The sequence below is a fragment of the Ictidomys tridecemlineatus genome, chromosome 4 (genome assembly GCF_052094955.1).
Source record: "Ictidomys tridecemlineatus isolate mIctTri1 chromosome 4, mIctTri1.hap1, whole genome shotgun sequence".
Lineage (NCBI taxonomy): Eukaryota > Metazoa > Chordata > Mammalia > Rodentia > Sciuridae > Ictidomys > Ictidomys tridecemlineatus.
Genome location: NC_135480.1, coordinates 127,607,365 through 128,184,080, shown reverse-complemented (window position 1 = coordinate 128,184,080; position 576,716 = coordinate 127,607,365). Strand labels below are relative to the sequence as shown.

At 38.0% G+C, this 576,716-nt stretch overlaps 1 protein-coding gene, 1 long non-coding RNA gene and 1 other non-coding gene across 11 annotated transcripts; 2 read left to right on the top strand and 1 right to left on the bottom strand.

Moving 5' to 3' along the window:
- Positions 1-90,630: 90,630 nt before the first annotated feature.
- On the top strand, positions 90,631-446,252 carry Ntrk2 (neurotrophic receptor tyrosine kinase 2). Of its 9 annotated transcripts, none has more exons than XM_078047396.1 (20): positions 90,631-90,897; positions 91,889-92,099; positions 92,586-93,168; positions 121,908-121,982; positions 122,097-122,168; positions 126,456-126,524; positions 129,786-129,940; positions 143,832-143,968; positions 144,467-144,599; positions 146,956-147,261; positions 159,925-159,960; positions 162,189-162,286; positions 168,895-168,994; positions 275,617-275,664; positions 287,999-288,187; positions 358,581-358,711; positions 373,218-373,390; positions 379,819-380,053; positions 439,043-439,201; positions 440,562-446,252. In XM_078047396.1, the coding sequence occupies exons 3-20, from the start codon at positions 92,957-92,959 to the stop codon at positions 440,745-440,747; spliced, it is 2,514 nt and encodes an 837-aa protein (XP_077903522.1). In that variant the 5' UTR covers positions 90,631-90,897; positions 91,889-92,099; positions 92,586-92,956; the 3' UTR covers positions 440,748-446,252. The 9 variants fall into 9 exon arrangements, with proteins under 9 accessions (XP_077903522.1, XP_040141545.1, XP_040141546.1 ...); XM_040285611.2 differs by having other exon boundaries at positions 90,631-90,978; XM_040285612.2 differs by having other exon boundaries at positions 90,631-90,978; positions 91,889-92,176.
- On the bottom strand, positions 342,589-342,695 carry LOC120890228 (U6 spliceosomal RNA). Its single transcript, XR_005734469.1, has one exon. It is a non-coding gene; the product is annotated as a U6 spliceosomal RNA (small nuclear RNA).
- A 9,763-nt stretch (positions 446,253-456,015) lies between the features above and the next one.
- On the top strand, positions 456,016-476,206 carry LOC120889772 (uncharacterized). The gene is made up of 3 exons (XR_005733878.2): positions 456,016-456,241; positions 462,543-462,693; positions 464,051-476,206. It is a non-coding gene; the product is annotated as an uncharacterized LOC120889772 (long non-coding RNA).
- The last annotated feature ends 100,510 nt before the right edge of the window (positions 476,207-576,716 follow it).

The following is a 576,716-nucleotide window of genomic DNA, read 5'->3' as shown; positions in this document are numbered from 1 at the left end:
AATTTACTATACTGTCATCTTGGATCTTAGTACTACTCAACTTACTAGGTTGGTTTTGCTGCTTAATAAAGCAGTGTTTTCCAAAGTCATCTTGCCAAACACCAGTTTTACCATATGCTAAAAGGTAAGTAATAGAAAGTTCTCATCTGCAGATACCAGAAGCTGACCCTGGATGAGTGAAACAGGAAAAACAGGATATTCCAATTTAAAGTCTTGCTGGGAAATCTTGAGGATAAGTTGAGAAATCAGGAGTCATAGGAGAAGTAAGTGGCCAGAATCATGGCCAAAATCATGCCATGGGGACAGCCTGGTGAGGACATCACTGTCATCAACTGTAGACATCTAACACTTTCTTTGTGCCACTAGTGGTCTCTGAAGTCTGAACCTTGTGCCTCCATCATGGCCATCCAAATGTATCTTCATTGCCCCTGCTTCCCGGCTGCTCTCTCCAGAGACAAAGACGCAGGATGGAACATCCAAATGCCCCTGACTAGGCACCTGATACCCTAGTTCCCATGAAGTGAGGCAGGATAACTCTGCCTTTTGACCTTTTGCAGCAAGAGTTTGGTCTTGCCTCTCAGTAAAACTCATGCAGCTGGGAATCTCCCAAACATAACAAAGTGTTTCTGATGCCTAGCAGCCAAAACATGATAAATGACAGCAGGATGTTACATAGGAAAAGGGTTTCATGGTCAATTAATTTTGGGAAATGTCAGGTTTAACAGGTTTCCTTACCAGAGGGCTTTTAATGTGATCACACACACAAAGAATCTCCAAGAAGGACTACAGCATTCCCTCCCCTTTTTATCACCCTATATGAGTGTTCTTTGGAATACATTTTATGAGTCACTAATTCAAGGCAACAAGACCTTTTCTCATACTTAATCTCAGCAAACCAGTCTCTTTATGGATATATGCCACATTCCTAGGCATAAGAACCATGTCTGTATTTTCAGAAACTTTAAGGCTGTACTGTGGCCTCATGGTTGGTTTATATTTCTCCATGAAGGTAAGATTCCTATTCTGCATTAGCAGCACACATGCAGGGCTTTCCCATCTTGGATTTAGTCTCCTAGATATACTTCTGTCATACATTTTCCTTACCGAAGCATCTCCATTTGTTTTTGGAACACTGTCCAAAACTTGCCTGAGCAAGTTAATACAGCTTTAGAAAATGTCTAACAGAGTAACTTATGACTGATAGACCCTACATGAAACAGAGATGGAAGCTGCCAAGAATCAAATTCTCTGATAACTCAAAACAAATGTCTCGCTTATTTTTATAGCACTACGATGTAAGAACACATAATTCAACAACCAAACAACAGCTGACCTTTAAGCTATGTCCAACATAGAAAATTGCTCCTATCTGTATTCATAGATGATGTCTAAACTTTAGGTCAGAGTCATATTTTATTTGAGAATTGCTAAGCTAAAGATGATATCTGCACATGCAAATCCGAGGTCCAGCTCTCTAGGCAGTAAAGGTAAATACAAGTCATGGTTTGACTTAAATCAGCACTGAAGGCTTAGTTTATTTTTTTTTAAATTCCATTATATAATTTTCCCCTTTTCAAACCTCCCTACTTATTACTTTCTTATTAGCTCTCAACTTTTGTAAAATACAAAGTTAGCACTATGAAATAAAGTCATTCATTCAAAAATGTTTATTTTGTGCCCAATATGTGCAAGGTTGTATGCTAGGCATGGAGAATAAAATAGTGAAAAAGACATAGTTTATGCCTTTAAGGGGCTTACACTTGGACTGTGGGTTTGTTTATTTGTTTATCTATTTAAAAGACTTCTTAAGGCATAATATAGCCCATACATTGTTGTAGGAGATGAGGATAAAGCAGTGAACAAGAAAATAAAGTTTTCTATTCTTCGGAACATAAATCTAGAGGACATTGCCACTAAACCACATGTCACAAAATTATTTATAAAATCATAGCCACAAAGGAAATGTCTCTGAGAAAGTGACCTGTGAGCTACACACTAAAGGATGAGTAGAAATGAATGTGATGGACATGTAGAAAGAGGGTAGAAATAGGAATTTTGGTACAGAAAAGCCTTTTGCTGGTACCAGATGAAGAGTTGCCCAAAATGGATACAGAAGTGAGTGGGACCTGATCAGGTAGGGCTTGGAAACTGTGGGAGAACTTTGGTCTTTATCTTAAGTGCAACAGGAAGCCATGGAGGAAGTTTCAACAGGGAAGCTATGTAATCAGGGGTGTGGAATTGTTTGGAGGAGCAATAATGAAGGCAGAGGGGTTCTTTGGAAGATTATTCTTCTTATTCAGGTGGAAGTCATGGTAGATGGAAAAGACCATGGTAAGAAGGACATAAATACAAGATATATAAAGAAGAAGTCCAAACCAATAAGACTTGAAACTAGATTGGATGAGAGAGGGATTTAGGAAACAAAGAGAATTGCCAAATGCAATATGGTGGGCCCAATTCTATAAGATATATAGAGGCACCTGGTCAGTCATTGAGTATCAAGATGTAAAGAAACATATGACCTCAACTCATGTTTAGTTTACTTGAAAAGTCTTGATGTAAACATTGAAAACTTAGATCATCGTCAAGGCAATAAATATTAAATATCATGAGTGATACAATGGTTCAAAGGTGCTCCATAGTGTAGCTATGGTTGGAAGTAGCCAAGAAGGCTTCATGCAGTAGGTTACAGCTTTGGGAAAAGAGAGGAAGAAGTTATTTCCGAGCAGGGATAACACATAAAAGAAGATGAAGAAAAAGTAAGAATAGATATAGCATGGTTATGAAATATCAGGTAGACTAGTTGTATCAAAATGTGGGATTTGTTTGAAGGAAAAGTGGTGATAAGTTTGAAAGGGTAGATTGGGAGCAACAATAGGATAGTAGAATTCCTGTAGAAAAGTCACAAAGGCTGATTAATAATTAAAACCTCATATTAGGGTACAAATCTCCTGCAATAGGAAAATCAGGTCTCCTCTGATGTTCTCTACAATAGAATCTTGTAACAGACAAAAGCTCTGATCCTTCTCTCCGACTCCCAACTAGAGTGTCTAATGAAATGCTTGATGGTTGTGCCTCCCTAAGGTATACACCAGAGAGAAGCTCCTGTGAGAACAGGGAATGCTAGGGAGTTGACAGCTCCATATCAGTGCTGAAATAGAAGAGTGTATTATCTTTATCTCTCCAGGAATTCATGCCACATTCAACTTGTTTTCTACCATCAGAGACCTGGTAACTTCTCCTATGGACAAAGCAGAGAGAACTTAGCCTATATCTACATTGCCTCCTGCGAAACAAAAGCACTTCTGAGTAAAAACAATTGAATCTCTAACAGATGTTCCCAGACGGTTGGCCTCTGTTATGAAAGTTATGGAAAGTTGATGGGTAAGAAGTCAGCAATAATGACTACCATGAAAATCAGTCATTTCCAGCCAAGGTAATGAGGTTATTTATGTAATGTAAGAGCTTCTGTGAATTATAAAACTCAAAAGTACTAGCAGTAAATAAATCATCTTCTTTGAGACAAATATTAACCACAGAGGGATAAAACTGAGACTATGTAGGGACAAAGGTAAGCCTTTAACATCTTTTTTCCACCTTACCTCTCATATTTACACCATGGGCAGGGAAAACACCTATAATTATTACCAAAGTCTCAGTTTGAAGTCTCCCACTATCTGCTATGTTTTGAAATTCCCCTCCTAAATTCATCCTGAAATTTTATTGCCATCAAAATGATAGTACGAGTTGAAACCTTTAATAGTTTATTTACTAATGTTGTTATCATGGGGCTGAATTAGTTGTTATCTAGTGGGTTCTTGATAAGAAGGATGAGTATATCCTGATTTTGTCTTTGTCTCACACGTTTGCTTCCTTTGCTGTCTTCCATCATGGAATGACACAAAATAAATTCCCTTACCAGACAATCTTGGAGTTTTCAACTTCCAGACCATCAAACAAGTAAACTTCTATTATTTCTAATTTACCCACTTTGCAGTATTCTGTTCTAGTAGCAGAAATTTGAACTAAAATACCATAACATCCTGGGTTTCCTGTTCACTTACTTTTGTATCCTTGACACTGATATTCCTTCAGCTTCACTAACACCTCCAGTCCATTGACCCCAGCTCTTCTCACTGTCAACTTCTCCTCTGTTCATTTCCTTCCACACCCAGCTTAGGTTCTGGGGTCTATTATTATAGCCACTTCCTTGCTGACCTCCTTAATTTCTTCATCTTTCTCCTTTTCCTCTACTCACTTGGCAACCCTCCCGAATTTATTCATTATTTTTATTTTTTATTGATTTTTTTTAAAAAAATAAACAACAGCAAAATGCATTACAATTCATATTACACATATAGAGCAAAATTTTATATATCTCTGGTTGTATATAAAATATATTCACACCAATTCATGTCTTCATACCTGTACTTTGGATAATGATGTCCATCACATTCCACCATCATTTTTAACCCCAATGCTCCCTCCCTTCTCCTTCCACCCCTCTGCCCTATCTAGAGTTTGTCTATTTCTCCCATGCTCCCCCTTCCTACCCCACTATGAATCAGCCTCCTTATATCAGAGAAAACATCTGGCACTTGTTTCGTTTGGGGGGATTGTCTAACTTCACTTGGCATTATCTTCTCTAACTCCATGCATTTACCTACAAATGCCATAATTTTATTGTCTTTTATTGTTGAGTAATATTCCATTGTGTATATATGCCTCATTTTTTAAAATCCATTCAACTACTGAAGAGCATCTAGGTTGGTTCCACAGTTTAGCTATTGTGAATTGTGGTGCTATAAACATTGATGTGGCTGTGTCCTGTAGTATGCTGTTTTTAAGTCCTCTGGGTATAGACCAAGGAGAGGGACAGCTGGATCAAATGGTGGTTCCATTCCAAGATTTCCAAGGAATCTCCATACTGCTTTCCATATAGGCTGCACCAATTTGCAGTCCCACCAGCAATGTATAAGTGTACCTTTTTTCCCACATCCTCACCAACATTTATTGTTGTTTGTCTTCATAATAGCTGCCATTCTGACTGGAGTGAGATGAAATCTTAGAGTAGTTTTGATTTGAATTTCTCTGATTGCTAGAGATGATGAACATTTTTTCATATATTTTTTGATTGATTGTATATCCTCTTCTGAGAAGTGTCTGTTCAGGTCCTTGGCCCTTTTATTGATTGGGTTATTTTATTTTTATTTTTTAGGGCTTAACTCTTTGAGTTCTTTATTAGTGCTCTATCTATGTGTGAGGAGTAAAAATTTGCTCCCAAGATGTAGGCTCTCTATTTACCTCACAGATTGTTTCTTTTGCTGAGAAGAAACTTTTTAGTTTAAATCCATCCCATTTATTAATTTTTTATATTAATTTTTATGCTATAGGAGTCTTATTAAGGAAGTTGGGGCCTAATCCCACATGATGGGATTAGGGCCTACATTTTTTTCTATTAGACGCAGGTCTCTGGTTTAATTCCTAAGTCCTTGATCCACTTTGAGTTTTGTGCATTGTTAGATATAGAGATTTAATTTCATTTTGTAAATATGGATTTTCACTTTTCCCAGCACCATTTGTTGAAGAGGCTAACCTTTCTTCAATGCATATTCTTGGCACCTTGTCTAATATAAGATAATTGTAATTTTGTAGGTTAATCTCTGTGTCCTCTATTCTGCACCATTGATCTACCAGTCTGTTTTGGTGCCAATACCATGCTGTTTGTGTTACTATTGCTCTGTGAACTTATTTATTCTTATTTTACATCTCTCTATATAAGCAATTAAATGCTGACAGAATACCACCCAACTGGCCCAAACAGATTTCCTTTAAAGCTGATGGCAACATATAACCATGAATACTCAATTCTACTTGAAAATTATATTAATATCTTAGTTTCTGTTTTGCTAGAATAACTGTTCTCTAAAATAATGGTCGAACACCTCCTACCTCCTCAAATTTCTCCCACCTCTCCCCACAGCTTTACTAGGAACAAATGACCTAGCTTCATGGTTTGCTCAGAATGTTGTGTCTGAAAGAGTGCACCTGGTCCATCTCTCCACCTCTGACTGTGCCATATCCTTGTTCCTGGCTAACTGTCTCAGCTTTGTTCTGTTGTAGCAAAAGGTGCATTTCTGCTCCAAGCAAAGGCCATATTCACCTCTACTGTGGGTCTCTTTGCCCTTTGTGGAATGTTGGCTTCTTTAATTGTTCTTTCTCTCTCTCAGATCATCAAACTTCCTATTGCATATAAACACATTCTAGTAACTCATTTTATAAAACAAGCAAACAAATAAATATAAGAAAAAGAAAAGTTGAATAAAATATTTTTGAACTCTCATTATCCTTCTATTCCCCTCTAACAGCAAACTTCCTTTCCAAGGTGTTGTTGCTTTGTTCTCAATGTTCATTCTCCCTCAAAATTCACATGTTGAAACCTAATTACTGATATGATGGAATTGGGCATTGGGAGGCAGAATCTTTGGGATGTGCAGACAGAGCCTTTTTAGATCAGTGACCTTTAAAAGAAGCACTAGAAAACTGCCTCACTTCTTTCACAGCACGTGAAAGACACTGAATCTGCCAGTGCCTTGATCTTGAACTTCCTCACCTCCAGAGTTATGAGATAAATTTCTGTTGTTTATAAGTTCCTTGGTTTATGGTATTTTGTTATAGCAGCTCATATGGACTAAGAGAGTTGTCTGCAGTTTCCATTTCAACTTGGCATAATGCTCCATTCACCCTCCTTGTAGACTTTTAAGTCTTCCATTTTGCATCCCCTCCCTTCATGGAAACTCTTATTTTCAGAGTTATCAGAAGCTTCCATGTTACCAAATTCAGTAGGCACTTCTGAGTTCTCACTTGAACCTCTGCAGATTTTGAGAGAATCAGTTTCTCCCTTTGCATAGAAGAACTTCCTCTCTTGGTTTTTATAGCACCTCTCTCTTGGTTTGGTCTTGCCCCTTTTATTGCTCCTTTTTTGGTGCTTTTTGCTCCTTTTAAATCTGTACAAGAGTTGCTCAAAGTTTCTCTTCTCTGTAAGATAACCCCTTGATGACCTCGTTTAGGTCCACAGTTTGAATTAAATATCATCTATATGTCTACAGTTCTCATGCTGCTTTCTTTAGCCTTGATCTTGCCCCTGAAATCCAGTCTTATATATCAAAAGAGTCAACTTTTGCTATTATAGTGAATACTTGAGAAAATCAGCCTATGAAGATAAAGATTTATTTTGGCTCACAGTTCTGGAGTTTCCAGGGAAACAATTCTTTAACTCATTTGCCTTTGGTGGGGGGGCACTTCAGACCCAGACTATAGCAACTCCATTGTATCTCATTCTATTCTTTTCATCATTCACTGAGTTTCTATTCCTTGAAGAACCTCATTTCCACCTCAGGACCTTTGTACTTTCTATCCTCATTTGCTTGTATTGCTTATGGATAATTTCTCCTCTCTAGCTCTCTCACTGAAATGCCTCACTCTGAGCAAAGCCATCCATCCTGAAACTGCCTTTCCTCCTGAATCTGTCAACTGCATTGCTATGGTTTGAATATGAGGTGTCCCCAAAAAAAATTCATGTGTGAGATAATGCAAGAATATTCAGAGGCAAAGTGATCGGACTGTGAGGAGCTGTAATCTAATCAGTGGATTAATCCATTTGATGGGTTAATAATTCAAATGGATCGATGGGTAATAACTGTAGGTAGATAGGGCATGGCTGGAGGAAATATTCACTTGGGGTACACTCGAGGCGATAATGTAATCTCTAGCTCCTTGCACTCAAGCTTTCTCTGCTTCCTGGCTGTCATGAACTGAGCATCTTTCCTCTGCCATGCCCATCCACCATGATGTTATGCCTCATTTTGGGCCCATGAAGCAGAGAAAGCTATGGAGTTGGCCATCCATGGACTGAACCTCTGAAACTATGAGCTCAAAATTAACTTTTCCTCCTCTAAATTGTTCTTGCCAGTTCTTTTGGTCGCAGCAATGAAAAGCTGACTAAAACATGTATGCACCTGTTTATTTCTCCCACTCTGTCATCCACATTCCACAACTGTCCACTCATTTAATGTCTGCCTTGCCCCCTGGGATGCAAGCTCCTTGAGGGGCAGCCGCGTTTTGTCTGTCTGTTTTCTTGGCCTTCAGTACAGTGTTCAGTTGAGGCTGAGTAGATATTTGTTGGATGAAATGAAGTTTATTTAATATCCTAAACAGACAGGAGTAAAGAGTTTAGAACAGAAATAAGAGCAGATTCTGGTAATTCTCTGAGACAAAATATGATTCTCTTTGGGTTTGTCAGACAATTCCTGAGCCCTGCCAACAAATAGCACATGGAAAACAATACCCCAGTCTTTTTACAGCCTCTGAAAGTTTGAAATCCCCCTTTTATGATTCCCCTTGAGACAAAGCTATGCATGTATTTTGGGTGTTTAAAGTGCAAATATTTACAATGTTTAAAATACTTTTCTAATGAACCATTTTATTAGATGTCTTTGCTTTCATGTTCAAGTTTTCTACTTATCTTTTAATTAATGCCTGAAACAACTCTTCTATTTGACTTTCCTATAAAATTGTTGTTAATACTTACTCTAAGATTGAGTTTTACCAAAAACTCTGAGCATGAGAAGGCAATTATACCCTGGTCTACAGGGTCCAGGGGGGAACATAGGACTCATTCTACCAACGGTTGCAACCTTTTATTCTTCCAGGAGAAAACATCTTTACTGTGCTCCTAGGCATGGCTGATCTGGGATCCAGAATCTTCCATGGTAGGGAGAGAAGGCAAGTCTACATTCAAGATTGGAGGCTTTTCTACCTCTAAAGTAATCTCATGACTGTGTGGGGCATTCTTTGGGCCTCAGAATATCTTGTAAGTGACACAAAGTGATAGGTCTTGCTGGGTTGATTCCTGAATACCCTGACAGCTTGTTGACCAAGCCCACAGACTGTGATGCCATACTGCCTGGATTTGACTCTTAGCTCTTCTACTCGACAGCAAAGTGACCTGGCAAATTGCTCCATGTTTCTATGTCTTGTTTTCCTCATGTGAAAAAGGAAGAGTATGATACTTAGGAAGCTGCATTGTAAGGATTAAATGAGATGATATAGTAAGTGCTTCATACACATTGTTGTTGCTATGGATGTTGCTGTAGTTGGCTAAATATTGCCATGCAGGCACACTGCCCTTCTAATTCAGCCTGTTCTACCCAATAAAACCCATGTTTTGGAACTCTCCTCTATCAATCTTCTATCTTCCCTGAACTGGTTAGTTTACCTACCCTCATTTGAACTCCACACACTGCTCTTTACTGATGACTTTGTTTGACTGGCTTTCTTGCCATGATCCTGAATGATGTCTCTGGGATATGACTTATACTATAACAGGTAAGAGGCACTAAACTTTCCCTGGCTCTCTGGGACCATCAGGACACCAGACCTTTGCAGATTAGTGAGGCATGGTGACAGAGGACTGTTGTCTTCTCACTTATGAGTAGGCTTTTGTCAATGTGTTAAATCTTTAGTATTGAGAAAAAAAATGAAACAGTGGTGGTATCATGTATTGGCATGGAAATGGCATGACTTTATGGGGACCAGAGGACACAATACATCCAGGTGATCAAGAGAGGATCTTTATCAACATAGACCTCTGTGGTCTTAGCTCCCTTCTTTTCTCCTGAGTTTCCTTCTGCTCATAGATGACAGAGTTTGGGTGTTGGCCTTGTCTGGGGTAGTCACATTAGATTCTTACACATAATTAGAACCAGACTCGGGTGTGGATTCTTTGCCTTTAGTTGAATGTATAGCAAATGACTCCATATTTATTCAGTGTTGTCATAATCCAAAAAAAAAAAACAGGTATTTCCTGGTGCACTGTTGGTAATTTCTCCCATGAAGTTATTCAGGCCTTTACTGTTGGGACCCTCTTCATTGTTTTTCAATTATCTCCAAGCATCCTCATTCTGTCTGTGTTTCCATTTAAATCTTCACATTTTTTTTTCCAGGAGAAAAACCCTCAACTAATCATTTTGGTTGTCAGTGGCTGGGATAAAGTATTGTTGTGATAAACTAACGCAGCTGAAGCTCCCAGAAAATTTTTCATGTGGCATTCATTGTGTGTTGGGATTTACAGAGCAGCATGATGCTTGTCTTTAGTAAATGTGATGTACTTTGCAGTGGACTCACCATGAATGAAGAATTGCTGAGACTTCTGAGTTTTCTCGGAAATTTCATTGCTTAATATACACATGCAGTTAGAATGGATGATGATAAGGAAAGTGAGTTTCATCTACCACAGACTCCATGCAACATAGTTAGATGATAAATTCCTGGTTAATTTTCTCACTCTGGCTCTGTGAAAACTTAGCTCTAAGCCACTGTAGTTCTTTTAAAAATTCCCTGGCAGTCTTAGAAGCCAGGAAAGATTTACTTTCAGACAAGAATGTTGGTGTTTGTATTGTTGAGTTCTTTATTTAATTACAATAACACATTGTTTAAATTAGGTTTTCTTTGAAAAAGAAATAAATGTTTAAATGAAGGGGAAAATATTATGTGAAACTAGACAAAGTTTTTGTAGACTGGAAACTCTGCTCTTTCACCCCCCTCAAAAAGAATTCTAAGGCCTTGAGGGGCCCTCTACCACACTGGCCAATGTGTTTGTCCTATGGCATTATAGTAGCTTCTCTACCCTTAGGTATAAAAGAAAAGCATTTTTTTATAAAGTTGAGGCTCTCATCAAGTTCAGAATTGTTACAATTGAGTGCTTGACTTTATAATTAGAATGTGTCTGTTTTCTTAATTTAAGACTATCTATTTATCCATATGTATTGATTATATCTTTGTAGCCCAGGTGAAAATATGCAGCACTTAGCGGTAGTTCATCTAATGATGCCGCAGCACTGGAACTTCTTATGGCAAAGAGCTGGATTTGAAGATGATGACCACAGGGAGCTTATAATCTAGGGCAGGATCAAATAGATCTCCAAGACAAGAGGTAAAGTAATAAATATCTTAAGAGAAGAACAGAGAAAAGAGAGCCAGATATAAGAGTAGAAAGCAAAGGGAAATGGATTTCATTTGAAAAAAAAAAACAGGGGAAACTTTCTGTAAAATACAGTAGTTAAACCTGGCCTACCAGAATAGAGAGACTTTGCACATGTACAAATGGACTGTTCATGGATCTGTAAGTTAGGTCAGGAAGTCTGAAAGGCATGCAGAAAAAGCAAAGGAACGAAAGAAATGGGACCGCTGTCTAGTTTAACTATAGTGTTGACACAGAGAAGAATCAGCTGAGGAAGTACGTTGGGGGCAGACAGTGTGGGGTCCTGGCTCTCAGTTAAAGAAATGAAGGAAACAGAAATTCCAGGAAAATAATTTGGAAACTGGGCAGACCAGAGAAATGGATTTGTGTTGATTTGTCTGTGTCTGTGATTGTATTAGTAAGCTTTGTGCTGTGACCATGAAATCTCTGAGACAGTTTATAAAGAGAAAAGGTTTATCCAGCTCACTTTTTAGAGTTTGTAGTCCAAGATTGGGTGTAGTCCAAGGCACTGGTTTGGGCCTCTGTTGAGGGAAGATGATGGCAAGAGCATGAATGAGTTCTTTATTTTCTCCTGGACACGATGAGAAGGGCATTTGTCACAACTAAGGAAGCAACCTTGGTACTTTGCTATCAATTAGATTTCACACTTTATTCACATTTTACTAGTATTCTCCAGTGTCCTTCTCTGTTCCAGGATTCCATTCATGGAGTCAAATCATATTTAGTTGTCATGTCTCTGTGTTTTCCATGACTTTGGCCACATGAAATGCTGACTAGGCATTATGTAGACTATTCCTCAATGTGAGCTTGTCTGATGTTTTCCTCATGGTTAAGTGTGTGATATGGGTTTGTGGAGAAAGACCTTTAAGGTGAAATGTCATTCTCATTGTATCATATCAAGACTACCACAACATTTTTAAAGATAATGTTTAATTCTTTTATTTTCTTGTGTACCTTTGTTGGTTGGACTGATTGTACTTTAATCTGAGATCTGTCTTCTGTGTGGAGAGAACAAACTTTCCTGTAGGCTTTACTGGTTTCTAACTAGTCTTTAATTATTTTGCAAAGGAACAGTTCCACTTGCCCAGTTTTGTTCAGCCTGAATACGACAGTCTTGGCTGTGTTAATCAGGTAAGTTTCAACCAATTACAATGTGGAGCAAAATCTTTTCTTGACTGTGGAAAGGTAAATGGGTGTGTTCTAAAGGTACAGCTATCATTCAAAGCCTCCATAGATGCCCTGAGGAAATACTATTTATGTTGATGGGGTAGATGAAGCTGAGCCTATGAGGCAAAGTCATATGGGAGGCAAAAATGTATGCCTGCATCCGTATTTTTCTAGACAGTCCCCAAATTCCACATTTGCTATTATTTTAGAATGTAAAACAATCAATATGGATGAGTCCCAAATTGTCTTTGTTTGGAGGCATGCATTGTTCCCTAGGCACTCATGTCTGTGCCCTAACTCCCCTGTCTCTCCTCCCGGGAGGGTCCAGCTGGATTTGAGCCCTGGCTCAGGAACCAAGAGCCATTATCTCCATTTGAAACTACTTTGCTGTTGGGTTTCAATCATGTTTTATCCATATTCATTAAGCATTTCAAAATGGTTGTAAATTTCAGGAAGGCCAGCGAGCCTCAGATAAATAGAAGGCATTAAGGAAATTTCTAAATGACAATAATCCTTATTGCCATTCAGGAGGCCAAAGGAGCAGATTTGTTCTGAAGTTTGTGTCACTGAATTTTATTTTCATTTCTTTGTTATGGATTTATTTACTTATTTAGTGTGTATGTCTGCTTTGAACAAAACTCTTAGATAGAACAACATTTTTTAGGTGTAACTGCACTCCCAGAAGACAAAATAGCATCAGACTATTTATGTAGATCTCGGATTAAAGTGCAGATGTTTTGGCTCCGTTAATAAGAAAACATACTTTAACCTATTTTTAATCTTAGTTCATGAAGTAATAGGAAAATACAGCAAGGTTTTCAGTGTGTTCTTAGGGGGAGGAGAGAAAGAATGAGAGAGAGAGATGAAGGAGAGAGAAGGAGCGAGAGGAGGGAAGGGAGTGGAAGGAGGGGAGAGAACGAGAGACAGAATCTGCTCTTTGAAGATGAGTTCTGCTCATAAAAAATGTCTAAACTAAGCTGGTTTTAAGACATTACTATAAAGATGTCCTGTTCTTTCTTTCTTTCTTTCTTTCTTTCTTTCTTTCTTTCTTTCTTTCTTTCTTTCTTTCTTTCTTTCTTTCTTTCTTTCTTTGTTTTTTTTGGCAGTGCTGGGGATTGATCCCAGGGCCTTGTGTATGTGAGGCAAGCCCTCTATCAACTCAGCTATATCCCCGGCCCCTCTTGTTCACTTTTTCTATCATCACTTTCCAACTTGCCTTTCACCACTTCTTCTCTCTCAATCCTTGATTCCTTTAGCTGATATGGACACACTGCTCAAATCTGGGATGCGCTTTCATTACCCAGCTGGCCTCCACATCTTCCCCTCAAATATCAGGACTTCCTGCTTGGGCACTTCTGCTAAAAGCCTGAAGACTTCAAGCTTAGTATTCACTCATCCATTTAAGTCAAGCTATGTTGGCCTTCTAACGTGAGAATGAATTGTTCTGATTCATGGGAATGTCCATGAACAGAATCCATCTAGAGGGAGGCATGCCTGTGCACGGGCACACCCACCCAGACATCATGCCTAGCCTGAGAAGCTACTCTGATGGTGGGTAGGGGGTAGAGAAGGTAGGAGGTGATGCAGCTTGGGATAGGGGTTGGCAGCAGCAGCTGCCAATGAGCTAATATGTCCTCTCCTACTCATGACAGGTGGGACCACACAAAACTCCCTGGTTCTTTTGACATTATGAGCCAGGTAAATCACAAGAACAGTTTCAAGTCTGGCTCCTGGTCATTGTATGTGGTTACCTAGAAGTGAATGAAAATGACGAAGATGATGATGATGACATATTTCAGCACTTAAGTGATAGGGCTGTGTCATTTATAAATACCATCTCATTTGATTCCTGCAACAATTCTATCAGAGAGGGACTTTTTCTATTTCCTTCACATAAGACAGCCAAGGTTCAAAGAAGTTAGATAACTTATCTAATATTATATAGTTAGAAAGGGGTAAGACTGTACCTCCACACTTCAAACCTAGTTGGTCAGAATTAGGAGCCTCTCCTAAAGACTCTGTTATGTTAAATTATACAAAAACTCTGATGTTCAGGTATTGGGAGAATGTGAATATTTGTTTTGTGTGTATTTGTGCATGCATGTCTCTTTGTGTTCTGTGTGTGTATATGTGTGCATATGCATGACTTGTGTATTCATGTGTTTTTGCTTATATGTATTTGTTATATGTGCATGTTTGTGCATGTATGTTTGCATAAATAAAAGTCACTTGCCACTTAATGATGTTTGATCAATGATGTTCTACTTTTGTAATGGTGGCCCCATAATATTATATTACCCACTGACATCATAACCATCTAAGTTTGAATAGTATACCCAACAATGTTTGTGCAATGATAAAATCATCTAACACATTTTTCAAAACATACCCATATTATTAAGCGTGAAATAGCTACAAATGAATTTATATGCATTTCTATACATTCATGTTTGTCAATTTACGTGTTTTTGTGTATGTGTGTATATGTGATTTTATAGCACAGGGGAAATGCAGCTCAGAAAGAATCTTGCTAAAAATAAAAACTATATTTAAATCATGTATATACTTTAAAAAATATGTAAGATGGCTTTAGGATATGCTGGATCACAGTCCTGACTACATGGTATGATCCCTGGCACAAAGGCCACTGGAGGGAAGCAAGCTATGTACAAGCTGCACATTTCAGCAAAGTATTCATGAAGCTAATACTGTGCTGGGTGTTAGGGGTGACGGGAGGGTTGGCCTCCACAATGGTGAGTATTTTATTACTGGCATGATTTTGAATTACAGGTGCATTGTGATAAGAAAAAGCAGATGGTCTTTTAGTTAATTTTATTACTGTTTTTGAATTCTCCACATTCCAAGTACTCCCTTCCCTCCTATACCCAGACAGCACCCCACTGATCTCCTTTACCTGCCAAATATCCAGCCACACGTAGCATGAACAACAAGGAAAATTCACTCTCTTACAAAAAAATGTTTGGAGTCAGGTGGTTTCAGGGTTCGCTTTGGTAGTTTAACAATGTCAACAGGGTACCAAAACACTGGTTTTCACTCCTTTCTCAACATGCTGACTAACCAGGATTGCCTTGTGTGGCCCAAGATGACATCAGGTTGAGATGAGGCAGTGCCTGTCCCAAGAAGAGTGTGCTTCCTCCCAGTGTCTCTGTTAAATCAGGAAGACAGTTTTATAGGAAGCCACCCCACAAAAATTTTCTCATAGGTCCCATTGGCCCAGGATTGGGTCACATGGTCACAGACTAGTTCAGAGTTGGAAAACTAGAGTCAAATCTGGTAAGTCAATTTTTTTTCCAGTCTACAAAATAAGAATGGTTTTTTATGTTTTTAAATGGTTGAACATATTGAAAGAAAAATAATATTCATGTTACACATGAAATTTAGATTTCAGTGTCTATAAGTGAAGCATAAGATAGCCATACCCAACTGCTTATATATTGATAGGACTGCTTTTGAGCTATAGTGGCAGAGACCATGGTACATTGTGCATAGGGTGGCATGAGCAAAGCAGAGATGGGGGGCTCCAAGGTAAAGCAAAGGGTCTGACACAGCTGGGAAAAGGTGCTTGGTTTAGATATGTGGTGTCCCCAAAAAGCTCATGTGTGAGAAAATGCATGAGAATTCAGAGGTGAAATGATTGGGTTATGAAACCCTTAACCGAATCAGTGAATTAATTCCCCAATGGGAATTTTATTTAGAATTACAGGTGCATTGTGATAAGAAAATTAATCCCTGATAGGAATTAATTGAGTGGTAACTGAAGGCAGCAGGTAGGGTGTGGCTAGAAGAGGTGGACAGTGGGGGCATGCCTTTGGGGTATATATTTTGTATCTGGTGAGTGTAGCGTCCCTCTGCTTCCTGATCGTGAAGTGAGACACTGCCCTCCACCACACTCTTCTGCCATGATGTTCTGCCTCACCACGAGCTCTGAGGAATGGAGCCAGTCTTCTCTGGACGGAGACCTCTGAAACCGTGAACCAAAAAATAAACCTTTCCTCCTCTAAATTGTCTTGTCAGGTCTTTTTGGTCACAGCAGCAAAAATGCTGACTAATACAATGCTTCAGATTGTTAGCATGAGTTTTTGGAAGGCCTTGAATGCTGAGCTAAAAAAAAATCTGTCCTGTTGAAATGGGAGCGTTTGGAGAGGATATGAGCTTCTCTGAGGTAAAACCTGATGAAGCTGTGACTAATATGGTAACGTTCTTATATGACATGGTTGATATTTAATAGGGTTTTGCTCTGTGCCTTAACCTGTTTGGACTGCTGTAACAAAATGCTTGAGATTGGGCAATAAATAATAGTAACTATGGAAATATATTTCTCTTGGTTCTGGAGGCTAAGATGTCCAGGATAAAGGTGCCAAAAGAAACAAAATCTGATGAGGACTCTCTGCTCCACAAATGACTTTTTGTTGTGTCCTGACATGGTGGAAGGGGCAAACAGACTCCCTCTTATAAGGGGACAAAGCTCTCATGCTTAATCACTTTCTAAATGTCCCACCCCTTAATACCACTGCATTGATGATCAGGTTTTGATATATGAATTTGAGGTGGGGGAGGATACAAAGATTCACTCCATAGGGTTTTGTTATTTTGTTGTCTAACATTAGAATTATAAAGGGATCCCACCAATATTGGTATGGAATAATCTAGAAAAATGAACTTGAAAGTATGTTTTGTTTGAGTTCACTGTGAAGTTTATTTATTTATTTATTTTGGTGGAGGGTACCAGGGACTGAACTCAGTGGCACTCAACCACTGAGCCACATCCTCAGTCATACTTTGTATTTTATTTAGAGACAGGTTCTCAATGAGTTGGTAAGTGCCTTGCTGTTGCTGAAGCTGGTTTTGAATTCACGATCCTCCTGTCTCAGCCTCCTGAGCCACCCATATTATAGGTATGTGCTAACTTGCCCAGCTTCACTGAGATTATTTTTTAAGAATGGAATTGACCATTAAAAATTAGAGGACTGCATATAATAACATCTGGATTTCTAGCTTCGTTCATATGCCAAAAATCAGCTGGAGTTGAGTTGAGACTGATATTTTCAGATTCCTTATAGTCTTTGACAATGCTTAGTATTCTGTTAGCACTGAGGTCAAGTGTGAGCTGCTATTCGTCATTGCTATATCAGTTAGGTTAAATGTTATCAGCTGTAACAAACTCTGATGTTTCAGTGATTCAATATATAATATATAGAACTATATCACCTACCTGTCTTACAGTCCAACATGAGGATTCTGGAAAGTGGGTAGCCTTCCTCCATGCAGCCATTCAGGGCTAAGGCTTTCTATTTCATGGTTCAGCCATTTGATCCTTGGGGTCCTTATGTATACAGCTATTAGATAGGGAAAACAGGGCAGAGAGGGGTCATCTTTTTTTTCCTTTTTTTTTATTGGTTGTTCAAAACCTTACAAAGCTCTTGACATATCATATTTCGAACATTAGTTTCAAGTGAGTTATGAACTCCCATTTTTACCCCAAATACAGATTGCAGAATCACATAGGTTACACATTCACATTTTTACATAATGCCATACTAGTGACTGATGTATTCTGCTACCTTTCCTATCCTCTACTATCCCCCTCCCCCCCATCTTCTCTTTCTATCCCATCTACTGTAATTCATTTCTCTCCTTATTTTTTCTTCCAATTCCGAGAGGGGTCATCTTTTTAACTGACTTGGCTCTGAAAAAATGTACATTACTTTTGTCCATATTCTACTGGCAAAAAAATAATTAATACTCTCATTTAGCTTCAGGGAAACTATAAAGCTTCGTTCATACACTGGCTCTGATATATATTTTTCTTTTCTTCTGTGTGGAATATTTCATTGAGTATGCCTTTTAATGCTGGAGTGATTATGAATTCTTTCAATCCTCCATTTATCATGGGAAGTTTTTATTTCGTCTTCAATTTTGAAGTACAGTTTGCTGGATATAAAAATCTTCATTAATACCAATTATCTTTCAGGGATTGGTATTTTCTAGCCACTTTCTAGAAATTAGTATATTAAATAAATGGATGCATGGTTTATAGCAGTTGTTTACCTCTATCACAATAATTTTTATTTGCTGTTTTCTCATAGTTAAGTGTTTATTTATGATTTTTCTTACACTTGACTGATCTCACTCAAATTACTCAATAAATTTTTTAGGCACTTATATTTGTATCCCTTGGACTATGGTTGGTGCATTGCTATAGAATACAATTTAATAAATGTAAAAGGTCCTGCATGGGGATGTTCTAATATACAGGCTTCTTATAAATATGACTGCATTTTGACAGCAATCAGTTTCCTCCTGGTTAGATACTGGACTTTAGTTTTTGCTTTCTTTGTGTAATAGACTCTTTAAAAATTCATGGCACAAAACACTTAACCATTTTATTATGCTCTGTGGATCAGGAATTTGGACATTCATAGCAGAGATGGCTTGACTGTGTTTCTTGGTGACTGGAGACTCAGTAAGGATCTTTAAACACCTGGGGGCTCACTCAAAAGGCTGAAAGATAAGATCATCTGAAGTTTTCTTCATGTATGTAAGAGAAGACTGGGCAATTGGAACTGTCAACTTGGATATTCCACAAGCCCTCCACATTAGGTTAGGGCTTCTTACAGCATGGCATCTTTAAGATAGTATTTCTTACATGGTGACTCAAGACTGAAAGAACTGGTATCTTAGCAAATAAGGTAGAACTCCATAACGTTTTTTACTTCAGTGTTGGAAGTCACACGGTTCGTTTCTGTTGCATGCTATTGGTGTCAGTTTATCCTGATTCAAGAGGAGTGGACCTAGACCCCATCCTTCTATGAGATAATTTTCAAAAAAACTTAAGGCCATATTTTAAACAGTAAATGGCCAGGCATATCAATTGCCTTCCTTGTGCACAAAGCATAAAGCAGGGCATTCATCTAACAGAGTAAATTTTCATCAAAAGCTCAAAATATCTCTAACTTGTGATTCCCTTATTAATTTCTTACCAGCCTAGGGAGTTAAAGTGCATAAGGGCAATTCTAACTGCTCAAAACTTGGAGAAATGCCACACATTCAAGGCAATCCCTTTAAAGGTTCAGAATTATATTTTTGAATTTTAATGAATTAGACCTTGAGGTAATATGGAATCCTTTCCAATCTGGAATCCTCTCTACACAGATATGTGGCTTCTTATGCAACAGATCCCAGAATGTATCTGTGCCTCAAGCCTAGCTGAAAACCAACCAGTCCATCTCAAATAGGATTTACAATAATGGATACACTTGGATTTATGTCAGGAAATCCTTTTCTGAGATCCATGAATAGAATTGTGTGTGTCTAGGATCTGGTATGGAAACAATTACATACAGTATTTACTTTCACTAACCTCTAACTGAAATACAGAATGTTTTTCAATTAAGAATGTAGGCTGAAGAGTCTTTACTTAGTTTATGTCTAGATGACCTACTTATTGGTGAGAGAGATTTGTTGAAATCACCCAGTATTATTCTGTTGAGGTCAATTTGATTCTTTATATTGAGTAGAATTTCTTTTTTTCTTTTTTTAAAATTGGTTTTATTTTTTAAATACATGACAGCAGAATGCATCACAATTCTTATTACACATATAGAGCACAATTGCTCATACCTCTGTACATAAAGTATGTTCACCAATTCATGTCTTCATACATTACTTTGGATAATGATGTCCATTACATTCCACTATCATTGTTAACCCATGCTCCCTCTCTTCCCCTCCCACCCCTCTGTCTTATCTGGAACTCGTCTATTCCTCCCATGTTCCCCCTCCCTACCCCACTATGAGTCAATCACCTTATATCAGAGATAACATTCAGCATTTGTATTTTTGGATTGGCTAACTTCACTTAGCATTATCTTCTCTAACTCCATGCATTTACCTGCAAATGCCATGATTTTATTCTCTTTTATTGCTGAGTAATATTCCATTGTGTATATATGCCACATTTTTAAATCCATTCATCCACTGAAGGACATCTAGGTTGATTCTATAGTTTACCTATTGTGAATTGTGCTGCTATAAACATTGATGTGGCTGTGTCCCTATAGTATGCTGTTTTTAAGTCCTTTGGGTATAGACCAAGGAGAGGGAAAGCTGGGTCAAATAGTGGTTCCATTCCCAGATTTCCAAGGAATCACCATACTGCTTTCCATATTGGCTGCACCAATTTGCAGTCCCATCAGCACTGTATGAATGTACCTTTTTTCCCACATCCTCGTCAACAATTATTGTTGTTTGGCTTCATAATAGCTACCATTCTGACTGGAGTGAGATTTTTTTTTTAGTTATACATGACAGCAGAATGTATTTTGACATATAATACATACATGGAATGTACATACATCAATCATATTGTCTATTCTATTCTGCTGCCCTTCCTATCCTCCCTACTCCTCCCCTCCTCTCATGATTTTTTTAGAGTAGTTTTGATTTGCATTTCTCTGATTGCTAGAGATGATGAACATTTTTTCATATATTTGTTGATTGTAGGTTCTCTATTCACCTTAGATTGTTTCTTTTGCTGAGAAGAAAGTTTTAGTTTGAGTTCATCCAATTTATTGATTCTTGGTTTTAATTCTTGCACTATAGGAGTCTTGTTAAGGAAATTGGGGCCTAATCCCACATGATGAAGATTAGGGCCTACTTTTTCTTCTATTAGAGGCAGAGTCTCTGGTTTAATTCCTAGGTCATTGATCCACTTTGAGTTGAGTTTTATGCATGGTGAGAGATAGGAGTTTAAAATTTCATTTTGTTGCATATGAATTTCCAGTTTTACCAGCACCATTTGTTGAAGAGGCTATCTTTTCTCCAATGTATGTCCTTGACGCCTTTGTCTAATATAAGATAATTGTAATTTTGTGGGTTAGTCTCTGTGTCCTCTATTCTGTACCATTGGTCTACCAGTCTATTTTGGTGCCAATACCATGCTTTGTTACTATTGTTTTGTAATATAGTTTAAGGTCAGGTATAGTGATGCTTCATTCTTTCTGCTAAGGATTGCTTTAGCTATTCTGGGTCTCTTATTTTTCCAGATGAATTTCATGATAGGTTTTTCTATTTCTATGAGGAATGTCATTGGGATTTTTATCAGAATTGCATTATGTATAGTGCTTTTGGTAGTATGGTAATTTTGATAATATTAATTCTGCCTATCCAAGAGCATGGTAGATCTTTATATCTTCTAAGGTCTTCTTTGATTTCTTTCTTTAGGATTCTGTAGTTTTCATTGTATAGATCTTTCACCTCTTTTGTTAAGTTGATTCCCAAGTGTTTTATTTTATTTTATGTTATTTTATTTTATTTGAGGCTATTAAGAATGGGGGTAGTTTTCCTTATTTCCCTCTCAGAGGATTTGTCACTGATATACAGAAATGCCTTTGATTTATGGGAATTGATTTTATATTCTGCTACTTTGCTGAATTTATTTAGTAGTTCTAGAAGTTTTCTGGTGGAATTTTTAGTTTCTTCCAGGTATAGAATCATATCATCAGCAAATAGTGTCAATTTGAGTTCTTCTTTTCCTATGTATGTCCCTTTAATATCTTTTGTCTGTCTAATTGCTCTGGCCAGTGTTTCAAGAACTACGTTAAATAGAAGTGGTGAAAGAGAGCATCCCTGTCTTGTTCCAGTTTTTAGAGGGAATGCCTTCAATTTTTCTCCATTTAGAATGATGTTGGCCTGGGGCTTAGCATAGACACTGTTTATGATGTTGAGATATGTTCCTGTTATCCCTAGTTTTTCTAGTGTTTTGAACATAATGGGGTGCTGTATTTTGTCAAATGCTTTTTCTGTGTCTATTGAGATGATTATATGATTCTTATCTTTAAGTCTATTGATGTGATGAATTACATTTATTGGTTTCTGTATGTTGAACCAAACTTGCATCCCTGGGATGAATCCCACTTGATCGTGGTGCATGATCTTTTTGATATGTTTTTGTATTTGATTTGCTAGAATTTTATTGAGAATTTTTGCATCTATGTTTATTAGAGATATTGATCTGAAGTTTTCTTTTTTTAATGTGTCTTTGCCTGGTTTTGGAATCAGAGTGATATTGGCCTCATAGAATGAGTTTGGAAGTCCTGCCTCTTTTTCTATTTCTTGAAATAAATTGGAGAGTTTTGGTATTAGTTCTGCTTTAAAGGTCTTGTAGAACTCAGCTGAGTATTTGTCTGGTCCTGGGCTTTTCTTAGTTGGTAGATCTTTGATGGCATCTGCTATTTCATCACTTGAAATTAATCGGTTTAAATTGTATATATAATACTGATTCAATTTGGGCAAATTATATGACTGTAGAAATTTGTTGGTGTCTTTGATATTTTCTATTTTATTGGATTACAAGTTTTCAAAATAATTTCTAATTACTTTTGTATTTCTGTAGTGTCTGCTGTGATATTTCTTTTTTCATCATGTATGTTAGTGATTTGAGTTTTCTCTTTCTCTTCCTTAGCATAGCTAAGGGTCTGTCAATTTTATTTATTTTTTCAAAGAACCAATTTTTTGTTCTGTCAGTTTTTAAAATTATTTCTTTTATTTCAATTTCATTAATTTCAGCTCTGATTTTAATTATTTTCTGTCTTCTGCTGCTTTTGAGGGTGATTTGTTCTTCTTTTTTCTAGAGCTTTGAGATGTATTGTTAAACCATTTATTTGTTGACTTTTTCTTCTTTTAAGAAATGAGCTCCATGCAATGAACTTTCCTCTTAAAACTGCTTTCAGAGTGTCCCAGAGATTTCAATATGCTGTATCTGTGTTCTCATTCACCTCCAATTTTTTTTAATTTCCTTGATGTCTTCTGCAACCAATTGTTCATTCAGTAGCATATTATTTAGTCTCTAGGTGTTGGAGTGGATTTTATTTCTTATTTTATCATTGATTTCTATTTTCATTCCATGATGATCTGACAGAATGCAGGATAGTATCTCTGCTTATTTATATTTGCTAAGATTTGCTTTGTGGCATAATATATGGTCTCTTTTAGAGAAGGATTCATGTGCTGCTGAGAAGAAAGTATATTTTCTTATTGAAGGATGAAATATTCTATATATGTCAGTTAAGTCTAAATTATTGACTGTATTATTGAGTTCCATAGTTTCTTTGTTCAGCTTTTGTTTGGAAGATCTATCTAGTGTTGAAAGAGGTGTGTTAAAGTCACCCAAAATTATTTTGTTGTGGTCTTTTTGACTCTTGAACTTGAGAAGAGTTTACTTGATGAGCATAGCTGATCCATTGTTTGGTACGTATATATTTATAATTGTTAAGTCTTGTTGCTGTATGTTTCCCTTGAGCAGTATGTAGTGTCCTTCTTTGTCCTTTTTGATTGACTTTACTTTGAAGTCTACTTTATTTTATATGAGGATGGAAATCCCTGCTTGCTTCTGCAGTCCATGTGAGTAGTATGATTTTTCCTAACCCTTCACCTTCAGTCTGTGGATGTCTTTTTCTGTGAGATGAGTCTCTTGAAGACAGCATATTGTTGGGTCTTTTTTCTTTTTTAAATCCAATCTGCTAGTCTATGTCTTTTGATTGGTGAGTTTAGGCCATTAACTTTCAGGGTTATTATTGAGATATGATTTGTATTCCCAACCACTTTTGTTGATTTTTGGTATTTAATGTGACTTGGTTTCTCCTCTGATTAGATTTTCCTTTAGTGTAGTCACTCCCTCTGCTGATTTTCATCATTTATTTTCATTTCCTCTTCTTGGAATATTTTGCTGAGGATGTTCTGTAGTGTAGGCTTTCTAGTTGTAATTTTTTTAAACTTTTGTTTATCATGGAAGATTTTTATTTCATCATCAAATCTAAAGTTTAGCTTTACTGAATATAAGATTCTTGGTTGGCATCCATTTTCTTTCAGAGCTTGGTATATGTTGTTCCATGATTTCCTGGCTTTGAGGGTCTAGGTTGAAAAATCTGCTGAGATATGAATTGGTCTCCCCCTATATGTGATCTGATTCCTCTCTCTTGTGGCTTTTAAGATTCTATCCTTATTGTATATGCTAGGTATTTTCATTATAATGTGACTTGCTGTAGATCTGTTGTAATTTTATACATTTTGGTGTCCTGTAAGCCTCCTGTATTTGGTTTTCCAATTCACTCTTCATGCTTGGGAAATTTTCTGATATTATCACTTTGAAGAGATTGTGCATTTCTTTGGTTTGAAACTCTGTGCCTTCCTCTACCTAATAACTCTTAGATTTGGTTTTTTGATGCTGTCCCATAATTCTTGGATGTTCTGTTCATGGTTTCTAACTATCTTCACTGTGTGATCAACTTTATTTTCCAGATTGTATACTTTGTCTTCATTTTCTGATGTTCTTTCTTCCAAGTGATCTAGTCTGTTGGTTGTGTTTTCTATTGAGGTTTTTGTTTGATTTATTTTTCCTTCATTTCAAGGATTTCTGACTGTTTTTTTTTCAGGATCTCTATCTCTCTCTTCAAGTAATCTTTTGCTACTTATATTTGCTCCCTTATTTTTTCCTTGCATTTGCTTGTTTAGGTCATTCTTTAATTTATATATCATTTTAAATATGAACCTTCTGAACGTTTTCTCTGACATTTCATCAACTTCACTGTCCATGGGTTCTTTTATTGTATATATGTCCTGGTTTGTTTGGGGCATTTTCCTCCCTTGTTTTTTCATGTTGTCTATGTGTCTTCCTTTCTTGCAATGTGACTCTGAGATATTATAGTTTCTTCCCTATATTCTTATAGTACCCGTGAAGATTGTCTGTACCTGACCTTGATGTTGGGCCTCCAGACCCTGCTGGTGTCCCTCAATGGATGCTATTGCATCCTGGATCTGGGTTCTGCATAAGTTGGAGTGGGCAGATCTGGGCCACTAAGCATGACCTCCCGTGGTTGTTTGCTGGTTGGAAGGGGTGGTCTTGTGCCAGAGACTAGGCTCTGTTGAGTGTCTGCCTCACTTGGGGAGGGGTGGATTGGGCCTGCTGTGCCAGTGGGTCCAGCACAGGTGGATCTGGTCCACTGGCCTTGACCTCCCGTGGTAGACTGCTGGTCAGAAGGGGCAGTCCTGCGCCAAGGCGAGGCTCTGGCCTGCTCCACTGGGGGAGGGGTGAATCATGCCTACTGAGAGCCTGGATCCCACATGGGCTTGTATGGGCAGTCTGGGCTGGATCTTGGCTCCTGCAGTAGTCCACTGATCAAAATGGGTGGTTCTGTACCAGAGGCTAGACTCTGGCAAATGTATGCCCCTCAGGGAAAGGGGTGGACAAGATCTGCTGAGCACCTGGGCCTCTGCAGGGGCTGGTGTGGGTGGAACTGGGCTGCTGGGCTTGACCTCCCACTGAGTAGGATTTTCTTTTATCACATAGGTGCACTGACATTTGGGGCATAAATATTTATAATCATTATATATTGTTGTTTATATAACCAGTATGAAGTGACTTTGTCTTTCCTAATTAATTTTGACTTGAAGTCTACTTTATCAGATATGAGAGTAGTTATCCCTGCACGTTTTCAGTCTCCATTTGCATAGTACATTTATTTTTATCCTTTCATCTTCAGCCTATGGATGTCTTTCCCTATAATGTAAGTCTCTTATAAAAAATATATATGGCTTGGTCTTGTTTTTAAATCAATTCTGCCAATCCATGTGTTTTAATTGCAGAGTTGAGATCATTTACATGCAGAGTTTTTATAGAGAGATGATCTTTTCTGGATATTTTGATTTATTTATAATTCTTAAAGCTGACTTGATTTTCTTTTAATTAACTATTATTCTAATGAGGTTCATTCATACACTGACTCTGATATATATATTTATTTATTTTTCTTTTTTCTGTGTGGAATATTTCATTGAGTATGCCTTTTAATGCTGGAGTCGTTATGAATTCTTTTAATCATCTGTTTATCATGGGAGGTTTTTATTTTATCTTCAATTATGAAGTATAGGTTGCTGGATATTGGAATCTTCATTAATAACAATTATCTTTCAGGGCTTGGTATATGTTGTTCTAAGCCCTTCTGGATTTTGGGGTTGTTTGAAAAATCAGTAGAAATTACCTCTAAATATGACATGCCACTTTTTCTCTTGCAACTTTAAAAATTTCACCATTGTTCTGTAAAATAGCCATTTTTATTATAAAGTATCTTTAGGAGAATCTCAAATTATATTACAGAGATATATTAACAAAAGCATCTATGTCATCATATCAGAATGAGGATTTCATTACATGAGGTTTTGTGAGGAACATTTAGTCCATTGTGGTCCCCTTTCTAAATCACAGTTTATGTCAGGTGTCTATATTTTAAGATCACATTTTATACCTTGCTATATATTACTTGGTGTATTAAATAAGCTTCTATAACCTACAGTCACCAAAGAATGGTGAATCAGAGATGATTGAGGTTATTTCTTACTCAGATGGTGGTTCATAGGGAGGTAAAATGTACAGGTTAGGTAGTCAGCTTTGGTTTACAATATTTTGTAGTTTTAACATTTCCTAAGGCAATCATTTTCTGAGTGCAATATCAGGGGTTCTGGGGTCCCTGGGTATTCTTTCTAAGGTCTCCAAACTCTTATTTTCTATCTGAAAATGTAAGAGAGACCAAATTTTCTCAACATTCTATTCTTTAAAAAAAATAAAAAGAAGGCAAAGAGATTCACATTCTGTGTACATGGATTTGCAAATCCATTTTGGAGAAAGAATTAAGAATATTTAATTATATTTAAGGTCATGTAGATCCTACAATGTAGGATTGAATTTTCAATTCTCTAGAGAAGCACTCTTACACTACACAAGTTTCAATATTTCAACAAAACAACATTTCAACAAAACAACATTATTGAGGATTGAATGAAGAAACAGATATGAGATTCTACATGTCTTGAATAAAGTTAGACATGAAAAATATTTGCAAAAATGTAAAGCAGTTTCTGCTGCTCTTTCACTAAAGTTGTATTTTAATTTTTTATAAAATAATACATTAATACAATGGTTTAGTATAGTTTACAAAAATAAAATAAATGCATTTCTTAAAAGTTTGAGTTTTAACTTTGAATATGAAAAGTATCAATAGATAGTTCAGCATAAATAAAAGCTCTTTGAGGTCTTGCATAGTAAAAATAAAAAAAATGTAGTGTCCAGTTGGAGTCCACAACCAGCTAAAATTCATTTTACTGTGAAGAAGAGATAATTAATTTTGGTAAAATAGCTAGCAGATCAGTTCAGTTTCTATGTCCACAAACACTATATTATTATTGTTTTCATTAAGAATTTCTAGGTGTGATAAATTTCTGTGTGCATCCTTTACATATTACTTTTTTTCATTTGAAATTATGCCTTGAAGATTTATTCACACTATCATATATACATCTACTTCATTAACTTTAACTGTTTAATACTCTCAACTATTGCACAATATCACAATTTTTAAACATTTATTTAACTGATAGATATATAGATTTATAATTATTTGCCCTTGAGAGAAATGCTGTAATTATCAACCTCTGCATGTCTCCTTGAGCAGTGTAAGAATGCTTCTCTAGAGAACTCAAAATCCAATCCTACGTTGTAGGATCTACATGACCTTAATTATAATTAAATATTCTTAATGGTGTGCCAATTTGCGAATCCATGTACACAGAATGTGAATCTCTTTGTCTTCTTTTTATTTTTTTAAGAATATAATTGTTTTTATTTGTTCTAATTAGTTATATATGACAGTAGAATGCATTTTAACAAGTGATGCTGGGAAAACTGGATATCCATATGTAGAAGAATGAAGTTATCTCTATTTTACCACTCTGCACCAGAGTCAACTCAAAGTGAATCAAAAATCTAGGAACTAGACTGGAAACACTGTAACTGCTAGAAGAAAGCATAACCTCAACACTACAATATAATTGTGCAAGCATTGAGTTCCTTAACAGACCCTTAGAGTTTAAGACATAAAACCAAGAATCAATAAAAGGAATGATATCAAATTAAAGAGTTTCTGCACAGCAAAGGAAACAAAAGAATAAAGAGAGAGCCTGCAGAATGGGAGAAAATCTTTGCCAGCTACTCCTCCTACAAGAGATTAATATCTAGACTGTATAAAGAACTCAAAACACTTAACCCCACCACCAAACAACCCAATCAATAAACGGCAAAAGAACTAAACAGACATTTTTTCAAAAGAAGATATACAGATGGTCAACAAATACATGAAAAAAATATTCAACATCCATAGTAATGAAGGAAATACAAATCAAACCTACATTGAGATTTTATTTCATGCCAATAAGAATGGCAATCACCAAGAATAAAATAATAATAAATGTTGGTGAGTATGTGAGGAAAAAAGTATACTCATATGTTGCAGGAGGGACTGAAAATTAGTATGACTACTTTGGAAAGCAGTAGGGAGGCTCCTCAAAAGGCTAGTAATGGAAACACTGTGTGACCCAGCTATTTTAATCTTTGCTGTTTTTTAGGAAGGGCAACAGAATAAAATAGACACTAGTATTGCTGTATATATATATACGTGGCTATATAACCAATGTGATTCTGCAACCTGCACACTTGGGAAAATGAGAAATTATACCCTATTTGATTCAAATGTATTATATGTCAAGATAATTGTATTGTCATGAGCAACTAATAAAAAAAAGAATCTGAGCAAACCAAAAAAAAAAAAAAAAGAACTAAAATCCGCACGTTATAGTGATACAGGCACATCAAGGCTCATAGCAGGACAATTCACAAAAATCAAGCTATGGACCCAGCTCGAGTGCCTGTCAACAGATGAATGGATAAAGAAAATGAGCTATACACACACAATGGAGTTTACCCAGGCCATAAAGAAGAATGAAATTATGTCATTTTCTGGTAAATGGATGGAATCGAAGAACAGCATGTTAAATGAAATAAGGTAGACTTAGAAAATCAAGAGTAAAATGTTTTCTCTTATATGTGGAAGCTAGCAGAAAATAAGGGGGAATCACATGAAAATAGAAGGGAGATCCATAGAGCAGAGAAGGACTTGGAAGAGAAGGGAGGGGACACATGAAAAAGGGAAGAATTCTGAAATAAAATTTACCCAGTTATGATACACACACACACACACACACACACACACACACACACACATGCACACACACACACACACATATGAATATACCACAGTAAATTTCACCTTTATGTAAATCTGTAAAGTGCCAATGAAAATAAATAAATAAATAAATAGAAGATAGACCAATAGAGTAGGGGAAGAGGAACAGGGGGAATGAGGAGGGCAGGAAAAGAGAAAGAACTGGGGACTGAAATGCAGCAAATTGTATTCTATGCATGCATTATTATGTCAAAATGAGCCCCACTATTATGTTTAACTATAAAGCACCAATGAAGACATTTTAAAAGAATGCAATAAACCTTATTAACATAATCAATATCAATGACTCTTGGTCTTTGCCAGCAAATGAAGTAGTGATATTTTCACATATTATTAAAGTTATGGGTATATTGAAATACTGTTATGTTCTCTATTGTGAAACTGTGGTGATTATTAGACATGCTGCTAGATGGCATGTGGCAACAGTCTGTAGACATGTGTCTGACATAGCTGGACACTTACCCAGGCAACTCTGCATGATTCAACCTGTGCCATGTTTCAGCCAATAGCCAGTGAATTCCTGGGTCACTAACACATACATTGCTTTGCATTATTCTTTATCCATATTGTTCATTGATCAGAACACAGAAGGAGGTGAATTCTTTTTATTGTTTAATGATATCTTCCCAAACAGACAGGTTAAGTGAGAATTTGTAGCTATGTGCAAGATGATACAATTTATTCTTCCTGGAATTCTCAGAGGTGACTGTGGATTAGGAAGCAGATTTAGCTAAAGGAAGAGATGGCAGAAACTGAAATAAGTGGTGTACACGCTGATGAGACTTTTCATCTAGAAGTTTAAGGGTTCTACCATGTAATCAGGGCCATGAGTGGAAGGAAAGAATACTTACAAAACTACTGCTTTGGTTGGTGATACAGACACAGTGTACAAATGAGGCAAAAATTTAAGATATTTATCTTACTCCCATTCTTCAGTCACCTAGGTACAACAACTATTACCAGTTTGGGCAGCATAAATCTTTCTTGCTTAGTCTTTTTTTTGGTATTGGGGATTAAATCCAGGGATGTTTTACCTCCAGCCCTTTCTGAGGGTTTTGCTAAGTTACTGAGACTTACCTTGAACTTGAGGTCTTCCTGTCTCAGCCTCCTGAGTCTCTGGGATTATAGGCTTGTGTCACTGCACCTGGCAATATAATCTTGATCTCTTGATTAACATAATATATGGCAATTAAGATATTCCAAACACACACAATAAGCCTCAACTATGATAAGAACCTCCTGGGCTTTTAGTATTATGATAATCATTCATTATGTTATTAATATCAAATGCATGAGAATATATTATTTAGAAAATAAGAGCATCTTTGATACTTCTTTTAGAAATCTCTTTGGATAATTCACTTTTTAGTGCTTTGATACCTACTTCCATATTTTAAAGAAAATATTATGCCTCTATTTCTTGACTTAGTAAATTTAAATAGAATCTCTTGATCTTCCTGTATAAAATGTCTTAGCTAAAGCAACTCAAATTAGCTGATGGATTCCTATCTCTCCATTTTTCAATTTTTAAAAAATTTAATTCCTATTTTGGTTATTTTTACAGCTTTAAAAGTCATTACTTTTACAGTGTTAATAATATTTGTTTTAAACTCTGTAAATATGATGAATGATTCCATGCTTTGTCCATATGTCTAAATATTAACAATAATAAAATTTATATTTTATATTACTAGTTAGCCAAGATAATTATTATGATTAAACACTGACAGAAGGAAATATAACCTAAATTGCTGCCAATTAAAACAATGTTAATAATAATGATAGTACTATTCCCCTATTACCAGTGATTTCAGTTACACAGAGTCAACTGTTTTCCAAAAATGTTAAGTGGAAAGTTCCAGAAATAAACTCATTAGTTTCAAATTGCATGTTGTTCTAAGGGAGACCTCAAGAAATCAATGTGATGCCATGACAGGTGACTTGACAACCATGATGAATAATGAAGAGTAGCATATATAGCATGGATACTCTGGGCAAATGGATGATTTATATCCTGGATAGGAGGGAGCTGAATGGCATGAGATATCATCATGGTACTTATATCAGCTTCCCAGGAATCAATGGGGAAGGGAAGTAATAACCTAAGAATATGTCACAAGGTCTATGTTATTCACCTTTTACTTCATCTCATCTTGTAGGCATTGTGTCATTTCCTATCACTGCAATGAGAATGATGAATGCAGTGCAATAAGATATTTTGAGAGAGAGACCACACTTACATAACTCTTTGTTACAGCATACTGTTATAATTGTTGTATTATTTATTATGGTTAATCCCTCTCTGTGCTAAATTTATAAATTAAACTTTATTATAAGTATGTTTATACAGGGAAAAAAAGCATGTTTTATGTAGAGTTAAGCCTTATCCATATTTCAGGCCCCTACTAGGGGTCTTGGAATATGTTCTCTGGAGATAATAAAGATTACTGTATTAGAGTATGCAGGAAGTCTGATTTCAGTCCATAATATTAACTACTGTATGGTTTTGCCCCTCTTAAACAACAAAACCAAATGTATTATCTAGTCCATAATTTCTTGTTGCCCACAATTCTTTGTAATAAAAAATATATGGAAATGGTTGAAGTAAAATGTTAAAGCAGCCCTTCCACCTTTCCCATGACCATTGTCCATCCCAAAGGAAACTAATTAGTAGCTTGATGAGTTATATTTCCAGGCCTTTTCCTTTCATTTGGTTTAATGGGTTCACATATCCTATTTTCGGTATGTGGATATACCATAATATACTTAATCACTTCCCTAATTGATGGATGCTTGGGTTGTTTCCAGTTTTTAAATCTGCAATAAAGCCAACAACATCTTATTCATGCTCTTTGGACATATGTGTGTTTTCTCTAGAGTGAGTTGATAGCAATGAAACTGCTGAAAGTTTGGGCACATTTAAAATTTCAATAACACTTGCCAAATTGCTTCCTTCCCTTCTCATAAAAGGCTTTAAAATGCACATTTCTTTTGCATTGAGTGAGAATGCTTGTTTCTTCATATTACCTTCAACATTTGAAGTCATTAATATTCTTATTTTTTGCCAAGCTAATGGGCAAAAATTAATATCTGATCATTCATATGCATTTCTTTTTTTATATTAATAATGTTCACCATCTTTTTATTGACATTTCACCATCTGTTGACATTTGCAATTCTTCTGAAAATTGCCTCTTTATAGCTTTTGCTCACTTAACTATTGAGATATGGACCTCTTAGAGATTCAAAGGAGATCTATATATTTTGGATAATAATCCTTTAATATGTTGCATATTCTTTTCTCCAATACATTGCTTATTTTTTAATTTTATCTCTGATGTTCTCTGTCATACGGAATTTAAAATTTGTATGTCATCAGATCCATCAAAGGATAGCTGAATTAGCATCTCAAACCCAGTGATCTAAAGCCTCATTTCCATGTGTCCCACAACTTCAACTCCCTCACATATCCCACGACAGATATTGTAATGCTTGTAGGACACTTGATTTTCATTTTCATTTTTTATCACAAGGGTGGGTGGCAAACTTTATGGCCAATGATTTCGCAATTTTTTTAAAAAGCAAAAGACAAGTTCAAAGCGATCTTTCTAAATGTGGTGATCATGATCTTCACTTAGTAGCAGGGCTTGTTCAGGTTCTGTCTCTGCAAGTTCCTGTACTGAAACTGGTTACTAATTACTCACTGTGTTGCCTGGGGATAGGCTTCTCAACTCTCATGTTGTCAAACTTTTTTATTTTGTTCTCTTTTGCTCACTAATCTCCAGAACAGACCAATTTTCATCCCACAGAGACCCTATGTTTTTAATTGTGAGCCCAATAAGAAAAGGAAGCATGTGGAATAAATGGTGTCACCTTTTAAATGAACCCCGGGGCAGGTGTTCCCTCATTGTGGTAAGAATGGTTCCTGAACTCTATCCATGCTGGGGTGGGAGTTGGGAAGTGAGCTTAGGGGAAGGTATCAGTTTGAAAAATGGATTGTTTTCCTTCCTTCTTTGGAATCCTGTCCCTGCTTTCTCTTTCTCTTGAGTTTTCGCTTGTTTCTGTAAAGGAAGGGAGCATGTTGCTTTATGTTTCTTCTTTGCCCTCTCCCTTAGCTTCCATGTCTGTCCTTTGGGAACGTCACAGTAATGTGACAGCATAGAACCTGGATTGACTCAAACCTGTGAATTTCCCTTCCTGAAACCTGAGGATGTCATAGAGTTCCCCAGATGATTTCATAAATTTAGTGTCACATTGTAAATCAAACAGCTGTGGAGTGGCCTGGACATCTGCTTGGCTCTGTTATTCTCTTTACACCAAAAGAAAACTAAACTCTGCCGAGGTCAGTTGGATGTGCACATTGCCAGGTAAGGGCCTGTGTTCTTCTCAGGCATGGACCCAGAATATCAGGATCTTTTGCTTCCGACAAACAAAACAAAACAAGTCAAAACAAAATAATCCTTTAACTCCTTCACATATCCTGATCATAGCTTCGTGGAACTCCATATAAAGTAAGGGGTTGTAGGAAAAGACAACGAATAAGTAAAATCCTGGAGTTTGTTGGGGGTATTTATTTATCTCTAGCAATTTAAAGATGTTGGCAGTCATGACAGAAAAGAGGGTGTGAGACTATAACCATGATTAATATCCTTCAGGTTGGACATGGGAAGCTATTTTCTTTATCTATTTCTTTTTCTCATAGATTGATGTTAGGCTAGGAAATGCTCTAGTAACAAAAACCCTCTCATTCCTTATCCCCTAGTCAAATTGAATCAGACAACACCACAAAGGTTTATTTCCTCTCATGCAGGCAAGCCCGTGGGGACAGGTGAACCTCTGGACAGTGGATATCCGTGCTGGGAGGAGGGGAAGAAAGTGACAGAGCTTTGCCTGCAACTCTTCACTATTAGTTCTGCAGGTAACACATGCTGCTTCTGATTATTTCCCATTGGCCAGAACTAGCCACCTGGCCCCCTTCACTAGAAGGAAGTTTGGAAATAAGGAAGAACAAATTTATTATGTAGTGCAAATCTCTGATGCCCCAAAGTATATTTGAAGGAATCACAATAAATATAGTGTTCTTCCTTCTAATTCATTCTTAACTTTTGATTTAGCAAATGTTCCCTTCCCCCTTTTCCCTTTCTTTTCACTTCTACTACCAATTTCCATAAGAACATACTAAAAACTCATCTTAAACAAAAGGTAAATAGCCAATATGACTTAAAAGGTATATAACTATGGACTATAATTAGCTCTATATAAATAAAATTATTCTAACTTAGAATACAGAGTTTTTAACAACACCTTCCCAACCTCTAAACCATTTCTACTGCAGACTGCTTGGTCAGCATTTCAAACACACCCCTATTGCACTCCCCTCCTGAGCCACACAGGAAATCATTCAGGACACTAGTTAAATATACAGATTCCTACATTCCACAATCTACTTAAACGAGTATTTCACCGAGTTGGGTCCATTTTGGAAGAGCACCACAGAAGATTCCAATGAACAATGAAAGCTGAGAAAGGATAACATGCATTGATTATCCAGGAACATTTATATGTATCAAAAGGACAGTTGAAAGAAGGAAATTCTCCTTCAAAGGAATGATTTACTAAAAGTGGAAATTTAAACACTCATGGGACAATGGCCTTTCTATATGGGATCATACTAAATATATTTGCTTACTTAATTATTCAGCATACAAAGTTTTTATGTACAGATATATACATATACATAAGCATATGTATCATTTTGTTATTTTTAAGCCTCTTTCAGACATTTTAGAGTATTTGAATGTTGCATCTGTTGGGTTTCTCTCATTGTGGATTGTTTCCTATTATGGCTTTTCACTTTGGGTTGTAAGCTCATCTTCAGTATTTTGTTTTTCTATGGGAGTTTCTGATTCCTGGAATGTGGAAGCATCCCTAGCAGTAATTTTTGCTTGGTTCTACCAGATGTCCAATGGGTTTCACTTGCATAGGACCATTTTTCCTGGGGTTAGCATCATGGTACCAAGCAAAGAATTCCTGATTTACACATGACACCCAGCCCTCTATATCCATTGGTTTCGCATCTGTGGATTCAACCAACTGTAGATGAAAATATTTGGAAACATAAAAATTGTGCCCATACTAAAGATGTATACACGTTTTTGTTATTTCCTTATGACACCTATTTACATAACATTCACATTGTATTAAGCATTATAAGTAACCTAGAGATGCTTTAAAGTGTAGGAAGATATGTGTAAGTTTTTGTAAATACTAGGCATTGTGTACAAAGGACTTGAGCATGCACAGATTTGGGTATCTGAGGAGGCTCCTGGAACCAAATTGCTGTGGTAAAAGGGGATGATTATATAGGCAGGTAGTTTTTAGTTAGGTTCTGGGAAGTGATATGTTTCTTTGCTACTCATTAGGCCCAACAAAATTGTATTTTTCTAATCACCTATTCTTGAAACAAATACTTCTTCCAGGCTCTGGCTCAAGGCTAAATTATTGATTCCCTTCTAGGCATCAAAATTGCTAGGGTTGATCTGGTATCTCCAACCCACTTCTTCCAAAAGCCATGGCATTATCTCCAAGATCTATCTCTGTAGCTTTTAATTTCACCTTTTATTTCCTGGTGCCTTAAGGATAGTCAAGACTTTTTTTTGAATTTAGGATGTTTTTGAAAAATGGTTTTGTTTTATCCACTATGTGTTTAGAGCCGGGCAGGAGGAAAAGTATACCCTGTAGCTCTTCAGTCTGACATCTTCCCTGAAGTTTTCCAAGGAGTTTTAGAAGACATGCTTGTTTGCATTTCGTTGTGTTCCTTTGTTTTGTACCACCACGGCTGTTTTGTTTGGAGAATTCCCTTTGCTCTTGAGTAGTATCTGATGTTAAAAAGGTCCCATTTCGAGCAGAAAACAGACCATTAATCATCCTCTCCCATGGACCGGGGTTCATTTTCCCTGCATAGTTCTCATCTATATTGTATCACTAGATTGTAGTCAGTTACAGACTGCTCTGCCTTTCTCACCATAGGCTTCTGGGGCCAGCAATCAGATCTCATTAATCTTTTTATCTGCAAGGCTGGCACAGTGCCTTCTAGCACATATGATTGAACATAAGATGTTTTTGTTATTGGTTGTTTCTGCCATAGGTGATGATGGTGATAATGTGTGCTACCACACCAGGAAGCACCTCCCCGGATTCTGGTTCAGATACCTATGGCTAGAGTGTCCTTCCTGGTTTATTGGATTTTTAAGTGCCATTAATGGCTATTAACTGGTCTGTGTAGATTAACACCTGCTCCCTGCCTGGAAGCACACACAGCCATTAGTTGCAGAGCATGATCTCCCTGAGGGATTGGAAATACAGAGAAATTTGGGGAGGGGCTTGTCTCTTTTTTCTCAGTGATGGTCTCAGGTTCCCCAAGTACATGCTCAGAGGCCATCTGCTACAAGCTTCGGTTGCCCACCTGCCTCATCTTTTCCCTTTCTTCCTTTCTTTTCCCTCCCTTTTACCATAAAAGGTGAAGATGCTTAACTGAGAAAAACTATAGTAATCTACCAGTAATTATTTGTAGAGCAGATTCTTTTAATTATCCTTAAAAGAGCAAAAATATCGTCCAGCTCACTTTTTCTCACAGACGAAGACTCCAATGTATAAACTAATGATAGTGGTTAATATTTTTCACTATCATCTAAGCACATCATTATGCGTCAGGTACTTATGAAAAAATATTTTATGTCTATGAAACCATTTTAGCTCAGAAACAGTCTGTGCCATTGGAGGATATTGCATATGTACTGAAACCTATACATCTGCGGTAGAAAATATGCAGAGAGTAATTCAGTCCAGATCACTTGCTGTGTATGTGGTAGAGCTGAGCACTGAGCCCAGACTGTCTGGTTATAAAGTCTGTCTTCATAACCATTGTCCTGGACTTCACAGAGACCATCAGCTCAACAGACACTCCATGTAGGAGTGTCCTCCTGGCCCACCCACATAGACACAGTGGTAACTCTTTCTTTATTTATTTTTGGGTAGTACTGGGGATTGAATCCAGGGTGCTCTACCACTTAGCTACATCCCTTGCTGTTTTAATTTTTTGAGACAGAGTCTAAGTTGCTGAGCCTGGCCTTGAACTTGCAATCTTCTTGCTTCAGCTTTCTGAGTCTCTGGGATTACAGGCATTTGCCACTGCATCTGGCTGGAATCCATATTATTGTGATTATTTTAAAATCTAGAGTGATATAGAGGGTTAAGAAGTATTGGGCTCCTTTGTTGCGTTCCTCACAACTAAAACACTCAGGGTCACTCCAGGTGATGGGTGTAGGTCAACCCCAGGGATATGACTGTTAGAAGTCTGGCCTTGATAACTGAGTGGGGGATGGGGGGAAGACCGAGTCACAAGTCATGGAACTACCACATCAGACGACAGTAATCTTTCAGATCCTCGTGGTGCATGAGGACTGGAAGGCGTGGTAACTCAGTGCGGCTCCCCACACTCCTTTTCCTCCTTTCCCCTTTTCCTCTTTCAGACTGACCTGGACGATTCAGGAAGGAGCTGGAGAACCAAAGTAATTAGATTTCTATGATGAGTCTGAGTTTGGAATATTGGGCCAGTACCAAGGATTTGTGGTCTAAATATTTTGTACTTCTCCCTGGTTTATAAATAGTAGGAGTGATATTTTAAGAACATTATGATAGCAATATTAAATATATTAATAATAGTATTAGATAAATAAGGTGATGCTCTCAAGAAGACGAAAATCAAGTTTCTTTAGTAATCTAAAAACAATTTTCATATGCAAGTAAGTTTATTTTATGGGAGAGAGAAAGAGAGAGAGAGAGAGAGAGAGAGAGAGAGAGAGAGAGAGAGAGAGAGAGAGAGAGAGAATGCTAACCTTAATACAGGCTTTAAAAAAGCTGGCAGTCTCTGTGTGGGCGATGTCTAGCACATAAGAAAAGTTTGGCAAAGCAGCGCTCTCAGTCAGAGGAGATGCTTACCCTCTCTGCTATGGATAAAAGGATCTACAATTTAATTGTGTGTGTGTGTGTGTGTGTGTGTGTGTAAGGTTCATTAGACCAGATATCTATTCATTATGGTATCTGGTTATTCTGTGTTGATAAATAATATTAAGCAGAAGATATGGGGCAGCCTTTAGAAGATTTCTTTATAAAATACCTAACATGTATTCTTTGCCCCTTCTTCTGGCTTGTCTCCTTTCTATTAGCTGAAATTCAAATAATGGTTGGAGACCTGGAAGCCATCTTGGACCAGGAGGTGGACCATAACAGAGCAAAATAAAAGAAAGAGGCTGAATCCTTCTTCTCATGGATAGGTAGTTCCTGGAATATTTTTGTATAGATAAGAAAAAAAAATCTGTACTTTTGGTTAATTTAATCAACTATTAATTTTGATTTTATACCACTTACAGCTGATCCAAATTGTAACTGATCCAACATATGCCAAGTGACTCCCAAGGTACATTCTACAGTGTACGTTGGAGAGAAGCAAAATCCCCTTCACAATTCAATCATATTGTGGTTAGTAAATCCCTATAGTGGAGATATTCAGTTTGGCTGAACTCTGTCTCCCAAGTTGTCAGCCTTACCAACTCCTTCCCAATGTGACAGAGGAAGAAGTAAAGATTTTGTCATTTTTCTATGGTGCTTCAGCTAATCATCTGCCCTTTGTTAGGGCCTTTCTTTCTCTGATCAGAGCATGCTGGGTTTCTGATGGTCCATTCCTTGTGATGTAAGCTGAGACTTCGGGGGGCCTATCCCTTGCCTTGTAGTGGAGTGTTAGGAGGGTCTAGGGGAGGCTGACAAGGCAGGTTCCATTTTCCCACCAAGAGGAGAGTCTTTATAAAGGTGATGAGGATCCTATACATCTGTGGTGGAGAATATGACAGTAGGAACAAGATGAATGCTCTGGGACAATGCCTGCTTTAGCTTTTGTAAATAAACAGGGCTCTCCTCCAGATAAGCAAGGTCTGCTAAGTGCATCTAAGATAGAAACTAAAGGAGCTTCTATGAGTGAGTGGAATTAAAGTCTATGGATACATTAGGAACACGATAATTGCACAAGGCAAAGGGATGGCAGTTAGTCTGAAGGATTTGCAACTATTTGCACTAGTGAAAAACGATCTTGATCCCTACCCTTCTGTGCCAGGATATAGCGGCTTCCTCCTCATGGGTTTCATGGCATCCCTTGTCATGTGAATCAGAAACAACTCCTTTGTAGAAGCCGATACAGTACTTGTAAATATATTTATCATGTTTTGATGATGATAATAACTGATGAGAGTCTTGAAATAGCTTTCTAATGTTGGTAACTTCTTACTGCTCTCGACTTGTGTTGATAGATGAAGACTTCATTGAAGGATCTTGTTTGGGGAGAAATAATTGCTAAGTATGTGCCTCATTGTGTCATTTTGGGCAGCATAAAAAGAAAAGGCATAAATATGATGGATTTTTTTTCTACAAGAAATGCCATTGGGATTTTGATTGGCATTGCATTGAACCTATAGAGAACTTTTGGTAATATCGCCATTTTGATGATGTTAGTTCTGCCTATCCATGAACAGGGTATATTTTTCCATCTTCTAAGATCTTCTTCTATTTCTCTCTTTAGGGTTCTGTAGTTTTCATTGTATAAATCTTTCACCTCTTTTGTTAGGTTTATTCCCAAGTATTTTATTTTTTTTGAGGATATTGTGAATGGGGTGGTTTTTCTCATTTCCAGTTCAGAAGTTTTGTTGCTGATATACAGGAATGCCTTTGATTTATGCGTGTTGATTTTATATCCTGCCACTTTGCTGAATTCATTTATTAGCTCTAGTAGTTTCTTTGTAGACCTTTTTGGGTCTTCTAGGTATAAAATCATATCATCCACAAATAGTGATAATTTAAGTTCCTCTTTTCCATCTTAATGCCTTTAATTTCTTTTGTCTGTCTAATTGCTCTGGCCAGTATTTTGAGAATTAAATTGAATAGAAGTGGTGATAGAGGGCATCTCTGTCTTGTTCCAGATTTTAGAGGGAATGCCTTCAGTTTTTCTCCGTTTAGGATGATGCTAGCCTGAGGTTTAGCATATACAGCTTTTACAATGTTGAGGTAAGTTCCTGTTATGCCTAGTTTTTCTAGAGTTTTGAACATAAAGGGATGCTGTACTTTGTCAAATGCTTTTTCTGAGTCTATCAAGATGATCATATGGTTCTTATCTTTAAGTCTATTGATGTGGTGAATAACATTTATTGATTTCCATATATTGAACCAGCCTTGCATCCCAGGGATGAATCCTACTTGATCATGGTGCATGATCTTTTTGATATGTTTTTGTATACGATTTGCCATAATTTTATTGAGGATTTTTGCATCTAAATTCATTAGGGATATTGGTCTGTAGTTTTCTTTCTTTGAGGTGTCTTTATCTGGTTTGGGAATCAGGGTGATATTGGCCTCATAGAATGAATTTGGAAGTTCTCCCTCTTTTTCTATCTCCTGAAATAGATTGTGGAGTATTGATATTAGAAATAGATAAAGAAATCATGAAATTCATATGGAAAAATAAAAGACCCAGAATAGCAAAAGCAATTCTAAGCAAGAAGCGTGAATCAGGAGGTGTAGCGATACCAGATTTCAAACTGTACTACAGAGCAATAGTAACAAAAACAGCATGGTACTGGTACCAAAACAGGCGGGTGGACCATTGGTATAGAATAGAGGACACAGAGACCAATCTGCAAAATTACAACTATCTTATATTTGACAAAGGGGCTAAAAGCATGCAATGGAGGAAGGATAGCATCTTCAACAAATGGTGCTGGGAAAACTAGAAATCCATAAGCAACAAAATGAAACTGAATCCCTTTCTCTTGCCATGCACAAAAGTTAACTCAAAATGAATCAAGGAGCTAGATATCAAATCAGAGACTATGCATCTGATAGAAGAAAAGGTTGGCTCCGATCTACATATTGTGGGGTCGGGCTCCAAATTCCTTAATAGGACACCCATAGCACAAGAGTTAATAACTAGAATCAACAAATGGGACTTACTTAAACTAAAAAGTTTTTTCTCCACAAGAGAAACAATAAGAGAGGTAAACAGGGAGCCTACATCATGGGAACAAATGTTTACTCCTCACACTTCAGATAGAGCCCTAATATCCAAAGTATACAAAGAACTCAAAAAATTAGACAATAAGAAAACAAATAACCCAATCAACAAATGGTCCAAAGACCTGAACAGACACTTCTCAGAGGAGGACATATAATCAATCAACAAGTACATGAAAAAATGCTCACCATCTCTAGCAGTCAGAGAAATGCAAATCAAAACCACCCTAAGATACCATCTCACTCTAGTAAGATTGGCAGCCATTATGAAGTCAAACAACAACAAGTGCTGGCGAGGATGTGGGGAAAAGGGTACTCTTGTACATTGCTGGTGGGACTGCCAATTGGTGTGGCCAATATGGAAAGTAGTATGGAGGTTCCTGGGAAAGCTGGGAATGGAACCACCATTTGACCCAGCTATTGCCCTTCTCAGACTATTCCCTGAAGATCTTAAAAGAGCATACTACAGGGATACTGCCACATAGATGTTCATAGCAGCACAATTCACAATATCTTGACTGTGGAACCAACCCCGATGCCCCTCAATATATGAATGGATAAAAAAAATGTGGCATTTATACACAATGGAGTACTACACGGCACTAAAAAATGACAAATCATGGAATTTGCAGGGAAATGGATGGCATTAGAGCAGATTATGCTAAGTGAAGCTACCCAATCCCTAAAAAACAAATACCAAATGTCTTTTTTGATATAATGAGAGCAACCAAGAACAGAGCAGGGAGGAAGAGCAAGAGGAAAAGATTAACATTAAATAGAGTCATGAGGTGGGAGGGAAAGGGAGAGAAAAGGGAAATTGCATGGAAATGGAAGGAGACCCTCATTGTTATACAAAATTACATATAAGAGGTTGTGAGGGGAATGGGAAAAAATAAGGAGAGAAATGAATTACAGTAGATGGGTAGAGAGAGAAGATGGGAAGGGAGGGGAGGGGGGATAGTAGAGGATAGGAAAGGTAGCAGAATACAACAGTTACTATTATGGCATTATGTAAAAATGTGGATGTGTAACCGATGTGATTCTGCGATCTTTGTAATGTTTTGAATAACCAATAAAAAAAAGAATAATAAAAATAAATAAATAAATATGATGGATTTTTTTTCAATTTGGGATATATTTGGGGAACACTCCATGTATTAATAGCACTAGCACTATGCTGGACACTTTCCAAGTACTTCACATGTGTCAGCTCAGCTAATTCAGCAGTCCCACAAGGCAAATTCTATCAATATCCTTGTCCAATTTTCAGGTGAGGAAACTAAGGCACAGATTAATTTTCCCTAGGTTAAAATATTAGCTTAGACACAGTATAAGGTAGAGTTGGGGTTTGAACCAGGGAACGTGGTTTCAAAGTTCAAGCTCTTAACGTTCACTTCACACCATCTGTCTACATTGAAAACATATGTGCCTGGGTACACATACAGGATATTGAAGAAACCTAAATGCATCAAGTTATCCATTCATAGATTCAGGACACATAATTGTTTATAATACTTACTGACAGCAATTTGGGCATGGATTTTGGGTAGTCAAGGATTTCAGACTAATCCTCAGTTTCTAAAATTAGACTTGACATTCTCTGTGTGACTTTGGACAAGTAAACTAGCCTTTCCAAATTTTGATTTCCTTATGTGTAAAGTTGGAGTAATTATTTTCTTTATGGTGTGGTTAAGAATGTCAAGTAAGAAAGAGTATATAAAGTGCCTGTATTTGTAGGGACTTGTCAGTGACTGAAAAGCCAGCTTAAATTGGTTTAAGTGTAAAGAGTGGGAATTATTTGCTCCTGTGCCTGAAAAGTCTCAGGGTAATGCTCAGACTGGATTCGTGGCCAAATGGTGCAATCTGTTTTGTTTGTATTGTTTCCCCCACTTTATGATTCCATTTCGTTCTCCTTCTGTTGGCTTTGTTCTCAGATTTCATGTGAGGGAAAAATTCCTCCAACCTAATAACTTCTCAGATCTCAATCCACCTGGAAAGCAAGGATTTGAAGATTCGATCTGATTAGATTGGACGGGCTTGGACTGAGTCGTGTGTCCTTCCTTGAACCAACCACTATGTCCTCAAACAATTGCCTGCTCTTATGGGCCAAGGTATTGGTCATATCCTGGAGCCAGAGGTGGAGCCAGTATTTCTTGAAAGCTGGTCAGGGTCAAGAGGGAGGAAGGGGTGTGTCCTTTGATGCAGAATCAGGATGCTTACTTTTATGGAGATCCATTTAAGTGGCCAACCCATGTGAGGAACTTAATAAATGCTAGTTTCAGTCTTGTTTTTATAGTCAAACTCATGAAATGCCATTCAGACACATGTTTCTCAGAACTGTGCAAAGTAGAATGGCATATAGAAACTTTGTTTTCACAAGGTAATAGATGTTATCATTGAATCACAAGAAAGTAACTTCTTCCCTTCCTTTTTATTCAATACTTCCTTCCACTCCCAATTCTTTGTGTTCCCCTAATGCTCTTAAAAGCCTTTCACATCCTTCTGATACAAAGAGCAGAGATGAAGTATGGATAATGTGTCTACCATATCTTATCAGGCAATCTTCCAACAAACCATCGCCAAAGCTCCAGCAATGGAAAACAGAATCCCATGCAGAATTTGGAGGGGGATTGTTATTGCAAAGAGAACATAGAACCAGAAATTAAATGTTTTTCTTTTTACTTACTATAAAATTCAAGGTTTTTTTTGGTGCTACTCATTTATTTATTCAACAATTATTTATTAATCACCTACAATGTGTCTGCTTCTTTGTAGGTGCTGGAACTGCCAGGGGTTTTGAACATCTTCTTTTCAATTTATATATTCTGTCTCATAGGGCTTGGATCTGAAGCGTTCCTCAAAGGCTCAGGTATTGAAGGCTTGTCACCCAATGCAACAATGTTCAGAGACGGGGCTTTGGGGAAGTGATTGGATCATGAGGGCTCTGATCTCATCAGTGGATTAATAATTTTATGGCTTTATTGGGAGGTGGTAGAAACTATAGGAGGAAGGACCCATTTGATGGTATGGATCCTTACAGGCGTGTCCTTGGGGACTGTATCTTGTCTCCAGCCCCTTCCTCTCTCTGTTTCCCAGCTGCCATGTACTGAAGAGCTTTGATCCACCTCACCCTTCATCCAGGATGTTCTGCTTGCCTCAGGCCCAGAGCAACTGAGCCAGCTGACCATGAACTGAAACTTCTGAAACTGAACCAAACTTAATCTTTCCTCCTTTAAGTTGTTTCTCTCAGGTATTTTCGTCACAGCAATGATAAACTGATCAATACACCATCTTCCTTACCTTCTCTCATCACTGAAACAGATGATAGCTGGGTCCTAAGCAGTCTGGAAATTTTTCTACCAAAAATGTGCTTTTCAAACTGTACTCCTAACGTCCCACATTAGTGAGAGAAGGCTGCAGGGTCTTCTTTGGAGTTGGGAAGGGAAAGGCAAGCTAGGAACCACTCTTCTTTTTTCTCTTTTATATCTTGGGATTCCTCACTGAGAATATTTTCAAAGAATGAACACAAATATACACAGATATTGGAATTACACAATCAGGTCTAAATTTCAGCTCTGCCTCTAACACTGAAAGTATTTATCTTTGGAAAAACTAATTAAGATCTTTAGAACTACTTTCTCACAGATTAAAATGAAGATGGTAATAAGTACTCAATAAAAGAACTTCATATAACATTGTGGAATGCAGTAAAGAGCCAATGAGATAATGTATGTGAAAAATGTTTGGCACAGAGCCTGGCACATAGTAGAAACTTAAGTTTATTTCCATTTTCGTCTCTATTTCTTCCTTCCTCCTTTCCTTCCTGATTTCCTCTTTTCCTCTCCTCTAACCCCACTATCGAGGTGACTGGTGCTGGCTTAGATGTCAATAGAGATTGTGGCAATTTTTGTTCCTTCTACATGTGTTTCTCATTCCCTCGACTCTCTTGCAGAATTAAGTGCCTATCAGAGAACCCAGCAGGGCTGATTGTGACCTCTCAGAGGAGGCTCCCACTTTGCTCAGCAGGAGAACTTGGGATGACCTTGGCTGCCCCATCTTGGGAGCTAATTCCTGGGAACATGATAACACTGTCTAGAAAGATGAGCCCGGGGGTAGAGCCAAAGAAATGCTTCTCTTTTTAGTTTTTTTTTTTTTTTTTCCCAAAGCAAACTCATTGGGAATACATCCTAAAAAAGGAAGAGAGAGAACTGGTATCTAATGTGGTCAGAAATTTTTAGTGGCAAGTTATAGGCATATCACTCAAATTGGTTTAGGCATAGAGGGGAAATTGTTGGTTAATAGTCAAAATTCAAGTGCCTTCAGGAATGACAGTATTCAATCACTTGGACAGTGATCCCAGTATCTGTAACCCTCATTCTCAGCTCTGTTTTGTTGGGCATGGGCTCCCGTTGTTGCAACAAGCAGTCACCAATGATTTTAGGAGACTTTCCTACTGGCTTTGTAACAGTTAAAAGGGAGCAACCCTTTGCCACTGGTTCCAGCAAGAATCCCAAGACTCTCCTGAGCCAATCACTGTGGGCAATGGGATGCATTTGTTGTGATTGGCCAGGCTTCCCTCCTGGAAGGAGAGATGGACTAGGATTGAAGAGGTCCAAGGGTACATTTAGTCACTGTTAGCATAAGAAATATTAAGAAGAAAATAAAACAACAGGATTTTCCGAACTCAGTACTTTTATGCCTTTTCTTATAAAATATCAAGATCTTACAACAACAACAACAACAACAACAAAAAAGCCTTGTTTCTAGGTATTGTTGTTCCTGGTAAACAGGTGCAAGAATCTTTTCAGACTCATGAAAGATCTAGTTATTACCCTATTTATCAAGATACAGAGTAATAAAAATCAATTGAAAATAAGTGGTTTATTTTTTTGTTTATTTTTTTTTCTACATCTTGATAGCTCTTCTTTGTTTCCAACCCAATAAACAACTTAATTTGGCATGCACCAAAAAATAATAGGAAGCCATGTGTGATGTTTACCTTTATGTGTCAACTCTGCTAAACGTTAGCACCTAGTTATTTAAATGCTAATCTAGGTGTTCCTGTGAAGGTATTTTGTAGTAGTTCCCATTTACAATCAGCTGACTTTATGTAAAATGTGGAAGAAGAAATTGTACCCATGGACAGCACAGTGCTCTTTGCCACGAGTTTCCAGCCTGCTAGAAGTTCTTGTCCAGGCAGACTCACAACCATTTAAACCAATTCCTCCTTTGCTCCCTAAACACACAGACACACACACACACACACTATAAGCATATCTCTTACTGGTTCTGTTTCTCTAGTAGAATTCTAATATACCACTGAATATGAAAATGTGGTCTGTAGTTAAAGAAATGGCATTAATCATGTAGAAAGCGGGATCTTAGGTCAAAGATGAGAAAGAAACCAATCCTTCTTTAGTATGCAAGTTATTTAATATGCTGGTGCCTGTAGAGTAGTAATCTTAATGTATTTTCATAGCAATGGTGCCACTTATTGTGGGTCCCTGCAAAACAAAGTGTCACTGTAATAGTGGAAATAAATACTTGACAATACTTGAAATATAGCACCTCTTGTAGACTGAAGAATTTAAACTACTTCACAGGCATTATCTCATGTGATGGTAATGAGGTAGGTGGCAAATATGATCAGTCCTACTTTATAGACTGAAATTGGGACATGGTGAATGTGACTTGGCTGAAAGCTGTGCAGAAACTCATTGACAGAGTAGGAACAGAAAAATAAGGAGTTTTGCAGGCTTTAGACTAGTGTTCAGCCATTTCAGGATGCAGTCTTCCTATCTCTGATTTGAGAATCACTTGGAGTTATTAAAATACAGATTCCTGGGCCCCACTCAAGTGTAATTTTTTACCACATCTATGTCTTAACTGCTTGGCTTCATGAATATATAAATTGAAAAATTTCAAACCAAATAACTGGTATTCCTGAGTTAAATAGGAAAGAAAAAAAAACTAAAGGAAAAAAACCTGGTCTACCTTTTTAAAAAAATAGATTTTAAAATGCTTCTCATAATTTTCAAAGAGCTGTTTAAAGAAAATGAATCTGCCTGTGAGTCACTAGTGAGTAAATGCTGTCAACTTCTGGGTCTCCATTTATTGGTGCTTATATGCTATTTTGCCTTTTATCCTCCATCCCTGCATGAGAGACCTTTCCTCCTGCCTCCCAGAGGTTACTGGGCTCTTTAATCAAACAAATGCACCTGACATTTGCAAGTCAAGGACATTTTTGTTAGAATTAGCTCTGGCAGAAATTGCACAGCAGCTCTTAAGCTGTCTCTAAGACCAAGGGAATGTCTGACAGGGTGAATTCACCTTGGCAAAATCATTTGATCCATGGGCCAAACAAACTCAACTGGCAGTGATGCCAACATTGATTGGACCTGTCTGTCTTTACCATTTGTCATTTTTTTTCTTTTCTAAGAGTTTGATGAAAGAATTTCTTCAAGACAACAAAAGCTTAGTTTTCTAGAAAATGAGGAAAGGTTATAGAGTCTAGGATATTATGGCACACACTGTCTATGTTCATAGGAGGCCTTTGTAAGAACAGCTCTCAAAAACTGTAAGGGAGGAGCCATTTATGTGGCTAGTGACTGGGTATATCCTACAGGTTAGTAGCCATTCCCTGCTCTCTGCATTGAACCCTACCCCACTGCCCAGTCCTCTGTTGATCTGCTATTCAGATCTCAAGTGAGCAAAAGAGGACAGATGGGATGTGGGAACTCCTTACCACTATGGACAAAACCTCACTCAGCAGAAAATGAGTTACAAAACTTTACTACCTAAAAGCGCAAAATTATAAAAGTGGGTTCTGTCATTGTAATCCCATTTTATACCCCTTCTCCTGAAAGACCCAAATAGATGATGCAAATAAATTAAAAGGAAACACAAGTGTATGCTTTTCATAAACATTTCAATATGTTAACACAAACTAAGCAGTATGAAAGATCTGTTGAAATCATGAAAAACCAAGAATGTGAATGCCTATTTGTACAGAAATGTTTAAAGAAATTATGGTCTATTCACACAATGGGGCTCTATGTAGCTGGTAATCAAATGAGGTATATCTTTATGTATGGGTATAGATAATAATATCTAGAATGTGTTTTTTTAAGTTTTTTAAATGATAATTTGATTCTGTTTTCTAAAATGATAACAACCAGACCTACTAACACATATATATTAAGAAAACTTGGAAAGGCATGCACCTCATGATTAGGAGATTTGGGATCACAGGATATATTCACTTTCTACATTATGTATTTCTTTTATGATTAGATTTCTTATAAAGGACACAATTCTTTCTTTTTTCAGCTTCTTTTTTTTAGTTGTAGATGAACACAATACCTTTATTTTATTTATTTATCTTTTATGTGATGCTAAGGATCAAACCTAGGGCCTCACATGTACTAGGCAAGTGCTCTATCAACTGAGCTACAACTCCAGCCCACAATTCTGTCTTAATCAGAGTAAATTGTAAATGTTTAAAATAAATGCTGAAAAACTCCTTTTTGTGTTTTTTTTGCATGAGCTAGACTAGTTATAAAACATGAAATTTGGATAAAAGATGCTGTACTAGTTTGGGTTCTCAGGCAAGCAGGGCTGGGACAGAGTTGGAGGGGCAGAAGGCTTATAGAGCTATGACATCTGTGGAAGAAAGAGCCTCCTCTTTAGGTTTGAGCAGAGGAAACCATCACACCTTGACACAGACCTGGCAGCCCACTGGCAAACACAGGAGCCCAGAGGCCTAATGGACAAGTTCCATGCTAGGCCCTTGTGCTGAGCCCTGGAACCCCAGCCTTGCAGGGTTCTTGTCTGGGACTGTACCAGAAGAGCTGGAGCTATGCAGAAAGCTGAGGTGAGCCCTGAGTCAACATTTGGGGGCCATCAGCTCCCCAGGTCCCTCTAAGCTGCAGGAAGGTCCTTTGTTGAAGGGGTACCTAAGATGAACATTTTCACCTCTGCACAGTGCCTTCTCCACTTACCACAGACAGGCTTAGGCATCTGTTTATTTATGACAAACACAGTTCAGGTGAAATTCTCAGCTTTCCCTAAGCCAATCTTCTGTGCGCATCGCATTTTTACCATAGTGGCTCCACTTCAGCTATATGATGAAAACAATGCTTACAAAGTACATTTTTATGTGTGAAAGTTATAAAGAAGAGTTATTCATATTAGTCGATATATAGAACTATGTCAGTTTACTTTTGTGAACTTCTCCAAGTGATTTCTGAGATGGTATTGGAAAAAGTATGAATGGCAAACACTTAAATACGTGAAAAACTTTACATTTATTGATATTTCCTCCTAACAGTCCTCTGAGGAATTTAGTTTTCTATAGATGACTAAATGAAGGCACAGAGTGGTTGATTCACCTGTTCTAAAACACTGAGTGAAAGAGTTAAGATTTGAATCTGAGAAGACTGGCTTCAGGCTCTATATTTATCCAAAACACGATAAAATGCCTCTTCAGTGGTCAAAGTATGTTCACCACAAGTCGCGGTGACAGCAGGTCACCTATAATTTTGGATAAGAGCCATTCATGAAGACAGACACAGACAGGATAATACCCCAGGAATGGGCTGGGAGGCCTCACTTGTAGATGAAACTGGGAACAGGACTCCACACAGGCTGAACTTCCATTAATCATTCCTATGGAGACTCTTCCCTTTGAATAGAGAGAAACTTTAATTAGTGGCCTCTAAATGAAGCAGGTTCCCCTTGGAATGTAAAACGGTGAATTTCACTTTGGAAGTTGGTGAGAAACCTCTCTCTCCCTTTGCTCCTGTGTCCCCAGAAGTCCCTTGGGTTTGCTACAAAGTCTGTGAATTCCTGTAATGTTTTCACATCTCTTCCCATTTCCCTTCATTGTTGTTCTCTGGGTAAAAGAAGGTGTGAGCTGATAAACTATATTTTTCAAGGATACCTTTTGTCTCTATCCATAAATAATATTGGGACAAAAAATTTGTTTCAAGGAAAATTATTGAGAGTCTTGAAATGACAGTTATTGACATCCAAGCTACACAACACTTTTAGTTATTCCAATTATGAACAATGTTCATCAATAGGATTACTTACTTAGAAAACAATTAAAAATTCAATGTACATAAACACACCAGAAATTCTCCAAAGGTTAAGTGCTAGAAAGAGCTGTTTCTATGACAATCATCCTCAATGATCTCTTGTTCCCATTTTCTAATAGACGTCTGTTTTGAATAGCAAACTTCTTCAGTAATTTCAACAGACTTTGAAAAAATGTGTCAATCATTCTTTGCAGTGATTGGAGTTTTCCAGAATCTTGAATGCCTAACCATTCTTTCTCTTAAGGCCAACAAATCATGCTTTGCTGGGGTAGAAAATATTCCCCTATTCTAAAGTACTGAGAAGAGGATATCTTTGCTGAAATGCTTATCTGGTTTAGGGACAAATAAATTTACAGTGTTTGATCATGCCCTATACAGTAAAATAGTTTTCCTTCTCACCATTTAGACTATCAAGTCATGATCTAACCCATCTTTTTAAAAAATTCTTATAGATTTCATTGACTTTGGGTCAGTCTGTTGGTTCATTAGTCCAATCATTAGGGAATCATAGGTTTATTTGGGGGATCTCATTTTAAAATGAAAGGAAAAGCACAAAGAAGGCATGTCATAATCACAAGTCTGACATTGACTGCATTAGAAAAATAATTTCCATAGTAATGAATTGTCATTTTTGTACTTAAATGGTAGTTTGTGATATAACCCAAAACAATAATATATATGGCAGAAAGAGTATGAGAAGAAGCAGCAGGAAGAGGAGGAGGGGAGAGAAGAAACAACTCTAGAGTAAAGAAGGAAGGATATCCATTGCCCTAAGAAAAATAATTTTGTGATCTCAGATCTTAATTGCTATGATGTGAAACACCAGTAAAGAAAATGTCTTATGAAAACTGGTTTGATATGCTTTTTCATGTGCATCTCGAATATACCCAAAATAAAAAGTTGGAACACAGTGAAAGGTTTCACATAAATTCAGAAAATCAGAGTGGCCATTTACACCTTGTGCCTGACTCTGAGAATTTCTAGTGCTTTTCAGTTTATTTTTGGAAAATAGAGTAAGACAAAGAAGAAAGTGGGGTAGAATAGCAGGAAGAGAGAAAAAAGGAAAAAAGTAAGGGTTTTGTTGTTGTTGTTGTTCAAAAGATTTTAAAAGGAATAATGCTGCTTTGTGTGAAGATGACAATTTCTACCTTGTTTGTGAAGCTTGGACTAATCCTGACCAAATGGGAGGTTGCTGACAGTGAGTTCACTGGTACCTTTTCACATCCCTAAATGAAAGTCTCTTTCTTGGAAAGAGACACTGTTACTTCATTTTGAATAGGGAAGAGATGGAAGAAATGATATAGGAAAACTTTCATTAAAAATCTGAAATATAGCCAGGTGTGGTGGCATACACCTGTAATTCCAGCAGCTCAGGAGGCTGAGGCAGGAGGATTGCAAGTTCAAACCCAGCCTCAGCAAAAAGCAAGGCTGTAAGCAACTCAGTAAAACCCTGTCTCTAAATAAAATACAAAATAGGGCTGGAGATGTAGCTCCGTGATTGAGTGTCCCTGAGTTCAATCCCTGGTACCCCCGCCCCCAAAATCTGAAGTATAAAAATTTAATTTTAATTAAAATCTGAATGGCCAAAATGTAAACTAAAAACTGATCTAGGAAGATAATTTATGTAGGCAGCAAAATATATTTGTTCTTTAGATTATAAAAATATACCTTTATTACAGAAGATATGTGGAAAAGGGAAGAGAAGAAGGAGGGGGAAACACTTTTTTACTATCTATGAACCAGCATTTATATTTTGGGATATTTTATTTTGTATCTTGGGAATAATTTTTATGTATGTTTATTTGTTTTACATGATATTAGTCATCATATATGTATTATATTCTGCATTTAAACCTTTAGTTAATAGGAAAGATTTGTTGACCAAACAATACAGCATCAAAATTCTATGTTATTTTAGACTTTCATAAATACAGTTTTGAATGGACGCATAACAACATATCATGTGGCTATGACATATTCTGTTTAATCATCCTTAAATTTGGACACTCAAGTTACTGCCAATTTTTTACTATGATTAATAATTCCAGGTGGACCTCACTTGACTATTAGGACTATGGAGGGTTAGGGGGCCCAACTTAAAGAAATTTATTTTAATGTAGCAAAATTTACTAAAGCTTCTGGGTACTATATATCACATGAGCCCAGTAGTATGTTTGAGATATACAAAGATCAAGAAGAATGAATAAGACATAGTTGTCCTTGTATTCCAGTAACATATATTCAAAACAAAAAATAGTAATGCTGGAAATTAAAGTCTGAATTGAGACATAAAATCTATGGATAAACAACTCTTTGAGGAAGTAAGAAAATCTTGTCTGAGGAAATGGTAAATGAGGTAGGAGTCACAAAATAAAAAATGGAGTTCTTAGATATAGTGGAAGGAAAGAAGATAAATAGATGAGTACCCTATGCAAACTTAAAGCCTAGTGAGGAATAAAGATATTTGGAAGAATATAAAGTGATATAAAATAGATCTTTATGCAGTGCAGCAACAACAACAAAAAGATAGTAGCTTAGTGACAAGATAAAGAACTTTCATTGGAATATGGTGGTGTTTCCAAGGCAGAAACAGCACCAAACTGATCTTTTAAGGATCCAAATTTGATACCTGGTCACAGATGGAGGAAGGGAGTTGGAGGAAAAGAAAGGGTACATCAGGTAGGCAGGTTGGCAGGGTGGGCAGGAGTGAAGTCTGGGAGGGAGACCTTGCAGGTTATGCTTGGGGAAATAGAAGTCTACCTTAGCTGGAGTTCAGATGGGGTGGAGTGAAAATAATGCTGTGAGAATGTAAACTCTGGCTGTCGTGGGTCTCAAAGCCAGGTTAAGTTTGGGTATAGGAATGAGAAGCCAAGAATGATTTAATTTTTTTAAAAATTTGTTCTAATTAGTTGTATATGACGATAGAATACATTTATGCATTTTGATATATCATACACAAATGAAGTATACCTTCTCATTTTTCTGATTGTACATGTTGTAGAATCACATTGGTCATGCAGTCGGTTTTACTTTACTATTCTTCCTTCCTACCCCCATTGCCCTTCTTCTAGCTCCACTCCCCTCTATCTAATCTAAAATAAGAAACTCTATTTTTCCCTACCCCCCTCCCAATTGTGAATTAGCATCCACATATCAGAGAAAAAATATTCTGTCTCTGGTTTGGGGCATTGGCTTATTTCACTTAGCATGGTATTCTCCATCTCCATCCATTTACCTGCAAATGCCATAATTTCATTCTTCTTTAAGGATGAGTAATATTCCATCATATGTGTGTGTGTGTGTGTATCACATTTTTAAAATCCATTTTCAATCCTTTCATCTGTTTAAGGGCACCTAGGTTGGTTCCATAGTTTAGCTATTGTGAGTTGAGCTGCTATAAACATTGGTGTGGCTGCATCACTATAATATGCTGATTTTAAGTCCTTTGGGTATAAACTGAGAAGTGGGATAGCTGGGTCAAATGGTGGTTCCATTCCAAGTTTTCTGAGGAATCTCCATATTGCTTTTCATAATGGTTGCACCAATTTGCATTCTCACCAGCAATGTATGAGTGTACCTTTTCCCCCACATCCTCACCAACATTTATTGTTGTTTGTATTATCTATAATTTCCATAGAAAGATTTCTTAACAGGTGAGCAGTAGATAAGAAAAGACTCAGCAGATAAATGGGAAAGAAGAGAGAAGCAAATAAATAATTATTTTGTGATCTAGTCTTGAAATCAGAAACACTTGAACTGAAGTAATGGGAGTGGCCCAGAAGTAAAGAAGAAAACTCAAAGCTATTTCAAAGACTCAATCAATAAAGATTGGCAACTATATAGACATGGAGGAAGAAAGATAAACCAGGTTGAAGATGACTGAAAAGTGTTGAGCATGGATATCTTGAGTGAATGGAGATACAATTTGGGCAGAAAGTCATTTTTATGGAATAGATGAGTTCAGTTTTGGTTGTGTTGAATTTGAGGTACCGATAGGAGAAGCATGTTCCCTGTAGTTTACTGGGAAATTGAAATCTAGAGCTTAGAGATTATTATTAGAGCCTTATCAAAATGGGACTATTATATATCTAACCTATAGAATATCATGTTGAATTAATAAGAAGCTAAAGAATGTAAAATGTTTCTGATGGGATCTTTATTGAACTTTTGAAAGGTTAATATCCAGAATGTATAAAAAACTCAACACAGTAGCAAAAGAAAAGGTAATCTGATTAAAAAATGGACAATAAACCTAAATAGATATTTTTCAAAAGAAGACATACAAATGAACAGCAGGCATATGAAAAAATGTTCAACATCAATTATCATTAGAGACATGCTAACCAAAATCATAAGTAAGATATCACCTTACTCTAGTTAGGATGGTAATTATCAAAAGATGAAAAATAACTTGTACTGGTAAGGATGTGGATAAAAGGAAACCTTTGCACCGCTGATGGAAATGCAAACTGTACAGCCATTGTGGAAAACAGTAGGTGATTATTTAAAACATTAAAAAGAGAACTAGAATGGTAATCCTATGCCTGTAATCCCAGCAGTTTGGGAGGCTGGGGCAGGAGGATCATGAGTTCAGAGCCAGCCTCAGCAAAAAGAGAGGTGCTAAGCAACTCAGTGAGACCTTGTCTCTAAATAAAATACAAAATAGAGCTGAGGATGTGTCTCAGTGGTCGAGTGCCCCTGAGTTCAATTCCTGGTACCAAATAAGAAAAGAAAAAAAGAAAGAGAAAAGAAATGAATATGTTGAAGAGACATCTGAATTCCCATGTTTATTGCAGAACTATTCACATTAGCTAAGAGTCTATCACCTGATGAATGGACCCAGAAAATGTGATATAAATATACAGTAGAATGTTTTTCAGTCATATAAATGCATGAAATTCTATTGTTTGTGATAACATGGGTGGAAATGAATAGCATTCTGTTAAGTGAAATAAATTAGTCATAGAACACAAATGCCATAAATCTCACTTATATGTAGAATCTAAAAAAAAAAAAAACATGACCTCATAGCAGTTCAGGGTAGAATGGTGATTTTCAGAGGCTGGGGAAAGTAGTAGGGAGGGTGGGAAAGGGAAAAAGTTGGTCAATGGGTACCGAGTTATAAAAGGCATAAGTTCTGGTGTTCTTTTGCCCAGCAGGGTGACTGTGAATAATGATCATGTATTGCATATTTCAAAAATCTAGAGCAATGTTTTCACCACATAGAAATGATAAATGTTGGAAGAGATAGATATGCTTATTCTGATTTGAATATTATACAATGTATACATGTATCAAAACATCTCATGGTTTTATACTCCAAATATATGTAGCTTTTTATGTCGCTTCAACAACAACAACAACGAAATCAATTGAAAAAAAATAAAGTTAAAATGTCTATAAATGTGAACTAGGAATTGGAGGTCCCCCTGAAAAATTCTGTTTAAAATTCATTGAGTTAGAAGTTTATCTGAACCTTTCAGTAATGATTTTATTTAACCAATGTGTAAAGCCTGCTGCATGTTAACAAATCAAGTCTTGGAGATAATTGTTTAAAAAATCGCTTTGGGCACACATAACATCATCTCAAGCCATTGTGACCACTCAAGTGAATGAGGGAATCAAAACCAGATGGGTTGAGCGGATTTGCAGATTACTGTCAAAGTGTGCAGCCCTCAGAGTTTTCCAGTTGAACAAACACTCTCTTCAGAAGATTATTTAAAATATTCAATAATTTACATCTTGGCCTACTTTTGTTCTGAATTTAAGTGGTGAGTGATCAGAGAGCAATTCCATAGCCATCAGAAAAGAAAAACAACAAACGTTAGTGTTTATATCCAAGCAGCAAGGAGCCATGTGCTTTTTCCTTCTTTTTGAACATTAGTCACATTAAGTATTTTAAAGATCATCCCAGAAATCGCTGTTAAAACTGAGAAATTTGTAGTTCAAAAACTGCGTTTGCTCTCCAACACAATACTTTGGAAATGCCATTGCAGTTTTTAGGTATTTGAATTCTTTGTTTGTTTTGTTCTGCTTTTCAGACTGTGGATGCTTTATTCCCTTCTCACCCTCTGACTTGTGAACTACTTTAAATTAGTGTGGCAGCTATGAAATTTATATCTATATTTAAAAAGGAATATTGAATTATTTCTAAGAAAATAATTACACCAATTCTTTTAATATTTTATAATCCAGGAAATTGAAATATAAACATTTTAACATCTACTAGAATAATTTTCCTGACATTTTGTTGGGAATTACTGAAAACAGGAAACTGGCTGTTAGTAAGAGTTAAAGAAGGTGATGAAGCTGGCACATTGAGAATAGAGATTTGGGCAGTAAAGCTTTGGGTTAATTAAAAAAAATAAAAACAACTGCTGATGCAATAGAATTATATTTCCTTGCTTGGAGCAGTACATGAGCAAAAAGGAAATTTGATAAAAGCAAACAGAGAGTTCTGGGATGTTCTAGTGTATTCTGCACAAGGTCATCATGGGTGGATGAGGTATGTGATTCAAATCATGTAGTCATATCCTTAAGAGTATAAATTAAAATTACTGATCAATGAATGGATGTAATTTTCTCCTTTTGGTAAATGTTGTGTCAGACTGAGAAAATACAATAACCTTATTATGTCTCTGGACCCATTTTGATTATTGTGGGAATAGTAAATACTATTACTCAGCATGATAAGGTTTGTCAGTATTCCATAGTCTTTAACACTTTCTCATTCCTTATCCACAATTTGTCAATAATATGCAGAATCCTTGAATCCTAGGCTGAGAATTTAGCCTCACTCCTCACAACAGCTAATGTCTTCAAGTTTCTTAAATGCTTAATTCAACCCTTTATCCAGTCTTTTTATTATCTGTAGTGGGATCTTAGTATAAGAAAAGGATTGAGGTTGCAGTAACTAATCCATCATTTTCTGATATTTTGCTGTGGTGAACTTGTATTAAAAAATTCCTTTTTAGGAAATAACTGTAAAATTATATAATTTGAAAGTGTCTCGGAAATTCATTAAATTTTAATTTAGCAACATTATCAAAATGCATTATTTATTTTTTAGGTCTCAAAGATTTATTGTCATTAAAGCCCCATCACATTATATATGACAAAGTTGAAATATATTCTGCATATGTTATATACTATTATTTCACCACATGTTAACATGATGGGGGTTTTATTCACTGCCTCCCTCTATCATTTTCACATATATAATTATCCCTACAATTAGTCAAGTTATTAGTACTGTACAGGTTGACTATTGCCTTATACAAAATGATTAGAGCCAGGAGAGCTGCAGAGTTTTAGAGTTTTTTGGACTTTGGATATCTGCATAGATTTCACTGGCTCAGTATCTCTCATCTGGAAATACAAAGTTCAAATTCTTCAAAATCTGAAATTATTTGAGTATCATGTCAGTACTCAAATTGTTTCATATTTCAGAGCATTTCTTATTTAAGATTAGTGATGGTCAAATTGTGAAAGAGAACTGAATTCTGTCTATCCACCTTAGGCAAATATAAATAAATAAATATATTTAGCTCACAGTATCATTGGAAGAGCTAATAAATAGGTTATAGCCTGAACTTCAGAAATGACTCCCCAGGTTACACACAGACCCAGGGATACAAGGGAGCTGGCATGTTTGCCCTAGTCAGAAAACAGCAGGAATCCAATTACTAGAGATGTTGAACATTTTTTTCATATATTTGTTGATTGAATGTGTATCTTCTTCTGAGATGTATCTGTTCAAATCAAAACTACTTTAAGATTTCATCTTATGCCCGTCAGAATGGCAGTTATCAAGAATACAGACAACAATAAATGTTGGCGAAGATGTGGGGGGAAAGGCACACTCATTCATTGCGATGGGACTGCAAATTGGTGCAACCAATCTGGAAAGCAGTATGGAGATTCCTTAGAGAACTTGGAATGGAAACACCATTTGACCCAGCTACCCCATTCCTTGGTCTATCTATACCCAAAGGACATAAAATCAGCATAATATAGTAACATAGCCACATCAATGTTTATAGCAGCTCAATTCACAATAGCTAAACTGTGGAACCAACCTAGATGCCCTTCAGTGGATGAATGGATATAGAAACTGCAGTATATAAACACAGTGGAATATTACTCAGAGTTAAAAGAGAATAAAATTATGTCATTTGCAAATAAATAGATGGAGTTGGAGAAAACCAAAGGCTGAATTTTTCTCTCTGATAAGTGGATGCTGATCCAAAATGGGGGGTGGCGGGGGGCAACATGGGAAAAATGGAGGAAATTTGATGGGGCAAAGGGGAGAGAGAAGTAGGGAGGGGGCATGAGGGTAGGAAAGATGGTAGAATGAGATGGACATCGTTACCCTAGGTACATGTATGACTGCACATATGGTGTGATGATATATCAAGTACAACCATAGAAATGTAAAATTGTGTTCCAATTGTGTACAATGAATCAAAATGCATTCCACTGCCATATATAACTAATTTAAATAAATAAATAAATAATGAATTCAAAGACATTAATGACAAAATAAAGAAAAAGGAAATAAAGAAAACAGCAGAATCATCTCTGGGACCTTGTCTATAAGTTAGTCTAGTAAACATAGCAGACTCCTGTCATCTGCACTACAGTTAAGATATCTGAAAGGCACTGAAATTGAGGGTGAATGGGCCAACAACAATGTTAGGCCCTTCTGGTGGTACATAAAGTGTGACAGATACTTTATAGAAGCACCTAGAAGTCACTGTGTGTGGGGTGGGAAGTGGGGGGGGGGCTGTTATACAAGGAAATTACCATAGGATGTCATTAACATTAGTTTCTTGATAATGAAAACATGTGCTTTCCAAGGGGAAACCTGATCAGGTAAAGAGAACCATAACTTTTTATAGAAGATTAATCTTTAAGAAGGATCTGCAAACTGCAGCCTGTGAGTCACTTGTAAATTAAACTGTATTGAAACAGAGCCTATTCATTCATTTTGTATTGTTTGTGGCTACTTTCATGCTGCAACTCAGGACTACAGGAACCATTTGACCTGCAAAACCCTGTGTACTTAATATTTGGCCCTTTATAGGGAAAGTATGCTGACCATTAACCCCATTGTACATTTTTGTAAAGCCCACAACTAATACTTTGATTTGTGATTTTATAAACAATGTTGGCAAATTTTTACATTTTAATGAACAAGTGCATTGGTGAGGTCGCTGGGTCAAGAATCTACACACTAAGAACCAAGATAAAACAAAAACATAAACTCTTATAGCTATGGAGAGTATATTGAGAACTTTGAAAAGTCCTATTCATGCTTTTAAATAAGAATTCTCTAGATTTGATTTATACACACAGTAAAAACATGTTTTAATAGATCTCTGGATGGTTTTTTCAAGCCAGAAATCTCTGATTTGTTCTTCGAGACAGGTGGCAGGCAGTAACATTCTGATAGCCTTTCTCATAGTGAGATGTTACAAAAAGGACCCATGGAGTGAATGTGCGCAAAGCACCAATGAACGGCAGTGAGATTGTCTCCTGTTGACTTGAGATGATGTGCTTAGTTGTCTAATTTGTATAGATTTCTTGAGCAATTTCATGTCCCTTTTGAAAAAAAATTCAAACACTGTATCAGTCTCTATTTGCTTCTTCTAAATTATTACAAACTACATTCCTTCCCTTCAATTTTGGAGTAAGATATGAATGTGGCTGATTACTGTTAGTATGTGTCAACTTGGGACATCCACTGCATAATTTTTTCACAAATTCCTCTGATTTCACAAGGTAGCATCTTATTCCTATGGAGCAGGAACAACTATGCAACACATAGATAAAAGAATAACCAAATAAGCAAAATTGCTGAGCATTTACTGTTTGTAAGATCCTTACTTCTCAACCACAAGTATGATTTTTTTCTTCTTCTTCAGTGTGTGTTGGAGAATTGGAGAGTACATTTACTTATCAAATCTCTGAAGACAATGCTATAAGTATGGACTATTTGCAATCTGTAGGTGAAAGTGATTGCTGTTACCTCTCTGAGTTACACTTTGTGCCACATATATGTGAAACCATATCCCAGTCTCTGAATAATGGGAGCTTATTTTCTGCTGTGAGTGATATCTTATTAGTCTTATATTACTTTTCTGTTGTTGACCTCATTTTCTTCTTTCTTCCCTTTCTTCCTTTTGTTTTTTCTTTTTTTCCTCTCTTTCTCATACTGGGAATTGAACATGGGCATACTTTACCATGGAGATACAACCCCAGTTCTCCTTTTATTTTTTACTTTGAAGCAGGGTCTCACTAAGTTTGCTGAAACTGGGCTTGAACTTGCAGTCCTCCTCCTTCAGCCTCCCGAGTTGCTGAGGTTATAGGATGCACCACGACACCCAGTTCAGAACTCATTTTCTATTTCACTTTGGTTCTGAAAGGACCACACTTCCCACCGACTCCTCCGATCTTTCCCAAAAATTTATGTTTGCAATGTGGTCATTCTGTAGAGACACAGCCAATGGGTGACTGTGGGACTCCCTCCTTGAACCATGCTGCAGGACCTCCCAGATCCTCCTGGTTTGTGGCTTCCATTGCTGTTTTACAGTGCCTCTTTAAATTTTACCTTCTGAACGTCATATTGCCAGTAGAGTATCCCTTATCCTAAATGCTTGGGACCAGAAGTATTTGAAATTTTGGACTTGTCTGGATTTTGAAATATTTGCTTATACAGAATGAGATATCTTGTGTGGAGGGGAGAACCTAAACCCAAACACAAAATTTATTGATGTTCCATACACACTGAAACACAAAGCCTGAAGCAAAATTTAAACAGCATTTCTAGTGCACCTGTTTTTAAATTTTTATTTTTATTTTTTAGATATACGTGACAATGGAGTATATTCTGACATTGATACAAATGTGGAATAAAGGGGAATGAAGGGAAGGGAGGGAGAATATGAATAGGAAAGACAGTGGAATGAATCTGACACAACTCTCATATATTTTCATTCATATATATATATATATATATATATATATATATATATATATATGCACCACAATGAATCTCCACATCATGTACAATTACAAGACTGCTACCCTAATTAGAATAAAATATACTCCATGTTTGCACCTGTGTTTTGACTATGACCCATAACAATAGGTCAGGACTAAAATTTTCCACTTGTAGCATCATATCAATGCTTTAAAAGCTTTAGATATAGGAACATTTTGAATTTTTAATTTTTGGATTAAAGATGCTCAACATATTTCTTGATACCGTGGCACACAGAGTAGCTTATTTACATTTACTCCATGTTAGTTTTGAGTCTGTCTATCAGTCTACTGTTTTTTTCCAGGATGCAACATTCAGGTATGCAACTTTTGACACTGTGCTTAAGTGCAGTTTAATTTTTTTTAATTGTAGATGGACACAATAACTTTATTTTATTTATTTATTTTTATGTTGTGATGAGGATCAAACCCAGTGGTTGGCAAGCACTCTACCACTGAGCCTAACCCCAGACCCGAGATGCAGTTTTAAAAAAGACTTATTTTCTGTATCTACTGTCCTGAGGATGATTGCAACTTATTTTATTTACACAGAGTAATAGTTTAGGAGAAAGCCTCCTAATCTAAAATATGCTTTTAATAATTGAGATGGAGAGTTGGGGGGATGTTTCAGGAAGGTGGAAAGGCACTCTGTGCTCAAATAAACTTGAAGTCTTTCTCTGGAGGTGACATTGAGAGCTGTTTGCATAATGGTGTGAAATTGTGCAGTTGAGGGGTTAAAAAGGAAAGAGCTCTACAGAGAGAGTTGGGTTTGACAGAAATCTGAGAGATGAAAGACAAACGGGGTGAGGTGTTTTTTTGAGATGAGTAGAGGACCCAGGCAATGAATAAATATTTATGTGGGATAGCTCAAAGAATGAGCTGGGCTTGGTGACAAGGGTTTCTGTGTAGTGTGGCACTGTGAAGAGAGCAAAGGCTTTGGAATCAAAAGACTGAATTTTGTTTGAGTGCCCGTATGATTTTGATCAATTTTCTTCGAAGCCTCAATTTGCAAAAGGAGCACTGAAATATCCATATGGTGGGCTTTATTCAATGACTGAATGTTTGATATGAGATAGGTACTCAATTGACACTAGCTTAATTATTTTCATTATTTTGTTCCTTCCAGAAGTGTTTCTGAGTGTCTATTATGCATATATCAGTGACCTACTAACCTGTCTTCATGCTTGACTTTCTGGTACCACGGCACTTTAGTGAATGAATGCCTTCCAATGTGCATCTGAGTCTCACTCAGAATAACCACTTTCTCCAATATACAGCAAAAACTCCTTTTGTGGTAACATTTGAAAAATGATTCAAGTTAACCTGAACCTGGTTGTTTTATTCATTGTTAATAAAAACCTTCCTAATATGTGTTAAGTCACCATCTGGCTAGAGTTTACAAGCATGAAAATTCCTTGCATCTGAATATCAGCTTTCACTGAGAGATATGGGAGATAATGGAGATAGGGACCTAAAAACGTTAAGTTGGCAAGCTTTATATTGTAGTAAATCTCTGCTTAGCGTTCAGCTTTTGTGATTTTTCTCTTTCACCTAGAACAAGGAACACAGAGAATAGCGGTTGTTTGATTTTTCTTAAAGGTTTTTGAAGAAGTTTTGGCTGCTTTTGTTTGAAGAAGTAGCTTACACTTTCAAGTAGTTTGCTGTTCTAGAATTAGCAGATTTTTTTATTTTTTTATTTTAGAGAACCAGATACATGGTAACACCATTAACAGAAGAAAACCAGTGTCAGGGACAAGTGGGAACAGTGAGTATTTCTGAAAAGTACTCTAGAATAATGGAAGGATTTTGTGGGTGAGGTTTAGGAAGGGGGGACACTTAGCATGGCAATCAGAGGCAGTGTTGGGAAGAAATAAACCACATTCCTCAGCTTGGATTACAAAAGGATACGTCAAATAGAGGGAGGGTTTCCTTACATTCAGGACATGTTTACAGTGAGTAAGTCTTTTTATAACCCATCTGGGACATTGAGAGGGCAAATTTACCCCTGTAGAAGGTGTGACCAAGGGAAAGTTATGTTATTAGGTCTATTCTTCCCATGATTCCACTGAATTTCTTATTGGAAAGTTCCTGCACTCCTTGAAAAGATGACTAGAAATTTTATGTTCTGGAAGCCAAAGACAACTTGTCCTCTAATTCAACTCCAGCTTTCAGATGGTGGGGAGGTTTCATGAGAGAGTTTTAGTCTTCTTTTGGCCCTCTTTGGTGAATTATTTCACCTTTAAGACATGGAAGGGGAGAATTGAGGTCTGAATAATTTACAGTGAATAACTATTCTATTACTTGCAGTGAATAATTATCAGGATGATATCCATGTAACAAGAAAAATAACTGGCAAAACATGAGGAATGACACCACAGCAGATGTGAGAGAAATTTTCATTCTTCTAGAAATTTCAGGATCCTTGTGAGTGTCAACACGTTAGAATTTTCTAGCTCTGAAAATAGAGCTTCCACACAGAATCTTCTGTGTCCACACCCAGTTACTTTAATCCTGTGTTGCTCACTCAATCTCCTCTTCAGTTGTTTAAAGACTGAATTCCACTTGCACGAAGAGTGCCCCTAAAAAGATTAGCATTGCAGACATTTGCTGTATACTCACCAAACAAGTTTCTTCTCCCTGGGTACTCAGCAAAACTACCTTTCCCAGTCCACCTGCTTCTAGGTAGAGCTGTAGGACTGGTAGTAAAGGAAATGATATGTACTACTACAGGGATGACCAGTAAAGCATTCCATTCAATACAATGCACACCCCCCCCCCACACACACACACAATTTGCAGTTGAATGGTGCTAGAGCAAACTTGTGTTGAAGATAAAGACAGACAAGTACAAGGGAACTCAGATTCCTGAGTCACCATGGGAGGAGGCTTACCCAAACAGGAATAAGCGCTTTGTACTTTGCATAGCGAGAAATAAACTTTTATTGTGTTGGGCCAATTGGAATTTGGGGTTGTTTCTTAGTGCAGTGAGTTTATCCTGGTTAATACCTGGAGCCTCTCACACCATTACCTTTGTGCACATTCATTATTCATCATTTCATCTTTAAGGCAGGTGACTCATAGTTTGCTTCATGTGAGGAAAAGTTCTGAAACTATGGGATTGTTAAGAATGACAAAGCCCCTTTTTGTTCCTGGGATGTTTGGTGTAGTTACTGCTAAGACTACTAGATTAGCCAGTCACTGTGAAGCCACTTCAGGAGGTCAACTGCAGTCCATTTTGGAGAGAAGCATCTTGGCTTTCCAGTTCAGATACCCTGACACACAGTGTTTTGCACTCTCTTGCAAGGTGTAACATAAATGATTTATTATTAATAAAGGGTAACGTGTCAAAGTTTGTGAATTTGAAAACATTTTATTTTGAAATCATTATAGACTGAGAGGAAATTGCAAATAAGTGTATAGGAAATTTTCATGGACTCTTTTCCCTGCCTTTCCCAGTGCTGCTATTTTGTGTAATTATAGAATAATGTCAAAATCAGGAAACTGACATTAGTATAACCTACAGAGCTGATCTAGATTTCACTAGTTATATGTGCACTAATTGTGTGTGTGCAGTTGTGTGCAATTATATCACATGTGTTCTTCCTGTAACTATTATTTACAATTAAAGATGCAGAACTGTGTCATCAGCAAAAGATTTTCTCATGCTAAACCTTTTGAACCTCACCTCCACTCTAACATTCTCCTCTCACCAGTCTCTAATTCTTGGCAACACTAATCTGTTCTCCATCTCTATAATTTTGTGATTTTGAGAATATTAGATAATTGGAATCATATAGTATTTGACCTTTTGAGATTGACTTTTTCCATTCTGCTTAATTCCCTTGAAGATTGTATTAGTCAGGGTTCTTCAGAGAGGTAGAATGGTTTTATAGAGATATATGAGAGAGAGATTTTTTATGAGGAATTGACTCACACTATTATGGATGTTGAGAAACCTTATAGTCTGTTGTCTATAAGCCAGAAGCCCAGGAAAGCTGGTGGTATAGTTCTAGTTCAAATTTGAAGGCCTGAGAACCAGAGTAGTGAATGATTTAAGTCCCAGACTGAGTCTGAAAGCCCCCAAATCAGAAGTGCCAATGTCCAAGAGCAGAAGATGGTTGTGCCAGCTCAAGCAGACAGATAATTGGCTCTTCTTCTGCCCTTTTGTTCTATTCAGGTCCTTAATTGATTGGATGATGTCCTTTCACATTGGAAAATGTGAATGTTCCTTACACAGTCTACCGATTCAAATAATAATCCCTTTCAGAAATGCCATCATAGACATACCCAGAAATAATTTTTTCCAACATCCCTTAGCCCAGTCAAGTTGACAATAGAATTAACCATCACAAGTCCAATCCTTGTTAATTTGTAGCCAATATACGTCCTTTAACCATACTTATTTTCCAAATAAAGATAATAGTAGGGTCATAGTTTACCTAACAGGATAAAACTACTATATACAACTAAAAATGCACTAATCTGTTCCTTAGAGGAAGTGGTGAGACTCTTCAGCAATGTTTACTCTTCTGATATCCCATAATGAACAATACTTAAATACTGATATAAAGTCAATACATCTTATGTTATGTGATAAGAAAATGAGAGGAAACAAAACGAAGAAATAAGCTTAGTATATGTATGTTTTCATTAAAAAATAAGGAGGAATTACAACAATCACAGTCCTCATTTCTATAACTTGCCATGTGGTCATACTCAAGGTTTATAATTACAGTCTTCCACTACTCATTCTGAATTCCCTTTGCCTCCAGCAAGCACCTCAGTTAATCATGGTTCTTTTAAAAAAAATTGTAGTTGTACAGAATTCCTTTATTTTATTTATTTTTATGTGGTGCTAAGGTTCGAACCCAGGGTCTCGCATAGTGCGAGGCAAGCGCTCTGCCACTGAGCTACAGCCCCAGCCCCAGTCATGGTTCTTTATTGAGTGGGGTGATGCATAGTCTCATTCCTGAAAGAGAGTCCTATCTGAATTGGGTTGTTGTAAATTCCTGATGAATTTAATCACATGGTAATTTTAAAAGCTTCCTAAAGGATCTTTTACATTCTAAACTCTTCCTTACTTCCATTGTGGTATAGTAGCCCTGTTTACCTTTCCTAGTCTGGATGAATCACCCCAGCCCAGCCCCATATCCTCCTTCTGTGCCTGTTGACCCAGGGGCATGAGGAACCCAAAGGGACTGGATAGCAATCTTAACATTTCATTCAATGGAATCATGATTATGTCTCTTGGTGAAAGCATTTCTCCATTAGGGACTAAGATGTCTAGGCCAATAGAGCATAAAGTTGAAGGAACATGAAACAAAAATCCTGTTAGTATATCACTAGGAGCAATGGAGAGTGGTGCCACTCTCATTTCCACCCCTTGATTCCTGGACTCATGAATCCTGGCTATGCTAAGCCAGCACTGTGTATTGGATGCTGATACAGAACATATGCAGCCTCTTGGAGAACCTTGCCCTAGTACTGCAAGGTATTACCACTAGATGACACTGTTATAGTCTTCAAAAGGTCATTCCACAGTTCTGTCAAGGCAGCTGCTTTAGAAAGATGGGGAACATGGTAAGACCGTGAACTCTGTAAGTATGGATCCATTATTACATTTCTATTGCTATGAAGTAAGTTCCTTGAATAGAGGCAATGCAATGTGGAATAACGTGATGATGGATAGGTGTGTTCTGTAAGTCCGTGGATTATTGTTTTGGCAGAAGCAGTACATGCAAGGAAGGCAAATCCATAGTAAGGGCAAGCCTCTGTTTCAGTAAAGACAAAATGCTGCCCCTTTCCATGATGGAAGTGGTTCAGTGTAATTGACCTGACCAGGTCCCTGGCTGATCACATCAAAAGTGGTGGATATTAGTTATTTGACACTTGCTCATGGGCCACCAAGTTATCATGTGACTTGAGCTGTACATCCTGAACTGGGTGTTGTCTGACCCACCAAGCCATAAACTGGGCATGATAAGCAACACTCCATCATCTTAGGGAAGTTGCAGACACATGATTGAGACTAAGCAGCCAAATGAAATTCCTTTCTGCCACTGGAACTTCAAGCACTATTTGATTTGTTGGATCATATGGTTCAAAGGCCAGAATATCTTGTGCAGTAGTCCGAACCCGTTTCAGACTTTCTCTTGTTCTGGACCTCTCTCAAAACCGGGAATTGTTCTAGTCACTCAGTAGAGTCAAAGTAACACCCAAATTAGAAATATGGTGGTTCCAAAATACAAAGAGGCATAATGCCTCTTTCTTGGTTGTTGAAGGAACAAAATAAAATAACTCTTCTTTCACATTGTAAGGGATAGCCCTGCATACTCCACACCACTTGACTCCTAAGAATTTCACTGATGAAGGAGTCCCTTGACTAAATGTTCTCCCTGATGTGCATATGCTAACACAATAAGGCGGGTGGGGAGAACAGAAGTTCATTAGATTAGACAAAGGGTAATGAAGGGAAGGGAGTGGGGACGGGAATCAGAAAGACAGTAGAATGAATAAGACATAACTTTCCTATATTCAAAGATGAATCATGATTAGTGTTACTCCATAATATCTACAACCACAAGAATGGGAAGTTATATTCCAGGTATATAACTAAAAAGAACAAATAAAAATTTTAAAAGACCCTTGATTTTTTTGAAAAATCTTTTTGTTTCTTTTGGGTACTAAGGATTGAACTCAGGGACACTCAACCCTATCCCTATTTGGTATTTTATTTAGAGACAGGGCCTCACTGAGTTGCTTAGCACCTCGCTGTGGCTGAGGCTGGCTTTGAACCTATGATCCTCCTGTCTCAGCCTCTGGAGCTGCTGAGATTACAGGCGTGGCTTGAAAATATCTTCAATGACAAAAATTGTATGTATTTCTGGTGTACAATAAGCTGTTTCAATTATGTATATCTTGTGGAATGACTAAATCAAGCTAATTTATATATCTATTAACTCACATCTTTGTGTGTGTGTGTGGTGAGGACACTCAAAAAGTATTCTACTTGCAATTTTCATGTATGTAATATGTTGTTAGCTATAGTCACAATTGTACAATAGATTTTTTGAACTTATTCCTCCTGTTTAACTGAAATTTTGTGTCTATCATGTGACCATCTGACCATTAACTCCTCAATCCCTTGCACCTCCTCGAAGCTCCTTCCTACATTCCAACCTCTGATAATCACCATTTTACTCTCTGCTTCTGTGAGTTTTTCTTTCTCACGTAACATACAAATGAGTTTATATTGTATTTATATACCAGGCTTGTCTCACGAACATGTCTTCTAAGTTCATCAGTGCTGTTGCAAATAATAAGATTTCCTCATTTTTAAAGGTCAAACAGTATTCCACTATGTGTATATACCCAATTTTCTTTATTCATTGATCCTTTGATGGAGCAGCATAAGTTCTATTGAATCCTTAAGTTGATTTTGGCTATTGTAAATAATGTTGCAATAAACAGAGGAATGAACATATCTCTTCAACATACTGATTTCATTTCTTTTTGGATATATACCGAGGAGTTGGTTAGTTGGGTTAATTTTATTTTAAGTTTTTTTGTGGAAACTCCATATTATTTCCCATAATAGCTATACTGCAAGGGTTCTCTTCTATGCACATTCTTGCCAACACTTGTTATCTATTTTATTTTGATACTAACCATTTTGACAGGTGAGGTGATATTCCACTGTGTTTTTATTTATTTATAATTCTCTGATAATTAGTAATGTTGAACATTGTTTTCATATGCCCATTGGCCATTTGTAAGTCTTCTTTTGAGAAACGTCAACTCAGATCCTTAGTCCCTTTTTAAAATTAGGTTATTTACCTTCTTTCTGTGGAGCTTTTAAAAAATTCCCTATACATTTTGAATTTTGACATATCATCAAATGTCTCATTTGCTAATATTTACTACAATTCTGTGAATTGCTTCTTCATTCTGTTTGATTTTTCCATTTCTATACAAAAGCTTTTTTAATTTGATGCAGTCCCATTTGTCTATTATTCTTGTGTTTCCTGTATTTTGGGGATCTTATTCAAAAATATTCTTGTTCAACAACATGGGTTTTTTTCCCCCATGTTTTCTTCTAAGTAATATCACAATGTCTTAGTCAGTTTTCCATTGGTGTGATGAAATGCCTGAGAAAATCAACCTAAAAAAGGAGGAAAGATTTATTTTAGCTATAGTTTCAGATGTTTCAGTACATGACAGTCCAGACTCTTGGACCTATGATGAGCAGAACATCATGGCAGTGGGAGCAGTGGAAGCAGAGAGGAAGAGAGAGAGGGGGAGAGGAAAGGAGAGTAGGAGGAGAGAGGGTGAAAGGAAAAGAGGGAGGGAGAGAGGAAGGAAGGGAGAAAGAGAGAAAGAGAGAGAGAAGGAGAGAGAAAAGTGCCAGTGATAAGATGTAGCCCTCAAAGACACACCCCCAAGGACATGTTTCCTCTCACTAGTTCCCACCTGCTAAGTTTCCACCACCTCCTAATAACCCATTAAATTATGACTCCATCAATGGATTAATCTATTGATGAGGTCAGAGCACTCATGATCCAGTCATTTACAAAAGCCTAACTTCTGAACACAAATCCATTGGGGACCATGGAGCCTTCAATTCAAGAGACTTTGGGGGACATTTTATATCCCAGCTCTAACTTAGTTTCAGGACTTATGTTTAATTATTTAATTTATTTTCAGCTGATTATTTCTATATGGAATGAGATAAGAGTCCAATTTCATATTTCTGCATGTGAATATCCAATTTCCGCAAAATCTTTTATTTAAGAGATTTTCCTTTAGCTATTGTGTATGTTAGCCTTTCTTCAAAAATCAGCTAAATGTAAATATATGAATTTATTTCTGGGTTCTTTATCTTGTTCCAATAGTGTATCTATCTGCTTTTATGCCAGTAAGGTCTCATTTTGATCACTATAGTTTTGTGGTAGATTTTGGAATCAGGCAATATAATGTTTCCAACTTTGTTATTTTTGTTCAAGGTATTCAGGATCTTTTGTGGTTCCACGTGATTTATAGGATATGTAGAAAAATTCTGTGAAAGGTGTCATTGGAATTTTGATGGGGATTGCATTGAGTATGTAGATCATTTTGGATAGTATGGGCATTTTAACAATATTAATTCTTCTAATCCATAAACATGGAATAAATTTCTACTTATTTGTATCTTCTTCAATTTCTTTCACCAATGTTTTATTTTTAGTATACCCGTCTTTCATTGCCTTGGTTAAATTTATTTCTAGGTATTTCATTATTTTTACAGTTATTGTAAGAATTATTTTTATTAATCTATTTTTTTGGATAGTTCATTGTCATTGTATAGAAGTGATACTGACTGCATATTGATTTTGTACCCTGCTATTTCACTGAATTTGTTTATTAGTCTTAACAGATTTTTGGATTCTTTAGAGTTTTCTATATATGAGATCATATATTCTGAAAGTAGGGAAACTTACTTCCTTTCCAGTTTGTAACTCGATATTTTAGTTTCTTTCTCTTGCCTAATTACTCTGACTAGAACTTTGAGTACTACATTGAATAGAAGTGGTAACAGTGGGCATCTTTGTTTTGATTTTGATATTAGAGGAAAAGCTTTCAGCTTTTACTGTTATGATATTAGCTATGAGCTTGTCACATATGATCTTTGTTGCATCAAGTTACAATTCTTCTATACTTAATTTGTTAATGTTTTCAATCATGAAATGATGTTGAATTTTGTCAATGATTTTTTGACATCTATTGAGACAATGATATGATTTTTTTTTACTTTATCCTGTTAATGTGGTGTAGGATATTTTTTGATTTGAATATATTGAATCATCCTTGCATCCCAGGGAAAAATCTCATTTAATCATAATGAATGATTTTTTTGATATGCGGTTGAATTAAATTTGCTCGTAATTTTTTTAAAGAAGAGTGAGAGAGGAGAGAGAATTTTTAATATTTATTTTTAGTTCTCGGCGGACACAACATCTTGGTATGTGGTGCTGAGGATCGAATCTGGGCCGCACGCATGCCAGGCGAGTGCGATACCGCTTGAGCCACATCCCCAGCCCCTTTTCTAGTATTTTAATGAGAATTTTTACATCTATATTCACCATGAATATTGGCCTGTAATTTTCTGAAGACCTCTGAATTGTTTCTCGCCCTGTAACATTCAAATGTTTTATCAATAATCCTAGAGTAGTTATTTAAGGCCTCACTGGGTACAAATGGCAAACAGCATAATGCCATCAATGTAATTGACAAATGTGATAACTTTCCAGAGGGAAAGACAGTCAAAGCTTCAGATACAAAACCAGCATACAGTAAAACAATAGTATTTTTATACACCTATAATGAATTGGCTGTTCTTTGGGTGGTGTAGATACAAGTTCCTTTGTTGGTTATGTGGTTGCAAATATATTCTTTTATTTTGTAAGTTGTCTTTTCATCCTTTTAACAGGGTATTTCATAGAACACACATTTTAATTTAATGAAGTGCAAATTATCCTTTTTCTTCTTATGGATTATACATTTTATGTCAGATCTAAGAACTCTTCACCAATCTTAAGTCTGAAAAATTTTCTTCCATACTTTTTTACATTTAAGTCCACGATCCACTTTGAATAAATTTTTGCATAAGATGTGGAGTTTAGGTTGAGTTTTTGTTTGTTTGTTTGTTTGCTTGCTGTGATATCCACTTGTGTGGATATTTTATGAAAAACATATAACTAGCTATTCCTACCACCCATGACATTGCCTTACTTATATTATCACAAATTTCTTGAATGATAGAAAAGGAGATGGCATGAAGACATAGTCATGGTATTTATTTATGTATCTAGGGGAGAGTCTTAAATAAGCAGTCACAGAAGAAATGTAGCCTGCAGACATATTTGTCACATACAGTGTTTTTAAAAAATATTTTGTATAATGACTTCACTTCCTTTGTATATAAACCCAGTAGTGGGAGAGCAGGATCATATGGTTTTTCTACTTTTAGTTTTTTGAGGAACCTCCATACTGCTTTCCAGAATGTCTGTACTAATTTACATATAGTTAGATAAGAGGAATTAGTTCTAGTATACTAATTAGCTCTAGTGCACAGTGGAGTAACTATAGTCTATAATAATTTTATGTGTATTTCAAAATAATGAGAAAAGTCTGAAAATTCTCAACATATAGAAATAGTAAATGTTAAGGAGATGGTAATGCTAATTATCCTGACCTGATCATTATACATTAGGAACTTATACTGAGCTAAATCATACAAATAAATACATATATTTTGTGTCAATTAAAAATTAAAGAATAAATAAAAATATTTTGAGCCAACTTGAAATATTTGATTTTATGTGCAAATGTAAGTTTATGGATTCCTTTTTTTTTAACCAGAAGATTCAGTAATAGTATACCAACATTCCTATTGACCACCATGTCCATGAGTTGAGGTCCTTCTTTGGATGGGACATGCTCTTTCCATGTTCACAACAGTCTTCACTAATCCCTGTTGATGCCCTAATCCTGAGGTCCCTTGTCAGTGTCACTTCTCCTCATTTTTGTTTTTCTTGTATTATTGCTTTAGTTAACCAAGGCTTGTTCCTTCAGATGTTTGCATTTTTTGACCACCTTACATTTCTTCTTTTGGCTTGTAGTTCTTTATTTGTTTCCTTCCATAGACCCAACCTTTTGTTCCTTTGCTCTTTCTGGTTTTTTGTTTGTTTGTTTGTTTGTTTGTATTTCGATTTTAACTTTGCAGTAAAGTATCACCAGAGATGCCCTTCACTGGGTGTTTGAGGTATCATGGGATTTGGCTTCACAGGACTCCCACCCAATGTGAAGTTTTGCATGCAGTGCATCATTTGTGAGTGCTTGGCTTCCCGGAGGTGGTGGTAGGATACAGAGATACACACTAATTCATGCCTTCATTATTGAGTGCCCACCCTCCAGAAATGGGCCCCTGAGCCCAGTCATTAAAGTGTAAATGGTGGCATTTGAACTATAATTATTCTGTCATAGTTGGAGTCATTGAAAAAAGAATTGGCTTTCAACTAAGGAATGACTCATGGCATTCTGCAGAGGGAAGGCCAAGAAAGAGCAGCACCAAAGAATGGGAAATTTAAAAAGCTTCTGGGAAAACCTAGGTCAGGGAACATCACACCTGGACTCCAAGGCCTTCTTCCCTCAAACCCCACAAATCATATTGGATTCCAGAAGAAACCATGACAGCAAAGATAACCATCTTGAGCACAAGATGGCAGTCTTACATCTGCTTCTCTGCCTGTGACTGTCTGGAGAAAAGTGATAGGAAACAGAGCGGAAACAAAATTGCCTGTGTTGCTGAGAAATACTGGAAAATAAACAGTAATCAAGAAGAGTGATTAGGGGAGGAAAGAGATTAAAAATAAATGCAAGTGATTTTGTGTTTTGCTTTGTTTTGTTTTAAAATTTGGCTCCTCTTGATTCCTGTGCTGAACACATGTGGGCTTGAGTCTCACATGTGCTTTTAGGCTCAGATCTAGAACAAAGACCTAGAAAATAAAGGGCCTGTAGAAGGAATAGATACCATATGTGCTAGGGAGGAGGCAGATAAAGGATCCAGGTTCTGGATGGAGGGGTCTTGGGCTAGGCTCTGATGACCTCTTCAAAGTGTTTTTACAGAAGTAAGATAATGGGGAATTTCCTTTTTCATACAGAGATCTATGCCAAATTTTTGCAAGGTTGTAGACAGGATTCCACTCATAAGTAGATATTAAACAGAAGAGTTAAAAAGAGTCTTTGGCATGTCCTCATTCTGTCTCTGTCTCTCTTTCTCTCTTTCCTTCCCTCCTCCACTGAAAACTAACTACACTGGAACACATTTTTTTTTTAAAGAAAATCATATCCCTGAATGAAAAGAAGGATGAAGAAGAAGGGCTCAGTTAACAAATTACTTTGTGGCATTCTCTAATGAGGTGACCAGTGTTGCCAGGCAGTATGGAGGTAACCTGAGCCCTATAGCCACCCTTCTAATTGTGTCAAAAACGCCAAAGCAAAAGCAACCGGCAAACAACTGGGGTAAGACGAGGTAACTCTGCCTTGCTACTCTTTATGATAGCCAGCAGCAGGCAGTCCCTTTTATGGGTAAAAGAGGGAGCTTCCCAGTGGGTTGTTCTTCCGTACTCAAAAGGATAGGCTACTTTTAATCCTTGTTGATGTGCTATTAAGCCTCCATTGCATGGCTTTCTTCACTTGTAAAATGAGGTCAATTAAGGCAGTAAAACCACTTTGGGAGGCAATACTCTTTACGTGAAAAAAGTTTCAAACTTAAAACTTCAGATATTTGAAGACAATATCTAATTTGTCATCCAAGAGCCCTGTGAGATGGAAGGGTGATAATCCTGCTCCATTTGTTAAACGTGGGACTTCAGGCACAGAAAGACAAGCTGGTAGCATAAACCACACTACGCTTTTGCCCCATAAACATTTCTGAGATATTTCAGCTTTGCTTGAGTACCATTTATTTGATTATTTCTCAAATCAAGAGTTCAACAGACACTGGAAAATAAGAACCAAAGGTAGATCTGAAAATCACTTTGAGACGGTGAGACCCCTGGGAATGACTGTCAGGATGTTCCCTCCCAATACCAAGAGCTCTATGTGGCACACTTTTATCAAGTTTAAGTTAAAGAGAATTGAGTTTTGCTTTTGTTGTTGTTGAACAAAAACATTGAGAATCTGATAATAGTCTTTGAAAACTGTTAGAAACATTCTAGAATATTAACAATCTAGAATTCATTAATTTGCCCTCAGAAATTGAATTATCCTTTGAGAACAAATTTTTATCTTTATCATATATGTGAAGCTGAGAAGAAATGGGATGCAGGAGAACTTCTCTCCTTCTCTCATCTCCAGGATCTTCTCCTTAATCCATAGGAAGCCTTGTCCTCTGAACAGATATCTTCCAGGTGGCAGAGAAGAATTCCTGAAACTTTAAAAGAGCAACTGGGGGAAGGTAAAAGGTGCAGTTTCTGTTCTTAGAAAGAGTCTTGCAGAATCTTTAGGATTTCTAGAAAGAAAGGAGATATTCTATTATAAAGCATGAAGTCAGTCAGCTGACAATGAAGGTCTTTTAAGAAAGAGAAACATCCTAGGTGAAAAACAACAGAATCTCAAAAAGAGGTAGATTTCATTATTTTCTGTTTTGTCTTTACTGTTATGATTTCAGAATGGCAATTCTGACATGGGTTTTATCTCAATAGGGCTTTCTATTCATTGTATTCAGAATAGAACAGTTCTAAGCTCATCGAAAACCCAAGAGTCGAGTTTTGCAGTACAGGAAAGGAGGAAGAACAGAAGATGTCCACGTGTGAAAATACTTGGAAGACCTGCAGGGCCTGTCATATGCAGGTCTTGGCAGGAATCTCCAAACATCCTCCAGACAGGCTGTTGCATTGGTGAGGGTAGACTGGCCACAGGGAAGGCTCTGATCAGAGAAAAAGGAAGTGGTGAGAAAGCAGTTGCCATGTCGTCTTAGAGTCTAGCTTGAGGGCGGGAGGCCAGCATGCCCAGTTGGTGCTAATTTTCTTGAGAGGATAGAGAGAAGGTGTAGGCATGGCTACTACTTGAGCAGCATGTGGTTCCTCCCACATGCCATATTGCTTCCAGCCTCCTTGCATTTACTCTTGCCATCCTCCTGGTCATTCTCCTGGAAAATTCAAGTGCATTCTTAAAGGCTCAGCTCCAAGGTCATTACCTCCATGAAACTTCACTTGAATCCCTGATGGAGCTCTGTGCTCCTCCTTTGTGTCCTATAGCCTGCAATACATGTCTTTAGTCTCACACATGGAAATTGAAATGATTTAGGTTCATATTTCTTCCCACAGGACTTAGAAGACAGAAATTGCTTAGAAAGTTCTTAGAAGACAGAAATTGCATTTTATTATTATTTATATCTCCCGTGTTTAGCATTCTGTCAATTGACTGGAAGAGAACTAGAAGTCTGTTGACTAAGCCCCCCCCCTTCCCTGGAAATCAGGGCATGGTAATTGATGTTGATAGTTCTCCAATGACTTGTAGATGGTTTTAAGGTAGTCTTGAAATGCCTTCAGAAAATTTTAGGACTACTCAAAACATTTCTTTCACAAATAATAACCACATATTATTTTTTGTATAATTACATACATTTTTCCTTTTGATGCAGAACAACCACTTTGCTGATTGAAGAGTAATTAATCGGTTACATAATAAAGATAAGGATCTGAATAGAGAAATGTAATAGATGTGGAGATAATCCTGTAGTCAGTGCAAATGAGTAGCTATACTTCCATGTCTTTCTCATAAATCCTAGATCATCAGAGCTGAAAAGGACCATTGAGATTATTTCTTGCTTCATGGTTATGATTATCTACTTCTATGTGAGTCAGAGATTCAGGCAGGGTCAGCTGATTCTTTGTTTTTCAGGTAGCATTTATATAAGCCACTCAGGGTTGTTCAAATGGTGGATCTGGCCTGGTCTGCAGAACCCAAAAGGCATTTTTCACATGCATGGTGTCTAGACGGGGATGTGTGTAAGGCCAGGCTCTGGTGGGACTCTTGGCTGCTGGGACTGTTGGCTCTCCAATGTGATGACCTCAGGGTGTTGGACATTTTACGTGGTCGTCCAGGATTCCAAGAATGAGTCTTCTGGTGCACAAGACGAAAGCTGCATCTCTTTATATGAATTGGCCTCAGAAGTCATATATTGATACCTTTACTAATTTACATTGGTTGAGGAACTACCTTCAAGGAGAAAGAATACAGTCCACTTCTCAAGGGGAGTAGTGTAAAAAAATTCACAGCCATGTTTTGAAATGGTCATCCTCATTTTAGAGGTAGATCTGAAGCTTAGGAAATGAACATTATTTGTCCAGAAACACCACACAAACTTCACAGTAATGTAGTGATGACTGAAACTCATGCCTAATCATTTCTGTAGCAAAGATAAGAATATTGCTTGCAAATGATCACTGTGGTATAATAGAGGCTAAGGTTATGTTTCCAGTGCAAGAGTGCTCACTCTTAAGAGAGAAAAAAAATTGTTAAAATCACCACCAAAAAGAATAAACACAAATTGTGTTCCCTATAGTTATTTTAAAAAAGGTCAAAATTAGAGCTGTCCTTAGAAATAAATATTAAAGAAGTGGAATCTGTCACTCACAATATTATGCATATATTCACTAATGTAATTCTATGTCAAAAAGATGACTTTAGGGGCTGGGATTGTGGCTCAGCGATAGAGTGCTCACTTAGCATGGGTGGTTGGATTCTCAGCACCACATTAAAAAAATAAATAAAGGCACTGTGTTGTGTCCATCTACAAAAAATAAAAAACAGATTCTCTCTCTCTCTCTCTCTCTCTCTCTCTCTCTCTCTCTCTCTCTCTCTCTCTCTCTCTCTCTATCTATCTATCTCTCCTTAAAAAAAAGATGACTTTAGACTTGACTGGGTATAGGGAGAAATGATATCTGTGTCTTTCCTTAAGGACAGAGAGGGAAAGGGTTATCTTTGAACTATTATTGAATGCTGTTTAACCTAAGAATGATGCAGTCAGGAAAAATCTTATGGAATTTGAAGTTCAATTTAAGAAACTGTGGTCAATACTGGTAATTGCTCCCTAGTCCCATTCTCCCTTTCTTCTCTTGAGAAATAGAACTCTTCTCTTCAAATTTCTCAGAACCCTTGGTCACACCCAGTTAGTAGTTACATGCACTTCAATCTCTTCTGAAGTAAGAGTGTGGTCATTTGACTAAGCTATTACCAGAGCTCTTACCAGAAAACTGTATGTGCAATATTTACAGAAAACTGTATCTATCTATCTATCTATACATCCATATATATATTTTCCTTAGAAGAACAATATTTTGCCATATTTTTATTCTCCTTTTCTTTCTGCAGGCTGGGTTGTCAACTTTGACCATGTAGAAGAAGACTAATGCTTAGAAAATGGCAGAAGAACCAAGATAAAGGAGCCTGGAACTATAATGCCATGGAGAAGAGCCATGGATTTTTCCTGGAATATAAATCCACTCCGAACTGTACCATAAGAAGTTGTCTACAGTTTGAGTTAACAAATTTAGGCAGGGGTGTCTTTATTGAAGCAGTTTAAACTTTACCCTACCTATTATGAAAATGGAAGAACTCAGGTATATAGGCTTCCAACACAGGTGTTCCACATTTCTTCTAGTTGAAATCACAACTTCAAAGAAGAGGATACAGGAACAGGTGTAAATAACTCTTTTAATTAAAACAAAGCACAGCACAAATTTTAGCCTCAGAAAGGAAAGATAGGTCAGGCAACTCTGACTCTGGTCCCCTTGATCCTCTTTTTTTTTTTTTTGTGGGGAGACTTCCTTTTCGGTCATTGATGATACCATTGCCCTGATCCTAATGAAATGTCACTCAGATACATGGTTCTCTAGATTGTGGTGGGTGGGGAGGACATGAACATTTATGAAAGGACCACGGAAACCTACAAGACTGATCTGGCTGTGGTGCTGGAGATTATTCTGACTACATATGAGACGCTGAGAAGACTGTTATATATCCTACACTTCGGGGAGCAGATTACATGTTTTTTGGAAAAAAATAGATAAAATTATTTGACAGGATGACTCCAAGAGAAGATATTGATTTGAGAAAGTAAGTTCTAAAATATAAATTCTGACCCCACAGTCATGAATAATTCTCATAAGGAAAAAAATGAGGTTCTGCTTACCTACGCTATAGATTTTGGTATGGAAGAAGATGGCCAAGTTTTGAACAGAATAGAGCTGCACAAATCTGTAAAACTGTGTCAGAAGAACAGAAAACCAGAATGCATTAAAGTTGTAAAAGAAGATACAAAGGGCAACAGCAACAAAAGGTTTATTTGAATCAGACAGTGTAAGGAGAGGAATGAAGGGATAAGTCCAAAAATTAGGGCATACAGTGAGAAATTAACAGATCACAAAGACAAAGCAGGATTATTCTTTTGCATGCTTCTTGAGGAAGTTAAGCAATCTTTCCACAGGAATGATAAGGGTAATGTGGTTAACAAGATGTTGGAATCTTTGTTAAAGGAGACCATGTAAGAGATGTTATGGCCTATTTAAATAGCTGCAAAGATTATAAATGTCATTACTGGGTTTGCTTATGTGACCAAGTAATATCTGCTGGCTATCCTTGGGGAAAAGATGGAGGAAAAGAAGAGAAATGTCCCAAATTTCCCCAAAGGAGAAAACTTGGGTTCCAGAATGCAGCTAAATTACTATTCACTCTGTATTTTTGGACCACCTCCCCCACTTTCCCACTCTACTCTTACTTTTTCTTAAATATCCTGCCTGATCTTTCCTGACAGTGGAAATGGAAATGTGTATAAATTGGCCAGGAGGATTAAGGTTGAGTTTTATAAGCCTAAACAAAGAAGGAGAGATTTATTACAAAACAACCCAGTGTGCCAAATGTTGAAAGGATGGTCAAGATAAATCATTTGGCAAAGCTGATATATTTTTTAATATTTATTTTGTAGTTTTAGGTGGACACAATATCTTTATTTATTTATTTATTTATTTATTTATATTTTTATGTGGTGTTGAGGATCGACCCCAGCGCCCCGTGCATGCCAGGCGAGCGTGCTACCGTTTGAGCCACACATCCCCAGCCCAAAAGCTGATATTTAAACATTGGAAAAACAAGTTTTAAAGATCAAAAGGGAACAAAAGAAGAAATGGAATTAATTATAGGTGAGGAAACTGGAAGATGGGAGAGAGATTGACATAGGATAGAATGAGAATAGTTGGTACTAGAGATACAGTTGGTACTAGATATGAGTCCCAAGGGGATTACAAAAACAAACAAAAATGAACATAATAAAAATAAACAAAACAGAAACTAGCTGGCATTCCTAGATTGGTCCTTATGTGCTCCAGTATATGTGCACAGGTGGTACAGGCCAAGCATCAGGGAAGACATCACTATGGAATTAAGTTTGATAGTTTCTTGTCTGATTAAACAGCCATACTCAACCTACAATAAATTAATTAGGTAAGGAATGAAGTCAGTCTAGTTAATATCTCTGGTGGTGTGTCAGGACCACACTACCAGCTTTTTTTTTAAATCAATGACTTAAAATAGATGCATGAAAGGTGTACATATTAGAACCACCATAGGTGGTCTATCCAAAATATATAGAAGGCATGGTTTAGTTGTAGGATGACAGATTCAATATTTCAAAAGTCTGTATAGAGAATTAGAAAAGATTCCAGTGATTGGGGTCATTGATTCAAAGATAACAACAAGAGGGATTTTAGGAAGGGTAAATGTTGTGTTGATAATTTTTAAAAAAGTAAATTTTCAGAATAAAAAAGGATTTGATCTAACATATAGAAAATATCATTTCAACACATAATTAATAATGAGCTCTTTAATTTTTTTGTACTCAGTATTTACACTGAAAGTGCATTTTACACTTACAGAATATCTCAGACTGGCTTCATTTGAACTACTCACACACCATAGAGGATATTAGCTATTATGCTGTACAGCCTAGGTCTACAAAAATATATCAAAAATGTATATCCTGAAGATGGTAACCATGATTATTATACTCCTGGAAACTGGCAATAGAAATTGTATAAAGGACATGGAGATGTCTGGAAGTAATGTGAGTACTGCACTTGAATGTTGAAAGGATTGTGATGTGAATAAAGAATTCTATTCCATTTCACGCCCCCCCCCCACCTTCATAGCTAAGAGATTGAAACCAGGATCACTGAGTGAACATTACTAGGGTTCAGACTTATCATAAAATGTAACTTTCTAGTAATTAAACATGTAAACAGATGAGATTAACTTTAATTTAACCAACATGTATTGAGCTCCATACAAGATACTCTGTTAGATGTCAAGGTTACCGTGACAAATAAGCATATTATAACCCTCCAGTTGATGATGATAGTTACAAACTAACTTTAATATAGTCTGTAGCATGCTTATTTCTAATGTTTTGATTAAGAAGAGTTACTGAAAGTGTTAAAGCAGAGACTGTGGATTGAATCCTGTTGTAGAGGAGATTCTCAAAAATGCTTCCAGACACTATGCTCTGCCAGTAGATTCAAAACCAGACTATAAATCACGATAAGATACACCTGTATAACAGTCTAATACAATATAAAATGACTGAAAAGTTTTATGAAATGAAATTACCTTTGCATGTGTGATGCATTTTGAGTTTTCTATGCTAGTCTAATCTGGTCTATTTTGTTATAAATATCCTCACACAACCCACCAAATTGACACTACTCATGAATTGCCATCCCAAGTGGAAGAACATTTGGTTACTAACTTTTAGAGATCTTATATGATTGAACACTTGTGGCCCATAAACACTATTCTTTGCATGGAATATAGCTGTTAATTGGATTAGAACTGGGAATATTTGACAGTTCCAATAAATCTGAGTTGGGTATCTTAGAGAAAGCATACTTTTTTTAACAGAACTAAACTATTTTGTAAGAAAATGTGTTCTTTTGTGATGTCAGCATATGAGAGTATAGCTATTGATAAAATAGGGTGACATGGGATCAGGTGTGGGTATTGATACAGACTATTCATCTAATTCATAAAAATAACCCAGAATTGACCATGAAACCTAGTCAGATGGATGGTTCAAACTTAGACTAAAATGTCACCCACTTACAAGTGGCCCTACTTTTCCAAGGCTCTGTCAAATTTTCTCCATCTACTCTTTCTTTCAGGTGTTCATATAGATTCCTTAAGTCTGTGTAGACTTACAGTGTGTGTGCCACATGTCTGACTAAGAATTAGAAGTGGAAGTTTTGGATACAGGGAAAAAAGGAAAAGTAGCAAGACCTCAGGCGGAACTATGCAGAAGTATATAGTTCACAGACAATCTGAGCAGAGGTGGGGAAAGTAAAACCTTCACTTAGCTGGAAGTTGTGGATGGGAAACAGCTGGAAACTTCCTGAACAACAAAAGAGGGTGTTGGGGTCAGAGTGAACAAGTATGGTACTAGTCATGAATATTAACCCTTGGTTCCATTGTGGCCTGTATTGAGAGACCTCCATCCACAAACATAGATGCTATGGGGCCTGAGATGCCTTTGGATTTATGTCTTCTCCCAGTGTCTTCTACCAAAATACAGATATTCTTGGGAAAGTGAAACACCCACTGGTGAACTTATACACACACAGACAAAACACATGAATATTGGCTTTCGTTATAGGACTGTATTATATATTGTTATGCAAGTTACCTTATTCACTTCATAAATTGTGTACATGTGTATTAGTCAGATGTTGCTATAGTGAAATTCTTGAGATAATTAACTTATGAAGAGAAAAGAATTTTCATTTTTAGTTTTGGAGGGTCCCATCTGTACAATGGATTGGTCTCATTATTTTGGGCCTCTGTCAATGCAGCACATCACGGCAGGGGGAAGAAAAAGGGCTGGGGTTCCCACCCCACAGTACCCTTCTGGGTACACCCTATTGATCTAAGGACCTCTCATCAGGCCCTACCTTCTTAAAGTTTTCACCTTTTCCCCAAAGTGTTACCCTAGAGACCACGCTTTAATGCATAAACTTTTGGGTGGCGGTGTAGATTCAAACCATAGCAACCTACCTCCAGGTCAATATGTGTACTTGTAATTCATTTTTTTGGAGATATATGATACTATAAAGAGTAGAGGTATCATCATTTATTGATTTATTCTATAATTAATAGGCATTCTAGCTATTTCTATTTTTTTAAATCACAGTTCAACATTTTTCAGAATATAGAAGAAATTGCATGTAGGTTCCTCTAAAACTAGAATATTGCAGAGAAGCTGGGTATATTTTAAAAATTTCCAAACTGTTTAATAGTTTCCTAAATTTTTTTATAAGTACTAATGGAACTCTACTGGAAATAAGAAGTTGAAGGTATGAAGGGTCAAAGTTAGGATTTTTGCTTTAGAACAGATTTCTTGAGGTATGATTAACATAATAATAAATTAACCATATTTAAGTGTATAATTTTCTTAGATTGAAGCCATCATCACAATGAAATTTATCCATCAATTCTCAACGTTTCCTTGTACCCTTGGTCAAGTCTCCCTCTGGCTTCTTCTTCCCTTTCCTCCCACCACTCACCAGTAACCTTGGATTTGCTTACTGTCGTGATTGCTTGTTTGAATTTTATAAAGTTTTACAAAAATGGGATCATACAATCTATATACTTATTTTTATTTGGCTTCTTTATTCAGTGTACACATTTTGAGATTCATCTATATGGTTATATATATATTTTTTTTAAAGAGAGAGTGAGAAAGGAGAGAGAGAGAGAGAGAGAGAGAGAGAGAGAGAGAGAGAGAGAGAGAGAGAGAGAATTTTTTTAATATTTATTTTTTAGTTCTCGGCGGACACAACATCCTTGTTGGTATGTGGTGCTGAGGATCGAACCCGGGCCGCACGCATGCCAGGCGAGCGCGCTACCGCCTGAGCCACATCCCCAGCCCCTGGTTATATATATTGATAGTTCATTGCTTTTCATTGTATGAATATGCCACAACTTTTTAAAAAAACCAATCACCTATCAATGACTATTTGGATTTTTTCCAGTTTTTGCCTCTGCAGACAAAGCTGCTATGAATATTCATGTAAAATTTTTGTAATGACATATACTTTCTTTTTTAAAAAAATATTTTTTGGTTGTAGATGGAAACATTACCTTTATTTTGTTTATTTATTTTTATGTGGTGCTGAGGATTGAACCCAGTGCCTCGCACATGCGAAGCAAGCACTCTACCACTGAGCCATAACTCCAGCCCCTGGACATACACTTTCATTTCTCTTAGGTAAATACATAAAGTGAAATGGCCAGATTATATCAGAGAATACTTATTGAGCACATACTATGCTAAGAACCTTGACAAGTACTTTTAACACATAACCTATTAATCTTTACGTGATACCATGGGACAAGAATTGCTTTCCCTGTTTAATAAATTATCAACAGATAATAATTGTGCATCTTTTGGGGGCCAGTGCTGTTTTGGTACATGTGTGCACTGTGCATTAATCAACTTAGAATACTTAAGCTATATGTCATCTCATACATTCTTTCTTTGTGATGCAGGCACACAAAGTGCTTTTTTGTAGCTATTTTGGATTATGTGGTACGATATGGTTAACTCTAGTCCCCCTCTATATAATAGAATATTAACATTTATTCTTCCTACCTGACTGTGACTTTGCACCCATTAAGCAATCTCTACTCATATCATAACTACCCCTTCTCTCCTCAGCCTCAGGCAACTGTTATTCTGCCCACTAACTCTATACACTCAACAATTTTAGATTCCAAATATGAGTGAAATCATGTAGTATTTGTCTTTCAGTGCCTGGCTGATTTCACTTAATGTTATGACCTCTGGTTCCATCCATGTTGCTGCGAATAACAGGATTTTGTCAATTTCAATGCGGAGTAGTATTCCATTGTAAAAGTATACACCACAATTTTGTTTGTTTATTCATCCATTAATGAATAACTATGTGCTTTCCATGTTTGGGATACCGTGAATGGTGTGCTGCAATAAACATGAGTGTAGGTATCTTTTAGTATACTAGTTTATTTCTTTAGATAAATATACAATAGTGGGATTGCTGAACAATTTAATAATTCTATTTTTAATTAAGTTTCATATTACTTTCCATAATATACATTCCTGCCAACAGTGTATTAGGAATCACCTTTCTCTATGGTTTTACTAGTCCTTGTCACTTTTTGTCTTTTCACTGAGAGCCATGCTTATTGGGATGAGATGTCATCTCATTGTGGTTTTGACTTGAATTTCCCTGATGGTTAGTGACATTGAATATTTTATATACTCTATTAGCCATTCATGTATCTTTTTGAGAAATGTCTATTAAGATCATTTGTCCATTTTAAATTAGATTATTATTATTATTATTTGATGAATTTTTGAATTATTTATATATGCTGGTTATTAATCTCTCATCAGATAACTATTTTGAAAATATTTTCTCCTATTCCATAGGTTGTCTCTTCATTTCATTGAATATTTTCTTTACTGCAAAGAAAACTACCTGACTTTAAAATAAACTGGCATAAAAAAAGAGACACATAGACTAATGGAACTAATAAACAACACAGAAAACTCATGCATTTACAGTAAGATATTTTTTGTGATAAGTGTATGTTAAACTTTTAAATAAATTGCTTTGCTTTTCCAAGTGGCTATGCCATTTTACACTCCCATCTTCAGTATATGAGAGTTCCAGTTGCTCCATATTTTTGTTAACAGTAGGCTAGGTCAATCTTTTAAATTTTACCTATACAGATTAGATTATAAGCATCTCATTGTAGTTTACATTTGCATTTCTCCAATTACTAATGACTTTAAGCATCTTTTTATGTGTAATTTCCAACTGCTTATCTTCTTTAATAAAGAAGATTCAAGTCATTTACACATTTTAAAAACTATTTTGTTTTACTTTTTGGTATTGGGATTAAATCCTGGGGCACTTTACCCCTGAGGTATATTTCCAGTCCTTTTTATTTTTTATTTTGAGATAGGGTCTTGTTGAGTTGCTAAGGCTGGACTTGAACTTGTGATTCTCATGCCTCATCCTCCCAAATTGCTGGGATAAAATTATTGTATTATTATTGAGTTTTGAGAGTTCTTTAAATGATCTAATACAAGTTATACATCATATGTATAATTTTCAAGTATTTCTCCCATTAGATGACTTTTCATTCTTTAAAGTGTCCTTTTCTTCTTTAATTAATAATTTATTTAATAAATTCTCCAAGAGCAAAATTTATTAATTTTTATGACACCAATTATCCATCTGATCCCTTTTATAGATTGTGTTTATTTTTTAGTATTTCATATTTTTGATGTTGTTAATTGGTATATAATTGGTATATAAAAATGCAATTTATTATTGTTTGTTGTTAGGATATAAAAATAAAATTGATGTGTAAAGAGGCCGGGGATGTGGCTCAAGCGGTATCGCGCTCGCCTGGCATGCATGAGGCCTGGGTTCAATCCTCAGCACCACATACAAATAAAGATGTTATGTCTGCCGAAAACTAAAAAAAAAATAAATAAATATTAAAAATTCTCTCTCTCTCTTTAAAAAAAATGACTTGTAAAGATTCAACTGGCATCCTGAAAACTTGACAATTCACTTATTTATTTGAGTAGCTTCTTTGTAGATTTTATTGGATTTTCTATATAGATTATGTTGTTTGTCCATAAAAACTGTTTTATTCTTCTTTATAGTCTTTTTAGATCTCTGGTTTATTTCACTGACTAAAATATCCAGCACAAAGTTGAACAGAAAGATAAAAGTAGCTCTCCCAGTTTTCTTCATAATAGGGCAAAGACATTCTGACTTCTACTTTAAGGGTTATGTTAGCTATCAGAGTTTTCTTTGTGAAAAGGCTTTTATGGATAAATTTAATTTCTGTATTAGATATTCAACTTTTCAGGTAATCTATTTCTTCAATAGTGAGCTTTGTTAGCTTTTCTCATATAATATGTTCATTTAAATTGTCAACTTTATTTGCAAGAAGTCATTCATAGCTTACCCTTACTATTTTGTTAATATTTATAGAATATCTAGGGTTTGTCATTAATCTCATTTCTGTTGTTGGAAATTTGGGTCTTCTCTCTTTTATTCTGGATCAGTCTGATTAAATGTTTATCAATTTTATTTGATCTTTACAAAGAAAGAGCTCTTGGTTTTATTGACCCCCCCCCCTTTTTTTCTTGTTATTTTCTGCTTTGGCCTGTTTCATTTCCTCTTTTCTTCTTACCTTCTGTTTCATTTGCTTTTCTTTTCCTGGTTTCCTATGGTGGAAGCTGAGGTCATTGAGACCTTCATTCTTTTCTAATATAAGCATTTAGTTCTTTAAAATTCTCCCTAAGCCCTGGTTTAGTGATATCTCACACATTCTGATAGGTAGTGTTTTCATTTTCCTTTTGATGTTTTTTTTTTTTTCTTGTCTCCACCCTTTAATCTCGTCAGTGCTTCTTTGCCTAACTTCAGGTGGTTTCCCCACTGCATGGGCTATTCAGTGCTGTTAAGTACTTCAGAGGGACCCTCTGCGGAGCTTTGCAATTCTCTCTTACAATACTCCTTGCTGTCTCTATTTGCTGCTCTGTCCTGCGAACTCTGTTCTCTTTGGCTTTCCCTGATGCTCTATGTCTCCTCTATTCAGAGAACTCTGTCTATGTTCCCTTTCCGAGCCATAGTCTTCATTGTCTTATGCCCACTGTCTTAAAAAACCTTTGTTTCATATTTTGTTCAGTGTGTTAGTTGTTTGGGAGAGTAAATCTGTTCCCTATTACTCCACCAGACTCAGAAGCAGAAGTTGGCAGTATTTTGTTACTTTTTACAACCCAGTATTGGATGCTAAAATCAATTTACTGGGTTATTACAAGCATTAAAAAGTGAAATGTTATAGAAAAGAAATATTAGTACATTTCATGTATTAAGGGTAAATAAGTTTTGTTGTGAAAACTTTTATTTTAAAGCTATATGCATTCATGAATGTGTGCATTGGATTGTGATGTAAAAGACATTTCCTACCATACTCATCATCATGGTCTGGCCCTGGACAGGGTCATAATATTTTGACCACTGCTGTAGGTACAGGCAGGACACCATGACACTTAGTTCTCCATCCTTGTGTTGAATGGATCTGGGGAAAATAATCTCTTTCATAGTATCCATCTGAAAAATGTTCATCATGATCTGAACCATGATGAAAGCTATGATCTGAGAATCCCTGAAATGATCTCTGGGAAATAGCTGGTAGGTCTTTTTTTCTCACATATTTTTTAATTAGCACCATTATAATTACACATAATGGTGGGATGCATTGTTACACATTCATACATGCACATAACTTATATATAAGACCTATAAGTGGAAATAGATCCACAGTTCTATCATTTAAGAAATAGTTATTGATGGTCAATATATTCTACATACTGTGCATGCTAGTCTTGAGTTTCCAGCATGAATGAATGGGAGCCATCCCCAGGCCAGTGCTAGAATGTATATGGGTACCAGAAGGTCAGAAAATAAGGTTTTAAGAAGTGTTATGAGAGCTCAGAGCACAGGGATATTCAAAATTGTGGAGCTGAGAAGGAGAGTTAGAGGTCAAGAAAGTTAAATTTCAATTTTAGTTTATGTTTTAAATACACACATTTTAACATCTACTATGTCCTTGAGTTATATCATTGAAAAAATTGATAAAAATCCCTGCCTTTATTTTTCATTTTACTGAGAGAAATAAAACATCTCTCTCTGTCTATACATATATATATTCAGTGAGTAATGGTAAATGATCTGTTAAAAGGTCAAAGTACTATTAAATCAGAAAAAAAAACCATTCAGCATTTGGTTTTTTGGGAGTGGCTAACTTCAGTTAGCATTATATTCTCCATCTCCATCCATTTACCTGCATGATTTTATTCTCTTTTAATATTGACTAATATTCCATTGCACATATATATATGTGATATATATATATGTATGTATATATATATATATATATATATATATATATATATATATATATATATATATATATACACCACCTTTTTTATCCACTCATCTACTGAAGAGTATCTAGGTTGATTCTACAGTCTAGCTATTGTGAATTATGCTACTATAAACATTGATGTGGCTGTGTCCCTGTAGTATGCTGTAAATGCCAAATGTTTTCTCTGATTTAAGGATGCTGTTTCATAATGTGGTTGGGAGTGGGCATGGGAGGATTAAATGAACTCTAGATAGGGCAAAGGGGAGTGAGGGGAAGGGAGGGGGTAAAGTGGTAGGAAAGACGGTGGAATGAGATGGTCATCATTACCCTAAGTACATGTATGAAGACACGAAGGATGTGACTCTACTTTGTGTACAACCAGAGATATGAAATACTGTGCACTATATGTCTAATATGAATTGTAATGCATTCTGCTGTTCTATGTAACAAATTTTTTTAAAAGATCAAAGAACTGTGGACAAAATGTAAAGCACAAAAAGGGTGATTAGAAGTGGGGCAGCCTTTCAAATTTTAAGTAGGAGATACTCAATGGGATGTATTTATTATCTAAAGACAATATTATATATCTATTCTAATACAAATTCTGCAAATATTCCAAAATAATTAGAATCTTCTCATCTACAATCAGTCTAAAACTGTTAGTCCTTTGGATGCTGCATCACACTCTGCAGCCACTGGGGTACAAATGTGCCATTTTGGAAAATAAATATGGGGTGATATGAGAGATGTGGGTAATTGTGCATAGACTTCTACTACGAATATTCCACAGGGCTTCTTCACTTAAAAGACACTGACAAGACAGGCTAAGTTTTACTGTGTGAGTTGGATCAAGACACTTCGCCTTTGACTCCTCTTCCTTGGCACATCCTCATGCAGGGGATGGAGGCTGAGCTGAGGAATGAACCTCACAGTCTGACCACTCAGTGTATCATAGCCCAGTCACTGCGGGAAAGTAGACCTGCAGGCCTTGTCTTTGCAGCCTGCAGCGAATTTTTTTTTTTTTTTTTTGAGTACTGTTCGTGGATTCCCACGGTTACACTCAGTGGCTGGAGTCTGTATAACAGCCCCGCTAGATGTTTTTCGTTCTCTTGTAATATTTAAGGCGTCACGGAGATCTGAGCATTCATTCTAACGTTTGATTTCTCCATCCTTTCCATCCTCAGCTTCTGCGGACAGATCGGTGACCATTCTCCTGTTTTGGACTAGACCCCAGCCCGTAGCCCTTTCGTAAGGGGAGGATCGCCCGCCTTTTTCCCAGGCAGGAACTCTTGAGAGGTCTGGCGAGTCGCGCACCGGCCAGGGGCGCGCACGCGTAGGGCGCCGCTGGTTGCGCATCTGGCGCCAGAGCGCGCCCCCTGCGCAGTGCCCGCCGCGACCGTGGCAATGGGCTGGTGCTCCCGAGCGTGCCGGGCGCTCTCTCCCCACGCGGGGGCACCAGAGCCCTCGGAAGTGTCAGGCACTGCGGTTCATTTTCCCAGTTCCCTTTTAAATGACTGCGGAAAAACAGACTCTGGAGCCGCAAATGGGAAGAAGGATTCTCAGACAAGGCTTGCGAATGCCCCACAGCCATCATTTAACTGCGCCCGCAGAGCAGTTACGGTTTGTCACCCGACCCTTCTGGACCGCCTCATTTGTCCCTAGTGAGAACCGGAGGCTCTGTCCATGCTGGACTTCTCTGTAGGTGAATGCTTATGGTGCTCTGGGCAGCGCGGGCGCAGGGCACGCGTTCGCGCACACCCGCGCACACGCGAACACGCGCAAGGTACGGCATGGGAGCAAGGGCTCGGGGTCCCTGGAGGTGGGCATAGCGGGGATTGAAGCTACGATCTTGGTATGGCTGCATTCTGCCAGGTTCAAGAATGAGAGAAAATGATGTGGCGCCACACATCATACAGGCCAGGGTTGCTGCCGCGCATTTAGAGAACCCAATACGCGTCAGGCGCGCTCCCTTCCCCTCACATGTCTGTTTCCCGGGCGTGTGATGGCAGAAAACGGCAGGAAAAAGAATCACTTATAAAAGCTGGAGTTGTGTTTGGAGACTCCGCTCCCTTTGCAAAAGCACCAAAAGGAAGACCCTCCAAAACCATCGATCCCCAAATAGGTGGCCCAGAACGGGGGCAGTGCTCCTTGCTTATCAATGCAGAACACGTTTTGGTGTTTACAATCTTTATTTATTTGAGGGACAGCTGGTTGTTCCTTTTAGGCAGGGTGGGAAAGTAAAACGCAGCCGAGAAGGAGAGGTAAGGGAGGATTCCTATAATAAGAATCAGCGCATTTTTTCAGAGCTGAACCAAGCCCGGTTTCCATTTCAAAGAGGGAGACGGCCTCTACTGCAATTGTAGAAGAGACCGCGGCATGAATTAGGGATCAGGAGGCTTTGAGCGGGAGAAACGGTCCATCTCAGAGGTACCTGGAGCCAAAAGCACACACACACACACACACACACACACACACGCACGCACGCACGCGCGTGTCTACATGGCCAAGATGTGTGCGTGTGTGCGCGCGTGTGTGTGAACTCCCACATGCTACTGCTGTCTGCTACTGGCCAGTGGCACTGCACCGAAGCCTCTTTCCCGCTCGCCCCCAGATTCCTTCCCCTCCCTGTAGCTTTTGTCTGGAGGGTGTTATGCGTTTGTATGTGTATGAGCGTGTGTGTTTTTGGATTTCAGACTAATTTTCTGGAGTTTCTGCCCCTGCTCTGCGTCAGTCCTCACGTCACTTCGCCAGCAGTAGCAGAGGCGGCGGCGGCGGCGGCTCCCGGAATTGGGTTGGATCAGGAGCCTTGCTGCTCCTTCTCTCGCGCTTTCTGCGCTCAGTGCCTGGCGGCAGGAGGAGCCTGGACCCAGGCACTGCCGGCGGGTGTGAGGCGCCGGAGGCCGGGTGAGCAGCGCAGACAGTGCCCTCCGTCGTCTCGGGCCCTCACTGTTCTCCCTGTGGCTGCCGCAGCTGCTCCCCAGGTGGGACGTGCCGTGCCACCTGCCCGCGCCCCCTGCACCCAGTGGTGGTGGTGGATTCTGCAGCATCATTCGGGGGCCCCCGTCGCGGAGTCATCGCCGCCGGCATTCTCCGTGTCCCTCTTTAAATGGTCCTTCGCCCGGCCTGTGCAATGGAATCCTATATCGAGGACCCTTCCCTACCTTCTCTTCCTCAGCTTCAGGCGTGGAGAGAGGATGGGCACATTGATGGCATAGAGGCTTCACTGCCATCGTGGGGCAAGTTGATTCTTGGGCCGGAGCTGGGCGCTTATCCATCCACAATCTCCTGGCTGGGGTTGGGTTGGGGGTGAGGCAAGCGCGGAGGGAGAGTGTCCCAGTTGGTGGTAATGGGGTCCTGCGCTTAGTCTTACACGTATCTATTTGTCCTCAGCCCCGAGGTGTGTACCAGATCTCCGTGCGCGTCTTGCAAGGAGTCTGCGCCCCAGAGAGTCCCGGGAGCGGCGCCGGCCGGTTCCCGGCTTGCCGGGCCATGCAGCTGCGGCCACCGTGGAGCTCCCAGCGGCTGTAGCGCCCCCTATGAAGCGGCCCGCGATGCCCCGGCCATTGTGAACTGTGCCACCCGCCGGAATACACTCAGCCCTGGACACACTTAGCCTTGGATACGATCGACTCTGCGCGCCCTGGACAAGCATCGAGGAGGCGAGAGGGCAGAGAGCGCAGGGGAGGCCTCCCCTCACGGGAGGGGGAAGCCGGCGGGTGCAGCGCAGGGACACGCACTTGGGCTGGCACTGGCCGCTGGGGATGTCGTCCTGGACGAGGTGGCATGGACCCGCCATGGCGCGGTTCTGGGGCTTCTGCTGGCTGGTTGTGGGCTTCTGGAGGGCCGCTCTCGCCTGTCCCACGTCCTGCAAGTGCACTGCCTCTCGGATTTGGTGCAACGACCCTTCTCCCGGCATCGTGGCATTTCCAAGGTTGGAGCCTAACAGTGCAGACCCTGAGAATATCACCGAAATGTGAGTTCCTAGTGCTGTTCCTTCTTCTTCTTCTCCTCGACCATAGGTCTCAGGCCCGCCAGACCGGTAGGTCCTGGATGGGAATATTGTCCCACGTGTGGGGAGAAGTCAGAGAACAGGGATGGGTCATCTGTCAGTTATCTGTTTCACTGGCTTGAGGCTGCCAGGGCAGGGAGAACTGTGACACTTGAAAATAAGTTTTATATATATATGTGTGTGTGTGTGTGTGTGTGTGTATGTGTGTGTATACACACACACACACATACACATATATGTATGTATATATATATATCTATACACATACAATTTTATATTATATATCAATAATATAAATGTATATGATATTTTCTTTGTGTAAATTCCATATGCATTTTATATTTCAAAGCTTTATTGGGCAGGCTTTACACACTCCATATACAATAACTTAGATTTGGGCACTTCTGTTTTGTAAAATGCTGTATGTATGTTGGGTTAGAGAATTTCCAGTAATATTTACTAGATAGGATGTTAAAATAATTAACTGTAAGAAATCTGTTGAAGGAAGTGAAAGTCTCTCCCTTAACATCTTTCTCTGAGGTTTGGAGTTAACCAATTTCCCTTTTCATTTCATATATCAGATTTTGCTTAGGAGATTGCATCCAGAGATGGCCTTGAAAATGATCTGTAAGAGGAGAAGTTCTGAGTGTTGAAATGCACTCGCTCAAAAGAGAAAATGTGATCGTTGGAAGCCTAAAAGCCTGGTCTGATTTAATTTGGACTTGACTTCCCAGAGATATGATTTTGAGACCATTTGGATTATAAATCTTAATTGCCCATTGAATAATTTTCCAGAACTGGGATGGATCATAAAGCAATGTGTAGTACTCTGATGAATGCTGACTTTAGCCTTGGACCCCTGTGGCTCTGGAAATGTTATAGCTTGTCCTGGCTTGATGGAGAAGCAGAACTATGTATTTCTGTTCTCCCCTTTGGATGCCTTGTGACAAATACATTAGCAAGCAAGAACTCACCAGTCCTTTCTCTAGCATTCCTAGGTCACCTCTCCTGATCCGTGTAGAGGATTGTAAGGCAAAGTTTCTCCCGGTTTTCTTTACAGTGTTTGACACTGAGATAGGCAGCCCTGAAAGTAGGGCTTGGGCTGTGGCCTTCCGGTTGTCGAGTGCGCATGCATTCCCTCCCCCACACACCCAAAGGCACATCCATGTTTCTGCCAACGTAGTCGAACGAGATAACCTGTTTTTTTTAATGTAAGTAAGAGACCTTTCTAGTCTCTGTTGCCTGTTCTGCTGGTGATGCTCATGTTGTAAGGCTTGGGCAGAAGGAAATGACAACAGAGCAGAGGGGAATGTGCAGGCCTGGCATAGCTCAGATATGCCGGGAGCAACCAACCGTGGGGCTGAATCCAGGATGCTAGAATCTCAATCTTTTTGGCAAGGAGAGCAGAAGCTGGTGGTGGGGAGAGGCAAAGGGGGTGGGCCCCAACCTTACTGGCCTTGGGCTGGACTGGTGGAGACTCACCAGGCTGGTCCAAAGAGCCTGTGGCCTTTGTCTTTTTCATGAGATGGGGTGTCAATAGTCAGATAGAGGAGGCCATATGGAATTCAGAGCCTCTCAGACTGTTAGGAGACCATGGAAAGTACATTTGTACAGTTAGATATTAGTTTTCTTCTTTGTGATTGTTTTTGAAGTCTGTATTAGGTGGTAGATGTACACTGGAAGAAAGAAGTGAGGTATGGCTGGCTGGCTGATGGATTTTTCACTTTAATTTTTTTTCACTTTAATATTTTTAAGTCCATCATTTGAAAAGAAGAAAATAAAACAGTCTTTAAATTAAAAACATTATAATTTCAACTGTGGAGGTCTTAATTGCCTGAATGTATATATGAAGTCAACAGATTTGGGCAGAGCTTTCTTATATTTGTTCTCACAATTGTTGCTTCTTTAATATAGGATGGTAGGTTGCCACCTTTAGGCTTTTTAAAGTAGATTTTTATAATATTTATTAAAGCATTTGTCACAGTCATTCATTTTATCATAGCATTCCCGTATATATTCTAATTTTGTTTTTCCCCTTCTGATTTGAACACCTATTGGGGTTGGGGGAGTTGAGAGGCATACAGGGCTGTGCTCAGGATGGGGACTTGGGTTAGTAATATTAGGCAGGGAGAAGCAGATCCAGGAGAAGGTTTGTTTGTCTACTCTGTCCCTCAGCTGTGGTGGAGTCCAGTCAGTTGGTCCCTGGTGTATTTATTTGTAAAATGTATCACAATACTTGTTTGGAAATTATTTTGAATTCTGCCTTTTTGATCTCAAAATGACATTAGCGGATGAGCTGGTTTCATGCTCAGTCTTATATGACACCATCTGTTCTCTTTTTCTTACATATTAATATTTGCTTGAAAAGCTTTGAAATTCTTGGCCAGTGGATACCAGCTACAGTTGGAACCAAATTATACATTTTTAAAACTTTGTCACTGGATGCACTGATATTCCTAAAATGACCTGTCTTAAAGTTATGGCTCACTGGTGTGTAACTGAAGTTACATGTTTTTATTTTTTGAAAATAATAATATGTAATAATGTAAGTAAGCACTCTGTCATTAGAACCTGCTATTGCAGTTTAACAGATCATTTTAAAATAATGATTTTTTAAAAATACATTAAAATAGTTAAAATAATGTATTTTTAGTATTTACATATTGAACCACTGTGCCCTTAGGGCTCAAAAGGAGTCAGTGGCAGAACATTTTAAAAATATGTGCATAAATTAATTAAAAGGTAGGACACTTTTGTTTTTGCATGCATATTTCAAACTAAGCTGACATTTTGTTGTCAGAGTCATTGCTTGAACTTGTTTTGTTAAAAATCTTCCCCTCACAGTATCTCTCCTAAATTCTTTACACACTGAAGTGATATGGAAGGAGCTATATCTATCTATAGATTCATATCATGCCTGCTCAACATCACATTGCTAAGTGGTAGCTCCTGCTATTTGGAAATGGATGTACCACAACAGTGCTACATTAAAGACAATACCAGTGTCACATGTGAGTGGAATTCAAGAGTGTGAAGCTTGTGATTGGAATTATGTAATTGGCCATTTAAGTTCCAGTTGTATCAAGTGTCAAAGTGGATTGCAAAGGACTTGTTCTATCTCAACCAAATTGTAAAAGGCTTAGTTAAAATGAGTTATGGATTTTTTTTTTTACTGTGGTAAAAATCATACTATAAAATTTACAATCTTAACCATTTATTTTAGTGTACAGTTCAGTAGTGTTAAATATATCCACACTGTTAGGTAAAACATGCATTTTATATTTCACATGTTTTAGGAAGGTCTAAGGGGATCTTTTTGTGAATTTCTTGGATGGTCTTTTGGAATTTGGAGATAATATTTGGAAATGAGGCTCATATATTTTTTTCTCTGAGTACAACATAAATAGAAGTTGCAGCTTCTATTATCAGAGCATCTATGGGCAATTTATTATTGACTTGGTGAAACATCTGTAATGTTATGCTATTAATACATTGATTTTGGCCTTTCTCTTTAATAAGCTTTGCCATTGCAATTAATTGTACTTAAAAAAAATCCTGACATTCACAAGGATTTAGTGAAAAGCATCAGTTTTTATTACTCTGATGTTTACTTCTGAGCTCTTCCACTGGGGATTCTAGAACTTTGGATTGTGTTTTTTTGTGCTCTTAAGAACCATGCATTTACATTTTAAATGTGGTTACATAAGCCACACTAGACTTGTTAATAAATAAGGCAGTCTAATTTACATCATTCATTATTTAATACAACTTTCAAGCTGGAGTTGAAAACATGCTGTCTTCATAGTGGAAGTATTTTATAGACTTCAGCTCAGCATAGCACAACCATTTGGAGCCTTTTTAGTTTCATAGTTTAATCTCTGCAGTATGGAGATTTTTGTCACACTGGGCAAAACAATGGAAAAGCCCAGTAACCCTTCTGACCCTATTTCTCCCACCTCCCCCTTCCATCACCCATCATTGACTGTAGAGGAAAATGTGTTTGATTTTTTTTTCTTCTCTGAAAAGTGATATTTCCTTATGGGAATTCAGAGCGCTAGCTTTAAGAGAAGAGCTTGGGTTATATGTTATTACAAGCAAGTAATGGAAGGTTGAAGCAATGCGGTCACAGATCCCTCGTGCTGAGTTCAGGTCTGTTTAAGATCCTTCACTGTTTCTACCCCCATAAATGTCTTTGTGTGACTATTTCAATATTTTCTTGTAAAGATGTTTTCTGAGTTGAAGAGTTGGCTGAACAGCTGGGAGTTGAGGTTTCTTTCTCCCTACGAACATTTTCTATGATTTCTTTGACCTTATCTAGGTTGTAGGAGTATAAAACCTAGAGTTTTTGTTTAGCTAGAAAAGGGGAATTGAATTTTCTTTCTTCCTTCCTTCTCCCCTCATCTCTCCCTCCCTCCTTCCCTTCTTTCCTTCTTTCCTTCCTTCCTTTCTTGCCTTGGGTACCAAGAAAGTATCCCTTGTTTTAACTTATTACTCATCATTACTCATCTTGCCTGTTAGGGAAAGTTACATTATCAAACTATTATTGAATAGTGTACACTGACATTATCTTCAGGCTAACTTGACACTACTACTTCCCTAGAGTTTTGGTAGGTTCAAAAAGTATTAGGTAGACGGTGGCATTGGCTATTCTGCCCCTAGGAGCAATGTCAATATTTAGTCCATCTTGATGTCTACAGATCAATAGGAGGGTTTGGAGAAGAGATATTTAGGCATGCCAAGTTTTTACTTGCTTAATGTATATGTATGACAGAGAGGAGGAAAAAAAAAACCCTGAATCTTGGCTTATTAATAGTTGATTTATCATCTTCATAATCTACTTGGTCAAGCTATTTTAAAACACAGATCCTACTCTCCAGTCCTAAATGGCAGAGATCTGAGCCTTTCAGTGACCTGATAATTTTAGCTCTACATTTGATTGCTGATCGATCTCCATTAAAAAAGGCAAATATCCCACATAATCAGGGTGCTTCTCACCACTTACTTTGCTCTCTGGAGTGTCCAAAGGACTGGAAAGTCATAAATATTGATCTGAGAGAGAATGAGTGAATGTTCCTTTATTTATAAAAACCCTCCAAAGAAAAGTAATGCACATACACTAAGTTCTGTCTTTTTTCTTCCTTTATATTTTATAAATAAAAATGTGGAAACCTGGAGCCATGTGACCTGGGAGAATGTCCCAAAGATACCTCCAATTTGCTGCCTGTTCTTGAATAGCCTCTAACTGCCTTTGGTCAGATGTAAACTGGGAGCTTTAGATTTGATGTTCAGATACTTTTCTCCTGGCTCTGAAGTTCCATGAGGCTTCAGCTAGGAAGATACTGAAGTATGTACATTAGCTGAGAAGGAAGGAGGAGTCTCATGGTGCCCAGAGTTAGGAAGTATGTGAATTCGAACACCTTTGGTGTTATAGTGCTGCATGGGCATGTTTTCAGTGCCTGCTCTGAGCTTCCCTAAACTGTGTCATTTTAAGTGACAGCTGCTAACAAGGCTGGTGGCATGCTAGTAAGAGGCTAACAAGCCCAGGGTCACAGGGTCACTGTTCAGAAGGGTCACTCGAAATCAGGACCTCAGAAAGAAGAGGACCTTAGAAATGATCTGCTCCAACCTCCTCTTTGCAAAAACCTAGGACAGTGAGAGAGTTGCCTGAGGCCATGGCTTATTACATGTCTCGAAGGGATTAGAAGCTTTCTCCTAGATTCCACATATTGCTATGGCCTCTAATTTAGGTCCATCCCCTCTATTCCTTGTCCTCAAAGTGAGTGTCTTAACTTCAGTGCACCATTTGACAAGTTTCAGCAAGGGAAGATAAGCACAGGATGGCTAAATGTGTGCAAACCTATCTTTGTGTGAGACACAGTAATTATAAAAAGTGCATGAACCACGGATGTAGAGGCAGTGACCTTAAATTTGCACAGGAAGCTTAGTTTACTGTAAATGATTTTTAAAAAAATTTTAAATGTTCCTCTTTAGACAACTCTTGCACAAAAATTGGGCTTCAAGAAAAAGCCCTCATGAGTTGGCAACAGTGAGGGATACTAACTTTGTGCCTGCTGTGCCATCTTGACTGATTGGCATTGAAGGGAGGGTAGAGAACACAGAGTGGAATGTTGGTTGATATTCCTCTGGAGTCTTTGCTACAGCCAAGGGTGGTTATGTGAATAGAGGAATTCACAATATCTGCTAGCTTCTATGAAAAACCTGTGGACAGGACAGAGCACTTACTTCTTCCTGACTTTTTTTTTCCCCCTGACATCCCACATGCCCTGAGATTAGTAATTGATCTCAACACCTGAACCCATGAGCAGACTTCAGGATTATTGACCCAGAATTCATTCAGCTACCATTTTGTGTGTCATCCATAACTTTTCTAGTAAGAACACACTTCTGAGACATACCTCTAGTTTCAGCCAGGGCTTCTCCCCTGGGACCCAAAAGGTACTTTAGAGGGATCTACTTATTTAGGTTTAATACCTCACTCTGAAGTAGGTGGGACAGACTTGACAGCCTCCGGGGGACTGTCAGGTTAGTTGGTTTGCCTGAGGCTTTCTGGTCAAGCAGAACGTAATTAGGGATAGTACTCTATTTAGTGTCTTACTTAGAGATCTGTCTCTAGTTGCTCCAATTTGACTTCAAGAGCCCAGGCCATTCTAAGAGAGATCTAGAGATTTAAATAAATGTCCACAGATAAATATCATGGCAGTGGGAAGGAGGTGGGCTGGGACTTTACCTCATTCTTTTTCCTTCCATCATTCCCCACCCCCCTTGACTTCTACTCAGCTCCTTTGCAATCTGTTACACTATTATGAAGAGAGACATAATTTGGGTACCTTGAGTAAATTTGCATCTTATAGAATAAAACTATCAATCACACACTATTTAGGGTCCTTTTATTGTAAATAAGGACCAATTACTTCTTCGCACTTCATCTTTTCTTGTAATCTTGACATCCCAAGAATCCTTTAAAAGCACACACACACATACCCACACATCCAGAATGCTATTTGTGTTTGTACCATGTGTCTATGAATATATAAATCTATGATAAAACTCCACTCCTTAGGATTCTTTTAACTTAATTATCTTGAATTGTAAACATTTCCTAATAATTGAAGCCTTGCCTCCTTGAACTACTCTTGATTTTGTTTCAGTCGTTCTGGAGTTCTCTTGGCAGGGACCTGATGAGACGTCTCCTCTGAGTGAAGTATGTCAGTGTTGGTGCATCGACCTTGTTAGCCAACCTGGCTGTTCAGAGACCCCCTGTGCCTATCTTCTGATTCTTTGATTGGTTTCAACATAAATGAAAAAAATGTAGTCTAAACCAAAAGATATCAGAATTTGGGGTACTAAAACTTTCTAAAATAGTAGTGCGATTTAAAAAGATGGGTTCTTTTAAACTTATCTTCTGAAGCTTGGTACCAGGGGCTGCTTCTACTTAAGTGTCCCAGAGTCCTTTGTGTAAGGGAGAAGAGGGTCCTACGTCTGGCACACTGACTCTTGCTCACTGTAGGGTGAGTTGCTCCCCATCCCGGGTCTTGCCTTACTCCTCTGTGTCAGGTGTGTGCAGGAGTGGGGATGTTGGGTGAGATAGCTTGGCCCGATGACCTCTGAATGCCCCAGCAAGGTATGATTAAAAATGTAAAAAGAAAAGAAAACCAAGTCGCTGTCTCAAAAACAAACTCATCCCCAAACCAGAGTACTTCTTTTCGTTTTCTCCCTGTTTGCCTGCAAAGCTGCACTTCTACTACCCAGACTCAAAGAATGATGTAAAAGGTTTTGTTCTTTAGATATTTCTCTTCCATCCCCCGTGCTTTGGTCTGAATGTCTGTGTTCCCCCTTCCCCAGATTCACGTATCAAAGCTTCATTCTCAGTGCAGGGCTGTTGGGAGGTGGGATCTTTAGAGGTGATTATGTCATAAGGGAGACACCCTCAAAAATGGTATTAGTTACCTGATAAAAGAGGTTCAAGAGAGCTCATTTGTTCTTTCTGCTACATGAAGACACACTTAGAAGGTGCTGCCTTTGGAAAATGGGTCCTCACCATACACTGAACCTGCTGGTGCCTTGATCTTGGATTTCTCAGCCTCTATAACTATGAGCAATACATTTCTGTTGTTTCTTAATTACCAAGTCTAAGGTATTTTGATTTAGTTGAACTTGGGCTGGATGAGTTTAACACAGGAAGGTGAAAAAGTGTAGGAACCTGTTATAACTGAACAGAGCCTTGGACAGGAAGATGGGATTTTTGAATTTGATGTACTTTGGATGTGGTTTATCCTTGAAGGTTCATGCACTGGAAAGTTTATCCCCAACTTGCTGTTGAGAAGTGTAGGACCTTTAATAGGTGGGACCTAGTGGAAGGGGATTAGCTCATGGGGGTTCCACCCTCATTAATGGATTCAAGTCTTTCTGGAGAGACTTGGTTAGATCTTGGAGAGACTCGAGTTAGGTCTTGTGGGACTGGGTTACATACCAAAGTAGTGGGGTTTTTATAAAGCCTATTTGCTTTTCTTCTGTCTCCATCTCACACACTTGCCTCTCTGTATGCAACTGCATCCCCTCTACATTGATGCCATGAGGCCCTCACCAGAAGCCAAACAAATGGCCACTCCCTGCTGTTGACCCTGGAAAACTATGAGCCACATAAATTTTCATATAAATTGCCCAGCCTCATATATTTTGTTATAGCAACAGAAAATGGACTAAGCCAAGATTCATATCCATATTCCAGCAGTATCAAGCCCTGGGATCCTGGATGACCACTTGACCTCACCAGCCTGTGTGTCCTCATCTTGATCCTGGCAATTAGGAACTAGATGGGTGCTAAACCCTAAAAGACCCTGTTGGTCCAAATTGGACAGTCACTGATGTTTCTAAATCTTGTGGGCTCTTTTCATATAAGTAGACCACCTTTGTTTCACTGAACCTGGCTTAAATAAGGTTAACAGAGTGGTGACAAGAGACAGGGATCTGATATAACTGAAAGAAGCCCTGGGTGGGGAGACACTAGTGTTTCCTTTTCTGTTCTGGAATTCACGCCTACCTCAACAGAACCTGCTCCAGTGTTCTTTGTGGCTAGGCAGCAGAATTATGGCCTGTGGGTTTTCTCCAAATCCAGGTATTCACCTCAGCCATCATCCATCCTGGGCAGCAGCACTTCCATGGTTTCCCACTAATAGAAACAAATTATAGTTTTTTTCTTGGAGATAGTTCTCTTAACATGTACCATGTACCTGCATTTTAAGCAATTGTGTCAGCTAATTCAGATGTTCATATCTTGTCGAACGCCCACCACTGTGTGTCTGTTAGCAACTTTTTTAGTCCATGCCTAGCCATCTTCCATTGATGAAGCTCTGGTAGGTTTTCAACTGGCCTACCTTTTTGGCCTACATCAGCAGAAGATGTCAGTGAGATCAAAATCTTGTTCTGTTGATCAAGTTTTCTTTTCTTCCTGGTTGGAAAAATTTGCCACTTGTTTCCTGATTGTTGTATGGGCTGGCAGCCATCTAAATCAAACCATGCAAACATTAGTTCAATCCCACGACTGTTAGAGAGGACACTGGGATGCTATAGACAAATAGAATAGTTCACCAAGGCCAAAAGTTCCTGAGTAGCTTGTATCTAGTGGAAGAGATGAATGCATACACATCTGACCAGTGGGAGGCATTGATATGTAGATTGGATGTGTACAATCCTCAGTTCTTCCTATCTATGGTAGCAGTAACCCAACTGAGTTTTATTGTTTTCTTTCTGTCAGATGATTTTTGATGTTCTTGTGGCTACATCCACTCATATTGCATTGGTGTAAGTTACAAATATCTGCATTCAGCCTTCCTTTTGGTTTCAGTAGAGAGTTGGAGGATCTTTTAACTTATGTTAAACACCCTACCTCCATTGTAGATCTCATCCTCTTGAACTTTATTTTATTTATTTTCTTTTACCTCCCCTGTATTTTCAGGGTTTTTTCTATCATTCAACATCTAAAGATTTGAGTAGGACCAGGTCTCTTCCATCTTGAAAACATTTTCCTTTAGCACTGTTCCCTCTTCCCCCCCTCCCCCTCCCCGCATTTCTCTTTGGTCACTGCCTTTTCCACTCTCCTTTCAAAGCTAAATCTTTGAAGACTGATCAGTATTCAGCAAGTCTATTTCCTCACCTGCTAATTCAGTCTCACTTTACTGCTTCACCAAATTCACTCCACCATAGTCCCCAAAGACCTTCATGAGGTATATTCTGCTGTCCTAATCTTTATTTGACTTCTGAGCAGAGCTTGGCTTCATTTCTCACTTCCTGTTGAATTTCTTTCCTTTGGTCTTGGGGTTCCCACCTCAACTCCCTATTCAACACCACTCTTAGATATGTGATAGTGTCTCACATTTGACATTTACAAATTAAATTCATCACCATTGCCCCAAACCCATCTTCAACATTCCCTATTGTAATGGATGGCATCATGATCCACTTAGGAATACAGACCAGAAACTTTGACTCTTTCCTCTCTTTAACCCCAGTATTTATTATCAAGTCTTGTCAATTCAGTTTCCTTAACATTCCTTAGTTTTCTTCACTTCTTTTTATCTCTACTGCTCATTTCTTTTCCCACTCCCTCCTATTTCCCTCTTTTTTAAAATATTGATTTTGGTCTTCTCTGTGTCAGACATTGTGCTCAGTACTTGGGATATGGTGAGAAAGACGAACCCTGCCCTTTCTTACCAAGCTTACAGTCTGGAATCGTGGACAAACATCAAATGAGTACATATATAAAAATGATTTAATTTATGCCATTATTATCTTTTGCTTAAAATGCTGCAACAGCTTAGTTTGTATCCCAGCCTCTAAGTCTTATAGTCAGAGTGGTCTTTTAAAAATGCTGATCCCATCACATCACTGTTTGTAATTGCCCTGGGACTCCTTTCCTGTCTCTTAAAATGCAAAGTTTATTTTTTATTGTTGTTTATTTTTAGTTTTTTTTAAAAATAAAACCAGATTGTCATCATATCGCTATACAAATAAGCACATAACTATTACATGGACCCAAAGAAACAGATCAGCATAACAGTTCTTTCTCCTAGCAGATCTATAAAGGAGAACAAATTATAACTGGAAGCTTGCTTGGTGATCTTGGAATTAGAGCAAGGGCATTTAATTCTGCATTTAAAATGTTCAGTAGCATTAAGCTAAGCTTGCCTGAGGCATCCATCTCCATAATGGGAGAGCCTTCACAAAGGGAATGTAGAACTTGAAGTACTTTGGCCCAGACCTATGTCCACTGGATGGACACTCCTTTTTCTCTCCTTTATTCACTGCCCAGCACCAATTCTGATTGACACATTCTTTCTTTGGAAAGGTTAGTTAGTGCCTTTAGCCAAGACTTCTCAAGCCCGGGAGCCTTTTACATTCTTAAGAGTGATTTTGCACATCTTTTCTCTGAAATGAATTCATTTTATTATGGAATTTTATTGGTAATTACTTTTTTAAAAAAGCAATATCTGAACATGATAAGAAATGCAAACAATACAGAATGTCTTGTGAAAAATTTCCCTTTTACCACATATTTCAACCCTCAGCCCCTCCTGACTACTAGCAACTGCTGTTTTTAATTTGTGTGTTTCCTTCTAGAATAGTCTACTTTCATACACAGCATATAGATAGCTATTTTTTGGTGTGTGTACACACAAATAGGAGCATGCTATACCCATTGTTCTACATCTTGATAGATTTTCACTTAACATATCTGCACACTGTTTCTACATGAACACATGTATATCAGCCTTATTTGCACATACATAGAGTGAATAGACTGCTTTGTTTAACCAGCTTCTTACTGAACATCCTTGTGGGCAAGTTCTTGTATACCTGTGTGATTTTACTTTAGGGAAGGTTCGTAGAATTTGAATTGCAAGGATGTTTTTGAGATGTTTATGATGTTGATGGATACTGCCAAATTGTCTTGCAAAGAGGTCAAATAATTTTATTCTGTCACTAAAACTGGGAGCACTTGCTTTCTACAACTAGGTAAATACTAATCATTACCAAAACTCTGACATTTGTCAATCAGATTCCTGAGAAATAGTAATCTCAGGGTTTTTTTTAATTTTGCAGTTTTATAATTATGATGCAGATTGAAAACCTGATTTATATATTTGTAAGTCACTTGTATTTCTTTTTAGTAAATCAAATTGTCATACCACTTAGCCATTTTATTTTTCCGAGGTCTATCGTGGCCTTTTAAAAAAATGACACAAAGTCTCTTTTAATAGTAGGAACATTTGTCCTTTGCCTAGAATTTTTCATGTCTACTGATGTCAATTATGGGTTATATTATGCCCACCACATCCTTCCTCTCTGACTCTCCTCCTTCTCTTCTTATAAAACTGACTCAGTTTTTCAAGTAAAACTTAACTATTTCCCTTATTGTTTCTATGTTGCAGGTGTGACTAAGAAGAGCATTCCTTCTCTAAGTCTATAAAACGAGTTTCCTAAAAATTCTGCTATTGCTTTTACCATTTCATGTTTTTGCACTTAAAACTTTATTCCATTTGAATTTTTAAAACCGAGAGGTGATATAAAAATTGTTTTTTTATCTTTCCCCAAGGTAACTGATTAGCCAATGAAGTGTCTCAAAACTATTTCTTTTCCTTCATCTCTTTCTTTTATTTTTCTTTCTTTCTTCCTTTCTTTTTTATTTTGTTGCTGAGGATCTAACCAGGGGCCTCTTGTAGATCAGGCAAGCACTCTACCACTGAAGTACACCCCAGTCCTTTAAAATTTTTATATGTTTCTTCTTCTCCTTCTCCTTCTCCTACTCCTTCTCCTTCTCCTCCTTCTCCTCCTTCTTCTCCTTCTTCTTATTCGTTGTTGTGCTGGGATAGAACTTAGAGCTTCACACATGCAATGCAAGTGCTCTACCACTGAGAAAACCCCCCAGCTTCCCAAATTTTATTTTGAGGTAGGGTCTTGCTAAGTTGCCCGTCTTGGCCTTGAACTTGTAGTTCTCCTGTCTCAGCCTCTAGAGTAGCTGGGCCTACAGGTGTGGGGCCACTGCACCTGTCATTTCGATGCTAGATACTATTAATTACTTAATTGTACCTTTCTTTTACTAATTTGGTTACATCAGTATTTGAGCCTGTTTTGGGATTTGTCTTATTATATTAATCAATTTTTTAATATCCTAGTACTATACTTTTCTCTCCTAAAGCTTATTATGATTATTATTTTTTTTCTACTTGGAGTATAAATTTTATCATCAGTGTTAAAAATTTTTCAGAACTATTACATGGTGATTTTTCCATATGATTTTCGGAAACTACTTGCCTAGCTCTCTCCATATTATATTGGTCATTTAAATTAAGATAGCATTACATTTGTATAGGGCAAGGCTGCAACCTAACTAGTCTTATAAGCCCTGTGTCTTCCAATTCAAAGCCTTTTCCCCAACCTCATATTTCTATCTTTTCCATTCTTCAATGCTGATACAGCCACCCTGGCTTTCAGCCCTGAGCTGTACTCTAACTTACCTCAGAGGCTTTGCATTGCTATTCCCTCAACCTGGAACTTTCCCCTTGCCTTCTACCTCTGGCTAACTCCTGCTTGTCACTTAGGCCTCAGCTCCCATGCTGTTTCTTCTCTCTTCGGTATCTGGGCTATGTCCCCTCCACCATGTGCTCTTATAGCAGTCCCATGTTTCTTTTCTGCTATGCAAGTCACTAAGTACATGCATGTGCACCCGTCTGTACAGATCATTAGGATATAAACTGCATGAAGTTCGGGACCATATGAGCCTTGTTTATTGCTCCTTCCTAAAACCTAACAAAATGTCGTAGTTTTCCTCATTATGCACATATACAGCATATACACACAGGAGTGCTCTCCCCGCACTTATCTAAGTCTATCCTATAGAATTCCAAATAAAAGTATTTATGAGTTGATTGCTGGGTCATCAATATGTAAATCTTTAGACATGACTTTTCTCAAGTTATCAGGTTAAAATGTTGATTTTATATAAATAACCACCATAGAATTAAAATGCACAGAGTTGGTTCGTGTACAGTAAGAAATCAATCAATGTGGAAATGAAAAAAGGCAAAGCCTTGATGAGGCAGGTGGCTTGTGTATCCAGCAGGAAGGAGGGACAGAGAAGAGTTGGAGGATGAAGGCAAACAGACGAAGACAAATGCAGAACAGGCTAGCGCAGCAACAGAGATAAATCCAGGGAAAAGAATCATTCTGGGGACATCCAATCTCCAACAAACAAATAGGTCTAATGAGAAAGATTTGTGCCTTTTCTGTCCTGTAATAGCCAATAATGGATAGCCTTGTGGATCAATTGCAGTTTTCCCTGCGACTGCATTTATAGTGCTTCACATAAAAAGTGATGCTGAAGTGAGATTTCAGATGTGATTTATCCTTCTTGTAGTATGGATGGTAGAGGCTGTTCATTTTTCCCAAAGAACTGCAAACGTCAGGAGTAAAAGAAATTGTGTGTCGCTGCTGGTTTAATGTACCATCTGATACTTATACTCTTGTTCCTTTGCTGTCAAAATGCATTGGGCTTATCCTATGAATGTTTCATGGGGCTTCCTTTATATTTATAATAATTAACACTATTAGGCATCTCTAACATTTTGATAGTTGTTTGCAAAACTGATCATAAAACAACTGATAGACTTACAAGATTGGAAGGCTTTTAAAAATAGAGTGGGGGAGTCTATAGGTGAACAGATTGTGTTGAATAATCCAAAAAGATAATCCTCCCTTGAGATCAATAACATCCGTTTGTTTATGTTTACACAATGCAGTATGTTCATAATAGACATACAAGTGAAAATGATTTAGGTTTCATATGTATTTTGAAAGTCAAATTTTTAAAAAGGAATTGGTATTATGGAACTGACATATAATGTTTAACTGCAGTGAGAGAAGTCTTATTATGGGTTGAATCATGGGTTTCATGGTAATTCTATGTGGCCCTCTAGTATTTAATTTCTTAACTAGTTTATTTATTCTTTCAGGGGATTTTTCTTTCACCAATAAAAATGTCTTCTGGAGTTGAACTCCAGGTGCCTTGAGAGTATCATTGAGCCTTTTACTTACCCAGCCTACCCTAGAATTTATTTGATCCTTATTCTCCAGTCATTGCATTTTAGATATATCTATACATGTATAGTTAGAAGTGACAGATATTTTGTTGGCAAAGCCATCTTTTCTCATGGATAACTGAAATGGCAGATGGGAACTGTTTATATGTGCTTTGTTTGTTTGTTTGATTGATTGATGCATTAATTCATTTATCAGTCAACAGATATGTTTTGAGCATGTCTTCTCACCTGGCACTTTTCTGGGTTCTGTGTAATAAGACTTAGGTCAACTTCTACTTCTATGCCTTTTGTGCAGTTTATTTCAAGGGTACAAATAGAAGCCCTCCAAGTTGGATCGTCTCACCCTTCTCTTTTCTAATAACTCAAGAGACCTCACATGCAGGCATGTGGACAGTTCGAACTGCATAGCTGAACTCCATTAACACTAAAACAGGTGGCAACCTTGGATACTGCCTTTATCCCACATCATCATGCATGCCTAACGATGTGCATGTCCATGGCATGATATATACCCTTAGGAGGATAGACACAAAGGAAAGGCCTCCACAGGCTCAAGGAGGGGAGTCAGGGTTTGGGAGCAGGAATTCAGGGATCCTGGGTACCTGGTCAAGAAGGGAGGGTGTGATCTTTAGGTAGGAGCACTCTGCACTTCTTCCTTGCCTTATGTGGAGGAACTTGCTGAAGGAGTACAGAGTGAGAGCCTTCAAAGTGCTTAGGCCCATGCCTGTAGTGCTTAGGGCTCTGTGGTCCAGTTAGAATAGACCTCCACCTTATCAGTCTGGCCTCTGTGGCATGGTAGTTTTGGCCTATCATGGTTTTTTGAATCAGGCTATGCACACGTTATGCACCCTAAGAACATGCAGTGGGGGTTGCCAGGATGTCCAGATGGGTCCTCCATTGCACTGCCTGGTCCCTCTCTCTAGGGGACTTTATTTGGTCTACCCCCAAGCTATAACCATAGCCCTAAATATTAGCCATCTTTATTGAAGGCTACAGATTACTTTCTTTGGAACTAAACTACAAAAATGCTAGTGGAAAGGAATCCCAAGTATAAGTTGACATGCATAGGTTGGTTGACCGATTCATTTTCCGTATTCCTTGGGAGTTTGTGTAGGTGAGTTATCCCTGTGGTAAGAGCTTCCTTAGGAAGAGTAGGGTAAGTGGCCTGTCCTACATTGGATGAGTTACCAAAGCTTTCTGGGCTTTAGCTTCCCTATCTGGAAAAAGGGGGAATAAGAAAGCCTTTCTCTTTGAATTTCTTCAGTTAAATTGAGCTGATGCATATGAAATGCATGTAGCAGGGTAGGAGACACACTTTGCACTATACTGTTAGTTTTCATTTTGTGTCTGCCCTAAGCATGTTTTGAGGGAGAACAGATTATTTGAGGCTAGGGGAAAACTGAAAAGCAAAAGAATCTGCCTTATGCTTGGCACTGAGCAGGTGTTGTGGTTGAGGACAGGTGTAAAGGGGGTCTGCTCCCCATGGCTCTCCTGTGTGCCCTTTGGCTTGTTTACATGTTACTCCTGTCTGGTAGGACCTGGTGTGCTTAGTTGATTGGGGTAGTGACCATTTGTGTGCTGAGCAATCATGAGTCAAATTTAGCCACTATTATTCAGGTCATAGCCTTTGTTCTGCAATTTTGGTGTGTTCAGTAGTCCTGGTCCATTTCATTTGTCAGGTTGTTTACCAGCAGTTCTTCTGGACTCTGGAGGTAATCAGTTTGTATTCCATTTCCCCTTTTAGTACTGTTTTTCACTCTTTAGTTGCAAGGCTTTTAGAAAATATAATTTTTTTTCTTTTAAAAAATTGTGGAAAAATACACAAAACATAAAATTTGCCATTTTAACCATTTAAAAATGGTTCAGTGGCATTAAGTAGGTTCACATACAGGGCTACTGTCACCACCATCCAACTTGAGAATGCTTTTCATCTTGCAAAACTGAAACTCTGTACACTCTAAGCATTGACTCCCTATACCAGCTCCTCCCAGCCCCTACAAACACTCTTCTACTTTCTCCATGAATGTGACTGCTCCATGTACCTCAAAAATGTGTCTTTTTAAATGATGGCATGTCCCTTTAGTTAAAGGGTTTTTTTAATATTTATTTTTTAGTTTTTGGTGGACACAATATCTTTATTTTTTATTTTTATGTGATTCTGAGGATCGAATCCAGCACCCTGCGCATGCCAGGCGAGCGCGCTACCACTTGAGCCACATCCCCAGCCCCAGTTAAAGGTTTTTATAAGGGATTTGTTTAGGAATTTTAGATGCATTCACACTCCCTTTCTGCAAAATAACACTCTTTATTGTGGCCTTACACAACCACTTATACTTGGGATTCCTTTCCACTAGCATTTTTGTAGTTTAGCTCCAAAGAAAGTAATCTGTAGCCTTCGATAAAGATGGCTAAAAGTTGGGGCTGTGGTTATAGCTCGGGGTAGAGCACTTGCTTAGCATGTGTAAGGCACTGGGTTGGATCCTCAGCACCACATAAAAATAAATAAATAAAGGTATAAAAAAATACAGTAACATTTTTTAAAAAGATGGATAAAAGTTAACATGAGAACTGAAACACTGAAGATAAAATTGGAAGTGTCCTTTGTATTATATCTCTTTTCTTACTCCCACTGCCTATAAATGCTGGCTGAAAAATCATGCCAAAATCAAAACAGACCTTCATAGAGATCCTAAACTTTTATCACTTGAATTGTTCTCCTTTCTTGATGTTATGCCTGATGCTCGTTTTTCTCTGTGTCGTGCTTGATCTATCCTGAAGCTGGAACAGAAATATCAGTTCCAAAATTTCTCTTTGTATGGAGTGATTTGGCCTGACTGCAGGCCAAGAGCTTTCAAAACTGTATTCTGTTGTGATCTGTACTGACTTGAATGCTTCTCAGAATTCTTACAGCTCAGGCTAATCATTGGCAGTTCTTCCTTACGACTCATAAATAGAACATTGGTTTGCCTGAAAAAACAGGGAAAGAGGAAAAGGCATTTTTAGAAAACAGATAATTTATGTGTTGGATTGGAGTTTCATTTTTTTTCATAAGCATTCATTCTAAAATGTAAAAAAAAAAATAAAAAAATAGAAAGATTATAGATAAAATTATTTGCTAATCCATTTCTGAAAAATAACCATAAGGTCATTCTATCAACTCAGCATATTATATGTGATGGCTATTTAATTTTTATTGAATGAATATTAGAAATGTGACAATTTGTCATTAGTATTTGAATAATTGAAGATAACCAATTTATATAATAAGGTTAATAGGGTAAAAATGAGTGGGAATAAGGAATAGAAAAGAAGATCAGAACTCCGGCTACCCTTAATGGTTGACATAGTTGCTGTAACTGAACCCAACGTTTGTCTTCAACTTCCTGGCAGCAAAAAGAGAAACTCATTATTAGGAAGGAGAATGCCTACTAATTCCACAGGAACCAGCTTTGTCTGGCACTAGGCACTGAAAGGAATTTCTTTTGCAGGGACAATGAGTGATGCAGTGCACAGCTTTTATGAAAAATGCAGAAGTAGATTTCATTTTCTTCTTCCTGAAAGAGGCAGTAAGGACTGGGGGAAGTGACAAGGACATCAATTCTGTGAGAAGTCCAAAGTGGTCCCAGAGTTTAACCTCCCATTACCAGTTGTGAATGGATTCAGCACAGGATCTCAGGCTCCCATCCTCACGTGTCCTTTGCTGAACTAGGCTTTGATAGAAGTGGATGATCTGAGGTTATCTCTTTGACCAGAGCTTGGAAAATTTTTGTCTCTTTTGCTTGTTAAGGCAGATCTGGCTATTCCCTTTTCAAACCAGACAAGCAGATGGTAGGGCTGACATCTTTGTACAAAGACTGAGCAGCCCAGCCTACGTGCTCATCCAGGTGGAAGCCACCCTGCTCGAGTACGAAGATGAGCTGCAGAGGTCCCAGCATGCAGATCCATGCATGTGGGGAAAGCACCTCTGTGACTGCCCAGAACTTGGACAAATGAATGAGACCCCAGAGTGCCACCCACAGAGCATCAGAGATGATTTTGGCCTAGAAGCAGTTAGGAGCAGGTGTGATCAGGAGGCTTCCCTGGCCATAGAAAAAGCTCCCTCAGGCTCCTGTGGTGCCTCCAGTCCTCCTGAGCCTGCCAGGATGAATTAGCTGCACTGCATACTCCAAGTAACTGAATGAGCTCACGTATGCTTCTGGTGGTTTCTGACTGACTGATGTTAGATTTCACCAACCCCCAATATGTATTAAGCCACATTCCTGACCGTAGTTCAGTATTAGGACCACTTCTGTTCTAAAGCTCTTAATGGTTTAATTTAACCTTGTCATGTTGCCTGTGTACATAACCCATTTGCTGAGATAGGTTAGTGTGAGCTATCAAAAGATTTGAGATCTAATATAAAGTATATAATTATGTTAAGTAAATTATTTAGAACCAAAAAATTGTCACCCAAACATCCACCTTTTTCTTCTCCTGGAGATTATATTTATCACCATATCAACTGTGGAATTCTATTTAGTTATGTCTCTGTTTTTGTTCCTTTTCAAAAGCAGAGGAACAAATAGAAGTCACTTTTTTGTTTTTTAAGTGAGTGGGTTTTTTTTCCTTGTAGTTTCTGTGTCACTTTATCTGATGAGACTCGTGTTAGGGATCTCTATACATCTCTTATCAGTGTACGAGAATAGTTGGAGCATTGAAGTCTCAGAGGAAATTACAAGCAAGAATTAAATCAGGTGTCATAAAATCTTTCCACAAGCCAGTGAAATAGCCAAGGCCAGTGCTCCAAAGCCCTATCAGTAGTGCTACTGAGCTCCTACTGATGGTTGCCAGGAAAAAAGTGTTGGTTCGCTGTAGTAGACTTTTTTTTTTAAAAAGAGAACATAAAAATTCAAATATTTAAAATGTGGAAAATTTCCAATTTTAAATGTTAATGAGTACCATAAGAAAAACATACTGTGTTGACGATATCTGGACCATGTGCTGCTTGCTGTGACTTTTGGGTACTCTGGTTATAAAATCTACCCATCACACTATTTTGGGACTGGTGTCCAATCTTTTTTTGTTTGTTTGTTTTATTCAGTGTCGGGTGTGGGGGGGCTACCAGGGATTGAACTCAGAGGCACTCGACCACTGAGCCCCAGCCCTAGCCCTATTTTATATTTTATTTAGAGACAGGGTCTTACTGTTGCTTAGCACCTTGCTTTTTCTGAGGCTGGCTTTGAATTGAGATCCTCCTGCCTCAGTCTCCGAAGCCCCTGGGATTACAGGTGTGCACCACTGTGCCCAGCTCAAATTTTAAATCTGCATGGGAGAAAATGCTAATCAGTCAAATTATTTATATTGTCCTGAGGAAGACGAAGGTGTTTTTTGAAGATCTTGAGTATTGTTTTTTCCATAATTAGTTTTTCTGATTGTTAGTTGTGGTGTTACTTGTTGGAACTCTCCTTATTAGTAGAGACAGATAAGAATGATGCTATAAACTTTCAGAGAAAAATACAGAGTGTAAGCTTTTTATTCATAATATTCTGGGGAATTTCTCTTATAATTTGTGTATTAAAGAGAAATGTTGACATTATCAAGTCCAGATGTGGGCACTGACAGCCAAGTGAGATTAGGTTTACCATCTACTTAGTAACCAGGTTAAGTCTTGAATGTCATCTTCTGCTCCTTTTAAATAACAACCACCATTAATTGAAGTGTTTAGATGTGGACCAATTTTCTTGATTTTCTGACAACCTCATGAAGCAATTTCTATTATTATTCCATTTTACAAACAAAGCAGTTGAGGCACAGGGCCTAGTAAGAGGTGAAACTAGTTCTCCTTCGTACTGTACCATTTAGTCTCCAGGCTCTTGAATACTTAAATGCCCAGGGCTTTTGGACTGTTCTAGGAAGCTTCAGTTCTCAGAGATTGACATTGTGTAAGGTTGTGACTATTTCTTATTTCCTATTATAATTCTATGTAGATAAAATGCAGGACATTATCCTAAAAAGTTTCCTTTTCCTTACCAGTTGTTGTTAGGCTGTGATTATTTGTGAATATCCATTATGCAGAAATTCTGGAAATGACTCCTTACTGAAGGTGCTAGACATAGAAGCCCACAGTGTTTGCGATTTGGTACAGAGCTCAGACTTAAGAGGCAAGTAAATCCAGGCACAAATTCTGATTTGGCAGGTATGTGACCTTGGGGAAGTGATCTGGCATTGTCAAAAAAAAAAAAAAAAAAGAAGAAGAAGAAGAAGAAGAAGAAGAAGAAGCATTCACAGCACTGTCTTGGTGACATTTTACTCCACAGAAAGCATGTTTCTTGTGCTACATCTAAGTTCAAAGCCAAAATGAAGCTGGAAGTGCAGGTGCTTAATAGCATACTTGTGTAAGCCTTTCAGACTCATAGTTTGAATGTTTATTTGGTATTTGTGTTAGTCAGTCTTCTATTGCTATAACCGAAATACCTGACAAGAACAGCTCAGAGGAGAAAAACTTTATTTCGGCTCAAAGTTTCAGAGATTCATTCTGTGGTTGGCCAACTCCATTACTCTGGGCCTGAGGGGAGGCAGAACATCATGATGGTGGAATGGTGTAGGGGAGGACAAACTGCTCAGCTCCGGCAGCCATGAAGCGGGTGTGGGGAGAAAGAGAGAAAAGGAGAACATGCGCAAGGGAGGCACCAAGGAGGAAATACTAACCCCAGAGGCACACCTCCAGTGGCCTAACTTCCTCTAGCCATGCCCTACTTGCTTACAGTTACCACCCAGTTAGTTCATTCAAATTATGAACCATCAAACCAGTGGATGAATCCACTGATTAGGTTATACTTCTCATAATCCATGATCATTTCACTCCTGAGCAGTCCTGCATTAACATGGGAGCTTTTGTGGAACACCTCACATCCAAACCATAGCAACACTCTTTCCGTTCATGTTCCCACAGATACTACATTGTTTCTCAGCTTTTATTTATTTATTGACTGATTGATTGAGTTTTGTTGTTGTTGAGAAACTGAAGCTGCCTAGCTGCCTAGGGAACAAAGGGATTTTTTTAATGGATTATTGAATTCCCTATGAAAGAGTTTTGTGGAAGAGAGAATCCTATCTTAGTTGAAGGGCTTCAATTCCTGGTTCTAAGTTTGGGGGCATATCACAATCACCCATGGCATTTGAGGTGTATCTACTTATATCAAATCTCTCTCTGTATTTGGTGGTGTGGTGTGGGTGGCTGGGATAGCAGAAAGTAATTACATTTGAAGAGTCACTGTTTGCAATATTCACGGATGTTTTCGTTTTGTTTTGACGTATTTTTAAAGTACAGTTCAGGTAATAAGTCAAAGCTAAGGGGAAACTTTATTTTTGAGTAATATTGTTGTACATGAAGAAAAGATGTATTGGAAACAATTCTTTGTTGCTTGGGAGGATTATGTAGAGGAATTATTTGATAGCTTGTTAAAGCAAATGTGAAATCTCTTAAAATGTATTGAGGACCCTTCCCAGGAAACCTGTAATTCAGAAATGTTTCTGTGAATTTTTTTCTAAAAGAACCTCTTTTCTTTCTCCCAAAGCCATCTTTTTGTTAAGCCCAAGGAGAGGAAATTCTTTACCCTCAGGAAAATGTCTTAGTAAAGGTCTTGAATGTCGAGTTGAGAATGGAGAAGCTTTGGTGACAATGCAAAACAAGATGACATGTACTGTGAACTTTGCTTATGTTCAGATTCTTCATCTGTCAACTTTCAAGGCTTGATATCAATATCTTTTCACCATTTAAACCTTCACTGACCTGACCAGTCATGTGTGTGTTGATCTGATTTTTTTTCAATCATATTTTGTAGTTTCTTCCTTTTTGCCTGCACAGTACAGATGCTTGCATCTCTGTTAGGAACCTTTTCTTCTTTGGCTCTTCAAACACTGTGGAATGGGCGTTGTTTCCCTGACAGCCTCCATTGTTCTTCAAGATCCAGAGCCACTGAATCTGAAGATCTCTGGAGTCCATTTCTAATATTAAATCCCCGAGACTGATGGATTCTGAGGCAAATAAATGCCCATCTGCCAAGAACAATTGGTTTTAACATAAAGAAAAAGTAATTGATTTGAATCTGTTGTATGCTTGTAATCTAAATTCACTTTTAATTTGGATAAATTTTGCTTTCAAAATTGGTTCTCCTTCTTCCTCTGTAATTGTATTTACTTTGTTTCCTTGTTTTCTACACAATAGATGAAGTTGTTGTATGATCGAAATCTTCATTTAGTGTTATTGCATATTTTTCATGCATCTGTGTATGTGTTTGGTTTTCTCCAGTGGGGTTATGTTATAAAACTCAAGTACGTCAGTACGTCTGTGAGTGCAGACATTCTGTGGACACTGGCTTTGCTGGGAACTAAAGATGCTGTGAAAAAAATTGGACCTTTACATTTGAGAAGTTAACAGTTCAGCTAGTTTGTTAGGTTAATAGAAAAGTAAAATTGTGGATACAAAGAGCACCTCACTTCCCTCTAATTCTTAATTATAAGTTTAAGAAGTTCTATAAATGCTAAAAAAAAAGTGCTTGTCAATTCATGGAATAAAAATGTTTTGATTGGAAAAAAGCTTTTGGTGTCACCTACCAGTCACTTAAGTGATATTTCAGGTTAGATTTGGGTGCAGTCTCAGGACAGATTTGGGTGAGCACATTGAGGTATCCCTAGCATATGAGATCCAGTTTTTAGGGCAGAAGATCATAGTTTTGGGGTTTAGTAAATACACGGGGAAAAAGGCTGTAAAAGTAACTTTCATGATATGAAGTCCTTGCCAACATCCAATATATGGACTTGAGGAAGGAGGAAGTTATGTTTGGACAACACAGGATGCTGGCGGCCAACAATAATTCCTAACAGATTTCCAGTGGGTAGGAGAAGGGTCAGAGGTCCTGGGGGTGTTCAAAGAGGTATGTGAGAGATATTCCTATGGGGTATTAAATTTTAAAAATCCCAAACCACCAAGTCTTTTTGTCATAATTTAAACGCTGTTAACTCGTCTTAAAGAGAATGAAGTCAACCTCTACAGGTTAGAGGATGGTGACCTGCTGTGGGATCCCTCTGGGGTAAGCCTAGGTCAGAGAGGCTGTGCATGAAAACCTCAGGGGCCTAAGTGTTCTAGAACCCTGGGCAAAGGTCAGAGGAGCCAAAGGTCATCATGGAAAGAAAGCTCCTGAGATGGACCCAGGCCAAAATGCCAGTCTTTCCTTCTGCTTCCTTGGGAAATTAAATCCTTTTTGGAGATATGTTTTATTAAGCCGAGCTCTCAGAGTTCCGAAGCATGGTGACAGGAGTGATGGGGAATGGTTTTTCTGGGGGAAATCTGCTGATGGACCTTTGGCTGAGATGAAAGAGCCAGAAAGGCCTGGTGTTACCAGGATCCCCTGGAGGCAGATGGAAGTCACCAGGAGGGGGCAGTGCAGTATATACCTTCCTCTTCTGTTTCTGTCCAGAGGCTCTGGGGCAGGAGGCAGGAGGCTGTTCTGTGAGTCTTGTGGATGGTCTACAGAACTGAAAGCAGGTGTCTTAGTCCGCTGGGTCCAACTTTCCTGCATCATTTCGCTTGTATGGCTGTCTCCATTTCTCTTTCTTTTGCTACTCCCCTCCATTTCTATCTATCTCACTCACCTTTCCTCCCTCTCTCCGTCCCTCCCTCTTCTTTCCTTCTCCTTTTCTTCATAAATTAAAAAATATTCCAAAAAACATGGTACAACTTCATGTACTTATATTCAGAAATGAAGCCTTAACATTTTGTTTTTCCTCTTGCAAATCTTTTCTGATAAAAGAAATAGGCTAAAAATTTAATAAAATAAGTTGCTTAAAGTTTCTTTATTCCATACCTGTTCTCCTTTCCCCGGTGATTCTCCTGCAATCACTTTTATCCTTTACATGTACTTGATTACGTGGTATTGCTTTTGTGTATTTTTATACTTTCAAATAATTTGTTTCATGTTGTATGTGTATATTTGTATGCAATTTTGCTTGTTTTCTTTCCCACTTAACATGGAAATCTCTTTCTGCTAAAAATATAGATTTGGTTTGAGTTTAATATATATTTTTACCATACCTTATTTTTAAAAATTTCGTTTCTTGGTGGATGGATCCTGGGGTTGTTTCTGGCTTTTGATTAGTCTGTTGACTGTCTTATAGTGAATATTCTTCCATCTGTCCTCTTGTGTTCATGTGTGAGAATTTCTTTCTGGGAATAATTAGACGTGGAAATGCTGGGCCACAGAGGGTTCTGCTTTATAATTTTCCAGGATAGTGATAAGTGCTCTTCAAAGTGGTTAAATCCATTTACACTGCCTCCAACAATGTAAGAGACACCCGGCTTTATAAGTTTATATTGTCAGATGTTAAACATTTTGTCACTGCAGTGGGAGAGGAATGGAATGTCATTATTTTCATTTGCATTTCAGATTCCTTTTGAGATGAGCAGTTTTTCACATTTTCTCGGCCATTGAGGTTTTCCCCTCTGTGGATGGCCTGTAATTAACTTCGTTGGCTTCCTTTCTAACCTTAAAATTCCTTACTTAGTGGTGGCTTTTAGTGGCAGGTTTCATGAGCGATTTATAGCTAGCAGCTAGACTGGACATCTCCACAGATGGTAACTTACAGGGGGCATCCTTGGAATTTACTGCTGAAGGAGCCCTTGCCAATCTTTACATCCAGCTCTTCTCTTGGTGTTTCCATATTGCCAGGAAAAAAAAAATTACCCAGGGCATTCCTTCTTCCCCAGTAGAAGACCATTTTTCATAATTTCACACAGTTCTTTTGATGGCTTTTAATAAAATCTCCTGTCTGGTCTTAGATCCAAGAACAGTTGTGCTTTGCTTAATTTTCCTCTTCATGAATATTATGAATTTATGAAAAAATTTTTCTCCTCTTTCCTTGAATTTTGGTGACCAGAAAGCTTATAATTAAAAATCTGGCCCTTTCCTAATGAGTATATGTATTTTTAAACCTAATTCCTGGCCCCATCGATGTCTCTGCTCCTGGTTTTCTTTCTCTTATGTCTGTTAGCTCATTGCATTTTATTGAATATGACTAGGAAGTTTACAAATGAAATACATGGTTGAATAAAATAAAAATAAAGTAAAGGGAATAAATAATGAAAAGAAAAAGACAAGTGCTTTGTTTCATGGGCATTGGTTAAGTACCTATTGAGTGTCAGGTGCTTGTCAAAATCATGGGGGATACAGGGATGATCCGGGTAAAGACAGATGCAGGACTCTCCATGTGACTTCAGAGCAATGACAGGCACCAAGCCAACTTTTCTGCAAAGACAGGGTAGGTCTATCTGGAAGTCCTGCTGGTAACCCTAAAGGAAACCTTGCCTACATTTTCTATCTTTTCTGCTGCCAGTGACATGAAAAAAGTGTTAAAATTATTTATGACTTTTTGTAATGCAGTGCTTATTATGAGATAATTTAGAAGAGTGAGGTCACTGTGGTCTCTATTGAAAATATTAGTGCAATGAAAGTCTTGAAAAAATGTCTCTAAACTGTGATGCTTTTGAACCACTCATAAATACTTGATGTTATAAAGTGAGCATTTAACTGAAATCTTAAAATATTTTCTTCTTCTGAATCCGGTGGAAGGAGAGAAGGGAATTGCCTGTTATATATGTTACTGGCTTCCTTCTTGCACATTTATGACATGACAGGCCCTGAGTGTCAAGGAGAACCATGATCTTTGAAAGAAAGATGCCTTTCTATCTTGGAGGCTGCTTTTTTATGTGATGAGACAATGTTTGTGTGGATCATTTTAAAGTTATTTCTCTTTGGTGTAATTTACACCCTCAGAAAATTTATCTGTTTTTATTTTTTTTAATATTTGCCAAAACCCTTGCAAGTATACCATCATCCTTTACTTTCCCTCACTGGGTAGAAGGAATCTATAGATGTTGTGTATTCTCTATCATTGTTTAATGTTTTTTTATTTTACCTAATTAATAGCAAGGATATATATTTGTTTTCAGTGTCTTAATATGTTATGTATCTTAAATATTTTCAAATAATTCTTGCAGTACTTTTGTAACTCCAAGGATTATATGTCTGCCTACCCGTATATCCATTCATCCAGTCTTTTGTCCATTGACCCACCTACCCATCCATCTGTCCAACCTTCTATCTTCCTTCCTCTCATCCACCCACCCACCCATCCATCCATCCTTGTGTAAAGGACTAAGTTAGGTACTGTGGTGCATATTAAGAACTATAAACACAGTTCTATCTTCAAATACAGTGTGATCTAGGAAAAGTAAATAGAAACACATACTTGAATAACTGTAGTACAAGTTAGAGTATGGCAATTCCAGGATGGTAGGTCTTTTTTTTTGTATTGGGTACTGAATCCAGAAGCACTTAACCACTGAGCCACATCCCCAGTCCCCTTGTTGTATTTTATTGAGAAATAGAGTCTCACTGAGTTGCTTGGAGCCTTACTAAGTTTCTGAGACTGGTTTTGAACTCGCAATCCTCCTGCCTAAGCTTCCTGAGCCACTGGGATTATAGGTGTGTGCCACAGCCCTTGGCTCAGTATGGTAGTTTCTCTAGCTATGTTCATACTACCAGGGACTTTATTGATTGCAAGTGACATACTTTAGGTTAGTTATGTCTCTCTTTATATGGCTGGATCCAAAGGCTCAAGTAGTATTTTCAGAATTCTGTCTCCCATTGTATCTCATTAGCTTTCTTTTCTTATACATGGTGACTTTGTTCTTAGACTATCTCTTTCCTTGTGGCATAAAATTACACTGGAAGCCCCAGATCTGTGTCATTCTTGGATCTAATTGAGGTCTCATGAACACTTCTAAGCCAGTCATCATGGCCAAGAGTCTAGAGTTCACTATCAGCCAGAGTCATTAATCTCCTATATTTGAGTATTTGGAGTCTGAGGAGGGGATGTGGGTTCCTAAGGGCCATGAGGGGTTTGTGACATGTGGTTCAGCAAAGGAAAAATTGATGTTGTTACTGACAAGGGCAGAAGAAGAGGAGGCTGGGCCAGGAAAAGCAGGTGGGGAGAAGTGGAGGGAGGGATGAAGTGGGGAGGAGAAATGCATTCCAGTGTTCCAGGAGGTCAAAAGAGGAAGTGACTGTTCTTGGAATGTTAAGAAAAATATGATTTTCCCTTGAATGTGAGGAAACCAGCATACCTGTGTCTGTCACCATGAGTGTGGAACCCATGTGAGGGGTGGTAGATGTATTTTTCAAGAAAGTTTCACCTCTGTACACTGGTGATACTCTGAAAAGGGAGGGAAAAGTGATGAAAAGGAAAAAAAACGAAATATGTTGAACTGGTCACTGACCATGAAACCTGGCCAGTCATAGTTTCTTTTCAATAAGACTGTCCATTTTGCTCTCCTTGCGCTCGCTCTCTCTCTCTCTCTCTCTCTCTCTCTCTCTCTCTCTCTCTCTCTCTCTCTCTGTGTGTGTGTTTGTGTGTGTGTGTGTGTAGTGCTAGAGTAGGTACAGAGACATCACCTTGTGCACCTTGGTGAGACTGAATGAAAGTTATGTATCCTTTCTTGTTATTTTCTGCATTCTGACTCACTGGTATTCCCTCTCCACTTTGTTGCAGTTTTATTGCAAATCAGAAAAGGTTAGAAATCATCAATGAAGATGATGTTGAAGCTTACGTGGGACTAAAAAACCTGTGAGTACTCAGGACTTGCGTACATTAACTCATAGATTTTTCTTGTACACCACTGTGGTAAGCAAGGCATTTGCTGGTTAGTTCTAATATGCCTGAAATTATGTGTTTTCGTAGGACAATTGTGGATTCTGGATTAAAATTTGTGGCTTATAAAGCATTTATGAAGAACAGCAACCTGCAGCACATGTAAGTAGATATTGATTCTTTTGCTTCCCAGGACCCAACTTGTTCAGTATTTTCCCCTTCTGTTTATTTTCCTTCTTTTCCAACCTTACACCTCCTTTTTTCAAAAGTTAGTGTAGCTGTGATAATAGCTTAGAAACATTAGCTCTGAGTTTGTTTGATTTCTGAATGGCTTCAGAGGGGTACTTAGAACAGCCTGTTTATTCCCTTTCATGAATTCCTGGGCCATTTCCATCTTGGACAGAGCAATAGGCCAACAGCAAGGAGTCTGATGTGAAAACTATGTCCTTGTACAGAGTCCTTGATTATTTTCCCTGGAATCAAGACATGCTCCCTGGAAGACATCAAACTGGTGGAACTGAAAGAAGCTGACGTGGCTTTGGCCTTTTTTAGGGAACTAAAAATTACTAATGCTTGTCCCACTCCAATAATAGGTCTTCTTTTGAACCTTCATTTTCTCAATACTGTCTATTGTGGATTGATACAAGTGGAGGAAAAAAAATCAATCCTGGGATGTGCAAAAGATTCAGACATTTATTAACTGTAGGAAATGTTTTCCCCTGAATCATGGGTGCCTTGTCAACTGAGGTCAAATGGAAGTACGGAAAATCAGTTATTATATGGTTTGCTACAAAATCTTCTAGATAGCATTTGAGGTAATAAGATGTGGCCTTCCTGAGAAATTTTTTCATTAAATGGTCACTCAAGTAGAGAATGTCTATGCATAACTAAGTTCAGATTGGTATCCCCATTTCCTGAGTTCCAGAGGGAGCTTCTACCAGCAGATTGCTGTGTGCATTCACTGGATTTGTTTTGTAGACCAAGTCCCCTGTTCAGTGATACTTTATATGTCTCATAGTCCACATTGTGTCTGTAGAGTTCTCACCATGTTATCTCACTTGATTTTTTTTTTTGAGAATTCATAGGGAAGATTTTTAGAAATGTCCACTTCACAGGCCTGATCAGTTTGAGGAGGTTCTAGGACTTGCCCAGGTGGCAGAATTATGACTTGAGGGCTAACCCTTCTCCATGTTCTTATGATTAAAAAAAGTACAGAAAATAAAATTTGTGCCATCCATGTAATTAGAGAATCAGCTCTTCTCATAACATTTGTCCTCTTTCTATTCTTGGGAAGAACAGTTCCCTGACTTATTTCCATGCCAGTTATAAAAGAAATTCTCTCAGAGCAGATTGCTTGGATACTCTATGGAGATTTGTTGATATCATGGGAAAATCTTAATTTCGTAAAGCCAGTATCATGATTTCCTTTTTTATAGGTGGTAATAATGGTGAAGTCACTTTAAAAATAGTCTGGGCAGTTAAGATATAAAACATTCTGCACAAACATAATAAAACTCTAAGGAACTTTATTAACACATTTCATTTAAATGTTTTTTGGCTTCGTCTCTAGTCAGTTTGCTTGTATAAATCTGATGTCTGCGTAGGCCTTGGTAGCATAAACAAGAGAGAAGTTGGATAGAAGAAAAAGGCAAAATGCTGTAATGCAATCACTTTAATGTAATTAATGACCTCAGTGGTTAAGTTCTGGTATTTTCATTACAGCTGACCTTAGACCCAAATTACTCAACAATCACATTTTACTGGCTGTTTTATCACACCACCTAATGTTGTGATTTGAGCAGTGGGCTCTGGTTAATTGCAGTTTATTAATAGACCTTGTGTATTGTTTTTATGTTGATATATAGTAGAATAATTTTTAAAATGTTCTAGGTACAATAGTAGTATCATTTGAAAATAGAAAACTAAAAACATGTATGTGTTTCATATAGTTTCTTAGGACAGTTGAGAAACCAAGTGCAAATGCTCTACTGATATTTGTAGTTATGGTCAAGTAGCAAGATGGAGTGAGATTAGGCAGGTTTTTGAGCAATTATGAAGAAGTGATCAGATATCCGTAAGCTTCATATATTCACACCATGAAAGAAGATCTTATTCACCAAACTATGAAATTAAATATAGTCGTTTGCTTTTGAGGAGGGAGGAGTGGGGTCAGGTGTCTGCCTTTCTGGACCTGAGTCCCAAATTCTGCTTATGACTGAAGACTCTGGAACCAGCTCTTCCCTTGATTTAAATTACTCTCTTACCTCAGTTGTCAACACAGTGGGGTGCAAGGAGCTAATGAAGAATTGTACATTAAAAGTTGTTTCTCTATTTGTGGAATATACTGATTATTTCTCTGAGTCTCCCTGACAATATAAAAATGTGTACAAGACCAGTTCTATTTCACTTTGGGTTTTAGGAAAATTCCAATTGGATTTTCTCCTTTGCTTTCACCACTTTGCTCCCTTCCCTGGCCATTCTAGCATCATGTGGTGACTGTTCAGAGCCCCAGTTACTGGTCACTGAGCGTATTTCTTGGCGCCTTTCATTCCTGCCTAGCCCCTAAAAATCAATCCAAGGACTGTGAGAAAAGCTAGTATTTGTATTTTCCAAGGGGCTTTGCAGAGGTGCTAATTAGCTCCTTAGCGAAGTTCTATAATCAAACAGTAAGAGGATTGTTGATTTTTTTTCTTTCCTTCTTCCACTTTTTTGGCTTTTGGCCCCAATAATAAGTATGGTTCATAAAACTCATCTTGTTCTTTGGCCCGTAACCCCGCTCTGCACTGTGCTGCTGGCAGCCTGACACAGGCATCTGCTTCCAGTGCGGGAGGTTTACTAGCTAACAGAGAGAACCTGTATAATTTTTTTCTCTTTTCTTTTTTTTTTTGGATGGAAAGAGAGGGGCGTTTTGGTGATTTTTTTTTTCCTCTCAGATAAAAGTGTTTGTGCCTTATAGACTGTGGGAAAGACAGGAAGATTGACTTTTCAGTGAAACCCATTCTTAATTCATGCTCTGAAAAGAAAAGATTTATGTGGGCACATTTTACAACTTCATGTGGGTGAGCACTTTACACTCAGTGTGAAGAGAGAAGATGCAAGTGTAGATGGAAGGAGGGTGTCCTGAGTAGGTAGGGGTTTGGATGGGTAGAGATATTAAAGAGAATTCTACAAGGAATGGACATACACAGACTTGAATTATGAGCCACTAACGAGGCGTGTTCTTTATTCATTAACCAACTAGCTGTAGCTCATGCATTACCACCTGGGCTTTAATCCCTCTCTAAAGAGGGCCGGTCAGACACACCAGGACACTTCCACCCCATGATTTCATCAGGCTGACACAACAGACTGGCCTCAGGTAAGGGGCCAGGACTACAGTCACCCTCAGATCTTACATTTTATCTGACGCTCAGCCCAACCCTTGCTTTCCTCAGTAAGAAGAAGACTTTAAAAGCCTTATGATTTCTTCTGGTTGGTCCAGTTCTTGGCTGCTTTTTTTTTTTTAAATAAAAGTTGATGCTTGTTTACATTTATATCACTTATTAAACATATGTCTCGAGGCCCAAGAATTGGACACACTTTACATAACTTCTAGCAATAAATAGATTTTTACAGAGTGAGCCAATTGCCAGGATTATGTCTGGGAAATTGACTCCACGGTCTCATGGCACTGATTATTGGAAACTCCCATCCACTGAATAAAATGACATATTTGGAACATACCAAGAAATTCATTATTCTTTTTTTTAACCATAGATATACCATCTTTCATTGTCTGTTTGGTCCAGATCTCATGTTGGTTATGTTGCTGGACTAGTTCAAGATGAAATCTGATGTATTCTTTATTTTTTGATTTTTCATTGTTCTCATTATGGAATTATTCACTTGTCTCAGTCATATATAAAAAGTCCCAGCAGAATTTATCAATCAGAATGTGTGTTCGTTTCCTAAAGTCATCTGAAATTTCATTAAGCTCGGATTCAGAGCTTTGTGTGTCATGTAACTTCAAAATATTCATGATACTCTTTAGTTTTAAAGTATCTTTTCCCCCTAGTGAGCTGGTAGTTTTAAATCTTATTTTATTTTACCTATCTTCCTATTAATTGCTCAAGAGGTCAGGCTCTCCACAAGGTATATAACTCTCTATAAGGTATATAACTTATTTTCTGAATAAAAATATGAAAAATAAGCTTTGGGGTAAAAAAAGAAAAAAGAAAGAAATTGGAAACAGAAAATATATACTCTTCTTCTTCCCAGTAAACAGGAACTGTAGGAGGAGCAGGGTAAAAACAGAGCTATCACTCTAAGAGAGAGAGATGATTGGATCTCAGTAAGACATGTACTAAGATCAAATAAAATTATATTTTGAAAACAAAATCTCTATTTGAATACATTGTTCCTAAGATGTAGCATTTTAAACTCACATTTAATGTTTTTGATTCCTTTCAGCAATTTTACCCGAAATAAACTGACGAGTTTGTCTAGGAAACATTTCCGTCACCTTGACTTGTCTGAACTGTAAGTAATGAGTGTGTGGCATTTGGGGGAAATTTTTCAAAGAAAGGGATAATTAAGTATTTTTTAAGAGAGCAATATTGCAAGACTACATTTATATCAAAAGTCTTGAAAAATTATTTCGTGAGTTTGGGCTTCTTGTTCTTTTATCCTTCTGAAAACATGATTTAGTAATTAAAAAATAAAAATCTTGATAGTAATGCATCATTTATGAAGAGCTTGAATGTTATTTTTCCAAAATATTGTGTAATAGAGGAAAGAATGGAAAAAACAGGAGGCTTTGCATTAAATGGCTGTTTATATCTCAGGGCATTTTTGGTTCTTGTTATAGGCAGGCCCTAAAATAAAGCACCCTCATCAAAGAGGAAATGACAGTGGGAAAAACTCTCTCAGCTTCTGTCCTTCAGGGCCAGCTCAGGTGTAGGGAATGTTGGAGGAGGGGATGTCCTCCCTTCCCACCTGTCATTGTGAGATTTGCTTCTAGGTCTGACACTGCATTCAGTATTTATCCTCATGTTCCAATTTCCTCTGCTGTAAAATGATAGGAGAAACATTTAAATGTGTTGATGACTAACGACCAGCATTTCAAGTGTGCTCAATGCTTGGTGTTATCACTGTGAAGCAACTGTGAACTGTTGCCATTCCTCTGTGTTAGATGCTCCAAAGAGCCCTGAGGCGCAGGTTTTGTGTGGCACATGTGGGCCTGGAAGGACAAGCAAGGCCTTTGAAGCATCCGAAGTGGTTTTTGCTTAAACTATGCATTTCCTGAAACATGAAATATTTTTATGAGAATCCATCCCTACTCATGAGGAATTTGTGCAGATTGGAAGATGCCACTGGAGAAGAGACAGTGTTGATAGATAGGAACGGGGGCTACCTGGCAAAAGTCTTGGCAATTGACAATTATTTGGAATAAATTGAATTCAGGGAGTTGAAGCCCTAATGTTTCGTTTTTGAAGATATTTTTAATTGACACATAATAATTGTACATATTTCTAGGGTACAAATTATGTATTGATACATGTATACAATACATAATGATCAGGGTAATAAGCACATCCATCATTTCAAACATTTATCAATCTTTTGTGTTAGGAGCATTCAAAATACTTTCTTGTTGCTGTATTGAAACATGAATGATATGTTTCATTCATGAAACATGAATGAAATATTGTTGACTGTAATCTACCTACTGTGCTATAGAACAGTAAACTGATTCCTTCCATCTAGCTTTAGTTTTGTATCCAGTTACCAATCTGTCTCTATTACCCCTCCCTACTATCCTCCCCAGCCTCTGGTAACCACTATTCTATACACTACTTCTGTGAGATCACTTTTTTTTCTATTCCACATTTTTTATTGGTGCATTACAGTTAAACATAATGGTGGGTTTTATTGTTACATATTAGTACATGCATAAAATATAACAATACGATTTTGCCAATATCACTCCCGAGCACTTGAGGTTAACTTCTTTAGCTTCCACATGCTTGTGAGAACATGGTATAACTGTGTGTGTGTGTGTGTTTATGAAAGATGTCTAGACATGCAAATGAAAGGAGAATATGAGATCTAGTAGGGTAAAGCACTCGGTGTAAAAATGTTGAGTACCACTGCATAAAATTTTGTGAGTGGATTAAAAATTAGTGTTTTGGTTTCAAATTCATGTCTCAATATTCTTCCTACAGCACATTTAATCAATTCATTCAACAAGTGCTCACTATGTACCTGTTACATATCAGAATGACGAGGCCATGGGGCTACAAGGAGAAAAGTTTCTGTGTTAAGCATTCTGTTCTCCAGGGGGAGAGATAGAAACCTAAACATATCAGTGTAACATGCTGTAAAAATCATTGTGAAAGGAATTTGCACAGCGAGCTGGAGGAAGGAGCCGGCCGTCTGCCAGTGTTGTGTGGTCATATGAACATCGCTCTATTTATAATTAAAGCATCCCTTCGCTTCTTTATCCCTTCTGCTGATTTAATTACACCCTCTTTTTAGAAAGACTTTAGTTTTTCATCTACTCAGAACTCTAGGAAACATCTTGGATTACTGGGGTTTAAACTGATTGTGGGTCTCTTCTGCATTTTATTCTGTATCTCATAGTGTCAAATCCTATTTTGGTGTTTGAGGGATACTTGGAAGCGATGAGGCAGACACAAATTAAGCCAGTCTACCATGACCACATTTCCCCCAACGAAACTCCCAGAAAACTCTCCAGGGATCCCTGAGATTCTTAGAACCCAACCAGAAAAACCACAGGAGTAAATGATGTTGCAAAGCCCAGGTCCTGTCCTCACGGAAATCTTAAGTATTGTGGTTAATGCCAGGCAGAGTCTATGTAACGATTTTAAATGGCTTCATTTAAAGGCTCATTACCATAAATGGAATTCATCTTAAATAGGCCACTGAGTATTATAAATAAGCATTTAAAGATTTTTTTTCCTGTGGTTTTTATTTTCCTCTTGACCACTTCCCTCTTCACCCCTTGTAGGCCACAGGAGTCCAGACAGCATGGCTGAGGTCTAAACACTGATGATTTTCTCTTTGCAGACCCGTCCACAGTAGTCCAAGAAGCTTTATCTGGAGCTCAGTTGCCTAGCCCTTAGAAATCCTGAGCTTGGTGTGTGTGTGTGTGTGTTTATGAAAGATGTCTAGAGCTTCCTTCCAATTTTTCTCTCTTTGATGAATGAAATGGACCTTGGTTACATCATGCAGAAAGCTAAGAGAGCAATACCTTTATCTTAGATTTTTTACTTATAATTTCATTTAAAATTGTGATAAAATTATACTGCTGTTTGGTAAAGTTTGAGTTTGGAGAATGACAACATTTTAGTCTCTAGTCTGATTAGAAATAAGTATATTAGTGTTCCTGAAAACTTATTTTTGGCATCTTTACTTACACTCTTAATAATTAGAGAATAGCCATGATCAATTTATTATGGTGCCATGTTTTCCCTGTTATAAGACATTCTTTCCTATAGTTTGTTATAGCTATTTCTGTCCTTATCTTGTTTTCCCCATTATCCTGCAAGGTTTAGCATTGCCTTGCATTCTTTAGCCTCTACAATGTTCACAATAATAGCGGCTCAGTAATTATTAGATAAATGAATGAATAATAAGTATTGTCATGCTATGAAAGTGGGTATGACTTCCAAATGTTGCTGGCTAGAAAGAATTCATAATGTTGTAGCATTTCATAAACACTAGTGTAGCTAAAACTAAAAAAGGAGCCTGATTGGGTTTCATTTTTATTCCATGTAGGATCCTGGTGGGCAATCCATTTACGTGCTCCTGTGACATTATGTGGATCAAGACTCTTCAAGAAACTAAATCCAGTCCAGAAACTCAGGACTTGTACTGCCTAAATGAAAGCAGCAAGAATATTCCCCTGGCAAACCTGCAGATACCCAATTGTGGTAATTTCTTTTTAAATCAATGAGTTCTAGTTGCTATTAATTATTCTAATTGCTTTGGTGTGGTAAAGAGTCTGGGAGGATTACCACTATCCAGATTTCATATAGTGTGCTGTTGATGTCCCTGGTGAATCAGACAACATTTGTGTGCCGTATGAAGTCATTTGGGAGCAACTTTACTGAATATTCTTTTGCAAGTAGAATATCGATTCTGAATGGTTGACTTTAAAGTGCATAGAGAAAAAAAGCATACTGTTTATTCCATTATTTGTTCATTTGTTTGTCTATCCATTGGTACATACATATATCCCAAAAATATCTAATGGTGTGGTTCTTCAATAGTCACGTATACACTTGATTAGCACCCAGGTCTTGTAGAGGGCAGGATCTCAGGATGATGAAATGTCCTGGCAGTACAAGCAATGCAATTCAATCCAGTATATTCCTTTAAACTTGTCTTCCTGCCAGATGTCTGTGTCTCTTGATGCGGCACCCTACGTCTGCCCTTACACCTGCTTGTCCCTATGTCTGGGTTCAGGATCTACTGCTTTACTGTTGTCCCCACTCTTTCCCTCAGCATTTTTATCTCCAGAATTTAAAAGGGCACCGTATGGCAAAATCACAGCTCTATGTGAGAGCTGGTGTGTTACAAGGAAGGAAAATCAAAGTGTTCTGGTGAGGATTTTGCTGTTCTGCGACATACCTCTACAGTGCCCACATAGGCATGTTAATCTTTCATTTTTATCTTAACCAGTCAACAAGTTCACCATTATGTCTCATCTGGCCTACCTGCTGGTGGCATAGCAGAAAGCCATGTACACCTGGTTCTTGTCCACAGGAACCTGTGTTTTAGCCACAGACACCCTATTTTTGGTTTTGGGACCCTGTTTGAGATCCATTTTTTATTTAAGAAAAATATAACTGCTAACTTACTCTAAATGAAACATAATGAAAATAAAAAAAGTGTTTGTTTCTTACCTTGGAGGACGTTAGAAGACTGTTCTACCATTCCCACAGATTTTTCTGTCACAAATAGAGCCCTTTGATTTCATAATGGAAATCAGTCTTGGTTCTCTTGCCACATTTCCTCAGTTTTCTTTGCTAGTCATCACTTTAAAAAAAAAAACAATTTTTAATATATTTCTTTTCCTGATTGATAAGAAAGTAACTGTTCTCTGTTCTGGTACAAATTTGCACCACTGAGAGAAATTGCCTAGAGGGACAAGAAGTTCAGTGTTGAGTCACCTGGCCTTTGGCTGGCCTCCAATTCCCCATGGCTATAGTGACCACACTGGTCCAGCAACCACTGAGAGGAAAAGAGAGAAAGCATCTGACTCCTGCTCTGATTTCTCAAGCTGCCTCTTAATAGATGTCTGCTTTGTCCTTGCCTGAAAACAATTCTCTTTTTCAATTTTAATTTTTGGCCATGTTGTCTTACTAGCACGACAGTGGCACACCCCACCGTGTGTGTCATGTTGGACCATTGTGATTTGGGTAGAAGAAATGTAGGGCATGAACCCATTAGTATTAATCAATTTGTCAGTTTTCAATAACTTTTAAAATTTCTTTTTCCTACAAATTTCTCCATGGCTTTTGTGCATGAGAGTGAGATTTTTAATCCACTATCATGAGGGCATAGGTTTGACTGATCCATGAGGACATTCATAATGCATTTCAATGTCGATGATGCTTATCAAAGAGTGACATTATGTTTCAGGTGAATTAACACTAATTTTCTTACCCCTTTTGTGTTTTTAAACTGTTTTATTCTTTCCCAGTTACTTTTTTTTTCTTTCAAAGTGTTTTTACTTATAATTGCACAAATAATAATGACGTTTCACTTTGTTGTGAAAATGATTTCCTATATTACATTCAAAGCTTATCTTTTTCTTCCTCATGACCATGTCAGGTTGGAAGTAATTGATCCATCATATCCTTTTGAACCCCAGCGTGATGTTCATGGTAGAACATATCTGAATTAAACTAATTATTCCATTTTAGTGGGCGCTTTGCTATTTTCCATTACTATCACAGTGCTTCCAAAAGCCTCCTTATTCATGTTCTTTGTACTTATGTGCAATTAAAAAGATTTTTCTAGAGTATGTAGTAGGAAACATGATTTTTAGTTTACATGGTTTGTACATTAAAAATTGGCTACATCCATTTATTGACACCCTAGCAAGTTATGCCTTGGTATCAGAAAACTTCTTAGTTTTGTCTCTTAAAAGTTGCTGTCATTACTTTCCAGTTTGTATTTCCCTGATTGCTACTGAGTATCTTATATATCCACTAGATTGTGATTATGCTTTGGTGAATTGCTTCTTCATAGGCTTTACTTATTTTTTATAGTGTTTTTCTTTTATTTTCATTGAGAGTGGTTTTTTTTGTCTTGTTTGAAAGTTTTAAATTGTATTTGTATTTTTTGAAATATATATAAAGCTGAAGTATGTACAATACCTATGTCAACAAATATTTTTTGCAGGTGTCTAGAGGTAATGACCAAAAGATTGGAAAAGTAATTTTACTTTCCTATACTTCTTCCAACCCATCCCTCAGCTTGGGACTTTATTATTAGATTCGTACCCCATTTTCTTGAAGATTTCCAATTTCTTTGTCTGTCATTGTCATTGATTTTTTTGTATCCTGTGACTTCCTCTTGGAGTGATTTTCCCTTTTGCTGGTTTATATCTTTTAGTATTTCTTTCAGAGAAATAGAAAAAAATATCTCCCTGATGGAAAATCAGCCTGTACTTTTTCTTCTCAATGGAAATGGCTGAGTTAAAATAAATTATACTCAAAATTCTTAGAACTTTGCAGATATTTACGTGTGTGTGTGTGTGTGTGTGTGTGTGTGTCTGTGTGTATGTAGTACTGAGATTGAACCCATGGGTGCTCTACTTCTGAGCTACATCCCCAGCCCTTTTTTTATCTTTTATTGTGATACAAGTTCTTGCTAAATTGCAAGGCTGGCTTTGAACTTGTGATCCTCCTGCTTCAGCCTCCTGCATCAGGGTGATTACCACATTCTTTTTGTATACAGTGTTGCTGAGGTCAGTGGATGCTTGTTTCTTGAAGTAAGTTATGCTTCTCTTTTTCCCCTAGAAGCTTTGAGAATTTTCTCCTTATTCATGTTATTCTTAAACTTCACCCCAATGTAACAAGGTACCAGGTGGTTTTAGAATTGTTTGGCATGGGGGGGTGCCCTTTCAATATAAAGTTTCATGTCTTCAGTTCCAGAAAAATGTTCTTATTGATTTGCTCTGCATATTTTTTCCATTTATTTTTCTGAATGAATTTTCACTGGATGGAGACAGGACACATCCATTTTGTTGGATGGAGACAGAAGTGTTCTGTCTTCATCTCTTTCAACCTTTCTGTTTTTAAAATTTTAAAAATTTATTGGTGTATTATGATTATTCAGGGTTAGTTGTGACATATTTGTACATGCACAAAACATAATTGAATCAAGTTCATTTCCCACCTTCTCAATCTTTAATAATTTTCATTTGCTGTCCTTCTGTGTTTATATTATGAGAGAATTGGTTTGCTCACTACTTTGCTCTTTAGTTATGTCTTCCACTTTTGGATTTTTTTTCCCCTTTTGACTGCTGATTTTTACTTTTTACAGTTTCTGGCTCATGACTGACATGGGCTTTCCCATGCTGGGGCTCCCCCTGACTCTAGGTGTTAACAGCAGCACCTAGCATTATATTTTTCACTTCTGTAAGGTTCCCACACTGGAGTTAACTATGACTGTTGCTGGATGTACTGCCCAAGATGGGAGGTTAGACCCACTCAGAAAGGTTATTTCTCATTCTGCTTCTACTCTTTTCTTACCTGCTTACCCTGAGGTTTGGTCTACGTAAGCCGTGCACTGCCCTGAGGTTTTGTTCTCCTCCTAGTTTTGGATCAGCCCAGAGCCACCCAGCTTTGTATAGAACTTACTCACATGTCCACTTAGGGCCCTTCTGGTTTTCCTTAATTCTGTTCTTCTGCTTTCTCTTGTTCAGGGGCTCTTCAGAGTTTCTTGTCCATCCAAGTTTGCTTTCTCATTTATATCATGGTACTGGATCTTAGAAAATATGATTTTTAGAAAATATTTTTTCTAGATTTTGGGATGAGAAGAGAAAGGTTTGAGTTTGGGACTTAGATAAGTAGTAATTTTCCTTATGATTGTTTACCAGCTGTGGTTCTTTAAAGAGAAGGTAGACAGTTGAACAGAAAATTACAGAAGTGTTGGATTTAAAATCTTTCTCTGAGATTCTATATTTAAGAGACCAGAGAACAACATGCTAATATCTTTAAATTAAATTTCTTGTTTTTTTTTTTAAATGATTCATGGTCAACTGGCTTTTTTCTTAAGCTGTGCTGTTTTTTTTTGGGGGGGGGCTTACCCACTTGAGCCACATCCCCAGCCCCCCCTTTTAAAATGTTTTTTGAGACAGGATGTCCCTAAGGTTCTGAGCACCCCACAAGTTGCTGAGACTGGCCTCAAATTTTCGATCCTCCTGCACTCTTGTAATCCTAGCAGCTCAGGAGGCTGAGGCAGGAAAACTGCAAATTTGAGGCCAACCTCAGAACGTTAGTGAGGTCCTAAGCAACATAGGGAGAGCCTGTCTCAAAACTAAAAATAAAACAGGCTAGGCTGGGGATGTTGCTCCTGCTTAAGTGCTTACAGTTTCAATCCCTGGTACTCCAAAACAAAACTACCCCCCCCCCAAAAAAAAAAACACATCCATTGTGTTTAAGTCGTAGATTCAATAAGTTCATCTTTTTTCCACACTCATTTTTGGATGAAACTTTTTATCTAAATCAGAATCAGCTGAGAGTATGGTCTTGCCTGTTTCCTCATTGTGAACCAATAATTTGCCAATGATCATGGTCATTGTATTTAGTTTTCAACAGCACCATTTTCATTTCAACAAGAGAAAAAGCGATTGGGATTTCTTCTCTTTGTTAGATGACTTTACTATAAGTGCTTACCTTTTAGCATTTCATCATGTAGGCATTATATGGAGAATAAGTTCTCTATGCTTTGTATGCAAATATGCGTTCTCCATGGTGCCTAATATACCTCTTGAACATAAGAAGCATTTGATCCATGTTTGCTGAATTGATCAAGTCATAGATGCATGGATCACATTATATGGCTGATCAGACTGAACCAGGTTTTTCATAGAGGGGTATGAATATTTCAGTTAATTAAAAATAAATAGCTTTATATAGGCAAATTGTTCCATATTTTAGCATTTGGCTGTCTCCTTTGATATTTCTGTCCTCACTGCATTTTAAGAGTCTCATTTCTTCTTTTTCCTTAAATTCTCAAGAGATTAATCAAGCATGGTAGGTGGGGCTTGGAGGCTTAACTGCACCATTCCTCTTAACGATCAAAATGTCTTCCAATATTTTTCTAACAGTCTCCACCTGCTGTAAATGACTGTAAATTTATTCATGGTGTGAAACAAGTTGAGGTCTGTTTCTCCACTAGGTCTTTTTAAACCTTAGAAAAACTTTGTTAATTGCAAGGAAAACAAAACAAAACAAAACAAAGTTCACATACAAGTATTTATCCTAATCAGATTAAAGGGATGCTTTGAACAGTGGGGTCTGAAGTCAGAAATGAGATTATACAAGTGCTAATGGGGAAAGGTAATTTTGCTGGATTGTGCTGATTCATCATTCTCTATAAAGCTACCTGCCCCCCGCCCCGAGAAAATATCCATGTACTTTGTTTAGTGGTTTTGATGAATTTATTTATTGCGTAGTACTTTTTAATTTTTTTGCTCAATTTCTGTACACATAGTTGGTGTTGGCAGTTAGTCTTGCAGTATGAACTTTTCAGTTATTTCCCCTGGGTGAATGGGATTAGTGAACAGTGAGTTTTATTCTTTAATTTTTTAATACTCTAATTACAATTAATTCTTATCTGGAAGAGAGGTTCTTCAGGAAGTGTTAATAGTGGATGAAATGCTCCATGCTAAGTAGATGGTGACTTTATTTAAGAAACGTAGTATTCCTCTGGGTCATATAAAACAATCCCTCAGCCCATTTCACTAGTAACTAGTTACCATAGAGAGGAATAGCCCCTCAGTGGATATAAGGTGGGCAATTCATTTGATGGTGGAAGAATTGTGTACGTAGTACATAAAACATCCTGAATAGTCCCATGGATCTACCTTTGGTTTCATGGTTATTTCAATTGAAATTTTTTACTTTTTCAACCCTCAGACTTTTAGTGGAGAGACTCCTTAAAATACATCACTATTTATGATAGTGAAGATCAGTCCACAGGTGCCTGGGAGAAGAGGCCTGGTTCCTGGAATTAAATTGATTCTAATGATTTGTTAATATTCACTTCTGTTTTCAGCCACAGTTTGTAGCACACATGTCTGTTTAGCATATTGTACATACTCCTTCTTTTGTTTGTTTTAAACCAGGAAAATAGGCTGTTAGTAATTTAACTTTGTTAGCCATCACTGATGAAAAGGAAATGCTATTCTGATGCTCTGTGTGGAGTTAGGTTGGTATAGCATCTTAACCATATTGATGTTTTTCTTCTTGAAAAAATAAAGTCCACTTCAGTGTATTGATTTGCTTTAATTTTATTAGAGATAAGATTTAATCTCCTAAAATAAAGCAAACCAGTGGATTGTTGCTTTTCTTTATCTTTCTAGAATGCCAACTGAAGCTGTATTTCTTTAAAATCTGTCAGCTGCTGTTTAAATTTTTGTGTTTGGTAGTTATATGGTAGCTGTCACTACTCTGACATGGCTCATATAAGCTTAGAAACATGATTTCCAATTTGAGCTTGGAAAGTCATTTTGCTAATTTTCTGTCATTTTTGCAACCAGGTGTAAAGCAGTCAGTTCTAAATAGGTCAAGCTCATTCTGGCTTCATTCCTGGTTGTGGAATATGTCTATTTAGGAGACAAAGAATTTGGAAGATATGCCACAAAGATAAAAGAATAGAAATTATATACTTTTAATATTCTGCCAAGTGAAAATTAACAGAGAGGTTGTGTGTTTAATTTTTTTTAATAATGCATACATAGAAGTGAGAGGAGGGAAAGGGGTGGGGGAGAAACAGAGAAAGAGGAGACAAAAATCATAATTTACCTGAATGTTTTTATATACATGGAATGGTGACCCAACATGGAATGAACAGAGTGAAGAATCACTGAGACAAGTTGATAAAGAACACAATCTAAACTTCCTAATGAATACTGAAAAATAAAACTCAAAATTGACCAACAGAGTTAATAACCCAAAAATACTAGAGATTTGTTCTTCTCCGTTATTAGAAAGCAAGGACTTACATACCTTGAGTTAGGGAATGGAATACCTAGACCCTTGGTCCATCCTACTCAATAGCCTGTATTCATGGGTGGGAGCTGAGGTATGGAAGATCTGGCAAAGGAGTCAGCCACTGATGTGTTGGTTAGAACCAAGGGCACCCAGATGGGGGTAGGTAGCACCCACACTCATCAGCTGTTCAGCTATGATAGTTGATGAGCTTTAACTTTTTCACCTGGAAAATGGACACTAACAGCATCTACTTTTTAGGATTTTTAGGATAACTAGCAAGATAAATGGTAGAAAATGCTTAAGATTGAGACTAGCATGTATTAAACTCCCCCCGAAATACTAGCTACCAATGTTATTACTCTTATCAAAATGAATAGTTAGCTTTAAATGTATTTTGAATTTGAATTTAGATGCATATTTTTAAATTTTGTTTAGTTGTTTTAAAGAAAAATAACAAAGACAAAAGATTTCATATCTCAAACAAATGGAATGTACTTAGATCAGCTTGGGGAATATAAAACCACTTCAAGTTAAATGGGTTCTTATATAGTAGGACTTATTTTATTTTGTGGGGGGGGGAATTGAATTGAACTCAAGGGTACTCCACCGTGAGACACATTCCCAGCCCTATCTGGTATTTTATTTAGAGACAGGGTCTCACTGAGTTACTTAGGGCCTCATTTTTGCTGAGGCTGGCTTTGAACTAATGATCCTCCTGCCTCAGCCCCCTGAGCCACTGGGATTACAAGCATGCACCACTGCCCCTGGCTAGTAGGATTCCTTAGAGCCATTAATATGGTGATGTGCATTGTAAACACACAATTTCTTATAAGGTTTTCTTTCCTTCTTTCTTCTTTTCTCCTTCCTTCCTATTTTCTTTCCTCCCTTCCCTCCTCCCTCCCTCCCCTTCTCAGTTCAACTCTTTTTCTTTTTATCTTGGTTCCTTCCACTTGCCCAGCCATTCCCCAAGTGTCTCAAGAATTTAGATATCCTCAGGACAATTGGGGAAAGTTTGGAGGGCTTGATAATTACTCAGGCCCCAGTTGGTTTTAAGAATAATAGTTGTAGAAACAAAAGCTTAGTGAACAATTGTCGTTAACATCTGTTGTCTAAACCCTTATTACTCAAACTTTGGTCTGAGGAACAGGGAGTTTGTTAGAGATACAAAGTCTCTGGCTCTAACTCAGACCAACTAGGGAAGAAGCTACATTTTTAACTGATTCCTAGTGATTCCTATGCACATTAAAATTTGGAGTGCCCTTGTCTAAAGAATCTTTTTTTTTTTTTTTTTTTTTGCACTGGTGTTGCTGAGGTCTACAGGTAAGTATGTCTTTCCTGAATAGATTCAAGTTAACACACCTGACATAGAGGTGTCTGCCTGAGAAGCTAGTCATCTGTTATCTCCAATGAGGTTTCCATTATGCCACGAAGACTGCTCCGTTGCTTAGAGCCAGGGTCCCATTAAGGTAGTGCTAGCAGCCATTGGAAGTGTTGCTGGGCTTTGCTATGTACTTGTGCTGATTTCAAACTTATTAAGCCAGGAAATAGTGCCTGGCAAATGGTTTATACCGCCTTGGCTATTCATACTTCCCAATTCATTTTTATTGTGCTAATTAAACCTCAAGTGATATTTCAAGTACAGATTGTTTTTTCCATTATTGAATCTTTGGCCAGCATATTAATGCTGTAGAATTAACGTGAGTCAGATGCTTACTCATTTGTGGAAGACTTTACATTTAAAAGATCTAGACTTGGCCAATTTTGCACAGATTCCTTTGGAAACGGCTATGACAGGGTGATACAATTTCTCTATAAATAAAGAGATTCATTTTCTTCATGAAATAGATACATAATAATTTTTTTAAATGAACCAAATTCTAAGATCATGGAAATGCAGTAAGTCTGTACAAAGACGGATGTGTGCAGCCCCTGGAGGTGGAGAACTATGGTGGTAAAGACGCTGAACTTTGGGTTTAAATCTCAGTTCAAAATGTGCTTGGGCAACTCTAGAAGATATATTTCGTGTTTCCAAAACTCAAGTGTTTCATTAAGTAAGGACAAAATACTTGCCTTCAAGATTAGTTGCAAGGATTCAGTAAAACACTAAAGTACTAGACAAGAGTATCTGGTTCAGTGAATGCCCAATAAATGCAAGTATTATTACTACTGTAACTAAAAATTTTTAGAGCTATTAATCATATAAGCTTAAGCTCCAAGAAAAAAGCTACTTTAAATTTTATAACGAAAACTAAGACATAGCATATCCTGTTTAAATCTCTTTATTTTAACCATTCTCTTTTCAGAATATAAAATGTTATATATATTATGATGGTGTCCCAGAGCTTTGTATTTGAGATGCAAACTGTATTGGGGGTAGCTGGGTAGTAGATGGCAAGATACCTTGGAAAGAGGCACTATTGCCTAGTTTATCTAGAGTCAGAAGTCTTGGCCCCCTAGTTTATCTAGAGTCAGAAGATAACTATAGAGGTACCAAGAAAATAGGAGTGTCAACAAAGCACAAAAAGTTAGAAGTCGGAAAAGCAGAGGAATAAGTAATAAGTGACTTGAAGGCTGAGCATGCTGGTTACCAAGTTGGCAATGAAGAAAGCCAAGGGGAAACTTGATTTGTATTGCAGAATTGCTACAGCCTCAGGAAGTAGGAGAATACATAGAAGCGTATATTGACCACATAACTGGATATTGGATGAAAGTATATTGAGAAGTAGTTAAACAAATTTTTGTTCCATGTAGTCCAGGTGTCTGAATTCCTCCTTTCTCAATAGCAGATTGGAGAATTGTTCTTCAAAGAGGATAAAACAAAGACTTGGAGGAACTTCATGTAGAGTTGAGGTGTGGGAATCATAAAGAAAATGATGGATTTACATATTGATTTTTGATATTTCCAGTCTTCTTTCACATCCAAGATATACATTTGAAGAATGCTCAGTAATTCTTCCAGTGGACCAAATAATTTGACTAGTCCTTCCTCAAAATAGTTTAATGATATTGACATCAGGTTGTACTCAATATAAGAGACCAATAACATTTCTCTTCAGTGAATCTGACTGTTAATAAATATGCATTTTTTCCTAAAGATATATGAACATCCAAGGGTCAGTAAATATTTGAGGGAAGCTTATAATATGAAAGACAAACAAAAAATAATCAAAGAGAGGAAGCAAAGAGATTGTAAGAAACAAAGTTGGTATGGACTGAAGAAAAAATTTTAAAAATCATTATTAATATCTGAGATCAGAAGAGAGTTTGCACACATGGAACAAAACTAGGTGCTATGTAAAGAGAATATTCAGGAAAGAAAAAGAGTCTTGGAGATTAAAATGATAATTAGATGAATGAAAAGAATTACAGGAATGTCTGAAATATATACTTGAAGTGATCTCCCTTTAAATGTAACAGACACAAGATGAAAAATTAGATAGAAAGAACTAGAAAATTAGATGGACTATTCAGAAGAATAGGTGTTCTAAGTGGTGACAAAGCATTGTCTCATTGTTGAATTGGCATCTTTTTTTTTCTTTCTTTCTTAGTGGCACATATAACAGTATTGCATCCTCTCATTAATACTGTCTTAAGTTTAATGAAATACAGTAATTATTATATTTTAGATGATTAAGCTATCAGTAAAGCTTAGACACTCATAATAAAGTCTATCTTTTCATCTAGACAGTGTTACAGTGTTAGCAGGAGGAAAGATGTGAAGACAAGATCGTGCTGAGTCTGGTGTAGACATGTGGGGAAGGCTGGTATTCTCTGTGAACATAGTCTAATTCTATTCCTCTATGATGGGAAGTCAGTAGATAGCATGAAAACAGAGAAACTAAGAAGTAGCAACCCAGATAAGCATGATATTTTGTAAGCATGATATTTAGTGAGGTGAGGATCAATACCAGAAGAAGAAATTCAAAGAGATGAAATGAACACCTCTGGAAGCAGAAGATAGTGCCCTTTGGGTGAGGTAGGACTGCTGCTTTTCACATAGTAGTTTGAATATTTTTTCCTAACAAATGCTGTAGAATCGTATATTTTTCAAACTATGTGACTACATGTTTGGATAAAAAAGAAAATAAAACATATTTTTAAGATGTTACCCAAATCATACCACTGACTTTAGTGCTTGGGCATGCTCCTTAGTAAATAGGTTAATTGTCACAGAAGTCATGAAGAAATACATTCAGAGAGGAAAATATGATTCACCCAAGTCCACAGGGTTAGCATGGTCCAGATTTAGGGTTGTAGGCCCATTACTGTGCTTTCTCTTGAAAATGGTTATGTCCGGTGCAGCTCAGGTATTATGGGCCTCTTTGGAAACTTGGGAAAGACAACACATTACTCTGTCTTGAATGCTTACAGGAAGAAAGAGTTCCAAAGAGGTTTCAGTACATGAAAGCCAGATCTTGTTGGGCTCTCTCCTCCCAATGGTGGGAATGCCATGAGACAATGCACGTACAAATCTTGTTCCAGACTGGTTTCAATAACAAAGAACATGACTTGGCCTAGTAAGAGCTACATCATTGTGAAGGGGTTGTGCATAGCAAAGTGAAGTTCAGATTATGGGTGGCTAATTAGAGTTTAATAGCTGTTGAAGATGAAATGTCTTTTCTGACCTTCACGTTGCTTCTGAGTTAATGGTATCAAATGCCCCATGGGGCCCAGTTGTTGGTAAATACAGCCTTTAGCTGTTTCTGGTACAAAGGAAGGGATTGGTTTGATTGTCAAGGTCTGTCATATTGCTACTCCGAGACCCGCCTTCATGTAAAAAATAACCCAATCAATAAATGGGCCAAGGAACTGAACAGACACTTCTCAGAAGAGGATATACAATCAGTCAACAAACATATGAGAAAATGTTCAACATCTCTAGCAATTAGGGAAATGCAATTAAAACTAAGATTTCTTCTCATTCTAGTCAGAATGGCAGCTATGAAGAATACAAACAATAAGTGTTGGTGAAGATATTTGGGAAATGGCACACTTATACATTGCGGGTGGGACTGCAAATTGGTGCAGCCAATATGGAAGGCAGTATGGAGATTCCTTGGAAAACTTGGAATGGAACCACCATTTGACCTAGCTATCTCACTCCTTTGTTTATACCCAAAGGACTTAAAAACAGCATAGTACAGGGACACAGCCATATCAATGTTTATAACAACACAATTCACAATAGCTAAACTGTGGAACCAACCCAAATGCCCTTCAATATGAATGAATAGGAAAACTTTGGTATATATACACAATGGAACATTAGTCAGCATTAAAAGAGAATAAAATCATGGTATTTGTAGGTAAATGGATGGAGCTGGAGAATATAATGCTAAGTGAAGTTAGCCAATCCCCAAAAAACAAAGGTCAAATGTTTTCTCTGGTATGAGGATACTGACTCATAATGGTGATTTGTGGGGTGGTGGGGGGAGCATGAGAGGAATGGAGGAACTTTAGATAGGGCAAAGGGGAGGGAGGGGAAGGGGGTGTGCAAGGGAGTAGGAATGACTGTGGAAAGAGTAAGATATCATTACCCTAAGTACATGTATGAAGACACGAATGGTGTGAAAATACTTTGTATACAACCAGTGACTTGAAAAATTGTGCTGTATACTGTCATATGAAATGAATTGCATTCTTCCATCATGTATAACAAATTAGAATAAGTAAATAATTTAATAAAGAAAAAATACTATGATTTCTATGTAGTTTAAAGCAATGCACATTCCTAATAGGTATGATACTCTGATGAAGTGGTAGCAGCATGAGTTAAAAAGAAAAACACCAACCTTTTGAAAGCTAAGAGTAGGAAGAGGATGCTCTGCTAAAATGTTAGAAAATGTTTATAAGGTTCAAAATTCTATCTGATAATAAATACATTTTTAGGGTTTTCTCCCCTCAAAAGATACATTTCATGTAATAAGGTTTCATATAATTGTTTCCATCATATTGTAAATAGGATGACCGATTTTAACAGTGAAAATTATGATTTATATAGCTTTGAGATATCCTAACACCATGATAATTCAAATTTCATCTTTGAAAAATGCTTTGAAACTACATTTTTTTCAATAGCCTGACTCTTAAACTGTAGGGCTGAGCATGGGTTAGATCTATGAGAGTTACTTAATGTAAGAAACAGATTTATGCAAAATATACAGATGCATCTTGCTCTTGGGTTTTTGACTATGAAAGTATAGATAGGAGGAAGTGGAGGAAATAAATGTGTTTAGATGTTGGCTCATAGGTACAGTGCTTATTTATGTGCAAAAAAAACTAGATTAATAACTGAAGAACAGAGAAGAGGTAGAACATAGCACTATAAACTAGTGGGGCTCTTTTTGTTTTAATAAAATGCTTTTCTAGAGAGGTATTTTTCAGAAATATAAAAATTTGTTTTCAAATCTTGTTACTGCACACTCTTTGTCCAAATTACTTCTATAAATTTTATTAGTTTGACACTTTTTTAGTCTCAGAAAGTAAATGATTGATTTTAAGCCATAAAGAATTCTCAATTTATTGCTATGATTTTGATATTGCATTTAACAACTTGTCAATATTTCTGTTTGCTCTTCTTGTTCCAAAGGGCTGCCATCCGCAAATTTGGCTGCACCAAACCTCACTGTGGAGGAAGGAAAGTCTATCACATTGTCTTGTATTGTGGCAGGCGATCCACTTCCTAATATGTACTGGGATGTGGGAAATCTGGTCTCCAAACATATGGTAAGGATTGATTATGAGAGAGATAAGACTGTTTTGGAGCCTAATATTGTATTAAACCTAGTGATGACCATCTGCTATTTTATAGACCCACTTACAGAAATTTATGATGATTTTTTGATGCATGCTTATGTTCCATATAATCTTAAAAAGCAAGGACTAATGCAGATTTTCATTTTAGTTATATAGTCTGGAGTGTCTTTATATCCTTAGTGAGCTCTTAAGTGTCATCTCTAGCAAAGAGTATGACTATCCTTGTGGTCATTTCTTTTGAAGAAAGATAGGTGGGAATTCAAGGATTAAGGAAATTCCTTGCATTAAGCAATCGACACCTGGAGAAATAGAACAACTTCTCTTTACCTGAGTCTAAGTCTAATTCAGGAAGGGAAACTTTTCTAATTTTATATTACTGTATTTCTCTAGTTAGGGGAAGAGATCCCAAATCATGCCACTTTGAGATCAGTCCTAATCAAGGTTATTTTTGTGTTAATTCATTTGTAGAATGAAACAAGCCACACACAGGGCTCCTTAAGGATAACTAATATTTCATCTGATGACAGTGGAAAGCAAATCTCTTGTGTGGCAGAAAATCTTGTAGGAGAAGATCAAGATTCTGTCAACCTCACTGTGCATTGTACGTAATCAGACCAGCATGTATTTTTAATAGCAAATGATTGTGGATTTTCCTACATTTGTTTCTGGGGAGCTCTGGGTGCTTCTTAAGTTTGTTTAAATGAGTATATTGCAGTGTTTTGTGCATACTTAACTATGAAATGTTGTCCGCCTTTTTCACCTCTTTCAGCCTCTTTTCTGCTTTATATCTCTTGCTTACGCATTGTCTTTCTTTTGAGCTTCTTTATTGACCTTGAGTGTGATGCCTTATGTCTTCTGTTGTCTCAAATAGAGTTGATAATTCTCTTGCTAGTGTTTCAGTTTAAATTCTGATAAAGCTAGTTTCTTAAAACTTTTCCTCTATAAAATCAATATGAATCTTTATAATAATGATGCTTAAACCATTTGCTGACCATTCACAAACACCTAATTGTGCCATTGAAACTATAAAACCTCATTAATTTGATATCAAGTTTCTTGTGGTATGGTAGGAGACCTATTTATATTATTGAGAATTATTACCACCTGCATAAAAGATTTCTTTTCAAATATGTGTGTGTTGTAGATAAGGCACAAGATTTCAGTGCTTCTAGTTAAGCATGTGTGCATTATTTTCTAATATTATAATCATATAATATTTATCTTAAAATTTTATATTATGGCATTCAATATCAAAATTTAGTCAGTGAAAATTACATAGATGCTTCACATCATTGCAAATTCTGAGCTTCACAGTATAAATTAATGAGGTTTTATTCTGGATTAGGATTTGAATGAGAAAAAAATGACTGTGCATGTTTAAGTATGTGTACAAATTACACAGGATCAGATACATGGCTATAGCTGGTATTAATATACTGGTTAACACTCAGAACACACATTCAGTGTGTGTTTGTTGGAGTGAATAATTGAAATCACCAACCATGATTTTTTGTCAGTCTTACAACTACAACTATGACTAGCGGGTACTGGACTTAAATTTTTTAATCATTTTGGGCTATCCGGAAGCTTGAAGTCAATGTTATTCCCGTTCATATGTAACCAGTTTTCAACTTTATGTCCTAATGTCAGCACCTCACTGAAAACTCATTTGAGCAAGGAATAAGTGGGCCCTGGGTATGGGGGATGAAGTAATAAGTGTGGACCTTCCCTAACCTGTGGTCCTTGTGACTGGTTGTAACACATATCTATAAATATGTGCATGCACATTTTGTAACATAATGGATATAGGCCCTCAATTATGTTTAAACTGAAATTTTATAGAAGGAATAACCCATTAAAAGCTATTTTGCTTTCCAAGGACTATTTTAAGGTCTGTGAGAAATATCTGTTAAAAAGAAAGATCAGATTTTGCAAATTTATGTCACATAATATTGCACTTCCTGTAGTGAGGGGACCCATTACAGTACACATCTGCACATATGCTTAGTTGTGAGGAGTGCCATTGTTAACAGGAAATCTTTCTATAGGGGATGAAAGTGAACTAGGTTCTTTTTCAGATTTGTTTCTTCTTGGGTAGGATTTACTTAAGCACCGAGAGGGTGACGTCAGATTATCAGATATCTGTTTAAACACTTGGACTTGATTCTTTCTCAATGTAGGTAAATAGCCATGGGCATCACAGTCTGAAGAGCTGACCTTACCTGCCAAAATTTAGATAAAGAGTAGAGGAAATTAACAATAAAGAACATTAACAACTGAGATAACCATTGCTGGGACCCCACATAGAGTATGTCAATATGTTTTGATGCCTTAAATTTTCCCTGTTTCATTTGATGAACATGTATAACCAAGAAGCAGGGTATGAAAGCTACTGGACTAGGTGTAAGGAGATCTATATCATTATCAATAGCTACAATCAGTTCTTTGACCTGTTTGATCAGTCTTAGAAAAGTCATGTCAGATCAAGGCTCCCTGTACAATTTCCAAAGTTTCCAAAGTTTGTTGTTATTTGGATTATTGAGGGAAGAAGTATTATGAAAACAGTGCCCCTCATTATTTTTGGTAATGAATCTACATAATACCAAGGCAAATATATTAGAAACCAACAAGGATGCCAAGTGAACCCTTTCCACTCTCAGAAATCTCTCAGATCTGTTTGGAGCTGGTTCTCATGTCTACTGATTAGCTTTGAAAAATGACTGTGATGTATGGGTCATGAGTAGAGCAGAGCAAGGAGTTTCTCTGAAGCTCTCTGTAGGAAGTTAAATCAACCTTGATGATAACACAAAATACCGATAGGTTCCAGACTGACTGGTCATGTGTTTCCTTAAACTGAACAATGGTTGAATAAAATCTCTTATTGATGACACAGAAATCTGGAGATGGGGAGATTTCTAAGCTTTCTGATGCTATTAACTCTCTTTTTTTCAATTTAGTTGCACCAACTATCACATTTCTCGAATCTCCAACCTCAGACCACCACTGGTGCATTCCATTCACTGTGAAAGGCAACCCCAAACCAGCGCTTCAGTGGTTCTATAATGGGGCAATATTGAATGAGTCCAAATACATCTGTACTAAAATACATGTTACCAATCATACGGAGTACCACGGCTGCCTCCAGCTGGATAATCCTACTCACATGAACAATGGGGACTACACTTTAATAGCCAAGAATGAGTATGGGAAAGATGAGAGACAGATTTCTGCCCACTTCATGGGCTGGCCTGGAATTGATGATGGTAAGTACCTCTTACTTGTTCATATGGGGAAATAATTAGGTATGTCATTCAACTGTTGACAACATCATGATAAAATAGGTCATTCCCAAATCTGATGGCTTAAAACACTATTGTTTAGTCTTGTTTATGGGTCTGCAGGTCAGCTGGGTGGTTTTATTACACATGCCTTAATTCTTGGTTGAGTGTGAAGAAACAGCTACCCAGGAGGCCTGCTTCTATGGCAAGTGCAGGGTATAAGAGGACAATTGGAAATATGCAGGGCTTTGTTAGGCTTAAGTCGAGGGCTGCTCCACTGTCTCTTCAGCTTGTATGCCATTGGCCAAAGCAAGTCATAGAGCCAAAGCCAAGTCAAGGGGCAGGCAAGGACTTTTGCTACTCCAAGGAGGTGATAGGAGCATGAATGATTTGAATAGCAGATTCATATATACAAGATTACTAATGAGTGTGTTTGGGTAGTACATAAGAAAAGAGTTGTTGTTGTTGTTGTTGTTGTTGTTATTATCTCAAGTGTTTAATGAGATTTCACACCCACAATGGCAAAACCATAAACAGATGAATTGTGTTTGATTGACTCATGAAATAGTTAAGATTTATTTTTTTGCTGCTTATCCATTTATGGATTTTCAAAATCCTGCATTTTCACTCATGGATCAGAAACCAATATCCTGTACTGTTTTGTTTAGCCAAGCTGAGTAAGCCATCGTTTTACTGAATCCTGAGGGTTGTTTTTTTTTTTTTTTTTTTTTTTGAGAGAGATTAGTACCTATCTGACCAATGGTTTTTTGGGGGGGGAAGGATGGTTAATATCAGGGGTCCACTCTGACCAGCAAAAGAGTTTCATCGTGGGCTCCACAGCATGATTGCCATGTTTCAAATAATCTGTTTCAGATAACTGTCCTTCAGATGACTATCCCTATCCGCTCAATCTTTTTGCCCTCGTGCTTGCTACCATTGTGAGGGCTGTAGCCTGTGTTTGGATATTGGGACTCATACATAGATAGAACTCCTCAACATGGCAGCTGAGAGTTAGTCAGAGTCACACAAGGATGACATGGCAGATGGAAGGGAAAACAGAAACATGGAGATCTGAAACAAGGGGCTGCTTGGGCAGCTTGCACCTATGTGGCTCCCAGGGCAGTGCCATGGGCAGAACTGATTCCTGGAAAAAAAAAAGTCCCTTTTGCCAACAGTAAGCCAGAGTGAAGTCATTCTTATTAAAGAAGAACTTCCTATTACCCTAGTATTTACTGAGCATCATTTCAACTGACATGTCTCCTTGGTGAGTTCAAATGTGGTTGGAATTATGTAAGCTTGATTTACAGTCAGCCCTTCAAGGGCACATAGCACAAGCCATGTTTGGATGCACAAGCCATGTCTAGACCCCGCTGGTCATTGTAGTCATTCCCATTCAGTCTTCTTCTTAATTGGGAGTTCAGCTGCTTGGCTCTGTTTACTGTAGCAAATCTCTAGATTATTGTGTTTCTTCCTGCACATTTGTGGGACAAACAGCTTCAGGATTAAATCTGGGACAATAACTTTTAATTTGTTTTTAAATAAATTTTTGATTTGTGAATGATTTTAGATTTACCAAAAAGCTGCAAAGATAGTTCAGAGAATTTCCAGAAACCCCCACCCAGTTTTTCCCATTGTTAACATCTTATGTTACTGTGGTACGTTTGTCACAGTGAAGAAACTGACACTGATACATTACTATTCACTAAACTTCAGGTTTTATTTGAATTTCATCATCAACGGCCTTTTAAAACTGTTGGGGGTGAAACTTGATTCAGGCTGAAGGTCTGGAGTTTAAAATCTATCAGCAGCAGGTCTGCATCCTTTGATATCTGCACAGTTAAAGCCAGTGGGTTCTATTTTAGATGGGATTTTGATGTGTTTTCTTTTGAACATTTCTATATGGTGCTAATATTTGGTAGAGCTAAACTCCTCTTATCCATGTGGCCTCGTTTTTATCAGTTATTTCTGTTTATTTTTACCTAGCTAGTGATGGTAAAGAATTGCTTTTAGGCATTTAAATATCTTGGAGTCTCTCAAGTTTATTTTTCTAAAAAGAAATAACTATTTACCTATAGAAAGCAAAAATTAAGCTAAATTTTATGAAATATTTTCTCTGTCCTTGTTCGTTTATTCATTTTTATTAGATACTTAAAATACAAATGTCTGCTTTTAGACAAGACGGGTTTTGTTTTCCTCCTTAACTGTTTGTTCAAGTACCAGCTGTCAAGGAATAATAAATGAAAGTGGAAATGATAGAGACTTGGCTCAGGGTGATAGTGGATATATATGGCCCTAGTGGGCCATAAACCAGTGTGAACAATTAAAGATTGACCTCACTTGGCTTCTGAGATGTAATCTTTGTGGGTACTTATGAGATTCATAGCCATAACATTCAGATAATGACCATTCTTAGAATTGCCTCCTTTCCTTCTTAGCCCCCTTTAAAACCAAAGAAAAAAACAAATAACAAGCAAAGAATTTTTCCCTGATAGTACTTTTGAAGTTAGGGACAACGGGTCAAGTATGGCTTTACGGTCCATTAGTATTTCTGCTGTCATCATGTAGTACTTGATGAAGAAGTTTAGCTCTTACAAATCTTCTTGGTAAAAAGTTTCATCTCCTTTTACTTCCAGGATTTTTGATGAGATTCTTAAAAAAATTTTTTTTAATTACATTGCAAGTTTCCTGTTTCACAAGTGTTTTAGTGAGTCTTTTTTTTTTCCTGCTGTGACTAAAGGATCTAACCAGAGCAATTTTAGTGGAGGAAAAGTTCATTTTAAGGCTCACAGTTTCCAAGGTCTTAGTCCATAGAAGACCAGCTTCATTCCTCGGGGCTCAAGGTGAGGCTGAATATCATGGCAGAAGAGTGTGGCAAAAGGAAGCAGCTCACGTGATGGTCAGCAAGCAGGGAGAGAAGTTTCCACTTGCCAGATACAGATATATACCCTAAAGCCATGCCCCAGTTCCTACCTCCTCCAGCCACACCCTTCCACTTCATTACCACTCAGTTAATCCCTATCAGAGGATTAAATCACTGATTGGGTGAAGACTCTTACAACCCAATCAGTTCTCCTCTTAACCTTCTTACATTGTCTCACATGTGAGCCTTTGGGGGACACCTCCCATCCAAACCATCACAAGAAGGAAGCAGGCAGCAGAACCAGAAGAATGAACATTGCAAACCTGGTGTTTTGAAGAGTAGTTGCTTCTCATTCAGTTTAGAATGGATTTCCAGGGATGGTCACTTTGCTTAGGAATGCATCTTTGAAAACAGAGAATGAAGAGTGTTGAAAGAAATCAAAATGTAAAGAAAATCAAATGAAAATTCCCTACAACCAAATTGGTGACCATGGGAGAAGATGGACTGATTCTTCTTAATGTCAGTCCTGATTGTCTTTGCTACTGAGTGGTATAGAAACAAAGCATGGGTAGCTGGTGCTGTGCTCTCCACTTGGAGGAAGGATGGTGCAGCTAGCATTGGCCCAGCACTGGCTCAGGGGTGCCATTCACAGAGTATGAGGATGTCAGGCAGCCATTAGAGAAAGAAGCCTGGCAAACCAAGATTGCCAGATGATGTCTTTCGAGGGTGCTGCGGTCATTTAGACTTCACTGCTGGGACCACCCAGGGTGTTAATATGAAGGAGAGGTGCGATCCAATCTTTAGATGTCAGTGGGACCCAATGCCTTCTGCATTTGTTGGTTACTAAAAACCTGGATAGTTACTTCTCAGTAATTTTCTTTCTCAAGAAAGGACTTTTTCAAACTCCAGGGATATCCTTGGCCATTTTGAATCCCACATTTAAGAATTGAACTTAACTCTGGTTAGTTTGTGGGAATATTTCATGCATAAAATTCAACTTTCATCTTCAGAATGAAATCTAGTGAACTGTAATGTTTATTTTTCTAGTATACTGAAGAGCACATCTTGTGATGATCATATGAGCTTTATTTTATATTTGTTATTTAGTGCCTGCAAAACTGACTTACTAGGAGAAGTCTGTCTTTGTTTCCAGCAGAGAGGTATTCTATCCTTTGTTGCACATTAGAATCAACTAGGGACTTTTCATTATTATTTTACTTTTTACTATGCTTTCCTGAGGCCTACCTTTGGCAATTCTATTTTAATGACTCCCAGAATGGACTTTGGATTTAGAAAAAAATTTTAAGATACCAGATGAGTTACCAAGGGTTAGTATCACTGCTTTGGAGGAGAAGTCTGAGCCCAATTAGATTTGTCTGCTTATGATTAATAATAGACAAACCTTTGGCTTTTTTAGGCTTCAGACAGAATCTCAATGAAAAATAGCATGTCCCATCTGAGTTAGAAATCAGAACTCTGGGCTTGATCTCATAGCCAGTTTTCTCCAGATTCAGGCTAGCATGATGGGATGAGGGCTGGAGCTTGCTAGGGTTTTAGTCCCTCTGCTGCCTAGCTGAAAGGGAGTGGGTGTGGGAGATGGCAGGGAAGTTTATTAACTGATGGCTTTGTGCTCTTGGGACCTGGGAATGTTCAATGCAGGAACTTGAACCTTCTTCTCTTGAAATCCTTGTGGATTCTTGGAGATTATTCTCTTTGCCATTCTCATGACACAAGCAAGAAATGGGCTTAGAACTGAGCTCAGGTTCTTTTCTCTAGGAAGAAGCTTTGTGCTATTGGGGTCCCTTTGCCTCTATGGGTGGGCCTCTGGGCAAGATCTGAGACCCCACTCCAACACAGGTTTTTCCCCATGCTGTTTTCACATGGTCCATGGGAGAGTGCTCTAGATCCCTTGTCCCGACACCTCTGGCTGTAGAGGTTGAACCAAATGCTAGCTGAATGCTGTGGCCGCAGGTTGCCTTCACCTTGCCTGGTAGGAGTCAGACCTGAACTTTCCGCCTGCAGGGAACATAGTTAAAGCTCTCAGTGTTTCTGTGGAAGCGTTGGGTGGGGGGATAGCATGGCAACACTTCCCCAAAGAAACTTCTTTATAAACCCTTTATTATTATTTCCTCCTGGAAACCACGGAGAGTATCAAGGTGAATTAGACATATCGAAGGACATAGGTACAGTTTTTACACAGTTCTGTTGTGCATTCTGCTTCTGAGTGCCTCACAACCACTTTGATGTCAGATATCGAGGCAGGAAGAGTCTGATTTAACATCCTGTTTTACACTAGAAATGGGGATTTTGAACAAGATTTCAGCTGTCTCTGGAGGACTGGGAAACAAAGGGTATTTACTGTCTAAAGGGTATTCCCTTTAGACAGTTAATAGCTAGAGACAGCTCGGATCCTGCTTCCTAGGATCATGGCAGGAGTGAGGCATAGGATTGGGGGAATAAAACACAGCTCCTGTGGTAAGGAAAACATTCCAACCACTCTGAAAAATAGAAAAGGCAGAGAAACACTTGACCTTTCATCCTGCCCTCCACTCCTCTTCATGATTTCCTTCATCCTGGCTCTAAGAGATCAGCTTTGAATTTCAGGGATGTCCCCATATGGGGCAGGACCCAGCTGAATGAAGATATGTGCAAATTGTAGGCAATGAGAATAAAGGGACTCTTTTGAATGGTTTCTTCTTCTTTTCTTTCTTTCTTTCTTTCTTTCTTTCTTTCTTTCTTTCTTTCTTTCTTTCTTTCTTTCTTTCTTTCTTTCTTTTTTTGTGGAAGCCACTAAACAGAAAATATTTAGTGGAATAGGTAGAACTTCTAAGAGTTTACTACTAGTGAGATAAATTCCTGTCACTTGCTGTTGATTCAGATGACTTATTCAGATCTCGTGTTTCAACTTGGTATCCTAAGTGTAGTTATCCTAGTCTCTCCTCAAAGGGAATCTTTGGCATGGTGGGAAGGGCTTGGCTTTCAGATGCAGATCTGATTGAATCTCAAATCCGAGCCATTTTCTACCACCTACATAACTTTGTAGCCATTAGGCAATTTTCCTCACACCTCAGAGTGGGGCTTTCTCTCTCTCTCTAAAGTGTTAAGGTTCTAGCACCTACTTAGAAAGTTGTGAAGTTGAGCACATCTGAAGGGCCCGCTGCAGTTCCTAACCATGACAGGCAGGTACTCAGTCACTTTCCACATAGGCACTGAGGTTCTAATAAAGAAGCTGCACATTCTCACCGCGCTTTGTGCCCTTAGGGAGAAAATTTCTGCCCGAAAAGGCTTTTATGGCAGAACTGGTTTGGTCCTCCCTAATCCAGAAGCACGGGCTCTGTCAGTTTATCATGGGAGCATTCTAGACTTGGCCCTTTATGGAGAAAATAGTCAAAATTTAGTTCCTAATGGATAAATGTAAGCTTTTATTGGTGTCTGAGTTCTTTTCCCCTCCTCATCCCCCTTTGGAATGGGGCCTGAAGGTGTGTCAAAGGGAAAAAGCCAATCTTCTCTTTCCAGTAACATTTTTTTTTTTTTTACAGCAGTGGCCAGAGATACTCTGGTCTCAATATTTGGATATCTGACTATTGATTTATGTTTTATTGAAAAGTTGTCATCCTTTATGCCCACTGGAACCTTTCAACACTGATAGAACGCAGCAAGCTGTAAACCAGGGTAACTAAAACTTATACAAACTTATACAATACAGTGCAGATTATGATTTGGTGGACTTAGGAAAGGACTTAGATTCTGTATTTCTAAGAGGCTTTCTCGTGCTACTGTTGCTGCTGGTCCCTGAACCACACATTGAGTAGTGAGGATAATGTACCACTGCCCCCAAGAACCTGGGGGAGCCACTGGCTGGTCAAACATCCATCAGGATTATTTTATTGATTTGCTCTGAGGATACTGTAATGATGAAAAAAATACAGAATAGATGGTGTGCAGAGATGCCCTCTAACTGGGTTTTGCAAAGCGTGGGATGAATTCAATACACAGCTTAGGAGAGTGAAATTAAAAGTGGAGACAACGGTTGTAGACACACACCTACAGAGCATGAGGTTATCTAAGGATTCTCTGAGGATTCTGATGGATCTTATTTAGCTTACAGGCCAGAAATAAAGACTTGTCTAAGATGAAATTGATCCCCCATGTGGCTATCATTGGAATTCAATCCTACATATAGAAAAGTCTCTTCGTGAACAGGCAAATGTGCATGGAGACTGAGCAGAGATTAGAAGAGGAGGGTTTCTTTTTAAGCAGAAATGAATCACAGAGAGATCACTTACAATTTGTCATGAGAAAGGAACCCAGAGTCTTTGTTAGCATCTTCTGATCAGATAGCACAAGTTCCAAGAATTTTGAGAGTCAGATATTTCTCTAGGTGTGAGCACATTGATTGAGAGTAGATCGTCTTTTCAAAGTCATTACATAAAAGATTTAATACTTTACACTTGGAACAAATCTTGCTAGAGCACTAGATGATAAAAAACCCTTGTTTTGAAGCATCCCATTCTTTAGGCAGTGCATAAAGAACGTTTCTCTGGCCCACTCATTCAGGAAGAGTGTCACAGCTCCAGAATGCTCATTCACACAAGCAGTGGGAGTGAGTGACTTATGCTTCCTAATTCGGGAGCAGTTTTCTCCTATGTGAATGCGTGTCAGGAACAAACTATAAATATTGGGAGAATTTTTCCCACTGCTTCTTCCGTGCCGTTTTATCAAAAGATTTATGACGTCTGTGTGAACTAGATCCCTCTATAGCAACTTAGAATTGCCCCCAAACTGGCCGATTTAGATTTGATCTTACTTAGGCGGATTAACATAGGGACAGGAAATTTCTCCCAAATTTACACATTAAGAAATGTATCCCCCACCCCACTACCACATGTACCTAAGTCATTTGTGGGAACTTGTTTCTTGCCCAAGGTGGTGGGGAGTGGGGGGATAGAGAAAGTTCTACCTGCTTTTTCTGCCTTAAATAACAGAAGAAAGTATGGTTTGGCCACAGACTCATGATAATCATGATAATTAAGACTTATACTCAAATAGCTCTTTATATCTCAAGAGGACTAATGTTAATTAATTATGCTTTCTGAAGCTCCTGAAGAGTTGCCAGAGCCGATCCTATTATCCTCCCCTGTCCTATGGAAGACTCTTTTGTTACAGAGAAAAGTGAAGAGATTCCCAGTGCTGCATAGCAAATTAGTGGGTCAGGCAGAAACGAAACGCAGACATCTGAATCCCCCTGTGTCTGGGCTCTGAGTTCAGCCTGCTGTTCAGAAAGCAACGAGGAGGAGGGCCTGGTCATCAAAAGGCCACCTCTTGTGTGCTAGAAAGCACTTTCTACCAAAAGCAAGAACAGCTTATTTGAAGAGAACAAATCTTTTGCTATTGCTTTATCATGTGGAATTCTTTGAAATATTTTTCAAGATCACACTAAACAGGCACTGTAAATAGAATTGGAAGAAAAGTCTTTCTTTCTTTTTAAGGGCATTAGAGAGGAACTAAAAGCTTAAAGGAAGGAAAAAGATGTGTGCTCCTGGCCTCCACCATTATTTTTATCTTGGTGTCAGAATGCAGAATGACTCCTACTGTCAGGCTACCTCCCTTCTCACCATTTTTTTAATGAATATTTACATGAAGTCCTAACATTTATTCATGAGTAGTAACTGAGATTAGAAGCTAGAAATGAAAAGGACCCCCACATTAGGTTGTTTGCATGGGACTCAGAGGATGGTGTAGTGCTTTGGTTAATACTGTGGAGAAAAGAGTGAAGGTGATTTTTACTTTTCACCTAAGGTTTCCTCTCTTGGAGGTGCAGGCATGATCTGTTTATCCTGGAGCTTCATTAGGAGTGCCTCCAGAGCTGTGATAAAGTCAAATTGCTCTTTTCACTTGGGGCCTCCCAGGCTGTGCTGTGGACCTGGTACTTGCTTCCTATAATTCCTCAGATAAAGAATGAAGAAAAAGTACACATGGCTCCTTAGGATGCCCATCAGACTTCAGAAAGCAGAATCTAACCATCAAATGAGCAGATCTGGGTACCTCATCCTGACCTTCTCTTGGTTGGGAAGGAGCTGTAGTTTTTACACCTGAGTGAGCTGTGAAGGGATCAGACAGCCTGCCATTTATTTGGAACGCCAGTGGGTCTCCATGTTTTCATATTTTATTTTATAGTTTCTCAGCATGAAGCTTTAGGGCTTGATTATACCTCTAGATCCCTGAATCTGATATTTCTTACTTAATGAGAACTATGCAGGTAGTGCTCAAGAAAATATAAGAACACCTTTCAGATCCCCACTACAAGAGCATGGCTCAAGTTGGATGCTCCTTATTTATTTTTTATTCATTCTCTTCATTTGATTATTTTTCTTCTCCTAGCCAGTGTTTGTCTTGCCTCACTTACTTTTTAGTCCTGAACATCTCCAATAGGGTTACCTAACTTTACCATATCATGGTACATAACAGTATATAATGAATGTATTTAAGTAAATGGAACCAGTTAGAAATTAGACTTAAAAATGTGCAGGGTATTTTCAAAATGTGGCCATTGCCAGAAGTTTAAAAGGAAAGTAACAGTTTTTCTGTGTCTGCATTTAAAATGAGTAATGTGACCCTTGTGTTTTCATGAGCTATAGCCTTATGCATCCTTCCATGTGCCAGTCTTAATAACCTTTGTACACAGAGAGGCATTTCTTCATTGTGGAGAGCAGATGTTTTAGCTAGCTTTTTCACTACCGTGACAAAAAGACCTGACATTTGGTTAAAAAAATAATTTTAAATGATTTAAACAATTATTAATTATTTAATTAAACAATTATTAAATAATTATAAAGGAAGAAAAATTTATTTGGGGCTCATGGTTTCAGAGATCTCAGTCCACAGATGGCTGAGTCCATTGCTCTGGGCCCTAGATGAGGCAGAACAGCATGGCAGAAAAGTATGACAGAGGAAGACAGCTCAGAACATGACCCCAGGAAGCAGAGAGAGAGACTAAGCTCAGCTCAAAAATATATATATCTATATACCCCAAAGGCATGCCTGCAATGACCTCCTTTATACACACCCTACCCACTATGGTTACCACCCAGTTAATCCTTCTCAGAGGATCAATGAACCATTAATTTCACCTTAAATTTCTTAAACTGTCTCACATATGAACTTTTGGGGGAAGCCTCATATCTACAAAATAATAGTAGATCTTCTTAAGATGTGGTGTGGTGTGCTTGGGAGGGAAAAAAACTATTATTCTTCCTCCTACGTTGCCTTTTTGCAAGTTTCATAATCTTATGCTGAATTTGCTTATTACTGACAAACAAAGTAATGTAACAGTACCTCTTATGTATCTGGAAACATGAAGTTAGGGAAAAAGAGTGCTTTTCAGAAAGTTTAAATGTAGCCTAATTGTTTTTCTGGTGAACTTGATAGAAAAGAAATGCACTGATACAAACCATAAGTCTGGAAAATGAACTCTTTTCTAGATTATGGGCTAACCTATTTATTTGTGATCCTACCCCACATCCTATTTTTCTATACCCCACATTTGCTACATTGAATTGATTTGATGCTCTTGGATCTTCCTAGGGGCTTTGTGTGGGTGGTGTGTTTGGGTGTTCCCTTTCTGTGATGCAGTGTATTAAGTCTCTGTGTTACTCATGAGCACTTAGGCCATTTAAGTGGCTGAGATAAACCTGGCTCTGAATTTCCAGTCTTTTTTGTTTTTATGGAATTGTATGTGTAAAAGCATGGTCAAGCTCATCCCAGGCCATAATCTCTGATCTGTAACTCCAGCTGTCTAATTGGAAGCTTTACAGGTGTGCATATGGAGAGCCCAGCCCACTTTTCCTGGCTCTGACCTCATCCCTCCCTTGGGTCTTGGATTAGAGGATGCTCACAAGGCTGGTGTGACCATGTTGGATTAATGATGTAGGGGAAAGGTTGAGCCAACCTTGGAAGAGAATTCTGGGTCCCTGGCACTTGCAGTGGGTCTATAGTTGAGCTACTGGAGGGTATGTACCCATGCAGACTCAGACTGTGTGGAAGGGTAGAGTGCAATCTTTTAAAATAATGGATTACTGAGCAGCTCAAAGAATGATTTACTCCCTCTGGGGCTCTTTCCTTCAGCAAGGGTAGTGAATCCCCTTGGAGATGGGAACACTGTTTGGTTTAGGGCCTTTTCAAAGGGAGAAGATTTCAGAGGATTGGTAGGTGCTTTGCAAATGACATTAAAAGGGCTGGCCCTGGGATCTCTTGATGCTTCATTCATTGAATCACCCCTCAAATTGAAGGGCAGCCCTGAAGTCCCTTTTCAGGGTATCATTTCAGCTATAAATAATTCTGACAATACATTTGGATATAGTGTAACTCAAAACTACTTTGAAATGGTATTGGAGATAATAAAAGTACTTCAATACAGTTGAAACTTACTGGAATCAATGACTGAATTGATGCAGTGCAGTCACAGGTGGATGCATAGGCTGTGTACTGCACAATTTCCGGTGGTGCTATTGACTTAGACTACAGTATAAAGGGTGCCCCTGGAGCAGTGCAAAGTGTGGACACACAGCAATACGCAGCATCCCTGAATTGAACTGCACAGCTATCCATTTAATTTTTTCCCTGGTTAAAATAGATATTCTTCTACTTGAAACGTGTTAAAATTCTAATTTTAACAGTGGGGCCCACTTTTATTTGGTTCTTCATTTAGCCTAATCTTGATTATTCACTGAGGAATTCATGAGCAGAAAACTGGCTCATTTCACTTTGTTTTAATGGCATTTTTCTTTTAAGGGTTCTGAAGTGAAATAAAAATTGAGTAAGCTTTATGGTTTGCAAGTTTTACTATTTTACATGGCAAGTAGTGATGAAAAGTATAGGAAAGTGCTTTGGAAATTCATTTTGCAATCCCTTCAATGTTATAACAAAATTTAATTTTATTTACAAGTAGGCTTTCATGTAGAGATCCAGTTAGCTGCAATCAGAGAATAAGTAGCAAATGGTTTTGTCACCAATTCTTATTGATGTTGAGCTAAAAAAATGTTTTTAAATGCTTTTGACAAGTTTCATGGGCATTACCTTTAAAAAAATATTCTGAACATCCTGGTGACTACAGAAAAATCCAAAAAAATTAAGTTGGCATACTTTTACATTGCTCTCCAATAACATTTTTTATAAATTTTTATACACATCATCAATGATTTGAATAGAGAAAGTATTTTTTTCTGTGTTGCATTAGAACAAAAAATGGGGGGGGGTTCTTCAGCCTTAGAAACCCTCCCTGAAGAAGAAGGGGAGAAAAAATTGTGCTTTAGATATCATTTTGCAGCATGTTAATAATATGTTCATGAATGCAAATGGCACTGCTATATATAGCTTGACAGTACCCTCTAAACCATCAGAGAATAACAAAAGTGGTATGGAAATTACCTGTCTCTTGAATAAAAATGCCAAAATTGCACTTAGCATGGCCAACTGTGTGTAATAGAAATAGTGTATATAAAAAAGCAATGGTCATAATTCACTGATCTCTGAAGTTTTCCCAAAGTGATTTGTGATTTCTCATTATTCTTTTCTTTGTTGGGGGGATGGAACTTAATTGGAGGGAACTGGGGAAGATAAGAGTTAACATGAAGCAAACTCAGACTTTGAGGTTATATTTACCTGTCCTGTTTATAATCTATTTGATTATGAAATGTTCAATATATATTAAATACATTTTAGTTGGTAAAGGTTAGTAATTTTTCAACTCCAAAATGCATACTTACAAATATTTGTTGTTTGCTTTTTAGGTGCAAACCCAAATTATCCGGATGTACTTTATGAAGGTAGCTATCATTTTCTCTTCATTTTGTATTTTTCAAAATGTTTGTGTATAATGAAATAAGTCAACTAAAAGAAGACTTCTAAATTCAGTTAAATATACACTTTAAGAATTACATGGGCCAAAATAACATCTTCAGAAATCATTCAGTATTGATGGCCATTTTCCCTTGATATTTTCAATGCCTGTAAATAGCACTTTCTCTGTCACACTCTGTTCTTGGAAGTAGTAAATCCATTCTGCTGTAACAGACATTTTGTTTCCATAATTGGGAACTAATTACCTGTTTAAAAGCCATGACTACCAAGAAAAGGGAGGCATATCAGTTTCTGGCTATGACAGTAAACCCAATTCAAAATTGTTTCTTGTATATTGAGAAAGTTGAGCTCCTGTCAAACAGGAACTTCAAAGGGAGAGCTTGCTTTAGGATTGGTTAAACCTCAGCTTAGCCATATCATCAGGGACCCAAGTTCTTTTCATCTCAACATTCCCCAGACCATGATGCCAACTTCACCAAAGGCCGGTCCCTTTATGTTTGACCATGTGGTTGATAGGAGTTGATGTTGACAGAGGGACTTTTGCCTTTCACATTGATGGGAGGAATGGAAGAGTCATTTAAGAATGATTGAAAGTTATATTGGTTGAAATGTTATATTTATATATTTATTCTAAAAAATACTGTTTTTAAAAAAATTTTATATTTAAATATGATAGATATTTTCCATAAAGCCATTGAATGTTTGCATGTTTATTATATATATGTGAATTTAATTTGAGACTAATTTAAACTGAGAATTATGTTGCTTTACCTGCTTATGTATGTCAAAGTATATTTCTTCTAAGTTGTGGTTGGTTGGTTTTGTGCATGTGATTTGCATATTTTTGCTTATATTTGCCCTGATATGCTTTAAAGAAAGAATATTTCAAATGATTTCACAAATATTCTGTTTGAATTGTGATTTTAGATTTTAAAATTATGTTTTGGATTTTTTTTTAGTAACTTCAGGACTTTAAAAACGTCATCTTCCCACTGGCCTCAGATCCTACTTTGGGTCTTTTGGCCAAATGTCATGATATTAAACGACAGATTCTTTAGTGATCTAAATTTTGCCTGTGTGGTTAGCTATACTATGAAGAGGGAAAAACAATTGATGTATGCTCATGTTTGAAATCAGTAAATTTTAAGATATTCAAAATGAAATTGATGAGAATGTGGTTTTTGGCATCAAAGATAAAACAGCAAACAGAAAACAGGTGCTTTTTCTGTTACTTTTTATTCACATTCAAAGGAGCACTCTGCTAGTATAAAAGTAATTTAAATTGGTTGTCCTGAGTCCCACATGATGATTCTGTCTAGGAAATTTTAACTTGAGGCTGAGATAATGAGATCACTTGTTCAGGGTGGAAATTGAAGACTCTGTCTCTACATAGAATTAAAATACAGACATTAATAAACAACTTTGGGTACAATAAACTTACCAAGCATTCTATGTGATATTTTGTATGTGATATTACGAATAAAAATTTTGATTACCCACAACACTTCAGTCATCTATTTCCATCCTGATTCATGTAGTCTGAAATTAACCCAGAAAATGGCAATTGCCATTGAACTTGGTGAAAAGACAACATGGTTTGAAACTGAAATATTGGAAGCTTATCACTCTTTAAAAATGCCCCATTGCAGACCCACATCCCATATTGGTGCTTATAACATATTCCATATTAAACATTTTCCCTTCAGATAAGATGCTTGTGCCCTGGAATCTGTGTTGCTCAGAAATCTGGGTTGGTGTCTGGGTTCTGTCACCATTTTGCCAGGAGAGCTTGGAGAAGTCATTTCACTTTTCCAAAATGAGAGGCTGTCTTAAAGGTGCTGTGTCTATAAATCTGTGACCCTTAGGTGCTTGATTCTCCTTCATGTTTGTTTTTGAGATGCCATTAATAAAGGGGTATATTCTTAAATGCAAAGGGAAAAGGCTACCAAGTTTAGAATTTGACCAACAAACAGTGATGTGAAGATCTGGGGTGAATAAAACTTTAGGGTCGGGCAGTCCTGATGCTACTGTGGATTTAACTCTTCAGCCAGACATCTCCACAGCCAGGCTGTGGGTGGTTCAGAAGCTCTGTGATTTGTACTGCTTCATTCTAGATCTTTCTGTGGCCTTGTGTGTGTGGACACCTTAATGACAATTTCATATTCCTTCTCTTTCCCTTTTTCTCCACTTTAAGATTGGACTGCAACAAATGACCTCGGTGATGCCATGAACAAAAGCTATGAAATCCCCACCACAATTGTCCCTGGCAAAACTAGTCAGGAACGTCTCTCGGTGAGTGTGATAACTATTTCTAGATTGGTTCTGAGAATTTTGGAAGCTCAAAGTGTTGTAGGGATGTAGCTCTTCCTATAAGACATTATTTTCATATGTAAACAGGTAATTAAATTTAGTTTGGAGGAGTTCATAAAAAGGTTTAAGAAAAGTGAAGATGCTATATAGCCTCTGGCTTATTTGCTTCTCCTTTTTTTCACCACTTTAATTGTTAGTGATTCTTATTTCAAATATCCGTGCTTTACCATGTGATAACTAGAAGATCAGGAATTTGTCATTCTCATTCAACACACTTTCACATTCTGTTTGATATTTTTTTAATTGGAGTGCCCCACCGAATGTAGGAATCTAGCAGTTTATGGAGGCTATAAAAATACAGATGAAAATCAGGTTTTACATTTAGAAGTTAGCATTTCATCCAGAGGCCCCAGATGTATAGTGGTATTTTATGTAGTCTGTGCAGGATGGCCAGGTTTGGACATAGAAGAATGGGAGGGAAGGGTGTTGATATGCATGAGTGAGAGCTCTCAGACTGGTAAGCATGACACAGGTGTGGACTGGAGGGTCTAGTGTATGCAGGGAAGTGGTAAGGTGGGAGACATAGGTCTTGAAGCACAGTCCCAAGGTAGTTTTCAGTTTTATTACACAGTGAAGAGCCACCAAAGGGAGAATCACATATCTCAGGCATCTTGATAGGATTGGTGTTTTCTGTTGCTCTGGTCAAAACCTAACAGTTTCCTCCATAGTTTCATCTCATCACTTGTCACATGCATACAGCCTGCTCGTCCTGTGAGCTCTGCCTCTTTATATATTACCCCCGCCCCCTGGCATATCTTTCCACCTCTGCTGCTGTGGTTGTAGGCTAACCCAGGGTGTGGCAAACTAGGATTTATGAGTTTAAGTGTGGCTTGCCACCTATTTTTTTTTTTCTGCTTACAAGCTAAGAATAGTTTTTATATTTTTAAAAAAGAGCAAAAGAATACTGATGTTTCATGGCCTGAAAATTTTATGAAATTCAAACTTCTATTTCCATCAAGTTTTATTGAGATGTGATCATGCCCATATTATACATTATCTGTGGCTACTTTTGGTGGGTGGAATCATTGCAACAGAGACAATATGGTCTGAAAACTGAAAATGTTTACTATCTGGCCCTTTACTGAGAAAGCAAGCCACAGTTACTCTTTCCTGGAGGGTGCCACATCCTCCTAACCTGCCTCACTCATCTGTATTTATCAGCTTCTGATCTTTATCTACACAGCAGCTTTAGTGACTTTTATAAGCACAAATGAGATCACTTTCTGAAGTTTTATTTTTAATTGTCAAGTAATAATCTCATATATTTATGGGGTGTGAAGTGCAATTTCCATACATGCATACATACACTATGCAATGATCAAATCAGAGTAATTAGCATATCTATCACTTCCAACATTTATCATTTCTTTGTGCTGAGAACACTTAAAATTCCTTTTTTAGCTTTCTGAAGCATACAATACCTTACTATTAACTGTAGTCACTGTGCAATGCAATAGATTATATAAAAAGCAGAATTTATTCCTTCTAACTGGAACTTTGTACCTATTGAACAACCTATCCCCTTTTCCTTTCCACACCTTTCCCTTTCCACACCTTCTGATAACTAATTTATTATGAGAATTTTTATTTCTAATTTATTATAAGAATTTTTATTCCATAAACAGCATAAGTGAGAACATCCGGAATTTGTGCCTGGCTTATTTCACTTAACACAAATGCCCTTTATATATATATATATATATATATATATATATATATATATAAAGGTATTTATATATATATATATATATATCTACATTGTCACAAATGACAGAATTTCCTTTTTTTTCCAGATCACTTATTTTTTCTAATTCTGTCTTCTCATTTCAATTTTAATAAACCTTCTATCCCAAAAGCCAGACTCTTCACAGTGCCTTCTGCGGCCCTGTGGGATCTTGTTCTTACTCCTCTCTCTGGCTTGTAGTCCACACCCTTCTCCCTTCTCACCTCTGTCTTTCTAAATGCTCCTCAAATACTCCAGGTTTACTCTTTGCATTCGTTGTGCCCCCTACAGCAGGTAGACATTGCAGAAATCATCATGTGGCTTTAGCAGGCAGCCTTTACTCTTTCATTTCCTTCTGAGCAGTCATTGTTTACCTAAATGTATTTGCTAAATGTCTTTTTCTATACTCAAGATTCTTTAGCCAGATTCTTAGTATGGTGACAACTCCTAATCTGCAATTTTTACCTTCCATATTTTCACCTTCCATGCCTATCCCTCTCCACGCCACTGGTTCGCTCTGAAGCACCCTTTTGTCCAGCATGTCCACACTGTATAAACCACTCATCCATTAGCTACACAGTTATCAGATTGACTGTCATGATTGAAGTAATCCTTATTTTACTTAGGAATAGCTCCAAATCACAAACTTTTATTGTGTTATATTTTTATAATTATTCTGTGTTCTGCTATTAGTTATTATTGGTTTCTTACTCTGCCTAATTTATAAACTAAACTCTATCATAGGCAAGTATCTATAGAAAAAAAAACATAACATATATAGGGTTCATTACTATCCATGATTTCAGGCATCCAGTGGAAGTCTTGGTACATATCTTTCAGGTTAAAGGGGATTACCTCTAAGCAACCCGATCAGTGTTTTTTCACAATCACATCCTTACCCTCCAAAAACACCACCTGACACCTAGTAGGCATTCAGTCTTTCAGACTGACTAGACTTATGGTGAACACTATAGAATGGGTTGTATAACAGAGAAATTGGAAGTAGGTGATTAGTTAGGGGTTGGTGCAGTAATATGATGTGATATATACCCGAACCAAGGTCCTGTCAATGGCAATGGAAGGCTCCTAAACAGATGCAGCACAATTGCATTTGAAAGTGAACATGTCCTGTACAGACACACATGTGCATACACATGCACCACACTTCCATGCCACGTATATGCATTACATTGAAATAGCAAGAACAAATACCATGGTGAATCTACTAAAGAATGGTTACTTTCTGCCTTACCAATCATTTCAAATTTTATTTTTATACTGAGTGATTTAGTATTTCTTAGTTTGTAAAAGTTGTTTGTATACCTAAGAAATCCAAACAGCATGCACTAAAGCCCACATGTGTGCATGTATCCCAATTATATTCATTTTTTCTCTTTTTTAATAAAAATGATAAAGTGAAGCCCCTAATAGGCATATCTCAATGATGTTGAACTGTCTATTGTACCAGAAGGCAAGATCAATGAGGATAATTGTGGAAAGTTTGTACATTATGACTCTGTCTTAACTCCCTAGAAACCTGTGGGAGATGCAAGGTTATGGGTTATAGAATTTGAAGAAACTTTTTAAATGATGTGTGCTTCAGATACTTGATACATAATCTTTTATCACAGTGTTGATCACTAGAAAAATTCCAGGGCCAGGAAATTGATATGAAAGTTGAAAGTATAGTCAGGGCATTTGGAATACAGCCGTAAACACTGACCCTCTGACCCAACAAGACTTTCTTATGCTGCACCTTGTTGGATTTGCAGGGAAGAGGAGATCCCTTTTTTTTCTTATTTTTTAAGTTTGTTCTAATTAGTTATACATGACACTAGAATACATTTTCACATCCCAAGATTTTCCTCTGGTAACAACCAAAAACCATCAATCAAATTCACACACCTAAAGGCCATCCACCATTTCAGCACAGGCACAGTTCATGAAACTCTGCATTTATCAAATGATTCACTTTTGAAAAAAACAATGATTCTACTGTCAGGGGAGTCTTTGTTTATGAAAGTGTTACCATGACATCAGATAAGTTTAAATATTTGTTTGCAAATAATTGGCTGCTTTTTAAGTAGAGCCCAATTCTCACTTTTCTGGTTGACTTGTACATTCTGTAACTATGTAGAGAAAATGGGATAAACATTGGTATCTGATGAAAAAAATGGAAGCTTGGAGAACTGAAACATCTGTCTAGCTCCACCACAGCCGCAAAAGGATAGGTGTCCTGCAAACACAGGGACCTGGGGCACTTGAATTCCCAAAGACTTGTTAAATTGAGTCATGGTATTGCGGAGAGGTTGGGAGACTTTGGGGAAATCCCAGAACCTCTCTTCATCCCAGTTGTCTTATCTATAAAATATTGTTGGAACTTGTTTGTTTAGTTATTCTTCTACATTTGGAAGTCTGGAGGCTAATAAAGAAAATTATAGCTGACATACTATGATTTCTTTCTCATGAAAACATTAGTTAGAAATAAAGTAACAGCAACAACAAAACCCAAGCTCATTCGTAAGTTTGAGGGAAATGGTTTTGATAAGAACCACTTAATCCATAATTAGCTTTGTAGGAATTACTGCTGTTCTGTGAGTGTATAGAATGGTGAGGCAGAGTTAAGTCTTAAGTTCAGATGTGTGCAGGAGCATCATCTGGGAGAGCCACTCATAGCTAAAGTACTAGAGCAGAGAATTATCATACCTTCACTCCACTTGGGCCAGGAGGTTGGCATTGTTCTTTTCTGTGTTGTGACTTATTTAATGATGTCCTCATCTGACATCAGATAGTGCCACCCTGGGGAGGATTAGCCATTGTGTTTTTATTTTCTTACATTCATTGTTAATCACACACTAGTGAGACAGTGTCATGAAACAGGTGTCAGAAACATTTAGACAGACTGATTCAAGTTCCAGGGTTGGGAGGTGTGACCTTGGGTTACTTGTTTAATTTTTTCCTAAATTTTAGTTTTATCATTGTCATAGCCAACACTATGTTTCCTATTGTAGTAGAGACTATTCTGAGCCTATTTTCTATATTAACTCATTGAGAATTTACAACAACCTAAATATAAATATAAGATATATATTACATATAAATATAATATAAAATAAATATAACATAAATATAAAACAGTTATATTCCCCATTTTACACATGAGGATTATGGGATGCAGAGAGCTTAAGTCATTCTGAAATCATGTATCTAATAAGTGCTAATTCTAAATTTTACACTAGTTCTTAAAATTCTCTACTCTCTAGTGCCTCTCACTATATTGGTCCAGGTAAACTATGCTGCAGTAACAAAAATCCCCAAATCTTAGTGGCCCAAACCACAAATGATTTTTTCATGTTTTATTCCATATTGGCTAGGACCTCCATTCAGCTTTGTCTTGCTTCTAGGACTGGGTTGACAAAGCAGCTGCTTTTCGGAGAGCTCACATTTATTATAGCAGAGAGAAAAAGAGCTGTAGAGAAGGGTGGAGTAAGGTTTCTTAACCTTGGCACTATTGGCATTTTACCACAAGTAAGTTTTTGTTTGGAGGCCTTATCCTAGCCACTATGTGATGTTTAGCAGCATCCCTGGCTTCTATCCACCACCCACTTTTACGCTGCTAGCAGGTAAGTCAATGTGGACATCTAAGATACTGTAAGGCAGAAGTTAGCAAATTAGGTCTGAATCCATCTGTCTGCCCATCTGTTTTTATAAATAAAGTTTTACTGGAATACAGCTACACCTGTTTGTTTCCCTATTTTCTATGGCTGCTTTCATGCCACACAGCCCAGCTGAGTAGTTGCAGCAGAGATTGACTGTGTGACTGGCAAAGCCTACATAATTACTATCTGACCCATTATCTGACTCATAAAGGTTGCCAACTCCTTGAAACTTCTGTTTTTAAATACAAAATCTTGGGCTGAGCAAAACTGAAAGGTGATGCATATGCTGCTTATATCTCTGTTTCTGGAATATTATAATGCACTTAGAGTGGCACTGTGATCATAATGGGCTTAGAGTTGTGATGATAGCTGTGTGAACTCAATTTCCACTTGTATCTCTGCCATCGTCATCTCAGGACTGTTAAAGGATTCCCATGCCTATCTCTGCTTATATAACCCAAACTTTGAAATTCCATTTTTAAACTTAAAACACCATTTTTTTGGCCTTGACATCCATACAGAAAAGTTCACAGATCATAAATGTACAACTCCAAGAGCTTTCACAAATGGAACGCACCCAAAAGTGTCCTCCTCCTTTTTACTCATTGCTCACAGGTATCTCCCTTCTAAGAGCAATGATACTAACTAACCTAAAAAACTCTTTATATTATGGACAACTTTCAAACACTCAAAAATCAGAGAGAACTATAAAATCAACCCCATTGTTTCTTTCACCAACCTAAAAACTATTAGTATTTTGTCAGTCATATTTCATGTACTCTTTTATCTTTCTTCTGTCTCTCCAAATGGATGGATGCATGAATGAATGGATGGATGGGTGGATGGGTGGATGGGTGGATGGATGGGTGGATGGGTGGATAGATAATGCTATAGAAACAATTATGTCTGTATCCTATCAATTGAATGCCCATTTTTATAAGCTTTAACTTATGTTTTCTTATGTGTAAATTAGTTATAATAATAGAACCCACATACTCTGTTATAGGGTTATTGAGGATTAGGTGAATTGGTATATCTAAAGCTTTTAAAAGAACAAATATCCAGTAAACATTAACTGTCCTCCTCCTCATCATCATATAATTATGGGGAACTATTACAAGTGTGTCACTGGCCTCTCTCCTCTCTAGGTCTATGCTGTGGTGGTAATTGCATCCGTGGTGGGATTTTGTCTGCTGGTGATGCTGTTTCTGCTTAAATTGGCAAGACACTCCAAGTTTGGCATGAAAGGTAAGAAGGGTTATATTTGTTTTACTTCTTATGTGGAATAATTTTTGGCTTATGACTAATGCTAATTACCACTAAAGAAGGAAGTGGCTAGATTTACAATGACTGGTTTTTAAGACTGAAAAAAAATAGCAACAAATATATGATACTACATATCAAGACTGAGCAAAACAATGTTGATTACTCAGAACTGCCTACTTTCCCATGAGGATGGTTGTCCCAGAAGATACAGAACTGGCTTCTTGAGTATTAAGTGGCTAATGATGAGCTTGGCCTATAAATACTGCTTGATTTTCCCTTTCGCTTACATAAGGGCAGGCGAGACCTGGTGGCTAGTGTAGTGTGGGCACGTGTGCTTTGTGAAGAAAGGTCTTTTCTGCTATACATTTGATTTCCACATCTTTAGTGGCATGCTTTTGGTCTTGTTTTGCTCTTCCAGATTCTAATTATTTGAAATTTAAACTATACTTTTGGAAGCAAAATAAGAACAGCTGTTGGCAGTACCTGGAGGATCTGTGAATGAATGGCTGGGTTTTTTTTCTATGTGGAAAATTCTCAGTGTTGGATTAAAAATTAGAGGCTATATTGCTTAAGAATAGATCATTAATTTCTTTTAGAGACTTGAAAATAAATTTTGGTGGAATGGGTAAATTTGTATCCATGTTTTTGTTATCTAAAATGTGAAGAGTTTTCATAATTTAAAAATGTTTTCTCTAAAGTTTGAACTTAAGCATTGGCCCTTAAGTTATTGTCGTATTTTGTGTCTGAGTGGGAAGGCTGTGAAGACTTACTGGTGTCTAGTTGTGTTGGAGAGCAGGTCTGATAGGTTTTCTTCATCCATGTGGCCAATTTGAATTACTATTAATGTTGCTTGTCTATTTGGAAGGGAATGTTTGAGTAGCAGTAAGTTGCCCAGCACACACTGGGCCCTAGGGTAGACCAGATATATTTACGACATTCCTCTTTTAGATTTGTTGGTGTCTGTGGTTATGGTTTTTAAATTAGAAATGAAAAGGAAGATTGTTGGTAAATTCAGACATAAAACAACAAAAATAAGAAAAAAAAAAAACTTCTGACTCTCCCTTAACCTGCTGACTCTTGACATTTCTTTAGGACAATAAAAGATCTTTTATTCTCTAATTATCAATAAAGCTTGGGAGAGGCACTATACTACAGTGATTTTAATTCATTCTACAACTGATTCTCAAATGTGACTGGGTTCTAGAAACTCCTATAGAACTTGGGGAGGCATGGATCACGGGAATTCCTCCAGAGATTCAGATTAATAGGGTCTGGATGGACCTGTGAGCTGGCATTTCTCGCCGTTTCTAGGGGATACCAGTACTGCTATTACCTAAGCATTCTTGTGTGTGTGTGTGTGTGTGTGTGTGTGTGTGTGTGTGTGTGTGTGTACTGGGAATCTAACCCATGGGTGCTTCACCACTGAGCTACATCCCCATCCCTTTTTGATTTTTTTTTTTTTTTAATTTTGAGACAGGGTCTTACTGAGTTGCTGAGTGTTTTGCCAAGTTGCTGAGGCTGGTCTCAGCAATCTTCCTGTCTCAGCCTCCTGCATTGCTGGTATTATAGGAATGCACCACTACACCTGGCCTCCTCGCATTCTCTGAGAATCACTTTTCCATGTCAAAAACATGGGCTACCAGATCTCTCTCTGAATGTGACAAGGTGTGGGGGAGGGAAACAAAACAAACTCACCCATTGCTTCCCAGACCTTTTGGAGTCCCAGGGTCTCGAGGCTGTCACTAGGGCTGGACTAGGCAGCTGTCCTTTACATGTTGGCTACCTACCATGGCAATTTGCGTTTCTCATTTTCATCAAGTGCTTTCTTTCCTTAGAAGCACTTGGAGTGCATGTCCCCAAGCATCGATTTTACTGGAGAGTATCACATTCTAGCAGTATAGAATTTCCTTTCTTGAAGATTTAGTTTGAGATCTTTCATCCCATGGCTTTTCAATGTGAAGATACATCCAGTTCCTTTTGGGAGCTCATTAAAGCTCTGGGAATCCCTGGAGCAAAATCAAGAAGCCCCTCCTCATCCTTGGTTTAGGACTACCCCTGACAGAAAAATTATATATCAACCTCCCACTCTCTGTAGAGCAGCTAGAGAAAAGGGAAAAGGTGGATTTTTGTTTTAAAGAAGATTGTATTTAGTATTGGGATCCTGCTGCTAGGACTGATATTGTATTTTACTTGGATAATTGGGGGGTGATTGCCACTAAAGCACCTATATTTTCTGAGTGTAACCTGAGGATATCCTTAATGAATTGGAAGACAGAGCTTGCTTAACCTTGACACAGAGTTAGCAAATGACTTCCTTCAGGCAGTAACTATTATATTGCATGTTTTTCTCTCTTTCCTAAACAAAAAATAAAGGTATTTTTAGAAATTTTGTCTCAGAGAGTCATATTCTTGTTTAGAATAGCTTATTTTTATATTTTTAGCTACATGTCGATCTGTGGCATGATATGAGCAAATTGGGCCTGATCTGAGGTTATTTTTTACAAGTTAGAAGCTGAGTTGATAATCTTTGGGGATCTAGAAATTAGGATGTGGCTTATACAGTCAGTGCAAATGAAAGTGCATAAAAAGTGGTATTTAAAAATTAATGTAACTTAATGTACTTTGAATGCTATTAGAGCAAGGATTAACACTGAAAAACATATGTATAAAAAGAAAAAAAAACATGTAAAAACACTACTGTAGTTCCTGAAATAACCAGGCAATATGTCAGTCATGATTTCTGAGTTAGAATAGAATAGATTCATAGCCTTGGCCTGAACTATAAATACTGTGAGAGGCCAGCAACTGATGTGCAGATGAGCTGTTCCAAATGTAACTCTTACCCTCATAAGTATCTTCATGGATATTCTAACCCCATTATTATTTCCTTATCCTGGAAACAGATTGGGATAGAGGATGACTGTCAGCCCACCCATAGGTGCTCTCAGCTCTTGGCTCATCCCTTAGTTATATTAATACATTTACTGTAGCTACAGTCAAATACCTGAAGGTGGATGCTTTATAGAAGAAAGAGCTTTATTTAGCTCACAGGTTTCCAGGCTGAGAGTTCAAACAACATATTGCCAGCTCTGGTGAAGAATCCCTGGCCTTGATACATCATGGCAAGAGCTTGTGTGAGAGAAGTCAGATGGTTACAAGCCAGAGAACAAGGAAGGACAGACTTGCTCTTTTATAACAGCTTTGTAGTTTTTCAGTCATTACTGAGTGGTTGGAGACCATCGGGATTTTTCTAAGTTTCTAAAAGGGAAAATCCTATTTATTTCCTATGATTCAAGATAATTAATGGCTGTAGACAAAAGGGCATCTTGTCCAGGCTTTGTTGCAGGTTATGTAGGTTGGGTATCACATGAGGTTTTGAACAATTATTACTGTTTCAGTTTAGAGGATTCACTTTGGCTTTCCATTTTGCATATGAACATATTTAATTTCTACCTCTTTACCTTTGTATAGATGACTTTGGACTGTGTGTCTTTGTCCAGTTCTGAAGTTGGCAGAAATTCCAGATAGTGGCTTATATCGTCCTGTTAAAATAGAATTTATCTTTCACTATTGATTGCTATAGTTTAAGCTTCTTATGGTTAATGTCCATCTACTAGGCTGCTAACCCTGTTTCAGTAAAGATGTCAAGGGGGAAGAACGTTCCTTGTCCATTTTTCTCTTGCTCATTTCTGTACCTCTACACTGTCCTGTTGATTTTTGGTGGATATTTAATTACCATAATTGTAGAAGCCCTGTATGAAACCTCTCTGTTAGTGTTGTGCCATCTGTACAGAGGTTATTCATATGTGTGTTTTATATGGAGGCATGAAATATGTAGCAGCTCTATCTAAATCTATATCTGTGCCAATACCTCTATATGTAAGCACATCATTTTATTCCTTTTCTTCTCAGGCTGCCTCTGATTTATTTTAATTTTAGTTTTCAGTGATACAGAGTTCAAGGAATGTTGCAGAGTAGCTTTATTGCCAAAGAATAGGCAACCAGGCCTTTGAATTCTCTCGATCCTGCTGTAACCAAGTCTTATGTTTAGCTCTCACATGGCTTCCTGGCTCCCTTTCTTCACTGAAGAAGTAGAAGTGCATATGAAGGGGAAATGCGAGCTTCTACAGCCATAAGGGCAGCCAAGTCTTCAAAGATTTCTTCATGCTGGGAGCCTTGCCTGTAGCATTAATGGTGTTCAAGGTTGGAGAAAATACAAAATACAGCAGCATGGAGGGCACTTGGCATGCATCACACTGGTAAAGAGTAGTTTTGGCTATCAGCATAGTGTTACTTGAATTTCTTGAACGGTAACCTACCGTTAAACCTGATGCATTTATTGTCTTTCTAGAGTAAAATATCTAAGGGACCCTCAGAAACTCCTACAGAAGGAACTAAAAAGGAAGCCTTTTCTCTCATTGTCTTAATAACCTACACAGATTTCCTCTGCAGCCTTCTACCTTGCTGGAAGAATTCTCTGTTTGCATTCCTTCCTTCCTGCCCTTTGAGCTTTAAAGATTTCCACTCAGTAATGACTGAAAAGCTACACTGCCTGAGGATGCAGATCCAGGTTTTCTTAACTCCAAACTCCAAGTCCACAATTTAAATTTCTGCTCTTAAAAATGGTCTTCTAGATGTCTTTTAACAACAACCAAAAATCTGGTTAGTTTTAAATAGTCATAAACATAGTGGGGCCAAAGCTAAAGAGGTTGAAGGTTAAAGCCTTTTATATGAGCTGAAAACAATTCTGGAAAGTTTAGGAGGTTGAATTTAACAGATATTTGGATCAACTTTTAAAGAGAGGAAAATATGACCAAAAGCCAGAAACACAGTTGTAGAAACATCTGTAAGGACAAACCGCTTTCCATATCCTTCCGGCTTATTTTTTTTTTTTTAAATAACATTAACATTGAAAAGTTATAACACTAACAAATGAATGCATTCTTGTTTTTCAAAATTTCACATAGTTTAGAAATATATAATGTTAAAAATGGAAATTCCCTCTTTTCCCACTAACATTTCTACTCCTAGAAATAACTTTCTTTAACCATCAAGAATACATATATTATGTAAATGATAAAAAATATAGCTTTACTTATTATGCAGATAATCAAACATGTAGCCTCATTTTATGCTCCGTAAAAAAACTGTAATACCAGTCTCATCCTGGATCTTGTTCTAAGTTAACAATTTCCTTGTAGATCTTTTTTGTAGCAATACCTAGGGAAGCTGCTACATTCGATTTAATAGCATTTTCAAGCATTCTGATATTAGACTAATTGTATTTGTATCTGGCTCTACCTCTTGCAAGCTGTGTGAGCAAGTATCACATATTTTCTTGCCTCAGTATTTCTTTTCACAATCAAGCAGCGAGTTCATCAGCTTTCCTTGACTGTAACAAAATACTGGAGATAGTCAGCTTATAGAAGGATAAGTTTTATTTTGGCTAACAGTTTTAGAGATCTCAGTCCATGCTTGGTTGGCCCCATGGCTTTGGGCCTGTAGTGGTACATCAGATTGGGTGTGAGTGATAGAGTAAAATCATTTATCTTATGGCTACAAAGTGAAAGAAAATGGAGAGGAAGGGACTAGGGTCCTACTATTCCCTTCAAGGGCATGTCTTTAATGACCTGACTTGTTTTCACAGGCCCTAATCTTAAAGTTGCCAGCACCTCCCAATAGCACCAAGGTGGGGACCAACTCTTCAACACATATGCCTGTAAGGCACATTCCAGATCCAAACTGTATCAGGCAGTAATAGTACTTACCTCATAGGGTTGTTATGAAGACAAACTATGTTTATGTTTTTTGGAGCACCTATACATATTCCTATTACTTAGTAATTGCTACTAAATAGTTACTGTTATTTATTATTTGTGATTTATTTAAAACATTTGGACATTTAAGTTTTTACAAAGTTTCAGAAAAAGTATTTCAAATCATATCTTATATAGATATATAGATATGGGAAATGGATTGCTGAGGAAAAAAGTGTGTAAATTTTAGATGTGGAACAATTACCTTTCCAATTTAGTCTTTCGGTATCAGTGTAAGAGGTTTATTATTCTCACCCATATTGGATATAATCAGTCATTTATGTTTTTGCCAATTTGGGGTCAAGATGATGTTTTGAAGAATAATAAAGCTAACCTTCTTTATCATGTGAAAACTAAGAAGAAATGTTATTTTATTATTGATTTATAGATACATGATGCTTTGCATATATTAATTTTTATTGGTCATATAGGTTGCTCATATTTTCTTACAGTATTTTGACTTTTTAATGGTGTCTTTGGCAGATAAAAAGACATGCCTTCTTATAGAGGCAAATCCAAGTTTTATTTCTTACTGAGGGAGGCCTTTCTTGCCCTAAGGTTATAAACATACTTTTTAAACTTTTCTACTTTTTTCCTGTGTTTTTTTAACTTAGCTCATTAATCTTTTTATAATTCCTTTTCTCTTTTTTAAATTTGATGTGAAGTACTCCTGTTTTTCAAAGATACACAGAATAAAGAATCTTAAGGGAAATTTAGTGTGACATTTTTCAGGGAGACCAACAATATTATTTTAATTTTATAAATCAGGAAGTCACTAATAAAACAAAAAGAAAATTTGAAGAACTTGTGAATTAATTTATTTTTGTAAAGTAAGTAGGAAGCTTTATTAGGTCTTTTGTTAATGTGGGAATGTAAACCTTACAAAACAGTATCAGAGAAAATAAGATTTTACAGGAAACCAACTTTTTTTCCTCTTTCTTTCTTTCTTTCCTATCTTTCTTTCTTTCTTTCAGCTTCAAATTGAGCTCAGAGTATATCTTAGGACTTTCTTAGTACAGAATAAAAGATATTCAGATGGAAGAGTATTTTAATAAACTGAAAATATATCTCTAGAAAAGAATTAGTCCAAATGTCTCTTTCCTGTTGTTAGGAGATATTATTAAAAGCTTTTCCCCATATGTTTGTGAGGTGGAAAGTTACTTTCCAAAGTCTCTTAACTTCTTTCATGCCAACATTTGGGTTATGTCTATGTGAAAGCCAAAGATGCTTACTCTTTGCAGCATATAAAAAATGTGTTCAGAACTTAAAAATTGGCCAGAGGAGAGAGGGCCAGACAGAAAGCAAAGGAATCAGACATTCTTTCTTTAGCCTTGTAAGAAAGCTTAACTCTTTAAATTTTAACTTTTAATTGACACATAATAATTTTGTATATATTTGCAAGGTATGGTGTGACATTTCAACACATGAATGTAGTGTGTAATGATCAAGGCGATTGTCATATCTATCACCTCAAATATTTATCATTTTTTGTGTGTTGAGAGCATTTGAAATACTCTGTTAGATATTTTGAAATATACAATTAACTGTAGTCAAATACTGTGTCAATTACAGTATAGTTACTGTGCTGTGCCTAGGGCATTCTTTCTATCCAGTTGCATCTCTGTACCTGCTAAACATTCTCTCCCCATCCTCTGTTTCCCTACTCTTCCCAGTCTTCTATGAGATCAACTTGTTTAGCTTTGCATCTAAGTAAGAACATGCAGTATTTGTCTATCCATGCCTGATATATTTAACTTAGCACAGTCTCCTCCAGGATCCCCCATGTGGAGGTCAGTGGCATGAACTGCAGCTTTTCTTTGCCTGTCTTATCTGAGCTGTCTCCACAAACCCCATGTGATTATGTTTGTCTGTAATGTAGAAAGTTCCTGCAATGCTGAGAAATGAATTTAGTATTTAAAAGCCAGGAAAAACGATCTCTTCTTTAATCCTCCTTAAACCTTGTGGTAAATTCACTCTCACCTTCTCTCATGGATCATAGCATACTTTAAAATGGACTTTCAAAATCAGAAAGTGTACTCATTTTCTTCTTCTTTTCCTCTTAATGTCTCTTTCACCTTTTACTGCTTTTCTTGGTATTTTGTTCTATTTCTCTATGCTTCCTAAAAAATTTTTTCCTCTCTTATGTTTTTTTTTCCCTCTTTTCTAGCATCTAATTTTGGTGGTCGAGCTTCTCAGAATTGATGAAGACAGATAATAACTTTTCTTAAATTCTAACATATGCTTTGAGTTTATCTTACTTTATTTTGGGCAAGAATACTGAATACTATGGGAATAAATTCAGTTCTAAACAACATAATTGTCACGTAGCACTAGGGAACACCGCCTAATTGAATAATTTACCTCCTTTATGTTTGTAATATATTAAGTCTCCTCCTCTAGGAACACATAGAAATATAATATTGGGGACTTGTAAACCAGACAAGCTTGGGTTCAAATTCTGAATTTCCCATAAGCTAACTATAATTTGGGGCAAAATTTTAAACTCTAAATCTTAATTTCACCTTTGTAGAATGAAGAATAATATTCATGTCTCAGGTGACTGTAATAATTAAATCAGTGCTTGGAATAGTCCCTGCATCTTTGAGCTAATTCCATAAAGAGTGGTTATTTTTCAGTTTTATGTTCTGGCAATACATTGTTAAGGAAAAGAATATGGGAGATTACTGATGGACTTTAAACTAAGTCAGAACTGCAGAAAAAAACATAGGTAAATAGTGTGTATAAGAGTTTCAAAGTTTGACAGTGGAGTTTATAGAAACCATTGTAATCACAGCCTATCTCTACTGCAATGTGTCTTTATAGATGACACTAAATATTCCTAGGTATAGTTTCAAACTTATGTTAATCTCAAGAAGATGTTACTTTTAAGTTATCAACTGCATAGGCATGTATATAAATTTGTTGAAACATGCCATTATTTAAAGCCATTATGTACAAAATTATTGCAAATCCTTAATTTTATTGAGCAGTTCCTCCATTTTAACTTGTTTTGGGTTATATGAGAAACCTGTTTTATTGATTGATTTGGTATGCTAGTTTTAGCATTTTCTTTTGAAAGGAGTATTTACTGAAAAAAAAAAAAAAAGGAATGGGAGGAAGTGCAAGCCTCCCAATACCAGTAGTTTAGATCTAGAAATATGAGCTTATGGAAACTTCTAATATGTTTGCCTTTTGCATGGAGGAGATTGCAACTGCTAAAAAGATTTCTTGTATACAAAACCAGGCTTTGAATTTGATGTATTTACAGTATGTTAGAGAGGAAAAGAGGGATTCTGGAGAAATTAAATTCTTCCTTTTGCAATGGATTGCCATCCAAATTATTGTAACCATAGGCCAGGACACTTATATTTTGTGGGAGAAGCCATTGCTAGGATAGGAGGATGGCAATGGAAGATGTTTGTTTTTATCGAGACACCAGCAAGGTAGAAAAACATGGGCCTCTTCTGAGATCTTTTGGGAACATTGGTGGTCTGAGGAGAGAGAGAGGGGGAGGGAGAGAAACAGAGCACTGCAGTGACCCAGTCTCATTCAGACTCTTTTACGTCTTTAGTAAGATATTAATACCATGAATGGAAGGCAGAAAAATTATGTCAGTCCCAGCTGGTGACTGTGTAAGGAAGGAAGGGGACAGGAGTTCATGGTGGGAGTGGGTGGGAGGGAAGAATGCTGAGAATGAGGTGGAGTTTCTATTTACAGTTGTCAACTTTCATAGTTCTGGCAAGACTTGAACCACCTTCAACCACTGAACTGAGCCTTTCCCACACTTACTTCCTGGACCATCTGTAAAAGAAAATTGTGTGAAGACTAGAAATAACAGTTCAGGACTCAAAAATCATCTGAGAGTGCCCTCCAGCTTTAATATCTACTGCTCTGTTACAAAACTACTCAACATAATCTCATATTCATTAGGCACTTCTGGTGATATTTTTATTATTATTTTGATGTGTAATGATACAGTCTATTTTTTCTTCCCCTATGGAGCCTCAATGTCCTTACTGTTCACATATGAAACATTGTGTTTATAGGGACAACACTAAATTTTTCTGGACATAGTTTTGAACTTGTGGCCTATATGTTATCAACAGAAGCCACTTCTTATTTAGTTGACATTCCCAGTAACTGTTTACTATTAACTTGCATGTCATATGAGTCCTGGGAATGATACCTTTGACATCCCAGCCTGAGAGTAAAGCAGGGCATCCCTGTCTTAGCTATCTCTTCCTGGAATGCTGTGGGTTTCAGGGATCAGTCCAACAGCTGGGTTGTTTCCTGAGTCTTCCAGTTAGACTTTCCAGCATGACCTTGTCATTTTGTTTGAAATAAATTTTTGGAATATTAGATTTATCCATCTTGAATGCCATGCATTTGATAGCCCAGAATAATTAACTTCTGTATGATTTACATTGTAGCCTTTCCTCTTTGAATATGGTAAAATTTCAAGGTGATTTTAAAAGTACATTTATATGTATATCCCATAATGATTTATCCTTCACATCACATCTGATTTCTCTTGTGAGGTTGTGGTTAAGGAATTGGTAAAATTACAACTGGTTAAGGAATTGGGAAAATGACTAGGATTGGTATTGAAAAAGATCATGTACATGTGTCAGGCAAAGAACCATAAGAGATGTGGCTTTATTTTTTATAGTTTGAAAAATATATTTTTAGCCCCTTTTGTAGGACATTAATCTCCTATCATTCCAGGCATACTTGAATGATTGTGGGTACAGAATGTTCAAAACTCCCTGTCAATTCAGAGTCTTTCACTTTTCTCTCCATTTCCTCTGGTTGCATTTCTTTTTCTGGTCAGTGGTGAAGAAGGCACTCAGAGTTGATAAAGTGCCGCATCCTAGGGAGGGGACACATCTGTGAGTTGGTGGCTATTTCTGTATGCTGGTGATGGTTCATCTCTCCACTTACCTGTCCTTGGCCACCATGTCTGTGCAAGTCACAGGTATAGCATCTTACCTTCCTCACCAAGTTCTGCCACCTTCATGTCTCTCTGCAAGGATATCCTTGTAGCTGTGGGGACACAGAAGATGTTATGAGGCTAGCTGCAGCCTTCTCTGCTTACACACTCTATGAACTACTCCCTGCTTTATTGCTCTCCTGGTCTTACAGGCTTGAGATTGCTGTGTCCTTGGGATTGTTGTGTCCTTGGGATTGCTGTGGCTTCTTGGCCACCTTTTCAGGTCTTCCTAGGAAGCTGGGCTCAGGATTCTTCTTTTGCTTCTCTAACCCTTACTTGAAGTTCTGTGTTTCACATACTTGAGCAGGGGCTAGGGGCTAGTGCTCTTCCTGCCTGTATCTAACTTTTTTGTCTCCCATTGAATTCTCTTCCTTTTTCCTATAGGGACAGAAGGAATGTGGAAAAGTGGTTTTGCCTGATTTTATCATCTTCCAAATAATTTTCATCATGCATGTGGAACTCATTTTTTTCTTCTACTTTTTATTTTGAAATTTGCAACAATAAAAGTTGAAAGAATATTGACAGTGAATCCAGCATTCAGACTCATCCTGAAATGAAAAATGTTCAAATTTTCAAATGAAAAATGCTCAAAAAACAAGCATTTTGTTGTTGGAAAATAAGTTTACCACATGTCCTTTTACTCCTCAGTTTTCTAACATAAAGTTTTTCCTAAAACTAAGGACATAATATCTCCTGAAAGGACACCGTAGCATTATTATTGCATTCAAGAAAATTAAAATAGTTCCACTATAACTGATATTACCTTGCCTATCTTTGGATTTCCCCAGTATTCAGAAAGGCGTTTTATGGCTATTTATATTTTAAAGCAAGATCAACTCAGAGTTAATGCACTGCATTTAGTCGTTAGGTTTCTTTAGTCCCTTTCAGTTTAAAATGCTACCTCCATTTTTTTTTTCCTTCCTGATACTGACTTTGTAAAGAATCCAGGTAGTTGTCCTGCAGAGTGTCCCTCATTCTGGCTCTGTTCCTTGGGCTTTTTCCTTTTGGTATTTATTCTTTAACTAGTCATTTATCTTCTGTATTTCCTGTAAACTGGAATTAATTTCCAAAAATATGATTAGATTCAAATGAAACACTTTTGGAAGATGAATATCACAGAGAATGCCGTGCACTTTCAGTATAAGTGGTTTACTTTTAAAATGTGGGGACCACCAGATCTTTTCTTGGCTAATGGAAGTTTATCTTTGGAATTGGTAGGCACATTGCAAGGTGATATTTGATATCCAACAAATATTCTGTTTTTCCAAGACTTGAATCTAATGAGCTAAGCATTCATCTCTGATTCTTTTCTACAGGATAATTTCTAAGGGTTGAAGAATGATGTTTTTCTAATCCAGTCATTCCTTCTGCATACCAGTCATCTTTTTTTTTAATCATTCTAACCTTTCTTCCCTTTCATTTGAGTTCTGCCCTGATAACCCTTACTTGAGGCAATAGATGTTTTGGTATCCAGTTGTCTGCATTGGGGGGAAATCATGGGGTAATAGGAAAAAAGTTATAGGTACAATGTTACCATATAAAAAATCTTATTTTGTTATAAAATTGTAATAGATTTAAATGCTCTCTGTATTCCCTCCTGCATTTTCTGGTTGTTGGTAGAACTAAAGACAGTGAGAGGTGGCAACAAGCCGAAGAATCATCCAAAGCCTTTATTTAATAAATAAAGACATTAGGGACCAGCACACTTGAGAAACCTGCCTGAAATCGCCTGGTTTATGGCAGGTCCAGGATTAGAAACCATGCCTTATACTCTGGCTTTAATGTTTTGTGCTCTGAAACCAAGAAAAGCTCACAGTAGAACTCCTTTTCCATGTCGTGCTTGCTGACATCATTAGTATCTGTTGTCACTGGATGATGCTGTTTCTCAGAGCTGGGGACACGGAAGACATGTGATAGCAAGAAGGCTTTAGGAGATGCCCAGGGATTAACATTTTTAATATATTTATTTTAATGTCTATTTGGAAAAAATATAATTGGCAAGTAATACTCTAGGTTTAAATTCTTTTAACTTAGTCTAAGTTAAAATTTTATATATATCTCCAAAGATTTTATTTCACCTTAAGAAAAAGAAAGATTATTTGAATAAGTCTGATCTAGGGTACTGGAAATTTAATACTGGACAGAGCTAAGTTTCTACCTCATGGAGTTCATACTCTAGGGGAAGGGATAGAGAAAAACTATAAGAAGTACAGAGGCCATCTACAGATGATAGTGAGTGCTGGCAATAAAAGTGAAGCAGGGCAAACAGGACAGTAGATGTTTTGCTGTTTTGAATTAGTTTTAAAAGATGTCCCTGATAAGATGATATTTAAGCCAAGAGTTGAAGGAAGTGAGGGAGGCACATGCAGGTGTCCCAGAAAAGAGTGTTCCAAACTGAAGGAAAAGCAAATACATGGGTAAAGGACTGGATCAACCTGTGCATATCCAAGGTGCAGCCAAGGCCCAAGTGTCTGGAGCAGGGTGGGTGGGGCAGAACAGTAAAAAGGATTGGAGAGGGTCAGGAACTCAGCTCTTGGGAGACATAGCCTTTAGCTTCTCTGAGTGAGGGGTAATGGTACAAGGTACTTGGATAAGGCAAAACCTGTGAGTGTGTCTAGAAAGAGCTAAATGTGGGAAACACTGCTGTATTAAATGAATTGCCAATAACAAAGGGTGACTGCATGGAAAGAGATCTCTGGGGGACATACACAAGTGTGGAGGAAAGTGCCAGCATTTGAAAACTCTAATGATGTACTTTTAGAATGGGCAATGGCATGGTGGGAATTATTCTAGTTTTCCTCATCTTGATGGGTAAACATTTAAGCAATATCCTGGACTTCATGTAATGCTTCTTTCAGACTGGAAAGACAAGGTAAACTAAAATGTGAAGGCTGAAAGATTTTGAGGCCATGCATTTCAGAGAGGCAGAGAAGCCTAGAATTCCTACTTACTATCCTTCTGACCAGTTATTAATAGCACTTTGCTATCTTGATTTGAATTAGTTTTTATTAAATCACCATTGGTGGTGGTGGAGAGATATCTAATTATCTTATAACCATATTTCCTTAAATATCTTGTTCTGTCTATCTGTTTAACCACCTTCTTATTTTCTTTGTTTTGGAAAATATTTGATTGACTGTCACCTTTAAGGGATCTTCTATACTCTTCCCCCCTATTTCCCTGTACTAATTATCTCTCTCCTCTGGCATTGGATAGTATAGAACAACAACCTCTGCATCCTTTTCTTATAATACCTGGAAATTTTGGTTCTTCCCAAGACTTCATTACTCTCATGAAGAACTTTCCTCTGTATGAACTGTTGGGTACTATGTATGTATCCTATGTGTTTTCTTACCCACTACTAATATTCTTAATTATAATCAAATTGAAATAAACCAACTCACATAATGCCAGTGAAAAGCAAACATATTTGATAAGACATATCTGTATTTCTGTACTGAAAATATAAAAATGGAAAACAATGGCCATAATTTTGGATAATCCCATTCACTGGAATGAATTATTTTTTTCATATTTTATTGATACATTGTAAGTCTACATAATGGTAGGATTTGTTGGTACATATTTGTACATGCACACAATACAATTTGGCAATAGCATTCGCCAGTATTTCCCCTTTCTCTTCATTCTTCCCACTAATGCTCCTTTTCCTCTGCGTTACTGATCTCCTTTTGGTTTTCCTGAAATTCCTTTACTTTCTTTTCCTTTTTCCTCTCTAGCTCCCACATATGGCCTGGATTTTGGAAAATTAACTATAGTGGTTTGGGTTTGGCTTCTCAGTTATCTATCTCATATCTTATAAGAAGTATCATATTCCTATCAATTCCAAAGGCTCTTAATCACAAAACAATGCATGGGAAAGTAGCAGAGAATTATAATCACAGTCTAAATATTTAGAATTCAAATATGCCAAGTCTAAGTGGCTTTGTCTTGTCCTATCATTTGAACACTGATTTTAGCATGTTTCTCTTTGAAATGATAACTCATTACAGATATTTTGTAATTATTGTGATTAGTGAGCATTTTCTTTTGAGGAAGATATTGAGTCATTCTTAAGCTAATTCCTCTCCTCCTCTCCCCTCTGTAGGTATTTTCCATTCATCTCTGGAGTCCTACAGAGTTACAGAGTCCCTGAAATGAAAATAGCCCCTGACCCTTGTGGTAGTCATTTTGATTATTTTCCATTTATTTATTTAAAGTTGGAACTTATATCTATGTTCAAAAACCTGAGATGGCTATTAATCTCAGTGTTATCTCTCTGTTGGGCTTTCTAGAAATTCTTCATGACTTTCATTTTAATGTATCTAGTTATAGAGTGTTTGTAGATGGAAAGGAAACCAAAGCTGGATAGTAGTTAAAGTAATAAAAATGGATTTTATTGCAATAGGAGAAAAGAGACCTCAGTATAGAATTAGGCTCAACTCAGAATACAAGTGGGATTTTATAGCCAAGAAGCAGAGCAAGGAATGGAGTTGGTGGATCAGTGGATGGAAAATTACTAAGACAAAGGACTAAGGGTAAGGGGCATTTTAGATAAACCAATCTAACAGGATTCTTGCTGAAAATATGTTAGGGTGATCAAACATTGCCATAAGGAGAGTGGAGAAGGAGGAATATGGAGAGTGATCATATTGGAGGATATGGGATTTTGGCTAAACTAAAACTGGACAATTGCAAATGAATATGGAAGTCTAAAAGTCAGTCCTAGTCAAAACACAATTCATGGGTGCCTGAATAGAGTTTGATCAGTGAGAGAATCTTTGTCATAGTTCTACTGTTCAAGTTCTAGTCTTCCAGATGTGTTGACATAATTGCCTCAAATTATGAATTGCCAAATTATAAAAATTATTGAAAAATTTAAAAAGCAGTGTATGGAACCATTTGTGACCACAACAAATTAATTGCATGTGTTATTTAAAAATTATTCTGATATCTCAAATTTCTATATTTCATTTATAATAGAATAGTAATTAATTCTCAGGTGACCCCATGACTCAGTCTAGTTACCCAATTGACAGTTTCCACAGAGTCTCTGAGTAATAAGCTGAAGTCTTAAAATCAGCATTCACCTTCTATATAGATAAGAATGTAGAAGTTTAAGAAATCATATATATATTTTTTTAAATTGCAAGAATTTACTTGAGTAAAGGGGAAACTTGAATTTCTGTGCTGTAGATTTGTGTCAACCAGATGCAGAGATGATACAACTCAATTTAAATAGCATTCCGGAATCTCTATGTGGTGTGGTTGACTAAATGAATATGCATATGTTAAAAAGCCAAGGAATTACTGCTGCTTTATTTGAGCCCTTTCTGAGTTGTTTCATTCTGAGCAAGGTGTGTGCCCTCCATTAGCAAATGGTACAACTTTCTTCTGCAGAGAACCACAACTGTAATAGGTTAAAGAGCTCATTTTTTGATGCCTAAAGGCAACTTCCAAAATTGAATTTTATACTCCTAGGAAATATTGACTTCAAACAGTTCTTTATAAATCACCAAAAGAAAAAAAAAACAAATTGATTTATAGTCAAGTGCACATCATTTGGTGATGAGCAAACTCTAAGGACCTCAAGAGAGAGGCCACACAGACATGTTCTACGACATTTTCTTGATTTATGTTGCAGATGTTGGCAGTGCTCTGCTCAGCTGTCCTTAAACTCCCTATACCAGTCTTGTGTGCTCACTCTGGCTTCTGCTTAGATTTGTTCCTAAGGTGCTAGCAATGGAATCCTCTTTAGAGGGCTAGCTTTGACCTAGTGGAGCTCGTGCCTCACCCCTCACTTCACCCCAGGTGCTCATGCACACACACACACACACACACACACACACACAAGTGGCTGGAGTTTAGTACCCACCACTCCTCACTAATCTTTTGCCAACGAATGATAAAAGGAGTCTGAAAGTTCATTCCCTTTTCTTGAGGCTGGCCAAACTCATGTTATAATTTATAAGTCATCTGCAGGATCTCTGGGATAATTTACATGCCATAGATCCCTGCAGGATTAGGCTGAGGCTGGAACCTGAAATTTCAGCCTTGCTTGGCTTCTTCCTTCTCCTTATTTTCCCTCTTCTGGGAGACCTTCTTTAATAAATCACTTACCAAGCATACTTCTCTCTGGGTTTACTTGGGAAGAACTGACCTAAGACAATGTTGTAGCTCTAAGAAATTAAATATGTTACTGGATGCCTTTTATCAATATCTCCAAAACTATTTTCATCTCTCATTTTCTAATTTGGGCTCTATATGTGCAAATGATGTATCTTAGAAGTTAATTTGAAAATTTAAGTGAGTTATGGATAAAAGTTGACATTTATTAAGGGGGTCACTGTGTACCAGACCTTTGACTCATTTTTCTTAATAATCTTGTGTTTTGAGGATGAGTTAATTGAAACTCAGAGAAATTTATTAATATGCCCTAGCCACAGACCCAGTAATTGGTTGGAACCAGAAATGAAGTCCACATCTTTCTGGTTTTAATACTTTGACTCTTTCAACCTGAGTACAGGGTATTAAAATGTCTATTTTTAGAGCTGTCAAAAAGGCACTCCAACATCCAAGTTTATGACTTAACTAAAATTGGGGGAGACTATCTCTTTATTAAAAGATAAAATACATAATAATACACCACTTAATTTCCCACAGTGAGAGTGATTGAAAATACTTTCTAATAAGTGCTTCAGTCAAGTCATATCAATTTGTTGCATATGGAGAGATCTTTGCCCAATTTTTGACATAATCATAATTCCATAGAAACATGAAATCATTCAGAAGTTGACAACAGAACCAGATATTAGGAATGTGATTTGGGAGCAGAGATGAAAGATTCTCTCTTGGCCTTCCCTTGAGGTGGTCACACTTAATCCTGTGACCATATTGCACTATGATAATGTTAAGTCATATTGTACTATGATACTGTTAAGAAAGTGGCTTTCTCAGTCCCTAAAGGGACCAGTATGTCTTGGGAGCCTTATCTCATAGATGTTGTCAGTCTGTTCTGTAGAGAGATCCTTAAGGGAATAATGAAAAGGTAATGGTCATCTAAGTAGAATTCAATAAGCCCCCGATTAGATTATGCACAGCTGACACCAGACAACACATGTGAGAAGTTCAGCAAGCACACATGAAACTCTACCAGAGAAAATTCAATGTGATGTGGTCAGCATTTATTGCAGACCATATGCCTTTCTTTCTTTCTAGAGTGCTCTTCCTCCATTTCTTTGCCTGACTATTTCTTACTTATCTCTTTAAAATGAAGCTCAGGCATCATCTCCTCCAGGAAGCCTTCTCTGATCCCCACAAAATTGACCAAATCCCTTTCTAGTAGAGTTCTATGACTGTGAGTGATCATCCAGAGACACGCTTAGCCTATCACCTTGAAAAGATAGGTTTGCCTGTTAGTCATCCTGTGCACGGAAAAGCTCCTTGAGGTCAACAATTCTGTTCTGTTATCTCTCTGTCCCAGTATTTAGTATGGTGTAAGACACAGAGTTAATCTCTATAAATATTTTTTTGGACAGAGCTGAACCATGAAGACAGATGACTGATAAACGTGATTTACTCCTTTAAGTTCCTTCTACATCATTCAAGTGGCTTGGGAAGAAAAACTACTGAAGGATTTAGAGGGGCAGTGGAGACATTTGGTTAGACTCTTGGAACAAGGAAGTCTGGAAGAGAGGAATGAGGGTTATGGCTGGGAGAAGTCTGGTAGCATATACCATTTGAGGGCACGTATAGAAATAATCTAAGAGGTGAGAATTTGATGGAGGAGAACTGGGAAAGAACATCTTTCTGGAATGATAAAGAATCTTTCTTTCTTTTTCTTTTTTTTTTAAATTTGAGGCAAGGTAGAGTATCCTCTACTATCTTCTTTCTCTGTGACTCAACCTTTTTGAATTTCATTGTTTTATTGGCTTTATCTGTGAAATGGGCATACTAGTACCAACTTCAGGGAGGACATCTAAGGATTACATGAAGATTAACAAGAAAGTGTCTAGAACTTTACGTGTTTCATAAATTTCATAAAGTTTACATCAAAGGTAATAGAACAATAGAAAGCTTGTAACAGTGGATATGTGTCCATTTGTTTGTTCCTCCAATGAACACACACACACACACACATATATGTGTGTGTGTGTGTGTGTCTATATATATATATATATATATATATAATGTGCCAGACACAGAGAATAAATATGTGTATTTCATTATTTACCTCTGGAAGTCTAGAGGATTGACACCTCTGCAGGTGTTATGGCAGTAGGTAATGTAAAAAGTCCTGGCAGAAGAGGAGATGATTTATTCTTTCTAGAAGAATCAGCCCTCAAGTGGGATCTGAAAGGATGAACAGCAGTTGACCACATGGATAGGTGGAGAAGGAGGTGCAGTTACCTGCCAAGCCTAGAGACTTGTGTTGGGGTAGTTTGAGTATCAGTAGAAGACAGTGGCAGAGGATTATGATGGAAACAGAAGCAAGGGCCTACCCTTGTGTGGGGTTTGGAATACACCCTGAGAGCACAGCAGAACTACTGCATTTACAGTCTGAAAGAGTCAAGTGGAGAAGGTTAGAATATCTAAATGTGAAGAACGATCATGTTTATGTTGATTTCTTGGCTCATGCCAAAGGCTTTTTTACCATCTTCCTCAATCTGGTATTAAAGTTGGAAGTGATTAATAAAGCTGTTCATTTGAGTAATAGCACCATTACTATTTTTTAAAATCTAGTTTCATGACCTTCATATTGTTTTAATGAACTGTAAATCCTTAAATGGTCATGCTTATTAAGTTACTAACCTGGAATCCACTCACTCCTTCAACAATTATTTTTTGAGCACTTGCTGTGGGCCAACTGTCTCTAGACCCTGAGGACAGATTGAGTCCCTGCCCTGTGGAGCCTCCTTTGCAATAGGGAGATGGAAGAGATTGATAAGAATGAAAGGGCTATAGAAATTATGGCAAAGGAAGAACATAGCAGTGGGTAGAGAAGGTGAGAGGACTTTTCTCTTAAGCAAATGATTTCTCTCTCTCCACTGTCTATAGCGAGGAGAGACAATACAGGAGTCCATATACAGAAAAATTGAAAACTTTTTGGTATTCTGTTGCTAACTTTAACCATCTTAGAGTCCAGTGGGTAATAGCTTCTTGCTTAGTTTTTTTCTTTCTCTCTCACTATTTTTGTGCCTCTTTTTCTCTCTGTCTCTTGAATGGAATGACAGAGTTAAAACTACACCTACTACCACCAATTATTGGAAAGATTTGAAATCAGTTCTAGGGGACAAAATTCTCCACTCTATCAATATTCCTTTGCTAAAATTTACTCTGAAGGTTTATGTTATCTGGTTTCTCATCTAAAAATCAGAGAATTGAATTTGAGAATAGCAGCATCTGCTTTTTTGTTTTTTTGTTTTTTTTTTTTTTTGGTCTTAGCTCCAAAAAGAATATTTAGCTCTATGTTTTTTTCTTTTTTATTGAGTTTCCACTCTGTGCTAGGTTTTTTTTTTTTTTTTTTTGCTAAGTGCTTTGCATATATAACGTTTCTTCACTGCTCAACATGGTTTTGTGAGATAGGAATCATTATCTTTTTTTTTAGCTCTGGATACTGAAGTTTGGGGAGATTATTTCATTCACCCAAGGTCATGCTCCTTTTAAGAAGTTAACTCAAATATGATTCAGGTCAGTCATGTCCTAACCACTGGGTATTTCTGTCCCTGTCCTGCCTTGGCCTGGCTGAATTTCTTTTTTTGTTTATTCTCCTATTACCTTTTCTCTCTATCATACCTTTGGCAAATGTCATCTGTTGGGACTGACCACAAGTAAACATAGCCAAGTTAGCAGTGTCTGTGGTAAAGATAGAGGTTTGAGTGAGTAGGACTGGACACATACTTAGTTCTAAAACATGGATGAAGTCAGAAGAACAGGCCAGTACCTTCATTCTAAGAGATTGTTGCTATGGCAGCCAGTCCTCAGGGCACATGGGTTCACATCACCTCCAAATCTGAAAGGACAGCTTGAAGAGGTGTCTCTATGACTGGTGCTTTGTGTTCTTTGCCTCATTCGGTCCTATCAGTGGTACCATGCGGTAGATATCATTGATCGTTTCTGCACATGAAGAGATGGAAGGCTCAGAAAGGTATTATATTTTGCTTCAGGCCACAAGGCTGTTCCAAGTGATTCTGATTCCAACACAGCAACTTAACTCTGGAATCCAACATTTTAGCTTTTTCTCAAGCAGATTCCTGAAAATAGTAGCACTGGGGGGGGGTAGGGGGGTGGGGGAGGGCACTGTGTTCTGTGTTTGAGCAAAGAACATGCAGCATCCCTCAGCCCCCCTCTGGATGCAGGAATCACATCCTGCATCAGCCTGTTAAAGACTTAAGACAGTCCACAGAAACCTTTTAATGCTTTAACCCAGAATTTCCTGAGAATAGCTGACTACAGAAATCTTCTCAAAACAGTCACTAACACAATGAGAAATTGGTGTGTGAAATATTGAAAGCACTTTGCTCTCTTACCACTTGTCTTTTTCTGGAGAGAAAAAGAGGAGACCAAGGATAGGAAAGAAAAAAGAAGACAAAAGGGAAAAGCAGGAGACAATGAGGGAAGGAAAAGGAATAAACGGAGTTATTTGAACATTTCCCAGTAAAATCCTAGAATACCTTTTCAATGCTTCGTATAGCCTTTAGCTTTCTCTGTCCTGTACTTTGCAAATGGGCACACAAACATTCTCATGGTGCATAAAATGCGTTAGAAAGGTTAATTTCTTTGGACTGATGACAATCTTAAGAAATGGTGCCTGAGGCTGGAAGAGGCTGCCTGTTCAGGTAGCCAAGTCCTAGACCAAGATATGAGAACTGAGAAGTGGCAAAGGACTTGTATCTCAGAAGGGCCTGCTCCTCATCCTCTCTGCCCAAAGAGGATCAAATGTTCTTCCCACAGCTCTCATAGCAAGAAATGATAGAGTGGGGATAATGACTTCAGCCCCTTGACCCCCTGCCCAGTCTGCCTCCCACCCCAAAACATTTACTTTTTTCAGAATCAGTCTTATGACATTCATTTTTTTCTCCTTCCGTGCTGGGTTCAGCCCCTGAGCCTTAGCTTAGACAATAGATGTGCATTGACAGCATACACCATAAAGGTTGTAATTTGTCCTATGCATCGCTTGCTATAGTCCACAGATTCTTTACATGACCTAGGAAGGTCTTCCTCTGTCCAATTCCTTTTATCCTGATTCTTTGAATAGAATGTATATACACTTCAGAGTAGAAGAAAACTCACAACAAATACTGTAGTGATATTTTCCCTGTACAGGCAGTCCCACACTTAAGATGGTTTGACTTATGATTTTTTGACTTTACAATGGTACAAGTAATATACATTTAATAAAAGCCATACTTGTGATTTTGAGTTTAGATGTTTTACTGGGCTAGCAATATGCTGTACTAGTCTCTCTTACAATGCTGGGCAGCAGCAACAAGCTGGCTCCCATCAACCACGTGGTCACGAGGCGAAATGTCAGCTCCTCTGCAGTGTACTGTTTTGCTGAACTGTGTTTTTCGTCAGGTGAGGTGTAGTAAACACATTTTCAATTTATGAAAAGTAAGTTTAATGACATTAAGCCCATTGTAAGTTGAAGTGCATCTATGTAATTGTATGCATTCATATCATAATCAAATACTTCAAACATTATTTTAGTGTTGTTTCTAAACCAATAATGGCATTCTTTTATGGACTTCTGGGTGGTTGTAGATATTGTTATCAAGTCTTTTAGAATTTATGTAAATATCAGAGTGTTAATAGTACATGAAATTTATATTTGGTTGCTATTAGATCCTTGCTATCAAAGTGTGATCCTTGGACTAATGTCATTTATATCACTTGAAAACTTATTAAAAATGCAGAACCTGAAGCCGTATTCCAAACCTCCTGAATCCCAATCTGCATTTTTATGAGATTCCCAGGAAATTTTTATGCCCTTTAAATTTTTAGAAGCCTTGTTCTAGAGTACATAAAGATATTAAAGCTGATCATAATTTTATTCATGCCCATTTTGCCTAATTTCATATGTATATTTTCAATAGAGTGAAATAGCTCTTCAATTTTCATCTTAGCAACTTATTGTGGGATATATCATAAATTATCAGCACCTCTGATACTCACAGTTGTTCCTTAATAGATAAGTAGGTAAGAAGATATAGATAAATACAAATGTACATATAGATTTTTTCAGCGTATTTCTATTTTAGAATTCTTTTTTTTAAGAGAGAGAGAGAAGAGAGAGAATTTTTTAATATTTATTTTTTAATTTTTGGTGGACACAACATCTTTATTTTATTTTATGTGGTGCTGAGGATTGAACCCAGCGCCCCGCGCATGACAGGCGAGCGCGCTACCGCTTGAGCCACATCCCCAGCCCCAGCATGTTTCTTTTTTATTAGAGTTTTGTGGTATGGATGGAAGGATGGATGGATGGATAAATAGATAGACAGAAAGATAGATAGATAGATAGATAGATAGATAGATACAGATTATTTTTTAAAAGCTTCATAAGTAATAGTATTAAGAATTGTGAAGGGTCTGAGATCATGCTCTACTGGCATGCTAAGAGATAGCCTGCCACCACTTCCTGGATAATGGCAGAAGATGTGAGATAATAGCATCAGCAACAAAGGAATTTGCTATTCATTACACAGCATGAAGCATGAGTATATTTGTGTCAGTTCTCTTGCCCCAAATCCCACTAGGGTAATGCAAGTGGGCCCAGATGAATACCTATACGTACTCCAGATTGTGTTGTAGGTAAGGATCCCTCAGGTAATGGAATCTGAATATTTAAAAATGGGCCGTAGATATCTACAGTTTTTTTTAGGCATACCATATCTTCTAAAGATGTTCACTATGCAAACACCCTTGAAAATAATACAGAACAAAGGGCAATTATGTCTTTCTCTATAAGATAATATGGAATTGCTAAAGATCCATGGAGAATAACCATTAGGAATTTTTTGAAAGCTCTAGCAGCTATATTTCTTTATCTCTAGATTGTATTTGGAGTGGTTTCTATCAGAAAGACCCCTGGAGGAAAAGAATCTCTCAGTCTGAGCATTGGTCTGAGCCATTTACATGCAGAGAGAAACTATGTAAAGAAAGCAAGTGACTTCATAAATAGTGGAGTCACTGTGGCTGTTCTTAGTGTTGGCCATACTATTTGAGTACTGAACCTGTTCCTGTCCTCAAGTTTCAGAGATATGACATAACTCAGAGAACTCTGGAGAGACTCCAAGAGATGTTTAAAAGATTGGCAAATTGTTGTAGGAAGAAGTGTGGAGGTAAATTGGGATAATAATAGTTTTCTAATATAATAATTTTGTTGTCCATAAATGGCTTGTCATGGAAAGTAGTTGATTTCCCTTTGCTCTGAGTGTCTAAGTGGAGGTTACACTTTGTAGAAATGTTGTAGAAGAGATTTCTGCTTCAACTTCTAGAACATGTTTAAACTCTCAAAGAATAAGAGTTTGGAGAAGAGAAAACAGGAACAGTTTTTAAGCATGACAGTGGTACGTTAATATTTAACAACCAGAGCTCAGGGGTGGTATGAAGTTGGTACCCTAATTTATAGTATTTGCTGATTCCTGGTATAAATATTCCTGCCATGGATCATTTTAAGCTACCAATGTAAAGTCAACTAGCTAAAAAATGTCCTGAAAATTTAATAAGCCAGTATAAGCTGATCGTAGCAACCATTGCAAAACAGCCATAATTAGCAAATTCTTTGGCAGTGAAGGTAATTAATGCAAAAAGTTTGCTTGTAGAAACTTCTTTTTTCAAGTTTTTTTTTAAATAATGTAAGTTCTATTTGTTCCTGGTAATTTATAGGTAGATTTACCCCAAAGTCGTATGATAGTCTAAATTATCTTCTGAAGTTCATTTCAGCAGTGTGATTTGATTTTTCTAAGTCTTCCTTTACATTGTGGCTATAATGAGCCTGACAATTTGCTCTCCTTAAATAAATATATCAACTACCAGCTCAGCATCTTTCTCGTCTATGAAATGGCCTGTAGGTATAGTCAGATTGTCCCGGTATTTTTAGAAGAGCAGGAGGCTATGCAGGCCTCGTTCAACCAGTGATGATTCCTTATAATTGGGTGAGCTGTAGAATCATAATGAATCACAACTTTGGGAACAAAACATCTGTATCAGGGATTGGACCCTAAGCAAGGTAAATCCCCTCTGTACTAATGAAGCTTTGCATCTCTTTGGGAGACTCACCCTGGAATTCTCCTTGGGCTCAGTTTGGCTGAAGAGATGTGTGAATTCTGCTCTGAGGTGCTCTACTGAAGTGTTGACAGAAACATTTCCCAGAGGAGTTAACAGTGAACCCAGGGTCTGCAGTTTCAATGAAGCTCACTTTAAGCAAGTCACCCGTCTTGCCTGAACTGCCCAGCCATTGCCAGTGGACTTTGCCTTCTCAGGCCCCCAAAGAATGTTTCTGTCTTCTGACACATCTGTGCCCACCATGTGCAGCCAAGTGTAGGACTCATTTACTCTCCACTGCCTTCGCTCCCCTCCTAGATGGATGGGGAGTAAGTTGGGAAGAACCAACTCTCTGCACTCAGACCACCCCAGTGAGAAGTGCTTTTCATGGTCTCTAGCCTTCATGAGCCTGTCTTTTCTTCTCTTAGCATTTACCAGAAGGAAGAACCTTGACTTTAATGCAGATTTGAGTGCCTCCTTTCTTTTCCCTGGAGTAATATTGATTTGGATGCTTCAATTACTTATTTATCAAATTTATAAAATGCTCATCCTGCCAAGGTCTCTGGGCACAGGGACAAGAGTAAAAATATTAACATGTAATAATAACAATAACTTTAAAAAAAATCCACCAAACATAGGTGGACATTCTGAAGGTTCTAAATCAACTTTATTGGAAGCCTGGTAACATTAATTCTATTACAACTTGATTTTTTTCTTTTTTCTTTTTTTTAAACGCTCATTTCCAAGGGGACTGGTTTTGTGTAAAGCAAATGCATTAACAAGCAAAGAGACAGAAGACATAGATTTACTGTTTAGGCTAAGGCCAAATTGAAAAGACAGCTCATATGCTGTGTTACAGAGGTCAGTTCCCACACAATTCCTTGCTCTCATCTTCCCATTTTTGGTGAAGGAAAAATAGAAGTAAGGACTTTGCATTGTCTTTCCCCAATTTTTGTCTAGACACACTGAGACAAATTAGCTTCAAAAGTCTTCTTCCTATGTCAGAGGTCAGAATTAAGAGGATGTGTCAGACTCTGTCCTATGACCCTGTTATGGGGATAGTTCAATAATGGCAGGTTGTCCAAAGGCTTGCTATGTGCCAATGATATTATTTATCCTCAAATGTTAAAAAACTGGAAGTGAGGCATTTCATCAATCAGGTAAAGAGTGTGCAAGTTTGAAGAACTTTTCTCAAGTGTTATTGGATCTGAAATCCTAATGCCATGTAGGAGGCTTCCTTCTCTATTTTCCATCTGCTCTGATAAAAGAAAATTCTAGAAGTGCCAAGAAGAAACCAAGATATTTCTGACCATCAGCATGTCTTAACTGACACTGCTGATGGATGGGTCAGGAGAGCATCCCTGGCAGCTTGCTTTTATGATTAGAAAATAAAGCATTATAGGTTCCATGTTCTTTTTTTCCTCCTTAAAATCTAGTCATGATTAACATGCTTGCTGTTAGGGAACCTCTGACTTGAGTTACTTGTGAGAGTTCCTCTGGCACAGGAGGAGAAAAAAAAATGTAGCATCCCCTTTAAAAAGTTGTCAAACTATGTTTATATGGTTCACTTTTTGTTTTTGTAAGTAGAATCTTGTTGGACCTCTGCCCCTCTCATTCATTTAAGGATTGTCTATGGCTGCTTTTGCAGTACAGTGTTAAAGTTGAGTAATATGACAGAGACCTAATAACTTGCAAAGCCTAAGTTGCTTACTTTCTTGAAAAAGTTTTCTGACCCCTGCTTTCAACAAATAAACAAGCAAAATATCTAATGAAATGACAACCTGCTGAGTAGACACTCAGATATTTGTAACTGGTTTCAGAGATGGAGATCTGTCTTCTCTCCTTGAGTCAGGTCAGTCCTCAAAATAACTTAGATGCATAAGCAGTGATGTGAGAGCAGAAGGGTAGTCTAGCTCCAGAGAATTCCAAGGTTCACTGTCTGCTGCAACCTTAAAGGTACAATTTTATTTCCATTTTGTATACTAAAGTGGGAATATGGAGAAAGACAACTTCACACCTTCTATCAGGGTTAGGTAGGGGGCGGTGGTGCTAGACCTCGCTGGTCAATAATCTTTATTGATCTATTGATTCCTAGTTTAAAGCTAGTGTAGCAGATGTTCATGCATAGAAATAGAACCTATCATCCTTCCTTGAGTTTTTTTCCTTCTATTTTCTATGAATAAAAAAAGAGGTTTTCTGGCTTGCCTGAGCTGGTGGTAATTTCTGGCATGTGGCAGACTTTGTGTGGTATGTTCCTGGAAAGTAAACAAGAGGATGTGGGTCTGATGCTGAGTCTCTTAGGAATTCTGTATTGGAGTTCTTTTTGTTATAACTTTATTTATTTATTTAATAAGAGTTTGCTATAGCTTTACTTTTATTAAAAAAAACCTATAAAAATTCATGGTGTAAAAATGTAAATGTGCAGTCTGTGTATATTCCATTATCTTTACTTTTTCCAAAGAAGGCCCACCCTGTTTTCACTTTACGGTGTCCAGACCTTATAGATGCAACATACTGTGTGGTCCCTCAGAAAAAAAAGGTGGTACAATTCTTGAGAAATAGACATTTTTTTTTAATGCAAAGCCCTGACTTTTCAGAATTTTTAATACTTTTAAGATAAGGGAAAATCTTAGATGAACAGTGGTCATAGCTCCTGACCCAACATCCCTAAAAATAATCCCTAATCTTTACTGAGTGATGTTTAATATGTTTTATTGACTCTTCTGAAGAGTGTTGGGCATTCTCTAATATACTAGACTATTTAGAGCATAAAACAAACAAGTAAAATTCACATTTTCACATTATAAATAAAATGTGTATTTTTGTCATTTCAGCATAATGGTCTTTCTCTCACACCTTGAATTTAGCCAGTTTAAAATATATGTATATTTCCTTTGGATGAGAGGAATGCCCCCTGGTGGAATCAGTAGCAAATATTTGCATGGTTTGGGGGGCCAACTCCAACAGCTAGAACACATATATCTAATATAATTATGGGACAATGTAGGGATATAATCGATGTAGCTTGGGGCAAAGTCTATTTTTTGAGCATAGACTTCATTAACATGCAGCGAAGAGAAGAGAAGATCAGTTGTGAGGGTCAAGAGATTCAACAAGGAGCTAACTAAACCCTTATTGTGGCAATTCCTCTAGCTTCTTTCATTGTAACTTGGGATTTTCTTAGCTAGTAAAGTCATTTATAGCAGAGCTATTTGTAATGATTTTTTAATGGAGGACTTTTAGATAATACCTTGGAGGGTGTTTTAAAACTAAATAGTTGCGTAAGAGGGAACTGCTTATAGGATTATAAGATGGCTTCCTAGTCAGTGGGAGGGAGGAGAAGGGTCTGGGATTTAAGTTTCATCAAATGACAACTTTATGTGGTTTGTCTCATTAACCGCCAGACGATTCATCTTGGGTTCAATAGGGAAGGCTTACCAAGCCAGGGATGTGGGCTTTCCAGGACTCTCGTTTTCATAGAAAGCTTTACTTTGGAAAACTTTGAACATTGCTGAAATCTAGATCTCAGAAAACATTGTAAAACCATCTCTAAGGAAGCAGAGGAAAGGCAAAGCTAGAATTATATATGAGGTTATGGCCCCTCTAAAAGGAGCAGGCGGGAGGAAAGTTGAGGCTGTTGTATTCTGCTGTCTCCCCACTGCGCAATCAGACCTAGTTTTGCTGTGGCTGTCACTCTAGCAGAAAAGCTGTGGCTTTTTCTGCTTCTGCATTTTTCCCACTTGGATGGAGCCTTTGGATATATAAAAAAAAAAATCAAGGACCATCTTGTATTGAAAGATAATGTTCTGCATACTTAATGGGCTGAATCACCCTTTCCCTTTTCAGATATGGCTCATGTCCATTAAGCTGTGGATGTGGATGATAAATACCATTGTGCTTGTCATATCATCAAATGCCACATTTTCTGAGGCAGTGACGTTTGTTTACCTCAGCATTTCTAAGGGATTGCACTCTGGAGTCTAACAGTTCAGACCAAAGTTATCTGTTAACTTGCAAGTAGTCTATTAACTTCCTGTGGCTGGGTAGGAACTGAATTTTTAAGAAATTATTCTTCTAAAACAAGCTCTTTTGATCACATTTTGATGCTTCGTATTGTGTTGTCCATTGGCTTATGTCCTGAAGTGGGTAGAATGGAGCCTGGCATCCCAGACTATGAGAAAGTACATCACACATGAGAGACCAAGAGAAACCGCTCAATACTGCTGAAGCTTCCAATAGATCTTCAAGAACTTGTTCCTTAGATAAAAAAATACAAAACCTTTCTCTTACTGTGTGGACATTATCTCACTGCCTTCACCCTCTACCATGAGAGACCCCTAAAGTATAATGTGATAAATGCAGTGGGTAACATTTTCTCTCACAGATGTTTATTTAAAACTTGTAGGTAGCATATATGGGAACATTTAGTATGTTCAGAGATTGACTTCCTCTTCTTGATAGCGGTTTTTAATCACATGTAATTTTGTTGAAATGGTTATGGACCCTTTCAACACGTGTTTTTTTTATCACATGTGTTTCCCAGCTTGATCACTCACATTATTTATTCAACTGGTCTGTGAATAATTCTCAGCTATTTCCCTGAGTCAGACTTTGAATATTTTACAACCATCCCTTCTACATACATTTTTTTCATTGATAAATACATATCTCTATTAGGCATTGGGTTGGATGCTCCCAACTCCCAGGGAAATATGCTTTAGTGAATTCAGTGAGTATTTCAAATGTAGTTTAAAAGATACTGTGTTAAGTCTGCTTTTCGTTGCTGTGATCACAATATCTGAAAAGAGCAACTTAGAGGAGCTCATGGTTTCAGAGGTTCAGGCCGTGGTCAGCTGACTCTATTGATGTGGGTCTGAGGTGAGGCCGAGCATCATGGCAGACAGGTGTGGTGTAAGAAAACTGCTCAGTTCATGGCAGCATTCTGAGGGAGATTAAGACAGACAAAGAGAGAGGGGGAGAAGCTAGGGACATGAGGTAGTCCAAGGCCATGCCCCCAGCCTACTTCTTCCAGCCATGCCCACTTGCTTACAGTTAGCACCTAGTAGTCCGTTCAAATTATTAACCTACTAAAGGAATTAATCCACTGATAAAGTTGCAGCTCTCACTCCTGGATATTCCTGCAATAATACATGATCTTTTCAAGGTGCATTAAAAATCCAAACCATAACAGGCACCTTGAAAATAGCCCTAAGAGATGAGCATTGAAGGAGGCTTTGGAGCTCATGATAAGAATTTGGGGAAAGACAAGGAGAGGAAGAGGGAAGGATCCCAGACAATAGTGTCACGTTCCAAGACACTGAAGCATGAGGACATTTGTGGTATTCGTTCATTTTCAAGTAGTTTAGTTTGACTGGAAAAAAGGATGGAGGTAGGGAATTGGGAGGAGAGCGGGCTAAGAGAGTAATTGGTAGAGAGCCTCAGATACCATGTGACAATTTATCTAAAAGGCCTCTGCACAGGGAAGAATCCTAATTAAGTGCATGCCACAGAAATAATCCTTGGTGGCAGTAAGCAGGATTGGGGAATTGGAGGTGGGACTGGCCACAGGTTTGACTAAGTTGAAATAATTTGATTAAATATTACTGAGTCCAAATGGTAAAATTAATTTTTTTCCATGCTTTAAAAAAAATGAGTTCAAAATACATTGTGAGCAAAGGCAGCATGGTTGAAGGAAGCCGTGTGGCTTGAAAGGAAGGCACAGGCAGAGTCTGGGGGGTCTGGTCAACTCCTGGCACCTGGGTTGCTAGCTGCTTGGCCTCAGGGCATTTCCTTCCTTCCCTTCACCGGCTTTTCCTCCTCTGTACAAGAAAATTGATGCTATTTCCTCACTGTGTTGCTGTGGAAGGGGCATGAGATGATACCTGTGACTTGTGACCTTAGAGTTTGATACTCTTTGAAGGCATGTGTAGATTTGGGTATGTCTACAAAGGGAGGAGAGCGACTGGGCTTTCATCCATCCATACTTTTTTTTTTTTGTCTGATTGTTTAAAACTAATCATATATATGTCACACACTCAGCAAAAACATCTTCAGTAGTACTCACATGCAAAATGCCAGCTAAGGGCTCTGCTCTTTTTAGTGATATCTCCTGAGGGGTTGAGGGCAGAGGGTGTTTAATAATTAATGTTCGTCAACTAATTGGTATCCACATATGATGACTATCGTGTCTAATATCCAATATAAATCAAAATACTAGAAAACCATCCATCTGAGTTATTAACATTCTAATTTAGATTGATAGGGAAAAGCAAGTCCTTTGGGGATTTATTTATATTTGTAGTGAGTATTTTTTCCTTCTCACAATGTAGTTTCTTTGAGAACTGAACATTTATAAAATGATTTTGGTGAGCCCATTTATGCGGTAGAATCCATTTTCTTTAGGAGGTTGGAGAAATACAGAGAGCAACGAGAGAGTCATAAATCCTATTTAATTCAAGTTCATGCATTTCATGAGAGAAGGCCCCTTCTTTATCCTCTCATTGTATTTCCCCTGAGACCTATAAACAGATGATGTTAGCAGTGATTTAAAAATGCAAATCATATCACAGAAATTCTATAAAAGATTATCCCCCAATCCTCCCCCCAACTTAAATAACAGGAATGGTAAATCTAAAGCCAATATTATGTTCCACAGGGCAAAATGAAACATTTTTTGAAATAAGTCAGCTGTACCACCAGGACAGTTTTTGTTGATACTGGTTAGAAAACAGCATCTATACTCTGAATCTAAAGAGTGTCTGCACATATTTATTGAATGTCTGCATAGATCCAGTTCTGTGTGCATGTAGAGAAGGAAACGTGGTTATGAGGCTATGTTAGTAGCAGCCCTTGCCATCAAGTGATTTCTGTGTGGCTGAGGGGTAACATTTTCCAGAAGAGATTAAGATACATGGCTGGGGTGATTCAGAGAAAGATGACTTCTGGCTTATTCTATTTAAATGCTTTCACAAAGGAATTGGTTTCATGTTGAGCCTCCAAAATAGTGGCCTATAGAAACTTCTAGTTTGAGAAATCCCATAAATATAGTGTTTATGACTTATGACTTTTAATTGTTTATTGTACTTTATTTTTTTCCCTATGAGATGTTTATTCTTTCTTTAATAACTTAAACCACATTAGAATAATGTTCTTGGAAAGTTGTTAGACTAACTGTTCTTAGAACATCAGTTTGGAGAATCAGAAATAGCCAGTCATGGCAGACAAAGGATGAACTGAGGTTTCTTTCATTCTCAGCCAAGCTGGTGACTGGAACACAAGTGCCCTGCTATCAGAGCCTCTCCCCAGGCAGTGCGCACCAAAATTTATTGCAATGTTGGTGTGAAAAGAACTGAAAATTCTTTTAGAAACATGACCTGGGAATTTCAAACATCATGCATGCCTTTCTTCAAAACCAGGGAAACCACCACAGCAGGTTCAGTGACAGTGTAAGCATCCAGTCCCTATCCTGGACCTTGCTAACCCTCTCATTAAGTCTCACATCCCCAGAGTTCCCTGAGATTTATTAGTTGGGTAGAATTTATATGTGTTCCTCACATTAACAACTACAACAATAATAACATATTTATGGAACATTTGTTTTATTCCAAGCATATTTACAATCATGTCATGTGTATTATCTCAGTACTCTCAAGAAACTCCTAAGTGAAGTGATGCTACTAAAACAGAATGATACAGATTGGATAAAAGTAATTTCCCCAATAGTTTGTTTGGCTAATTGTTCTGTAGACTGAGAAGTCCAAGATTGAGGGGCTGCATCTGGTGAGGGCCTTCTTGCTGCATCATAACATGGTGGAAGGCACCCCATGCTGATGGCAGGGGAGCATGCCAGCTCAGGTTTATCTTCATCTTATAATCCCAACATGGGGCTCCATTCTCACAACCTTGTTTTACCCTAATTACCTCCGTAAGGCCCCACTGTCAAATGCCAAGAGTATATGAATTTGGGGATTTAGGTTCCAACACAAACTTTGGGTGAAGTAACTTATGTGTAGGTGATGAGTGGTAATCTCAGAATGAAATCTGGGCACTTTTCAGCTATGGATTTTTAGTGATGTTCAGGATCGTTATTTCTTTTATTTATTCTTTTATTTCTCTCTTTTTTTCTTTTGTTATTTTGGTCCATCTGTCTCTACTTCTGGTTCCTTTGTACTGTTTTTTTTTTCCTACAAAATATGATATGTTGGCTTGTTTATCTTTGTAAACTATTCTTTTAATAATCTTAGCCTAATGATACTTAACCAGAACAAGAAATACTTCATGAAAAGAAAGGTTTTTATCTCAAAACCAAATAAATGATAATGCTAGTCTGTGTTTGAAAAAGACATCATATTGCATGTGTTTGAGTCACATGCTTCCAGTTCCCCGTGAGCCTCACATGAATGTGATCGCAAACACATTGTTTGCTTTAAGAAACTGGGGACTTGTAAGGGTGAAAGTGACAACCACAAGAATTATGAGCAAGTGTTCTTGAAAAACATGTCTAGAACCTACTGTCAGTTTTCATCTTTTTAATTGACATTTCATTGCCCTTGAAGCAAGAGAGAAGCAAAAATACTTCCATGCTGGTTAGATTTCTGAAAGCTTGAAATGATGCTATCAAAGACAATGCATATTAAATATGACCAGGTGCAAAATGATATCATGAGTAATAATAGAGACAACTGAATTAGGTCAGCTCACAAGACTCTAGCTCCTGAGTATGTGGGTCCTGGATTGAGTTAGTCACTGGCTCTTCTTCATTCATCTATAAAATCATGATGCTGTGAACGAATGCCTCAGTTATTTGGGATACTTGGTCATAGTAAAATGCTTCTGTATAAATAGTATTAAGTGGATAGATTTTTCTTAATCAACTGCATACACTTTATTTCCTCAACTCATCTTCCCTAATGTGAGAAATAAGGAAAAACATTAGTTTTTCTATGTCAATGCCCACTTTATGAGCTGTGGAAGAAACTTCAATGAATTTATTAATCACTCAAAGCCTTGTTTTACTTAGTTGCCAAAGATGGTGATAATAGCAGCTTCTACTTTTATAGAGTTGGTATGAATATTATGTAAGAGAGTACATGTACAGAGTTCAGTATGGTGGACCATCCAGTTAACAGAAAGGTGTTGTATCTTACACTGTGGAGTACAACTGGAGCCAGGCTTCTCAAGTTTTTGTGCTCACTGAAGAGCACTTACCACCTTTTTGATTTTACCTGTGTTACTCACCTTTCTGTGCCTAAGTTTGCTTACCTCTATAAGGGGATAATCACAGTATCTAAAAGTAGGACCATTATGAGGATTGGATGAATTAATAACTATAAAGCACTCAGCCAGGTGCAGTGGTTTATGCCTATAATCTCAGCTGATAGAGAGACTGAGACAGGAGCATTTCAAGTTCAAAGCCAGCCCCAGCAATTTCAGGAGGCCTTAAGAAACTTAATAAGACCCTGTCTCAAAATTAAAAATTAAAAAAGAGCTGAGGATATGGTTCTGTAGTTAAGTACCCCAGGTTCAATCCCCAGTACCAAAAAAAAAAAAAAAAAGAAAAACTTAAAAGGGAGTTTGGCATAGGGGTACCACAATATGTTAGATATTATTATTGTACATAATAATCATAAGAATAACATTTAACAGGCATATTTTGATTATCATCATTATTATAGAACCATATTTTTATCATTCATCTTTTGGATCTAAACTAAGTAATTTATAGAAAACAGAAACAATAGACTTGGTAAGAATATGAAAAAGAAATTTTTTGGAAAATGGAGGAAAATTAAAATTTAATATAAAATGTAAATTTGGCAGATGCGGTTCTGCCATTGAGTCATTTTTAACATGATGGTTTCTGCATGGGGCTACAGAGAGGAGTGAGTTGCCCTTGAGAAGTACCCTTCGTATTTGCTGAAAAGCAAACATTAGAGAGCAAGGTGGCATGCTCTGTCATCATTACCTATTTGAGGTGCTCAGATGGGGCCTCCTCTAGCCCAGCTCCAGAGAGCCCAGGCTGGTTTATAACCACTTAGGCATGGTATCAAAGATAAGAATCCCTCAGGGAGGGAAGTGGGGTTGGGAATTCTGTTGGAGGAAGTCAAGGTGGAGTGAGTGTTTGCAGAAGAGCATCTTGTATAATGGAGACACAGGAAGAATGAGAAGGACAGATACCCAAGTGGGAGGAACAGATGGGGACACCTGTGCTGGCCTGGAGAGGATGTCAAGTAGGAGAGGGGCCTCATCAGCTTTGTGAACTGCCATGTGATGGATGAAGCGCTGGGCTCCTCTCTGTCCAGATGACCATCTCTCTGGTGTGGTAAGAACCAGGGAATCAGAACACAGGCCAGAGAGGGATATTAGAAAACCTGGAGGTGAGAGCCTGAAGTGTGGATGAGCTACTAGTGAGTGAAAAACAGGGAGCCTTCCAGACAACCGAAATCATGATGGAGGTGGTGGAGAAATGGCTGGAGTGAAGATATTTTGAGGCTTCAATGTGGTGCCAGGAAATCAAGGAAACAGAGATTTGAAAACATGTATGCTTCCAGCACCAAAGTTTGCAGTTTGGTCAGCTGAGACAAGGATGGAGAAAAAGCCATTCATAGATTGTTGTGAAGGCCTTTGTGGTGAGAGTACTTCAGAGAAATGGCAGAGAAGAGAGATCCGATCCAGCAGGCTGAAAAAGAGTTGGGATCTGATGTGGCAAGAGCTGAGGCATCAGCCAATAGGGACACTCAGAGGTGTCCTCAGGTGTGGCTGGAGAAATAATCCCTGGGAAGCCTAGCTTCAACCTGAGCAGATGGCAAAATTATTGAGCGTTGGGGAACTGCCAGAAGTCTCAGTGAGGTACACTAAATCAATCAAATCGTGCCAGACCTTGGTAGCCCCAAGCACTGCCTTGGGGTGGGAAGGCAGAATGTCTTTGGTGCTGGCCCTTAGAGGCACTTCCTACTTACCTACCACCTGAAAGGCTGAGACATGGGGTTTAGTTTAGAGATAGCAAAGGAATACAAGTTTGGGTGTTAGACCTGGTCAGATAAAGCCTAATATAAGCTTCCTTGGGGACACTGAGGCTCTGAGTGACCCATGGACTTAATCCATGAGGAATGGATTTGTCTGATCCTGCATTCCCCTGAACATGGCCCTATATTCTTCTCCCATCATCTTCTGCCCTGTTCCCTTTCTTGCCCTCTGATCACAGAGACTTCAGCGAACCTATCTTAACATGAAGCTCTCTTACCCCTTTCTGTATCTCTACCCATAAAATCACATCCTTCTCTCTTCCTTCGTTAGAAGTTTTGTTAACAAAACAGCTTGACTGTTAAGGTGGCAATGGATGTGGTGGTGATAACCTTCTCTTTCTCAGGCAGCAGTTTTACACTTTACAAAGATATCTTCTTGGGCTAGGGCTGTGGCTCAGTGGTAGAGCGCTTGCCTGGCACGCATGAGGCATTGGGTTTGATTCCCAGCATCATGTAAAAAACACTAAATAAACAAAAATAAAGGTATTGTGAACATCTACAACTAAAAGTATTAAAAACAAAACAAACAAAAAAAAAAAACAAAAACAAAGAGATCTTCTTGCTACATTTTCATTCAGATAGGCTACTGATCCTGCTGTCCTCATTCCTAGTTCTATGGCATTGACCATGAGTGGTGGACTTATTAAAAGTGAGTTTCCCTCCTGACAGCACAGATAGACTCTTGATATGTGTGTGGAAATGATCTATATGCCAGTGTCAGCGATCTACCAGAGAAACTTTCAGTTACAAAAATGAGGTCACAAGAACTTTTACTTTTAAAAAAATGAAGTGTCTAAAGTCTTTTCTTTGTTATTGCCTTCTTATTTATTTTATTTTATTTTTGTGTGGGTGTGTGTTATCATCTTTTCAATATATTTCTAAGATAGACTTATCATCCATCCCACAAAAGAGGAGGAACATTCTACACCTTTCCAAGGCATTCAGTTGGTAGTTAATGAATTTTTTTTTTCTGGCTGTTAGAAGCAATGGGTGACAGAAAGAACACTGAGCCTTCTTCTTGAATTTTTTGACAGGAGACAGTTTGCTGTTTCCCACCAGGAGTAGGAATGCAGATTCCCCCTTGGATGAGGGATGGGGTTGTTGACTAGAAGAACATAAAAGGAATCCATTAATGATTTAAAAGACTGCTTAATTTCCCTACCTCTGAAAGAAGCAGAACTTAATCAATACTCTTAAGGTCACCCCTGGTATTTGCTATGTCAGCTATTCTTTTTTAGAGTTTTGAAAACCAGCTCCTACATCCATACTGATAGGCTTATTAGATTTAGTACAGGGAGATGCGGTTTTAAGCGTGGAGCCAATCAGATGTTGAAGGAGAAAGTATAGCTATACATGATAGGGATCTGAAGGGACATCTATTAAAGTTTCAAAGAGTTGATTCATTTAGTTCTAGGCAGAATCCAGGGAATTGAGAGAGGAATTCTTCCCGCTTATGATTGCTAACCTGTTATGATAAGGCAATTATTATTAAGATGAACCTTAGCTGTAATGTGGATTTTAAAGAATGTTAATCAACACGTTTCTTCTACAATTATTTCTGCGTCCTATTTTAGTTAGCTCTTTCCCTGCAAATATGGCCTCTGCCCTTGGGACTTGTCAACTAGGGTCATATAAATTGTTAGGTTCCTTTTTTATTTGTTAGCCAAGTTGAGCTTTTTAGAATAAAGACTTTCTAATTTACTAATATGTGAGGTTTTTTTTTTTTTTTCATCTTCATCATTAGTTTTTTTCTTTTTTTTTTTGGAGCAAAAAGAATACAATGCTCTTTTGACAGTTTATGAAGAGGATGTTGGTAATTGCACAGTGTAGCATTCAAAACAGAGATCCAGAGATGAATGGGACTCTAACTACCATCCCCCTGAAAGATGTGTCACTTCATTATTTGAGGACTTTTGATCAGAATACCTAGATCGACTTTTGGAGTAAACTGCCTTTTTTCTCATATTTACTTATATTTGCTTATATCTCAACCTACCAAAATAAGAAGAAAAATCAAACAACTATTGTCTTTGCAACATTCTAAAGCAAACCTTGGCTCAATGCAGAGTCAAAGGCTAACAGAACCCCACAAGGACAACAGTCATTTGAAAATGTTCATCTCCAGAGACTTATCCCAGATGTGGGCACAAGAAAGCCAGAGCTTCTGAGAGGTTCCAGAGAACACATGTGGTTTCCAGCCAAAATACCAACATAAATACTTTCAAATATTTTCTTGACCTTGGTATTTCCTCTATATGCATTGCCCATAGAATGATGCTTTGCTATTTATTTAGAGAAAAAAAAGTGAAAAAATTTCCCCTTCTGATTGGATTTGATAATCCTATGGGGCAACACCTTGGAGATTGGAACCTCATAATTTAGAGAGAAAGGCTTTTTTTAGAAAGATTTCTGAATTTGAAAGACGTTGTCTAAAATACAACTCAAGCTTGAAAAATGTCTAGACTCTTTCAACAGATGTAGCCACTGGGAACATGATAAAACAAGAGATGGTTTAGTTTCAGATGGGAATTTGTTTCTTTTAAGCTTGTCAAGAGCAGACAGGCATTTCAAGGGAAGTCTCTTTATCCTCTGATTCCCTAGCCTGGGAGGAGAAAGTATTTTTACTCCTATTTCCTATGGTGGAATGTGAAAGAGAAAACCTGATTGTTCTTTCATACAGTGTTGCTAAATTATCCTCCTGGTCTTAAGTGTGAACTGCTGCAGCAATTCCACTGTGGAATATTATGAACAGACTTAATTATAACTGTTTAATGAGGCAGATCCCAATTTTCAGTATATCATGACCCTTCATACATTAAGGAGGAAAGACAGTTTACATTTTTATGCAATCGACATTTGGTTAACATGCTTTAAACAAGTTTGGGATATACTGAGCTGATAAAATGGACTTTGTCCTGTTCATAAAAAGTTGATAGTAAAATAAAAATAAATCAGTGTTTTTCTTATCATTTACTAGCTACCTAATGTTCATTTCAGTTTATTAAGGGAAACTTCAGTAAAAAATAACATTGGATTTCTTTGATGGTTGCTAAGTTAATGGAAGAAGCACTGGCCTTCACCATCACTCAAATTCATATTAAAATCCCTTCCTTGCCACCTACTATTGTCCTTGGATAATAATGATAGCAATACTACTACTAATGGTGGCATACGAATAATGCGTACCATTTACTGAGCAATTACGTGTTTGGACCATATGAAAATCTCATTTTTTTTCCTAGGCTAAGACAATGATTAAATAAATGCAGACATTTTCATATGGTTCGACCTAGTACAAATGCTGATGCATCACAGAACTATATAGATATTATCTCATTTTATCTTTTTAATATAGTTTTAAGAAGGTATAATTATCACAGTTTACAAATAAGAACATAAAGTTTTACACAAGGCTAAGAAAGTTGCCCAATATCACACAACTAGTAAAATGGAGATTTGAATTCTGAGCTCTCCTGTGACCCCAATATTCCATTGCCTTGCTATAAAATAGATATTATGTAAGTCTTCCTGAACTTCAACTTTCTCTTCTGTCTTGAGAGTTTGAGATGACAGATGTTAAATGCTTCCCATGACATCCAGCATGCAGTGAGTGGATGCTTAGTAACGTGTAGCTTTTATCACCATTAGCATTGTCACCACCATCATTGCCACTATCATTGTAGGGTCTGACATCTCACTTCCTCAAGGATATGTACAGACACGCAAAATGAGGCCACAAATGAACATCAATGATGTTGTGTGTGTGTGTGTGTGTGTGTGTGTGTGTGTGTGTGTGAGAGAGAGAGAGAGAGAGATTACAGAAAGACATTTCTTCTACTTAGTTGCACAAATGGTAGAGGTTTGAGAGTAATACTCACACACACATTTTGCCCCTTTGCTGTTTTTAAAACAAAAGAACAATCAGGAAATACCATATTGAGAGCAGAGGTGTCTGTGACATATTGACTTCATTGAAAACAACCCCTCCAAATCACCCAGATTGGGGCTGGGGGAGGGGGATCATATTAGCCATAGAGAACCCGAGTTGAATATTTTATTGATTGCAGAAGGCATGACCTTAATTGCAGAATGTGAGTCATAATGAAAGTACTACTATGTCGGCGCTACTAATTGAGAGCCTGCGTCTTTCATATGGTGGAGTAGGGGATGGTGAGTATGGCCAGCAGGAATCCTTGCTGGCTGTGTGTGTGTGAGACACCTAGCTGCTTCAGGCCCATTTATCTTCCCCAGGCATTAACTTCCCCAGTCGAAAACACAGATGATAATTTTATGAAATATAATTCTGTTTTTTGTTTTTTTTTTTTTTTTACTGAAGAGATTTTATGTGCAGACCACATAAAAGTTTATTCTATTCAGACCGGGGCATTTTAATGGGAAAGAAGGAAGCATTTCCATTTTGTTCTATTTCAGAGGGAGAGAAAAATGACTAACCACCTTGTCATGGCTCACAGAAAGAACAGGGGTCGGCCTGCTGAAGCCTGTGGGCCAAATCTGCTTTTGTAAATAAAGTTTTATTGGAACAATACCATGTCCATTTGTTTATAGACTATTGTGGTAACAGTAGAGTTGAGTGGTTTTGATGAAGTCCATGTCCAAGGCAACCTGGAAACCCATGTTTCTGGATATGCTGACCTCTTTTCTGCAACCTGGGAAGGTTCAGAGAACTCAGTTGATTCTGCATGAACTCAGACCACCTTCTGTTTATGTCCAGGCCTACAGGCTTGTCAGGGAGGTTTGGGGGTCTCAGGAATTGATGTGTCTGTTTGTCACAGGTTGAAGATGTCTATATCTAGGAGAATTTTAGCCTTTATTTATAGCTGTAGCTATACACCATACTGAGGGGGGGGGAAGCATTTTATCTATGAAAATACCAAATTACAAGAAAGGAGATTAGAAAGAGGCTGTCTAGAAACGGGCATGAGAAACACCTCAACATGGGAGCCTCCTACTGCCATTGGTACATGTGCTCATGTGGATGGCAGGACAAAGGCTGTGCTCTTTATTTTTTCTTCTGGGGAAAAGTGAGAGAGAGAGAGAGAGAGAGAGAGAGAGAGAGAGAGAGAGAGAGAGAGAGAGAGAGAGAGATGGAGAGAGAGAGAGGGAAAAAGAAAAGGAAGAAAGTAAACAGGTTTAAAAGGCAATTCAGGTGAGCTAACAAATTGGCATAACAAAAAAATCCCCACTCTGATGCAGTACTCTTTGGAGCTAGATGTAGCTGGATTCTAGTTGGCTGTTTGAGATTGGGTCCATTACTTATCTTCTCAGCAGTTTTCTCATCTCCAGTGTGGGGATAAAATGCACTTGAAGTGAGCTAATGTTTATAGGAGCACAGAATGTAGATAGGAGCACAATCTCTTAAAATCTGTGATTGGGGAAAATATTAAAACTCCTCTCTAGTTCAGGATTTGGAAACAGTTATGGTCTTATTTTCCTCCTTCTGAACTTAATTTCTGTCTTGAGATCCCAGCTCTGCCCATGGCAGAGTGTGTAATGTAGTCATTTCTGGGCAAACTCAGTCAAAACTGGGATTGTGCTGAGACTGGAAGCACAGGCAAGGTCAGGGATGTGCTCTCCCTGAGGGGTGGGGGCTGAAGGGCCTGCCAGTTGGCAGTGCGTCCCTGGCATCTGCTGAAATGGAGCTCATCATGCTGCCTGCCTAGGCTTGGTGTTGGCCTCTATGCTGGAGAGATATCACCAGGCCTGCCATGACCCCGCGTCAGGTCCACATGATCTCCTGTCCCAACACTGTCTTCCTGCTCAGGACAGTCTTGCCTACTCTGTGTCCTTCTTGGACACACAAGCACTTATGAACATTCTTGCTTGCTACTCTGGGCACTTGGGATACCCAGAGGGCCTGGTGAGGTCCTTGAGCATGTGGGCACAGGTTGAGCACAGCATGACCTTACTCCTGTCTCTGGCAGGGAGGAGCAGGGACATAGGTGGGCCACTGTTTCCCAGAGGTCTTGATGGAAAGTAGCCACTAGTCTCCCTGTCTCTCGGCTTCTCAGTTGAGAAGGTTCTGTTGTTCCTCACTGGGGTCCGCCATGGTGCCACCCCTCAGTGTCTAACTCTGAGTCAAATGCTCACAGAGTGTCTTTTCTCTGCTCAGCACTCTTCTCCTGGATCCCCAAGGATTCTCTATCTCTTTGCTTTTGCAACTCTCTTGGCTACCTCTGTGACCCTTCAGGGAAGGTTTGACTGGTCTCCATGGCTCTCTGGGACCTCAATCTGGCTGTCTTTTCTTTAGGGCATTTTTGCCTTGGCTCCCCATCCAGGTAGTATCAGTGTAAAATGGGCTAATGCAGCATTCTGGGTGCCACCAAAATGTTACTTTAAAGCTGATGGTTTTTCTTAAGTAGTAACTAAAGTTTTTTAGTTCATAGTCAACCATTATCTTCCCTCACCCCCTCCCAGTCAGAGAAATGAGCCCAAAGCTTCCATGAATTTTGTCACTTAGGCTTACATTAGCTTCAGCAACAAACAAAAACAATCATATAAACAGTATTATTTTTCACACAACCATCCAAGGATATTAGGGTGGCTTATTGATATCTTCCAGGGTACTTTGTGCTTTCTGTCTTTCCTTTCTGCCATTGTAGCAAGCAGACCTCCTGCTCATTTTTGTGACCTAGTGGTCTCAAGAAAGCTACCTTGTCTCCAGACATCAACTCTACATTCTAGCTAGAAAAGAAGAAGGACAACGAGGCTTTCCCATTAACTTCAAGAAGAGAGGACCGTTTCCTCTGGATTTCAAGCTATTTCTCAATAGTCAGGATTATGCCAATATCGATGTTTAACATCAAGGGATGCTGAGAAATCCAGTATCTTGGCTATTCTTCCTCAAGGATAGAGGAAGGCAAGGAGAAGGGGATTTGAATAACCAACCTAAAAAGTCGGCCAAGGTCAGATACAGGTTCTTAGAGAGCAAGTATAGCTACTTGAAAAGATGGTATTAATTTATGATGTCATATAAATACAATGTGTTTAGTTTATCTGCAAGTTCAGAACTTTCTACTGATTCAGATCATTAATTGAGTGAGGAATTAGTTGGCTGGAATATTTGGGCATCTTCTGTGAACACAGGAAATTCCAAATCAATTAATTTTAGAAACAAGATGAAATAGTAGGAATCATATTACGGTGTCTTAGGGAATTAACTTTTAAAGCACTTCAGAAGAAATCTCATGAAAACAACTGATGAATTACATAATTTGAAGTTCTCCTTTTCTTTGGGGTAAGGCTGAATTACCCCCTACTTGCCAAAACATGCTAGAAATGTTTTATTGGCTTAATTTTGATTCCTTTATGTATATGAAAGTAATAAAACTGCATTTCTTTAAACGTATTTCATAACTTAGTGCTTTTATAAATTTACACTGGTTTTACTTTTAGTATGGAATAAATTAGATTCTACTGCACATTGATCATATCCTGATAAGTAAGTTGAAATAGTATGAATGCTCATTTAAGAGGGAAGCTTAAGGTAGGAAAAGGTAAAGGAAAGACACCAGGTATGTGGCTGCAGTCCTCAAAGGTTGGCAAATTACAAACCCAATCTGCCATCCATTTTTTTTTAAATGTAAGTTTTCTTGGAACATGCCAGCCAGATCCTTATATATTGTCTATATCTGCCTTAATGTTAAGACAGCATTAAGTAGTCTTCTGGGTTGAAAATCATTTACTGTTTGGTTCTTAAAGAAAAAGTTTGCTGATCCTGGCATAACTAAAGGTGATTCCAAAAGAGCTGGACATGGTGACTGGATTCCTCTTCCTTTCCATGTGGGAAACAACTTAATGTTTAGGTAATATTTTTTTATTTTTTTCCTTTTGGAGGTGCTGAGGATTGAACTCAGAGAACTCTATCACTGAGCTACATTCCCAGCCCTTCTTATTTTTTTAAATGTTTTTTTTTAAGAGAGGGAGAGAAAAAAAAATTTTTTAAATTTTATTTTTTAGTTTTCGGCAGGCACAACATCTTTGTTTGTATGTGGTGCTGAGGATCGAACCCAGGCCACACGCATGCCAGGTGAGCGCGCTACCACTTGAGCCACATCCCAAGCCCCCTTCTTATTTTCTGACACAAGGTTTTGCTAAGTTGCTGAGGCTGACCTCAAGCTTGCAATCCTCCTGCCTCAGCCTCCAGAATCACTGGGATAAAAAATGTACTCTGTTGCACCTGGCTGAAAAAATCTTTTTATCTAAAGATAAAATATGTGAATAATGAATAACATGGCAATACTATGTTCAGGACTCATAGATAGGAGCTGTCTTAGTTTGTGTGTGCTACTATAACAAAATACCACAAACTTTGTGGCTTCTAAATGGCAGAAATCTACTTGTCACGGTTCTGGAAACTAGAAGTCTGTGAAGTAGCAGCAGATTCAGTGTCTGGTGAGGGCTGACTTCTTGGTTTATCCGTGGCACCTTCTCATGACTTCAGATGGTAAAAGGGGTAAATGGGTTTCCTCAGGCCTCTTTAATAAGGGCACTAATCCCATTCCTCAAAGGTTTCACCTTCAAATGCTATCATAGTGGAGATTAGATTTTGGTATAAAAATTTTGAGGGACACAAACATTCAGACCATAGGAAGGATGTTTATTTCTGCATCAAAACAACTGGCTCCACTTCTGTCTTCAGCTCAACCCGCCATCTGATAAATGCTCTTACCAGCACAGGTGCCAGCTCATACCTGGAATCCCTGTTACTCAGGAGGCAGATGCAGGAGGATCTCAAGTTTGATGAGGCTGTGGCAGGAGGATCACAGATTTGATCAGCAGTCTCAGCAACTTAGCAAGACCTCATTTCAAAATAAAAATATAAAGGTCTGCAATGTAGCTCAATGGTAGAGTGCCCTTGGGTTTAATTCCTACTACTGAACACAAACAAAACTTTTCTGAGAAATGCTTTTATGAGGTGGACATTCATTCCAGCTCTGAGTCTGGAAGTACCACAACCACAGGGGCCCAGAATTGCTGACCCTGTACCCTTGGACAAGTTACTCATGGTCTCAGAAACTTATCTTCAGCAACTAGCTGGAAAGAACGGACTACAGGGCCTCTAAGTTTCCATTCTTTGCAAAAGCTCTCTGATTCATGATTCTTTTTTACACACAATCATAGCCCTGAATTGTCTTTTTCATTTGGTGCACATATTGACCAGAGTACTCAAAGTAGATCTGTATCATTAATCATTTGCAGGTCTTTGTGAACCTAAAACATTAGCTATTTTGGGGACAAAAGTCAAGTCCTAGAGTCTGCAGATAATGGAAATACCTAATATTTATTAAGCATTATGTGCCATTCACTCTTCTATGAATTTTATGTTTATTAACATAACCAATCTGCAACATAGGTCCAAATTTAGTACTATTATTAGCTCCGTTTTACAAATGAAGAAATCTTGCTCATGGTTACACAGTCACTGCGCTTTCTAACTTCAAATCCTGTCTCATAGCCTATTTTCTGTTGTTGTAACAAAGTACCTGACACTAGATAATTTATGAAAGAAGTTTATTTAGCTCCTGGTTCTGGAAGGTGGGAAGTCCAAGAACATGGTGCTCATACCTGAAAAAGGCCTTCCTGCTGCATCATAATCTGGTGGAGGGCATCACATGAGCATGCTAGCTTGAGTCTGTTTTCTTTTTATGAAGATACTAATGCCATCATGACATCATGAGGGTTCTACCCTCATGACCTCCTTTAGTTCCCGTTATCTCCCAATGGCCTCATCAGCATATGAATTTAGGGAATAAGTTTCTGAGACACATGAACTTTGGGGGATGCATTGAAACCATGACAGAGCTCATCTTTTCAAACACTGATCCTTCTACCTCTCATTGGGATGGCATTTTTGTCTAGAAATTATTCTCCATCTTTACAGCAGTTAAGGCGAGAAACAAATATGGGAGGTATAGGTTGTCATTCCTAGAAACTAAGGATGTTTTTGAAAATTAGAACATGACTCCTTTCATTTACCACAGTCCTACTCTATGACACAGAGATCATTTCAGGGGACACATCTTCTCCACCTCCTCCTAAGTCAGATAAAAACTCTTTTTAGGATGATCTTTGTGACAATGAAGGTCAGAAACTGGGTCATCTTTGTAAAGATCCTCTTCTTTGCCAATGCCATTTTCTAACTCTTTCTGAGATTTAAAAAAAAAAAACCACAAACAAGCAAGCAACCGATGTAGAACGATCTGTGGCAGATGGTTATTTCAGCTCTAGGTGAGTTTTTGTCATTATATTCTGGGAGATGGAAACTGTTGCTTTAGATAATCATCTGTTATTTTAGCAAACTGCCAGCTAGGAACTTTTGTAGCCATGATGGTTTAGAATAGTGATTTCTTCCCCTTAGTCATTAGTACATAAACCATTTCCATTTTAATTCTGTGGAATCTTAGATATCTGATACGAAGAGACATTTTGATTCTATAGTTCCTTGCTATGAGGATGACCCTAGGCATAGAGGAATCAGTACTCAATACCATGCTATGGAGAAAAAGAATTTAACAGTTCAGTTGGGGGTGGGAGAGGTGAGATGAAATTAGGTTTCCAGAACAAGTTAGCCTTCTTCTCAAGGGCTAGCTTCCCTGGAAAATACAGCAATAAACAGCTAAACCATGGTGTTCATTACCAGTGTAAGTCCCTAATTAATTTATTTTATGTTAATTAAGTTTATAATTATATAGTAAAACATTTACTTCCCTCCCTCAAGAAATTGACTGAATCTTCTGAAGGGGCTTTGTGACTGTAATTTAGGTGCAATTAACCAGTTAAATTTAGTTAGGGTTTGGTTCATTTAGCTGCTGCCGGAAGATGCTAGATAGACAGAAATATGTGCTGTCATGGAAGAGAGTCGGGGGGGAAGATTCCTAGAAGCTCCCTCTTCAGCTTTGGGAAGTTATTCCAGTAACTAGGACATGTGGAAGTGGAAAATCTCTTTTAAGATATGGTGTCATAATTATCATCTATGTCTGCTTCCCAGTTGTGGAACTGTAGAGTCCTTTAACTGGAGAAAGGCAAAATCCTTTTGCAGAAATCTCCTTTGTAGTCCTGGAATTGGGAATGAAGCCATGGAATGGTTCTTGGACATTTTCCACCATGGGTGTGAAATCCCTGGCACTTGCCAGCATTCAGATGCAGGAGTGATATCTCAGCCAGCGGCCACCATTTTGGCATAGAAAACCGTCTTGCCAACTGAGACTGGAGAAAGAGGGTATGTGACCTCCCTGAGATCTGCCAGCTGTGGCTCTGCACAGCTCTCCTTTGCAGTGGCTCCAGGGATTGTCAGTGTGGGCCTCCCTTTCCCAAGAGGGTGAAGTTGGAAATTTTGAGCAATGTTCCCTCTTGTGACTTTTTAACTTCATGGCTCATGACAAAGAATTTATGTAGGCCTACGATTTAAAATGCAGCTGGGAGGAATCATTTGTATTGGTTGCTGAGTGTACTGTGGGCAGGGTTAGAATTCCCTGTTCATGACTGGGAATGGAAAGCTGCAGAGCACTAAGGCTCAGCATTTCTAGTAGGAAGCCTGATAATATACTGGTAACACCTGGGTAGTTGGTGTAGGAAATCTCATCCACTTTGGTTCTCTATGCATTTATTTCTTGGTGGGTCAACAAAAATCCTTGCTTTAGATAGGAAGCTCAATAAGTTATTTTTGTCCAAAATGTTAAGCTGAATTATGTGAGATGATAGTAAAATCAAAGTCATTTTGTTGTTCTCTCCTCATGTGGGACATGGTTTATTACTGTGTGATAAATGAGTGAAATATGTAATTTAGCCAAACAAAATATCGCTTTCCCCCTTCTCCCTTTGTTTTCATCCATTAAATAGAAGCATTAACCTTCTTTATACTTCACAATAAATAAATGACTTCCTAGTTCTCCAAAGAAGTGTGTAAACTATGACTCACATATATTTAAAAAGGTGTATAGACACAAGATTTTTATAATTCATCTTATTTCTCGTCTTTACATTACTTACTATTATTTTCAGAAGAGATGTATCTTTGTTTCTGATTGGAAATTACATTAGATATTCTTTGACCCTGATTCTCTTATAATAGACTAAAAACAAAAGCAGAGAAACAAAACCCAGCAAAACAATTTGGAAGGTGACTTCCAATAAATAAACTATAACTAAAATAGGTTTTTAAAGAAAACTATACTGTATTCAAATGCCACTCAATAAATTCAGATAGTGGGATCAGTGTACACCCCAGTACTTCCAGTCCACAGGAGAAAATAGAGAGGAAGTGAGAGAGGGGCCCACAAAAAAAGAGAATGAAATCTGGGGGGCTGAGAGAGAAAGGGCGGGGGAGAGAGAAAGACTCAGATTTGGGCATCCCAGGCAAACAAAAGAGAAAGACTCTTGGTTACTTAGTTACACCTTACAGAAACAGGGCAAGCATTTATGAAGGCCTCTTCCAAACCCATGAGCTTTAAGAATATAGCCTCTAATTGGTATAAAGTCATGTTGTATGTTTACAGCGGAGTCCTCAAAAGCTCAAGGCAAGTGGACCAAGGTCATGTGTAATTTGTGGGCCAGCAGTTTATCATCCTACGCATTTCTTTGTAAATCATACATAGTTGGTAAAACATAGACTTGTGTTTAACCAAAAGGTCTTTTCCAATTGCATTTTTAAAAATCAATAGGGTAGTTTGGAGTTTGTAAGGCCTTATGTTTTTTTCTAAATATTAATAATTATAAAGCTAGCAGCTACCCCTTGTTGATTAACTTGTATAAGGCATGAATAGTAAGTACTCATATTAGTTCCAGTCATCAAAACATATTAGTTTTTTTAATATCTTCTCCAGAGTTGGATAATTAAGGTTCAGAGTGGTCCCCTGAACCTTATTTTGTAGCTGAACAGGGAAAGAGGTAGGATCTAGACTCGGATCTGTCTGGCTTTAGGCTGCTTCTTGCTATCTAAACAGACACCAGCCACCAAATTCTTTTAGGAATAACTGTGGAAATGAATGCTTTAGCACCCCTAAACCCAGGAAGATAAACACAGGGTAACTACTTATTAAAATTCTAATTCTAATAGTAGCTGTAAGTGAAGCTCCAGGTGCTTATAGAGTTAAATGATGGATGGTAAATTGCCATAATTGTGAAGAATGAAAGAAAAACCAATTTATAATCTAGTCATTCCTGCTACACACATGTAGTTAGACACTATCCTTTCATCTCTATGACATTTTAAAATTTGTACTGCTTTCACATAAGGCAGTACATTTGTCTATCACATCTTTCAAAGCATCTTGTACTTATGTGGATGGTGATTTCTGTTTTAAAGAGAATGTGCATAGGGTTGCAAGGTAAATAGCCTTTCCCTTTTAATAAGTTTAACTTACCGAACTTCCTGTAAGTCTCAGAAAACTTTCCTGAAAAAATATCAGATGTTTTGAATACACTACACTTTCATTTAAAAAAAAATCTAAAATGCATTATTTTTTCAAAGTTTTGGGTCTAGTTGATTTTTGGTGTGGTTTACATAATTCTTCACTAAGCTTTTATATTTGGTTTGTCATAGCTGTCATCCATATTTCCTTTAAAAAGGAAGTTAAATTGTGAAATCACGTGTGTATGTATAAAAATGCATGCTCTTTAAAATCCAGACTTTTCTCTACATATAAATTGCACCTGAACAAAAGACTTATGAAGGGACTTACTGTGTTCCAGCATGAAGGAATCAAGGAACACAGAGACTCTCCCCAGCTTTCAGAAGAGGGTGTTGCAGTATGAAACCACCAAGGTTGGCATATATCCATGTGCTATGAGATTGTTCAGTGTTATTAAAGACCATGATAGCATAGCAGAGGGGGCTTCTTCCAAACTGAGCTCTTTGAGCAAATAAAAAGGTCACTGACAGCAGAGGCTTCTGGAACTGTGGGTTAATTTAAGTCAAGTTGGGAGTTCTGCTGGCTGCCTCAGTCTGAATGCATATAAGGCTGTGACCTTGGGATTAGCTTTGTACTTTTCAAGTCTCCTGTTGAGAGTCTGCTTTCTGGTAGAGTACTTACTCTATTTAATGAGGCTTTTTGAAATGGGTAACCTGCTATGCATATGGAGCATGCATAGTAACTGGCTGGTGTTAGAATCCTGAGAGTTGCATATGATGCAAAAACACTTTCAAAACATGGATCCTGTTCCTGGTGGCAGGAATGAGTGGGCACACTGAGACTAGTGACCGATTCAGGGATCTGCCTTTCTAAACCTCACTAGGAGGGATAATCATTGGGATTAAAGTGTGATTTGCTTCCTCAGATTCCCATCTGGGACTTCCAGTTTCTTTTTTATGGACAAGTGTGAAGCAATCCCCCAATAGACTGACAAGAAGCAGGATGATCATTATTTCAACATACCTTCCCGGAATATGGGTGGAGGGTCAAATAAGTCCATTGCAATCCTCTCAAATGCCATCTTCTCATCTCAGATGCTGTGTAGGAGAGCCACATTTCAATTCTTGTTCTAGCTAGGTAATGGCTGAGATGATGGGTGTCCTGCTAGTATTCACTGTGGGGAAAGGCACCAGAAAAAGAAGGGCATTGTTGCGATTGGGATATGATATATCCCACAAAGGCTAATGTGTTGAAGCTTGGTCCCCAAAGCAACAGTGTTCAGAGGGGACTTTGAGGAAGCGATTGGATCATTGGAGCTTTTAACCTCACTGGTGGATTAATCCATTTATGTAATCATAATTGAATTATATTGGGAGACGGTGGAAATGGTGATAAGTAGGATCTAATTTAAGGGAGATGATCCTTGGGGATTATCTTTGGGGACTGTATTTTGACCCTGCCTTTCTTTCTTTCGCTTTCTCTCTCTCTCTCTCCCCCTCCCTCCCTTCCTCCCTCTCTCCCTCTCAGAAATAATTTCTATTTTATTTTTTAAATTTTTCTGTGGTCCTGGGTGAACCCAGGGCCTCCTGCATTCCCCAGCCCTTTCTGCTTTTGGCTGCATGAGGTAAGCAGTTTTCCTCCATTGCACCCTCCCAGGCCATGATGCTGTATAATGATGGCCCCAAAATAACACAGTCAACTGGTCATGGACTGAAACCTCTGAAACTTTGAGCCAAAAAAAATCATTCCTTCTTCAAGTTGATATTCTCGTGTTTGTTTTTTTGTTGTTGTTGTTGTTGTTTGTTTGTTTTTGTCACAGCAATGGAAAGTGATTAACATGGGTGTGTTTCATTGAAGGCCCTCTTTTTCTCCCCATGATATTCTTTGTCTGAGTTTGAGCACATCCACTTCTCTGGATAAAACACTGTGGCTAGAGAAGTGTCGTTGAAGACTGCTAGGTGCTCTCTAGGCACCTTGCTCCTCCATGTTCCTGGCACATGCCTGTAGCACTCATGGAAACAGACCTGCAGCTCCACCATTGTCTGGGATGACAGACAATAGGTGACTAATGGCTTGCTTGGGCGGAGTGCTAAGCAAGTGAAAGGAGCATGTGGCCGCAACACATGTTGACAAAGAGATCAAGATAGGTCCTGGGAACTACCACATGAACCAGTCTGCGTGAAAAAAACTGAGTTCAATCCTCTCAGTACAAGGACTTGGACAGTTTTACCTGTCAGCTCTAGATCATAGGATGGCAGCCTTCCATGATGTCCCTGGCAAAAAGAACAGAGGCCTTGCTCTTTACCTGGTCTCCTCAGTCAGATTTGGGTAATTCCTGTTTTACCATAGTCAATCCATGGAAATCACCAAGCCCACCTATCTTTGGCTTTGCATTCTGGACTATTTGGTGATCAGCTGGGGTTTCATGATCTTTCCACTTAGCTCACTTAATTAGAGATGGGATTTATAAGGTATCTATCTCCCCCTGCTCAAGGCAGAGTGCTTTATTTGTCCTCCTCCTTGCTGCTTAATGAAATCACTGATGGATCTGACTCTGAGGCTTTGCATCAATTGGCAGGGACACTGTCCACACAAAAGCCCCCCTGGTTGTTGCATTTTTAACAAGAATCTTAAATGTTAAAGTTCTTCAAACTTGATTTTTGATGCATTGCTTGGGATACCTAAAGAAAAGTGTTGCTCCATGACAGAGTCCATTTTTATCTGCTCTCTTCCTTCTGGGATCTGTTTGAACTTGAATTGATATTCCTATTTTGGAGCCTTATTTTTTCTCTTTTTACTCTTCAGTAATTGTGGTCATCTCTTTTCATGTTTGAGGTTTTAAGTGCATCAATAGTGCTCCTTTTTCCTTTCATTCCTCCTGCCCCTATTTCTCCTTCTATCTCTTGATTTTCAACTTCACTGTAATCATCATCATCATCTCCAGACTGACACTGCCTGTCCTATGTACACCTCCTCACTCCCATCTCTCCCTCGCCCTCTTTTTCCCTCTTATTTCTTTGCATGTTTGGAATAGTACTTACTTTTCTAGAAACTTGTTCCCACATCCATTTGGTTTGCGGCCCATAGTTCTCGCCACACTTGAGCAGAACCAAGCAACTTGTTTTGTGTCTGTTTGAAATTGATTGGGTAATAGGATTGACATCATTCACCTCCTGCTCAGATTCTGATTCTAGAACTCTGGCTTCATATGCTATGAAAAACCACTGGCCAGAGTATTTTGGTAAAAAAAATAAACCTATGGTTGCAGGGGCAAGTAGGTAGAGTCAGCTGTCTGTATCTATGGGTTCTGCATCTGTGGATTCAACTGTATTGAACATGTGCAGATAGTTTCTGGTCTTACTTCCTAAAAAATATGGTCTAACAACTGTTTACAAGGCATTTAACTTGCATTAGGTATTATAAGTAACATGACATGATTTAATGTATACAGGAGGTGATATGCAAATATTATACTTTTTCATATAAGGGACTTGAGCATTAAAAGACTTTGGTATCCTCAGGGAATCCTGGAACCAAGCTCTCTTGATTATCAAGGGACAATTGTGTATGCTTATTGAAGTAAGCCAGAGGCTAGACAGACATTGCCAAATAATAGATTGATTTGGGTGTCTTGGTGTGTTGTTTATGAGGCCTTTTGAGCATGAATATCCCTCAGATCACAAACTCCACCCATCTTTTTCTCCCACTCCACTTCAAGCATTTTTAGGTGACTCCATTGGTCAGGGAGGTAACATTTGCCTTTGGATGTGCTGCCAATCCTATGTGGAGTTTGTGTAGTGCTTGGACACCTGTCATCAGGCCCTGCTGACTGGAGCATATCTTCCTTAAAATAATTGAACTGGAGTTGTGCAATAACTTTGGCTTTCCTTACGCATCTTGGCTTTGCCAAGAACTTTGTGTTTCATACTTAATTTTCAGCTCATAACTAAATTTCATTTTGCAAAGTCAAACCAGAGGTTTTCCTTTAAAAGCCTTACTGACCATCCTCAGCCATGTACTTTTAGTGTTTTTAGGTTTTCATCTCCTATTAATAAATAGACAATAGTTTCCTTTGTCCCATTCCCACACCCACTGAAATTTTGATCAGTGTGAGAATTACAATAAAATAAGTTTAGCACCTTTTCCTCAGGCTAAAATGCTCCAGCAGGTACTCACTGGGTGTCTACCTGACCATCCCCATAGCCTTTGGATCATTTCTAAGCCAATATGTGAATTTGTACCATAAGCTCTACACAGTGATTGGAACCATCCAGTTAGCCATGAGAACCAGTAGGTCATACCTTGGGTTGAATCCTTCTCTCTTCTCCATTTCAGCTCTCTTGCTGAGTACACTAAAATTCTCCAATAGAACTCAGAATTTAGCCATTAGTATGGTGAAACTCAAAATGGATTCATCCTCTGATATGTGTGAGGCAGTGCTGGGCACAGAAGGTGCTTTCCATGTTTGCTTTCCCTGCCCCCCTGTAGGATGCAGTCTGGGATGCAGGCAGGTCAAAAGAAAATAAATACAAGTTTTAAGAAGGCCACATGGGTAGAAGTGGATGCCATAGAAGTTAAGAGGAGGGAGAATTAAATTATTGCAGTTGATGACCTTAAGAATGGTCAAGGCATCTAGAAGGAGATCTTGCTTGGTTGAAGGAAGTCTTGGGAGAAGCATGGTATATAAAAAAACAAATCTTTCAAAAGCAAAAGATGTATTTGAGGGATGCTTAAGCTACTTTTGGACTGAGTAAAGGGAAGGAAGCACCACACAGGGTGTGTGGGACAGACAGGTAGACACCCAGGATGTACACTTACATCTTGGGAGATTTCTGCAACAGGTACCCAATGTCTTTGTAAAAGGTAAGCTGTAAATTCCCGGTCCCTGAGTTTTGATCTCAGCTCTGTCCCTCATTCTTGGGTGACCTTGGACACATCATAGCTGCCATGGGTTGACTGAGTCATCTATAAAATAGAAAAAGCAGCAATAATAAGGGATAGTTATAGCCACAACCGACAGATTCTAAGTGCTCCACAAATATCAAAGTAGGACTCTTTGTATGCAAGTCCAGCTCCTGAAATAAAGCACAACCATATCTAGTTTAAATCTGACTTTGTGAAAGAAACTTTTGAACCCGCTATTTTCTAGGCACCTAATGTTATAAGGACACAAGAGTTTATTACTTGCTTTTACATAGTAAAAATTTCCCAGAAAGCTCTGGAAGCATCTGTTTTGCCTTCCAGTGAAGGTAAGCTGCTACCCGGCAGGCATCCCAGCCACCACACTATCTCCAAAGTGGTATCGTACCACGCAGATGCCCAAGTTGGAAGTTTTCTGCTTGAACTCTCCAAATGACAAATGTGATAAGATTCGCTTTTGTAGATCGCAGCTGTATCTTTCTTCTGTTCCCTTTGCTTCCCCTTGGACTCAGCAGTTTTCATTTTTGCTCCAGATAAATTGCTGTTAATTTAAATGTACTGCAGATTCTTGCCATTTTATGGCTGATTGCTTCTGAGTAATAGGAGGAAAATGTGTGCACGTTTGAATGTAAATAATCTAAATAGAGTGTGAGCCTATTTAGATTTATTTTAAAAAGCAGAGCACTTCAGTGACCTTCAAATGCCCCTCCCTGTCCTTCCCTTTGAAGAGGCCAAGGAGCAGATCCTAAATCAGCAAATAGAGATTGCCTGTTAGGGTGTTAGGGTGTATCCGTTCATTTCCCTTCTCAGCTTTCAATTTTACGTCTCATTTCTCAGAGAGCACTTGGTTTTTACCCTGGTTTCTATTTGGACCCCCTAGTGTACACAGCGACAAAGCCCCTTCAAAGTTGTTTTTGATAAAGGAGCCCATCTCCCAGTAACCACCATGCACCATTGGAATGCTGCAAAAACTTCAGAATGTCACATTGTCAAAATATCTATATTTCGAGCTCATAAGCTAGACAGCTCGTTTGGCTGCTAAACCCACAAGATGTTCAGCCATTTGTTGTGGTCTAAAAACTTTCCCCCCTCACTAGGAGAAAATAATTATCCATTGTTTTATATCATCTTGTGGTCCCTTTCCTGAGTTTTTAAAAACAGGAGAGGATAAAAGTCATGACATCCTGGTAAAATGGGACTCTGAATTATGCTATTAATCTTTTTAAAATATGAAGCATTGGATATGTTTCCTTATAAATAAAAGGATCAACTCTTTAAATCAAAATGATTTTTCAATAGGTGGTGGGGGTCTCATTAGTCTTTCAACAGTATGTGAAGATCAATGGTATCAAGATCAAGGGTATATAAAAGGAGACTAACTTGCTTTCCCAGAGGTGAGGTGTGGTGGATATGGCTATCTCAATACAGACCCTGCACATTGCTCTCAACTGTAACATGCTAGCTTTTCCTCTCAAGGAATGTACCCTGTGGTTTTTTAGGTTTTTGTTTTGTTTTGTTTTGTTTTGTTTTTGTTGTTGTTGTTGTTTGTTTGTTTGTTTGTTTTATGGTGGCTTTGCTCATTTTTATTTCATAGGATGAAGCTGAGTTCTGTTTCTTTGGGAAGAATGCTTCATAAAAGGCCAACAGAAGAAGGTTGGGAGGGGCATTTGACTTCATTTTTAAAAGGGCAAATGCATTGCAGTCTGAGTGAATGACAGTCCAAAAGAGCTGGCATCTAGAAAATTGTACAGTTTCCTAATTGTGATCATCAAGGATCCTGGAGGGATTTGGGGCAGAGAAGTGGCAAAGAGTGGCCTTGTTCCCACTACAAACACTCTGGTGTGAGTAAAACTCTCCAGTTCCTGTGCCATAAACCCGTTGGAAATAAGGCTTTGCACTAACAGCCTAATCCATCCTGTCATTTTATGGAAAATCAAATGCCCTTACAAATTGAATGTGCAGGGGAACTAGTATGTTGAGTCAACACATCTTTTTTTTTGGGGGGGGGATAATATCTTCTATTTGTAGCACCAGGTTTCTCCTGTTTTTATTGGCAACCTTGACTTCCTTACCTTAATCCTATTGTTTCAGTGGGAAGGAATTTGAAACGCGCCCTCTTAAGACCTGAAGGAATAACTAAGGAGTTTGGTTTGTCAATTCGGAATGCTTGTCCTACGTGCAGTAGTACACTCTTGAACTAGCTCTGCTAGTTTGCCTGGAGGCAAAACTTTTAGAAAGAGACAAGAGAGACAGATATGAAGGAAAATTCATCACTAGTGCCATTGAGTACTTCCTAAATTCTCAGGGCTTTGTAGGTGATTAAACCTCTAAGCGATCTTGGCATCCTTAGCGATTTTTTTTTTTTTTTCTGAGACTTGGAAGGGCAGGAGAGAGGAATGCTGTGGAAATCAAGCTTTGTAGACTCTGAGTATTGTTGTAAAAGATGATACAGATTGGTGGTGGTAATTACAGCTCTGGAGGCAGATGACACCAGCATTTGGCAGACCAGACACCATGTTGAGGAAGATAGAGAGTCTGGAGAGCTGGGTTTAGAGGAGTCTTCCAAAGCAGAGCTTGAAAATGTCTTGGGGGTTTCTAGGACGATGCCATCTATTTTGTCATTTGGGAATCTGATGAAGATTCATGCAAATTACACAGAGAATTGTATGTACTAGAACCTTCACTGCTCCTGCTGGTCTTTCATAGGGAAAGTTCAGAGAGAGAGCTTGTCCTCTGCTTGTCTCCTTCTTGTGCTGTGACAGAGCTGGGTCACTAGGGAATTAGAGTTCCTGGACTAGAGCTTCATCACACGGTAATTGTAGGACCTTGGGGAAGTTGCTTAACTCTCTGAGCCTCAGTTTCCTCACCAGGAAAGACAGTGCAATAGCAGACTATTTCCCAGAGGGGTTTCTGTGAATTTTAACAGACCAATATTGGCATAGTGCTCAGAAAAGAGCCTAGCACAAACCAGACTAGCTTTTATATATTGGCTAAGTTATTTACTCATCTTTCTCCTTATGTAAGGCAATGAAGAGTCTGGGGTCAAGGAACTCCATGTTCTTTATTTTTGCATCATCTATTACAGTGTCTACTGCTTGGTTAGTGTTCAATAAATGTTTGCAGAATTAATATGGTATATGACATATTATATATATACATATATATCTAATTATATATGTAATAAACACAATTTACGGTCTATATTGTATAACATAATTGCATATTGTATACAATGTACTTCCATTTCCATGTTATATGATTGACATAGTATCTATGTGTCATATATATGGTATGGTACTTACTTAAATTTAGGCACTATTAGGATTCCTGGGGGGGGGACAATATTATATATTAGTATTTCCCTGTATTTCACCAGTGAAAGCCAGCCAGTTCTCTAGATGAGTTATTTTAAACATTATTTGGTGAAAATCAGCAAAGGAAAAGAATTAGGGCTTGAGTAAATGTTTATTGCTGAATCCAACCGCCCCCCTCATATAAATGAACATATATAAATTCTTCAGTGATCATCCATATTGTACAAGGATTTCTTTTTCTTAAATTAAACTGCTAACAAATGATAAAATTGAGGCTGGATCTGTGGGCAGAAATCCTTTGCATTTCTTCCCCATGTTTCATGTACCATGTAAAATTGATTTTCAGTTTAAATGTAAGTTGCTCAATAACGAGATGAACATTTTCTCCCAATTTCTGTTCTGTTATTGTACATCGCTTTGTGTTTTAAAATGTATTCCATGTTGTGTCTTATTTTTTAATTTATTTATTTTCCTTTAAAAGTGATTATACTTGTATGATAATTTCCATTGATTTTTCTTTTGAGCATGACTTATGTTTTATTTTGTGTTTTTTTTAGGTTTTGTTTTGTTTCATAAGATCCCACTGGATGGGTAGCTGAAATAAAGAAAAAGAGAAGGGGGCTGTGGTGCTTGTTGGTTGACGCTGCCCTGTAAGCTGGCCTCTTGGGACAGTGTTGGTTTATCCCAGGAAGTGTTGCTTACCTGGGGTTCTCTGGTAGAAATGGGCAGTGCTTGGAGGATGTATTGTATGAAGCCTGCTTAAATGGCGAACGGTGATTGGGGAACACCAAAGCAGAGGCAGCTCTCAGGCAGCTACGCAGCAAGTCAAGAAAACATCTTAAATTAATCCATCTCTTCTGTCCTTACAGTAGTTCAAATACAAAATTGAAATGAAATTCCACTGGATTGTACTTCTCTTCTGAAAAGTATGCTATTTGACCTTACTGGAAATGTGTTGATTTCAATTGCTTCTGTTTATTAAAGGTGAAATATATATATATGGGATTGGTTGGTATAAGTGAAGACTAAAAAGTCTAATCTATATTTAACACATATTTTTAGTATCATTTGCTGTTATTCTCTAATCATCACTAAATTGAGTGAGTGATTTTTCCACCTACAACATAGTGACGACAAGAGTTAAAGGCACATATGCCATCACTTTGGGGACTTGGTGTTGTCATGAAGAGGTTCTTTTTTTTGCTGGCAATAAAGATCCAAACTTTTAACTTAGGTCTCAGAGTCACACAATGTTAATGATTGCTTTAAAAGTTTATTAACAGGACGAAAGAGAAGAAAAAGAACAAGTACAAGAAGAAAAGCATCAGCTGCTATCTGGTCAGGGCTATAGATTTCAGTTAGGCACAGTCAGTTTCAGAATCACTAACAGAGTGGAATATATGCATATGGTGAAATTACCACCTCGCTCCTTTCCATTTGCCCTCTGAGAACCACCGCTGCTTGCATTACAGAACTCCAGCTTTTCTACTCTGAAAAGGCCTGCAAGCAGAATGGTTGGCCTGCTGTGAGCAGGAGAGGATATTCTAAGAAGGACAGTCTCCCTGCTGCACACTGTCCTACTGCTGGGTTTTCATGGGCAGGAAAGCTTGTCCTGACCCCAGCAGCAAAGAGGTGGCAGGTCGCTAATGAATATGTGCTTTATCATGTGCTTCTTCATTGCCGAGAGGGCAGCTGAGAGCTACAGATGGCTGCGTCCCCTCTTTGTTCTGAGCCATGGACACCTGTTTCGTTCACTTGCCACCTCAGTGGCCTTCCTAGGCTCTGTTCTGTCTGTTCCAGACAGTGTCCTTGTCCTGAAGAGAGGTTTGACTGCCCCCACCCTCCTCTCCTCTCCTCACTCCTTTCATTTAGGGGCACTCCAGAGACAGGCCTGGAGCATTTCATTTGAAAACACAATCAGCCATTAGCTGTGTACATGTAAGTCATGCCTGAATTAGAAACACTGACATTAAAAAATTTCTTTTAAATGATTGCTCAAGTTTTGTAGTGCAGTTTTAAGGATTTATGGATTTTTTAACTACTCTGCCATGTTTGGAAACTTTATTTTGAAAATCTGATGTAACCAAGGCATTAATCTTAATAAACCAAGACCCATTTAAGCACGAGCTGATATAAAAGGAATATTCTTGATGAATATTTTATATTGTATCTTTTACATTAGCCACTAAATATGTTATTGCTAAATGCCGACATTTCACAATGTCCTGTGGATTACAGCATTTATCTTGACTACTCCGCAAACACACCTGAAAGAGGGGCAGTTTCTCCAAAGTGAAAACATGCTGTTCTTTCTCACAGTTTTTTTTTTTTTTTCCCACTTCTATTTGAGCATAAGGGCAGCAAGCTCTCATCATGGGGAGGTCTGAATATTCTCTAAATTCCCATCTTCTTGCTCACTGCTAAATGACAGTTCCTGCCACTATGGGGATTTCCATCTTTCCCAAAGGTATTGATTTACAAAGAGGCCAGCTAATAGCAGAAATCCTGACCCCTGAAAGAGAAATGAAATTCACACTGGGAGCCAGGCAGGGGTTCAGTATGGCAAAAGGTTCTTAAATATCAGTCATTTGGGTTTTTTTTTTAAATTAAGCTTTTATGTTATTCCACGAAGCCCTAAAAAGGCAATGGATTTTTTAAGGACAATTTTATTAGTTTCCCAGACCCAAGAGGAAAAAAAGAATATTTATAGTCAACAGCTAGAAGGATTGCAGGGTACATTTGATTTTTGTTTTAAAATGGGGAAAAGTGGACAGATAAGGCAATTTAATATATCAAAGATGAGTTTGACATCTCCTAGGAAAGAATGAAAACAGCAGGCTATTAGAAAATTGTTTCACATGGCTCTTGTTTTCTTTGCTTTTCTTTTTCTTTTCTTTTCTTTTTTTTTTTAATCCCTAAAGACTACAATCAGTAACACAGCTTCTCTTTTCTGTACTTAGGCAACCTTCTTTCTTCCTCTGCTTTTTATGTCCCCCATAAGAAATTTGCTTTTTAGAGCTTCCTAATGGCACCCATCATGTTTTTGCAGGATTAGAAAAGGAGAGGCGGCACTTTTGCTGAAATCAGGTCTGTTGCTCTCCAGCAAGGATCTGGCACTTGAACACCAGGCAAATCTCCTATGTATACAAAGTGGTCTGACTGAGCCCAAACCTGCCCACCTGAGTGGCAGCTGTCACCTAGCCCCCACCAACCATGCTCCACGGGAATGAGGGCCCAGGTTTCCAAATCATGTGATTCTTTAAGAGAAATGCAGTGCGAAACATGAATTTTTTTTATGGGAAATGTCCCTATTTTTAAAAAGTTGGATCGGTTATTTTTAAAACATTATGTAGGCCAACAAAACATGCCTGTGGGCTGCCAGTTTGTTACTTTTGTCTTAAAACACAATCATTGTTCTCTCACCGTATTTTTCTGCCTTTCTTTTGCAAACTTGCTTTTCTTTCTTCCTGACCACTGCTAAGGGCTGCATTGCAGCAAGCTTCCTAGCTTGACCTGCAGTGTGTCCTTTGTCTCTGACCCAGTTGTGACCCTCAACTCTTTCACCTTGCTGGGAATTCTCTTACTGCTGTGTCTTCCCACTGTTCGGTGATGGATCCCATTTCCATGGGGCCAGAGGCATTCTAGAAAGTCCTTCCTTCAGTTTTGTCGGACATGAATCTCTTTTCACCAGCGTCCTCCTAGCCCATCCAGATGCTACCAGGTTGATAGGGCAAAGTGCACAACCCATTTTCATTAAGGGTGTCCTTAATGTACTAATATAGCCTTTGGTAACTGGAAATCAGGTGTGTCATCATTGAGAGATGTTGTCCAGGTCCTGTATGTTTACCCAGCATTGATTGGGGTCCCCCTGAGACCCTTTTAGGCAGTTCATAGAAATGTCCACAGTCATCACACAAGACATCAACTCTTAACTATGATGACAACCACAGTCCAAACAGTTGGAGGCCAAGGAAGGATTATCTCTCAATAGAAAAAAATGAACCCCGAACATACATTAGAGAAAATGGACTCAAGGGTTTTCATTCCCCTTTCTCCTAGCAGGGACTGATTTCATTTTTGTCCCACCAAGTTTTCATCCCAGAAATAGACAGCAAGGATATGAACTGAACAATCTCAGCTCTGCCTACAGCATGGAACACAAAAGGAGTTTGCTGTGGCTCCTGGCTCTTTAGATAATCCTGATGTAGACCCCATGTGTCAGGCTTGAAGCACCTCAGAGGAGAGGTCACACCTATTCAGTAGTTTGCAGAGTAAATAACTGAAGGAGCACAAAGTAGAATAAGTTTCATTCCAGGTGTGAGATAGAACATGGCAGAGGGACACATGCGCTCTCTCCCCTCTCTCTTTTCTCTATTCCCCTTTCTGTATTCTCTATTTTTTTCCTCTCTGTCTAATGGACCTTGTGGCAAACAGAGATTTTTCTTATTTTACCAGGTGCTTTGTATAATTATAGCATACTCATTCCCCCACCCAATGCAAATGGAATAAAAACACCCAGCAGTAACTGCACTAACTCTGCTCTTCCTCTTTTGGAGGGTGGATGATTCACACCTCTACCTTCTTTCTATGTCTGCTGTCTAGAATCCCTCCCTTGGTTTTGATCTAATTCCATCATACTACAATAGAAACTCATCCCATCTTGTTTTGCCTAGACTCTAGATTCAGAGGGAGATATGTAGTGAAGAGACACTATTCTATGGAAGCATGGGGTCTCACAGGGTTGCTGTTTCCAGCCATGTGGGCTGTGTCAGCTGCATGGGGTACAAATAAGTGGAGCCTCCTGGGATACAACTCAACAGTTTTTGACTCCAAGCAAACTTGTATAGAAGTAGCTGTTAAATGCATTCTGCTATGTTGACATACCTATAGTTCTTGCAGACCACATCAAGTTTATCTAAGGGCTCCCAGAAAGGTGAAGGACTCTCCTGAATTCAGTTTACCAGACCAGATTAGGTTGACACAAATTCCTAGCCCAGAAAGTTACACACAGAAGGCTGAGACAGAAGGCAGCTTCCTATTGAGCACAGCCCATTCTCTGTTTTGGTCTTCAGGGACAAAGGAACCTGCCAGTCACCTGAATTTGACAGGGAAAGCACTCTGAGTTTCCTTCAGGCTCATGTGGTGGAATAGCCTTGGCATAGTTATTAGTGGGCATCCAGAATACGTTGGCTAACTCCCAATCCCCATCCCACAAAACACTAGCTATGTTTGGAGTCTTAATTTTCATGGAAAAAAAATTAAAAGAGGCAATAAAAAGAACCAGGGCTTTTTTTTAAACCATCTTTATTTTAGACAATATATTTATGAATTGAATATACACAAATGTAAAGTAGCCAAAGAGCCTCTACAAAGACAAATCCTGGAGTTTTACCCATTTCATGTTCAAATCCATTTGCTGTAATCCAGAGGCAACCTGTGACTCATTCTCATGTCTTGTTTTGTTTTATTTTTTTCCATAAGGTTTTCAATCATGTTTTTCACATTTCCTGTAAATAATGGATAATCATTTTTTAATTTTATTTTTAAGTGCTGTTTTAACAATGTGGATAGACTATAAATGTACTTGCTGAATTCATTCATTTTTTTTAACAAGCCAATAAAGTTTTATAATTCATCTCTCTGTGTCTTGCATTCTCTGTTGGTGTCGTACTCCTCCCCTCCCTTCTTTAGACATGTACCATCCATCACCCATGTGTTGCTGGTGGTGTTTGAGACTGAAGGTATTTGAAGGAAAAGTGTGAAAAATGTCACTGAGCATTTTGGAGGAAGCCCAAACCCATTATAGATTTTGAAAAAAAACTCATCTCAAAACTAGGTTTTTAAAATTCCCATCAACGTTAATTATGTACTTGCAATTTACTGATTCTTACACTAGTAATGTTTTCATTGGCCAAAATGCAATTTTTAAAAAATGTTTAAGGGAATTTTTAAGTATGTGTATGTATAAAACCACACTCTGTGGGAATGCTCTTGGGTATTTTAAATATCTGAAATGACACACATCAGAGTAAGTGATGAGTATTCAGTGCTTTGTTCTATTTCAAGTGACTTTGTGGTCAAATAAACATAATGACTTGTACTTTTATAGATGGGAGAGAGAGAAGACAACAATGGATATGGAGATAAGATATGATGGACTGAAATTGTTAGCGTGGTACCCACACTTCATGTCCCTTTGTCCCATCCCCAGTCCTGGCACACCTTCCCTTCTTCATTTTTCCCTTTGATGATAAGACTGAACAGAAAGGTTTGTAAACCCCATCCCTGATTCATTTGAGCATATAGCTACCTTCTGATAACTTTGAAGGGTTTCACTCCAAATCAAGGACTTCAGAATTGGGAAAACCATCCAGTGTGACCTAATGTTTTATTAAGCCAAGTACACTGCTCCTCTTATGAGACTGTGGTGTTTAGTGTTATTGATTTGTGCTTTTTCCAAAGGCCCTTCTAAATTTGCTGAACTGAGATGAGATTTCTTCTAAAATTTGTAGTTCATATGATAATTTGAGGTGGTAGACACCTGTCCTACACTGTGCAAGTTTGAATCTCAGCATGCTCACACAACCTTGGGAAAGTCAGTTCACTCTCTCCCCCAGAGTCCTCCTTTACAAAATGATATGATAATACTATCTACCCCACTGGGCTCCCATAGAGTTAAACAAGATGGTTCAGGTAAAGTAAACAGCAAGGCAAGTAGAAGCACTCAGTATTACTAATAAAACTTCCAACGAGCTTTGGTTGTCATTGTCATCAGGTGTGCCTCTGTAAATGCTTTAAGAATCAAAGTAAACAACTACTGGTCATGTGCCAGCTGTGTGAGTGCAAATAGTGGAGACCAAGCTATGAAGGTGGCTTTGAAGCTTTCTCCAGCATTATCACAATTCCAGTCCTGGATCTCTCTCTCCACCCAGGTAATTCTGGCCCAATGATTCTACCTCAAAATTGATTTTGATAAGAGGATCTGCTTTGTATGGGCTGATATTGTAACAGTTCAGTGACTCTGAATGATGCTCTGAAATTCGAGGATTATGGAAAAAATAGAATTAAACATATTTTCCCAAAGATATTCACCCTATATTACCTTATTAATTCAGAACTTTTAGTCACTTGAACACAGTTCATATTAACTTTAATTTTTGAGTTATCTATTTAAAGATTTTGTTTAATAATATAAATTTTAAAACCCAAACTGACCAAGAAACTATTGAAAGCAAAGACTTATTTCAGATTTCCTCAAGGCTTAGGAACACGTGTTTACAAGCAATGATTTACAAGTAACTAAATTATTTCTTGCTGCTTCCTGAAGTGGTCTTTGGCTATAGCTCTAGTAGGCCATGCTTGATGGACCTCATTAGAACTCCTTCATGTTTGAAGCAATAAAATTCTTTGCAATCTATTTTTTCTCATCATTAAACCATTTAAAATAAGTGGCACTGATATTTTATTAGCACTTAATTTAAGGTATTTTCACAAATGCTATCACCTTTCCTAACACATATTTAAATGAGATAATGGGCTGGAGGTGTAGTATAGCTCACTGGTAGCAGTCTTGCCTAGTATGTGCAAGATCCTGGGTTCCATCCCTAGCCCAAAATGACAACCAACCAGCCACACAAGCAAACAAAAAATAAGATTTACAGCAGAATCTAAAGGATCTAAGAGATAGTGACAGGTAAGGTAGTTGATTTCTCACTGTGGGCCAAGCATTATTTTATATGCTTCTTGATCTAACACTCCTATGAGACTGCTGCAAATACTGTCCATATATTAAATATTAGAAAACTTATCTTTAGGGATAGGTATGCAGGGACTTGCTCCAGGTTATCTAGCTGACAAGTGGTAGCACCAAGTCTTGAATTCAGGCAGGCTGGCTCAAGAGCTGGGGCTTCTAACAAGTCCTTTGTGTGGCCTGGATTCTGGGCACAGCTGGGGGTAGGGTGAGGCCAGCCAGGTGCCTCAGGCACACAGATGGGAGGTGGTCACTTTCAAAGTTGGGAGGTCATCCATTCAAGCACAAGTTCAACTTAGATTATTCTTGTGGCAAAGTAAAATTGTAAGGTTAACTCACTGGGAAGGGGCCTACTCCCTGGTGCCAGTAAACTCTCTGATATTTTTGCCACTAAAAAATCCCTTGCAGATCTTGCCTGGAAAGTTCGTGGTGTGGTAGAGAAACTGGCATCTGCTTTTTACATTTTACCTTATGAAACAGAGGTTATACCAAGGAATTTTCAGAGCTAATTAACTCTAAAAATCCAGAGCATGTTTTCCTTGTACATTGTAACTGAAGATGGATTTCTTGTTTTGGACAATCTACAAGTGAATTGTTTTCATCACTCTTGATTTTCAGTACTTCTCATTCTCCTTGGAGTAGTCCTCACTGTCCAATAAGGAATCTGGAGGGAAACCACCTCTGTGGGATGCAGGGGATGTAGTGGGAAGGGGATGTTTCAGGACACATCCAGCCACTTTCTTGGATGGGATCCAGATGACAGAACACACTGGCAGAAAATGCCTGAGCTGCTCTTTGCTTTTCCAGCACCAAGAGGCAGGGCAGAAAGTTCCACATTCCTGCCCCTGTCTGTCCTGTCTGGCAGCCAGTGATCCAGAGAGACTGCCAAGGGCATATGCTAATTTTCCAGCCATTTGGTCCATCTTACATGCCACAAGACCCCAGGGCCTGTGTTTACTGAATTCAAATCTCTGCCCCTTACAAACTAATAAACAGTGAGTTCTCTATCTCTTCTCCTTTTAATATTTTTATTCTAATAAGGGTAGGAGAATCTCTTGTGTTTATTGTCCATCATCTTATATCTTTTTAATAATTTTCATCGTACTGTAATTGGTCTTGTTGGATCATTAAATAAAAATGTAGGCTGCACTATTTACTTTGAGGATTGAGATTCAGCTTCGGGTAAGTTCATGCAATTTCACCTAAAGCCCCTTGAGTTGTGGTGGGAAGGACTGTTTTACTTTTGGGGGGAGTTCTAGGTTTTTCTCTAAACTAGGACAAAGCCTCTGAATATGTAATAGGATTTTCAGGAATGACTCTTAGGCAGATTTTTCCTTTTACATTTTCTTCAGGCTCCTGGATTTGGGGAAGGTCGACTGCCTCTCCATAATCCTTATCTAAACACTGTTGCATTGGGTTCCATGTTTAAACCTATTCTGGTAGTATGCTGGCTTCCCAGAGTGTCTGACTAGTTGGGTATACCTTCAGGTCTTGGGTGGAGAAAGGGATCAGGATATGTCTGGCATGTTCCATGTGTGGTGGCACTAACTCTAGGAGGAATTCTTGCTTATATCTGAAATGCTACTGGATAGGTCCCCGTCCATGGCTCCAGCTCTCAACTGGGCACCGTTAGTACCATTTTCCCTATCTCTCCCTCCATCTCTTAAGGTGGTAAAGGCTTCCCATTGCTGTCACTCTCTCAGTGCCTCATCATTTCCTGTTTGTCCCTTTAAATGTCTCATACCTCTTTAAGTAAGTTCTTTTTTCTTGATAGAACCCTGAGATATATACTTAATTCTCTGATATCTTTTCTCATCTAGCATTAAATCTATTCGAAATCCAGCAAGTGTCCTTTAAGGGTCAATCATATGTCAGCATATGTCACAGCTAGGCTTTGGGGGAGACCACAGTAAACCCAGTCAATGTCATCGTTGCCTTATAGACTGGGGTCTAATGGAGTATCTGTAATGTTGATACTGTTGTTGCCATAATTTACACCTAAGAAAACAACAGCTTGGGAAATTAAGAAACTTGTCCATGGATACACAAATCAGATTGGTCTGCCTATAAATTCCCTGTGTCTGCCCCTCCATCTCTGAGGCAGTGTTTTTCCTTTGCCCCTGGGGTGTTTCCCCATCTACAAGTTCTGAGACGGCCACTAGACCTCTGTTCTTCATGTTGGTAGCTATAATTCTTCTTGACCCTGTATGATCTGTATAAAGTATGCCTACCTTTGTTGTCTGCTTTCTCTTTTTTTTCCTTCTCTTTTATATTTTTTAAAACAATAATTTCCTCTGGTTCTCCATTGATATCCTTTCTTTAATTTTAACACAATAAATTTTTTAAATTGGTTTGGTAGAACTAAAGTGTTTGCGTGTGTGTGTATGTGTGTGTGTGAGAGAGAGAGAGAGAGAGAGAGAGAGAGAGAGAGAAAGAGAGAGAGAGAAAGAGAGAGAGAGAGAAAGAGAGAGAGAGAAAGAGAGAGAGAGAGAGAGAGAGAGAGAGAGAGAGAGAGAGAGATTGGTTAAGCCCAAGCAAGAACACAATAATTCATAAACACACACACACACACACACACACACACACACACACATGCTCATTCACACATACCCCCACATACACGGAATAGGAATTTTGCATACTTTCAGACTTGTGTGACTAAATGGGAACTTAATCCCTGTGCATACATAATTTATGTCATTATTCCCTTCCCAGTGCTCATTGTGCATAATACTCCAAGGTCTTTTTAAAAAACTTTCCATGTTGAATGTTTTGCTTGTTGTTTTTACTTTCTTATAAATAGCAAGAAGTTTTGCTGAGAAGAAATGATTACAAATCCCAAAAGGTTGATGTTCTGTTCTGAGCTCCAAGATGTAAGGATTGAGTGGATTTCAAACTTGGCAAAATCTCTGACTTGGCAAATACTTCCATCCTTATTTATGACAGCTTGGAAACTTCCATTTTCTAGGGTTTATAAATGATGCTGCTGATTTTGTTTCCCTTTTCTATTTTGCTGTAAATTATGAAATAACGAGAGAGAGAGAGAGAGAGAGAGAGAGAGAGAGAGAGAGAGAGAGAGAGAGAAGGAGGGAGCAGAGGGTGTGTGTGTGTGTGTGTGTGTGTGTGTGTGTGTGTGTATTGTGTTCTTTCTTTTCTTGGATATGAGGTATATTTCACATGTTTCATACAAGAAGTGTACTTCCCTTTTTTAGCCTTTCAACAAAATGGAAATCTGAAAATGTTGAGGTTTGCAATAACATTTTATTTAGCTTTGTCACCACTGTGACCAAAAGGCCCAATAAGAATGACATAGAAGAGAAAAAGCTTATTTGGGGCCTACAATTTCATCCATAGATGACTGACTCCAGGGTTATGGGCCCAAGGTGAAGCAGAACAACATGACTAAGGCACATAGTGGAGGGAAGCAGCTCAGGACATGGCAGCAGGAAGTGTGTGTGTGTTTGGGGGGGTGCTTTATCATTAGGGATAAAATAACAACCCCAAAAGCATGCCCCCAGTGACCCACTTCTTCCAGCCACTCCTCACTTGCCTACTACATGCCAATGGATTAACACACTGATTCGTTTAAAGCTTTCCTAACTCAATCATTTCTTCTTCTCTGAATTTTCTTACATTGTCTTGCACATGAACTTTGGGGGTGGGGGCATATGGTATCTAAAACATAACAGATACAGAGAATGATAACCTGTGGTTGTCACTGTAGTTACAAAAAACTTCTCTGGCTAAGTAAATTTCATCCCCAAACTGCAACTTAGTAAAACTTGAGATTCTGAAACAAGGCAAGTTATGTAGAAAATCTCAGTTTTTCCTAGGTGCAATGAATGACTAGTTGTTGTAGAGGAACCTTGTGTCTATATTCTTAGTGGAAATTTGTTCAAGTGGAGGAAGAACTCAGAGATTTTCTTCTTTTCCTGTCTTTTTCTCTCTCTTCCTCATCCTCCTCCTCCTTTTTCTTTTATCCCTTCACTCCAAACTCAGTTCGTTAAAACCCAGTCATTTTTATTTTTTCTTCATAAGAGATTTTTTTCTTTTTATTCATGTAATCACATAGAAATTGGGAGTGTCTGTTTATGGGGTACAGTAGGTAGACATTGCTGAACATAGGTAATAGGAATTTTCAAGTGCAGAATGTTTCCTCTCAGAAGCAGATCCCAAGGTGGAGTTAAAGCTGCAGAGATTTTCACAGGAGAAACCCTTGAGTGAGAAAAAAAATGGAGAGGAAGCAGAAGGAAGCTGTGAGGGCTTCAGGCTGCCAGAGAACCTTTAGTGCATGAGACATGGAGGGGAGGTTAGATCAAGGGCTACAGATTACCATTCACATGAAGGTGGTATTGAAAGCGATGCTGAGGAGTCTGAGCAAAATAGGCCAACAGAGGAGTTCCTTGTTTTTCAGGATGGGTCTGCCATAGTCATTGGCGTTGGGCAGCTCAGGGGGAAATCAGTCTTTGTGCAGATGGATTTTAGAGCACAACAGTTGGGGCCCTTGGTCGTTATGTTCCCAGACACTGATGTCTGTGAAGTGCATTCTTAGTGCTCTCATATAATAGATACTGTCTCATCTGAGCTCCACATGACTGATGAGCTTGTTAACTAGTGCTCCCCATTTTTCTGTGGAACATACTGATCTCTCTGCACAGTGCCCTGCACACTCCTGGCTGGACAGCGGGGTACCACTGCTCAAGGGAACCTCTGTTTCCTTAAATGACCTACAACCAATTGCAGCAGTTAAAAGGGTCTCAACTATAATAATTCTTGAGAAAAAAAAAGTACACAGAGTGGGCAAGTCAATATTTTGAACTGTTTTTAAAATGTCATTTTTGAGCTACAGCCATCTTTTTATTCATGGTTAACGCAAAACGACATTTGAAACTAAGACCTGTTTTTATTTTTCTCGCCTACATACTAAAACCACAAGTGATTTTATTTCATTTCATTTTGTGTTCCGTGTCAAACAAATTTCCTATCATGGCAGCTCTCATTATTGATTCATATTCTTTCAGAAGAGTGTTTATGGAAGTGTACATCAATACCTTGCCAGGCATGAGGAAAGAGTTGGAGTGGAACAGAGCGATACATCCTCTTACACAATTATTCTCCCTTGCTCTCAAGCAGCCTTCAAATTGGATCGTTTTCAAGGGAAATGATGGCTTATTCAGATTTGACAAACTGTGTTGAATACTTTCTCTGTGCTAGGCTACAGGTTGCGACTCTAATGACTTTGGAGACTGGACACGTCGAGAGCATGTGTAGGTGGCTGGTAAAGACTGGCTCATGCATGATGCAGAACTACCTCCAGCCAGGAATCCAGGCTCAAGGAGCCAAGTCTTCTGATTTTTCAAGATGAGGGGAGATCTGGGTTTTTGTGTGAAATCTCCCAGTTTTTAAATGTTGGCAAGGCCCACAACATTTTTGAAAATCTCTGTGAGCCAAACATGACATGTCTTCAGGCCAAATCTTGCTTGTTGTGACCTTCTTGCTGGACATTCTGCTGCTGGCTTTTGGACATGTTTTCTTCAAAAATAGCCTAGAGTAAATTCTTATCTTAGATCAGGCTTTCTGGAAGCAGGCACTGAGATGAGGATTCACGTGCAAGTGATTTATTAAGGGTGTGCCTGTGAAAAGAGTCGGGGAAGCAGAACAGAGAAGGGGGAGCTAAGCAGGGCTATGATAAGAGGCAAAGCCTCATAGTAGTGGCTTTAGTTTCAGCACTTGGGAGACCTGGTACAAAAGCTGCTCCTTAGAGTTGTCCCACCTTGAGATTAGGGAGCTTAGCTTTCATATCTTTGCACCTGCCAGTCATTGATTATCACAACAGGCAACCCTGGGATTCTGATGCTCAAGAAGAGTCCTCTAGAAAGGATACACTGGTGCTGTTGTGGTCCTGGGTGTAGCACATGGCAGTAGCAACAGTGGAACTGAGGAACTCCACATGGTCCACTACCAAATATCTGTGACTTTCTCCAGTCTGCAGGTAATAAGAGGTACAGGCTTAGCCAAAACATGGACCCTGATCTTGGGACTCCATATCTAGTGCTTGCTGATACTCTTTCTAGCAGCTTCTTAATGAGATTGGCTGCAGAATTTAGATATTCTTGTCAAGTATGATAGCCTTGGATTTCTATCTGTCCTTTTCCTCTAGGAGGGCTTGGAGAGAGGATGGCATGGCTATTCAGAGAAGACACGGGAAGCCTGATAAGAACTAGAATGAGGTTCTGGAGCCAGCAATACTCCAGACAGCCCAGAATGAGCTTCTGAACTCTAGTGTTAGCTCCCAATTCTAAGTTATTTTTCTTTCGGTTTGGAAATTTCATATCTGAGATTCAGGCAGTGTTTTGTGTTTCTCTCTACCCCAGTGCTGAATTCTGAGCTTGAGACATGCTTGTCCTGGTGCTGGTGAGGTGATATCTTTTAGAGAACTAGACTTGTGGCTTCCGTATCTTGAATCATAGTACTCCAACGTGCTATTTGCTTTGGAGAGTTTAAAACTCTTCAGTATTCAATCTAAAGATGCATCCTTTAAATGCCCTGGAAGGAAATTCATCAGAGGTGGGGACAGAAGTCAGTCTTAGCAGCAGCATCTGCTAATTGAGCATCTTTGGACTTTGTGGGTCTCTCAGGCACAAAAGATCAGACTCTTTTAACTGAGTTTATCACATCTGCCTCTGACAGCACTTGCCCTGTGCCCTCTGCTGTTGTGAATTCATCCTTTGGTCCCTCTGGATCAGCCAGGACAGCTTCCTCACTCTCACTTTTTGCATGCTGTCTGGAAATCAAGTCAATGTTTCCTCCCCAGTATCCTTCAGTCCTGTGCCCTTTTCCACTCCACCTCTTCTGCCTTCCTTCAGACTCTCTGTACTTAAGAGGGGCAAACTGGTCCTCTTACCCTTCTCGCCATGTTTCTACCCTGAGTCTCACATCTCTTTCCCAAAATGCAGATGTAAGTCTTCACAAACACTTGGCAATTCAACCGGCTAAGGAGATAAAGTCCAAGTGCCCCCAAAGGGTATTCCAACTTGAGGACACTGGAGCTCCAGCCATGCCTTTCCCACCTGCTACCTCTATTCCACTTCTCCAAGCCACTTGCAGGGCCAGGCATCTCTTCCTCTTGCACCCTGTTCATTTGTCAGAATCATGTCACTCACTCGTTGGGTGGCCTTGGACTTGGGCCTTAACTCTCCAAGTCAAAGATGTCTCCTCTGCAAGAGAAGGTGACTAATACCTACCTTGTGGGAGAATTAAATGGTAAAATGTCTGGTAAGCCATTTGGGCAGCACGTGAAATGTTGTAGGTGCTAAGTAAGTGGTGCTAAGTAAGTGGTAGCAATGACAATAATGATCACTAATTCACAACAACTGCTATCCATCTTTCATGGCCCAGCTCAATTCCCATCTTCCTCCCAGGAGCTGCCACAGAATTCCCACACAGAATGAGGACTTCTTTCTTCTACTCCTGGGTCCTCTATTTCTGCATGAAGCCAAATGGCTACAAAACATTGGTCCATCCTCTCAGCACTGCTCACTGTGCTTTTAAAGGAGCAAATGAAGTGTATCTAATCCTCAACTGAGTCCGCTTTTGTGGAGACTTGGGAATATTTGTGGGTGAAGCTGTGTGGCACCTTAGGCTGGAAGGCGTGGTCAGAAATAGGGAGCATCTGAGATGAGAGGAAAAGATAACCCATAAAGTTCTAGGATCCTGAAAAAAAGCCAGATCTTTCTTGTGAACAGTACAGGCAATGTTTTCTGGGAAACTTCTCTTATATGTGGACCAGGAATATACTTATGTATTAGTTTCCTAGGGCTGCAGTAACAAGTTATCACAAACTTGGTGACTTAAAACAGCAGAAGTTTCTTCTCTTAATTATATCTGAAACAGACTTTCTTTCCAAATAAGATCATTATTACGGGTTTCAGAGGTTAAGATTGGGCATATCATTTTGGAGGTCTCTGTTCAACCCACTGTACTTGAGACTAGAGACTAGTGGAGAGATTGTCAGCACAATGGGAGGCACGTTGTGCAGTTGCCAAGGAGATCTGAGTCAAATATTAACTTCTCAGTTTCCTTTCCTATAAAATAGGAATACTTATTTCTTCCACATCTTTTATGAGGAAAAGTATATACTTATCCTCATAAAAGATGTGGAGATATATATATACAGTGCAGTAATGCATGCCTGTAATCCCAGTGGCTCTGGAGGCTGAGGGAGGAGGATCAAGAGTTCAAAGCCAGCCTCAGCAAAAGTGAGCAATGCAGTGAGACCCTGTCTCTAAATAAAATATAAAATAAGGCTGGGGATGTGGTTCAGTGGTCGAGTGCCCCTAGTTTAATCCCCAGTACCTGCCCCCCCAAAATTATACACACACACACACACACATTTGGCAATACTAGATCCACAATATAATTTTAATATATAGAAATTCCCACCACTCATTTACTGGTTTAATAAAAATTTAAATCTCTGGACATCTGGTAAAAGAGACATAGCCAATGGACCTTAGTTATATAATATTTACAAGTTCTGTTTGTTGAGTGAATGAACGAGATCAAATGTGAAGCCTTCAGAAGTGCTTGCTATTATCCAGACACTGCGAGGGCTTCCTTGGCAAGCCATTGTGTACAGCACACTACCTGAAGGATGGATGATGGTGCCAAGTCCACTTTTTAGACTATTCTTAAAAATCCTTAAAGAATATTACAGCACTGTCATTCTCTCCAGTGGTTTACATATGTGGCCACCAGAGTAGGTTCTATGAGAAATCCTATCAAGAGGCAACATGGGCTGTCTCCACCAAAGAATTCTTCATATCACAGAGCAAAGTGGACAACCCAAATGTCTTCAGGGACCGACAATCTGAGGAGTAGGTAGCCCTCCAGAGAATGGTTGTCTTATTTACAGGGAGCAGCTGCTACTCGTTCATTCATGCAAACATGTACTGAGCCCCTTCTCTATGCCCAGTGCTGTTCTGAGGGCTGGGGCCACCAGGGTGGGAAAGGCAAAGTTCTGTCCTTCATGGAGCTTGTATTTTCTGAACTCAGTTTCAGCTCCAGTTGCCTAATGGGATTCCAGGCTCATTGTTCCAAATCATCTGATTTTTAAAAAGAAGCAGCCAGAGTTTTATGTCAAAAAATCTCTTGATTTTTTTAAATGTTGGCAGGCAAATATAGGTTTTTAAAAAGAACATTATGCAGGCCAGACAAAACTTGCCTCTTGACTCAATTTGGCCTGCAGGCTGCTAATTTGTGACCTTTGGGGTGGAACCTCCTGATCTTTACCTAAAGAAACATTGTTCCAATGTCTGACTTTAAGCTAGTTCTTATTTTTCTTGACCTCATTGGAAGCTGGTAATGGTTACCGCTTGTCAGTCTTTCTGAATTTAATGATTCTTAGATGCTTCACCCTGTCTTTTCAGGTGAGCTAATCTCGGTCTATCAGCTTTTCCTTTCCAATTATATCCCCAAATCTTTGATTATTTTTGTTTTATCAAGCTCCCAGAAAGGCTCTAAGCATTGTTTTCTTCCCCTTAGCATTTCAGAGAATCTTACCTGAACTCTTACCTATACTGCTTATAGATGAGAGGATGCTTTCTGACTCAGCTACCCCAATTTTCACAGCCATTGAGCTGCATTGACTCCCAGCCTTAGGTGTGATATTAATTTCTCTCCAAGGGACATGGATTTAATAGATTTTTTAATTAATATTTTGTAAAATTGGAGCTGTCATACTTCATGGTAGACTGATACAAATGTCTATAATTACATTTTTGGCACTATATCTGGGGAGTAGCCTAGAAATGTTTGTTTAAACCCTTTCCTAAAACGTTCTGATTTATGGGCAGGCCTCTGTATGCACACCTCTAGCAGGACCCGTTGTCATGACAACACAGAACATCATTTGTCAAAGAGCTATAACTTCATTCTATGTTGAAGCTAAAAATTTATCTTTTAGGATTTATTCTTATGACAGGGAAATTTTGCATTTCCATAGATATGCTGCTTCTCCCTAATTCTGCTTGTCTTTAGGAAGATTCAGGCTTCAGGTGAAGGTTTTCTAGAGAATAAGATACACCTCTCACTTTTCACCTCTCAGAAGAATTCCAAAGAGGCTCAAATGGACTCATTAGTACCCCCAAAAGTCATCTCTCATATGTCTCTAATTCAATATGATTTTTTTCCTTTTGAAAACTGAAATGAAAATTTTATTGGTTAATTTCTTTCGGGGGGCTAGTAAAGTTCAAAGAAAAGGAAAAAGGGAAATGTTTGTAAATCATCCCTAAAAGCTGAAGAAGAGTGAACTACTTGATTTTTATATTTACCTCTATAATCTGTGATTCATGATTCATGAATTGTAAACTCAATGCCTATTATAGGAGTCAGGCAAATCTATGAATTAGCACTGGGTGCTCCTGGAGACTGCTCAGAATGGAACATGTTTTGCCTTTTCTAAAGAAAGTCACTTCCTAATTTTTACTAACAGAATGTGGACTGTTCTGCAGGATCATCTGTTTCTTTTCTTTCTTTTTTTTTTTTTTGTTTCTTCCTTAAAGCCAGAAATTTGTATTTCTTCTATGAAATTTCCTGATTCTGAAATGTGGACAAGTAATATAAAGAGTTGGCTTTTAAAAAATATATCAGTCAAATTAAAATACATCTGAAGGCCCTTAGGAATGCTACTCAACAATTGAGGTTGGCTTTGTTTCTCTAAATGGGATGGCTATCAATGTTTCTGCCCTCCAGCTCTTTTTTTAAATTTATTTATTTTTATTAGTTACACATGACAGTACAATGATCTTGACATATTATACATTTGAATCAAATGGGGTATAATTTATCAAGTTCTGATTTGCTAAAAATATCCTGTCTGTTGGCCTCTCTGGAGATTATGTTCTGCTTATCTGTATCCTGGGTAGCTGTTGGGTGTCAGGCCATGCATGAGCTGTACTGGGGCATGTCTCAGACCCACACGCTCCTCTTTTACACCCCCATCAGACACACAGGGATTTATGACGCTCAAATTGTGCTCTTTGATGGATGGGGTAGTTTAATCCCCTTCACTAAGGCCTACATTTTTCCTTTGTATTAGGAATTCATGGATCGCTATGTTTCAAAGATATTTTTTTTTTCCTTACTGGATTTGAGAATATTTTGTTTCTCACTTATCAATGGGGACAATATTAGTAACTCTCGGGAATGTGCCACGATAAACATCTGGGACAAGGCTGATCAGCATTCCAAAATGGTGGTGGTTTAGGGAACACCAGTCCACCACCCTTTGGTGGACATCCATCACCTTGCTGGCAGGCAGTTAGATTTAGGACTTTATGACTTCCATGTAGAATTATGCCTAATATGGAAATCTTGTGGTTGGTGTGGTAATAAAAGCCAGTTAGGGTTTGCTTTTTGCTGCTTTCTCACCTCCTTCCCATTGCATGCTCCCTGGGTGTAAACCTTACTCACAATTCTCCCCATCCTTGGTTACCTTCACACTGTTCTGCACAGTTGCCTATATCTGAGATGTTACTTACTCTCTCATATCATTCCAACCCAGATGGGCTTTTATTGAGCCTTTATGAACATTTAAACCTCAACAACATTGGTTAGGAGTGTGGCATTACCCAAATCAGTACCCAAAATAGTAATGCTTAGAAGCTGGTACCAGATATGCTCCTTGTACTTTCTTATCTCCTCATTTTGTTGGCACCTAAAGGTGTGTGTGTGCGTGTGTGTGTGTGTGTGCGCGCGCGCGCTTGAGTGCATACACATGGTGTTTTCATCTATCTTTGAACTATTTTAGCTTATAAAAGAAAAGGATATATTATAAATAATAAGGTGAACTATTGAGCAAATATGTTTTATACCCTATGTCAGATGGGAATAGTTTAATTTCTAAGGCTCTTCCCAATAGTACACAAAACTTTCTGAAATAACCATACAATGGTAAGAACGAATTCTGATGCACACACTCTGCACATACTTCTTTCTTCCAGTATGTTAAAATCATACTGGTATCAAGTTTTTAAAAATATATGTATATTATAAAGAAAGGAGTAATTTTTTTCTATTTTGAAGCTAGAAATAACATTGGTTGAAATAATATTGTATGTTAATGTTTATCTTATCCTATTTTATGAGTATGTGGATTTCTTCATGTAATTAACATTTCTCATAAAAGTTTTCATTAGTTTTATAACATTTTATTCTTCAAATAAACCACAATTTATTAAATTACTTTTTAGCATTTCACATTTAAATAATTTCCAATTTTATTATTAAAGGTAACATCATAATGGGCCTTTTTGTGAATAAATCTTTGTCCACATTTCTGGCAGTGTCCCCTTAGGATTGACTTATGGACATAAAATTTTTAAATCTTGAGGTTTTAATATTTTTAAGATCCTTATATTACCAGTTTACTTTTCAGAAATATTGATCAATTTACAGTTATACCAGAAGAGTGTAAGAATGCCCATCTCTTAGCACCCATTAGTTGCTTTAACATTTCCCCTAAATTTGCTTTAGTGTTTATATGCTGTTTTGTAGATATGTCTACTTAGTTTGAAGAGAAAGAGGAAGACCGAGAAGCAGGGGGTGGGGGGATGTGTACATTCACTGCTGAACAGGAAAACTAATGTTAGTCTTCTAGGGCTATGGAGTGTTGCAGGTTCCCAGAGTGGCACTTACCACATGCCAAGCTGTACTCTAAGTGCTTTGCATATGTCAGTTCTTGTCATCGTCACAACACTCCCATGAGGTAGGTACTATTATTATCTCCTTTTCCAGGAAAGGAAGCTGATGCCCAAGGAGGCTAAACTTACCTAAGATCATGGAGAATAAGTCACACTAGTAAGTGTGACAGCCAGAATTCAAACAGGGCCTTCAGGCTCCAGAGCCTACACTATGAACCATTCCTGGGTTTCTTGCTACTATAAGGGAAGAAACTTAAGGGTCTAGGCCATGTGGTGGATAACCGAACATGTGGTTAGCAGACGAGATTGATGCAAACGTTAATATCACCAAAGATGTTTCAAGAACAAAGGGGAGTATGGTGAGCAGAGAAGACATTCCATGATGTGGGGATTGAGAGAGGGATCCTGGGGAAGCTGACATTTCTACTGGCCCTGGAGGGATGGATAACATACAGAAAAGCAAAGTTGGAGGTGTAGGGGGGCAACTTGGGTAGTAAATTCAAGAGCATCTAACCATTCTCTTTTTTAGTGAAGGGGATTAGGTTTAGGTTCCTGGCTCAAAATAAAGGAAACTTCTTAACAGACATGATATTTTTACCTTAAACAGAAAGGATTTTTACTATCAAGAGAAAATAAAATTTATGAATTATTCTTCATGGTAAGACCCAATAAACCTATAAACAATTCAGAATTTACATGTGTTGCTATATCCAGAAAATATAGTTGCTATATCCAGAAACACAAAGATGTGTTCAGATTTTCCTTCTATGCTGACCCTCAGAACGGGAAATTCAGTGAACCTTAATATTCTTGTATTCTCTTGTGACCTCTGTTTCTCTCAATTTCGCTGGAAACACAGTGATTCTCACTGATTCTTAATAAGTTACAGGCTTTCTATATTAACAATCACAATCTAATTCAATATACAAGCAATTGACACCTGTGCAATGAGGTGATCCATTTTAAAGAGGTGCAGAGAGAAGTGACATACTTCCAAGAGTCTTACATTCCCAGACGGTATTTTAAGTTTATGAGAAAAACACAAGAAGGTATAGAGTAAGATAAATATCATAGAAGGTGTTTAAAGAACCAAGAGGTGTATGGTGAGCAGAGAAGGTACTTTTTGCTGTGGAGACCAAGAGGATTCCCTGGGGAAGCTGACATTTCTGCTGGCCCTGGAAATGTGGATAATCTATATAAAAGCAAAGATGGATATGTGTGTGTGTATGGGGTTGCAATCTCGGTAAATGTGTCAGGATGGAGGAAATGTTGAAGCACCCAAGGCCCAGCTGCTGTCATGGGATGAGGCACTGATTCTGCATGTGCTCAATGTGTTTTAATGTCCATGGCTCCTGCCATGTACTACCCAATCTTTAACCAAGGTTAAAACACCCAAATCATTGCCAGGGTGAACCAGCTTTACATACATAAAGGTGCCTGCTTTCTCCTTCATTTCACCGTTTTAAAATGCCTCAATATGATAAAAGCTTTGCTGAAGTACCCCTAAACTGGTCCAATAAGTTCAAAATGGTGGGAGAAAGATGCAGGGGATATTGGCCTAAATCTTTGGTTTCTTACTCCCACCATGATACCAATGACCGTCCAGCAACAGAATAGAACACATTCAGACTCACTGACATCTTTCCACCACTCCCTGGGATTGCCAAGCTTGGGGGTAGGAGAAGCCTCAGTCTGAACAACCTTTCAGCAGAAGAGGTCTGTTAGAACCACCTATTTACAGGTGCATGTTCTTGGGCTTCACAGGATGTCAGCGATGGGTTAGGAGAGATGACAGGAATCTGCATATCTAGAAATCGCCCTGAAGGTTCTAATGCATACCAAATTTTGAGTATCAATCTTAAGTAGAGTGGTCCTTGGCTCAGACTGCACGTTAGAATTGTCTGGAGAGATTTTTTTAAATACTTATGCTAGGAACCTTCTCACCAGATAAAATACATATGATTATCTGGGGATGGGGTCTTGGCACCAGTATCTTTAAAAAATACCTCATGTGATTCTAACATCCAAACAAGTTTATAAACAATTGATATTGGGCAAGGCTAACCTAATGCTTTGAACAAAAAAGGGGGTGAGAGAGAAGGAAGAAAAAGGAAGAAAAGGAAAGAAGGGACAGTTCCTATAGATATTAAAGTTGATGTTTAATTGATTCATACTCTTGTATTTGGGGGCTGTGTGTGTGTTTGTGTGTGTGTATTTGGGGCTTTATAGTGGCTTCCTGAATAAATCAGAACAGGTAACTTGCTGATGTTTTAGTTCCCACTAGAACAGCTTTTAAAAATCCACCTTCCCAGACTATATCCCAGACACATTAAATAAGAACCTTGGGGGTACAGGACCTAAGCACCAGTGTTTACAATACTCCCTAGTTGATGCCAGTGTACAGTGAGGGCAGGAACTGCAGGATGATGCCCAGGTGAGGAAAGGCACAGAGATGTCTCTGTATCAGAATTTGAGTTTCACCTTTCACTTGGGCAGCTCACAATTAACATGACCATATATGTCTATGTTCTTCTATTGTCACCTCTCTAAAATTCTAGCTGAACTGGGAGAGGTGTGCATTTTCACACTGAACTCTACTTAATACAAAAGGAGAATCTATCAAGAACCCAGCCGATAAAGTTGCAAGATTTAACAAATACAGAAGTGCCAACTAAATTTAAATTTTAGATAAAAAATTGATGTTTAATTGTGCCTCATGTGATATTTGCAGCATACTTACATCAAAATTATTTGTTGTTCATCTGAAAAACAAATTTGCCTGGAAATCCTATATTTGTTCTACCTACAAAGGAGGTTAAACCAAGAGAAGTTAGTTCAAAATGGCAGGCTTCTGATTCTACAGTTGCTAACATGTCTCCAGATTGCTGTGCGCTGGAGCTGCCTGAGCTCCAAAGTATTAGCATGACCTCCTTGAGCCTCTATTGCAGATGAAGAAGCAACCTTATATCCCACGCTATAAAAATTGAACCCCACAAAAAATTTTTCTCCTCGATGATCAAGGTGAATACTCAGCCTGCAGAGAAACCCTTTGGGTTGTCCTACTTACTTTCCACTTCTAATTTGAAGGATACATTTCATGAGAGCCAGTATAACAATTGACTTCATCTTTCCTGGCTCAGGTTGTTTGCTCTGCCCACGTGTTGAGCCTTTTGGGACACAGAAAGCCCATCAATTACAGGCTGCAAGAGAGACAGCTGCAGGGCAGTGTGCAAACTATTGTTACTCGTAGCATGGGCCACCTTTGTGGGACTGGGACCTGTGCTTACAATGGTTGCATGCTTGGTTTAATGTCCTACTGTCAAGATTTTGAAATTCCTCATATTTTACGAACAAAAGGGCTGCATTTCATGTAGCACAGAATACTGAAAATTATGTAGTTGACTCATCTCACACAATAAAAGAGGGTGAATTGCACCAAAAGCAGTGGTCTTCATGCACAGGCCTTGTTTTCTATTCCTTGCAGTAGGTATGACCTTAGTCTTCTCTCTTCGGTAAGTGGTTTTCCCTCTGCAGGGAAAACTACAATAGCTTACCATTCCTTTACTCTATTTTGGGGATGGCTGCCTTAACAAAGACTTCCACAATTCAATCCCAGGCATTTTATCCAGGAGCTCGAATTAACCTACATATCCTTTCAAGTGTAGCTATTTTTTAAAGTGGCATTTAGTAGCTGTCACCGTTCATCAATCAGCAATTATTGAGTACCTAGCCCTGTGCAAGTCACCTTTCCTCACTTGGCCTGTAATCATTATCAGTCATTGCAGTGGATGTATTCAGTGCCCATCTACACATGACCCTGCGCTGTAAGATGGTGTGTGCTCAGCTAATTTTACCAGTGGAACTAGACCTGACTCTGAAAGACAGTGATTGCTGCCTTTGAAACAGAGAGCTTCTCCACATCAAAGAAGGGTGTGTCCATCAGCTGCTAGAACCACAGGATGATTTTTTTTCTGGCACCTGCCCTATGAGATTCAGACGGAGATAACAAAAAACCCACAAAAAAATCCAGAGATGGTCCTTTGGGTTGACAGAAAATCAAAGCTTCCCCTCCCACCTCCTTTGTAATAGTCATGTGTAAAATCATGCAGTCGGACCTCTAAATTATTGCTACAGAGAGCCACATGGGAAATGGCAGGAGAAGGCTGACCTAGGGAAACCAGTGGATGGAAAATTATTCTGAAATCATGTGTGTGAAAGTAGTTTGAAACATATAATGTGTGAAAGCCATGTAAGGCATTGCTCTTCTTATTTATGGCTCATAGAGCTTGCTTGAGGCAGTTTCAACATCTCCCCTGCAATGCCAGCAAATCCTAATCTAATATAAACACAAAGCAATTGACAAGATGAAACAGCTCCAGAATCAGAAGGAGGCCCTCGTGGTTGAAGTGTAAGACAAGATTCGATGGCATGGCTCATGCCTTGTGCCAAGGCGGCCCCCACTGCATCACAGGGCCGTCTTTGAACAGACATCTCAGGGAAACAGAGCTCCTTACCATTTGAGCAAATGCCATAGTTCTATTCTTTGCCAAAACATTTTGAGATAGCCTCATGGTAGAAGTGAAATTGTTAAATGTGATAATGTATTGCAAACACTTTATTAATAATGCAGTTATTTTTCAGATATTGATATGAGATTGAAAATCACCTCCAGGTATATAGAAATGCAAGTAAAGGCTAGCTCTGTCCACATGTCCCAATTTGTTAGAAAACGATGACTTATGTTGATGTTTTTAACTGAAAGAAGTAATCCTACAGGGAATTGAAATATCTTGGATCAAAGAGGATGCTCTTGAATTGATTAAATTGAGTGGAATGATTATCAAGAACCCACTGATTACTTGAAGCATGTGAGTCACAGTAGGGACAATATGATGAGAAGAAAAGTCAGTGCGCTCAAAGGACTTGCATTCTAATTGAAAGAACAAATTTATTACCCTAATAGATTAACTAGAACATAATGCCTTTCTTTTCTAGCACAATCTGATATTTTATATCATATAGGACCCTATTTTCTTATCCAAGATTCTTGGAACCAGATGCCTTGAATGTAGAAGATTTGGGATTAGAAATGCACCACATGGTTCATACTATGAATATTATCACTCCTTGCAGTAGGCCCTCGGGGAGTTCTTGGTGGTCACATTTGTTTTCTGCAGTGAAGCTGAAATAAGTAGTGTACAAATAATCACACAGCAGCTCAAGTCAGGTTTTACTGCAAAGTAAATTTAACCTTGTTAAACTTACTCAAATGTTATGTATTTCAAAAGTGCACGTAATGGATGAAGAGCCATAGTAGAGTGTTGTAAAGTACAGCACACTCTAATATAACAGAAATTCCATAAGGATGATGTTATTTTCCAAATATTCCTGGCACAGGTAAGCATTTAATAGATATTTGTTAGGTAAGTAATAAAGGTAATAATAAGAAAAATTAATCACCATTTTATGGACCTGTGCTCTTCATGCCAGGTACAGAGGAATGTCATACCAATCCCATTAGGAAGGTATCATTATTTCTATAGTTATTCTTCATTTGGATATGAGGGAAACTGTTGCTGAGAGAAGTAAAGAAACCTGCCCTAGGCCACCTGGGTGGGAGGTATAAAGCCATGATTAAAAGGAAGGGAGTTTGGTGGTGGCTATGGGCCCACTCGGATTTCAGGCTTTCTGGAATCCAGATCCTGATTCTGTTGCTCACAAGCTGTGTGAACTCACAGGAATAGCTTGACTTCTGTGTCTATATTTCTTCATATTTAAAATGGGAATAATAAGATTTCCCTTATTGGATCATTGGCAGATGCAAGTATCTTGCTTACAAATTGTGCCTGCAACCTAATAGACCCTCAAAGAATGTCAGCTAAAATTGGTATTTGGGGGAAGATTTTGTAGTAAAGAGTTTTGTCTGATGGAGAAGAATTTAGATGTTAAAAAAAGAGACAAAACTTTATATAACCTGATGTACAACTTAATAATAAAAAACGAATCCCGCAATACTATAATGTACTAAGATTTTGGTGACCTATTCTGTCTCAAAAGAAAATCTATTTAGTTGTCACTGTTTGAATTGGGTTTTGATAAAATTAAATAACTTTTCTTATAAAAATTTGGTGAACTAAAATAGAAGAATGTTTCTTTTGTATGATGAAGTTGCTACATCTTATACCAAATGTCACTATCACTGTCATACCTAATGGAGAAATCTGAGAAGTTTTCCCAATAAATCTGAAGCAACACAAGAATGTCCATGTTTCTGAGCATGGTGGCACATGCCTGTAATCCCAGCAGCTCAAGAGGCTGAGGCAGGGGGATCATGAGTTCAAAGCCCAAAGAATTCAGCGAGACCTTGTCTCAAAATAAAATACAAAAAAGGGCTGGGGATGTGGCTCCGTGGTTAAGTGTCCCTGGGTTCAATTCTTGGTACTAAAAATAATAATAGTAAATAATGTCCATATCATCACTACTATTTTATCATGTTATAAAAGTTCCAGCTACTGGAATAAGACCTATTATGGATATAAGAGACTTATCTATGGAAAGAGTAAAGATATCAATATTTGTAGATATTAAGATTGCTTCAAATTTCAGACTCAATAATTAATCTAAACATTCTAGAGTCTGGATAGAAAACAAATATGTGTGGGGCTGGGAATGTAGCTCAGTTGGTAGAGTACTTGCCTCTACATTACATGAACAAGATCCTGGGTTCAATCCTCAGCACCAAAAAAAAAAAAAAAAAAAACAAGGAAAGAAAACAAGAAAGAAAAAGAAAGAAAGAAAACAAATATGTGACATTTCCTAGTACACACATAGGTTGGCAAAAATGTTAAACAATATAATGCCACAAAATCTTGTCTAGAATAGGAAAATAATAAGGACAAACACAATTCATCCTAAAGAATATATAGTTATCATTTTACAAAAAGTAAAAAATAAAATCCTAAATGCTCAAAATATCAGAATGATTGATTAGTATGAAATTGCAAAGGTAACAACATGTACACAATGTAATGTTAAGTAAAATGTGTATTATGTAAAACTACACACAGCCTGTATCTCCATGTGCATTATGATTGAAAACTTATTTTCTTGGGCTGGGGAAATAACTCAGTTGGTAGAGTGCTTGCCTTGCATGTACAAGACCCTAGGTTCAATGCCCAGCACCACAAAAACAAACAAAAAATACTAACTTATTTTCTGCATAGTAAAAAATGATGATATCAGAATGTTAATAATTATGGGATGTGAGATTATAGGTGAATTTTATTATTTTACATTTTCAAAAATGTTCTGTTAAAAGCAAGCACATGTTTACAATACAAAAAGTTTTCAAAAGTATTTAAGGAAAAAGAAAATGAGGTGAATACCTATCTATTATTATTTGTCTTTTCATATAGTATCCACTGTTTTGTGGATTTTTACTAAATATGTGAATATTTCAACACCAAATACATAATTGAAACATCAGATACATAATTGAAAGTAAAATGAGTAATATCATTTGTTCCAAATAGATAATTATCAGCTTTGAAATAATGAACAGCATACTGTCTGCTTCATTGATTAATAATAATCGAAACTCTGTACAGAAGCTTCACTGATTTTTTCCACAATGTCTCTCTATAAGACTTGGATTCAATTTCTGGAACAGAGGGAAGGCCTCAGAGGTGAAAGCATCCATTTCATTAATTCTTTGAAAAATAAATGACCTCACTTCCTTTATGACTGTAGTAATTAACACACACATGTGTACTGATTCAGAATGATGCTATGTATTATTTATTACTCTCCATTTGTGGTTTGTAGTCAACCTAATGGGTATTTTTGTCAGATGATTCTTATGTGTGAAATATTGAGATTGTTCTCATCTGCTTGGCTAATAATGCTTCACCAGAATAATCAAAATACACTTTAAGAACCTGAAACAATATAAACCAGATGAGCACAAATTTTAAATCTTTTAGTTGACCTGTATCGTATCTCATTCACCTTGGTAAACATGCAATATTGACTAAGTGTCATGATTCCCCAAAGTCCCTGGGCAAAACTTAGCACGTAATAGTCGTTCATTAAATGTTTGTGGACTAGGTAGAAGTGAGAATTGAAACCTGAGACTTCAAACTCTGGGCCCTACAATTTCCTTCCTCAAGATAATGTCACTATCCCAGAGGAGTCTCAGGACATTTTGAAATTCACCTAAAGACTCATATATCCTGGGGGCCACGTATTCTGTAAAGGCCCAGAGCGGTGACCATTCGCGTCACTTGGTCAACACCAAATATCAACATAGTGCTTGTTCTGTGCAAAGTCCCTGTGTTGGTTGACTGAGGGTTCATTTTGATGATGGGGAGCTGATTTCAGAGCCTCTAGCTGAGGCAGAACAAGCTGCACATTCTTCAGGCCAGGCTCCAGCGTGCATGTGGGCTTTCTCCGCATTGCTGCCTGCGAGTTATGCCTCCTCTTTCCCTCTAATCCTCATAAACAGGCGGGGTCAGGGTCAAGGCTGCTGCCAGCTCCTCCAGTGTGTCTGTGAAATACAGACAAATTGCTGCTCTTTATTAGAGATATGGATGAAGAGCTTTAGAAAGCTCTGAAACTACAGGGTTTTGGGTTTCTTGGTTACTTTTTCTCCAGCTCTACTTACAGAAAAATGATGTTATTAAGTGGTGCATTTTGCTGCCAACATCCTTCCCTTCCTCCCTCTATTGCTCATTCTTTCTCTCACCCCATTTCTTCTTAAAGGCCTTAGAAGTAAATAAGATCCCTTTGTTGACTTTTCTTGCTGGTTAGGAAAAAATCCCAAGCCCTTTCTTCCTAAGTTTGGTCCATGTTGAGAAACATGTCTGCCTGGCTTTGGTCACAGTCTTACGCGGATTATTATTACTTGGCTGTATTATCTCCAATCCCCCCATAACCTTGAGGATCCCTCTCTCCAATCCAGTTTCCAGCTCACTCTCTGTTACTTTGATGCTAACTGTCTTTGACCTTTTCAGACCACAAAGAATGACACTTCTTAAAAAATGTTTTTTTCACCCCATTCCTGTCCTCATTTCTTGTATCTGTGGTCACTGGCTATGATCACTCCCTTTGGGAAAAATCAAAATTGTCCAAAGAAGAGGACACCCCTGAGGCACAGCACCTGCATCCCACCATCTGCATACATGGTATGACTCTGCCTTCCCAAGCGGCACTGTCTTCTCCCCAGAAAGCCCTGCAGAACATCTCCAGCCATTGTCCTTGCTCTTTCTGGCAACATCACATTTTCTCCTCTACTGGGTGGCTCCCATCAGTTACAAATACATAAGCTCACAGGCCTCCTCTCTAGAAAACAAACTCTTTGTGACCCCATAAAGCCCCTGCCCCCATCTAGTGCTCCCTTCTTCTTGGCCTCCTCCTACCTCTCCTGGAGAGGGTTATCCTTCCTCTCTAGTTCTGTTCTTTCTTTCTTTTTAATTCATGCAAATCAATTTTTCACTACAAATGCTGCACCAGGACATTCCCTTTCAAGGTCATCACATCACCAAGTCACATAATCACTCTCAGTTCTTAATCTCCTTGTTCTGTAAGAAGCAGCTGCTCAGCTTCTTGCTGCTTCTTTAGAAACTCCTTCACTTGATTCTGGAGGCTCCATTCTCTCTTTCCTTCTTCCCTAATTGAGCCCCTCTCCTCTCTAGCCTCACTTTCTTTGGGGGGCATTTTATCCAGGCTCATGGCTCTGATCCATCTCTATGCAGGATTTTCCAACCTTAGTCTCCAAGAAAGACGTCTCTTCTGGACTTTAGATTTCTGAAGCTCACGTAACTTCCAGGTGGACATCGTATACTCAGCATAGCCATCCCAGAGCTGTGATCTTGGGAACAAGGTGTGATTCATCTCTGTAAATGGCCACTTACGCCGACACTATTGAGTCCTTTGACCTCTCTCTTCACTCATGTCCCTTGCACAACCCCTTACCACCTTTTCCTTCAAAAAGCATTTAGAATCCTACTGCTTTACATCACTTCCACAGCTACTAGCCTGGTTCAAGCTTCTTTAATCTCCCACCTAGATTATCTGACCACATTAGCCAGAACTCACCCTGTGCATATTCTCTTCCTGAAACTTTTTTTTTAAATAATTTTTTTAGTTGTTGATGGACCTTTATTTTTATTTATCTATCTATCTATCTATCTATCTATTTATTTATTTATATATATGAAGTGCTGAGAATCGAACCCAGTGCCTCACACATGCCAGACAAGTGCCATACTGCTGAGCCTCAGCCCCAGGCCCTCTCCCTAAAACTTTTTTACTTGCAGTTCCTTCTTTCTAGAATGCTCTCCTCCTCTCCTTTAGAGATTTGTTCAGATACCACCTTCTACCAAAAGCATTCTCTGACCACATATTTCAAACTGCAGTCTTTGCTCCTACCCGGCCTACAGTCCTTATCTCTCTTCTTTCCTTACTTACCCTCAAGGCACGAATCATCATCAGATGTACTAGAAAGTGCTTTTGTATTGTTGTTATTGCCTGTCTTCCCCACAAAATGTAAGCCTTAACAATAGCAGTAATTTTTGACCATTTTCTTTGTCTTAAAATATTTCTTTGTAATACTTATAAGTTGAACAAATGAATGATTTAATCTGAAGACATGGCAAGATCCAGGGCTTTGTGACAAAAAAGCATTCCATTAATGTGATAATGTCATGGCTTACATGTTTCTATATGTACAGATGTTTTGGATCCCATAGACAAATCATTCAAGTAATAGGCTGATTATTTATCCTTTTTTCAGAAATTTAATGATACAACCAATGTGGGTGACCCTGGAATCCTTCCCAATCCCCTGGTTTCACTAAAGCCAGCCAGTCTTGCATGTCACGGCAGCTCTTAAACACAGGAAACAATTGACAAATCTTGATCCAAGAGCTAAGTATACTTTAGGGTGCAACTTTTTCCATCCAAAAAAGTCCTTAATCCCTCAGCAGCAATAGTCACCTATCCCATCACCCTCCCGATCCAAGTCTTGGCCCCTCTACAAATCATTCTCCCCACTATTGCCAGGAGTATGTTCCTAAAACATTGCATTAGCAAAGGGTGAGTGCTTTGTTAGAATGCCATCCTAGTTCTGGATGAACTAAAATCAGCTCTAAGCTCAAAGGAAGACCCTTGTCTAAAGGTTTTGAACCATCTTAGGATTTTACTTTCATCGTGAGCCAACCAGTACCTGACTGAACTACTGGGGCTGGGAGTCATGGTTGGCTCTTCCTCTCCATAATACTGCTTTTCTCGTTACACTGTGGACTAGGCAGGGTAACCTGCATGGTCATAGGAGACTCCACTCTCCCCAGACCCCTGGGTTTCTTCTGTATGACATGTGGAACCCCACTCCATTCATTGTCCAGAAACATTATTTGTCTATGCTGATCATTAGAACCCTTAGTTCTTCAGAATTGAATTTGAGGAAAACTAGATTGGGGTGAACATCTAGGTCAACAGATGGGTGGTTGAATTCCAGACCTACTTATAGAGCTAAAACAAAGGCAAAAGAGACTGTGAACACTTAGTTTTCCAGAACCATGAGTGTCCATACACGGAGAGGAATGATGAGGTTATGTGCCTGGATGACCTCCTCTTACATTCTCAAGGTCCACTAATTCTTGGCATCCAAAAAAGGAAGAACTACTTCTTTACTTTGCTACATTTACTGTCTGTTATGGTCTGAATGTCACTGAATTCTTCTTCACCTGGGTTCCTTTCCATAAAAATGGGGATCATGATATTTATTTAATGATGTTATGGTAAAGGTCTAGTAATAAAATGCTGTGTACACAGGGAAAATTTGGTGGATTCTAGTCTTTTCTATAATATTGCACACAGTGTGTTTCAATCTCAGCATTTCTAATGAATTGGTTCCCTGGGTATACAACAGAAGATTATTCCTTGGGAGGTAGGTAAGGCATGACCCCTGCATTCCTGTCCTTCTCTGAGTAGTCTCCCCTACTACTGTAGGATTCTGATAGCTTCCCAAAAGTCCCCTAAGCTGCAGGTTTTTATTTCCCTTCATTTATAGGTAGTTCCTGTTATTTGTCCTTTACTCCCCCAGACCCAGCAGATAGATTGCCCAGTTGGTGAATCAAACAGTACTTAGTCTTAATGGCTATGATGGCTTGGTATGTTGTCTTTGTCAGAGACAGGAGCATTTTTTTAGGAGAGCTCAAAGGCAATGGTATGTTGTCTTTGTCAGAGACAGGAGCATTTTTCTAGGAGAGCTCAAAGGCAGACAACTAGAGTTTAAAGGTGTGGATCTCCAATAATGGGCTCCAGGCAGCCCCATTCTGCCCACAGTGGAACTGCTCCTGGGGGCATCATGCAGATGCAGTGCATCAGCTCTGGGTAAGACTATTGCAGGGGGTAGGAGCTTTATGCATCTATGCAAGAATAAACACATTGAAAGACTAGAGGCTGTTTCTTATGGAGATTATATTCTAGTTGAGGACATAGAGAAGTGAACAGACCATTGTAATGCACAGCTAAAATCAAGATCTGCAAAGAGTTTCCTCTGGAGAGAGAGGAGAAACACTTGGCCCAGTCTGAAATGGTCAGGGGAGGCCTCCTGAAGGAGGTGACTCTATAGGAATAAAGGAGGAATAGGAAAAACTGGGGAAAGGATTGACATGAGCAATACATAAAGGCAGGACACAGCACAATGCATGCACAGAACTACCATTAGCTATCAATTGCGTAAGATGGAGATTGGAAGAGAAAGTGGAGGTCAAGACCTAGATTAAGAGTCTGAGTTCTAAGGCCATGATGTGGAGTCATTGATCCATTTCAATAAGGATGGGGGAAAAGAAAAGGATCTCAGGGGCACTTTAGAAATGGATCAGCATAGAAGGTGGACCAAGGAGGGGAAGAAGGAGGCAGGAAGGTAGAAGAGAGCCCAACAGCAGATTCAGATCAGCTGGAGATGCCTGGTCCAGAATAGCGGTTGCTTCCTTTCCAGCCAGCATGGGAGCAGCCACCATCTGGGGTAAAGCGATGGGTTTTATGTTCATAAACATATAACAGATTTCTCCTACATTCAACATAAGTCAAAGAAAGGAGAATGAAATTCTGGAAGGGACGAGTTAAATCCTAATTCCTCTCACATTATATTTCCTAATATTTCTGGGTAAGATTTAAGTCTTTGGCGTTTCCCATCCTGTTTGCTATAAATGTTTGACATTTGTAAGCAGGAACTAAAAAGCACAGTAGCAGTTAGATGCTATTAAGTGCTAAAGAACACAATGGAATGTACATTATTCATTCCTGCCCATTGCAGGAAGGGAAACCTTCCCCACAAGGAAATGAAGAAACCCAGGAAAGAATAGTAAATACTAGGAGAGGGAAGGATGTCTCATTTCATACAATTGCCAGCTTAATTGCTAGACTTTATTCTTACTAACTTCCAACTTTGAGTATGCTTAATTACATTGAACCAAGATTCCAAACTCTAGGATTCCTGGTAAAGAGTGGTTTAATTGATTGGGTTAACAGTTACACCTGACAATAAATATTTACTTCTTTGAAAAAATACATTTTCTCCTATTATTATAGTTTCTAAATTGCTTAAAAATTTGGCTGTCATGGACCTCTCACTTTCTTCTCCATCTGATGGATAGAATGCAGGTTTTTCCCCCCAGCAAAAGCTGTATTTCTAAATCATTTAAAAAGAAACAAGTGGAAATTTAATTTTAAGCCAAACACTATTTTCTTCTGTTGCCGTCAGTTCATTCTTTATGATTCTTTATTTTCCCCACCAGCATCCTTCACTTTAGTGTTTTAAGGAAGGAGTGTTTTACTGCCAAAGTCTTCACAACATGGAGGCCTACAAACAGTTATAAAGATTGGGCTTAGATGACACATATTAAAAATGATAAATCATTTTTCAGTCTTCCGTAACATTTTATTTTGTCTGGATCCTTACCTCCTTCTGACTCATGTACCTGGGCTGATTAATGGCCCATCTCCCCTGTTACACTTTAATCCGGTTGCCTGTGTTTCATTTGCCTGCCAATAGTGATAGCCAATAAATTAATCATGCAGCCACACAAGCCCAGACTTGTGTGCACACAGGCTGCTGCCAGCATAAAACTGCCCATCAAAAGACAGGCAATTCTGAGCCTTCATTTATCTAGTACCCTCAAGACTCACATCGTTCCCAGCAATTGGAGCTGTAAATGTTCATTTCTTCATAGGCTTGGGCTGGGAAAATGAGAGAAGGCTAATTAATGCATTCACGGGATCCTACTGAATCAGCAAGCCCCTTAAAGGCACAACAGACACAAACAGGCAGCTGCATCTCATTGGGATTCAAAACAACAACAAAAGAGCTAGTTAAATATTTGAATAGCTGAAGTATATGTCTATTCATTCCCATGGAAATTACTAAAATAGGCTGTCCTTCCATTTCCAGAGGAGTCAAAGTCATTGAAATCCCAATGCCTTTCATCCCATCAAACATGCCTTTAAAGAGCAGGACATTTACATCTCCATAACAGGCCAATTCAACATTAGTGGTAATAAAACTTGGGTGCATGAAAGGACTCTGGAATATGGTACCCATTCACTCCAGCCTCTGGGGATGCAGAAGTAATTCTCTGAAAATAAGACTACTATTGCCCCATCTCTGTATTAGTTTGGCATCTTACAGTTGCAAATGGCTTGAAAAATAATAAGCATTTATTGTTTCACATAAATATATCATCAAGGCATAAATACCAAGCTTTGGATGTGGCTTGATCCAATGCCCAAACACTGGGTCCAGGATCTGTCTTTTGACTCTCTTCCATTGCGTTGGCTCAAATTGGAGACAAACTTTTCTCCCACGATTGCAGGAAAGATGATTTCCACCCACTGTGGATGCTACACTCTCCACATGCCCTTCCAACCAAAAAGAGGACATCACTTATGTCAGCCTTTGTGCCCAGATCCTAGGCTTTGTCATATAGTCATAGGCCCATTTTGAACCACTGTGGACTGGGAATGGAATTATGCTGATTTATTATTTATGTCTGAGCCATTGGTTCCACCTTGAATTATACTGGCCTCTTGGTGTTGGGTGGCTAACCAAATGAAAATCTTTACCAGTTGTGGAGGAGGAGGATGCAGATTCAGCAACTACGAACAAATTAAAAAAGAAAAAAAAAACTTTATTAGTCTGATTAGTCTGCCATAACTGAATACCATAGAGAGAGTGGCTTAAGCAACAGATGCTTGTTTTCTTTCAGTTTTGGAGGCTACATGTCCATGATCCAGGTGCTGGCCCATTCAGTCCTTGGCAAGGACCTTCCTTCTGGTTTGCAAATGGTCACTTTCATGCTGTATTTTCACATGGCCTTTCCACTGTGGCTCATGGTGTGAAATGGGTAGGGGTGAGAGAAATAAAGAGAGGGCACTCTGATGTCTGTCCTTATAGGACAGAGGCTTATTGGATGAGGGCCTCACCCTTATGAGGCCCTCTTTTACCTTACTGACCTCCTTAAAGGCTCTATCTCCAAATATAGTCACACTGGGGTTTTACTGTATGAATTTTACATGTACACAATTCAGTCCCTAATGCAAACAACAGTGTTAATCCCCAACTGTGCATCTCTAATTAATCCTGGTCTGGATGAGATTTTATCTACCAAGCTTCTAATTGCTTTTATGTACCTGAGAATAAATGTGCTTAGGTAACTTCTAATTATGCTGTGAATAGTACCTAGTCCTCCATCCAATCATGTTCCAGTTTACTCTACAACCATGAATTTAGGGATGAAGAAGTTTCCTGGAGATTGATACTTAGTTATGATTCTAAAACTATGAAAATATTTGACAATCACCAGACAAAAGATTTTGTGCCTTTTTGGAAGTGACTTTGATGAAAAGTTAAGAGCCATACAAGAAAGCCAGAAATAAGAGGTCTAGAATCAGAACCCCTGACATCTTGAATAACAGTGATGTGGGGCAGTTTAAGTACCCACATATTTCATCAGATCTGAATCAGAGAGCTCATTGACTATTAAAATAATTAATTTTTCCTTAAAATAATAGAGATTGCAGAGTTAGTAGATTCTATGACATTACTTCAAAGATGATTCTTGAAGAAGAGTCCTGGAAATGTGGCAAAAACAAAAAAGCAGTATGTTTGGAAGGAGTGGCTAAGGTCCATAGCACTTGCTTTTCAATATAGTTACAATGAGTTTTTTAAAATTTCTTGCCTACCTAACAATAAACAATTATATACTAGGTATTTACATTCATACTCCATGTCTTGAGAGAGTACACGTGTGGACAAGTATTTCTCAAGAATACATGTTGGAATCTTTTATAATATAAATGCTCTATATTTTTATAAATGGCAATGCTTTTTAATAAGACTCATTTGGAAATTTGCTATTGCAGAAACAACTCCTAAAATAGAAAAAAAATGATTTCTCTTTCTGCTACATAATACAGATTGGCAAGAAATGTTTTTTTTTCATTTAAGTCTCTTAGGAACCCAGAACTGTATGATACTTTTGTCTAAACATCAGGTTTCATGGTTCACTGTGGCAGGATGAAGTAGAAGTGCAAAACCCACTACTGACTATCAAATATCCTGGACAGAAGTGACGAGTCATTTCTGCTCACCTTTTGGAGACAAAAGCAAGCAACAGGAATTGGTGGGTGAGGGAGTCCAGTTTTATGGGCCAAGAAGGAGCAATGAGTAGTATAATACATAACCCAATCTTGGACTCATGTTATGCCAAATTTGGCTTTGAATTGAACAAAGGTGATAAGTTGGAATTCACCCATTTATTCACTCAACATTCATTAATCTATTTAATTAGCTCTTTACTGAGCATTTGAATTTAACCAGGCTGTCTAGATGGGCTGTACACAATGGGGAGATAAGATAGAAATATTTGTTGCTCATAAAGTACTTTCAGTGTAGGGGAAAGTTACATCCAGTAAGTAGATAATTAAAATTCGGAGTGAGGCCAACTATGACAGGGAGAGAACAGAGTGTCTTGGAAATATTGAGACCAGTAGATAACAGTAATGAACATCCCTACTGTTGTCTATCTGTACTGTGCAACTCAGCCTCTACTATTTGGTGAGCATCTGATGCCCTATTTTTTAAATCTTTTGATCAGACTTTGAGACATTCACTGAGTATCTATCATGTGGCAAGTACCCTCTTGATGATATGGTAACTATTATAAAGTCCATGGAAGAGGGTGCAGAATTGAATAAGACAAGGATTCTTCAATACAGAGCCCTTAAACTCTAATAGGAAAAGTAAGATTTTATAAATAATTAGTATGACGGACAATGTGGTATTTATCCTAAGAGACAAACAGCCTAAATGTCAGAGGAGATATTTCTGATTTGGGGAATGAAGAAATATTTCATGAGGAGTAACTTTTAAGGGGAATTTTGTTGAATAAATGGGTTTTAATGATCAAAGACAGAACCTGAGAATTGTGTTTCAGGTAGGAAAAAAAGAAAAGGAAAGAAAAAATAACAGCAGGCACAAAGATGACTTGGAAGCTCCATGAATGCAGGGAATGGGATCATTGTTGTTATACTCCAATTACATCCCCAGCATTCATCATACTGTCTAACCAGTGATCAATGAATAGTTTTTGAATCAATTAATAAATAGGTAAATTCAAGGCATATTTATTTAAGGAACACAGCTGGAGTCATAGGTGATTACCTGGGGGTGAGGTCAAGTGGTCAGGTCATGATTTCACATGTTGCTGAAACTTTTATAATTTATTCTTCTCTTACCTAGAGCATTTACAAAAGTCCCACAGACACATCTATCTGCTCATAAGACCCTGAAATAGCTTCACTGGCGGGTCAGGACAGTAACTGTAGCTCCTATTCAACAGAGGAGAGACCCAGAGACAGAACAAGTAATTGTGTCATGTCTGCCAGGAAATGGCAAATCCAAGACTTAAACCCAAGGCCTAAAGTCCAAATCCAACTTTGGTACTCTATTGCCTCTCTGTTCTGGGGGCAGAAAAGCACTCTTTGATGTTTTGGAGCAGCAGAAGTGACATGATCACACAGTATCTGTTTCTTGAGAAGCGTAAGATAAACCAAGAGATAAAGAGACTGACAGCCCTTCCATAGGGGGGCTAGGATTTCTTAACATGGATAGATGGTTTTAGGATAAATTACATCCTCACCTAGGCCAGGATTTCTCAATCTTATTATTTTGACATTTCAGACTTTAGTTCTTTACTATGGGGGGGGGGTAGGGGGAGCGCTGGGTATTATTGGCAGTTTGATGGCATCCCTGTCTCTGCCTGTCAGATGCTCATGGCACCCATCCTTCACTCCACCCCACCATTGTGACAACCCCAGTGTTTCTAGACGTTGCCAATTTCCCCTGGGCGGCAATATCGCCCCTGTTTGCGAACCGCTGACCTAGGCAGTCAATTTTGATTAGTTTACAGAAAAGCAGTGGACCTTAAAGAACACATTGAGCATTTAGTGGGAAAATACCAACACTAGAAATGCTGTTTCATCCTATGGGTTTGGGTTTCTTCCACAGACTGTATGTAACCACCTCTAGTGATACTAAGCAGGATGGACCTTAGGTAATTGGTTTGATGGGCATTGCATTTTAAACAATGGGTCTTTATTTTGTTCTATTTATGGTTATTTTATTCAATTATTTTTATTCAGCATCCAGCTTTATAAGTGTGTATAATCCTATTATGTTCTATTCCATTGTGGGAGCTTCCAAATAGATGAGCATGTGGTAATAAAATTAAATAAACATCTTGGCTTTGTGTCAGCCTCACACATTTTCTGACTTGGCTGGATTCAAGACTATATAGGGTGGGCAGTGGGATGGGAAGAGAAAGCAAATCACTGAAAAGAAAGAGGAAGATGAAGAAGAAGGAAGCACATAAGCACCTTCTCAGGCAGTAGGAAGAATTTGAATATAGTTGACAGGAATAATATCTGGTAGTGAGAATTAGGACTGGATAACTTACCATCCACCCTCCTCCAACAAAATTCCATAATACTATTGCAAAAAGTCTCCTTCATGGTGCTTTGCATTAGCTATAGCAAATGTTGGTCAAAAATATCCATGTTATATATTCAGTATGAATAAAGTAAGCATAAATATTAATATGACTACAAATAGTAGTAGCAGAACTGCAAAGTCACCTCCATATACATTTAATGTGGCAACAGGCTTACACAATGAAGAGCAAAGAGTATAGGTTTCCTTCATTTTGGACTCACTTGGTTACTGGGTACCAGTGGACAGGTCTGAGCAGGTTAGTTAGGTCTGAGTCTTTGTTTAGGATCTCTATGGAAACCAAAGCTTAAAGGAATTTCACATAAAGTTTTTGCCAAACACTGTGGACTTGTCACTCTCTTGGAGGGCCACTAATATCCCTTCTAGATGATTCACTGAAAATCAGCCAATTTCCTTTCTAAAGGCTTGTTAGGAGTACTAACCAGTATTGCTCTACAAAGCAGGAAATTTGAGGCATGTCTCTGGCAGTTTTCCATTCAATGTGAAGACAGGGTTAACTGGGAAATTGTGTGTGTGTGTGCAACCAGACATCACCTGCCTTCCCTCAGGGAGCTTGTGACAGCTGAGAAAATGTTTACAGAGCATTTCGAGCTCTCACTGGGGGTGGCATAGTAGAAAGGCAAAGCCGTGATATGACACTCTCGTGTCTGTCAACTCTTATTATTAAGCAGAGGTTGACCCTGACTTGCTCTGAGTTTTAAGCTTGGAAACTAATTATTAGGAGCCTCTGGTTCCATTTTTTTTTTTTTAAACTCACTCAGGAAAGACCGTGACTGCCTTTGTTGAAGAAAAAGCCTCCCAGAATTTATAATAGATTTTAAAAACCTAACTCTTTGTATAGTTGATTGTGAATGACGAAGAGGTATACCCACTGAATGTGAAATATTCCACATGTTCAAAATGAAAGAGAAAAGTTGATATTTTTTTTCTTCCAAATTAAATGCTTGAAATCTGGGATCATGGCATCTTTCTGCATTCCAAGCAAGTCTAGTTTCATCTATTCCTACTTGGGGACTTTGAAATTGAAGTCTATGGGATTTAAAGTTTTATTCTGCTTTAAAAAAAATTGGAATAAGTAATATCTAATCTCTAGTAAGTTTCCTGGCATACAACAAGTGTTCCATAAGTACCATTTTTAAAAATGGTTTTTGCAGAGCATAGGCCTTTTCTTTTAAAATGAAGAAATAGTGATCCAAAAGTATCTGAGTATTATTTAGCTGGGGAAAAATCTAGGCCACTTGACTGAATGCTTTTCCTTAAATTGCACATGATCTCACATTCCCAAAATATCAGGCTCAGAAAAGCTATATAGGGCCATGTGTCAGTATATTCTCAGTCATATGTACTTAATGTTTATTTCTATTGACCACCAGAGCTCAAATGGGCCTTGGGTGACATTTTTCAACCTTTGTCTCTATGGAGGAGAAAATAGAGTCTATGGGGGTAAGGTGACTCACTCAAGGTCATGCTGTTCATTTCTTGAAGTGTTTAGAGAGAGCCCAGATCTTCTGACATCTAGCCCAGTGTGTTTACTCTCTACTATGCCAGGAATGCTGGATCCTAAGAGTTGTTCACCTTTAAACACTGTAGCTGGGCGTGGTGGTGCACACCTGTAACTCCAGGGACTCAGGTGGCTGAGGCAGGAGAATGGCAAGTCTGAGACCAGCTGCAGCAACTTAGCAAGGCCCTAAGCAACTTAGTGAGAACCCCACCTCAAATTAAAAAATAAAAAGGGCTGGAGATGTGGCTCAGTGGTTAAGCACCCCTAGGTTCAAAAACAAACAAACAAACAAATAAATGCTATCATGTTTCTGTATCCATGGGAGATTAGTTCCAGACCCCTGAGGATACGCAAATCCTTGGATACTTCAAATTCCTTGTATAAAAGTAACATGGGATTTGCATATCATCCATGTGTGTTAAGTCATCTCTAGATTACTTATAATACCTGACTACAATGTAAATAGTTGTTATACTGAATTGTTTTCTGAATAAGGATAAGAAAAACATCTATACATATTCAGTATACAGAACTGTTTAGTTGAATCCTTGGATACAAAACTTGTAAGTAGAGAGGGTTGACTGTACTATCTCCTGTGAAGTTCCAGGGGAGGGTCACAAACATATTTGTAAAATTTAATAGTTTTATGTTGAATGTACAGTTTTCACATTGGCATTTCATTACACATTTTTATATTTTATATTGGTATGATTTTTAAAAGTTGTTTTTCTCATTCATTGTGAAAGTATTTATTGAGCGTCTGTGGTAGGCACTGAAAATAGTGGTGAACTACACAGATCAGATCCCTATAGCAAATTTCAGTGCCCCACCCACATCCTTCTCCAAAAAGTATTCCTTCTCCAAAATGCTCAGGACCAGAAGTGTTAGGGATCTTTTAGGTTTCAGATTCATATATTTATTTATTTTACATATATATATATATATATATATATATATATATACACACACACACACACACACACATATACATATATATGTATGTATGTATATGTGTGTGTGTGTGTATACATATATATATGACACACCTTGGAGATGGGACCAAGTCTAAACACAAAATTTATTTTTATGCTTCATATACATCTTCTACACATAATTGAAAGGTAATTTTGTTCAAATACCTTTGGTGCACCTGCATTTTGACTATAATCCTTTGCCACTGGATAATGCATTCATGATGGACTTCTTTCTCCTCCTGATATCAGTTCTTTACAGGTCTTCTAGTGTTTCTTGGGATGCCTAAGTCATCTTTTCTTGAATCCTTGAGTCAGGGTCTGTTTCTAGGGCAAGCAGCTGAATGCAGTCACAGACTTCTTGGTGCTCAAATTCTAGCAAAGGATGGAGTCAATAAACAAATCAAATAATTTGTATATTTATATGTTCTGAGAAGGATAAGGTGAAGTATAAAATTGAGTAGAAAGGGGCTCAGAAAGACTCTGATTAGTCTATCTACTATTTTCTTAGATACTTGACCTGAAACCCAAAAGCTGAGAAAGGGGATAAAAGGATTAGAAAAGAAGATTCAGGAAAAATGCAATAAAAACTAGAAAATGAGTGGGATAGGAAAGAGGTAGCTGTGGCTGTTTCATGGGGAATCAGGCAGGGAATGATGTGACAGGGTCAGTTGTCCAAGTTATTCAAGACTCTATAGTGATGATAAGAAGTTTATAGAAAACGCAACAAAAAACCTTTAAAGGATTTTAAGCATGGGGATGCAATAATCTGATTTATATTTTAAAACAATTGCTCTGGCAACTCTGTGGGAAAGAGATGTGGTGGGGTGGGGGGGTGGACAAGGAAGAAACAGGGAGGAATCTAGGTGAGAAATAACGATTGCTTCTCAGCACCCAAGCTCAACTGTTGATAGAGAACAATATTAAACAGAATATAAACAGAGTTCACATGCAGTTATATATTTGTACAACTACCTTTATGTATTTTGATAGTTAAAAATTCAGATGAAATCTGTGTATTTTATCTCTAGAAAAATGTTCATATGTATAGAAACACAATTTGAATTCATAATTTGATGGCAGTGTGTTGAGTAGTCATGATCAACTCAAGGTCATATACATGATATCTATGTCTATCTATATGTATTATTTAGGGTAAGTTCCCTACCATAGTAAATTAAGTCCCAGCATGCACAATGGTCCAAACCAATAGTTAACTTCTTGCATATGGATAAAAGTTGGACAAAAAGTCTCTCATATCACTGACCTAAAATAATTAACTTTTAAGTTATGTTCTAATCAGTCCATAGTCATAATGATACTGAGAGAATTAGTTATTCTTTGGAGCAGCCATATTCTATCTTCAAATCATAATTTTCAAATCTGTCCAGGTGTTGTCTTCATTCTGGCCAGATTGAGGGGGAGGAGGTACAGGCAGTACACATGGGAAGTCATGACGAGGGGCTTGGACTGGTCTCCTTTGCTCTGCTCACCTTCCACTGGCTAGTATTTAGTTGTGTGGTTGCAACTAGAAGGGAGGTTGAGGAATGTAGTCTAGCTGTGGGCCAGGAAAATATATTATTTCAATGTGTAGCTAGCAGTTTCAGCTGTAATACACATATCTCTTTGTTACATAGGAGCTGTTAATATTATTTTTTTTAAAGAACAATGGAATTAAGTTGCATTGGAAGTTTGAGAAAAGCAAAGGGAGGAAGTCAGATAAAGGTTGGTGGGGAAGAACCAACCTAATGTTGTGATTTCTAGAACCAGTTTAACTCAAAACAAGCCCTCTTCTTAGGCTAGAGAGATAGAACTTTCTTTTATAAAAGTTATGTCCTTAAGTAAAAAATTAAGATGAAATTGAAATGGAAACTTGGCCCCAATCTACACTGTTCTGTGGCCTAAGGAGCTGGAATTAATTTGAAACCAACAATTACTCATTCTGATTATGTGTCAGTGGGAAAAGGGGAAGATTATAGTGTCAACAAGGCGATCCTTTGCATTCATTTCTCCTCCACTCCAATAACCAGTCATTCCAGTATTTTTTTAAGTAACAGTCAATCAACTCAAGCACTCCACGAGTCCATTCTGGGCTCTACCCTGGTTCAAGCTCTCCCTTCAGCAAAGCAGTTCAGAGTGTCCCAGTGTCCTCTAGGGAGTAGGTGTGGCCATAAGAAGTTGGAGATGAAGCATGTTTCTGCTAGTGAATCATTTTTTTCCCCCCATTTGCTTCTGTCACAAAGTTAGAGACACTTTTCTGGGGGGAGGGGTGCAGGTTGGTACATTTTACCTTAATAAAGAAATCACATTTGAGTATGCAGCAAGTTTTAATTTCTTCAGAGTTAAAAGGAATGAAAGCTGACTTTTTTCTTCTCCACATACTAAAGTGATATGTCTGTAACTTAAGAAAAAAAAATCTGGAAACTTCATCTTCTTGAGATTAGAGCTTCAAAATATCCTGTTTAATGTCTGTGTGGCTCAGCACCTATAGGGAAGGTCAGGTTTCTTCCATTTTGCCTGTTTCTGGCTGCTTCCTCTGATTCTCTTGCTTCCATCATAAATATTTCTTTTCAACTCCCTAAATTCTGTTTCCTCTGAGAGACATTTGAAAAGCAATTTTTTTTCACTATATATTTTACTTAGTTGCACTTTCATCTTAGAGTTGTTAACGTGCTAATGTGCCCCCCACCCATTCCTCTTCCTCCGTCAGGAAAAATGTTGAGCTTTTTTTAAAAAAGAGATGAATTTAATTGGTTAATTTCATAATTTAGAATCTTTGTAGTTCTAGTTACCAGAAAGGAGGGGATTCTTTAAGCTCACTGCAACTACATTTGCTTTTGAAGGAGCCCTTTATTTGCTGTGAATAAAGTGTCTCTTATTAAGAAGAAAATAAAAGAAAGTTTGGCAGGATTCTACTCCCAATGGTGGCAACATCACAGGAAATTGAGAAATTGTTTCTTTTTGGCCTTGTGGGAAAATTTTGCTGATGAAATTTAGTATTAAGGTTTTAAGACTGCAGCTTCGATGTATCAAGAAAGAGCTGTTGAGTGACTAGCAGCTTCTAATTTGACCCTTCTACATCTGACCTGTTGAATTTTTCATGTGCTCTGAGGAATGTCCAGAAAATAGTATTCTTTTCTATGAAATGACCATGCTTCTTTTTTAAAAAGAGAACTTAGCTATACTTCAGCAACTAAGGAATAATTTTAGCAAAAGTTGGCCTCAATTAGGTGCTTCTTTATTCATGTCAGTCAAAAAAAAAAGGTGTTTAATGTACTCAAACAAGAAATGAATTCTAGGAACACAATCTACTTTTATGCTCTAATTCACCTCTGGGCTCTAGAACTGAGGAAAAGCCACTTTGGACATTAAACTGGTATTCTGATCTCCAGACCATCTTGCTAATCTGACCATCCAACTCAGGCCACAATTCTCTCATGCCTTAATTTTTCTCAAACCCTCATAACCAGTCTCTTGCCCTTAGTATTTCTCTCCTATAACCCTGATTCTGCCCTGAAGCCAAAGCAATTTTTCTTAAATTAATATTGATTTCCTGGCCTAAGACTGGATGGGGATTTTGTTTGCAGCCAAATCAGTTTTCCCTATGAAATGCAAACTCTTGGCCCTTGCTTGTGTTTCTCAGTTTTTTCCTCTCCAGCTGCATCAGCCCCTTGATGCATTCACCACATCCCACTTGAGCCATAACTGGACTACTCACAGGGTATACAGGTACCACTTGATTTACAAGGGGGTTATGGTTTTAAGTTGAAAGCCATTTTAAGTTGAAAACATTGTACATGAAAGTTACTTTCACAACTAACCTACTCAACATCATAGCTTAGCCTCATCTACCTCATATTACCTCAAACATGCTAATGGCTGGACAAAACCATCTAGCTATACTTCAGCAACTAAGGAATAAGAACTGTTTTTTCATAAGATATTGTCTCATCTAAATTATTGAAGAAGTGATGGGCTATGAAACCAAAAGATATAATATCCAAAAATAACTGCTGGCAGCACTGTGCACTGTAGAGCACTAGCTGTTTACTCCTGTGTTCACCTGGCTAACCAGGAGCTGTGGCCCACTGCTGTTGCCCAGCATCTCCACTGAGCATTGTACAACACACCTGACAAAAGATCCATATTCAATATTTGAAGTATAGTTTCTTTTGAATGCATATCATTTTCATATACCACAGTAAAAAACTAGTAAATTGAACCATCAAGAGTGGAGAACTCTCTACTCCCCCATTTCTGCTCTTCCCCATTCTTGGTGAATCCTGATGTTCCCCAGAAGTTATAGGACTAGATTTTGAGTGCCCACCTGTCTCTTGGTTGGAATAGATGCTCCTCTTCTGAGCTTGCAGACCCCCTGGATATAGTTCTCAGATAGCTTATCTTCCCCCAAAAGTCATGGAAGGCAGGCCCTGTAGCTTGTTTCCCTTTGAATCCTCTGCTCTGTCTGTTGAATAAATAAATGGAGTGAGTGAATAACTACTTAGGGTGTTTTTCTATGTATAAAGTTAACCCTAATTATAATATTGTAAAATTTGGTTAATTTTGGCTACTCTGGAGCACTGGAAAAAGCAACTAAGAAAGATTGAAAAAACCCTTGATCTGGCATCAGAAGACTGAGCTCGGTCACTACAAGCTGATCTTTGCTAAGTGTATCAGCCTTTCTGAGTCTCAGTTCCTAGTTGATGAGCACAGGACACTTTATTATCCAGTGTGGCTGAGGACCAAGGGAGAAGGGTCTGGGGTGGATAGGAGTACTAGGTATATTGTAATGGTTGCATAAATGAGAAGAATTCTTGGGCTTTTCTTATCTGCAGTTGTCTTTTCTCCACCCATATAAAACACCAGCTGAGAGAGGTGGGAGTGAATGGTTTCAAGGAAAACATATGAGAGGTGAATATTTGTCAAGTCTCTACTCAGTTAGGTGGAGCCACACCAATGCAGAGTAGAAATAGGAAAAGACTCACCCTTAACTCAAAAATATACCTCTACTCTTTCATGCACTGTTGGTGAAAATGAGACCTGATAAAAAGCCACTTTAGCAATATTCATCCCTTTGAATTCTTATTCCATCTCTAGGATTTATCCTACTGGAATAATTTTTGAGAATGGGTGGGGACCACTTTAGATGTGTAAGATGTTCATTGCATTTTTGTTTATTATAATGAATGAAAATACTCTGAGATAGGCAGCCAGTGTGGGATTGCTATTGGCTTTCAGCAGGTCTTTAGTAAAATGGAAGATAACTTTGAAAAAAGTACTCATGTAATAAAAACAGTCTTAAAAGATTTCAATCTTCTGGGTATGGTGCACACTTGTAATTCCAGAGACTGAGGGAGTTAAGGCAGGAGAATCACAGGTAGAAATCCAGCCTCAGCAATTTAGGGAGGCCCTGCCTTAACATAAAAAGGCTGGGAATGTAGCTCAATGGTAGAATGCTCCTGGGTTCAACTCACAGTTCCATAATAATTATAATAAATTAATAAAAGTAACAATTTATTATTGTTGTTTATTATTTTATTAATATTTATTAATGTAATGGTAAATAATAATAATTACTATTATTAATTCAATCTATGGGTTAATTTTCAAAACGTTAGTTAAATAAATGTAGGAAACCAGAGTGCAAAGGGAAGGTACACCCCATTTTGAACAGGGTTAGTTGTCAGTAACAAATCCATAGGCACCACCCTATAAAGCAAAACTCAGCTCCAGTGAAAAAAGTTCACAGGCTTCTGTGCAAAGAAATCTTTGTCTGGTTTTGGACGGAGGCCAGGCCTTCATCTGGTCTTTCAAAACCTGGAAGGAAACATTCAGAGGAACATCAATCAAGAGTAAAAATCAGCTTTGAGGTTGGAGAGCTGAAGTTGTAGGAAACCAGGAAAGCAAAGCTGAAACTTCCTCTTGAAAAAAAAAATAGTAATAATCATGATAGTGACTCTATAAAACAATTTGAAGTGTGTAAGGAGTTTTTACACACATTGTTTGACTTCAACTGGTTCTCTTCTACCTAGCTTATTATCCTAACTGCCTGTAAAGTCCCTGCAGAGCCCAAGAGCTTTACACAGTTACTTATTTGGGCTGCATCCTCTTCACCTCCCTCATACCCAGGGATTTCCCTGCTGTGCTGAAGCAGCTTGGAACCCAGTGGAAATTACCTGAAAGGGAACAGCTATGCTCAAGAAAGAGCTATCTCAGTGGGCTTTATCACTGGAGAGCTTCCAGACATCTAGGGGTCTTACACATGCTTCGTGGGGCCTTGTCTTGTAAGAGGCATGGACCTGCTGCCCGCTGCTCTCTTGCAGCAAGTCAGGAATGGGAATTCGTGTAGAATTAAGACCCCCTCTTCTTCCTGAATCCTCATCCAGCCCATGTGTCGGCTCTCCTGTGGGATTTTGGGTTCTTTTTTTTTTTTTTTTTTTCTGTCTAGTCTCAGCTTCAGAAAGGCTCTGTTTTCTCTCATTATTTTCCCACTTCACCGTGGCTCAGAACCATAGTGCATTTGTCAGATGCGTGGTGTGCCTTCACTCCCTCAGCTTTCCTGTCGGATGATTCGATACTAGGCAGTGATCTCTCCGCTTGGGGAGAAGAAAGAAAGTGAGAAAGAAAGAAAACAGCTCAGAGCTCTGGACCCTGGGTTTGGGCTATTTTTCTTGAAGACAAACTGCTGTCTCTTATCTGATTTGAACTTCCACATTCTCAGGATGAGAGATGAATCTTTACACAAAAATCCAAGGGTTAGTTTTCAGGTGTTTGAGAGGAAGCCTTGGTCCCTAGTGTTTTACGTTCCGGGCGGGAAGGGTAGTTTTTTTTGACTAAGGACAGCGACTGTCTCTGGTTTACACTTCTCTTTCCAAGTTTATTTTTTTTGTTTTGTTGTGGTTTTCAGATTTCTCATGGTTTGGAATTGGGAAAGTAAAATCAAGACAAGGTGTTGGTAAGTAGTCACTCCTTCTTTGGATAAGTAATGAGTTTATGTTGTTTAATTCAGATGAAACTTCTTGGATCTTGTTTATATTCATTGGCCATCCACACATTTTCTGTGTTCCTGGTTTCTGATTTCTTGAAGAAGGAGGTCCAGCAGTTTTCCAGAAAAGGCATTAGTTTTGCTAATTGAGTAAACGGTTTGCATTTTTGTAGTTGACTTTTGCTCTTTGTCCTGTGGGGATATGTCAACTGCTATCCCAGTTCTAAGTTGTGATGCATTTTTCAGAAGGGCAGCAACATAAAACACAACTGCATTGTGGCTCACGGTGTGTAATTAGCTGACTAGTCAAGCCAGGACAAGTTTGGTTCTTAATTTTTTTTTCCATCGGCCAAGATGTAAGAGAGTTCTGAATTGGTAAATCAGCTCTTCGTTTATGACCATTTCTCTTTCAAAACAGATTTTCTTGTCCAGACGCTGCGATTTGTGCTTGATTGCATTCTAGTCCTAGTATTCAGACTGTGTGCTGACAATGGAAAAGCAGGGTTCGTAGCTGACAGAGTGAATACAGATGATGATTTCAATCATTAGGATTGAAATCAGGTGTGATCTCCTGGGACTTCCAAATTTCTCAGTCTTTTCTATGGGTACAGAGACAACCAAGGAAAATTGCATAGAAGGCATGAAAAGATTGACTGTTTTATATCATTCATGTGAGTTTCCAAGATCTGACCATCACAGACAGATTCTATTGGGTGGCATTTCTTCTGGTAGCAAGGTTGGCTATAGTAGAATTGCAGAGTTGGGGAAGTGCATGGGTATCAGGGAGCCACCGAATTCTGGCCATCTGTCTTATAGTTGTTTATCCCATGCATATAAAGGAGTCCGTTTTCTGACCGTGGGCTCTTAAACAGTCTCTAACAGTGTCTACCCAGTGATCCACAAATTGCAAGTAGGCCGAGCCCAAGCTGAGGCAGAAGGGGCCTGGAGGGGGAAAGTCATCCTGACCCTTAGTAGCCCCACACGTTCTAAGGGAAAAGCTCTTAACAATCAAACAGAAAGTAAAGATGTGACAGTGTTGGAACATCAAGCTCAATCAGCTCAGGACTTCTAGGCAGCTCTCCTGGGGCAAAATCCAGACATAGCCAATCACAGTGACTTTTCTAAGACATATTTTTTTCTTTTTTTTTTTTATTTCTTGCATACATGACTATAGTGAAGTGCCTTACAATCATAATTATCCATTCACAGCACAATTTTTCTTAACTCTGTATATAAAGTATGTTCATGCCAAATTATGCCATTATACATGAGCTCTCATTATTATTATTTTTGCATTACAATTCTTAATACACCTTTATCCACAATTTATCATATATCATATCAGTTGACACCAAATTCACATCTTCATACATGTATTTTGCATAATGATGAGGGTCTCCTTTCACCATCCATTCTATTCCCCTTCTCCCTCCCTTTCCCTCCCACCCCTATTCCCTATCTGGAGGTAATCTTCCTCCCACACTCTCCCTCCCTACCCCATTTTGAGTCACCCCCCTTAGACATTCGGCATTTGTGGGGTTTTTTGGGGGGGGTTGGCTAACTTCACTTAGCATAATCTGCTCTAATGCCATCCATTTCCCTGCAAATGCCATGATCTTATTCTTTTTTAGTGCCTAGTAATATTCCATTGTGTATATATGCCACATTTGTTTTTATCCATTCATCCATTGAAGGACATCTAGGTTGGCTCCACAGTTTAGCTATTGTGAATTGTGCTGCTATAAACATTGATGTGGCTGTGTCCCTGTAGTATGCTGTTTTTAGGTCCTATAATTTTTTAAGATTCCCCATTTTAGGATTTTGTGTCACATGTGTGTTGTGTGTTGTGTGTGAGAAGTACTCCTAGGAAAGTGTTGTACAATAATGTCTTCCTTTTACTAAATAGCACATCACTGAAACCACTTAAATATTTTTCAAACCAGTTTACATTGCAGAAGGGTGTTTGTCCTCAGAAAGCTTTAAAAATATGGTTTCGCCCATTTTAAGTTACAGCTGAGAGCATTCTTCAGCCTGCTGCAGCTACAGGCCATCAGAAGTTTTATTGTTATTCAGGCATCATGAGGCCAACTGATTAGGAGACAATTGCAATTGAAAAGACAGTTTGATGCTCACAGTTTCCAAGAGAGGACACACCACGCCGCAGATGGCTACACAGGGAAGCTCTGGGGTCAATCGGAGGCAGAGGGAGTGAGGGAGAAACATGGCCAAAAGCCCTTATTGTGGTTTTCATGGGAAGAGACAGGTGAGTAGATTTAGGATTGGCTAGTTTGAGTACAAATTTCAGTGGTTTCTGAGTCCTAGGGACTGTTGAGTTTTCTGATACCTACCTTGTCCTGGTGTCAAAGGGACAGGTAGTCAGTGGCCTGGAGTGTAAGAGCCAGATAAGGAAGGTGGCTGGGGGTATAGATTCTGCATTGGCTGATTTGTATATGAAAGGTGCACTTACAGGCAAGGTAGTTACTATCTCTAGCAACAGGCTAACCTGGCCGGGGGTGGGGGGGGGGTGGGGGGGGTGGGGGGGAGGCAGACCCAGAATTATTTTCCAGAATCTGGAAAATAAAAAGGAATTGTTAATACAACTACTCAAGAGTGACAGTCCCTCCCCTCAGCTAGAAGCTGTCCTTGATATTGAGAGAAGGAAACTCTTTGCCTCATTGATCTTCCTCCAATTGTTTTTCTTTTTATCAATTAAATTATTTGTTTATTCTAATTTGTTATACATGATGGCAGAATGCAATTCATTTCATATTACACATAGAGCACAATTTTTCAAGTCACTTGTTGTACACAAAGTACTTTCACATCGTTTGTGTCTTCATACATGTACTTAGGGTACTGATGTCTAACTTATTTCACTGTTTTTCCTACTCCCATGCCCCCTCCCTTCTTCTTCCTCCCCCTTGTCCTATCTAAAGTTCCTCCATTCCTCCCACGCTCTCCACCCATAGCCATTAAGAGTTGGTATCCTCATATCAAAGAAACCATTCAGTCTTTGGTTTTGGGGGGATTGGTTTACTTCATTTATTATTATATTCCCCAACTCCATCCATTTACCTGCAAATGCCATGATTTTATTCTCTTTTAATGTGAGTAATATTCCATTGTGTATATATACCAAAGTTTCCCTATCCATTCATCTACTGAAGGGCATCTGTATTGATTCCACAGTTTAGCTATTGTGAATCATGCTGCTATAAACATTGATGTGCCTACGTCACTGTAGTGTGCTATTTTTAAGCCCTTTGGGTATAAACAGAGGAGTAGGATAGCTGGGTCAAATGGTGGTTCCATTTCAAGTTTTCCAAGGAATCTCCATGTTTTCCACATTGGTTGCACCAATTTGCAGTCCCATCAGCAATGTATGAGTGCCTTTTCCCCCAACATCCTCACCAACACTTATTGTTGTTTGTATTCTTAATAGCTGCCATTCTGACTGGAGTCAGGTGAACCTTAGAGTAGATTTGATTTGCATTTCTCTAATTGCTAAAGATGTTGAACATTTTTTCATATATTTGTTGATTGATTGTATATGCTCTTCTGAGAAGTAGCTGTTCAATACCTTGGCCCATTTATTGATTGGGTTATTTGGTAGGTTTTTTTTTGATGTTAAGGTTTTGAGTGCTTTACATATCCTAGAGATTAGTGCTCTATCTGATGTACTTGTGTTAAAGATTTGATCCCATTCTGTAGGCTCTCTATGCACCTCACTGATTGTTTCTTTTGCTGAGAAGAAGCTTTTTTAGTTTGAATCCATCCCATTTATTTATTCTTGGTTTCAATTCCTGTGCTATAGGAGTCTTATTAAGGAAGGTGGGGCCTAATCCCACTTGATGGAAATTTGGATATACTTTTTCTTCCATTAGGCGTAAGGTCTCTGGTTTAATTCCTAGGTCCTTAATCCACTTTGAGTTGACTTTTGTGGATGGTTAGAGATAGAGATTTTATCTTGTTACATTGAATTTCCAGTTTTCCCAGCACCATATGTTGAAGAGGCTATCCTTTTTCCAATATATGTTTTTGGTGCCTTTGTCTAATATGAGGTAACTGTAATTATATGGGTTTGTCTCTGTGTCTTCTATTCTGTACCATTGGTCTACAGGTCTATTTTGGTGCCAAAACCATGGTGTTTTTGTTACTAATGCTCTGTAGTATAGTTTAAGGTCTGGAATAATAATGCCACCAGCTTCACTCCTCTTGGAAAGGATTGCTTTGGCTATTCTGGGTCTCTTATTTTTCCTGGTAAATTTCATGATTGTTTTTTTTTTCTTATTTCTGTGAGGAATGCCATTAGGATTTTGATTGGGATTGCATTGAATCTGTATAGAGCTTTAGGTAGTATGGTCATTTTGACAATATTAATTCTGCCTATCCAAGGATAAGGTAGATCTTTCCATCTTCTAAGGTCGTCTCAATTTCTTTCTTTAGTGTTCAATAGTTTTCATTGTAGAGGTCTTTCACCTCTTTCATTAAGTTGATTCCCAAGTTGGGTTTTTTTTTTTTTTTGAGGCTATTGTAAATGGGGTAGTTTTCCTCGTTTCCATTTCTGAGGATTTGTCACTGATATACAGAAATGCCTCTGATTTATGGGTGTTGTTTTTATGTCCTGCTACTTTGCTGAATTCATTTATTAGTTCTAGAATTTTTCTGATGGAAGTTTTTGGGTCTTTTAGGTATAGAATCACATTGTCAGCAAACAGTGATAATTTGAGTTCTTCTTTTCCTATTTATATCCCTTTAATTTCTTTTGTTTGTTTAATTGTTCTGGCTAGAGTTTCTAGAACTACATTAAATAAGAAGTGGTGAAAGAGGGCATCCCTATCTTGTTCCACTTTTTGGAGGGAAGCTTTCAATTTTTTCTCCATTTAGAATGATGTTGGCCTGGGGCTTAGCATAGATAGCTTTTACAATGTTGAGATATGTTCCTGATATCCCTAGTTTTTCTAGTGTTTTGAACATGAAGCACTACTATATTTTGTCAGATGCTTTCTCTGCATCTATTGAGATGATTGTATGATTTTTATCTTGGAATCTATTGATGTGATAAGTTACATTTATTGATTTTTGTATATTGAACCAATCTTGCATCCCTGGGATGAACCCTACTTAATCGTGGTAAAATATCTTTTTGATATGTTTTTGTATTTGATTTGCCAGAATTTTATTGAGAATTTTTTCATCTATATTCACTAGAGATATTGGTCTGAAGTTTTCTTTCTTTGATGTGTCTTTGTCTGACTTTGGAATCAGAGTGATATTGGCTTCATATAATGTGTTTGAAAGTGTTCCTCCTTTTTTATTTCATGAAATAGTTTGAGGAGTGTTAGTGTTAGTTCTTCTTTAAAGGTTTTGTAGAACTCAGCTGTGTATCCTTCTGGACCTGGGCTTTTCTTGGTTGGTAGGCTTCTGATGGTGTCCTCTATTTTGTTGCTTGAAATTGATCTGTTTAAATTGTGTATATCATCCTGATTTAGTTTGGGCATATCATATGACTCTAGAAATTTGTTGATGCCTTCAATATTTTCTATTTTTTTGAAGTACAGATTTTCAAAATAATTTCTAATTATGTTCTATATTTTTGTAGTGTCCATGCTGATATTTCCTTTTTCATCACAGATGTTGGTAGTTTCAGTTTTCTCTCTCCTTCTCTTTATTAGCATGGCTAATGGTTTATCAACTTTATTTATTTTTACAAAGAACCAACTTTTTGTTTTGTCATTTTTTTCAATTGTTTTTTTTTTAAATTTCATTGATTTCAACTCTAATTTTAATTATTTCCTGTCTTCTACTGCTTTGGACATTGATTTGTTCTTCTTTTTCTAGGGCATTGAGATGTAATGTTAGGTCATTTATTTGTTGACTTTCTCTTCTTTGAAGGAATTAACTCCATACAATGAACTTTTCTCTTAGAACTACCTTTAGTAGTGTACCAGAGACTTTGATATGTTGTATCAGTATTTTCTTTTACCTCTAAGAAGTTTTAATCTTCTCCTTGATATCATTTGTAACCCATTGTTCATTCAATAGCATATTATTTAGTCTTCAGGTGTTGGAGTATCTTTTATTTTTTATTTTATTATTGATTTCTAATTTCATTACATTGTGGTCTGATAGAATGCAGGGTAGTATCTCTACTTTTTTGTATTTACTAAGAGTTGCTTTGTGGCATAATAAATGGTCTATTTTAGAGAAGGATCCATGTACTGCTGAGAAGAAAGTGTATTTGCTCATTGATGGATAGTATACTCTCTCTATAAAATATATATATATAGTCTAAATTATTGAGTTCTATAGTTTGTTTGTTCAACTTTTGTTTGGAAGATCTATCCAGTGGTGAAAGAGGTGTGTTAAAGTCATCCAGAATTATTGTGTTGTGGTCTGTTTGACACTTGAACTTGAGAAGAGTTTGATTGATGAATGTAGATGCTCCATTGTTTGGGGCATATATAACTGTTATGTCTTGTTGATGTTTGTTTCCCTTAATCAGTATGAAATGAAAATCTTTATCCCTTTTGATTAACTTTGGCTTGAAATCTACTTTATTTGATATGAGTATGGAAACCCCTGCTTGTTTACACAGACCATGTGAAAGGTATATTTTATCCAAACCTTTCACCTTCAGTTGTGAATGTCTTTTCCTAGGAGATGAGTCTCTTAAAGCAGCATATTGTTGGGTCTTTTTTAATCCAATGTACCAGCCTATGTCTTTTGATTGGTGAGTTCAGGCCATTAACATTCAGGATTATTACTGAGACATGATTTGTTATTTCTGGTCATTTTTGTTTATTTTTGATATTTAACTTGATTTGGTTTCTCCTTTGGTTGGCTTTTCCTTTATTGTAGTTCTTTCCTTTGCAGATTTTCATTGTTGTTTTTCATTTCCTCCTAATGGAATATTTTGCTAAGAATGTTCTGTATTGCAGGCTTTCTTGCTGTAAATTCTTTTAGCTTTTGTTTATCATGAAAGGTTTTTATTTTTTCATCAAATCTGAAGCTTAATTTTGCTGGATATAAGATTCTTGGTTGGCATCCATCATCTTTTAGAGCTTGGTATATGTTGTTCCAGGATCTCCTGGCTTTAAGGGTCTAAGTTGAAAAATCTACTGAGATCCATATTGGTCTTCCCTTATAAGTAATATCATTTTTTCTCTCTTGTGGCCTTTAAAATTCTATCCTTATTATGTATACTGGGCCATTTTCATTATAATGTTTTGGTGTAGATCTGTTATAATTTTGTACATTTGGTGTCCTATAAGCCTCTTGTATTTGATTTTCCAATTCATTCTTCATGCTTGGGAAATTTTGTTATATTATTTCATTGAAAAGATTATGTTTTCTTTTGGTTTGAATGTCTGAATCTTTTTCTATCCCAATAAATCTTAAATTTGGTCCATTGATGGTATTTCATAATTTTTGGATGTTCTGTTTATGGTTTCTTTCCATCTTCACTGTGAGGTCAACTTTATTTTCAAGATGTTTATTTTGTCTTCATTTTCTGAGGTCCTGTTTTCCAAGTGAGTTAGTCTGTTGGTTGTGCTTTCTATTGAGCTTTTTTATTTGGCTTATTGTTTCTTTCATTTCAAGGATTTCTGTTTGTTTGTTTGTTTGTTTTCAGAATCTCTATCTCTTTCTTGAAGTAATCTCTTGCAACCTGTATTTGTTCTCTTATTTCTTCTTTGGAGTGATCTATTTTTGCCTGTATCTTCTTACTTAGGTCATCCTTTAATTTCCATATTATTTTAGTTATGTTTATTCTGAACTCCTCTGACATTTCATCTATTGCACTATCTATGGATTCTATTATTGTAGTATCTTGGTTTGTTTGGGGCATATTCCTCCCTTGTTTTTTTTTATAATGACTATGTGTCTTCCTCTCTTGCAGTGTAGATCTGAGGTATTAGAACTTCTGCCCTCTTGTCTTATAGTGTCTCTATAGGTTACCAATAACTCACCTTTAAAGGGGAGATCAATATGACAGCACTCAATGTACCCAACATGCAGACATATATCAGTTTAGCTTCTATTTTTACATTAACAGTTTTGTCACTATAATCAGAAATGATGAGTTTAGTTATCTTCTACCATATAGTCAATAGGTTTGTGTAATTGTTTACAGTTTCTAATGGTAGAAAGAGGGGGTGGGGGTTGGCTGAGATGTTTATGAGGTAGGATGTGAGATTATAGAGGTATTAGATTATATGACTAGTGAAAGGGTAATCATAAAAGTTGGCTGTTAGTAGGAGAAACAAGAGAGAGGCAACCCCATGCAAGACTCCCTGTTACCTCAGCAACAGAGTAACTGTAAGCACCCCTCATAGAGATACCTCTGGTGCAGCCAGGCTCACAGGGACCTTGGTGATATCTTACCAGGTCCTTATTTTTGTCCCTTAATAGAAGTGGCGATATCCCAGTTTTGTGGCAGCGGCAGTCTCAAGCCTCTTTGAACCCTGATGTTGGTTGTGGAGCCACACTTTGGTGAAGAAGGAACCCCAGCACGGGTGCCTTTCTCTCTCCACGTGGGCATGGGGCGGGCCTCTCCCCGGGTCACCAGGCTGCGCTGACATTTCTTTAATTTTATCATTGGAAAATAAGTTTATATTAGGATTAGAAATATCTGAAAAGTCACATGTGAAGGATACATTACCAAGCATCTCAGATAAGAGAAAAAAAATGCTTCTTTGCACCTAAGATGTATTAAAAAAATGGGCTTAAAAATGTTTCCAGGTGTAACTCATATTTGTCAGCTCAGTCATTAGAACTATCTACTCCAAACTCAAGTATGCACATACCCAGCAATTTAAAACTTTATATTAATATTATAAGACTTTTTTTTCAAGTTCTCCTATGAATTTTTTGTAACATGCTGTGATGTGCCTCTGACTCTTCTGACTTTTCTTGGTGTCTGCTCAAATACATGCACAGACACACAAAGACACATCCTGTGATATGCACAGACAGGCTGCTGTCAAATTATATAGACATTCATTGTCCCCACGGAGAGCTTTTTCCCCCTCCCAACTTTGCTGTGCTCTGCATTCCATTATTTCAAAATGTTCATAGAAAAATGGGCTCAATTCTTGCAACCTTGCCAGCCAAATCAATCTCCAGGTTTCGGAACATCAATAATGAAGGAAACGGCACTTGAATTAATATGTTACTTGATGAATGGCTGAGGTTTGTGTTGCTCTGATTTGTCAACACTGACTTTCTGCAAAGTGAAAAGGCTTTTGAAAAATTACCTTGATGTTTTATACCACTTCTATGTTTAATTGCTTAATCCCCACCCCCAAACTAGAGGCCATTCCCTTGCAATATATTACATGAGTTGAGTTGGGGGGTTTTAATTGGAAAGGTCAGAGATGTGTCCTTGAATGGAGGAAGTGAAGCAGAGAGCAAGTCCCTTGTTTGGACTCAGGTGAGGGCTTCACTCTGTATTTGCAGGTAATTCAGAGCCTGAATTCCTGGAGGAATTTCAAAATTGTCTTCTAGGTATTAACCTCCTCGAAAAATGATTGAAAGCTACTATAATGTTCATATCCTGACCTGGGCCAGAGGAGAATCAGAGAAGAAATCAACTGGGGTCAATATATTTTTAATCACTGTTGGGGCTCCAACAGGAAATATTGCTGGCCTTCTGACAACCTGTGACATTTTTTGAAAATGACCACTCCTGCATTTCTAAGGGTAAAGGTGAAACCAGGAATCTGTTGAGAAATGTGCAGTCTTGACTGCAACTCCTCTGTGGGAGCTCCCTGAGTTGCATGCTTTGGTAACCTTACAGAAGGGAACAGCTACTCTGGGGAGTAAGCGAGGGAACGGGTGGCAGGAAGGTTTTATGGACAGCATGCAGAAACATTAGCCAAATGCATCTCCATTTCTCCTTGCCAGCTAGAATCTGGATGATTGAGGCCTGTTAGAAAGCAGACCTTAAAACAGGGATGGTCGGGGAGGTTAGAAACAACTTGTCTTTATAGCTATTCTTGGCAGGATTCTTGCTCTTTGCTGACTTAGGTGAGCAAGGCACAAGATGAGCACAACATGTGGGCTTGCCTTGGCTTTGATTGTTCTGTGCCTTCTAAATTGGCTGGGTGAGGACTTGTTTGCAGAATTAAGCCAGAGTATATCATTAAAGGCAACTTAAATGCACATCCCATTGAGAGAATACTTTAAAAATTACCTATAATAGCAGTTGGCTTCCTCCTGCATAGTTTGTTTAAGACCTAACTAGCTGGGGAATGTCCAATTGTTATCACTACAAACTGTGATAATCCCCCTATGAGGAGGAAACACAGATCTTGGAGGTTGTGGGATGGATTATCATTATATTGCATAGGGGATTCAAAACTGTACCAAAGCCCCTGACAAAACAATGTTTGTTTTTAGAACAGCTAAGCTTTTCACTGGAATAATTATGTGTGAAGGAAAAGGTAGAGCATACAGGAAGGTGCATCCTGGGGGGTGGGAGTGGGGGCAGGTTTGGTTGAAACACATTTTCTTAAATAGCAAATAGTAATTCAGACTTTCTCTTCCTGAATGTGGCATTTGCCTTAGCTGGGTATTTGATTTTGCTTCTCTTTGCTCTCCTCCTTTCTTGGGGCTTATGTCAGTATCTGTGGCCAGTGCTCTGCTTCCACAAGACATTAGACTCATTTTGTACACATCAGACTGTGTGCAATTTATGTCTAAGAGGCTTTGTCTCCTTCCTACCTATGGAGTACCTATCATGAATGATTGTAACTGTTTTGAAGACTTCACATTGACCTTTATCTCTGAGAATCTATTTTTGGTTGCAACCAGTTTGAGTTTACTGATCAATGGATAAATTGTTTAGACAAGATATAGTAGAATACATATATATCCTGAGGTTTTAGACTAAAAGTTTAAGTCTTCTATGAAAAATCCTATGATTATCTCTTTAAAACAATGGGCATCCAAGTAATTATGAATAATCTTAAAACTAAAGGCAAAGTAGATAACTTCACCATGGGATTGATCCATTATTATTATCGACGTATTTTGTACAGTAAAATGATGCAGGCACTCACAGAATATAAAGGCAAAAGGAACTTAATGGTAAGATAGTCCAATGCAATTCTAGTCTTCCAGTTAAAGTTTACTTACGAATACCAAATATTAATTCATACTAATGGAGCATGTTCAAATTTATAATGCATTTCCATGTCATTAGTCTCAGTGTAGTATCATAAAATGCAGCAGATATTATTTTGCAGACTCCACAAGTGTAAACAGATGCACAAAGAAGGTAGGTGACTAGTTCAAGGAGTAGAGATGGGAAACTCAGATATTCAAACTCCCAGCACAACTTTCAGTGACATGTGAAGTGAATCGTGGCTTCTCACTGGGAGTTTCAGTAATAGAGTATTCTGAAGATACTCACAGAACAGAGAAAAGCTGCATACTGAATTACAGGAAAAGGAAGTGAAGAAATTGAAACCCTCATACACTGATAGTGGGAACATAAAATGGCACAGCCACTTTGAAAAACATTTTGGTAGTTCTTCCAAATGTTAAACATAGAGCTGCCATATGACCAACCAGTTCTACTCAAGAGAAATAAAAACATGTGTCCAACACAAATTATCACATGATGTTGATAGCAGCACTATTCCTGATAGCTAAATAATCCAAATAGCTCAAATGTCCTTTTATGGATGGATGGATAAAAAAACTTTTTTTATAAAATGGAATATTACTCAGCAATAAAAAGGAAGGAAGTACTGACACACTAAACTGTGGATGAATCTTAAAAAATGTTATACTAGGGCTGGAATATAGCTCAGTGTCAGAGTATTTTCCTAGCATGCTCAAGACTCTGGGTTCCAGGGACTGGGGATATGGCTCAGTAGTAGAGCACTTGCCTACCATGCTCAATGATGCTCTGGGTTTCATCCCCAGCACCACAGAAAACAAAAAGCCAGAAAAACAAAATAAGGAAAGAAATGACATAAAGACTTCAGATATCCCCATTCTCTTATTTTAAAAAGTGGTACACTACGTAAGAGAAGTCAGATACAAAAGATCTCATTTACATGAAATGTCAAAGTATGTAAATCCAGAGATGGAAAGTAAATTTGTATATGCCTAGGACTGGGAATGGGAGAATAGGGGGAAAGGGCTAATTAGGGTGATGAAAATGTCCCCCAATTAGATTATAGTAATGATTGTACAACTCTGTGAACTTGAAATGGATATTGAATGTTTATGAATTATTGCTCCATTGAAGTCATTGAATTACAGGACAATATGTCTGTCTTTCCAACTCCAGGCCCAGCTTCAGTTATCAGCAATGATGATGACTCTGCCAGCCCCCTCCATCACATCTCCAATGGGAGTAACACTCCATCCTCTTCAGAAGGTGGCCCTGATGCCGTCATTATTGGAATGACCAAGATCCCTGTCATTGAAAATCCCCAGTACTTTGGCATCACCAACAGTCAGCTCAAGCCAGACACATGTAAGTACAGCTGTTTGTACTTATTGGCCTATTTGCAAGAAGTGTGTTTATCAGAGTTCCCGATAACGCAGATGGAGGGGTGGGGCCAGTGAAATGTCAGGATTCTTACTTTGGCCTGTGGACTAGATCCTTTAGTTTGTTGGCTACAGAATTCCTAAGGTGTGTCTCTTGCTGGAACAGTGGGCAGATAACAACTTCTCTTGGGATCCATTTTCCAAAACCATTTGTCAATATGAAGTTGGAATCGAGGCATGCTTATCTTGAAAGGGATAGAGACAGAAACCAGAAGTATCATTAGAATGCACACATTTCAGTTATAACAGGTAATTGATGTAATTTAAATCTGGCTTATTGAAAGTAATTAAAACGTGCACACGAGGTAGTTGGGGCAGTACTGTGCTGCACACAGGTGGTATCAATTTGGGTCATTGTGTATTCTTTGTTCAGTACTAGTTTCCAGCATGAGGCCTTTTGTGATGCCATGAAAGGAAAGAGACATGGCAGCAGATGATATGCATGTGAAGTAGGCTGACTTTTATTTTTCAGAGCTAGATTAACCCATTACCCTCCATTGGCAAACTTGGGATTTTTTCAGAGCCCCTTATCCTATCTTCTGAGCCACTGGCCAAATATAAAGTAAAATAAGGCAGGAACACAGCTTTAAGGACAACAACAAAAACATAAATAACACCACAGTGGAAAAACAGGCTTTTTTCCATTATAACTGCAGGCCTTCTTCATACACTATCAAGGGTCCACAAGGAGCCACAAGGGATTGGATGGCCCAGATCCCAGAGATTCAATGACACTGAATGGGTCTCTTCTATTTGAATATCCTTATTCTGTCTTAAATGTCACTTTTCTGCCCTGCCTCCAAGGTAAAGTGGGAGCATTGTAAAGTAGGCTTTGGGACTGACTTTGTGCTGAAAACCCTCATGGGATGAAGACATTTGGCAACAAATCCTAAATATGTGTGTATATATGGATGCACATGTATTTTCTTCCTATTCATTCACATTTATCCCACGGTATATTTAAAATTGGATTCCGGGTTAGAAAGAATAGCATTAAATGCTTGTAATGTATGATACTAGGTCCTATCGTAGTTTTTAGCTAATTTTCTAATTACAAGACAAACATAAAACTGTGTCAAGAATATTGAGCTCCTTGAACTTGAAGGTATTATTTGAAATCAAGTTGTTATTAATCCTAATATTGTCATTATGGTGTGATCAAGGTGAGTGGAAGCATTGCTTAAAGTAAGCATTCTTTGATGATGTAAGCATCCTCCAAATGTCCTTGAAATGTCCTGCATACTTAATAGCAAATATGGAAGAAGACAAAGCACAATGCTTTGATGGGAGAATCTCTTATGATTTTGATTGTTCTCCCTAGGACTAGAGTATTATGATGCCCCTGTCACAGCCAGGAACAGACTATGTGATGTCCTTCAATTAGCCGGAAGCTGTATTGCAACTGAGGTTAACTAAAATTAACATGTCCTCACAAAGTTTGCTCTCATTTTCATTGGAGGAAAGATAATGCTAAATAATCAAGTAGATACCATCATTCCAACACGTTCAATAAGAGAAAATTAATGTATTAGCAAGAAAGTAAGAAAGCAAATAAAGTAGCAGGCGAGATTCCCAGGAGGAAAGGGGGCGAGATGGCTGCTGAGTCTGTGGTCCCACCAGAGGTGCTTTCTTCCTTTAGAAATCCTAAAAGGAAGTTTCTTCTTTACAATGTCTTCTTGGGTCCCTGACCCAACCAACCCTTCCTGGCTTAGTATTCTCATTACTTCTTATCTGATACCAGAAGAAATTTATAATTTATATATATATATATATATATATATATCTCATGAATTCTTTTCAAAGAGGTAGGAATGAAGAAGAAATTTACCTTTCTCCTTTTCCTTTTACCCTTCCATAAATGTCATTCTTTACTCTTTCCTTTTTTTTTTTTTCATTTATCTTCAGTGTACTTGTTGCCTATTGTTCTGAGGAGGACCACCTTGTGCACGTGTTTTTGTAGTGTTGCATGGGTTAGTCTGTAAGCTTATGGAAAGCAGCTACTTTATCTGTGGAAGCATTCTTTCATAGCATGTAACATTCTGTGCCTTTGATTGTGGCCAGATGTTGACCAGAGGTGGCAATCCAGTACTCCAATACTAATTACTAGCCAACTTGTAACAAGTAAACATGACTCATAGCCCTTTCCATTGGCTTTATTCCTAACAAACATCCCCACACAGTAGTTTATTTATTAGATATGCTTTTAACAATGCATCACCCGATTTAAACTGATTTAGAGAACTTTTTTTTAGCAGAAATCAACTTTTAACAAAAAGAATTCTTTCTGTACATATGCTCATAGTCATCCAGAAATTAAAACATTGTAAAATGCATAGACTGGTAATGCAGAGGGATCTGTTGCTATTGGTCCATGAAATTTTGAGAGTTTAGCTTTCAGTTAGGTGATTCTTATTGAATATGTTAAATTAGTTAACTTCTAAATAACTCTCAAGAGAGACTCTTCCAAGAAGTTGCATAGATGATATCTGAAAAAAGATATCAAGAGACAGTTTAGAACCTTTTTCATGTCATGTGGATAGTATATAACCTTCATCCTTCTTGATCTATCAGAGGTTTGGGCCACAAACTAGCAATTTACATCTCTTTCCCAAAGCTATAAGTAATTCAAATATATTGACTTTAGAATATATGCCTGATCTCCAGCATATGCTTTATGATCTCTGGCTCGTTTCACTGAATTATAAGAATCTAATATAGATGCTGAATTTCCATTGGATAAATAGCTATTGATTACCTATAATACTTTCATACTATTAGGAACTAGAGATTCAGTCATTAATGATGGCTTATTCTCTGTCCTCAGGGAATGTCACTGTAGAGGTCCAGTAGTTATATCATGGTATAATCACAATATATCGTGTGACAGGCACTAAGACAGGCCAGGTTTGAGAAACTCGATTACTTATAGGGACCTAGCAGGTTAATGTGAGAATGAGGCTAGATTAGAAATAGTGGAATAGTGGAGGCTGTGTGGAGCCCAGGCCTAAGAGTATCAAATACTCCATTTTCCCCATAGAGAGCAGGTATTTATTGTTTTATTTAAATGGTTGAAGGTTTAAAACTGCAGGTGGGATAATATGAATACATCAGTGTGAGTCAGGTTTGGTCAATTTTTCACTATCTTTTGTGATTCTTAAAGATCAGTAATATAAACATCATTTAGAGATGGTGTTCAGAAGTGGCTTGTTGAAAGTAATACAGCCTCAATACTTGCATAGCTTTGCATTACAAACAAAATAATAAGCAAGCAAAAGATATGATCAAACTGGACTTCTTTAAATGATGCATAAGATTAATGAAAGATGATGATAAATTATATCCCCGAAGTACTTTTACAACAACTATCTGGAGTTATGTGACAGTTTTCATTTACCAAGTCCAGAGATGATTTGCAGGATTTTAGAGCAATCTGAACAGGGATGAATTGCTCCCGAGCACTTTCCAATAGCAAGTCTGTCTACTTTATTGCAGGGCCCAGAGGTTCCCCCAAGATCGCCTGATAATAATTTGGTATTTGGAGGCTCCTGTGTCACTGCAGGAACTAAAGGAGGCTAAATCCATGCCTGATGGAGGAGAAGAGTTCTATGGTTATCTGCAAATTCTGGCCAGACAACATCTTGACGTCACTCCTTAGCTTCCATAATCTAGCCAAGCAAGAAGTTATCTTCCCAAGACAAAGCAATGGGCTCTAATGACTAACCCCTCAAAGTGCTATGCCACTTTAACTATAGACCCATCTCCTCGATCAATCAGGATGGCAAGATGGAGCTGATGAGCTCAGCAACATCAAGTCTGGAATTGGTCTTTAATTCACCTAGTCTGTTTAGACATGTCTGAAAACCTCATCGTCTTACAGAATGGGGTGGTTTCCTAGTAGGATACACAAAGTTGGCTAAAAGGCAGCTGTGTGGCTATCCTCTCCTTGACTGCTGAGAAAGTTTTTGACAGGGTGCCATGGAAGCATACCTTCTGAGCGGGGAAAACAAACAAACAAACAAACGAATGAATAACCAGCAAAACCCCCCAAATTGTCAATCTTGGGTTGACTCTTGTAGGGTGGGAATACATTATATGCATAGATTTACTGTCATTCCTAAAAATGTGTCTTTCCTAGAGCATCCTTGTAAATTAGCGAGGGTCCTAGGCCTTGGGCCTCAATTCAATTAGAGTTGTGTCTAACTGTGTATGTGTATGTGTTTGTCCTTGCAGAGCATGCCCTCTATGCATACCTAGGGCGAGTAACTGCCTGTGGCAGATGCATATGAAGACATTTGACATTTTCCCACTTTGATTATATTTCCGATGAAACAGATAAAATTTCTTGATTTTCTCCAGAGTGTGCCATGCTTCTCCAGGCATTGTGTGTGTGTGTGTGTGTGTGTGTGTGTGTGTGTGTGTGAGTGTGTGTGTGTGTGTGTGTGTTCCCACTGGTTATCTGCTTATTAGGCAGTCATGTAGATAAGCACAGATTCACAGACCAGCTAGGACTAAGGAAATAAGATGTTATAAAGAGAGGGAGTGTTTGAATAGTAGTTGAAAATATCACACAGAGTTCCCATCCTGCTCCTCTTAACTGCCACGTCCACTTGGTCATTGTGTTACCAACAAAGGGAGGGAACGAAGGTGATATTTTTCACAGAGCTGCAGAGGTTTTGAACATATTTGCAACATCACTTTGAGTACACATGAGCAAAAATTCTGAATTATATCCAGGACCCCAGGAGCTCATTTGATCAAAGAATGAGGGCCCTGAGAGTTACCCAGGGTTATCTTCAAACTTCAGTGTAATCATATGACTGTGGTGCATTTTGGTGGCCAGGGATAGGATTCAAAAACAGGTAGAAACAATTGCTTTAGCACTTTCTCCTGTCCCTTGCCTCTTAATTTTGTCTTTCAAAAATATATTTTCTTCTAAGCATTTAATTGGCCAAATAATAGCTGCTTTGGGAACTGTTTGTATGCCTTTGAAGGCCATGGCCTGCACTTTAAAAATAAGCTAAGCCTATTCTGCCCAGCATGAGCATTGGGGCAGAGAGAATGCAGTTATTTTAGGATCCTTAGAAACTGCTTCGTTTATGGCACACTGGGTTGACAACTTGTCCCGTGGGGGCTGTCATGGCACATTGCTGGCATTCTGCAGGTCCCAGTACAATTCTTTCTCCCTCTCGGTGCCATAGTCCCCCATCGCTAGCTATAGCAATTTGATATTATATTCCCTTTCAACTCCAAAGGAGATGGTAAGAGGCTATCAAATAATGCTTAAAAAAGCAACTTGCATTCCCTGGAAGAAAGGAAATGAATACATGCTGCATAATTACATTTAAAATGTAAGCTATGTTATAAACTCCACTGAGATGAAGATTGCTAGCAAACCAGTTTCAAGCACATTCACAACTAAGTAAAATCATGTTATTAGCATTTGACCACCAGATGATATTATTTGTTATCAAAAAAAGAAATAGCACCCAATTGCGGATACATAGATCTCCTGGAGAAAACACTTCAATCCTAAACTTGATGGTTGAAAAAGAAAATATTACTATGGATCTAGATTGGGGAGACACCCATAGTGTTATTCTGGAATACCATTGCTCAACCAAGATGGAATTGTGTATCCTGCACACATCAGCCATTTCAGTTCAATTTTACCAAATCATCAGTGATGTTTTGGAAGTATCCCAGCAGATGAAATATCCTAATACATTTGTTTTGGGTGTTTCCCAAAGCCCAGCCCAACTGGAGTGTGTGTACCAGCAGGATGAATCTAATCAACCTGCACCCCATTTTGGTTTCAGGTTGGTCACTCTTGCATGTGCCAGCAGATTGTGAACCAGGACCAGCTCAGCAAATACAAATGTAGAGAAACTGCTTGTGTTGCTAAGAAGCTCCTGTTATCCAAATGCTTTGAACAGTTGAGCACTCCCTATTGTTAAATAGAGAGGGCATGATTGAAGATTTTTTGGATGTGATGCTCAACCCTTCATGGCAGCTATTAGGTGGGGTTCTTCCCTGTAAAGTGCAGATTTCCTGTGTTTACTGATTCTGCCACCCCAAGAGGATAACCCACCATAGTTGAGCTTCTGCATTCTGCCGACTCTCTTTCCTAAAATGCAGTAATGCTACCCAATAGTGGTTTCTTATTTATTTGTTTTGGTTCTCTTTTCCTTGATCATTGTTCCTACTCTGGAAAGGCAGGTAAGATGAATTTGCAATGTGCCATAGGCAGAAAAGAATTGAGGAGATAACTACTTCATTGTGCAACCTGGTTAGCATGTATACAAAATGGTTTTGCCCCTTTGGCTCTCTCAGTGGGAGTGAGAGCTGCATTCTAGACAGTGACTCAAGGGGGAGTTGAATCAGTTTTGACTTCTGTTGGGGGCTGCTTCCTATCACTGAAGGAATACTGTGTGTTTCAGCTGGAGGTGAATACTTGGCTTTTCCATGCAGAGGGAAATTATGAGACTTGTGGCCAAGAAGAAAAAGGGAGTAAAAATATAAGAGTGGCTGCACATCCTGGTTTTCCCAGGACCGAGGCAATTCCTCCAGTGTGAAAATTCGATTTTAAAACCAGTCAAACTACAATGCGTTGATTACCCTTGTTTGTGCAGGCCTGAAGATTTTTTACTAATAAGATAGAATTAAGTCTTGATCATCCAGAACACTTTCAGGTGCCCTAAAATTAGATACTTAAAAATAAATATTATGAGTTAGAGTAGAAAACTTGGATGATGTAAAAAACAAAATGATATAAAAATACCTGTAATCCCAATAATTAGAGGTAATTGCAGATGTCATTTGGATATAAAGCTCTCTAGTTTTATGAATGTTCTATTATTATCTTCTAATAGGAAGTGGAACTGTATGTGTCCTTACCATTATTTATGCTGGGCTTTGTTCATATTTTTGCCTTTGATGGATTGTACTAGAAACTCCATAGGAAGCATGCTGGCTATGTTACATTCAGTTCACATGTCGTATTTGCTTTGTGTTGTGAGCTGGGAAGTCTCAGGAAATGTGAGGTCCTCCTTGTTCTGATGAGGCAGGCTAACAGCTCTTATTTAGGGTCAACATCGTAGATGACTCCAAATGCAGTCTGTGGCTCCACTGCAGCCACTAATCACTTTTGTTTCCCAGTTCGTCATTCTGGCTATCTACTTCCTTTCAGGGGACTCAGCCTGTTGGAGCTTAAAGGGCCAGTTTGGTTACATCTGATGTTTCCCAATATAAGAGATACCTTTTCTTCCACTGGGGATCCCCAGACTGGGAAAAGACCTCTGATAACCTAGGGTTCACCTTTGGTCCTTCAGCCTTGCATAAACTTGATGAAGTTAGCTGCTCAGAGGTCCCCAGATTTTTCATCATAAAAGACTTCCTCCTTTGCAGTTTCAGGCATCTGATCCTAGTGTAGGGTTCTGGCAAGGGGACCTCTATTAATAACATGGCATTCAATAGTATGTCCATGCTGGTATTTTGCAGAGTGATATTAGGTTTGACAGATTACAAAAATGAGTTCAGAACAAATAGTTTCCTTTGATTTGTAAGAGATTAAATTTGTATGATTCTGAACCAAAGGTAGGGAAGAATTCTATAAAGAAATCAATGATCTAAGCCTAGTTTCTGTGTTATTCTTATTGGTTACTATATGTGGTCAATGATTCTTCTCAGTTACTGTTTGTGGGTAGATGTCAACATTCTTGTTATCCTGTTGCTTTTATTTAGCACATTTATTTAACCATGCCATTGACCTTTGGGTGCATTAAAGTGGAGCCCAAGCTCATTATTAGATAATGATGGCATTTAGACTGAGTGCCATATTCCTAATGTTCCAATAAAGTGGTTGATACAGAGAGGACAGGATAAAGCCTTACACTATGTAATTATATCAAAATAGCTAGTCTCCACTTCAGGGAATGTCTTTATTAGAAGAGATTACATACTATGTCTGCTTGTAAAATAAGCAGAGATGGCATCATTGAGAAGCCAGTTGAATTGCTTTTCTACAGGAATGATGGATTTTCAGATCCTTTTATAATTTCATGCCCAACACTTACCTCCGCCCAACCCATCAGTCCAAAAGAATTTACTTCTGCAAGTAACTTGGCCTTTAGTCAATTGCCAAGGAATAGAGGGGCTCTCATTGCCTCTATAGCCAGGAGCAGAACTCATTCTTACCTTCTATCAGTAGAGTATCCTGGTCAGCTGATCTAATGGGTCTCATGTTTTCTCTATCCTGGGTTTACTTCCGTGAATATAAATTTCTTTGCCCATCTTGTTCTCCTATCCTCCCTACTTTTCCCTGTGGCTTAGGATTCAGGAACTATGATGTTAATGATCACATTTCTTCCTAGTTCCTAATTCCATTAATGCTATTTCCTGATAGCCACAGGAAAAAAACCCATGAATACATATAGCTGAGCCTTAGTTATAGAGGGCTGTTTCTTTGTTTCCCTAGGTCTGTTAGAGGATATACTTTTAGGGTGTTTCTATTTCTTTAAAGAGTCTTTGAGTGGATGATAATATTCCTCTTTTTATGTGTAAGGTTTTTGGTTCCTTGGAGTCTTATGTTGACCTTCATCAAGAGATACTTGTTTTGAAAGAGGAAATGCTCGTATTATTAGTAAGATATTGGTTATGATTAGCTGAGCCTTGGATTTCTGAACTCCTGAACTTTGAGTAGGAAGACAATGGACACACAGCAAAGGGAATAAGATCATCACTCATTTCCTGAATCTTGCTTCTCTTGAATCATGCATATTTTCCTATTTCCTATACATCATACACCAAGTTTTTAATTAAAGTGGTTATTAGCTAGATTCATGTCTAATAGGTGATACATTGGGATTGTCCTTGGTGTTATCATCCCAGGGTGTGCTTTTTTTGTTCTCTTTGGGAAGATCTATGTTACTGAGAACCTCTGTGCCTCCTTTGGCCCCAACATGACGAAGAACACAGGTGTGTGAGGAGGAGGCTGCTTTATTGAGGGTTTAATTCTGATGGTCCCCTTGGTTTCTGTCCTCTTAGAGAGAAAGGATTGTGGGTGGTTGGGCATGGATTTATGTTCATCAAGGAGACCTTTCTACTAATGGGCTCCAGATCTGAGTGTTACTGTGATCCTCTCTGAGACCTTGCTGCCTCCCCACTGCTACCTGGGCTGCCCTTGCTGCCATCTGGGCTGGAATCAGCCCTGTGGGACTGTACCAACTTCTGCTGGGAGGGATAGGGAAGGGGGCACTGTTGATACTGAATGTTTTTTTTTTTTTACCTTTATGTCCCTCTCTCATATTTGATACAAGAGAGTGGAGCCCAACGTTGTATTCTCCCATTATGTTCAGAAACTCCAGAGCTGGTCCACATGTGTGTAAGAGTGATCAATGGAACTATGAACTCACTGTCTTATAGATATGTTGTTGCAATTGAGATTTGTTGTTCTGGAATTTGTACTGTAGTTGATCATTCAGAGCCAAACACATATACCAATAAAGACAAGAATGTCAGATCCATTTGTGGTCTCTGTCGCCTGGTTTTGTCATTTTCTAATTACTCTTGCCTAGACCTAAGAACATAATTCAAATTGAGATTCCTGAAAGCACCCAAAGCATCCCCAAGAAGTTACTTCCATTGGTTGCTGAGTTGCTCCTACACAGTCACTCTAGGTTTCTCACAGCCCACCCTTGCTTCCTATAGGTAGGACCATAGGATAAAGTCACTCGGAGCACAGAATTTAAAGGGGGTACCAAACAATTTCAACATCAAGATCAATAACATTCTCATTCAGTATTTTAAAAGATAAAATATGAATGTGAGAATTACCTATGATGAAAATATCAGAACATTATAAATAAAGACAACATCATCTCAATAGGGCTAGAAAGGTAAGTGAGATGAGTCCTGGAAGTTCTTTCCTTAAAATTCTGATATTTTTTATCATGGATATTTGCATTTATTTATATATTTTTTAAAAAACTATTAAGCTATTATTTAAACTCAACCACTGAATTTTGGGGTATTTCCTTAAATTTTTTGCAGAAAGAAAAATCTCACTTTCTCTACCTTAGCTGGGTCTAGACTCAGAAATCCTTCTGGCCCAGATCTTGTGTAAACCCCTGGCTTTTGCAAAGCTCAGTTTTGTATACATGAACAGCTGAGCTGATTATCTGTCAGTCTTCTCTCCCTTCCTGTGTTCCTGGCCTACTTGTTCTTCCTCAACTCCCTCCTCATCTGACCCTGCAAATGCATTCCTTGTCTCCTGTTTGCTCAGCCAGCCTCAGCATCTCCAGAGTTGACCATCCTGTGCTGTCTACAGTCATCATCTTCTCTCTGCATGTTTTTTAAAGAATGTGACTCTCCAGAGTGAGGAAATAAACATGGCTTTGTGGCTGGGTTGGGGGGAGATTCTTTTGAAAAGAATATGGGGGTTAGGGGAGCCTCTAAGTAAATTTGAGAAACAACCATTTGAGAAATAATTTAGGGGGAAAATAGTGTATAAAATATTTTTAAGTTAGTTAAATTCTTAAAAAAAACTTGCTAGATATGGCTTCATTTCCCCACATTTGGAAGTGTAGTGTTACATTTGCTAACTTAGAGATGCAACAATTGAGATTTAAAATATTCTGTTTTCACTCAGCCTAGTTCTTAATGCCATGAGTCCCTTTTGTAATGTCTGCATTCACTATTTTTAAGCAACTTGTGTGCAATGTCTTTTATATGCCAGATCACATGGATTATATTTTCACATTTAAAAAGTCCTTATCAATGTTGCAGTACAGATATTATTTATCTGTTCCCAGAGGAGAAAACCGAGGCCCAGAAAGATTAGCATGACAGTGAACAAATTCAAATTATACTCCTAACACATGGCTAAGTTTCTATTTCAGGTCCCCTGGAAATCAGGGCTCTTTCTAGCCTAGTGCTGCTGCACATCTTGTACAAAATTAATATCTAAGAATTTTCTAACCCTACAAGAGGAATTGTAGTGTTGATATTACGTTTCTCCTGTAGGTTTATGGAGGTATGCTAGAGGGTAGTCATCCTCAGATGTGAAGGCTGGGGAATGCCAGCCTGGGTAATGAACTTAACACTGGGGAAGACAAGACAGCAAGCCTCAGGACCCCTGTGGTGCAATGGTTGACACAGATTCACTAGGGTGGCAGTGATGTTTTTCCCTCTTTATCAAAGCACTAAATCATCATAAATAATAAACCCTTGTTTCATTTCTTGTTAACTAAAATAATATAAAATCCTCCTTCCCTTTTACTGCCAAAAAAAATGTTTTCCCTTTTTTTCCTTGGTTTTATTTCTGAAAAAAAATTCCTAGAAAAAAACATTCCTATACTATAGACCTTGGACTCTTTAATATTGAATGACTTCACTCTTCTGAGATTAGCATCTCAGATTTCCTAGGTGAACTTGATATCTGTCTTTCTATGACAGAGTTCAGAGAGAGCCAAGTGTTTTCAGAAACATGTTGGAGTGCACAGGTTTACTGAGTTTTCCTAGGCAATCTGTGAGGGTTGAAGATCCACAGCACCTGTCCTGCTTATCCTATTCCAGACAGATGGCTAATAATGCCTTCTCACCATTGTTCTATAGGGAACCAAGGTTGTTACCAATCTTGCAAGTATCTCAGAGGACAGACAACTTCTCTTGATTACTCTCTATACCTCATTCTTCCATTTTCCATGGAAAGGTTCATATTTCCAAACTGTGTCACTGAAAGGGTCAAAATTTTTGTAGATCTTTAGTGAGTCTGTTAAAAATAAACATGAATTGACACTGATAAACATCTTTCTAGAAGCTTTGTAAAGTCAGGGAATATCAAGGAGCTGATGTTTTTGACATGGTGACATGCACATATGCTTACACAGATTTGTCTGTGTGACCAATGCCTCGTATTATTAGTATTTGGATAGAGTAACGTGTTCTCCAAAAATGTCAAATGACAAGTCTTTATTGGGCTTGGGAAGTTCATTTAAGTTAGGATGGGGAGTTTATCCAAAATGAATAATTCTTTTCTCACCCCATGTCTATTCTCTTAATGATCTTGATAACTTAAAAGAGACCAGAGTTTGGGATCTGAATTATTCAATTGCAGTTCAAAGTCCATGGAGACAAATAAGAGCACAATCAAGATACTATTTAGTAGAGATTTCCAAGCTGCCATACACCTCTGTGCATGTATCAGCACCGAGCTGCAGAGCTTGGGCAGCTGTTTGGGGTCGTGGAGGTGCAGTCGGAGAGCAGCTTGGAGAGACTAATTAGAATGAGACTTCAGAGAGAAGGGACTGAAATATTTCCAAAGAGAATTGGATGAGTACTTTGCTTCCCCTGGGGCGGAGGCTGTGTGTGTTTTTCCATGTATCTAGATACATTTGCCAGTATGGAAATTTTCCCATTGAGATGAAATAAAACACATCTCTGACTAATAAGATTCTCTGGGACCTTTAACAATGAAACTGCAGGATGGGGAGGCGGCAGAAGGGATGGGAATGAAAGTTCAGATTAGGCTCAGCGTATATAGTCATATGTCTGTGTCAGATGATGAATGTGTAATCAGGAAGTCACGTCTTACCCGGAATTCAGTGGCAGTAGTCACTGAGTGATATTGAAAATTGCAGATGGAAATAATTACTTATTGACAATTTTGTAATTTCTTAATCATGGACAGTCAATGAGCAAACAAGTGTTTTGGCATCATCAGCTCTTAGAAAGGTGCCTAGAATATTGTAGGTGCATAATAAATAGGTGGCGAACAACTAAAGAAACAAGTCAGTGGATGATTTTATCTATTCCATGTCATCTTACTGTAGCTTTGGGGGTGGGAATACATTTCTACATCAATGAATTCCAGGTGTGGCCAACAAGTTCAATTTGCCTATGACTCTTAGAGGAGCAGAAGGCAGCCCATCTTTCTATTCCAATTGCATATCACCTCCCCACAAAGGCCATATCTGTTCTCTTTAATTTGAAGCTAGTTTTTCCATTCTAGTCCAGTTTCCATGTCATTTATATTTTGAAAATTCTCCTGTATGGTTTTGTAAATTGCATTTTAGGTTTGACAATGCTTTATATTTTGGTTTTTGAGAAAATTATCTCTCAGAGCCCTCATGTTGATGTTTCAAGGGTGACTTTTATTTAGTTATTATTTTTTTTTTGGAGAAGGATTAGCAACAAGAACAACATAGACGATTCTAGAAGAAATCCAAAAAGAATAAGAACATGAATACAAAAGCAGAGAAATTTTGGAAAAACTAGAACAGAGTATACCATCAGTGACCTGAAAGCAGTGGTCTCTGGGAGGATCTGAAGCTCAAAGTTCAAGAAAAGGGATGCTTGGGAAGATGTTTGAGGAGCTTGTTATCAAAAAGAAACTCAGAAGTTTCCAGACAAAGAGCAAGGAGTTTAGGGATTAACTCCCTTAGGTGTATCACATGGCTTCTTTCTGGGGACTGATGGTAATTTTGAAAGAATCAAGGCCTAGACTCCAAAAATATGTGTTCATTAATTTAGCATTAAAAAAAAAAAACTTAGCCAGGAAGCTAGGAAATTGTTTCCTGAGGGTCAGCACCAATGCTTAATTATATAACTAACAATAATAATAACAACAAATATTTATTATTAGTATAGGCTAGCCACTGTACAGTGCATTTTTATATATGTATATAGATCTCATTTAACTTCTACAGTAGCCCTATGTAATCAGTCTTACTTGTGGCTTTAATCACACAGAAGAATAAATAAAGCACAGAAAGTTTAAGCAACTTGCCCAAGAACATGTAGCTAATAGGCAGAAGGACTATGATTTGAACCTGGAAATCTGACTTCAGAGCCCATTCTCTAATGCACATTCTGAACTAGTGCCCATCTCACTTTATCTAGCCATCCAGCCAGCCTTTTTTCATGCTTACTCCAACACACAACACTGACCCACAGTGAATCTGAGGCAATTTACATTGAAAATTTAGGTTAACTTAGCCAATGAGATGATGTTATCTGCAATTTTTTTGTTTGTTTTGCTCATAATTTAAATCCTAACATTTCTTCCCATACTATATGATCTGTTTACCCTAAACAGTGGTTAACAACATGGTAGAAAATGATCCCAAATGGTAAAGGCCAGTGTCTCAGGCTCTCATTTTTAATGGAGGGCCAACCAATGGCAGCTCTATAGCTTTGGAAGGTGATGGTAGAAAGTCGCCTTATGGCGTTTTGTTTGTGGCTATGCCCAGCTTATTGCTTCTTGAATACCCGTCAAATCTTGGAACAGCATCATAAGAGTAGGCCTGTGTCTTCTTACCCTTAATCTTGCATCTTCTAGATAGACAATCTGCTAATGACAGAAATCAGCAAGGTTAAGTTTTTGGACTTGTGTCCCTCATTGTGGGGTACCTATTGTTCTTTTGTGTGTTTGTATATGTTTGCTTGTGTATGTAATAATAACTAGAGATTCTTTCTAAGAGTCAAATCCCCAAATCTCAACCAATATATATTAAATTCATGAGTGCCTAATGGTGAGGCCAGAGAACCTGCATTGCTATAAATTTCCCCATAATTCAGATGCATGTTAGAATTTGGAGATGACTGCTCCAGGCCACACCCACTGGGGGAGGTATCCTTCTGGAAGGACCATCAAGCTGGGTGAGAGGAGGAGGCAAGCTCCCTGGAATAAGCTTGTACTTCAGTTGCTGTTGAGATTTTCCTGACCCTCCTTTTGTGCTGATGTCTGGCTGTTGTCTTTGGTCTTCATTTAACTCTTACAGGTTTATAAACATGCAAATAGGTCACTCATGATGCATAGGAATTGGGATCTGAAGAATAGCACAGGGAAAGCGTTTAAGAGAGAGTCTTGTCACAAGTGTAATATCTCCATGAAGAATTAGCTGTCATTTCTAAATAGTCAATCTGGGAAAGAACTTTGGTAACTTGATCCATTTATAGGTTCAGGATTCTGTGTGTTAGGTCAATACATAGCAGTTGAGATGAATATCCACTTATTTATATTTTTATTAACATTTCATTAAGTTACTAAAACACAAAACTCCTAAACCCTTCTGTTTGAAGAGAAAAAGACCTGGTACAAATCTGGGAAATTTTGTAAAGCACATAATCACCAATAGGCAGAAATGCCCAAACTGGATCAGGTTAGGCTTAATGCTTCATCCAATTATAAGTCAAAATGGTTAGAAATTGCAGTTCCATCAAAAGTTTACTCAAAAAAAAAGTCAAGTTCTCTAATGCAAATGATTTTCCTCAAGAAAATATGCTATCATATAACACAAAGTTATTAGAAATGTTAATTATTGTATGGCTTAGATTTCATAGTATAAGAAATTATTGGGATATTATTTCATCCCTCCCAGTAAATTCTTAAGTTTCTTTCAGAACTTCATCTTATATGATTTGATCTCTGCAAAATAATGTAAGAGGAAATAATGGGACTTACAGAGAGAAATGATTGAATCATCATGTTCCAATAAAAAGTGTTCAAATTACATTTCACCACATAATGAATTCTGCTTCAACTTACTTTGACATAAATAAGATAGGGTAAGAGAAACCAGAAGTAAATCAAATAAATTAATAAAATTATCAGAGCTGCTTCAATTTTGTCCCCAGACAGTGTCTGCTTATTTGTATAACAAAACCTGCTCTTATAAATTAAAACCCTAGCATGTCACTCTGTAGAAAGAGGAAATTTTAAGGAAGAGCTACAAAATTCCTAGACTTGATTAAGGTGGCTTCTAATTTCACAAACACCAATAGTCCTTTTGAAAACTGAAAAGGTAAAACTTGAAACCCACAAGAGTGAGCTCCAACTTTCAACTAGAAATTTTTAAATCCAGTATTGGAGATACAGACAAGCATGCAATACTGATGATTAGCTGCTCTTCATATTTTCCTAATTATACACATTTACTGAACACGAGGAGATTTTTGCATTTTGTCTAGACAAGGGCTCTGTCTCCATCGGCATAATATATCATGGCATTTTGTGAATCTTGTGCAAAATTGAATTTGCATCTCTGTTGCCACTTGTAGAGTTCATTATCTTGCAATACAACCACTGGGAAAAATGTGATTTTCAGTGTTTAATAAAAACCGTGGCCTTCTCATAATGCTTATGATGCTTAAGCAATTTCTTAGGCACTATTTATCATAGACACTGAACTCCAATTAGACTTTGTGTAGTGCCAGTAAGGACGATTTTAGATATTTTCTTTATTTAATATCTGTCAGTGCAATCAGGGTATTTTGCAGCCACACTATTATTTGTGTTTCTCAGAATCCACATTTTTTTTCTGAAAATATTAAACGTAAAAGATAAAGTCACTAAACAAAATGTAGAACATGTAGTATGTGAACCAAATGTGCTCAAGGGCCAGAGAAACCAATGGAAAAGTCTGTCTCTTTGCTTACTCTTTGCTAGGGCTGTAGGAAGATGCAGTGTTTTCTGGACTACCTGGTACTATATAACTCTCTGGGTAGAGATGATCACTGAAGCCCCTCCAAGCTACTCGGTTCTTCAATCTGTGATCTAGGTGTATAGAAATTATTTGGCATGGCTTTATTAATTAGAAATTTGAAAAACCAAATGCCTATTTTCTGATGATCCTTCAAAAATGGGATTCAAATGAGAAATCACCAAAAGAACTGAGTGCTAAATCACGAGGTCAAGACCTTGAAACATGATCTCCGGCTAATGAAAAATGCCTATAATCTACACGTGGTTTCAGCAGCCTTCGATCTTTATATTAAAGACACAATTTAAATGTGAACCACATCTGGTGTTTGAGCTGTGATAAATTGAATACATGTAAAACAAACTTGAAGTAGGATAACTGTTTTGCTTTTAATAAACCTGAGAAGTATCCTGTAAAGCACATGGGAAATTCTTTTTTTTTTCAGTTAAATAAATAGCATTTAATTAATTTATTTTGCAAAAATTGACCAGTAATACGACATAAAAGTATTACAGTATTATTTGATGAAAAAAATCAATCCAGATTTTTAATTCTGATTCAATTTTGCCACAATCACATGGAAAAAAAATCTTTGAAAATGTTTTTGAATCTTTTATTACAAAGTGAAGTTTTGCTAAGGATGTAATTATTATGTAAGTAAAGAGTACAAATACCAGATTAAAGCCAGTGACTTTGAAAAAGTCTTGTTTGGTCTGGGATTGGACTTTATCCTACTATAAAGCTAATAAACTAATAAGTAACATATAACTGCGTCATGGATACTAACAAAAGGTACAGACCCCTGTATTAGAAACCAAAGATTTAATTATTCATGGCCAGCAAGCAGCTAAGCAATATAACATTCTTGTCAGTTTTTCTTACCCACAAGTCACATGGAGGTGATACCGCATGTCCCAGATGGATACTATATACATGGTAAATTTACATTGCAGCTTAGGTATCCACTACTATTAGAGCAAGCAATAAACAATTATGTTCTTTGCTTGAAGGAAAAACTATATCAGCTCTCAAAGTCACCCATATGTCAGTCAGCTTTTTTTTTTTTTATTGGTTGTTCACAACATTACAAAGCTCTTGACATATCATACTTCGAACAATAGTTTCAAGTGAGTTATGAACTCCCATTTTTACCCCAAATACAGATTGCAGAATCACATAGGTTACACATTCACATTTTTACATAATGCCATACTCGTGACTGATGTATTCTGCTACCTTTCCTATCCTCTACTATCCCCCTCCCCCCCATCTTCTCTTTCTATCCCATCTACTGTAATTCATTTCTCTCCTTATTTTTCTTCCAATTCCCCTCACAACCTCTTTTATGTAGTTTTTTATAACAATGAGGGTCTCTTTCCATTTCCATGCAATTCCACTTTTCTCTCACTTTCCCTCCCATCTCGTGCCTCTGTTTAATGTCAATCTTTTCTTCCTGCTCTTCCTCCCTACTCTATTCTTAGTTGCTCTCATTATATCAAAGAAGACATTTGGTATTTGTTTTTTAGGGATTGGCTAGCTTCACTGAGCATAATCTGCTCTAATGCCATCCATTTCCCTGCAAATTCCATGATTTTGTCATTTTTTAGTGCTGTGTAATACTCCATAGTGTATAAATGCCACATTTTTTTAATCCATTCATCCATTGAAGGGCATCTGGGTTGGTTCCACAGTCTAGCTATTGTGAATTGTGCTGCTATGAACATCGATGTGGCAGTATCCCTGTAGTACGCTCTTTTAAGGTCTTCAGGGAATAGACCAAGAAGGGCAATAACTGGGTCAAATGGTGGTTCCATTCCTAGCTTTCCCAGGAATCTCCATACTGCTTTCCAAATTGGCCGAACCAATTTGCAGTCCCACCAGCAATGTATAAGAGTACCCTTTTCCCCACATCCTCGCCAGCACTTGTTATTATTTGACTTCATAATGGCTGCCAATCTTACTGGAGTGAGATGGTATCTTAGGGTAGTTTTGATTTGCATTTCTCTGACTGCTAGAGATGGTGAGCATTTTTTCATGTATCTGTTGATTGATTGTATGTCCTCCTCTGAGAAGTGTCTGTTCAGGTCCTTGGCCCATTTGTTGATTGGGTTATTTGTTGTCTTATTGTCTAATTTTTTGAGTTCTTTGTAAACTCTGGATATTAAGGCTCTATCTGAAGTGTGGGGGGTAAAAATTTGTTCCCATGATGTAGGCTCCCGATTTACTTCTCTTATTGTTTCTCTTGCTGTGAAAAAACTTTTTAGTTTAAGTAAGTCCCATTTGTTGATTCTTGCTATTAACTCTTGTGCTATGGGTGTCCTGTTAAGGAATTTGGAGCCTGATCCCACAATATGTAGATCGTAGCCAACTTTTTCTTCTATCATACGCAGAGTCTCTGATTTGATATCAAGGTCCTTGATCCATTTGAATCAACCTAACAAAAGAGGTGAAAGATTTATACAATGAAAACTACAGATCCCTAAAAAGAGAAGTAGAAGAAGATCTTAGAAGATGGAAAGATATACCCTGTTCATGGATAGGCAGAACTAACATCATAAAAATGGCGATATTACCAAAAGTCCTCTATAGGTTTAATGCAATGCCAATCAAAATTCCAATGGCATTGCTTGTAGAAATAGATAAAGCAATCATGAAATTCATATGGAAAAATAAAAGACCCAGAATAGCAAAAGCAATTCTAAGCAGGAAGTGTGAATCAGGCGGTATAGCGATACCAGATTTCAAACTATATTACAGAGCAATAGTGACAAAAACAGCATGGTACTGGTACCAAAACAGGCGGGTAAACCAATGGTACATAATAGAGGATACAGAGACTAATCCACAAAGTTACAACTATCTTATATTCGATAAAGGGGCTAAAAGCATGCAATGGAGGAAGGATAGCATTTTCAACAAATGGTGTTGGGAAAACTGGAAATCCATATGCAACAAAATGAAACTGAATCCCCTCCTCTCACCATGCACAAAAATTAGCACATGGGAAATTCTTAACCTGAAATAATGAATGTACTTAGTTTGGGCAATTTTGGAAAAGAAGGAGACAAGGAGAAACTGTTTCCTATGAGATATATTGAAATCCAGTGTTCAAAACTGGTTTCCCTATCTTAGGCTTAAAGAACTCTGTGCTTCATTTACCAAGTTTTCTCTGACTAGTGAGTTAGAAGAAAGCAGAGAACTTCAGAACCTAGAGGACAACTGTAGACAGAAAATGGGATTTCAGCTCATTAGGTCAACTGCATATTTTCATAAATAAATGTGACTGTGATGAAAAATTTGATGAGGACTCAACTAAGCAGTTATTTCCATACAGAAAAATTACCTTAGAGCTAAAGCTATGGTTATAATACTTCATGAAATTAAACTTGTATTTCTGCACTTTGCTTTGAAGACAAAATTTCAGTTTGGACTATGAACCTATGGGAAATTGCTTCCAAAGCTCATGAGCTGTTGGTCATCCACCTCCTGAATGCCCCAGATTTTTGTTTCTTTCTTATTTATTCATTTTAGATGCACATGAATTTTTTTTTAATATATTTGTTGACCGTTCATATTTCTTCTGTGACGTTCCCCTTTACCCATTTATTGATTGAATGCCCAACACTTGATGGTTTGGAGAAATGTGGTTGCTGCCTGAGCACTCCCAAGGCTTGGTTGTTAAAGTCCCTCCAGAAATTAGTACCTCAATCTGAGGCCACTGCCACTCTCTGGAGCCTCCACTTCGACCTGGCACCTTGAACAGCTTCAAACAGCCTTTCCCTTCGCACCATGTGCACATGCTGTTTTTCTGTTCTGTCACTGCACAGCAGTGTCTGAGGCCTGTCACTAGAGTCTGTAGGACTTTTCTTGGATAAATCAAATGACCAGACCCTTGTCATTCTTTTTACTCCACCTTCTCCTCTTACCTTTCTCTCAATGTTTTCTTCTTGGCTTGACCTCTCAGCAGCTTAAAATTGGTTCTCACTTCTAGATTTCACTTAGCTTGTGTTTTCTGGACTGCCGTATACTTTTCACCGGGGAAGATGAAAAGGAGACGAGGGAGCCAGGAAGCGGATGTCTCTTGGGTGGTGTGTGTCTCTGAGTTGGAATTTGAAATGTCTATATGAAAGGAACAGTGAATGGGTGTGATTAGGCTGATGAAGGAGTGAACCCTGGTAAGCAATTTTTCTTGACTGGCTTAATGAAAAGCATTAGCTATCGGTTTCTGCCGAAACTCGCTGAGGGTAAAACAAGTGTGGGGTTGGAACAAAAGATAAGATTCAGCGTGGGCTTGGACTCTGTTCCCAAGAATAAGTTTTGCTTGGGCGGAAGATATGTGGTTCATCCAAAAAAGAAAAAAAAAATCAATGACTTGAGGCACTTTCTCATGCATTTTATTTCAGGAGAATTTATAATATTTCAGGAAATTTAAGCGGTTCTTGCAAAAGCTCAAACTGGCATTTTGTAACCAAGTGTAGGTATATTGCTCCTTTTCTTCTTATCCCCTCAAGCCAGGCACTTTATATAGGTCAGTTTTCAGGGTCAAGGAATTTTTAGGGGTTGACCTAAGGTTATCTCCCATCAGCCTATATCCTCCCCTGGAGTGAACCTGGCCTACGGCCTTGAGACCTGCTCACCTCTAAGTGACTAGCAAGGAATTAAGGAGCCCCTGCAGAAGTTTCATGCCTTCCAAGGAATTAAAAAATGATACTCTAACATCATTTATAACAGCTAGTTAAGGCCTAGGAGCCAAGTGATGTGAGTTTCAAGAAGAAAATGATTTGACATCCAAGCACATTTTAGGCAGCTTTACTGGAGTTTGATTGTATGCTATATTGTATTCTTCATGCAGCAAGACCAAATATAGCAATGGTTAAGTTCAAGTCCAGAGAGTGGCCCAAGATGCTGTTTCCTTTTCTGACCATCATTCTCTCCAGGGACTTTATCTGTTAGCCATCTGGGACAAAGCACCTGAGATAATCAACCTAAAAAGAGAAACAAATTATTTTGGCTGGCTCATGGTTTCAGGAGTTCATGGCCATTTGGGTTCATGGCCACTTGGGTTCATGGCCACTTGGCCCCATTGCTTTTGGGCCAGTGGTGAGGTAGTACATCATAGCAGAAGCATGTGGCAGAGGAAAATGCTCACATTAGAGAAGCCAAGAAACAAAGACAAAGAGGAAGGGGCTTCAAGGGCCAATTCAAGGGCACACATCCAATGACTTAATGTCCTTCCATAGGCCCCACCTCCTACAGGCTCCATCATCTCCCAACAGTGCCATCATCTGGGGACCAAACCTTTAACACATGTGACTTTAGGGACATTTAAGAGCAAAACCACACTACCATCTCCAATGGGACAGCAGCATCCATTCTCAGCTTTGCTTTGTTATATAGATTTTAACTTTTTGGCTTGGCTTTCAGTGGGGAAAAAATCCCTTAAATTGAAAACTATAGAAGGGCTGGGTCAACTATTTTTCTTAAGGGAAAGATGATTGGTTAGCATTAGTTGAGGATATAAGTTATTTTTCTGACATTACATAGACAAAAGGATCACGTGATTTTATTTTCTGTCCCATTTGATTAGTGGAATAATTCACTAGTGATGACTAAGAAAATGATGCCCTTAAAATATACCACTAAAACATATTAAAGCTATAACCAAATTTAAAATACGAAAATATTTGTATTTTAATAAATGTTGCAAGAAATGACAAAGCCTATTTCTTAAGGTTCAGGGCTTCTTGAAAAACCACAAAGTAGAATAAAAAACAAAACAAACTCAAATTCATTACTTTTCAGATAATTACTAATGTAGTTGTAAAAGTGAGTCAGGACTAACAATGCAAGAAAATGTAATTCTTGTGTTCACACATGAGAGATATGCATTGACAGAAATTACCCAATTCTGGAAAAAATCTTTTTTTTTTTGAGACTTATCCTGTGCTAAGTATTTCTATACACAATGATCTCATCAAACTTCACCTTTAGGTAATTTATTATGGATAAGGGAAGTGACACTTGAAGAGTTTAAGTAACATATTCAGAGCCCAGGCAGAAAGTGGCAGAGATGAGTCTCAAACCTAAGTTCTACAGCCTCAAAGCCACCTGAGAACTTATGCCTGGTGCCCAGGTACCTGGCCATCAACACTATGGGAAATCCCTAGAGGGTAAATCTCAGTTCCTTAGAGTACTCCATACACTCTGAAGTTTACCGACCCCAAACACCCACTTTAACCCAAAATAGAAGAAGAGTTGAGTGCTTATCAGTATAAATCACTGGTTGTGAAATCTGCTTTGGTTTCAATCCCTGAGAAGCATAAACTTTATCTGTTGGCTAATAGCCTATTCCTCAACTTTCTAGCAATTACTTTTTTTTTTTTTTTTTTTTTTGGTGATGCTGGGGATCGAACACAGGACCTCAGACATGCTAGGCAAGTAGTCTCTCATTGAGCAACAGCCCTAGCCCCAGCAATGACTTTTTGAAGTATATCTTTTGAAACATTTTTAAAGGCCTTAATAAAATTCTAATATACTCTGTTGCTCTTAGCAGATCTCAAAAATATTTTTTTTTTGTATTTTAAATTTGGTTATAGCTTTAATATATTATTAGTGGTATATTTTAAGGGTATAATTTTCTCAGTCATTACTAGTGTATTAGTCCATTTGATGTTGCCTATAATACAGTGCCACAGCCTGGGTGAGTTATAAAGAAAGGATATCTATTTAGCTCACAGTTCCAGAGGTTCAAGGACTCACCAGATGGTGTAGCCCTCTTGCCAGCAGAGAGACCCCAGGTAGCATGACATGGCAAGAAACAGAGTTTGCTCCTGTACACATATATCTGTCTTGTCTCTTCTTATAAAGCTACCAGTATGCATACTTATAACTTTAATCCTAATGACTTCCTGAAGGCCCTATCTCTAAAATGCCTTAGATTAAGTTTCCAGCTTCTAAATACTTCACAGTGGTGATTAAATTTCAGGATGAACTGGGTTTGGGGGATAAACCATATTTAAACAACAGCAACCAGGATTCAGTTTTAGGAAAAAACTGTCATTATACAGCACCCTCATTATTGCTGGTATAGAGTCAGCAGCATCAGACCAGAACTGGGTTTAATCCTGGTCCCACAATTTTTACTCCTAAGTGGCCTTGGGAAAGTCACATTATCTCAATGGGCCTTTGTTGAGAGCCACAGCTGAATGGGCCCCAGCAAATTTCCAAATGCCAGCAAATTTCCAGCTGCCAGCTAATGATTGACTCACAGCGGCCCCAGCAAACTTCTAGCTGCCAGCTGATTGGCTCCTCTGCAGTGATGCTCATTGGGCTGTTTCCCCGCCCTTTCAGACCACAGAGCTGCTCATTGGGGGATATTTTTGGCTCTGCCCACAGGACCCAGCCAATGGGCCTCAAGAGCAGGAGAAGTGGGGGGGTGTTGAGAGGCTTGTGGGAGGTGGTGGCAGTTGGGCTCTGAGGGAATTCCTGAAGAGCTCGTGTGGTGTGGCGTGTGTGTGTGTGTGTGTGTGTGTGTGTGTTCTAAAAATAAAGTTCATTTCTGCTTGATAAGTGGCTCGTGAATTGTGCCCAGCCAGACTGCGGCAGGCCTTAGTTTCTACTCTGAAAGTAATATTAATAGCATGAAAATTCTAATGACTACATTTTGAGTCCAGTTAGTAAAAGTCAGCTGCTGTGTTTAGCCCTTTACCTCTATCACTGAGGTTTGAATACAATGAGGATGACAATCCCCAACTTCTCTGAATCTTCCATCTTCATTGATTCCCAATGCACATAACATACCTAGCATAATACCTGGCATATTGTGGTAAGTAGCTTCTGGTCCTGTGTTCCTGTGTCCTGCTTCTCCTTGGCCACACTAGGTCACCAATCACCCAGGACCTCTTAATCAGTAGAACATGGTGATGCTGGGCGATGGGCCCCATGGTAGTAATGCTGATCAGTGCTTGTGACTGTGACCCTTACCATCCTCATGGGACAGGTTCTGAGCCAGGCTGGGCTCATTCATTATGTTGCATTCAGGTATTTAATCTGGGAGGGAGATCCTAAGGGCCATTCTATAAAATAAACCATTTGATGAACTACTGGAGTGAGAACCCGTTTCTTGGCTTTAGCTTTAGACTGTTTGTTCTAAGTAAAGCAAATATAGACCACACCTTCCTTATTTCTTCTAGCTCTCTAGGATCAGATATAGTGATGACTTGAATCGAGTCTCTTAGGTGCAAGAGCAAGAATTTGAGAAAAAAATTTTAAAAAGGACCTAGAGCAGAGTGTCAGATATAAATGCTATTCCTGCTTCCAAGGTGTACTCTAATGATCCCATTAGCAGTCACTTGAGTACCAGTATAGGCATGATTTAGAAATGCTTTTCCCTGGTCATCTAACAAAGGCTTATGATACAAATCTCCTATTGATCCTATAATAACTAGGAAATATACCCAAATGTCGGAGATTATCTGTTTGTGAATTGTATTCTAAGGAACTGCTTCTCAGACATCTTCACTCAAGTATGCAGACTGTAGGCAGAGATCTAAGAATAAAATAACTCTAAGATACCTCCTTCTATTGTAAAATGTCTTTTGAAGCTGCAGATTTTATTTTAAACATATGCTTCAGATATTTAATTCTGTGTAACAAACCACCCGACAAGTTAGTGACTTAGCATCAAGAGTAATTTATTATTGCTCACAGTGCTATGAGTTGACCTGACAGTTCTCTACCCAGACAGTGTTGATTTGGACACAAGGAAGGCCCATAATGGTCTCTTGCATATAGCAGGTGGTTGATGATCGTGCACTGAGAATTCAGCTGTTATGGTCAGCCAAGGCCTCAGTTATCCTGCATATGGACTTCTCCACATGGATTGAGGTGCTTCCTCATATCATGGAAGATTCAAGGGCAATAGAGCTCCATGGATTCAGATTGAGGAGATTACACAAGGCCTTAAAAACAGGGAGGCATAGTTTATGGGAGGCCACCAAAATAACAACCCATTACAACAGGAATTTTACACACAATTCCAGAATACATTGGTTATATTTTATTACAAATTATGTTTTCCCAAGTAGATAAATGAAACAAACTCTTATGGGAGTCATTGTAATATGCATTCTATGATTTTGCTTAACTCTGACACACTATCATGGATATCACGGGAAGTGAATTCTGTGCTTTTCTTTTCTCGGCTATCAGGTTGGATTTTGGAACACAGTAGGACTGATCTGGAAGAAAAGTAGGATTCAACTTTAATGGTTAGTCCATGTATTATTCATCTCAGTTAGTATGCATCTATTACTGAATTCCAAAGCCAAATATGAGGGATTTTAATTGATACTCACGTCTGTTTTTTTCATCTTTTAGACCACAGAATCAAGAGTTTTAAATTAGAACCTACAAAAATATGGAAAGGACCCATTTTATTAGGATATCCACAGATGTAACTTAATTTTTTGCCACAGCCAATATATTCTATTTTAAAAAAGAATTATTTACTCCATATGTCACTAAAACTACTTTTTAAAGAGGTAAACTTAGGCCAGCGTGATAACAAGGCACACACTTTTCTGTGTGAAATTCCTTCTGGCACCTCCCCGGCACTAACATCATTGACTCTGAAACCTGACTTCTAAAATGTAGAATCAAATTTCTTCCTCTCACTCCACATATTTTATTAACAAAAAGTTCCAAACATACAGGAAAGTTGAAAGAATTGCTCAGTGAATACTCACACACTCACATGAATTTTACCCCCAAACTCTCCCTATCAGTTCCCCAATCTTTTTTAGCATCATTTGAAATCAAGCTGAAGACAAATACAGAGTTCAATATTTATGAATCTTTTCTTCCTTTCTTCTTTCCCTCTTTCTTTCCTTCCATCTGTCTTAGTTTTTCTTTCTTTTTCTCCTCCTTCCTTTCCTACTTCTTTCCTCCCTTTTCTACTTTCTCCCTCCACCTCTTTCTTTGAACCATCCTTTCCTTCCCGCCCTTTCTCCTTCTCTCTCTCTCTCTCTCTCTCTCTCTCTCTCTCTCTCTCTCTCCTCTCTCTCTCTCTCCCTCCCTCTCTCTCTCTCTTTTTCTCAGACATAAAAGTTACCTGCAATGAAGTACACTGGCCTTAACCATGCTACTGCATGACCTTTGATAGATGCACACTTCTGTGAATCCCAAACCCCTATTAAGATCCAGAACATTTCTAGGCCTCTGTGCCTGTCCAGTCAATTCCTCCACCCACCCTCCTCCAGAAAAGGCAATCACTTTTCTGATTTTTTAAAAACTCATTTTGCCGGCTTTGGAGTTTCACATAGATGGAATCACACAGAATACACTCAGTGTGAGAACTGTGTTTCTTTAATACATTTTGACATTCTTAAACCACAGAAGTATACCTCTTAGTGTGTGCTCCTTTCCTACATCACAGGAGCAAGAACTGTTGCTCTAGAAATCAGCTCTGACTGCTCAGCAATGTAAGAACTGTTGACCCTGTGTCCTTATTCAGTGTCCCCCAAGGCCTGTGACAGCTTCTCATTGACAGCATAGCTGTGGACGTGCGGGTCAGACCGTGACAGAGCCAGAGCCGGCACGCCCATGTAGACACCACAAATCCCAGACTCTGTGTTTATTAGCAGGTCTGCCTTTGTGTCTGTGAGTTGGACTCTGTATTATTGATTTTATTCTGATTGTTCCATGAGACAATGGAGGAAATAGTTGCCTCAGAGCAGCAGTGTCATCCAGAGGAAAGAATGGCATGCATTGCAGAGATAGGATAAAGATTTTTAGGCAGGCACTGTCCCTTTAGCATGAAGTTATCTCAAAGAGGTTTTCCTGAACCCACAGAGCTCTTTGGACAACAAGTAACAAGATACCCTACTTTTCAAGGTAAATATACATTCACAGAACAAAGAGGGCAACACACATGAAATGTTCCCCAGGAGGCCTCTCAGACCAAGTGTTACAAGGGGAATTCCATCACACTGTTGAATCCAGAGGACTGACCTGTGCACTGAGCATGTTCCAAGTTTTGTCATTTCAGTGTTATTCAGATAAATGAAAAATCTAACAGGTGCCTGACCACTGCATGCACTGATCAGAACCAACCCTCAAAGGAGTTTTAACAGTCCACACTACATCACCAGTTAATCTAAGAAAGCTGCTGCTCCAAAACCTTGAATGCATTCCAACTGTGAGCTGGGTCTCTTTGTTTAGCATCTCACATGCCTAATTTAATGGAATGCAGTTTGTATAGCCAGACCAGCAGCAATCATGCTTATCACCGCTAACAGATTATTTTATTTAGCTTTGTATGTTAATGGGACATTGGCTGCTGAGCTAAGGCAAATTTGAGCAGTTTTTTTTTTTTTTTTGGCAAATTGCAATTTAGCTATCCCAACTTTCTGTTCTTTCTCATTACATGGACCAGTCAGATTCTACTCAACCAATAACAGGAAATTTATTCTATTCTATCCCCAACCTCCACCTAAATATCCATTTGGACTTGATGCTCAAGGCTGATCAAGAGCAAGAGACTTTGAATTTTACAAACAGGAAATATTGTGGCCATGTAAAATTATCATTCAAGCAGCAGTTCTTCTACAAAAAATCTCACTGTGAAGCCTAATTTCCAAATATATCTAAACATGAGTGATGACAGACATCAAATTAATAAATAGCCATATGCATCTCAAAACAACAGATAACTATCAATCATCTGTAATATTGTCTAGGATGACTACAAAACACCATACAGGACTAGGACACATCTCAGAAGGCTTTTCCTCTAATTAGCTCTAGACAAAGCTTAATAGATAGGGGAAATTGGACAGGCATCAGAGAAGATAAGACATATGCAACTTGGCTCAGCTGGAATCAAATCACAGGAAAATATAGAGGTCTGTGATTCAAGTTTATCCAAGTAATAATAGGAAAAAATCAAACCCTTAGATAATAGGGCAACCTGAGATGACAATCTACACAACTGACCATATTCTGGACAAAGAAAAGGAAGTGAAGGGTGGGGAGACAGCAGGATATTGACAATAAGGAAAACGAAAGGATGGGAGACTCTTAGGATTTTTTTCAAGGTCTTTTAAAAAATATTAAATTAAAGGCATAACTTTGCAACTTTCCAGCCTTAACTCTTAAACAGTTATTTGGATACTGAGATTTCTGCTTTCTCTGGGTCTCTGGGTGCTACCTGAATGTGATTTTAGAAATAGGTAGATCTGAAAATTCCTGACACTTTGGTCATGATGTATCTTGTTCAGAGCAACAGTTTTGGGTGAAAGTCTTTTTAAATTGTTTTTTTCCTGGAATGATCTTCCCCTAGCAGCTCTCTTTCCGGTCTGTAGTTCATCCTGGCAGCCAGATATTGGCATCGTAGGGGAGGGACAGGGAATTTTCTTCACATTTTTTTTGGTGCTATTGACCAGACACCCAGAGTCACCATTAAAAAACAGGAAGTTGGAAAGCAGGGCCCTTCTGTGGGGCCTCCTAGGCTTCTTGGTAAGCTTATGTGGCTTTTAAACCATTGGTGCTATTTGTCTCTTTAAATGTTAAAGAGGGAAGTCCTCTTGAACCCCTGATGGCATTCAATTATAGTCATGATTATAAAATGTCTCTGATCTTTGGGGAATGTGAGCAAATCAATACAGTGTTGCAGAGGAGAGAGCACAGAGCTCTGTCGGGCTTTCTTTTGCAAGGTTTGCTCCCTTCTCTCATCTCACTGCAGCAGTTAAAAGTTTGTAGAAGAGGTTTGCTTGTTGGTTAGAGAGGGTTGGAGGAATTACTGCCTAACAATGAAGGATAAATAAATGATGCCCAAGATCTTTTATTCAATCAATAGTGAGATTTCAAAAGAGTGCGATGGGCTTTCAGCTATATTGTTCACTTTCGGAAGCCTATGTTAATTTCTAAGTAATGCTTTCCTAGGGTTCTTGAACTGCCCCCATTTTGAGCATCTCTCTTTCTCTCTTTCTCCCTCCTTCTCTCCCGTGCATGCACTTTTGTTATTGCTCTGCTCAAGTGAATTTTCTAGAAAATGAAGTGAGATTTTCATTTGCTTTTTTCTGACCAAAGCAACTTTGGCTCTGCAGTTGGCTATACTCTTACGAATAGCTACTTTAAATGTAGTGAAATGATTTCTTCATGAGTATTTAAGTGCATGTGTTAATCCATTCAGTGGTTGAGCATTCTTTGTGTGCCAAGCACCTTGCAGAAACGAAAGCTCCCTGAGGGTAAAGACTTTGGTCTCTTCTCCCACTCCTAACTCCACAGTGGTTAAAATACTGCCAAGGATGGAGTGGTTCTCAGGCCTTGTGGAAGGGTGGAGCATATAGTGAGGGGAATTGGAAGTTTATTTCTTTGTCCCTAAGGCTGTTACCTACTTCTAATGACTTGTGAAATCCTCAAAATTGGAAGGAAAAATATTTCACAATGTGAGGCCTCTGTGGTGTATCTCTAAAATGATTTAGTATCCTGCAGTATTCTGGGCTGTGTTGCTACTTTACACATCTCTGAAATAAATTTGGCAGAGCATAAATGCATGGAAGTATCTGCTTCTTTAAAACAAAGAAAAAGTTCACAAAATGCCTTCATTTTCCTTGTGACTATACTATAACACATATAACCTGCTTACTTACACTTTAAAAAGGAGGGATTCAACCTGAATAGTGAGATGTTTTAAAACTCCAAAAATAAGACATCTCAGGAGCAATATGCTTGCTCTTCAGCCTCAGTCTCATTTTAGGAGTAGTTCCTGAGAAGAAGGATAGTGAGGATGAAGGCTAAGTAGGTAGGAGTAAAAAGGTCAGGGAAGAATGAAGATAGTCCTGGACAGCTCCAGGGCAGTAGCCAACAGGGGCAGGAGTAATGGCCAGAATTTGGGGAGACAGACCACCTTCCCCTTCTAGAACGGCTCAACTGACCCTTCCTGAAGTTATTGGCACAGCTCTGAGAAATGAATGTTTTCATTATTAATGTTATCCCTCCATTCATCATATGAGATAACCAAAGCCCAGGTGTTGTGAGCATGTCTTGTGGCCTAGACACCTAACAAATGGAAGGGGCAGGCTGGACTTCTGGAGTCCGCCTTCACAGATCAAGTTCTTTACCACCACACAAGTCTTCCCCAGGAAACTGCACTATGGACATTGCTGTGAAATTGTTTATCCTGTGGTTTTGACTCCTGATCTGAGGCCTATTGCACCAGTCACCTGCCTGTTATAGCACAGGATTCCCTTGTCGCTTGGACAAAAATGACAGGAGACTGAGAATGATGTGATCAGTGCCTTAAAACCCCAATATGCAGAGTATGGAGACAGATCCACCCCCATCCCCTCACAAACCACATTTTTGGGGTGGTCCTGCTTGTTGGCTCCTGTGTCAGTCATCACTGCTTTGGCCTGAGTGGTGGTAAACCCCACCTTGCATCTGCCACACAGGGTTTTGAAGAAGATAAAAGAAATGCCAAGTGAAAAGGCCTGTAAGCAGAAGACTAAGAACTCTATAAACCAAGGGCTGTTCTTGCCTCTGTAGCCATGGCAACCACAGCTTGCCATGGTGTGGGCAAAAGGCCAGACCCACTATCTTTTACACAGTGCTCCCTTGACTTGCAAGAGATTTGGAGGCAGAGGAGCCGATGGGACAAGACAAAGATGAAAGGCCCTGTTTGCTAATGTTGATTCATTTTATGATATCAATGGTTGGCTTTGAAAATCACCTTTATAAGACAGATCCATCCCTAATGAAAATGCCTACAACCTCTGTTGCCTAGTGGGAAAGGAATATAGTTGATAAGATTTGCTATAGCCACCTAATAGTGCCTTGGAAATGCCTGGCTCCTGGGCTTCTCTCTCAGAGCTGGTATTCCATCCATATGGACATCATTTTTTTTTCTCTGAAGAATGTCTCCATTTTACTAGTTGTTTTTGGATTTCCAAGTGATATTGTAATACTATGTCTGCCTGTGCCTAGCTTCAGTACATTTAGGTGAGATAGGGCTTTCTGTTTGCACAAGCAGACCTTGTTCTTACAATGAAAGCAGTCAGAGTTGAAGAATTATGCAGTGGTTTAAATATTATTGAGAAAAGAGGATTTTAAAAAAGTATTTCCAGTTTATTTCTGAACAAAGCCTTGCTTTACCAAGATACTTATCTCCAGTGGTGACAAAGTCTGGTGTAACAAACATGTGCCCCCCTTTTTTAGGGGGGTACCAGGGATTGAACTCAGGAGCACTTGACCACTGAGCCACACCCCCTGCCCTATTTTGTATTTTAATTAGAGACAGGGTCTCACTGAGTTGCTTAGCGCCTCACTTTTGCTGAGGCTGGCTTTGAATTCACAGTCCTCCTGCCTTAGCCTTCCAAGCTGCTGGCATCAAAGGTGTGCACCACCGCACCTGGCTACATGTGCCCTTTTTGAGTGGTTTGAGCACTGAGATATGAAGAATGAGGGGGATGATGGCCCTCAAACCAGATGCATTCATGGCTCCTTTAGGAAGGATAGTGGCATGAATATTTACCTCATCATATTGGGAAACAGTAAATGTAGTTTTATTTTAAACAACCAGGAGTACTGATTTGCTCCAGAAAATTCTAATGATGTAGAGAATGATGTGATCGGTGCCTTAGAACCCAGATATGCAGAGTATGGAGACATAATTCTAAAGTACTTTTCCATCAAAGGCTGAATAGGTGAGTCAGGACAAAACAGGTGGAATGTACCATTCCATTCTTTATTTATCCTCCCTCTGGTCCTCTCCCACCAACCATACCCTTTCTTCTTTCTGGTGTTTCTAACCCTGCTACTGTACCTCTGAAGGCCAATAAGGCAGTGTGAGTAACATATCTGAATATAGATCAAGAACTTGAACAAGATAAGTTTTGAACTATCATGTTATTATTTTATGTATTTTACATAAGGATTGCGTTACTCCTATTGCTAACATTGAAGTAATAGAGGAAAGAAAGGAGAAAGAAAGAGAGGGGGAAAGAGAGAGAAGCAGGAAGAGAGACAAAAATGAAAAGAGAGGAGTGTGTCAGAAAATAAACAGGACAATGACCGTGGAGCACCAAAGACTAGGATTCTAGTTCCCTAACGGTGCACACTCACCTCCTGAAATGCTCAGTTCCTTGTTCTGTGGAAAGAAGAGTCTTGCCATGCCGAAAGCTGAGGGCCATTTCAGAAATCCAAGGAGAAACTAAATTTAAAATAAAGCTGTCAGGGTGGTGTAAAAGAAGGAGACCTTATTAAGTGACCAACTTACTTTTTGAGTATCTCAGATGAAAGAAATAGCTCATTATTCCATCTTCCTCATAAGAAATAGCACAAAAATGCATTTTTCTCTTGTAAATCAGACCAGTTTTGATAATATTAAGAAAAGGAAGTGCTTGCTTCCCTTGAGTCATGATCACATCGGAACCTTAGTGTTGGTTAGGACCACAGACATTGTGGAATTTGTTATGGTTCAGATATGAGATGTCCCCTGAAATCTCACTTGTGAGAAAATATAGAAATATAAAGAGGTAAAATGTTTAGACTATAAGAACTATAACCTAATCAATGGGTTACTGCATGTGGTGGATTAATCATTTGAATGGATTACTGGGTGGAACTGTAGGCAGGTGGGACGTAACTGGAAGAAGCTGGTCCCTGGAAAACATGCCTTTTTGGAATTATATGTTGTCCCCCAGGCTTCTTGCTTTCTCTCTTTCTCTTTTTTTTGGGCTGAAGAGCTAAGAAGTGCTCCTCTGCCATGCCCTTCCACCAGGATGCTCTGCCTCATCTTGGGCTCAGAGCAATGGAGTCTGTTGACCACAGTCTGAACCTCTGAATTCATGAGCCCAAAGTGAACTTTTCCTCCTCTCTAAGTTGTTCTTGTCCAGTGTTTGGTCACAGCAACAAAAATCTGACTTACACAGAATTCCTCTTCATTTAGAAGATCTAAAAACTATTCAGAGGGTAAGTTTTTTGGTCATTGCATTGTATAATAAGTAGCAAAGTGGGAACTAGAAATCAATTGACCTGCTTCTGCTAGGTGGCTGTTTCTGCCCTTATTCTCTTTCCAGACTTTCCTGAGGATCAGGGGACGTGAAAGATTTGTGTGTGTGTGTGTGTTTCTGTGGTGTTAATGGATGAGGAGAGTGAAGAAAGGCTATCTTCTTCAGTTTTCATTCTGAAGTCTGCAAACCCTATGAAAAGTCTTGAGAATTCTATGGGTAACCAAGGGGCTAACTTCCATGGTTTTCATTTTCCTTTGTGCAGCATCTGTATCTCTCAGAGGCTATGACAGCTACAACAGTTCTAAAGCAAACCTGCATTTCAGCATGTGCTTTGGGAAGGCTCCACAATGCTATTTTAAAAACATTTGCACTCTTGAGTCTAAATGTAAATTTCCAACTTTTAGATGATTGGATTATTTATGCTGCCTTTTCCAATCACTGAGGAGGAAAGGGAGCCTTCCAGTTCTTCTGAGATGTCAGGTCTGAATAAAATAAAAACCTACTAGCCTCGTTGTTGATTCATTTAGAATTCCTTTCCCCAAGTCTCAATTAAGATGTTTTCAACAGAAAAAAAATCATCTATCAATCTGAGAAAAAAATATTTGTTTTGCAAGTACCAGGAAGGAACATATGGATAAAAGACTAGTGAAGAAATAATTGGTGGTAAGAAGCCTGTCTAGGTAATGAACCGCATACAGTGGGCTAACATGTTGACCTAAAATAAAATTACAAAGGGAAGCATTGGCAGTAGTTTTTTCTAAAATAAATTGTTGAAATTCAGGTAGCATGTTCAACTAAGATTTTCTCCCCAGAAAATAACTCACAGAAAGGACTCCCAAAATGAAGATATAAATATAAATTACTCTGGTTGTGTAATAATTTTTAAAATTCTAAATAGTATTCTTAATTCCTATAACATAAGCATAAGTGCATCACACTTACATTTATGTAAGAAACTCAAAATTATTATGAAGAGCATCTTGGTTTGTAGCTGCCCCTTTATATAATTAGGCTTTTTCCAAAATACTATGGATGTGTCTAAAGTGCACTTTAGACAGTAACTCTGGGTGCCAGCTAACCCCAGGGTCTGGGCTGTTCTTTCCCTCCCTGGCTTCCATTCAGTGGAGCTGGGGTTAAAATCCCAGAGGTCAAGAACCTGGCTCCAACTCATGACAATACCATAACCCTCACTGCTCAAAAGGCACAGAAACTCACTAGATAGATCTATTCTTCTATTGAAGGATAGATGTACATTGCTTGAGTAATAGTTGAATCTTAAAAATGCCATCAATGCTATAATTATTTTTAAGAATCTTAGTGTTGTTTCCTTGTAGTAAGAAAGCGGGAAACTTTAAAAAAAAAAATCCTGTGCATTCTTTGCACAGCTCCAAGAGTCCCTGTGAATGCTGTGGAAAGTAGAATGAGTCTGTGCATCTATTCATTGTGCACAAGTTCAGGATGAAGAGAGGAGGTGAAAAGCTTTAGGACTAAGGGCAGAATTCAGAATTTTTTTTTTTTTTTTTGGTTCTCTGCTCTTGGTACTTTTGGTAGAAATCTGGGTTTTTATAAATAATGAATAAACATTGGTTTTGCAAATAAAGAAGTATATTTTCCAATTAATATAAGGGAAAGGAAATCATGCACAAAATCTACAGGACTAGTTAGAGGTAGGGGTAGATAATGGAAGGTCACTCCAGCTGACACTTTTCCTCAACTTTTGGGTGCCTGGTCTAGGAATCCTGACCTGATCTTCCTGTATCTCCAAGGCTTTCCCTGTGAACCTAGAGATAGCCAAGGATCTGCTGTCAGAGAACCCCTGGTTCAAGACTCAACTCTACTACTATGTAGTCTAAGATTTGGGCCAAATTACTCAAACTGAGCCTTAGTTATTGCATCTGTAGAAAAGGGGAAGTGGAGCTGGAGTTTTTATGAGGCCTAAATACAACAATAATCACAAAGTCACTAGCATGGTTTCAGATATTTATACCTTATGTCAACAGTTATTCATTCCACTCTCATCCCAGCCTCATTACAGCCACTGTTAACTTTGAAATGAGGGAATTTTCTGATTTTACCTTTCTGAACAGGTGAAAATGTTATTCAGGTGACTATTTTAATTTAACTGAATTAAAATTTAATACAATTAAAATTTCAGTCTCTTGTTTCAAGCGGCTATAAAATAGAGCAGACAGAACATTTCTCTCATGGCAGAAAAGTCTATTGGACAGGTGCCATGGACTCTGGCAGTTACAGGTGCAACAGTGTTGACAATGAAAGACGCGCAATTGGCTACTTTGTCTGGGAAGGCAGCCGAAGCTGCAGGGCTGGTGCTATGACCATGAGGTGACCTTGAGGATGGAAGCTGTGGAAATGGAGCAGAGAAATAATTTAGATCATTTGGGGGTGTTCTACAGTTAATTATCTCTCACAGTCTCGCCACATTCCTTCTCTTCCAATATGCATGTCATGATCATCCCAGAACTAAAATATTTATTAGCTCTCTCTTAAACTGGACAAAGTCTGTAATCTCACTGCATTATGGGTTTGGCTGGGAAATGAGGCCATATATGAGAAGTAGTGTATTGTTATTCTTAGTAGGCAGGAAAATCTTTCCTTCTCTCTCCTGGCTTCTATGTGTTCTTTCTTATCTCTTTTCTTTTCATCTCTTCCCCCTTTCATTCTTTCTTCCATTCTTCTCCTTTCCTTTCAACCCACCCTGCCCCAAGATTATACCAGGCCTGGGAATAAGTGGTCTCTTTTATTGGACAGGGAGATGCTGCATCAGTGAACCTACAAATCCCTGCCTGAAGTATTTTACTAAGCAGTTGCATCAACGATGACAGAGCAGCTGTTTCAGGCTGCTCAAAATTAGCGAATCAAAATGAACAGAACCTACAATGCCAAGGAGAAGAAGTGAGAAAAAACTCTCCTAGGTGCCGAAAAGCAGCTTAAATATGGAAATGTCCTTACTTCTAAACACCCTCTTCCTTGGCCTCCCTTTTCTAATCAAAGGTTCTTATAGATTACTTTTTCCTCCCTTGTATGCTAGGCACATGATGTTCTGAACTGAGAATTCATGAATTCTAATCCTCATCAGTAAATTGGCTTCTTGCCTAACCTTGGGCAGAGGACACACCGTGTCTTTAATGCGTTCCTCTAGGAATCACTACAATGCTATAAAAGGTTTAATTATTAATGGAGTTTGCAGAGAACTTGCCTAGCTGTGTAACTCCAGCCAACCTTAATTTTTAATCTTTATAAATACCTTTGAATTTTAATAAGGTAAGTTCACAGCAAGACATTTATTTCTCTAGCATGGTTTCTAATTTATGGTTTCTTCACATTCCTAGCTTTGCCTCCTCTTTCTTTCTTTCTTTTTTATTCATTAGCATTTTTTAATTGTCATCACTGTGGTCTCTTTTTTCCACATTTTTATTGGTCCCTTATTGTTGTATAGATGGGATTTGTTGCTATATATTAATACATACACATGATATAACAGCATAATTTGGCCAATATCAGTATCAGTCCCCAGCACTTCCTCCTTCCCTCCCCATCTCCCATCCCTTGGTCCCTTTCCTCTACTGGTCTCTTTTTGATTTTTAGAAAATCTTCTCCACCCCACTCCTCTGCTTCTGCATATGAGAGAAAACATAGGACCCTTAACCTTCCTTTATTTTGGGGGGAGGGGTACGGGGAATTGAACCCAGGGGACAGATAACCACTGAGCCACATCCACAGTCTTTTCTTATATTTTATTTAGAGATAGGTCTTTGCTAAGTTGCTGAGGCTGGCTTTGAACTTGCATTCCTTCTGCCTTAGCCTCCTGAGCTGGTTGGATTAGAGGTGTGCATTACAGGACCCTTAACCTTCCGAGTTTGACTTATTTCACTTAACATAATGGTGTCCAGTTACATCCATTTTCCTGCAAATTACATAATATCATTTTTCTTTATGGTTGAATAAAACTCCATTGTGTGTGTGTGGGGGGGTGTGTATCATATTTTCTTTACCCATTCATCCATTGATGGACACCTAGGCTGGTTCCACAATGTGGCTATGTGAATTGTGCTGTTATAAACATGGGTATGTGTGTATCACTGTAGAAAGGAGACTTTAATTCTTCAAGATAAATATTGAGAAGTGATATAACTGGTTCACATGGTGGTTGCATGCCTAATCTTTAAAGGAACCTCCATACTGATTTCTAATTTATAATTGTACTAATTTACAATCCCACCAACAGTGTAAAAGTGTTTCTTTCCTCCACATCTTCTCCATCATCTATTATTATTTGTATTCTTGGTGACTACCATTCTGATTGGTATGAGATGAAATTTCAATTTTTATTTTTTTGCCTCCTCTTTCCATATCCTCTATGGGTTGCCTTTTCTAAAATCCACCAAAAAAAGTTTTATCTTTTTATAACAGTTTTATAAACATGCAGTTGGAAAAGTGGAAGCTAATTACTAAGAAAGATATGAATTTTCTGTAACTGTTTTCATGTAGGCTCTTTTTTCCTCTGATGTCAGATATAAACTTTGGTAATATCGATTCAAATAATAAGAAATTATATGAAGAAATGGGAGTTATTCCTATCATACTACATATGCTTATTGACTATAAAGTCCAGTTTTCTGAAACCTGCATTATTCCCACAGGAACAATCCTGTAAATTTTGGCTAGAGTATGGTATAAGTCCTACAAATAGTTCATTATGAAGTCCATTTTGTGCAGTCGATTCTCTAGCTTTACACAGAAGAATAATGGAAAGTAATGATTTTATGATCCAAGTATTTAAATAAAACAGAAAATGCCTTTATTTTAGTTTATGAATCTCTGGCTTTTCTCCTTCATATCAATACTTCCTAGCCTTACTTACATTAGTCAACCTTAAAGAGCATCAAAGATTATTTTTGCCTTTAACAAAAGGAGGAAAGAAAAGGTAATAAGTGAGATGGTGCTGATGTGACTGTATGAACATTAGATGAGAGAAGGAAACCCACAGGGCTTGAGGCAATGTACACATTTACATGAAAGAATCGGCGAGGGGAGTTAACTTTATTCTGGAAAGTAAAATATTAGAGGGAAATAGAGATAGATATTGTCTATCATATCAAAAGTCCCTCTGCAGGGAAAGGTGATAGTGAGGTTGAGGGGAGGGAACTTTCCTTAGTTGACATTGTTAACTCCAAATGTACTTCATGGTGGGGCCTTGGAGGGGTGTGTGTATGTGTGCACGCGCACACATGCACTGTGTGTGAGAGACAGAGACACAGAGAAAGAGTTTTGTGTGAGTTTGAGACTAATGAAAACTAAGCATGTTCAAGAAAATGATGTGGACACAAAAGTAGCGCTTTAAAAGTAGGGCTAGGCATAACTGAAAAATAATGGAATTTTCTGCTTTACCTGGAGGATAGAAGGTAGGACAGTCATAGGACATGAGAAAGGAAAATAAGTTTCTACCAATTATCTCACAAAACAGTGCTCCTTAAAGCTCGTGAGTGACTCAGAAACAGTCATTATTTTGAGAATTAAAATAAAATGGAATTGAATTAAGTTGAATAAAAAAATAGTGCATCACCCTATTGAGAATAAAATATATTTGGTGAAATTGTATGTGTACTGGCTAATGTGTACTAGGTTGCAATGTGAAAAATACTTATTTTAGATTATAGCCACAATCGGGAATGAAATTGTCTGTGTGGGGCCTTAGGATAATTAATCAGGGAGTGTCAGGTGGGTGGATTCAGCAGAGGAGACTGTTGTACTGATACAGATTAAAAAGGAAGAAGAGTCTCAACAGGCAACAGCAGTAAATTTGAATAAATGAAGACTGACATGGAGGACACCACAGGGGTGAATTAGTGAGGTCTGGCTACTGACTGGATGTATGTTGTGAGGATAAGGGAGAAATCAAAATTCCTACGCATGTGAATACTGAGAGAAAGATGATTCTGCAATCTGCATTTGGGGTAAAATTGGGAGTTCATAACCCACTTCAATCTAATGTATGAAATATGATATGTCAAGAGCTTTGTAATGTTGTGAACAACCAATAAAAAAAAATAAAAAATTAAAAAAAAAAAAAGACATGAGTGGAGCGTTGGGGTGGGAGAGGCCAAAGATGAATTCTGTTTCCAGTGTTTTGCATTGGAGAAACAGAAGAGACATTTAAGGGGACATGTCCTAAAGCATGTTGGAAACGGGAAACTGGAGCTCAGAAGGGCTACAAGGCTAGAGAGTGGCAGAGAGCTACAAGAAAGGGAAAAATGTAAATTGCAAATGTGTATTAAGAAGATGTGGAAAGAGGAAAAAGCACTAATTCTAGAATTTCAGGCTTGGGAATGCCTGGAATTCAGGATCAGCTAAAAGAGGAAAAAGATAAGAGACAAGAGGATTAGTCTCACCCAACCTAAAAGAGCAACTCAGAGGAGCTAGTGATAGGGCTCCATGATGCAGAGACATCTAAGAAGGTGATGGCTGAGAACAGTGGATTTGTAATGTGGAGCCCACCAGTGACCTTAAAGGACAGGTTCTGCAAAACTCCAGTGGGCAGGCTCACTGCTAGGTGTGAGAGACATGCCTGCCTACATGATCTGCTTGTGAGGCCCCCCATGCAATGAGTTTGGCAGGGTCAGAGGCACAGTGACTGAAAAATCTTGATCTGGTTCTTCCAGTTGACTAGTTCACACTTCTGCCTAACCCCATCACTGATGACCTCAGCCAAATTTAGTGAGTTTCCCATCAAAACAAACCCATCCCCTGTCCCTTTCTCTCTCTGAACTCTAAGGTAGTGGATACTAATGAGTCCAAATAAGTCACATAACTCCTAGGTTCATGAAGATTATAAGAATTCTGGAACTAGTAGGGCTGCCCAAGCCACATTACAGAATATTTCTTTTGGAAGTGCCTTGCATTGCTTTTGGAATCATATGTGGGCAGCTGTGCACAGACTGTTTGGTTTTTAATGCTTTTTAAATTTATTCCTTTGTATGTTGGGCTTATCAATATATAGCCTCATTCCAACCCCATCTCACATTTTAAATAATTATTTTTCTTTTCCTTTTATGAAAAATAATTTTTAAAGGACATTTCTTTATTTTTTTTTCATGAAACAGGAAAACATCAACCAATCATGTAACTCAAAAAAAAAAAAAATCCAGTATGCATTTGGAGAAACTCAAAACATTCGTACAAAGTACAATGAGATATGTGGTAGTTATGGAGTAAATATGGAATCAATATTTGATGGACTAAAACATGTGAATGTTCCTCAAACCACAAAAATGTATTTAGCATCACCAACCATTAATATTGAGTGAAGATAAATGTACATTTGACACCTACAACTTTGTTCCTAGTTGGCAGGACTTCTAATGCAGATTTCAACTAGATCATTATATATGAAGGGCAAGGAAGTGTGGTTAACCCCATGAGAAGGTCCTCACCTGTGAAGAATGTTTTTCATCTTGATAAGCTACATAGCTATTTCTATAGCAACAGAACATTTCAGACAATGAATTGAAAAACACATTGCATTCGGAATCTCACTTGGCATTCTGATAAAAGTCTAGATTCTTTGGTTCCTGTTATTATCAACAGCAACAATAAACAAGCAGAAACACATTCTCTGAGTTAGTTAACTTCTCTTTCAAAATGGGGAAAAGAAAACATTTATATATACACATATACATACATATATGTATATACATATGTATATATATACATACATACATATGTATTTATGTATATATCTATATATCTATATCTATCTACCTATCTCTCTCTATATATATATATATGTATATATATATATTAAAGTATATATATATATATATATGTGTGTATATATATATATATATATATATATATATATACTTTAATTTTCTTTTACCTGCTTTGCAAACTCCCAAAACCTTTACCTAATTCTGCTCAGGTTGGTTGAAAAAATTGCAACAAATAGCAGAGAATGGAAAAAATACATTTCTGTCCATAAAGTAAAAGATTTAACCTGATTATAGGCATTCTCCTTCTCCTCCTCTTCTTCTACTTTTTTTAAGAATGATGCTTGTTTTGTTCTTTATAGTTTTTCTAAGAATATGGAATTGGTAGAACTATAAGGTGGTTCTGGACCCCTAGCACCTTGTTCTACATTGCTTACTGCTGTGCTCTGTTTCTAATACATTCACATATATTTAAATACCTAATCCAAAGTTGCAGTTTCTGAATCTCCTACTTCTCATGTGAAAGTCAGTGGATCCCCTTTGGCAGTGGCTGTTCCTTGCCTTTTTTGCTGGTTGGGCTGCCAGACCAGGAGATATGCCTGGAGACATCTGCTAGAAACCTTTAGTGCCAGGGAAACACTATGCTGTGTTTACCATTGACCAAGGAGTAAATGCCCTTTAAAGATGTCAGAGTACAGAATGCTGAAGTTATTCTAACACTGGCTATCAGAAAAGAGAAATAGGCTTCTTCTGGCTCCTCCAAATAAATGAGTCCATTTTGTTTATACAAATATGTGGGAAGTCACGTTTCATTTACCTCTCCCTCTATGTGGCTGCCTTTGACAGATCCTTAACCCACTTCTGATAAATGCATGACTCAATGAGTAGTAGGAAAACTGAGGTCAAACGCTTTGGAAACATGATATGTCAGAGTAGAAATGACTCTTACAGTAATTAAAATAGGTGACGTGAAAGTCTTTGATACCTTTCTAGACTTAAAACTTTTCCACAATGAGTGTCTATTACTTTTGTAAACAGACAAAAGCAAGGAAAGATTAAAAAAAAAAAAAGCAAATACACAGAACACTAGTTTAAAAAAAGAGATCTAATTGCTTTTTAAAGTATGGCATTAATTTACTCGATGACACATTTCTTTAATGTTTTTCTCATTTGCAGCAAGCAGTGTTTTAACAGTGTATGATACACATACTCATGCATTGCTGATAAAACATTAAGTCAACAAACATTTATTGAGCACTTATTACCTAGTAGGGTGCTTGCTAGGCACTGTGGGAGATTTATGGATAAATAATACATGAGCTAGGCCCTCAAGGAACCCACTTATGACACAGGTGGGACCAAATCCATAATTGTTAATAACAAATGGTAGTTTTTACTGGAAAACTGTTCCTTACAGCAAATAATGTCTTTTGTCCGTATTAAAACATCCAGTGGCACATGACACATCTCAAACTTTTTACTTATTTATTTATCTATTTATTTATTTATTGGTATTGGGGATAGAACCCAGGGGAACTTTATACCCCCAGCTCTTTTATTTTTATATTTTATTTTGAGACAGGGTCTCAAAAAGTTGCTGAGTCCTTGAACTCTTGATCCTCCTGCCTTTAACTCCCAAGTTGCTGTGATTACAGGTGCATGCCACCCCACCTGGCTTTCTAACATTTTTAAATTAAACTTTTACTTGACATAATTGTAGATTCACGTCCAATTGGAAGAAATAATACAGCAAGATCCTGTGTACCTTTTACTCACTTTTCCAATGATAATATCTTATAGAACTATAGTACAATGTCATGACTAGGATGTTTACATTCAAAGTGCAAACACTTCCATCTCAAGGCTCCCTCCTGTTGTCCTTTGATAGCTACACTCACTTTCCTCCCAAACTCTCCCGTCCTCTCTGTAACCCCTTGCCAACCACTAAACTGTTCTCTATTTCTATAAATTTATCATTTCAAAAATGCTATGTAGATATGACATCACAAAGGGTATAACCTTTTTATTTTTTTATGACACTCAGCATGATTCTCTAGAAGTCTATCCAGGTAGTTGTGTATACTAAAAATGTGTATCTAATTATTTCTAAGCAATAGTTCATAGTATCAATGTATTGTATTTTGTTTAACCATTCACCTACTGAAGGGCAACTGGATGGCTTCCATTTGGGACTATTATGGGAAAAGGTGCTCTTAATATCTGCATGCATTGTGGGAACATAAATTTTCATTCCTCTATAATAAATGTCCGGGAGTGCAATTGCTGGGTGGTATAGTAATTGCCTTTTTAGTTCAGTTTAGTTAAAAGAAAAACCCCTACCAAAATGTCCTCCAAATTAATTTCACTATTTTACATTCCCATGAACAACGTATAAATAGGCATTTTTAAAAATACTCACCAGCATTTGCTAATTTGCTATTGTCACTCTTTTTCTTAGCCCCACTGATAGTGTGTGTGTGTGTGTGTGTGTGTGTGTGTGTGTATGTGTGTGGGTGTATATATATATCACTGTACTTTTATTTTACATTTCCTTAATCAAATGGTTTTGAACAAGCATTCATGTGTTATTTGCCATCTGTTTATACTTTCTGTGAAATGTCTCTTCATGACTTTTGTCTATCTTCTAATTGGATTCTTTGTTGTTTTTTAACAGTTGAGTTTTGAAAGTTCTTTATATATTCTACATACTAATCCTTTGTCATGTATATGGCTTGCAAATATTTTCTCCCAGTGTGTAGTGTGTCTTTTCACCCCTTTAATAGGATCTCTTATAAATACTTTATTTTGATGAAGTCCACTTTATTAACTTTTTATTTTACATATTGTACTTTTGGTGTTAAATCTCTAGGAATGTTGTGTCTAACCCTAGATCTTAAAGATTATCTTTATGTTTTATTTTTGTTTTTCAAAAAAAGATCTATAGTTCTATGTTTTACATTTTAAGTCAATATTTTGCCCATGGAAGTTCAATTGCTCAAATACCATATGTTGAAATATTATGTAAATATTATAAATAGCATTACTATTATAAATTATCACAAACTTCTTGACTTAAAAACAATAGAAGTGTATTTTTTCACAGCTCTGAAAGCCTGAACTCTGAAATCAATTTCTTCAGGACAACATTCCCTTCAGTGACTGTAGGGGAGAATTCTTCCTTGACTTTCCAGCTTCTAGTGGCTGCTATCAATCCCTAGTCTTTCTTGTTAATAGACCATCTCTCCCACCTCTGCATCTATCTTCACGTGGCTTTTCCCCTCATAATTGCCATTCTCTGTCTTCTTCTTTTGTCTCTATTTATGAAGACATTCATCATTGGATTTCGGGCTCACTGTAGTCCAGGATGACCTTATCTATGAAATTATTACTTTATTTATATTTGCAAAATCTCTTCCTTCAAATAAAGTCCAATTATGAGATTATGCAACCATATCTTTAAAGAGCCAAACTTATATACCCACTACAGCTATCTTTTCTTCCATTGAATTGCTCTTGAATATTTGTCAAAAAAGTTGGATTTATCTGTGAATCTATTTTTAGATTTTCTACTCTGCTCCACCAGTTTATACATTTATTCCTGATTTTAGCTGTATAAGTTTTGAAATTAAGTGGTGTGATTCTTGCCATTTTATTATATATATATATATATATATATATATATATATATATATATATATATATATATATCAGCCATTGAGCCACATCCCCAACCTTATTGTATATTTTATTTAGAGACAGGCTCTCACTGTATTGCTTAGCACCTTGCATTTACTGAGGCTGGCTTTGACCTTGGGATCCTCCTTCCTCAGCCTCCCGAGCTACTGGCATTACAGGCATGCACCACTGAGCTTGGCTTAAAACATATTTCTAGCTATCTTTTGTGGTTTAGATATGTTATTTCCCCCAAAAGCCCATGTGTGAGACAACGTGAGAAGGTTTAGAGGTGAAATTATTGGGTTATGAGAGCCTTAACCTATCAGTTCATTAATCCCCTGACAGGGATGAACTGAGTGGTAACTGTAGGCAGGTAGGCTGGAGGTGGGTCCCTGTGGGATGTGCCTTTGGAGTATATATATATCCTTGTTTAGAGGAGCCCTCTTGCTCTCCCTCTTGCTCTCCCCATTCTCCCTGCCTCCCTTCCCTATGCATCTGTGTTGCAATGTTCTGAGTTGCTTTCCTCAACCATACTCTTCCACCATGATGTTCTACCTCACCTCAAGCCCCCAGCAATTTAATAAACTATCTATAGACTGAGACCTCTAAAACTGTGAGCCCCCAAATAAACTTTTCCTTCTCCAATTGTTCTTGTCAGGTCTTTTCAACAAAGTAGCAAAAAAAAAAAAAGGCTGACTAAAACACTATCCTGTATATGTTCTGCATTTCTATATACATTTTAGAATAGTGCTGTCAATGTCTACAAGAAGTCTCACTGGGATTTCCATAAATTTTGTGTTAAACTTTGTAAAGCAGTTTGGAGACAACTGAAATATTTATTATGTTGTCTAATCCATGAACATAGTATTTTTCTCATTTCTTCAATTGGCATTAGAGTTTTCAGCATACAAATCCCACACAAGTTTTGTTAGATTTATACTTAAATACTTCATTTTGAGGGGAGAAGTTTAAAGTGGTATTGTATTTTTTATTTTGCTGTCCATTTATTCATTGTTAGCTTACAAAAATATGATTAATTTCATATTTATTTGTATTCTGGGACCTTGCTGAACTCACTTATCCTAGGATTATTTTTGTTAGATTATACAGGATTTTCTAAGAGGATGGTCAAGGCCTTTTAAAATAAAGACATTTTTATTACTTTTTTATTCTGTTTGCTTTTTATTCTCTTGTATTGCACCATTGCACTGGGTTAAACTTCCACTGCTGTGTTGAATGGGAATGGAGAGAGCTGACATCCTTGACTTGTTCCCAATCTTAGAGGGAATGCATTCTGTCTTTTACCATTAAACATAAAGTTAAGAGTACTCTTTTTTGGTAGATTCTCTATTGAAAATTGAGGCAGCTACTTCATATGCTTAGCTTTTTGAGTGTCCTTATCATGAATAAATGTTGAAAATTGTCATTTTTTTTCTACATTAGTTGATTACATTATACCATTTTTCTTGCTTAACCCTTTAATATGTGCTTCATGGCTGATTTTTAAAAATATGGAACCATGCTTATGTCTCTGCAATAAACCCCACTTGGTCATAGTGCATCATGCTTTTTATACATTGCTGAATTCTTTTTGCCAATGTTTTTCAAAGAATTTTTGTATCAATCTTTACGTGAGGTGTTTGTCGTTTTCTTTTTCTTTTCCTCCTTCCCTCCCTCCCTCCGTTCCTTCCTTTCTTCCTTCCATCCATTCATGTGTTTGTGCTATCTTCACCTGATTTTGACATCAAGGTAATACCAACTTTATAAATGAATTTGTAAGTATTCCCCTCTCTTTTATTGAAAAAGATTGTGTGGAAATGGCATTAAATCTTTAGATGTTTGGTAGAATTCTCAGTGAAACCATCTGGTATTGGATATTCCATTTGGGATTATTAATTATAAATTCAATTTCCTTAAAAGCCACAGAGCTGTTCAATCTTTCATATTAGGTATCTCATATGTGGTAGTTCATGCTTTTCAAAAAATTTGGTCCCTTCCAAGTTGTGGAATTTATGTGTAGAGTTGTTTGAAGTGTTCCCTTGTTATCCTTTTCCCTCCTTATCTTTTCCAGTCTTGCAAATTATATTGATTGTGAATTATATTGTTTTTTTTTTCAAACTAGCTTTTTGGCTCCTTGTTTTTTGGTTTAAATTCTGTTGATATCTACTTCTTTTTGTTAGTTTTTTGTTAATATTTTTTCTTCTCCTGATGTGAGCATTAGTTCTATAAATTTTTCTCTATGTTATCCGTATCCCACAAATTTTGCTATGTTTTTTTTTTCATTTTTATTCTGTTCAATGCAGTGTTTAAAAGTTTCCCTTGAGACTTTCCCATTGATCCATAGGCTATTTAGAAATATGCTGTTTAATATTCCAGTGTTTAAAGACTTTCCCATTATCATTTTGTTATGATTTCCATTTTTATTTCCTTGTGTTCAGAGAACACACTCTGTGGTTTCCAATAACTTAAATTTGTTATTGCTTATTTCATAGTACAAGATATTTGTATATATTTTGTAAGGATGCAGAAAGAATGTGTGTCCTACTGTTGTTGAGTGGAGTGTCCTATAAATGTCAATTATATCCTATGTTTATCAATTTTTGTATCTAGAAAATTTTATCAATAATTGAAAGGCAGTTGTTGACATCTTCAGTTACATTGTGTGTCTATTTTTATTTTCAATTATATCAGTGGGATTTTTTTTACATATTTTTCAGCTCTCTTAATAGTGAATTTACATTTGGGTTTACTATGTCTTTTTGTTGAATTGACCTTATTATTTTTTAATATCTCCCCTCTGATTATTGTCTTTGCTCTGAAGTTTACTTCATCTGTTATAAATATAACCTCTTATGCTATATTTTGATTAATGTGTCTATGATAAATCTTCCATTATTTTATTTCCAACTTATGTTGTTATGTTCTAAGTGAATTTCTTATATATAGCCTATAGTTGGGATGTATTCTTAATTCATTTATTAATTTCTACATTTTAATTGGTATATTTAGATCATTCTACTTAAGAAAAATTTTAATGTATTAGGGCTTAAGTCCACCGTTCGTTGATATTGTTGGTTTATTCTTTTTTGCTGTTGTTTTTGTTTTCCTATTTTCCTCTTCCTACTTTCCTCTGCATGAATAGAACTTTTCTTTAGAATTTCATTTAATTTTATCTATAGTGCTTTTGCATGCATCTTTATGTGTACCTTTTTAGTGTGTGCTTTAGAAATATGATATTTACTTAACTTATCATAGTAGAATGTTTTTGACATCTTACCAGTTTAAATGAAGAGTGGAAAACTTTCTCATCTTTACTTCCTTTTGCTTTCTTTTTTTCATTTATTATATAATTGTCTTAAGTAAACCCAGTGCCCCACATCTATATTTCCAGTGACTTAGGAGGCTCTTATGATTTGGATGTGAGGTGTCCCCCAGTCGCTCGTGTGTAAGACAATGCAAGAAGGCTTAGAAGTGAAATTATTGGATTATGAGAGCCTTTAATCTATTCAGTGAATTAATTCCCTGATAGGGATTAACTGAGTGGTAATTAATTCCCAGATGGGGATTAACCTGAGGCAGGTATGGTGTAGCTGAAGACATGTTCATTGAGGATATGCCTTTGGGGTATATATTTTGTATCTGGTGAGTAGAGTCTCTCACTGCTTTCTGATCACCATGTGGGTCACTTCTCTGCCACGCTCTGCTGCCGTGATGTTCTGCCTCAACCGGAGCCCTGAGGAATGGAGCTGGCTATTGATGGACTTGAGGCCTCTGAAGTTGTGAGCCCCCAAAGAAATATTTTCTTCCTCTTTAATTATTGTCAGATCTTTTAGTTACAGCAGAAAAAAAATGACTAAAACAGAGGCTGAGACAGGAGAACTGCAAGTTTGAGATCAGCCTCAGCAACTTAGTGAGGCCCTAAGCCACTTAGTGAGACCCTGTCTCAAAATAAAACATAAAAGTGCTGGGAATGTGGCTCAGTGGTAAAGTGCCTCTGGGTTCAATCCCTGGTACCAAAAAATAAAATAATAATTTCTTAAATATTTCTTCTACATATATTTAAAGTCATAGCAGACAATGAATAATTTTTTGCTTCAATTACCAAACATAATTTAGAAAACTCAAGAGGAAAAGGAAAATGTGCTGTATTTACCTGTATCTTTATTCTCTTCTTGTTCCTGAAGGATATCCTCTCTGGATATAGGATTCTTAATTAATAGTTATTTTCTTCATCACTTAAATAAGGCTATTGCTACTTTCTTCTGGCCTCCCTTGTTTCTTATGAGAAACTCACTGTCATTCAAATTTCTCCCCTATCAGTAAGACATGATCTCTTTCTCATTGCTTTTCAGATTTTTTCTTTGTCTTTAGTTTTACTATAATCTTAGTAGTGTGTGTTTCTTTGGATTTATTCATTTCTTCTTTGTCTTCTAGGATTGTGTAAACATTATTTTTTTGTTGTTTCCAGAGTTCCCTTGGACTCCTTTTAAAAAATTTGCCTCAGTCTATTTTCTTTATGTTGTTTAGATTGGGTAATTTTGGGGGGTGTCTGTCTTATTGATTCTTTTCTTCAGTCCCCTTCCTTCTGTAGTTGAACTCATTTATGAATTTTTAGATTTTTAATTATTGAATTTTTTAGTTCTAAAATTTCCATTTGCTTATCCATTAGTCCTATATTTCTTTGCTCAGACTTCTTTTTCATTTACTTAAAGTGTACTTGTGGTTGTTCATTGAAGAGGCTTTAGGTCTGCTTTAAAATCTTTGTCATATCACTCTAACATTCCTGTCAACTTGATGTTGGCATCTATTGGACTTTTCCATTTAGTTTAAGATCTTTCTTGTTCTTGGTTTGACAAATACTTTTTTATTGAAAAATGGACACTTGGGTTATTTTTTTTATAAGATTCTGGATCTGATTATGTTTTAGCTGGCTCCATTTGACACTATTCTAGCAGGAGAAAAGGAGACATCACCATAGCGTGAGGGAGAGTGGGGTGGAGTAAGTGGTCTCTTTACTGCTGGGTGGTCTTCATGACTCCCCACTGGCCTTCTCTGTCATCCCTGGAGGGAAAAATGGCGATACTTATTACCATAGGGTGAAGATGGGAATCCAGGTTCCTTTCAATATGTCAATGGATACTTTGAGGGTGAGAGATTGTTAATGCCCATGGCAATAAAAGACTTGTCTGCCTATCTTGGCTTCCTTTGATACCACCTTGGGCCATAGTTGGACATCCTATTCCCTTATGAGACTACAAGTCTAGCCTTCCACCCCACTCAGCTTTTGCTGTTGTTTTGGGGTTAGGACCATGACTTTCCTGTGGTGGTTAGCTGGGGTAGCTGAAGTAGAACAGTTATTGCATAAGATTTCTCTGCCTTGCTTGGATATCCCTTTCCTGCTACTCTGGAAGGAGAAAGTAGATTTTTTCTGGGAATATTTTTCTGTGCCTTTTGACATTTTCAGGTTGCTGGTTTCTTCTTCTCCAATATATGGATACATAAGGCACAAAGAAATTTTAGAGGACTCATCACCCTATCATTCCAAGATCTCTAGCCAATCTGCCTTCTTCTCTTCACTCTCCACTTATTATATTTGTTTAATATATATTGAACAGGGTCTTTAGTTGTACCTAGTGGGAAAATATATCTATTCCATCTTCCTTGAAAGAGAAATCACATATTTTACACTTTAATTTCCCCCTTGCATCCCAAGATATTAAACTTTCTGGAAGATAAACAAAACTACTTAAATACTGAGCCAGCCCTTTTTATTTTTTATTTTGAGACAGGGTCTTGCTAAGTTGCTTAGGGACTTGCAAAGTTGCTGAGGCTGGCTTTGAACTTATGATCCCCTGCCTCAGATCCCTGAGCTGCTGGGATTACATGCATGTGCCACCATGTGTATGTGAATTTTCTTAATTGACATTATATTTCTCCTGAATCAGTGGAGACACACCCTGCACAAGATGAAAGAGATGATTACAAAGGAGGCATTTGAATTTGGAGTGACAAGATGGACACAGAAGTTCAGTCAAAGGAAAGAGGCTTAGGGGTGGTTCAGAACTGTGGGAGGCGCCTGGCTAAAGTCTGGCATTTGAAATCTCTTAGTACATAGTCAGCAATGTGAAGTGCTCCACAGGGCAGGGAAGGTCTACCTTTGTTTCAAGGAATTCCAATCTTGTTGGTGGATTCAAATGACAGGAAGGTTTTATGGAACATCAGAGCCCAAATAACAGTTACTCTGTCCTAAGAGGAGCATCCCACGCAAATCAGGGCATGATAATAAAATGGAGCCATTTCAAGAAGGGACCTAGAAGGATGTGGCTGAGGTTTACAATGGGTTCTCCATGCAGAAGGGAACTAAGTTGTTGTTTAGGAGAACACCAGTCAAGAGAAAGCTATTCAGGGTGATCACCCTAGCATCCAGAAGATATTGCTAATTGATTGTGGCACTAAGTCCCCAACCTTTTCAACAAAATGTTCAGTGTAGTCATTACCAATTGATAGGAGGAGGCACATTAGCTACAGTGCAGCGAACCCCTGAGCCCATCCAAGAGCAGAACTGAAGTTGATCATTTCTTACCATCCTTAATCAGCCCAGATTCAAGGCTTGGGTGTGGCTGAGCCTGTGGAAGCTGACTTGGAATATGACAGCAGAGATTAGTTGAAGGCCAAATGGCAGAGAGAAAAATTTTTGATAATAAGATCCCGGGCTTAGCTGGTCTATTTTGTTAATTTCTGGAGATTTTGAGTCAGCCTGCTTTCAAGTTGAATTTCAGGGGAGACATGGGAATGATTTATGGTGACATCCATTAAGCATTTATAGAACATAATACATGTGTTCTTGCTCCTACCATAAAATTAATTGTTGCTAATTAGTTAGGGCTGCCAGCTCACTTGGGTGCGAGAGTCTGTCATACTGCCTTCTCCTGGTCCTATTAATTAGCCTTCCGGAGTCTCCTACTATCCCAGTGTCTTGTAGTTTTCCTCCTACTGCACATTTCTTATTTAAACAATCAGGCCTGCTGATTGGCTTTGGTTGGTTTTGGATAGAGGTTTAATATTGGGGGGTTTAGCTGTCCTCATGGGGAGTTGAATGATTTCATGAGTGATAAACCGTTTTCGTGCGCACACTATCAATTATTATTACACGAGCGCATTTGACCCCAAATAAACATCCCTTTTTTTCACAAATCCTCCTTTTCATTGATTACTGAAATTCCATGAAATAATATAACGAAGCTTTCAGGGACGTGGCTTCAGTTGTCATTTCTGGAGACCATTTGGTGGAATAATCGTCCATGAACATGTTCAGTGAAAGCAGCATTGGGCTGGACAGCTCCCTGGCCTCAGTGACAGCTGCCTGGCGTGGAGCATTGTAATGATCAGCTCTCGGGGAGATGCTGTGAGGTGCTGCAGATATTGTGACAGTGATTAAGCTTGTCCACAGCCTGAGCAGCCCCCAGAGGGGCTCTGACTCTGGTGTACTTTCCTAGGGAGTACTGTTTATATAATTGCCATTGACATTTTCATGGTAAAAGGAAGGCATTCTGTCAGATTTTGACCAAAGCAGGTCGCCTGCTTTGTCCAACCAAGGTGTATCTAAGGGTGACATTTTCATGTGGTTATTACAACATATAATGACAATGAAAAGAAAGGTCTTTTCCTAAACATAGCGCTGCACTCAGTGAAGCTTGTTCACTCCTCTGCTCAATAAGCCAACAAAACAGGCACAGGAGAGAGAAAAGTCCCATTTACATTGATTACATCATGCATACCTCTGCCCACCTTATCTGAGATGACTTATTTCACACATCATCCTTACAGAGCAATGTGACTCCATTGACTGGCAAGCAGCTGCTCATTTGGCATGTGAGCTGTCTAGGTGTGCACATGTGTGTGACACTCACATAGAAAAATAAAGTGTGAGGGGAAAGCACAGCACTACTGCTGAAATTTACAGAGGAAGTAAATTTTAGTTAAAATTCACTTATAAAAATGCAGGCTGTAGCTATGGTTCCAAGGTCACCTTGCCTGTAAGCACACCTGCCAAATAAAGAAAGGGGACCAATTTTAGTCATTAACCTTTATGCTTTGGGATAGGGCTTCAGATGAGAAGTGCTAGACAGGCAGCATCAAGCACCAAGACTCCACATGGATCAAAGAATCAAGATATTAGAATCTAGTCTCTACCTGTTTTAGTCATCTGTTGCTATAACAAAATGCCTGAGATTAGGTAATTTATAAGAAAGAGATGTTTACTTAGCTCATAGTTCTGGAAGCTGGGAAATCTAAGAACATAGTGCTGGAACCTATTCAGCCTGTGGAGAAGACTTTCTTGCTTCTTTATAACATGGCAGAAGGCATCACAAGGCAAGATGGAACAAGTGAAAACCACTAATGCTTTTATGGGGGCTCCACCCTCATGACTTCATCTAACACCAACTACCTTCCAAAGGCCCTAACTCCAAGGCCATTAATATCTGACTTTGGGAGTGAAGTTTCCAACACATGAATTCCAGGCAACACGCCCAAACCATAGCACCATCCACCACTGCTGTCCTTGTCCATGTCCCTCTGCCCCTTCTCCTTCTTCTCTCTACTCCACACTGGGGGCTTCTGCTTCTAATCCTCATCTTCACCTGCATCTCCCTGAGCTGACACGGACCAAATGAAAGGTGACACTCGACAACATCTTCTGACCTTAGATGCTGGGATTCCTATGAATCCATAGTTGCCTGCTCTGAAAAGATCTGAAGGTGATCCAAATGGTGTTTATCCATGTGTATCATTCTTTTACCTCTGAGAAGTCTTCTTGGATAGAAAAACAAGGGGTGAATAAAGGACCTTTTATTTTAAAACAAAAAACTGTGATATTTAATGTACTCTTGCTGTGGCAACTCTGCATCATTGAGTTTGGCAGCATGGTTAAGGGGAAATATGATTGAGAAAGCCACTTGTGTCTCTGAGAGTCATGTGGAGTATCATAGCTGAATCAATAATTTTTTCTCTGATTATCAAGTAACTCGGCTGTTAGGATTTATAGCTTCCTTTTATTTTCATTGCTAACACTGTCATCTAGAACTTCATCATTATGCTTTTATTAAGGCAACAATCTCCTAGCTAGTCTCTCTGCTACTGGGTACTTCCATTTATTTATTTAATTTTTTTATTGGTTGTTCACAACATTACAAAGCTCTTGACATATCATATTACATACATTAGATTGAAGTGAGTTATGAACTCCCAATTTTACCCCAAATGCAGATTGCAGAATCACGTCGATTACACATCCACAATTTTACATAATGCCCTATTAGTAATTGTTGTATTCTGCTACCTTTCCTATCCCCTACTATCCCCCCTCCCCTTCCCTTACATCTTCTCTCTCTACCCCATTTACTGTAATTCATTTCTCTCCTTGTTTATTTTCCCAAAAATATGGAACGCTTCATGAATTTGCGTGTCATCCTTGCGCAGGAGTCATGCTAATCTTCTCTGTATCGTTCCAATTTTAGTATATGTGCTGCCAAAGCGAGCACTGGGTACTTCCATTTAATACACTGTGCATTTGCCATATATTATGCTGCTTATATATGCCTTCCACTTGTTCAGGAACCTTTAATATCTCCCATCTGCTTAAATGATGTACTCTATACCACTCATCCAACCTTCATGCTCTCTGTGATGTGGTCCCACTTACCTATGTAAACATCTTGAAGTGTATATCCCCCTTTACTCATTACACCTCTGATTAGGCAGAACAATCCTAGTACCACCACCTTGCCTCATGCCTTGGTGGCTTCCCCCTCTTTAAGTCCTCTCTGAGCTGACATGGACCAAAGGGAAGGTGACACTTGACAACATCTTCTGACCTTAGATGCCAGGATTCATATGAATCCAAAGTTACCTGCTCTGAGAAGGTAACTATGGATTCATAGTTTCACCAATTCAAACAAATACATTTTTCCCATCTCAGCCTAGACCATTTTTATGCATGAAGCCTTTCCAATAGTTACTATCCACATTTCTTGAGTTTATATTGTTCCAGTAGACAAATGCTTGACACTATTTTTGCACTAACATCTTGCATTGATTTTAGCATCTTATGTACAAGTTTTATCTTAGAATGATTTTTTTTTCCTTTCTTGATTCTTGGTCTCCAGAATGCTTCCTATGCTGCCTTAGTGTAAGGAACATTGAATTTGGAATCAGAAGGCCAGGTGAAGTCCAACTTGTGACTGACACGCTTTATAGTCATGGATGGGCCCCTTGAACTCTCTACACCTCTGTTTCCTCAGCTGTAAAATGGAACTCAGGGTATTTTCACAGTCTATTTCACAGAGTTATTTTAAAGCTCAAATAAAATATCATGTGAGTGTTCTTTATGAGCCTTAAAGTGCTCTGAGAACAGAAGGCCCCATTATTATCGTAGTTTGTAATATTTAGCATTAAATTGAACCAATAAAATGTATCTGTGAGGCACTGTGTAATCTTGAGTGCCAAATTGCTAAATCGCAGTGGTCATGCCATATAACATTTATAGTACATTTTCATTGTTTGGAGTGCTTTTTATTTAGAATACCATTTTGTTCTCAGTAGTGCCCCATGAGGTGGTGGAGGTCAGGTATTTTTATTCCCATTTTGCAGTGAGAGGAAAGAAATGAAAGGGGACAAATGCATTAAGTGAATTGCTGTAAGTCGTGTAGTTAGTTGATGGCTGTGATTGAACTGAGGCTTCCATTCTGTCTCTTAATCCCTTTCTGTAAATTGTGGCCATTTTCACTCTCTGCTTCCTCTATCACCTGCCTGGCCTTGCCCATAGGATACTGTCCTCCCTTACCTTCCCCCTTACCTTAATTGGTTTTTGTGTAGCGGGGGTAGTTTCATCTGAGCTTGTCAGGGTCTCACTCCTGTTCATTGCCTTATCATCATGTGCACATTCATAAGGCAGAGGGACAAAATACAAGGAACACTCTATTGTTTCTTGCAAACTGTAGTCATGTGTCACTTAACAATACATTCTTAAAAAATTATTGTTGGGCAATTTCATCACTGTGCAAACATCACAGTGTGTACTTATGAAAACCCAGATGGTACAGGTCAATCATATGATGTAGCCTCTTCATCCTATCAAGACACGAGGTCAAAATGATATGTATAAGTCTGCCGTTGACATAACATGGCATACTGTTAAACTCTCTTATAGATAGAAGTGTTACACTCCAAAATGAGGATAAACAGTTTTGGAGATGGATAACCTAATAATAAAGCAATTTGTTTTCATGATCATTAGGAACTGTGTGCTTTTATGCAACTGGTCATACTGTAGTTTTGCTTACTAGCATCACCACAAACTAGATGATTATCTTTTCTTTTCAGCCAGGATAAATAATAGACAATGTGGTGCTCTGACAGAATGGAGGTAGAAGTGCACACCACTGCTACAGTCATACCTCCCTGTGTTCAAGCCCTTTCCCACTTCTTCCCTTTGCTGCACCTGTCTTGTTTGCTGACTCCAACCTGGAGCCATTTCAGGTTCCACCAAACACAGCAGACCCTCCTCCATCACAGACTCTGAGTGGAAGATTCTTTCACCATGTTTCACTCATTGACAAATATGTACCAGTTATCTTTTAGAAATCTGTTCAGAAATCTCCTCCATTAGGAAGCCCACCTCTCCATCACTTATCTGAACTTCTGTTATTTTCAGTCAAGTTCTGCCAGAAACACGGAATATTTTAACCATAGCCATAAGGACAAAGTGCCATCAGTTGACAACTTTCTCAAGCTTAGCATACTGTATAATTTAACAATGACTTATTCTTGAATGAATTTCTTCAATACAATTTACTCAGAATACTTTAGACCATGACAATTCCAGATGTAAGTAACTCATATTAATATGTAAGAATAGAATTTTTAACCACCCAGCATAAGTAATTCCCTTCAAACAGAGAAAGTTCTCCCAGGAGATGACAATTTCTGTAAGGCACTTTATTATAAAACCTGGTGAGCCACCAAAAGCCAGATCCGTCTGACCCTTTACAGAATTCCCAACAGGACCCTAAAGCCCAATAGTGGAATAATTCTCTCCTTTTGGAGTGATATGATCCGGTAAATGTGACTTAGTTTTACATTTTTTATCATACAAACAGAATTTGTAGCATTAACTGCCAAGTTTGGAATTCTTCCAGCTAACAGAGGCACACAAAACAAGTCTTTTTCATAAAGACAAGAGAGGAAAGGAACCCAAGCACCATGACTCTCGCATTATAAATCTGCTTCCAACTCGTAAACTGCCTTTAGCACCAGTGCTTCTGGACATGAGTTCATGCTCCTGGCTTTGCAGCTCATCAAAGATAAAGGATGTAGTTAAGCAAGGGACAAAAGAAATAAATCTGATAGCTGCAGAGAAGCGGTGACTTAACTCCTGGGAATAAGCTATAGTAATATTCCATTGGCTTCAGATAGTCTTTTTCTTCCCTACCTTCCTCTATACTTATACTTTTGGAATATATATAGTTTGGTTAATAAATGTTTACAAGGAGAAGGATTGGTGTATAATGAAAATGGCACTGGATTGAGGGAAAGCCAATTGGAAAGCTCAGTTCTGAGAACCTGATATCTTTACTGTGCCTTGCTGTCCTCATTTATAAAATGAATAGGTTGCTTACAGTCTTCAGGTACACTGTTTGAATTCTTAGAGAACATTTCAACTGGTCTGCAGAGACTTCCTTAGAAAGTGATTGAAGATAATGCAAATTCAGGTTGGTGAGGCATGACTATTTGCCTTTTATCCATAAACAGTGAACTGTTGAAGAGGAAGATCTCCTAATGGATGAGATTTCTCAACAGATTTCTGAAAGAGAGATGACATATAGTTGCCACATCAAGCATTCAACTCAAGAGTATTCTGGAGGTCTGCACTGGAAGAGGGACTGCCCTTCTGGTAGAGCCTGGAATGGCTCCACATTTGAGCCAATGAGCAAGACAGGTGCAGCAGAGAGAAGTGAGAAAGCACTTAACCCTGGTGAATGGTGACTGTCTTAGTGGTGTGCACCACCCTACCTCCAGACTGGCAGAGTATCAAGTAACTCAGCCCAAATGAATAAATAAATAAAGTCTAAGAAACTTCCTTGAAGACTGCCAAATCACTATGGAGGCTGTGTGTGTGGAATGGGCGTTGGGGCATCACAATGTTGTTTCCTTGCACTTAGCACAGTTACATGCCACTCTACCTGCTCACTCGAAAGTAAGGCCCCCTTCTACATGCCTACTAGAGATCTAGTTCCTAGTCAGACTTCATGTAGAGAGTTTCTATCTATAAACAGAAATCCTGACAAAGGGCACGTTAAACCCATATTGGCTGTCCAATCTTAAATTCCTAAATTTGAATGGGGTTTGAGATCAACTCTGCATCTGAGGACAACTCTACCTGAAAGAAGAGATTCAGAGAAAAACTGACCTTGGAGGAAACAAGGATTTCAGAAAGCAGAAGGGAATTTTAAAGGAATATAGGGTTCTGTGTTTTGAGAATTGTATGTACTTAAAATAAAGATATGTAGCCATGAAAAAGGAATTATGAGAGAATAAGAAGAAATTCATAGTAATCATAAATATGATGGTTGAAATATAAATTTCAATTGAAGGTCTAGAAGCTATTAAAGAATATTTTCCATAAAATGGAACAAAAAAGACTGAGGCAGAAAATGTTGGGGAAGGAAAAAAAAGAAGTAGAGTATCAACTCATGAGGGGTGACATATCATAGTTAATATTTTCAGATAAAAATGAGGACATAGAAAAATCATAGGGATCAGATTATCAAAGGAAAAAACAGAAGATGATTTTTCAGTATTCAAAATTTACCCTAGACCTCAAATTAGAAGCCCACTAAGTATCAGCAGCATAAATGAAAAAAACCTACTTACTTGAATTGGATGCTGGAAAATCTTCATGCTAGGAAAGAGAAATCACTCTAGCTTAATGAAAGGGACTCCCTACCCCCTTCTCTGCTTGGCATTAGACACATGGGAAAGAAAATGTCTTAGCACCTGCTTAGCATTGTACAGTGTGGTATTAAGATGGCTATATTCATAGAAAGTTCTGTTTGTTGCTTTTCAGTTTTCAGAATCATAAGACACATAATTGTATCATATTGTAAACTGAATATAAATTTTGACACTGTTACAATGAAAGTACAGCTGAAGAATATGGGAAGTGACTGGAGTCAAGGGAACATGAAAGTCCTAACACCTTCATCATCAGAGAATCAGGACACTGGCTGTAATAGAGATTAAGTTTGATAGTCACTAGAAGAACCTAAAACAATAAAACTCTCAATTGCTGGCAAGAGGTGGGAAGGGGTGTGAGTGATCTCATCCTGTTATAAAGTGGGAAATCCATGTCTTAATAAATGAAATGGAGGGTAGGGAAGAATGCAGAAGGGCACAAATTCTTTCCATCATAAGCTCTTCATTCATGCTTAATTTGCTGTCATGTGCATGCATTGCTTTCCCTACTGTTTTTTTAAGTTACAAAATATGAATTATTTTCTAAGATTCACAAGTTCTCTAAAAGATATGATCTATCAATAAATTAGGTTGGAACAGATGAAATAGCCAGTACTGTGTGTTTTTGACTGGCGAGAATGGAAGATTCATTTGGCTCAACCTAAATAATTTTCAGGTTTGAGATTTTAATGCTGGCATGTCTTCCAATGACAGACCAGTGTGTGACCAAGTCAGTGACATCCTGGCATTCTGGAAAAGTCATGATTCATTACATCCAACAATCTCTTCTCCAGCCAATATTTCAATCCCTGCTTAACTTAGAATGGGAAAATTGAAATGATACATCCTCAATTTATAGACTATACTCAATGGATTTGTTTTATTTTTCCTTCAACACATTTTAACCCTATATTTTTTACATCTGTCATGACATTTTTCATGTTCTGCCTTTTACAAATGCTTTTACAAATTCTTTCCTCATCTCCCTATTAGACTGTCCACTTGAGGAAAAGAACCACATTCTACTGGGGCAGACTACATGTACTTCAGAGTCAAATTTGGCATCCCTTATCTACTTTCCAGGTGTGTGACTTTGGGGAAGTCACTTAACATCTCTAAGACTCAGTTATGGTACCCCCAGAATGGATACAGTGATGTTTCTCTCTAGGTCAGTCAGGATCTTTCAATAAGATAGTGTAGGCAAAATGCTTAATTCAATGCCTAGCACACAACTGACACACAATGAATGACCATTGACTTCCCCGTCTTCCTTCATTCTCAAATCTTCCACAGCTCCAAACACAGTTCCTTTCACATAGATACTTCAGTGGTGAATGAGGGGGAAAGTGTATTGATTTGAAAGATTCTGGAAGTATTGTAAAAATCCTTTAAAGGTATGACTTTTAAAATTTGAGTCCCTGTATAATCCTATTAAAGAAGAACTATCACAGGGCTTAGCTGCTCAGTGTATAAACTGGACAGACAGAAGGAAAACAGTTGGAGTGCATCCACATATCTTGTTGGTGACCCTCCATCTTTCAAATGTAGACCACATGTTATTGGTATGAATTCCACTAAGCATCTGCCTTTCTATAGAATTGAGTCAGAGACTGTAGCCAGGGAAAGCAGCTTGGGAGGATACATGGAGTCTGGGTCTTATAGAAGGTCCTCTGGCTTCTAAGTGGGGTGTTGAAGAGATGTTTTCAAGACTTGAGAGGTGGAAAGAACTTTAGAATTTAGGGACCCAGCGTCAGAGGGGTAGGCAGATAAGACTGTCTGGCCCACCTGCCAGGATTTTGTACAATCATTCTGCATAATGATTCTTGAAAATACAAACATTGCCAGGGCTGACTGACAAGTATTGTTCCAGCAGGGAGAGCTGTCAGGGCAAATCAATCCAATTCTACCACATGCCAGTGTGTAGAACAGATATAATTTTGGCTGTTAGGGGATGTCAAAGCGAAGGATGTACCGTCTGTGTATTTTGAAGTGTGGTGTTCCTTTCAGTCTAACAGCTTGAAAGATTTCTGGGGCTCTCCCCCCACCCCTTGGCTGTTATCTCAAGAAATTGTAGGAATTTAACTTCAAATCATTCCATTGCTTTGTCTACTGTAATGTTCAGGTTAAATGAAGCCCAACTCTTTCCATCCCTGTAGCCACTCTGGTCTGATTCAGATCATTAGAATTTTCTCTGGTGATGGGTCATTTGCTGACACTGGCCAGTGTCTGAGGCATCTGAGTAAGTAGCTGACCACTTCCTAGAAAGATGAAGTCACCTGTAAGAGACTCTCTTGTCCATCACTGTACTTAATGCAAAACTTAGCATGAAAGCTAGGATTTCTTTTGCTTAATAAGCTCCTTGGGAATCCCTGCAGATCCACTTTCTCCTTCAATGTTGTGATGAGAATCAAGGTTGAGGCTCTTAGAGGGTGGGTTACTTAAAATCTCCCTTCTGTTACAGAAGTTGTCTGCATTCCCCATTCCACTGCACTTTGTACTTGCCTAGGAATCTCCCCCACCAGTTATTTTCTCTTTCTCCTTTCCTCCCTCTTCCTTCCTTCTCTCCTTCCTTCCCTTCTTTCCCTCCTTCCTTCCTTTTGAGGGCATATTTAATTGCTCACCTTTTGTCTTGCTCTTAGCTTATCTTCAAACTTCAAAATCTCCCCCCAGCCTCCATCCTCCGGAGTCACCATGCTATCTCTGCCTGCGTGTGCCCTCTCCCCTACTCCAAAAGTTGCCGCAAAAATAGTCTCCATTTACACCCCCACTGCATCACTACTTCACCCACAGCAATCCCCCTTCTACTCTCCTCAGCATCATCCTTAACGCTTCTCCTGATTCCAGTTTGTTCAATTTTGGTCTCCTGTCTTGTTCTTCCTCATAGTTATTCTCTGAGAATTAGTTCTTGAAGACATCCTCTTCTTTCTTTGAAATCACAACTTGATCCCAGCTTTCCTGAGTATGAACCCCACCTCTGAGAATAATCAGTCACACTGAGCTATGAACCTTTGATGGAAAAGGGGCTGAAGTGGAATGATGGTTGGGGTAACTGGGCAGAACTCACCCTCAGCTTTAATGTATCTTAAATCTTTTGTGAGTGAAGCAAAAATACATATAAATGGCATGGATGGGTAACTGGAGGGGACCCATCCTCAGATCAGCAGGAACCTCTGTGAGAATTAGATATGTAGCCACAACTCACTTCCCTCCCCCAGGAGTACCGCAGCCAGAATGATCTTTATAATGATTTGTTGTGTGAGTGTGTGTGTGTGTGTGTGTGTGTGTGTGTGTGTATGAGAGAGAGAGAGAGAGAGAGAGAGGGAAGGAGGGAGGGAGGGAGAGAGAGAGAGAGAGAGAGAGAGAGAGAGAGAGAGAGCATTATGGACTCATACTATGAAATGTGTGATGTATGTGTTGGAGCAGACCCCAGATGTTATTTACCCCAAATCCATCATTAAAGATGAAGAAATGGAGGCATAGAGCAATGAAGTCATTTGTCCAAGAGTCTCTATTTATTTGTGCCATAACTTGCCTAAATTACTTTGAAATGTTCACGGCCTCCAAGATCCAGTCCCATTCTCCCATTCTCCCCTTACAGTATATTGCCCTCTGTGCTTCTTGAGGAAAAACCAAGACAAATCACTTTTTCTTTGGTACTCTTTGGTCTTTTCTTCCTTCTCATCCTTGCTCTTTTTCTTCTCCTACCCTAAATACTCTGTTTCCCACCATTCTTTTCTCTGTTCAATAACTTACCTATTTTTACATGTTCATGTTATTATTTATTCATTAAATAGTTTTGATTGCCTAATGTGTTCTAGGCCCAGCAGTGGGTTCAGGGAAATTGCATGCATTCATCAATTGCATGCCCAAAGGGCCCTTGAGTATGCCCAGAGGCATTTATTTTTATTCCATTATGATGCCAAGAGCTATGGACTCCCTGCACAATGCTTTGGCTGAGGATGGCTTTTTGTGACAAGTGCTGAGCTCTGCCATGAGATAAACACTTAGGAATCTCACTACTTACTCTAAAGACTTGTTGAGGATGTTGACCTTGTGCCAATCCCCTGTGAAAAATTCTTTTGATTTGTCCCTAAATCATGACAAACTGTCTTGAGGACTCTGACTTCTCAGAAGGAGGTTATGCTTTGGGGTAGCCTAAATTTTGTAAATTATTGTGTTTGCCCTTTGGCTTTGTTAGTCAGGAACCTTAGAGTCAAATTATCACTGAAGATTAATATCCATTTGGGACCCTGAAGCCTGTATGTTCGCATCTCTGCTTAATAACTTGTCTTAGCTTTCTAGTCTACTTTATCTTGCTTGTTATTTAAGTTTGTATTTTCTTCATGTATTATAAAGTACCAGAAATCTTTTGTGAATAAAGCAAAAGGGAAGGATATGATGAGTATATCTACATGAGTTTCTCTGCCCTTTTAGGCCTTGAGTTCCTTGAGGATAAATGTTATTTTACCCTTCCCTTGCCCAGGCCCTAGAAAATTGCCCAGGTATTTTTAGTAAGTGCCTAATAGTAGCTTGTGGAACTAAACTGACAAAAATGGACCCATGATTTCCTAAGTAAACAGAGTAAAGCTTACATACTTTCTCTTTCAGTTTTTCACAAGAAGGCTAAGGACAGACAGAGCATGGTGGTGAATAGAATTCAAGCCTTGCCTATTATTAATTGTGGAATCCTGAATGAGTTAGTTAGCTCATTTAATATTTTTTTCTTAAATTTGAAAATTGAGATAAGAACACCCTACCAGATTGCTATGGAGATCAATAACTCTTGTAAATCTCTCAGCACATCATCTGGCCCATAATAGCAATCGGCTCATGTTAGGTGTCTCTTCCCTCCCTATTTCCTTGTTTCATTGGAAATAGTACTTGGAAAAGGATAAATAAGTGGATTGCTCTGTGACCGCATGTAAGTCAATTAATTGTGGTGTCATCTGTAAAATAAATGTGGCCATTGACCTCATTCAATGGGATATGAAAATTAATTGATGGTAATGCACATTGGGATTTTTTTTCTCCTTTTTAAAATTTAAAGTGCTTAAGAATGGCTTAATGTTATTATATGTCCTATTTTCATCATTAGTATTATTTATGAATATATGGCCTGATCTTGTCTTAGCATGTTTTGTGTCTGTGGGTCTTAATAATATTTATTTTCCATTTACTACCAATGTATCTCTTAAGAAAAAATGTAGATGAAATTCAAAACTATAGTTTTTATCTTTCACACAAATTTATTTATTTTTGGTGGATGATTTTGCTCAATTCATTATACTGTCTAAATTTTTTAACTCTAGTTCCAGCACCTTTCAAAGTATTTAACTATTACATTTTGCTTTTCAACTTACATTTTATGTTTATATCAACATTTTTCAAGTGAAATTTTTATTATGAGGTACTTGATCAAATGCTTACCATGAAAGTTTCAGTATTTCTAGCTGAAAAGATATTAACTAAATGAAATCCCTGTTTTCACTTTGGTGATGGGAACCTTGCTGTTAGACCCAGTTTTGAGCCTGAATTACATGGTCCACGGGTTGTTCTGAGAGGCTGGGGACTGAATTCTAGCTTGTTACCCTGTAGCTACATTGTCCTAGAGAGGTCATCTCGCCATGAAGAACCTCACTCTTATCTGTCACATGTGAAGGAGTCCATCTCCGGGACATTCAAGTTCTCTTCCCATCACAGTGTTCAGTCCTATAAAATGGGACTGTTAAGTCCACCTTCCCTGAAGAATACAGAGAAATAGGAATTTCCAGATTTCCTAAAAATACCCTTTGAGGGTATGCTGAGTTTCATCTTCCCACTCCAGACTTCAGATCACTTAGAACTTGGCATATATTAGGTACTCAATAAATGTTCTATTGAATGTTCATGTGCTGAGCAGGAGGTGTCCACTGGCCCAAGGATTTCTATAGACCCCATTACTGAGGAAACGGGGAGGAAATACCTCCTGAAACCTTAAGTGGATAAGTTATTTATATTTCTGTTAATTTTAGATTTTGTAGTAATGGATGTGGATATGGATTAGTAAGTTATCTATTTCCTGTGTATATATGTAAAATATTTACTTCTGGGAGAATTCTATACCAAAATCTTATTCAAATAATCCAAAACTGTGAACATTTCCAGAAACTGCTACAGCTACTTTGTGACACAATGTATTTTTCAGTGGCTCTAATGTGATATTAATACAAAACCAGAAATTGGATCCATTCTTTTTGCAGATGATCAAGGGCACCATATTTCCATTCTAGAAAATTCCATCAATAAAAGATACCCCAACAGTACACAAAGGAAGGCGTATTTCCCACAACTCTTATTGATACCTCCTTTTAAGGATGAGGGGAAGGGTAGAGTGAATTTCAGAAAAACATTTTCTTTAAACCTTTTTTTAAAAATTAACTATTGTTTTGAATATTCCTCCAAATACAGGAAGCCATTGTGGTAGATTTTATTGGAATTATTTATTTATTTATAATTACAATTTATTATAATTTATTTATAATTCATGTTGAGAATGAGGTGATTTTGCTCAAAAATCAGGAAGTGAGGCAGGTGTGGATAGGTCCTGATGCTCTCATGGAGGAGAATAGAGAAGCATATCAAGTCTCCAAAGTGAAGAACAGGAAATTGACTGATCTAAGAGAAAAGAAGCATGTAAAAATGTTGTCTTATTTATTGTGGAATCCTTAGATTCACCTCACTCCAAATATATGTGATGAAATGAATCAAAATGTTTGCATAGACCTTTAAGACAGTTATATTCAAAGTACGAGTATACAGTGATCTAAGGAGCTTGCACACAGTGGGCAAGCTTATTACCCACAGCAATAAGTGCACCGCTTCCTTGATGAAGACAGTCTTGCTCCCAGAAAAAGTCAGCTTAATGCCAAACAACCAAACCAAACCTTCCAGTACCTGTGGCCTCTGAGCTCCTCTATTGAAAGACAGAGAATAAAGGGTGGCCCTACGAGTCTGTAGCTTAGGCAAGTTACTCCATCTCTCTGTTTCTGGATCCTGAGAAGGAAGACAGCAGCAGGGCAAAGACGGAAAGAGTGACACAGGTGGGTGAGGGGCATCACCAGGATGTCAGCATGAGGGGCAGAGAGGTGCCGGCTGATGGCTCCCTAAGACATGTTGCAGGATAGCTGGGCCCCTGGCAGAAGGGAGAGCAGTCATGGTGAAACAGGCATGCCGTGCTGACAAAACCCAGATAACAGGTGGGATGCCTTCCTCTGAAGAGCCATACAGGGTAGGTATGGGTGCCAGACACAGCCAGGTTTTCATTTGACTAGTAGAGGCAAAAGAAAGTTTAATGAAAGTTTGAGATAAGGCATTTGTATTATGGCAAGTGATGAGCCCAAGGGGGCACCCTGGAGGAGTTTCCAAGAGAGGAGAAGATTTGAACCTTGTCTGGCACAAGTAAGAGCACTGTTGGGGTGAAAGGTTGGGTGAGGAGGGACTTCCTGTACTGTTTAACAGAAAGAGGAAGTGAGGCAGGTGTGGATAGGTCCTGATGCTCTCATGGAGGAGAATGGGGAGAAATCCTTAGTTCAGGAATATGGAAGCTCCAGATTAGCTGTTCTCCCCATTCCTGACACCTCAGAGAATGGGCATGTGCTACCTACATACCCCATAGGGCTGAGATAATATAGTGAAGCAGTATCTGTCTGTGTTTATTATCCTCAAACATATTTTTCAGAAATATTTATATAACACAAACTGTATGCAAAGCATTGTTGGGCCCTGCCAGTAATACAAGTACAAATAAAAATCTTTACCTGTGTCCCTAAGTGGCTTCCAGTCTTATGAGAGAGAAATTTATTCTGTATAGAGATAATACATCCGCAAATGAACATTGTTCAGATAATTTAAAACCCAAACCACAACAAAGGCAAAAAAAAATGCAAATAACCCATTTCCTAAAGAAGAGGTCCATTTTCTGCTTTCAAGGTCAACGTGGGAAACTGGTCTCATCAATTGTGGCTTTCAAAATGATGAAATTAATTGTGTCTTTAAAAATTTATTTCCACCATCTTTTTCTTCTGATTAGAATATTAAAAGAAAAAAAGTGTCTAAATCAAATGCAAAACTGGTTAAATACTTGCCTTGGCCTGGTTATAGTGTAAAGTAAATCAAGTGGCAATTTAATTCCCAATGAACATGTGACAGCCATGGAGTTAAATATTAGATTTAAATAGGGCAGCTAATTCTCTGCAGAAATCACATTTGGGTCTTGATATGGGCACTCTTCCTAATTAACGCATTTCTCTACTCTTAAATTCAGGTGTTGCTACTGAAACATGAGAAATTAATATTCATTCCCATATCCATTAATATAGTTGCTCATAAAAAGACCTTTTGGTTTCATCACCCTGAGTTCCCGAGGCTCAAGCATTTATGGATCAAAACCACTCAAATTATCAAGGGGAAGAAATCCCATTAAAGCCAAACTTTAATAACCCCTTGAACTTTAAATAAAGTTGTATCTTAAAAAGACTAGGTTATCCATCAATTTAGAATGGATAAATATATGAAGGTACAGTCCTCCCACAGAACATTTTAAAGTAATAAAAGGGAAAGAATTACTGCCACACACACACACACACACACACACACACACACACACACACACAGTAACTCAATCTCAGCGACATGGTTATATGAAAGATGGGAGATCTGGAATATATGTACCTTGAGTCCATTGATGTAGGTTCTGAAACAGGTGAGACTGAATAATCTTTTACTAGGGAATATAGGATACATAGCATTAGAAACAAAATAATAAAGAAAATGATTAATACAAAATTAAGGTAGTGATCTCCCTGGAAGACAAGGAAGAAATTAGTTACATAAAGAAAGAACCCAGTGAGGCAGTGGTGCTTCTTAGGTGCTATAGATTGAACATCTCTAGTCCAAAAATTCCAAATCCAAAATGCTTAAAATCCAAGTTTTTGAGCACCAACATGATACCACAAGAGAATAATTCCTCACCTGTCCTTCTGCACACTAAACATATTGTATACAATCACCTTCAGGCTATAGATATAAGAAGTATAAAATAATCCGTGAATTTCATGTTTATATTTGGGTCCTATTTCCAAGATATCTCATTATGTATATGCAAATATTCCAAAATCCAAAAATATCTAAAATCCAAAACATTTTTGGTTTCTTGCATTTTTTATAAGGAATGCTCAACCTTTAATGATAATCTGTTTCCTAAATGGATGCTGGATTCATAGGTACTCATTTTATTATTCTTTAAAGTGCAGAGTGCTTTACATATTTTTGTTTTTAAAATTATAGTTCAAAATCAAGAAGAAAATACTTTTAAAGAAAAGTTATCAAAGTACACCACCATACTAAAGCTGTACTTTGTCCTGAGCACCTAAGATGTATAAGGGTTCAGGAGGTAGACCAGGCCCACTCAGAAACTCAGGGAACTTATAAATGTGGAAATGTCACCAAGCCTAGGCAGTGAGGAGATGAGTTTAGGAATGAGGTCTTAGACCATCAGGGTTGTCCCAGAATGTTCTCTAAGGGAGTTATAACCTCAGCTAGACCTTAACGGTTAAGGGAGGCAGAAGGGAAGCAGAGAAATTATTTTTACCTTTATTTCTTATATACATCAAATCCTTGTTATGTTTACCACAATTTTAAATTTAAAAAGAGACTTTGTGGTATAGGAAAAAAGTGGACTCTGAATTCAGATAGATTTGGGATCAAATCCAAGATCCCCATTGCCAGACCAAGAATACTTGAAGTTCCTACAGACTTATTCCCCATTTATAAAACACAAAGAAGGGTTCACAGGGTTGTGAGAATGAGCTAAGACAACATTGTTGGCTTCCAATTCCATACTCTAGAGAAGATCATGATCTTTCTCTATCTGTACATAGCTACTAGAGATTGAATCCAGAGACACTTTATCTGTATCTCAAGCCCTTTTTATTTTTTATTTTCAGACAGGGTCTTGCTAAGTTGTTGAGGATCTCACTAAATTGCTGAGACTGGCCTCAAACTTGTGATCCTCCTCTTTCAGCCTCCTGAGTTTCTGGGATTACAGGCATGTGCCACTCTACCCAGCACAATCTTTTTTAAAAAATAGTCTTCCCTGGGTATTTATGTGAGATTAGTTCCAGAAGCCCCCTCTGATACCAAAATCCAGGATGCTCAATTTCCATATATACAGTGGTATAGTGTTGGTATATAATCTATGTATAACCTCCCCAATTCTTCAAATCAACTCTAGATTACTTTTGATACCTAATAGAATATAATTGCTATACAAATAGCTGCTATACTGCATCATTTCAGGAATCACAAGAAAACAAAAGTCTGTACATATTTAGTACAGACACAATTATTATTTTTCCAAATATTTTCTATACAAACTTGTTTAATCCACAGATGTGAGAGTGAAAGATACAGAAGGCCAGCTGTGCTACCAATTTAGGGACAAAGAGTTCAAAAAAGATTCAGACTGGGGGAATCCCCTAGCTAAGGGATTAAACCTTCAAAGTGCTGGGCAAAGAGGCTCAAGCTTGTACTATTGTTTTGCCTACAGAGTCTCCTTTTGAGCTTCTTTATTAGCTCTGCCCTATCTTTTGCCTTTCTCTGGTTTCCACCTTGCAGCCAATGGGCTTATTAAGAACACTTGACCGCCTCCTGCCTTGATCTCCATGAAGCATATGCATGAGTGACTTTGGCCAGCTCCAGAGCATAAGGAAAATAGCCTGTCTTCTTATTCATCTATTTTTGTCTCTTCTTAGCTATGGAGAGCCAAGGCCAGGACATTATTTTAGAAAGGGGCTAAGTAAGCCAGGCGTTAGAGAATCATTTCTTGTATAAACAAAAGTAGTCACCAAGGTTCAACCATGGTCTAGTGAGCTACCTCACTGGAAAACTAGAACTAGGGTGAGGCCAAAGTCTTTGTTAGCAATGCATAGATCTGCACTTTTTCTTGTCCTCTGAGGCTATCTCCCTCAGGAGTCTGTCTTCATAAAAACTGAGGGATTCCTGGGATCCCTCTGCCTTTCCCAGGGGATATTTGACCAACAAATCTGGCTTGTAAAAGACTTGCTGTTAATGTTAATTCTTTCTTCATTTTTTTTTCCTTTTCCCAGTCTGTAAAGTTCATTAGTCATATCTTGCAGCCAACAGCTAGTTATCTAATTTTATCAAAAACAATGTTTGGGTTCTGGAAAGTAGCCAACAAAACCTGTGCCAGTCTTTGGGGTGTGCTGTGAAGGTGGACAATGTGCTCCCCTTTGGTTCACAGTATGTGGAGGAGGGAGGATCTTGGGTCTGCAAGTTCACAGGATGTGTCCTGGAGTCCCCACCCTCTGTCTTCACCTCAACACACTATAATTCCAAATTCTGTGTTTGTTTTACAGTTGTTCAGCACATCAAGCGACATAACATCGTTCTGAAAAGGGAGCTAGGTGAAGGAGCCTTTGGAAAAGTTTTCCTAGCTGAATGCTATAACCTCTGTCCTGAGCAGGATAAGATCTTGGTGGCAGTGAAGGTAAGAGAACGTTTCAAAATGTCTCCTGATCCACCACGGTCACACTGATGTGTGGAAGTTTTTTTCTTTATTTTTTAATATTTTGGTGGCCAATTCGAGAGTCATTTATGCTTATTATGGTGAATGTGTTCAAATTCCTTTACCTAAATGGGCAGTCAGAATGGGGTACATTCAACTGTTAGTGGTTCTGCTCAGGGGCAACCAACCAGTCCACAGGCCTTAAATAACTCTGAGATACCCATTCTTTTCCATGCTTCCAGAATTTTGGATGGAGATCAGTGATGTCAGGAAGTCTTGGAGACTCTAACTTGTCTCCCCAGTTTTCTTGGAACTTATGCCATGCTCAGTTGAGTTTGTTGTATGTCGGAGATTCTGGAAGGGAGGAGGACTTCACTTCTGGCAGCCTGTTCCACTGAGTTCTCCTTTCATACTATACCTTGTCTATAGAATTCTTCCAAAGCCATAGGATTTTATAAGTGCAGGCTTGATTTCATCAAGGGGTGGGTGATGTCTCCTGTGGATTCCACCATGCCAGAAGACATTCAGTTTCTAGTAATGGGAAAGAAGTCTGAGAGTCCTTCATCATAGTCATCCCCAAAAACTCAGAAAGAAGACCTTATTATTCAATAAGATAACATCATTAAAGGGGATAAAAAAATCCATTGAGCTTTGTAAAATCCAAGGATTAACAAAAATAGCACAAAAAACTTTAACAGATCTCTTATATATGCATTATCAAAAAGTTTTTAAAACCTCACTAAGGTATTAGGTAGCATATGCCAAGCACTTAAAAGAAGCATGCATTTATAGATTGAATTAAGAGCTAAATGATATGGATTTGGCTACCATAGTAAAACTTAACTCCTTGGTATAATATAAGATGGTTTAGTTTTGTTGTTGTTGTTGTTGTTGTTGTGTGTTGTATTGTATCTCTGCCAAACAAGGAACATTTGTATCAATGATGGGGTTTTATTTGTTTGTTTGTTTACTAGTTTTCACCAGGAAAACTTTTCATTTCTTTAAAATCAGGTGCATATTCCACGACTGGTATATTTAGCAATAGAAAAACTGTACATTTGTTCTTCTTGTTGAATGAAATTAACATGTTGGAAGGATGCTCCAAAACTCTCAGAGAAGGCTCCTAAGAGCTACACTTTTCAGTGAATAAAGGGCAAACCCTTCTAGAGGTAATAAATCAATCGAGCAAACATCATCTCTCCCAAGACAGGAAAATGAACAGGAAGATTGAGAAAGGTGAAAGGGAAGGGGAAGTGAGATTCTAGAGAGATGCGAGGTCAAATGGGGTAGATGGTGTCAAAGTAAGAATCCTATTGGGAGTTCAAGAGATGTTTAATTCCCGCTGTTGCGATTACTTCCTCCTTTCTTTGATTTACTCAAAAAGTTTCGTTGTTATCTTTTTTTAGCACAAAATGTTCAGAACATTTGGCAGTGTTATATCTGTAGTTTTTGCTTTTTCCTTCTATTCCCCCCACTTTTGGAGAAGTGGGACCAAAGGTGTCTCTATTTTTATAAATTCATAGACTGATCAAATGTTACAGTTGGAAGAATTTTAGGGAACATCTAATCCTAGCCTAGCTGTGTGTTTAGGGGAGGAAACAGAAGACATGTTCTGGGCCCATGTTCTGCACTGCTACTTAGAGGCTATCCAGGAAGCTAAGTCAAGCCTTCTGACCCTGAATTCACTTTATGGTGGGACTGTGAATTGGGGAAAATCCTGAAAGATTCAGGAATCCTACATGACAGTATAGAAATAACTGAGAGACCTCAGCCAGATACAGCTATAGAGCCAACACATTTCTCAGTGGGTATAGCCTTTCATCTTAGTACCATCTTTTATTCTGTGCCTATTTCTCTATATTTTTTGCAATGCCCTTAAAGAGAGGGTCTTGCGTAGCAAAATCTAGGATACCCTCAATCTATGTTCTATTTCCTTCTGAACACATGCTAAAATATGACTTTAGGGATTGAATCACTAATAAGGCAGGGTTAACTGGTTGTGACGACATTTAACCTTGAACTGGCCTTAAAAAAGACTATTTCACTTTCTTGCCCACTGCTTGCTTCTCTTTGATTATATCATCCATCACTACTGTCCATGGGGCCCTTCTCTGGTTAAATTCCAATGACAAATCTAATCCCATCTTGAACCAGACCCAGGACCTCATCTTCACATACTCCAAGATATCTTCTGGATTGCCAAATAAGTTTTTTGCAAATTAGTGACCAATGATGAGTGTTTGCTCTTTAAACAACACTGGTTAAAAGGGGAGAGATGGAGGACTCAACCCTTTATCAAATCCTGACTTCTCTCTGCTACTTTGTCTTCTTGTTGAAATTCAAATGAAGCTGTCATCTCAAATAGAAAGAAAATAGGTCCTGCAGATTAAAAATTCACTCTAATTTCATGTTCACAAAACTAAGAATTCTTATCTTGATGACCTTGAATGTGAATGTTGAAATTAGAGGTTTTGCTTATGTTAGCTAGAGTAATTTCACACTTCAGAGAGGGTACCCATTTAAACTTTCTGGAACTCAGAGGCTGAAATCATGAAAGGGATAAGTTGGATCTTCCACAAGCTCCAGGGTAAACTAGTTCAGAATAACCTATGGACCTTTCACAGAGCTGCCTCTCTTCAGCTTACTGTGTTCATTTTTATGGCTTTGGGCCAAATGAAAGCATATTCAAAAGGCTAAATGAGCCTGGGAGGAAACTGTCTATGGTTTAGCCCTAACTACTATTAAGGGATTTTTAAAGAAATGAACAAACTGAACACAGCTTCCAGGACTGCCCAGCCTCTCACCTCTGTGGAGTGGCTGCCGGGTTGCTTCTCTTCCATTGGAGGCACTTGGGGATGTTTGACAGCCTTTCTGCTGTTGCCTAGCAACCCTTGCAGCATTGATTATGCATGGTAAGAAATAGCAGCTATTGTCCTTTTCCCTTCTCTAGAAAGAGCTGACTTTGGGTTGCAATCTAAGGCTTTACATTCAGATTGACAGACGTCAGATTCCTATTAATTCTGATATTGCTTCTCTCAAATTATTTTAGAGCTTGAGAGATCCACAGGAAATAGCTTTGGGTGGATGTAGTTCTGAGGCACATGCAGGCATTCAAGGGTACACAGGAACTGTGTATGCCTCTCCTATGACTCTTGCTTGTTTGGATTTAACCGGACTGCCCTTTTCTTGATATTTTTGGATGACCTTTGTTTTTCAGTGGAATGTATTTGTCGACAATTTTTTCCCTTTACACTGAATTACAATTGAAGAGCCCATAGAGAGGAGAAGAAATTGAGAAACCAGTCTTTGATCGAACCTAGTTACTTTACCTTTAAGTAACTCGATCGCCAAGGAAACGCTTCCTCACAGTTTCCCTGCATTAACTGTGGGTGCATTAGCTATTTTTGGTTCCATCCAACCTGCATTTCAATAGCTACAATTCCTACAACATTTTGTTGTGCCATGAATGCAAGTTGATTTTTGTGTTGTTTTTTTTTTAAATATACTCACAAGTCTGCTTTGTAGGATTCATGGCTTCTCCTCCCTCTCCTCACTAGCTCAGGTATATTTTTATCAACATAGAATGCTGAATATAAGATCTGAGATATCATATATATAACCCAAACCTCATGTTTTATAGATGAGAAAATCGAGACCCGGGGAAGTTGAGTGACTTCCTCAAGGTGTCAGCTAAAGGAGTTGGAGGTGCTGCCCAGGAAGAAGTGGTGGCAAAATAAGAAATGGTGAAATCTGAGTTCAGCAGACACTTTCTGCTTTAGTCAGCTGTTTTGTCACTGCAAGCAAAAGACCTGACAAGAACAATGTAGAGGAGGAAAAGTTTATTTGGGGCACATGGTTTCAGATATCTCAGGCCGTTAGGTGGCTGACTCCATAGCTCTGGGCCCAAAAGTGATGTGAGGCACAACATCATGGCAGAAGGGCATAGCCAAGAAAAGCAGCTCAGGACATTGCTATGAGCAGCAGAGAGTTTTGTTTACCAAGGACAAAATATAAACCCCAATGTCACACCCCCAGTAAGCTATCATCCAGTCACACATCACATGCCTACAGTTCCCTTCCAGTTAATCCATATCTATAGATTAAGTCAGTGACTAGGTTAAGACTTTCATAGCCCAATCATTTCACTTCTGAAAATTCTTGCATTGTCTCATGTATAAGCTTTTATGGAACTAAATACTTTCTTTGGGATCTCACTACTTTTTTTTATGTTTCTCAATTCCTTTTTGTCAAGGAAATAATGGTGTTTTTCAGCACCAAGCAATTTGGAAACATGAACGGATGGATTCGCTACCACATTACCAGAAGGCAGGCCCAGAGTAGCACCCAACATACTGTTGCCATTGCCATGTTTGTATGACCCCCAACCAGCTCCTTGGTCCAACACTCTGTTTAGTTTGTCTCTTTGGAGGACTTTCCTTTGACTGCCCTCCCTAGCCAAATCAGACCTCTGTGATATATGCCATTAAGGCACTTATACATGCCCTTTATATGTTATATATAAATCTGTGGGCTTAGAGTCGCATATTAGAGTGACATGTTCTCCTGTATATTAACCAGGTCTTTTAACATATTGCCTAACATGTAATACCATGCAATAAATGCTTATGGAATGAATTAAGGGATGGATGGGCAGATAGATGGATGGATGGATGGATGGATGGATGGATGGATGGATGGATGGATGGATGGATGGATGGATGGATACACAGACCATGGAAATAGTTGCCTTTTGATGAAGTTGGTAGTTGAACATTTCTAGGCAAGGAAATGATTTGATTAACTATTAAGAGAGCTGAAAGAAACTGTAAAGGTGATAAATAATAATGTAATCTCATGATGAATCATTTTAGAAATGATTGGGTAAATAGATGGATACTTAGTTAGCTTAACTTCCATGTTCTGCCAATGAGGAAGCAGTAACATGAAGAAGATTAAGGTCCCATCCAATGTCACACAGCTTGAATAAGGTCATCGAGTGTTAGACCTAGGACTCACACTCAGTCCAGTGTTCATTTTGTACCACATTGTCATTTATTGAATTTTACATGAGCTTTAATAAACCAAATTGAGGGATTTCAACACAATGCTACTTATCAAATAATGCAGTGGAGTATGTTATGCTCATTTGTATGCAATGATGAGAGATACTTTCATGTTCTCCCAAGTGGAAATTTAATTCAAGGGAATTAGTGGAAACAGGAAAACTGGATTCCTGAGGGAGTGTGTTGACCTCAGGGAAATTCAAGCAAAGCTTCATATTCAGTTTTCATAAAAGAAACTACATAATGTTCATTGGAAACCCAACTCCAACCAGTTAAACAGAAAAGAGAATTTATTGGCTACTAGAAATCCATGCTACTAAAAAAGCTGCCTAGTATTATCCTAACTCCAGACCCTGCTGGATCCAGGGAACCGATAGTTTTGTTCTCTCTTTCTCTCTCTCCCTCTCTCTTTCTGTCTGTTCTTCTTTCCTTCTTATTAGTTTAATTCTCAGGCATATTATTTTTACATTGTTATAAAGACTTTCATCCTTGCAACTCAACCGAGAAAACTTTCCTTCTCAACAATATGCAAAAGTGCAAAGGATAATTCCTACTGGCTTGTCTTGGGTTGTGTCACAAGAGCCTCTGACCAGGAAAAGGAATATTATGATTATCTGTACCCACACCTCAAAATGGAATATATGTCAGCTCTACCAAATACACATGAACCGAACATGGGAAATTATTGGTTCCCTGGAAGAATATTAGAGGAACTCTTGCCAAAAGAAGGAGGAAAAAGATCTAACAGGAAAAAAAATGAAAGATGACCAACTCGAATGGGAACTGCAGGATAGTGAGACCTCATTGTGACTGGAACAGTTGGTTTCTAAAAGCTCACTCCAGATCTGAGGTAGCTCTTGTGACTGTCCCTTCTTTATCTTCTCAGCAGGAGACACCAGGGATTCTCCTTTGGGCTTCCCTGCTAATGCAGTGCAGCTGTCTCTTGCCTCTGCTGCTCCCTGTTATTTGGCTGCTATTTCCACACTAACTACTGATCACACTGTCTCTATGACTCACATTCTAATTCCCCAAGAAGGGAAACACTGTGGGTCCAATAATCCAAATTGACTCTGCAATGCTGCTTAGTCTTTGTCCCAGGCCACCTACCTGCAATCCAATCATTCAAGGTGGTTATAGAACAGCAAACAAAACAAAAACAAAAATAAATGAAAAAGAGCATCAAGAATATATTAACTCCAGCTCTACCCAGGCAAGTTCATTTTAAAGACAGATGACTGTTTTCTTTCTCTCCTTCATTCTATGCTATGACAGTCATAGTATCCGTCCTTCCTTTCTGATTTGTTATGAAGTTCCTCTCCAGTTCCTCTTCCTGTTTTTCCTTTACACTTTTTTATTTTCACTGATGTGTAAAATTCTTGTCCCCACAAAATGGAAATTTATGAAAATATCAGAGTGTTTCAAAAGACAATTTTTAATAAAAATTGCCCTAAAAATAGTTTGCATAGTTTAACAGGACACAATAACTATCAATTCTATCTTTACAAGGTTCTGGGAACAGAACATTCAATGGTGTTTTTGTTAGAAATTTTGATCATGTTTATTGTTCAGATGTTGCTTAATAGGTTTCTTTTGCTCTCTGGTATAGGTGAACTCCTTCCTGGGGTGTGTGTGTGTGTGTGTGTGTGTGTGTGTGTGTGTGGTCATGTATATTTGTAAGACAGAGATTAGGATATTCTTTGTGAGAATCCCTCATGCACTCGAATTAGGTAGGTTATGAAGTTATTTCATTAAGATCCCTTTCCCAGTAACTTCAACTTTTGATCAGGGATCTGGGTTTTGTCCTGTTGATCACTTACTTTGGTGGCCCACTTTTTGGCTCATCTCCAATTTACCACATCTTTTCAGAGAAGCTAAAAGTAAGATGGAACATCTCACTATCTCACTTTAACTAGGAATTGAGATTAGGCCGTGACAGCAAGAGCATCAGGTTCTAGCCACCAGACCACCAAGGCTGTAGTCACATCACTCTAGTGAGAACTCCTCTGAGATCAAACAGCCTGAGGGTTCACTTCACACCTTTTATCTTTGGGAAGTCTGAATTTAAATAGTTGTGCTGCCTTGTAACTTGTTTTAATGTATCAAAAGCAAATAACTTGAACTACCAGCTCCATTATACCTAGTGGAATTGTCTTGAATAATTTTTCATTAGTATATTCAAGACTTATAAATATATTGCAGTCGTCCACATATTGGAAGTCAATTTCTGATTTACTCTTTTGATTCAATATTTCTCTAATATCACAATTGGCATGACATTTCTTTCAAAGAAAACATTTTTGATATGCAACTTGATGTAATATGTAAGTATAAACCATCAACTTATCCCCTAAATTATTGCAAGTACTTTGAAGTATGTGAATTAGAACTTAACCTTATGGTTCCTTTTGGATGATCAACTTGTTGGATATGAGCCCTAAGAGCCAACATAGCTATGAAAATAAACATGAAGCAGTTGGCATCCAGACTTTGAATCTTGTTTGAGGCTGTCACTTGGTACATAATTGAAGTCCTTTCTAAGGCCAGTACAATCAATTGAATTGATGTGCACACTGTGTTGTTTTCTGGCACAGAGAGGGCACCATTTGACTGTTTGTGATTATTATCTACAATTACTTAGCTTAATATTTCTAGAGATATTGGGAGCTATGTGTTATAATCTCTATAGTTTCTAAGATTTTATTTCTATCAAGTTATTTCTTTCTCTGAGTTTATTAAAATATATTTCTCCTGTGTTAGTTTTGTTTTGTTGTGACCAAAATACTCAACACAAATAACTTAAAAGAAGAAAGGTTTGTTTTATCACATGGTTTCAGAGATTTCAGAACATCCTGTTGGAAGGACATGATAGATTAAAGCTGTTCAGCTGACAGCATCCAGGAGCAGAGATACAGACAAACACACATATATGTCTACTTGGTGAAAGAGGGAGAGAAAAGAAGCTGGGTACAAGACACTCTTCCCAGTGACCTGTTTAACCCAAATATGCCCCTCTGTCTATAGTTTCTACCCGCCTCCTTGTAGTTCATTCAGCCATCAATGAGTTAATGCACTGATGAGATCAGAGCCCCCTATTCCATTCACTTCCCACATGAACCAAGCCTTCAACACGTGAGATTTTGGTGGACATTCCAGATCCAAACCGTAACAACTCCCAAGTTCACTTGTGTAAGAATTTGATAGATGCTATCTATATCTTAAGGAAGAATCTATTAGTTAGAAAACTTGTGTCCAATGCTTAAGAATTGTAACGAAGGCTTACTCTAAATCCTTGGCTAATCATTACTTGTAACAACTTTACAAGAAATGTCTGCCTTAATTCTACTTCAGCTGTATATGTTAGAGGTACTTCCAGCATTCTCAAGACCTACTAATAACCCTCATAGCTGACTTTCTAGAACAGTATTATCCAATAGAAGGATGATGTGAACCACAGTGAAAGCTGCACTTATAATTTTGAATTTCCAAGTGTACACAGCAAAAAAGTAAAAACAAACAGATGAGACATATTTTGTTAACATAGTTTAATTCAACATGTATATAATGTTATCTATCACTTCAACATATGATTAATATAAAATATTAATGAAATATTTTAAATTATTTTGTTCATATCAAGTTTCCAAAATCTGGTATTTTTCAACTGAAGCAAATCTAAATTTGGAATAATCATGTTACAAATGATGATTACTGATATGTGTCTGTTGGCTACTGCTACCATATTGAAAAGTGCATATCAAGAACATATCAAAGTAGTAAAGATTATCCATTAACAATAGACACTCCACTGAATGAACCTGACCCAGAGGAACTTTGGCACATTAATCACACATTCTCGTACATCTTGGTTGCTTGGTTTGGGAGTTTTTTTCATTTTCTTTATACATTTCAAATGCTATGATGGACATCGTGCTTAGGGAGGTCTTACCATAATTTTTTCAAAGTTTTATCTTTCACCTTAACAAAGACACTCTGTTTCTATGATCTCTAAAAGATGCAACAGAAGAATAATACGAGATCAGTATTTTCAAAAGGTCACAATCTCTATTTCATCTTGTCTTTCCTTAAATCACCTATACTTTGAAGTTCATGATCATTCTAATTCTGCAGTATCCTATCATGCCAATGTTTCAAAGCAGGCTTCCTCCCTAACTACCTTCCCACAGCCTTAATATTTTCCCTTACATTTAAGATGCCTTTTTTTAATTTGTTCTTTTTAGTTACACATGACAGTAGAGTATATTTTTGACATATTTATACAAACATGGAGTACATCTTATTCTAATTAGGATCCCTGTCTTATGTGTACATAATGTGGAGATAATCTGACATAACTTTTCCTATGTACTTATATGAATACACCTCAGGTGACTTTTTATTTTTCTTATTTACATTTCTCTTTCATTTGTTTCTAAGTTTTGTGCTAAAATTTATTTCGGGCTACTCTATCATTCCAACTGTGCATCAACATGTACTCCAGGTAGTATCTTGTTGTAGCTCTGAATGAGACCTCTCCCTAGAGAATGTCTTCAGAAAGGATGGCAGCTTTGGAGTGTCAGGAAATATACTGTGAATAAGAAGAGCTGGAGCTGCAAGGTGGGCATTAGGAGTAAGAAAATAGCAATATTTAATGATTGGGCAAATACGCCTGTCAAAATGAAACTTAAGTGGAGGGGAATTTCAGGGAAGGAAAATGCCCCCCTCCATATTCATGGCCTCAGTGCATTGCCAAGGGACTCAGGGAACAGGCCAAGCCTCACATAATTGAGTAACACGACAATCAGCCATGGTACTGTAACAGAGATGATTTTTATAAATAGGGTTGATAGCAGGATTTTCCAGCTTCTGATTGCTGTCTGGCTATGGTTCCACCCTTAGAAAAATTGTCCTTAGAGTGCCAAATTCAGAAGATGATTTTGCCTAAGTTGTTACTGCCATATTTTCTGAATCCCTTAAAATAGAATTGAATCATAATTTTGAAAAAGGACCCAACATGCAAAAATGGATGGGCATATAAGATGAGGCTAGGTTTATGAGATGTGCTTGCCCCATGAATAGTAAAATCTCTCCTAAATCCAAAAATTTTACTGAAGCACGACTTTTGACTTTGCACTAAGTCAGAGTGGGCTCCTTTCCATCATATTTGCTTTGGGGACATAAAAATATTAGGTGCTTGTTAACTTTTTCATGGTGGTGTTACCACAAAGAAAACCCTGTCCTCCCTCCCACCCTCTTTTTTTTTCTCCCTCCCTCTCCCTTTCTCTCCCCAACTCACACACACACTATAGCATTTGAGCAAAAAGATTTTACCTAGAATTTGTTCATGACTTGTGATAATGACCTAAAAGCACTTTTTCCAACTCATTTAGACTGCCATTCAGGAAGAGGTGATAGCCCCTAGCAGCACTACCCCCTCATGCCTTGAGTTGGACCCTGTGCCTTATTATGTATTTTGTTGGCATTTGTGGACCTTATATAAGCAAATTGAATGCAGGTCTGGCTTCACATTCAAATCCTTCTTTACCAAGTATGCTGGGAGGCATCCCAACTTACAATAAATACCACCCACCTCTTTCCATGGTCCCTGGGAAGTGAATTATATTGTTTCCCTCACTTTGCAGGGGAGAAAAACAGTTCAGAGGTACAGGAAAGAGCTGGGATTTGAGCCTGGATCTTTTTTTTTTTTCTAAGCCAAAATGCCTTCTGTTTGAGTATCCCATTGTGAGGATTTGCACTTGATTGGAAGAAGAGGAGAAACTCCTTAGGGGAGTGCATTCATTGGGCAGCCCTCTTCAATCTTAGAAGCAGTTTCATCCACCTTTTTTTATTTTTCTGGTCCTTCCTTCACTTCCACTCTTTACATGTATGCATCTTTCACTTCCAGAGACCATTCACTTTCCTTCCTTTCCCACACTCTTTTCTCTACTTTAAACAGACCTTGTTGTGTCAGGAATTCTTTCAATTGCTTGACACTGGGTTAGGCAGCCAGTGATAAAAAAGGTGAATGGAACACACTTCCACTTTCAAAGGCAGGAGTCGAGACAGATATGTATCAAAAAACATAATTCAAGTCAAGTGCAAGGAATACTATGATGTATGCATTTTGCTCCTTGAGCCTAAGGATAGGACTTGGCATATGTCATTTCCATCCCCATCTCTTCCAAGTCCATCTCCTTGCCTCATCTGCTATTTTGCTACTGAGAAGTTCAGCAAAACAAAACAAGAAAACAAGCAAATGAAAAAATTTCCAAAAGCCTGCCCTTGGATAAAACCAACCTAAACAAACCGTCAAGAGAGGCACATCATTCCTCCTGACTCACAGGGATGCAACCATACTAACTAGATCCAACCGCACTAACTAACTCTGGGAGACATAGGGGATGGTGATGAGCCCTATTTCTGCAGATTCAATGGAGCAGAGACCCGGGATCAAGTTCTTAGTGTTAGAAGTTAGACATGAGCAGTGGGTCCACAGTTTAAGAAAATACTTAGTACAGAACAATTCAGTTAATCAGCAGCCCTGACTCAGTGGTTTTTGCAAGATCTGACAAGACAGCTACTTCATGACCCTGGCCTGATCTCATTGCAGGTATTATCTACTCTTTGGTGTCACTGGCAACTGTTCATTTTGTTATTAAATGAAGAAACGTACCGTTTCCATGGCAATGGCCCCCATCAAAGCTTTATGGCTTTTCTGAGCACTTGAGGATCCAATTCTGCTCACTTTCCCTAGCAGAACCAGTGGTGCTTTTGATGACAGAAACCACATGCTAAAGTGAAGATAGCAAACGGTAGTCCCAGAATTTGACTGGGAAGCCACTCACTGCCTCTGGTTTAATGGAATTGATAGCTATGATTTTGTTTCCTTGGGTAAGGTCACCACTGGAAAAAAAGAACTTTAAACCCTGCTAAATAAAGCAGTTAAGGAAAATTCTAGATTCTCTGAGGCTCCCAGCTGATGATGCTTTGTGATCTTGCACTGTCTCTATCATCCTAATGTTTTCTTGATGATGACACAAGGCAAGCCCTGAAAACTCATTGATATCCTCTGTGGAAAGTGGCCCTAGGCATGGGAATTTGCATATTGAAAACTCGTCCTGTGATGGACATGGTGATGAGTTGCTCAGCACCCTCCCCCTGGAAATGAAGGACTTGCTTCTCCAGTTGCTGGGGAAATTCCAACAAACAAACAGTCCTCAGAAGCCTGCCCCATTAGGGGACTTAGCAATTCCATTCAAGGTGATATCTCTCTCTGGAGATGGTCCCCATACAATGATTGGATAATAAAGAGCTATAATGACTTAGCCCCCTTGACACAACTCAGGACAGCTCTGTAGGTCCATCTTATAGAACAGAGGAGGATTCAGTGAGATTGCATCACAATCACCTCTGTCCAAGCTTTTGGGCAGGTATTGATCCTAAGAACATGCTTTAACGAATGTCTCACATCCTAATCATCATCTCAGATCTCTCCCCAGGGAACTTAGCTTATGGCATATCCCTAGATCTACAGGTGGTTCATATCAGGAATATCCCCAGAGAAAGAGCCAAGCTAAGGCAGCCACCTGGAAAATGACCACCAGGACCTGGCAGTATTCTTGGACATGCTGTTGAGTTTTACAGTCCATACAAATCTGTTCCAATGCTTAATTTAAGTGAACATGAATGTTCACATTTGCTGTTGAACCTTGATAATGACTAGGCATTATCAATCCCCCTGCAGAAGGATTCACATACTCACATGCCACCTCTCATAATTTCTTTCTCCTTATCCCTCAGTTTAAAGCAACCACTCTAAACTTTATTCCTCTCAAAATTTGGTTTTCATGGCTTTATAATTCATTCACCAACATCGATTGAATAAAACCCTCACTGTGCCTTGCACTGTGCCCAGAGCTGGCAATGCAGAGATGGAGATGGCACAGAGATAGATCTCTCACACAGTATTAGTGGTCAGATGTTCAAAATTAGTTTTATTAAGATAAAATCAAAATGTCAATAGTGCTGGTTCCTCCTAAAAGTTCTAGAGTAGAATTCATTTCCTTGTGTAAACTAGATTTTTGAGGCCATCCATATTTCTTGGCTTATTAACCCTTCATCCATTTTCAAAGCCAGGTGCATAACATCCTTTCTTCCCTCTAACCTCTATTTCTGTTCTTTAGACCTTCTCTGTCTTTGCTCTTACAAGGACCCTTGTTTGATATTGGACCACCAGCTGATCCAGGCTAATTGCCTCATCTCAAAATCCTTAATTATATCTGCAGAGCTCCTTTCACTATGGAAAGTAGCATACTCACAGCTTCTGGGGGTTAGGTTATAGACAATGTTGAGGGGGGGGGTCATTATTCAACCTCCAACACCAGTGACCACACCCAAGATGGTATTCCAGGCATAGGAATGAGCATGTCCAAAAGTAAGGGGGCACAATTTGTTGTGATTTGGGTGGCTACAGATATTTCATAAAGCAAAACCATGATTTTCAGAGAAGAGTCAAGGGATCATGGTGCACAGACATGGAGGAGAGATGGTTCATTCAGGACACTGGTTTTGAACTTTGTTTATAGTTATTTATATAAGCTTCTTATCTCCCTATTCATCCATAAGTACAAAAGGTCAGGATCAGGGTTAGTGTCTTCCTGATGCCCCTATAGCCCTGGCTTAGTGGTGGCTCATGACAAGGCTCAGCACATTTATATGACATCAACAAATTCCAGATTTATTAGGGTGCTGTGGTGTTGGGGTAGTTTGAGCAGAGATCCAAAGGCATCTGAACCAGGTTGGCATGCTTCTGAGTTTCTTCATTTTGGCAGTATTACCAGTCTTGCATATCACTGAGTGGGGACATTTTTTGAGCTGGTGATGTGTGTGAGCACAGGGTGGAGACAGCTTTGGAGTGTCACATAAATTAAAACTGATTCTTGTTGAAACTGGAAGATAGGTCTATGAAGGCTCATTGTATCCTTCTTCCGACTGAACATTTTCATAATGTAAAATATTTTAAAGATTACTTTAGCAGAGGTGAGCTGCAAACAGCATCAAAGAAAGCTCAACAGGCCAAGAGGGAAGAGAAGCCCAGGAATCACTGGGCCCAGAACAGGGTTAAAAAGCATGAAGACTGTAAAGTGACTCCTGTCTGTAACTTAATGAAGAAACTTCTGTGAAAATGCTTTATAAGCTGTAAAGCTCTACATACCCATGAAGGATTATTCTTCAGTTATTAATAATAAACATTATTTCTTCAGGAATTAGGCTGTTTTTCAATCTTTTGTGTAATAAAGGAGATAAATGTTCTTCTAGAATTCTTAGGACCCACTGATATAATTCCTTCTTGCAGCAAGCAACCTTCTCTTTGATGTCCTTGGTTTAACAGGTGTTGGTTTTCTCCTGTCTCTGCCTCTCCTCCTCAGACTCTGAAGGATGCCAGCGACAATGCACGCAAGGACTTCCATCGCGAGGCTGAGCTGCTGACCAACCTCCAACATGAGCACATTGTTAAGTTCTATGGCGTCTGTGTGGAGGGTGACCCACTCATCATGGTCTTTGAGTACATGAAGCATGGGGACCTCAACAAGTTCCTTAGGTACAGTAAGGAGTGGAGGGGAAGGTGGGCTTGAAGAGGGAATAGGACTTCCCAGCTCAGGCAATTTGTAGCAGAAGATGTGGTGTTCCTGGGAAGGGTGAAGGGATCTTTCTTTGGAACAGTCTTTTCTGATAACCACAGCAACACATGCCAGAGAAAGGAATTGGAGAAAAAAAGGCAATGATATTATTATTTTTATTTTTCTTAAATCAACTAATTCTATATAATGTTGCTAATGATTCAATTTGATGTAACTTGCATATATTGAGCATATTATGATACATGACATGTGCACTGGAGATGGATCTTAGTGGGAATATATGAGTTGCCAGGTGCATAAGAGAATAATATTATTTAAGGCCAAGGAACAATAAGAACTAAGGTACCAAGGTGCCACCATGAAAGGTGTGGTCAAGTGAGAACAAAGAGTATGGGGTTACCCGACTATGGAATGAACCTGGGGAGATAAAGTAGAAAAATAGCTGGAGCATGTTCTTTGGACTTTATTCAGAGGACATGAAGACCTACTAGGTCAGTAGTTCAGTGGATCTACAGTGGAAGAAACAGAATCCAAAGAGCCAAATCTTATAAACAAAAGAGATAGGATGACATTTGGTGAAACCATTGAAGCTTTGGGATCATGGTTATTGCAAAGACTCCAAGAATGAAAACATGGACAAGTTCAACTTGACGGACTTTGTGGTAAGCAGGGTCACAAAAGAAATCAAGGCAAGGAAGGGAAAAGTGGATGTAAAGGGGAGTCATTGGGTTATTAAATAGAATTGGGGTCATTTGGATTTCTAGCATTGTCCTGGGGTTTTAGTTCACTTAGGGCTTCTCAAGAAGTTCCTTTCCTCCGGCAATGGGAGGAGGAGGCACAAGAAAGGAGACAGCTCAGAATGAGCAGAATCTGATGCAAGGAAAGGTAAATTGTTTGGAAAAGCAAAATTAACTCACAAAATATGAGGGATTCTAAGAGTTACCTGAGGAGACATAATGGCAAGAAAATATGAGCAGAGATTTTGGCCTTCAGACAGAGCTGAGGTTGAATTTGAACTCTAGTTGTTATTAATTGAGTAACCTCCTGGCTGTTCTGATGAGAATATTGAACTGGCCAGGGAGTCATGAGAAGGGAACTAGAAACTTTTTATCCTAGGAGCAAACACAAAGTGTTCAATAAGCACACAGATGCTTGATTCTGCTAGTAGCAATTTCTACCAGTAACCTGGCTGCCTCAGAGACGTCACAGGAGGAGATGAGTTTGATATGATGGAGGAAGTTGGTGGCTACTCTGGAAGGATTCATTGAGAGCATTCTCATTTTGTATCTGCCTTGAAAGAGAAGTAATGCATGATGTCTGATACCCACTGGTCAAGGAAACCAAGTAATATCTTTATTTGAATTAATCAGGGGCACAAATAGAGGTACTACATACAAGATAATGAACCTGAAGAGTCTGAAGTCCTGATAATAACAGGAGACTTATATTCTCCTTCCTTTTCTGTATCAGCTGCTATTGGCCCACAAGTGGGATTTTGGTCTACTTGGCTCAGTGACCTCTGTTCCTGGGGGTTTTGAGTTAGATTTCTAAGTCTGTCCTGGCTCTAACATCCTATTCATGCTATTTCCTTTCAAATTTGGCTGGCTCTCATTTCTGACAGAGTAGTTAGTGTACTGCCTGACTACTATATCTTGATATCTAGATAGCATAACTTAAGAGAAACAGGAAAGGTGTTAGAGGCAAACTGACCACTTGCCCTTTTTGGCCTGATTCCTTACCTGTAAAATGGGTATAATATGTATCTCAAGTACAAGTATGGGAACTCTTGTGAAGAAAGGTAATCAACAATGGTTTTCCCCATAACTCTTCATCTCTGCTACATTTTCCTCTTTATTTTGGTTCAGGGGTCCTAGAGAGTGACACCTTTTGTGTGATGGCAGTGCCTATATCTCTCTGCCCTCCTCCTATTTCCCATGGTATTGCAGAGGGCTTTGCAAAGAAATCAGCCCCAGTTAGCTTCACACATTCGCTAGAAGATTCAGACATGGTGCAGTTTAAGTAATCAGTCAATCATTGTGAGAACAGTAGAAGGGGGAGTGTGTACTGCTGTTTTTAGAAATGTCATCACATGATTGGTGCCGTCTGGATCATTTTTATCATCTCTAGCCTCATGGCTACACATACAATTTAGTTCTCCTTGGCTGGGATGGATCCCCATTCTCTGCTTTTCCTCTGATTGTGTGGGTGAGGGAATGCTGGATAAGATTAGGAGCACATAGTTAATTCTAGGTATTCAGAAACAATCCTAATGCATTATCCTATATCAACAATATTTTTTTGCAGGTGATAAGCATGGGATGATGGTTGCTTTTGCATGTTGTTTTATCAGATCTAGTAAAAAGAGGAAAAGAAGCTGAATTTGGTTGGAGTCTAGCTGTTTGTCCCTAGGAGAAAGGTTTACACCAGGCCTCAGGCTACTTTCTTAATCCAGTCTGCTGCTTTCCCAAAACTCTAGCATAACAGATCCAAATGTACTCACCTGGATGCAATTAAATGCCTCTATGTGCTCAGATTGTGCGCGTGTGTGTGTGTGTGTGTGTGTGTGTGTGTGTGTGTGTGTAGTGGGGGAGAGAAAAGGGGTGAGAGGGAGAGGGACAGGGAGAGAGAGACAGAGAGAAAGGGGAGAGAGAGAGAGATGTAATTTAATTCTCTCACTTTGTAGCTCTTTCAACCACACCCTGGTCTCCTTCCTGCCTTCCAAAGAGGAAGGCACTAGGTTTTCCCTTGGCATCCTGTACAGGGCGTGGAGGAATTGGAAACCTACCCTGCTTAATTTCAGAATCTGCCAGGCTCTATAAACAAGAGGTCTGCCATGCCAAGAATCAAGTTCTCAGGTGCAGTAATGCACTGCTAGTACAGGCTGTCCTCTTTCTGGGAGGATACCTGATGTGTATATATATATATATATTCCCTGAGTGTCCCTGACATTGACTGATAAAAACAGATGTCTTCTTGTATAACTCCACCTCTTTTATTAATGTAAAAGCATATATTGAGCCACCCCTATCCTAGGTTGGGTGGAAAAAGAGGAGGGAACTACAATTGCTGATTTCAAGAATTTTACAATGTTTCCTTTTAGAATCTGTCCAGAGTTCCCCTCTAGTGAGAGGAAAGATATTTTCCAAGCAGTAGTGGCTGATATTTATTAAACCTTTCCAAGCATGTTTTAGCTTGCATAAACCCAGTAAGCTATTTGAATTATCATTTCCATATTACAGTTGAAGCAACTGAGTCACATAGATAGCAGGTGACAGAACTGGGACTCAAACCCATGACCGCTGACTGCAAAGCCTATAGTCTTAACCACTATGCAACTCTTCCTGCTGAAGTAGCTGTGAAAAAAATTCAGAAGGAGATGGTTAACAGGTAGAGGGATGCATTTGCATAGGAGGAATGACTGCTAATGTTCCATAGCCAGTAGGGTAAAGATGGTTGCAAACAATTAATTGTATATTTCAAAATAGCTAGGAGAGAATATTTTGAAACTTCCCCCAACACAAAGAAATGATGTTTAAGAGAAGTATATGCCAACTGTTCTGATCTAATAATTCATTATGCATTGTATACATTCACTGAAATATCATCCTGTAACTCATAGATTTATTTGATTATTATGTCAATTAAATTTTTAAAATTTTAAAAATTAAAAAAAATTACTTTAATTAAAAAAAAATTCAGAAGGAAAGAAATGTGCTGTGGAATTCCAGAGCCAGTGCAAGATGGTGAATTTCTAGCTACAACCCACATTGGTAACAAGATGAGGAAGGTTGAGCAGCCTCTTGATCAGGCCCTAAAAACCTGCTACTTGCCCCCCAGGCCATGGTTCGAGGAGTGTAATTTCACCTCTTAAGGACTGTTCTCCTGGCAGAAGTAAAATACATTTCTATTTCCAAGAACTGTAGGAGAATCTGGGGAGCAACAGCAGAGTTTGCTGTGCCTACTTTATTTAGGCTTATCTTAAGAATTGTTCAGAAGATTCGCCTGCCTTTCTTTTTAGAGCAGAACTTTCTGCTTAAAGAAAGCATCCAGAGGCTTCTACCAATAAAAAGCACTTGGTTCACACACCCAGAAGCAAACAGGAGAAATGACTTAACAATGCAGGAGCCTCACACATGGACATGCCAACTCACGTGCAATTGCTAGTGTGAAATGCACACAGGTGGCTTCTGTACTGCCTTCGGGAAGACCCTTCCTCTGCTCTGGGGTCTTTACTTCTGACAGATACTTAGAGCAGTAGAACAGTTCACTTTTCTGGGACTGAAATAAGGATGTGGGCAATCCAAAATTATTTTAATCTTTGAATTAAAATTATGAAGCTTACATCCTGGCCCAGATATTTGGAAGGTTTATTTCAGATCTACCTTTATTATGTGCATCCCCACATCTTTCTCCTGGTGTTGAGTCCTTAAAAATTAATTAAGTAAAATTGAGGAAGAGACGTGAAAATAGTCTCACTTTCCCCTGCTCCCTTAAGGATTAGACTTGATTAACCATTAATGAGGTGAAAAGGGCCAGCCCTTTGGTATCCTAAAGAGGAAAAACGTGTGCTTTCATATCACCTCTTCATATTGTTTTTTAGAGATAATTTTGTTTTTGGAAAGCCTTCTTTCTCTCTGGCTTTGCTATGAAAGTTCATGAAACATTATCAAGCAAAGTCTTCATGCTTCCTCCCATCAATAGCCTTAGAAATGTGCAGTTAGTATCAATAGTTTAGGGAATAAGGAAACAGTCCCAGAAACATATGTAACAATCCTGAGGTCACACAGATAATGTATTAGGACTGGATTCAGATTCAGTTCTGATACTCAGTTTGGCCTCTGTACTAAGGAAAGCCCCAAACATTCCCTGTGTTCCTCAGTGTAACAAGAGGTAGTTGGGGGTTCTGGTTTGAGAAGAGAAATCCAGGGAGCTCTTGCCTCGAGAATGGTTAAATCCAAGTATTTAGAGACAGAAGGGACCAAAGAGATAATACAGAACAATTTCCCTTTGTATTTTTGATTAATAAGGAAATTGAAGATTGGAGAAGTCAATAGATGTCTTAAGATCATGGTGCTAGATACCAGAAGGCCTGGGAGACTCCCTCAACCCCTTGTCTAGTACTTGCTTCCCGAGAATGAAAGATCTGGTGACAACACACTTTGGAAGGGTGAACCATTGTGTGCTGGAGCCATGATGGAAGGCTGAGGACATGCCTGTGGCTAGAGCAGTTCATGGGTAAGAAGCAGGGCAAAATGTGAGGCTGCTTTTTTGTGGATAATTCTGTCTTTCTCATTTGCAAATACTAATATAGTTCTTGAACCCTGCAGATAATATGACATCATCCACTTTTAAATTTATTTAAAGTTCTGTATTTATTTTAAATATTTAAAAATGTCTTGAAGGAGAACTTCCCCTCCCTTATTTTCTTCTGCAAGGGAGAAGGCCTTGGACCATGCTTTGGCCAGGCCCCGCAGCAAACAATACCTTTATATCTTGCCCTGCAGCGCCCCCTCAGGCCATCGAGGCAGTGATGTCTGTTTTGGAGGCTTAGTGCTAGATCCGGATCTGCAACTGCCATTGCTAAGGGCAGCACCCTAAGCCTGACTCTCTTCTCCATGAGGCATATGCCAATATTAATATGCCCTCATTCATCATATACCTAGGAAGGGTATATAAGATAGAAGAAAAAGAAGGTTAAAAATACCATAACTCTACCCCACCTCCATAGAATAAAGAATCAAACTTTCCCCAGTGAGAGAAAAATCTGTGTTGTGATTCAGAAGAGTTATCTTATGTGTTGATCAGTAGGTGTGTTTGTCCAGAAGTCCAGAGGAGGGTGGGCAAAAGGAAATGGTAATTTTCACTGGGAATGAGTGTCCATGTTGAGTACTCTGGGACTCTACTGAGCTAGGCATGAAGTTGAGGGCAGCTTGAGAGTATAGCAGATGGACTGAAGGAGACCACCAGCTGTGCAACTCTGGTGCTGGTGGGAAAACTCTGGAGGGATCAGTTTCTGGAGGTGCTGCAGCAGCTGGCTCAGTGGAGAGGGATGGGAATCTCACTGGGGTGTTATGACCACATCTAGAGAACAGTCTCTCCCCAGTGTTTTGTGTTGCTTGGGTTACCTTCTGCTTCTCTGAGTCAGAAGCTCTGCCTAATGCCTTTTCTGGAGCCCCTAAAATATAAACCTGTATGTGTATTGTCGTGTGGGAGGGAACCCATGTGGCCCTGGGAATTCACATTCTTGGGGGAAATGAAGCATTCTGGATGGGAAGGGAAGCATCTTAGTCTCTTCTTTGTGCTAAGTCAGGCAGCCTCTTTAGGCATAGGCAGTTGAGGCAGAACAAAGAGCTGAGGCTGCACCTGTGCCTTCCTTGTCTTTCCCCAGGGCACATGGACCTGATGCAGTGCTGATGGCAGAAGGCAACCCGCCTACGGAGCTGACACAGTCACAGATGCTGCACATTGCCCAGCAGATCGCGGCAGGCATGGTCTACCTGGCATCCCAGCACTTCGTGCACCGAGACCTGGCCACCCGGAACTGCCTCGTCGGGGAGAACCTGCTGGTGAAAATCGGGGATTTTGGGATGTCCCGGGATGTGTACAGCACTGACTACTACAGGGTGAGTGGCTGTGCAGGCACAGGATCTTTCTTTTGCAGAGGATCCCCTGTTGTGTTGGGTTGCCATAACAAAACGTGCTAGGACGAAGGGACTTTGACAACAAAAGTTTGTTTCTCACAGTTCTGGAGGCCCAAGGTCAAGGTGGTAGCAGGTCTGACTTCTGCTGAGGCCTCTTTCCTGAACTTGCCACTGGTTACCTTCTTGCTGTGTCCTAGTGTGATTTTTATTTTTATTATTATTTTTTTAATGTTCACAGTTCTCTATGTAGCTCTTATATCCAGATCTCCTTTTCTTATAAGGCCATCTGTCACATCGAATTAAGGCCCTCCCTAATGGTTTCGTTTTCACCTAATCACCTCTTTAAACTCTTATTTCCAAATACAGTGACATTTTGGAGTATTGGTGGTAAGGTCTTCAACATAAGAATTCTGGGATAACACAGTTTAGCTCTTGACATCCCTCCTATTCTTTTCATGGCTTTCCAGAGCAGTGTGTAACATCTCCAAGAGTTTTCAACTTGAAAATTTCCAGAGGAACATAAGGATGTGGGGTATTCCTGGAGGTCATGAGATTGAAGGATTTGGGGAGTTAGGTTTGAGTCTGTGAAATTATGCCTGGAGCCTTTGTTCTAGGTTTGAACTAAGAAAAAAACCGGTTCACATCAACTATCACAGCGGGGTGGAGTTATAGAATCTGCTGATTATTAGAACTGACCCCCAGAATATGATGTATTATTTAACTGAAGTGGTAGAACTTGGGTATGAGCCATCAAAGTCATAATAATTAGAATGAAGGTTTGAGGTCAATGTTCTACTATCCCAACACCCAGTTTGTTTTCTCATTTGTGTTGCTTGACTTTCAAGGAAAGAGGAAGGAAATCAGAAGTCAAGAAATACTGTGCTGGATGTATATAGCCTAAGAGGATAAGACACAGAACTTGACTTTCTTAATAGGTTGGGGTTGGTAAAGATTATGCCTTGTTCTTCCCATGGTTGCTTATTTTTGAGAAGGCACCTTCTTAGTTTCTTTTCTATACTACTACCTGTATATAGCATTAATGATCTCCAATGCCTCTGTACTTTAGCAGAACCAACTTTGCCACAATTAGTTTAAGAAAATGAATGCATTGCTTTGCTGCATGTTCTTTGGTAGATTGTTTTTGGTGTTTCTTCCTTTGCCACCTTAATAAGCATTGCTCACATTTTATGTGGCAACAAGGGATAGAGATTAAATTAAAAGGATTCTCTTGGTTATATCATAGGCACAGTCTTCACCAGAGTTCAAAATGGAGCTTGAAAGCACCTGTCTTGAGTCTAGAAATGACTAGTTCATTCCCAATATGTAAAACATGAAAGATATTTTACCTACCAATAGATGCATCTTGGTGAGAGGTGGGTTTGGAGTGTTTCTTAGTCTCAGAAGGCAAAGAAACACATGGATGCAAGGCTGAGGAAAAGCTTTGCTGACCTTTATGCATATCTAAGGCAGAAACAACAGCTTTTTCTTTCCAATAAGTTAATAATGGTTTCAAAGTAAGTGCTCAGTAAATGTTTGAACCTGATTTTTACCAAATCAATAAAGATGCACTTTATCTCCAAAGTCAAGATTGAACTATGTGGAATTTCTAGAAAAATATCTCAGAAAATCTCAACAATATAATTCAAAAATAGGCAAAGAATTTTTTTATTAGTTGCTCATGATAATACAATGATCTTGACATGTCATACATTTGAATCAAATGAGGTATAATTTCTCATTTTTCCAAGTGTACAGATTGCAGAATCACATTGGTTATATGGCCAAGTATATACATACGTGTATATAAATACATGTCTATTTTATTCTGCTGCCCTTCCTATCCCCCTTCCCGTCCCCTCCTCTCCCATCACCTCTCTCTACCCAATCAAATGTGACACATGTCTCTCTTTTTTTTCCTCCCTCACATTATCATACATGTATTTTGTATAACGATGAGGGTCTTCTTCCATCTTCCGTGCAATTCCCCTTCTCCCTCCCATTCCCTCCACCTCTCTTCCCTATTTAGAGGTAATCTTCTTCTCATGCTCTTCCTCCATACTCAATTTTGAGTCACCCCCCTATATCAGAGAAGACATTCAGCATTTGTTTTTTAGGGATTGGCTAACTTCACTTAGCATAATCTGCTCTAATGCCATCCATTTCCCTGCAAATGCCATGATCTTGTTATAAAGAATTTGAATATATGTTTCTCCACAAAGAGATCCAAATGTCCAATTAGCACATGTAAAAGTGCTCAATATCATTAGTTATTAAGGAAATGCAAAGAAAAACTATAATGAGCTATCACTTTACACCCACTGGGATGATTTGGTGAGAAGACAGACAGTAATAAGTATTGATGAGAACGTGGAGAAATTGAAATTCTCATGTTTCTGGTAGGAATGTAAAATGGTTCAGCTACTTTGGAAAACAGTTTGGTTGTTCCTCAAAGTGTTCAACATGGAGTCACCATAGAACTCAGTATTATTCTACTCCTAGGTGCATACCCAATAGAATTGAAATTGTATGTTCACACCAAAGCTCTTCTAAAGAGTGGAAACAATTTAAGAATCCATTAATGAATTAATGGCAAGCCATACAATAAAATATTATTCATCAATACAAAGGAGTGAATTACTGATTCATGCTACAGCATGGATAAACTTTAACAACATTATGCTAGGTGAAAGAAACCACACACAAAAAGACACTTATTGGGGGCAGGATTGCAGCTCAGTGGTAGAGCACTTGCCTAGCATGTGTGAGGCACTGGGTTCAATCCTCAGCACCACATAATAAATAAGTAAATAAATAAAGGTATTGTGTTCATCTACAACTAAAAAAAAAGATACTTATTGTGTGATTCCATTTATGTGAAATATCCACAACAAGAAAATACATGGGAGCAGGAAGTTGATTCATATTCCAGGGGCTAGAGGGAAGGGAGATTGAGGAGTGACTGCCACTGGTTGTGATAAAAAATGTTCTAGAATTAGTGGTGACAGTTGCACAGTTTTGTGAGTATGCTAAGGGGAAAAAAACTGCATTGTTCCCTTTTAAAAGGTAACTATGGTATGTGAGTCTTATCTCAAATATAAAGAAAACCAATCCTGAAAAGAAAAATACTAGTGAAATATTGGTCATCATTGTGAACATAAAGAGTTAATCTTGATCATCTGCACACTATAAAAACATTGGTATTTGTTATCTACCATATTTTATTATCTTTTGTTGAAAAGAAAACCCTCCATATATGTGACAAGATCCTGAAGTACCTCCTGTTGAGCTGATAGGAGGAAATAATGATCCGCAGCTCCTTTATTTGTTAAACACTCCAGTCATTAAAAAATGAGCTTCAGATGTCATGTTAATTTCCATCTCCCTGCTCCATAGTCTTTACTAAGTTGTACTTGCAGAGTTTGCAGGTCTGTGTTTGTTTGCCAGGCTTCCATGGGCCTCTGTTTCAGGCGGTGGGGGGCAGGAGAGGGAAGGAAGTGGAGGGTAGATGGGAGATCCAACAATGGATAGCCCGCCCCCAAGAAAACAAAGAAATTTTGAATTTTATTTTGACTTTTCTAAAATTTTGAAATGATGGTCCACCCTTTGGTTTTGTAGAAGTATTTACAGAAATATTTTTGCTTATTGAAAAAGTATATAGGGGGTGGGCATTCTGTTGAGTTTGTTAAACAAACAAGCAGAAGGTGCTGCTTGGGTTTGCAGAACTTCAGTGTGTCTGTGGTGGCTCTGTCCCAGAGCACACTTGCTTTCACATGAGTTTTCCCCCTCTTGGATCATTTATGTGCCTCGTGGCACTCCATCCCCATGATGGTGTGTCTTTATCTTCTCTGTCACCATAGCTAGGGTCACATGCTGTCCTTAAGGTTCAGGTATCTTATTGGACACACCTTAAGTAAGGTTTCTCTTCCTCATTTTCTTCTTATCCTCTCCAACAGCCTGTACCAAATGCCAAAGTGAGTAACTGTAGCTGACATGGGCTGTCACCGCGGTGCTCAAAATCCTTTCTGCCACAGTAATGAGAGAAGGTTTTGTGTTGACCTCTGCCCTCCATACAGAAGGATCAGGAATGGAGCAGACTAGAAGTAGCATATTCCTTAGCTTTACGGAAAAACTGATCCCTGTAGAAGCCTAAGACTTCTTCTCACAGTGGCTTGTGAGCAGCCATGTAGGGTAGCCAAGACACTGAGCAATCCAGGAGGGAGGGGCTGGTGGCAGCTGTTCTTCCATCATGAGGGAGCTGGCAGCACCAGGAAATGGAGGCCACAAGGCTTCCACCCAGTTGCAGCTGAGCTAATTATACCCTACCAATGCAGGGAGAAATCGGAACACTGCATTTGCATTGAAACCAGCCCGACATGGCGGGTCCAAAATTACTCTAGCATTTATATTCTTTGAATTGTTTTAATTAGCGGCTCTGCAGTACCAGTCTTCTATTTTGTGTTTTATTTCTTCCTTCCACTGGCAAAACCTGACATTTAGGAAACATCTGAACCAGATTTTTTGTCACATTGTGCCTGTTAGAGACCCAGGATCTCACTCTACTTGGTCATTTCTGTGCCACCATGGATCCATTGAAAATTTTTAATGTGCCCTTTGATAGTTTTCACTGTTTCGGTCTAAAATGAATGTGATGTGCTGTTAAGTGGACAGCTCCAAGTATCTGAAACCCTAGCTTTTAAGTCTTGCTCTCCCCTGGGCATTAGCTTCATGTTGAAATGATAAGAAATCCTATCCTTTAATTCATCTTCCACTTAAGAAGAAAAGAAAACCAAGCAGAACAAGTAAGTTGATTTAGGATAGACATTTAAAGAAGCAAATGAATATAACTTGGCTAAGCAAGACCCCTGGGCAGAATCTGAAAGTGTTAAAATGATATCAAACAAAAAAGTCCAAAAAATCATTGTTAGTTGCTGAATACCACTTTATCATCTCATCTGTGGAGAGAAAACAGAATGTATTGTACTAAAACCCAGCTAATATAGCAAACAGCCAATGAACCTATTTGAACTCAAGCACTTTTGCCTTACTCTGCCCACTCTGGAGCAGGCTGATGAATTAGAAAATAAGTTCCTGATCACAGAAAGGAGGAGAAGGTTTGGATAATTTAAGACTAGACAAGAAGATTAAAAAATAATGAAGAGTTAACTATCATACCTTGTCTTTAAAAAGAATTTGTTTATTTTAAGGAATATTTTATGTAATGTGAACATTTTAGATAGATAGGTAGGTAGACAGATGGATGCATTCCAAAAATGTTTTTTAGTGTCTCGTGTAATGTTCCAATGCTATTCCCTCATGAAGAGCAGCATAAGAGGAAATTATAGTTTTGCCTTCTCTCTCACTTCCTACAAACTGAGCAATTGCTCACAAATATGTGATCTCTCAATATTTCATACAAACAGGCATTGCAGCATAGAGCTACAATCTCTTGCATCATGGAAACTGGTTCATATCTATGTCTTTCTTGCTAGTATGAGAGAAAATAGAGGACAATCTTACATGTTTTTGTATCTGCACAAACTGACACAGTGCATGGCACATACTAGGTGGTCAATAAATGATTGTTGAATAAGACACCCCACTAGGTAAACACTCTCTAAGTGTGTTCTTTTTAGCCCCATAGATGAATACAGAAAATAATCAGATTTGCATTTGAGTTGGTCTTTGAGGCTAGGAGCACTGACTTCAGGAAGTAAAGCTAGGGATTTAGAGATATCCTAATTTCAGACAATTTCTTTGCAGTAAAGACCCCAGGGCTAAAATTTGCTTCCAATAAATTCCATAGTAGGAAAACTTCCTCAGTATGTGTCTAGAACACTTGAAACCAGACATAGTGTTCATTTTAAGGGACAAGTCAATCTCTTCCTTTGTGTCATTAACTCTCATTTGCATGTATTTCCTTATTTTCTCTGCCACTATATAATACTTACAGAGTGGCTCTTAACATCCACATGAACAATTACAGACCTTTCTGTTTGGGCTCTTTTGATTAAAGTGACTTCAGGAACATAAAAGGTTGTTTATTTTATGAAATCATCTTCAATCTATGCTTCTATCAACACTTAGAACATAGTTCAGAGGAACCTGTCTGCCAAGGAGAAATCAGAACATTGAGTTCAGACTAATTCTATATTAAACTGGATTTGCATAAATTGTTTCAAGATTCTAAATTGGTTTAATTTGTATTCATGCTTTCCTAAGAACCTTTTACATATGCTTTGGAGTTGCAATGGGAATATGAGTCCTCTCATTCATTCACTTTTTCAACACATATTTATGAAACAACTACTATGTGTTAGATGCTATGGTACACACAAAGGCATCCAGATAAATACTATGTGGGCTCTTCTTGGACCTTTCAGTATAATGAGATATATTCACAGGGACACAACATTTGATCTGGTATTTAAGATTGTATAAATTCCAAATTGTTTTATTGGCAAGAAGGCCCTACAGCAGGAAGGAGAGGGAAAGCATATAAAGAAACACATAAAGACATCATGGTGTATAGTCAAGGAATGGGAACTGGAACTCTTTTGCCATGCATTTGAGGCTATTTAAGTTATTATCAGATTTCAAAAGGGCCTGTTGGCTATGCCAAAGACTTTCAGCTTCATCCTTTTGGCAGCAGAGAGCCAATGAAAATTTTATACTAGGAAGTGACATACCATATTAGATTCTGATATGCCATGTGAGTAGACAGACCCTCCCAACCAAGGCCCAAATTGTCACCCCAGAACCTATTTGATTTGCTTAGAGCCGCATCTTTCCAAATGGGTCCATGAGCTGTCAATGACTATGCTTCAATAAATGAGGTCCATAGTCATTATAGAGTCTTTCCTCTCTTACTATCCCTTGTGACCTTTCGACAGGGCTACAGAAAGTTGCGAAGCCAGCAATGAAAAAGCCTGGATGTATATTGTCCAGTCTCTCCTCCCACCCATTTCCCAATTGGTAAAGAATGTTAGAGGGGTAAATCGTTTTTGTTTGTTGTTTTCTTTGTTGGTTTGGTTTGGTTTTTTGTTTGTTGTTCTCTTGTTTGTTTGTGGTCTTCTGAGTCTTTTATTCCTGAAACCACTAGCCCATCAATTTGACACAGTTGTGCTACTCTCAGAAATTAAGTCTGCTTGTAATTGCACTCAGAATAAAGGTAGGAAAGAGTGAGCATCACCCAGTGGCTTGAACCTTCAAAAGGATTTAGATGCCTCAGAGTCCTGAGAAGACCCATCAGCAGGTTCTTTCTCTCCCTGAACCCCATTTTTGAAGGAGTCAGACCCCAGTTTTCTCATGCCTGTGACATTCTGTGCTCTTGCATCACTCATTTCAGAGCTAGCAACATAACATTGGGATGTAAAAGAAACAGCATCAGATTTGGAGCCTGAAGACAAAGGCTGAAGTCTCTGATTTCCTTTTTCTATCTTTATGATCAGTTAGGAATGCATTTCGCTAAAGGTAGAGATATGCTACGAACGAATGGTGTGGTTGTTTTAGCATGTGACAGGAAGTTCTCAGATGGGATGTTTCTGGTTGGTTCAGAGGCTTCTAATTTCGGAGGTTTGGGCTGAACTGGTGCCTTCTTTGGTCTTTCCCTCCTGGCTGCAAGATGGCTGCAGCATCCTCAAACATCAAAACTACAATCAGAGGAGGCAGAGGCAAGTAGCTGCAGGAAACAAATATATTCTCCCTGCACACATTATTTGTCCCATCAGGAAATAATCTTTGCTAGAACATCCCTGTTTAAAGACTTCTTTTATTCTTTATTTTCTAGAGTTGGGTTAGTACTAATGGCTGAGTTCACTTGCCAGAGATCTGTGGTTTCTTACTAAAAACCTAGACAAAACCGGGGATCAATTACTAGGAAAAAGGAAATGTATGGTTTGGGGGTGAGGAAGAAGATGATCTGCCACACTCACCTTATGCACCCACCATGACAACCTTCTTTATTTTCAATAAGTTCTTACCTTCAAAATGTTTTGAAAACAACCAATTGAAGTGACATATAATTATTGGTTAAAATAAAAAAGTACTGGAATTTCTTAGAAATCTTTAGTCCTTTACATGTAATGCTTTTTCCCCCGGCTTTTTAAAAGATCCTCTCTTTATTACTAGTCTTAAACAATTTGATTATGATGTGCTTGGCTACTGTATCATTCATATTTCTTGTGTTTGGGTTCATTGGATTTCTTGACTTCATGGGCTTTACACTTTTCATCAGTTTAGAAAAAAATTTGAACATTTCCTCTATTCCTCCCACCAAGGGGCTGATTTCACTTACATTAGGCACTTGGGGCTGTCACATGGCTCGCTGAGCTCTTTTCATATTTTTGGATTGTTTTTTCTCTGTTTCATCTCTGAAAGTTCCTATTGTTATATGGTCAATTTCAGTAACCTTTTCTTTTATAATGTCCAATTTTATTTTATTGCCATTCAGCATATTTTTCATTTCACCCTTTGTAGTTTTTATTTCTAGAAATACAATGTAATTGTTATATCCATCATGCCTAGAGTTAACTATTTGGGGGTGGGGGTACTGGGATTGAACTCAGGCACTCGAACACTAAGCCACATCCCCAGCCCTATTTTGTATTTTATTTAAAGTCAGGGTCTCCCTGAGTTGCTTAGTGCCTCGCTTTAGCTGAGGCTGGTTTTGAACTCGAGATCCTCCTGTCTCAGCCTCCCAAGCCACTGGGATTACAGGCATGTGCCATCATGTCTGGCTATAGTTAACTTTTTAAACATATGGAATATAGTTATAATAAATATTTCAGCATATTTGCCTTTAATTCTAGTATCTGTATCAGTTCTCGATCAATTTCACTTGAATTTTATTCCCATTATTCCATCATTAATTTTCATTCTATTCCATCACATTTTCTATTCCTTTGTATACCTGGTAGTTTTAGATTGGGTGCCAGGCATTGTGGTTTTAACTTATTGAATGCTTTCATATTCCTATAAAATATTTTGGAGGTTTGTTTTGGAATGTCATATTGCATAGAAACAATTTGATGCTTTTGATATTGCTATTGAGATTTATTAGGCAGGACCAAAGCAATGATGACTTTAAGGCTATTAATTCCCCACCACTGGAACAAGATACTCCTGTGTACTCTACTCCACATGCCATGAATCATGACCTCTCTGCTGTGCTTCATGGGAATGAGCTGTATTCTTGGCCCTGTGTGAGCACTGGACATTGTTTCCTTGGGTCATTTGGGTAGTTCTTCCCCCAGCCATGGATAGTGTCTTCACATACATGCACAAATCAGCATTCAGTTCAAAGCACCCTCTGCCAATCGTCAGAGGTCTCTTTGTGTGCAGCTCTCCTCTCTGGTATTCTATCCTTTTACCTCTAGTCACCTTGATCTCCCTCGTCTCTCAGCTCTATCTTCTCAATTTAGGGAGCTTCTTGAGATTCTCCTGGATCCCCCCAGCTCTGTCTTTCTCAGTGAATTAATATTGGGCAATCACCTGACTTACCAAATTTACTTCTTATCTCTTAGGGATCACTATCCTTTATCTAGTATCACGAAAATAATTTGTATCTTAAGCTAGTTTGGGGCTGTTTCAGGTAAGAAAGTAAATCTCTTCTCTGTTACTTCATCTTTCCTAGAAGCAGAATCAGTTGCCATCTCTCCTGGTGATGAATATGTCCTTCAAAAATCTATCTGTGAGCCACTTATAATCTGCAGTAAAGAAAAACAAGTTCTTTCATCTCTTTAAAATAGCTACTTCCTGTGAAGTTTTTTCCTCCTTTTAATTAAATAACTTACATTTACATAATACTTCTTCCACAATTAAAGTTTTCCTGCCTACACAAGATTATTACTTAAGTAGGAGAGTAGATTTTTCTCCATCTCTAGTGAGTATTGAGCAAGAGGAAATTATCTTAGCCTACTTGTTAACTCAGAGAGATTCCTAGGCTCAAAATGTGAATTGGTGTGAGAAGGCATTGAGGAAAATATGTGTGGGCAGAATATTAATAATACTCTGTACTTTTTACATTTTCCAAGTCTTTGCCTGTGGTCAGGGTTGAGACACCTTGGATAGAGGTGACTAGATTAATCCAAGATGGTATTGCACATATAGTTTTCAGCTGTGCCTTACCAATACCTACATACTGAAGAAGATGTGTTCTGCTCCCTAAAAAAAAAAAAAAAAAAAATCACACATCTCCCAGAGAGAAGATATCTCATAAATGAAACATTCTGACACTAGGCAGCGTAATACTTGTGAAGAGTAGAGATAAATTGATTTGGTGGAAAAATGAGATGAAATCTGGAAAGTGAATGGAAAAAAATGGATTTGGCCTGGGTCAGTAGCAGGTAGGGGTATTGTTAATCTTAAAGACTGCATATGACTGAAGTTATAGTCAGGACAACATGACTTGATCATCATGTTTCTTTGGCAGACTGCATATGTTCTCATTTTAAACTCCAAATGCCTCACATAGTGCTTCCTATATTTTTACTGATCATGGTGATTTCCTAAAAGGAGCTTCCAAAAAAGGTTATATCATATTCTTGTTGGAAGTCTTTCAAGGAAAAATGTGACTGGTCCAATGTCCTGGATTTTCAGGATTGAAATCATTCCTCATGTAAGTCATGTGATTGCCCAAGCTTATGTCATTGAGAGAGGCAGAGAAGGGACCCAGGAGTATCCCAAGAAGCTTCCCAAGTTGAGGAGATAGAGCTGAGAGACTAGGAAGATCAAGGTGGCTAGAGGTAAAAGGACAAAATACTACAGAAGAGAGAGCTGCACACAAAGAAACTTCTGAAGATCTGCAGAGAGTGCCCCTTGAGTATTAAGGTGCATTCATATACCCATGAGAATCATATTCCTAAGAGATTATTACAACAACCTAGCCTAATATTAGATACTCATGGTGACATCATAAACACCCAAATTTAGCCTTCTGCAGAACTGCCACAGATCCCCTTGTTGAACTTCCTATTGGTGATCATGAGAACTTAGTATAGGCATCTAAATAGCCTGTGGAGTTCTATTTTCCTAGTAAAACAAATTCTAAGTTGAGCTCTATTAAGAGAATTGTGAAATAAAGTTGTTTATGAGATCAGACCATGAGAAAACTTCTCAAATGCTTCCTATGCTAATGGAGGCACAGCAATATTACCTTAGCTGGTCTGTGGACTTCTGCACTACACAGGCTCCCAAGCTTTACCATACATCTGAATACCTTGTACCTTGGGGTGCTTTTTCTTTTGTTGAAAAATCTTGATTCCTGGAACTTTCCTTGGATATACTGACTTAGCATCTCAGGGAAGTTGTGAGGGGATGAGAATTGGGAATTTATATTTTGAAGAAGCTTCTTAGGCAATGCTGATGTGTAGTCAAATGAAAGAACCATTATATTAGTCCTGTTCAGGAACATTTTACAGAAAATAACTAAGGACATTATGTGGTCTTATCACTGCTAAGATTTAAATGGTAAATTTACAACCAGTTATAATTATCAAGCTTAAAAATAGGATAGGTGCTGTTGTTAAAAATTCTCTCAAACATGATCTTTCATTTTTCTGATGGAAATGGCATTATCATAATTAATGGATTTTTTAGGACTTCCAAAGGGAAAGGACTTTCAAATTATAATCACTTGCATTCATTCACTTGTATCCTGTGCTCTTTACCATCAGAGACCAGATTCATTGACCTGTGCTTTTTCCAAATGAGCCAAGATCTATTTCTCATGATCAGCTGGTAAATATGATGTTATTTGAGGGGCTTCTCTTCATCCTGAGAGGTGACGTTGGCTCATGCTCCAGGTGAGTATTGTCTAAGACATCATGAGGAGAGAAAGACACAGAATAAACAGCAGGTTGAAAGTGATGCAACTTATCTCTGAAGGAGCCAACATCAGAGCAGCAGCCCCTCCTGCCAGGAGCCAGAGCTCCCTGCCGCACGGTCTAGGCAGACCCCTGCTGGCCTTCTCTGTCACTACAGGGTTGTACATTTGAGTGGGTGACTGGTGGGGGCCTTGCACAGGAAAAGCAAGAAAAGGCTTGTGAAGAGTGAAACAGCTTGTCAAGGTATGCTTGTGGGTGTCTGTATTGAAGTGTCACAGTATGAAGGCTTTTTATTAGCAGCTATTTTAGAATCCTAGCATTGAAGTGGGACAGTTTCTTCCCTTACATGGCATTTCCAGGCGGGCTTCCTCCCTCACAGCTCTACGACAGCATCAGCCTTCTCATAAGGGGGTGGAGAACATGACGCTGGGATCCTCTGACGGTGGAGCCCAGTTATGTGGCCCACGCCCTCAGCCCTGGAGATAATTCTGTTCATTCACATGTTGCTGATGACAGGGATACGGCAGCGGAGGCTGAGGAGAACTGGAGAATTCTGCCTCGCCTTTGCACACAGGAAACTTCTGGGTTTTTCAAAGGATGTGGAAGGGCTGATGCCCATGTTAAAGAGATAGAGGGAGCTTTTCCTTAAAGGTAGAATTATAGGATGAGTGAAGTCTATATCAGTATTGATTCTTGTAGCTTAAATCTAGCAAGTGCTTAAATTCTTCTCAGCTCTCTTTGGGCAAGTGGTGAATTTCTGGAAAACTCATTACACTTTATTGTAGGAAACAGTTGTGACCTGAGAAGACTCCTGATAATTCTTTTCAGAGTTAATGTTGGGTCTGGTAAGGAAAGCTAACATGTCAGACCTCCTTTTCTATTTCATTTGGACTTATAACCATCTCAACTAGCTTTTAAGAGTAAAGATAGAGAAAATAATATTCAGAGAGATGATGTCACATTCCTGAGGTGCTGTGGCTTATTCCTGAGGCACAGCTAGCAAGTAATCAGCTCTTCTCCAAAATAGATAGATAGATAGATAGATAGATAGATAGATAGATAGATAGATAGTCAGTCCAGGCTCCTCCCCTTCCAAAACCTTTCTGATGCTTTCAGCATGGACCTAACTCCTTTTATCTTCTCTTTGGGAGGTGGGAAAAGGTTGCCTTGTATATTCTCAGAGCTCTACCCTTCGTGACCATAACAGATCTATCTGGGACCGTGGCTGAAGGCTGAGCGTTCAGAACAAGGCCATAAATTTCTGTGCATTGGGGAAAGATATGAGATGCTTTAAATTTCAGAACCACCGCCTTTTAGGTTGGGAAGGGGCTTCAGAAATAGTCTGTCCCTTTGCTTGAAGGAGAGAATCTGTACCTTTCATCCAACCTAGTACTTCTCCAGCCAAATCTGATGAATATATCAAGGAACATAGACCAAGACAACAGTCCTAGATCAATTCTCACAATTTAGTGTGTACAGTGTGTGAGTTTGATCAATTAATTTGATAAATTTCTCTGGACGTACTTTTCATCTTACTAAAATGGGTGAAGAAGGCGACTCTGCCTGCTACTTGGTCCTGTCATGAAGCCACCATGGAAAGTGTATATGTGTAAGTTTTTATTAATACCAGTGTTGCTATTGGTGAATAAGGATGAAGCAGAATCTGACACATGCACTGGGCCCCACCTTCCACGTGTGAAGGGATGCTCTCTCAAGTGAGTACCCCTGAATCCAGCATAGGTTCTCAGGAATGTGTGCACTCTCAGCCCTTTGTAGTTGCAGTTGAGCATGCACATTGCCCATCATGCTTACCTTCTCTTCACTTCTCCTGAATTTATCCCAACAGTGTTTTGTAGGTAGTCTTAATAAATTGTTGCCCAGCCCTCCCCAGCTGGAGGTTTATGAGGTCTTCAGGAATGTCAAAGGACTTGTCCAGATCTTTAGCTGCCTACTGATCTGTATTCTGTTTCTCTTCCACTGTGTCCTTCAAGGTAACTTTAGCTACCACTACTAAAAGCACATTTTAACTCTCTTCGTGATTTGCTTTCTCCATTTCTTCGTGGTTAGTTAAAAAATTTCAACACTTCCTTACCTTTTGACACCCTGAGTCATAACTATTTCCCTGAGCATGAGACACATATCACAGAGGGAAGCCATCATGCTGTAAACCACATATGTTGCAGAACAAACTGGACTTGGATAATATCACTCAGGGTTCTTCCCTTTAGCACTGAGTAAGACTGGGGACTCCTTTTTTAATACACAAAGGAACATTTTAAATACACAAAATAAAATTTACATGGTTACAAAAGGTTATAGTTATGTTGTAGCAAAATTATAAAATATTTAAAGTGTGATATAATAGTGTGTGTTTATGAAAATATTGAATAATGAGATCTAGTGGCAGGTCTAATAACTACTGTAAATTCAAAGTGATAAACATAAAAGATGTTTTGAGGTATCTACTATAACAATAATGTGACATGAAAATACCTGATTTCCATGGATATGATTTCACACATTCTGTTGATACCATTGGGGTTTATTGCTGTTAGTCAGTTTTTTGGTCTCTGTGACCAAAACACCTGATAAGAACAACTTAGAGGAGGAAAAGTTTATTTTGGCTCATAGTCTCAGCGGTGCAGTCCACAGTGGGTTGACTCCACTGCTCTGGCCCCTAGGTGAAGCAGTAGGTGGAGGGTATGAGTGAGGAGAGGTGCTCTGTTCATGACAACAAGAACACAGAGAAAAGAAAGGGGGAAAGATTTCAGGGAAGCTGGACAGTTGCAAGGCAGGCCCCCAGGGACCCACCTTCTCAAGCCATATCTACCTGCATACAGTTACCACCCATTCAGTCCATTCAAACTAGGATGGTCTGATTAGGTTACAGCTCTCATAATCTAATCATTTCACCTCTGAATATTCTTGCATTAACATAGGAACTTTTGGGGGATACCTCATATCCAAACCATAACAGTTGCCTACTTTAATATTGAAAGAAATACTGTATTTTTGTTAGAAGTTAGTGAAAGCTAGATGTGATCCAAGTTTAAAGGATCCCTGTGAGTTAAATATTTGAAACCCTGTAGGGTCTGTGTATTATAGGTAAAAGATCCCTACTTCAGAGCATTGCAGAGTGATGCATAAATGCACATTAGACAAGTATGATAAAGCTCTAGTGGCTAAGAGCATTCCAGAGAATCCAAAGCATGGAGGTAGTGGTAGCATAGTATTATAAAGACCATAGACCCTGAAGCCACACTTCCTTCATTCAAATTCCAGCTCTACCTCTTACTATGTGACCTTGAACATAGTATAATTAACTTTTCAAGAACCAATTCCTCCAACTTTTAAAGGGCAACAACAGTAATACTTTCTCAAAGAGAAAGAAAATTTAAGAATTAAGTACACCTTAAGCAGTGGGCACTTTATGTGTCACAGTGGACATTTCATGTGCCAGCTGTTGTTATTATAATTACATATGAACATGGAAGGAGGCTATCTCAGAAATCAGTAGCATTAGAGTGAATCAATCCTGGGCAGGCACCAGCCAGGCACACATACCCTGGTATTTGAATAGCTGTGAGTTCAGCCCACATTTCTCCACCTCTCACAGATATTGCAAGGAATCCTTTGCCAAGATCCTTACTGAAATCAATATGCTTCTTGTCAAGGCTGTCCATTATTCTGTCCAGCAAGTTCACCTGGATGATCATTTGCTACACTTCATCTGGATGAGCCCATGATTGCTCTTGGTCATCGTTGCTTCTTTTCTTAAGTGCTTGCAACACATCTTTGCCATTTTTGTTAATTTATTCTGGAACAAAGCTCAAGTTTAATTATCAGTCCTTTGTAAAATTCCATTCCTTTACTCTCCTCTGAAAATTATGTCAAACTTTTCCAACTGCTTCATCACCTTTGCCTCACCCTTTTCATTTATTCCTGCTGTATGAATACTGAGCTTACATAATCAAGGGAAATAAACTTGGACATTATTCAACAATGGCTGGAGACATACATTGTTTTAAAATAAGGTTGGGATTTCCATATGAAGAGGAATTTTTACCATATTTGTTTCATCTTTTCTTGATTTCAGATCATTCTTCTTGATGAAACAGAGACTCAAAATAGGAATTATGTAACTAAGAAATGTTGTTGAATACAAGTACATTACATGTTGGGAAGGGATAGGGATGGGGAAAGTAAGCAAAAATAGACACATCTTAGCCTCCTGGAGCTAATGATCAAGAATAATCAAATAATCATTCTTACTTGACAAATATTTGTGGGATTAGTTGATTATTCTTGGAGCAAGCATCCCTGGGACTCAGAGAACCTGTAATGTGAGAATCTGGCCTAGGAGAGAACTCAGAAGACTGGGGAAAGCATCTTGGAACTGAATCTTGCAGGTTGGACCAACCAGGTAAGGAAAGTTGCCTCTAGGCAGAAGAAACAATGGATAGGAAGGCCCTGTGGCAGGATAAGCTGAGCATGGTGAAGGAAGTGAAAAATGAGGAACATGCCGGGACAGAGCATGGGGTGTACAATCCAGCTGGAGAAGGAAAAAGTGCAACAGCAACTTGTCAGTCATATTAAAGATTTCCCATTTCCATAAAGGCAATGGGATACCTCTGGGAGCATGAAGAAAGATGTAGGTTTTGCAACTCTGAGGAGCATTGGTGTCTATAAACAGACATGCTTTGGGAGTAGACTCCGGAAGCAGATACTGATAAGGTGGGCCAAGATGATAACAGAGGAGACAGAGCAAAGAAGGGATATTTTAGTGATTTAGGAGGAGTGGTTTAGACCCCAGATATGGATTAGGTATAGAAAGGGAAAAACAGAGAAAGATGTCAAGGATGTAAAATAGATTTTTTTCTGATCCATATAACCTCAGCAGCTGGCATAATGGGAAGAGACCAGGAATTCAGTTGGATACATGTTTAATTTCAGAAAATTTAAGACATCTGCATTTCAAAAGTGTCTTTATAAGCACGAGAACATTCAGGAAGGTATCCATGTGGTTCTGGAACCATGCTGTAGACAGGAGAATTGAGGTAACCTGGGACAATGAAGCCAAAAGAAAGGACAAGCTTGATGTGGCACAGTAACTGTCTTCTGGTACACAGATGAGGACCGTGGTTCCAAAGGCCAGAACTGGGACCATTGCATAGATGTTTCATGAACAGATTTGGTAGAATGTAAAGAGTAATTGCCCAAGAATAAGATGTGGGTTGCTTTGCTAAGATATGCATTCCTTGTCACTAGAAAGAAGTATCCATGCGTGGACTTTCTACAATGCTAAAGAAATGGATTAATGTTTTACAAAATTGTTTTCTATGGAACCTAGTGATCTTGTGAAGGAACTTCAGTGATTGGTTCTACAACAGTTGATTTCAATTTTATCTGCTTATGTATATTATAATCATAATGCAACTACTAACATTAGTGCATTATAAGCAATAAAATCTAATGAAAACCAATATGCTCAAATGTTCTGGATATACAATTTAAACACAATGGGAAACAGCAAAACTTAAATATGTTTTTGTGGTTTAGCTTTAGCATGCATAAATGCTACCAATTTAAAGTTTTATAAATAAAGTCATCTTAATACAATGCATCTATTTTTACTTTAGTTTCAGAGATTCCATATTAAAATTTATAGGATTTATGTAACTTCTAAAGAACTTCATAACTCAAAGTTTCCATGAATTTTAGTCTGACAAATAAGATATCACATTCTCATTTCTAGATTTTTTTTTCAGTTCCAACAGAAAGATCAGATCTCAGTCCTCTGTGTCCAGGGAAGCATGAAATATTCTGCTTCCAGAATCAACTATGGTTCCAACTCTTCTCTCCAAAAGCCCTATTTCCATGCTCTCCTTGGTTCTTTAAAACGTGCCAAACTTCATCAGAGCTTTTAGAGGCATTGATTATATGTGCATAGACTGCTCTAAATAGTGAAACAGTGTGGGGCTTAGTATCTCATTATATTTATGACATAAGTATTAAGTAGCTCAAGAACCATGCCCAACAGTTTCTCCACATCCCAGAGAAGAGAATGCCCAAATATTCATGGCTTTGAAACACAACTGACTGTGAGTAATTAAATGGCAGTAGTTAAGAGGAAAAGGGGGATATGGTAGGCAGAACAGGGAAGCCCAGAGAACTTTGATTCAATCTTTTACCAGATGACTGCTTCACTATTCTTCAAGGTCTCAGAAAAACTCACCAACTTAGCCACAGAAGGAACATTTGCCCAAAGACACATTTGGCCATGACAGTCTTTTCTAGTTGCTCATTCAGCGCTGGAACACCCTTGTGTTCTCAAATAACTCCTGCTGAAATGTATGAAAAATGAACAGAGATATGGCGATCTATTTCAGCCCCTTGCTTTATATTCTACATTCTTCATTCCCAAAGGCATATACCTCACAATCCTCCCACATGAAAAATGAAGTTGACCTGCTAACAATCAAAAGTTCCCACTATTAATAAAGTCCACTATCTGGTTACACAAACCCAAAATGTGTTAAATAGTGACTTCTGTGCATTAAGTGCGACCATGCGACCTGCATGTGGCCTGAGCAAACGTGGACCTCCTTGGACCTGGGTGTATGGGCCTAATGGTAAAATGAGAACAGTGTTTTGGGGGTAAGATGACTTCTAAATTTTTTTCAACTCTCAAATTCTAATCTCTATTCTCAGTTCCAGCAGATTAAATAAAAATCCAGAGTAGGCTTAAGCTCAATTGCTAGAGAATTTTCAAAGATAGCAAACAAACAAACAAACAAAAAGACAGAAAAGAAAACAAAGCTACAATTCCTCTTTTGCAGAAGGTAAAATTTTGTTTGGTGGCATTTTTAAAATTTGTTTCATTGTCTTCTGTTCATGGCCAATCCCCATAAGTCATTCCAAATTTTCTTCTGGATGCATTTTATCTCATCTTTCAGGTAAAAGGATTCAATGCTGTCATCTTCTTCCATCTTTTCCATCTCAGAGCAACATCCCTATATTAGTTAGATAAGCTTATTTAGTAGCCAGACTTCCATGGATTTCTGTTGTTATTGTTATTCTGGGTGTTTGTGTACATGGAAGTACTCACATGACGAAGGAATGAAGAGGTATCTAAAACATGATTATATCCCCTTAGTGCCAGACTTATCTGCTGTCAAGTTACAGATAAGTGTACCTGTGAATAGCCAAGGCCACTCCTTATGGCAAATATCCTGCAAGAAAAGGTGATGGATGAGCCAATGCAAACACACCACGAAACAGTCTTCATTAAATAGTACTCCCTAGGTTATGCGTCTTGTATTACTGACATTATTCAAGTTGTCAAAAGATCTCAGTTTTATAGATGATAATTTAGAGCTGCAGAAGATTGGAAGTCTCACCTAACTTGGAGCAACATAGTCTGAGAGTTTTCTTTACCGTTTGGGGCATTAAGGAAGAAGGACTCCCATCTTTATCACTTGCCTCATCTCACTTATCTCTTATTATTCCAATGTGGATACTGAAGAGGGAAAGATGAGATGTTTGTGGGAAGATTTCTTTGTTGTATACCAGTTCAGTTTCCCAAGTGATGCATGGAGTAGTCTCTCTTCCCTTGACTCCCGCCTCCTGTGGGTCAGCTAAGAATGCCCAAGGGGAGGTTTATGTCTCCTGCTCTTCCCATATCCCTGCTGGCTTCAGCTTCCCCTAAGCAGGCTCCAAGAACTCACTGGCAGTTCTGGGGTTAAGGGCAGCAGGCCTGGGCATCCCTTGGGTGTGGCACATGTCCAGAAAAGAAAGCTGCAAAAGGAAAGAACAGTGTGGGAAAGAAATGCCCACTTGAATGAGATCAGGATGTTCTGAGCTCTGTCCTGTTGCCTCCTGGGGCTGCAGCTTGGCAGCGCCAGGAGGCAGTCATTGCCCCAGGCATTTCTGGGAGCACCTTGGAAGGGTACACCTCCCCCCAGGGAGCACAGGCAGGGCTACTGGCAAAGAATGACCACCCAGGGGGAGTTCTCAGAGGAAGGAAGGTTCCTTTGAGGAGTGTCAGCAAGACATTCCCACCCCAGTATTCTAGAGAAGTAAAGCTTTTTTTACTTCTTCTTCTTAGTCTTCTTTCCCAAAATGCAAATAGCCTCTGTCCTTGGAATAAGGAAGATGGGTTGCTAGGCAATCACTTCTAAACAAGCACTCCCCCTGCCCCTTTTTCCTGACCCCTAGAACAATGAAAACTTTTCAGCAAATGGGACCAAGATGGGGGAAAAAAAAAAACATGGCAAAAATAAAAATGGAATCAGAGATTACGAATGGTCTGGTTGTTCATATAGTACAGGAAGGAAAATGTAATATTAATAGGCTTGCCTATTCTAGGCAGACTAAAGGGGGTTTCATTTTTACTAACACATTGACATTGTCATACAACCCAAGTTGTGTTGGCAATGAAGCAGCCACTGTCCATGCATGTCCCTTGGATGGTAACGGATGACCCTGAGGATGTGGCATTATTACCAGTTAATTAAGAGTGCTTGGGTGTTAGTTTCTCTGTCAGTACAACAAGGTTTGGAATTATCATCAAAAATTTTGAATTATCTTTTTAGCAATTCCCATGTTTTATTAGGTCCTGTCAAGTTCTTGGAAGGAAATATTCAGCATATTGGAATTGTGTGATAGATTTGGATAAAGGACTATTGACAAAAGTGTAGCCAGGCTTTAGGGGAAATATAAGGGATCATGTAGAACCCTTTGTTGCCTTGGTCGGAAGAGACAAGGGGCCCAGGAAGGGAGCTACCCAAACATCTCCACCTGAAAGAGTTGTGCCTTTTGGAAGAAGGATGGGATCCTTTCCTGAGGATGGGGGGAAAAGGGGAGACTGATTAAAAAAAAATACTGTAACAAAATACCATACTTGGGTGGCTTAAACAACATAAATTTATTTTCTCACAGTTCTGGAGGCTGACGTTCAAGATCAGGGTGCCAGCATGGTTGAGTTTCTGGTGGGGGCTCTCTTTCTGGCTCGCAGGTGACCCCCTCATCTCACTGTTTCCACATATGACAGAGAGAAAGAAAGTATCTCATCTTTTTTAAGGACACCAATTCCACTGGATCAGGATGACCCCATTTAACCTCAGTTACCCTATTGAAAGCCCTATGTAATGTACAGTCACATAGCAAGTTACGGCTTTAACATATGAATTTGGCTTGAACATAATTCAGTGCATAGCACCAAGTAACTGGTTTGAGTAAACACTCTGAAACACCACAATGCTAGAAGCCTAAGAGAATCAGAATATCTCCCTGGGAAACTTACTCTAATATTTTAATTCATACATTTGTGCAAGTCCTGATGTTATCCTTACTTCTTAGGAGAGCCAACTAAAACATTGAAAGATCAGGTGACTTGTCCAGAGAACAACCACAAAGGACACATGCTGGCAACCTTATTTGACATAAGTATGAAGCCCACTGATTCCAAAAGAACTATGCACATGAACAAAGAACTCTGTTATCAATCAGCAGGGTTTCTTTGGATTTTGTCCATTTTAAACATTTTCAAGATAGAAATCATGCTGGAAAAACTTTTTTTTTAAATTCTAAGAAGAAAATCAAACCATACCCCAAACCACATGATTGCACATTTGTACAAACTATTCCCTTGTAGTATTTTTGTTTATGTATATGTAGATATAGATACATATGCATATGTAGTCCCTTCTTATTATTCTCATAGTTGTATTCTGTAACATCACTGTAAACACCAATTCAGCAAATATTGAACCACTGCTCCTAAAGGAAACAGGATTAAGCTCCTATACGTGCTGTTCATATTTTCTTCAACTTATCAACACTGTTTTATGTGTTTCTGCTCAAAGACATCTTATTTAACACAAGATGATCCCCAACTTAATGGTAGTTTCACCTAGTTTTTTAAGTTTACCGTGGTACAAAAACAATGATGCAAACTTTGAATTTGGAAATTTTCCCAGGCTAGAAACATGCAGTACGTGTGATACTGGGCATTGGCAACAAGTCCAGGACCCAGTCAGTCAGAAATCACACAGGGAAATGATTGATACTGTACCATGCACTGTGTGGCTAAACCAGGGTATTCTGTAGGTTAGGTGTATAGAATGCATCTTTGACTTACAATGTTTTCAACTTATGATCATTTCACCAGGACCTAACCCTATTATAAGTCAAAGAGCATCTATCTTCTATTGATTCATTAACTGTGAACTCGGGCCAGAAGGCTGCTTATAACTCATGCCTGAACAAAGTTTATTTAATGCACATATTTTCTTCATTAGACACATCTCAGTATTCTTAGACTTGGAAACATAAGGCAGCACTTCAGCAGTATCTTTGGAGACTGTATTAAACAGTGAAATCACCAACAGAAAAGCCCCCCAAAATACAAAAACAGCACGGTAATAAGTAGCCCTCAGAAAAAGTGCTGGTCTATAGTATAAAAGCTGAAACAAAAAGGCAGAGTCTCACCAGTTCAGCCTTCACTGGAAATGTGCAAATCAGACAAGTCCTGTGCATGACTGCAAATAACTTAGAATGCACCATGCGTATTGATTTTGGTGTCACAAGCACATTTTAGGGAAAAGGCAAACTTTCAAATACAGAATTCATAAATAATGATTATGTACCATATATACTTTATATACGTACACATGTACAAACATAGTTGACTTGCCTCGAACTTACAATTTTTATTCAGTTTTGGTGCCTGAACTTTGGTGATAAATATTTTTCTTGCTACAATGACTGATCATTATATCTTTGATGGGGCCTAGATAATACCTCACCTTGTTGAGTTACCATAATTAGTCTAATTGTTCCTTACTATTGAACTTCAAGATTTTTATGTTTCTTACTATTTTAAATAATTGTGTAAATGGCTGTGTAGAGCTTTTGTTTCTTCTTTTGAATTAATTACTTAGGACAATTTCCCATGAATGGACTTATATGCTTCAAGACTATGAACATGATCATGACTTGATTAATATTGTCATCCTGCTTTTAAAAACAGTAGCATAGGACATGCCAATATATGAATATCATTACTTACCAATTCCTGGGTGTCTCCTTGCCCCCCCACCCAAAAAAAATGATTATTATTTTTTTTTGCAAACCTTGCCCCCCCACCCAAAAAAATGATTAATTTTTTTTTTTGCAAACTCCTGAGTAAAACACTGTCCCCCCAAGTGTGAATCTAGATTCCTTTAGACATTGTCCCTCTGACTTTTGACAAGTTCTTCTAGGGCTAGAGTAAGAAGCCACTAGCTGAAGAGGCCCTTACTTAACCATTTCAGAACAAAAGGCAGAGGCCTAATGTGAGCATCACATCTGCAGGGGAAATTCCAGGTTGGGCTTGGGTAGTATGTCTAAGATGGGGCATCCAGGCTCAGGATGAATGTGAGCCTCAGAGTAAAAGTAAATAAAGAATATGGAAGGAGGAAAACAAAGCTGAGAGTGTCAACTCAAAGTTAGTAGTTTCTCCTGAAACAGATCAAGTGGTCTGAAATAGTCTTCAGATACTCATGCCAGGATTTTATATAAGGGTATCTGATGCCTTCACAGCAAGACAGTCTGTCTAAGGAAGCTAAATCCCTTAGACAAAGAACAAATGCAAAATTTACCATTTCTCAATGTTGGTGACTCATTCTTTTTTTTCTTTTTTTTTTAATTTAGATTTCTGCCTGTGTGCTTTCACTGTTTAACTTTTGAAGTCCTGATTTTTTTTCTTCTAAGTAAATAATCCTTTAAAAAATCTAGAGCAATATATAAATAAATAATTATGTGCATATATAATTATATATTTTAGTTAAACAAATAATTTTCCTGATCTGTGTTTTATACTTTAATATGGAAACAAAATCTAGCTTATTTAAACTATAGTTGACATTTTATAATAATTGGAACCTGCTGATTTTTTTATTGTCTTCTCAAACTAATTGAGGAAGTGTGATATTCCCATATCCTTTTCCTCCCTAAGTGGCAGAACTGTATTTTTAAAAGAAAGCATTTTACTTTTGCCATTATGTCCACAAGATTGAAAGGAAGAAATTTTAGAGAGAGAAATTATTTTAAAATGTCTGTATTTTGAATCATGTAGTAGAAATTTAAAGTGAGAATTTCTGGGCCTTTATTGATTATTCTAAAAGTATATCTGTTCAGGCAAATAATTAAATTGTCTTAGTCCAGAAATTAACTAATTCAGTTGAGAAGCAGGTTGATTAGCAATCTGGTTGGTTAACTGGTATGATTGGAATAACTAACCAAGGGATTCAATTTCTGAGTTTTTATTCAGTAGCTTTCTTATTGCAGAGACATTCTAATTAATGAAAATGTAAACTCTTACAGAATGTTGTTCAATTTCTTTGTACTTACATGCAAAATCAACTTTCTGTTATATTGAGTTGGAAATGTGTTGCACACCCCATGGAACAATGTTTAAGTGTTACCATGTCAATCCTGACTAGTAGTCACCAAACTAGAGTTTGGTGACTACTAGTCAGGATTGCTTTTATGAAACTCATCTCCTCTCATACCTGTAAGAATGAGGTCAGGTTATTTGGATGACTCTCAATGACTAAGGACTAGCAAAGCAAGACTAATTAGTATTCTTCCTCAGCAGGACCTTGACTCTAACTTTTCAGTGTTCCTGATGAGGAAACAGATCTAGGAACTTACCTGAGTCATTCAGGAGCTGTGGCTTCACCAGTATATCCTGTCCCTGGGTCAAGATATGTCCTCTAGGTTTCCAGTGGCCTCTGTGGTCCAAAGAAGGCATCCCATCTAAATCCATGTGGTAGCTAAGTGCCTGTCTCATCTATAAACTAAGAACATCAACACAAGAATTCTTTTGTTTTTCTCAGATCCACATTATCTTTTTTTTTAACACCTTTATTTAGATTTATTGAAATCCCTCCCATCTCTTGCTTATAAACCAAAGTACAATGACAAAATTATATTTTCATGTATAAATTAATACTTATAGAAATACAAGTAAATTAATAATACACATGGATTCATACTTATAGAATGAAAATATGTGTGCTAACTAATACTTCTAGCACATGGGATAGCTCCTGTTTGGTATTCACAGGATAATTTGTTTTAAAGGAAGACATTTATATGTTTTTATTTCAAAATGGTTTCAAAAATATGATAGTCAATCTCTATTCCAGAAAAATATTTAGATGAAATGTGATATATACTTGTCTATCAAAGGGAATGGACAACATGTAGTTCAGCAGATTATATCTATCTGGATTCTTTCTTCCATCTCTTCTTTCCTCCCATCACTTCTGTTGGCTGAAACAAGGACAAGGTAGTGGAAAAGGATATTCAGTGTTCTGACCCTTCTGCATTAGGTCTTATTGAGGTCATCTGGCAGATGCACAAGCTGAGGGAAAAAGACTCCTAAAAAGACTCCGCAATTCAAGTTTGAAAAATTACTGCCTACTTGCCCTTTAACAGCATCTTATACCAAATTGCTGTCCTTCAGGTTTAGAGTCTGCTCTGTTCCCATGGTAACCTGAAAACTTAATGATCCCAAGGTAAGACCGATGCAGAGGGAAGCTACCTAAAGTGAAATATGCAACCACTTAAACACAGGCCCTGTCATGGTATTAGCACCATCAGATTCCAGGACAAAGTCACAAAGCAGCTGTTATTTTTAAAAAGTACTCTGAAGGACAGCTGTCAAATCTTCCAAGAGGATTTTGTCTTTGACTAGACCTTCACTCTTATTTTAACTCTTTGTCTGACTACCAACAACTCGCTTTGAACCTTTGAGTTTCTTTTAGCTCTGCATATTTATGTCCCTAGGACCATTTAGAAAATTACTGCTAACCATCTGAAGAGCTCAGTGATCAAAAGGGATTTTTGATTCCAAATTTGGAGCAGTGTGAAAGTCTGGATCACACTGAAATAGGGTATTACAAAGATAAGTCTCTATAAAATTTTAGATTTCCACTGTTGGGACAAAAACTGGTTATTTTAACACCTCTCCCAAACTAAATGATGTAATTGGAGGGACACAATAGCCATCATCTTAAATGTGAAGGTTCATCTTGAAGAAAAGGAACAGCCTTATTTGAGTAGACATAGTAGACCAACCCATGGGAACTCTTTAGAGGGAAACACTTTATAAAACTCATGTTTCTTGAGAGGACTGGGACCGTGGGTTTAATAGTAGGGTCTCTGGAATCAGGCAGATATAATTTTGAGTTTGTTTTCTCCAACTGATCATATGGTCTTAGAAATGTTGACTCTTTGTTTTAGAGCCTTGATCTCCTCATATCTAAAATTGCACGGCTCGGGGTATAGCTCCGTGGTAGAGTGCTTACCTGGAATGTGGAGGCACTGAGTTCCTTCCCCAGCAGCACAAAATAACAATGACAACAATAATAGTGATGGCACTATGACTTTTCTTGGAGTTATAAGGATTAAATGAGGGAATTAAGCGATTACTATCTTCTGTGTTCTAAGACAGTGATTTTTTAAACTTTGGCATGTGTGAGAGCCACTTGAAGGCCTCCCTAACACAGACTGCCACCCCTCCCCCAGTGTCAATTCAATAGGCTTAAGGTGAAGGGTGGGGTCCTAGAATTTATACTTCTTAACCATTTTTTGGAAACTGATTATGATGATCTCAAAGCCAGTGTTGCTGCTCTGGGGATTATACAACCCTATATGATAAGACAAAATATGTTTTCAGCATGTTCTCAGGTTTTTTAAAACTAGCCATAATTTGTGAAAAAGCCCTTTGTGTACAAACTAGAAAGTGCTTACTGTTGAGAGTCAAGATCCCAGGTTCCCATCTTTTCTTTGCTGCAGGATCATTTTGCTGCTGAAGAAAACCCTCATAAATCCTTTTATTGTTCTTGCTGTTATTGAAGATGCAGAGAGATGACAACAAGGACAACTAGTGCATTAGGTATCTTTAGCAGATCAGACAGGCACTAGGCAAATTTTAATAGTGTTAATATATTAAACCATAAAACAATAGAGTCACTGTGGTTATTAAAGCCTGAGCATGACTTTGCCTTCCTTTCATAGAATGTCTTTGACTAAACTACTAGAACAATATCATGTCTTCTTAGGAGCAAGAGATAAAACACCATGTACCTGTCCTTTCAAAGGTGTTTGCAGAGATAGCCAAGCCCCTTGTTAATTTATTATTTTTATTTAGATAAACCAGATACACAGGAGTAGCTAGGCAGATATTAACCAATCTCTTGACATTATTCACGTCTCCCTTTTCTGTGATAGAAACAAAATGAAGTTACCCTTTCTGAAACCTTGTAATTTGTATCTCTCTTTAAAGGAGGTATGATCAGCAGGCTGATGTGACTAATGTGACATGGCTAACATTTATTGAGTCTTACTGCGGACAGACCTCTTGGAGCACTGTAGGGTAGCTACTTGTGCTCTCTACCAACAATTCCAATGAGTTCCTGAATCCCACCATAAAGCTAAAGAAGTTGTCTGTGTTTACACCATCAGCAAACATTGGCAGCCAAGATGTGAGCCTCCATAATATTCATTGCACAGCTACGATTTTAACCATCTCTCTGTCAAGAAGCTAACTGCTAATAGCCTGTCCTTTTAGCTATGCCATTGACTATTATGAACAACAGCTATCCACTGACTCATTCATGTTTGTATACATTGTTGATATAAATATGGAAAATGTTATTGTGGTTTCATTCTGAAGAATAAAATCCACCCACTTTGAAAAGACAAAGCATAATTCAAGAAAAGGCTCAAGATTTTAATATGCAAGGTTCATTTGCATAGAAATCCTATTCTTGACAGCATCAATGTGACAAAAGGGAATTTTCATTTATTTAGCCAATATTTATTAAAGCCCTGTGTTAAGACCAATATGACATACCTTCAAGAAGCACACAGTTTAATTAACAAGTGGTACTATTAGGAGTTCCATAGATTTTTTTTTCCTGCAGTTTCAGAGATGAGTTATAAAGCCAGAAAGGGCAGGAAAGAGGAGGCAACAAGAAGATGTAGGTGGCTGCCAGGAAAACTAAGAAGGATTGGTCTCTAGAACTCTTTGAATTTCTAATGAGCATATTCTTGCAGCTGGAGCTTTAATTACCAGAGATGTTCTCTGTGTCCTCTGTAGAACAACCTCCCAGAGTTTAAAAGGTGGTTGCTGTCTGCAAGGCATGGGCATGTTAAATTATAGTTATTATCTGGCAACTATTGGAAGGCCAGAGATGACAACCCTTTGACAAACAGCCCCCAAACCCATCCAAATTGTGAAGTTCCTAAGCTTTCCTCTGTTAAGGCTGTCTGCTAGTAATTCTCTAGTCACAATGGAAACTGTGTCACTCCACAATATCTGAAGATTCCATGATGGTTTATAGATCTCGTTTGCTGACAGATTTAATTCCTTTAGATATAATGAAACTATTTGGCAAGTTATTGGACAGAGCAAGCAAAAGAGGTCTAGAGAGAGAGAAGAGAATAGAAGAATGGCCTAGTACCCACACTTGGGGACCTCACACATCCATCCAAAAGACAGGCCAAAATATCTGGTAGAGCCCACCATCTTTTAATTGGGCTTTGGAGCACAGGAGATTCTATGTAGGAAATACTAAGTCCATTAGCAGGGGCTTTTATGATGAGGAAGAGCAGGGGAAATTGCGCTTTCTCCTATACATAGGATCATATATTTTATATCTTTTGATTTGAAAAAGTGAGCTTTGAGGACCCAAGTTGAGCCAATTTCAGATGAATGCCCCACTAAAAGGGCATTATTGTAGTTTTATGCTAATTAAGCACCAAGGTTTAAACTAGATGGGTTCTCATTAATATCTGGTCCAGAATTGGTTTGAATGGATGAAGAAAAAATGACCCAGGAACTTGCTCTCAGAGATGTGGGTGCCTGGACCACAATAAAGTTTTATAAAAATAAAGGGATGAGAAACCCACCCCCATTTTCTTTTGTAAGTCATAAAAATGCCAAGTATTCTTTACTGGATACACTAAGGGAATCAACAGCCCCCGAGGAAAGCAGAGAATAAATATTTTCTTTTATCACTCAAAATTCCTTTCTTTCCTTTTCCTTTTTCTTTTTAATCTCCTTCCTACTCTCACAAAAATAATGATTCATTTTTGAGAAATCAAAGGGTAGTGAAACATTAAGAGTGAAAAATCAGTAAAATCAAGTTGAGCAGTTTGGAAGTTATCTTTCTGAGCAGATGCATTAACTGATCAATGGCACACATGAAGAGAATTAACTGCTTCCGATTTTCTCTTCAAATAGTTTCTTCTCTTGGCCATTAACCACTAAATTATACTATGATACAGAAAATTCAAATTTCTTATTTTCACAAAAATAATGTTAATAGAACTTCTGGACTGGGTATTAGTCTATATTAGTTGATATCATATTATTTGCCTATACTCAAAGTTGTGAATCTAATTCAATCCCTTAAATGCTGCTTCACTTTCTTAAAATCAATACCATTGTATTTATCACCCATCAGTCAACAAAGGCTTATTCATCCCCTGCGGGGCACTGTGGGGATACAGATTAATACCATTTATGGTTCCCGTCCCTAGGAGATGAGAGTTTAAGTACTACATGCCCTTGTGGTTTGGAGTTTTTGTAGAGTGCTACCAAGGAGTTTGACCTGCATGTGGAAGAACAAAGATCCAGAAAAGTCCTTATGAGGACAGTACTAAGGACTCTGATCCAGGTGACTGATTGGAGGGGGAAAGGTAAATGGTAATGAACCCAGGGAAGGACATTTATGAGTTGACTTACTGAGAGAAGATATGAGTACATTTCACCAGGAAATCCATTCACAGAAAACAGAGGCACTGGGCAGGTGTGTGGGTATGGTAGACAGAATCCTTGACTGGAATGGGTAGAGCCAAGGGCTTCTTTAGTAAGAGAGAAGTCTAGAAGGTGTGAAGTCTTTCAATGTTTGTTTAAGGAATTAAGGAGATATCCTGTTAAACCAGAGTTCTTAAGGGGTCAGAGATGAAAGATTATGAATCAAGATCATCCTGGGAACTTAATCCACAGACTTAATCTCATACCCTTGCACACACTCATTTACATCTTCCTAATGACTTTGACAATTCTCTCATCACGTTTTAGAATCACTGCACTAGAGAATCTGAAAAATTGGTAATGGGATCCTAATGCATTGAGGGCGGATTCAGAGAAATCAACTTCACAACTGTGTGCACACTTAAAAGGTCAACAAAAAGTCCTAAATGAGCCTGAGCTCCTTGAATAGGGAACTTGGATTTTCTCAGAGTGGCACTATTTTACTTATATCAGGTGGTGCCAGGCCACCTACTGTGCTGTGGTGTGGGGAGGCCACTGAGGTCAGCAGGTGTTGCATACCTACCTGCACAGCAGGCAAGGCTGGTCTTGGAGGCCCTGCTATCGGTCCAGCCGAAGGGCAAAATGCCATGGTGCCAAGGCAACTAGGAGGGACTCATCTGACTGCATCAAAAGATCCTAGGTGACAGATATCTTTGATATAAGCTGGGACTCTAGACTTAAACCTGATATTTAGATCTGCATAGAATCATGATTTCCTTGTAGCTGGAATAGGAACAACTTATCTTCCAAATGCAGATATCTCCAATCAGAGAACACAGGTGACTCAGCCGAGGATCCTTAGCTACTTAGCAGCAAATCACCAAACTAAATTTAAAAAAATAGTATGACTAAAATAGTAGAATGAAATCTTTTTCTAGAGTCACACCCACCCAACCCACAAGCCACTATTTTGTGTCTTGGTTGTATGACTTTTGTTTGAGATACTAGAGACTTCACTGCACTTCTTAGAAAAACATTTGTATTCTCCTGTTTGTAGCCACTTCAAAATTCTATTTTTCTTTTTTTGTTCCTTAAAGTCAACTATACTTCCTTCCTTTTTCTCCTCCTTCCTTCCTTATTTCCTTTCATCCTTATTTCCTTTCTTCTTTCCTTCTTTCTCTGTATTTTCATATATATACATTAAATAAATATTCACGGAATGTCTATTTTGTTTCAGGTGTTATACGCTCCATCTTTGTCATGCCCACAATACATGTGAACAGGTACCTTAATTTAGTTCTTGGCAATTAAATGAGTACATATATAAGTAATAATTAGTTATATAATCTAAAACTACAATTGATTAAACTTTTTTCAGGAATTGCTGCACAACATACGCTGCATAACAAAAATTAATATATAATTTCATGCAGAGTTTTTACCTGCAACTCAGAAGTTGTTTTGAGCCATCTTCTCTTGCAATAACAGAATACTATGGATTAAAACTTTATAAATAAAAAACATTTATTTCTCATAGTTTTGAAGGTTGGAGTCCCATATTAAGGTGCCAAGGATTTCAGACCATGGCAGAAGGTGAGAGTGAGATAGGATGAGAATGAGGGAGGGCAAGAAAGGGTCAAACTTGCTTTTATTAAAAAAAAAAAAAAGTCCACTCTTATGATAACAAACTCATTCCTGTTTTAGCAACATTAATCCACCGAATCAAGATCATCCTGGGACCTTAATCCACAGACTTAATCTCTTACCCCTACACACACACTCATTCACATCTTCCTAATGACTTAGACAATTCTCTCATCATGTTTGAGAATCACTGTGCTAGAAAATCTGAAAAGTCTCACCACTTCATCACCTCTGCAAGGTTCTACCTCTTAACACTGTTGCATTGAGGATTAAATTTCCAACATGTGAGCTTTGGGATATATATTCAAACCATAGCAGAATAAATCTGGCCCAATTTCCTCATTCTTCAAAACCCACAGAGCAGAACCAGACTGTTAACCTCACAGCTCCTTGTCCAATCTCTTTTCTACCTCCCCCTTTGAAAATATTTTCTTTGCAATCTTCTTTGAAAGTAAAGATATTTTTCTTTCTGAATAAATTGTCTCAACTTTCAAAAATGTCTGAAGATTAATGTTCTTAATCTCCTGAGAGGTTCTCTAAACGCAGGCCGCCTTGTGCCCTAAGTACTCACAGAACATACAGTATTAGCGCCTAAACTTCCTAGGCTTGGAGTAAGCTGCTCATTACAGGGACAACATCCCAACACTGGTGGAACCTTCTGTTGAGGGTTTTCTGCCTTTTATTCCTTGCTTGGCAGCACAGCCTTTATCTGCACACTGCCAGGCTGGTCCTGAGGATTACATTAGATGATGATGTGTGTGGAGTACTTTGGAAACTTGAAGTCATCTACTTCAAGGAATTGCTGCCAACTCTAGAAGTCCTTAAAAGAAGGCTGGGCAGATATTTAGCTGTATCTGTTTAATAAATATTTGTTGAAAAGAAATGAATAAAAGATTTTCCAAATATCACATGGAAAGCCAAGGCTTCAGAATCAAGCATGTCACCAAGTCTTTGTGTCAAAAATGACATCCAAGAGAAAAAGGTGAATGTGACATTGTTGTGCATCTTATTTAATATGAACAAATGAGGGTTTTCTCTGCACCAATTGCTCCATCTGCAAATCAATTGCCTCCTGTTTTGTGTGGCTTTGTATTCATTCTCCAAGGCCAGGCACTCTCTTGCTCTCAGGGTTTCCTGACTTGGATCTTAAGTGAGCTCCTAGCCCTGGCTTGTTTCTCTGAGTTGTCAGGCCAGATAAAAGCATGGTAGAATTTTCCCCACTCCTTTGAGTGAAGAGGACTGTCAGAAACATTGTGGTCCGCCTTTAGAAACTCTCCCACGTTGGTTGCAAAGAGGACGTTTGTGTGTGTGTTTGCTTTGGTCTGGAGAACCAAACACCCCTTTGACATTACGTGCGCCAGCTACTTAACATTGGGGTGTTTCAGAAATGATGCCATGAGCTCGTGATGCAAAGAGTGCAGCCTTGTTTTAGAAACAAGGAGAAAAGGGATCTGGACGGAAGGCTTAAATAGCAGAGGAGAATGAATTAAAGTATGCCAGAGAGGACAACACCAAGAGGTAAGACAGAACTAAAGGGGATCATCCCCCTATCTTTTTGTCCTACTAAGGAGGATAGGGGAGCTCTGAGTGAGTCTGGCCTGGCATCTTTCCTCACAACATTATTATAAAAACCCTTGGGTCCCACTGCTTGGGAGCAGGCTACCACCAAGCAAATCGGCCAACAAATAAAACCTGGATTAATTCTCTCCTGTCCTAAAACAATTTAATAGGGAAACCCATATATTATATTGAATGTTTTTTAAAGGAGGTATAATGTGTTTTAAATACGATTTTTTTCTAGTAAAGGAAAAACAGTAACCAAATCCCTCAGTGACAAAGTTCTCATTTTGATCAAAGCACACTCAATCTCTGTAATATATTTCACTGAGTACATAGCTAGCATCATATTATCGAGGCAAGGACATTGCAGACATTGTGGTTCCTACCCTCAATATTTCTGTGCCAATGCTCCAGGGATCAGATGATATGAACATTAGCAAATGCAGATGAAGCCACACAGTGCTGAGTCCTCTTCCCCCGGTCCTGGCTAGGCGGGTTTATGGTACATGTACTATGAATCTTCAATAGGTCCCCAACCACAGAACCTCCCCACCTCCACCTGTGTCATTCCCAAGCTCAGATTTTTCTCCTTCTGCCTCCTTTTGAGCCCTTCTTTGGAAATTCAGCAGTGGAATTTTTCTCCCTACATCTGTATGGTGAGTTTTCCAGGCTTTGGAAGGCTCGGTTGCCATGACAGCAAGCCTCCTAGGCCTGGAGCCAGGAAGAGGGGATTGTGGTGGTTAGGAGGGAGGGGATGAAGAGTCATTAAAGTGGGCCAATTAGCATGCAGCACCAGAGCACCCTGAGAGCTCCTCTCACTGGAGGAGGAGCAGCCAGTGGCTGTGTAAGACCCTGCCTCAGACTGAGAGGCATGGAGAGGGCAGGGGAGACCTCCCAGCAGTACACCTGAATGCATCTGTCAGAAGGAAGCACAACCCAGCCCTAGCCCAGTGAGGATCCAGGTCCTGCTGCCCCCTGTCTCCAGCACTCCCTCCTCCTTGGACTTTCCTTTGCCTCCCACCATCTTGAAAAGAGAACTTCATAGAATGACCCCAATGGAGGAGGAATTAGAATGTGAAGCAGTGGTAAAAATCTATCCTTTAAGCTTTCCTATGTGTACTTTTTTGATTGCCAGCCATCCACCAATTGTAATGAGGGACAAATATAAAACAAGTCTTATGATACTGTTGACTGCTTGATACCTGGGGGTTGCTAATTTGGGGGATACTAGAAAGAAAATGTGACTAAATTTTCATAGGTACCAGTGACGACTTGCATGGCCCAAATCGAATCTTCAGATCCAAGGCAACTCGAAAAGTAGGAACCTGTAAGAGGAAATAGGAAGATTATCAAGTCGGAATTCTGAGTTCCAGGAAGGACCTTGCTCCATAGTAGAAAGACATGAACTTCCCTGAAGCTTGTTGATCAGTGTCTTCATCTGTGAAATGGGCTTTTTTGGAACACCTTATACTGACCCTACCTAGAACAGAATGAGAATTTGTAAGATTCAATTAGAAAATGTAATTACTGAAAACGTAATAGACACTGTAAAACATTTTGGATTTCACTGAAACAGTCTGTAAAATTTGAGAGGTATTGGGATGATGGGTTAGTTAGCTTTTCATCACTGACCAAAATACCCAAGAACAACTAAGAGGAGGAAAGTTTATTTTGGGCTTGTGGTTTCAGTAGTTCAGTCTATGATCAGGTGGCTTCTTTGCTTTGGGCTTGAGGTGAAGCAGTGAATCACGATGGAAGGGCATCGTGAAAGAAAACTGTTCAGCTCATGGCAGCCAGAAAGAGGAGAGAGAGAGAGAAGCCAGGGACATAATGTAATCCCCAAGAACACACCCCCAGTGACCTATTTCCTCCAGCTACATTCCACCTGTCTAGAGTTACCACCCTGTAATACATTCTAGTTATCAATTCATAAAATGAATTGATCCATGGATTAGATCATAGATCTCGTAATCTAATTTCACCTCTGAACATCACTACATTGCCCCATGAGCTTTCATAGGGGCACCTCGTCCAAACATAACAGATGACCAATCTGTCCTAAAGGAAGAGTCTTGATGCATCTGCTATTACATGAGTACACCATCACCTGTCACTACCAAGAGTTGGATATCCTCATGACTGTACCACCTGAGAGCTCCTGGTCCACAGCCTCCTATAGCCTCCAAAGCTGGTGCCCACTGCCAGAGACAGATTTTTACCCTCAGTTTCCTTGTCCCCAGATTCTTTGTCCAGAGCCTATGGTTGTAAACATTTCCTCCAAGGCACCACACTGTTCCAGCATCTGGCTTCATGGCTGTCACAGCATAGAATACAATAAGTATTTACTATCTACACTGTCTCTGTGGCCTCTCCTTCCCTTCACTGCCCAGCCCATTCTAATTTGACTTTCAGCTCCATTGTTCCATCAGAGTAGCTCTTACTTCAGTAACGTGATTGAGGCTTGAGTGGTTAATTAGAATGTGCCAACGTCAATTTCCTGTGCTTGATGTATGTAGATGTCAGCGAGCTACTACTGTGTAGGACACTACCACTGGGGGATGGAGTGACGGGGACTGTGGACCTCTCTGAACTCTACTGGGGAGTCCTTATAAATCTGTAATTAGTTTAAAGTAAAGTAAAAAGTTAAAAAATATGTAGCAGTTTTCAGTGAAACCTTTCTGGAGATCAAGCAGAGGGGCAATTTCATTCATCATTTCATTTGACCATCGTCCCCTGCTTCTTGATATGTTCTTTTCCTGGCTTCCTTGATTCTATACTTTGTTTACCCTTATTTACTCTTGTCACTCTTTCTTCATCTCCTTGACAATGGGTCAAATGCCTGGATATTAACTTTTCCAACTTCTCAAGGTCCCTCCGGGTCCCATTGCTCTTCTCTGGGCTGTCCTTCCACAGTCTGGGCTTTAGTGACCATGCTGCAAAGATGACTAGGAATGCACACCTCTGGTCCAAGCCATTCCCACATGCCCAGGTCTCAGCTTAGATACTGCGGAGGCCCCTCCATGTCAGTATGATGAGTCCCACCACCCACTTCTGAGAGCCTCTCTCCCTGCTCCCATTACCAATATGCCCTGGGCCTAGTTGAACATTTCCTGGCTCAGTGAATGACTATCATCTACCAAGCTGAGCAAGCAAGAACAATATCCTCTCTCCACTCTTATTACCAGCATCATTTCCTGAGCCACCAGCCTCTCCCCTGGGTGACCACAACAACCTTCCAACTGTTCCTATTGAAGTCCCTGTTTTATACAGTAACCAGAATGTTCTTTATAAAATGCATCTCTGGTCATGTCATCCTTAGCTAAGAATCTTTAATGAGTTCCCATTGCTCTTACGGGGGAAAATTTGAAATCTCTTCTCTAGCTTACAAAATCCCATGTGTTCTGGTTCATATCACCAGACTCACCTCCTGTTATGCTCCCTCTGCTAATGCATGTAAGCCCAGCTGCAATTCTTTGAATTCCTCAAACAGAGTTTGCTCCCTCCAGTCACATGGTCTTTGAATGTGCTACACTCTATCTAGAATGATTTCCTCTTCTCTTTATTGAATTAATTCATTCTTACTTGTTGCTTGAATTCACCTCATATAAGCTTTTCACTATCCTTCCAACTCAGAACAAATCCTTCTATTACCAAATTTTATCCAAAGCCAATATTTATTTACAAAACTGGTTGCAAAAATTGAAATGTTTTCCTTTAATTTGATAAATAACCATCATCCTAAGTTCACTGTTCAGTCACTAAGGTGTTACCTCCAGATACAACTGGAGCCTTCAGCCACCAAACTATGTGTGTTCTGGTTAGTTGATGCTACTGGATATTTTGAGTATTTCTTCTATTCTTATGCACCATGTACCTCTCTCTATAGATCTTAACTGCGCATGTAATTTTATAGTTATTTTCAAAATTTTAATATATCCTCCACTCTGAGTTCTAAGAAAGTAGGGACTATGTTCACTATTATGTTCCTCACATCTAATGGAGAGTAAACACCCAATAAATGTCTTCAGTAAATGAATAATTTAAAGGAATGAATAGATTTTTTTGCAGGTATCAGCTAATTCAACCCCTTGGTCTCACAAAGCTGAAGGTATCAGCTATATGGAGCATAACGTAGACAGTCACTAGCAGAGCACAGCCCCTGACTTGGGTGCTATTGGCCCATCCAGGGCTCTTCTCACTCCCCCACTCTGTCTTCTTCTTGAGCACTTTATTTGTTACCATCCCCGGATCACTGCAGTGCTGTTGGGCTCTTTAGCATTCAATATCCTCCATCCTGTCACCATGACCCAGTTTCAGACTTTGAAATTCAAGTACTGCTGACAGAATCTATGCTGTGTATGACTCCCCCACCCGTGCCGTTCTCTAAATAAAAGATGAAATCAGAATGGTCATGTATATGCTGCCTCAAAATAGTGCTTTATTTAGAGAGAGAAGGTGTTAGTTATTACTGGCATTTAACATTTGTTGAGTGAACAAAATCTGCCGAACACTGAAGAGAACATGGAATTAAAGAGTTCCTACCCAATGTGTGTTGTGGCCTAAATTAGACCCAGACAAGTCAGTAATGTGCAGAAAAGAGATCTGCAGAAAGCCCCACTGCAATGCATAAAACATGCTCCAACCAGAGGGAGAGGATTTTCCCTGAGAGAAGGGGCTATTATGGTCAGAGCTTAGAGGTAACCTTTAGACCATGTTAAAAACAGAAAAGTGAACTAGAAACTCTGTATGGGTCCTGAGAATCAGAAAAAGGTCTTGGAAAAAAACAGATATTTTGTTTTTTCCTGCAGAATCTTCCCTAATATAAACGCAGTCCCTAAATTCTTGCTGAGACTTAGCCAGTCCTGGATCTACTGTCAGCGTGTGCTTCCAAGAGCATCCCATTGTAAAGGGATGCATTTCCAAGAACAGTGAACTCAGACTGGCTCCCCCCCCACTCCACCCTGCACCCAGAACCATAACAACATTGGTAGATTTTAAGGAAAGAGCACTTCTGTCCTCAGTTTGGGGGACGGAGTGGACAATAAGTCTTACTGTGACTGATCAAATCCTGTGAAATATTGGTTGTCCAAGCAAATAGCACATAACTTCTCTAAGTTTTAATGAAATCCAAAGCACAATGATAATTCCTGCAAACTGGGGCCAATTCTGGATAATTCTTGCCTGGGAGGTAAGGGGTTGCTCAATTGGTTCCGCTACAAGTGAGCAAGACCTTGAAACTCCCCAATCCCCAATTTGTTTATCTGAATATTGGACATCACATTATCTATCTTGCTGGGTTGTGTGAAAAGTAATGCAGATGTCCATAAATAACCATATGGCCTGGAACATGTGCTGGCCAAGCTTCTAGCACTAGGACGTACCAACTTTATCTAGACAACTCAACAGAAACTGGAGGCCAGGTTCAAATTTAGGGTAGCAGTTCTGGACTCCTAAAGTTTTCAATTTAATAGATCACATTCACTCATTTAATTATTCTAATACAGAAAAAGAAACACATGAACCCTTAAGGTCCTCAGATAAGTCAACAGTCTCTCCCTAGCCTTTCCAAATATTGCAATCCTGGGAAAAATAAGAATGAGAAATCATTAAAAGGAAAAATATCTGATTGGCCACAAGTCCCAAGTGTAACAAGATGCTTAAAATTGACTTAACAAAGAGCACTTTTTATATTGTCAAGTGATCATCATGCTCTTTCAATTTGAACGTTATTGTGAACATATGAGACCACTGTACACAGGTCATAAAAATGTCAAAAGAGTGAATGGATTTAACATGAAATATTAACCTTGGGAAAGAGCATTTCTAAAGAAGTAACCCCCTTCCCATTAATGTGAGTGATGAAGTACTGTGAGATTTATTAATGCAGCATGAAAGGCGTCACTGTGAAAGGCTTGGCAGTGACCTCCATTATTGTTTCTTACTCAGACAAGCTTAGAAAAGAAAGCTCCAAGGCGTCTCATCAGAGGGACACAATAGAGCAATTCCACCCCAGGGACTGTGGGCTATGGGCTGAGCAAAGATACCCAGCACAAGACATTCTGAAGCTCAGCTTTGCAGACCCAAAGTGCAGTACTTCCTGCTACACTTGTCTCCTGACATTACCTGAGAGGAGGAAAGGGACCCTTTGGGGGTCTTCCCACACTGTGTGGATTGGCTGGTGCCAGGAGCCCTTGTGATGGAGTGCAGTGTTCCTTGGTCTCAGAGTCAGAGAGCTAGGGCTGATTTGGAGGGCTGTAACCTGGAAGCTGCTGGCTGAGACAGGCCTTTGGTACTAGTCCCGGCACCTGTATCACGGTGTTATATTAAAGATGAAATGAAAACAAGGCCAGAATAGAGAAGGAATACGGAGAGAGGTGGAGAGAGAGAACAAACCACAGCCTGTCCTTTGCTTCCTCTGTGTGTCAAGCATCACCGTAGCTGCTCTGCAATCAAGTTGGTTAGAGTTTTCGGTGCCTATGCTGATTAACCCCTTCCTTTCTGGGGCTATTACAAGGCTGGTGAGCCCAACTTTGTCCATGTAGAGAGTTACGTGGTCTTTGCTCACATTCAGCATGATAAGTAACATGTGTCTGCATCCCTGTCTCTAGCATGTGCACCTTGCTTCACTCTCCTTTGGGGAATCCATCCAGAGGCAGAGAGATGAGATACTCCCTGGGAAACTAGGGGCATCTCTTCCTTAGCCTTGGGCTCTGCTTCATGGAGAAATCCTCCCACCTTGATTCTATTAAGGAAAGAAATATAATTTGTCACTGTAAGGACATCATCTGTACATGACACAGTGCTACCTCTGACAGGGTTCTTCAGTCTAGACTCAGATGATGTCATCTTGCAGAAGGGAAAGTTTGTCCCCAGGAGACCTTACCTGTAATTGAGGTTGTCAGTGGCTTCCTTGGAATCCCTCATGCAGCCTTCCCTTTCTGTTCTGCCTCTTAAGAGTCTAATACCTTTAAAAGAAAACTGGTACAATGAGCATTATATCCTAATATCCTTAGCTATGATGCTGCTAACCTGTTGAGCCACTGAGGCACAGGTCATTATGTTAAGAACATGTCTCACTACTATTCAATTCCTCCTCATTTTCATTGATTCTTTCCTGATACTGTTGTTATTCTGATACTCGCAACATCTTTTAAATCCACTTTGCAAATTTAGCTTCCCAGTGTCAGAATTACAACTAGATAAAGTCTGGGGTTTAATAAGAAAAAATAAAGTCAGATATGGGAGGAAATACTGTGTACATTCCACAGTAAAGCTTACTTTCTTCTTGGTGAAAATAGTCCTGCTCCAAATACCCTTTCCTAGACCCTGACTAGGTCCCCATTTCCAAAACTCCTGAGAAATGATGTCGTTTCCTGTTTCCTGTTGAGAGAGGACTTCCTGCCCCAGGAACTTTGCCACAGGGAAGGACCACTTCATGCCGATTTCCAACCTTCTGTCTTCTTAGTTGGTTTCCACCAAGCCACATTTCTTGCTTATTGACTAGGTTCTTGGTTTCTCCAGAACAGACTTCACAAACCAACAAATTACAGTGAAAACAGTGTGGACAGATCAGGGCTGGCCACCACCTTTCCTGAATTTTTTTGAACATGAAAACATGTTACTAGAAGAGCCTTGGAATACTACTCAGCCTTAAAGAAGAATGAAATTATGGCATTTGCCAGTAAATTGATGACACAGAGAATATCATACTAAGTGAAAAAAAGCCAATCCCAAAGAACCAAAGGCCAAATGTTTTCTCTGATATGCAGATGCTAATTCACAGTGTGTAGGGGGAAAATAGAGGTAATTTGGACTAGACAGAGGGGAGTGAAGGGAGGGAAGGGGGCATAATGGTAGGAATGGTAGCAGAATAAATTGGACACTGTTACCCTATGTGCATGTATGATTACATGACCAGTGTAACTCTACATCATGTACAACCAGACGAATAAGAAGTTATACTCCATCTATGTATGATATGTCAAAATACATTCTACTGTCATGTATAACTAATTAGAACAAATTATATACATGAGTAGCCTGAGTATAGAGCCTTAGTCACTGCCATAGCCCACACCCTCATTTTAACACTTAAAAACAATTAGAGCTGGGTGCAGTGGCACACGCCTGTAATCCCAGTGGCTCAGGAGGATGAGGCAGGAAGATCACGAGTTCAAAGCCAGCCTCAGAAAAAGTGAGATGCTAGGCAACTTAGTGAGACCCTGTCTATAAATAAAATACAAAACAGGGCTGGGGATGTGGCTCAGTAGTTGAATGCCCCTGAGTTCAATCCATGGTATACCCTAAACATAAAATAAAATTTTAAAAAATGAAATAAAATAAAAATTAATTAGAGCAGTTTTAGGTTCATAGCAAAACTGAGTAAAATGTAGAGTGTTCACATCTACTCCCTACCCCACATATGCACAACCACCCACACTGTCAACATCCTGGTCCAGAGTAGGACATTTGTTACAGTCAGTGGACCTGAGTTGACACATCTTTATCACCCAACATCCATTTTTGCACCAGGATGCCACACATTCTATGAATTTTGACAAATGTACAATGGTATGTATCCACCTGCATAGTACCCTACAGAATAGTTTCAATGCTCTTAAGTTTATCTTAAGATTTTCTCTACTACACCTATTCATCTCTCCCCCAACCCCTATCAACCTTATTTTTACTATTTCTTTAGTATTACTTTTTCTACAATGTCAAATAATTAGAATTTTATAATATTTAACTTTTTATGTAATTTTTTTATTTATATATGACAGCAGAATGCATTACAATTCTTATTACATAACTAGAGCTCAATTTTTCATATCTCTGGTTGTATACACAGTATATTCACACCAATTCGTGTCTTCATACATGAACTTTGGGTACTAATGATCATCACGTTCCACCATAATTTCTAACCCCCATACCCCCTCCCTTCCCTCCCACCCCTCTACCCTATCTAGAGTTCATCTATTCCTCCCAGGCTCCCGCTCCCTATCCCACTATGAATCATCCTCCTTAAGTCAAAGAAAACATTCAGCATTTGGTTTTTGGGGATTGGCTAACTTCACTTAGCATTATCTTCTCTAACTCCATCCATTTACCTGCAAATGCCATGATTTTATTCTCTTTTATTGCTGAGTAATATTCCATTGTGTATATATGCCACATTTTTTTAACCATTCATCTATTGAAGGACATCTAGGTTGATTTCACAGTTTAGCTATTGTGAATTGTGCTGCTATGCACATTGATGTGGCTGTATCCCTGTAGTATGCTGTTTTAAAGTCCTTTGGGTATAGACCAAGAAGAAGGACACCTAGGTCAAATGGTGGTTCCATTCACAATTTTCCAAGAAATCTCCATACTGCTTTCCATATTGGCTGCACCAATTTGCAGTCCCAACAGCAGTGTATGAGTGTACCTTTTCCCTCACATCCTTGCCAACACTTATTGTTGTTTGTATGCATAATAGCTACCATTCTGACTGGAGTGAGATGAAATATTAGAATGGTTTTAATTTGCATTAGCTTTTTCACTTTGTAATATACAATTGAGTTTCCTGCATGTCTTTTTATGGCTTGATAGCTTATTTCTTTTTAGCACTGCATAGTATTCCATTGTTTGGATATACCATAATTTATTCACTCACCTACTAAATGGCATCTTGGTTGCCTCCAGGTTTGGGAAGTTGTGAATTAAGATACCATGTGAAGGTTTTTTCATGGACATAAATTTTTAACTCCCTTCAGGTAAATAAATACCAAGGAGTTCGAATCCTGAATTATTTGCTAAGAATTTGTAAGGAACTGCTAAATTTTCTCCTAACGTGGCTATACCATTCTGCATTCCACCAGCAACAAATGAAGAGTTCCTGTTGCCCACACCCCACCAGCATTTGCCATTGTCATTGTTTTGGATTGTTGTCACTCTAACAAGGGAGTAATATTGCATATCCATCTCAGCTGGATCCCCAAACTTTCACCTCACCTTCAGTTATGGACCCAACAAACCTAATTTAAAACTTTATTCTTACATCAGATCGAAAACCTCCTCTTCCAGTACCACAGCCTGAGCATCTCCTTTCTCCTTTCTCTGATGCTAGTTCCTGATTGCTTAGAGGCTGGGCGGGGAGACCAAGGATAAAGGATAGATATTCTACTTCTCGTTCTTCTCCTTTGGTAGAGCTGTTTCTCGGCTTACATCTCTGGATCACTCTTGGACAGCCAGAGTACAGACAAGAAATCTCAAACGTAGACTTTCATAATACTCACTTATTCCTGAGAAACTCACAGAAACTTTCCCTTGCTGATGGTGGGTCAGCCGGCTCTCTGGCTCGCGCTAAGCCCTGCCACATTTCTCCGTTCCCCTTGCATCTTTCTTTGCAGCACAGGCATATTTATGGACTAAGAAGAAGCTCCAAAACAAAATGAGGTCCATGTCTCCCCTCCATAAGTTATCCCTGGTCTCTCTGAGAGATTCTTTTGAAGCCCTTTGCTTGGTTCAGGTTAAGAGTAGGAGAAGCAGAGAGAGAAAGAAAAGGAATTAACTCTTCAGGAACACAAAGACAAGTGGCCCCATTTCTCCTGCTCAGCCATCCTCCCATCACTCCCAGTTCTTCTTCCCATGCACACTGAAAAAGGAGAAGAATCTAGGGTAGGGGACTATTGTAGGGCCAGTGCTTTTGTCGGGGGATGGGGGGCAGAAGTCTAATCCAGCTGGCAGATGTTATGCTGGGCCCTGAGTGATAAAGAGTATTCTCTAGAATTTGAGATACACACAGCTCCTTTCCTCCCATCTAAAGGCTTGAATTTCTAAATTAAGGGAGACAGAAAAATCCCCTGAGTGTTCTTTTGGAGAGCCTCAGAGATGTACAGAGAAGGGGGCTTCACAGGTTTCCTCATCTGATTATTCAAACAGTTAATGACTATTCATGTCAAAAAGCTGGTTGCATCAAACCTGAGACATTCTGTCTACCATTTACCCTCGCTTTTTCTTGACCTGCCCTGGGTGACTAGCTCCAGACATTATTCTCCTGGTAAAACCACCTCATTACTCAGAAGATGGTTTTTAGGCCACACCTTTGCCTGTTTCCCTCCAGCTAAATGAACACTTACCCCCCATTGCCCAGCTCCCAGTTTTCCAGCAGAAGACATGGGCGATAAAAATGCAAAGCAAGCCTGGTTGTAATTCCTGAAGACCCCAAGAGGATAACTAGCAGAATGAGGCCAGTTCTGATTGGCTGGGTTTTCATTAGTGGGGATCATGAAACACCTGGCCCGTGAAGGCTCCGAGTTCACATCGGGTGCAAGCTCTGATGTGTGGACGTGCAGAGCTTCCCAGGTGCTATTAGTGTCTCTCCGTGGGGTTTTACTTTATAAAGCTCACTTTTGGTTCCTCTTCTGCCAAACCTAATTTTTTCCCTCCAGGGTTAACCACTTTTCCCACTTTAAAATAATGGTACAACTTTAGTGATTTAATTTAGAGAGGCTATGAAGTGACCATTAAAGAGTTCAGCAAATGATTCAGAGCCTTTTACACATTCTTCAAGAAATAAACACTCCCTTCTTCTGAGAGGTTTGCCCACTACAAAACTGGCCAGCTGACTCTTGCTGTTTGACCTCTCAGGAATTACGTTTTACTCAAAGTAACTCCCAAGGGCAAGAGGAGTGTCATTCGACAAGCTACTTCTAGGAGCCAGGGAAGCTTGAACAGAGAGCAGAATCTGACCTTCTTGTCTTGACCATGAAGGTCTCAGATGTCCAGAAAGGAGTTTCTGGGGACAAGCAGGGTTGTCTTCACATCATGTCCTCAGCATCAGGCCAGCCAGTCTAGGCTAGGACAGGGGAAACTCAGGTGGGTGCTAGCTAGCAGGGGGGTCAGAGCAAGCTCAAGGACAGGTCTGGAAGGGCCAACAGAAAGCCTGCTGTGACAAGGTTAGAAAACCGGACTCTCGGCATCAGCACAGTCCTATCTGTTGTGTTCTCGGTATTTATTTTTCTATGGTTTTACCCTAAATTTTAGTAAAATCTTCCAGCTCATGTAGACCTGTGCTAAGGTGAACTGAGAAGAGCTACGCTTCTACACAGGAGAGAGCATTAACGGGATGCAGTGCATTCCTGGGGGCCAGCATGGAGGGAGCAGTCATGATCAAAATGAGAGAAAAATAAATGGGAGGAGAAAGTGAGTGAAGGATCTATTTATTAGAAGTTAGTTGTCTTAGACCCCATGCATCGGTCTCCATCTGAGACAGTCTGGGCATTTTATTTGGTTATCAATCTCCATCTGGGCCAGTCTGGGTATTTTATTTACTTTGTATAAGCGAAACAGTTTCCTTTCTTTCTTTAAAACCTTTTCCATTCTTCTCTGCTTTACTTCTTTCCCTTCCTTCCTTCCTTCCTTCCTTCCTTCCTTCCTTCCTTCCTTCCTTCCTTCCTTCCTTCCTTCCTTCCTTTCTTTCTTTCCCATTCTGTCTCTCTGCCTTTATTTTTTTCTTTCTCCCTTCCTCCCTCCTTTCTTTTCCCTCTAATAATTAACTGACTTGTATTACAGAAGCCCATTTGTTTGCCAATTTTATTAGAGTCCCCTTTGAAAGCAGGACTCTAATTGGTTCATGAGAAATTGTTTTTGAACTTCATTACTTGCATTAGTTCGTTTGTGTCTTAACTCATTCAACACATATTTATTGAGGGCCTAACGTATGCCAGGTCCTGTCCCAGGCATGGAGATTCAACAGAATCAAAGTTCCTTCTCTGAACTTTTAGAGAATACAGATTAGAAAGTCAGGAATGTTGTGTGATAAATACTGTGGGCCAATTACAAGAACATTCTGTAATATTTATTATTTATCACACAACATACCTGAGTCCCTTGTCTGTATTCTGTATTCGTCCTCTCTCTATAAAACTCTCTTTTGTAAGATTGTTTTGTGGGTTGACATGTCTCAATTTATGAATCCCAGGAGCACCCATTCCCTGGCTTCAGCCCAACAGCAGATCTTCCTACTCTTCTTTCTCTGCCAATGGCAGAGCAAGATCCGGTGACAGAGAGGAGGGCAGGCCAGATGATTGGAGCTGAATCTCTGATAACTTCCAGGAGAAGGGTAGTGTGGCCAAAAGGGAGGAAAAGCTGAAGGTTATAGAAATGGGGAACTTTCTAGAGATGACATTCCCTAAATAGACTGTTGTGTATTGGAAGCTAAAAAATCTGTTCATCCATTCATTTCAACCACTTCTTAACTACCTACTACTATGTGCTTAGCACTATTCTGAATTCTACAGATATCATGAGAACAAGATCACCAAAATCATGGAGCTTACTCCAGTCGAGGGAGACAGAAGATACAAATAAACAAATACAAAGAATAATTTTCGCCAGTTCTAAGTGCAATAAAGAAGGAAGAGAAATAAAATTAATGTGGCCAGAGCTTGGTGAGTAAGGAGAGTGGTAGGTGGTTAAGAGACAGGTGAGCCTCACCCGTGTGAGGATGTCAGGTAGGACCTTAAGAGTCTTGCTGAGATGTTTGGATTGTATTCAAGTACAATTGTATTCAGTCAGGGAAGAATTGTAAACAGGTGAGTGACAAGATCCAATTACATTTTTAAAAGAATAGTCCAGTTGCTCTAGAGGGGAATGGATTACAGGAAGCAAAGGTGAAAGCTAGCATACCCCAGAATGAGTGAAGGAATGTGGCAGCTGGTACCAGGTGGACTACATGGAAATGAGGGAGAGCTATTGCCTTCAAGGGAAGCTTTGCAGGTGGGACTGAAAGAGCCTGATGATGGCTTAGAAATTGGCATAAGGAAAAAGAAGGTATTAATAAAGACTCAAGGAGTTTCAGCTCAAGCAAAACCTGCAGTGATGTTCCTACTATTTAAGGGGAATGGGAAGAGAGAGGGCAAAATAGGGATTCAAAAAGAGTATGAGATATTGATGACATTTAATCTTTAGGTAAGCAGAGGTCAGAACCCCATGGGAAAAGAAGGAAGGTGGTTCTAAAAGTCGATTGTTCTTAAAATGGGAGTTATCTTCCTTTCCCTTGAGTTTTCACTTCATTTGCAGTAGATTGCTGGTTCTGTCTAAACCTTGCCATTCTCTGGAGTGTTCTAGTCTTCAAAGACAAATTCAGGGATGAAGAGAATTATTTCCCTGAGTCTGTGTTCAGACAGTAGATACTAGTGCTAAAAGACCTTTATATGTTTCCTGAAAGCTATTTTTGTAAGTGAATTCAAGTAATAAATACACTTTCCCAAATGTCAGAGATCTGTACCTAAAGAGAAGTTTTGGTAAAAACAAAGTGTGACTGCAGAGCATGGAGACCTTGGAAGGGAATATGCAGAAAATTGATGATGAGGCCAACTGTGGGAGTAAGGAGCAGGAAGAAAGATGACCAAGGAAGGATCCTGACTGTTCATCATCAAGGACTTTAGGGGGATGCACTGTTTTCTTTTCTTTGCTTGAATACTGCAAGGGCAGATTATTTTCCTTAAAGGCAGCTCAAATTGTTTTAGGAGTCAAAGGGTGACCTCAGCAGTAATGTGATCACATAACTGACAGAGTATTGGGAAAATAATCAGGAAAAACAAGGTAATGTGGAGAGAGTCTTCTACCCATGTACTGATTAAGAGACCATCAGCATAAATTCTGAAGCTCAAGTCCCAAGAGGGATATGACTAGGCATCCTAGAGATTCAGAGCTCTGAGACAGGAATGCATCTGTGCTACTGAAGGATCTGGTAGTAGTAGGGTCTGTCTACCCTCCGAGGCCCCTTCCTCTTTTCCAGTTGGGGAAGGAGGACCCAGAGTCAAAGCTACTTTGCTTCCCAGAGCCCATAACTTCCTACAAAAGAAAACGTTGGTTACTCAAGCAGTGTGATGTCCTTGTCAAATTCTCTGCATAAGATCAGAGGACAGGGCCCAGGAAAACTTGTGGTAGTGGCTTTAGATGGCTTGTATAGCTGGTCATGCCACCAGTTGGACTCAGAGAAGTCCAAATAAAATACAGAAATCAGACAGGTAAGGCTGATGGATTTGAAACATCTGCCTTCCTTTTGCCATCTTGGATCCTGATTGTGACCGTGGTCTTGGGTTTCTGTATCACAGTATCCCCACTTGTAAATGGTAATGATTGCTAGGTCATCAACTATGTATTTGTCGGAAAACCCATAATATTGAGTATCTTGCCTTAAAAATCCATCTAGATAGGGAAAATTATTTAGGTATACAGCTTGAGAATCCCTAATGAACAGTCTAAAATCTGAAATGTCCTAAATTTCATAACTTTTTGAGCACTAATAAAACACCATAAGTGAAAAATTCCATATCATGAAATTTTGTTTCATGAACAGAATTAATAAAGATATTGCCTAAAATATTGCATGTAAATTGATATTAATTTTACTTTAACTAATATTTTATAAATATGTAAGTTTGTGTGTTCATGAAACATAATACATTTTTGAATCTTGATGTTGGGTTTTGGCTCTTATCCCAAACCTAATATCTGAGCATTTCCTTTTGCTTAGACCTAGCCATAGTGCTATTCTCTAGAACGTGGTGTGCCTCTTTAGAACTTAGGCTGTGGAGAAGTGTGAAGGCTTATGCATGTATTTCTTTTGAGATTCAGTGGAGAGACTGTAATACCATAAGTACTTTATTTATGTTCACCTAGTTAGTAAGTGGCTGAGCTAGAACAGGAAGCAAGTCTGCCTACCTCAAAGCCCATTCTCTTCTGCTACCCATGCTTCTGAAATGGGAATCTGAGTAGCATTTAAATACAGATGGTGAGCCCAGACCAGAGACTCACAAAACCACAAAATAAACACAGGCTATGATTCTAAAGCATCATTCGCAGCAAATGACTTAGGGACAAATATTACTTTTCATAATGCTGTATAAAGTCTAGTGCAACAAGTATATCAGATGTAAAAGATGAAATATAAGATTTTTTAAAAGTGCCACACTTGCCATTAGACCTGAGCTACCCTCAGATATGATCCCAATTATCCCCTCACTCCCTCAACCTTTCACATCTTTCTTGGGTATTAGGGCACACTCACAGAAAGGTATGAGAAGCACAGGGCTACCCCCACACTGGTTTTCTGTAACACTGAGCTTCCTCAATTCACCACTGTGAACAAAAAAGCTGCTGGTTAGAAATTGAACTCTAATTTCAAAATTGGAAAATGGCCATTTCTTGTAAAATGTGCACTTTTTCATTGATGTATTTTTTCTGTAAGTATATCTAAAGAGGTACAAGAAAAATGAATTTTAAAGGTAGATTACATCTTTAGCGCAAATCAGGGCACACAAAGTAGGTGCTCAGTAATTGAATTACTTTTGTTATATTACTTCTTAACTCTCAGCTCATCATAAGAACTCATGATGCCCTTTATAGCCAAGGTCACAATTGCTATGCATTACATGTATCACAGGAATAGCAGAAAATAACCGTAGTGATGCCAGGCTGGCATTTAGAGCTCTCTAGAGAAAGCAACTTTCCTGTGATTGTTATCCTCATAAGGATGCAGACAACACTTCCTGTGTCTGAATGAACTTCCCCAGCTGGGAGGAGGGAGGACCTTATTCATTTTTAACTGGATCTGATATATTAAGTCCTCATTTAAGGTTAATGGAGGGACATAGTTTCTGGCAGGGTCTTCAGAGTTATTTAACAAGCCAAGGTTAATGTTGGGACCAATGAACTCTCCACTTGCTGGACATGGTGCACCCAGAGCAGCAATAATCACGATAATCACAGCTGTTTCTAAAACAGAAGATATTTTTTCCTTTTTTTTCCTATTCTATGGATTAATCATAGCTTTCTTCCCTTTCTAAAAACTATCTGGAATACAATCCTGTTGGAATCATTTCCATAGGAACAATTTCGAATTGAAATTTGAGTACTAAACCAATGTTACAATCACCTTAGCACAGACAATGACATAAATATACATTGCCTCTGCTTTCTGACTCCATTGCTCAGCATTCTGTCAGTTGCTGTGGCTTCTCACCAAGACGGGTGCAATGCTTTGGTCCTGAATACTGAAACTCAAAAAGTCTCTTGCCTCGAAAACCATAATGCTTAGGATGATATAAAAAGGTCAATAATATTGAACACTTAAAAATGGCAGCTTAAAAAATGTGTATTGTAGGAATGTACATCTTCTCATTGCTGTGTTATATATAAGTTCAATAATCACAGGCCAGGCAACATAGTATATTGGTACCTTTTAAAGACTTAATCCTGCTCCAAATTCACTCGGTAAACTCCTCCATTTAAGTTGATAAGAGTTACTGGGGAGACAAAGCAATCAGAAAAAGGAAGAGCATGTTGTTTATTCTTACAAGGAATGATTCAAATGTGATTCTTAGATGTTCACTTGAGAGGAGTTGCATGCCTTACTGAGAGAAGACATATTTGCTTCTGATTAAAGTCAAATATAAAATAGAATGAATTGCAATCACTTTTAAGAAAAATGGTTTTGGACTCTTTAGATTGCATTTAGTCACAATTCTAGAGTGCACAGGTGTGTTGGTCATCTTTGTATGGTTGGGGAAAATGCCTGAGGAAAAGCAACTTGGAGGAGAAAAAATTATTTTGGCTCATGGTGTCAGAGCTTTCAGTCTGTGGTCAGTTGGCTTCATTGTTTTGGGCCTGATGTGCAGCAGAGCCTCATGGTGGAAGAGCATGACAAAGGAAAGCTGTTTAGCTCATGGCTGCCAGGAAGCAGAGAAAGAGGTGGAAAAAACAAGAAGAGAGAAAGAGAGAAAGGGTCTGGAAGCAAGTAATACCTTTCCTGTGCATGTCCCTAGTGACCTACTTTTTCCAACTCAGCCCTACCTCCCACAGTTGCCACCACTTCCTGATAATGCCATAAAATTATTAATCCATTAATTCAAGGCCACACCTTTGAAACCTGCTACGTTGGAGACCAAACCTTCAACACATAGCCTTTGGACAACATTCCAGATCTAAACTGTAACATTCAGCCTTTCCTAAATCATGGAACAGTAGGACCCAGGAGGATGGTAACCTGAGGTAATATGGAGTCCAAAAGCCATTCTACCTTTGTCTCCACCTCACTAAAGAGTTCCAGGGTTTCTTTGCTTTCCCTCAGCTATCCCCACGGAAAATGAGGAAGGGAGGAGGACAGGCTCACACTGGAGCTGAACTGAATCTGAGAACTGTTATGGAACAACAGCAGGTTTAAACCATTTGCTCAACTTTACAGTTAGTTGGTAATATGGAAACCATCAAAAGTTACCCAAGAAGGGTTGGACCTTCACTTGGGGGCTTGGGAATCTGAAGTAATGATCACAGATTTGGATTCTGGCTAAAAACGATCTAATTTCTAGTGTTCAGAACTGTTCTGCCTGCCATAGACCACATAGGAATCAGAAGGGAGCATTGGCAAGGAGAGTATATGGTGCATTATTTGTATCCCCTCAAAATTCATATGTTGAAGCCTGTATTAGTCAACTTCCCATCATTAAAAATACCTGAAACTTATAAGAAGAAAATATTTATTTTAGCTCATAGTTTTGGAGGTCCCATTGGCAGCAATAGGAACTTAGAGAAGGAAGGAGGAACTGGGGTCCCTTAAGGGCATATCCCCAATGAACTAAAGATCTCCCATTAGACAGAACATTCCAAAGGCCCCACCACCTCTTTATCACGCCACCCAAGGGAAGCAGCTTTTACCACATGGACCTTAGGGGGATATTCCAGATCCAAAGCCTTAACCCCCAATGTGAGTGTTTTTGGGATACTGGGCTTTTAAGGAAGTATATGTTTTAAAAAGTTAATAAGAGTGGGGCCTGTTCCAGAGGATTAGTGTCCTTATCAGGAAAGACTACAGAGGGTTCATTCTCTGTCTTGCTCCCTCTTCAAGCAGAAAGAGAGCTCTCAACAGAAACTGAATTGGGAAGAACCTCCATCTTGGTCTTCTAGCCTTCAGAACTGTGAGAAAATTAATTTATGTTACTTAAGCTACCCAGTCTGTGGTACTTTGTTATGGTGGCCCTGTTCCCATCTCTGCATCTGACTCCAAGTCAGACTTGAGGTAAAAAATGTAAAGAGTACCAGGCATTTGAGAGCAAATTCTACCACTTTCTGGCTGTGTGGACTTAGTTGGTCACTTTACCAGAGATTCCTTATCTCTTAAATTGGGATAATAGCAGAATAAATGGATAACCAAAAATGCAGAAAAACAGCAACTGATATTTATTGCACATTTTCTATGTGCCAGGAGTTGTTCTTCTAAAAACTTTATTTATTTAAGTCAGATTCATTAAAATATAATATAGTAGGATATAACTTTTTACTATACAGTTCTACAAGTTCTGGCAAACAATCATTTAACTGTCATCACAATCAAGATACAGAACCCTATTAAAGAAACCCTCCCTCTATGCCCAGTCCTGGGTAACCATAATTTTTCTAACCCTATTGTTTTGCCTTTTCTGTAATATCATATGAATAAAATTATATAGACTTTTGATCTGGCTTCTATCTTGGAGCTTTTCTAATATCAATTTATTTAATCTTTGTAACAATATTTTGGGTGAGTCTGATTACTGTAGAATGAATTTATATGCAAGTACTATGAAAAAGTAAAATTGGTCATACAAACCTGAGGTATTATTATCATTTATATTACCTGTATTATTATTATTTTATGGTAAAATACAGACAAAAATCAATCCTCAGTGAAAATGATGCATTGAATTTGCCCTTTGTGTTCACCTAGAATCCAAGTATTGGGACATACTGATGACAGATCTATGACCTTTTCCTTTAACACAGATGACAGTTTGCCTTGTTCTGGCAGAATAGAGATTTAATTACGAAAGAAAGCATTTGAAAAATATTGTAAACCATAAAGTCCAGTATGTCCTCTCACTGACTAATCCAAAAATACTTGGCCTTCAAGTTACTAAGTCATTACCCTTATGCCTCTGACCAGATTGTTACTGTAAATAGGAAAAGACAAGGAAAGATGTTCTACGCTGTCAATATCAGAAATTTTAGGAATAACAATAATCAATTCCCAATCTATAATCAATTCCTAATCTATGAGAGAGGGTGACCAAGTAGATACCAGCATTCTTTCTCACTCACCCCAGGACATGTTTACTCAGAGGCAAGGCAGAGAGGACTGAGTTTTTTTCCCCAGGAAGTGTTCCCTGGTTCAGTAGCCTCCACCCTGGAATCACCTGCTCAATTCATAATGTAATTCTTATCTTTCTTGACATGGTGACAGAGTACCCACAGACTGACACAGTGGTTCTAGGGTCTTCTCCAAGGGGAAGATTTTGCAGACATTGTTTCTCTGTCTCCTGTTTTTAATCTTCTATTACAAATGCAACACATGATAAATAAGTCAATAAGGTCCAGCTATCCCTTAAAGTTTACAGAGTTCATGAATTTTTAAGGAACAGATCAGGAGAAACTGCTGGTCAGGCATGGGTGTGATGAGGAGCTCTAGGAGCCCTTTCAATATTTAATGCAGCCAAAAGCTTCTGACAACTAATCATCTCTTAATGGGGCTTGCCCTTTGGCCTGCATGTTGCCAAGGGAGTAAAATGTTTGGCTTCCAAACAAGTTATCACTCACTCATTGAGTAAATACCACAAGCTAAAAGCCGCCTTCCAGGCATTATTGGTCTTTGCTAGTGAGTTTAGTTACTTGTTTTTAAATCAACAGTGGTTTCAGAGCCAGTGGGGCCTTTGCTTTGGGTATGTAGAGAGGCTCCTGTCTAAGGATGTGCCTCCTGTAAACACAGAAGGGAGGCTCTGGGGAGAGAATGAATGTTGGAGGAATAAGCATGATCAAGAAGGAAATAAAGAGACAAACTGGACAAGACAAAATGCAGCATTTGAACTGGGAATGTACAAGTGAGGTTTGAGAGGAAATTAGAAGAAAGAGGGAAGTAAGAATGGGCTGGGAGGGGCAATACAGATGCACATAAAAAGAGGCAGTGAGGAGAGAACCAGGGGATGATTGGGTGCATTTTGTGAGAAGCCCAACAGAAGAGGAAGAGCTGAGCTCTTCACCTCCTCTTTTGTCTCCCAGTTTCCCTGGAAAATGAACTGTGCATTCCTCATTAACTTTTCCCAGACACATTTTATATTTAAATAAATAAATAACAACAAACAATGAGAAAGAACCTAGATTCTCAGCATGTATAGTGGAGAGATAAAGATCCTTCTTCACTTCGGTCACCAAGTCATATTTACACCTGCTCAGCAAGTTTCTAAATCCTAGTTTTCTGATGTAGAAAAATAAATTGCATGTTAAGCCACTGGGAATTTTTCACAATTTACGACCTAATGACCAAAGAGTGAGTACTTTGAATTGCTTGGGTAAGAAATAAATTTTATAGTTACACTGATTAGATGTGTCCACTTTGATTTTAAAATAATGAAGTCATTGATTTCTAATTCCAGGCAGTTTTGCTAAGGGCCTTTTCATATTTTTTCCAGGATTTATTATCTTGAAATAGTTTTCAAACAGGTAGATATAAAGGATACTCAGACCCAGGTATTTTAACTAGAACACAGTTGTTATTTTTGTTTTTAACCAGATCATCCTATACATATCATTTCCAAAATTATGAGGTGCCATGGAAATAAACACTGAGGACTAAAAGAACAGTTCTTGATGTTTTAAAACAATTCATTATTTTTCTCAGCTTGATTTATTTTAGGTCCTGTGGAATTTCTTTTTGCACTTGGACCTCATACATTATTCTCATTAGCATTGCTGGTTTACCCAAGTTGCAGTGATTAGCAGCCCTAATGGTCAATAATGATGGAGTCCTTCCCAACCCTCAATAGCTTAACATTCGTTTTTAGTTTCTCCCCTTTTTCTCCAGCCTCAGAAGAAATGGGATATGAGTCACCATCTTGGTATACTCCTACATTTATGCATTATGAAGTCTTCCCAGACTTTGTTCCCAGATTGACTAGTCCTAGATCTATACCATGGACAGTCCCTCTGTCTACTATACAGATGGCAAATCAAGGAATAGGGTTTCTTGTGCAACTTAAAAAGCCCCTGCACCTCATGTGAATCTCAGTAGTTTTGGTTGCATTTTACAAGGTTATGCATTTAATTGAATGGCAAGACTGTTTCCATCCATTTACAATTTGGTTTGATGGAGACTTTAGAGAAATGATTGGAGAATGGATAGAGAGGTAGTGGAGGCTGATCTCTTTGAAAGAACATTTTGAGAACTCCTTCCCAATGGCAACACTTGCAAGAGACCCACTTGAAAATGTGATTTGCTTACTAACTGACCACCTCTTCCCCTACCAGACATAACTAATTAGTGTCCAATGCTCTTGAGGCAGGTGAACCTTTAGCAGAAGGGAGTGTCCGCTCTATTCTCAGGGTGACATAAAGGCACTAGAATGGTCACTGAGCTGTAGCAGGGGATTTTTCTTGAAATGGTGGAATTTAGGCCAGCACAGTGGCATAGGCCTATAGTCCCAGCATCTCTGGAGGAGGCTGCATAGAGAGTTCAGAGCCAGTCTCAGCAACTTAGGAAGGCCTAAGCAACTCAGTGAGACCCTGTCTCTAATAAAATACAAAAAAAAAAAAAAAAGGCTAGGGGGGTGGCTAGAGATGTGGCTCAGTGGTTAAGTATCCCTGGGATCAATTCCTGGTACCAAAATAAATAAATAAATAAGTGGTGGAATTTGAGCTTACCTTTCAGAGTTCTCTGAGGAGTAAGGGGAAAGGGCAGGAAAGCAAACCTTCCAAGCAGCACAAGCAAGTTCCGCCTGGGTGAGGATCCACCATGAGGTTTGCTGGCTGACCACAGAGCATGTGTTGGAGAATAGAGAAGGTAGAAAGGCAGAGTGTCCCATCAGAATGAATAGTGCTCAGTGGGCTTGAGGTAAACTACTTAAATTCTCTGAATGTTAGGTGCATTATTAGTAATATCTAGGCAAGACAACATCTACTCCAAAGGGTAGCTGTTAGATGCAAGTGAGGTAATTGAATGGAAATTCTTTGTAAGAGGTGAGGTATTGTGTGTTGATGGATAATTGTGGACACCAAGTGGTAGTGGATGATTACAGAACTGTAGTGTTTTGTGCTAGAAGTAATCCTTCACATATGAACAATAAGAATATAAGTGAGACCTAACGAAACTTTTTCCTAAAGCTGGGTAAGAGTACAGCAGGAACTAGAAATCTAGTCTCTTAGATTGAGGAAAATTAAAATTGCAAGTCTACATCAATTTTCCAGCCAACTGGATTTCCCATCTTGCATCAGTTTAATCTGGCTAGTTCAGTGACTAACATGCAGCCCACTTCAACTGACCACAGAAGAGCTTGAGAGGCACCGTCACATCTTGAACAGCCAAGGGCAGAAATTCTGACTCCTAGTGTCATACTTGAGATCACATTCCATCTCACAAATATTTAAGAAAGGATGCAAGGGCAAGTTGCCAAGTAGTACAACACAAAACAAATGTCTCATTGTGTGTTTTGCTGCACAGGGTATGGTTTTGTGTGGCTCAAGCTGTCAAGTGTCTGCAGCAAGAATGTGATTGTTATTTATAACAATGGTGACTTTTTTGAGGGCATAAAGGAGATCCTACTCTTGTGACATGCTCCAAAATACTAAGGAAAGAACTGCAAAGAAAATGTTCAAAAATGTTCCAAACGGGTTGAGAAAACTTGTGAACCCTGCCTGAACTTTTATTAGATTGTCCCACCACTCACCCGTTTGACATCAGAACAAGGAAAGCATTATTTATAACAGCATGTGTGAAATCCCAGAAGAGATGCTTGAAAGAATTAAAGTGAAAAATCTGTCCCAAAGAGACTACAAGCAGAAAATAAATGATCAGATGGGAAAACATGTAAATCAAAATGTGAGTCTATTTTTTTTCTTTTTTCTATCCTTTAGAGGAAACAAAAGTTTTTCTTTAGCTATTAGTGATACAGGGCAAAGCACCTGGTACACTGGGGGCTACAATCCACGAAGCCACGTGGTCACTGCCGAGTGAGAAATACAGGAGAGTCACCATGTGTTGATTCTTCCCCATATTGTCTGCAGAATGGCTGCTGCCATTGAAGAAATAAGAAAGTAAAGATTCTGGAGAAGGAACCAACACCTTGAAAGCATTTGGTACATAAGATTTATAAAGCACTTTCACAAAGGTCTGCTTGAATGCATACCTCCTGATAACATGATGAAGTATATATTGTTACCCACAGTTTATAGTTGGAGAAATGAGATCACAGAGAGAAACTCCAGGTTCCAATAGCACAACCAGGTGTTTCCTGCTTGGGTAACTTCGACGAGCTGCCAAGCCTCTCTCATGCCCCTCTCCTGTGGATAGATGTTTTTTAAACTGTATAGAGCTCACTCTCCAGGTATGATTTCAGAGAGTGGCAAGAAGACTGGACATGCAAGTGTGCCACAGCACGCAGCCTTTCATGCCATGTAGACCAATGTGTATCCAGTTCTGTGGAGTGGTGAAGCTTGTCCCTATTGGCCACAGAGCAGTTGTCTCCTTGCTGCTGTTGTATGGTGGCCCAGACCTGGTGGGATTATTCTACCCTGTACCATGAGTTCTTCTGAGCATCTGGAAATGTGGCATCTTCCACATACATGCACAGCTTCCCTTTGCCAAAGTCCTGGGCACTCAGAGTTAACAGCCATGAATAGAAAGGATATTCACTGCCCACATCCTTTGGGGTTGTTCAGTGCCTGTGTCATGCTGGTCACTGTTTGAATACTGGCCCTAAGGGGAATTGTTGTCACTACCTGCAGGTATGCCAGGTGGGTCCATAGGAAAAGCATGTGCCTACTGAATGTTGAATCCCACTGCTGTTAGGGGAAGAAGGAACAAAGCAAACACACTGATAAGAAGACAACTTGGCCTTTGTGAGCTTTAGGTTTATTAAGAGCTGAACAGAAAAATATGGGCCATGTTAACCCTAGCCAGTAAGTTATGTCTCTCCTTATCATTTGGACCCATTGTCTCGAGAATGGGGTGGGAACTCCTCCTTTCACACTGTCATGTTTTCTTGGATACTAAGAACATCATTTGAAATTACTAAGCTTATTGGATGTCTTTGGCATTTCAGCTCCTTGAGCAGGGGTACAAGTGCATTTTTTTAAGCACTGTTTATTTCCTTCTTATAATGGGTCGTGAGTGGATATTGAGAATTAGAATTGGGCAGAAACTCGATGTGGCATTAGTCTAAAAACTTGGGGGCTGAGAGTTGTCACTGAGGCCTGATTCCTGCTGTAGCTTAACTCCCCCCAGCTGCTGTCAATTATCAGTGTGTCCTGAAGCTGGTGGTACTGGGAAGTGGGTGCAGGGTGAGAAAGAGGACATACAGGCCACAGGCAGGAATTGGTTCAGGGTTTTAAAACCAGACAACCCTGATGTGTTACAAACCTAAAAATGAAATTCTTTACTTTTTTTCCATGAAGTGGGAAATCTAAAATAAGTCTCCCTGTTAAGCCACCTGCACTTCAGTCACCTTGTGTAAAATGGGAATATGATTTCCATCTTGGCCACTAGTAGACTGTGATGAGGATGTTTTAGTCAACACTGTGTACAGTGTTATACCTCAAGTGGAAGGGAGCCTCGTTCTTGTCCAGGAAGAACAGACACTGATAGGTCATTTGGGATTTTTATTTGTTGTCCTGACCAAAGTTATCTTGTTTCTTTTTTCCTTTCTTTCTTTCAGGGTGAGGTTTGAATGAGGGCCTTATGCATGCTAGGCAAATGCTCTACCACTTAGCTAATATCCTCAGCCTTCAAAGTTATCTTGCTAGTTAGATGATTGAGCTATCCCCTTACAGAAAGTACATGTGTGTTTTTCTTGCAGGCTGAATATCCACCTAATCACCATCTCTGCTCCTGTCTGGTTTTGAGAAAAAGATAATTGCAAATAACTTGAAAAAAAAATGTTTTGACCATTCTTCACTTTTTGCTCTGTTGCTTGAGGAAATTATAGATCTCTTATGTGTTTATAAACAATTAAAGTTAATAAGAACAAGTAAGGAAAGAAAAACGTCTCCTCACAACTCCTCTCCACATGTGGTTCCAGGGTGACTGATGGTCTTTGTTGGTCCCTTTCCTGCCAGGTCGGTGGCCACACGATGCTGCCCATTCGCTGGATGCCTCCAGAGAGCATCATGTACAGGAAATTCACCACAGAAAGTGATGTCTGGAGCCTGGGCGTCGTGTTGTGGGAGATCTTCACCTACGGCAAGCAACCCTGGTACCAGCTGTCAAACAACGAGGTGTGTAGTGACTCATGAGAGCCCCCCTCCCCAGGCTAAATTCCCCTGGATGGATGGAGGCCTTCTCTTGGGCTGAAATCGGGGCATGGGCTTCCATGGCTGTGTTAGGGGTGGCAGAACTTCCCAAATAGCCTGCTGTGTACCTAAACGCCATGATGGCACTAAGGAATCACTTCGTGCTGCTCATGTAATAAATAAAGAGCAGATGTAGCATTCCAGTGAGACTTCGGGTCTTTTTTTATAATTTGCTCCAATGAAGTTGCAAATTTATTTCCTTTCCTCACATTTCACAAGAACATTAACTATTAGTGAAAAACTCAACCATTTCATTTTATTATTTGATTTCTTTTTGCAAATATCGTCATCCCTTGGTATCCATGGGGAATGGGTTCCAGGATCTCCCATGAATACCCAAATTTAGAATTCTCAAATCCCTTATGTAGAATATAGTATTTGCATATAATCTATGCACATGTTATGATATATTTTAAGTTATCTCTAGATTGTTTAGAGTACTAATACAATGCAAATGCAATATAAAGAGTTGTTACACTATATTGTTTAGGGAATCATGCCAAGAAAAAAAGCATATGCATGTTCAGTACAGATGTGATTATTTTTTCCAGATATTTTAGGTCTGCAGTGGTTAAATCCACAGATGTAGAACCCACATACATGGAAGGCTAGCATCTTTATGAGGTTTCTCCCATCTTTCTCAGATCCATGTCTGTCTTTTTAAGCCAATTCCATTATCCAATATGCCTGCTTATTTCTGTAGCCTGTCACTCAGCACCTTAACATAAGACTGATTTGGGTTCCAAGAGTCCCTCTTGAGGAGCATTCCTCATAGATAAATCATTTCTCTACCAGTTTTATGAAAAATGGATATAAACCAATCTAATTTATCATGATGTAAACCAACCCATACTAATTACTGCCTTCCTTCTGAAAAAAAAAAATTGATTGGACTCCTTTAAAAAAAAAGTCATATCTCACAAGAGGTTAGAAAGGATAGAGGGGAGATAGAACAGAGAGAAGATGGATAATGGGAATAATAATGAAAAGTTGGGTATGGTCAAATAATCTTCAGCAAATAATATTAAGTATATAATTTTATAAAGATCTGGAAGAGAGTATTTTGATGCGATCAATGTTTAAGAAGATGGGAATGCTAATTACCTGATTTGATCACTATACATGGTAGATATGTATTAGTCATGCTCTATGCCAGATAGAGTTGCAATTATTATATGTGAACCTTTTTAAAATTTTTTTAAAAAGAGCCTTCCCTTGACTCCTCTTGGCACTGACATTTCTTTCATCTGCATGGCTTTTTCTCCTGTCTGTGATTTCCATCCAGGTGATAGAATGCATCACTCAGGGCCGAGTCCTGCAGCGACCTCGCACATGCCCCCAGGAGGTATATGAGCTGATGCTGGGGTGCTGGCAGCGAGAGCCGCACATGAGGAAGAACATCAAGGGCATCCACACCCTCCTTCAGAACTTGGCCAAGGCATCTCCTGTGTACCTGGATATTCTAGGCTAAGGCCTTTTCCCCAGACCGATCCTTCCCAACGCACTCCTCAGACGGGTCGAGAGGATGAACATCTCCTAACTGCCGCTGGATGCCATGACACTGCTGTCCTGCACTCTGACAGTATTAACAAGACTCCGAGATGCTTTCAGAGGGAAGCGATGTGTACTTCTCCATCCACAGACACAGTATTGACTTCTTTTTGGCATTATCTCTTTCTCTCTTTCCATCTCCCTTGATTTGTTCCTTTCTTTTCCTTTTCTTTTTCTTTTCTAGCTTTTTTTTGTCTTCCCTGCTTCACAATCTTACCTTCTCTTTTTAATCAAATCTGGCTTCTGCATTACTATTAACTCTGCATAGACAAAGGCCTTAACAAACCTAATTTGTTATATCAGCAGACACTCCAGTTTGCCCACCACAACTAACAATGCCTTGTTGAATTCCTGCCTTTGATGTGGATGAAAAAAAGGGAAAACAAATATCTGACTTAAACTTTGTCACTTCTGCTGTACAGACATCGAGAGTTTCTATGGATTCACTTCTATTTATTTATTATTATTACTCTTCTTATTGTTTTTGGATGGCTTAAGCCTGAGTATGAAGAGGAAAACTTGTGTTCAATCTGGGAAAACTTTATCTATGGGAGATTAAAACCAGAGAGAGAGAGAAGATTTATTATTATAAACCACAGTATGGGAGAAACAAAGACAACCATTGGGATCATCTGGCATCAGTTCCTACTTAGGAAAACCCCAGCAACTGTCAGCTGGGAATAATGTTTTCGGCACCTTCCCCTGAGGACCTTTTTGAGGAGTAAAAAAGACTGTTGAACTCTGTGCCATGGACTAGTCTTTTCCCATCACCAGATACACTAGTGTGTGGTAGAGAGAAAAGATGGCTACTATAGTACACAAGGTGGCACATCATACGCTCAGACGGTCTTGTCTCGGTCACGGTGATAGCAGTGTTATCCACTGAGCCTTTGTCAAATTCAGTTGAAAAGAGGTGGATTCTTGTCCAGAGATCATTTCAGGGTCAGGTGGGAAATCCAAGGATTCGGAAAAGATAGGACAAGCTCTCAATTTGGAGGCAAGTTTCTCTTATATTGAACTTTTCAGATAGCACCTCCCTCTGACCCCGCCCTTCACTCCCACCTGTCCTTTTAACTGTGCAAGCAAAATTGTGCATGGTCTTCGTCGATTAATACCTTGTGTGCAGAAACTACCGCTCCAGACATCGTGCCCCTGGTAGGTAGAGCAGATCCATAAAAGGTATAACATATCAATGAAGGGAAGCTAATGGAGTTCATTAGCTGAGAATAAATGTCTCTGTGCTGTATGGCTGGTGGTGATGGGTTTTACCCAGTATGGACCCTGAAGCCTGGATATCTTCATCCACGTTGAACCCACGGGATTGTGGGATGGGCAGAATCCATCCTGGAGGGAAAGGAAACCTCACCTGGGGACATCACACACATTCATGTTCAGTGTACACAGGCAATGTCTCTTGCTCTGGGCTCTGGTTGGGAGAGTGGTTTCATTCCAAATGTATTCCATTGTCAGTATGCTGTTTTGTTTTCTTCACTCCATTAAAAAAAAAATGTAAAACTAAAACATTTGGCACAGCATGCCAATGGGAGGCTGCGCCCAGACAGAGCATTGGAGGTATGCTTCTGGGCACAGTTATTGATTTTGCAAAGAGAGTGTAAATTTAAATAGAAATTTACAGTTATTTGGATAGTCGGTTATACCAAGGGAGAAAATTATTTCTGTTCCTCAAGAAAACTTGCTACCCTCTGTGAGGGGAATTTTGCTAAACTTGACATCTTTATATCATGAGCCAGATTGAAAGGGAGTGATTTTAATTCATTTTAGGTTGTTTTATTTAGTTTTTGTTTCTGAAGGTGCAAGAGCTCTGTTTAGGTTTCACTTGTGCCCGTTAATCACTAGAGCACCTTGTTTTCCATTAGAGGCTTTGAAAGCCAGTGCTCAAAAACTTCAAAAGTGTAAATTATCAGAGAACAAAAGGAAATCCAGTAGCATCTGTGGTCAAGTGAGGGGGTTGGACAAGATGATCCTTTCAGCCCTTTGGGTTCTGTGCTGGCCTATGAAATACGGGAGTTGAGTTGTTTGTTCTCTTTGTTAGTGAAAACAAACCCCTCCAGAATACACAATTAATATAATGAAAGCCATATCTCCATGATATAGACATGTGTGTTATATATCATGTCAAGGGCCCGTGGTACTGTTAAAATACTGTGGAACTCTGTGAAGCAGTAAGGAAGGGGCAGATTTGTACAAACTCTTCTAGATTCCATCAGCAATGACCTGAAAACCTACAAAGGTTTGTCACTCTGTGTGTCTGGCCAGCTGCTCTGAGAGAAAAATCTGCAAATTATTTATTTTATTTTAATAGAGAGCAATGGAGATAGTACTTTAAGAGATCAAATTCAAGGAGGGCTGTGTAGTTTTATAGCTAAGATTTGTTTAAAACAGATGAAAGATGGAAACATTCCATTCCATTTTTTGTGTTTTCTTATGAAGGAATAAAAGCAAAAAAAAAAAATCTTCACACCTTCTGACAAGTCCCTCAAGGTCTTGAAACAAAAGGTTCTATGCAAGTACGAAGTTTTATAGTTATTTATACTGCTTGTTATTATTATTTCCTCTGTTGTCTCAAGAGTATGTGCTTATTTCAGAGATGTCTCACATTGAAAGAATATCAGATTGTTTTAAAAATAGTTGATGAGCTACAGAATATCTTAAAGTATTCATCATTATTCCTCTATAACACACTTTCTCATGGTCTTCAAATTTTTAGAAAAGCAGCATCCTGGTTCTGAAATGTACTGGTCACCAAATATGGCCTACCATCAGATATGTTAAAAACTATAATTATAGCAGTGACAAAACTAATTCTCTAACTCAAACCAAGTCTGACAGTCATTTCCACTTACAAAGTGTCTAAGTTTTCCAAACACGTTTTGTATGTGTTTGCAAATTATTCCTGTTTTTTTGTAGGTGAGGAAATTGAGACTCAGAGAAGCTCAGAGGCATACTGAGGTCTCCTGTCTAGCTTGTGGCACCAACAGGCCTTCATCCAACTACTCTGACTTTATAAATCCATGATTCTGTCCACTAGAAATACTAATATACCAACAAACAGTTCAGAAAAGAAAGCACGCTAACTAATTCATGAATCAGGATATGAAATTACGAATTTTGTTCATACAAGAGATGGCAAACATCAGAGACATTGTGATGTATGATCATGCTCTTAGCTTTAGCTTAATCTTTGTACACTGAACCAATGTCATAATCAGGCTTATTTAGAAAACACTTTGAACTATGCTATCAAGGATTATATCAGAATTCATATTATACATGTGTTCACATCAGCACTACCTGTGATATTTTCATGTATTTATATATGTGTTATAAATACTGGATTTATACATATACAAATGCACATACATAGTGTGTTTGTGTGTTTATGTATAAATATATAGGCACATTGTAATAGAGATAACTATAGTAGGGTGCAGTATGAATAATTTGCTTAAAATCTGCTAAATAACCAAAACTTTTTAATGTCATGTTGCAGTTAATGCTTCCATTCTCCATGTGGGTGGGACTACATCGCACTTCTAAACTCTGTGCAGTACCGCATGGGTGGAAGACATATTTAAGATAATGTGCTTCCCAAAACAACTGAAAAAAAGCCATCCCACTGCATTGAGTCCTTTCTCTGGCTCTTTTTAAAAGGAAAATGCAGATTGAAACAGATCTCCTTTTATAAAAGTCCAGGAAAGGAAAATTGATTTTTTTTGTCATTTTGCACATTTGTATTATGCTCACTTTGTCCCACTGTGACCTTTTCACAGTTATGTCAGAGTCCAAGCATTCCAGATATAAAGTGTAATGTTGGGAGACCCATGTCATGAATGCCAATGGCAAGACATCCAAGACTCTCTTAGGAACTCCCACATCTGAGTGTAAATGGACCAACCAGCCGTGGAGAGCGCTGTCCTTTGTAAAGCATCATGGCAACATGATTCCTGGTCAAGAACAGGCTTTTCCCCCCTAACCTTTCTTTTTGCAAATTGGACAGCTTATAACACCAATAACATTGTGTCTAATTTTAAAAAGGACTGTCTATACGTACATTTACCCTTGATCATCTTGGTCCCCCATTCTTTTTCTCCTATTTTTCCCTCCTTATTTGAGAACTTTTATTTTCAGTCTTAATCTTGGTTTGGCCCTATATTTCTATTACAGGAATTCTCATGAGAGGAATGGCTAGTGACCCAACTCCCCAAATGTCTAAGTGAGCAATTAAAGCCCGTTTCTTCACAATGTATTATGGAATGTAGAGACTCAGGTTGTGATAGCTAGTACATGAATTTCAATGTTATTCTAAGGAACTGGGAGTGAGAAGAATTCATAGCTTAAAATGACAGTGCAGGAAGGGATATTTTGTTGTTATCAGGGCTGGAATGAATCACTGCTGCTTGAGGCAAAGGTTCTTGAATATCCTTAATTTCTGCATCCCCCCTTCTTTTCCTTTGGCTTTTATTTATTTATGTATTTATTTATTTATGTATTTATTTATACAGTTTTGCTCCATTCATCACAAACAGAAGCAAAGGTAAAACACTGTGAATCTCACAACAACCAAGCAACTATTTTGCCATCTTAACATACGTCTCAGGAGACGAAATGGGAAAAGATGGGAATGTTATTTTTCAGTCTAGGCATTCTAGGCCAGGTCTATGTTTATTTTATTTCTTTGGTCTGTGCATTAATAAATATGATCCTGAGTGAAGGTTGGCTGAACGTTCAACATATTAGAGTAAGGATAATAAAAGCTGCCAGTGGCCATGTGTTTGAATGGCGGGGAAACGGAGAAAATGAAATACAGCGTAAAGGCCTACATCTTGCAGCTTGTATATCTTACTATTGCTTTAAAAATGTATAAAACTGCTGGAAATGTTTTAAATACAAGGTCTTTGAATTAAATGTGGATCTTAAATATGTAATCCCTTGACAAATAACCAAATTATGGTGAAATATTGCTCCCTGCATTCCTTGATCATTACTTACAAATCTGCCTAGAGATGTGGACGCTCTGCATTCGCTTCTGTATCTGGAGAGATGTTTGTATATATCCGGGCCATAGACACACTCATTTCAATATCTCTCTGCAGATATATTTCCCCTTTAATGGTGACCTGGTATTTGGAACTCTCTTTTCATTTGGTTTATTTCCTTTAAATGTGATGTCTCTGTGCCAATAGTTACTGGTTCTTGTTTTGCAATCTGTTTTGAGGTCCATTGCTTTATTAAAACCCACTGCATCTTGGCTGATTTCAAAGTGACACCTGAATACAGTGTTTAAAAAAAAAGTTTTGTTTGTAAATCATGTGACCAGCTTCTCTCAACCTGACATGGAAAGTCTCTTGTATTACAGTGTATTTAATAAAAAATGATGTCTTACAATAAATAACATCCTCCAAAAGAGAGACTAAAAGTGACATGATTACTTTTTAAAAATGCATAGAATTTCCACAAAGTGCTTTATGCTTTTTAAAAATATGTATGTGTCTTTAGACAGTCACCACAGTGGCCTACAGTGTTCATTGGTTGAAGATCATGAGAGTAAGTGCCCTTAGGTACAAGTTCACTAGCTGATCTCTCACAGATCTGACACTTTCAACTTACATTCTGGATAGCTAGAATGTCATTGCTCATTACTTTAATTCTTGGAATGATATAAATACTCTATCTCCATTGTCCAATATGGTAGTCTTTAGTCAATGGCTCATGGGTATTTGGAATATGGCCAGTGTAGCTAAAGAACTGAACTTTAATTGACATTTAAATAGTCACATGTGGCTGGTGATTATCATGTTGGATAGTAGAGAGCAAGACGAAAGAATCATCATGGTTTCTACAAGATCAGAATCTAAGAAACCTCCCAAGAGAAATGTACATTATGATATCCTAGCGTTGGGGCAGTTTTGAGGATCTGAAGGATCCAGGAGTAAAAGTAACTGACCACACTAGTGTTGTTGTGTGTTTTGTTTTTTTTAAGAGAGAGTGAGAGAGAATTTTAATATTTATTTCTTTAGTTTCTGGCGAACACAACATCTTTGTTTGTGGTGCTGAGGATCGAACCTGGGCCGCACGCATGCCAGGCGAGCGCACTACCACTTAAGCCACATCTCCAGCCCTGTTTCTCAGTGTTTGACAGCCACATTTCCTAGTGTATGGCCTCTTCTCCGCAGCCTTCTGAGGCACAGCAGCATCTCAACAGCACTCTTGGCATAGACTTCAGGAACCTCAGGTTGGGCTGCAGACTGTCCAAAACACAAAATCTCAAGCATTGCCTCTTGAATACATCCTCCCAGTGGTACAGTTATATTTTCCTTGAGTTGAAAAAATATGACAGATTGAAACTCAGGAATAATTGGGGGAATTCCAAGCTATATAGGGGTCAACAACTTGTCTAAAATTCCAAATAGGATCATATATCCCTGTGTGGTCAAAGTGTTTACCCATTCAAAGAAACTGGATTGAAGGAGGAACATGTAACCACTAATGCCTTGGTCAGTAATAACCCAATTTGGACTACTAAAGTTCTTTATACCATGTTGCATTTTATATTTTTTTTAATATTAATACAATTGCAATGTTACCTGTGGAAATCAAATGCTTCAGACTCCTCACCAATTCTCTGTATAGCCTATCCAGTTTTCCCTCTCGCAAACACTCCTTTTGTGCACCCAGAATGTTGCCTGATTTCTTGGATGAGAACAATACTTCCGAAGTATGGTTATTAATCTCATTTAAATAGACATACTTATTTTTAGAATGAATCTCCTAATAAAACAATGCTTACTGTATGCCATGAATATTAGTTTCTGTTGGCTATTGTAACAAAATACCACAAGCTAGATTACTTAAGACAACAGAAATTTAATCTCTCACAGTTCTGGAGGCCAGAAGTCTAAACTGAGGTGCTGGCAGGGCTGAACTACCTCTGAAGGCTCCATTGGAGAATCTGTTCCTTACTTGTTCCGTCCTTTGGTGGCTCCAGATGTTCCTTGGTTTCTGGCCACATCAGACCAATCTCTGCCTCCATGGTCACACAAAGTCTCCTCTTTTTCTTCATATATCTTATCCACCGGGTGTCTTTTGCATAAATATGTGATTACATTTAAGGCTTCCCCAGGCAATCTAGGATGTGTTTGTCAGATTTCCATCACTGTGACAAAATGCCTGAGATAATCAACTTATATGGAGGGGAGTTTTATTTTAGCTCATAGTTTCAGAGATTTAGTCCATAGTCTCTTAGCTCTGTTTCTTTGGGACTGGGGTGGCACAGTACCCTGTGGTAGAAGCATGTAGTGATTTCATGGCAGCTTAAAAGTAAAAAGAGGGACAAGAAGGGGCTGGCATTCTAATATCTCCTATAAAGGCACAATCCCCAGTGACCTAATATCCTTCCACTAGGTACAGCCACCTAAAAGTTCTAGTTAATATAAGTAAAATTATGCATTAATTCATTCAATCCTCAAACTCTGTGATATTGAAGAACACATGGGCCTAGCTCCAGGCAACTGGCAGAAATGCAGGTACCTGACTGCATAAGGGAGTGCTCCAATTAGGGTCTTGGCTGGCCATGTGACCCTGTTGAGAATCTGATCTCCACGTCCCTACAGACAGGCAGGAAGCAATTCAATGGCCTGGGAATGAGATTTTCAGTAGGAACTACAGCCAACATTCAAGCTTCAAGGACACTAGACAGTCCATGGGAAATTGAACTTGGGGTGTGAGGCAGGACTTTAGCCATTAGTGACACAGCAAAAGTTTGGCCACCAAGCTGAAGTCCAAATCAAGTCAGAGCTTCTGGCAAGTTCTTATTTGTGCTTTCCTAGGGTCCTATTCCTAATCCCACTCCTCTTTATTCATCATTCTGGTGGAGGAGGAGCCTGCATATGGATAAGGCTCTTAGCAATGGTATTCTGGGGCTAGAAAAAGGGCAGTGTTAGACCAGGGTTTAGGGGCAGCTCTCCTGTAGTAAGATTTCTGCATAGTTGGCCACCTGCCTGATGTCATGTTCTTTGGTAGCCTCCCATCATTAGAATTACATAAGATCTAAGGTCTCATTCCATATCTGCCATCAGGCAAGGTACTGTAAAACAGTCAGTGTTTTTCGGTGAAAACAAGATTTAAACAAAAGTCTTCCAAGCCAGCAATGATTTATACTATCAAGATTACCAGGAACTTTCTTTTCCTGAACTTTTGCCTAACTCACACTCAAAAGCAGATGTAATGATATGCTAAAACCAGGACCTGGCCCAGCCCAGCCTCTATTCAGACCAGGTGACAGTGGGGGACAGCAGAGGACCCAGAGAGATCTGGTTAACAAAAATTGCTCTCCTAGTCTGCCACATTCTTCTGCCCCCTTAAGGCAGGAATGGTGGTGACCTACACAATATTTCTAATACTAAATCTTCAGAATCAATCATTACAGAAAAATAGGTAAACAGCTTAGTATCTCCTATGCGGATTAAGAAGCCTTTGATATTGATAACAAAATTTTAGGTTCCAATTAACCAGTAAAGTCACTTCTCACATGGGTCCTAGTTATGTTATCACCTCTAGGGTACAGGCTAAACTAAACTTGTAAACACATATTGCATGGTAAATGCTGAATTTAAAGTCAATGGCCAAACAGACTATGAAACAACTTTCAGAAGGACAACTACACTCTTCTATTGTTGATACAGATTTGTAGCTACCAACCCAAGTGTGCAAAATATTACTGTCTTTATTTTCCTTCCTTTAGCTGTGGCTGACTCTAGCCTACATTCTGTAGGAACAAAACCAATCTTGAGTTACCTTCACTTGGGGTACCTCTCTATCCTAGGGTAACCCATGGATCTCAAGGCTCACTGGAACCTAGGAAATATGACAAGTGGCTTTATATTACTTTCTCATGACCCAGTGGCTCTAGTGCCTCCATGGAGAGCTCCATGTCTAGGACAGAATATCCCCTGACACACCACAGCCATCTCCCCAAACTCCACCATTTCCCACCACAGTTGGAAGGAAGGGCCAGCAGGTCTCTTTTGCTCCAGAAATCCACAGCCACCAATATATTCCTAGGCTTGAGGAAATCTCTGTTCTCAGCCCTTGCCTTTCTCTTAATTCAATCATCCCCTAGAAGAAAACGTTAGATCATTAGTCAGCATTTATATAATTCTAAGAATGAACATGCTATTTGATCTGAGGCAAACAGTAAACCATGGTTATTTTCCCTTCCTTCATAATATTTTGTTTTCTTGGAAATTAATGATTGTTTTTTATTTGTTTGCTTGTTTGATTTCTTAGGTTTCTAATTACCGTTAATTCAAAACCATATTCTTAGCTACTTGTCTAAATCTACTATCAAAACATTCAAATTCATCATATATTTTATTCATTTTATCTGCCTGAGCAGTGTCTCCTATAGTCTTCTCAATTGATCCAATCTCCACAGGTCGTCACTAAAGCTGGTGCACAGCAACCATCTGGGATCTTTTTATCAGGATCTGGAGGTGCCTTTTTCTCTCTCCTGCATTGTACTCCTTCTTTATGCCTTTCTGTATCCAATGACCCTTCTTTCTTGACTTGGTGGAACACATCTTTTGATAGTTTTCTAAGTAAAGGTACACACGGTATAAAATTTTGGAAATTATTCTTGTCTAAAGATGCTTTTATTGCACTGTCAACTTAATTGACAAAAATTTAGCTGAATATAGAATATTAGGTTGGAAATTTCCTTCAAACTTTGGAGACCTGTCTTCTAATTTGGCACAGTTGCTGAGATGTTCAAAGTCTCTTGATTCTTGACTTTAAAAAAATTTTTTTAGTTGTATATGGACGCAATGCCTTTTTTTTTTTTTTTTAATGTGGTGCTGGAATCAAACCCAGTGCCTCACACTTGCAAGACAAATGTTCTACCACTGAGCTACAACTCCAGCCCCAAGTCTTGATTTTTTTTATGTGATCATTTTTCTTCCTTTTGGAAGTTGGGGATCTTCTCTTCATCCTTAGTATTATAAAATTTTATGAAGTGTTTTAGTTAGGATTATACTTCATTTCTGGGGAAGGTTTTGAATTGTTTTGTTGATTTTTCCTCTTCCTACTCCTCTTTTTTTCTTTCTTTCTGGAAACTCTATTATTTAAATAATAGACCTTTGACTGGACCTAGAACTTTTCCTTTTTTTCCCTATTTTTCTAGAAGTTTTTAAAATGTATTTTGAGTTCTGTTATTCCCATTTTTCCCCTTTAAGCATGATTTCCTGCTTCACTGATATTAAAATTAAATTTCTCTGTCATGATCTATAAGGTCACAAAATATATCACTCTTCAAAACTTTTGAAACCTCTTCTCAGGCCATATTTGCCTTCTCCCATCTGTTCTTCAATACCTATTATTGGGGATGCAAATCAAGTCAAGATGGCGCCTGGCAGTTTGCCAGGAGGAGTGGTTTGTGAAGCAACACCAGCGAGCCATTATGATGATGAGGATCCCTTATTGGCTGACTGCTGTATCTAGATGATGTTAATTGAGTCAAGCTGTGTGTAATTAGTTAGGTATATATACCTCTGCTGTCCCACAGAGAGGCGGTTCCCGCTACCTTGGGAGCCCGCTACTTTGAGTTCTCGCTCAGTTCCCGCTGAGTTCACTTGCAATAAAGTAGTTCCCTTTCAACCTTCAAGTTGCTTGTCACCTCCCGGTTATTTGCCCAGCCTGACTGCGGCAACCTATCATCCCTCAAGGTTTTGCTAATTGTTTCCTCATCCAAAAATGTTCTTATCCCAATTTTTCAACTGACTTGTCTTTTTTTCAGCTTTCAGATTTAGTAATATCATTTTCTTATAGCCCTATGACCAATTACTCTGTCCTGTTACTCTTTTTCTAGTACCCAGATTTTTCCCTTAAAAATCTTTCAGTAAGTGTTTGTGAATAGAAAACTCTTTACTTTTTCTTTACATGCAAAGGTCCTTACTTTTCTCATAATTTTGAATCACAGTGTAGCTGAGAATAGAAGTCTAGGTTGGCAGTCATTTTCCTCCAGCCTTTAGAAATTGTTATTTACATTGTTTAGCACCTTGTGTTGGTTAGGAAAGAGCTTCTGTCAATATGATTTTCATTATTCTTTAGATCATCTGTCATTTTCTTCTAGTAGAATTTAAAATTTTCTCTTTGTCTTTCACATTACTCAGTGTAGATACATTTTTACATACTTCTTGACAGGAGAGAAATTCTGAGATGTCCTAAATTTAATTACAAGGACCAGAAGATAGAAGGGAGGAGAGACTGGGAGGCAAATCAGTAAACAAGCTACAAGCTGTAAAGAACAAAAGACTGATTCTCATTCCTGAAAATATGTTTGAACAATAATTCAAATTACATCCTGACTTTTGGCTATATTGCTCAAGCCATTCTATTTTTTTTCCTCTTTGGAACTTGGAGTGAACTTATGAAGGTGCTTCTCATTCTGCTCTTCCAGGGTCCTCTCTTGTTATTTGTCTCTTCAGAATTAAGGGATATTCCTTCAGGGAGGGCTTCCTCTCCTTTCTTGAGCTGTCTGTTCTGCTGCTTCATCCATTAAGTTTACTGTTTATTTCACTTACTCTCTGGGATTGCCATTGGGTTCTTCTTCAAAATTGCTCAGTCCTTTTTCATAATGTCTTAGTCTTTGTCTCTCCATAATCTCCTGTGGATTTGTATCCTACTTCTATCTCTTTGAATATTTTAAACACATTTAGCTTAGAGCATCCATCAGATTGCTCTTCCTCGCCAATTAGGTATTGTAATGGACTTGGTGGTGGCCCCCAAAAGATTTCACATACTCATTCCTCCTAGGTAGGAGTATTTTATTTTTACCACAGTATTGCCACATATGAGAGAAGAGGTGAATAAAGTAAGTAACTTGAGGAAATTTATCCTGAATTATCAAGGTAGACCCTAAATGCAATCACAAGTTTTTTAATAAGATAAATACAGAAGAAGTTTTGAGATATGTAGAGAAAGCAACATGAAAATTCATTCAGAGATTGGAGTGATATGACCCCAAGGCTGGGAATTCCTGGAGCTGGTAGAAGCTATAAGAGTCAAGGAATGAACTATCCCCTAGAGGGTCAGGGGGGGTATGGTCCTACCAACACTTTGATTTCATATTTCTATTGTTTCTAAGCCCCCACCCCCATTCCAGATTGTGGTTATTTATTACAGTTGTTATAAGAAACCACTACAACCCTGAATTCAGTTTTTAATATCTACTGAGTCTAACTTTCATGTTTTGTAGTTTCTGTTCTGTTGGTGCACCTTCAGTGACAATTCTCTTTTTCAGAGGTCTTATATATTCCCTGGATGGTACAGTTGTCTCCAGATGATGGCTTAGCATTTTACCCTCCTAGGGAATGGAGGCTGACTTGTTCCAGGTGTAATTTTGTATTGTATCAGCACAGAACCACTCAACAGAGTGTCCTGTGGGTAGGACCTACATGGTGTAGTCTGGGGTTTTTCATACCTTGAGGGTGATCCTATTTCCACCCATAGACCAGAGCTCTCTTTCTTACCTAAGCTCCCAAAGCAGGTAAATGAAGGAGGAATAGTCCCTCCTCACTGAGAGAACACCGAGGTTTTACATGAAGACCCCAGTCATCCCAGGCACAGTGGCATACATCTGTAATCCCAGTGGCTTGGGAGACTAAGGCAGGAAGATTTGAGTTCAAATCCAGCCTCAGAACCTTAGTGAGGCCCTAAGCAACTCAGTGTAGACCCTGTCTCTAACTAAATATTTCTTAAAATGCTGTGGTTAAGTTCAATTCCCAGTACTTAAAAAAAAAAGTCCCAGTCCTGATACCTAATCCATTAGGTATTATCACTTCAGTCACAAAATCTACCTATTTGGGGGGAGTCTTAGGGATATACCTCTTAAGACTTTAATTTGGCTTTCAGTTTCATTTAACACAGAGAATTTTTATTGTATCTTATCAAGCACATGTCTGTCTTCAGGACAAGATGGGCAGCTTAGCATATCTACTCAGTCTTCCATTGTCCCTGGACACCTCAAAGCTTTCTTCTTTAATTTGAAATTAGTATTCCCTTTACATAGTCTCATTTTTCTGGCAAGATGAATATCAGAAAAGTCCTTCTCAGCTTTCAACGTGGATCAGAATCACTCAGGAAACTTTCAAAGATACAAAAGGCAAAGCTTTATCCTAGAAGTATGTTTCTATAATTCTGGGGTGTATCAAGATATAGGTATGTTTTTGCAATATTTTTAGGTATTTTCAAGGTGCAGCTAGAGTAGATAAATATTGTGCTGCAGGATGGCAAGGCTTGGCCCCAGAATTCCAGCCTCTTCAGTAGGAACACATTGTTCTGGACCTAGGATTTTAGCAGAAAATGGGCCAGAGAGATAAGGGCCTACCACGTTAGCTCCAGAATGCTAGAAAAATACTAAATAGATTTGAAAAGCCAGTTATCTGTATCTGAGGAGTTGGGTAGTGAACCTCATGTTCTCTTAGAAGATAAGTTTCTTGCAGAACTCCATGGAAACCAGCTATGGCTCAGTGCTTAAGAAAATCAATCAATTGATCTTGATCACATAAAAAGTGGGAGCTCCAGTTTTTAACTATGCTAGAAGAACACTTGGTGGTTCTCCAACCATAAATTCTGATGAGACTCATCTTGCCCTTGCTTGCTATATTATGCAAGACTTGGACCCAACTTATGATCATGAAGACTGAGCTGGCAGGATATAACTGGAATTGAATTTATGCCATATTGCTCTTAAATTCCCTCTCCTAATCAGTGCAGAGGAGGGGTTCAACTTAACCACTCAATTTAACAGTTTCACAGCCCTAAGGTCAATGTCCCTCTTCAAGAATCCAAACTCAGTCCTATAATATGGCTGACTATCTACAGGGAACATACACCAGTCTCTGATTCTGTTTTCTTTCAAATCAAGCTACTGTACGGCCAGTCTAGCCAGTCTGTTGTATGTGTTGTCTACATGTGTGCCCTTGCATGACAATATTGTATTTTTTACTTATTAATTTTTATGGGCCATTTCCTACAACTGGAACATAAACTTTATGCAGGCAGATATTTTAGTGTCTTTAGTTCAGTGTATAGGATGGCTCTTGACACATAGGGTGATGCTCAACATTTTTGAATTAGCAAATGTATGGATAGAATATAAGATCAGGAAGCTAGGAAAGTAGTTATAGTGGCCTGATGTTTTTAATATGCTTAGAAACAGGGCATGTAGCCTTAGGCAAGTTCATTCTAATTCTCTTAAACCTTACATGCCTTACTTACAAACTATATGAAAAAGGGTTATTTGATTTATTTATTTTTTGGTTTGGTTTGTTTTATTTTTCCCCGTCCCAGAACTAATTCATGCTCAGAAACCACAAGATAAAAAAATAAAGAAAGAAAGCCATTTTTCTCTCTGCCTTGGTTTGGGAATCCCAGAAAAACCTCCAGAAGAAACAAGATCACCAAGAATTAAAATGGTGTGTTTTATTTTCAAGTGAACAATTGAGTTACCGCTAAAATTTCCCCTTCAAAAAGAATCCATTATCTTTAGAATTAAGAGATTAGAGTTCCTTGGAGAGTAACCTCACTTCATAATAAATGGAAATGAAACAATTATGGCCAAATGAAAAAGAATAAAATAATCCTGTGGCATCCTTGAGATGATGGCTACTTTGTTCAATTCAGCTTGAAGAAGGAATTTTTTTTTAATAGGGGACTTTCAAAAGGCACTTTGCAGAGTTATTTAATGTTTCTTTTGTTTGGGGACTTAACTTTTGGGGGGCACAAATAGTAACCTTTCTGGTTTGGGGCTTAATAAATGCATGAGATGTGAGAAATATGAGGTAGAAGGGAGAAATGATTTAGAATGGCTCCCTGGGATCTCCTATTACAATCAGAGGTTTGTAAGGTTGTAAGGGCAAGGGAAAACAATCCTGTGGATCCTTCCTGGGGGTCCAGCCCCAATAAGGGGAAATTGATTTGAGTACCTCCCCTATCCTCACTCCCAGTGCATTTGTATTTCACAAAGTAGCCTTAGCAAGTATTTTCTGGTGCTGGACCAACATCTGCCTACTTGGAACTACTGCCCATGGGCTCAGATCTCCTGGGAGTGTACAAAATAACTCTTATTCATTATTACTTGGCATCTCTTTATGACTCCCTTGTGTTCTTCTTTCCACATCCATCCCCCTACTGAAAACTCTGGAATGCTTGCCAAATACCCAGAAGAAAGGGCAAGGAACCAAGCTCTGCCTGGTAAAGCTAATGCCCAGCCCTCAGTTCCCTGGTTACTCTTTAGTCACATCAGCTCATATTTCTTTACCTGTTCTCCAGGCTTCCTCTCATTCTTGGCACAAAGGGAAAATAACTTCTTAAGGGATCAGAGAGGTTAAAAGTGAGGTAAGTCTCCTCTTCTCCAGGAAAAGTAATCTATCAGTAGTGTCAGCACAACAAGTAGAGCTCTTTACTGTTCATCTGAAATTTCCTTCATGCTGCGTAAAATAAGTAAAGTAAGGGAGTCTGGGTGCTCCATAAAATTTCTAATATTGTCATCCCTAAAGAGAGAGGAAAAATGGTGAAAGGCATTGCCTATTTGCCTACTTAGCCAAGGGTAGGGATAAGGGGTGTTTGCTAACCTAAAGATAGCCTTAATTTTATTTGTTTTTCCTAAGGAACATCTGCTTGTACAATGATTAGACACTGGCATTCATTAACACAGGAAGTAAAGTGTCTGAGGTTTGTGCCACTGGGAGTGTTCGAGAACAAAATAAGACAGACACTCGTGGGAGTGATTTGAGAGCATTTTTCATACTGTGAGAAGGTTTAACCTAGAAGAATGTGTAGTATTTAGAGGAGGTAGCAATTGAGAAGGCCGTTTTGTGTAGTAACTTAGGTCATTTTCCACAGAACTGTGGACACAGGACAGATGATGAAGGACATTGACCATGTGTATGTGCCATGTGAGTGAATGCCTAATGAGGAACTGGCGAGAGCAGCATCTCAAAAAATACTTGCTGAATAAATGAATAAATTTCTCAGGCACACAGTGAAAAGAATGCAGTACATTCTGTGCACCCTTTCTATATTCCAAAGTGCATTTACATATATTATGGCAATTTCCTTCTTAACATCCTTACAAAGACCAGAGCATAGGGTTACCCCTCTCCCCATTTTGCAGATAAAGTCATGATCCCATGAATTAATGATAAATTTAGAACTAGAAAGTAAGTTTCCTAAATCTTGATAGAATTCCTTAGCAAGCAAAAATCCGGTAGTTACTTTAAGGAAAACTTATCATATTCTTAATTCTTATAATATCAGAATATAGTGTCCACATATCCTGAATTCTTTGTTTCCTTCCACCCTCTTCCCCTGGTTAAAAAAAAAAAAATCTTGTTAAAATTGGATATTTGAACAATTTAAGTATCTTATGACAAATGTGACAGAAAGGAAAATAACAAAATTTAAAAGTTAGTTACTCTACTTCTCAATCTACTCTTCAAGATTTTCAGCAATAGACATTTGAAAATGTGTAAAATGTATAACAATGAATTAGATTTTGCTTACTAATTAAAAAAGCTAATTGAAAATGCTCAACCTTGGGGATGTTTAACTAAACCCCATCAGATTATGCAACAGAAAACTGAGGTTTAGAAGGTTTTGAAGAGTTACAAAGCTGTTAGAGGTAGGACTAAGTTTCACCTCAGGTTTTCCAATTTACAGAGTTGTGGGCACCATTGCATATTTCACTGACTCTTGCAACTTGAAGCATTAATATTCATCATGGGGGCCTGAGCAGTATGTGCACAGATGCATGTATGTTATGTCTATGTGAATGCTCTGTTTTCTATACCCTTTCTCACAAAACAGGTTCAACCCTTAAAAGTAAGCACTATACCGGGTGTGCACTTAGACTTTCCATATCTACAAAACAAAATTACAAGATTTCTTCCTTTCATAATGTGTTTCAAACAGTAAGAATGAAACTACAAAACTATAATACTCCCTGAATTTTAGTTGTCTCCACCAGTTTCCAGCTTCCACTCAAGAAATAACAAGGTGGAGGATGGGAAAGAATCTGCAAAAACTGAAAACAGCTCCCCATTTCTATCCCTGGCATGGGTCCCCACCCTCCTCAGCCTCAGTGAGGGCTCTTGGAACCCACTTGCCCTGAAGGGACACAGTCTGCCCTTCAATATCCTACCTACTGGCTCCACATCCCTCTCACGTCTTTTTAAAGAGATATTTTGGGAAGCAACACACGCACATCCAGACACCAATTACTCAATCTCCCAGCAAGTATGGAGATGATGGAAGTATAGCCCTTTGGTCTCCTAGCAACAGCGTGGGGGGAGGCTGCGCAGCAAGCTGGTTGCCCAGCACCACCCTGCGTAGAAAGCATTTGCGCATTTCACTTTTGTTGTCTTTGACGGCCATTTCTAAAACGGGCTCTGTATTCTTGGGGGGATTTTTAAGCACTTAAGTTATTCTTTTAAAAGATCTCTGCTGACATCCACAGGTCCTATAATTAACATCTCAAGCCTCATAGGCCGGAAGTGTTCCGTCACCCCTAAAAATACAAAGCCCCCTTTTGGTCTTCTCTAGCTGTTTATTAGCAATTGTCAGGCTGCCCCCCCACTTCCTCTCGCCTGTACACTTGTTCACCCCAGATGTGGACATCCAAGAAGTCTTTTCTCTCTCTCCCTCTTTTTTTTTTTTTTTTTTTTCCTAAATCATGAACTCTACCCTCTGGAAAAATTAAGAAGATTGCAGTCTCTGAATATTTTTGTTTGCTTTTTAACCTCAGAAGACTCCCTAGCTATAGTATAACTCCACACCTGTTGTCCCAGTCTGCTCCCTCCCCCTACCCAACATAGCAAATGTGTCATTGACAAGGGGAATATTTGACAAACTGGAGTAAGAACTGATTAAATGAGGGAGGAAGGTAAGAGCATGATAGCTGAATTCTCTAACTGGAAATAGCCCAGGATCCCAAGAGAGAGGTCTGCTGAGTGGAGACGCAGTTCTTTCTGTAGTTTCTGGTAGAGGCATATTTGGGGGAAGAGAAATAGATGTAGGATCAAAGAGAGAGATGGGATTTCCATTACCAATAAAAGAAAACTGAAAGGGTGAAAGAGTAGAGGTAAGCCATGTCCGCTGTAAATCTGGGACCCACATCTGTTATTTTTGATCCTGGGGCCCCTCAACCTTTGAGAGGGCCAAGCCTTAGGGGTAATACTTAGGGATAAAGAGGGGGAAATGAGAATGGCAAGAACTGAAATGCTTTTGGGAAGGGGGCAGGATGTTAAGGATCAGGAATGGATATGGAGTGCTCCTGTAACAACAGGAGCATTGACTGACAAAACAGGAGGGGGCACTAAGCCTGCCCTAAGCTCACAGACACCTCTCAAATATTGGGTGTAAGAAATGATGGCTGAGATGAGAAGTTGTGATTCCTAGATAATCTTCCAAATTTTATTTCAGGAAAGTAAAAGACCGTTTATCCAATAAACAGTGATAACTTTCATTTTCCCTTTATCTGGGCCCTGATTTCTTCTTCCTTGGATCAGAAATTAGCAAGGTGATACCATTTCTATAGCTTACCACCCTCTGAGGGGGACCCATGGCTCAACACCTAGAACTTTACCATGATGTTCCTTTCTAGCCTCTTTGAGGGGGATCCAGAGAGACAGCAACCATCTTATTTCTAGATGGAATTCAAGTCTGAACAGTTCAGCTCACAAGCCATAAGCAATGGCTATAACTCTTCTGGAAAAGGAGGAGATCAATTCTCACTCTGACTCTGAAAAACAGGACAAGTGTTGTGGTGGGGCTAATAACCACCTGTGGGCACAAGAGCTCCTTTACACTCTTGGGCCTGACTCAGATACTGAGCTAAGCCTGCTCTGAAAGCCTGAGGGATTTCAGGAAGGAGAATAAAGATGGGAGAAAGATGAAGAAGGAAGAGTAGATCCCAGTGACTCCTTGTGCTTGTTGATTACTTTCCAGAATGAGAAATTGGGAAGCAAAGTGAGAAATTTCCCTAAGCAAAGGGAAATCTTGGGGCAATAGTAATTTGCTCTTCTGAACTTCCATATAGTGTCGTCAGTCCCTAGAGACATGAAAATCAACTACTCTCCACAGGACAGAGAAACATGGATCAATCAATCCTTCCCATCTCCCCCTTGGCACCAGCTTTAAGAGGAACAAAATGTTAGCTCACAAGTTATCCAAGAGCATCCAAGTTTATGGCTAGGAAACAGAATCCCAGTCTAGGGAAGCTATTCAGTATGGTTAAAAGCACAACCAGGCTACATCCTCACATCTGTAGACTCAAGGCCAATCATTTAGAGTCACTGTGGCCCTCTGAAGACTGAAAACCAGCTTTTGCTTTCTGTTTAGAGCTGCAAACTTGACACAAAGTTCCAAACAGAACTAGAGGCAGAGCCCCAGATGTTGCTGAGGCGATTGACCTCAGCAATACAATCATACTCATTGTCATCCTTCTCCATTGTCTTTTCTAGATTAGGGAAGTGAAGAGACTATAAAAATAGACGTCATTCTACCACTTTGATGAAGAACAGCTCTATGTTCCATGAACTACCTCTTGGGGCTTCCTGACTTCTTGGGAAATATATTCAGGAGTAAAGCATGATCCCTCAAATTGTTATTTCTGAGCCTTCTGAGGTTGATCCTTTATTTTGTCACTTATCTGATGTTCTGCATGTTCAAGTTCTGCTCTGACACAGGCCTTTGTCAGGAGCCCAGTTACCATGGCAGTGCCTCCAAAATAGAACAAGTCCAACACACATCAATAGACAGTACAATAAATAGAATAAGTACTACTTACAATACATTATTCGGTTTCTACTGGGTAGTAATTTGTGCAGAGAGTTGAAAATAACTACACCTCCCCAGTGCATTTAATTAAAGGAAAACAATTCCACAAATCGGAAATGCACAGTGTTTATATCAGAGCGAAACTCAAGTTGCTGTGTGATTAAGAGGCCAGAATTATGGGTGAATTTGCTAGAGTAAAGTTAATGCATTAAGGCCATTCAGAGAATCAGTTCAAAGCATTTTCTATTACAACCCACCTATTAGTGTGATTTAGTTTGAAACATAGCAAAGTGTGAATGAACACCTAAAAAGAACACCTAAAAAACACGTTTTTTCCCCCAGAGAGGGGTGAACATTCCTTTCTGTTGCTTATAGCCATCCTAACTTACCTCTCTTATCTCATACTGCTACCATTTGTCATGCTTTCATGTCATAAATTACATAGGCTCCCTAATTATAGGTAGCCATAAAGGTTTGGAAGCTGATGGGAGACCTCTGAAAATTTTTGTAAAGCCCACTTTGAGAGACAAGACACACATCTTTACTGTAAACACTTCAGTATTTCAATAAGTATTGCATAGTTTGGACAGTTTCTAGGTAAATGTGTTTTGGGGGCCTTTAATCTCTCATTGTCTGGGAGGTTTTTTAGAGTAAGAAGCTTCATTTGGAAAAAAAAAATCACTGTCATTGGAATCAGACAGACCTGAGTTCTAGAGACAACTTCACCTCCAATCTATGAAAGTCTTTTTGCTTTGGTCTTTTTTTTTTAACATTTTTTAGTTGTCAATGGATCTTTTATTTATTGACATACAGTGCTGAAGATAGAACCCAGCGCCTCACACAGGCCAGGCAAGTACTCTACCACTGAGCCACAATACAAACCCCTTTGCCTTGGTCTTAAACATTACATCATGAAAGTGGGGGAAATACTCTCTACTTCAATTGGCTCGAATGATGCTTATGGGTACAAGTACCTAATGCAATGTATGGTCTGTCATAGGAATTGGTTATTAACATCCATTTTTTTTCCTACAACAGTTATAGTTAGTGTGGTAGACTGAATAAACATGACCTTTGGACTCAAATCAGACCAATAGGTAGTAGTATCCCAGACAAACTCGTAACCCTCTGAGGCTCTCCTCCCTAATTCTAAAAATTATGCATTACCCAAAGCATCTTGCAAGGTATTATGAGGAATAGCAGAAATGGCAAATGTAAAACATAGATCCTGGCAGTTAGTATACACTTGTCACAGTCAAGTTCCCTGGAAAAGCAGATGCTAAGATTGGGAACAGAATGCAAGATGTTTATTAAGGAATGCCATTGGGATTAATACTCATAGAAGGAAAAGAAAGCAAGCAGGATTGGGCAGAGGGAGAAATTAAACAGCAATGTGAGCCTAACAGCAGTCGCAGCCTACCTCCAAGGACAGCTCTAGCACTACAATGGCTTTCAGGGCTCTCTGAGTTTGGCCAGGGATATCCAGGCCTTAGGAACCCCACACTTATTAAATATTAGATAGATACCATCCAGGAAGGGGCATGAACTTGAGCAAGGTGGAAGAAATCCCTACAGGTGCTGACAGGTTCTCCTGAACCTCCAGGAGTCAGACTGAAGGAGCATTTGGAGAACACATTTATGTGTCCACCACACCCTACCCCTCTCACCAATGCTTCATACGTATTCAAGGAGTAACATTCCAGGATTCCAGTGGCCTCTCTCTTCCTAGGAAAAATCCAGAAAAGAAAGGTTTGTGAGTCAAATTACAATTTACCACTACAATTACAGTCCCTGCCACTGCAATTGGCCTCAGCAATGCAATGAAACTCATTGTCACCCTTCTCCACTGTTTTTTTTCTAGATTCTCCTTTCCCCAGTTACTCCCTGATTCAGTGACCTGGATCCACATCCCTGAGTTCCTGACCACAGTACCTCTTTCAGGATGCACTTGCTCATTTACAACAAATATTGGACAAAGAAATGTCAAGACGTACCCAAAGATCAACCAAGTGGTAAACAAATTCCTCTCTGCCCCGTTGTGTAAGAGCAACCTCCTCCTTGATCAGGAAGCAAATGCCTGTTGTCAGCTTGGCACAAGAAGCCCAAAGTGCCCACATAGTATCTACAACTTATCATTTAATAGGGCTTTTATTGTGTTTTCCTGATGAAATGTTCTCTTTTCGGGATTTGAGACCTCTAAGCCTATACAGTCTAATATTGTGGGTGATGGGAAGCACAAGCTCCCAGACAGTGTCACTGAGAATGAGAGCAATCAGAGCCTTTATTATTCTCACTGTTTGGATCAAGACTTACTTGTGTATTTTTCTTGTTGTAGATGGAGAGCCACATAACAATCTTTGAATTAAAGTTTATACAGTGTGAGGGATAACAGCCCTCTCACAAATTAAAATAATCTCGTAAAATATCACTGGTACTTTCACTGAGCCTTTCTGAAGCAGTCCCCATATCCTACCAGGCCAGTTGCTTTTGTGTATAATCTATAAGATGATGAGTGAATCTCATGGTCATAGGTGTCTCTTGATCAGATGTGGGTTTTTTTTGTTGTTTGTTTTAGGATTCCAGGTTGATGGATTATTCGATTTTTATAAGTTTTTAGAAAGTGGTGATAGTTGATGTCCTACAGGCAGAAAAAGTAAACTCACATCAGAATATTTTATCAAAATGAATCAACTAGCCTTTGTGGGTGAAAGGGGTTCCATGTGGCCAACTTGATACCAAGTTGACATTTTGTCTCACTGCAGGGTGGTGCAATATAAGAACCATTGTTTGTCCCTGTCACTAGCAACTGGGACATTCAGTCATGGAAGCAGATCATGCTGATGATCCATGCATAGCTTCCATTCCTGGCACTGTGGCCAATTCCCTCAGGTGCTCCTTGTGCCATCTCTGGGATTGCTGATGACAGAGGCTGGCTGAGGGCAGTGAATCAAATCACCGGTAGTTAGTACTTCTTCTGGGAGGTGTCTCAGAAGGGCACTGACATGTTGTACAGTCATCTATTTATTACCTTTCCATTGTCCAGTTTTACATCTATACTCTTTTAAATAAACTTTTATTTTAGAGAAGTTTTAGATTTACAGAATAATTGTAAAGGTAGTGCAGAGAATTCTCATATACCTTTCACCAAGATTTTCCTCTTATTAAAATCCTATGTTAATACAGCATCAACATTACCATTTACTGAAGTCCACATTTTATTCGGTTTTCTTTGGTTTCTCCCTAAAGTCCTTTGCTGTTCCATGATGTGATCCAGGGTATCACATCACATTTAATATGCATATTTCCTCAGGCTCTCTCAGTTGTGACAGTGAACTCAGATTTTCCTTGTTTTTTTCTGATTTTTGACAGATTTGAGGAATATGTACAATACTCTGCAGACTATTACTCAACTGGAACTTCCGGGGATTTTTATCACAACTCAACTTGGATAATTTGCTTTGGGGAAGAAGATCACAGAGGTTGAAGTCCAGTCACATCACATTTTGTTAAAGATTGCATCTTATCAACATGACTTATCACTATTGCTCTTAACTTCAATGACCTACCTAGCTGGAGAAATCATCAGAGATGATTTCTCTGATGTGAGTTCCTCTTTTTGTCCTCTTTTCAAACTCTATCTCCTTGAGAGTAGCATAGCTGCATAAATGATTCAGAATTTTTCTTCATGAGACATTTCTGTCTTATTTATTAATTTATTCAATGTTTATTGTTATCATTATATACTAGTGGATATTAATTTTGTTGCTCAGCTCATTCTAGCTCTGATCATTTGGATCCATTTGGACATCCCCCATCACCGTGGGGTTTTGTTTGTTTCTTTGGGCACTTTCTATATTTTAGGTACTAGAGATGCTTTGGGTAGTTTTGCCTAGTCTTAACATCATCCATCTCTCCTAAGAGCCCTGATTCCTTTGATTGGAGAATAATACTAGAAACCAACATTAAGTGGTAGCTGTGCTTGTAATAATCAGAGTGCTGTTGCCTCTAGGTTTTCTTAGCTAATAGATAAAAGGCATATATACATGTAATTTGTGAGTATATAAATATCTATAAATATCTTTTTATATAACCCATCTGTTTCTATATTAAGCCAAACATGAGTTCATACTGATGTCTCTTAAATCCAATCTGCTATGACTTGGAACAATCTAGCTTTCTTACTTTTCTATAACTTTTCTTTAAAATAATGAGAAATCTGACTCCACCATCCATTTACTCTAATTCTCAAGTTCCAGCATCCATGTATTCTGGTTTCAGAATTGTTAGCCCATATCCTCGGAAAAACAACAAGATTACAGTGTTTATGAACAGTAGTCTTACAGACACCACTCATTTCAAAGTGTCTTAGGTAAACACCTTATTTCTCTGTATCTTTTCTTCTTATCCCATTTGTGATGCTAGCGTTGAACCTTATGAACATTTTCCCTCTATCAGCTGACACAATATGGATATGCAGCTTTGTCAGCAGAGGATACTACCATGAAATTCGAGGGATGTTAAAAAAAAAAAAAAGGACTTCTTTTTCTGGTCCTAATGTGCTCTTCCCTGATTGCTCCTGTGATAGTGTGGCAGCCAGAAGATTGCAGGATGCCCAGTGATGCCATACTCTTTAAACTCTCTGAACTTTCTGGAAGGTTCTGTCAACAGGGCCAGCCTCATGAAAACTCTAGTGCAGTTACAAAGGACTTCACTCTGAGAACTGGCCATGTGCTTCATGTAATACTTTGTTAATACTGTCTTGAAATTCTTAATAATTTTTTTGACTTTGTATTTATGCTTTGTAAGTAAAGCCCAATGGAACAGTGGAACATGTATGAGCAGAGGAGATAACCAGATGATAGTGCACACACAGGCTCAGGTCTGCATGCACATCAGACAATGGGTAGCATAAGTATACCTTGTACACATAGGAATTTATAGAGTAGTCAGAGATCCTGAACACCTCAAACGAGTGGCCTGGGCTGGGATAGTAGCAACAAGAGAAGCAGCAATGGTGGCAGCCACGGTCTGGAAAAGCAAAGAGACTCCCCATGGATGCAATACTAGAGATAAGAGCATTGAAACTGTGGTAGAGATCAGCTTGCTCTCCATATCCAGAGCGTGTGCCTGTGACCTCAGCACAAATACTAACCTGAGCATCAGAACAGGAAAGGGTGGTAAACATTTTTAGTAAATAAAACATAAACATCACAAAGCATTTTGGACAATTGTTAGAATTTTTTAAAGAGTTTATAATCCTTGGTTTTTAAAAGATTGGAAAGTAAATATAGGCTTAAAGTAGAAATTAAACTCAAAGATCATTGCATTCAGTGGAAAAAAAAATAGTATTATTATATGTACTTTCCAAAGAACCAATTACTAACAAGAAGGACAATTTTTAAATAAGTGTTTTCTGATTATTGAAAATATAGTAGTAGAATACATGGCAGGCATTTTGAATCATACATAAATCAAGAAGTCATTTTAGTTTCTTGTACAAACGCCACAAATTACAGGAAATGTCAGAAAAAGCATTAACATGCCATTTATAAATTTACATTTAAAATTAAATTAAGACCAACAAAATTATTTATATAAAGAGTTAAATCTTTTTAGAAAAAAGATTCAGAAACACACTCTAGATGTACTAAAATTTATATTTCAAAATAATTTGTCAGGAATTTATCCCAATGTTGTCACAGTCTATATACTACTAAAAGCTCCTTTAACAGTTGTATATGCAGAAAGATCCTTCTTAAAAATAAAAATTATTTATGATTTTACATTGCCAAAAAAATTGATAGTGCATTTAATTATAACACTGAAATAGAATTGCTATATTTTATGAATTTGCAGAAAAAGGAGGCAGAAAAAATCTCATGATTGATTAAAGTATAATATTAATAAAGAATTATTTATAATACTATATATTAATTTTTGTGATTATAAATTTGTTACCCATTTTTATATTGTATCATATTTTGTTGCATTTATATTGTATTTTGTGTGTTGTATACTGTCCTTTCCTTGCCACCCCTTCCCAGCCATCTGAATAAGTCATCCCACCAATTAGGTGGCACTTAACCCCACCAATTAATTATGTGGCTGTCCCTGCCCCAGCAGGTGGCTGTCCAGGGCACTTCCTCAACCCCTCAGTAGGTAGATCCTGGTTTGTCAATCCTGGCCTTCAGCCCCTCCTCAACTTTCGCCCCACGCAATGGAGCACAGCCACACTTTCTCCATTAGGTCTTGAGAGGGATCCCTTTCTGAATTTGTTTCTTCCTTTGTTATGCTGCCTCAGCACTAGAGGTACTGACTTATCCCTGTAGTTCTGTAGAGTTCTTAGTAATTAAGCCTCATAGTAGTTATTCCCCTGCTCCTAGTCAATATTTTTATATTGAACTTTCCCTGTTCACATTACTGTGTAGTTTCTGTTACCAGATGGAACTCTGACTGAACTACATGTGACATGAAAATCTCCAGGCTTCATGGCCACCCCCATAAACTCATCCCACATGCTTCTATTCTAGATCTCTTCATTCTCAATGTTCCAAACTCCTTTCAGACCCTTGATGAGCTTTTTCAAGCCGTTTTCCATTTCCCAAGAGTCTGGATATATTCTAGCTGTGAGCAAGTTCTCTTTCCGTGGGAAGTGAATAACCAGGGTTGCCTCTGGAAAAGTTTTTATCTCCCTTCCATGTTTTAGTGCAACCCCTGAAGCCATGTGTTTGTGAAGCACTCATGGACTTTCTCTCCCTCCTCAGCTGGTCAGTATAGTCAGATGTGTGAGCTGAGGGAGAGGTGCTGGTGCATAGATGATAGATGAACTAGGAGGTCAAATTCCTGCCTAGATTGCTTCCTTGTGTCTTCTAAATGGCCATGTTTAATCCAAAATGTATCACTTCCATCTGGAATATTACCTGGCTTACCTGCCCTTATAAGCTGATTGGTTTAATAGAGCTCAGTTCATAATAGGCAGTTTCAGAAGCATGGTCACTTGATGCCCCATACAATAGATTCTTATCTCTATTAGGTCCCAGCAGCATACCAGGAGTTGATTTTTAGAAGTTATATTATTATCTGATGCATATTATATGCTCTTGATTTAGAATCTAAACGTTTGTGTTTTGATTTTTCCATTGAGTTTTGACAGAAATTCAACATAAACTCTATTCCCAGTACTTTTCCTCTAATACCATATTTGTAGCACACTATAAAGCTGCTGCAAAGCCCTTTCCTTATATGGATACTTGAAAATGGCAGCCTTTCAGGTCATCCAGAGTGGTAGACAGACTCTAGGGTAGCCCTCATACTCACACCATTTACAGTATTTTTCCCTTGAGTGTGAGGAAGACCTGTCGTTTGCTTCTAGAATCCAGTAAATTAGGGTAAATAACAATGTGATTATGGAAAATGTGATCACTTTTACCATTCATACTTAATATTTTTTAATGGTGCAAATTGAGTAGTATCCCTCTGGCTTCCCAACTATTTTGTCCATGCGCATGTTATGTTCCACAAAACAATTCTCTTTAATTCCTTGCAGGTAAGAACCTATTGCCCTTCTAACTATACCATTAATTATTATAATTCTTTCCCCCTTTGGGTGACCTTCTAGTGGCTAATATGCCCACTTGGTTTCTAGTCTCTGAGAATCCTCCTATCCCTATTGCCATCCATTAGCCTTCTCTCCAGTGTATAGGTTTGGATTTCTCCTTTCTTTGGAGTTGGGCTACTCTGAAGAATAAACCCTGGGCTTGGTTCTCAGCTCTCTCTGTTTCCTTTCTAAAATACTTAGTTTCCACACTAAGTATTCAACTGGAAATTAATGCTTTCAGCTTTTTCTTATTGCTTTCCAGAGCTTTAGTTTAGCAGTAGCCAATGTGATTTTTGCCTTATAGTTAATATTTTCCTCAAATTTCTCAAAGCCTACAACGATCTTGCCAGATAATGTTATTCAAATTTGTCACTAGTGAAATTTTAAATAATTTTGAGGTCACCTTTTGCCAGGAGTTATGTGAACTCCTAACTACCACAAGTCATGGATTTTATTATTACTAAGGACAGTTACTCAGCTAACTGAATAACAATAATATTTAGCACTTGTTTTCTCAGACCATCTTGGTAGCAAATATCACAGAGATTAGTGACAGGGGTATTTATTAGGGTAATTTATTAGAATTTCTATTGAAGTCTACTTCTGAGGAAGGGAAGGTGAAGAAGTAATATGGGTCTGATGGAGAAGTAGAGCCACCTATAGGCCCTGTCTAAGCTACACCCAGAGAGACTTTGAAGCTATGACAGACTTTTTAGAGTTATTCTGACTTGTCCTGTAATTGCCAGACTTCCATACTGCCTCCAATTTTATATTAATCACATACATAGGATATGACTTTGGGTGACCTTATATGAGAACCCCCTATAGGTGCTACCAGGATCTTCATACAAGAGGGGCAGAAATCCTTTCATTTAAGAAGTAGTGAGGCAAGGTTTTAATAAGTTATTTACAATAACTAATGAATTTAATTTTTTTCCTTCTTCCTACATATGTAAAATCAGATAGGGTATGAGAAACATGCACAGCTCCTATTTGACATTGAGAAATTCTGGGCAGCTGGGAAAACCAACTATTATCTTGAAAAAGTGTACTAGGTTCTGCCTCATGAACAGGTAAAGTAGGTACTCATTTTGGTTTTAAGTGATCCAAAAAATCTTTATTCCTTAAAATATCTACTCCATCTATAGTCTTTGTTTATTCACATTGTCTTTTTTCCTGTATTCTAAGAAAGAAAAAAATTGAGTTAATATAAAACTTAATACATGAAGTTTACCAGAGATAAAAGTTTCCCAATCAAATTTCATATGCTAAAGGCCATATTCCCCAAAAAAACAACCAAAATGCTTAAATAACAGCCATATTAGGATTCTTAAAATATATTTTAAAAACAGATAACCTCAAGTGATAAGATAACTAAAGATAACCCTCCCTGCCAGCCGGCTAGTTAATGTGGGGCTGGGGGAGGTGAATACGGGGTCAAAATTGGTTCCCTGAACCAGTCAAGATGATAATACACAGGTGTATACTCAGAAATCTCCCTACTATGTGCTCATTCACATCCAGGAATGCTTATTCACATCCAGAATTTGCTCTGGCAAATCCCAAATCATCTCAAATCTCATAGCCTACACATAAGGCATCTGTCAAACCTCAGAGAGAAGAGGAAACATTGGGAAAAAAATTATTTTGCTCCTGCTTACATGAGATACCAGTTCTCATGATTAGTATGTTGATTTTATGCTCCAGTTTAATAAGTATTTTTTATTTTAAACTTGTCTGTTTATAGGAAAGTGGGTAGAATCAGAGGCCTGAGAAGCAGATAGCACTATACCTTGGATTCAAGCTACCTGCCCAAAATTCTGATTTGAAAAAGCTATTTAGTCTCTGGGAGTTAGAGGCCTGCTTTTAGAGAAAGGAAGATTCCCAATAATTTGTTTCCCTCTTTGTCTCTACCTCAGGTAGGCAGGTATGAGTAATACCTGTCATCATGAGGAGTCAGAAGCACAAACTAGCACAGCAGGACAGAGGCAGAAGCACAGGTGGAGTGAGGAGAATGTGAGGTATAGAGAGATTATGCTCCCTTTCCTATTCACACCTTTCTTAAATTATAACCTTTTAACACTTAAACTTTCCCCAGGATTCTTATTTCTGTGGCTCTCTTTATTTGCCTTTGTGGTTTGCTGAGATATGGTAAATGACTGCAGAAGGTCGACCAGATGGCTTGATGACTTCATTTACTCCTTCTTTGGGAAAACAATGGAAAGAAATCCTGGCTACTCACTCTCTGCATGCAGAGGTATGCAATGATCTTTTCTGAAAATGAAAACATGAACATGCCTATTGTGCGCCTGAAAGCTCTAGGGAACCTAGAGACACTTTCTGCTCTACCATTTTATTTGAGAACATAAGGAATTAATTGCACACCTTGCTGAGGGAGAAAAAGCACATTGCATATTCCAAATATCAAGATCTTTCTTTTAGGATTAGTGTATGTAACTGACACAGAGAAAATACTTTCAAGATGTTGTTGTTGGGGGTGAAATAAAGAAAGGAACTCAAGACTCCAGGTCTTTAGAACTCAATATTATTCAGCACCTGCATGGTTTCAGGGCTCTGTGGGGTAGAAGTGTCTATTGTTTCTTAGAGACTATAACCCAGACATCCTCACCCAATCCATAATCAAACATGAGTTTCTTAAAAGACACAGAAATGAAAGAGGAGAGAAGATATAAGAACTCTTCTCAAGGGTTTCAAAATATTTCCAGATATAAGAGTGTTAAAGAACAATTTCCTCCTTTGGGATTTCCAGGCTTCCTAATCTGAAAGGCAGGCATATTGCTGTGCATTTTTCATTTAGATTGGATCCCATTGTAAGTTCAGGACCCAGAATGGCCTTCTCAGCCTGCAGAGGTAGACAGGGACCAAAGAGGGAAAGGGCAAGACATTTGTGATCACATCTGAGTTCTTACCATTCCTGACCCTTATTTAATTATGTGCTCTCTCTGAGCCTCAGTTTTCCCATTTGCACAATGGGTTCGGCAATATCTATTTCAAAGGGTTATTATGATCATTACATGAGAATAATGGGTGATGAACTCCTGCCAAAAGAAACATTTGATGAATGTACTCCTTGAGGCTAATTCCACAAGGGCAGCACTCTCTGAATGGGCCTCAGTCCTTTCCACAGTGCCAGATATTTAGTAGGTACTTAAAAATATTTTTGGAATAAATGAATAATATTAATTCTTTCCATTTGCCATCATAATCTATAAACTAGATAAAATGCTTCTTTTCCTGCCAAGAAAAGTCTACATTGCCTTAACAAGGAGATAACATAGCAAGACTCCAGTTTTCAGATTCATGTATTTTATACTCTACTGGTAGAAATATAGACACAGTCACTTTGGAAAACAATTTTGGGGAAAGATAGTCTTGCAAAGTTGAGCATGCATGTGTGCCTTAAGTCCTAGCAGTACTGTTCCTAGTTACATACTCCCAAGAAATCTTTGTGTAGATTACTGTTAGTCAGCCCTCTACTACTGCAATAATTACCTGAGATAAGTCAACTTAAGAAGAGAAAGGGTTTATTTGGCTGACAGTTTTGGAAGTTTTAGTTTCTCTTCTTTTGGACCTGGAATGAGTACCTGTATGATAGAGTAAAGCCTTTCACCTCATGGTTGCTAATAAAAGGGAGAAAGAGGAAGAGATAATGGACTTACAAACACCTTCAAAGACTTGCCTTCAATCACCTAAAACCTCCCATTAGGCTCCATCTCTTAAAGGTTCCACCTCCTCCCAATAGTGAACAGGCTAGGGACCAAGCCTCTAATACATGGGTCTTTGGGGAACACTGTAGATCCAAACAATGGCATCTACATATGAAAAATATTCATGTTTGTAATAGTGAATAATGAAGAATATAAAACCAATTCAGGAAAACAACCTATATATCAAATAACTGGAGAATCAACATATTTTTAATATAATATTTTACAAGAAAATTAATTTAAAACTATGTGCCAACACGTAAAATTTACATGTAAATAATTTTGAGCAAAAATTTCCATTTGAAAAATATATATGTATCATATGTACATATATGTTATGAATATATACATATAATTTCAAATATGCATAGTACAAATATGTTATAGATATATATATATAAATACAAATATGCACATTGCTTAAGGGTACACACATATATAATTGAAATATAAAGCAATACAAGGAAAAACGAAAACTATATTTAAAACATTGATTACTGCTCAGGTGAGGAAAGATGTTGAAATCCAGCAACACAATACAGGGGAATTTTAACAGAGTTAACTATGGTAATGTTTGGTATCTTAGAAAGGTAGTGGGAACAAGGGTGTTTGATGTGTGTTTTTTTCGTGTATCCTAAAAAATGAAAAATTTTTCATGAAAAGAAAATTCTAAATTTTTTTTCCTCTACTAAGAACTAGGGAAACCCTACAGAATTCACTCACCTCTCCATTCTAAAGATAATCAACCCGAGGCCCAGAGAAGTAAAGTAATTTGCATAAACGTACATAATCAGATGTTGAAAGATTAATCTGGGATTAGAACATACATTTTCCAGGTCCTGGTCCAAAGATTATTATAGTGCTCTTTCTAATTGCATTTGGTCCAGTTCCTTTGTCATTATTATGGGCAGAAATCTGAATGCAGGTGTGAGCAAAGGCATCAGAAGGGTCAGACACATGGCAGGTGAACCAACCACACACACAAGAGGTACAGAGAAAGGGCTCAGTGAAGTCAGGCAGACAGAGTGTTCTTTAATAGTTCTTTAAAATTTTTTTCTCCAAAAGCTCTGGTTTTCCTGCCTTGAAGAGATTGTGAGGCATTCCTAGAAAAAGGATGTGATGACTTGCTTGCATTTTCACTCTTGGTCCTTAGAAAACTAGGACCCTGGGTGGCAAATCTGGGTTTCACCATTAAGACATTGAGACCTGTAGGGAGCTGTGCTAGTCAGTTTTACATCTCTGTGACCAAAATACCTAGCAAAAATAACTTAAAGAAGGAAATTTTTATTTTGGCTTATGGTTTCAGAGGTTCAGTCCATGGTTGGTAGACTCTATTGCTGTGGTCCCAAGATGAGGCAAAAAATCATGGCAGAAGTGGGTGGTGGAGGAAAGCTATTAGTTTATGATAGCCAAGAAGCAGAGGGAGATAGGAACAGGCCAGAGACTTATATAATCCAGGGCATTTCCCCAGTAACATGCTACTTGCTCCAATCATGTCCACCTGCCTACAATTAACCTCCAATAGTTCTTTCACATTATTAATTCATCATATGTGTTAATCCACTGATGGATGTATAGTCCTAATAACTTTCTGAAAGCCCCAACTCTGAGCCTTGCTACATTGGAGATCATGCTTCCAAAAGATGAATTTGTAGGGAGGGGATTTCTAGATCCAAACCACTTAAACATTTATGTCATTGAAATTCTCAAAGTAGAAGAATACACATTAAAGATTCAGGATTCCATGGAAAAAGCAGCATAATGGTAGCAAGTTTATGTATAAGCAAATCAAGTCTCTGCAAGTATTATTTTATGTACAAAATAAAACAATAAATGGTATACCCTGAATAAATGTGACACCAATGCCACTTTACATATCTTACATTAATTCTCTTACATACTGTACAATGAATTCCCTCTCTATTCTTTCAAGTTCTCCCTCCTGCTATGCTTCAATGCAGAACTGGTAAGCTCAGTTTGCATTATTACCAATGAGAAGCTCATTATCACATATTCCTCTTTTCATATATTCTATAGTCTTCTTGGTTTTTTGACCCCATGTTCTTAATGTGCAGCTGTCTCTGCTATGTTTACCTTAGCGACAGAATAACTTGGCTTCTTGAGATGGAACAATTGGAGGTTTCCCTGTTGAGCCAATCCTCCCTTTTATCTTGGGAACTTTCTCAACCCCTTCCCTAATCCATAAATTAGTCGCTATTGCTCTGCCATGGCAACATCATGCCCCAGCACCTCAGAGCAGGGAATCATCTGTAACCCATCTCCACACCTCCGCTTATCCTCTAACCACGGTGAGCACACAGCTCAAGGCCCAGCACACCTGACTTCATCTTCTCTCACCTCTCCTCCCACTCTTGTTAAAAATCTCTACATTGTTTGGACATGATCTTTTGAAAACTGTTATCTCTCTTTTCCATTTCCTCCTTTAACAAATATTCCTAAGTGGATCTATGCCCATGTTGGATTTTCCTCAGAAAATTCTTCTAGAAGAGATTTGTTTCTATTAGACCTTTTCTCAAGGAAGTTTCAAGGATGGGGTGTGGTTACTGGGTCTCCTCCTCAGCCCACAGCATTTCTGCCATGATACTTGCACACGCATATCTGATAAAGCAGTAGGTAGAGGAGCTCTGGGAATTATTTTCAACCTCAGGTGCAACCTCGTTCTTCTGTTTCTGTTAAATTGAGGGCCCTGCTAATTGTGTCATGTTTCTAGGCCAGGTAAGTTGATGTGTTTTGTTTCCTTTGTCACTTTGTAGATTCCTGAGGAAAGCAGGTTAGGGTGTAAAGGAAAAAGGAGTTTGTTTTATTCACAGCCTAGTTGTGCCGGGGCAGCAGGAAAGGTTGCAAACAGGCCAAAGAAAGTGACTGTATGACCAATGTGATTCTGCAACCTGTACAATCAGAAAAATGAGAAATTATACCTCATTTGATTCAAATGTATGAAATGTCAAGATCATTGTACTGTCATGTGTAACTAATAAAAAAAAAAAAGTGCCCAGAGACAGCATGGGAGGCATATGGTTTACTAGGAAAAGCTTACAAGAGATCAGTGAGTACTTCAAGAAGAATTCAACAGCAACAGGCTGACAGCACCTTCATCCCTCAAAGCGTTTTGCAAGGCAGTACCTCCTCTCCTCACAACACTTGGTCCAGTGGTGGCCATTTGGATGAATGATGCATACATTTTCTACAGTGCTGTCCCAGTCCCCACTCAGAAAGGGGTTTAAACTCTTAGGCTGCAAAAGTTGTGATATCATCAGTATTAGCTTTCTTATATGACCAGCTTCCCAAGAGCAATGGTCCTGGCATGCATGCGTGAAAGTAGCTTTCTACAGGTAATACCAACTTGCCCTAGTTCCCAGTATATGTGGGAGCCATCATGATAATATGTATAGGACGTTTTGTCCCAGACTTGCTCTTATTATTTCCTAAACTTGACTTGACTTTGAGGGAACAGAAATGGGGCATTCAGTCACTTGGTATTTTACTTCCCCCCTTTTCTTTAGGAATGATACAGAGGGAGAACGTGTGAACCATGACTGTTTGAGGGAGCCCCCACTGTGCTCCACAGGCAGGTGGGAAGAATGGGGAGGGTAGAACCTCTGATACTGTGTGCAGAACTCATGGTCCAGAGACATTGAGACCTTTTCTACAAGGGAAAGCAAACTGAAGAGAGAAAATTCACGTTCAAACATTCCCTTGGTCACATCCACAGGCACAAAACTTGCCCTTGTGGCAGAGCAAGATTAGGCTAGCCAGGAGCAGGGCACAGATGACAGTCCAGTAGGGCCATTTGGATGAAGACTCATGTTTGCTAGAGGCTTCAACATTTGGTTTGAGGTTATCTCCAGATGAGGTTATACAGAGTCCCAAAGAAGCACAAAAAGAATTTTAAGGAGATATTTACCCTACACCTCTGATCTTAGGTCTTGTTCCCAGACCTCATTTCTCCTTTCTTGATGAATTAAAAATATTTTGGTAAGTTTTGAAAGTTTTTTTTAATCATAGCATAATTGTATTATAACTTTAAATTTTTTATTGGTGAAATATAACATGTGAAATCCAATTCTGTTTTTATAGCCTTGTTTTACCATTTATTCATTAAATATATCTCAAAAATATATAGTTTACATGCTTCAAATATACTTAAATTTAATGAAATATATCTTTGTTTTAAACATATGTCTTGTAAATGGTGTGCTGGTTTATTTCTAACTGTCAGAATGGCTGAATGTACTGAAAGAAAGGCACCAGGCAACTTGATATCTTTTGAGTTGAGTTCTTCCTTTTAGCTCTGAATTTTCCTTCCAAGGAGTTGGAACATAAGATTGAAGAATTCACAGAAATGAGTTGTTGGAGTGATTCTTTGGTCTTCTGAGCATAATCACATTAACAACATTTACTTCATTTGCTTTTTTTAGTACTAGGGATTGAACCCAGGGGTGCTTAACCAGTGAGTCACATCCCCAGCCTTTTTTATTTTTTATTTTGAGACAGGAGCTCACTAAGTTGCTTATGCCTGGCTAAGATGCCAAGGCTTCTTTGAATTTGTGATTCTCCTGCCTCATCTTCCCAAGATGCAGGATTACAGGTATGTTCCATAATGCCCAGTACTTCATTTGATTTTTAACACAAAAATAAAAGATAAACATAAACTCTAAAAGTTGGCCTGACATTGCTGATAGAAGACACAGAGGCTAAGGAAAATTGCAGATCGTGAATCAGAAAAACACCAAAGACCAAACAGCCACATTGGTAAGAAAGAGAGAGGAGGAAAGGAAGGAAAGAAGGAAGGAAGGAAGGAAGGAAGGTAGGTCAGTCAGTCCAGGGTCTTTTACAAATATTTAAGGCTTTGAATCAGTCAATCAGCATTGTTGATGAAATTCTTTTATTATTGGTACAAATTGGTATCCAGGAATTGTATTCAGAAGAAACCACAAATGTGTCCTCAGCACACAACCAGGGGACATTTGAAGATGTAGCTAACTAGTGAATTTAAGATATCAGCTGTTTCTGAGGAGTTTGTGGACATCCCTGTGGAATGATGGATTTTGTCAGAGACAAAACAATTTCCACCAATACCCTACAACCACTGCAGGGGCATACTTCCTGTCACCAGCTCAGTGTAGCTCTTCCTGACATTCTTAGCCTACCTGGCCTGTTCCCCAGGGCCACTCAAGTTGTGCCTATGTGAGACCTCACAGCTCTATACTGAGGCATCTTTCTCCTCCGTGAGACCGAAGGGCAACTGTTATAGTGTGTATTTTTGGGGTGGAGAGGGCAGTGTTCAAGTTTGAATCAGATTAATGTAATCAGACTAACGACAAATCAGAAGGTATTTTTCTAGCTGTGTTCTCACTTTAAATTTCTGACAGACAATTGTAGACAATTCCTAGGCAGTGTGTGCTTTATGAACTGGCTCTCTTGGCTGCAGATTAATATGCCCACAACCCCTGTCTGTCCCTAAGATGCACCAGAAGCTGCTGATGCATAGTGAAGTTTCAGTGTGGGGGAGGGAGGCGCTGACTCAGACTGAGAACAAGAACACTACTGCTGATCTTCAAGGACTTGCTCTTGTAGGCCTCGGGTGACATGTAATTCCAATGCTGTCTTTTAATGCTTTCAAAGCCAATATCCCTATTTCCATGAATTCCTGAAGCTTTTGGAGAATTTCAATATTAGGATTTTACAGAGATTTTGATAAAATTGGCCTTCAATATTTGATCACTTTCCATTGCATATCCTCAGTTGGGTTGTAAAAATGCAGGGCAATAGAATTGTATTGAAATCTCTCCAAATCATAAGCCCATGCCCAAATTTGTATGATTAAAAACTCCTTGGAGCCTCTTGCAAACCGACTACAGCACTTCACAGACCTCAGCATTCCCTTAACTTCCCAAGTTCTGCAGTGAACTCTGAGATCTAGACCAGGGACTGTGCTATGGGTGTATCCTGCCACACTGAGGAGGCATTCATGCTTGTGAAGTGAATCGATGGCCTGTATTGAACTCTGACCATCCTGGCAATGTTTTGCTTGTCCTCAGCCCAAAGGGTGTGTTTGGAGCCCCGCTAGTTTGAGAGAAGGGGAGTGAGCTGGATAAAGTCCTAAGAATCAGTTCTAGGGTTTCTCTCTTTTGTTTGCATCTACAGGAGGATTTCTTGACAGAATGTCCCTGTGACTATTGTTCATACTGAAGTGTGGCTTTTAGTGCTTTCAGCAGCTCTTAGTACAGGAGAATTCCCTGGAGAACTTGGAAAACTACAGATGCACAAGTGCCACCCAGGTCCATCCATTTCATAGTCTGGGGCAGAGCCCTGGGATTAGTGTTCTTTATGGTTCCACTGTGACCTCATACACATATAGGCTCCAAAAACTGCCTTTGAGCAAACACAAAGCCATATGGTCATATGTATAATTCTGAAGAAGATGCCATCAACTTGTTTTATTATTTTTTACTCATAATATTTTTTCTAACTTACTAGAATTTTTATTTTCAAAGTTTCAGTGTTCATTTTGGCTATTCAAACAACAAAAATGTGCATAATAATAAGATGAGAATAATCTGCTGACTCTGAGCCCGCCCCATCCCAACTCCCACCCCTTAACCCAGGAATGAATGCTAATATTATGTGGTATTTATTTTTTCAAGACTTTTTCCAGATTTATGAAAATTATATGACCATATACACAAATGCTGTTGGCTAATACACTTTGAGTCATTGTCTTTCTTTCTAGCATTGCCTTGAACATGACCAGCCTGCTTACAGGAGGCACGTGTTTGCCCTTTTTCTTGCATAGAGCCTGTCTGAAAGAAGTTTCTGTGTGGTCCTCAATGTGATGGAAAATACTAAGACTAGTTAGCCTGGGTAGGTAAATCACAAAGGGTTACAATATTGTGACTATAATCTAGCCTCTAGGGTGAATAGGACAGGAGGAACACCTTGTACTCATTCATTCATTCATTTAAGAGATAACTCTAATGCACCAGTGGTGGACCTGACATAGCTCTGAGTGCTCAGGAGGCAGGAATTAATCAAATAGACCAAAATCCTTGCACTCATGGAATTTCTCTTGTAGCATAAATAAATAGAACAGAGCCCTTCACCCAGAGCCCAGTGGAGGAGAGACCCTGGACAAGCCATCCTTCCCCAGTGGTATATGTCCCCATTGTCACCAAACCCTCCAACCATAATCTCACTAGATACTGTCTTGGAAGGAGGATAGGGAGAGGGAAATTAAATTCTCAGTCTAGTTTCACCAAAGAGCTTATGTTAAATATCAGAGAGTGGATGCCTTATACACAGGAAGGGACTGTCTTATCAAAAAATCCATTAATGGACAAATTCATGTTTCCCAGTCTCTTAATGTTTAGGGATTGTATTAGTCAACTTTTCAATGCTGTGCCATAAATTCCTGACAAGTAAAACTTAGAGGAGGAAATATTTATTTGGGTTCATGGTTTCAGAGTGTAACTCCATAGTCAGCCAGTTCCATTGCTCTGAGCCTTCCATCATGATGGAAGGGCATGGTGGAGAAAAGTTGCTCAGCTCATAGCAGCCAAAAAGTAGGAGGAGAAAGAGGCCAAAGACAAGACACAAATCCTTCCATGGCACACTCCAGTGACCTGTGTTCTACAACTAGGTCCCTCTGCCAAATAGTCTATTATGCTATCAATGGATTAATTCATCAAATGAATTAATCCACTGATGAGATCAGAGCTCTTATGATCCAGACATTACCCAGAAGCCCCACCTTTGACCGGTGTTGCATTGGGTACCATGTTTTCAACATGTGAGTTTTGGGGGTACATTCCAGATACAAGTTATAACAGGGATTCAGGAGGAGAATTCAATCTCTTTCAGAAAATAAGCTTATCTAAGGCTTATTAAAGAAGAGTTTTTAAAAATCACCCCCTTTCTCACATACGTGTAGACTTTTTTGCTGATTATTGTTATCATCATCATTATTATTTTGGCTTTGCCTTATAAAAAAATGAATCCTACCCATATACCTTGCTTAAAAGGTCGACATTCATGAATCTTCATGTTGCACTGGAAAATTTGCCCATCAACCAGTTCCTGTCACCTTTGTCATCCATTCTTATAGAAGGGGAAAACTACTATGGATATTTTGGTTGTTATTGAAAGTATCCAAATGAATGAGGACTAATTTATTGAAAAATATTGCAGAGCAGTGGAATGATGAGTTCACCAACTTTGTTTCTAAATGGGGTGGCACTATTCAGAATTGTATTGGGAAACCTGTCAAAGTTTGTCTGGATTCAGGTGAAATGCAGAATTAATATGGGCCAATAAGAAGAACAGCAGAAGTCCCACAAGTTCACCACATTGTAGTAAAATACTGAAAAGAGGGACTGAAAGAATGAAGTTTGATGACATTCAAGTTTAGAAATTCATTGGAAATAAAATATTTACAGGGAGAAGATCTGATAATCATGCTTATAGAGAGAATTGAGTTAATGTGTGAGATTCAGTGGGTTTCTCAGACTGAGGAAAGCACATTACTTCATCATATGAAAACTTATTTGGGGTTTTAAGGGTAAAGAGCATTAAATAATATTAAATTGCATGTCAAAATGTTATTTCATTTGTAATTTTCCTTCCTACATCTTATTACATAAAAAAGGAAGACTCCATGCAAAATTATTAGTGCCCAACATTTTCTAACTCCTGTTAGTCTCCATTGAGAGAAAGAGAGAGAGAGAGAGAGAGAGAGAGAGAGAGAGAGAGAGAGAGAGAGACAAAGGGAGATTCTGACTTAAGGCTTAGATAGGAGACATCTGTGAGTAATATGTAGCCAGAAATTGATAACTTGTACAGTTCCCTTTGAGTTAATTTTTACTGGTAGCTATTGTTTATAGACTGATTGATTTATCTGGTGATATGAAGTATCCTTTAAAGATATTTTTATTTAATAAAAATGAGAGAGTATATATAAAAAATAGTATTCATGAAACAGTACATATAATTCAAGATATGGCAAATTCTGAGCCTATTGTATGAATGACAGATGTTTGAGAAGAACCATGTTAACAAATGAACTATTCATATACCACAATTCTTTAAATATGTGTTCCTTAAAGTAGATCAAATATAGCCCTTTTTATGCTATTACTTACTTAGCATGTTAGTTCTTCATAGATGCTTTTTAAAAATAATTTCTCCCAATGCTGAGATGCTTTTCCACTTTTCCAATTACTTGAATCAAATTTGATGAGATTTTATGGTAAAAAGAAGCCTAATGTGAAGTATTAGCTCCAAAAAGAGTCATGTTCCCTCAGGAAATCAGGAAATTGTTTTTTGACTAACAAAGTTAGATGAGGGTACTTGTTTGGAAATCTCAGGGGATCCTCTAATATCTAGTGCAATTGGTAGGGAATAAAGACCATTATATTAACATTTCAACCCTCTCTTTAATCAGTTTTTCTATTGCAGTTTCTTTTGCAAAATAGAAAGAGAAGTGGGGGAAGGGGCTGAATATGGAGGTAAAAAGGAGAGGGCATTGGAAAGCAAGTGGATAGCATAAATAAGAGCAGAAGAAAAAAATCAAATGGAAAGAACCTTGGAAAGTGAAAGATTTCATAGTAGGTTCATTGCAGGAGAATGCAAAAAAGAAAAAAAATAAAAGCATATCTTTTGGAAACTGGCAGATGTGAGTTCAATTGTTGGCTTCACAATTCACCAGCCACAAGCCTCACTTTGCCCATTAGTGTAATGGAGTAATTAAACCTTGCTCATCATCTGGAAAAAGTCAGGAGTGGGAAAGAAAGGGTATGGGGAATATATTGGGAAATGGCTCTGGGTGGTGATTGAAGCAGTGTTACTTAAAGAATCTGGAAGTCCTAGTTTTCAATCAGAGCAATTAGGGTCTATAGAAGTTGTTATTATAAAGATCTAAGTCACTCTGTCACTGGACAGAAATATTTTCAGAGTGCAGCTACAAAGAAACATAATTGTTTTTCAATAAATAAAACCATAAGTGATAATTAACAGAACTATCAAATATTACATTGAGATACAAAAGCATGGATCTTTGCTTATGAAAATGTGAATGTAGGTCTCCCTTTGCAGTCTGAGGAATTTGGGCCTTTTTCTAAACACATGTGGATTTTTAGAACTACAGGATCCAGGTCCTACTCCCCATCAGTTGTGTTGTGAAGAGAAGATGTTGACCGAATTGCCCACCCTAGAGTCATGAGTTGTATTTTCAACAACAACAAAAAAAACTTGTTCCCTTGCAACAAATGATTACTTCTAATCCCTTGTAATTTTTTACAGATCTTGAACTAAACTAATTTGCATGTTTGTCATATGGGGATGACATTATGCTAAAAATCTGGCCCCAGTATGTTAAAAAATGTAGTATAAACAATGTCATCTTTATTTAGCAAAGGCACTCTCCCAAGTCCAAAAACCAGTGATGAAGAGTAAGTAAAAGAGGAAGGCAGAGTGGTGAAATGTCTTAATGGAATGTGGGATTTGCTTGGGATCCATACACACGTGCTGCAGACAGTGAGTTTAATGAACCAAGTAGAGGAGCATGCAGATGGAGCCCAGACCAGCAGTTCCATGTTCATTATGGAAATGTAAGCAAGAGAACTCTGGGAATTTGAGTCCAATGTTAGCTAATCACAGAAGCCAGTCCTGCTTCCCTTTCCAAAATTGGAATAAGCTAGGTAGATCTTTTCTGACTATATGAAGAGTGTGAGATAGGCCCACATCCATGGGGAAAATTTATTAATTTTGTCAAAATACCAGAATCAACTTATCAATGTGCTAAGAAAACTAGTCTGGGACCAGGAATTTCAGCTTCAAGCACCAGGAAGATAGCCCCATCTTTAAGACTATTGTAGCTTTAAATTTCCTTAGCTTAATTTCATGCCACACTAATGTCAGAGTCTTAGAACAGGATGCATTTGCAGGTCACCAATTTTGTGAGAATAATGTAGGGAACAGTATAACTAAAAAGCTTTATGCAACAGAAAAAGCAGATTTATTAATAGAAGTTGATATAGTGCAGACTTTGTTGTTGGATGATGTTCCAAAGGGTTCAGCAGTGAATACTTCAAGGAAGGAGCAAAGAAGATAGGTGTCTACTGAGATGTTGAGTGATAGATTCCCATTTTTGATCCAGTCAGGGCAACATCTCATTTTTTAACCAATGGTCATATTGGGGTTCTTAAATTCTTTATAAACAAGAGGTACTTCTGAAGCTGAAATCACCCTGAGTGCAAATACCATGACCCATTCTTCAGGAGAGGAACTGAGGCCCAATGGGGCAGTCGACATGCCTTTTGTACCAGCTGCTGCATCAGGTGTGATGCACTATGATGATAAAAATGGACACTACTACTTGATAGCAGGAGTACTTGAGGAGTGAAATTGACTCTCTGAAAAATTATATTTCACTGGGGTGGGAATGGACCACATAAATAATGCACATAATCAATAATCACACTATGGGATCAGCTCCAGATGATTTTGGAGTACATCAAAATACCCAGTTAAGGCTCTGAAGAAGTTTACTTCCTACTTAGTCCTCATTGTAGTTCCAGAACTCTTTTTAGTTTTAAAAACACCTGGGAAATAAATGGGGGATGAAGAGTGGCCTGTGTGCAAGTCACTTGGAAATGTTGCTTAAATCAAGGATGCCTACTGGCCTTGCTGCTCACCAAGTGGTCTTCCTCTCAGTCCACTTGCCAGACGCTTCCTGGAAGCATATCCACTCATAGTCAACTAATCTGATCAGGCTACAACTTTTCCAGAAGCTTCCTCTTATCATCAACCTCAATCCTCAGCCTCCTGCAATAGAACCTCATTTTGAGAAGTTTGAGTCCCTATAAGACCTGCAATTAGATAATTTCCATCAGAAAACGTTTCCCTCTCTCTATAGGAGGATGCTCACACTTGCTAATTTGTGTGGTTTGCCTGAGATCAAAAAAGTACCAGGAAGGAGGAACATTTTCACTGTGACCTGGAAAGAGTCACTTTCATATCACAGGTGGGTAAAAAGAGTTTACAAAAAGCACATAAATAGAGGAAGAAAACCATACTTTCACATACACATTTTCACATAGCAATGATACATTCAAATGCAAATAGTAAGATCCTGCCACCATTCCAATTGTGACAAATGGTCTGATAGAGAAATGTGGAATGTGGTGGTGATTTATAACAAGTGGTTCTGACCCAAGAAGGGTATCAGGGGCAAGAAGAGAAGAGGAAACAGAAAGGACCCCTGAGTGGTATGGAGTCACAAGGAACCGGAGGAAAACCGTGGTGGCCAGAGATGAGCAAGCAGAATGGAGAAGAATGAGGAATGAGCTTGGAGAGGATCTCAAGTCATCCAGGGCCTTGTGAGCCATATTACAAATGGGCTTTACTTTGAGGGATCAGTGCAAGATGAAAGGTCATGAATTTATGTTTACCAATATCGGAGGGAAGAACTGATTTGGGCAGATCAGTGAGAAAATTGACAGTTGTTAGGGAGAAAAACTATTGTCTTACATGAGCTGGTGACAAAGGGGATGGGGAGGCAGCGGTGAATTCAAGAGCTGTTTGGGTGGTTGAATCACGGGGCTTGTTTGGGTTGCATCAAAGAGAGGGTATTTTAAGATTCACTTCAAGTTTCATCATGAGAAAATAGTTACCACTGAGTGAGATGGAAATGATAAGGAGGAAAGCACTATAAGTTCATCGTTAGACACGCTGGATTTTTGAATATTGAGAACCCTAGATCCAAGCCAAGGTGTTCCCAGTGGGGGCACTGCATGAATCCAGGTGATGTGGAGAGCAGCCCTAGAAGATGAGGCTCACGGTTTCTGGTCTCTACCCTCGGTTTTCCAAAATCCCATGCTAAAACTGGCCAGTGTTTGCAAGGCAATTTTCTCTAGAATTTCTTTGAGGAAGGTCATGCTTTTGGCCTGTGACTTTGATGTCAGGTGTTAATGGTACCCAGACTCTAAAGGAGACATAAAAAACAAAATCAAAGGGAAATGTTTTCTTCCCTCGGGACATCCTTAAGTTCTTACCTCAGGAAGCAAAGGAGTGTGTGTGTTAATGTTTCTCAATGCTCAATAAGGTTTTAACACTCCATTGACAATTTAGCAACCAGGAGAGGGTTTTTCACAACTATTGGCACATTTCAGAAGGAAGTGATCAACCAGGGCTTGGAAGTTAACAGAGGACAGTTCCTTTTTCATTTTTTGATAAATTGAAAACAGAAAAAATGTCAAAAAAGTGACATAAAAATTGTGCTATGTTTTGAATATGTACATTAAAGAATATAATGCTCTAAACACATTCATAACAAGAAATGATTAAGCCAATCACAGGTATTAAAAGATTTATAAACATTATTAGGTCATATTTCAGTACAGACTTATGGTCTTATATTAAGAGTGAAAGCATAATTTTCAAAAAAATCTTAAAGACAATTTGACACAATTATACAATTAACATGTTTCAAAGTTTTATTTGACGCATTAATGAAGAAACAGAAAGATAGTAATGTCAGTTCAAAAGAAGAATCTAAAAGATTGGTATTTTATCATTTATGGACAATACAGGAGTACAAAAATAATATTGTTAAATTTGATACTAACTGGTGAACGTGCCACATGGTGATGAAATCATAACCTCTGGCTTATTTTGTCTCAGAGTCAGAAGAGATTTATCATGCCTTATTGGTTTCACAGAATTGTAAATGTCTGGAACCCAATCAATTGTGTAAACTTTCTTACATTTCCTGAGGGAGCCGGTGACCTGCAGCAAGCTGTTAGGCAACATATTGACTTCATATTAAAAGACACACAATTATCCTTTTCTTTGTTCCTAAGTTGTGGATAGTTTTTTCTGAACAGGAAACAAATTTAAAGTGGTATGATAGCTATCATCTGCTCTCAGTTCTACCAGTGTACCTTAGTGACTAGTTGTCACTGTGCCTAGGAAGCCAGGTCAAATGGTCTTTGCTGGCACCCCCTGCCCCAGCAGCATCCCAAGTTTTAACCATTAAATTCATGAACACTAGTCAGCTGTATCAAGCTCCAAATTGAACAATATTCTTGCACAACTGAACTGAATAGTGAAGTGAAGATTCATAAGACAGATTTCTCATGTTGAAAAGCACTACTGCTTGTTCCTGCTTGGATGAGAGGAACTCGTCAAAGAAAGCTGTTGAAAAGGTGAGAAGAGACAGTGTAAAGTGAAGAAATAGCTTTTTTAAGCAGCTGCGCTTGAGGAGTGAAACAGGGAAGAGAAGCAGAGATGGATGGAAAATTTTATACAATAAAAGAGACTGTATCATAACGCTTATTTTTAGAAACTAAAATTCTGTATGACCAAAACATACCATCGATTAAGTACTCACATCTCCTCCACAGCAAATGCCATGAAGGGCTTATTTAGGAGCAGGCTTTTATATTTGAAATCCATATGTAATATTCATCCTTTTATGGAGTTCTACTAATCCATAAAACCTATGCTAGTCTGCTATTAATATGCATCAGTAACTTTCAAAAATAATTCACTTTGAAAATAAATAACAGGAAAATTATAGTGAAAGTAACATGAAAGACATTGAAAAGATGTAAGTATCCAGCCCAAATCAATGACTATTCTTTTCTAACTCAGCAGTGATTCAAAAAATCCAGACAATTCAGAAATTGATGTGTCTACACTATTTTGAGATTTAGTTTAGCAAAAACCAAAGTGCCCAGAAGAACTTAGATCTGTCACCTATATTTTTGACAGCAGGCTGCTAAAAGAAACTTAACTGCCTTGTCAACAGTGCTTAGGGCCTTTGTCTGGGAGGAATGGGACATTTGGGTGGTATTTATAATTCAACATTTTAAAATTTTATTCCAACTTGGTTATATTATATGGTGACCCTGGGATTCCAATCAAGGATTTTTTTCATAGTTAACTATATGTGTGCCTCCAAGTTTTCTCTTTCGCTTTTTCCCAATGTGGCAAACCTGTTTTATTTGATAAAACCTGCTTTACTCTACACCACCAATACATATCCAAGTGAATGGCATGTACCTGGCAGACACAAAATAAATGCTTGCTGTTTGATTGAATGGAATTGAATAGTTCTGCTTCTCTGAGAAGAATGTCAAGATCACGGGTTTTCTACTTTGAGCCCCTGGATGCCAAACTCTCAGACATTTCCTGGAAATTGGGTCATTACTTCTTTCTCTTATACTGAAAACTGTAGTGGAGGAAAATGCACATAATTATATGGAAAATGCTCATTACTACCTATAGTAGGTTAAATAATGGCCTCCTAACATATCCAGGTCCTGATTGCTAGAACCTATAAATGTTACCTCTATTGGGAAAAGGGTCTTTTAGATGAGATTAAATAAGGGATCTTGAGATGGGGTCATGATCTTGTATTATCTAGGCAAGATCATAAGTGTCCTAAAATGTAGTCATAATGTCTCTATGGGAGAAAAGAAGAACTTATGATACACAAAGAGGAAAATACCACATGAACACAGAGCAGAGAGAGAGAGGGAAAGTTGAAGTTGATAGTCTAGTAAACTGGAGCAATGTGGTCTTAGCCAAGAAACATCAGAAACTAAAGTAGCAAGTAGCAGATTCTCCCCAAGAATCTCCCAAGGGAACTTAGCACTGCCACCACCTTGATTTCAACCCAGTGAGGCTGAATTGATATCTCTGACATCCAAAATTATGGTGAGAATGAATTTATATTGTCATAAGGCACCAAGTTTGTGGTCATTTGTTAGAGGAGCAATATGGAAAAAAATGAATTACTTGTCCTTTGCTATCTCATTTCAGCACCCCTGTTTTACTGTCCTTGAACCCCAGAAATGAGTGAGAAGAAGTTGCTAGATCTAGTCAGAACCCAGCCTCATATATCAACTCTTTTTATAACAATTGTATTTACTCAGCCTAATGCCTAAGTTCCCTGAATCACATTTGACCTGAGGTAAGTCAGAGAAGCATCATTCTGCCTTCAATGGGCTCACAGTTGAGAAGGTGAGACACACAACCAAGCACAGAATCATGTCCCTAGGCAATGTGTGGTGAGCCAGCAAAGGCAGCCCCCACGGTGCTGGCAAGCCCTGCACCCAGGCTGGAGGGAGGGAATCAGAGCGGGGGTACTTTTCAAAGGAGGTGATGAGATTTCTCAATCTGAGTAATAATGTTTGTAATGGTAGCTAACATTAAAGCTATCTGCCAGCGCTGCATCAGGACTGCTGTCTCCTGGGGAGCTCAATTCATACAGAATACCTTGTAAGTGTGTCCCTTGGAGTAGACGACAGTAGATTTCCCTGACAATGCCAAATTCTTTATACAGAGAGGTTCACTGAACTCTCTTGGCAATAAGCAAAGTGCTATTTTACCCAGAGTTTCCCAGCAAATAAACTGAGGCACAGAATGAATAAATGAGCACCTATGGTTAGCAAGGGATGGGAGGTGCGGAAAAAAATAAGACTCAGTCTTCATCCACATCGTCCCTGCTCTTGACCATTCCTGGAGCAGACAATATTTTTCTCAGACACGAACTGTGTAACTCAATGATACAGTAACAAAAATGTTTGTTTCTCTACAATGCAATGTGAGGTAACTCCAAATCCTTATCTGTTCTGATGTGAAAAACTTAATTTGACACTCAGTCATGTATGGATTCAACCTTCAGTTTCCATGCACTTTGGGGTGAAGGCCCAGTCAGCTTGAAATCCCCTCCTATTTATCCAAGGGGACATCTGAGCTTTATTTACTTTATTTATTTAGAATAGCAGCTAGAGGTCTGTAGCATCCAAAGAAAGGACCTTCTCTGGTTCTCAGTGGCCCTTTCCCAACCTGTTTTGAAACTAGTTCTGCTCTCTGCATCTTCAGAGGTGATCAGGGTTGGGTCTTCATCCATGTGCTTTCTGTTCTCCTTAGTCTACCTCTAAGGTGCTTGGATCTTTAAGCTTTCTTTCAACAACTTCTACATTTTGGAAGCCCTATCACTGTGCGGATATTATTCCTCCAAAGTTCAAGCCCAGTTGAATGTTGCTGATGCTGCAATCTTGGCCAAGTTGCTTAACCTATAGTGTGTCAGTTTTCTCATGTCTTAAATAAAGGAAATAAAGGACACTCTGTGGGGGCCTTACAATGTGTTATCCTGACTAAGTTGAACTACAAATCCCAGAATAGCCTCCTTGCGTGTTTCTAGGTAGGATGCAGAAACACTGAAGGAAATTTAGAGGTGGAAATGCTACAGCAGCTATGTTGTGGCTCACATGTCCAGCATCTCAGCATTGGCACAGTATTTGGCTGAGCTTGAGCTCTGGAGGAGCAATATTGACACAGAGATAGGGCTTCCTTTGACTAGATTGGTCTAAGAGAGCTGGCTCACCTCCACAGCATGAGACCAAAGAGACCAAAGGAAGCCCAATCTCTGTTCCTTGAATCCCCCTTCAACTTCTCTGCCTCCTGACCAGGCGTGTGTGTGTGTGTGTGTGTGTGTGTGTGTGTGTGTGTGTGTGTATGTGTGTGTGTGTAATTTCTTGATTGGGGAAACTCTGGTAGCACTCCACAGGATGCTCACACCAGCCAGGTTAAAGGCAACAGAACTAACACCAATGCCCATCTCTCCTATGGATTGCAAGGTTTCGGCTCATCCTGTGTGCTGTAACTTGTCCTTGTTCCCCCTCAGTTTGCACCCATCTTTCCTCCCCCACTGCAGCCTTCACACTCTAACATCAGATGCAAAGACAACTCATCAAAACCTGCATAGAGACTGCTGAGCTAGATCCCACAATTGTGTCCAGACAAAGATCTGTAGCAAAGGTGTCCTGTTAGTGGTTCCACTTCACTGATTTGAGTCTTGATTGATACTCTCTCCAAATATGGCTGTGAGATTGACTGAGGCAATGGATGTAAAACCATTAGAAGAAATCCTGGCACAGAATAGGCCCATTATAAATGGTGCCCATTTTCATACAGGAAAACAGAATGGATTTGGTGATAAGACCAACATTCAGTAGAAATCTAGATTCATTACTATGTATGTTTAGGCCAGAATATTTCTACCTACAGAGTAACTGTGAGGATGAGGGATGTGCTTTTCTGGAGCCTAGTAAGTACTTGCCTAGGATAGTCATCACATTTGTCCAAGTTGTGTACTTCACAGCCCTGGGGTGGCACCTAGGTGAAGTCTGTATACGTGACAAGCTACTAAAACCATAATCTGGATGACTCTGTATAGCAGTTGTATGTAAAATAATCCCTATAGTAATAGAACATTAAAAGTACAGCATAGCCAGGTGTGGTGGTGCATGCCTGTAATCCCAGTGGCTTGGGAGGCTGAGACAGGAGGATCATGAGTTCAAAGCCAGCCTCAGCAATGGTAAGAAAGTAAGCAAGTCACTGAGATCCTGTCTCTAAATAAAATGCACAATAGGTCTGGGAATGTGGCTCAGTGGACAAGTAACCCTGAGTTCAATCCCCAGTACCAAAAAAAAAAAAAGTACAACATAAATTCAATTAGTTACTTTCTATCACTCAACATCAAATTTACCATTAATTGAGTTGAGATTTTCAACAGATTGTTAGCAAACTGTACTCTTTCTCTGTGTTAACATGCGACACTCTGCCACTATCTCTCTCATACCTGAATTGACAAGACTATCAACACTTAAAAATTTTTCAGTCAAGTTTGGAAAGAATTCACCAACTACTCTTTACTTCATCAATAGTTTGGAAATGCTTAGCAACCATGATTTTAGATATATACAAAGTCAAGAAAACAGAGAAACTGTTAGATCCCCTGGGGTATTTCCTTAAGGAAAGGTGAATAGACAAAGTCTAGAAATAACTAGTAAAAAGGACACTGAGTAGATGATACCTGCAAAGTCCTGGTGGTTTCAGGACAAATGATAGATTATTCTTAAAATTTTAATCAGGTGAAGTTGAAGAGTTTCATCTGAGTTAAAAATCTAAATTTTGTAAGCCTTTTCTTAAACACTCGGGATTCCTCCATTCTCTACCCAGCACTTTCCCTTTTGAATGCCTTTCATGAGACAGAGCTGCTTGTAAATATAATGGCCTTGTCTAATCCAAAGTGTTCATTGGTTGTAAAAATTTGGGAGCTAGACGAGAAATTATTTTTACAATAATTAATTAATTTTTAAACTGACACAAAACACTAGTTTTTTTTTTAATCACTGACAGCATGATGTTTTGAAGCCTATATGTTTTGTGGAATGATTTAATCTAGCTAATTAAAAAGTGTATCTCCTCACATAGATTATTTTTGTGGTAAGAACACATAACATCCACTGTCTTCATATTTTTCCTGAATACACTATATCATCATTACGTATAGTCACCTTGCTGTACAATAGACTTCTTGAAATTTATTTAAAGTACATGTAATTAAAGTTAGATAGTAGGAATCCACTTCAAGGCAAGGATTTAAATTTATGCATTAAAGAGCTGCCTTTGCAGGAGCCTCTTACAGACATGCCTTTCATAATGTTGCTGCAATGAGGAGATAAGTATTGTCATTTCACCAGGAAGGGTGAGGTCTTCCACCTGAGAATCAGTGGTCTTGGAGCTGATAAGGACTGACACACGATGCCCCAGCCATGGCACTCCTAAGGATACCTGGGTCTAATAGTTCTTTTCTAAGCTATAACTGTAACTACTTGGAACTTTCCTCTGTCGCCTCTTTGTCTCTTCAATGTTTTTCTTTTCCTTTCTCTCTGTGTCTCTCTTCCCTTCATCATCCCTTCATGTGCTCCATCCACATCTGCCTTTCCTCCTCTCCCCTCTTATGTCCCCTTATTTCTCTTCCTCTTTTTAGTGCTTTGGCTCTGGAATCAAACTACTTAGATTTGAGTCACAGCCTTGCCTCTACCAGCTGTATGAGTTTGGTTAGTTTCCTAACCTTCCTGTGCTTCCTCATCAGTAGAAGAATAACCTTCATATCTTCCTTACTGATGGTTGTCAGGATTAAATGGGGGAGTCTTTAAAAAGCTTTCATCACAGTACTTACTGAACACTTATAAAGGGCTCCATCATATAATCAATTATAATTATTTCCTGTGTAAGTCAGCTATCTATGGCTATAACAAAATACCTGAGGTAGTCAACTTTAAAAAGAAGAAATATTAATTTGGCCCCTAGTTTTGAAGGTTTCAGTCCATAGTCACTTGGCTCCATTGATTTGGGGCCTGTGGGAAGGTAGCACATCATGCAAGAGCATGTGATAGAGGAGGCAGCTGAGAAGCAAAGAGGAGGGGGTGAGGTCCCACAAACCCCTTCAGGAGTATGCCCTCATTACCCAACATCCTTCCACTGGGCTCCGCCACTTAAAGGTTCCCATAGCAGCAATCTGAGGGATAAGCCTTCAGCAAACAGGCCTTCGACAGGTATTCCAGATCCACAGTATAACATTTCTTCTCTTTCTTCTTTTTTACCTCTTTCTTTCTTCCTTTTTATCCTCATCTTGCTCACTACCAAAAATAGCCGAGGGTGGAGATAAAGGAGGTAGTGTCCCAGAAGAAATCTCAAGTCTTAAACTGTCTCACATGTGACCTCATGTCCTCTGACTAGGGGTCTTTCTCAAATATCCACAGAAGTCCCTCCCCTTGCAAATTGAAGTCTTTTCTACCTAATCCTACCCCTGATGGAAAAGATGAACTGCAGCAAGCAACTCTCTCAATATTTGTTCAAAAAAACCTCTGAATATTGTCATGAAGTCCATATCATGAAAAATTTTATGTTCATGGTCAAATAATGTATTTTAAATGTATAATCAAAATGTTACATCATACATAATGAAAGCAGACTGTCTCAGAAGTCAGTTTCTGAACCTTTTGCTCTAGGATGCTTGTCAGTATTCTGGGTTACCACTATTTCATTAGGCTGTTGTTAAGAATGGTACATCCATGAAAAATACGAAAATATAACCCAGAATAGAAAATTGATGGCAGATCCTTAGTGAGAAAAGTGAAGCAGGAGGTTTCACAATACCAGAACTTAAATTTCACTACAGAGCTATTGTAACAAAAACGACATGGTATTGGCACCAAAACAGACATGAAGACCAACGGTATAGAAGAGAAGACAGAGAGACAAACCCACATAAATACAGTTACCTCATGCTAGACAAAGGTGCCACAAACATACTTTGGAGAAAGATATCCTCTTGAAAACTGGAAGTCCATATGTAGTATAATGAAATTAAACCCCTACCCTTCAACCTGCACAAAACTCAACTCAAAGTAGATCAAAGACCTAGGTATTAGACCAGAGACCCCTTGCCTACTATAAGAAAATGTAGGCCCAACTTTCCATCAGTTTGGCTTAGGAACCAAATTCTTCAACAAGACTCCTAAATCACAATAAGTAAAACCAAAAATCAATAAATGGGATGGTATCAAATTAAAAAGCTTCTTCACAGTAAAGGAAACAATCAAGAATGTGAAGAGAGAGCCTACAGAATGGGAGAAAATATCTGCCACTTGCACCTCAAATAGAGCATTAATCTCCAGGATATACAAAGGACTCAAAAAAATTTTACACAAATAATAATAGTAATAATAATAATAATAATACAACCCAATCAGTAAATGGGCAAAAGGAACTGAACAGGCACTTCACAGAAGAAGACATATGATTGGTCAACAAATATATGAAAACATATTCAACATCACTCACAATTACAGAAATACAAATTAAAACTACACTGAGATTCCATCCCACACTAGTCAGAATGGCAGTTATCAAGAATATAAGTAACAATAAATGTTGGTGAGGATGTGGGGGAAAAGGTTCACGCATACATTGCTGGCGGGACTGCAAGTTGGTGTAACCACTCTGGAAAGCAGTATGAAGACTCCTCAGAAAACACCGAATGGAATTATCATTTTACCCAGTTATTCTACTCCTTGACATATACCCAAAGGACTTAAAATCAGCATATTATAGTGACACTAGACACATCAATATTCACAGTAGCTAAGTTCACAAATAGTAAACTGTGGAACCAACCTAGGTGCCCTTCAATAGATGAATGAAGAAAATGGTATATATACACATTGGAATATTACTCAGCCATAAATAAGAGTGAAATTTTGGCATTTGCCTGTAATTGGATGAACTGGAGATTATCATGCTAAGTGAAGTAAGCCAGTCCCCCCAAACCAAAGGCTGAATGTTCTCTCTGGTGTGCATATGCTAAAATACAATATACAATAAGCAGGATCAAACAAAGGGGAATGAATGGAAAGGAGGGGGAATGGGAATAGTAAAGAAAGTAATATGAATGGGACATAACTTTCCTATATTCATATATGAATACACAACCAGTGTAACTCCACATCATGTACAACCACAAGAATGGGATTTTAAAGAAAGGGGAGAAAATGAAAATTCACAATTATATATATATAATTTATTTGAACACAAAGTAGAAAAATTTTCTACTTAGCTCACAGTTACGGAGGCTGGATAGCCTGAGAGAATGGACCTGGTACCTGCCCAACATCTGGTGCATCATATTATGTCTGAGGGCATCATGTGGTGAGATGGAGCAAGTCTGTTATTTCAGATATCTCTCTCTCTCTCTCTCTCTCTCTCTCTCTCTCTCTCTCTGTGTTTCTTTTAATAAAGCCACTGGTACCATCATGGGTGCTCCACCCTCATGACCTCACCTAATTCTAAATTCTTTCCAAAGGCTCCATCTCCAAATGCCATTTGGGGATTAAATTTTCAACATATGAAACAGTAGAAAACACGTTCAAACCATGATATTATTTTAAATTCTGTTTTCTCTGCCTAAGTTGTTTATACATAAGTAACTCTTTGTTTATATACTATATCTGTGGGTTCTCATATTACACATTACAGAAACTTCCTAATTATAGATTGAATGAATAAATAATTTTGAGAGACAAAGGGGAGGGGAGGAAGGAAAGAAGATAGTCACCTGAGATAGCAACCCATTGGGACAATGGAGCAGGAGAGTTTATATACAAGGGTGATGGCAGGAACTATCTGCCATCTGAGGTTTGAGAAAGACTTGCAATGGATATCTGCAGTTTGAAAACTGTTTGGATTACATCCATTTGAAAACTGTTATGGATTACACTAAACACTTTTGACAATGTGTCAATAATAAAAAGCATTAACTATGTGACAGGCTATGTGGCAGGCACCGTAATAGGAGACATTCTTTTTTTAATATTTATTTTTTAGTTGTAGTTGGACACAATGTCTTTATGTATTGATATTTTTATGTGGTGTTGGGGATTGAACCCAGGACCTCACCTGTGATAGGCGAGTGCTCTACTGCTGAGCCACAACCCCAGCCCAGGAGACATTCTTATATTCCTTGCAACATGCAATTTTTTTCCATATATACTGGTGCATACCTCAAACATACTTTAACCACAATAGGGAGCTTTATTTCTATGACTCAACTTTTCAGTGGTGCTACAATAACCTCACAGCCATCCATCATCCTCATGCTTAAAATGTGTAGTCACACAGCACCAAAGGTTCTGGTTTATAGATGGAAAGAAACATGATTGATTGATAGATAGATAGACAGATAGGTAGATAGATATCAGAAAGGCACACTGAGGGAGAGGATAGTAACAGAATTTCCTATTAGGTCTTGTATCAACTGAATTATTAGTACTCTCTCCACTAACTTTGTAGGAGTGTAAAAATAGTATACTGACTCTTTAGGCCTCCTCCAACAGGGTAATTATCACTCAGAAAGAACTGAGTGAAGCTCCTCCAGTTTCATGTCACACATTGGATGGACTGAAATCCAATTGTCCAGTAGACATCCAGATTCATAGATACAGAGAGTCTGGCCACAGATCTCTTATCCACTCTCATGATCTTCCCTTCTTTCACCCAATTTTAAGATTGGTTTCTGGTAACGAGGATGCCTAATTTTCACGTTAGAAGATACTTTCAACAGTGCACATTGAATGCAGAAGTGAGGACAGTGGCTATATGATGATTGGAACCAACACTCAGGAACTTCTCACTGAAAACCTCAGAAGATGTAAGTCATCGAGGGTGTTTCTTATCTATCTATCTATCTATCATTCGTAGTGGAATGATCAAACCCAAGAGCACTTAGCCATTCCCTCTCCTTTCTGAGACAAGGTCTCCTTAAGTGGCTTAAGGCTGGGTCAGGTGCCCCCACACCTGGTACTATTTGATTGAGAACTCACTTGGGCTTGGTCTATTAAAAACCCCCAATTGAGCCTGGTAGGGTGGTGCAGGCCTATAATCCTAGCCACTGAGGAGGCTGAGGCAGGAGGACCAATCGTAAATTCAAGGCCTGCCTCAGCAACGCAGCGACGCCCTGTCTTTAAATAATAAATATGAAAAAGGAGAAATGTGACTTAGTGGTGAGTGCCCAGGGATCCATCTCCAGTATTAAGACAACAACAACAACAAAATAACCCAAATTGCTCAGAATGCCCCAAACCGCTGCCCTTCCCTGTACCCCACTGAACTCCACAGGCCATTCTCCACGTAAAAGCATTAAATGAGACCCACGCACCCACTGTGTCCCTCTTTCTTCCTCACTGCGGGACAGCACCCCGCGTTCCCAAAGCTTCACAGATGGCCACCTCACGGGGCCTCTCTGCTTGGCACAGAGGAGTGGCGGTGAGCCACTGTGCAGCCCGGAACGCACTGTGCAGGTTCTGAAATTGGCCGGAGCAAGTACACGGTGGGGACCCGGCAGCAACCAAGTGGATCATTTTGTGGCTTCTGGCGTGGACTGTGTGGACCTTAAAAGGGGGGCATATGCTAAGTTGGAAGGAGGGGGTCTGGCAGTTTGTGTAGACTGGGGCCACGGGGCAGGGACTTGGCTCTGGCTCTCTAGGGGCTGAGACTCTGCGGGGCTTCCGCCTTGACTTCCGCCTTGACGACTTCCGCCTGCTGGGGGTTTCCTGCTTTTGCTGAACGTGCTGTTTTTCTTTCTTGAGTTTTCTCTGTGGCTCTTGAACCAAACCTGCAGGACCTTTGAGTCCAAGTTCATTTTCGAGGCTATTTCTCTCTTCAGGATCGGGTCTGGGCATTGGTTCCTGTTGAAAACGAGGGTCAGATCTTCCAGCTGTTTCTTTGTTTGCTTCCTGTGGAGACGCTTCTCGTGCTAGCCTTCAAGAAGGACCTGACGTCTTGGGACCTGGACGTGCTCCTGGCTCAGCTCCTGCAGTAAGTAAGCATCGAGGGTGTTTCTAAGCAACCAGGGAGGCTAGGAAAGCATGTGCTTTATTCACATGCTATAAAGGCCCTTCCTGAAGGCATGCTATAAAAGGGAAGGAGAGGTGTCACAAATTGAATGTTTGTGACCCTCAAGATTCATATATTGAGGGCTGGGGTTGTAGCTCAATTGTTGAGTGCTTGACTCACATGTGTGGGGCACTGGATTTGAACCTCAGCACCACATTAAAAAAACAAATAAATAAACAAATAAATAAAAGGTTGTGTCCATCTACAATTTTAAAAAGTATTTTTAAAAATTCCTATGTTGGATCAAAAATGTCCAATGGGATGAAATTTGGAGATAAATGCTTTGTGAAGTTACTAGGCCTTGAGTGTGGAGCCCTTATGAATGGGATTAGTGCCCTCATAAGTAGAGACACAAGAGGTACTGTTTCACCAACTAAGGATAAAATGAGAGGATGGCTGAAGGAAACCAGGAGGAAATCCTCTCCAGACACCAAATATGCCAGCATCCTAATGTCAGGCTCCCAGCCTTCAGAACTGTGAGGAATACATATGTGCCATTTAAATCTCCCAGGCTATGGTATTCTGTTACAGCAGCCCTGACTGATGATGGCAAGAGGTGACTACACAGAATTAGACTTGTCAATCATAGGATAAATGCCTTCCTCCTTAAATAAAAACTTGCAAGAAATGTCAAAGAGAGGCTCACAGGTCGTTTAAATACATGCTCATCCAGAAGCTTCTGCAAGTGGATGCTTCTTTGGTACGTCAACAAACTTTTAATATCCTTGCCACTTTGTTGGGGCTCCATGTACTAAGATCCTAAGAATGAGATTTTTTTTGTTGTTGTTGTTACTTTTCTTGAAACATGGGTGATGGAGGCAGGAACTGTCACATAACACTAAATCCAAGGTCTGAAAAGTCAGCAGCAGGACTGTTTAAGTGCTCTGATCATGTCCACACTTATCCTCTTATTTATCAGTGAAAACAAGAAGAATCAGAAAGGAAAAGCAAAAAGAAACCTCCAGAAAATTCAGTGCTTTTCTTTTTCTTTAAGAACTACAATCAGTAGGTATAATTTTGTGCCCTCTGAACAGAACCAGTGTGGTAGACTGTGATGGAGGGAGAAAACCATTAAGAGACTAAGCATAATTAACCACTAGAATTCATTAGTGAAAACTACCAGGGTGCTTTGTTAATTCTGCAGATTTAAAATTAGTTTTACTTTCTAGAAATAGACACACAGAAGAGGTTTTTGCTGGTAAAGCAGCTAGTGATGTGTGAAGTCCTCTCTTTGCCTACAGGATGATCTTCAAATTCTGGCATATTTTCTGTGAACGTTACTGTCTCTATAGCTGTCCCAATGACCAATTTTGCATTTTTCAGAACTTGTTTTCCAATGAAAGATTCCTAACACTTTGAGATTCTTTTGTTCATGAACTCATTCAGTTAACATACACTAAAGGAGCACTTGCTCTGTGCCAGGAACTAAAATAGGTTCAGGAACTAGACATGAAAACAAGGTGGACAAAACTCTCCATTCAGAAATTCATAATCTAGAGCAAGATCAACAAACTTCTTCTGTAAATGGCTGGATGATATTTTATGTTCTGTAGGTCACATAACCTCTGTTACAACTCCTCGACTTTCCTGTTATAGCGCCAAAGTAATTGCTTGTGAATGGATGTAGCTGTGTGGAGGGCTGGATGGTCCTGGGTGATTTCCCTCCCAGAGAGTCATGATCAAATTCACCTTCCCTTTACGTTTTCCCCATTTTCTGGCTTGAGTAGCCTACTGCACACCATACTCATTTTATCAGCCCCTTCACTCCTTTAGTTTACATATTAAATGTTCTTCAAAGGTCCATGTTGGAAAGACTTGGTCACCAGGGTGGCACTGTTGGGAAGTACAGTGGAGCTTTAGGAGGAAGAACCTTGAGGGAGGACTTTAGGTCATTGAGGATGTACCCAGGCTCCTTCCTCCTCCTCTTTGCTTCCTGGCCATGAGGCAAACAGTTTTCTTTGTCATGTACTCCCTGCCATTGCCATCGGGCGCCCCCTCCAGACACCTAAAAGAAATGGATCTGTCTGATCATGGACTGAACATGTGACATATGATCTATGAAGTGACGTGATATATAATGAGATTATATGATACGACCATATAGCAGTGTGCAGTTTGACACATAATACCTGTTAGAATGTAATAAATGTAATATGTGTGGTAGTATGTGAACCTACATCCTATGTGCCATGTGATATGAGATAGGATGTGATAGAAATGTGTAGTATGTACTGTGTAACATGTGATTGTGTGATAGTACACGATAGGATTTGTGGTAACATGTATTATGTGATGTGCAATACAAGAGAGTACACGATATGATGGTGTGGTAGTGTATGATCTATGATACATGCATGTGATTTGACTGTGTGGCAGTGTACCATGTACTGTGTGACATATGGCAGCGTGGAATGACCACTGGTAGTGTGTACCATGTGATATGTGACACATGATGGCATGTGATGTAACTGGCAAAATTCTGGGAAGATTAATCCATCAGCAAGGCATGTTGTGGAATGCGGAACAGAAACCAGGAGGCAGAGGCTGGTCCAGGTGTGTGGTGATAAGAAGGCTGGCAGTAGGGACTGGAACTGGGGTAGATATGACAGGTAGGACAGCAGCATATGCCACCTGCATGTCCTGCGGGCAGCTCAGACTCAGCATGTTTGAACTAAAGTGATTATCTCCCTCCACAAGCCCGCCCTTCTTGCTTTCTCTTACATGTGGCTACACAATCCAGTTGCCCGAGCAGGAACCTCTGACTCATATTCCTGTCTTTTTCCACCCACCGTTCTACATCCTCTGATTGGCCACTGAGAGCTGTGTTAATGTCAAGAGGCTTCTGACTCCAAGCTCCTGCTCTTCTTTCCTCAGATTCCCTGAGGATTGGGGACTCAGGAGCTGACGACACTGCCAAAAAGGGGAGGAAGCCTAGGGCATGTCCGTGTGCCATGTCAGAGACAGGAGGAAGCAGAACAGTCACACAGGTAGAAAGAAAAACAGGATCAGAAGTCAAAGATGGACACAGTGTAAAGAAGGCTGAGCAGCAATATCCAGTCCCATACAGATATCAAGGAGACTGAGGACTCAGGACTACAGCTACGTCTACAGTGAAGTCTGCTTCCTAGCCCATGAGAAGTAAGGGATAGATTCTGTTTGTTCAATGGCCAGACAAAGGGGGCAAAATTAGAAATATATGCAAATTATATTTTTAGGAATTCTGCAGAGTAGATAAACAAAGGGTGAGTTATTGAAATCAAACTTAAGGAGATAGAAAGCAAAACCGATGATTCAAACTATGACAGCAGGTATACCCTTTTTTTGGTTGACAAACACAGGTGTGGAAAATTAATGTAATTTTCTTTGTTTCTCTACAACTAAACTTAGCTTCTGTCTTGAGTTTTCTTTTTCACTTCAAAGCTTAATCTAAAATATTCCATATAAAATGCTGCAGCCACTATGAAAAATAATATGGTCGTTTCTCAAAAAGTTAAAAACAGATTTGCCATATGATCCAGGAATCCCACTTCTGGGTGGAACTGTGAGCAGTGAAATTCCTATAGGCAGAAGACAGAATGGTGGTTGCCATGGGCTAGAGGTAGCATGGAATGCCAAAGGTACTGCCTAATGGGCAGTTTCCATTTTGCAAGATGAAAACTATTCTATGGTGATGGTAACACATGTATGTACTTAATGCCACTGAGTCTCAAATAGAAATTATTAAGATGGTAAAGTTCATTACATGTGTTTTACCACATTTTAAAAAAATTTTTATTTATTCTAATTTGTTATATAATATGACAGCAGAATGTATTATAATTCATATTACATATAGAGAGCACAGTTTTTCATATCTCTTGTTGTACCACACTTTTTTTAAAAAAGAGGTCAGAAGTGAGAAAAAAATGTAAAAGCTTAATCTAAACTATTCAGGAGACATGATCACTTGAGTATTTTTTTCATATTTTTGTTTTGGTCAGGCAAAAGAGGATTTTCTTGCCCCTCTTCTTCTGTGAGCTCATTTTGACCTCATGGAAAAGCAATGGGAGACAGAGGAAGAACTGGCTGATCTGTAATAATCTGTTTTCTGTAGGCATCTGTGTAGAGACATTGCCAAGACCTTGTTACCTTCTAGCCTTCTAGACTCTCCTGCCCCTCAAGATAACTTTCCAGAGGGTCCTTGCCAGTTTTTTTTTCCCTGCAGGTCTCCTTGAAGTGATCAAGAAACACCCTCAAGTCAGTCAGCTTTTGATGTACACTTAGTTTGTTTCCAGTATTGAGCTACTACTGCAAACAGTTCTTCTATGAGCATCTTCAAACACCTTCATGGTAAACATGCTTCCATTTCTGTTGGATATGAACTAAAAGTGGAACTATAGTCATGTGCAGCATAACAATGTTTTGGTCAATGATAAAACCACATATACAAGGGTGGTACCACAAGATTATATTGGAGCTGGAAAAATTCTCATCACCTCTTAATTTACTGTACCTTTTCTATGTTCAGACATTTTGGATATAAAAATATCATGCTACAGTTGCCTGTAGTATACAGGACAACAATATGTTATGCAATATTATAGCCAAGGAGCAATATACTATACCATGTAGACTCGGGGTGTAGAAGACTAGGTATGTGCCATCTAGATTTGTCTAATACATGTTATGGTGTCCACACAATGATGAAGTGTCCAATGACACATTTCTCAGAACATATTTCTGTAATTGAGTGATATGTGACTGTATTCAGTCCCAGGATCTATATTCATATTTAGGAAGTACTGCCAAACAGTTTTTCAATGTATACCACTTTACAGGACCCACCAGCAATGTGATGGGCAAGAGATATTGTTGCTCTAACATTCTTGATTTTTTTCCCCTTTTTCATTTTAATCACTTTGGTGGTATGTTGAAGCAGCGTGTTGTGATTTTACTTTTGTATCTCCCTGATGATAAAGTTGAGAATATTTTTGTAAATTTATTCACCATTTGGGGATCTTTCCCTGTGTCTATTCATGTCTTTTGCCCTTCCTTTTGATTTTTCTCGCCTTTGTATTGATTGGTATGATTTCTGTATACTAAGTGTATAAAGATAAACAAAATATATTAAATCAATCTGCCTTTATGCACATGAATCCCATGTTGAATACGTGTATTGCAAACATTTTACTCTGCTCTGTGGTTTGCCTTCTCACCCCCTTCACAGTGTATTTTCATGAACAAAAGTTTGTGTTGTCAATGTGGTCCAAATTATTATATTTTTATGTCTGACTAGTGCTTTTTGTTTTATGTTTAAGAGAACTTTGCCTATATCATGAAGATATTCTTCTAAAACCCTTAGTCTTACATTGTTCATATTTTCATCAGCAATCCATCTGGAATTGATTCTTGTGTATGGGGTGAGATAGAAGTCAAGACTTATTTTTTTTTTCGTATGGATATTCTGTTGACCTAATACTATTAAAGAAACTATCCTTTACTCAATGTGTTGCAGTGTCATTATCATAAACCAGGAGGCTGTATATGTGCCTTCTGGCCTCATTATGGATTTTCTCTTCTTTCATAATGGCTAATATGTCTATCCTCACATGAATATCCCACCATCTTAACCTCTTAGTTTTATAATGGTTCTTAGTGACTCATAGTACAGTCTCCCAGCTTGTTTGTTGTTCTTCGAGAGTGCCTTGATCATTCTTGCCCCTGACATTTCTATATTTCTTTTGAATTCACCTTTTACATTTACACAAATATATAAGCACCCACACAAACCTACTGAGATTTCTATTAGGATTGTATTGAGTATATAGATAAATTTGGGGGAAATGGGCATGTTTATAATATTGGATCAATATAAAAACATGGCATAGCTTTCCATTAATTTAGCTCTTCTTTGATTTCCCTTAATAATGGTTTGTATTTTATAGTATAGAGGTCTTCAGAAACTTTGTTATATATTCTCTTAAGAATTTTGATACATTCATAATGTTTTGTCATGATTCATTTTTATTTATTTGTTTATATGTAATTTAAAAAATATGTTCTAATTATTTACACATGACAGTAGAATGCATTTCAACTCATTGTACACAAATGCAGCACAACTTCTCCTTCCTCTAGCTGTACATGGTGCAGACACACCAATAGTATAATCATACCTGTACAGAGGGTTAAAATATCAGTCCCATTCTACCATCTTTCTCATTCTCACAACCTCTTCCCTCCCATCACTCCCCTCTTCACAACCCAAATTTCCCTCATTCTTCCCTACCTGCCCCTATTATGGATCAACATCCACTTATCAGAGAAAACACTTGGCCTTTGGTTTTTGGGGATTGGTTTATTTCACTTAGCATGATATTTTCTATTTTTATCCATTAACCTGCAAATGCCATAATTTAATTCTTCTTTAAGACTTAGTAATATTCCATTGTGTATATATACACCATATTTTCTTTATCCATTCATCTGTTGAAGAACATGTAGGTTAATTCCATGGTTAGCTATTATAAGTTGAGCTGCTATAAACATTGATGTGGCTGCGTCACTTTGGTATGCTGATTTTAAATCCTTTGGGTATAAAACAGAGTCAAATGGTGATTTCATTCTAAGTTTTCTGAGAAATCTCCATACTGTTTTCCATAAAGATTGCATCAATTTGCAGTCCCATCAGCAATGTATGAGTGTACCTTTTTCCCCACATCCTCACCAACACTTATTATTGCTTGTATTCATTATAATTGTGAAAGCAATCATGAAATTCATTTGAAAAAACAATAGATAAGGGCTGGGCATGTGTCTCAAGCGGTAGCGCGCTCGCCTGGCATGCGTGCGGCCCGGGTTCGGTCCTCAGCACCACATACCAACAAAGATGTTGTGTCCGCTGAGAACTAAAAAATAAACATTAAAAATTCTCTCTCTCTCCCTCTCTCACGCTCTCTTAAAAAAAAAAAAAAAAAAAAAAAAAAAAAACACCAAGAGATTACATAGCAATCCTTAGCAAGAATTGTGAATGAGGAGTCAAAAAGATAGCATATTCAACAAATGGTGATGGGAAAATTGAAAATTCATAAATAGCAAAATGGAATTTAAACTCTCTCACCCTGCACAAAAATCAGTGCAAAGTGGACCAAGGACTTAGGCACTAGAACAGAGAACTTGTTCCTAATAGAAGAAAAAGTATGCTAAAATCTTCATCATGTTGGCTTAACAGTTCTCCTAAAGCGCAAGAAGAAAAATCAAGAATCAATAAATGAGATGGATTCAAACTAAAAATCTTCTTCTCATAATTCATCTTTTTTAATCTTTGTAAAAAACAAGGTATTAATTGTACACAGATGCTGTCATTGGAACTTTCTATTTGTTTATTGCATGAATGCAAATTTAATTCTTAAAATATGGACCTTGTTTGTAACCAGTTTTCTGTTTTCCTTTTCCAGTCCTCAAGACATTTGCTTAATTTCTTGTCCTATCATACTCGCCAAAATACCTATTATAAACTGAATAATATTAGCTAGGAAGTCTTTTTCAAATTGAAGTATTCTCCTATTTCTAGTTTGCCAAGAGTGTTTTTTTTTCTTTATAGTAGTGGTTTAATTTCCCTCCTTGTTTTAATCTACTTACTAAAAAACCTGAACAAACATTCCCCTATATTTGTGATGAACAATATTGCTTGACTTTTTTAAACCAGTCTTGTTATTAATTTGATTTATAGGGATTTTAAGATTTTCATATCTATGTTCCTGAATGACATTGGTCTATAATATTCCTTTCCTTAGTATCTGTGCCAGTGTTTGGTATCAAAAGTAAACTGTTCTCTGAAAACAAGTTTGAATAAACTTTACTTTTTCCCTATATTCCAGAACAACTCATATAAGTTTGGTACTATACTAATTCTTCCTTCAATATTGGAAAATATTGGAAAAATTCACTCATATGGTATCGGGCCCTGAAATTTTCCTTCTGGGAAGGATATATTTATTTATTTTGAAAATAAGGTTTATTTAAAGATTATTTCTGTATTTTCTTGGGTCAGGTTTGACAACTTTTATTTTTTGAGGAATTTGTCTATTGCCTGAAATTTTTCAAATTTTGGGGAGTAAAATTGTTTATAGTAATATATTCTTAGGATCCTTATTAAATCTGTAGGATGTGCACTGATGTCCTCATTTATTTCTATTGATAATAATTTCTTATATCTTTTTTCTTTCACCATTCTCACTAGAAGTGATATGATTTTTTCATTAAGTGATATCATCATTTTCATTAATCTTTTCAAAACACCATCTTTGGCTCTGTTGATTTTCTTTAATGAGTGTTTGATATGCTTTTTATTTTGTTTCATTATTTAACTCCTTCTAGCTTCTTTGAGTTTCTTATTCTAGTCTTTTCCTGGTTTTTTAAAATGAAGCTTGCATTATATAGTTTGTATTATATATTTCAAACCTTTATGTATTTTTTTTTTCTTAGAAATTTTGGTAAATATCTCAATCCACAAGAAAAAAATATGTGTATGTATGTATGTGTGTGTGTGTGTACACACATACATACATAATTTTAGCTACAGTATTATTCTGTGGGTATCAGTTTGCCAAAATTTCTTAGTTGTGTTTTTAAGATCCTCTATATAATTTTTGTCTATTTTCTTTGCTGAGAGAAGTTTGTAAATGTTTTCCACAATGATTATAGAATTGTCTGTATTCTTAATTGTGTACATTTTCCTTTATGTACATTGCAGCCAGGCTATTGGTGTTTACATATTTAGAATTTTTATATTTCCCTGATGGATTGACAAATTTATCATTTTAGGTAACTTGCTGTATCTCTAGAAATGTTTTTTTGCCTTAAGTTCTGCTTTGATGTTAGCATGTCTAAACCAGCTTTCTTTTTGGTTGGTGTTCAAATGATATATTTTTGAATGTCATCTTAGTTACATTTAAGATATGTGTTTTGTAAGCAGCATATAAATGGTTTTTGTATTTTTATTCAGTCTGACAATCCAAGAATTTTAATTGGAGTATTTAGTCCATTTCCACTCAATGTAATTAAGAGCATATTTCATTCTATAAACTATCTTCTTACTCTTGATTTTTTGTTCCTTTACTTTTTGTCTTCTTTTAGATTAATGAAATATTTTTTCCTCAATTATTCTGTTTGTTTTACATTTTTTTAAATTTTTATTTGTTCTTTTTCATTATACATGACAGTAGAGTCTATTTTGACATATTTATACTAATATGGAATATATCTTATTCTAAGTAGGATTCCAGTCTTGTGGATATACATGATGTTGAAATTCACTGTGGTGTATTCATATATGCACAGAGGAAAGTTAAGTCAGATTCATTCCACTGTTTTTCCTATTCCTATCCCCCTCTTCTTTCTCTTCATTCCCTTTTGTCTACTCCCTGCAGTTTTTTGTGTGTTAACATCCACATATCAGAGAGAACATTGATTGACCTTTGTTTTTTAAAGATTGGTTTATTTCTCTTAGCATGATAGTTTCCAGTTCCATCCATTTACCAGCAAATGTCATAAAACCATTCTTCTTTTTTTTTAATGAATTTTTTAATATTTATTTTTAGTTATCAGCAGGCACAACATCTTTGTATGTGGTGCTGAGGATCAAACCCGGGCTGCATGCATGCCAGGCGAGCACGCTACAGCTTGAGCCATATCCCCAGCCCAACCATTCTTCTTTATTACTGAGTAATGTTCCATTGTGTGTATTTGCCACATTTTTTTACCCATTCATCTGTTTAAGGGCATCTAGGTTGGTTCCATAGCATAGTTATTGTGAATTGAGCTATTGGAAACAGTGATGTGGCTGCATCACTGTAGTAGGCTGATTTCAATTCCTTTGGATACATACCGAGGAGTGGAATAACTGGGTAAAATGGTGGTTCCATTCCTACTTTTTTTTTGAGGAATTTCCATATTTCTTTCCAGAGCAGTTGTACCAGTTTGCAGTTCCATCAGGAATATATGAGTATGCCCTTTTCTACACATCCTTGCTAACATTTATTGTTACTTGTATTCTTGATAGTTGCCATTCTGACTGGAGTGAGGTGAAATCTCAGTGTAGTTTTACTTTGCATGTTTCTAATTGCTAGAGATGTTGAACATTTTTTCATATATTTATTGACCATTAATATTTTTCTTTTGAAAAATGTCTGTTTAGTTCTTTGTACCCAGTTTTTGATTGGTTGTGTGTGTGTGTGTGTGTGTGTGTGTGTGTGTGTGTTAAGCTTTTTGAGTTATTTGTATATTCTAGAAATTAACACCTTATCTGAGGTGCAGGTGGTGAACATTTTTTTCACATTCTGTAGGTTCTCTCTTCCTGTTCTTGGTTGTTTTCTTTGTTATGAAGAAGCTTTTTAGTTTGATACCATCACATTTATTGATTTTTGATCTTACTTCTTAAACTTTCAGAGCCTTGTTGAAGAATTTAGTCCCTAAGTTGATATGATGAAGTATTGGGCCTACTTTTTCTTCTATTAGGTGTAGGGTCTCTGGTCTAATGCCTAGGTCCTTGATATATTTTGAGTTGACTTTTGTGTAGGGTGAGAGGTAGGGGTTCAATTTCATTCAGCTACATGTGGACATCCAGTTTTCCCAGCAACATTTGTTGAACAGGCTGTCTTTTCTCCATTGTATGTGTCTTTGGTGTCTTTGTCTAGTATGAGCTACTGTATTGATGTGGGTTTGTTTCTGTGTCTTCTATTCTAGTCCGTTGCTCTTCATCTCTGTTTTGGTGCAAATACCATGCTATTTTTGTTACTATAGCTCTGTAGTGTAGTTTAAGTTCTAGTATTGTGATGCCTCCTGCTTCACTTTTCTCACCAAGGATTGCTTTGGCTATGCTGGGCCTCTTGTTTTTCAAATGAATTTCATGATTGCATTTTCTATTTGTATGATGAAGTTCATTGAGATTTTAATAATAATCACATTAAATCTGTATAGCACTTTTGGTAGAATGACCATTTTGACAATATTAATTCTGCTTATCCAAGAACATGGGAGATCTTTCCATCTTCTAAGGTCTTCTTCATTTTTTTCTTTAGTGTTCTGTAGATTTCATTTCTTTCAACATGCTTGTTAGATTTATTCCCAAGTTTTTGTTTGTTTATTTAGGCTATTGTGAGTGGGGTAGTTTTTCTAATTTCTCTTTCATCTGATTCATTATTTGTGTATAGGAATCAAGTCAATTTATGGATGTTAATTTTATATCCTGCTACATTGCTGAATTCATTTATGAGTTCTATAAGTTTTCTGGGTTTTTTTTGGGGGGATGGGGGGGTCTCCTAAATATAGGATGATGTCATTGGCAAATAGGGATAGTTTGAGCTCTTCTTTTCCTATTCATATACCTTTAACTTCTTTATTTTTGTCTAGTTTTCATTGTAGAGGTCTTTCACCTTTTTTGTTGATTCCGAAGTATTTTTTTTTTGAGGCAATTGTGAATGGAGTACTTTTCCTAATTTCTCTTTCAGAGTTTTCATCACTAATGTATAGAAATGCATTTGATTTATGTATTGATTTATATCCTACTACTTTGCTGAATTCATTAATTAATTCTAGAAGTTTTCTGGTGGAAAGATTTTTTTATATCCTGTTTTTATATTGTCATCAGCAAATACTGATATTTTGATATTTCCAATTTGAATACCTTTAATTTCTTTTGTCTAATTGTTCTGGCTAGGGTTTTAAGGACTATGTTGAATAGAAATGGTAAAGGGGGCATCTCTTTTTTTAACAAGAATGCTTTCAGTGTTTCTCTGTTTAGAATGATGATGGCCTTGTGTTTGATATATATAACTTTCACAATGTTGAGATATGTTCATACTATCCCTAGTTGTTCTAGTGTTTTAAATATGAATGGATGCTGTATTTTGTTAAATGCTGCTTTGTCATCTATTTAGATAATCGTGTGATTCTTGTGGTGAATTACATTTATCTATTTTTGTATGTTGAACCAATTTTGCATCCCTGGGATGAACCCCATTTGATCATGGTGAACTACCTTTTTAATGTGTTTCTGAATGTGATCTGTTAGTATTTTATTAAGAATTTTTGCATCTATATTCACCAGGGATATTGGTCTGAAGTTTTCTTTCCTTTATGTCTTGTGTGGTTTTTGTATCAGGGTGATACTCGCTTCATAGAATGGGTTTAGAAGGGTCTCTCCTGTTCTGTTTCATAGAACAATTTGAGGAGAATTAGTGTTAGTTCTTTTTAAAGATCTGGAAGAACTTGGTTGAGAGTCCATCTGGTCCTGGCCTTTTCTTTGTTGGTAGGCTTTTGATGGTGTCTTTAATTTCTTTACTTGAAATTGATCTGTTTAAATTTTCTTTGTCCTCTTGGTTCAATTTGGATAGTCTAGAAATTTGTCAATGTCTCCAAGTCTTTCTATTTTAGTGGAGTATAGATTTTCAAAATAGTTTCTGATTATTCTCTGTATTTCAGTGGTGCCCATGGTGATATTTCCTTTATTATCATGTATTTTAATACTTTTGAGTTTTTCCTTCTTTTGGCTTACTTGGCTAACGTTTTATCAATTTTTATGTATTTCTTCAAAGAACCAACTTTTTGTTTTGTCAATTTTTGAATTTTTTGTTTGTTTGTTTCAATTTCATTGATTTGGGTGTTAATTTTTTCCTGTTTTCTTCTGATGCTGGTGTTGGTTTGTTCTTTTTTCCCTAGGACCTTGAAATCAAATGTTAGATTATTTATTTGTTGACTTTTTATTCTTTTAATGAATAAGCTCAGTGCTTTGACTTTTCCTCTTAGAACTTCTTTCATAGTGTCCCAGAGATTTTGACATGTTTTACCACTGTTCTCATTTACCTCTAAGTATATTTTTACTTCACTTATGAATTCTTCTGCTAGCTATTAATCATTCAATAGCATATTATTTACTGTCCAGGTGATAAAGTAGTTCTATTTTTTATCTTTCTTTAATTTCTAATTTCATTCCACTATGGTCTGATAGAACACAAAATATTATCTCTATATATTTTAAGAGTTGCTTTGTGGCCTAAAATATGGTGTATCTTGGAAAATAATCCATGTGCTACTAAGAAAGTGTATTTAATCATTGATGGATGAAATAATATATATATGTCTGTTAAGTATAAATTATTAATTGTATTTTTTTAGTTTTATAGCTTCTTTATCTAGTTTTTTTTTTTTTTTTTTTTTTGGAGGATCTATACAGGACAGGGATGACAGAGGCATTTTAAAGTCACTCAGTGTTTTCTTGTTATGGTGTATTTGATTCTTGATATTAAGAAGGGTTTGTTTCACATATGTAGATGCTCCATTGATGCAACAGTCTTTATGATAGTTATTTCTTTTTGTATAATTCTTGTAAGCAGTATGAAATGAGCTTCTTTGTCTCTTCTGATTAACTTTGGCTTGAAGTTCAATTGATATGAGGATAGAAATCATGCTTTTTACCAGATCCATGTGAATGATATGCTTTTTCCCTCTTTTCACCTTTAGTCAGTGACGTTTTTGCCTATTAGGTGAGTCTCTTGGAGACAGCATATTGTTAGGTTTTGTTTTTTAATCCAATCTGCCAGTCTATGTCTTTTGATTAATGAGTTAGCATTCAATGTTATTATTAAGAAATGATTATTATTCCCTGTCAGTTTGATTTAGCTCTAGTTTTTAATTCATATTAGTTTCTGCTTTGATTGACTATTATTCTAGTGTACTTTCTTGCTCTGCTTTCCTTTTTCAACCTTATTTTTCATTTCTTCTTCATGAAATATCAAGTATGTTTTGTAGTGCAAGTTTTATCATTTTGAATTCTTTTAATTTTTGTTTATTGTGGCAGGTTTTTGTTCCATCTTCAAATATAAAGCTTAATTTTCCTATATATAGTATTATTGGTTGGCATCTATTTTATTTTAGAGCTTTGGGTATATTATTCCAAGACCTCCTAGATTTTAGAGTGTGGGTTGAGAAATTAGCTGAAATCTGGATTGATTTACCTCTAAATATGATTGATCATTTATCTCTAGCAGCCTTTAAAAATCCTATCCTTATTCTGTATGCTAGGTATTTTCATAATAATGTACCTTAGTGTGGGTCTGTTGTAGTTTTGTATATTTGGAGCTATAGAGTGTGTATTCTTTTAGTTCCTATTTTAGAGACTTCATCTATCCCTATAAATCTTAAATTTGGTCTTTTCATGTTATCCCATATTTATTGAAAGTTTTGTTCCTGGTCTCTTTTTTTTTCTCCATGGGCAACTTTATTTTCAAGACTATATGTTTTATATTCATTGCCTGAAACTCTATCTTCCAAGTTGTCTAGTCTGTTGGTGATGCTTTCTGTTGAATTTTTAATTTGGTTTATTCATTCCTTTATTTTTAAGATTTTTGTTTGGTTCTTTTTCAGAATCTCTGTCTCTTCATTAAAGTAATCATTCACTTCCTGTATTTACTCTCAGATTTCACTGTTTTCATTGTCTTTTACCTCACAGATCAGTTTAACTATGAATTTCCTAAATTCCATCACTGATATTTCCTCCACTGTGTTATTAATGGATTCTGTTATTGAAGTATTTTGGTTTGTTTGGATTTTTTTCCCCTTGCTTTTTCATATTATTTATGTGTTACTCATTTATCGGTATTAATCTGAAGTGGCAGGGTTTCTACTCTATGAACTTATAGTGTCCCTAAAGATTTCTTGTACTTCACAGTTTGGGGTAGACAAATAATAATAATAACGGCCATCATGAACAATATACAGCAATTAAACTAAATGCTTAGTTCCTATTTTGACATCTACAATGTTACAATAAACAGAAATGGTATGGTAACCAATTGAAAACTTGAGTTTGGGAAAGGATTTGCTATTTCAGATATTGAAAATGAAGAATGCAAAAGGATGTGAGGGAGGAGGAAAGAAAATAGAGGTAAAAATTAAAGAAAGAATGAAAGAGAACAATAGAATTTAACTATTAGGAGAAGAAAGAAAGATAATTAAGATAAAGAGGCAAGTAAAAAACAATACAAAACAAACTAAAATATACTAATCAAAAACCTAGCCCTCAAAATTCAAATCATGAAAAATAACTACCTTCAAAATGCTAGAAATGAGAAAAGTGTTTATGTACAATGTCCCTGACCATTCAGCACACAAATAATCATAAAAAGAATACACACACACACACACACACACACACAGAGGGAGGGAGGGAGAGAGAGAGAGAGAGAGAGGGTTTTTGATGAAGATTAAGAAATTGTGTTTATTATGGTGGTCAAAAATTGTCAATATATGTTCATTGTCTTTTCCTAAGTGTCTTTCTTTCCATTTTTTCTTGAGGTATGTATCATGCGTAAGAGTAGTAGCCACATGTCAAATCCTTCCTCTTCTTTTGTTGCTCATCAAGTTGTTGGTTGGAGTTCAAAAATTCTTGGCTTCTCTTCTAGGCAGTAAGAGGTGGGGCAATTTGGAGAGTATTGTCTGCCCCACTCAGGGTGGGGTCACTGTAGAGTTCTGCAAGAGAATCTCTGGGAGGCAGAAATCCTGAAGCAGAGTTTAGATCTAGTTAGTCTCCAGCTGCTTCTTTGAATGGTGAATATTCTAAATCAGTGCACCTCAAGACACTGCAGCTGCTGATCCTTATTGGCAGTCTGCACCACAGGAGTTTACTTTTCCACCTAGATTTACATTTTCTTTTCTACTTTTCTTTAAATTGTTATTCTGTAATGAACCCATAGATTATTAATATTTTTTATAAAGCCAATACTTATTATAAATCAAATAATGTACATTATTAGTAGTAGTACTCCTCTGATAATATTTTAAGTACATTTTTCTCCTATTATTTTTATGTGTGGTCATTATGCATTTGATTCTAAATATATTTTAATCACAGGAAGACATTACTAAATGTGTCATTTAGTTAATAATTATTTGTACTTGCTTTTTCTGTTGTTCTTTATTCCTTCCTTCCTAACCCTAAACTGTGTGTTTCCTTCTGAGCATATTTTGCTTTTCCCAAAAAATCTCCCTTCAGTGTATCTTACAAGTCTGCTAACAACAAATTCCCTAAGCTTTTGTTTCTTTGAAAATTTCTTTATTTTTCCTTTATTATGGTTTTTGTCAGTCGATAATGGTGGGGTTTTTGTTTGTTTTTTTGTTTGGGGGTTTTTTTGTTTGTTTGTTTGTTTGTTTGTTTTTTGTTTTTACCAGTGATGAAATCCAGGGGCATTTAGGGATTAAATCCAGGGGCACTTAACCCCAGCCCTTTTACTTTTTTTTTTTTTTAATTTTGAGATGGGGTTTATTAAGTTGCTTAGGACCTTGTTAAGTTGTTGAGGCTGGCTTTGAATTTGCAATTCTCCTGCCTCAGCCTCTCAAGCCACTGGGATCACAAGTGTATGCCACTGCACCTGGCATGATGGCACATTTTTATGGGCTACAGTGTGATATGCTAGTACATTTAGACATTATGTATTGATCAACTCATGATACTTAGGTTACCCATTGTCTCAAGCATGTGCTATTTTTTTTAGCATAATAATGTTAAAAACCCTTTTCTGGATATTTTTTGAAAGGCATTTTCACTGTGTAGAGAATCCTAGTTGACAGTTTTTTCTTTTATTACTTTAAAGATGTTATTTTACTGTCTCCTGGCTTCTGGTGATAAGTTAGCTGTTGACCTAATTGCTCCTGTAAAGTTTTACTCTCACTGGGGCTGCTTCTGGGATTTGAATTGTATATATGTCAGATAATTTCTACTGTTTTCCTATCAGTTCTTATTTTTCTTTTTCTATTGTACTCCCACATTTTTGTTTTTCTCTTTGAACTTTGGTTTGGATTTTTTTTTTTAATTGACTTACTGGCTTTTTAAAATTGACTTATTTGGTTTGCCAGTCTTACCTGGCTGCATCTATTCTGCTTTTAAATACATTAAGTTCTTAATATCAGATATGTATTTTTATATTGTATTTGATTATTTTCAAAAGATGCATTAATTCTTTGGATGTACCCCAATAGGCAACAAACTACAGATCTTGAGTCCTTTACATAAAATAGCATAATATCGGCAAATAGCCTGTACAGATCTTTCCATATCATTTAAATTCTTATATATTATTTATAGTATATAATACAATCTAAATAGTCATTTGTTTTGTATTTTAAGGAAATGTGTGTGCATATGTATGCATATTCAGCCCAGATACCTTTATTTTTTTCTTAAGATTTTCCATCTACAGTTCATGATATCTATAGAGGTTGAACTGTGGGTCTGAAGAGTTGACTGTACTAACTGTACTAAGTCTCTAGTGATGCTCCTTTATCACCTCTAATTTTTGAACATGTTAATAATTATTATTTGATCATCCTTTTCAGCTAATTTCAATATCTAACTTACTCAGCTATCTGCTTTTAAGTTTTCTTAAGCTTACAATAAGTATTTTATTTTTATTTTTCATTTGCTTTGCAAATTTGGGTTTTTTTAATATTTTTCTTTCCTTTTAGATAATTTTTTGGGGAAATGTAACACATTTGTGTGAGTAATTTACAAAAATTACAAGGTAAAAATTCAACTTAAATACTATTACCTGTGAATTTGCTATTACTATGAGTAATAGAACAATTTTTCATTACACAGGTTAGAACACAGGAGCAGAGAAACAGAAGTAATTACTTGACATGATCAAATTACATATGAGAATTTTAAATAAACGTTATGTTTAACCTAATTTCAGTATAACAAAGAAAAGAAACTAAAAGAATTGTTGAATCTTAGACCGATATTTATTACTCCATAGTGTATTATTTCCCCAAAGAAGGTTAATTAACTATACATTAAATGATTTAATGATATTAAATTAATTAACTCTATTCTATGAAAGATGTTAAAATTAGTAATCATTCTCTCACATCTTCAGTCCAAACTCCTATTTTCTCTACTACATTATATTCACTGCAAGAAGATTTTACTCTTTTTGTTTTATTCTGCAATCATAATCCTGGGCGGGGGGTAATTTTTTTCATTATTTTTTTTCGTTTAACCCTTTTACTTGAAATAATTATATTTCACATGCACTTGTGAAAAAGTGAATCCCCTGTACTCTACAAAGTTTCCTCCAATGATTCATCTTATGGCATGCTGTCAACATTTATGTGGATATGGGAAATTTATGCAGAATGTTCATATAGGACATTGATGTTTACACAGAACAGTTTCATCACCTCAAGATTCTTATGTTGCCTTTTAATTGCCATATTTGTCCCCACCCATGACTGTAAGTTATTACACACTAATCTGTTTTTCATTTTTTATAATTTTGTTTTTTCAAGAAAACCATATGAGTAGAATTATATAGTATAAGACATTTGGGGATTGGCAATTTTAATTTAACATAATTCTCTGGAGTTCAGGTGGTTCTACACATCAATTATTTCTTTTTTATTGCTGAAATATGTTCCATAGTATGGATGAACCACTATTTCTTTAAGGGGCTATTACAAGTAAAACTATAAATATTCTGTGAATATTCATGTACATATTTTCACATTAAGTGGGGTTTTCCTTGCTTTCAGATGAGTACTAAAATGCAATTCTGGGTCAAATATTTAGCTTTATAATAGTAAAATTCTGTATGCTTTTCCATACTGTATTATTTTACATTCTCATTTGCAATACATGAGTAATCTAGTTTCTGCTTATCCTTGTAGGCATTTGGCATTGTTACTTTTTTATTTTAGTCATTAAAATAGTTGTGAAATGATATCTCATTGGCATTTTCCTCTGCATAATGATGATAAACATCTTACCATCTGCTCTTAGGTTGAATGTCTCTTCTTGACCTTTGCTCATATCTAGTTGGATATTTTGTATGGTTTTACAATTGAGTTTTGAGAATTCTTTATATACTCTAGATACTAGTTCCTTTTGGGATACATGGTTTGCAAATATTTTATTTCTGTATGTAGCATGTCTTTCTTTTAGAAGTTTTAAATTTTCATGTTCTATTTTATTGGTTTTTCTTTTTATGAATCACATCTTTAACATCAAATTCAAGAAGCCTGTAACCCATAAGATATTTTCCTGTATTTCCCTAACAGTTTTATATCTTCACATTTTTGCATTTAGGTTTGTGGTTCATTTTGAGTTAATAGGAGGCATGAGATTTAGGTTGAAGTTCCTCCCCATCCCCACATTGTTCAATTGTTCCAGCACCATTTGTTAAAATTCTCTCTTCCTCCATGGATTTGCTTTAGCACCTTTGTCAAGAATCAGTTAAGCCTATTTCTGGGCTTTCCATTCAATTCCACTAATTTGCAGGTCTATCTTTTGGCTAATACAGTACTTTATTACTGTAGAATTACTTATTTGGGAAGAATTATCTCTTTCACATTATTCTTATTTTTCAAGATTATCCTGGTTCTTCTAGGATTGTTATCTATACATACACATTTTAGAATAAGCTTGCCTGTGTCTTTAATATCCTGATAGGAATTGTATTAAATCTGCAGATTATTTTAGAGAAAAATGAAATCCAACATTTTGAGTTTTCCAATCTATGACCTTGGCATATCATAGATATGTTTAAAAGTTTAACTGAAAACTTTATTTTGACTGCATTTTATAATTTTCAGCCTGCCTATCCTGTAGATGTTTTGTTGTATGTGTACCTGAGTATTTCATTTTCTTTTGAGTAAATTGTGCTTTTTTAGGCTGTACTTGCCTGTTGATGATAGTACAAAGAAATGCCATTGAGTTTTTCATGTTGCTTTTATATCCTATAACCTTGTCATATTCACTTATTAATTCTAGGAACTGAAAGGGTTATTTGTTTTGAAAGTTTCTTGGGATTTTCTTAGCAATCATTTCATCTGCTCATCTGCAAATAGAGAAAACTTTATTTCTTCCTTTCCTATCTCCATGCCTTTTAATTTATTCCTTTTCTTAAATGCTAAAAATGCCAGTTCCTTGTCAAATTAAGAGTGGTGAGAGCAGACATCCTGGCCTTGCTGCTGCTCTGAGAGGTAAAACATTCAGTCACTGTTTTTTGTTTATTTAATTTTTGCTAAGTGTGATGTTAGCTATAGGTTTTTGTAAATGCCCTTGAGAAAGTTCCCTGCTACTCCTGGTATTCTGTAAAGGTTTATCATGAATGTGTTTTGTTTTTTTGTTTTGTCAAGTATTTTCCTGTGCTAACTAATATGACCTTGTAGCTTTCTTTCTTGGTTTATTGACATTGTGGGTTAACTAAACTTTCATGCCTAAAATAAATCTTATTTGGTCATGGCATATACTTCTTGTATATTGATATTGCTAGATTCAATTTGCTAAACTTTTGTGGGAGATTTTTATGTCTAATTTCATAAGGAATATTATACTGCACTTTTCTCTTACTGTTTTTATACTGTTTTTATCTAGTCTACGTTTAACCAAGAAAATGAAGACTGTTCCCTCTTTTCTTTTCTGAAAAAGATTGTGGGATATGAACATTAATTTTTCTCTAAATGTTAGGTAAAATTCTCATGCTAAACAATGAGAACAAAGATCTCATTTCATGAAGTTTCTAATTATAGACTTATTTATTATCCATGGAAATATGCAGATTATACATTTTACCTAAAACATTTTCTGAGTTTTAGTCAATTGTGGCTTTTGAAGAATTGGTGCAATTTGTTGTCAGTTATTGAATTTATGGGAAAAGACTTGATTATAATGTCCCTTTGTTATCTTCATAATGGCTGCAAGGATCTGAGGAATTCTCCCCTGTTTTATTCCTATTATTGGTGATTTGTTTCATCTCTCCTCTTTATATTTTCTAGGCTTGCTAGAAGTCTGTCAGTTTAATTGATTTTTTTTCCCCAAAGAACTTTTTGTTTCATTGGTTATCACTATTGTTTTCAGTTTTATTAATTCTGCTTCTAATTTTACTACTTTTTTCCTTCTGCTCACACTGAGTTTACTTTTCTTATCTTTCCCCATACTTTTAAGATAGGAACTTAGTTTATTAATTTGAGAGATTATCTTTTATTTTCTGGTGTAAGCATTTAGTGCTATAAATTTCCCTCTCAGAACTGCTTTAGCACATTCTACATATATCTATTTTCATTTTCATTCTGTTTTGATTTCAAATCTTATTTCTTTTGAGACTTCTTCAACACATGAATTATTTAGAAGTTTAATTTCCAACTGTTTGAAGATTTTTATGTTGACTTTGTTATTATTTCTAGTTTGACTTCATTTGTTCAGAGAACACACTCTGTTTCTTATGTGGAGGTTCTTTTTATGGCCCAGTGACATACTTTCATGAATATTCCGTGGGAACTTGAAAAAAAACAAGTGTATTCTGCTATTTTTGAGTGGTATATGTCAGTCAGGTCTTATTGGTTTTTAGTGTGGTCCTCCTATACCCTTGCTAAGTTTCTGTCTCGTTATTCTATCAGTGACTGAGAGTGGATATTGAAGTTCTAACCATATTTATATATTTGTCTGCTTTTTCTTTCAGCTCTATGAGAGGTTTTGTTTGTTTTTTTTTGTTTTTGTTTTGTTTTAGGTTTTCATATATTTTGAGGCTCTGTTTTTTGTTTCATTTTTGCTGCTGTTTTGGTGCATAAACATTTCTATTCTTTATTTCTTCTTGATAGATTTTATCATTATGTGATATTCTCTTTTTCTCTTGCAATTTTCTCTACTCTGAAGTCTACTTTATTTGATATTAAAATAATTATTTTTCTTTTTTAAAAAGTAATGCTTACATGGTATTTATCCATCTATTTAATTCCAGATTACCTGTTTATTTGTATTTGAAAGGAGTTTTTTATAGATAGCATATTGTTTTTATACATTTTCTCAGTGTCTTTTTCTTAAACTGGTATATTTAAATTATTTATATTGAAGGTAATTATTGAAGGTATAGTTTAACTTATCAATTTTCTCACTTTAAAATCTGTTCTGTTTTTTCGTCTGATTATCTTTCCAGTTTCTTTTTTCTTACCTTCCTGTGGGTTATTTAAATGTATTTTAACATTCCATCTTGATATATGTTCATGGTATTGAATATATCATTTTGCAAAGTTTCTTTAATGATTTTCCTAGGTGTTAACAATGTACACATGTACCTTTCCTGGTATTGATATTTTACAGTGTAGAAACCTTGCTTTCATTTAGTTTCTTTTACTTTCTCCCACTTTAAGATATATTTATTTTGAACATTTCCACTACAAACACTAAACACTAACTACATCAGATGGTGTTACAAATTTTGTTTCAATAACTATATAAGTTAAGAGACTCAGGAGAAATGAAATAGCTGATAACATCTCACTCTGTTTTAGCCCATTCCAGTGTTCCTCTCTCCTTTTTGGAGTTCCAGATCTTCTGTTATAATTTCCTTTCTGCTGCGAAAACTCAGAAGGATTGGTTTGTTACATTCCTTTGCCTCAAAATGTCTTGATTTCTGCTTTATTCCTAAAGGATATACCATTTCAATGTTAATAATTTTTTTCTTTCTGAAATTGAGCAACTTCCTCTGGCCTTCAAGGTTTCAGATGAGAAATTAGAAATCATTCAAACCAGTGTTTTCCTAAAAGTAATGTTATTTCCTTATGTTTGTTTTCAAAAATTTAATTACATGTTTTGTGGGTTTCCTTGAGTTTATTGTATTTGTGGTGCTCATATCTTCTTTAATCTGTAGTTTTATGTCTTTTACTAAATTTGAGATGTTTTTAGCTCTATTACTTTGAGTACTTTTTTAGTTTCCATTTCCCTCCTCCCATCCCTCTTTCCCACCGCTTTTTCTTTCTCTTTCTCTCTTTTCTCTCTCTGCAATGTCAGTGATATGAATATTAGATCTTTTGATATTGTCTCACTGGTCACTGAGATTTGGTTCTTTTTAGGCAGGCTGTTTTCTCTCCGTTGTTCAATTGATTAAATTCTGTTGATCGCTCCTCATTCACCAATGTTCTCTACTCTATAATGAACCCCTCTGATGTGGAGGGTTTTTTTTCAGTTAATGTACTTTTCAGTTTTATAACTTCCATTGGGTTCTTTTTTCTATAGTTTCTAATTCTTTGTTGAGATATATTTCTGGATTAACTCAAGAAAAATTATAATTGTTTTTTTAAATGTTTTTATTAGTGTATTATAATTCACTAATAAAATAATAATAGTGGGATTCATTCTGACATATTTATAAATGCACATAATACAATTTTCTCCATATCCCCAGTGCTTCCCCATTTGAAACATGTTTATGATGACTTCTTTAAAATTCTTTTCAGGTAATTCAGCATTAGATTTATTTTATTGTTTGTATCAATTGTCTTTTTTCTTTCTTTTTTTTTTTTTTAAGAGAAAGAGAGAGAGAGAGAATTTTAATATTTATTTTTTTTTTAGTTTTCGGCGGACACAACATCTTTGTATGTGGTGCTGAGGATTGAACCCGGGCCGCACGCATGCTAGGCGAGCAGAATCTCAGGTCCCTACTAATCTTAAAAGGAGGGACAAACAGTACCAAGAGTTAGTTCTGTCTTTTCTGAGCCTATTCTGCCTGTTGATTCCAGGTGGAGGTGAATTTGCTGCTTCCCACCCAGTCCTGCTGATGGGTTGAGAAGGTGGAAACTGAGTGATCACACCACATTGTTCTGTCTTGATGGTGGGTTGGGTAAAAGCTCAGCTCCCTCCTTGGCTTCCTTCATGTGGGTGGGGTGAATAGATGTACCAACTGTTATGCTGGAATTTGGGACCCCCAAAAGACCACCACAGACCAAGATCAAGGTAAGCAGCAAAGAGGTGTTTATTGCGAGCTAGCTTAGTCCTCCACACAGCAACTGGTGACGCTGAGAGGCCCTGAGCCCAGGGTTTACAGCAGTTTTATACACTCTTTGGGGAAGGAAAGGACTTCACATACATCATAGCATCTCTTAGCAAATCATCACACATCGTGGGAAAATCATAAAACAACTCTAAAACATGATTAGCACATTCACTAGCCGGAACAAGTTAGGTAAGGGTGATTGACTAGTACAAGAGGGGGATTTGTTAGAACTGATTGGTTTAAGCCTTGAGGGGTATACTTGCTGAACTAAGTGGTTTCCCAACTACCATAAACTACTGGGAGGGTCATCTGGCATCCCAGGTATTTCCCTGTTTCATGCTGATTGGTGGCTGCTAGGGGGTTGCTGTGGATCCCTATCTAGCCTGACTGAGTCAGGGACACCTGGTGCAGCAGATCTCTGTGTTTTTTGTAGATAAACAACTCAGCAGGGTGGGTATGTGCCTAGGAGTGCTCTGTGGGCCTTTCCAAGGTCAAGGGTCATACCCCTTTCCTTGGACAGGCTTTGCTCTGAGGTAGAGGCTGGTTTTTCACAACTACCTCTCCTTTATACCACCTTGTTTCACCTTCTTATGCATAGTTGAAGCAAAGACATACTACTGGAGCCTGCCAACACTGCAGGGAGGAAGGTGAAACCAAAGGCTTCTAGCCTTGCCTGGAGACTTCCTCATCACACCCCATTGCTTGTAGGTGGGAGAGAAGGCTTAGATCCACACTGAACCCAACTGACCCTGCCATGACCAGAGTTCTGGAGTGCTGCCTGTTACTGCCAGAGCAGCTGTCACACACCATATTACCACTATTTCCTTCTCTCAATTAGGGAGCTGGAAGGTTAGCTCCATGCTCAGCCCTGCAGATACCACCTGACAGAAGAATCAGAGAGCTTATTACTCTGCTTTGGTGGAGGGTGAGGTTCTGCAAGAAAAATTTCCTTCACAATCTAAGAGGGAGACTTGAATATTTTTCATTTGTGTTTTGTTAGAGGTGGGTAGGCCTCGTCAAAAAGGTTTTCTGTTGTTAGGCTGCCCTTTCCCAGTTCCTTAGCCAGGGGGATTGTGATTTTTCCTGTGTCTGCTGTTGGTGCTGGCTTGCTGCCTCCCTCAGTATCCTCTCAAAGGAACCTGGGAGGCAATAAGGAAACCCAGGGGAAACACCATCATTCTGTTCCTAAAATCTCAAGTATCCTGGGCAGCCATCTTCTTTCCACCTTTCAGAAACTTTGTACCCTTGTTTGTTATATTATGCTCCTGGGTTTTTAGTTGTAATGGGGAATATCTGAGAGAAAGAGGCTTACTGTATCTTGGAAGAACCTGAAGTCCAAGTCATTCAATTTTAATTTTATATTTAGGTAGATCCGACATGCGGCTTTTTCACATTTGATTTCATTGTATCTTTATCATGATTTTTTAACTTAGACTTCTCAATCTGCTTCATTCGGAATTGGGGGATAAAAGTGAATTTTTTTTTTTTTTTTTTAAAGAGGGAGAGAGGTAGAGAGAGAGAGAGAGGGAGGGAAGGAGGGAGGGAAAGGGAGGGAGGGAGGGGAGGAGAGAATTTTTTAATATTTATTTTTTAGTTTTCGGTGGACACAACATCTTTATTTTATTTTATATGGTGCTGAGGATCGAACCCAGTGCCCCGTGCATGCCAGGCAAGCGCTCTACTGCTTTGAGCCACATCCCCAGCCCAAAAATGAAATTTTTATGATCTTTTATACCATTGCTTCCAATAAGAACTGTTAGTATATCATTCTATGGAAAAAAAAAATAAAGCCTTGGCCTCTATCTAATGCTATGACTCTCACAGTGTAAACACTGCCATCATGGTTGATTTCATGCTACATCATTTTATCACTGAATGTGAAGTCAGGAAGAGCTGTATACAAAGGACTTTCATCAGTAATGGCTCCAGGACATCACTAACTGTGTATCATTTAAGGACTCCTCTATTCCTCTCTTTCTAGAAGAAATGTTCCAAAGTGATGTTCTGTAATCATGAATTACAGTTGCAAACTTCCTTTTGTAACAGTGTATTGAAAATGTTGCTTTTGGCAGCAGCATTCTCAGTCCAAGAAAAGACCTGTATTTGTTGGATGAATACTTTAATTAACTGCTTAGTGCAGAGGATTAGAACTTGGAGTCATGCTTGAATAACAATAGCAATCGATTGTTGCTGTAACTGAGGAGCAAAGGGATAATCAGCTAGCTAGTCTGTTTTGTTGAGGAAATTCTAAACTGAAAGCCACAGCTTAACTCTTTTGAGTAGTAAAGGGACCTTGTATGAGGGTCTAGGGAAGACAGAGAATAAGAATGGAAAAGCTCATACCTAAAGAGTAATCAATGGGAAACAAGAAGTTTCTCTTAGGATTTGCACATGAGATATAAAAAAGTCCCTTTTCTGCTTCTAGTACCGTTTATTACTAAATGGTACTCAAGCTTATTTACTTGGGGGAGGATAAGTAGTGTCACTCAGAACATAATGGTAGAGGCCCTGCAAAAGATGAGCCTGCTGCACTGGAGCTCTGCATTGTTTTAGTGCTATTATTATATTTTCTCACTTTTTGAAAGCTTTTTGCTCATTTTAGTATATTTTAAGAATGGTATAGTTTTACTGTTGTCACAGTTCTTTCTCTGAAGATTGATTGCATTATTTTAAGTTGCATTGAAAGTATATATTAAGGCTTGTAGTTCTAATTAAAATATTTTTGAAGGACATTCTTTTGATTCTACCTCCAAAAAAATGTGTCTTCTTACACCTCAACTGTTGCCAGAAGCTCATTCTTTGTCCCTAATGCCAACTCAATAATGAGGACATGGTTTTGAGAAAAAGGAAAAAGAAAATTTATTGCTTTGCTAGCAAAGGAAAAACACAGGGGACTCCTGTCCCAGAGGCTGTGATTCTGCCCATCAACAGGAACAGGGTTTTTTTAAAAGGTGATTCAAAGGCTACATTCTGAGTGTTCTCTGCTGGCTGTAGCTGTAATACACTTGTTAATTTGGGAGATAGTCATTTCTGAGATCTTCTGGTACTATCTCCAAAGTCTGGATTACTTCATTCCTGTAGTGGGTGTGTACTCAAGGACAGATTAATCTGCCTAGGATGCAGAAGAAAGATAATCCTGTTTCCCCTGAGATGGGGGAGGGGAGAGATTAGGGAGGAGCAGAGAGAGAGAGGAAGAGAAAGAAATTTGTCCATTTTAAAAATAAATTGCAGTGGCAGAGCAGCAAGGGCTATTTTCAAAGCATTAAGTGGACGGACCACTGTTAAACTCCCATCAGGGTAGCCACTGTCTTCTTTTGTGTTGTTCTTTGTAGTAAACTCCTATCTGGTTTGTCTGCTGCAACTCACACAAACTAAATATAATCCCCAGATAGAAGCCAGAGTGAGCCTGTTAAACACAAATCAGATCATTATACAGTGGACCTTCTCTGTCTGTGAGTTCTACATCTGTGGATTCAACCAACCGCAAATCAAAAATACTTTGGGAAAAAGACATCGAGTCTGTAGTGAACGTTTACAGACTTTCCTTGACATTATTCTTTAAACAATTACATTATAGCTGAGACAGGATAAGAAGGCCTGATTTCCCAACCATGTTTTCTGTCTTTAATCAGAAGCAGGTTTTTGCAGGATAGCCCTATTTACAGGACCTGCTTCCTTTAAAACTTGTAAGGGGTTTTCCTGCAGTCTCTGTGCAAACAAACTCAACATGCATGAGCAGATCACTGTATAGAACACAGAACCTGATGCCAAGAATCCTGATCTGATCAGACGTATGCAGAAATACTGAGCCATGTGCAATAGTTGCCAGTATGCCTGCATGAGCTGCCTATCACACTAAGTAAGCTTTACTCCTCACTTGGTGGAGAAGCCATTGTGGGAATTGTTACTTGTGCATTGTCTCCTTTGTGCTTCATCATAAACCCCAATTAAGCCTCATTCTGCTGGAATTGCTTGCCTCTTCATGTTCTCTACCTCAAATTAAGTAAAAGAACTCAGTGCTGAGCTGGTAACACTAAGAGCAATGTTGATAGGTAACATAACTAGTGTTTACATGACATTTACATTGTATTGTGTATTATAAGTAATTCAGAGATGATGCGAAGTAGACAGGAAGATGTTCAGAGGTTATATGCAAGCCTTGTGCCATTCTACATTAAGGGACTTGAACATTCAGGAATTTTGGTGTCTGCTGGAGTCCTAGAACCAATCCCCAGAAAATGCTGAAGGATAATTATACTTCTCTGCTCAAAATACTGCCATATAATCCAATCTCATTAGTCTTATTATGAAAATCTCTTCACAACTTATAAGGCCCTCTCTTTCATCTTATGTCCTACTACAAATGATCTCTGACTTATGATAGTTCAACTTATGATTTTTCTACTTACAGTGATACCAAAACAACACATTCATTAGAACCAAGTTTGAATTTTGAATTTGAATTTTTCCCTGGCTACAGTACCATCCTTTCTCAGGATGGTGGCAGAAGCAGTGAACCACAGTTCCCAGTCAGCAATGAGAATGTGAGAGAAACTAACTGACTCTACAAGAGTGCTCTGTGGCTAAGCTAGGACGTTCCATGGGTTAGGGGTATGAAATGCATTTTTTTACTTATATTTTCAGGACACAACCCCATCAGAAGTTGAGTACCATCTGTGTTTTCTCTATCTTTCCCTTTTCTTCAGGTACACTGGCCCCTCAGGGAACCTGGGACATACCAGGTGGCCTCCACATCTTATGGCTTTTGTTCCGGCTTTTTCCTCTGGATGAAATACTCTTCTTTCCACAGATGTCCACATGGCTTGCTTGCTTTCTTCCTTTAAGTCTTTCTGTAAATATTCCCTCTTGGTGAGGTCTGTCTAGTCATTCCATTTCAAATTGCAGCTCCCCTCTTAGCCTCCTGGCACCCTAGTATCCTGCTTTTAGTTCTCATAATTCCTATTATTATGTATGATATTATTTTCTTATTTATTAACTTATTGTTAAATGTCTGTTATTCCCCATTGAGTATAATCTCCAAGTTTGGGGATGTTTTAAAATTCTTCCCAATTTTTCATCGCAATAGAATATCCATAACATAAAACTTAATCATCTTAACCATGTTTAAGTGTACAGTTCACTGGTATCAAATACATTCACCTTGTTATGCAACCACCAATATTCAAGTTCCAGAACTCTTTCCATCTTATAAAACTGAAACTCTATTCTAGAATATTCTATTCTATAATATCTTCTCCCACCCATCCCTGGCAATCACCATTCTCCTTGTTTGCACTGAAATAACTCTACTACCTGATTCAGTGCCAGGCAAGTATAATCATTACACAGTTGTTGAATCAATGAATACAATTAAAAGATGGTAACTGAAGGTGGAATGGTGGACGAGATAGAGAAATCACGTTTTCATGCTCAAGTCTTTGGTGAACTGCATTTTTGAACTTTCCTTAGACTTTTCCAGAGAAGAACCTAATAACTTATACCTACATTATAATCTTTGTGCTATCTTTTCATCACTGTGACCAGAATAACTGACAAGAACAACTTGGAGGTGGAAACATTTATTTTTGGCTTGTGGTTTTAGAGGTTTAGTCCATGGTCAGCCAACTCCATAGCTGTGGGCTTGAGGTAAAGCAGAACATCATGGCAGAAGGACATGGCAGAGAAATGCTGCTTAGCTCATGGCAGCCAGGTTGCAAAGAGTGAGAGAGAAGCCAGGGACAAGATAGAGGACCCAAGGGTACACACAAACCCAGTGACCTACTTCCTTTAGCCACTCCATTCCTTATCTGCCTACTGTTACCACCCAATAGTCCATTCAAATTATTAATCTACCAAGTAGATCAATACACCAGTAAGGTTACAGCTCTCCTAATCCAATCAGTTCATTTCTACATAGAACATTCCTGTATATGCATCGATATATGTAGTTTCAATTACTTTTATCATAACACCTGAATATTCCTACATTGCCTAACATGAGCTTTTCAGGGGACACCTCATATCCAAATTACAACAATTTTCAAGAGAAAATAATTCCTTAAATCATGATCAAGATCTTTAGTTGCTGAGATTTATGCCCAGGATTCTGAGCTTAGGGAGTGTTAACTTTGTCTCATCACAGCTTGGACTATTCAAGCCTTAATAATTGTAGTTTAATTAAAACCACTGAGTCTTTCTCCTCACCCACACTCTTTCTCCCCTAGATCATGGAACAAAATTGTTTCAGGCATGAGAACAGAAAGAGCATAGCAGGAAGGGACAGGAGGAGAGAGGAGGAAGAAAAGAGGGATGAAAATTAGGAAATTATACAATTCTGTTTTTCCCAAAGATGCCGATTCACCTGAGAGTATAAACCATCCATCTCTGTTGCCACCGCCTCCTTTTGATTCAAAGAAAAAGCTACAAAAATGTCAACCTGATCTTAGATAAACTCGCTTTTTAATGATTTACTCAATATATCTTTTAAAAAAGTGTGTTACCTCTTCATTGTGAAGTATATTCAGTTCTCCATAGATTTTTTTCAATAAAGCATGATTCATAATTTTAGTAAATTATAGATTTTGACATCATAATAAATCAAAAAAGTATATCAAAAAAAGTATATTTCTCCAAAAGCATTTTAGGTGCTATGATTAAAACAACTGAAAACTACATATATATATATATAGTTTCAATATATATATACATATAGATACACATACACACACAGATTTGTTATCAATGAGTATCATCAATTCAGTGCATTATCATTTACATTTGTAAGTTGCTGCAGGGACAAATGTAGTATGCTTTCTACAACCGTGGAGAATGGTTTGGCTGCCCAGAGCAGCTGATTCTGAAACAGGGTTAATGGCAGGCAGATTATAAGTGGTGCTGAGAGCCATAGCCAAGTAGGAATAACTCATGGCATTTTAAGTTGAAAGGTGACCCTGCTCAGGGATCAGGGTGGCTCTGGGTTTAGGGTGGATCCTGCTGGGATTAGCGTGTGCAGTTTCACAACCTACGCCCAGCAACTGCCAATAGGAGAGCTTCCCTATCCCCAGCATATAAATACCTGTGTGTGAACAATAAAAATTTGCAGCTTGATCAGAACTCCTGTCTTGCTGTCATCCCTCGTGTCTCTTGTCCCTTCATTCCTCCCCGCCTAGGTTCGCTGCCCTCCTTGATGTCCTGCTGGTTGGGACAAAGTGGGATTTCTGAGACTGTCTCTTACCGTCACTTAATTCTAGGTCCATGTTCAGTTCTATCAAGTAAGACTGGCTTTGCCTATGATTTATACGGATAAATATTCCAGTGCTCTAAGGTGGTCCTTTGTGCATATCTTTGACAGTTCCTCTTTCTTATGGGTCTTGTGTGGTCTGTTGCCCACTTCTCTCTGGGATCTGTAAATAATAAAGCAAAATTGCATCGGTCATTTCATGTATTTTATTATGTTGCCTTCTCTGTCTCTCTGTTGACTGACACACACAAACCTAACTCTTCTCCCAGTCAGGGATCCTGGAGAATGACTATTTTGGATTATGATTACTTTCAAGAGACAGATCCTTAAGACCCAGGTTCAGATAACACAACAGGCCAGGCATGTTGGTGCATACCTGTCATCCCAGAGACTTGGAACGCTGAGGCAGGAGGATTATAAATTTGAGCCCAATCTCAGCCACTTAAGTGAGACCTAAAACAACCTAGTGAGGCCCTGTGTCAAAATTTAAAAAAAAAAAAAAAAAAAAAAAGGACAAGGATGTAGCTCAGTGGTAAAGTATACTTGGGTTAAACCCTGGTGCCAAAACACATAAAAAACAAGGAACCACAACAGAATGTAGGTCTGCATTTTTGCTCTAGCTTCTAGCAGCCTCAGATCTACAATGGCTCTTCTTCTTTGGTTTCCATGAGGTCCCTTGTTAGTCTGTCTCAAACAAATTCTTTTCTTGGGCTAGGTTGAATGTGTTGCTATTGCTGTCAACCAAAACTTATTCATTGGTTTCTTCAGGAGTCAGCAGCTGTCCTTCTAACTGCAGGCTACAGTAGTGCTTCTCAAACTGTTAGTTCAATCAAGGAAAGGAGTTTGTGTCAGAATGCAAATCAACACACTGCTTCCTTCATTGACAAAAGCTTTTTGTGAATTTTTTAGTAATACAATGGATTTGTATTCCCTTATGAGTTCTTTGTCTTGTGAACAGCAACCAACAGTAAGAGGAGTGCTAACCAGTTCATAGATCTCAAGTTAAGATACACTGACTTAAAGCCTTAAAGGGAGAGGACACTCTGGTCTCTACTGTTGTCTACTTCTTCTGCACTAAAGGCAGAGGCAGCATAGGAGAGAAGAAAGTTTCTTGTATCAGAGTGATGCTGCTAGTCTGCATAAAATATTTCATTTTCTCTTTATTCATAAGGGAATAATTTTTCCACACTTAAACATCAATTTTGCCTTTTGAAGTCAAATCTTGTGCTAAGTCCAATTTGCACAGAATTCTCCTTTAGGAAACTTTCTAATCACTCACAGGATTGGCCTGTTTCTAATGCTGAACTGCCTTGGTCCCTGAAGTAGATCACATGCACGTATTTGGTACATTAAACAGAGGAAGACTTTAAAAAATAATTGAAAATCAGATTAGTAAGATTTTAAGCAGAAACATGAACGAATTTTACTATGATCCCTGTTCCTTGGAGAGGGGAAGAGATATGTCTAAGAGTAATTTTGAAACTTGGACTTTTCTTCTAAGTCAAAAGAAGGACTTGGTATGTCTGCTGAAGTCTCACAGCAGTGGCTGCTGGGAGCCTCAAGGCATATGCTAAAGATAAGAAGACTTTTTTCAGTACAAATAAAACCAGAGAAGGAAATGGCAGTGAGTTAATCAAAAAGTATTTGGTTGAGAACTTCCAGGGTTCATAACACTGTTTGGGGTACATACATATGAAAAAAGAAATTCATTACAGGAATTGGAAATAAGAAGAAAAACAAATTCCAGAAAAGAAAAACTAAACCACCAAAATGAGACAGAAACTATATGAATGCCCAAAATATATTTTCTTCAAACCTTGAAAATAAATGTGTTGACTTCTCTAGGAAACATTTATTTTAAACTGTTGGAAAACATAAAAGCAAACCTTAAAATAATAAGGGGGCATGTGTTAGAAATAAGGCTGTCTAATAGGAAGCATTTTTGTGTTATTATTAAATAGCTATGTACTTCCAAAAGTTTCATTAAAGTCTCTGATATTAATTAAAACTAAAAATGTAGGTCAAAGGGATCTGCCACATTGTCAATAGATAACTGAAAAAAATTGGGTCCTTCTGGGCTTTTCACCAGTTCTGACTCCCACTATGCCAGGATTCTCCTGCCTTCCACTTTCTTAGGCACATATTTGCGTGGTGTCTACCTCCCTCTTGGGACATTGAGTGATGAGCCTAAAAGGTAAAATGCCCATTCATGTATTCATTTAATATGTTTTTACATATGTTAATGCTACTTAACAGATACCACATAAACCTCACATAGTGAACAGTAGATGTGGTTCCAGCTCCTGCAGGGATTAGATTGTCTATGGCTGTGAAATATACCATGTGGACAAAAATGTACCATATAGAGTCTTGTTCACATGACGTCATAAGAATGACTGCTTACCTTCTACCTGTTTTGTATTTCAAACTCCTGATTGCAAATATAACTGGGAACTACCTGGTACAGCTTCATCTCTGTAACATTACCTACTTGTATCATTTAAGTTTACTGTATTTTAATTTTTAGACATAATACAGCCATTCACAGTTAGGCACAGCAGGGAGCCAACCTGGGGCAGAATGTCTTACCGGGGCAAACAAGCAGAGCCCTGGCTGTTCCAAATGTGTCCTTTTTAGAACCAAATGCCATTCAGATTCTCCTTTGTTCACAATTTGTTTTGCTTTTTCCCCTTCTGTATACTTTTCTCTGGGGTTTTCTGAAATTTTACAATGATGTGACTGAATTTGAATCCTTTATCACTTATTTGTTTGGGTATTTGAATACCTTTGAAAAAGAAGAATTGTATCTGTGGTCTTATAAATTTTTATGATATGATTTATGTTTTAGTCATCTTTTTCACTGCTGTGACCAAAAAAAATAAAAATAAACAAATTAAAAAAAAACCTGACAAGAACAATTTTAGAGGACAAAACGTTTATTTTGGGGCTCCAGGTTTCAGAGATTTCAGTCCATAGATGGCCAACTCCATTTCGCAGGGCTCTAGGTGAGGCAGAACATTGTGACAGAATAGTGCAGTGAAGGGATGGCTGAAGACATCAATTCAAGAAGCTGAGAGAAAGAGGGACTCCACTCACAAAGGATAAAATATAAACCCCAAAGGACATGCCCACAAGGATCCACCTCTTCCAGCCACACCGTACCTGCTTACAATCACAACTGTTAATTCCTATGAGGGATATCAATGCAGTGACTGAATTAAGGCTCTCATAACAAAATCATTTTACCTCTAAACCTTCTTGCATTGTCTCACACATGAGATTTTGGGGGACACTTAATATCTAAACCATAATAACTTTGATTGCCTTTAGAATTCCCAATAGTCTATTATTCGATTTTTAATTTTTAAAAATATTCTCTCATATTTTTACATCATTGTCTTTAATTATATCCTCTTGAAGATTGTCTAGATTTTATCTTGTGAGCCTTTTACTATGTTTTTAATTTAGTTTTATTTAATTTCAGGAATCATCTTTATCCCTTTCTTCTGTTATCTTATAAATATGTCAAATTTTTCAATAAAAAAATGTGAGAAATAGAAAGTCTGACGGTCCATTTTCAGAATATAGCATTCAGCCATAATTGGGATGTAAAGTATCAATTGTAGCCATTTTTAACTATAGCCCTTCCCTTTGCCTGCCACAGTTTTTGAATTAGTGGATTGCATAGATTGTAGCCCTAAAGTCCTCCTATTAGGGCAAGAGGGAACACTGCATTAGGGACAAAAGCAGGTGGACTGCCCCCAGATGCGTTTGCTAGCCAGGTTCAGTGGCATAGCCTTCTGCAGAAATGAAGTTTGCCTTGCTGACCCACTTCAGAGAATGTGTTTGATTTCTTGACACCTCATAATTTTAACAGAAAGCACTATTAGCAGTGACCTTTGAAGCCATGCAAGAGCCAAAGCAAAAGGAAACATCAGTGTATTGATCCTTTTTTCATTTAAAATCTTAATATTTTGTTTGTCATGTATTTTTTTGCATTAAATTTTATTTTTGAAAATATTATTTATCTTGATTAAAATAAGGCAAAAAGCATTTGTTGGAAACTTAATCCCCTTTGTAGCAGTGTTGAGAGATGGAGTCTAATGGGAGGTGTTTTCTCATGAAGGCTTCACCCTCATGAATGGATTAATGCTGATTATAAAAGTACTTGATACTTTGAGTTCCATCCTTGCTCTCTTTAACCCTGACTTCCATCTTCTGTAAGAAGGTCTTTGCCAAGATATGGGATCCTCAAACTTGCGCTCCCCAGAACTGTAAAAAAGAAATCTCTATCCTTCTCTATCCTTTTTACATTACCAAGCCTCAGGTATTCTGTTATAGCAAAAAAAAAAAAAAAAAAAAGAAAGAAAAGATTAAAGATTAAGTTTATTACACAACGATTAAAAAGATCAATCCATGAGGAAAACACGATGATCTTAAATGTGTAAAAACACACACACACACAGAAAGAGAGAGAGAGAATGCTTCAAAACACATAAAGTAAAAATGGAGATGTGTAAAGAAAAGATGGTGAAATCTATAATTACATTTGAGAACTTCCTCCCACTCTCAGGAATTGATAGACTATTACACAAAATTAGTAAAGATATAAGAATTGAATATGAATTGCCAACATGACCATGTGTGTGTGTGTGTATATATATATATACGTATATATATAACATGACCATGTGTATATATATATGTATATATATATATATATATATGTGTATATATATAACATACGTCTCTAACATGACCACATATATATGTATATAACATATGTCTCAATAACAGCAAAATAGACATTTTTTTCCAAACTTGCCAAGATAAATTTAAGTTTTTCCAAGTTTCATCAGGTGAATTAATCTGGGAACATTCAAAGGAAGAAATGCAAAGAAGGAAGGGAGGAAAGGAGAAAGGAAGGGAGGAAAAACAAAAAACCTTCACATCAAAATTTAAGTAATAAAATGTTCTCCAAATGTAGTGGGACAGAAAGATAACAGGAAAATCTCCAAATATTTGGCAATTAAACAGCATACTTCTCAATATTACATGGATCAAAGAATAAATCTCAAAAGCAACAAAAATTGAACTAAATGAAAAATATGATGTATAAAAATATGTGGTGGTAAAGGTAAAACAGTGCTAAGATGGACACTTAAAGCACTAAATGTTTAGATCACAGAAGAAAAAAAGTCTCAAATTAGTAAGCTTAAGTTTCTACCTCAAAAAGAACTAGAAAAAAATAGAAAAATAACCCCAACATGAGCACAGGATAAATAGTAAGTATATAAGAAGACATTAACAAAATTGAAAACTGGAAAACAATTTTAAAAGTAAGTGAAACAAAAAAAATCAATAATATTTATATACCTCAAACAAGACTGGTAAACATAAGGAGAGAAGACACAGATTATCAATATCAAGAATAAAAGGGATATTGCTACATATCACTAAAATGAGAATAAGGAAGTACTGTGCCAATTTATCACTCATAAAGTCAACAACTGAGAAAAAAAATGAACCAGTTATTTGAAAAACAGAAGACCCAAACAAGATGAAATAGTTTACCTATATGTTTCTATAATTGTTTGAAAAAGATGTTTCTAGGCTAGCATCATCCTACTAGAAAATTCTACCTAACATTTATTAAAGAATTAAGGGCAGTTTTTCAAAATCTCTTTCAGAAAAGAAAAGAGGAAAGAACACTTGCTATTTTTTTTTTTTCAGCTACCATTACTCTGAAGCCAAAATCAGATAAAGATGATACGTGTATGTGGGGGGGAGTGGATATAGAGATAGAGTTAGAAAGAGACTTCCACATATGCCATGCTAGTTCAACATTTTAAAAAATTAATTAGTGTATTTCATCATATCAGCAAGTTAATAGAACAGGTCAGATCCTGAAGAAAATATTACCAAATCAAATTCAGCACTGTATAAAATGAATGGCACACCAAGTATGATTTATCTCATATATGCAAAGTCAGTTCAGCATTCAAAAATCAATCAATAAACTCCATCTATCAGCAAGTTAAAGATAAAAATTGTATTAATTAACAAAGAAAAAGCATTCACAAAAATCCAAGACCTATTCATGAAGAAAAATCTCAGAAAACCAGAATTACAAGGAACTTCTTCAGTTTGATAAAGACCATCTACAAGACAGCACTACATCTAATACTATTCAGCATTCATTCTCTGAGACAAGGAACAAGTCAGGAAGGTTCACTCTCAGCATTCCTGTTCAACATAGTCCTAGAAGTTTTAGCTACTACACTAAGGCAAAGCAAAATAAAAGGCATACATATAAGAGAGGAAAAGTAAAACTGTCTCTATCTATAGATGAAATGATTATTTACATAGAAAACTTCAAGAAGCCTACCCACCCCCCACCAGAATACCTTCTTAGATCTCATTAACGAGTGCAGAAAGTTATAGACTGCAAGATTAATATACAAAAATCAGTGGTATTGAAGAAAATCAATGTAGTGGAAGAGAAAGACAATAGGAAAATCTCCAAATATTTGACAATTAAACAGCATACTTCTCAGTATTACAGGGATCAAAGAATAAATCTCAAAAGCAACAAAAATTGAACTAAATGAAAAATATGATGTATAAAAATATGTGGTGGTAGAGGTAAAAGGCATAGCCTAAAAGTGAACAAGTAAAAACCACAATAAAAAATCAAAAGATTTGCTTATGAAATAGTACACGTTTAACAAAACCTATAAGAATATGGGCTGAGCTGAGATTGTAGTTCAGTGGAAGAGCGTGTGCCTAGCACCTGGGAGGTACAGGGTTCCATTCTTAGTACCATAAAATAAAAATAAATAAAATAAAGTCAAGCTGTTCATCTACAACTACAATATTTTTTTTAAAAAAGAATCTATGGGCTAAAAGCACCAAAATATTAATGTTATAAATAAAAGAAGTTCTAAATAATTGAAGACACATACCATGTCTTTGGATTGGCAGATTCCACATGTCAAAGATGATTTCTGTCTAAATTGGTCTACAAATTTACCAAAAGACTATGATACTCCTATCACAAGTTATGCAGATATTTGAAACCTTATTCTAAAATTTACATCCAAATGCATAGGCAGTAAAATAACTAAATTTTTTTTTGAAAAAGAAAAAGTGAGAAAAAATATTATTCTTCCTTATACTAAGAGATGGCTAGAGCAATTCAGAGATTCTGGTTCTGGAAGAGGCACATATCAGAAAGCCCACTTATGTAGATTCCCAAAGCATGTTTGATTGATAGTTGAAAAAAATTAAAAAGAGATTAAAAGGAGGAAGGATGGACCTTTCAACAAATTGTCATGGAGAAGTTGACCATCAAAAGGAAAAAAATCAATTAAATCATGCACATTATATGTTAAAAATCTCAAAATGTATCATGAACTTAAATGCAAAATGTAAACTAATATTATTGTTAATTAATTAGAAGATTGATAAGCTCTTGGCCAAACTAATGAAAATAAAGAGAAAAAACCCAAATTCATAAAATTATAAGAGAAAAGGGACTAATCACCACAGTCATCTCAGAAAGCCACCAGATCAAATGGACTATTTTGAAAATTTATACTCCAGTAAATTAAAAAACCTAGAAGAAATGAATAAATTTCTAAACAAATACACTCTGCCAAAACTGAATCAAGAGAGCACAAAAAACCTAAACAGACCAGTAATTTGTAATCAGATAGAAACAGTATAAAATGCCTTCCAACAAAGAAAGCCCAGAACAGATGGGTTCTCAGCCAAATTCTACCAAACCTTTAAGGAACAATTAATGCCAATACTCATGAAATTATTCCATAAAATAGAAATGAATGAAACATTTCCAAATTTAGTCTACGAAGCCAGTATCACACTCATACCAATACTAGATAAGGACACGTCAAGGAAAGAATATAAACCAATATCCTTGATGAACTTAAGATACAAAAATATTAAATAAAATATTAGCAAATAATACTCAACAACATATTAAGAAGATTGTACACCACAAACAAGTTGGTTTTTTTCCAGAGATGGCAAGGATGGGTTAATATATGCAAATCAATAAATGTAGTTCATCATATAAATAGAATTAAGAACAAACACCACTTAGTCATCTCAATACATGCAGAGAAGGCCTTCAAAAAATTTAGCACCTATTTAGATAAAAACATTAAAGAAACTAAGGGTAGAGGGAAGTTACCTCAACATAAGAAAGTCTGTGTTTGTAAAACCCAAAGCCAACCTTATAGTAAATTAGGAAAAACTGAAAGCATTTTCTTTAACTCTGGGGACAAGATGTTCACTCTCACTACTCCTATTTAATATAGTACTAGAGATTCTGGCCAGAAAAATTAGGTAAGAGAAGAAAATATAAAGAATAAAAATAGGAAAGAAAAATGGCAAATTATCACTGTTTGCCAGTGCTATAATCCTATACCTAGAATATTCAAAGACTCCACCAAAAAACTGCTGGAGTTAATAAATTTTGGCAAAGCAGCAAGTTACAAAATTAACATATAAAAATCAGTAGCTTTCTTATATACCAACAATGAATCTGCTTAGAAATAAATCAAGGAAGCAATTCCATTCACAGTAGCCTCAAAAAGATATCTAGGAATAAATATAACCAAGGAGGTGAAAGACTTATACAATGAAAAATATAGAACATTGAAGAAAGAAATTGAAGAAGACCTTAGAAGATGGAAAGACCTTCCATATTCATGGATAGGAAGAATTAATATTGTTAAAATATCCATACTGCCAAAAGCAATGTACAGATTAAATGCAATCTCCATCAAAATAACAATGACGTACTTTATGAAACTAGAAAAGCAGAACTAAAATTCATTTGGAAGAGTAAAAGATCCAGAATAGCGAAAGCAATTCTAAGCCAAAAAAGCAATGCTGAAGGCATTACAATACCTGATTTCAAATTATACTATAGTGCTATCATAATTAACACTGCATGGTACTGGCATTAAAACAGACAGACCAATGGTACAGAATAGAAGACAGAGAGATAAACCCACACATCTACAGTTATCTGATCCTTGACAAAGGTGCCAAAAACATGAAGAGAAGACAGCCTTTTTAACAAATGGTGCTACGAAATCGGGTTATTCCCACATAGATGAATTAAAGTACACCCTTATCTTTCATTGTTCAGGAAAATCCACTCAAAATGAAAGAAATTAAAGCGATACAAATAGGAAAAGAAGAACTCAAAACTATCACTACTTGCTGATAACATGATTCTATATTTAAAAGATCGAAAAAATTCCTCTAGAAAACTTCTAGAGCTAATAAATCAATTCAGCAAAGTAGCAGGATACAAAATCAAAACCCATAAATCAAATGCATTTCTATACATTAGTGATGAATCCTCTGTAAGAGAAATTAGGAAAAGTGCTCCATTCACAAGAGCCAAAAAAAAAAACCAAACAAACAACAACAACAACAACAAACCTTGGGAACAATCTAGCAAAAGAGGTAAAAAAAATTAAACCTCTATCTCTCACCCTGCACAAAAAATCAACTCAAAGTTTATCAAGGACCTAAGAATTAGACCACAGACCCTGCACCTAATAGAAGAAAAAGTAGGCCCAAATTTTCATCATGTCAGCTTAGGAACTGACTTTCTTCACAGAACTCTTAAAGCACAAGAAATAAAATTAAGAATCAGTAAGTGGTATATATTCAAACTAAAAAGCTTCTTCTCAGCAAAGGAAATAATCAAGAACATGAAACAGAGCCTACAGATTGGGAGAAAAATCTATCACAGGCATCTCAGGTAAAGCACTAATCTCCAGGATATATAAACAACTCAAAAGTTTAATCCCCAAAACACAAATAACCCAATCAATAAATGGGCTAAGGAACTGAATAGACACTTTATAGAAGAAGAAATACACTCAATCAACAAATATGTGAAAAAATGTCCATCATCTCTAGCAATTAGAGAAATGAAAATCAAAACTACTCTAAGATTTCATCTCACTCCAGTCTGAATGGCAATTATCAAGAATACAAGCTGCAATAAGTATTAGTGAGGATATGGGGAAAAATGTTCACTCATATATTGCTGGTGGGACTGCAAATTGGTGCAATCACACTGGAAAGCAATATGGAGATTCCTCAGAAAACTTGGAGTGGAATCACCATTTAACCCAGTTATCCCCCTCTTAGATTTATACACAAAGGACTTAAAATTAGCATATTACAGTTATGTAGCCACATTAATGTTTATAGCTGCTCAGCTCACAATAGTTAAACTATGGAACCAACCTAGGTGTGCTTCAACAGATGAATGGATAAAGAAAGTGTGGTATATATACACACAATAGAATATTACTCAGCCTTAAAGAAGAATGAAATTATGGCATTTGCAGATAAATGGATGGAACTCGAGTATATCATGCTAAGTGAAGTAAGGCAGTGGTCAAATGTTTTCTCTGATATGGGGATCCTGATGCATAATGAGGGGGCAGGGCTAAGAAAGAATGGAGGAACTTTGGATTGGGCAAAGGGGAGTGAGAGGAAGAGAGCGAGTGGTAGGGGGGAGGGATGGTGGGATGAGACAGACAATTACCTTATGTACATGTATGATTGCAGGAATGGTGTGGTTCTGCATCGTGTACAATAAGAGATATGATATGTCAAGAGCTTTGTAATGTTGTGAACAACCAATAAAAAAAATAAAAAATTAAAAAAAAAAGAGAAATGAGAAACAAAACATCAAATAACACATTTAATAAATGGGAAAATGAATTAAACGAACACTTCTCAAAAGCAGAAATGGTCAACAAATATGTGAAAAAATGTTCAACATCATTAGCAAATAATGTAACTCAAAATACACTGAGATTTTATCAAGAATATGAATAATAATAAATGCTGGAAAGGACATGGATTAAAATAAATACTCATATATTGTTGGTGGGATTATAATTAGCATAATCACTATGGAAATCAGTATGGAGAGTCCTCAAAAGGTTAGATATGGAACCACTATTTGACCTAGATTTATCACTCCTTGGTATTTATCACGAAGATTTAAAAATCATCATACTACAGTGATATATGCATACCCATGTTTATAACAGCACAATTCGCAATAGCCAAACTATGGAACCAGCCTAGATATCTATCAGCAGATGAATGAACAAAGAAAATGTGGTATATATACAGAATGGAGTTTCATTCAGCTATAAAGAAAAACTAAATTATGTCATTTGCAGGAAAATGTATGTAACCAGATATCATTATATTAAGTGAAATAAGTTAAAATCAGAAGGTTAAGCTTTGTATGTTTTCTCTCATATGAAGAAACTAGAGAAGAAAAGGAAAAGAAAGATGGGGTCAGATTTTATCAAAACCAAAGGGAGATCAGTAGGAGAAAGGGACCAAAGGGTAGGGAGCAGCGAGAGAGGGGGGAGTGCTATAGAGTGATATTGGCCAAATTCTGTTGTTATATTATGTGCATATTCTAATAAATAAAAACAAATCCCATCATTATGGACAACTATAATGCACCAAGTAAAATGTGGGGAAAAGAACAAATAAAAAGAAGAAAAAAGATCTATAATGGATTCAGTAGATATGAATAAATACTTGAAGTTTGCTTCCTAGCAAAGAGAGAGAAGGTGGTAGGGAGTTGGGGGAGAAAATCTGGGATCTAGAAAATTTAAAAAAAAAAACAACAACAAAAAACTAGAATACTAGGATTCTTAGATGACACCAAAACTATGATCCATAAAAAGAAAAATAGATAAGTTGAAACACAATGGAAATTTAAAATTTTCATCTACCAAAGAGTATAAAAAGGCAAATTGTACACTGGGAGAAAATATTTGCAAATGATATATCTAACAAAGCACATTTATAACAAAATTTATACATGTATAAAGGAGAATTTATAAAACACTTGTATCTAGAACAAAATTAATTCTTAGGGGCTCAGTGATAGAGTACTGGTTTAGTATAATTGAGGCCTTCCAGGTTTGATCCCCAACATAGAGAAGAAAAAGACAGAGAAGGAAAAGGGAGAGGAAGAAGGGAAGGGGAAAGACCTAAAACATAGTTAAAACTCAAAAAACAATCCAAATATAACTGGAAAAAAGACATAAATAGACATTTTACCTAAGAGGTCATACAGGTAATAAATAAACACATGAAAACATGATAAGAGGTTCAACATCATCAGCCATCAGGCAGTGGCAAATTAAAAACACAATGAGATATCACAGCATACTTATCAGAATGAATAAAATAAAATAATTAGAACACCAAATACTTGTGAGGATTCAGAAAGAAAAATGGAACACTCATACATTGCTCGTAAGAATTTAAATGGTACAGACATTCTGGGAAGTAGTTTGATTTACCAATATGACTCACAATTATACTTTTTGGTCATTTATCCCAGTTAAATGAAAGCTTATATTCATACAAGAACTTGTACATGAATGTTCATAGTGTATTTATGTATAATAGCCCACACCTGAAAACTATCCAGATGTTCTTTATTTGAAACAAAGTGAAATATTCATACCTGAAACACTGGTCAGTAATAAAAAGGAACAAACTCTGTTATACTCAACAACTTATGTAAACCTCAGGCTAAGTGAAAATAGTCAATCTTAAATTTATATGCTATATGATTTATAATATTCTCAAAAAGCATTATAGAGATGCAGGACAGATTAGTTAACTACCAGAAATCAAAGGCAAGTTGGAGAAGAGAAAAAGATTTTGTACCAGGAGGCCTTAGGCTGATGGTACACTTCTGTTACTTCATTGTGGTGGTACACACATGAAATCTACCTGTTGTATAACTAGATAAAATTCTGTGCACATTTACAGAGATGAGTACATATATAACTGGTGAAATTAAGTAAATTCCGTGGATTGCTCTAATGTCAATTTCCAGGCATTATGTAATACTGTACTTAAGCAGGATGTTACCATTGGGGAATGTGGGGTGAAGGGTTCACTGCATCTCCCTGAACCCTTTCTGGGTAACTTCCCACAAATCTATAACTATTCAAAGATTTAAAATATATATTTAAAAATAAATAAATGAGCAAGCAATGTATACTAGTTATGACCCTTCAAACCATGCCTACCCCCCAAATTGTCACAATATTAATATTAGATAAGGTGAAATTCAAGCCAAAAAATTAAGACTAAGAAAGGCACTTCATTATGCAAAAATGGGTGTTTTATAAAGATGTTGCAATGATTATGAATGTCTATCCTCTAAAGGACATATAATAGCATTTCTAAATTTTAAAAACTTCAGAAGAGACAATGAGAACAAGAAAAACCACATGTAGTTTGAACTATAATTCACCTTTCCCAGTTGATGATATTCAGGGACAAAATCTAAGCAAACGTACAAAAGAACTAAATAATATACTAATTTGCTATCTTTAAAATTCTATACTTTGAAAGTAGAGATAAAACTTGCTTTCTTTGTACAGTCTTACAAATTGACCATAAAATTTACGCAATAAAATTTATATATACCAAAATGCTAAATGGTAGAGATATTATCTCTGATCATAATGCAATAAAACCAAACATTAACAGCAAAATCATTAAGAAAAAATTATTTTTCTCCTGGAAATAACAACTCAGGGATCAAAAAGGGAATGCAACAAAAATGTTTTACAATTCAAATACCACTTGTCAGAATGATTAGATACAGCTAAATCAGAGAATGTTTTATAGCCTTAAGTAATAACATCAATAGACTCGAACGTAACCATTTGACTCAAAAAAAGGTAAACGAAAAGAAGACAAAAGGAAGAATTAATGGAGATAAAAGAAGAAATAATACATTCAAAAATAGAAAAACATTGAAATTAATAATTTTTCAAAAGCTAGTACTTTATAAAAACCAGTGAGACTAAGTCACAAGAATCTAAACAAGAAAATTATGATTACACAAAATAGAGAAAGAAAATTAGCTATGACAGTGAGGATGTTGGGGGAAAATCCTAAGATGAAAGTTGTTTAACTCCAGGCAGTGTGTTAAAACTGGGTAGACAAACTATGTCTAGAAAAATACTTTTAACCAAACTAACCTCATAAGAGACAGTGAATCTTAAGAGATTTATTTTGGTAGAATTTTACAAACTTTTTTTTAAAGGAGGGGCTTGCTATGTCCAGACGATATATCACAGGAAATTAGCCAAAATCTGTACTGAATAATTTATTTAAAATATTGCAGATAATAGAAAAAGAAAGTTTGAAATTCTTTTAACAAAGAAAGCGTGATACCTATATTGAAGTTAGCAAGATTATGCCAAACTACGCAAACCAAAACATTTCAATCAAGAAAATGTAAAAGAAAATAGGAGCAAAACAAGGTCAGTAGCACCATAAAAGAATCTGCTATTTTTCAAGATTTTAAAGACAATTTAATATTAATTAAACTCAGGAGATTAAAATGGAAATGAAAATTAAGAAAAACATGCATGACACACATCATGAATGAAGAGCACATCTCCATAATATAAAAAACGATTCTAGAAACAGGGAGAAAAAAAGACCATAAAAGCATAAATGAGTGGAAATATGTGCTAAAAATGTCAAATATTTAAAAAAGATAGCAAACCAATGGAAAAATAGTTACAACAGAGAACTCATCAAATATCAAATATATATAGGACTTAAATACATATAATGATGTTTTAATGTCACTCCCTGGTACTTCGTGGTGTATCCTCTAATACAGAGCTAGCCAACAAGAGAGAAGCTAGGCCATGCTTAGAAACAGAATGCCCTGGAGACTTATCCAAACAATGGATGCATCCCCAAAATCTGTAGAAATGCTAGGAAGGGACAAATCACACAGAATGGAAAGGGAGCTTGGGCTATTCTATTTGGATATCAAGATAAAGGGCAATCCCTAGGGCTATTCTATTTGGATATCAAGATAAAGGGCAACCCCTGGAAGTTTGAGGATGTGGGGAGCTTTGAATAAAAGTCCCTGGGGTTCATTTGAATGGAGAATCTTTTTTTCTTAATCACATTTTTATGAAAAGAATCACTTTCTGTCTTAGTCTGTTTTTTGATGCTATAACAAAATACCCAAGACTAGTAATTTATAAAGGAGAGAATTCCCTTGACTTGTAATTCTGGAAGTCGCAGAGCCTAGTGTGGGCATCAGATAGGCTTCTTGGGAGATGACCTCATAGCAAAAAGGCTACAGGCACTGGAAGAATGAGAAGGGGACAAAGAAGCTTGACACTTGAAATACACAGGGGGAGGGCAGTCTCCAACAGCTCATCTTTGAGAAGTTGGATGAAAGATTTTAAAAGCAGTAATTACCCAGTCCGTTACTAGTGTTTTCAAGCTTGCAAGGTTTAAGTACACCAGTCACCAAATTCGATTTCTGGATGTGCCTCCAAGTAAATTTGGAAAGGCAGTTAGAACTTTTCCTACATGTCAGACATGACAAGTCTCAACAGGAAGGAAAGCATTCTTAGGTAAAGAGGAAGCAGTTAATAGAGGTTTTAGAACAGCCAAATAGGCATTTCGAAGAATTTCTGGAACCTAGAATTGAAGTCCAATGGAAGTTTCCCCAGTTAGATCTAGGCTTAGCATACAAAGCTGGGGATAAGTACTTCGTCTTTGAAAGCTCAGCAAGATAAGGGCTACTTACAAGGGTAGAATTTAATTTCATAGAGCTACTGTTGAGCATAAGGTACCAGACACACAAGAGCATACACTGTGTGATTATACTTGTCTGAGGTTCAAGAAGAGGCAAATTATATTGTAACATCATCAAACAGTACAGAGGCTACCCTAGGGGAAAGTAAATGACCAGAGGGACTTATGGGTCTTCTAGGGTTTCACTTGTTGATACATGTGTAGTAGTGTGTCACTTTGAAAATTCACTTTCTATAAACTTGTGATATGTGCACTTTTCTCTGTGTATGTTAGACTTGAATAAAAAACATTTTAAAACTACATTAAGATCATTTTTTTCATTTCTTAGTCTGGCAATTATCCAAGTATTAGAGAGTATACATTGTTAGGCTAGTGGGAAATGAGATTCTTATTCATTACTGTTTAGAGAGTAAATTGATATGACCCTCAAGAAGGGTGATTGGTAAAGTACCTGATGATACAGTTCTAGTTCCAGAAATCTATCCCAAAGTGTTTCTTGAATACATGTGAAGTGCTACATCTATGAGGTTACACAACAACATGGTATATAATAGAAAAGGACTGGAAACAAGTTGGATTTTCCTCAGTGGGAAATAAGACAAAAAAATTATATATATATATATATATATATATATATATATACACACACACACACACAAATACACACACACACACACACACACACATACACACACTTCATCTATATATTATACCAGTATGCAGCAGGTTAGAAAAGAATAAAAAAGCTATCATGTTTTGATAACAAAAGTTCTCCAAGGTACATTTTAAGTGAAAAGAGCAAGTCACCAAAATACACACAAGAGTGTTCCCAATTTACATTAAAAAGTAGCGTGGATAATTTGTACATATTTGTGTTAAATCATATAAGCCTAGCATTCTCAGGAAGGATAAATTAAGAAACTAATTGTTTATCACCTGACTGGGAGTGAAAGTAAGAAACTGAACAGATGGAGACCTTTACATCATCATAGTACCTTTATTGTACAAAGAGGCATTGGATACTGGAAACAATGTAAATGATTTGTCCATTCTAATAATTCTTTAATTATTATAGGATTAAAAAATGGAAAAATATTATATCACATATCCAAGGCCCCACAGAGCTTATGCTACTTCAGATAGCCCCATCAAAGAGGTAGGACAAAGACTGAAATAGGTGAGGGACAGGCTGAAGTGTGTGTTGGAGGGAGATCAGGGAGATGAAAAGCTGTTGTTATGAGAGTTTTTGATGTCAGGCCCAGCTTCACTTTCCAGGTGGGCACCAAAACACCAGCACTCTTGTTGCTCATCAATAAGATAGTGGCTCACCCTGGTCTCTGGGCCACTGCGGATGGCCACACACTGGCTCTACCAGCTGCCAGCAAGCAACTCACCGGCTCCCCACTTCAGAGCTGAGCTTTTAATCTAGAAGCCATTTTACAAACACAGTTTCTGTCTTTCCCTTCTCACCTCCATCCCTCTGTCATTCATGCATACAGTGAACTACTCTCGATCAGATAACAGAAAAGAGTGGCTCCCACAGCAGAGGACTTTCAAAAGTTCCCTGATGTACACTTCTTGAGCTGCTCTTCAAACTCACTGATTCTGAGATTCACTGGTTCACAGCAGGGTCTTCCTATAAAATTGTGGACCTTCCGGTTTATTCTTAAGAAGATAAGTGTGAATGAAATCTACATTTGTGTATTAAAATATTAAACTATCTTAAATTCTCATTTACTATTGCATGGTGAGAAAGATTCTTTGCTTGGTCAAGCTTTTATTTAGCTTCTGAACCTTCTCTAAGACCATCTGTTCATCTCCTTGCCAAATCCAGTTTTAGCAAAGAACTCTGCTAAGTCAGTTTGGCAAGAACCCCCATTCTGGATTACCCAGTTTTCATGGATACCTGATCAGGTTCCTCATTCTCTACTAGCCAGAAGATAACTCACTACCCTGACCTGTCTTCAGCAAGAATTCTGTTAGAATCTTCCTTACTCCTGATATTTTCTCTCAGTAATTTTCTATCCACAGACTCCCCACCTGCTCCTGGACTATAAAGTTCCACTTGCTCACAATGTATTTGGAGTTGAGTGCGATCTCTTTTCCTCTCTGTAAACCCCATTGTATAGTCCCTGTACCTGTCATGATTATCCTGAATAGAGTGTTCCTTCCCAGACTTGAACAAGTACCATTAAATAATTTTTTCCTCTACAATGGACAGTTTTCTTTCTGAAATTTAATCAGTCCCATCTCACCCTTACTAAATCCTCCTCTTACATCTCCTGGAACCTTGCTACTCAAAGTGTGACCTGTGAATCAGCATTACCTGGGAGTTCATTTAGAAATGCAAACCCAGACCTTCTGGATTAGATTCTTCTTTTTAACAAGATATTCAAGTAATCTGCATGCATGTCACAGTCTTAGAATCCTACCCTAAAGACATATTTTATGTGCTTCAAAGATCCCACTAAGGGAAAAAAGCAAGGGAGCAGAGAAGGGAAGACTGCTCATGTATCTATTTCTGCAAAATGCACTTTACTCTCAGAAACATGTGCTGCACATAGATGCCTTGACTCGCTTAGAATGGAAGTTGAGCGGGCCGTGAGAAATCATTCACAAGTACTCCATATGGGGTGTTATGGAGAAAGTATGACTGAGCCGATCCAAGGAAGGCTGGCTGGAGTTCAACTTGTCAAAGCTCTGGACCAAACGTGAGATGGAGATTGCCCATGAGGGCACAGCTGGAAGAAAATGTTTCCTTTAAAAAAAATTCAGGTATCCAGGTAAATTTGCAAGAGATGGAGACTCTGGATTATATAATCATGTTACCAATGGAAAGGACATATTAAAAAATATATATTCGGCATCTTCCCCTAACAGCCTCCTAGAGGAAGGAGGAGCTGACTGAGCATTTCTCAGAATAAGAGTTTATCCAGCTGAAACTTATTCCAGGCATTGGGCTAAGCATAGAAAGCCTGACCCAGGAACCTTCTGTCAGAAGGATTAAAGTAAGTAATGGAACAGAAGGGGAGATGCCTTCTAACAATGCTAGTGGTTAGAAGAAAAATGAGAAAAGTAGTTGTGGTGATCACAATACACCATGCCATTTTCCCTTCAAATGTGTTCAGAAAGGAAGGGTGAAATCATATCAAACTAGAAAAAAATGTTTTATTTGACTACAAAATTATATATATATATATATATATATATATATTTAAATGGAAACAACAGCTCAAAGAAAATAAAAATTACTCATATTCTCATGACCCAGATTGTATTTCTCTATGTAGCTATTATACTTTTTAAAAAATTCTACCATAGAACTATGCAAATATGAAAAGTTCAGTTTAGGACTAGATAGAGGGAAAGACCTTTCTTATTCTCATTCGTTCCATCTCACTCCTCTATCCAGGCAGAGCTATTTAAAAAAAAATACCTTATGTATATATTTGCATTGCATTCTTACATACACAGACCTATTGCCTGGGGCAGTTTATTCACTACATATGTGTGCTCATTATTTTCATATTGTTCCGCATCTTGCTTTTAACCATATGTTTTGAAGAGTTTTCATGCTGGCACATAGAGGACTATCAACACTCAAACTGTTGCATATTATTCTATCATATGGATATGTCACAGTTTATTTAGTCATTTTTCTATTGGTGAAAAGTTTAAGCATTCCTCTTCTTCAATATTATGATTGAGAAGACAATGACATCCGTATACATCCCTCTGTGCACATAAGCAAATATTTGTGTAGAATAAATACCTAAAAGAATAAATTGGTGACACAACCTCTGTATTTAAATTTTGGGTAATGCCAAAACTTGTAATCTCATTAATAATGGTTGAAAGTATTCATTTCCCACACCCTTTCCTACTCTTCTTAAAATATTGCCAACTTGGTGGGTCACAGACATCATTTAATCAGTTACATAATCCTATGTTACTAATAAGGCTGTAGGCATTTTGGGTTCTGGGAACTGCTTGTTCAATCCAATGTCATCATTTGTTATGGTTTAGATGTGAGGTGTCCCCCAAAATCTCATGTGTGAGACAATGAAAAAAGGTTCACAGGATAAATAATTGGGTTATAAGAGTATTAACCTAATCAGTGATTTAACCCCCCCAATAGGGATTAACTGAGTGGTAACTGAAGTAGTAGGGTATGACTTGAGGAGTGAGAACTGGGGCATGGCTTTGGGTATATATTTGTATCTGGTAAGTGGAGACTCTGTCTCTCTCTCTCTCTCTCTCTCCTTCCTAATCACCATGTAAGCTGCTTCCCTTTGCCACACTCTTCAACCATGATCTTCCTGTCTCATCTGGAGCCCTGAGAAATGAAGCCAGCTGTCTATGGATTGAGACCTCTGAAACTGTGATCCCTCAAATAAACTCTTCCTCCTCTACAGTTGTGCTGGTCGGGTCATTTAGTCACAGCAGTGAAAAGACTGACTAAAACATCATTCTAATGGACTGTTTCTCTTTTTTGTTTGGGTTTGTAGAAGCTTTTCATATATTATAAATTCTCTTCCAGGAGTTTTATGTTAATACTATTTCTGCCACCTTTGACAGAATCACAGCCTTTTTGAGGTTAGAATGAACCATACATGAAAGGCCATTTCATTCACTAGAGGAGAATCAAGTAAATGAGCTCCAACTGAGGAAAATAGAAGCTTTCAAACCCACCCAATACAAAAGACCTGACCATTAATGTTCATGGCATTAGTTTGCTAGTTTGCTTCTGGGCATAATTTTTATTTTGATAAAATCAAATACTTTTTTTTTTTTTTGCAAAGCACACAGAGATCATGTTATGGTCTGTATTAAGTGAAAATGTCACATTTTATCCTGAATCCTATTTCAAAGACAATTATAAAGAGTTGTATTTTCTGAAAATGCATTAAGAATTTGTGTTCATTTTCAAAGATAATTATGAAATTTTCTGGGCCACCTCTATTTACATAGAAGCACAGATAAAAAGAGGATTTATTGGTACAGGTGGACAATGAAAAGTACTAGAGATATCCAGGATGTGATTTGTCAAAGTCAGCTTGCCATTGGAGAAAGAAATGATGATATATGGTTCTCTTCTAACTAGAGGTGATTCAGGGCCTTCTCTTCTCCCACATGGAGGTTCAGCATGTGGGAAACAGATTGACTAATACAAGTTCCTATTACCTGGACTGTGTGCCACAGTCTGAAGAATGGAGCTTCTGAAGGATTGTCAAGTGCAGTGGAAGAGGGTTTTGAGGGGCTGTTGGCAAGAGGACCTCATGTTTTGATTATCTTGAGGTAATGAGATTATAACTCAGTAGATTCCCAAAATGGGATCCCCAGAGCAGCAGCAGCAATATCACCTGGGAACTCAGGAGAAATGCAAATTCTCAGACCCTGCTCTAGATCTACTGTGTAAAAAATTCTGAGGGAAAGTCCAGGAAACTTCCAGATGATTCTAATTTTTATGCTCAAGATAGAGCATAAGCCTAATTTGAACCTAATTTGTAGAAGGAAAAGTTGCTTTTCCATGACCCACTCCACTTCACCCAGGTGTTTCATTAGGATGACACGTATTTCATGGAAATGTGCAGGCTCTAGAAACATAAACATGGGGAATTGTGTTACCTTGGCCATAATATTATCTCATTGGATCTTATCTTACTTGATTTTCCCCCAATTCATAAATTATCTGTCTTTAAAAGAGCCAAACTGTAGTACTTAAAGCCTAAGAAAATTAGCCCCAGCATAGTTCTAAAAAAATAAAAAAAAAAAATTCTGCTGTTTGCATTAGTAAATGGTGAAAAATCTAAAGGCTCATGTGTTGCTAGAAAAAATAGGAAGAAAGAGAAAGAAAAGGGCAGAGAACTCAGAATGAGATGTTTAATTTATTCAAGCTTGTAAATATAGAAATCCAAACTGCTTGTTAGACTAAAAATAGTAACACTGCTCCCATCCAGTAAGGGACGAAGAAAGCATTCAGATCCACACTTTACCCACATGGAAGATCATGAGAACACACTTCTAGCAGGTACATGGAAATGGTGCTTGCATTTAGAGGATGCTGTGGTCAGGTTCTCACTGAAATCATGATTGATCAAGTACATTTCATCTTTAATGTTCAAGGTTTTGGCTCTGGATAAATCTGCCTCATTAAAGCCAATATACAGAAACCTTCCATCTTAGTGCTCTCAACTGAAAAAGAGTGAGTGGTTACTTAATTATTTTTATAACTAAAGAGAAGGTGAGTGGTGGATTGAGTCAGGAAGTCACATAAAAGAAAATTCAGGCTCAGTATCATTTGCTCATGATTTATTTATTTCTATCATGCAGCTTTGAGTGCTATTAAAATAATGTCAAAGACATAATGATGAATTCAATAAGATATTGATGGTGGATCTGACAATGGGTTAGTGCCCAAAGTAATGAAACATCAGGGTGAAATGCATTATGTGCTCACTTGCCTTCTTACAGTGAGTCGGGCCCAATCGAGAGGCAGCACTGAGATTTCCTCCAGACATTCTAAATGACTGCTCTTCAACTAAAAGCTCTCCAGCTCTTATCCTGGGTTGATGGATCAGAACTGAAACCCTTGCATCAAAATTTAAAAAAGGGGGGGGGGCATGGTGCCCCATGAGGTCTAACATGCTAGATCAAGCATGTTACCGCCAATATGCACAGGCTACAAAGCCAGTCCAGTTATCAAAATGTGAAATACAACTAAATATGCAAACCATGCAGATATTCCATAAAGTCAAATAAAGCCCCAAATTCACTAAATTCCTAATTAAATATCCAAGTGAAATGGTGTCTTCATTTCATTACCAAGCTTTGCTCAATGCTATCTACATCTAATTTGTTTTCAGAAGTCACTTTTGGAATCTAAATGATCTATGAATACAGGGATAGTCTTAGGGATTTCTTTGATATATTCCCATTATTTTTCTTTCCTTTACACTAGGATATAAGATAAACAAATTGGAGTTTTAAAAGTATCTCAAAACCTGTTCCACATTGTCTTTTTTTTCTTTTTAAAATTAATTAATTTATTTAATTAGGTATATATGACAGCAGAATACATTTGAATTCATTGTACACAATTGCAGCACAACTTTTCATTTCTCTGGTTATACACAATGTAGCATCACACCATATGTGCAGTCATACATATACCTAGGGTAATGATGTCCATCTCATTCCACCATCTTTTCTGATCCCATGGCCCCTTCCCAATCATCCCTCCCCTTTGCACAAAGTTTCTCCATTTTTCCCATGTGTGCCCACAGCTCCCCTAACCCCCACCCCCATCCTGTTATGGATTAACATCCACATATAAGAGAGAACGTTCAGCCTTTGGTTTTTTATGATTTAATTACTTTACTTAGCATGATATTCTCCAACTCTATCCATTTACCTACAAATGGCATAATTTTATTCTCTTTAAATGCTGAGTAATACTCCATTGTGCATATATACCACAGTTTCTCTATCCATTCATCCATTGAATGGCATCTAATTTGCTTCCACAGTTTAGCTATTGTGAATTGAGCTGCTATGAACTCTGATGTGTGTGCATTACTATAGTATGCTGAGTTTAAGTCCTTTGGGTATAGACTGAGGAGTGGGATAGCTGGGTCAAATGGTGTTTCCATTCCAAGTTTTCTAAGGAATCTCCATACTGCTTTCCAGTTTGGCTGCACCAATTTGCAGTCCCACCAGCAATGTATGAGTGTGCCTTTTCCCCACATCCTCACCAACACTTACTGTTGTCTTTATTCTTGATAACTGCTATTCTGACTGGCATGAGATGAAATCTTAGAGTAGTTTCGATTTGCATTTCTCTAATTACTAGAGATGTTGAACATTTATTCATATAATTGTAGATTGAATGTATATCTTCTTATTAGAATTGTCTGTTCAGCTCCTTAGCCCATTTATTGATTGGGTTGTTTGGGTTGAGTTTTTTTGTTTGTTTGGTTGGTTTTGTGTGTGTGTGTGTGTGTGTGTGTGTGTGTGTGTGTGTGTGTGTGTTAAGTTTTTTGAGTTCTTTATATATCCTGGAGATTAGTGCTTTATCTGATGTGCATGTGGCAATAATTTGCTCCCAAAATGTAGGCTCTCTCTTCACATCATTGATTGTTTTTTTGACTGAGAAGAAACTTTTTAGTTTGAGTCTATTCCATTTATTAATTCTTGATTTTGTTTCTTGTACTTCAAGAGTCTTGTTAAGGAAGTTGGGGCCTAATCTGATGTGATGAAGATTTGGGCCTACTTTTTCCTCTGTTAGGTGCAGGGTCTCTGGACTAATTCCTAGGTCCTTGATTCATTTTGAGTTGAGAGTGAGAAATAGGGGTTTAATTTCATTTTGCTGCATGTGGATTTCCAATTCTCCCAGCACCATTTGTTGAAGAGGCTATCTTTTCTCCAATGTATGTTTTTGGTACCTTTGTCTAGTATGAGAGAAGTGTATTTATGTGGGTTTGTCTCTGTGTCTTTTATTCTTTACCATTGGTCTACATGTCTATTTTGTTGCCAATACCATGCCATTTTTGTTATTATAGCATTGTAGTATAAAGTCTCATATTGTGATGCCTCCTACTTCACTTTTCTTGCTAAAGATTGCTTTGGCTATTCTGGGTCTCTTATTTTTCCAAATGCATTTCATGATTGCTTTTTCTACTTCTGTAAGACAATGAGATTTTAATTGGAATCACATTAAATCTGCATAGCGCTTTGGGTAGTATGACCATTTGACAATATTAAGTTTGCCAATCCAAGAGCATGGGAGATCTTTCCATCTTCTATGGTCTTCTTCGATTTCTTTCTTTAGTGGTCTGTATTTTTCATTGTAGAGGTCTTTCACCTCTTTTGTTAAGTTGATTCCCAAGTATTTTATTTTTTTAAGTCTATTGTCAATGGGATAGTTTTCCTAATTTCTCTTTCAGAGGATTCATCACTGATGTATAAAAATGCATTTGATTTATGGGTATTGATTGCTATTTTGCTGAATTCATTAATCAATTCTAAAAGTTTTCTGGTGGAAAGAAGTTTTTTGTATCCTCTTAGAATCATGTCATCAGCAAATAATGATAGTTTGAGTTCTTCTTTTTCTATTTGTATCGCTGTAATTTCTTTCATCTGTTTAATTACTCTGACTAAAGTTTCAAGAACTATGTTAAATAGAAGTGATGAAAGAGGGCATCCCTGTCTTGATCCAGTTTTTAGAGGGAATGCTTCCAATTTTTCTCCATTTAGAATGATGTTGTCCTTGGGTTTAGCATAGATAGCTTTTACAATGTTGAGGCATGTTCATACTATCCCTAGTTTTTCTAGTGTTTTAAACATGAAAGGTTGCTGTATTTTGTTAAATGCTTACTCTGCATCAATTGACATGATCATGATTCTTATCTTTAAGTGTACTGATGTGATGAATTATATTTATTGATTTTTGTATGTCAAACTAACCTTGCATTCCTGGAATGAACCCCACTTGATCATGGTGCACTATTTTAAAATATGTTTTTGTATGCAATTTGCCAGAATTTTATTGAGAATTTTTGCTCAATGTTCATCAGGGATATTGGTCTACAGTTTTCTTTCCTTGATGTGTCTCTGGCTGGTTTTGGTATCAAGATGATATTAGCTTCGTAGAATGAGTTTGGAAGGGTTCCTTCTTTCTCTATTTCATGGAATAATTTGAGGAGTATTGGTATTAATTCTTCTTTGTAGTCTTGTAGAATTCAGCTATGAATTCATCTGACCCAGGCTTTTCTTGGTTGGTAGGCTTTTGATGGTGTCTTCTATTCCTTGCTTGAAATTGATCTGTTTCAATTGTGTATGTCCTCTTGACTCAGTTTGGATTGATCATATATCTTTAGAAATTTGTTAGTGTCTTTGAGGTTTTCTATTTTATTGGAGTATAAATTAGTTTTCCAAATGAATTTCATTATTGCCTTTTCTATGTATATAAGAAATGACAATGGGATTTTAATTGGAATCACATTAAACTATTTTCAAAATAGTTACTAATTTTCTTCTGTGTTTCAATAGAATCTGTCATGATATTTCCTTTTTCATCACTAATTTTAGTAATTTGAGTTTTCTCCCTCCTTTTTGTTAGGGTGGCTAAGTGTTTGTAATTTTTGTTTATTTTTTTCAAAGAATCAGCTTTTTGTTTTGTCAATTTTTGAATTATTTCTTTTGTTTTAATTTCATTGACTTCTACCCTGAAATTAATTATTTCCTGTCTTCTGCTACTTTTGGTGTTGGTATGTTTTTCTTTTTCTAGGGCTTTGAGATGTAATGTGAGGTCATTTATGTGTTGACTTTTTCTTCTTTTAATGAATGTGCTTATTGAAATGAATTTTCCTCTTAGCAATGCCTTCGTAGTGTCCCAGAGATTTTGATAAGTTGTATTGGAGTTCTCATTTATCTCTAAGAATTTTTTTTATCTCCTTCCTGATGTCTTCTGTTATTCATGCATCATTCAGTAGCATATTGTTTAGTCTCCAGGTATTGGAGTAGCTTCTCTTTTTAATTTTATTATTGGTTTCTAATTTCATTTCATTATGGTCAGAATGAATATTTTTTTGTATTTGCTAAGACTTTCTTTGTGGCATTATATATGGTCTATTTGGGAAAAGAATCCATGTGCTGCTGAGAAGAAAGTATATTCGCTCATTGATGGATGGAATATTCTATATATGTCTGTTAAGTCCAAATTATTGATTGTTTTATTGAGTTCTACAGTTTCCTTTTTTTAGTTTTTGTTTGGAAGATCTATGTAGTGGTGAAAGAGGTATATTAAAGTCACCCAGTATTATTGTGTTGTGGTCTATTTTGTTCTTGTATTTGAGAAGGCTTGCTTTGATATATATATATATATATTGCACTGTTTGGGGCATAGGTATTTATGACTGTTATGTCTTATTGATATGTGAATCCCTTAAGCAGTATGAAATGTCCTTCTTTATCCCTTTTCACTAGCTTTGGTTTGAAGCCCACTTTATCTGATATGAGGGTAGAAACCCTTGCTTGTTTACATGGTCCATGTGAGTGGTACATTTTTACCCACTCTTTCACCTTCAGTCTCTGGAAGTCTTTTCCTGTGAGATGAGTCTCTTGAAAGCAACATATTGTTGGGTCTTTTTAAAAATCCAGTCTGTCAGTCTATGTCTTTTAATTGATGAGTTTGGGCCATTCACATTCAGGGTTATTATTAAAATAGGATTTTGTATTCCTGGACATTTTGATTTATTTTTAGTTTTTAACTTGAATTGGTTTCTCCTTTGGTTGGCCTTTTCTTTAGTGTAGTTCCTCCCTTTGCTGATTTTCATTGATGTTTTTCATTTCCTCCTCCTGGAATATTTTGCTGAGAATGCTCTGTAGTTCAGGCTTTCTCACTGTAAATTCTATTAACTTTTGTTTATCATGAAAAGTTTTAATTTTGTCATCAAATCTGATGCTTAATTTTGCTGGATATAAGATCCTTTGTTGGCATCCATTTTCTTTCAGAATTTGGTATATATTGTTCCAGGATCTCTTGGCTCTGAGAGTCTGGGTTGAAAAATCTGCTGAGAAACAAATTGGGCTCCCCCTATATGTGATATGATTCCCTCTCTCTTGCAGCCTTTAAGATTCTATCCTTATTTTGTATGCTAGGTATTTCATTAAACATGTCTTGGTGTATATCTTTTGTAATTTTGTACATTTGGTGTCCTGTAAGCCTCTTGTATTTGATTTCCCAATTCATTCTTCATGTTTGGGAAATCTTCTGATATTATCTCATTGAAGAGATTGTGCATTCCTTTGGTTTGAAACTCTGTGCCTTCCTTCCAATAAATCTTAGATTTGGTTTTCTGATTCTATCCCGTACTTCTTGGATGTTCTGTTCATGGTTTCTTACTATCTTCACTGAATGGCCAACTTTATTTTCCAGATTGTATTCTTTGTCTTCATTTTCTAATGTTCTGTCTTCCAAGTGATCTAGTCTTTTGGTGATGATTTCTATTGAGTTTTTTATTTGGTTTATTGTTTACTTTATTTCAAGGATTTCTGGTGTTTTTTTTTTTTCAGAATCAATCTCTCTTTCTCTCTCTCTGTGTCTGTGTGTGTGTAATCTTTTGCTACCTGTATTTGCTTCCTTATCTCTTTGTTGGTGTGATCAATGGTTGCCTATATTTGCTGTCTTATCTCTTTGTTTGAGTGATCAATTTTTGCTTTTATTTGCTCATTTAGGCCGTTCTTTAACCTCAGATTATTTTAATTATATATATTCTGAACTCCTCTGACATTCCATCAACTGCATTGTCCATGGGTTCTATTATTGTTAGTTTGTTTGGGGCACTTTCTTCCCTTTTTTTTTTCACGTTGTCTATGTGTCTTCCTTTGTTGCATTGTGGATCTGAGGTTTTATAGTTTCTACCCTATAATCTTGTAGTATCTGTGAATATTATCTGTACCTCACCTTAGTATTGGGTTTCCAGACATGGGTTCCCATGATGGATGCCACTGTAACTAAAGGTGGTGGCGGCAATAGCAGTGGGTGTCCCAAGATGGATGAAACCACTTTTCGAGTTGGGGCTGAAAGCATGGGCCTTGTACTGGCTTTGGGATGCCTGTTTCTGAGATGCAGCTGCTTCTAGGCCATCTGTTGTTACAAAGTGGAGGCTACTGTGCGAGGAATGCTATGGCGATAGCCTGGTCCTGGGCTCTGGAGTGGGTCTGCAGGTGGTGGGGCAGACCTGGGCCTCTACAGATTGTCTTTTGATCTTTATATTCTGAGAATTTTCAAAATGGATCGATGTGCTGGGTATCAGTATTCATAAAATTAAATGAGCACTTGTCCAATCTCAGGGTTTTTTTTTTGTGCTGTGTGTACAGAAAAAGAAAAGTGGCATCTGAAAGAAGTGATGAGGAAGAAGGAAAAGAGAAGAGAAAGGGGGACCTTGGGAGGGAAAGTTGGTGAAAATAGACTAGAGAGGAGAGAAGAAAAAAAAAATTAGAGAAAGGAAAAATAGCAGGCCAATGTCAAGAGATCTTGAGACAACCATTTCAAGAGAAGATAAGAATCTGAATGGTCCTTAATTTATTGTCCCATTAACCAAACCACCAATTATTTAACTTTTACCTTATTTTGATTCCAGAGTCAAAACAAATTAAGTACATTCAGTTCTGAACATAGAACCTAAATCCTGAATTTAGGGCCATGCTATGTCTAATGTACTTCCAAAATTAGCTTATTATCCCAGAGGCATGCCAGGATGGCCACAAAGTCTCAGAACTTTTCAATGACTGCATCGTTATAATTGAAGAGGGCTCAAAATGAAAGCAGTGTTGTATGAATACATAACTTTGCTTTATGTGTTTTTATTTAAAGACATAGTATTTTATATGTGTTCACTAATATATGACATACATAAATGTGACTCAACAACACTGAACTCAGAGTTAACATATGGTAATTCATGCCTGAACAAATCTTAGGTAACACATATACTTATGATAAGGCATATCATATTCATCTTGTGCTTATGAACTCACACAAAACTGTAGCACAATGTTTAGGGTCAATTTTGAAAAAAACAAAAACACCACCAATAAAAGTTTTTAAAATATGAAAACAACTGCAAAAACATACAACAGAAAAAAGACACTCATTTGTAGCAGGAGAGCTGAAAGAAAACAGCATACTATTTACTTTGTTTGACCTCAGCTGAGAATATGAACATTTGGTTATTCTGTGCACTTCAAATGACTACAAAATCCAGAAATTCTGCTTTTGTAGTTACAGATAAACTTTAGCCAGTAGGTAAATTCACAAATATGGAAGCCACAAGTAAAGAGGATCAACTGTCTTTAGTTTCTGGTTCAATTTTTTCAAAACCTTTCAACTTTTATTCTGCTCTGGCTCTTTGACTTTGGTAAGTAAGTCTAGTAGTTCTTCACTTTCTTTGATTGTATAAAGAGAAACTTATTCCTGCCCTTCCTAGATATCTAGAACAAATTTATTTCAGGTTTTTTCTTCGTGTTCTTTTCTTTCCTTCTCCTCCTCTTCATCCTCCTCCCCTCCTCCTCTTCCTCCATCATTTGAATTTTCATCACAAACAACTGCACTTTCTTTTTGTCAAAGCAGGAAGGTGAGCAGCTATATTCAGCTATAAGAGATTTTTCTCTCTATTGCAAGGAATAACACATTATAATCATGTTGTTACACCTCACTGTTCTCTTTGTTTATTGGTACATATTAATTACCCCTGATAGTAACTTTCTTTATCTACATTCATACATGCACATAACATAATTTGATCTAATTCAGTCCTCAGTTTACCCACTTTATCTTAAGTAAATCAAAATAAAACAGAGGATATTGAATCATTGAAAATTTGGAAGAAATGAAAAGCAAGAACACTTGAAAGATAGCCAGATTGAAAACCGAATCAGGGTTGCAGTTTATAATGTCTTCACAAACATTACCACACTATCATGACCACCTTTGTATTTAATCAAGAGTATTTAACCAAGAGGTTAAGAGACATCTGAATGGTCAGATAGCTAATTAGTACTAAGACCAAGATTTGAATGGAGGCTTTTAGATCAACAACTCCATCCACCTTCCATGAAAAGAATTAAAAGAGGAGGAGTAGTCATTCATAAAGATTTGATTAAGGTGTACAAAGTATAAGTATTTACTATTCACAAAGACCATGCTAGATATTCCCCACAACCTTCAAGAAATAAGATGTCAACCTTACAGAGTTACATCAAGGTCATTTTCATAAGGCAAAAATATGGGAAAGTGTATAGAGCCATTGAGAGAAATTTATAGTAATTTATTTAAGGAAAAATTATTCTACTCTTGTTTATAAAATGTTGTTTCAACTTGTCAAAAACAGCTTAAGAAAAGTCTGCTGAAATCATTGTAAACTATTTTGAAGACATTGTGCATTAAAGTGGCAAACAAGGCATACTGGAAAATGATTTCTCTTACCATAGGGGCATCTGAGAAGCTTTCATGGATCTTGCCCAGTAGAAAGGTGGGCTCAGTTTGCTACATTTGATTGTCCAAGAAATGTCAAAAATTCTTATTTTTACATGAAATTTCCGTGTCAGAAACAGTTGATGCTTACCCCAAATCCAAGAGTTCCTTTATATTTCCTCACCTCCACTCTATTTAAATTTGGGGCTATGTGGGCTGGCCAATGACCCACAAGCTAAAGAGAGTAAAATATAAATCATAGTGTGTATGTGTGTGTGTGTGTGTATATATACACTTATATGTATATATATATATATATGTGTGTGTGTGTACATGTGTGTGTATATATGTGTATATGTATATATAAATATATATATACATATGTATACATATGTATATATATATATATATATATATATATATATAAAATGTGTGTGTGTATTCCTATTCTTTTTTATTTTGAGACAGGGCCTCAAATATAAGTCTCATTAAGTATGACCTCAAACTTGTAATCCTCCTTCCTCAGCCCCCTAAGTAGCTGGGATTACAGGTGGACACCATCATGCCTGGTTATCTCTAATAGTATGACTAGGGTGTCACAGACCCCCATTATCTAGAATACATTTATACTAGAATGTTCCAGCTGCCTTTAGATTATAGGTGTAACACTTTTCCCCTTTTTGTAATTCACTTTAACCATTAACATGTCTGGCAAAGACAGAGCATGCTCCACTGATCTCTCTTGCCTTTTGTGCTTCTTTTGTACTAGACTTTAGACATGCAAATAAATATTCAAAATAAAAGCTAATTTTCAAGGTATCCTTATTGCTACATGTGACTCTACAACTAAGTGCTGATCAGTTATGTGTGAGCAGAAGTTACTTGCGTTATTTCAGGGGTGGTCATTCTGCTTAGACTCTTGACTTCTGATAAGTCTGCTTACGTTGTTTCTTGCCTCACTTGTCTTTGTCTCTCCTGTGAGAAGAAGGCATTTTGAAGAGCCATTGTGAACCACATGGAAGAAAAGCAGTCTGTAGGTTATACCCGGCACAGTGGAGCTGCTATGTCAGTCTTGGATTTTTTTTTTCTCAGACTGAGAAAAAAGAAACTTTTACTTTGTATAAGCTACTCTTGGAGCTTAGAGCAGTCATATTATATCCTTCATAATCCAGGCACTTAAACACTAAGTCTATAGCTGCAACTCCTATCAAAATTTTTATAAGGTAGAGCTAAAAGGATTTGAGCTCTCCTCAAAGAGATAGCCAAATAGGGTATAAACTTTGAAGTCAAATAGAACCAATGCTGAATTTTGTTTGACCACTCCTTTACTGTGTCTTAATGGCCAAGACAATTAACATTTCTGATTTTATTTCTCCTTGCTTAAAAGTTGAGTAAGAATAATACATCATTGGGTTGTTGTAAGGGCTAAATAAGCCTATGTATATAAAGTTCCTGGCACCTACTAAATATTTAACAAGTGGTTATTATTATTGTTCAAAAGCCAGACACCCTAAGGAAGTATCAGCATAGGAGGGAAGGGTGGGAATGACTTCATCTTCCTGCAATATTTCTGCATCCTGAGTGATGTGAGTGCTGCAAAGCTGACAGGGGTTCCAAGTATAAGGAAGCAGTCAGGCAAACATATGAACTTCTGATCACATTCAGTGCTTCACTGCCTTCCTCTGGGTGTAGATCATGGACAGAGAACATTATCCCGTGGCTGACAAACATTTGGACTTACTGTGCTATGCATTCATTGAACTTATTCCTGACCTTACTCCATTTTTCTGAGTGGTGTAGGTGTAGGTGTTGATGAACTGAGAAGAACCCTCTGAGAAAAGATGTTCTGGAACCCCTCCCAAGCCTGAGTCAATGTTGGCAGGCCCAAAATTGTGCCAAACACCAAGTCCACTGGAAATCTTCAAATGAAGCTGCACATCCAGATGTGCACATTGACCAGGTGCCAAGCCATTCTGAAGGCTTGAGCAATATGCAGTGCAAGGGCCTGGTGGGCTGAGCCAGTGCTTGGGATGCCATTCGAGGGAGCAAGCAGCTGGAGAGATGGGGCATGAATGTTCATTATGGGAAAAAAAAAAAAAACCCTTTTTCATGGTTTCCCTCCTGTCCCGGTGACCTCTCTAGCTTGCTAGCATATCACATTTCTACAAGATGAAGGACTGAGCTTGGGCATAGTTGACCTCTGCATAGACAGAGTAAACAGCCACCTTAATGATGAGAAGTGACATGATCTGGGAGCACTTCTCTTTTCATCGTCTTTCTCTGGACAACCACATTGTCTAAAACTAACCACAGAGGTGTATTCCTTCTGTTTAATCTATGGAAGTGTTAGAGAGACATAAGGAAAAAATCAAATTGGTGGAGGAAAAATTTACCTAAATCACAACTGTACAGAAGAGCATATAGGTGAGTCAATTCATTTCACGTCTGCTTCTCATCTTTAGCATTCAGCTAGGTAAGAGAAAGACGGAGCAAAATAGGTTGGGTCAAATGTCCCCCAGCTCCACCTCAGCTCTTAGCTTAGACCTTCTGCATTTCTGTTATTCTTCTAGTTCCTCTACATATTCTTTTCCCTCAACTCTTGGTAGAGATATCCCCTACCTCTCTGAAAAACCTCCACCAGCTTCCTGATTCAGCTCGGGCCCTGGTGCACTGGTCTTAGAACCCAGCTTCCAAATACATCTCTGTTTCCATGGGAAGGGAAACCTAGTCTGGGTTCTACACAAACTGGTAGGTGAACTTAAGGAACGGCATGTTTGAGACTGTCTACATATGAAAATTAACAAATGTCTAAGATAGCTTGCAGAAGTAGATAGTGTGACACATCCAGATGGCTCAGGTGAGGAGAGTTACAAACGTAAGAAGTCAGTAAAATAGTGAGGAATGGAGCCTATTTCTTCAGGGGGAAGCAGACATATTTCTTCCCCAGACTCAGTCATGTCCAAAAACCCAGAGGCAAGGTCTCATCATCAGGAAAAGAGAAGCAGACAGCCCTGGTTACACAAACCCCAGCTCCTTGTCTACACAAGCATGTTTCATTTCATGTGGCTGCTCAGAGTCTAGAGGATCAAAGTCTAATTGTAAGTAAATAATGACCCTTATTGTGGTTTTGAATAATGACCAATCATGTCTCAAGTTCAGCTCTCTCTAAAGAAAAGCCCAAAGAAAATAAAATCTTCAGAAGAAAAATCTTGATAGAAATCACGGGCTCAGAGTCCCATGGCCACTGCCTGTTTGGGCAAGGAACAAAACACATTTGGACTCTCTTGAGATTACCACATTTGGCATTCCATGTGGTCTCCAAAGCTCTTTTTTTGAAGTCTTCATCTCATTGGGAAGATGCACTCACATTCTGCCTTATTCCCCATGCTTTTGAGAGGTAACAGCAAGGACTATATGAAATCTTAGGATGAGCTCTCTTTGTACAATCTTGGTATAAATAAATGTTCAGGTAATCAAGGGCCATTCTCACCAAGTACTCAGTCAGCATATGAAAACTTGGTGCTGGAGTAAATTGAGGATGAGGAACAGTTGGGCCTGAGCCCCAGGCTTTCCCAGAAGAAGTCACATGGTCCCTACAGAGCAAAGCACTTTGCTTATCCTTGGGTTCCCATCCTCACCCACAGGCACAGTATTTTGGCTGCAGTTTCTCATTGCTGTAATTTCCATAGACCCTTCCAGTTCTTCTGGTTTCCCTAAATATGTAAGTCGTGTTCCCAAGATTATCATATGCCTATGATGTCATGAGCAAGATAGAGGGAGACTCATTCACCAGCAAGATCTTTCTTTCAACCTATATCAGCATGCTCCATTTCTGGAGTAAAGGAAGGAATTGGACTGAAGGCAAACACTGTGTTTATAAGCTTTCATGTGCAGTAGTATCTACTCTCGGGGATGGCCACCATGTGTTCTGTTTTAAAATGTCTATTTTCAGGCTCAGGTAATTAATCATTAAGATTTGATTAAGATGCTGTTAACAATGGAGTTATCTGCTATGGGCAATATAGAAAGCAAAGTTAAAGAAAAAAACCACCATCTTGAAATTTTGTTCTTTGAATCTGGATTTAGACAAAAATCAACCTGCAAACACTGGGCTTAGTAGCCCTTTAGGGGTTCTCAGGTGCCCTTTACAGTTCCAGTAAAAGAGACTAATAGTGAAACCCAAGTTTCAAAATAAACAAATGTTATTCTCATACCATAAACACACTTTCACAAATAGGAAGTAGACTTTATAGAAAAGCAAGAGGGTGGTTCAGTACTTGGTGTGTTGAATGACCTTTCCATGCTAGTCATATACTCTAGGAGGAAATTTCAAAGCTCAGGGCATTGTGGAGCCATGGGATAATGGGTCATGAGACTTATAGTATTAGACTGAAGTGCTTTTGTATCCTAACCCTTTTATTTATAGATGGTATGATGTACCCTCACTATGTCCCATTATCCTTATCTATAAAGTGAGGCTAAGGATACATACCTAAGATACAACAAAAGGAGCCTTGGCAATGTGCAGAGTACAGTGGTGGTGAAGAGCTGATGATGAGCTACTTTTTAGCTCTCTTCTTTGCTCCCCACACTCCTTGTACTTGGTGTCTAGTTGTAGGTGGTCTGGGTAACAGCCTATCATACTGGACTCACTGAGCACCCCTTGCTACAAAAACACTGTGTCATAAAATATGGGAAGTTTGTTTTTTATTGTTGTTGTTGTTTTTTTAAAGAAAAAGAAAAACAGAATCAACCCCTAATTTTTACGATCTCATAGTGAAGACAAGGCTCCTACACTGTTGTACACTGATGAAAAAAATGCAATTAAGTGATCAGTATCACTGGTTGTTCAATGAGTCTCAATCTCCTGGATATTCAGGCAGAAATTAGCTAGCAAAAGTACAAATTGTGTAAATTAACGTCCATAATAGAAGTTGAAATCTTTACCCAGAACACATAGAGAGATAGTTGGTCATGTTTGTGCAACATCCCTCCTTGACTCCTGGGGAGGACAAAGCAGATTTAGTTCCTCGAGTTCCTATGTAAAAGAACCTGCAGTCAGTTTGGCACACTATACTGCAGAGAAAAAAAGTCTCAGTGATTTCTAGGTGTGTTTAAGGGTTAATGTGTAAATACAGCATGAAAGCGACCCCATTACGGGGGAATGTGGTGGGGGTTATTGTGCACATGGATTCCCCAAAATGAAACAGTATGTGGGGTTTGTTTTATACCTTTATTTTCCTTGTTTATTTTTATGTGGTGCTGAGGACCAAACCCAGCTCCTCACACGTGCTAGGTGAGCACTCTACTGCTGAGCCTCATCCCAACCCCCAGTATGCAGGTTTTGAGGAAGTACTAGAGTTCACTCTAATGTCAAGAATCTCAATCTCTCTCTCTCTCTCTGTCTCTCTCTCTGTCTCTCTCTCTCTCACACACACACACACAACACACACACACACACACACGTAAACACAGTTTTGTTCTCAAACTGTTCTTTGTTTTACACTGGCTTGGAATACCATCAGCATCATTGGATCAGTCCATTTTGAACAACAGCCTAAAGCTATTTGAATCTACATGTCCCAGAAATGATAATGGACAAAACTTTCGGGTTCTAGATTTCTTTTCAGGGTATTATACTAGGGAGAAACTAACAATGTGTGCTGGAACAAAAGACTGCTTTGGAAGCAATTTAAATTGCATTAAGACTTGTTATTCTAATGTCTACTTGCCTCAAATAAATATCTGATAGTACAGGTTACATCCCCCAAAGGATGGTTTTGCTGCACTTTGGGATTGCTTAAGAGCTGAAACAAAACTCAAGGAGAGGAAACATGAACATTAAAGTTGTAGGTGATGCAGAGAATCCCCAAATATTATCTTAGAAGATAAAAATAGTTGTTCTAAATTAGTCTTGTTATTTTTTATGTTTTGTTCTCATTTTTTGTTTTGTCTTATCATTTTTAATTAAAGAAGTAATGTTATTTAGCAAGGCATATTTATTTGAGAATATTAAAAAACTACCTAAATAAACAAACACTCCAATGGGGAAAAGCATAAGTTAACTACACAAAGGAAACCACAATTTACATTTCACATATTTCCTTTCAGTCTTTTAGATACACGTTTTATGTAATTGAGACCATATTGTACATTTGTTTTTAGATAATGCTTTTTACACTTAGAAATATAGCATAAGCATTTCTTCAGGATGTTAAAAATTGTTACATACTAGAGAACATGGAAGTCTCCTCATTAGAAGCAGGAGTGGGTTTAAAAGGGCCTAAGACCTTTGTATTTAGAGTCACAGGGATTGCCACAGAAGTCTTAAGGTGAATCCAAACTATGGACTTATCTAGAGCCCCAACTACAGTCATGGGGGCTGAAGAGAGAAGTTATAGACTGAAGCTGCCATTTCTCCAGAGGAGATGCAGACAATATGAGCTGAAAGAAATCACAGTTGGAGCTCATAAAGCTAGAATTTTACAATCTTCCAGAATACACAAGACTTAAAATTATCCAATTCAATTTTGAACTCTTTATTTTATAAACAAGGAAAAAACATCATGTTATAGAGGTTCATGCAAGCCTCAAAGAGTGGAAGTTTGTAGAAGACCCAGAGAATTTTGATATGGTATTTGATATCTTTTATCTGCATCTCCCTGCCTTTTCTTCCACTTGCCTTATTCCATGTCTTACAGTGGTAGAGAAGTAGAGGCAGGCTAGCAGCTCAACATGTGTTATATCTGCCTCATAGGGTGGTGAGGCTTAGATGGTTCACAGATTGAAATGGATTGAGAGAAAGGGGATGGAACTATATCCTTTTTTAAAGAGCCCACACCTGTGATAACTAAAACACACACAAGATAATAGCACTAATCTATGCATGAGGGCACAGCCTTCTTAAAGATTTTACCTCTTAATACTGTCATGATGGCGAGTAAATTCTAACATAAGATTTGCAGGGGATATTCACACCATAACAATGATATTTGGGGGTTTGAATGAAGATTAAATATCAAACAGGGTGATTAAGGAAGAGAGCCAGGTGTATACCTACGAAAAGAACATTCTAGAAAGAGGATATTGCTGGGGCAAACAGCAATTATGGTGGGAATGTGTTGGTGCTTTTGAGGTACAGGGAGGAGTTCAGTGCTTCTGGCATAGAGTGAGCAAGGGAGAGAGTGGAAAGAGGTAAGGTAAACTAAGACATGGTGTGTGCTATAGTTTGGATCTTGGAGAGTCCCCAGAGGCCCATGTGCAAGAGGCTTGGTCCTCAAGATGGTGCTAATGGGAAGGGGTGAAACCTTTGAGAAGTAGGGTTTAGTGGGAAGTGTTTAGGTCACTAGAACATGCTCTTGAAAGGCTTGGTAGGACCTCTCCTTGCTCTCTCTTTTGCTTACTATTCATCCACAGGATGAGTAGTTTTGATCTGCCATGCTTTCCCACTATGATGTGTTGCCTCATGACAGACCCAAAACAATGAAGCCAATGCTCATGGACTGAAGCCTCCCAAACTGTTCCAAAATAAACTTTTCTCTCTATAAGTTAATTTCTCAGGCATTGCGTTAAAATGGTAGAAGGCTAACAAACATAATAATGAACCAGTTCATGTGGAGTTGTGGAGATTGGATTATAATAGATGATAGTGGAGGATCTGAGCAGAGAAGTGATATGATCCAAATTTGATCTTAAACAGGATCTCTGGCTATGTAAAGAATAAACTCAATGAAGTGAGGTATAGGCAAGAAAGGGTTAATTCAGCAGGACTGAGTTGCTCAAACCCTGCACATAAGAGAGAGCGAGAGCGAGAGCGAGAGAGAGAGAGAGAGAGAGAGAGAGAGAGAAGGGAACCATCCAGGAGACGAATGCACTAATCTAAGAAGTAAGAGGAGGGGAACTTGTCTAGCATAATTTTGTTTTAGCACCATCTTTGGGATTTTTGTTAAATCTTTTCACACTCATTGGCAAGGAAAGACACCTTTCATTCATGGCAATTGGTATGGTTTAGATATGAGGAATCCCCTCAAAAGCTCAAATGTAAGACAATTCTAGAACAGTCAGAGTGAAATGATGAGATTATGTGAGCTGTAACCTAATCAGTGGATTACTTCACTGATATAGATTAGCTGGGTGGTAACTGAAGGCAGGTAAAGATGTGGCTGGAGGAGGTAGGTCACTAGAGGCATGACTATGGGGTTTATATTTTGTCCCTTAAGAGCAGAACTCTCTCTCTCTTGCTCTCTCTCTCTGCTTCCAGTTACCATCTTGAAGCTTCTTTTCTTTTTCATGACCTTCTTCCATGATATTCTGACTCACCTCGGGCCCAGAGCTATGGAGTCAGCTGACTATGGATCGAACCTTTGAAAGTAAGCCAAAATAAATTTTTCCTCCTCTATGTTGCTCTTGTCAGGTCTTTTGGTCATAGTGACAAAAAAGCTGACTAAAATAGAAATGAACATAGTTCAGGATCTCTTTTATTAAAGAGTAATTTTGCTCTGATCTGTTAATGAATCTGTTCTTCTTTTCTCACAAGGAATAAGTTCTTGAGAAACTTGATAACTCTAAGTTTCCAAGAAAATAATATCAAGATTTCTTGTTTCTCTGTTGGTGTGAGCCAGCAGATCTGCATCAGTGAGTGAGTGATACAGTTGTCTTTAGGAGTGTGACCTTGGGCAAGTTACTCAGGCTGCAGTAGGCACTGAATGAATGTTCATTTCTCATTTCTAGGAAATCTCTGTGCTAATAAATAATATTGGTATAATTGGAAGGAAAGAACAAAATAGGAAGAAGTGCAGGTCTCAGTGATACAGTTGTCAGTAGGAGATTCTTAAATTTCTACTTGAGTGGGAGAATGAGAACTTTTCTACATCCCAGTTCATTTTATTTTATATAATTCTTCACCTGGAATATTAACAACAGCATTGAGAGCATATTAATAAATTGTGCCAATAGATATTTAAGATAAAGGACAATAGGCATTTGTGGAAAAAACACAATCTTTCTATAAAGTGTATGTTCTATAGCAAGATTTAGGGAAGTAGGTATAATATGTTCCACACAGCTGAGAAGCTTTGGAGGACTCAGGACCTTTATAAATAGAAGAGCAGCTTGTTTTCTTGAAGGAGTTCAGTGTGTGTTTAGACAACAGATGGTAGGAGGTGATGCTATTGGGAGACATCTGCTTCCTAGTTTCTTCAACTGATAGGGTTATGATCACTGCCTATCCAAAAGCCAAGGAAAAAGCCTACACTGAGAACTCAGGCAGACCTTTGGATTAAATCTCAGCACCAACACTTACTTGGAGTGTGACCTTGGGCAAGTTACTCAGCATTTTTAAGACTCTGTGCCTCTCTTTCTTCCCCTCATTAAGTACAGGTTATGTTATCTGCCTTGGAGCATCAGTATATGAGGTTCAAATAACATACAGTTGGCAGCCAGCCTGCAGTAGGCATTGAATGAATGTTCATTTCTCATTTCTAGGTAATCTATGTACTAATAAACAATATCAATAATATTGGTCTAATTTGAAGGAGAAAGGAAAACAGGAGACTTGCCCTGAGCAGCGGGAACACACTCCTTGAGACTACTTCTCTTGTGCTTCCAAAGTTTGTGGAAGAAGAAATTCCTTCCTAAGAAAACCATAATTTCTGTTCATGTTTTTGCTTCAGAGTTGGTTTTCAATGATACTCATCAACTGGTCATATGAAGGTGTGTGTGTGTGTATGTGTGTGTGTCATGTTTGGAATTGAACCCAAGGTCTCACACATGCTAAGCCCTAAGTTCTACCACTCATCTGTACCTCCAGCCCATGCCCCTTATATGGGCTGATAATATGTGAATAGCTGGGTGTAGTAGACTATCCTTTTCTTTTCAGAGCATCTCCATAAGTTTTTTGGCTATGCAGAGGTTACCCTGTAGATTAATGTGAAGTAGGAAGCTGAGTCAAACCAACATGAGGAGAATTTATATTTTGGAAATAAGAAGCAGGAAGAAAGAGTGTGAGTCTGTCCTGCAAGAAAAAGACCTCAAAACTTGGTGACTAAATGGGACTCAAGAGAGCCTGGCCACTAATAAGCTACCTGTGGCAAGGAATGGTCTATGGAATCTTCAGAGAGTGATGTCTCATATTCAAGGCACACAGTTGCTGCCTGTGCCAAGTCATGCAGTAGATCCTGTTATTTCAAACTTTCTGTAAATTTCATTACATACCACACAAAAAGTCTTAGTAATACTCTGAGGGAAGAAAGGTTTTGAGGTGGTTTTCAATGTGGGATGAAAGAAGCCAACAAGAGAAAACCAAAGTCACATTACCAAGCTGGATATTGTGTATATATATTCCCCAGAAATCTTCAGGATACCAAGAGCTCTCCTCAGAAATCTTCTGGACGTGGGAAAAAGTGGGATGGAGACTTGAGTCATCTTATTCAGGTAATAAGAGAAATGGTCACCCAAGAAGTTTGAGACGTTTGAATGGAGAATTCTGGAGTCTATTTGAATAGAATATTTTGTTTTCTTAATTGCACTTCCTCAAAATAATAAAATCACTTGCAAATTCTCTTTCTGTGCATCTGCCTGTGAACGAATGACATACACCTGCTCCCACTGCAAAGGGTCCACAGTGTTAAAACAGAGGTTTCAAAGACCAGAAGGCAGCCTTGGCCAGTGCTTCAGGGACCCTGGGGGGGGGGGAATCAAGGAACTGAAGTAAGGAGAACACCTGTGTGGGGTGCAGGTGAAGGTGAGTCTTCCTGCTCTCTTATGAGTCAATGGAAAAGAGGTCTAAAAGCCAGTGACTGCTGAGTCCCTCAGCAGACTCTTGAAAGTCTCTCCATGCCCAAGCCACTTAAGTCTAGTTCCAGATTTGCCTTCAACTCCAAGTAAAATTTTCAGTTCAGGTGCTCATATCCTGCCCCTCAGTTTCTCCTATCATATTCCAAAAAAGCATTTCAGATAGAAACATAGTTATCCAGGCAAGGAACACCCATGGGTAAAAGTAAGGTGTCATTAGCAGTTTCAGTTTAAGAAGTGAAAGAGGCATTTCTAAGAACTTTGAGAATCCACATTGAAGTAAAAGTGTGTTTCACCAACCTCAGACTCCATTTCTGGCAACTGGAACCTAAATTATAGGTGCTTTATCATCAAGAATACCATAGGACATGAACTACATAAAACACTGCTCAGATGAAAAAAAGATATGCACCCATTAAGTGTAAACTACCAGAAGATTCTTCACTTCATGGATTCTTGTCTAAAACTTCACTGGCACATATATGAGGCATAGGTGTCAGGAATATTTTTAAAGTTTTTTTTTTTTTTGGCTCATGCTCATCACTAACATACAAATTTCTGTGAAGGAAGTACCATATTTTGCTCAAAAACCATATCCTTCTGTTTCCAGAAAAAAAATAAAAAAGGATATAAACCAAGTGGCAGATTCTATTTGGGCCTCCTTGGCAGGGAAATAAAGAGGAAAAAAGCTGGGAAATATATTCCCTTCCTCATAGCGGGATAGAGGATGGATTCCTTAATAACACATATGTACTACTAAATCCTGCCTGGAAACAAAGAATGATACAAACAAGCCATGACTTACAGTTTTCAAAATCCAGTAAATTATATTTATGGTCATGCATTTGTCAAGATAAATAGCTAATGGTAATCCAATAAGCAGATAAAGGTAATAAAATTCACTGATGTAGGGCAGAAGTCAGACTTACTGATGGGGACAACCTTTCACATCTGTGATCCTTAAGGACCTCATCAAATGTCTTAGGACAGGGATGATGGTCAGGTCAGGAGCAGGGGGTGGGCATTGAGTGGGGAAGAAAGATCACTTTTCTTTGTAGCCTTTCAGTCATGATAGAGCACTCACTGTTTTCTAATTTTATGATAAGCAAAAAGTAAATTTTATAAGAAGAAATATGCAGCAATATAGAGAAGAGAAATATCTCTGCCTCTAGGAGATTTGGGGAAAGAAAAACTAGGGCAACAACCAGCATTCTGAAGGGGAATACTGTACCTAGGAAGCAGAATAAGCACTAAACATGTTTTCAGAGTCTAGACGAAAATAGAAATCCTAGCAATTGTCAAACTCCTAAAATTTGCAGGGGACTGATTCTAACAGACTCCTTTACATCTACATCTGTTATGTTGTGACTGAGTATGTGGGAATAGATGCAGCTCCAAACTCCCTTTCCAAGTGATCTATTCTCCCAGTGGTCTCTGAAACCTTTCTCGGCTGGAATTTTATGGCCATAGCAAGATGTGGGAAATAGGTCTCAATAGTCCAGTCTTTTAGTCACTAAAAACATAAATGGTCCTGATGTAGGTAATGAAAAATGTTCCATCAAGTCTGATCTCTGGATTTATGTTGGCCCTGTTGTAAGGAACAAATGTATTTATGCCTTCATATTGGGCCTGGAGCTGAAACATACAGTTCCTTTGGGGAAAGTTTTCCTGTGCATATCTGACATGAAGAGGCTGGTGTTAAAGTAAGCAAAGGCAGGACTAATCACAGTCCCTGTTTGAGCCCTTGGCCGTAGAAGCAGAAGGCTGAAAACTGCAGTCCCATTGACCCAACTTACATAGCTCAAATTAAAGGAAGCCATATGGTAAAGACACTTCTATAAAGGTCATCCAAAGCAACCAATGAAATTCTCTAGCTTCTTAATTTTCTCTTGCATAAATCAAATTATTTTTAAGAAAAATCTTTAAAAATGCAGAATAGAGCTTATTATTTTGGAAGACTTATTATAGTTGTCAAAGACCATTCAGGACAAGTAGAACACACTTTGCATTTGCTATCAAATTGACCTGGCTTCAAAGTCCTGCTCAGGCACTAGGATCTTGCACAAGTTGTTTAAATTCTTTGATCTTCAGATTCTTCATCTGTGGAAAAAAAAAAAAAAAAAGACATGATGCTAGAATAGCGAATGGTGGTCATAATGATTAGAAATCACGTGTGGCAAACATTTGCACCAGAACACACTCCACTCATTTAACAGTAGCTATGAATAGCTCAAATGTAACTGGACTGTAAATATTGAAATGGATGACAATTATTCTGTGCCTGAAGTTTTCCTGAAATGTTATTTAAGGCTCAATTTGCTTCACTTAATCATAAGTAATACCTTATAAATATCTAGTACCAGAGTGCACAGTTTTTTTGTGTTTGCTATCTCACATAATTCTCAACTGCAGAAAGTTTTATTTTATTACTATTTTTATTTTAGAAATGAACGTATTGAGATTTAGAGACCTGAGTAAATTACTCACGATCAGAAAGTTAGTAAGCTGGCCAATATGGGTGTCAACAGAACCATATTGATCACTTCATTTATTATAGAACACTGTTGAAGTTCATGCACATACTCATTCTTTCATTAAATAAACTCTTTACTCATGGTCCTGAGCTAGCAGTAAGAAAAAAGGCACAGACCCGGCTTCAAGGACCTGATACTTCTGCAGGGAACACAGATATTAAACAACTGTGCTGGAAAATGAACAACTAAAATTTGAGCAGAAGATCTGAACAGACACCTTACCAAAAAAGATAGTTGACAAGTATGCATATGAAAATATGCTTTGCAAAATATATTATTAGGTAATTGAAAATTAAAATAAGATACCAGTAAGGCATGAAGGTACAACTTAGTGAGATCCTGTCTTGAAATAAAAATTCAGCGGGCCTGGGAAGGAAGGTCATGGTAAAGTACCTCTGGGTTAAATCCTTAGTACCAGAATAATAAATAAAATGAAATACCATATATTAAAATGTTAAATGGCCAAAATCCAGAACACAGACACATCAAATGGTGGTACGGATGTGAACCAACAAAAATTCTCATATATTTCTGGAATGTAAAATAGTATAGCTACATTATAAGACAGTTGATAATTTCTTTAAAAACAAAATATACTCTCCCTATCCAATCTAGCAGTCATGCTCCTTGATATATACTGGAAGATATTGAATGCTTATGTCCACAGAAAACCCAGCACATGGATGTTTATAGCAGCTTTATTCATAACTTGCCAAACCAGGATGTACTTCAGTAGGCCACAAGACAAATATACTATGGTAACTCCAGAAAATGGAATATTATTTAGTACAGAAAAGAAGCCAATATGCAAAAGCTACATACCATATGATTCCAACTCTATGACATTCTAGGAAAGGTAAAACTATCAAAATGGTGAAAAGATAAGTGGTTTATAGGGGTGAAGGTGAGGAAATGATAAATACCTAGCATAGAACTATTCTGTGAAACCATACTGTAAGATACTATGATCATAGATATGTATAATTTCTCAAACCCATGGAGGGTACAACACCAAGAGTGAAACCTAATGTATACTCTGGATTTTAAGTACAATGTGCTGATATAGGTCCATCAACTGTAGAAAACATGCTACCATTTTGGAGAATTCTGTGTGTAGTGGGGGGCAGGGGAGTATATAGGAATTCTATGTGCCTTCTGCTCAATTGTGGTGTGAACCTAAATCTCTTCTCAATATAAAATATTTTAAAAAGCAAAACTATGCTGATGGAGTTAATGTGAAGGGGATCAGGCAGGGAACTTGTCAGTCTAGTGTGGCTTTGGAGGGTCAGAGATGCAGGTCATAGTAAGTGACCTTTGGGCTGACATCTGAAGCATGAATAGGGCAATATTAGTTGTACTAGATGCCATAACGTGATGAACTGACATAATCATAAGGACAAAATGACCCTGCTAAGGACATAAATGAAGTCCACTTCAAGCTGTCAGCATACCTGATGAATACTACTTGTAATGATCAGTCCATTTCTGTGAAGTGTGCCTTGTAGCTGGAAAAAGGAAACATGGGAAAGAGCCAAATAGTGTCACAGTAACAGAAACACAAAGAACCAATGTTAAAGGTTTCCAATAAGTAAGAACAGCCAGGATTCTGTAGTAGCCCTTCATGGGAGTTGACATATGTTGTTCATTTGTTGATTTTAGGTTTGAAGAAAAGCAGGATAATTGGAAATACTTCTATGTTCAGGGAAAATATTGAGTGGAAGAGCTCTTAGTGTTTCTTAAATAGTGATCCATTACTTTTCAACATTTAGTACAAATCTGCTTTGTCAATTTGAAGAACAGACAAGAGAGTTGAACAATATCTAGATTCAATAATTTCAAAGCTGTGGAAGATCAAAGACAGGCCTTCCTTCAGCAAGGAGAAAGGAACTCTTCCATCAAGGAAATGACATCTGTTGAAGCTTGGGAAGAAGTAAGGGAAAAGTAAAATCAGAGCACATAATTGTGGAATAGTAATCGTAGAAAATATTTAGTAGGTGATTGCAACTGTACTGCCTATCTCAGAGAAGAAAGCAAGGGAAAGAAAAATAAATACAGTTACTTACATAACAGTGGTTCAAAGCAAGGATATTGATACTAAACAGACTTGGATTTAAGCCCCACTTCTAATGTGGATTAGCTTTAAGACTTTAGGCCAGTTTCTGAATATCTTTACAATCCAGTATTCTCATCTGCAAAATGGAAACATTATACTAACATTTTACACCAAGTTATCATCACAACATCTACCATATACTAGCCATGTGATCAATATTAGTTGTCTTCATTTTAAATGGATTCAGAAGCCCACTCAGCAAACCCCTTTTACTGTGCAGAAATCCTCTTCATCTTTAATTCCTGTTGGAAAAATGCTAAAGGAGAGTTAGATTCTTTTGGTGAGTTGCCAGAGAGTTAGCAGTACAAAGACAAATTCAGTCAAGTGGTGATTTCTAAAGCAATAACCACAGTTGAGGTGCTTGACTCTGAGAAGCTCCAGTTTGGTCTCCAGTGTTCCAAGGAACTTGTAAGGCTTAGACGTGCTGATACCTTCATTCCTCTGCTTATTATCACTTTACTTCAGGGTGGGTGACTGAGCCATGGGAAAACTCAGAAGAGCTGGCACACACTTGCCCTGCTCACCTGGTTTCGTGAGCTCCTCTCAGTTGTCATCCGGTTCCTTTTTAGAACACTCAAGCCACAGCTGTGTACTGTAGTCACTACAATATCTGAAGACACTCTACCCTGTATTCTTGAAGAATGAATCATCACCAGTTACTCCCTGTGTTTCTTCAGCCCACTACACGAGCTATCTTAACTTCCAGTCTCTCATCTTGACAAACGGAGCTCAGGATACTGTCTACATCAGGTTCCAAGCAGGAATCAGACAGCCTACTCAAGCTGGGTGATGGAGGGATTTGAATAAAATGGTTAGTTACAAATGTGGGCAAGATTTGGGGAACCAAAATGGATTGGTAGCGTAGTCCTTGAACTCACAGTGGAGAGCCATGAGCAGTCTTAGGCCTGAAGGGCTGGAGGAGGTGACGGTCACCACAACCCAGAGAGGGTTGCTATGCAGAAACTAAGCAGGAATAGATCGGAGCGTCAATGAAGTAACTTTTGCTGTTGTCTAATTTCTTATTGATACTAAATGATTAGGAAGCATTTGAACAGGTGATCCTGTTGATGCAGTTCATATAGGTGAGCATCAATGGAAAGGGTGAGCTTCATCATTCACATTTGCACATGCACATCAGGCTCACTCTTTATGTCAGGTTTTCTACTTTTGTGCTCTTGATGTTTAAATTCAGGCTTATGTGTTTATTCACTTCCTTAGTGGCATTTTTAACAACCAAACTTTAGCCTGTTCTTCCCAAACTTTATTCAGTCCATCAGATAAAGTCTGCACCAAACTAGTTGTTAATTTCTAATTATTTTGCCTGCTTTCAGGGATATGTTTACCAGCATCAAATTTTGATGATTACCAAAAAGGGATAAATATGCTTCTATAAAAAGAAGGGAAGATTCAAGAGCCATAGCTTCCAAAAGAATTTGCTTACGACACACAATGGCAAATTTCCAGAAAGCTCCAAGAGCTTTATCTTTGTAGGTAGACATTTCTTCATTTATGGACAGGCTTTTGTTAGCCAGCACAACAGTAAACCTCTGCTCTCTGGTCAACCAATTTCATTAAATTATTTTTAAAGACAACCAATAAACGGTGCCAATCATTCTACTTAACTATGTGGATAACCATCTATTATTAATCAGAGCACATACTCCTGGAAAACTAAATGGGGTCTCAAAGATCTGTGCTCGATAAGCCCTATAATGCAATAGCTGCTGTGCCTGGTCTCATGTGATAAATGAAATGATTGATCAGAACCGCACAGAAAAGGTTGGCATTCTCTCTGTGCTCTCCCACACCTTTTCCCTCCTCCCCTGTGGTTTAGCACTACTAATTTGCTAAACTGAGACATATTTTTTATTCAAGAAATAAACAAATCAATCTTTGCTTTTAAAATGCTCCTTTACATAAGATTAAGCCTTCCTTACTTGCAAAAATTCAGGTCATCTTTACAATTATATTCAGATGTGATTGGAAGAGTGTCTCTGGGGCCATGGGATATTTTGGTCAAAAGTATACTTCAAGATGCAGGTTAGAAGGCAGAGTTCTAATCTCCCATTTAACTAAATCTCTGCACAAGATGAGACATTTTACAAGGTAAAGTAACAATAACAAATATGTTTGATCTTAGAGCACCCTAATGGAAGAAACTGACTTGTCATTTTTTTCTGCTTTATAGTAAACTACAAATAGCACAGTTTTATTAGCATAATCTCTTGT

Coding starts and splice junctions, on each gene's coding strand:
- Ntrk2 (XM_078047396.1), top strand. CDS start 92,957: ATGTCGTCCTGGACGAGGTGGCATGGACCCGCCATGGCGCGGTTCTGG. Junction 93,169..121,907: donor CCTGAGAATATCACCGAAAT/GTGAGTTCCTAG, acceptor ACTTTGTTGCAG/TTTTATTGCAAATCAGAAAA. Junction 439,202..440,561: donor ACCAGCTGTCAAACAACGAG/GTGTGTAGTGAC, acceptor ATTTCCATCCAG/GTGATAGAATGCATCACTCA.